Below are 552,108 nucleotides of genomic sequence, written 5' to 3'. Positions count from 1 at the left end.
AGTCAGTCATCTCTCATCTGCTTCTTGTCATTGTGCACTGAATGCAACTTTCCCAGAGTCTCACAAATGGAATCATTCATAGTTTGCTCTTCTGTGCCTGGCTTCTTTTGCCTAGGCTTTTGAAATGTATTGTTATTACTGTGTGTAACATGCCCATTCTTTTTTATTGCTATGTAGTACTCAACTATAAATACTCCAGTTTATTTACCAATCAGTTGAAGGGCAAAGTTGTTTCTAATGTTTGACAGTTAAGAATAAAACTACTATATAAATCTGTGCACAAGTTTTTATGCAAGTCTAAGCTTTGGTTTACTTGGTTACACACCAATGGAGTGATTGGGTTTGATTAATGTTTTTAATGATAACTAACACACTGCATTCGTGTACACAGAACCATAGATACACACAACTGACACACTGCATTTTCATGCACAGAACCACAGCTGCACATAACTGACACACTGCATTCGCATGCACAGAACCACAGATACACATAACTAAGACACTGCATTCGCATGCACAGAAACACAGATGCACATAACTGACACACTGCATTCGCATGCACAGAACCACAGGTACACATAGCTAAAACATAATCTTTTGTAAAAGATTTCTTAGGAGAAAACGTTTAGATGGCTACAAAAAACAGAAGATGAAATATACATTGAGCATCAAACAAATATGCACTTTGATCTTAATATTGACGATGGAGATTGCTTAAAAACTGAAAAAGACATTTGTAAAATTCTTGATGGTACTATTGTTTTAAAAATGAGATAATGGAGAAAATTCAAAGGGAAGCAAAGCTTTAAAATGTACTAGAACATTCTCCAAAAAATTATAACCCTTATATGTAGCTATAGTTAACTACTAAATATTTCTATAAAACAAATTTACATGGGTGCCTTTAATCCCAGCTGGGGTAAAGGGAAAGTTGGTAGGGAACGCTCACTTCCAGTCATGATGTGGCCTCTGCTCCCTTAAACTCACAAGATTTGTATAGGATTGGGCCTGTCAGTGAGCAATCATGGCAAGAAGAGGAGCTCACGAGACTCCACCCCTTCCTGAGGTGCAGCTAATATTTGCTAGGGGAGTGAGGGAATTTTCTTCAATAGTGTAGCCACTGGTAGGGTTTCAAGGCTCCTGTAAGTGACCACCATCCATGTGCCTACAAGCAACGATAATGAAACTGCCTAGGTCTTTGTCTCTCTCCCTTTCTCTGGGGTAGAGGAGAAGGAAACACACACACACACACACACACACACAGAGAGAGAGAGAGAGAGAGAGAGAGAGAGAGAGAGAGAGAGAGAGAGAGAGAGAGAGAGAGAGAGAGAGAGAGAGAGAGAGAGAGAGTTCCAACAAACAGGCACCTCACACAACCTTCTCTTGGAAGAGCAGAGCCCAGTTGATCATGGCAGAAACAGAGCAGCAGATCTGGGGGAAAGGGGAGATGGGGTGTAGGAAGAGTGGAGGAAGGGGAGGCTGTTGTTGGGGTGTATTGTATGAGAGAAGAATAAATAAAAATGCATAATAAATAAATAAATACCCCCCTTTTACAGAGCTCTGTGTTGCTGTCTAAGAAATTTGATTATCGTGCTGGATATGCTGCTGCCCTTGTCACAGCTTGGTGCTGACTCAGTCTCCCCATGAAAAAAACAGTCATGGGAATGAAAAGTCTTGGATAACTCCCAGATGGTCTCGCCATCAGCTAGCTACACTGAGCTGACTTTAACCCATCTCTAGGAAGCAAGAGGTTCTCTACTCTCAGACTTGCTCATTTCTGTTATCCACAAAATTATGAGATAAAATGCAAGGTGGTTGCTAGCCAGGTGTGGTTGCTCATGCTTGCCATTTTTATCACAGTGGCTCTCAAGCTTCCTAACCTTGTGACCCTTTAATACAGTTTCTCATGTTGTGGTGACCTCCAATCATAAAATTATTTTCATTGCTGCTTCATAACTGTAATTTTGCTACTGTTGTGAATTGCAATGTAATTACAATTGTCTGTGTTTTTCTGATGGTCTTAGGCAACCCCTGTGAAAGGGTCATTCAACCCCAAAGGGGTTAAAACCCATAGGCTGAGAAACATTCCCTAGAGGACAACAGATAACCCTCATTCTTGGTCTAAGACCAAGCATCCTCTAGCAGCCTTGATGAGTCTCCCTGAAAGCCACTCTGCAGTCAGGAGCCTCATCAGACTCCATAGGAAGAGGTTGGGCAGGTCTTTTAGCAGGTTCTGCTCTGGGGTAATTTGGCCAGGCTGTCTGGATGGACTTCACAAAGACCTGGGTGAGGGTCTTCCCTGGTGTCTGTCTTTTGACTGAATTTGGTTCTAGCCAAGTCCCCTGAGTAAAGTCAATCGCTGCTGCTTCTATTTGGCTCAAGCCCCTGAGGCAAAGCTCTTCAAACAGATCTCATGGTCTCCGGGGCAGAAATGGGATGAATGGTGCCAGACCTGGGAGACCTGCGAGTAGGAAATTTCATACCAGGCATGGCACAGTAGAGGCTCTCTATGGGCTTCAAGTCAGTGTCTGTTTGTGCTTAGAAAGGCAGTGTGGCCTGCTGGGCAGAGCACTGGCTGGGAGCAGGAGTAGTGGGGCTCCCGTGTCTGGGTTTCTCTCAGACTAGGTCAGTCCAGAACCCCAAGAGTGACACTGGCACTCTATGATCTCATTCACCAGGCATCTGAGTACTCTTCTGTTGGCCTTGGGGTTTGACTGGCTCCTTGTTGCCCAGCTGGATCATGCCATGCTTGGGTACCAGCATAGCCTGGGATAGGATAGAGATTGGTAGGATATGTCTAAGATATGACAGAGACACCATGTGGTGATACGCAGGGTGGTGTGTGTGTTATATACTCATAACATGTATCGTTCATGTATCTCTCTGTGTCTGTGTACGTGAGCTTGTGTGAGTATGTGAGTATGTGTATATCTGTGAGGGTGTATATATGTATTTGTGTGTGCATGTGTCTGTGTATAGTTCTATGTATGTCTGTGTATATGCATGTCTTTGTGTCTGTATGCAACTGTATGTGTGTGTGTCTGCCTGTGTGCATGAGTGTGTGTGTGTGTGTGTCTGTGTCCTTCTTTCTTGTATGCTTGTCTGCATGTCTGTGTGCCTCTTTGTGTACACATGTTCATCTGTTTCGTGTGCTTGTCTGTGTTTGATTGTTTCTCTGTGCATCTGTGTGCAACTGGAAGTTGTCAGGTCGGAAAGAAACTTGGGACCAATGGTTATCTGTGGTACCTATTAGCATACTGGAGTGCCTGCTGGCTTCCAGGCTTTCTTGACATCAAAATCACCTGTGGCTCTTCTCACTTTTCACACCCTCGCCCCTACCCTAAACTTCTCTATCTCCTAGGCTTCCTTTCCCCAACTTCCCATTCCCATGCCACTGCCATTTTGGCCATGTCCTCTCTTTTGTCTTCTTCTCTTGTCCCCTCTCTCTTGGTCTCCTTTGCCCTAATCTTTATCTTCCCGTCTCCTTCTCTCTCTTCTCGCACGGCCTGGTCTATCTGCGGGCCATGTCCAGTGTCCTACTGCCTCCCTCTGCCCTGGACTCTTTCAGATGCCTCTGGCCGCGCTCCCTCATACTTATAATCAAAACCTCAACCGTATCTTGGAGCAGTCATGTCCTCAGTGTATACAGAGGTTGTTCCTGTTCTCTCCTGAACACAGTCCTTTGGTAAGAAAAGGCCCCTGCAGTATCACAGGTGAAGTCCATCATACCAGATCAGATGAGAGCGCCCAGCCTGTGGGCTTGGAGTGTGACAGGAAAGGCTCATTTCTAACTGTCCGTATAAGACTTGGCCCATTGTACTGAGTTTTTCTGCCTTTGTCCCTGATTCTGGAACTCAACACTATCACACATCCACCCACCACATTGGCAATGGGAAGGCCTCTGGATGGGCCCGTGACTCATCACATTCCCACACTAGTGTTTGTCTCTGCGGAGAGAAGGCGTGTTGGTCACTACCCTGCCTAAAGGCAGAGAGGGGATGCACTGTGGCTCCTGGCTGGGGTGGCAGCAGCTGGAGGAAAGGGCAAAGGACAGGCTGAGGCAAGATCGGCAGGTGGGACAAAGGAAGGCACAGGTGGCAACAAAGCCACAGGAAATGAAGTCATGGCCTGAGATAACTCAGATAAGAATTTCCAAAAAAAATAATACTGTAGCATCTTCCTAAATCAACCCATATGTTTAACACAATCAAATTTCCAACTAAGAGCTTGGGGAGCATTGGTTCAAAAGATTCTAAAATTTATGCAGAAGAGTGAAAATGGAGAAAACCATCGTTTTAGATACAATTAAGGATAAAAATTAATTCTAATAATAATTCTATTTATTCTAATAAATGTGTTTTAAAGCTGCAGTCTTTAAAGCCTCAAGTGCCAGAGGTCATGTCAGTGGTGTCTGTACAGGAAATCTACATATGAAAACGATGGTTTTCCCGGTGGGGAGATGACGGCTTATATGATAAGTTAGATCGAAAGATAAACGCGGTTCCCATTTTGCTACTTAAAGAAAAGTAAGTTAAAACCATGCCTCACTTTTCAACTGGCCATTATTCTAGTCGCCATTTATGAGGGAGTAAGATGTGAAACTGGGGTGAGGCTGGGAAGGGTGGCACAGACCTCTAATGCCAGGGTCAGCAGCTTGAGGTCATCCTCAGCTACACAGTGAGTTCAGTTCCCGGAACCCACATGGCAGCTCGCTGATGTCTACAACTCCAGTCCCAAGGGCTCCAACAGACACACATACAGGCAAAACACTGATTCACATAAAACAAAATTAATCATTGAACTTTTTTAAATCAGTGAAAAAACACAAAATAAAGTTTAATAAGTTTTGTTTCAGATTTATTTATTTTGTTATTATACGTGTATGGTTGGTTTTTGTTTTGTTTTGTTTTGCCTGCATGTGTGTGTAACACTTGTGTGCCTGGTGCCCCAGGAGATCAGAAGATGGTGTCAGATCCCCTGGATCTGGAGTTGCAAACTATTGTAAGCTGCATGTCAGGGCTGGGAATCGAACCTGGATTGTCTTAACGATTGAGCAACCTCTCCAGATATTCTAGACCTGAAGACCCAAAGTTGATATTGGGAGCTCATGTGGTGGAAGAGGAGGACAGCTTGTAAGTTGTCCCCTGCCCTCCACGTGGGAGTCATGGCGCCATCACCCAGCCACCTCCCCCACACTAAAGTGCAAAAGTATTTATCTAAAAACGTAAAAAGTAGAGCCAGGCGGTGGTGGCGCACGCCTTTAATCCCAGCACTAGGGAGGCAGAGGCAGGCAGAGCTCTGAGTTCAAGGCCAGCCTGGTCTACAGAGTGAGTTCCAGGACAGCTGGGGCTACACAGAAAGACCCTGTATCTAAAAAAGAGAATGAAAAAGTAAATCTGAGACACAATAAAGAGAAATATGTGGGTAATTCTGATCATATACATAGTAAGATTCTTCATGCTAAGACAACCGTACAGAATAAGTCAACTATCTGTCATGATTGGGTATGGTGGCATACTCCTGTAATCCTGGCACTATGGTAGCAGGTGACTCTCTATAAATTTGAGGCCAGCCTGGGCTACACAGCTACACAGTGAGACCCTGCTAACAAAATAAACAAACAGAAACAAAAAAGGCCAAATTTATGATGATTAATTTTTCCCAGCAAACAAAACTCTCTTTAAAAGAAATACTCAAAAGCAATCGAGTGGACTGAAAGAAAGGGGTGGACAGTTCAGTCAGAACAGTACTTGTCTTACAGACATGAGGACTTGAGTTTCATGAATTAAAAAACAAAACCAAAAAATAGCCAGCCACGTAGGTACATTTGCAAATCTAGCCTAGGGAGGAGGAGACAGGTGGATCTCTGAGGCTCACTGGCGAGCCAGTCTAATCTAGTTCATGAGTTCCAAGCCACAGAGAGAGAGAGAGAGAGAGAGAGAGAGAGAGAGAGAGAGAGAGAGAGACCTGGTTCAAAAAGACAAAGCGAGGGGCTATTTCCTGAAGTTCCCCTCTGACTTCCGTGAGTACACACACTTACATTTTTATGCTCTGACACACATCCACCATGACACACACACACAACACACAGAAAGACTGAAGGAAGACTTGTTGCCTACTGGAATGGTCTGGATTTCTTAAAAGAAAATTCTTTCTGCTTGGCTTCCTGGGGTTCTGAAGTATTCATTGGTGGGTGTATGGCCCAGGCACTAAGATACTTAAAAGCTCTGCTTATATAATTACATTCAAAAGTTTAGGAGTAAATGGATCATCTAAGAAAGGCATAGGAGTGTATTGCTAATACTGAAAAACTTCAAATTTAAAAAATGAATGGCATTTTTCAAGTATCAACTTGGCAAGGAAAAGTTGAGAGGACTGGGGTCAGGTGGGGGTGATGAGGGAGACCCCACAAAGCATTACTACTGTTCCAATGGAAAGAGACCAAACATTTGCAGGGCAACTTGGTGGTCCGTCCTCCCTCCCCCCCCCCCCCCCCCCCCCTCTCTCTCTCCCTCTCCCCACCCCTCTGATATAAGGTCTCATTGTGTAGACCAGGCTGGCCTTAAACTCACAAGGATCCACCGGCATCTGCCTTTCTAGTGCTGGGATCAAAGCCACTACTGCCCAGACCTGGTTATCTTCATATGTAAAGCCTGTATGACTTTTGACCAAGCAATTCTATTTCTAGGCATCAGTTGAACATGAAGCCTTACACACAGTCTCAAAGGAGCTGGATTTAGCATTACTCTTGTGGCCTCTCTGTGTCTGTTGTGTTGGTCAGGTTCTAACCTATTGCAGATGAATAGAGACAGCCCTCAGTCCCACTCAGTCACCCACAGCATCTCTAGCTGGTTATTCCGCAGCTTAGCCAGAAGAGGCATTGTTGTAATTTGCATATTAATGACATTTTCTAGGGCTTTGGGCAATGATATTAACATCAGAAATTAGAAATCTGGCTGGGTGTCCTGGTACACACTTGTAATCTCAGCACTTGGGAAGTTGAGGCAGGATGAATAATATGCCTTAATGGTATATTATTTCTTAGTAACAGAAGAAAATAATAGGGAGAATTACTTTTCCAAACAAATCCAATATTAGATAATTAATATGTGTATGCAAAAGCAACATCGGTTTCTGTGAAGGTATGTGCCTGGAAAAAAGACTAGAAGAAAACACACTAAGGGTTCATGAGTCATCCCTGGATGATAAAATTACTAGTAATCTTTATTTTGAAAACTTTTAAAATGTTATAATGTCTACATTGGAAATATATGAACAGAAAACAAAGCAAATTAGATTACAATTATTATATGTTAAATAAATGAAGCAAAAAAATAATATATTTGGAAATTGGGGCTTTTTCAAGATTGTCTCTTTTTTCTCATGCCTCCCCTATTCCAGGCCACCAAGCCACATATTTAATTATGTCAACCCTGAGGAAAGTACATGGGGAGACTGTCTCATCCTCTAAGATGGCATGGGTGTGGCCAGGTAGCTCCACCAAGGGAAGGAAGCAACTGATACACTATCTACATCTAGGTCCTCCTTCTCCTACTCAAATGTCCACCCTTAGCTACACTTGGAAGTACAGGCCTGTATCCCAGACATCTAAGAGGTGGAGGCAGCAGGATCATAAGTTCAAGGCCCACCTGAGCAACAGAGCCCGCTCAAGACCAGTCTGGGAAATTTAGTCAAACTGTTTGAAAATAAACGTGAGAAGAGGTCTGGGGAATGCTCAGTGTGGTAGAGAGACTGTGAGGCCTGAACCTTAATCCTAAAAACAAAACAAAGCAACACTCAGGTAAATCCCTGGGAACAGTACACATTCATGGCTGGAACTAAGAGGGAACCTGCCTGGGAGACCCTGAGAAGATCCCTGCTCTGGGCAAGGAGGCTGGCCTTTGTCTGGGCATCTATAGGAGGCTGGCCTTTGTCTGGGCATCTATAGGAGGCTGGCCTTTGTCTCAACATCTATAGGAGGCTGGCCTTTATCTGGAAAATCTTTAGGAGGCTGGTCTTTATCTGGGCATCTATAGGAGGCTGGCCTTTGTCTGTGCATGGCCTTTGTGCATCTATAGGAACCTGGCCTTTGTCTGTGCATCTATAGGAACCTGGCCTTTGTCTGTGCATCTATAGGAGCCTGGCCTTTGTCTGGACACCTATAGGAGGCTGGTCTTTGTCTGGGCGTCTATAGGATCCTGGCCTTTATCTGAAAATCTACAGGAGTCTGGCCTTTATCTGGACAATCTATTTCAGCTGTGCAATCCTACTACTCTCTTGCCATGCCCCAGATTCTGAGGACAACTGTAATCTTTATAGCTGCTTGAGGCACCTGTGGGAGAGGCCTTCTAGAAGCCAGGATAATCTTGGATACCTCATATAACAAATGGCAATTGTAGCAATTTCACAAGTTAGCAAGGACAGGGCAGGGCAGGGCCAACTAGTCCAGAGAGGGAGTTGGCCTTTGGGCCCCTGGAAGCGAGGATCTGGGGGCAGCCCCTCATCTCTCACACAACGGTGGCAGAAACATGGAGCCCTTTGTCCAGCAGCTCTCACCTGCTGGCAGACACACCTTCACAAGTGGCACAAATGACATCCAAGGAGCACCTGCAGTGTGGAGGTGGAGGTGGAGGACACCAAAAAACAAACCAAAGATACCTCTGACCAAAAGCCTGCAACAACAACAAAACAACTTCCCAGATGGTTGGAGAGACAGAACCCTCACCAACAAACATAAAGGAGAGTAAATCTGGAGTCTAGCTAGGTGGCATTAGGCAATCATTTTCTCTGATTCATTTTTCCCTCTGTAAAACTGGGTCAATAATACTCATTTCACAGGCTAGGTGTAAGATTATACACTCAGAACTCTCACATGTTCTGTGTCTCTCTCCATATGTGTCTGTCTTTGTCTCTCACACACAAACACACACACACATGCGCGCACACACACACACTGGTTGCAAGACTACCATGCAGATTCTGCTTATAATGAATCTTAATAGTGTGTAGCTATTGACGGCTTCATTATTTTTTCCTACAGGACAAATAAATAAAAGAAACTAATTGTAAGAGAATTTGAAGGACAAGAAGCCTAAAGCTTAGGTGGGCTCCAGACCTTAGGAAAAGCTTTGCTCATTATGACAAAGATATTCGAATGCCTTGCCCGTGCTTGGGACTATGTTGTCATGGAGTGCAGATATCAAAATGATTAAGACAGCTGCTCTTCTGTGTCTCCCAGTGATGTGGATTCACTAGATAAAGAGGAAATAAGCACCAACATCAGTGGCAGCTGTGCAGGTATTAAGCAGAAGAACAGGATGCCATGAAGGACCATAACAGGAAGGAGCTGGCTCGGACTGCAGGAAGAATCGGGGCCTCCCAGAGTGGGTAACCTTCATGCGTCAGCTAAGAGAAGGTTAGTACCTAGCTGTGTGTGGGTTTCAGAGAAGAGCCTCCCAGACAAAGGGTGCATCCCAGGAGATGAGAGGCGGAAAAGGCTGGCACGCAACTCTACACCTGCGTCTGAAGCATAGTGAGGAATCCAGAAGGTGGGTCATGCATGACTTTGAATGCCGTGGTAAAAAAAAAAATTGCATTTTATCCTAAGGGATGGATGCCACTTCAAGGTAGTAAGCAGAGAGATGTTACGACCCCACTCTGCCTTAGGGGACAATGCAGGATTGGCAGGACGGGGAGCAGAAGAGGAGCTGCAAGTGGCTCAGGCAGAGAACAAAAACGATGGCTCGGGCCAGGGTCACCAGGAGAGATGGGATCCAAGACTGCCTGAGAAGAACCTACTAGATACAGTGATGGGGTGGACAGAAGGACCCATGAGGCTTTAGTGACCTGGGACAACACAGAGGGATAGCCCTGAAGAAACTCCATCAGGTATCAAAATGGAAATCGATTGAGTGACTGAGCCCCGAGCTGGATCTTGACATGCAGGCAAGGTGTGGAGGACAGACTTCGACTCCAGGAAGGCAGGCAGCAGAACCCGGAAAGAGAAGTGGAATGAGCTTGCCTCACTATGCGTAGGTGGCCCAGAGTAGGGCAGGTCCTGCCAGGAGGGAAGGGTGTGAGCTGTGGACCACGGGGTGTGAACCCTGCAGGGTGGGAGCTGGGGTGTGGCCTCTGGAGTCAGGTGCAGATATGAACTTTGATGTTGGAGATAGTGGGAAGCTGGGAGCGGCCCAGGACAGCAGCCAGCATCTGCTGGGGAATAGGGAAGGTGTGTGAGTAAGTGGCCTTGGAGTTTCAGCTTTCTAAAAGTATTTCTGGACCACCTCCTCTGCACTCAGGACAGCAGTGCATGATGGGATGCTTAGAGAAAAGACCTCTTGGCTCCCACCACACTCCCTCATTGGTTCATTCCAACCTTGTTGTCTATGTCTTTACAATCTACTCGTGCACGTCTGTTGGCTTTAGTTTGGGGCCAGGACATGGCATACAATGGAGACTGATCTTTGACTCCCAACATTCCTGCTTCTGCCTCCCACGTGGTGAGACTGTAAGTATGTGCCACCACAGCTAGCCTTCAGACTCTTTTGATGACTTTTCTGCAGTTGGGTGTCTGATGGCAGACATCAGGACAGTGCAGAATTCTTCCTCCTCTGTCTCTGCCCTGTCCATTAAATCTCAGCCTGTGCCATGGCTTTAAAAGCTGTTTGTATTTGGGGGCTGGCGACGTAAGTCAGTTGGCAGAGGGCTTGCCTAGCATGGGAGAAACCCTGGGTTTGACCTTCAGTCCCCCAGGAGCAGAGTATAGCAGTGCAGCACAGGCCTGCAACCCCAGCACTCAGGAGGAAGAGAAAAAGATCATGAGTTCAAGACTATCCTCAGCTACATAGCATGTTCAGTGGCAGCTTGGGTGACATGAGATCCTGTCAAAAAAAATCTGTATTCTGTTTCATGTATTCTTACAGATTATCTCCCTGAGTTCCTGACTTTTTCCTATTTGAGGGTATCTCAAATTTCCAGTGTCCAGAACGAGAACTGGGGACATAGCTCAGTTGTAGGACACCATGGTCTAGCGTGTGCAAGGCCCTGTGCTCAGTTCTCTGCACTGAAAATGTCTAAGACAGAAACCTCTAGTCCTTTTTACCCCAAGCTATTCCTACCCTGGGGTCTCCTACCTGAGTAATGGGGCCCAGCAGTTACAAAGGCAAAAAGCTAAGCAATGTCTGTGATTGCTTACTTCACAGTCACTGAGTCTGGTAGGCTCTACTTCCAGAAGAGACCTAAATCTACTACCCCTCACCAGGCCACAGCTAAAGCTGCCATCTTTGTTTTCCTGTTACCAGGTAGCATCCTCCACTACTTCCCAAGTGTGTACCACACACAGATGAAACCACCCCCCAGGCTGAAGCCCTCTGGCAGCTTTCCCTGGACCTCAGAAGGAAGCTAACACTGCTTCCGCAGCTTCTGGACCAACTTTACTTTTGACCCCTGACATGCCCACCAGACACTGGGGCTTTATGTATCTAGAACCAATGACCCTTGTGCCGACCCCGGGGCCTTTCTTTATACTCGGTTCTTTTGGGAATACTTTCCCATTATTCTTCCTTTCCTCACAGTTCTTCAAATGTGCATAATCCGCCTGCCAGGGCTTCTCTGCTGTAAGTCACTTGCTGTTGTGTGCTTTGTCCTAGACATCAGAAGAGCACCATAGCTATTCCCAGGCTCCCCTACCTGAGGACATACATGTAGGTGGCATGAAGGCTGGATCTCACACCACCTGCTTGGCATTGTTTCCCACCCCTGAAACAATCCTAAGCACATAGTGGGAACTCTGTAAATATTTGCTCAACGAATGTGTCCTGATGTGCCTGCTGGTTTTCTCAGGAGAATGTGGCAAGCCCGTGAAGAGTTACCCAAGAATTCAAGGCAGGAACTGGAGCGCCAAGCAGTGAGGCCCAGCCAGCCTGATGAGCTGGTATTTACTGGAGGCTCTATGCTGTCCAGAAAGAATAGTCCACAGGGGTGGGCCTGGACAGAACCCTTCAAAGGCCAACACAGAGAACCGACAAGGAGCCGTCTGAAAATTAGTGGACTGTTCCTTCCAAAGCCACCATGTGGTTACAATCAAGGACCCCACTGAGATGTGTTCACATCTTCCCCGTCAAGCACGCCCTCCTGCAAATCTAGATGTGGCTGTGGCCATTTAATTGCTAGATATTTCACAAGGTTTTAATGCATGGCCACCTGAAAATGCCATAGAAATTGACAACTCACTACAGAGCCTAATAGAGTACAGTGCCTACGTGCACACTGTGGAATACGAACCAGCCATCAGGACTGTAATAGCAAAGCCCCAGGGATATAACTCTTTGGTATAAGCACTTGCCTACTATTTTTGATACCCTAGGTTTGATTTCCACTACTACACCCACAAACACAAAATGCAATTACAGACTTCAGACTTTAATCTAGAAAATATACCTTAATTTTAGTCTAAAAAATACCCTGGGATAGATATGCCTAAACATTGTAAGCATAAATGTATAAATATTATCTAAGGGAAAGAAAACTGAAGGGGGTGTATTGTACTGGGTTGGATGGTTTGCAGTGCATTTGCCTCTCAATGTTTTCCAAAACTTTTTCTTTTATTTGTTCATTTTTGAGATAGGGTTTCTCTGTGTAGCTCTGGCTGTCCTGGAACTTGCTCTGTAGACCAGGCTGGCCTCAAACTCAAAGAGATCCACCTGCCTCTGCCTCCTGAGTGCTGTGATTAAAGGTGTGTGATACCAACACCTGGTCATTTTCCAAACATGCTAAGAAACTAATTGTATATGCAGAGAACGAAACTACTAGAGAAGAGAATAGTGGATACTAGAGCACAAGGAGGAAAACAGGAGGGAAGATGGAGGGAGAGAGGCCAACAGGCAAAGAAGAGCAGAAGGAATGAAATTGGACAGAAGGAATGAAATAATTTCTGCTGTCATACAACCAGGAGGACAGCTGTGATTGATGACAGGTAAGGGACTATTTCCAAAGAACTGATACGGAAATTTGAATCTTCCTAACATAAAGAAATGACAAATGTCTGAGGTGATACATACATCTGCTTAAATATCACACTGTGTCCCATAAATATATGAAGTTGCTATATGTTAAAATAAAATAATTTTGGTGGTTTGTTTAGGTGTGTGTGTGTGTGTGTGTGTGTGTGTGTGTGTGTGTGTGATGCTGGGAACTGAACCCTGGGATCCATGCTTGCTGGATAAGTGCTCTACTACTGAGCTATCACCCCAACCTCAAAATAGATTTAGTTATTTATTTTGTTAGGATTTATTTTAATTATGTGCATGTGTGTATATCTGCATGAATATGTTTATGTGTGTTCAGGAGCCCAACACAGCCAGAAGAGGACGTCACATTTCCTGAACCCTCACAACTATCCTCCTGGCTGCGTGAGAGCAGAAGCTATTCTACCCTCCTGTCCAATTGCTCGTCCTTGCCTGTTGGCCTCCTCCCTCCGTCTTCCCTCCTGATGCCCTGCTTGGGCTCTGGCACCCTACAGAATGGAAAAAGATCTTCACCAGCCCCACATCTGATAAGGGACTGATTTCCAAAATGTATAAAGAACTCAAGAAACTAGACATCAACAAACCAAATTATCCAATTAAAACATGGAGTTCAGATCTAAACAGAGAATTCTCAACAGAAGAATCTCAAATGGCTGAGAAACACTTAAGGAGATAGGTGTTCAACATCCTTAGCCATCAGGGAAATGCAAATCAAAACGACTCTGAGATACCATCTTACACTTGTCAGAACGGGCAAGATCAAAACCACAAGTGACAGCTCATGCTGGAGAGGATATAGAGCAAGGGGGAACACAAGGAGGGAGTACAAACATGTACAGTCACTTTGGAAATCAGTATAGCAGTTTCTTAGAAAACTGGGAATCAATCTATCACAAGAGCCAGATATACCACTCTTGGGTATATATCCATAGGATGCTCAATCATACCACAAGGACACTTGCTCAACTATTCATAGCAGCATTATTTGTAATACCCAGAAACTGGAAACAACTTAGATGTCTCTCAACCGAGGAATGAGTTAAAAAAAAAAAAAGAAGAAGAAGAAGAAGGTGGTATATTTACACAATGGAGTATTACTCAGCTGTTAAAAACAATGACATCATGAAATTTGACATCAAATGGATGGAACTAGGAAAAAAGTCATCTTGAGTGAGGTAACCCAGATGCAGAAACACCAACATGGTGTGTACGCACTTGTAAGTGGATATTAGCTGTTAAAGTAAAGGTTAACTGTACTTCAGTCTACAGACCAAGAGAGACTAGTGAACAAGGAGAGTTCAGGGGGCATGGGGTGCCCAGATCTCCCTGGGAAGGAGAAATAGAAGGGATTTCTTGCGTAGACTGAGGACAGATGGGGTGTGAACATGAGTGATCGGGTTGGGATGGGGCACTGGAGGGGTCTGGTGCTAAGGGGACGGTTGTAGGGGAGGGCATTTCAGGTTGGGTGGAAGCCTGGAGCATGGGAATCTCCCAAGAGTCTACCGGGAGGATCCCAGGTCAGACTCCTAGCAATAGTGGGCAAGCATCCTGAACTGTCTGTCTCCTGTGACCAGTCTGGTGCCTGGCTCAACTGTCATCAGAGAGGAGTCATCCAGCAACTGATGGAGGCAGATGCAGAGACCCACAACCAAACATAAGGCAGAGTTTGGGAATCCTTCAGGGGAGGAAGAGAAAGGAGCATAGCAGCCAGAGGGATCAAGGACACCACGTGAAGCTCACACCATCAACTAACCTAGGCTCACAGCAAGTCACAGCAAATGAACCTAGCAACCAGGGAGCCTGTATGAGACTGACCTAGGCACTCTGCATATGCTACAGTTGTGTAGCTTGATCCTCTTGTGGGGCTCCTAACAATGGGAACAGGGGCTGTCTCCGACTCTTTTACTGTCTTTTGGGACCCTACTCCTCATGCTGGGTCACCTTGCCCAGCCTTAACACATGGGAAGATGCTTAGCTTTACGGCAACTTGTTATGCCATGTTTTATTGATACTCTGGGTGGACACGGAGAAGGAATGGGTTGGGCGATGGGAATGAGGGTGGGGTTGAAGGGAGAGACTGAGAGGAGAGGAAGGAGGGGAAACTGTGGATGGGACTTTTAAAAAAGTAAATCTTGTTTAATTAAATAATATTAGATGTAATGTATTTTATTGTAGTATACCTGAAATGATATTCATAAAAATTAAATAATGAAGTATAAGAAACTAAATGTCTTTCTGTGGTAGTCTATGTCCCAGATAAATGGCCTCTCTACTATAAAGCAGACAGAAAAAGGATAAGGGCATCATGGTACCACCTCATTCCTAGAGCCCAATATGTGTAAAAATAGCCAAAGTAGAAGAGAAGAAACAGTGGCCGCCATTGCTCTACCTCAAGTGCTCGGGCTCTATGCCAAGCAGCTTATCAACTTCTGACCTGCTATTTCTCCATAGATAAGGAAGCAGGAGGCCCAAGCAGTTGAGGAACTCTTCTGAGGATGACAAATGACAGCAAGGGATGGAGCCCCATCTGATTCCCAAGCAAGGCTCTCAACCACTCTAATGAGACCAATACTGAGCTACTGTGCTTTAATTGCTGTTGTAACTTCTTAGCAGCACCTCAGAGGTGAGTCAGGAGGCATAGGATGCTGGGCAGGCAAGGACAGGCCAGCGACTTCTTTATCAGGGCAAAGGGGAGAAAGGCTGTCCTAATCCCTGACTCTCCTTTTTGCTTAGCAAGAGCATGCCTAGTTTCCCAGACACAAACTTCTGGGAAGAAGGTGGCACCAGGAAGAGGAAGGAGAGAAAGAACTAGCATCTAAGGAACAGTGGGGCTTGGAGGAAGGAGGAAAGGGAGGTTAGTGTGGGGTAGAGAAGTTGCGGGAAATCCTTGGCTGCTCATCACCTGTGACTCTCAGAAGGGTCACCCGGAAGAGGTCCCTCCACAGAGCAGTCACCTCGGTTAAGGGGTGGAGTCATGTTCTCTTGAGGGCTGGGCTACCCCTCAGCGTCCCTCACAACTTACATTATGAGGCTGAGTTGCGGGGTGTGGTAGATGCTAGCATATATGTATGAAGTGGCATCTTCTAGAAACAGGCATGATGACTTTGTGGTTGAGGCTCAGGATGGATTCACCAAGCCAGGGACCAGACAGAGGGGAGGAGAGAGACCAGTAAGGTCTGTAGGAGGTGAGGGGGTCCATGGCCTATGTGACCACCTCTCACTGCCAGAGAGGTCACACAAAGTGTGAATCACCATGCCTTCCCAAACCCTGGCAGTCAGCAGAGGGACGTAGAAAGATAACCCGTGTTACCTAAAGACGCCCTTTGGCTTTTGTACAGTACTACGTTTATCAGATGGAACTTGTTCAAAACGTTCCCTTCCCTGCCCAATAGGCAGGGCTGTGAGAAGACCAAATCAGTACGCTCCCTCAGACTCCCTCTGAGTTGCACGCAGCCACATGAACGGCACTGCTGTACCACTGTGTGGACTGTGTATCTGTGCGGTTTGTCCCAGGCACACTCTGATAGATCTGTCACAAGAATGACCATACCCTTTCTTCTCAGTAATCCATGGACAGAAATAGATACCCATCTGTCTTAGTCCCTGTTCTGATGCTGTGGAGAAACACCATGACCACAGCAACTCCCATAAGAGAAAACATGTTTTATTGAGGGCTTTCTTACAGTTCCAGAGGCTTGGTTCGTCACGAACATAGTGGGGAGTATGGCGGCAGGTATGGAAGCAGGGTGCTAGAGAAGTAGTTGAGAGCTTTATCCTGATTCATAGGCAGAGAGAGAGAGAGAGAGAGAGAGAGAGAGAGAGACTGGGCCTGGTTTGGGCTTTTGAAACCTCAAAGCCCACGCCCAGTGGCATATTTTCTCCAACAAGGCCACATCTCCTAATCCTTCTAATCCTACCAAAGAGTTCCACTCCCTGGTGACTAAGAATTCAAATGTAGGAGCCTATGGGGGTCATTCATATTCAAACCACCACCTCATCAAAACTACCTGTGTGACCTTGAAAACGTTCCTTACCAGGGCTGGAGAGAAGGCTTGGCCATTCAGAGCACTGGCCTCTCTTCTAGATGACCTGTGTTTGGACAACCACTTGGAGCTGTAATTCCAACTCCAAAGGGGGATCTGACACTCTCTCCTGGCCCTGTGGATAACTGTACACAAGTGACATACAGATATACACTTACATAGATACACACAGAGAGCATTCAAAAAGTCTTAAAGGGGGAAAAAAGCTGCCTACTACCTCCGAGCTTTAGAGTCTCATCAGATGCAGCTGTGAATTCCTGCCTGGCAGATACACAGAAGGCTACGACCTCTGTTAACTGGTTTTCTGAACACAGGGAAGTAAGGACAGGTAGGTGATTAGGGTGGGGGAGGGGCCACCTCCAGAACCGAAAGAAACGAACAAAATATGACCTCTGCAAGGATGCAGGTGATCTTATTCAGAGTTGGGGGCAGGACGGAGGGGACGGCAGTAGCCCTTCCCCTCAGAACACAGACGTACCTGAGAGCCGCAAGGAGCCACGGGAAGTAAAGGTGGGCACACGGCCGTTTCTAGGTCCTGTGTATCTTCAAATCCACTGCAGTTTCTTCCTGGCCCACTGTCTTCTTCCCCTTGTGGGCTCTGTGGAATGAACATGTTGGTTTCTACGTCATGGTGGCCTTCTGGGGCTTGGGTTGTTCCAGCCATGTCCGCATCACTGGAGCACGGAATAGCCTGCGCAGAGCTGAAGCTGATTCTTAAGAGCAAGGTGTCCTTGTGGGGCATCCTTGGGGGATGTCAGGAGTTTTGTGAGAAAGGAATGGTGCCATCAGGTTCCTCCTGGAGAAATGTCAAGTGAATTATTAAGGAGGGAGGGGAGGCGGTCACAGCTTTGCTAAGGGAGCTCCCCTCTCGAAAATGCTTCTACCGTCACCGGTGAAAGAAAGGTCCCCTGCCGTGCAGAGGGTCAGCAGGCAGCTAGCACTGTGCACAACCCACACCCTGTAGTGTTTGGTGAGGGAAGACCTGCGTTTCAGGGCCACGTGATTCGGGCTCGGGGCTGTATCCAGCTCTGCACTGAAGAAGCTATTTTAAGTGCGAAACTCAATATGTCACAGGGTGGGGGAGGGAGGTATGGAGCAGCCGAGGCTAGCAGGTCCTAAAGGAGACTGTATTCCCGGGAAGGTAAATCCATTGCTCAGCTGTTGCTCTCCCTCAGCGCCCCCAGATCTCTATTTTGAGCCCTGAAAACAAACATCCACCTCTAGGCTTGGAGCCGAAGGTTCACCCTGCCTCTCATCTCTTTCTTTGGTTTGATGAATGATATCAGCTTTAAAGAGAACGCATCATGGTATTACGTTTAAAATCACAAAAGCAAAAGCAAGCCAGGCCCTCTAGAATAAATAGCAGGCTGCTCTCCTGACCGCTGAGGCTGAGCCATCCTCCAGGGCTCTGACAAAAGCACATTGGCTTAGGTTTTCCATTTCTCCGGGGTCTGGAGCCTACAGAGCTGTGGCCAGTGTAGGCCAGTAAGTAGGAAAAGAAAACTGGGCAATATCAGATACGGATATAGCACTTTATATTATTTTTTATTTCTCATAAAGGAGAGAGAAAGCTTAAATTGAGAGAGGAAAAAAATCTATGGATGAAGAATTCTAATTGACAAGGGCATTTGAAGCCAGGCTATCTTGAAGTTTAAAGAGAAAGCCACAGGGAAGACCCAGGAAACCCCCAATTCCAAGTGAATCGTGTGTGTGTGTGTGTGTGTGTGTGTGTGTGTGTGTGTGTGTGTGATAGAGAGAGAGAGGAGAGAGATTAGAAGACTTCCTCAGATTTTTTTCTTGCATGCATGTGTGTTGCATGCATGTGTGAGTGCTCATGCATGTGTGTGTATGTTCATGCATGTGTTGAATTGGCAAGTACATAGAGAGGCCAGAGGTCAATTCTGGATGTCTTCCTCAGTCACTCTCCATTTTATTACTTCTGAGACAGGGTCTCTCATCAAACCCAGAGCTTACTAACTCAACTAGAGTGGCCAGCCAGCAAGTCCCTAGGATCCGCTTCTCTGCCCTCATTCCCAAAATGCTGGAGTTACAGACAAACGTTGGGGATTTTAAGTGGATTTTGGGGAGCTGAGCTTAAGTCCTCCTGCTTACATGGCAGGCACTTTACCTCCTGAGCCATCTCTCCAGCCCCAGAAGCAAAGGTTATTATGTTGGAACCTGATGAAGGCAAAAGGAAGCTTAGGCACCTCCATGCATTCTCTGCCTGTCCTAGACAAACTTTTGTTCCTTGACACTCTGCCCACTCCACCCATTCAGGTAAGACTATTGGTGCATGGGTACAGGCAGCTGACCAGTTAGAGCCATCTGGTGCCAATGTGTGTGATGGCCAGAGTTGAAGGTATAGACCAAGCATGGTGGAACTCCATAGAGAGCGGCTCACTGTACCTGAAAGGCCAGCGACCAGGCCTCATAGGATGTGCCTGTGATTTAACCCTTACATACCCCCTCATGTTTTGGTCACTTGTTCCTGTCTGGTCAGAAGCGTCACCTCAGCCCCTTAACATCCTTATCCAAAAAGTCTGCGATGTTTGGTTGGAAGTGTCACCTTAGCTCCTGGCATCCATTTTGGAATGTTGGGTGGAAGCTCCATTTCAAGCCCCCTCTCCTGGTTGTTGCCTCGGTCCAAACTCCACCTCCGAGGAAGTCCACCAAATGGTGACCCCTCCCCAGAGAGGGTCAAGACCACTCCCACAGGCTATTTAAACTGCTCCCCAGAGAACAAACATGTGGTCTTTTCAGTTCTCCTTCCACCCTCTCCACGTTTCCCGGAGGGCCACCTGGGAGCACAGGCATCCATTAAACCTGGGCTTTTTCTAATTTGGTTTAATTTGGTCTGATTTGGATTATTGCTCCAGCAGAGAGGCTTACTGGGCTGGAAAAAACTTTACAGTTCCCAGTTGGTGGCATTGTTTGGGGAGGTGGGAATCTTGAGAAGGTGGGGCTGAGCTGGCAGAAATCATAGTAGTTATAGACCTCTGGAGGTGATAGCCAGACCACTGACTCTGGTCCTGCTCCCTGCTTCCTGGTCTGACGCACGCAAGAAGCCTTCATCAGGAACTTACCCACACCTTCCCACTGTGCCTCGCCTGCCATGATGGACTGAACTCCCTAAAACAGTGAGCCAAGGTAAACCTTCCCACCATGCAATTGTTCTTACCTGGCATGGTAATCCCCACGATGTCACACACCTTTTCCTCCTCTCTCTCTTTTTAAAATTTGCTTTTATTTATTCATTTTTATACACTTAAGAAGTTGCCATCTTTCCTTCCACGAGGCGGGTCCTGGAGATTGAAACCGAGGCTTGGTGGCAAGCGTCTTTACTCGCGGAGCCATCTTGCCCGCGCACTTCCCCCCTCTTCTTCCTTCTGCCCTCCAAGCCCCTCTCCTTGCTTGGGTCATAGCTGCCTACTGTGCTCCATACAACAGGAACTGCAAAGAGGGTACACGTGGGGGCTGGAGAGATGGCTCAGAGGTTAAGAGCATTGCCTGCTCTTCCAAAGGTCCTGAGTTCAATTCCCAGCAACCACATGGTGGCTCACAACCGTCTGTAATGGGGTCTGGTGCCCTCTTCTGGTCTGCAGGCATACACACAGACAGAATATTGTATACATAATAAATAATTTTTTTTTTTAAAAAAAAAGAGGGTACAAGTGGGGATAGCTAGAGACTTAGAATGAGGGAGGGAACTACCACGAGTCCCATCCTGTGCGCAGAGAGGAGCTCAGTTGAGCCTTCATGCTTGCAGGTCTGAATCCTATAAGCATGTTTTAAGGGGGTATCTCAAGGCCTTGCCTTGCTTATTCCTGTAAAACAACATACTGAATCTACATATATACATATGTGCATGCACATATACGTACATACAAATAAAAAATCAATCAAAAGGATTACAACTTCAGCCAAAGCAACAGCTCCAATGGCATTCTTACACTCCACACAGGTGACCAGAGCCTACTCCACCCCCCCCCACACCTTCCAGAGCACCTGGCCAATTGTCTCTAAAAGGTTCCATTCCCTACATGTGCAGACTGAAGCAGACCTGTGTCTCCCAGACGGATGCTGCAGGATTATTGGTGATACTGGGGTAAATCACCACCATCCCTAATGACAACTGTACTTCTTTTACTTAAAAAAATAAATAAATAAATAAAAGAGGGGAGAACTATTTCCCAGAACAAATATAATCAAGCCAATTTCATTTTCTCATTGATTTTCAATAGGATAATAGTTATTCTGTTTCCAATTTTCCACTTAATTTTTTTTTGGAATCAAGTCTTTCCTACATACCATTAAAAATCTCTCTCCCCCTCCTCCCGTGTGTGTGTGTGTGTGTGTGTGTGTGTGTGTGTGTGTACACTCAGTGTGTTTATGGAGATCAGAGGTTGATGCTGGATGTTCTCTATTGCTCTCATCTTTTTTTTTTTAAATTAATTAAGTTGGTGTGTGCCCTCTTGTGCACAGGCCACAGTACACACTTGGAAGTCAAAGGACAACTTTTTGGGAGTCTGCTTTTCCTCCCACCTCACTCTGAGGCAGGCTCTCTAGGTCTTCCTGCTACTGCCCACTTCTGCAAGCTCCCAGCCTACTCTGTTTCTGTCTCCCCTGGTGCTGCAGGAGAGCTGAGATTATGAATGCCCAGCACCACATCCAGTTTTCTGCATGAGTTCTGAAGATGGGACTCAGGTTGTTGGGATCTTGTCCTTTCAGCCCTCCCCTTTTTTTCTGAGCCTTGGGATCTCCTTGCCTCTACACCCATCCCTCCCGCAAGAGTACAAAACATACCAACATGCCTTGCTTTTAGATCGGTGCTGGGTATCTAAGCTGGGGTCTTCATGCTTACACAATAGGGACTTTGCCCACTGACCCATCCTCCAGTCCCACAAGTCATAAAGGTTTATCCATGGCATAATTAAAATGGTAGTAGTCTCTGCTATATTAAAAGTAGCCATTTAGGGTGCTGGAGAGACGGCTTAGCAGTTAAGAGCACTTACTACTCTTGCAGAGGAACCAAAGTCTGTTCCCACTGTCCCCTCCCCCACATCAGATGGCTCACAACTATCTATGACTCCAGCTCCAGAGGATCTGATGTACTCTCCTGGCTCCATAAACACATGTACATGGTTCACATGTACACATACCCACAGATACACATATTAAAAATAAAGTAAATCTTACAAAATAGACACTTAGCATCTGGGAGCCCATGGGAGGAGAAAGGCATAGCCTGTCTCCAGGGACAGGCTTCAGAAAGAAGAACCTCGGTAAGAAAGCCCTGTGGAGCTGAGTGTGCTGGCTTGCACCTGTAATCTCAGTACTCTGGAGTCGGAGGCAGGAGGATCATCATGGGTTTGCAACCGTTTTTAGCTACAGAGTGAGTCCCTGTCACCAAACAAACAAAAGAGAACCCCTAATGGAGAAACAGAGGACAATCACACTGAGAGACTAGTTGTCAGACGAGCAACATCACACCGTTCCCTCATAACTGTTCCAGCGGCGTTTGTGCTAATGACATTGCAGCAAAATACCTGGCATCTTCAATCTATGGATGTGGGACTCCCCTCTGCATACTGTGAATATGTTCTATTATTATTGGTTAATAAAGAAACTGCTTTGGTCTATGGTAGCTTAGAATATAGCAAGGCAGAAATTCTAGGCAGAGATAGAGGAGAAAAGAAGGCAGAGTCAGAGAGACACCACGTAGCTGCCAAAAGAAAAAGATGCCAGAACCTTACCAGTAAACCACAGCCTCATGGTGATAAATAGATTAATAGAAATGGGTTAATTTAAGATGTAGAAACTAGCTAGAAAGCTGCCTAAGCCGTCAGTCAAACAGTGTTGTAATTAATTTAGTTTCTATGTGATTGCTTGGGTCTGGGCATCTGGGAAATAAAGGCGCAGTCCCTGCTTACTAGTTACAAGCTAGAAAGGTTTCTTTTTGGCTCACAGCTTCAGCGGTTTTATGGTTTCTGTTCATGATCTTTGGGCCCATGCTAGCACACTTCATTATGGCAGAGGGGTGTGCCAGAAGAGGCAGTGAACCTCGAGAGGTCAGGAAGCAGGGTGCAGTGTGCTGCAAACCACCCAAGACCTAAAGTCTCCCATGGGGCTTCACCTCCTACAGATACCGTCACCTCCCAAGAGCATCACAGCCTTTAAACCAAGGGCCTTGGGGGAGCATTCACCATCCAACTATGGCTGGGCATAGTGGCACACACTTATGATCACAATACTTGGGAATCTGGGGCAGGAGAATTACAATGTCAGGCCAACATGAGCTTCATAGCAGACCCCATCAAAAAAAAAATGAAGCAAGAAGATCCATATTATCAAAATGCTTACATGAGCCTTTCTAGAATTATCTCTTGGCCCTGTTGAACTGTTTAGTGCATAGGGTAATGATGCCTCTAGATTTTGGAGGCTGAGGACTCACTTTATAGGTAGGTGTTCCTTCCAGAGTAGACATTCATTTTAAAGAATCAAAAAAAATTCACAAGTATGAAAATATTTCCACTGGGCTGGAGAGATGGCTCAGCGGTTAAGAGCATTCCCTGCTCTTCCAAAGGTCCTGAGTTCAATTCCCAGCAACCACATGGTGGCTCCATCTGTAATGAGAATTGGTGCCCTCTTCTGGGCTGCAGACATACACACAGACAGAATATTGTATACATAATAAATAAATAAATAAATAAATAAATAAATAAATAAATAGAAAACATTTCCACAATAATATTGTAGTTGTTTAAATGAATTATGGAAATGGAGTCATTCAGGAAGACATTTGTAAGTAACAGGATTGGGGTTTAGAAAGCAAAGTTGGTGAGAGTCATTGGGAAAAACTAAATAGTTTCACATGTCCCCCAGAAGGAGCCAGGGCTGTTTGGTTCCATTTGAAAAGGGCTTAAAAGAGAGTCCCAGGGGACATTAGCTGCTGCCACAGTACTGGGTACAGTGGGCTCTGCCCCAGTACTCGGTTTCAAGGAACAAAAACTGGCTCCACTTGGCTCCTGCAAAGGAGGTGGGATTGTGTAAAGGTACAGACAGTCTATGGCCATCATCCAACAATCATTCGGTGCTCTTCCTGGGCCCATGCAAACTCCAGGGTGTATCGGGACAGACAGAAAGCTGAACCCTGTGCTTCCTGTGGGTGGGGGTTCTTCATTCCACGGGGAATGTTGCCGTCCCACCCAGCCATGGAGAAATGGAGAGGTTGATGGTGTTAGGAGCCTCACAGATACCTAAACTGCCTAAGTCTTGTTTTATTTTATTTATTTATTTACCTATCTATTTATTTATTTATTTTGATTTTTTGAGACAAGGTTTTTCTGTGTAACAGCCTTAGCTATCCTGGAACTCTCTTTGTAGACCAAGCTGGTCTTGAACTCAGAGAGATCCTCCTGCCTCTGCCTCCCCAGTGCTGGGATTAAAGGTGTGTGCCACCACCCCTTGGCTTTTTTTTTTTTTTAAAGAAATTTAAGAAATTAAGAGGAGGGGACTCGATTCTAGTTTGCTGTGAGCTGTCATGTGGGAGCTGGGAATCGGAGGAGCTACTGGAGGAGCAGGCAGTGCCCTTAACCACTGAGTCATCTCTCCAGGCCCGGCCTTAGTTTTTTAACTGTTTTTCTTACCTGTGAAATGAGGATGGCAATGACAGTAAGCTCACAGAAGCAGGAAGCAAATGTTGGGCACAGCCCATGCCAGCTCCTAAGCGTTGCTTCCAACCAAAGACCATAGCTGATTCTATGGGCAGCACAAACGTCACACCTCATAGAATGAGACCCATATGGTGTCACTGCTGTGTCTCATGAAGGTGGCACTTGGTAAAACCTGCATCCTTAACACCTTATGAGTTCATTGTCTTGTGGGAAAACAGGACACTCTGGGCCGGAGATGGGATTTCCCTTATTCTAGGGGAAGAATGCTGGCAGGAAGAGAAACCCAGGCACACAGTGGAAGACTGCTCTGTAGAGGCCTTTTGAATCAGGCCCTGCAGGCTGGGGGGAGGTGGCTGTGATTCTGCTATCCCCTCCCGCTGTGGACAAGAAGCCTGTGAAGTCCTCCCAGCCTCGCTCTCCAGGGAAATCCTGGGAGGTGCCCTCCTTGGCCTCACAGACTACTCTGCTGTGGGCATAGTGGGCAACTCCAGGGTAGCTGCCCAGCAGGGGGCCGTCAGTGCTGCATGGGGAGGGGAGGGAAGGGGACAGTAGGGGATGGATACACTGTCCGCATTCAACACTGACACCATGTGGCCCTGAGAGCAAAGCCAGACCAAGCAGCAGCCACAAGCTTTGGCTGAGGGCTGTTCAGTTGCCTCTTTAATGGCCAGGGTCACAGTGCTGAACTAGGTAAGCGTCCTAGGTAGGGTAGGGTGTTATAGTCACCACCATGGGGAAAATCCACTGAAGAACGAATCTTTCCAAGTTAAACTGGTTGGAGACTCAGAGTGAAGGAATTTGAGCATTTAGGAGAATATAATCTCAGTTTAAGCTCCATGCTAGGCAGCTGTTCCATGGTGGTACTTGGGGGGCTGGCTATCACCCCCAATTGTGTGGAGCGTTGAAGTCCCATTGTGAAGATGTCCCAATGCAAGAGAAGAGCCACCTTTCTCTGATCACCCTTGCTCCAGAAGAGACCACTTTTCATCTTATTGTTGACATCAGCCGTTGGCCCCTCCCACTTCACAGATTAGTCAAGACTAATCCTGACTAATTGCAGGTGTCCTCGAGAGTCCTGCAAGCTAGAGGAGTTTAAGCACCAGCAGCAACTTCTGGTTTCACCGAGTTGGGAAAGCTCCACGTTGACTCACAGAACAGAATGGGATGGAGATTTAGTGTTGGAGGTCAGAGCCTGGAATGAGAAGCGGCAAGACTCTGTCCTGTTCACACCTGCAAGCCTGCATCAAAGAGACGTTTATTAACAGGCTCTGAGCATCTCACTTGAGCAAGGTGGCTGCCCTGGGCCGATCCCAGGGCCAGGGAGATGGCATACTAAGATAGGCTAGTCCTGGTCACACCCTCACCACCCATGGCCACCAGGCCGGAGTTGTCAAGAGAGAAGTGATGGGAACGCTTACATACATGGTAGACACAAATGCTGCATTTCAGCCCGGGGCTTGAGGACTGAACACAGGTCCGCAAACATGGCAAATTAAACATTCCTTTCAATAAACACTTCTTTTCTTGTTGATTTGTGTATGTGTGTGTGTAGGTTTGTACGCATGAGTACAGGTGATCACAAAGGCCAAAAGAGGCCATTAGATTCCCTACAACTAGTTAAAGGTGGTCGTAAGGTACCCTATATGGGTGCTGGAAACCAAACTCAGGTCTTCCATGTAAGAGATGGGTCTGGGGTCCCAAGAACATAACCATACAATCTGAAGTATCTCAGCAAGTCAGGAACTATAACCTCTACAGATCAGGCAAGCATCTTCATCTGGAATCCCATTGAACTCTTATTCTTAATAGAAAGGGGTCCCGTGCCTCACTCTGAGTGGTCAGAGCTGGCTCCCAGTCCTATGCAGTTGGCTAACTCAAATGGCAGAATAGGCAAAGCCCAGCCGTGAGAGCAGGACGCAGCCTGGAGCATATAATGCAATCTTAGGAAAGTGCTGACTGGCGGAGGAACTTTTGCCCAATGACATCTTTATGAATTTCATCAAACCTGGTGCCTCCTTTGTCTCATTTACCCCTCTGCTAGAAAAGACAATGTATCTCATTTGCCTTTCTCACGTTCTGCAAGAATAGATAGCATAAACTCTTAGCTGGTGTGGGAGGTCCTTCTGTCTGTGTGTTGCTTTTATTGGTTAATGAATAAAGAAACTGTCTTGGCTTGTGATAGGGCAAAAGAACAGAGCTAGATGGGGAAAACTAAAGTGAATGCTGGGAGAAAGGAGGCGGGGTCAGAGAGACACCATGTAGCCCTGCTGGAGACAGACGCCGGAAGTTTAGCCAGTAAACCACAGCCACATGGCCATACACAGGTTAATGGAGATGGGTTAAGTTAATATGTAAGAGTTGGCCAATAAGAAGCTAGAGCTAATGGGCCAAGCAGTGATTTAATTAATACAGTTTCTGTGTGATTATTTCAGGGCTAAGAGGCAGGGAACTAACTAGCAATCTTCTTTCAACACTTAGCCACTGACCTATCTCTGTAACCCCATAGAAAACTTAGGGCCAATCTTGACACACAGAAAATTGTGTGAATTCTGGGTGTAGGTGTGCAGCCCATGAATGTTCACTATTTGTGGTGGTTGGATGGTGCTTTCCCAAAATTAAAATGTTGGTGCTTAATGCTCAAAGTCATAGGTAGATGGCAAGGTGGTAAGTAAAGGTGACAGGAATTTAGGATGTGATCGGGTAATGAGCTCTGTCCTCACAGATACACTAACCCACCCATAGATCAGTGAGTTAGTGAGTTAATGGGTTATCTCCAGAGTGGGTCTGTTATAAAAACTAGTTTGGCTGGTTTGGGTTCCTCTCATCATGTGATGTTCCCTGCCATACCACCTCATTACAGCAGAATCCTCACCAGCCAAGAGGGCCCTTACCAAATGCAACCCCTTAACTTTGGCTTTCCCAGCTTTCAGAGGTGTAGGAAACAAATTTCTTCTCTTTAAATTACTTGATTGTGGATATTAACCGGAATCAGACTAAGTTGAACATACATGTATAACCAGCATACCAATCAAAACACAGAAGACTAACTAAAACCCAGAAACATCTGGGCTTCCTTCTATCCTGGCTCCCCTGGTCCCTCAAAGCACAACATCCCGAGTTCCTATACAATAGTGAGTTTGACCACTTTGGGGACTTTATGTAAAAGCAGTCAATCACTATTATTCTTGTAAGCCTGGCTGCTTACACCCAGCATTGTATTTATGTAATCCATCCACATGTTGTGTGTGAGACAAAGTGTTCATTTCCATAGCTACTTAATATCTCATTGCACAACTAAGTATACTAACACGTGCTTATCTGTGTTACAGTTAATGAGTATCCCGCTGAGAAGAACAAAATCCCAAGCACTTGTATGATGTGAGGCTTCCTCTAGGTATTTTATGTCTTTGAATTAAGTCCCCCTTTGAATACATATGTAAACACTGGTTACAAACTACTATGTAAGAGTGCTACATGAGTTTATGGACATTCTCTAAGAAAGGAGAGATGCCTCAGTGGTTAAGAGCACTTGCTGCTCTTGCAGAGGACCCAAGTTGAGTTCTCAGCACACACATGGTGACTCATAACCGTTTGTAACTCCAGTTCCAGGCTCAGAAGCCGTTTTCTGACTTCCTCTGTCCCAGCCATACACATGGTACACAGACATATGTGCAAGCAAAATACTCTTGTACAAAAAATAAAATTTTCAAGGGGTGTATTGTACAGGAAGTTTAGAGAGCGATGCATATGTTCCATTCTCTTGAAGGCCAAGGGTCAGTCAGGCAAACTCCTTAGGGTCACTTCACAACACCATCCCCTAGTGGTAGGTCAGCTAAACTGCAATCTTCACTCAAGTTAATTGCTGGCTAGGTTGAAGGTGCCCAGCAGTTGCTAAAATTCTTTCCCTGGGGGGAAGCCATAACCAACGTCTACTTCTCCTGAAACTAAAACTGCTAGGGCAAAGCAAGGCATGCTTCCACCAAGACTTGCTCCGGAGTACCTGTAGATTATTGGGCTTCCTTACGGAGCACAGGTGAGGGGTTCCCTACATGGCTGTGAGGGCTCGCCTCTCCAAAGGCAGCACCTGGAGCAGCAGCAGGGTGAGGGCTTCTTCTTAGCCCCAGAGACAAGCCCCCCCAATCAGTCTTTCTGGGTCTATATGCTCTAGCCCCTCACTAAGGGGGCTAGGTTAAGTGCGATTAAGGCCGAGTTACAGCCAATAGAGGGATACTCAGGTGAGTGTCTTGTGACCGCTCCCTGCACGAAGGGGTTTAAATAGCCAAAGGCCCAGCTGGGCTAGTCCTGCTGGTCTTTTACAAGGGTCATAACCGGTGGTGATTGCTTGGCCTTGAGGATAGTTATGCAGGATATAACCTGTGCTTGAAGAAATAATCTTTTGCTTTGAAAAAAAGATTTTAGTTATTTATTTACTTAGAGTTATTTATGTAGCTCTAGCTAGCCTGGAGCTTACCGTGTAGACCAGGCCAGCCTCCAACTCAGTGAACTCTTTGTCTCTGCCTCTTTAATGCTAAGACAAAAGGCGGGTGCCACCACAGCTGGCAACTTTTTATGTTTATGTTATGTGTATGAGTGCCTTACCTGCATGCATTGTGTGTGTGTGTGTGCCTGGCTCTTAAGGAGGCCAGAAGAAGGAACTTGAGTAAAATTGTAAGCAGTCATATGGATGCTGGGAAATGAACCCAGGTCCTCCGCAAGAACACCAAGTGGTCTTAACTGCAGACCCACCTCTTCACCCCCTGAAGGGATATCCATTTATGGGTATAAAGTATCCTGCTTCCATAAAGTTGTATCAAACCAGGATACAAATACTTATTTAAAACTATTACATAAAAATTTTAAATGACTTCTGGGTTGGGGTGCAGCTCAGTGACAGATTGCTCGCCCAGCATGTGTGGGCACCTGATGCGTGCTCAGCATGTGTGGGCACTTGGTGTGTGCCTGCATGTGTGAGGGCCCTCACATGCATACATGTAGGCAAAACACCCTTACCCATCAAAATAACAATGATCATTGAGGTACATGCCAGGATTTGAACGCAGCCCTCACCCACAGTCAGGATCTCATCAGTTTCCTTCCATAGGCTGTGCCTCACTGTTCATGGCTCTCTCGGGGTTCATCCTCACACGCCAGCCCCTTCTGTAGGAGGATTAAGGGCTCTCATTTTCTCCTGAGCTCCGCTGGGGGGCAAATACTTGTAACTCCTCTCCCCCTGTCCATGCGCAGAAAGGACACGCAATCTTTTTCCAACAGGTGCAGTAAGCATCTGAAAGTCAATAGCTGTGTGTGTTTTTCCTTCCCCTTCCAGGCCTCTGTCCATCTGCTCTTGACTCACTGCCAGTGCCAGGGGTTAGGTCAGACGGCCGGCTTGTCTCCACATATTCTCCACATATGCACTGAAATTCTCTCATCCTAACAACCCACTTTGTACTGAACAAGCTCACTCCCCTCCTAACTTCGAGCAAATCAGGACCAGGTTGGGCCACAAAGCCAGCTGTCCTAGATTCTGCGAGATGCTGAGAGATTCTTGAACCCTGGCTCCTGGTGTGTTGGCCAATGCAGCGATTGCCGGTACTCCGTTCTGGGGTTGGGGATTACCAGTTTGTCGTGACTGTGAAAATGGTTTTGGCAGCACATAGGATGGCCAACCAGATGAGCTGAACTCAGGTGGCCTGGATTTGGGTCCTGGCTCCACCCTTAATGCCTCTGTGGCTTGGAGCAAGTTATTTCACCACCTCTCACCTCAGAAAATAACTTTTAGGCATGACGCTTACCTCCCTAGGCTGTTGTGAAAACTAAATGGGAAAATGAAAATGCTTAGTGCTGCGCACCGCACCCCCATGTCTGCGCTCGGTGCGCTTGAACCCAGTTCACGAGATTCAGGCAAGGGGCAGGAGGTTAAAATACACAGACACACACAGACAGACAGACAACGACACGGGTCATCCTTGAATTTCTCCAAGAATGCCCCCTTTATTGTGTTCAGGGGCAGATTATATAGAGATAGCCACGCCCCAGCCAAACCCACCAGAAACCACTCTCCTGCCATCAGGAACTCCTGAAGGTCTTGTGCTCAGAGCAGCTGTAGGCACTCAGATCAGGGGATTACACGAAATTCAGGATCTGGGGTCTCACTGCTCCCGACAGCTTAGCATCCCATTGGTTATATTCCATAAACGCAGCCATCGCTTTTCCCTTTGCTGCTGATGCAGAGATCTGCCAAGTGGTTTCCCAAGGGCCCCTTCTGTCCTCTCAACCCCCACCTGACTTAGCCAGAGGTAAAACATTGCCAGACTTCTGGAGCTCCTCTATGCCTCTCACCTAGGACCTTCTCTCTCGGGATCACAACCCCTCTGGAACTTATGTGGGACATTTCTTCACTTAAAAATCTTTCACATTTATCTCCTTTGTGTGTGTGTGTGTGTGTGTGTGTGTGTGTGTGTGTGTGTGTGTGTGTGTGAATGTGTATGTGACACGTGTGTGGAGGTCAGACGATAACTTTTGGGAGTCAGTTCTCTCCTTCCACCGTGGTTTCTGTGGATCGAAGGTCTGGTTTGGTGGCAAGCACCTTGACCCACCGAGCCATCTTACTGGCTCACTTCACTCTTCCCTATGTTTGCTGCACATATATAAATCTCTAAGTAGTCTTTGCTGAGTCTGGGGTGTAGACTTCTTTGTGCCACCAGATCACAACAAAAACAGCATGGGTACTATTTATTATGAAAGTTGGATCTGTAACTTAGGCTTGTCCCACTAGCTCTTATACCTTAAATTAACTCATTTCTATTCATCTCTATGTTGCCAGGCGACTTGTGCCTTTTCCTCTCTTCCTGCATGTCTTGCCCCCTCTGTGTCTGGTTGGTGACTCCTTTCTGTTTGATTGACAGTGAGACCCCAGCCCTCTGACACTCCTATATCCAAGAAGTCTGGGATGATTGGAAGTGTCACCCCAGCCCCTGGCCTGGGAGTTGCCTTGGGCTGGGCTCACCTCTGGACTCGACCTCCCAGCCTGCCAAGCGCCGACCCCTCCCCGGGGAGAGTCAGGACAACTCCCACAGGCTATTTAGGACAAAAGAAGGAACACCTGGTCTCCAGGGTTTGCGTAGGCTCCTCGCCCTGCCATGCTGTCTTGATCCTCCAGGGAGTATGGCATTTATTAAACGTGGGCATTTTTGATTCGGTCTAATTTGGTTTTATTGGAGTTCTTTGCACGGGTGGAAAGGCTCTTCTTTTTTTAAAAAAAATATTTATTTATTTAGTATACAATATTCTGTCTGTGTGTATGTCTGCAGGCCAGAAGAGGGCACCAGACCTTGATACAGATGGTTTTGAGCCACCATGTGGTTGCCGGGAATTGAACTCAGGACCTTTGGAAGAGCAGGCACTGCTCTTAACCACTGAGCCATCTCTCCAGCCCCAAGAGGCTCTTCTTAACACTTTCCTCTTCCCTTTCCTCTGTCACCAGAAGCCCAGCCTAATCTCTTACTGTCTAACTAACGGCCATTCAGAGCTTTATTAACCAATCATAGTGACACATCTTCACACAGTGTAAAGGAATATTGAAATATTCCACAACATTGGGGTATTTGGTTAGTTAACCTAAATGGAACCATATAGGACTTGTTTACTTTTTCATTCAACATTGTTTTTGAGATTCATCTATGTCAATGTATGAAGTTATACTTTATTACTTTTCTTTGCCCTCATGGCAATTATGTATCCATTCCTCTATTTTTTTAAAGATGTATATTTTTATATGTATGTATGTTTGTCTGCATGACTTAATGGGCACTGCATGTATGCAGGGGCCCAAGAAGACCAGGAGAGGACACCAGATACCCTGGAACTGAAGCTACAGGCAGTTGTGAGGCACTATGTGGGGGATGGAAACTGAACTCAGGTTCTTTGCAAAGGTATCAGGTGCTCCTAAGCAATGAGCCACCTCCAGCCCCTCCATTCCTTGGTTAATGGGCATTTGAATTTGTGTTAGCTTTTTGCTAATGTCAACGGTGGTCTTACCACATTCCTGTACAGGTTACTACAGTTGTGTGGCAAGGACAGTGGGAAGACAGAGATGACCTGAGTGTACAAGTTACATTGACTGTGCTTATAGAGTGGACACTGAGACTGGGACATGATCCTCTATTCCTCCCTCTTTCCTTCCCTCCCTTCTTCCCTCCTGTAAGTGATGTTCAGGGAACCACTGAACTCAATAACTCCCAGCTGGACTGCTCTGTGGGTAGAAAAGAAGTCATAGTTCAAAATGCAAGAAAAGAACTTTATGGCAACGAGGGTGCTGGACTCAATATTCTGAGACGATGGGAAAGCCAAAGTGGCCAATAGGATTTTAACATTGAGTGATCAATAAAGACCTTTGGTAATAGAACTACAGGGGCCTGGCTCAAGGGGTTTCAGAAGAGAAGAAAGTTAGTATGTTGCCTTGAGAATTGTTTTTGTGATATTTTGTTAAAGAATATGGCTGCTTTTTGCCCTTGTCCAAAAAGTCTACCTAAGGCTAAAGTGAAAATATTTGGATTAATTCCATTAGTAGAGGAAATCTCAAAACAGCCTAGCATAGACTCTGTCATGTGGTCATTCGTGCTAACTCTAATGAAGATTTATAATGAAAAAGAGCGATCGGAGCATAAAAAAAACAAGAACAGAGAAAAGAACCTGAGCAGCAGGAAGTGGAATGGAGCTGAATCCTCTGTTCAAGGAGATAAATAGACTAAAAAATGGAATAGAGGAGCGAGGAGCCGTGACCTGAGAGCGAGATCCCACCCAGTTAAATTTCCAACTGTAAAGAGGAATTAAAGAAAAGCTTAGAGCTGGGTGTGGCAGAGCACTCCTTTAATTCCAGCACTCGGAAGGCAGAGTCCGGTGACTCTCTGAGTTTGAGGCCAGCCTGGTCTACAGAACAAATTCCAAAACAGTCAAGCTTAGACAGTGAAGAAAACCATTGAAAACAAAAAGCTGGTGAAGATGTAATTGAACGAGGGGGCCATGTTCCAGCCCCAGCAAGCAGCAGAGCTTGGCAGCTTTGGCCATGTGGTCAAAGATAGGAGAAAGGGGCTATAGAATCTTCCCCTGAGACTAAGAAAAGCAGCTGAGGCAAGACTTGTGGCAGGGGTGTCCCTGTGTGGATGTCTAGAGACTCCATTTCTTAAAGCTGTGAAGTTAAAACCAGGATTTCCTTGGAGACCCCAAAATGTTAGCGATGCCAGAGCCATAGGATACCTGTCAAGGAGAGCTGCTAACAGGGAGTGGAACCCGCCCAAGAGAAAGAAGTGTGTTTCAGCCAACAAAGCTGAAAGGAGTTGGAGATCTCAAGAGCACTTTGACGTGAAGATGCATAGTTTGCAGTTTTTCCCAGCTGGTTTTTGGTCTTGCGTTAGTCCAGTGTGTCTTCACTATGCTCCCTTCCCTATGTTTTGGAACAGTAATGTATATCCTGTGCCATTCTATGTGATGGACCAGCTCAGCTGGGGCACTGGGACCAATGGGAAAGGGTTTCAGGAATAAGTGTGTAAGGAGTCGGCGAATGACAAACAGGCACAAGACTCAAAGGAATTGCATCTGATGCATCTTTACTAGGCATGAGGCTCAACCTTCATACAGAAAAAAATTGCTTAACAGCATGCTTTGTCTTTTCATGTGGCACAGATTATTCTTAGAATCATTATATCAGATACATGAGAATAGATTTTCATCAGACAGATATCCCTGATGTAGTCAGTGTGAGTCTGCGGTTGGTCATGCTAGGCATGGCTTGGCATTAGTTTCAATACAAATCTTTATCTAGGCTATCATGGCATTTTGAGCTAAAGACAAGCAGTTGTGGTTAACAGTCACACCGTCTACAGTCTTTTTATATTTCTGCCATCTATGCAGAGGAACTTCTTTCCTTCTCCTTCTCTATATTTCTAACTCCTTTTCAATCCTTCCCCAAACCAATCTCAAGATGTTACAGGCACTTATCTCTCTCTTCTATCCTTATCCCATTTTTGCTAAATCTATCTTAATTGCTTAATTAAGTTTGCCTTTTGTTCTTTATTTACTAAGCACCAGATTAAACTTGGAAACCTTTTTCCCTTGAATGTTAACCCATCTTTCTCCATTAGCATCATATACTCATGTGTATGACAATGGCTCATCAGTAGACTCTGGAAACTTAAACATCCTATCTTCCCTTCCAGAAGAAACCAGACTATATTCCTTAGAACATAAGCAGGTAATGCCAAAAGTGCAAGGGCTCCAATGCAGGAAGCACAGCACACACACCTTCTCTGAGGGCACTCTTCCTTGAAGTTTGTGAGAGATCACACAGACTCTGCAGGAGGTGGCATGATGATTCTATGTTGGAAGCATGTGGTCTGATTTTTAATTTTGATTTTATAAGGGATTACAGTTAAGAGATTGGATGAATCTCAGAAGAACTTTGAACTTTTAAATAAGCTTGAGATTGCTGTAGACTATGGGGACTTTTGAAGTTGTTCTGAATACATTTTGCATTATGATATGGCTACAAGCCTTTGGAGGCCAGGGAGTAGAATGTGGTGGTTTGAAAGAAAATGACCCCCAAAGGGAATGGCATTATTAAGAGGTATAACTTTGTTGGAGTAGACGTGGTCTTGTAGGTGGAAGTGTGTATTGTTGGGTAGGCTTTGAGGTCTCCTGTGCTCAAGCTACACTCAGTGAGTTAGACAGTTCACTTCCTGTTTCCTGTGGCTCAAGATGTAGAACTCTCAGCTCCTCCAGCAGCATACCTGACTGCATGCCAACATGTTTCCTGCCATGATGATAATGGACTGAACCTCTAAAACTGTAAGCTACCCTCAATAAAATGTTTTCCTTTATAAATGTTGCTGGGGTCCTGATGTCTCTTCACAGCAATTGAAACCCTAAGACAACATGGCTCTGATTGGCCAGGTCCCCTCTGCAAACCCACACCTTGATTTAAAGTAATCAGGACCCCAACTTGTGAGCTGAGTGAGAATAGAGGACCTTTCCTGGAAAAACAGGAGTGCCTATTCCTAAAAGAAGGGTAATGTCCACAGCTTGAAACAATGACTATCCAATGTGTCCTAGAAATGTGACCTGGCCCTTCATCCTTTCAGTTCTGCTTGTGCCTTGTGTTTGGTTTTAGTCCAGAGTAGCCCAGGCCATCCTCAAGTTTATTATGTAGCCAATGATGGCTTTGAATTTCTGATTCTCCTCCCAGAGTCTCCCAAGTATTGGAATTACAGGTGTGTACCAAGCCCAGTTTATGCAATTCTGGGGGTTAAAACCAGGGTGTGGTGAGTGTAATCTCACTTCCAATGGGATTACATCCCTAGCCCCAAGTGTCTGTGTTTTCATCTGTGGATGAGAATAGCATTCTGAGGGTCTCTGAGACCCTGCCCAGGGTCAGCCTGTGATGTCTTCTCCTCTTTGCTATTCCCCTGCCTTGTGACATCACAGGTGAACTGATCTCCTCATAACTTCAAGTGTCAACATTGCCTTTCTGCTCCTCAGAAGTGCCCTGAGAACACCTCTACACATGGTCACTTCCCAAGCATCCTGCCTCTCCCCAGGCAGCTCATCGGACTACAACAGCTCTTGACTCCACAGGTCAGGAGTCTTCCCAGAGCCCTCTCTCTTCCTTCTACCGTCATGTCCTTTAAAGCCCCAAAGTCTTCCCCAGAGCTCAGGCAACTTGCAGCATCTTATTTTAACTCTGTGATTGCAGAGGGCTAGCTGAGTCAGGTCTTGGTTCTTGCCCCATAGAAGCTAAATAAGATCCAGGAGTGATCATCAAGAAAGGAAGTGGTCACTTGGGAGACAGAGGTAGATGTGAGTTCCAGGCCAGCCAGGTCTACATAGTGAGACCATGTCTCAAACAAAACAAAATAAAAACCAAACAACAAGAAGAAATGAAAGTGGTACCCATCTCAACCTTGTTTCTGAAACTTAAGAAAACAAATCTAAGACCTTTTCATTCAAGATGGCAGGATTTGTTTTTCCTAATGTGTGGTAGCATTAGCCAGTGCTCCACAGAGACACAGAAGCAACGGACTGTGTGTGTGTTGTGCATTGAGCCCAGGGTGTGGTGAATTCTAGACAAGCCTTCTACCAACCGGACTTCATCACCAGCCCCAGGAGTCTGCTTCTTTGTCTGTGGATGAGAGTGGTCAGGCCTCGGTTCCTGACCCCACAGAAGCTAAATGAGATCCAGGAGCTGGCATATGCTGAGGGGTGACCCTCAGCAGCTTCAGGGGTTGGTTCTAGGACCTCCCAAGGTCCACAGATGTCCCAACCTCTTAAACAAAAAGACATAGTTGTATCAGTTCTGTTGTTTTATTGAGACAAGGTCTCACTCTGTAGCCTTGGCTGGCCAGGAACTCACTGTGCAGACCAGGTTGACCTCAAACTCCTAGAGATCCACTTGCTTTAGTGCTGGGATTAACAGTATGTATCACCAAGCCTGGATTCCTGAAAGGTTTTTGTTGTTTTGTGTTTTTGTGAGGCAGGGTCTTGCTATGGAGCCTAAGATGGCCTAGAACTTGCAGTCCCCCTGTCTCAGATTCCTAAGTGCATACTACAGATGTGTGTCACCATGCTTGCTTGTGTTTGGTGATCTTGAGAAAGGTGCCTAACGTATTGATGCCTACCAGCCAAAGGCCACCGGGAACCTTCATGATCGCTGACAGACTTCATGAATGTACACAGGGTGGTAGCCCATGTGGGAAACTAGAGAGCGTCTTGGGAGAGGCAAGGGTGGGATTTGCTGGAGGATCTTGGCTTGTAAGAGATGATTTGTAAGGGGATGGTCAATGCATCAAGGTTTGCCCTGGATTGACGCTGTCAGGAGAGTGGACAGTGACAGATATGGGCTTCATAACTCTTATCTAGACAGTAGGGGGCGAGGCAGGGATAAGAAGCCACAAACAGCAAAGAAGCTGGCATCTCACATGAACCAAGATCAGCTGACCCGAGCCAGTTTTGCGACAGTCTTGATTTTTTTCCTGCTCAGCCACCTTATGGAATGGCCTTGTCCTTGTTCTGCCACCACTGCATGGTGCTCTGTGAAGGGCTGTGGTGGCAGGAGGGTAACAGTCAAGGTGGCAGCTCCTAGCACTCAGAGGCAGGAGCTGCTCTTCTTCCTTTCTCATTCCTGAATTCCACCAAGAGCATGGAGACGGTAACACCACCTAACACAGAACATGGAGACGGTAACACCACCTAACACAGAACATGGAGACGGTAACACCACCTAACACAGAACATGGAGACGGTAACACCACCTAACACAGAACATGGAGACGGTAACACCACCTAACACAGAACATGGAGACGGTAACACCACCTAACACAGAACATGGAGACGGTAACACCACCTAACACAGAACATGGAGACGGTAACACCACCTAACACAGAACATGGAGACGGTAACACCACCTAACATAGAACATGGAGACGGTAACACCACCTAACATAGAACATGGAGATGGTAACACCACGTAACACAGAGGAAGGGCACACAGCGCCCCACATGAAATGAAGCACAATGGCTAGTACAACCCGCCAACACTGTGGCTAAGGAAAACAAGGTTTTAATATAATATAATATATTATAATATAAAGAAATATAAAGATAATATAAAGAAAGAAAATCAAAACAAAGCTTGATACAGGAAAGGCAGATGAGGAAAGACCCTGAGCAAGGCAACAGCTGAGGTCAATCCCTGATCTGAAGTCTGTCCTAAAGTGTTGCCAGGGAAGGAGCCGCTTGTTCGTCCCAGCCGCCCAGCCCCCAAATAATCACACAGAAACTGTATTCATTAAAACACTACTTGGCCCATTAGCTCTAACTTCTTATTGGCTGATTCTTACATCTTAATTTAACCCATCTCCATTAATCTGTGTATTGCCACATGTCCATGGCTTACTGGCAAGATTCTAAGGGGCGTCCATCTCAGGCGGCGGATCCATGGCTTCTTTTGACTCTGCTTTCTTCCTCCCAGAATTCAGTTCCCTTTGCCCTATCAGGCCAAGGCAGTTTCTTTGTTCATTAACCAATACAAGCAACACATAAAAAGAAGGATCTCCTACACCACTAAAGTTTCCACTTTGCTTCCTACCTCAAGGGTAGCTAATGTCCAAAGATCAGTAAAAATAAGTAAGGCACGTGAATAGAATATAGGATAAGGTTAAGCATGGGGGTATATGCCTTTAATCCCAGCACTTAGGAGGCAGAGGCAAGCAGATCTCTATAGTTGGATGTTTCCTGTCCCAACTGCCTGTTCCCAAATACCTGGAAGCCTCTTCCCAAATAATTGACTTAGAGGATTAATATTATTTATAAATGCTCAGTTGATAGCTCAGGCTTATTCCTAACTAACTCTTACATTCTAAGTTAACCATATTTCTTATTTATGCTCTGCCACATGATAGCACCTTCATCAGCATGGCATATTCATCTTCTGCTCCCTCTCCCTGGTCTGACTGCTGAGTCCTGACTCTGCCCTTCTCCTTCCCATCATCCTTAGTTTGGTCATCCCTGCCTATATTTCCTGCCTGGCTACTGGCCAATCAGCATTTTATTAAACCAATTCAAGTGACAAATCTTTACAGTGTGCAAGAGAATTATTCCACAACAGACCCCTGTGTGTCTGAAGTACAGGCAAGTCAGGGATGAGAGTGAGACCCTTTCTCAAACAAACAAACAATAACCCAAAACAAAACAAGCAAATAAACAACTATAGAATGAAAGAACAAACCCACATGAGTATCCCAAGAGACACAGAAATTACATGATAAAATTTAGTACGTTCTTATGGTTGAAAACAAAAACAAGAACACTCAACAACTTGGAACAGAATGGAGCATTTTCAATCAGACAAACCCAGACCACTTAAGAAGACTGAGCAGCAAAATGGTAGAAAACCTCAATGTTTTCCTCCCACACCAGGCATCAAAACGAGGACAGCTGCTCTCGCCATGTCCGTTGAATTCGAGTCAGAGGTTCTAGTCACAGCATCAGGTCATAGAAAGAAAAGGCACTTAAATCAGGACGCGTGAAGTCAGACCATCTCTGTTTGCAGGTGGCAAGTCCGTAACTGAATGCCCTGAAGAACCTACCAAAAGTATTTAAGCCAGAGAGTTTAATGATTGTATAATGCAAGTTCAAACTACAAAACTAACTAAATTTACTTAAGCAAGGGACGGTACGAAATGACACGGAGAAAATAGTTCCGTTTGTAACATCATCAAAAAGAATAGAATACTGAGGATTTAACCCTAAGACTTGTGTACTAAGACATGGTGAGGTCATGAAATAGGGAGGTTTTTTAAACCCCTGTCTTAAAAAAGGAAATAAAAGCCTTGCATATTGACAGGGAGGAGAAGGTACAGGTGCATCCAGGTGCCTTAAGCCACCCCAAGTCCATTTTGCTCAGAAAGAAAGTAATTGCTTGTGAAAGCTTGGCTGGTGTAGTCAGCCATTGTATGTCCTGGCCAGGAGAGGCTTTCAACTCCCCTCAAAGCAGCTGGAGACACCGGGGAGACTGGTGGGTGGGGTACAGCCTCTCTGACAGTGAGGCTACCTGCAGAGGAAGCCAGGATTTGGAGAACTGGGAGGGGCACTGTAGCTAAGCCCAGCTGCAGCCTGAGTTAAGTCCTTAGAAAGTGGAGGGTCCAAGTGTGGCCCTCAGAGCCTTAGAGGCCCCCCCCCCCCGAGAAGCCTCAGGTCTGAATCTCCAGGGGCTTCGCCTCTGGGGCCCTACGTTTCAAAACGGTCTTCAAGGCCTGCAGGACAGTGCCCTGGTTGTTCCGCATGTTGTATTCAGTGAGCTGAAGCAGGCGGTCGAAATCTTCCTCCTTGTAGGCCATGTTGTACATGAAGTAAGGGGAAGCTTCCCCTGTGAGATCCACCTGCCCGGACTCGAGCTCAGCAGGGCTGCGCCGGACGCCTGCCCAAGGGTGAGAGGAGAGTTAGGAGCAGGAACCAGAGGCAGAGCAGGTGGACAGGACGAAGCTACTCAGTCAGGCCCCGAGGGTGCTGCGTCCCATGGAAGGAGTCCTTGCTTTCCCCTTCACCCAGCCCTACAAATGTGGGCAGTAACGGCTTTGAGGTAAGAGGAGTTTGTCACCCTTACTCCCCACAGCAAGGCACACCTCCCACAATTCACACAGCTCATGGCTGCTCCATGGCCTCTCGGGAAGCTAGAAACTGGCATGAGGAGGAACAATGTGATTGATGAATGGATCCTTAAAGCTCCTGGTAGGAACGAGGAGAGGAATTTTCTGGGAATTCTGAGACTTAGCTAAGGGTGAAACTAGAAGCCCAGCCTCTATGGCCGTCATCTGGTTACTCCAAGGTTGAGGCAGGGTTATACGTCCAAGGCCTGGTCTAACACCGAGATCACAAACAGCCTGGGCAACTTTAAAACCTGGGCTGGGGATGTAGTTACTGAACACTCAGCTAGTATGTGGGAGGCTTTAGATTTAACCCCCAGTATAAGAAAAAGAAGTTGTCCTCATTAACTTAGACCACGAAACCCAATATCGGCAAGTTCAACAGACCCACCATATACGGATTGTCCATGCATGCTTCAGCATTGCCAGGGCATAAATTTCATTTATTCATAAGAAAAGGAAAAGAAATGGGGCGTGGAAAGATGAGTGATCGATTAAAAGCACTCTTGCTCTTCTAGAGGACCTGGCTTGATTTCCAGCACCTACATGGCAGCTCACAACCATCTTCACTTCCAGGGGGGTCTGATGCCCTCTCTGACCTCCTTGGGCACCAGAGCACGCAAGTGGTGCACAGACATACATGCAGACAAAAGACCCATATTTTAAAAAGAAAAAGGGAAAGGAAGTAAAGGAAAGAAAAGAAGAAAAGGTAGAGCTAAGTGTGTTAGCACACACAAGTAATCCCAACACTCAGGGAGCCGAGGCAGGGGGATTGCTATGAAGTCAAAGTCACATAGCGAGTACCAGGTCAGCTGAGGCTATCCAGAAAGACCTTATATCAAGACTAACAACCACAATCATAGAAAATAGTAAAACTGGAAGATTCAGAATTGTGGTACCAACTAGAAAACTGGGAACAATGCACAAAAGCAGACATTGAGCATCACTCAAAGAAAGGCCCAGGTCCCTGGGAAGGGGTCCCAGGCCACACACAGAGCAGGAAAGCAGAGGGGTCAGGACAAAGTTGCAGGACAGCGACAAGACCAGTGACAGAAGGACTTGACAAAGATATGGGCATCTGCCACCCAGGCCAGGGAGGCATGGCTAGGCTGGGAAGGCGTGGCCAAAGAGCCTGGTGACCAGTCAGAAGCCTTTCCTAGCTGGCACTGGAAGGGAATAGTGGTCTCACCAGGGGCTGAGTGGTCTTTGAAGGAGTCATTGACCAGCGGGAAGTGCAGCAGAACCGGTGCCTCAGGGCAGGTGGGATCTAAGAAAAGGTGGCATTCTTGGGGTTGGCATTGGTCCTCGGGGCTGGGCTCCACGTGGGGGAAGGGCAGGCCCTGAGCTCTGCAGTACTTCTCAGATTGCAGCAGCCCCTAGAGGAGCAGAGGAAAGCACAGAGGGAGCTGTGTCACCATGGATCCACACTAGGTCTGCTCCAGCACCCACCTGCTCCCTCAGCATCAAGACAGTGGTCTGGCCTGGGCCTGAGCTACACAGGCCTCGGAGATGACTCCAAGGATCTGGGTAGTTAAAAGTTAAAGGTGGGAATGAAGGCCCAAAAGCCGTGCCCCTCCCCCTCCTGCCAATGCACCATCACTGTGTCTTAGACCTGGAGGGCTTCAGCAGGGGACCTAGAGGGGCATGCTGGCATTACTGCCACCCAGAGCTCCTAGAGAAAGTGGAGAGTTGGCTGTGGAGGTGCTTGAGGATCTCCTGCCAGCTCTGTCCAGCTATTCTGTCCCAAAGAGGCTCCCATTCACTTGTCTGGGGATCCCAGAGCTCAGCCACCGCTACTGCCCTTCCCAACCGAGGACCCAGAGAGCCCCCGTGGATTACAGCTTCCTGCCTTGGTCACGAGAAGGTTGGGGCAGTGGCACAGTGACCCTGCTGCTCATCCATGGAGGCCACACAGAAGAGTTCCCATGGAGTGACTAGGTACCTCAAAGGGTGAGAACTGGGAGTAGCCGAAGGAGAGTATGAGGTCCACTTGGCGACCTGAGCGGAACATGGAGGGACAGCTGTTGTTGATGAAGTAGCCAGCATCCACTAGGCAGAGCTGAGTGTCCTGCGGGGTCAGCTGATTGGGGGTGTTATCTAGGTGGCAATCTGATAGGAAAGGCAATGCTAGTTAAAAGCAACCACCTTTGCACAGGTGGCCTCCACACCCCTCTGACCCCGTTTCCCCCCACGTCCCTTCCTATGCCTGGTGCCACTCTCTGAATTCAGGTCCCATAGGCCCCACGTTGGGCTCTCCAGACCACACCCAAAAGTACATACATACACTCTCCCTGCAAACCCCTGCTGGCTAGCAGCCAACCCCAGCCAGGAGCCTGGCCTTGTGGGGACACAAGGCCATGGTCCTTACCTGCCCAGGTGGAGAAGTTTTTCTGGTTACGGTAGCCCCGGTGCAGCTGGAGGCCATGGAGGAAGTTGGCACTGCGTTGATAGAATGGCCGGCCATTCAGAAAGCCCTTAAATGCCTGGGCCAGGGCTGTTCCAGGCTGCAGCCATGAGGTCTCCACACAGGAGGAGGTTCCTGCTGAGGCTGAGGGCTCTTCTGCATAGAGAATAACAGAGGTTGCTTGTCAGAGGGGCCCCCAAATGCCTTCCTGTTCTCTCCTCCACCAGCCTTCGAAGGGGAGTGGCCTCATCCCAGCCTCCACCCCTCTTCTACCTGAGTGCCGGACATCCACAATGACATTCTTCCAATCTTTCCCAGAGGTGACATCGTACCAAATATCCATCAAGTTCACAGAGAAGATGTTGCTCCAGATACCTGAAGGCCAAATTCCCCAAAGCCAATACAGTCCCTAGGTTCCTGTACCTGTTTCCCATGGGGACACCATATGATCCCCACACTTGGGTGCCGATGGAAAACGGGCGTGGGGAGAGAGCAGCTCCACACGAGCCTTCCCCGCTGCCACCTGTCCCTCACCCTGGGGCTCCACCCAGACCTATGCTACAAGAGTCCTGGCCAGAAGAGGCTTCCACTCACCTTCCAGAAAGCAGATCTGGGACTCAGGGAGCCTCTTCATCAGTCTCCCCATGAAGAACTCAGAGCCAAAGAGCTCAGGGGGGACAAAGCCGCCATATTTCAGGAACCCAACTTCGTAGGGAGAGAACTCCACCCATTCTAATGGGACGGGAAAGAGAGGCAGGAAGGTGAGGGGAGCGGTGGGGCTCAACTCACTGTGGCCAGCGACACTGCCCCTGGCAGGACTTTGGCTCCCCCATCTGCTACCAAATCCTGCAGACTGAGGAAGCAGACTCCTAGGTGAGCATTCTCACTGACCCCTGGCCACACGGACAGACACCTGACACCCAAGGACAGAGTGCTCCCCGGCTGGCTCCTGGGCTCATCAACAATAGCAGCCTTCCAGAAGCTAGCCATGGTGTACAGGCGTTGTGCTATTGGGCTCTCTGGAGACTCTCAGGGCATGGAGGAGTTGTTCGGGGCTGGAATGGGGAGGACTTTACCCTTGAAGTGGAGGGTATCCAGGTTGTTCTTTTTGACATTGAGGCTCAAGTAGAGAGGCAGTGGGTTCTGACCCCGCTCCAGGGCAGCTCTCTGCCCTGACAGCTTCTGGTCTGTCACCTAGGGTTGGAAGCATGAGGACATGAGTGAGTAGGAGTGTCCTGGGTGCAGTAACTCCAACAGGGCCAGGGCAGGATAGGGCCACAGGGTGGTGAGGAGGCTGCAGCTCCGTTGAGTTCTAGGGGTTATGAGTGGGTTGTGTAACCAGTTCTGAGTTCCATATGCAGTCAGCCATATCTCCAGAGAAGGTCATTCTCAAAGACTACAATCTCAACAGATCCTCAAATCCTCCCCATTCTTTCTTCACACACACACACACACACACACACACACACACACAGAGAGAGAGAGAGAGAGAGAGACAGACAGACAGACAGACAGATAGACAGACAGACAGACAGACAAATGCAGACACATAGAGATGCACACACAGAGACACAGACACACACATGCATACACACAGAGACATACATACATAAACATACACTCATAGACACACACACACACATAAACACATATGCACAAACACACATAGACACATACACACAGACACTCACATATAGACACACAGACAGAGATGCACACATAGACACACACACATAGGCACATACACACAGACACTCACATATAGACACACAGACAGAGATGCACACATAGACACACACACATAGGCACATACACACAGACACTCACATATAGACACACAGACAGAGATGCACACATAGACACACACACATAGGCACATACACACAGACACTCACATATAGACACACAGACAGAGATGCACACATAGACACACACACATAGGCACATACACACAGACACTCACATATAGACACACAGATAGAGATGCACACATAGACACACACACATAGGCACATACACACAGACACTCACATATAGACACACAGACAGAGATGCACACATAGACACACACACATAGGCACATACACACAGACACATATAGACACACAGACAGAGATGCACACATAGACACACACATAGGCACATACACATACACCCCTTTCCAAGAAGCACACAGCAGTCTTTTAGCCCACATTCTACAATGTGCCAAGAGATGTGATGTCCTTTTTAGGCTTACTTTACTGCATTTCGAGTCTGGGCTTCTTCCAAATGCTTTCCAGACACCCTCGCTCCACCCAACTAAAGATTAAGGAAAAAATGTTGAAACTGAAGGCTGAGGATGTAGCTCAGCTGATAGAACAACCCACTTAGCACACATGAGACCCTGGGATGAGCCTTCACACTGCATAAGACAGACATGATGGCACATGCCTGAAATCCAAGCACTTGCAGGATAGCAGCAGAAGAGTTCAAGGCCAGCCTCAGCTACATAACAAGTTGGATGCCAGCCTGGGCTACATGAGACTCTTTCAAAGAAAATTACTATAAATTATATACATAAACTCATGCTGAAGTCATTATTAGACGATCAAATGGTAATTAAAAATAATATAAATTCTTTACAGCTGGGATCAAATTGTGTTATTTTAGCACCTCATAAAATGTAGTCAAATAAGCTCCTCCCTCTATGTGAATTAGCTGTTGACACCAGACAGAAGTCAATTAGCAAAAGCACAGCACATTCTAAATAGAATATGAACTTAAACAGTAGGTCCAAAGAACACACAGGACATGCTAATACAATAAAAACATTTCAAATAATTACATTGGCCTGATAAATTCAATGCCATTTCAATTAGAATCCCAACATTAATAGGGAAACACAGCTAATTGATTCTATTATGAAGAACAGAAGGCCAAGAGCAGTCAGACTAATTTGAAAGAAGAATCAAAATAGATGCTCGTTGCTCAGCAAAACTGGGACCATGAAACAAGACCTTCTACACACAGCAAGACCAGTGCCCGTAAGACCTCACAGAACTGACAGCATACACAGGGCCTGAGCAGATCTGCACAGGTGGGTCCCAGCACGGAGAGAAGTAGACACATGCCCCCATTCCTAACTTAGCAGCTTCTTCAACTGATAGCCTCTTCATTTGCTCCAACACAGTCTCACTGGAGATGAAATGGAAAATCAGTGGTCGCCAACGATTCTCACTGGGGATACAACCCACTCAAGGGCAGGCCCCATGCCCAGCAGAAGGCCAACACAAAAATGAACTCAGTGGCATCTGTGGAGGTTCTTGGTCTCATAATGTTTGGTCAGGGCATTTCTTCTCCTCCTTCTTCTTCCTTTTCCTCCTCCTCCTCCTTCATCTTAAAGGTCCTTTGTGTATATTAGAACTTCTGGGTTTTTTTTTATTTGTTTGCTTGTTTGTTTGGGGTTTTTTGTTTTTTTGTTTTTGGGGTTTTTTTTTGACAGGGTTTCTCTGTAGCTATGGAGCCAGTCCTGGAACTTGCTCTGTAGACCAGGCTGGCCTCAAACTCACAGAGATCCACCCGCCTAGTTATGCGTTTCTGTGGGATTCCTGTGTCTGCGAATATGCGCGTCTCTGTGTCTATATGTATTTCTTTGGTTTACATTTGGCTCTTTTTCTTCTGTTTGTTTGTTTTGCTCTATCAGATTTGTTTGCTTTTGTTTTATCTTCTTTAGCTGTCTGTATGTTTTCTAGGAAGAGAGAAAAATGGTATGGATATAGATAGAAAGGGAGGTGGGGGAAGATCTAGGAGTTGAGGGAGGGAAAACCATAATCAGAATCTATTGTGTGAAAAAAAATCATTTAGATAAAGGAAAATAGAAAAAAAGGAAAGAAAATGGCTATATTGCTGAAAGCGATCTACAGATACAATGCAATCCCTCTTTAAATTGTAAAGACATTCTTCACAGAACTCAGAGTGGTTCCCAAAATTCACATGGAAGCACGTGCGCGTGCACGAACACACACACACACACACACACACACACACACACACTAAATAGCCACAGCAATTCTGATCACACTGGAGATATTATAATGCCTGATCTCAGATTATACTGTAAAGCCATAGTAACAAAACAAAAACAGTATGGCTCTGGCACAGAACAGGGACATGTAGATAAATGAAATAAAGATCCAGAAACATATACATGCAGCTGCAGTCTCCTGGGTTTTGATAAAAAAGAGAAAAGACAGCCTCATCAACAATGGTGCTGAGAAAGTGAATGTTCATGTGTATAAGAATGAAACCAGTTCCCCATGTCTCCCTCTGTGCAAATTCAATTTAAAATGCATCAAAGACCTGAACTCTGAAACCAATATAGGAAAACACTCTAATATCCCAGGAAACAATAGCAAAAAAAAAATCAACAAATGGGAATCTAATAAATTAGTTTCTGTGCAATAAAGGAAACAACCATCAGAATGAAGAGACAATCTGTGTACCAGCAGGAAAATGTCGTTAGCAACTCACCTGACAGGGGACTAATATCTGGAATATATGAAGGGCTCAAAAACTAAGTACTCCAAAGCCCAGAATCTAATCTACAAATGGAAGAAGCACAAATGTCCAATAAATATGTGATTCAGCATCCTTAGGAATAAACCACATCGAGATGCCATCCTACCCGAGTCTCAGTGTTTATTGTCAAGAGAACGAACAGCAATAAATGCTGACAAGGATATGAGGGGAAAGGAACCACAGTGCTTCTGGGAGTGTAAATCAGAGTGATCACTATGGAAACGAGTATGAAGAAACAAAACCAAAGGCAAACAAACAAACAAATCTATCCACCTAAAATAGAAACACCATATCTGGACCACTTCTGGGAATCTACCCAAAGGCTCTAAATCACCACACCACAGCGATGCCTGCCACACCCTTATTTGCTGCTACAGTGTTTATGCTGGCCAAGTTATAGTACCAACTCAGCAGTACACCATCAGAGGAATGGGCACAGGAAATACAGCGTATATACAATGGAGTTCCTTCGGCCATGGAGAATAAAACACACGAAACTATAGGTCACTATATCTAGTAAAACAAAGCGGCCTCAGAAAGCACATAAGTCTCTCATGGGAAATTTAGATTTGTTTTTAAAGACATGAAAAGAGAAGGGTGAGTATCTGGGAAGAGGGGGATAGGAGGGAGTATTAAAGCATGAATGTGCTAAGGCCACAGACAGAAATGTCTTAGGGAACCATGGTGCATGTCTTTAATCCCAGCACTCGGGAGGCAGAGGCAGGCGGATCTCTGTGAGTTCGAGGCCAGCCTGGTCTACAAGAGCGAGTTCCAGGACAGGCTCCAAAGCTGCAGAGAAAGAAAAAGAAAAAGAAAATGATCTTACAAAGAAGAGAAATCCTCAAGACTCAGAAGATCTTTACTTCTAAGTAAAATACCACTCGGGTGTTCTCCCGCTTTTGGGAGGTGTTGGGTTTCAGAGATGCCACCTTGAGCCTGGAGGGTGGCACAGCTGGTGCTAGAAGGAAGCTTTAGAAACAGCTCCAAAGCTGCCAAGCACAGCCTCGGGTGTTGTTCTCCGGGCACACGCCACCACCAACCTTTTTCAATTTTTCTTTTTAAAAGGATCTCTCACTGGCCTGGAATTTGCCAAGTACCAGGTTGGCCAGTGGGCCACAGGAATTTGCTTGTCTTCACCTCTCCAGCGCTGGCATTGACAAGCAGACACCCAGGACTGAACCCAGTCCGTGTGTTTACAAAGCGAGCACTTTGCCAATCAGGCTATCCTTCTAGCCCTTGCTTTACATTTGAAAGCGATTTCTCATCTCCCAGGTGTTTTGGATGCTTTTGAAACTTTGTTGAGATAGTTACATGAGGCTAAAGAGTAGCAGGAGTTGTACTGATGTCAGATCCAACAGTCTCTAAACTCTGTCGAAAGGAACATTGTAGTCGCGAAAGGAACATTGTAGTCGTGAAAGGAACATTGTAGTCGCCTGTTCCTAGAATCAATCTGTCATGTTTCTGGGAGAATAGGATAGACTTGTAACAGCTAACTGTGCTTAACTCTATGCCATGACACTACTGAGTGCTCCCAACACCCTTATGAAGAGCTCTCATTCTCCACAGACGAGAAGACCTGTAGGCCTATATTTCTACATGGTGTGACAGCCAGGCTCTCAAGCCATAGTTAGTACCTGAAGTAATCACGCACCCTTCCAGACAGGCCGTCACTAACCTAACAAAGGGTCAGGATGTTGTTCTGCTCCTTTCTCTGTAATTTGGAGGATGCCTGACTAAAGATGCTAATTCAAGCCTACATGACTGAGCTAGCATACAGACCAGGAAGACATGACAGAGGAGACATAGGTAAATGTGGAAGTGACTAAAAGTCATTCACCTGGTTACCTAGGAAACAGAATGCTAATGAGTCTTCCTCTTAGTTTAAGTTTTGGTATAAAGGATGTTTGGAGAATAAACGAGAGGAATTTCTCAGGATGTGAACTCAGGATTTCACGAGGGATCTCTGAGTCTCCCTCCCAATAAAGCCATGTGAGTTGTGTTTTTATTCCCACACCTCCATTCTGGTCAAGAGAGATAGTTTATGTTGGGGTCCGGTCCAGAGAAATAATTTGTGGTCTGGGCTGCCACCGGACCCCGACAAAGACAGAGGGGAAGAGTGATGAACTAACTGCCTAAGGATACACCACTGGTAAATGCACGGGGCTTAGGGCCCAGAGCATCTGGTTCCAAAGCCCTTGCGTTGCACACCACCCTGATGGGGAAGAGGAATGACGCCTCTTACTGAACCATTCATTAAGTGCATTCTAGTAACCAGCTCAACCAATGCAAAAAGCCTTGCTTGCTTAACTGACTGCATTTCAGTTCTTGGGAGGTCCAGAAATTTCTAGTATGTAGCAATTCATTGAAGAACTTACTTAGAAAGAAGGCGTTCTGGAGATGAATAGACACCAACCCTTATGTTCTTTTTCTGTATGTGTCTGTTGGAGACAGAGTCCCCCAGTGTACCAGGCTTGCCTCACATTCCTTATGGAGTCTCTGTTGGCCTTGAACCCCTTTTCCCTGACCTCCCAAGTGCTGAGACCGGATGCATTCTCTCCCAGCCTCTTCCACCCTCCAGAGACACACTTAAAGGCACGATCACACCACGCTGCTGAGCAGATGGCATACCTGCCCATGCAGCTTGAACTCCAGCACCAGGCTCCACAGGTCAGCTATGGTGGTGGTGTAGCCCTGCTCCGCACGAAGCTTCAGTGCCTGGTGGTAGCTTGCCAAGTGTTCGGGGAGGAATTCCTTCCACAGGCTCTTAGCCACATGCTCCCTGGCATGGCTGATGGGTCCCTCGAGGTCCCTCTGTGACCACTCCGGATCCTGGTAAAGGTGGGCCATTGCCCTGGGGGCACAAGCGGATGAGAGTGAGGGCCCAGCACAGGCTCCGTAATCCCACCCTGTGTCTAATTCCTAGAGGAGGGATTGTTGAGGGCCTCCACTGCCTAGAAAGTCCATCTGGAGACACATCTTGGGACTTCCTCCTAGTCCTGGGCTGGCCTGGGTGTGAAATTGACCTTGTATAGGTTTGTTGTGGTTTGGGTTTTGTTTGCTGGGCTGAAGCTCGACCTAGGGCCTCTTACATGCTGGCTGGTGCTTCAGTAACAAGCACATTTCCAGCCTGTGTGTAATTTAGAATCTCAGCAGCTACACTAGAGAGTAAGCAGGAAACCAGTAAAAATTGGTTCAATGACTTATGTCATTGGACTCGGTGACAGCAAGAGCCAACTGTGGGCCTGGAGAGGGAAGGTCTCCCTCGCCTTCCCTCTTCTTTCCTCTGAGTGAGCGCCCACTCTGCCCCCACAGACCTGCTTCTTCTCAGAGCTGCCCCCACCACGCTACTGTTTGCCTGTTTATAGTTTGTCTTATAATCTCTCACCCCAAAACAACAGCCCCCTCAGTCCTCCCTTTGAACCCCAAACCTGAAAACTCCCAGCTATGTATGGCAGATGGCTATTATATTCCACAGTCCCCTCCCTACTTTCACCTTTATGGGCCTGTCCTGAGGCCATTTAAGACTGTCCTTGTCAATAGCTGTCACTCAAACGTTTATCCCTACTTTACTGCCTAATGTCACATGTCAATGAGACTTGAATGAATGAATCTGTAATAGTGAAACTGTCTGGTTCATTGTGGTGGGGGAGGGGCTGGAGAGTTATCTTTGTGTAAAAAACATTTTGTTTTTTTTCTTTTTTTTTTCCTTTTTTGCCCCATTTGTTGTTTAGACACAATTTTGATGGAGGACTCTCGTTGGCTAATAAAGAAACTGCCTTGGCTTTTTGATAGGGCAGGATTTAGATAGATGGAGTAGACCGAACAGAATGCTGGGAAAGAGGGAAGTTATTTAGTCAGATGCCTCAGGCAATCATCATGCCTCTCCTCTCTGGGCAATCGCCATGCTTCTCCTCTCTGGGACAGTCGCCATGAAGCCAGCCACCAAATCAGACATGCTGAATCTTTCCCGGTAAGACACCACTTCGTGGTGCTACACAGACTATTAGAAATGGGTTAATCAAGATTTGAGAATTAGACAATAAGAGGCTAGAACTAATGGGCCCAGCAGTGCTTAAAAGAATACAGTTTCCGTGTAATTATTTCAGGGCATAAGCTAGCCAGGCAGCCGGAAGCCAGGCAACAGGAACACAGCCCGCTGCTCCTCACTACACAATTTCACCTGGAACTCATGGTAATTCTCCTGCATCAGTCTCCCAAGTTCTGGGATTACAGGCATGGCTACCATGCCTAGTTTAGTATAAAAGAATTTTCTTTACCTCAAATTCTTCACCAGTACACTATAAGCAAGAAGGGAAACTCCCTCAGAACGTGGTGTGAGCCCTAAGCATCACCAGAGAGGCCAGGAGGTCCTGGTGTGTGTTGATCTCAGGCCAAGTCTTTAGGGGCTCCCTCCTGTCAGCCTATGAGTGTGTCTCTTATCATGCAGGTTTTAGATATGAACCAACTGAGACTCAGAGAAATTGTTCAAGGCCACCCAAGCCTACAAATAGCCTGACAAAACAGCAAACCCAGCCTTCTCTGCACCCTCCTCCTTCCTGCTCCTTAGAACCTAGGAAAAGCCCTCCAACCTCTCCGTGCCCCTGGCAGGACTTCTGGCTAAATCTGTTTCTCTCTTTTGAGAAAGCTGTTTGGCCCCCAACAGGTCCCACTGCCCTATCCACTTCCCCATACAAAGGCCCCTTGGCATCCACTCTGCCCCTACCCTGGCCTCTGATCATCTTTGTTCTTCCATCCCTTACCACGTAGAGCCCGAGATGCCACTGAAATAGGTCACACAGTCCAGGAGGCCCAACTTCTGAAGTGCCAACAGGTGACCGTAGAGTGAAGTCATAGCCCGGACACCTCCTCCCTCAGCCATGATGCCCACAACAGGAACCTGACCACACAGAGATGCAGACTAGTTTAATAAGATGGGAATGAATTGCCCTCTGCCTCACTCAGGGACTCGGCCTGTTCCCTGCCTCCAGGCAAGGGCCTTGCAGTCAAGGCCTATAGGTTTGAGGGACAACCCTCAGCCCCAAGCAGAGCCCCCACAGAGATTAGAAACCCCATCCTCTCCAACAATCCATCTCTACTCTTTGGAGACCAAGAGGATACCAGCCACCCCAGAATTTCTATACCCACATCCTTGCTGCACCCCCAAACCTCGTCTTCCTTCAAGTCTTTATCCAAATGCAGGGCCTGCTTCAGGGCGGCAGCCACCACCTGCTTCCTCCGGCCTAGGAAGGCCTGCTCCTCGGGACAGAGCCCACAGCCCAGCCGCACAGCCAGCTCCTTGGGGCTGGGATGGTGGAGGGGTCCAGAGTTAGGAGAAAGTTTCATGGCTCATTCTTTGGGTGAACAAGCCCAAGGCAAGCTTCTGAAGGAAAAAAAACCCTCGCTACCTGCAAGAAGTGCCCTGCGCAGTGCTTCCCCCTCCTTGTCCCACAGAGATCAATGTCCTTACCAGCTGTCTGTCCTAAGCTGCAGCTTCACGTCTGGGGCCTGAAACCAAAGCAAGAGACTCTGTTCAGAATAATCCAGACCCTGCGGGAGACAGGTTACCTGTCTCGGGGTGTACGTCCCCTCCAGTGAGGCCTCTTACGTCTGTAGCAGGAACGTCTACAGTCACCCACTTCCCTGTGGCCAAGGACTTCAGGGGTACGCTGAGAGGAGTAGCTGAGGTATGTGACATCCAGCCGTTGCTTCTGGAGCTCTGAAGGGAAACATTCATCCATTTATTCATCTATTCATTCAACCAGTTCTGAGTGTCTAAACTGCAAACAGTACAGCCCTTCCCTGACGATACGGAACTGACTACGGTTACGAATCAGGATGCTGATGCTGCTTGCCCAGAGACCGTTCTCACGGAACCACACTTGTGAAGATGGGGTCACAGCTGGGAGTGGCGGTGCACGCTTTTAATCCCAGCGCTCAGCACTCGAAAGGCAGAGGCAGGCAGATCTCTGAGTCTGAGGCCAGCCTGGTCTGCAGAGGGAGTTCCAAACCTGCCATGCCTCTAATAAGACCCTATCCAAAAATAGTTCTCAAAGAAAAGGCATGGATAATGAACTTGATGTCAGTCGTGTGATGCCAGTCACATGATGTTAGCAGTGTGATGTCAGTCATGTGACGTTAGTAATGTGCTGTCAGTCATGTGACATCAGTAATGACTGATGTCAGTTGTGTGATGTCAGTACATCATAGTGCGAGAGGGTAGAATATTGTAAACAAAGGGGGGTATGGGGATCTGTCTGTGCTGAAGGGGGTCATGGAGGTCATCTCTGAAGAGGTGTTGTTTGAGCTAAGGTGGAGAGAAGGAGAAACTGGGCTGGAAGAGGACGAAGAGGCATTGGAGGGAGCCAGAAGACCCAACAAGCACCTGGTATGTTTGAAAAGCCAAAGGAGAGAGGATAGCTGGAGCCCAGTGGAGGTGGGCAAGGCCGGGCTGCACAGGCTGACCGTGTGGGCGCAGGCAGGCTTTAGTCTACGACACTCGCTCCTCTGACAGAGAAGCCACCAGAGCTAAAAGATTGAGTCCATGTAGCTGTTCCCACCTCCAGCCCCATTGATGTTCCTGTCTTCCAGGGTACGGGGGCTGACTGAGAGAGACTGACAAGAACACAGAAGGCCTGGCTTTCACAGGGAAAGGGCAGGGAGCCAGTTAAAGCCCAGGGTAATGGGAGGCGGAGAGAAGACTCACCCTCAGGCATCCTGTCAGCTCCGTGTCTTGGCCCCTCATGTAGTGGAAGCTGACGGTGGATGCAGTGTCCAGGGCAAATGTCTGCGTGTCCTCATATGATCCTTTCAGCGCCAGCTCCAGCTCCAGTTTGTCCTGACCTAGGGAAGAGATGGAATCGTTGAGAACAAGGGAAAGGGGGCCTCGAACGCCATCTTGTACCTGGGATACCAGCAACAGTGTTTATCTGTAGAGGGGGGGGGCTGGACCACAGTAAGCAAAGCAAAACCTAAAGAGGCCCTTCACCAGCCTGCTGCATGCCACAGCCCCATGGGATTCCCACCTATGACAGAGATGCCTCCTTACTTCCCAGCAGCTACTTCCCAGCTGACTTCCCAGCAGCCTACGCTCCCTACGGTTCAGAAAGGGTTCAGGAGTTCTCACCTGCTGCCACGGTGGCGCTCCTAGCTCTGTCCAGACAGACATCCAGGCGTGACAGTTCTCGGGCCTATGACAGAGCACATCATATGCAAGGGATCCACAGAGCAAACTGAGGTCCCCTCTCCCTCAGCTCTGGGCCCCACTGAGCCTCAACATGCAGAACAAGAAGTGGGGTTCAAAATGGGACTAGACAGAAAACGCTTCACCCGCCTCTGACCTGCTGCAGACTGCCATGCCTGTTGCCCGTGTGGAGCATCCGAGACAGACCATCCCCACCCCATCCCTACCGGCAGCTTTACTGAGCCTCTGGAAGCTGTGAGAGCCCCCAGCTCTCAGGTTCATGTATCTCTCCTATGTCTCCAGTCTTCATCTTCCGGACTCCCGGGTAATATGTGGGAACCTCAGGCCTCGAACTGGAGGTGTCAGAGAAGCACTCAGAGCCACAGTGACCAGAACGTCTCTTGATGACCCTCGGCTCCACTGACTTGCCTTCAGCATTCTCCCTGTGAAGCTCAGTGCCCATGCTGCTTTAGCCGGCCCTTCCAACAGAACCACTGGCTCTAACTACCCGCTGTTCACCCCAACTCACAGAAGCCACAACTGCTGTGGGAGTTACTTTACTGTAAGGGATATTTTGTTGTATCTTAGACATGATACAATATGCAACCCTCACAGGACTGGGACTCACTCTATAGACCAGGTTACCTTCAAATTCATAGCCTCCTACTTCTGCCTCTCAAATGCCGGGATTACAGACTTGCGCCATGGTGCCAAGCTACACTATGAATTCCTTTTAAAGGTAAACTAGCCACCAGACCGGCACTTGCAAGCCCTGAGGGTGAGGGCTCCTGAGATGTGTTACAGGAGACGACAGCTCCAGGTTTTATTCACCTGATGCCTGTTATGAGCCCCACACCCAAAAGGCAGCTTCAAATGCAGCGCTCGCCACCTTGTGGTCATTACTAGCCACTGCAGTTTCATGGGAGCCCAAACCTCAGTGACCTCAATATTAACAAATGAAGATGGGCCTGGCATGTGGGACTTCACTATGACTGTAAGGAAGTTAATCCCTAAGGACTCTGTGCTCATTACACTAAGCGTCATCAGAAAGCTGTCCAATCAGAAGTCAGAACCTTCTCCGCACAACCACCAGCTCCCTTTGCACGTGCCCCTTGGCTCTAGACTCCTCTAAGCCCCACAGTTTCGGGTAACCACCAGGTTGGAGGTCTGGGGTAGCTCGACAACAAAGCCCTACCCCGTCTTGTCCCCCACCCCCACCCCCGAATCCCAGTTTCCCCTGCCCTGAATCTCCTCCGCTGAGTCACAGGAAGGTCGTTACCACAAGAACATTGTTGGTGATGAGGTTTTCTGGAGGGTCCAACCTGGAAAAGTCAAAACATCCACAATGGACTTAACAGAAGGAAAGGGGTTTTGCATTCACCGGTTCCTCTCACGGTTCGCTTTCCCACCCGCAGGGGCTCTCCATGGGTGATTCGAGACGAGGGAGATTTCACTGCGGACAGACGGCAAGGTGAAAGGGCAGCACAGGGCGGGGAAAACCCCAGCCGCCCTCCTCCGTGATCCCAAAAGGAGACCCAGACCTCCGGGGAGGTGATGTAGGGTGACTCAGCTGGACAGACCAACAAAGAATCTGGGTCAGGGCCAGTTTCCTGAGCAGAGCTTGTGTCCGCAGCCACTCCCCGGGCTGTTCATCCTTACTCACGTTTGTTCCAGCAGGAACTCCACGTCTAACTCTTCTGGTCCCTGTAAACAAACAGGGTGAGCAAGTCACGGCCGTTTACAGTTGACCGACCCTGTTCTTTTAACAGCATTATCCTGCATCCCCAGCAGTCTCTGAGGGTGGTGCGTTATTAAGATCATTACCAATGCAAATTTGAGGAAACAGCGGTCAAGAGTAAGATAAGCTATCTGCTAAAATCCCCGAAGCTAGTGGGCAACGGAGGACAGATCTTCCTCCCTTCTGGGTCCCAAAACCCTGATGGGGTTGAAGGCAAAAGACAAGCTCCGCGAGAGGTGACCTGAGGATATTCAGGCCGGTTTCTTCTCCCTGTTGAGGAGGCCCCCGGAATTCTACCCTCCCCCTCCCCAAGCCAGCAGTGGAAGCCAAACCTTGGTGCGGCAGGCCCGAATCCCTTGTGCAGGAGCAAGCCTACACTGCCCTCTCGTGGTTGCACTGAGCAGTGTTTTGAGGGCTATCCTGCAGGTGACTAAAACTCTGGCGTGGGGTAACGCTGGAAACAACCCCAGACAGACCAGCCCATTTCCTGTTCCAACAAAAACGCTTCTGCCTGGTGAATGAGTGCAGCCAGCAGCGTCCTGGCAGCTAAGAAGCGTTGAGCAATTTCATCAGCCTGGAGCCTTCTCACCCACCTGAGGATTCAGGCGGAAGGTTTTCTGGATCAGTTGGCCAGGGAGGATTTCTGAGACATCATAAGAAACTTTGAAGCAGATGTCATCTTTCATAATTAAGTCCTCGTCATAGACGCTCAATTCTAGAATATTCTAAGGGCCAGGAACATAACATAGTATTGATTCATTGCAACAATAGCTCACATACAAGTGTAAAACACGCATGAGTAAATCCAGTAAAGTCCTTAGTTTCTACTCATTTTTTTAAAATTATTGAATATTTTATTTACTCCTTCATACAAGAATATAAATTGTTTGTAGCCAATCTACCACCGCCGCAACCCTCCCTTCCAATTCCTCCTTTACCCCCATCTCCTGTCTTCATGTTTCCTCATGTTCTTTCCATCTGTCTCTCTGATTTATTACCTACTGAGTCCATTTGGTGCTGCCTGTATGTGCACAAGTGTGGGACCACTTGCTGGATGGGGAGCCTCTCAGGGCCCGAACCCCTAAAGGAAGTTGACTCTTCTCAACTGCCAAAAGTTCCTCGGATGAGGGCAGGAGTTCACGAGCCCCTTTCTCATCCATCCTGGGACTTATGAGTTTTGTTTTATCAAGAGTAAAAACAGAGTGGGGGTTCAGTCTTGTAATCCTAGCCCTTGGGAGGTTGCTGCAAGAGGACCGGGAACTTGAGGCTAGTCTGAACTACACAAATATTGCCTGTCTCAAATATGTGTATATGTGTATATATCTTGAATTTTCTTCCTAGGTAGGGCATGACAGATCATGTCTGCAATCTAGAGGCCAGGAGGCAAAGACAGGAGTCTTACTGTAAATTCAAGGTCAAACTGGCTACATAGTGAGATCTAAGTCATCCAAACCTATATAAAAGAGCCTGTCTTTTAAAAAAAACGAAGGCAAAAAACCAAGTTGGGTATGACTGCACATCCCTTTAATTCAGCAACTCTGGAGGCAGAGTCAGGTGGATCTCTGTGAGTTCAAGGCCAGCATGGTCTACATAGTGAGTTCTAGGCCAGCCAGTGCTACATAACAAGATTCTATTTGAAAAAAAAGAAACAAGGGAAATAAAAACATCTAAAAACAATCAAAATATATTTTTAAATTTATTTTGGGGCAAGCAAGATGGTTCAGTGGGCAAAGGCATTTACTGGCAAGACTGACAAACAAGACACGTGTTAGGTAGAGGGAGACTAACTCCCAAAAGTTGCCCTCTGACCTCCACATGTGTGCTGTGATACACACAGGCACACATACACAGAATAAATTTTAAAATGTAGTTTAAATTGAGGGAAAGTGTTCAACTAGTCTGCTTTGCTAGTTCCCTAACACACCCCAAAGGCAAATGCCAAATATTGTGGCAGTTTCTACACAATTACCCCTTTGGCCCCACAGCAGCCCCATTAAAGAGGAATGCTTCCTATTTCCCACATCATAGATGGGTTAGGGAGACGTAGCATCTTGCCACACATTAGCCTCACAGCCAGAGAGGAGCATTCCTTCCCACATTCTTTTGCTCACAGGGCATAGAGTCTGGAGCACAAAGCAGCCCCCTCCCCCGAGTTCTGGGACTACTGGAGCAACTCTGCTTGATCCAAAGACCCTCCTGTGGAGGAGAGAACAGGGCTGTCCACCCCAACCTTTACCTTGACGTGACTCTGAATAAGAAAACTGAAGGTCTCATTCCATACAGGATGACTGGAGTTGGTGACAGTTTGGGTCTTGAATTTCACTCCAGGGACTGTAGGCAGCAGCAGAGTCACGTACGGATCCGCCTGACTCACTGCCAAAGTCAAGGGATGGGAGAGAACTGTCCATCAGATGAGAGAGAACGCCTCACATCTTTTCCAGGGGTTTTGCTTAGGTTCCTATGGCAACCTCAGCATACACTGAGAGCAGCCAGGCCCCACCCCAAAGAGTGCCTGGTCCTTTTCCGTGGGATCCAGTCCCCTACCCACAGATAGTCACTTACACAGATCAGTCCTAGGCAGACTCCGAGCCCCCAGGACCTTCACAGTGAGCCGCCAGAAGACAGTGTCCTCCTCCTCCTGCAAAGACACCCCAAGCCCCTGCGTTCACCAGCAGTCTCTCAAACCTGGAGATGCTGCACTGTCCAGGTCCCTGACTCCACTCATTAACCTAGTACATTGTGATGCTGCCAGGATGCCAGACCAAACAGCCTTTGTCTACCACTTGTCCCTGGTGTTTTGATTCTGGCCTTTGGCAATCATGGGAGGGCAGATCACCTGGGGTCAGTGTTGGTGAAGTCATCTCTCCTTCAGGAACAAAATCCAAGTAGAGCATATAAAGCAGGAAACTGAGGACAAGGACCTCACTGGTCAGGGGGAGATGGTCAATGTAATGATCTGCTCTGTCCCTTTAAGAAACAAGCCACACCCACTCTCCCCAACCCCCATCTGCAGAGGCAAGCTTATCTTCAGCTTCCAGCCTGAGTCCCTTCCTTTTCTATCTCCCTCTTGAAGAGGCAGCTTCTGTCTCTCCCTTCTCCCCACTTCTCCCCTTCCCCCTTTGTTTCTCTCTCTCTCTCTCTCTCTCTCTCTCTGCTCTTCTCTCCTTTACCCCTCCATAACCCACTAAATAAATATCCAACCTCGTTCTGCATGGTGTGTCTGTCTCTGTCTCCCACCCAACACATGGCTCCCTGTCCTGGACCAGCTGCCTTTGGAGACCTGTGGCATGGTCTCATGGCATGCCCATCCATCTGTCCCTCCTTATGGGACTAGCTGCCCCATCGAGGTCTCTCACCCACCATGCAGCTCCCTGCCTGGGGACTTGCTGCCCCTTGTGGCCCACTGCAGCCTCTTGGGGAACTACACCATCCCTGCCTGGGACTTACTACTCTTGAGACCCACTGCCCCTGCCTGTTGCCACTTCAGGGACCTGCAATGTGGTCTCAGGGCCTGTTGCCCACTGCAGCCACTCGGGACTCTGCAGCATTTTATGTTTACCATTACATTGGTGCCATGACATGGCAGGCTTTCCAGAGAGGGCTTTCCTTTGTTGAAGCAGTGACTCCCATCCCTTTGTGTCTTTCCTATATCTCAAGGTGGGCAGAGCAAAGGAAACCCAGTGGCCCATGTATCCCCAAGTTCTAAAATGTGAATGGCTATCCTCTGAGCCAAGCAACCTCCATCTTGGGGGGTTCAGCTTTACCCCCTTGCCAAAGTATTATTCCAGATGACCTTATTGACTGTTTACACCCCTCGTGGGGGAGGGACTTGAGACCCTCATCTGAGTACCCAGAGGCTATCTTCTACCTGCTACAGGCAGCTCAGCCTTAATGGCATGTGGCCCCCGCTGGGCTGGAGTGTATGTAAGCAGAGGGGAGACTAGGCAAGGGCATTCCATCTATGTAATGATGAGAAAACCATAACTCCTGCTGGGTTCGAGATTTTCTGATGTTTGAGGGGAGGAGCACCCACACTCCTGTAGTTGACCCTTCACCTATGCTCCGATCACACCTCCAATAGTTGCTGAGAGCTTGGGAAGTGGGGTGGCTATTATTTATGCCTTCCCCTAGGAAGGAATTTTATCAACACTGTGGTTCGTCACCTGTGATTCATTGGCCATGAATTAGGCAACTCCAGGAAGATCACGCCAGCACAGAGAATGGTGGGTGAAAGGTATTGTGTGTCAAGATGCTCATGAGACAAATGAGACCTCAGATAAGCCCAAGAGAAAGCAAGAGAATGGGCAGTAAGGAAGCAATCAGAGTCCAGCTGGCTGTGTCTTGGCGGAGCCCATGCCAATTGAAATCCTAACGCTCCTTGGACCTGAGGACTCCCTCTTTTCTTCAGTTTGGGGTTTAGCTCTCCATCTTTTTCTAGGTGACATACTAAGACAAGCCCCATAATCTGAGGTGACTCACATGGGCCTGGCGGGATTCTAGGCTGACCAAAAGGAAGATCATTGGCCTTGCATCGTCTTGACAGAGAGCCTGCCATGAAAACTACGTCTGTGGGTGCTTGGTTCCATCAGAAAGAGTCCACACGGGGAGGACTGACACTGGAGAACAAAGAGCTCGTGGGACACTCACCCCCGCACCCCACTCATCCAAGGCAGCCAGAAGCTGCACGGTGAACAATGGGCATGACAACACCGCGACACTGCACGCAGGGAGACAGGTGTTGTGAAACCTAAGAAGGTTTCCTATTGTGGCTCCATCATTGCTCCACAGCCTGGGTGGTCAGGAGTCCCTGTGCCCCTGGGACAGACCTAGTTCTGCACAGATGCTTCCTACTAGAGTCTGAGTCTGAGGGGACCCAAAGCATCTCTTCACAGAGAACTGCAAAGGTTGAGGGACCAAGGAGGTAGCCCGTCCCAGCATCTACCCCGCCATGGCTGTATGCTGAATTTCCTGTCATTTTACTCTCTCTCTCTCTCTCTCTCTCTCTCTCTCTCTCTCTCTCTCACACACACACACACACACACACACACACACACACACACACAGACATGATTAATTTTAGCAACCTCAGCAACATCTCAACCCCAAAGTCCTTAAGCTAGAGAGAATGATTGTCAGAGAATTAGTCAATTTTTAGGCACCTGGCTCCATGTCCTCCCCCACTCAGATCCTCCACTGCCTGACACACGAAAGGGGATGACTGGGATGATGTTGGTCTAGGAGAGGTGAGGGTTTCAATGCCCCTCAGCATAGGCACCAGGTCTCGCTCACCTGCTTCTCTGGCCAGGCTAAGACTCTACACGCCCAAAGCCTATGGACTGCTTTAAAATACCCTGAGAAGGGGCTGGGGAGGTGACTGTTGGTAAAATGTCTACTGCTCAAACATGAGTACCTGAGTTTGGATCCTCAGTGCAACATAAAGCCAGACATGGGAGTGTGAGTCTCTAAGCCAGTACAGGAGAGGATGACTCCCCCCACTCTTTCCCCAGTGACTGTGGTGGGGTTCTGGTGTGGGGGAGGGGGAGGCAAGGCAGATGCTGGGGCCAGTTCCCGCCTGGCTCCTCAGAGTCAGCCTCAGTTGTTGAATCTAACAGAAGCTCCTCAGAACCAGTCTCTGGTGCCCAACCAGTTCTGCCAACCTCTCTCCTGCCACCAAGGAAAGCTCCAGTCCCAGTCAGCAGCAAAGAAGACCAAGAAGCAGGGGCTGGAGCTCGCCTGTTTCGGAAGACATTTAGCCAGCTCGGAGGGCAGGACGAATTAGTCAATCCTATTAGTCAAAAGCTCCCAAGCCTGGAAACACCAGTTTCCAATAAGGCACTTCCCAGATATGGGGCGGACTCAGGCTCCCAAATCCCCGAACCTGGGCATTTGTTTACTCCTGTGTCTTGACCCAGAGTAGGCAAGAGGAGGAAGGAGAAGTGGCCTCCCAGGGAAATCAGCTGGAACTGAAGGCATTTCGTCAACTATTATGGGATGTGGGGCTCCTAAGAGGAGGAAGCGATGGAGCCAGGAGTCCCTCTGCTACCCTGTCACATCGGGATGTTTCCACCGATGGCTGACTTGGGGATGGGTCCTCTCAGACTTCCAGTGGAAGCATCCCTCTCCACCCCCACCCAGGACTCCTGGAGTCCAGACTGCAGTGCCCAAGTCTTTTCCAGGATCTGCTTGCCCCACGTCACTTAGGCTGCATCTCAGGACCCCAGTGAGAGACCCATCAAGGTCTGCAAATGAAGGGGCTTTGGACACTTCTGGGGCACCAGGGACAAACAGAGGAGCTATTCCTATCAGCCTTGGTCTCTAGTGCAGGATGAGAACTCTGGGCTGAGAGGGGAGCGAACAGTTTGTGGGATCCTTGGCCTACAGGTGCATCCCTATAACTCTTGCGACCAGAAAATAATTGGCATGAGAATTTAAAATATTGAAAGCCACAGGGCTCCAGCTAGTTCCAGGAACTCCATTGGCGTATGGTGATGAGTAGTGGGCTAGGGAGTCCTCAGGGAGGAGCGGCCATTGTTCTCCGATATGGGCAGAAGTGGCAGTCCTGAGGGAGCACCCCTGAGGAGGATGCCACCTGTACATCACAGTGGTGGGCAGAAGCTGCCTCATGGTCCCCAAGTCCCCACTTCTGTGGGTGCTGCTTGCCCCCTACCCACTCCATACACCCAAGCACCAACTCCCTTTCCCTCGGTCCACACAGAGACTAATGCCACCCTCCTTTTAGGTACAGCAGGCTTGTTGGCCCCAGGCTCTCCCTGATTGTTGACCGCTGTTACCTGATGAGGATGGTCAGGTAGTCTCTCAGGTAACAGGCTCTCCATTGCCAACCCTTCTATCTCGACTCCACATCCAACTCCCGCCAAGATGCCAGCTCTCTGGCGGGATGCAGTAACTGTCCCAGTGGAGTGGAGCCAGCTGTGATTCTCTCCCCATCCTGGAGGAATTGTGGTTCTATAAACAGGTAGCTCCGCCCCCAGGTCACTACCACACAGTACTTCTCATCTTCCTCAAAAGGCTGGCTTAACCAGCAGCTCCAGAAACTTCTGGCAGAGCACCAGGCCTGGTGGGTGGAGCATGCTTCCTAGGGCTGAAGTGTCAGGAAAGAGGAAACAGAGGCAGCCAGGAAGGACGGACAGCTGGTGGAAGCTGGTCCCCCTGAGGCAGGGGGCGATGCTGAGGAAACCTTTCTAAGTCAACCCCATCTGAGTCAGGCTCACCCTGGGAGAGGAGGCCTGGGCTCCTGAGCTCAGATAAGAGGACTGACCCCTCGGCACTCCGTAGAACAGGGAATTCAGGCCCTATTAGAAAAACGACTGAGGTGGGCACCATGCTCACAGCCCCTCACCTCTACTGGCACTCACACTCTGCGTCCGCAGCTCCTACGAGCGCAGGGGCTTCTTTACTTCCTCCTTTCCTTCCCTGGTGTGTGTGTGCGTGTGGTGTGCATGTGTGCATGCATGAATGCAGGCACAGGTGTGTGCTGCACATGTGGGGGGCCTGAGGTTGATGGCAGATGCTTAGGTTACTCCCCACTTCATTCACCGAGGCAAGGTTGCTCATGGAACATGGTATTTTTTAAAGTTTTGTTTATGTGTATGTGTGTGTCCATGTACATGTCTGCCACGGATACACAGCAGACCATGGAGGCCAGGGTAAGAGGTCAGATCCCCTGGAGCTGGACTGACAGGGCAGTCGTGAGCTGCCTGATGTTGGGTGCTGGGAACCAAACTCTGAGCCTCTGAAAGAGTAGCAAGTAATGCCTGAGCCATCTCTTCTGCCATGAGCTTGTATGTGGGTACTGGGGATCCCAAATGTTGGTCCTACGCCTGCTCCTCAAATGCCTTATCCACCGAGCCGTCTCCCCAGAGGGTTTCTAGCAGAACCAAATGGCAGACTTCATAGTCAGAAAACTCTCAGGTCATGAATACCACAGAGCAAAGCATCAGAAAGCCACCGGATTGCTTAATGTCAGAGCAATCAGTGCTCTCCTAAAACGACGAGAGTGTCAGTTCATCATAAAGCAGAGAATAAAGAGCTGGCCACAAGGCTGAGCAGGGAAAGGCGCTGGCCACAAAGTCTGATGACTTGAGTTTAATACCTGGATCCCCCATGGTGAAAGGAGTCAACCAACAAGTGAAACTGGATTAATGCTAACTCATAAAAAAAAAAAAAAAATCTAAGGGGCTGGAGAGGTAGCTCAGCAGTTAAGAGCACTGACTGCTCTTCCAGAGGACCCTGGTCCAATTCCCAGAACCCACATGGCAGCTCACAACTGACTGTAACTCCAATTCCAAGGGATCCAACACAGAGACATACACACCAATGCACTTAAAATAAATAAATTATTTTTAAAAAATCTAAAATGTCTGAGGGGGCAGAGGCAGGCAGATCTCTGGGACTCCCAGGCCAGACTGGCCTAAATATCAAATTCCAGACTGCCCAGAGCTACACAGTGAGCCCTGTCTAAAAAAACAACTATATCAAATCAGCCAAAACAGAAAATTGAAAATAGTCTATGAGCAAGTGAAAAATGATCGAGTAAGAAATATTTTTAACTTTCACAAACCAAGTGTAATATCAGGGAGAAAGGTGACCTGGGTATAGTGGGAACACTCAAGAGGCAGAGGCAGGAAGATAACATTGAGTTCAAGGCTAACCTGGTCTACATAGTGAATTCTGGACCAGCCTGGAACACATAGTGAAACCAGTCTCAAAAATCAGAAGAAAAGAAGGGAAGGGAAGGAAGGAAGGAAGGAGAGGGAGAGGGAGAGGGAGAGGGAGAGAGAGAGAGAATATGAAAAATTGTAAAAAGGCTTAAACTTCCGGAACTCAGCTTCAAGACTCCCAGCAGGCCATGGGCTTCAGATAGGTGACAGGAGATGTTTAGGATTGAGGACTTACCCACATGGTCTCCAAAAACGATGAAGCCTAGGATTTGACTTGGTTGGGATACCAAGCGCTAAAGCTCACTCCACAAAGGCCCTTCATGGACTGTGAATAAGAAGCTAAAGTGGAGAAGTCAGCTCAGAAGGCCCAGGAGGCCAGAACAGGAAGGCAGACAGCAAACAGAGAAGTGGTGGCTGCGAATGGGGCAGGCACAGCTGGGCTGAGCTCAGGTCCCTTATCTTCACCCAAGGTGCTCCGTGGACATGCAGAGCAGTTCCAAGCCAAGCTGCCAGGATGGAGGAGCTTTCAGGCACCTCTCTTCCCCAGCATGCTTCTCCCTTGCTGGGCCCCCTTCCTTCGCCCAGTCTTCTCCAAGTTTGCTCTATGCAAATCAACAGTGAGTTGTGTGTCCTCCCCGCTACCACCGCCCCCACCTTCAGCATCCACAGCTGCTTAGTTTTCCCAGTCTCCTCTCAGAAACCAGCCCTTTCCCTGTGCTCTGCTTCATGGTTGGAGAACCCTAGCTCCAAGAACATAGCATGTGGGGGCTAGAGAGATGGCCCAGCATGTCACGTTCTCTCAAAGGACCCGTGTTGTGTTCCCAGCACCCACACTGAGTGACTCACAACTGCATGTGACTCCAGCTCCAGGGGATCCAATGCCTCCTCTGATCTCTGCAGGCTCTGGCATGCCTGCGGTACACACATAGACATTCAGGCATGCACATGCGCACACATAAAGTTAATTAACAAAAAAAATTAGAAAGCATAGAAAGCAGCATGTAGCCCAAAGCTGTCTAACTCATGGAACTGCCCTGACCTTGGTGCTTGGTTCATTGAACTCATGACCCAAGCCAGTGTAAGCAAATTCTGGGTGCATAAAATTCTAGGAGACACTCTGTCTTTCCTGCTGGACCAGAACCTGGGAGGAGATGAAGTTGGGGCTGCTGACCTTAGCAGTCACCACAAGAGATTTCAAAACCTTCCAGAAAGAGCCAATGATAACACTGCACACTTCTCTGCTTACTTCACTGCATGCTGGGCTGGGCAGAGGTGGCCACTGAGGCATGATGTCATTTAAGCTTGTCTTCTAGCACGTCCCCTCCCAGGGTCTGAGCAGTATGTTCTAGGGATTGTTCCTGTCCTACTTGGCTCTCTGCTCCTGTGATAAACACCATGATTCAAAAGCAGCTTGGGGTTCGTTTCATCTTAAAGCTCACAGTACGTCATGAAAGGAAATGGAGCCAGAAGCTGAAGCAGAAACCACGGAGGGTGCTGGTTACCGGCTTCCTCCTCATGAGTTGCTCAGTTTGCTTTTATGACCCAGGACCACCTGCCCAGGGGTGGCACTGCCCACGGTGAGCTGGACTCTCCCACATGAATCACCATCAATCAAGGAACTGTCCCACAGACATGCGGCAAGACAATCCGATGGAGACATCGGAGACATCTCCTCAGTTGAGGTTTCCTCTGCCAGGGTCAACCTGACCCAAACTAACCAGCATACATGTGATAATAAAATTTGCCAAAGTAAGCAACTTTATCCAGAACAGGGGATACATCTGCCTTCCTATCCCTCTGTTAGCAGGAAGCTATGAGGGAGGTGTGTTTAGGATCTGGCTAAGGAGAACCGGGGTTAGAACTCCCTGACTTCAGGTTTGCAGAGTGTGTTTATGTGACTGGCAGTCAGTTTCACATATGCCTGCCACCCCCTGTGACAACTCATCTGGCACTGTGACGCAAAGCGCCAAGGCCAGAGGTTGAACTGAGCTGTAGATGTGTCCCTTGTCTCCAGAAGAAGACTCGTGCAGAAGAAAACAGAAAGGCGTGAAATACAGAGAGCCAGATTGCAGACTGGAAAAACCCTTGCTGCAAACAGAAAATAATTATGTTTTAAAGATTTTTGTTTTATTGACATCTGATCGAAACAGAAGTTCCGTCCTGAAAAGAGGATTTTGTTTGATTGTTTGTTTATTTGTTTTAGTTTTTGAAGGGGATAGTTTAAGACAGGGTCTCTGTTGGAGAATATTATTTTAAGGTGTGTGACTTTTGTTTTGCTCTATTTGTTTAACTCTGTGAAGCTGTGATTCTTCACCTGTCTAAAACACTTGATGTTGCTAATAAAGAGTTGAGTGGACAATAGCAAGGCAGGAACAAGGATACATGGGTCTGGCAGGTAGAGAGGATAAATAGAAGGAGAAATCTAGAAGAGGGAAAAGAGAAAGCAAAGAGATAACAAGGGGAGGGGGACATCAGGGACCAGCCAGCCAGCCATGGAGCAAGAGTGAAAGTAATATAAACAGAAGTAAGAAAAGGAAAAAAGACGAGAGGCAAAAGGGAGTTGGGAGAATTTAAGTTAGAAAAACTGAAAAGAAACAAGCCAAGCTAAAACTAGGCATTAACAAGTAAGAATAAGTTTCCATGTGTGATTTATTTGGGAGCTGGGTGGCAGGCCCCCAAAGAGTAAAAAAGCCAAAAGAGTAAAATAAAAAACACAATATTTTGGTGCCCAACATGAGGTCATGTTTACATATAGTGCCTGAGAAAGTTTTTTTTTAAAAAAATGATACAGCTCAGCCGGGCGGTGGTGGCGCACGCCTTTAATCCTAGCACTCGGGAGGCAGAGGCAGGCGGATCTCTGTGAGTTCGAGACCAGCCTGGTCTACAAGAGCTAGTTCCAGGACAGGCTCCAAAACCACAGAGAAACCCTGTCTCGAAAAATCAAAAAAAAAAAAAAAATGATACAGCTCCTTTAAGAAACAGCTGGCAGCAAAACACTTAAACAGCATTTTTAAATACTAAATAGAAGCAAAAACACTAAGTAGAAAATGCAGGCAAGTATAGGCATTCTAGAGCTCCGGAGGGTTGAATGCAGCTCCTAGTCATGCACCTCCGACCTGACTGACCTGCAAGCTTTCACAACCTGACCCGAGAGTGGGCAGAACCAGCCTATAGAGCATGCGGAGGATCCAGGTGTAGCTTAGCTGTCTAAAGTTTGCTCGTGTGGTCAAAATGCTAAAAGATACACAGTAAAAGAGATCCAGACAGAAAACCTCTAAATAGGTTCCCGTGTGTTTTGTAATTTGTGTAGGCTTAAGAAAGAAAAGAAAATGGGCATAGACAGTCATAGAAAGAAATAGATTAAAAATAATAAAGTATTTAAAGAGACAGAGTAAAAGAAAAAGCCATGTGAATATAGGAAACACAGGGAGTCTGAATCCTTTATAGCATTGTGTTTATTTTGAATTTTTTGATGGCTGAAGAGCAAAGGATAGCTGCTAAGAGGCTTGGAATTGAAAGAGGGATTGTAGAAATAAACAAGCCTAGATATTTTAAGATTTAAAAAAAAAGTCAAAAATGTATTTGTCAAATGGAAATCAAAAATGCTTTGGAGAAGCAGTTTTGTTTTTGTTCCCACAGAAAACAAGAGGCTGTGGATTTGTTCCAGGTTGATATGGATCTGGTTTGATCAAGGGAGACCACCAGAAACTTGACAGGCGATATCTATCAACAAAGGTTACTGCTGGTCTTCCCAGGGCTTGATCATTATCTCAAATTATCTCAGGGACCCTAAAAATGCCTTTGCCCACATTCAGCAGGAAGCAGTCTAGAGAAAACAACGTTCACATTCCCAGAACTGGGTTGTAGAAGGTGTTTGGTCATTTTGTGGGTCCTGAATGTTTGTTATGGTTTAGGGGAATATAGGAATATAGGATTTTAAAAAACAACTATTAATCATAGATATTTTGTGTTGGCATGGATTTTGGCATATGGATACGGACTCAGAGTCAATTTTGTTACACTGTATATATGTTTTTACTCTTGTTTTAAAGACTTGTATATTGATACAAATTTATGGTCAGTCTTATGAAAACACACTGTATATATGCTTCTACTCTTGCTTAAAGGATTTTTGTATATTAATACCAATTTAAGGCTATTTTTGTTACAACATATTATATATGTGTTTCTGCTCTTATTTAAGGTATTGTACCTAGGCAGTTCATTTGAAAATTTCAGGTAAAGTTCTAGTTTTTGAAAGCTATTATTATGAACTATATAAGATAATCATGAAACATAGGTTAGTGGTTAGTCATTTATAACAACCAAAATTGTAGATATGTTAGGTATGCTTTCCAGGTAACATAGAGATATATTTTAGATAGATGGTCTTCAAGCCTCTCAAAGACCTACAGAATATAACATTTCACATGTTTTGTGAATTTAGGGCTTTTCATGGCAATGAGACATATCTGCTTCTGGCAGCACCAATTTCCTTTGATGGACTCCACAAAGACACACAGAAATGACTGCTGACATTTGGAAGGTAACCTACCAGAGATTTACACATCTTATGGAGCTTAAATTCAAGTAGGAACAGCCCATTAAATATGCTGTCTTTTGATTAGTTCGCTGTCTCTAATTCTCTTGTGTGGTAGCATGCTCCCCTGCTAACTCAGCTTTGGTACCCTTACCAGTGTATTCCTCACACGTCGGCACAACCTTCCTGTGCTCTGTTAATAGGATGACTGCTTCCTACACTATATTCTCTGGTATATAAAATAAGATCTCATAATCTAGTCTTTTCCCCATTTTACGATGAGAAACTTTGAAGCTAATTGTCTATCTATAGCCTGACAGGGCAAAATAGCCAGATGGAATGTCCTTGTGGAGAGATCACAGGAGGAACTTCCACAGAGCAGAAACAGATATCTGGCCTTATTAGATATAAGTCCTTCAAATATTTGTGACAATTAGACAGTATTGCAGGTGTCTGTCCTTGTTATAGTCCTTCAAGCGATCAATAGCACCTGTGTCTCCTTCAGTAACACCTCCGTGCTCTGATTAAAAATAGCAATAATTAACTTTGTACCAACTTTTGATGCACTAACTTTTTTTGTCTCAGTCCTGAGATTCAGATGATTAAAAAAAAGACTGTTTATTAACTAACCATGCCCAGATATTATTAATCACACTTAAGAAATTTAAAATAATGCATGTGTTATTTATCTTTTCCTTACATCTCTCAATGGTTTATGTTCTCCCTTCTGTAACCTGTGGTGGCCCCTTTAAAAGATCAGAGCCCCTCCACAGCTGCAGTTGGTTGTGGTTAGCTACAAACTAACTGATAAGCTTTGCTGTGTATCTTCAAAGAATGCCTATGTCCCTGAGAATCTTCTTTGTAGTTTTTTATTACTAGCAAGCTGTTAATGAATAATTTATAAATGCTTGGAAATTTGTAACAGCAGAGAAAGAGCACATGGATAGAAAGACCATGTGAAAGAAGAGTTTTTTTTTTCCTATAGCCATCAGACCTAAGTCCCTATGCTTATTGTGACATCTCCTTTTGAACCCTGAGTGAAAACTTTAAAGGCAGGCCCTAGAAAGTTTTCTTTATTACTTCGGAGATGATGGGCATCAGTGAAACTCCTAATGGAGTTTGCTTTCAATGTGGCAAGGCTAGCCATTTGGGAAAGAAGCTGCTCATGCCTGGACTGCTTGACAGTATGTTGTATAAACTGAACATGCAGGACCCACAGGAAAGTGACCACTGAACTTTGCCAAAACAAGGTGGGTTGGTACTTCATGTTTCCTGCTTTCCCGAAGAAACTGCCAGACTTTCTGCGGGAAACAGAGGAAATGACTGACTAACTGCCATATAAGTGGGACAGTCTTTCAAATGTCCTGCTTCACTGAAAAGTCTGCCAGTTACTCTTGGCCTCTAGGCTGAGATGGATGCCTCAATGTTGCAGAGAAGCTTTGGGTGATTGTCCAGGCAGTCAGAGGTCTCTGTCATTTCTAGAATTTTTGGAAGCCAATCATTTTGCAATGCACTTTTTTGTTCATTTAAGTAATGTTATTGTAGTGATAGTTCATTTGTATTTTAATAACCAAAGTTTGCCTGAAGATCAGAGAGTAAAACAGTCACATTGATTAGCCTTACAGACAGGCAGTGTTGACACACAATTTTAATCCCAGTAGCCACACTAGTTTGCCATAGAAACAGGGCAGTAGTGGTGCATGCCTTTGATCCCAGCCCTAGAGAGGAATATAAAACGGGAGGAGACAGCTCTCAGACACAGTCTTATTCTGAGATTCCTGAAGGCAGGATCACCCTTTCAGATGAGGTAGAGATAAGAGCCAGTGACTGACTGTTTTGCTTTTCTGACCTTCATGTTGAACCCCAATATCTGTTTCTGAGTTTTTATTAATTGTGCTATATATTATATCCTTCTGGTACCTTTGATGGAGTTGGAGTTAAAGACTAGATAGTTATATTTGCAGTTTTTCTTAGATATGATAAGAAGTAAGTTAGGTATAAAATTCTGGATTTACAGCTGGGCGGTGGTGGCGCCGCCTTTAATCCCAGCACTCGGGAAGCAGAGGCAGGCGGATCTCTGTGAGTTCAAGGACAGCCTGGTCTACAAGAGCTAGCTCCAGGACAGGCTCTAAAGCTGCAGAGAAACCCTGTCTCGAAAAAAAAAATTCTGGATTTACTAATATGGGATAGATTATGGAGTATTTTCTTTAAATTTACCAGATACAAATGAATTGGAATTCAGTACACTGTGAATGTAATTTTTATTTGATAATTGTTCTTATTGCATTCAGTCTTACTATGAAGGAAAAGGGAGGAATATTGGGGAATATTATTTTAAGGTAGGTGCTTTGGTTTATGCTGCATTTATTTAACTCTGAAATTATGTTTCTTTGTCCATCTAAAACACCTGATGTTCCTAATAAAGAACTGATTGGCCAATAGCAAGGCAGGAGTAAATATAGGTGGGGCTGTCAGGCAGAGAGTATAAATAAAGGAGAACTCTGGAAGAGGGAAAGGAGCAAACAATGAGAGAACTAGGGGAGGAGGACGTCAGGGACCAGCCATTCAGCCAGCCTCGAGTAAGAGTGAGAGTCAGAAGTAAGAAAAAAGCCCAGAGGCAAAAAGTAGTTGGGATAATTTAAATTAAAAGGGCTAAGAAACAAGTCAAGCTAAGACCACACATTAATAAGTAAGAATAATTCTCCATGTGTAACTTATTGGGGAGCTAGGTGGTGGTCCCCCAAAAAGTAAAAAAGCCTAAAAGAGTAAAATAAAAACAACAACAGGTGTCTGGTAGTCCAGGCTGGGCTCCAACTTGCTCTGTAGCTGAAGCAGTCTCTGAACTCTGGATCCTCTTGTTTCCCACTTTGGAGTGCTGGGATTACACATGTGCCCACCACACATGGCTCTACTGTGCTTTCTATAATGCAGTGATTGTGGTTTTTATCCCCTCCTTAGATGGGAAATTTAATAAATAGGATGTAAGATAGGTGTGGAGGTGCATACTTCTCTGTAATCCTAGCATTTGGTAGGCTGAGGCAGGAGGATTGATGCTACTTCAAATACAGCTTGGGAAATATAAGTTCTGCCCTTTAAAAAGCTAAATACTGGCACCATCAATACTACTAATATAATAAATAATAATGATAATTTTCTTTTCTTTTTGTTTGTTTGATCAGATCTTACTAGTAGCTCTGGCCGTTTTGGAACTTCCTGTATAGACTAGGCTGGTTTTGAGCTCATCTCAGATGGCCAGAGATCCATCGGAATCTGTCTCCCTAGTGCTGGAATTAAAGGTGTGTGTCACCACACTCAGTGGATGATAACTTTGATTAGCTACTGGTCACTCCTAAAATCTTAGTCAGCCTGACTAGACGATAGATTGCTCCCCATTTCCAATGAAGATTATGCTTGAAGTAGTGTGCAACCAAGTGTGAAAGCCATGTGCACACCCACAGCACCTAATCCACAAACATTACCAGAGTGCTCTTAATTGCTACTTAGATATTTTTCAGTCCTGAAAGAATTTTTATGGGGGTTGCTATGTTCCCCAAGTTTTGACCTTGCACTCACGATTCTCCTTTCTCAGCCACCTGTGTTTACAGATGTGTGCCCCTGCATTTCTAAATGAATATTCACATCTGTACCAGTGCATGGATCCTGGGTTCTGTAGAACGTTGGCTTTGTGCCACACTATCAGAAACCCTTTATATGAACATCTTCACCTGTTCCCCAGCCTTCTAGGGCAGATAGTCTAGGTCCATATTTTGTAAGTGAGAAAACCAAGCAGGGACTGGCTAAAGACTTTCTCCCTGGGACCTCAAGAGTGATGATCTTACACACTGCAATACAGTCTTTCTCCAAAAGCACGGTGGGTACCAGAGCATCCCTGGATCAAGCCTTGTCTGAATGAAATGTAGCCCTGAGTTTTTCATCTGGGGGTCAACTCTTCCCTGGTAATTTTAATTCCAGGAAGGTACTCCCTGTACCATTCCCCAGAAGAGCACTCAACGGCAGTGTCGCAGAGGAGAGGGGACTGGTGCCCACTAAGTTCAGTTCTTGGTAAACCCTGAAGTGGTGGGACAGGTGGCACTGAGTATGGCGTGAGGCAGGCATGACACACACGGCACTAATTACCACGGGCGGGCCCGTGTGCTTGCCTCATGAAGTGGTGATTCGTGCCGATGCCAGGTGGCAGGAGACTTTCCTGCCTGGGACTGCTCAGAACCAAACAGAAAAGATCACTGGTCTTTCTTTCATCCTGGAGCGACCGAAAAGGACAAGCTCCAATCTTAGCAAAGGATAAGATTCCACCAGCCAAACCAACCACGCACTTGACAGATTCTGTCTACCGTGTGTTCTACCAAGAGTCAGGGCAGTGAAACGGGCCTGGCTCCCACCTCTGGGGCCTCTGCCTGGGACAGGGTCACTCTCCAGTCCATGTTGGTATTTCGGAATCCCCCTAAGTGCTACCCTGCAGGTCATAGAGAGCTGGAGAGATGTTTAATCCAGAAAACCTCAGGAATTTCATGGAAAAGCTTCGAGCAAACATTCCTCAGTCATTACTTTGGTTTGGAAGTAGTAAAGCAGGTATGTGAGCTTCAGCTTATGAAATAAGAGTGTGTCTCAAGAGCGTCCATGTGCCTGGGCCGGCCTTCCTCCGATACTCTGCTATGAACAAGAGTCAAAAAATCCAGAAGAACTCAAGTAAATTCGAGACTATCACTCGACTCGAGCCCGCAAAATAACATCACTTTGGATGTGGAAAAATAAAAATACATTTGTTTGTTTGGGACTAATTAGGATTGCAATCTAGAAAAACAGATCCAAGCAATCCAATAAATAAATAAATAAATAAGTGGATTCTGGGCTGGTGGGATGTCTCAGTTGTCTCAGTGAGTAAAGGTGCTGGCCACCAAGCCTGAAGACCTGAACTCAATTCCTGGAACCCATATGGTGAGATAAAAGAATTGAGTCCCACGAGCTGACCCCTGACCTCCACATTTGCTCAGGTGGGGAATCTAAAGCATAGTGCATAGAACAGTTATATCTCAGAACACAGAACTCTCTCTGAGATCCCTAAAAGGATGCTTTGTAGCTGGGCATGTAATCCCAGCACTCAGGAGGCTCAGGTAGGAGATGGTGAAGATAACCTTGTCTTAAGAAAAAAAAATCACTGTATTTGAAAGCAAATACATGAAGAAGTAGGGATGGAGAGTGATGGGAAAGAGTGGCATGAGGTTTTTATGGCCCTGAGACCCTGAGATGCTCCCAGGAACCCCCTGAAGTGTTTCAGGAGCTGAGGAAAGCAAGATAGCTAAGGTTCGGGGAAGCAGAGAGCAGGTCAGGCCACCTGGTGCCAGACATGGTCCTGGGGAGAGGAATATGGCAGGAAGCAGATCTGGCCATCAGCATTGGAGAAAGTGGATCCAGTGTGCAGCCCAGGTGAAGACCAAAGGCTAGAGCGCCACAAAGACCGACAAGCCCAGCCAATCAGCAGAATCAGTCGCAATAGAAGCCAACTATCCTCTCGGTGCCCTCTCCCTTCTCACGGGAGCCAGAATCCAGCCTGACTCTGAAGACAGAATAAAGACTCTGGCTGTGCACTCCATGAGTGATAAGCATGAGCAACTATGACAGTCCAATAAACAAGTCAGTGACAGTGGCAGGCAAGCAGTGGTGACAATGGCCATGGCAGGACCTTCCAAATAAACTTCCCATTACTGAAGCCAACAGGTGCCTGAGTGGTGGTCAGAGACAGGCAGTAATAGCGAGAAGGGAGGAGGGAGGACCAGGCTGCTTTACTGCATATCAGTCTAAACTGATCCCATAGTCCCTGGCTTCCACATCAGCTGGAGGCTTGAGCCCCAGGACACACTAGACAGGGAATTCAGATGTAGCTTTGACTATTGTAGGAAGGAGAAAGAACTAGGGCCTTTTCCCCAAAGTTAAGGCTGGTGACATTCCCAGAAAGGCGTCTCAACCAAAAGAGGAATCATGAGTTGCACATTTGGTCTCAGAGCACACATATGTGCTTGTGTGTACGTCTCAGCTACTCCACAGCCTCAAGCGGCTTGGCACTGGAGCACAGCTAGTTGAGGAAGATGAGGCAAGGAGGCAAATCAGAGAAAGACAGCCTGGGCAGGATGGATCTCCTCTTTACAGTTTGGAAAGCTGCTCATTCTGGAGAGGTCTCAGTATCTAGAAGGTCCCAAGTGGATCAGGAGAAACACAAAAGAGAAGGAGGCACCCACATAGATCATCAGATGCAGGAATCCAGGCTAGGTCCACCCCATCCCATCTGCCCATGCCATGTAAAGGAACAAGTACTCACTGGCCTACCATACATAGAAACATATACCCACATATACAGATAGGCAGCTGTCCATTCCACTCACTCTGCCCGATTAATAGATGACCTCCGTAGACACACCCACTTGGCTCCCGAGAATGCGAAGACTGTATCTGCACAAAGTGACAGCTGTATGTGTGAACGAGAAAATGGAGTTTGGGTTCAAAGCGTAAAGTGCTGTGCACACCCTTCAGGATGGGCCATCTGGTCACAAACTCACTCCATGAGCCTCAGCAGGGAAGCCTAGTGATCTCTGAGGAGGGACAGAGAGGCCAGAATGCAGGGAAGAATTAGTAGAACACAGACTCAGTGACATAGACTGTCAATCCATATAGCTCCTGTTTATTCTTTTTAACATTTTATTTTATTTTATTTTTATTTTCCGAAACACGATTTCTCTGTAACTTTGGAGCCTGTCCTGGAACTAGCTCTTGTAGACCAGGCTGGCCTTGAATTCACAGAGATCCGCCTGCCTCTGCCTCCTGAGTGCTGGGACTAATGGCACCACCACTGCCTGGCAACTCCTGTTTACTCCTGACATCACTGAATCCAAGAGCTTTGGAAGGAATCAGAGCAGAGTCACTGTGGAAGTGTGGGTGGCTATAGCTCTTCATCCAGTTTCAGTAAAAGGAGGGCAGCTGGTTCTCGGCCCACAGCTCTCTCTGTGGTGAAACTCTAAGAGCCAGGGTTTACCAACGTCCTTCTGTGGAGGGGGTGGGCCTTCTGATGAGGCTCATGCCTAGTTCTCACTACACTTATATTACCCCACTGTAATGTGAAATCTGCTCTCTCCTGCCCAGTGTCTTCAAGCACTCCTGGAGAGATAGGCTGTCCCATCTTCTCTAGGGAATGAGAAGGTTCTATTCCAAGTTCACCGGCAAGACCTCTGGAGCCTGGGGAACCTCGGGGAAGGAAACGTCTTCTCTCTTCCCTCAGCAAGCCCTGGCCTAGGGCCCTCCATCACATCTCTGCCACAGTCCTCTGACTCCCACCAGGATGGCCCCCAACATTTTCCTCAGCCTGCCGCCGATCCAAGGCCAGCTGGAGGGCACGTTTTATGGTCTCCTTGTTGTTCAGGACATTGTATCGACTCAGCTCCACCAACCGATCAAACTCCTTGGGCTCATAGGTAAAATCCATCATCCCATAGGGGGTATCTGGCCCATTGATGACAAAGTCCCCAAAGGCCTTCTCTTCAGCTGTTTGTCGTTCTTTATCTGGGAGTGAGAAAGCAAGGCTAGGCTAAAGTACACAAACTGGCTGGGAGCTTATGGTCCTGGACACTCCCCTGCCCAGGATTTCTGGCTTGCTCTCTGGAAGAGAGCGTCTTAACTCTTGGACCCATTAGAAAGAGACGGTTCAGAGAGAACACGAAGGTCTAGGCAGCGGAGGCCACAGTGGTTAGCCCAGGCCTTCCAGAAGGCTAGTGTTCCATCCTCCCCTGCTGGTTGGAGCAGGCTTGGGATTTCCCCTTACCTGGGGTCAGATGTGTGCGGAAGGTCCTGTTGACAAGGGGGAAATGCAGCACAATGGGTGAGCGGGGGTCCTCGGCCTTGGTGAACAGATAGCACTCACGGGGATCCTCCAAGTCCTCGGGTTCCACCTCAATCCGGGGGAAGGGTATTCCTCGGTCCAGGCAGTACTTCTCTGTCATCTGCAAGACCTGGGCAAAGAGGTGAGCTTCTGGTCTGGACTCAGGCTTCAGCTAGCTCTGTCTCTGAATGACTGAGTGGTTTTCTGAGCCACCTCTCTATTTGCCAAATAAAGTTGGAAATAAGTGTCTAGTGGGAGTGTAGTGAATTAGCAATAATTAGCAAAGGCCAACTGTCAAGCTAGTCCCTCTAGACCTCTTATGTCATCCTTCCTCCCCTTAGTAAGGCTGTTCCTTCGCTAGTCCCTCCTCTCTTCCCTGTTAAGGGGCTGATAGCAAGGGCAAGTTGGAGGGGTTTTTTTCTGTTCTCCAGTCCCAGGCAGTCATTGGATAAGGAGGATAAAGAGGAGGTCAAAGAAAGACCGCCAACCCCACATGTGATTGATGACGTCCGTCTACTGCCCTAGTGATTCTGAGGCACGCTTTGCAGATGTCCTCTTAGAGGATGTTAGTGCCCAGTGTTACCATAGTAACAAAGGACAGCAACCCCAGGCCCATGTGAAGCAGGGAAATCCTAACATAATTAGACAGGTTTTAGGACAGAGTCTAGAAGACAGCTGAGACCCTCTTTACACACCCTCTCAGAATCCCAGAGTCCTCCAGCTGGGAGACCTGGACTGTCGACAATGTTTAAAAGACACCTACCACCAGAGATAACACCCAAACACCCAGCCGGGCCTCTCAGGACAGATTTTTCTCCCTTCTCCCCCTCTACTCAGTTTAGGAGAACCCTACTTCCCCTTCCCTCCCTACCTGAAAGGGGGCTTCCAAGGAATAGTCAAAGGACACAATGAGGTCCACGGCCCGCCGGGGCTGCAGGATCAGCGGGAATGGTGAGTTGGTGGCAAAGCCTCCGTCCACTAGGCACAGGCTCTCCCTCATGGGTGTGAGCTTGTTGGGGTAAGCGTCAGGGTGTCTGTCTGTAAGGTGCACCGGGATAGATGCAGTCGTTCTTGCTGGCGACCCTCTTCTCTTTGCACCCACAGTCGGTCCCTAGAATTCTCCTGCCTCCCAACGGCCATACAGTCCCTCACCCTAGCCTGCCTACTCTGCCTTTCAACTTGGAGCAACCAGAAAAGCCTTCCCCATCAGCAACAGAGGGCCATGACTTCACTTCCTCCAACACCCAGAGAAAAGCCGGGGCTGGCCCCGGTGAACCAGACGTATATACTGGAAGGATCTGCTTAGGGTTCCCTCCTTCCGCAGCACCGCGTACCTTTCCGGGCCATGAACTCCACACTAGTCACATAGTCCTTGTGCAGGCAGAGACCTCGGGTAAAGTTGAAGTTCTGGGCACAGGTCAAGCGGGAGGTGAATATGTCCAACATAGCCTGAGAGACGGGACCCTGTGGGGTGATGACCCTGGTAGGCAGTCGTGTGGGGTCCTGAAACTGGGACTTTGGGCAGTCATCTAGAGAGGGGACAGTGACATGCAGTGAGAAGTGAGACCATCCTTTGTCCATCTCCCTCATCCTTCGTCCCTCTGCCCGGGCTCTGGCAAGTGGGAAGCGGTAGCGTCTGGACAGGGCCCTCTGCTTTCACCTGTGACGTTAACGCGCTCTTCGAACCAGTCCAGGAAACCCAGGCCTGAGCCTCCCATCTTCAGGGAGATCTCATTCAGGCTGGCTGCAAAAGCACTGCCCCACATGCCTACAGAGACAGACAGGGCCCCGAATCACAGACGGGCCCTAACCCTGCCCATCTCCAACCTCCAAGCCTAGGCTCACCCTGCAGGTAACAGATGCGGGGTTCTGGCCAGCGCTGCAGTAGCCGACCCATGAAGAACTCAGAGCCGAAGAGTTCGGTGGGAATGTAAGCCCCATACTTGTGGAAACCGACCTCATAGGGGGTGAACTCACACCACTCTGGGGAAACAAAGTAACCAGGGTCCTCATGACTGAGCAGGAACCTTGACTTTCCGAAAACCAGAGGAAGCAACCATTTGCCAAGGTCCCAGCTTGGGAGCACCTCCCACTTATGTCTAATAGCTCCACCCTCCTACCGCCGGCTTCCTGCCTCCTTTGGGCCCATACCCAGGCACCTGCAAAGTCTTCCGCACTGATGTGTTTGTAGACATTGACGCTGGCATAGATGGGGTAAGGGTTCTGACCCTGGCTGACTATTTCTTGCTGGTCTGACAGCTTGGCGGGGTTTTCCTGGGCAGGAGAGAAAGCAGACAGCTTGGCTTCGTGGGGAATCCCCATTCTTTATCCCCAGGGCTTGGTGTCAGTACGCTGAGGGGTATGGTGTACCCATCCGGGATATGTTGTGTTGTCAAGGCCAGGCTGTAGCTCTAGGCTGTAGCAGAGCTCAGACCCCTGTGGGGTTTCCATAGTCCCAGTGCCTCTGGGAACACCCTCTCCTTTCTTTGCCATTCCAGAAAGCATATCAGAACACAGAGAGTTAGACTGACGGTTTTAGGGGATCATTGAAAAGTCAGCCTAATTTCTTTACAAAGGAAATCACTAGGAGACGTAACTTAATAGAAATGAGCTGTCCCAGTTGAAACACACTCAACCAATAGCCACACGTGTGGCTCAACTACCCTGAATCTTCTGTCTCATACAGACGGGGCCTGCAGTTCTAAGAACAACCGCCTGGTGGCGCGGGTCAGGGCTGTTTTTACAGAGGCAGGCAGAAACCATTTTCAAAACGTGCTTTTACTGGGCTCTGCCCCAGGAGTAAGAAGTAAGGTAGAAAGAAAGTGTGGAAAGGGAGCTGGGATGGGGCAAATGTAGCCATTTCCTGTTCTCTTACCCTCTGGTTCAGGAAATACTCGATAACGAGGCCCCATAAGTCAGTGAGGGACATGGTCTGGCCTCTGCTCTTCCAGCTCTCCTTTTCCCGGGTGTAGTGTTGCAGCTGCTCTGGGGACATCAACCCTATCTTACTGCTGCAGACTCGAGCCGAGGCACGGTCAATGGGGCCCTGCAAAGGCTCCTGGGACCAGGATGGGTCCTTGTAGAGCGTAGAGATGCACCTGTCGATGGAAGGGATGCTGAGAGTTAGAGGAAGCTTGTCACACACACCTGCAGTCCTGCACCCTCACTCATCCTGACCCAGCCCCTTATCAGAGACTCCATCCCATCTCCTGGACCTTCTTACCCACTCAGAGCTCACTCTTGCTCTGTGTTCTAGCCTACCTCACTTACCAGGTAGACCCAGAAACCCCGCTTAGGTAGGTCACAGCATCTAGCAGGCCAAGCTCCTGCAGCCCTGCCAAGCTGCCGTACAGGGACGTCATGGCTCTGGTTCCACCCCCGGAGCCTAACACGGCGATCACAGGCACCTGAACACAGCAATAATTCGATAGCAACATCACCGGGCTTGATGTATTTGCTGCTTACCCACAGCAGGCACCTTCTACGTATGAGCTCACTGAATTCTCCCAGAAACCCAGTGAACCTCGCACTTTACAGATGACAAAACTCGTGGTGTGCCCAAGGGCGTGCAGTATGGGATGCTGTCAAACCCAAGAGGGAGAGCCCACAGACGGCTTGTCTGTTTAAAAAGTCTGTGTGCTTTGTATGGTGGATGTGAGCGTACATAGCTCTAAGCATGTGCACATATTAACAGATGCGCCCATGGAGGCCTGGGGATAAAACTGGGTGTCATTTCCTGTAGAAGGAACGGCGGGCTGTGCCCCGCCACCCAGCTAGCTTTACCCAAAATAATTACACGGAAACTGTATTCTTTTAAATACCGCCTGGCCCATTAGTTTCAGCCTCTTATTGGCTAACTCTCACATTTTGACTAACTCATATTTATATATATTTATATATCTATATAGCACCACGAGGGGTGGCTTACCAGGAGAGATCTTAACCTGCATCCATCTCAGAGAGGAGAGGAATGGCGACTCACTATGGCGACTGCCTGAAGCGTCTGTCCCACTGCCTTCTACCCAGCATTCTGTTCTGTTTACTCCGCCTACCTAATTTTCTGTCCTATTGGGCCAAGGCAGTTTCTTTATTAATTAACCAATGAAAGTAACACATAGATAACTCTCCTCCATCAGTTTCCAGTTGTTCTCTGCCTCATTTTTTGAGACACTAGACTCACCTATCTCCAAGCACCTGCCTGGAACCATCGCCCGGCCCCAGGCTGGGGTTACAGACGTGTGGCACCATGCCTTGCTGTCATAGGTGCTAGGAATCTGAACTCAGACAAGCACTTTACTGACTGAGACATCTCCTCAGCCTGTTGTCTTGTTGTTTTATTTTATTTTCTGATCTGGTCTCATGAAGCCCAGGCTGCCCTCAGACTCATCATGAAGTCAAAGATGGTCTTGATCTTCCTGTTCCTGCCTCCTCGGTGCTGGCATTACAGACATGCACCGCCATGCCTGGTCTCAGAGGCAGCTCTTAGCCATTATTTCAGAAGGGTATCTATCAACAGGTGTATTTGATTCACCAAATCCAGTTAGTAGTGTGAACACTTGGTCCTAGCTGGTTCCCTGTGGTTCTGTACTGTGTGTAGGACCTTCAGTGGCATCTTTGGCCTTTTCTCAGTAGATGCCAGCAGTATCCTCTACATCCATGCACCACTTCAGCAAACATCCCTGGACACTGTTGAAGCCCTAGTCCTCCTAGTGACTGCTGACAGAGCCTATAAGGAAGTAATATGCTTAGAGTCGGGTCATAGAGGAGGGACTCAGTCTGATAGAACTGATGTCCTGATAAGAAGAGGAAGAGGACTGGACATGGTAGTACATCCCTGGAATACTAGCACTTGGGAGACTGAGGCAGGGGGATGACAAGTTCAAGACTAGTTTGAATTACATATGAGGCTAGGCCTTAGCTATAGTAAATAGTAATACTTATCTCATTAAAAAAAACAAAAGCTTTGAGGAGGTGGGTATGGTGGCACACACCTTTAATCATTACACTCTGGAGGCTGAGGCAATTGGTTCTCTGCAGAGTTTGAGGCCAACCTGGTCTACATAGCAAGTTAGAGGTCAGCCAGGACTGCATAGTGAGATTCTGTCCTAAAAGGAAGGTGGTGTAAGACAGCTCCTACTCCTGAATGTATACATACACAGGCATGCACACAATACACACATGCACATGCACACACACATTCACACACATGTATGCTACACTCACACAATCACATGCACACACAGCAACATAGTCATACAGACATAATTCATACATGTATAAACATACACATACACACAAATACACTCACACAGACACACTCATACAGGTACACACATGCACACAGACACAAGCACACACACACACACACATATACACAGAGGAACGGTCACACGACACCACAGCAAGAAGGCAGCTGTCTACCAGCCAGGAAAGAGATCCCATGAGAAAATGAATTTCTGTTGTTTAAACCTCTCAGTCTGCAGTATTCTGTTGTGACAGCCTGAGCTGCTAAAGATCTCCACCCCCAGCCAGGACTGTGTAAGCCTTCATTCTGATCCCCAGCGGCTGACTGTACCCATCAGCGAGGGGAACGAGCCATCTTGCTCTCTCCATCCTCTGCTGCCTCTACTTCCTCTGAGCTTCCTGGCCTCTCTTATGCACACAAGACCCCTCAAGGGAACAGGCTGGATTTGCTAGAGCTCATCTTTCAGCCCATACCTGGTCACAGTGTGGAGCCTCACTCAGTCCCATCACCCGCTGCAGGGCCTTGGATACGACATGCTTCCTCTTGTCCAGAAATTCCAGCTCCCCATCGCAGAGCTCAAAGCCAAGACGCAGGTCTAAGTCCTCAGAGCTGATTCAGACGGGGAGAATGGAGTATGGAGGAGAACCTTGAGCCCAGTGCGTTTCCATAGGGACAGATCCACACCTTGGGGACTTCCTGCTAGTACCAGAGAGGTGGTCCCTGTGGCCTGACCCAAGTGGGCAGGAAAGCAGAACCCACCGGGGTATTTCCCCGCTTCTAGTCAAGCCCTAAGGCCTTCCACCAGCAATCCCACCTCACCTCATTTCCTCCGCCTTCAGACTCAGAGCCACCTCCCGGCCCTGAAAGAAACAGCAGTGCCTTCATCCCTGAGTAAGAAGAGTCAGACCCTCAACCTTTGACCCTTGGTGCTCAGGTAACTGGCCAGCGTGTGCCCCAGACCTCTCTGAGTGATCACAGGGCAGGCAGGGGCCCCCAAAGCCAAACGAAACTTTACCACAGAGTGCTGTTTCTCCTGGCCGAGAGGCAGAGAGGAAAGCAAGATGTCTGCCTTGCTCAGCTTGCTGGTCTGAGCCTCCAGCTCGTCGTTTGGGTCACTCTGTGGAGAAGATGCCAGGGAACAATGGCGGGGGGCATAGAAGACTTGCTTCCAGGGGTCTGGAGTCTTCTCCTACGTGGACTCATTCCATTGTTCTTCCCTTTACCGCTGCTTGCTTACCTGTAGAACCAGGAGGTTTTCCTCCAGCTCTACGTGCAGTTTGGGGTTTAGCACTGGGTTCACGTGGAAGGTAAAGGTAGGTGGTAGATCTGGCTCCCTGGTCTGCTGGAGAGGCACTAGCTGTGGCTTCTCATAGGCCCCAGGCACTGCCAGCTGGATCTGCCTTGAGCCTGAGGGCAGAGATGCAGTGAAGAGCCAAAGTGGGCAGCGACACTTCAGGTGACAGTAATTCCTCCTCTTCCCCAGACCCCTAGCTCTCATCTCCCTGCTCACTTAAGGACCCTGACCACAGGGAAAGACCCATCGAGAGCTCCTGGGTTCTATAATCAATCAGCTCCGGTACAGTATGGGAAACACACACATACTAGGGGAGAAGGGAAGAGGGCAGCCCACAGCCTATGAGGCTGGTGATTTTGAAATTTTTATTTTAATTGCCTAACATGTAACCAATTACATACATATCCATTCATTATTGCATTTAGTACCCATTTTCAACTGTTAGTATTCCCGATCTCTTGACTCCATCCATGCATCGTGTTCCTTGCTTTTAGAGAGGTTTGTGGCCAAAGAGAACACAGAAATATGCTGTAAGTTGTTGTGGTCTTAGCTCCCTAAAGTCAAAGACCTTGGAAAAGTGTAGAGACTCAGAAGAGGAGGTAGAAGGCAAACTGGCATTCCGGGCACAGAGAATTACATGTTGCAGAAACAGAGGGGTCAGAGGTCTGCTCAAGCTAGGGGAGACCCAGGCTGGGGGGTGGGGGAAGCAAAGAACAGTGGGAACACCTTTCCCTGCCCTGTTTCCTAGCAGCTATGAGAGGTGGTAGATGCCAGAGAGGAACTCCCAGGCCTGACATCCCGGCCAAGGCATACCCTGCTATGCAGAAGAGTCTAGGTCCCAAACACCACAGAAGCAACAATAACCCAAAGGGTTGGAGGACAGCAGAGGTCCAGATAGAATGACACCCTTGCACAAGATGAAGCCAGTCTCGGCAGCCCTGAGGTAGGAGGGACACCAGGAAAGGTGCTTTTTCTCTCCCACCAAGGTTCATAGCCTGTTAGGGGCCATTTCAGGCCTCTTCTTTCTCATAGGGCCTTGACGTTTAACCGTGAGACATAACTCAAAGTTAATTAAAACAATGAGTGCTAATCTTAGAGCCTCAAGGTCCGAAAAGCACCATAGAGTGCCCCCCTTGTCTGTAGCTTATCGCTAACGTTCTAACCACTGACCTTGCAAAGCTGCCGAAGCTGCTGAGTCCCTCTGCCCAAGTTTCCCCCCTCCCTCTCTGCCCAAGTGCAGCCGAACATCTACTTAAGACAGAAGCCTGCTTCAATAAACTGAGACCTTGACAAGTGCACCCAGCTTGGTCTCGTTCTTTTCTCCCCCCATGTTTCTTTCAGATAGCGCCCCTTCAGAGGACCCTGAATAGCTGACCCACTGGCGGGTTACAATAGCCTGAGATGGAGGCCAACTAAGATATGCCATTGACTGCAGAAATGCCAGATCTTATGGTGAAGGCAATGTCCTTGGAGTGTGTCGGACCTGTATTTGATCCTGGCTCTCCGTGTACTGGCTGTGTGATGGCCGCACCTACTCTACGTGGCTGCCATGAGGGAATATGGCCAGCATCATGCCAGACCCTCCATGTCACCATGGTAACACTCCTCTCACAGGCTCGCCTCTCCATGTGTGAAGGGACATCTTCCTATCACTCCAGGCTCTGCCCCCCACATCAGGATTCTCCCCCTCTGTGCCAGACTGCATTAATAACCCCAATCCTGTACTTCCCCCATATTCTCTCTTTGCCATGCTGTTAGGGGTGTCTTCTCAGCTCTTTTTTCCTCAGAGGAATGAAATGGGTCAAGAGATACATTTTAAGCAGTTTATTTATCAAAGCAAGCACTTCGCAGGGAGATGGCAGAGGCTGCCACAAAGCAGGAAGATGCACTTTGAGTTCTGTGTTGTTGGTTTTAAGTTTTAAAACTTAAGTAAGTTTAAGATTTTAAATACTCTATGAATATTTTTGTGGGGTGACATATTCAAAGGGTAATATGATCTTCCTCCCCCGCCCCAATCAGAGTGGACTGGGTGGATAGAGGGGACATTCTTCCTTCCCCGTGATCCTTTAGGAAAGTCTAAAGGAGGCAAAATAATGGTGGAGCTAGTTTTTAGAGGATGCTGACCCTTCCCACATGTGTAGGGGAATGCCCCTGTGCCTTAGTTTTTGAAATAAAAAATCTGCAGCCTCAAGAGTATTTAACTATGAAGGAGTGTTCTGACTGACAGGAGACATGGCCACCATGATACAGCCATAGGTTTCTTAGTTAGCTCAGATCTCTTTCTTGAAGTGCCCAAGGTCCCATGATGTCATGACTTTTGATTAGGACATTTTGTCATTTTCATTAAGGTTTTGTGTGTGAGTATGCATGCCTGTGCACACATGAGGAGGGCAGAGGATGTTGGTATCCTGCTCTGTCATGCTCCACTTTATTCCCTTGAGACAAGGTCTCTCCTTGAGCCTGGAGCTGGGCTGGCAGCCAACAAGCTCTACCGATCCTCCTGTCTCTGACCCCCCTAGAACTAAGGGGTCATCCTCAGGTTTTGAAGTAGATACTAGGGATTTGAACTTAGGTCTTCAAGTTTGTGTAGGAAGTACTTTTGCCCGCTGAGCTTTCTCCTTAGCTTCATTTTGTTATTTTTTAAAAATAATTTATTTATTTCTGTTTTATTCGCATTGGTGTTTTGCTTACATGTATGTCTGTGAGAGCGTCAGATGTTGGAGTTACAGACAGTTGCCATGTGGTTGCTGGGAACTGAACACAGGTCCTCTGGGAGAGCAGTCAGCGCTCTTAACACTGAGCCATCTCTCCAGCCCCTCCTTTTGTTATTTTTAAAACTGAGGTTTTAAATTGAAGGCTGAGGCCTTGGTTTTACACAAGACTGGCAGACTGAACAAACTGGAAACAAGATTTGTGCTATCTTTTTGGGTTGCCTTCTTCCAGCTTCTCAGATCTTCTATGCTAACAGACTGACTTCAGTTTCTCTTCTAAGGAGGCAGACGATACCCCTTGCTCTCTGACTTTGTTTGGGCCAGTCACATGTGAGTGGCCAGGCTGTGACCAAAGGCTTCAGAAGCACTTGCTCAATTGAGTCTGCTCTCCTGCATTCCCTGTCCAGGCTGATCAGTTGCTCACAGAGGTGGGGGAGACCACTCTTAGCCAAGCCCCTGCTGCCCTCTCCTCACTTTAAGCATTATATATTGAGAGCCATCTCCTTCCCATCAGCCGTAGCCCCCAGGAAGAAGGCAGGCTCCAAGAGTGAGGACACGACTCACCGTACTCTCCAAGTGAGGCTGTCTTGTCTCCTATGAGCGTAACCTGGATTTTCAGACAGGGCTGAGCCTGAGGAAAGCAGAAGCTTTAGGAGTCAGAGAACCCAAGGGTCTGTCTAAGATAGAGGAAGGGAGGAATATCCAGGGCAAGGAGCACAGCAGCTATCCAGGACATGGGCCTTAAGGGCAGGGGTCTTTTATGACAATCCCCAAGGTTGTACCATGTTCCTCCCCTGGACTCGTAAGAAGTGGGCATTGGTTAAAAAAAAAAAAAAAAAAGGAATTATGGAGCCCCACAGGCTTCTTCAGCAGTCTCAGTAGCCAGGGTCCCAGAGGAGCAGTGGGTCTATGATGCCCACATAGGCTCAAGGTAGCTTCTTATTCTTCATTGTTAGTACAGCTTCCTTTAGGGAAGGACTAGGTGTCTTCTAGAGAGACATGAGGCATCATGGACTCAGCCCGTCTCCTGCTCCCCAGTCCCACACCCATCTTCCCCACTCACCACCAGGACTCCATTGGTGATGACTTCAGAAACAGGCTTCTGACTGTAAAAGAGGAAGGGTTCACGGGCCATCACCCCCCTTACCATGACTGTTGAAACAGTATGTTCTAAGCAGGCACAGAAGCCTGGGAAGCACGACAGAATTATGGATAGGGAGATCTGTCACCCAACACACAAGTAAGTGTGAAAACCAAGCTGTTCTCTCTGAAGCCAGGCCTCCAAGGCAAGTGAAGGACTTGAGGCCTGGCACTTGGAATGAATGGATAAGTAACAGCTCTATTTGGACTCACCTCTTCTCCAGAGTAAATTCTACTTGCAGCTCTTGTGAATCCTACATGGGGGTGAGCAAGGTGTCAATTTTCAAAAACCTTCAAAAATCTCAGGGGTTGCCCCTGCCTCCCACCTTTGCTCAGCTCTCGGGCTTAGGAGGTGAGTCTGGTATGGTACCTCATAGGCATAAGGGAGCAGTAGCATTTCCACAGAGTTTTATCCATTCATAAATATGTTCCAGTTACTGTGCCAGACTCAGCAGTGACCAGGGTCAAACCAAGATGGCTGCCTGTCAGTGACTTAGTGTGGGGTTCTCTCCTGGAGATTTACTTACTGCTAACCCAGGTAGACCTCACCTGCTGGTTCAGAGGGAAGATTTTTGTGTGAGGTTTGCCTGGCTGGAGACTACTCAGGTCAAACCAAAGTCTGGAGAGCTGGTCACTGTTCAGGATATCCTTGTCACCAAGGGTTAGCTCCAGGACATTCTGAGGACAGGACTGAAAGGTCAGTGTTGTGAAGGAACTCATTGGCCTCCACGCCCAGCCCCTTTCTGGCCTGTACCTTCACAGCACCATGGACCTGATAATGGAAGGTCTCGTTCCACTCTGGGTCACTGCAGTTAGTCACCGTCCTTGTCTGAGAGGGGCTAGGAGAAGCTGTGGGCAGCCACAGTTTGACATAGCAGTCGGCTTTGGACACTGTAGGAGAGGGGGAAAGGACCCTCATTGCTGAAAAGGTTTCCTGGAGGAGGCTGGGCTTGGAAACAAAGGAGCAAGGGGATAGGAGGCTACCTGCCTGGGGCAGGTTTGGGAGCTTTGGTGTTCCCAGCTCTACCTTGGCCAGGTATACCTCCCACTCAACTGACAAGAAATCCTGCAGCAGCAGCCACAGTTCAAAGGGTCATGTAGCAGCATAAATCATTGAGTAACTCCTTGAAACTGCCTGATTCAGGCAGTAAAATTCTGTGCCCCGTGTGAACACCACCAAAGCTCCCAGAAAGCAGGCAATGATCTGTGGCAATGTGAGCCTAACACACCCTCAACAGAGCCTCCTGGGTCAGGAGGAGGCTGGAGTCTACTCGACTCATCCCTCCGGTGCCCTTGCCTGTCTGTGCACCCCACACCAGGGCAGCCTCCCTTGATAGTTAACACCAGCCCTTCACCCTATCGGGGGGGGGGGGATATTTGTACGCACGTGCACACACGCACATGCAAACACGCATGAACGCACGTGTACACACACACAGAGCCCTGAGAACAGCCTAGAGAAAAGAAGGTGGAGGTGAGACTCACTCACACAGATCCGTGTCTTGGATGTTTCTGGCCCTCAGCACCTTCACCTGTAGGTCGTAATATGGGTGGGTTTCCCGCTGAAACAACAGAACCCAAGAAACTCGGTTCCAGGAAGCCAGGGACAGCCTGATCTCCTCTTTCAAGTGTGTTCTGGCTCCTTTCCTCCTCTACTCTGTCTTAACCACAGCGCTTGCCTGGTCCAGGGTCACTGATGCTCCTGTGCTGAGAGCTCTAGGAAGCGTTTGCAGAGCCCAGGGTGTTGGACAGTCAGGTTTAGTGAGGAACCTGGATCTGCTCAACATTAAATGCCATTATGAGCAGTTAAGCCACTTAGGATTTATATGACCAAACTGCAGCTGCTCCCTCCACATGGCCCGAGAACTGGTAGGATGTATTTTAGAAAGTTAAACATTAAAAGAGAAAGCCAGAACCTACCATGCCCATGGGCTTCTAGGCAAGGGCTGGAAGACCAAGACCAAGCAAAGGCAGGGAGGGAGTGGGAAGGTGAAGAGAAGTAGTCACCCAGTTTATACTGGTCTGACAAGTCACTAGATTGAAGATTGGGTTCAAAAAAGATAATAATACCAGATCGCAATCTTCTGGGTATCATTCTACCTCCCAGAACCCCAACAATCCCCCATCCCTTTTCTTCACAATGGGTTATACGACCTGTCTAGCACATTTGGGGCAAACCAATCAAAGGCAATGGTCACAGGTCTTGCCATGATTTCATTTTGGAGATCACTTTCTAGGGCCAAGGCCTTGGCTCATCTCTCTAGTTTGAGCTTGCCCAGGTTGTCTGTGGTATGTTCCACCCTAAATCAAAACCCAGTGCAGGGACTGGCTTAGTCCCTACAGGGATCATCTCCCAGGACTCTGCCATCGACACTTCCCAAGTGAGATGAATACATTACCCAGCAATGGCTCCATCGGGTTCCCCGCTTTTCTCTCTTCCGCAGCAGCACTGCCCCGAGAAGGGGCAGTCCCTTGCCTACCAGCCACTTCGGCCAGAGGGTCCAGGGCATGGCCAGCAGCCCAGGTCCTAGCAGCACGCTTGCCTGCTTTCCAGAGTCACCCTCTCTGGTAACAGTCACTGAAGCTCAGGTCTGGCAAGAGGCACAGGAGTGGGGAGGGTGGAGCAACTGCTCTGCCAAGGACTATGGCTGGGTGGCCACTGGGGTTGGGGGTGGGGTTTGAAGTGCTCCAGGAAGTGAGTGGAGCCGGCTTTCCCCAGGCAAGAGGCAACTTGGTCCCTTTCCAAGACATTCTTGGGGTCCTGCTTAGCACTCCGGTCCCCAACTCGGGCCCTGCTTAACTGAGCTAGTTGTGAAAAGCAGACATCAAGGGCCTCACCCTACTACCCTTGCCATGGTCCTGTCTAGTGGGTAGGGCAAAAGTTCAGACATTCCTGTTTCCAACTAATCTGCATTAGATAGAATCAGGGCTCTTAACGGCATTTAATGTTGAATCAGGGCTACCCTCCTCTAGCTGCCAGAAATCCCCACACCGTCCCTCCTTCAAATCCCAATTTCCCCACAGCTCTTGAGTGGAAACATGGAAATCTCTGGCTCAGGGTTTCATGGGGACTCAAAGACATTTTATATCTCTTTTGGCCTCCCTCAGTTATTCCCTTGACGCAAAGGACCCATTGCATGTGCTGCCCATACTATGCTCAAAGTCACCCATACCCTGAAGAGATTCACTTCATGACTCCTTTCCCGGTGAGGTGCCTGGTGATTCAGGCACAGAGGCAGGGACAAGGGCTGGTAGTAAACATAAATGCAGGAGAGAGGCAGGCCTCCCTGTCTTCACACTGCCAGAGGCAAAGACACAGTGCTCACAGCCAGGAGAGGCTCCAGCTGTGACAGTGTGTGACATCTCCCTCCCTGTGGACCACAATCATCTAGGGGGCCCGGGCAGGAGCATCGCTGGAAAAAGAAGTTTCTAGGAGAGCGCACTGTGGGAGATTCCTTTCACCTCTTTAACCACAACCCTTTCATAGATCCAGGGGTGATGGTACATGTAATCCAGCACATGGCTTTCTGAGGCAGGAAGCTGACTTGAACTCAGTCATATGAGACCAACTTGAGGTACAAGACGAGACTCCCTATCTCAAACGATCAGGCATTGCCATCGTCTTGCCCGAGACACAGCTGGAGGCTGAAATGACATGCACAAAGTTGAGCCAACTCCCAAACTAACAGGCAAATCCAGACCAGAAATTCCAGAACCTAAGGTGATGTAACTGTGACGGCCTGTTTCACCTCATGTGGATTGTAAGGTTGAGATGTGACTCAGAGATCTGAATCCAGCCCCTTGTTTATCTTGTGGATAATGTAAACACCCAGTCCCCAGTACAAAGCCCAGGCCCTGGGCAGGAAGGGAACAGTACTAGCTGGTTGAGTGCTGTCTGGCTTAAACCACATTCCTCTCTTGGAGGCCATTTGCCCATGCCTCAACCATTATGCCTCAACTCAAAAGTTCTGGAGGATTTTTGTTGGGGGCTGCAGACCCCTGGCCCCTTGACTTTCTTTGCCTGATTCGGACCCTTTGCCTGCTGGAGTGAAACATCTTCTTTTCCTGTGCCTGCAGCTGCTCTGAGCACGAGACCCTCACGAGTTCCTGATGGCAGGGGAGTGAATTCTGGTGGGTTTTACAGCTGGAAATCCCAAGAGCTGGGGTGTGGCTATCAATTAAGGATCCCTATATAAGCTTCCCTGGAGCACAATAAAGTTGGCATTCTTGTATCAAGGATGACCTGTGTCCCCGTGCATGTGTTTTTAAATCTCCAGCCCCTTTCCTGGCTCCCATCCTGTCCCATAGTGTAGGCACTACAGGTGGAGGCCCCAACGAGATTGGGAGCTAGGGAGTTGCTGAGAGATCGCCCTCAGAAGGCTGGCCAGCAAGCAAGCGAGTAAGATTGATGGTGAGGGTGGACTGAAGATGGGTGCCAATAATTCTGTTCAGGTATTGACTGGTCAATTGATGGTTCTTTTGGAGAAGCAGGGCACCGCTATTAAAACTGAGACAGCACAAGAGTTTATTAAGACAGTTTTAGAATTTAGTCCCTGGTTTTCACAGGCAGGGGGTTTTAATCCTGACTGGGAACAGGTAAAAGCTGACCTTCAAAAGGCTTTGAAAGAGCAAGGGCCAGAAGAATTTCCCACGAAAATATTTCCGCTTTGGTGTTTAGTCAAAGACGCTCTTCTCCGCGACAATGGGAAGGTGAAGGACCAATTAGACAATCTAGCCAAAACTTTTGAGGAAATTCAGGATGAAAAACCTGTGAAATTTATTAAGAACTTTATGGGAGGAAGAAGAAGGAGGCAAGCAAACAGATGTTTCTATAAGACCCCCACAACAGAATCCATTCCTCGCCACTTCAAATCCTTTTGCTGCTGTCTCCACCCCTATTGACCTGGAGGCAGAAACCCGAGAAATCCTAGAGAAACTAAGAAATCGGAGTGGAGGTTAGTGATCCACAAGGAGAGCAGATCAGGCAGCATAACCCTCTGGTCTTTAAAGATGTAAAACAGCTAAAAGAAGCAGCCATGGCCTATGGGACCCACGCTCCTTTCACTGTGGCTTTAATGGACTCTTTTGTGGAATGCAACCTTATGCCCAGTGATTGGATGCAGCTTTGCAGAGCTGGTCTTTCAGGGGGCGATTATTTGTTATGGAGAAGTGAGATGCGGGAAAACTGCGGATACTGAACAGCCTAACGCTGCTGTGTAACCCTGACATGCTAACTGGTGCAGGACAGTGTGCGGGCTCAGCACAGGTTACCTGCGACCCCGCTGTTCATGCTCAGATAGCTGTGGCAGCTGTTAAAGCGTGAAAAGCTCTACCCAATAAAGGAGCAGGGGAACAGCTGTCGAAGGTTCTTCACGAACCTTTGGAACCTTATCCTGAGTTTGGTGACTGCCTGTTACAGCTGGGGGTCGTATTTTTGGGAATGTAGACACAGCTATGCCTGTTATAAAGCAATTGGCTTACGAAAACGCTAATAGTATTATCAGGAGGCTATACGTCCCCATAGAAATAGGAGTTTAAATGATTATATTTGGTTATGCAAGGACATTGATAGCACTCATGTTATGGGACAAGTAATTGCTTCTGCTCTTAGGGGAGTCGAGGTGGAGCTAGCTGTAGTGCACCGCGCCCATCTGTACTCTATGCGCTACCATACAGTTCACACCCTTGAAACAGGAATGCTCCCCTTGTGTACCAGAGCCGCTTATATAGAGATCCTTAACTGATAGCCATGCCCCAGCCAAACCCACCAGAAACCACTCCCCTGCCATCAGGAACTCCTGAGGGTCTCGTGCTCAGAGCAGCTGCAAGCATTACAAGTTGTTTACCAGAAATTCAGAATCTGGGGGGTTCACAGCTCCCAACAGCTAGCTAGATCAAAGACTTGTTTCCAATGAGGGCAACAGGGCCATTTTAGAAGGAATTGCCCTGTGGGTAGAAAGGTAGGTAGCCAGCCCAGGGAAAATTCAGGTATTTGCCTGAAATGTCAGCGGGGTGCCCATTGGGCTAGTGAGTGCCGCTTTAGAACTGACATTCAAGGAAATCACCTTCCTGTGTCAGGAAACGGGAAGAGGGACCTGCCCCCGGGCCCCAAAATGAAAATATACAGGGCAATGAGTGAACCAGCTGTTCCCATCAAATTCACATCAAATCCCTCAAACCTCACTGTCCATGACCTTGTTCAAGGCACCCCAGGAAGTGCTGGACTGGACCTCTGTGTCTCCGCCCAGGCAATATTGACCCCACAAATGGGTGAGCAGGTGTTGGGGACTAGAGTATATGGACCTATTCCAGAGGTGTCCATAGGAATAGTCCTGGAGAGCCAAGCTGTGGTGGTGCACACCTTTAATCCCAGCACTCGGGAGGCAGAGGGATCTGAGTTTGAGGCCAGCCTGGTCTACAAGAGCTAGTTCCAGGACAGGCTCCAAAGCTACAGAGAAACCCTGTCTCGAAAAAAAAAAATCAGTCCCTCCCTCCTACCAATGCCACATCCTCACTGGAGCCTTCCAGTCATAGTGAGCCTCAGAGGCACAAAGCAATGCTGTGTGACAAGGACTGTGACAATTTAGATTATGTAGGATCCCGGGGTCCCCAGTGTGACGATGGAAATACTGTGCATGCAATGTCAGCCACACACCCAGTCACACTTGCTGGCCACACAGATGGAGCATTCGTGAAAGGAGCGAACTCTGATATTTTCCATGGTCTCTGTCTTATCCGTCTCTCTTCTTAGCTAAACTACTATATTATCATTTCCATTAAAGTTTTCAGAAGGGGACCGAGGCTCGAGGAGACTTGGTCTCTGCTCGTGGTTGAGGAGCAGCTCTCCATCACTGCCAGGCGGGAGCTACTCCTGCTCCTCCCCCCAGACCGCCATGGATTTTGGGAAGACAGACTTCCTAGAAAGGATGGTGCCTGGGAAAACAGAATTCAGCATGCACACCAGCCAGGAGAGAACACAGGCTTTATTCTAGTGCTTCAGATACGGTCCATGAGAAGGGATGCTATAAGCCCACCAGGTGAGAGGACAGGGCTCTATGATGGGGCCATTCCTGTCCTGCGGGGAGCTGCAGGGCACCCCGTGCTGCTCCTGAGGGAGTGCATTTTAAGCTGCTACAAATGGGAGCAGCAGCAGCACTGCTCATTATTTTAAAAAAAGTTTTATGTGTATGGGTGTTCTGCCTGCATAGATGTCTGCATGTGTGTGTCTCGTGCCCATAGCCTCCAATGCCAGAAGGTCCTGCATATCTCTTGCAGGTTCCCAAACATGCTCAACAGAGACAGTGGTGAGTTCCCTGCTCCTGCATCCCTCTTTGCCATTCCCCAATGCCTCACAAATACGACAGCTTACCACTGTCAGCTTCTGGTCAGTTGTTCTGTTCTGGTAATGTGTAGTGGAGACGCACATTACCACCCAATCCTAGAGCAGTTCCCCAACCAGGGAACAGTGATGGCCACGAAAGCAACAGGACAGAAAGTGCCAGGAAAGTGGAAGATGCTCAGAGCATAAGGAGTTCACCCACAAAGGCTTAGCAACCTGGCCAAGCGGTTGGTGAGTGGCTGCAGTAGGCAGGCACGTCTGCAGAGATCCTGCCTAGGAAACCCCACACCCTGTGCAGTGCTGGCCAGAGAGGTACCAAAGCCTACACCTGCAGGCTTGTGCTCTCCCATGCACCTTAGTAGGAAAGTTCCGCTACTGAGAGCCTTCATACAATGTACCTGACAGCTGTTTCCTGGAAACCCAGACTGTGGCTGCCCATTTTGCATCATTTAAATATAAGTTACTCCCCTGCTTCAGTCTACAGAGTGGGGGATGTAGCAAGTGTATGGCATAGCAAGAGATGAGATTAAGGGGCAAAATAAATAGTGAAGAAAAGGAGACTGAAAACTGAAGGGATAAGCAGGGAGACCACTTAAGAGGATACAGGGCGCAGCCTCTTGGAGGAACCACTGGCAATACAGACAGCGAGTCTGCTTGGTCAGTGGGGCTGGAGAGCTCTAGTACCAGGCTCCCGTGGGACTCTCCAGGCTGCCATGCCAGGGGAGGGGGTCTTGTGAAGCTGTGCAGTTATTGTAATAGAAAACTCTCAGTCAACAACCCCATGGGTACAAACACTTGAGATGAAATCTCCTTGTCCAGGTGACTGGTATACGAAGGCAAGACGGTGCATTTCCTCCTGTCCAAGCAGGGGTTAAATTCCTAGAATCCTCTGCAACGTAACAGCGTAAGATATAACTAATATCTTTTTCTAGGAAAAGGTCAGCAATGCCAGGTCACAAGTCCAATTAATTCAGAAATGTTCCAGGGAGCAAGGCAGCCAACAATGTCCAAATGAGGGCGACACTTGGTGGTAGCAGTCCCTGGTTCCTAACGTGGCTGTTCCTTCAACTGTCTGGGAAAGTCGAGCTGTCCGCTGCTGAGTTCTTGGGATGCTGGGCTCAGGTGTCGGCTGCGTTGACTTCTTTGGAACAGAAGTAGTGCACAACCACTCCATTTGGGTACCTCGCAAATGCACTGTGGGGAAGAATAGCTTAGAGGTGAGTGGTGTTCTAACAGTCTCCTCCAGCATCCCCAGTAGCCACCCAAACCCCAAAGAACAGCCTACTCCAGTATCTCTGGAAGGCTGTGGTACCACTTCTTCAACCGACCAGAGCATGAATTATTATACAGCATCCAAGTGCATGCAAACATTTTTGTTACTCCATCAGTGCAGGGTTGGGGGTTTGGGTCAGTGGTAGTTTGACCCCCAGTAGCACTATCAACCAACCAACCAACTAGGCAAATAAATGAACAAACAAAAAGTCAACGTAGTCAGGCGGTGGTGGCGCACGCCTTTAATCCCAGCACTGGGGAGGCAGAGGAGGCAGATCTCTGTGAGTTTGAAGCCAGCCTGATCTACAAAGGGAGAATCCGTGTCTTGAAGAAAAGAAAAAGTCAATGTAGAACAAGTGCCCATGGCTTGGCACTGGGGGATGATGTTCAGCGGAACATGTTTCAGGCTAGTTCTAAAGAAATGGCGGCAAGTCAGGCCTGAGACAAGAAAAAGACTCTTTAGTTCATGCTCGTCTCAGGCAGGGGCAGACTCTCTCGGACATGTCCTAACAGAATAATGACGGCTCAGGAAGTTGCTCGAGTCACGAGGCAGCAGGTTGGAAGTTTTTCTCCCCCGTGGAGGCCCATCATTTCTATCTGGCATGGTGGTTCAGGTCTATAATATTAGCACTGGGGTATGGCTGAGGCAGGAGGGCTGATTCAGAGTTCCAAATCAGCTTGAGCTACCCAGTCAGCCTGTATCTCAAGACTTTCTGTGTGCCTCTCATCCTACTGACTCTGCGGCTCCATTGTTCATTTTAGCTGCCTGAGGGATATAGAGCTTTCTGGGCAAGAGTTCAACAGCCCTGTGTCATATGTCGGGTATTTAAATTTCAAAGTTTGTCCCTCAAAAGATAATATGACTTGCCCTCTCAAAGCTCCAGAACTCAGTTGACACAAGACAAGCTTCTCTCCATGGTGGGTGAGGTTAGAGCTGTCCATGTGACAGAGTCTAGAATCACCTGGGAGTTGGGCCTCTGGACATTCCTGGGAATTATCTTGATTTCCTTAACTGATGTGGGGTACCAATCTTGATTGTGGGTGGGACTAGTCCCTGGGTAGGGACTGACAGTGGAGCGGGAGAGCTGAGCACTAGGAAGCCTTCAGCTCTCACTTTGACTGGAATGCAGTGTGACCGACCAGCTGCCCCACGCTCCTGCCTTGGTCCGCCAGCCAGAAAAAACTTTCTCCCTCCAGCTGCCTTTGTTGAGAATTTTATCACAGCAACAGGGCAAGAAACTCAGGGCAGAAATCTACATCTCCACTCCCAGGGAACCTCATCTGCCTCTCCTGCATCCAGGTGTGCTCAGGAGAGGGCTCACCTGTTCCCAATCTTCTTCTTGCACACCATGCACACCTTCTCCTCGGTGATGATGCACTTCACCTGCTGGTGTAAAATCCGCTCTTCCTGAACCTGGGAGAGATTGGAGAAGTTCCATGCCCAGGTGTCAAAACAGAAAGTACAAGTTGACGCTGTTTTTGCCTTCAGCGTCCATGGATTCTACTATGCCATAATGACTGCTGGGTCACCCGAGCTACGTGCTGCCTGGGTGACAACAGGAACGTGAAAACTGTCTCAGTTAAAACCCAAAGCCCAGCAGGCAGTGGTGGCGCACGCCTTTAATCCCACCATTTGGGAGGAAGAGGCAGGCGGATCTCTGAGTTCAAGGCCAGCCTGGTCTGCAGAATGAGTTCAGGACAGCCAGGACTACACAGAGAACCCCTGTTTCAACCCCCCCCCCCCAAAGGCCTCCCACAAGTGTAGAAGGCCCACCCATACCCTCAGGAACTCAGCATGGAGAAGGTTCTTGAGCACTTGATTGAACCGTTTCTTTTGTGCATTTTCTTCCAAGACCTTTTCTAGAAAGATGCGTATGTCATTGATTTGAGTGTTTGCTGGTAGAAGGTTGATGGCCTAGGGGCAGAGACAGGATGGAAACAGGTTAGGGAGATCAGGAATGAAACTAAGGGAGGCTCGTGCCTGCCCCTTCCCCACCGCCAGCAGCCCTGACCTTGGTGGTGTCTAACTTGCTGTGGTGCAGCTCTAGGACCTGCAGGGCGGCTTGGAGGTTTGCCTGTGGCTCCAGTAGCTCCAGTTTGATTGGCCCCAGGCAGTGAATGCTGGGGGGTGACAGGTACATCCGAAGCAGAGACAGATACACCTGTTTCACAGATAGAAACATGCACGTCAGGCTAGCAGCAACCCTGCTAGAACCCCCAGCCCTGAGCCTCCCTGTCGGTAGTGACACTGGCATGGAGCACCCCAAACTTCTCACTTTCCTCTTAATTTTTTGGCAAAGTCAAACAGCCAAATGAGGATGCCGCTATTGCTCTACCATTAAAGGAAGTTAGCACTGCAAAATAACCTAAAAATTCCTCATTTTCTTATGCTTTGAAGGCTGAGAGCCTGGCTGTATTTCTGACCAATTCTAGTGCCACAGGGTTACTCCATCTTAGCACTTTTTGTTTGTTTGTTTTTCGGGACAGGGTTTCTCTTAGCTTTGGAGCCTGTCCTGGAACTAGCTCTTGTAGCCCAGGCTGGCCTTGAACTCACAGAGATCCGCCTGCCTCTGCCTCCCGAGTGCCGGGATTAAAGGCGTGCACCACCACCGCCCGGCCTATCCTAGCACTCTTGACCTGTGGGTCAGACACTCATCACTGGGGCTGTCCCAAGCATCGTTTTAGCAGCCTCTCTGGCTCTAGCCCCAGACCTCACCCATCACAAATGTCCGTGATGCTGACAAATGGCTCGCTGCACCATCAGACCCATCCTCCGAGATGGGCCAAGCCACATTAACTTAATATATGAGTCAGAACTCCTGAGAGGGGCAGGGCGCTACTACTAAACAGGTAGGTGTCAACAGATGTGTAGGTCATAAGTAAACCAGGACATATGGTCACTCAGTTTCTTCCCCAGTAAACATACACTCACAATCAGTACACTGGCATATACCATGTCTCGGTGATTGACACCAGTGCCAGCTGTGGTCACAATGGATGAGGAGGGGTCTGCTAGAGTGACAGGAAGTGCATACGTTCCCTTGGCCACGGCTGCTACTTACGTCTTTGTTGCCTTCTTTGTTTTGGTCATAGTGTTTGTGGCAGTACCTGCAAGGGAGGAAGTGGTGAGAGCAGGAGAGAGGGGCCACACGGAAGGTGATATGCCCTCTGCAGCCGGCCATGGGGTGGGTCTGCCTTGAGACTCCTTGGGAGGCGGGAGAGCAGGGCGGACTTACTCCTTAGCCATCTTCGTGTCCTTCAAGACGTGGACGTAGATGAAGAGAGCTTGCTCGTGCTTCCCCATGCGCCCCAACAGGAGAGCTCTTTCTTCTAAGAGGCCTAGGAGGGGAAAGGACTCCAAGTAGCTGCCACTGTCATTACATATGCACAGGACTAGGGACTAAGCAGCGCCAGGAAGGTGTACTGGGGCAATGCAAAATGTAAGAAAGGAGTGGAGGACGGCAAAATGGCTCAGTAGGTAACGGCACTTGCTGCCAAGTCTAAAGAGCTGAGTTCAATCCCTAGGTCTTGCCAAACACGGTGTCCTCTAGCTATGCATCATGACACATACATACACAAACTGACAATAAATGGAATGAAAAATATAAAGAATAATGAGGGAAGTTTTTAAAAAGCACAAAACTAAATCTCCAAAAACAACACTAATTATAACAATAAAAGAAAGAAAAGGAAAGGAAGGAAGGAAGGAAGGAAGGAAGGAAGGAAGGAAGGAAGGAAAGAAAGGGCTGGGGTCTAGCTCAGAGGTAGAGTGCATGCTTAGCATATGCAAAGATCCAATCCCAAGCACCAAAATAATAAAAATACAATGAAATAAAACAGAAAACACTACTATATTTTTTTAAAGTAAGAAAACTATTAAAAGAATGTTTCAAGGAGAAGGAAGCTAACTTGGAGGTGCCGTACCAGTTCCACTCCATCTTTTTCTTTTGTAGATAGGGTCTCATATAGCCCTGGCTGTCCTGGAACTCGCTCTGTAGACCAGGCTGGCCTCAAACTCACAGAGATCCGCCTGCCCCTGCCTCCCCAGTACTGGGATTAAAGGTGTGCAGCACCATGCTTGGCCATATCTCACTCTTTTAACAATCATTCACAAACTGAGAAAGGACACTCATTAAACAGCCAAGTTCACACAGACTGGGACTCCAGTGAAGGTGAGGCAAACACTTGGTGCTGGCATTCACAGAGCTAACGCCAGACAGGCTTATCTTTTCCTCAGTGAGTCATGCCAGCTTACAAGAAGTATTCAACAATGAGTCCCAATAAGCACTCCTTCTAAAGCAACAGATGACAATCTACAAATCAGCACACTGCTCACACCCAGAGTCTTCTCTCGGCCTCAGCAAAAGTGATGATGAGGACAGGAGCTAGTCCTCACACGCCCACCTCTGGGGGACAGAGAGCAGCGGTAAAGGCAGAGACGAGCCTTCCCATTGCGTTCGGCTGAAACAGTTTGGCTCTAAGTGAGACACTCACCATCAAAGGGAAAATCACAGATGAGCCGGCCTGGGTCATAGTAGCTGGAAATCTCCAAGAACATGAGCAGCTTCTGTCGGTATTCTCCCAGCTCGCCCATTTCCTCTCCAGCGGGGACAGGATTTTTGCCTTTAAGGGAAACCAAGTTCTACATGAAAGCTGCTGCTAAGCAACAATGCGGGGTCAAATGAGAGGAATGGGGCTCAGGGATGTCCCCTGTGAGAAGGGGGGGCCTCCAAGGAGATTTCCCAGTAGTTCTTTTACTCCATGGTCTCCCTGGCCCTAAAACACCAGTGTGACATTAAGGAAGGCTGTGAACAGAGAAACATATTGGCCAGCATGTCTCTTAGCAACACAGCTGTCATCTTGCAGACAGATCTGTCCTTCTGTCCTACTTAGGAGGGTTCCCAGAGATACCCATAACCAGACAAGGGCTCCTGAGTCACTCAGTGCCTCCGATTCCCCTAAAGGTCCTCCTACCCAGAGAGAACAACAGGGCCTGTTTCCCCACATACAGGCACCAGTTTCTGGGGCCACCCACGTAGGGTGGGTGCTGATACCTGTGGGCAGGCACCAGTGTCTGGGGTCACCCGCTGAGGGGGGCACTGATACCTGTGGGCAGGGACAGAAGGTAGTCTTTCATCAGACTCTGGACTTTCTCACAGTACAGCTGGATCAGGCAGTTGTGGAACCGTGAGCCTGTTTCTTCCCACACGTGGATGATGTGCTCCTGAGGCGGGATGAAGGTCATTCTCATGGGTACCCTCTGTGCTGTAAGCCCACCTCCCAGTCTCCCTCTAGGGTCCCATCCCACTTGTTCCCTAAGCCGCAAAGATTACCTAGGGGCAGCTCTTCCAAAACCACAACAAACCCAGTGAGGTCAGGGAGGGGTTTAAATTTTCAATCTAAACTGAAACTCACTGTGTAGGCCAGATCTGCCTGCCTCTGCCTCTCCCAAATGCTGGGATTAAATTCTTGGTTCCTTTGGTTCTCCATTAGATTGAGAAACTTTCATTAAGAGCAGCGTTCCTAACTTGGTTCCCTGGGGAACCACCCACCCTCCCTGGAATCTGAACTGTCTAGGTTGATTAATGTTCCTAGATGCTGGGTTTAAAGTCTTTTGGGGCAAACCAAACTGTATCTTACCAGATAAGGAATAGCCAGACCCTTGAAATTCTCTATCAAGAAGTTGAGCACTCGCTCTCGTGGCAGAGACTCCACCTCCGGGAGGTCTTCAGTGAATATCTGTCAGAACAAACCTGAATTCTACAAGCAGAACCTCTGACTCTGGGTACAAACACACATGCCTTCAATTGTTGGGGCTGCAGACTCTTTGAGGGGAAGGGTGGATAAGGCATCAGTAGCTGTCTGATAGACAGCGGTCTAGGTGGGAGCCTAATGGCCTTAGGACAAGGTTCCCTCTACAGATACAGTCTTGTCCCACATGGTCACTTTACCCTATGACGCCAAAGGAATGGGCAATTCAGCCTCCTCCTGTATCTGTGGGTCTTTCACCAAATAAAATCTGGATCAACTGCGGCACCAGGCAAGTCCAGGGCCGTGGCCTACCTTCAGGCCATCTTCTGGGAAGTCTCTCAGCACCCAGACCGAGTAGGAAAAAATCAAATGTAGGTTTTCAGTGCCTTCAAAGGAAAAGTAAGGGTTGTTAGCAGTAGACAAAAGTTAGGCCTGTCCAGTAAGACTGGAAGGGTAGGTATACAGGAATGGATTCACTCCGTGGACAAAACAGCCAAGCACCAGCCATTCAGAGCTGCTTGCTCCTCATGGTCTGTCCACATACTAAAGGGCTTCATGGTTCGATCACTGCATTATTGATGCCAGGCAGAGGAACGGAATGGATGGAATACAAAGGAAGCACCAGACCCACACAAACAGGAGCCACCCCCACTGCTCTTAGAAGTGGGGCTCAGGGCTGGATGTGGTGGCATATGCCTTTGATCCTAGCACTCAGGAGGCAGAGGCAGGTGGACCTCTGTAAGTTCAAGGCCAGCCTGGTCTACAAAGGGAGGCTCCGTCTCAAAACCCACCACCACAACAGGGCTCACCCAAGTGCTGCAGATACTGCACCGTCCTCTCATGGCCTTTCAGAGGTGAGTTTGCTTTCTTTGACTGGTCCACCAGCACCTGCAGAGCTGGCCACAAAGCCCAAGAACAAACCATGAGCCTCTTCCTCATTGAGGTCCATTGGACGCTGCCAATGTACAAGAGCCCCCTGCCCCTGGACTCCGGAAGGCCCTGTGGGGTCACCTTTCTCATGGAGCCCCTTCTTCTCATACAGGATGATCAGCTCACTGTACTTGTGAGCCTTCTTCAGCACGTGCTCGCTTTCCTCAATGTGACAGTGGTTGTTCTCCAGACGCAGCAAGGGAGCCACCAGGGCCACGTTTGTCTGTGGGGGAGACAGGATGCTGACATAGGATCACGTGGGATGGCAGCAGAACTCCTTCCTGGAAGCCCCACCCTTCACTAGCCCAGTCCTGCTCCAGGCTCACAAGCACAGGAAAGCAAATGGCCCTTGCTGCAGAAGGACAAGCGGTGGCCTGTAGGGCATGTTTCTACTCTTCAGCACATGGCTCAATGCTTCTGAGAAAAACAAAGTGGTTACTTTCCTTGAGGTATTACTGTCCCTGTTGAGACTGTGGCACTAGCTTCAATTTCACTAACAAAGGAACCTCCCAACTGAGTATCTTGCCTTATCCCCTTATCTCAGAGGCATCGTGCAAAGGTGAGGAGGTCCCCATCCTCCAGAATCTTACTCTTACTAGTGGAAGTCTCCTACAGAGATCCCGCCAGGGGACTGGCGTCCTGACACAACTCACATGGAGGTAGCACTTGAGCAGGGTGGTGTCGATGATCTGTAGTAATTTCTTCTTGGACTTGATGGTGGGGGTGCCTTCCATGAGTGGGGAGGTGCTGGACTGGTGATCCGAGTCATTCAGCTTCTTTACCAGCTGGCTTCGTTTCTGTAAATGGCAAAAACATGAGGTCAAGGCCAGAACTAGGTCTACCTTCATTATCTGAGCTGAGCTAACTCTGAAGGCCCCCAAATCAGCTCTTGTCCGTCACCCAGGATCTCACAGTGGCATTCATGATGTGACAGACATGACTGTCACATGGCCGCAGATCCAGTGATGACGACGATGAACTCCCGCTTGGTTTCTGCAGTGCTAGGGACCCAACCTAGGGCCTCGCACATGCCAGGCAAGCACTCTACCACGGAGCTATACTCCAAACCACACTTGTTTCTAAGGTTAGCTTCTGCCTGTTCTACAACCTCATCCAGCCTGCTATGGAGGCACAGGTCTGTAATCACAGCTACTCAGAAAGCAGAGTATTCAAGATCATAAATTCAAGCTCAACTCAGGCAATATAGTGAGACCCCCATTTCAACATAAATAAATGAATAAAAACAATCTTCAGATAGCACAGTCATTTCGTTTGTACTTCTGTATGCCAAAGCCATGGCCTAGTTTGGTAAAACAATGGTGCTGCTTAATTTCCTGCATCTCCAAGGTCACCAGGGACCAGGGAAGAAAGTGTGATCTGCTTCCTAAAGCTGAGACGGCAGAAGCCAAAGGACACAGCCTTCTGGAAATCTTACATCCCAGGAACCGTCTTTACTTGGTCCAGGGCTCCCAAGTGTGAACAATGAGACAAGCTTGTGTGATTCTTGCAGCTGCCAGTCATAGCTGGGTTCCATGGAGCTCAAGGTTGAGACGCTGATCAGACAAGTTGACCCCCACTGACCCTGCAGCAGCCGTGAAGCACAACAGGACGAGTTCCCAGAGCTACTTTTTCAGAGCCCGCAGGGATGCCTGAAACATTCTCTAAAGTCTCTGACACAAATGCACACACACGAAATAAACAGGAAGTATTTGTGACAAAATGAGAGTTAAGAAGTTTGAGGGCTGGGGATACAATCCAGTAGGTGTGTACTTGTCTCCCATGCACAAATCCCCAGGGTATGGTGTGCACGCCTGCAGTCCCAGCGTGTGGGAAACAAGGCAGGAGGGTTAGAAGTTCAAGGTCATCCTTAGCTGCTTAGGGAGCTCAGGTTCAGCCTGGGCTACCTGAGTTCCTATTTCTCCAGCCAGGCTCTTATTCAGAGGCCTGGGTTCGATCCCAGCACCCACACGGCAGCTCACAACTGTATAACTCCAGTTCCAGGGCACCCACTGCCCTCTCTTCTGTCCTCTGCTGACACCAGGCATGCATGTATTATACAGACACACATGTCAACAGAACAGTATGATAAGATAAAAATAATCTTAAACAGGTAGAGGCTAGTTCGTGAATACATGTAAGAAACGAAACAAGCAATGCTAAAGTGTTGGCTACTTCTCTGGGGAAGAACTATGGGTGTTTTGTTTCTGGCTTACACTCTGTTTTAGAGACAGAGTTTCAGTGTGTATCTCTGGCTGTCTGGAATTCATTCTGTAGATCCGGCTGGCCTCAAACTCAGAGATCTGCCTCCAAAGTGCTGAGATTAAAGGCATGCGCCCCTACGGTCCCATGGCTTATACTTTTCTATGTTTCCCAAAACTACAGGCATTTTTCCCCCACCACACACAATTATGTATGGCAAGGAAAAGTTCATAATAATTAAAATTTACCCTTTTAAGGCCAGACAATAACTTACTGTGAATACTTCCTGATATGAGGATTTGATTTAAAACAAAACAGCCCTGACCCTTAACCACGGAGCTATGAACAGCTGTTGGCTCCAGGAGAATGAGTGTCAATGAGAGACTTTAAGGGTGTGGCTGGTCCCACACCTAAGTAGCACATAGACAGTACAAACTGTCCTTTAAAAAGAGGACACAAAGTTAGGAGGAAGTTTGGGAAGAATTAAGGGTGAATATGATCAAAATATATTGTATGTAATTCTCAAAGAATTCATAAAAGTATTTAAAGAACAAAACCAACTGGTACTACTAAGTTGAAGGGAGCAGCAGATGGCCTACCCCCACTTACGGACCTCTTGCAGCCCTGTCGCTGCTATGGAGAGGCAGGGATGGAACTCTGAGGCTGAGGCTCCCACACACCTACCTGTGTTAGGTAATCAATGAGAGCTAAATGAGCCTTCTCCAGTTCAGCACCAGAGAGCGTGGGCAGCGGGTTGGGGTACTGCAGCTGCTTCCTGTAGTCTGTGGGTAGCAGGTCAGGGTACAAGCCCATCACGTGGGTGGGATCTGTAAGAAAGGCAAGCACACAGAACACATGACTATACAGTAGCAGAGAACACCTTGTGCCCACAGTTTATTGCTTATTTCATTTTTTTTTGAGACAGGTCTATATAACATTGGCTGGTCGTGACTTTATTATATAGAGTAGGCTGGCCCCAGACTTGTGGCAATCATCCTGCCGCTGTCTTACAAGTGCTACAACTATAGACGTACATAAGCCTGCCTGGATTACCCCTCAACCAAAGAAATGAGCCTAAGTTCAGAAAAACTTAGTAAGCCAGCTAGTTATGATCTGAACGCTATTCAAAAATTTCATTCATATGTAACAAAAATAGCAAGACTTACAGACACAGAGTTAGGACTATTTATCAACTCTAAAAGAAGCAGACTTTTCAAAACTTGCAAAGAAAAAAACTGATATTTAAGTGAAAAAGACCAACTGTCTGGAATATTTGTTTAACTAGGCAAAGATGTGTCACATTTGTTTATGCTGTAGAACACTAACTATGAATAGGTGTGTTACTTTGTTTATGCTGCATTTGTTTAACGATGTAAGGATTATGAAAAGATGTGTTGTATCTGTTTCCCCTTGCCTGCCTAATAAAGAGCTGAATCACCAATAGCTAGGTAGGACAAAGGTAGGTGGGGCTGCCAGGTAGACAGAATAAATAAGAAGAGAAATCTAGGTTTGAAAGTAGAGGAGAGAACAAAGGCCATGCCTGGAGCAAGAAGTCAGTCAGACGCTGAGAAGCAGTGAAAGTAAGATATACAAGAAAGGTAACGAGCCCCAAGGCAAAAAGCAGATAAAGAGAAACAGGTTAATTTAAGTTAAAAGAGCTAGCCAGAAATGAGTCTAAGCCAAGCAGACCATTTAAAACTAACAATAAGTCTCTGGGTCATTTGGGAGTTGGTTGATGGCCCAAAAACAAAAAGTCTGGTACAACCAACAGATTGTGTATGCCCACGCGCATGCACATGTGCGCGCAGACACACACACACACACACACACACACACACAATTTTTTAAAGTGATAAAACTCTAATGTAATGAAATATATTAGAAATAAGCACAATTAATAAAAACTCAACATCAAAAAGGATTTTTTCTTTTTTACTCTCTAGAATTTAGTATATAGCCACGGTGTGCATTGAAGGTGCACATTATTTATAACTGCGATTTTGGAAACAATGCATAGGTCCTTTAACAGCAGAATACAGTATTTTACTTCAGCTGGTGAGAGTGTTGTGATCTAGTGCACACTGTAACTATGAAACACACATTTAAAGTATATGACATGATCACAATTCTGTTAAATGTGTAAATGTCAAAAACATCTGTATGAAGGGACAAAATGAGTAACAAACTCAGATCAAGATTTCTTAAAAGATCTTTGTCCCATTCTTATACTTTATTTTCCCTTAGAAAAATGCAGAGTTGGGCAAGGAAAGGCCACCTCCCTTGCAATGGACATGAGCACTTGGCCAGTCGACTGGAAGGCAAGACTCCCCTTGAGCCTCCGAACCCACTTGACCCACGTCACAGCATATCCCAGTATCTGGTCTGTCTAAGAAGACCCCATTCCTCAGGAGCAGGAATCTGTCTAAGCGCTGATGAGAATGGGGAACTAAGCAGAGTGGTTGGCAGCACAGGAGCCCCACCAAGGCACAGCTATGGGGAGGAAGGCAGCTGTGGAGAACAGGAAGTGCACATCCCGCCTGTGCCCGCCTCTTGTGTCTACATCTACACCTATAGGTCTACTGAGCACCCGGTGATGAGAGGCTGGGCGTGCAGCTCAAGGGTGGGACTCTAGCATGTTCAAGCCCCAGGCTTCAGTGCCAGCATTGCAAAGTCAAAAGGCCTTGCGATATTGCCTAAGGCCTATCAAACTCCAAGCTCCTTTGCGGCCCTTGGAGTTCTTGGAAATCTATCTTTCTGGCTTGGTCTCATGCCACACGTCACCAAATGGCACCCTGGGCCCGCAGGTCACTGACACAGGGTGGGAGTTCTGTGACTCCATGGTTCCCTTCACGCTTCAGGGCCCAGTCCACTTTCTTACTTTTGTTTGGCTGTGGAGACAGGTTCTCAAACTCCATGTCAGGCTTGCCTAGAACTCACTATGTAGCCCAGGATGGCCTTGCGCAGAGCTACTGTCTGCACTGGTGCGGAGGTGACACTGATGCCAGTCACCATGTCTGGCCTCACTCGGTCTTCCTGCTTCTGGAGAACTCTATCACACACACACACACACACACACACACACACACACACACACCCGCTGCCAACCCCAATGTTTAATGGAGTGGCTTCTCATGCAAGAACCTTGTGTACTTGTGATGTGCTTTACCCTAGAAGCCCAGGACTGAGGGCAGAGCTGGCACTGCCAACACTTAGGTTTGCTTAGAGGGAGAGGGTTCTGAGACCAGGGTTATGCCACACCCTCAAAACCAAGAACACAGACACATGAGAACAAGGAAATGACATCACTCAGCAGAGAAAGGACATCGGACAGCTCTGTCCACTCTGCTGATTGACCAGTTCCCAAATTCCCAGGTATTCTTCCTAGCTCATGTTCATGTGCTGGCTGTTCCCTCAGCCTAGAATACTCTTCCCTGGACCCTGGCATGGCTCATGGATGCACCATCTGTCAGGTGGTAACTAAAACGCCCCATTTGTAGAGATGCTAACTATTTTATATTCAACTGCAAAACAGACCCCTCAGAACATAGGGTTGTGGTGACTTAGCAGTAGAACACAGAAGAGAGTGGCAGCGGAGCCAACACAGGCATCTGGATCCAGTCCATGCTGCATTGGGTTTGTATTTCAGCCCTGTGAGACTGTTCCCCACTGTGGCCTCTTCCCCTGGCTCACACCTAATGTGTGTCTACATGGCTTCCTCACCAATGCTGTGTTCCCAAAGCCATCTATGGCACGGCATCCCAGACTCACCCAAATTTGGCTACTGTGGATTAGCTTATGTGTAGTTGCTAAAGTAGGAAATGATGTCATATTAGACAACAATCACACTGGTCTGTGGGTAGTTTCCCCCAGATCACTAATGTTTGGAAATGACTGAGAACAGGCTGGCTCACAACTCTAGAAGAAAGCTTTTACCACAATGGACCTAAAAGGAACAGAAAATCCCACACAAATGCCACTATAATGCATGCAAACAGCTGGTTAGCAGCTTCAAGGACATATTTTCTGCTAAGTCAAGCCACCTGGGGAAGCTGCCTGCACAGGTGAAGTAAACACTGAGCAGGCAGGGAGTCTATTTCCAAGCCCCAGCACTGTAGTGACACACGTTCATATACCACTGCACTTGGCTTTCTGCATGGCTTCTGTGGACTGACATCATGTCCTCATGCTCGTGATGGCCACCACCTGAAATCTGAATGAGCTATTTCTCCAGCCCCACCTCCCTTCTCAACAGCAACCTATTTCCTTTTGGTGAGCTCTTTCTTGCAAACTGAGCGTTTGTGGCTGGAGAACTGCCTTAGCTCTCACAATCAGAGGGCCCAAACCCCCTCTCCTACACTAATACAGTTTGGGAATGGAACCATGACTTAATCTTGGTGATCAGATCCCTTCAACCCGAGAGGGTAAAGCAAGGATCGTAAGCGTGGCCCATGTCCGTCCCACACACCCCTCTTGTACAATATGATTCCCCTCCCTCAAGAGGAGCCTGTTTTCCCTTGTCTTAAGCCTGTGATGACCCATGCACAGCAACAGACTACAGCAGGCATGACAGTCACAAAAGCACAGAGGTGTCCATCTAGGAACCCCAGATCACACCCTCTCTGAAAAGCCCGCTGCTACTCACAACACTTGATCAGCTCCATCAAGACTCACTTGAGAAAGAACTGAGGACCCAGGACCCAGACAGCACCAACCATCAGCCGTGACAGTGAGCTCCTTTAGAAATGGTTGTTCTAGCCGAAGACCTCAGTGCTGGCAAGTGACACACTGCAGTGGTGACTGTTATAGGGGATGAGACACCACAGTGCTAGTAGGGACAAACCTAAGAAAGCAGTTATGTCAGAGCAGGCTGTTGTGGCTACGAACTAATTTCTGTCTTTCCTGCTTTGAGGGCTTCCAGAGTTCCCTTTGGTACCGCGCAAAACTGACCCATCAATTTTATGGGTCCCTCCAAGTACCACCTAATGATTCACTGAGCCCTGTCCAATTGATCAGACTCTGGTGAAGTTGCTCAGAACTCCATTACTCAGATCTCCATTACTCGTAACCAAGAACCCAAGTTATTGGCCAGGGAGGGATGCGGGAAAAGAGGACAACTAAAGGATATGGAAGGAAGCCAAACGGATGAAATAACAGCAACGGACACACGGTGCAGTACTGCGTGTTGTTCTAACCACCTCACAGAGCCACACGACTACTCTAGGGAGCGATCGTTCCACTTCTCTTACAGACACAATTAGTAGAGAAAACTGAAGCAGGGAGCCCGGGGTTTTGCATGACCTCTGGCTGGCTGTACCAGTTACCTTTCTATTGCAGTTACATGACCAAGGCAACGTAGAGAAGGGACAAGAGTCTGTTGTGGCAGGGGTGGCAACAAACAGCAGACATGGTCGCTGGAGCGGAAGTTGAGGGCTCACATTTTGAACCTCAAGCAGGAAGCAGGGAGTGAAAGTGAAATGGCAAGAGTCTAAATTCTCAGAGCGCCGCCTCCGGTGACCCACTTCCTCCTAACCTCCCCGAACAGCACCACCAACTGGGAACCAAATATTCACAGGCCTGAGCTATGGGAAACTTTCTCATTCAGGCTGCCACACGGGTCAGTTCCCATGTACCTGCCCCTCACCACCACACTCTAACAGAGAGCAAGGGCTCCGCACTGGCCCGCGCTGGCTCTCGACAGTGACCCACTGTTGAGCCCAGGAACTTCTGCTAGCCGTGCATCCAGGGAACACCAGCTGATCGTGCACCTTTGTTGGACTGGATGACTGTTACCTCTCTCTAATGATGAGGACAGAGCATTCTGGAAAACTGGAAGCCTGCATTAATGGGCGAGACCACATTAGCTAGGAAGGGGCTGTAAGTGTGTAACCACGTGGCCCCTCACGAGCGCTTGCCCGGCACAGAGGCCAATTGTGATGAGAGCGGGGCTCTTCTGCTCCCACTTCTCCCCATCTTCCCCGCTCTCTCCTCCACACCTGCGTGTTACCTGTGCCAAGTTTAGCGAAGACCTGCATGGACTCATCAAAGCGCTTCTGGCAGAAGAGGTTGAAGGCGTACAAGTTCTTGATGTGATGGATTTGCTGCTGCTTTTCACTGTCTGAGTCATCTTTCATTTCCTAAGAAAAGACAAAATAAATAAAAGCTCATTCACTCTCCAAATATTTGCTCTGTTCATTCTAGGAGGTAAAACAGCTACAGGTGCTAAAATAAAATGTACAAGAGCAACACAGTAGCTGCCTACACAGACTGCCTGCTGAACTTCTTCTAAAAAAAACCTTTTATTTCTTTTTGTTTGTTTGGTTTTGTTTTTGGAGATAGGGTTTCTCTGTAGCTTTTGGAGCCTGTCCTGGAACTAGCTCTTGTAGACCAGGCTGATCTCAAACTCATAGAGATCTGCCTGCCTCTGCCTCCCAAGTGCTGGGATTAAAGGTGTGTGCCACCACCACCACCAGGCTTAAAGAAAACTTTTATTTCTTAAAGCAACTGCATTAAAACTTGGTTACATAATTTTCAAAAAAAATTATTTATTTATTACTGTTTTGGGGTTTTTGAGATAGGGTTTCTCTGGCTGTCCTGGAACTCACTCTGTAGACCAGACTTACGTCTGTCTCCTGAGTGCTGGGACTAAGGGTATGTACCACCACCACCTGGCTTAATTTTATATGTGTGTGTGTGTGTGTGTGTGTGTGTGTTGCCTGCACTGTGTACCTGTTGCGGTTATTTCATCTATCTATCTATCTATCTATCTATCTATCTATCTATCTATCTACCTACCTACCTACCTACCTACCTATCTATATGTCTGTGCATCCCATGTGCAGTACCCATGGAGGCCAGCAGAGAATGTCAGAGTCCCCTGGAACTGGAGTTACAGGCAGTTGTGTGCTGTCATGAGTGCAGGTAATCCAGCCTAGGTCCTCTGTAAGAGCAGCCAGTGCTCTTAGCCTATGAGTCATCGCTCCAGCCCCTGTTTATATGATTAAAAAAAATATGCACTTTTATTTTATGAGTGTTTGCCTACATGTATGTGTACCACACATATGACTGGTGACTGGAAAGCCAAGGAGAGGGTGCACGACAATCTTCATATCACGTTGTAAAGAACCTATGCGATGAAAATCACCGGAGCTTCTACTGAGCACCTACCTAGTGTTCCTGAAATCTATTAAGACCATGACAAACAAGGGAAGAGGAAGAACTGTCATAGCCTAGAGATCACTGAGGATAAATGCTTAGTGATTGTGAGTGCCAGATTTGATCCTGCTACACACACACAAATGGATGTTAATAGAAAGCTGGCCAAATCTCATCAAGTCTAAAGTTACATTTAAAAACAAAATCTGCCAGGTGGTGGCGGCACAGGCTTTTAATCCCAAAGGCAGGTGGATCTCTGTGAGTTGAAGGCCAGCCTGGTCTACAAAGTGAGTTCCAGGACTGCCAGGGCTACACAGAGAGACCCTGCCAAAAAAAAAAAAAAAAAAAAAAAAAAAAGGCCGGGCGGTGGTGGCGCACACCTTTAATTCCAGAACTTAGGAGGCAGAGGCAGGTGGATCTCTGTGAGTTTGAGGCTAACCTGGTCTACAAGAGCTAGTTCCACGACAGGCTCCAAAGCTACAGAGAAAGCCCGTCTTGAAAAACAAAGAACAAACAAACAAAAACCAACAAAACAACAACAGCAAAAACAAAGGACTGGGCATGATGGAGCATCCTTTGATCCCAGGACTTGGGAGACAGAGACAGGAGGATTTCTGTGAGTTCCAGGTCAGCCTGTTCTACATAGAGAGTTCCAGGACAGTTCTATATAGAGAGATTCCATGTCAAAAGAAAAGAAAAAGAATGCTAACAGAAGCATGTTCGAAGGATCCCTAGACAAAAGGGATTCCTATACAGACCTCACCTTATTCAATCAGGCAAGGTCTCTCAATTAAACCCAGAGCTGGCTGATATGGTTATTCTTGCTAGCCAGCTTGCTCTGGGCATGATCTGTCTCCACCTCCAATGCTGAAATCACAGGCAGGTTGTCATATTCATCTTGTGTGCCAGGCACATATAGAAAAACATTTAGAAAAAGATGAAATACTGGGGCTGGAGAGATGGCTCAATCTGTAATGTTCTTAAAGACCTAAATTCAGAGTCTGACCACAGCAAAAAGCCAGCTAGGTACAGCTATGCATAGTTATAATCCCTGTGCTGGGAACGCAGAGAGAGAGAAGAGGATCCCTAGGCCAGGCAGTTCAGCCACCTGGTTATCTCCAGGTTTGAAAAATAAGATAGAGAGTGACTGAGAAAGCCACCTCACATCAACATCTGTCTATCACATGCTTACACAGGCACACACATAAACCCGAGATGAATACAGAATGCCAATAAAAATATGAAAAATGTTGACTCTCTCTGGCCACCAGAGAAATGCAAATTAAGATAACATTGAGATTCCAGCTTACCCTAGTCAGAATGCAGTCATTGAGAAAATGAGTAACAACAAACACTGGCAAGAGCAAGAATAAAAGGGAGACTTTATGCACTGAGGTGTGAATGCCAAGTCCAGCCACTATGGAGGTCAGGGTGCAGGTTTCTCAAAAACCTTTACATTCGACCTTCTACAGGACACGGCTTCACCACTCCTGGGTATGGGGCCTCAAGTCATATCCTCGAGACATTTGCACACCAGTGTCTACTGCAGCACCATTCACAACAATTAAGTTGTCTGGCAAAAGAGGACGTAGAAGCAAACCTGTCCAGAGGACTAAGGGGACCAGTGATGGGGGAGGGGTAAGAAAAGGGAACGTAGAGAATAAAAGGGGCAATATACTCAACATACAAGATAGACATGTAGGAGAGCTTGAAAAAATTAGCATTCTAAAGTGGGATTTATAATTTAATTATAGAATTTACACACACAGAATAAAAGTTGTTTTTCAAAACAGCCACCATGGCCTTGGAGATATATTTTAGCCCATAAAGTGTTGCACGGCAAGCACAAAGATCAAACCAGTCTGATCCCTAAAACCCACGAAGAAAGGCTGGTGTGGTGGTACCTGCTTGCCTCTCAGCTCTGGGGAGGTGGAGAGAGGAGGCTCCCTAGGGCTCTAATGTGCCCCAGGTCTCACTCAGAGACTCTATGGGGGTGGGGAACTGGTGGATGGCTGTCCTGAGGCCTCTAGCTTCCACATGTACATACATACCAGTGCCTGTGAACCTGCGCACGCACACATGCACATACATAAAAGCAGCCACCAGAAGTAATTAACGTGATCACTGCTTCTCCTTCAGAGACAGTCTAGACCTGCAAGACCATCTAGAAATCAAGCTGACTATTACAGTATCAAGACCTCTTTAAATTAACACTGTTTAGTCTAATGCCCAGGTTAGGTCCAGAGATGTATGGTCATTTCTGGGAATCAAATCCACTCTCTACAGATAATATAAACTATCACAGAAACCACATGCGTCAGTCTTTGCCTGTAATACCAGCACTTGGAGGGTGAGGTGGGCAGACCGCCACACCAGCACAGGCTACACAGCCTTGTCTCAAAAATTAAAGGGAGAAAATCACTAGCAATGGGGGAGAAAAATGGAGCTAGACACACTGCTGCTTTGCTGGAAACACAAAGGAGAGCGGCTGCAAACAGCAGAATGCGTTTTGTGTCCCCCCAGACCCCAGAGTTGGGAACCTGTTTCCTAGGGTGGCGATACCGAGAAGTGAGCAAAGTGAGCATGGACCTTCAAGGTGTTGGCTTACTGGAAGGTGTTCAGGTCACTAGGGATGAAAGGCATTCTTGAGAGAGGGCTGTTATGAAAAGAGCCCCGATCCCTCTTGTCTGCTCATGGTGGAATTAATTGTATGTCCTTGTATTTCTGTCTGTTCCAGGTGGTAGCAAAGCCAAGGAGTGGCCTTGACGTGGAGCCTGCACTACGCCATTTGAACTCTGGATCTCTGTAATTGTGAGGTAAATAAATACCACTTTTTCTAAGCTGTCTGTTAATACAGGGATAAAAAGCTGACCAGCCCAGTGGCCACAGTAAACAGAAGGCTGTAGCTTGGTTCCGTATAACAAGTGAAGCAGTTCCAGAGTCTGAAGGCTTACACTTGCCCACAGAAGTCACTTCTGAAAGAACCGAGGGGGCCTTTAGTGGCTATAGGCAAAAACTGACTATTACTGTATGTTAATGTGTGTATGGTCTTTAATTGTTCCAAACCATACAGTGTCTACTAAACTATTTTATTTCTTCCATTACTTTCTATTACTTTCAATTATACCATTATAACTGACATTCACTCTACACTGGAACAGGTAAGCAAGTTACATAGATACTCAAACCCCAATCAAAGCCCCCCACCAGGCTTCCAGCTTACTCTTCATCTATATAAATAGAGATCTAAATACACTATAAATTATAAATACAAATATCTGTACCATGGTCAGCTGCTTTAGAAAATTAGAAAGCAGTCTGTCCCCAAACTTAAGGAACAAGACTTACTGCAAGCTGTAGAGCCAGTTCAAACTGCTTGTCCTGGAGAAGCTGTTGGATTTGGGTTGCCATGGGAACAGGAATGAGTCTCCAAACAAAATGATTGCTGGCCACATAGATAATGTTTGATCTGGAGGCAGAAGAACATTGGTAAAAGAGCATGGGACTTATGAGGGTACAGGGACTTGGGAGCAAGGCAGTCACAGTGAAGAGAGACGTTCCTTACCCCCCTGAGGTAATGAAGCGGGGCCTTTGCAACTCAATGCTCTGAACCAGGAGCCTTGGCTCGAGCGTTCGGATCTCCACGTACCGGGGCAACACTGCCACAATGTACGGGGGCTGGTGCTCTGCAAGAGAGGACAGGCTGAGCTTGCGTTCTGTCGAAGGCTTTGGGTTTAAGGGTGGGCTTGGACTCAGCTAACATGAAGGTGATGTAAAGAGATCTCAAGAAAAAAAAATCCTCAGGTCAAGCACCAAGACAGGAGGCTCCTTCACTGCAATCCACAGGAAAGGGGACCATTGCCTGCTTAAGTGATATCAAGAGACATCTCTTGCAGAGCAGAGCTACACCAAGCTTTGCTAACATGGCTGGACCAGCTCCACTATATAGAAGCTTCCTGTGCCATTTTCCTATCTGTCACAAAGCCAGGTCAGATAAACGTAGGGTGCAGCTTTCCTGCCAATGCAGCTGCAGAACTGGGCTACAGAACTGCCTTGCATTCCCCAGAGAGAGCAGGAGGAAGTTTCTTTTTTCCCCTCCTTACACTGGCTAAGGTTTCTGCTTAAGATTTTCAGAGAAAGAAATACAAACCCCACTTAATGCCTGCTACAGCTGGAACATTTCCGTCTTTTCAAATACTGATACACTGACAACTTAATCCCCAATGCACTGGTGTTGGGAGGCAAGGCCTAAGGAAGGGGAGAGACCACAGGTACGCACTACCACCCTGGCTTCTTCCTTGACTTTGTTAAAAGAACATTTATCAGATCTGCTCTTTCCTTTCTGTACTTTGTAGCAGGAATGGGACAATTCAGCATAGTGTACTGGGTGAAGCCAAAGAATCTATAAATGTGCTAAAGTTAGTATGCAAAAAAAATCTAAATTCCTTGCCATGAAAGCCTTCCTCTGGGAGGCTGTATGATAAGGGAAATTTAACATGAAGGCAGGCAACAGAAAATATATTTTTGAAAGAGCCATAAAAACTTAGAACTTCTGCTGGGCGGTGGTGGCGCACGCCTTTAATCCCAGCACTCGGGAGGCAGAGGCAGGCGGATCTCTGAGATCGAGGCCAGCCTGGTCTACAAGAGCTAGTTCCAGGACAGGCTCTAGAAACTACAGGGAAACCCTGTCTCGAAAAACCAAAAAAAAAAAAAAAAAAACTTAGAACTTCTAAGATGGAATAAAGAAAAGCTTTGCTTCATACTGAATTCTGAAATAAATTTACTTCTTGTACATAACATTAAACCTAACTACAGAAACTTAAATACAGGTACTGCACAACTGTGTGATTCAAAAAGTCAATGCAGAAGCAGTTCTCACCTCAAAGGGAGGAAGAAAGAGTTTATTCTGGACCTAAGTATGACTATGGCCTAGGAACACAGATTCAGGTATACCTAAGTACTGCATTCCACTGTGAATATGGCTGCATGAGATGTTATTAGTGATAGAACAAAAGAAATCGTAAGTAAAAAATCTTTGATTTGGGGCCAGAGGAAGGCAGGTTACAGCAAAGCCAGGGAGCTGTGCTGAAGGCTTCGGGTTTTATCTGGTGATATTCTTAGCTCTGATACTGGTGAGAGATTGTGGTTTGCTAAGAACACTCTGTAAAATTGCTGGGTTTAAAGGTTTACTTTATTATTTACTTATGTGTCTATGTGTGTGCTCACAGAAACCCAAGGAAGGTGCTGGATCCCTTAGCGCTGAAGTTACAGTTAGTTGTGAGTTACTGGACATGAGTGTTGGGAACCAAAAAGTGCTCAGCAGCTGAGCCATTGCTCCAGCTCCAGAACACCATGTTTTACCAAGAAGTTCTGCCTAGGACCGTCCCAGCCTCTCAGCCCGTCCCACGGGCCTCTGATGGCTGGCCCTCGCTAGTTCCTCCATGATTCAGACTACTGGCTGAGCTGGTCAAGCGCTGCACAGAGTCTCACGGTGGTCAGCTTGTCTCTGCATCTTCAGCTAGTTCCACCCTGTTCTGTCTGCCCAGAATGTAAGGAAACTGTTCTTCAAATCCCAGACTCCCTGCCTGGCCTCGTCCAATCTTCCCTATGCCGGGCATCACTTCATGTCTAACTGAACAATCAGACTTCATCTCTGCCAACTTCTGAATTCTAACGCTTCCACAGTGTCTTAGCTCTTCATCTGAAACGCAACCCTTTACTCACGAGCCTCTCGGCACAGAAAGTGCTAACCATGTTTGTGTTTCTGTCTGCAAGGGAATTATAGCAAGCACGGCATGTTTCCAGAAAATACCACTGCAGAGGAAAGGGAGCCTAAGGTAGGTTTAGAAAGATCCCACCGTGAGGGCAGTCTGTCCCTCTAAATGATAAATGATAGTAAGGCATTTCCAGTTGTAGACGGTTTTCCAAAGGAGCTAATGAACACCATTAACAGGAAGGTGAGAGAAAAGAGACAAAGAGTGGAAACGATGGTGGACACCACTTCCTGAAATACGTATTTCTTTGTAGATTCTTCCCCCTCTGAAGCAAAACTTAACTTCCAGAAAAACCTTATCCCCTCTTTAATGTCCCTAAAAGTGTTTACTTAAAAGAAGGGGACCCGGGGTGAGCAGCAGAAGGTGGGCAGTCTGCTAGAGCCCCGATAGAACCGGTTCTACAGGGATGACACAGCCTGCATCCAAAGGACAACGCAGCAGCTACTGCTGGCCTCACCCATGGCCACTGGGATGTCTGTCCAGTTCAGCGCGCATTTCTGTGTGCAGATGCCTTCCTCGTTGAGCACCACGGTGAGATCATCCTGACCCACAGCTACTTTGCCATCTGCCAGAGGCGCAACTAAGGGCTCCAGCTGCTTTCCTGTTGGGAAGAGCTCTTTGATGGACCCCTTTCCATCCACCTGCAGGAAGACATGAGGGGAGTCATCCAGCACTTCCCAGAAAGAGACATGTACACAGCCTGGAAAAACCCGCACAAAACCCAAACCAGAGAAGCCAATAATGTTCCTTGTTTGACTAGAGCGAATCTGATTTTCATTGTGACCATTTTTTCCACCGTGAAAGAGCGGTTTCCAGAATGGAGAAAATCACCTGCCCGGCACCAATCGTGCTACAGTGCAGAGCAACTGGGGCTTTTACCGATGCGAGGTGCCACAATACAGAACATCACTGCTGGTGGGCATGAAAATGTTACAGCCAGCTTATATGCTAGCTTTTCATAGAGCTAAGCACAAGCCCACCACAGGAGCCAGCAATACCACTTCTAGGTACTACTGTCCATGAGGAATAAAATTTTACATTTATATAAACTCTCACATACAAATGCTTACAGCAGTTTTATTCAGTTGCTGAAAGTGGGGAACAGGTATAGCCTTCAGCTGACAGGCAAACTCCAGTCTATGCATGGCACAGAATACTTTCAGCTATGAAAGACAGGAACCACTGACATACGCACACAGATGAATCTCTAATGTACTACGCTACGTAGATCTCCACTTGATACAATTCTGTTTATTTGACATTCTCCAAAAAACAAAACTTAAGAGACATCGCATGCTTAGCAGTGGAGGTCCAGGACCTGGATGGAGGCAGCTGGAAGGGAGGTGCAGGTTTGCTGAGAATTGCCACTGTGGCATTAGTTACATAACCCCACATAGCTGTTAAAAGCAAGAGTTATACGACAAAAATAGAATTTAATGTACGTCAAGACATGAGCAATTTTTTAATAGCCATGGCCCTAAAGCAAGATTTGCCACCCTCAGAAAATGAAACCTTAAGAAGGTGAAGGGGGCCGAGTCTGTAGCTCAGTGGACATGATGGTGTGTGACAGAAGCTCCACAGGAGTCAGAAGGCGAGACGCCTGCTCCAGCCTTAGGCCCTGCCACTCCGCAGACTCCTCTCAGTGTGCACACGCCTGGTTAGAATCGCATCGGCTGAGAGCAACGACTCCTTCAGGACTCTGCACCCCGAGTGCTGGCAGCAGTGAAACATCCCCAAACTAAACACATGGAGCAAAAATAGCGAAGAGATAAACAATAAGGAGCTAACACTGTGGGGAGAATTAGGAAGGCTGCTAGAACTGCCGAGTCTGGATTATCAGACCAGGGAGAAGCCCAGAGACTGAGCTCACTCTACGAGGCGAGGAGCCATCCGTCTTTTCTATCTACAGCATGCACACGAGGGGGAAGACAATGCTGTGGCTGTTCACCACTCTGTGGGAGAAAAAAAACAAGTTCTGAAGACAGTTTGCATAGTAAGATTTTATTTTTTTATATATATGAGTATTTTGCCTGCATATATGTCTGTGCACCACATGTGTGCCTGTGCCCACGGAGGCCAGAAGAGGACATCAGATCCCCTGGACCTGGAGTTACAACAGGCTCTTAGCTGCCCTATGGGTGCTGGGACTAAACCTGGATCCCCCAGAAAAGAAATCAGTGTTCTTAACCACTGAGCCATCTCCAGCCTCAAGCAAGGTATATTTTTTAAAACAGGGAAGAAAACCATATAGCAGAAGTACTTATTTTCTTTTCTTTAGGTGCTGGGAAATCAAACAGAAGGTCCTGTCTGTCATCTGCACTGTTTCTGATATTGGGAGAGGGGGAGTCTGGATGAGCAGCACCCCCATTTCCTTATCGGCATTTTCTATAAAACACCTATGCAATTTCTGAAATTAGTGGAAAAACTGAAAACAAACACACTAAGAGATTTTGAACTCTAAAATCAGAAATACTTAAGCTAACACTAAAAAAATTCATATATAATTCTGAATTCTGAGCAGGTGACACTTGGGAAAAAATATGATGATCAGACAGACAGTAAAACAGAGCCCCGAGCCTCTCCCAGTGATCAGACACTGCTGGATCATGACGCAGAGAAGGAGAGCTAACTCTGCTTGGCTAAAGCACATAGACACCTGATTTGGGCGAATACTAAGAGCAAAAACACACAAAAACTATGCATACAGACAGGAATCTGTTACACCCAGAGCTCTACTTAACAAGGTCTCCCGACCTGTAGTTCAGAAGTGATGATCATCTGTCAAGGTAAACTCACGATCACCTCCCCAAGGCAGAAACAGAAGGTTTTACCCTGATCAGGTAGTAGTCTCTCTTGAAGCCAACACAGAGAGAATTTTCACACCACGCCATGGACTTGGGCACATCAGGAACACTAAAGTCCCCCTAAAAAAGAGAACATGAGTTCAACTGAAAAGATGTTAAGGGGAATCGATCCAGGCCTTTCTGTTTTTTTTTGTTTGTTTGTTTGTTTGTTTTTTTTTGTTTTTTCGAGGCAGGATTTCTCTGCAGCTTTAGAGCCTGTCCTGGAGCTAGCTCTTGTAGACCAGGCTGGTCTCGAACTCACAGAGATCCGCCTGCCTCTGCCTCCCGAGTGCTGGGATTAAAGGCGTGTGCCACCACCGCCCGGCTCAGGCCTTTCTGTTATACTACTTCTATTCTGTAAAATACCCTACACTCCCAGAATTATATAAATAAAATATAAATCAGGTTTGAACTTAATCCCAGCACTCAGGAGGCAGAGGCAAGCAGATCTCCAAGTTCAAGGCCAGTCTGGTCTACAGAGCAAGCTCCAGGACAGCTAGGGCTACACAGAGAAACCCTGTCTCAAAACAACAGTAACAAAAGAAAACCAACTAACCAACAACATGAATTACCCTAATAAAAATATAAAAATACATCTGGAAAAGGTGAGAGCCACTATAAGATAAAATAATCTTCGGTAGTGCTGTGGAATTACGCAGCAGTGGGCACGAGCAACTCCCAGGGCTCTGCATCAGTGCATCTGTCTAAACAGGAGACTGAGGGCCAGCTACAGCACCAGCTCCCACCCCACCCCACAGCAGGGACGTGGACTTTACCTGCAGTTCATGGAACTCCCTGTCCTTCCAGAAGTAGAGCTGCAGCTTCTTCCTCACTGCCACACACATCCGCAGCACCTCCTCGCCGGTCTCGGTGTGCTAGGGAGAAACACCCAGGCCAATGAGCATGTGGTGACTCCACGGCACAGCGGCAAGCAGACTGGCAACCTCGACTTGAATCCAAACCTGCAAATCCTAAAGCCCCACTGCCAGTGCTGGGTGGAGGAAGGCCAGTCTGTCCATCCTTAGACACATCTGGATGAGGAGCACTTCTTTCAGACGGACATTCTCAATTCAGAAAACAATCCCCGGGTATGTCTTCCATTCTATAACTGGGCCATCCCCTTCTCTGCCCCCCTTTTCCCTTAAATGTTTCTTGCCCGTGGCTGTCGGGGCCAGCATGAGTCAGTGACAGCAGACCCACTTAGAAAGAATTGGGAAAGAAAATCTCCAAGCACAGGGCAATTAAGAGTGGAAGTGAGGGGGCTGAGGAGATGGCTCAGAGGTTAAGAGCACTGGCAGTTCTAGAGGTCCTGAGTTCAACCACACGATTAGTGGCTATAACCATCTGTGACGAGATCTGGCGCCCTCTTCTGGCCTGCAGGCAGACATGCAGGCAGAGCACTGTATGCTAATAAATCTTTAAGAGTGAAAGAGAGCCACAAAAAGCTATCAACAATCCCAGCTGAGAAGTGGCCCAGGAAGTCTCAAGAACAGAAGGATGACGAATTGGCAAAAACAAAGGTCATTTTTGAACAATGCAAACTCCCTATGACAAAGACTACAGTACTTTGTTTAGAACAAGTCAATTTAACACCACGACCAGGTCATGATAGTGTTGAGGTGTCGCTTTCCCCCAGTGGCCTGCATGACAGCTAACTGCATTTACCCCTGGCTAGTTGCCTCCTGACACATTAGCACTTGGCAATTTAATTAGCACACAGGGAATGAAAATCTTGTATCCTCATACCACATATAATATGACGCAAAGCAAAATATCCTTCTCTGAAGGCTGCTGGGTTTGGATGCCAGAGCCATTCTTCTCATGGAGAGTTAGGAACTTGGGCAGTGCTGGATTCACAAAGCCAAAGTTCACCTCAAACACACTCACTTGGAGGTCACAGGTGAACAACGATGCCCCTTTGGCCTTTGAAACAGTAGTGATTTGTTGAAATGTCAGCAAGTCATGGACATAAATGTTGTTTTCTGTTTGGGAGAAACCACAATGTCACTAAGACAATCGCTAACACGATCACCAAGATAAAAACATCAAAAAAATTTTAACTGTGTAACATCTAAAAGAAGTGAACTGCAGACTCTGGCTGAGGATGTACTTCTAGTTCCACTAACGATGGTCCATTCCCGACTCTATCAGTGCAAACATCTTCTGACCTGGGTATTCTGTTCCTTAAGACTCTGAGATGACTTCAGTTCAGGGGGCCTTCATTTCCTACCGCACTTGAACTCTCAAGTGTGGAAATACATCAGCATTTATCCAGGAAGTAGTTTTCTCAGCTGCATAAGCTAGCAAGCTCCCATTAGAAAAAAACAAAGACTCTCTGGATTCTGTACAAACCATGGCAAGGATTTCTGCTTAAGCAAAACTAGGAAAGTCTCCCATGAACCACTCAGTTCCAAGATACCAATCAGTGCCCAAGCCAGGACAGACCAAGCCTGTATCCTCTCCTGTTCGTAACCTCTCACAAAGCTTACCTAGGCACAGGAAGAGACTAAAACAACGGACATCAGAACGATTACAAACAACAGCAACAGCACAGGGGTGCCGTCTCTCAGAGTATCTCACTGCTACCTTTGCTTCAGTCCCACGGTTGACCCAGGTAACCAAAACTGCAGAAAGTAAACCTGTGGGCAGAAGGATCACCAAAACATCTAAACTGAACTTTCAGCTAGTTCCTATGGTGAAGATTTAGTGCTTCAATGTTTAGCTGTGGACCAGGAACTAAAGTTATAATGATTCTGTCATTCAGGCCTTGGGCTAAATAGTCCAGGGTGTGAGGTAAGTGGCTAGGCTTCAGCCTCTCTGGCCGCCTCCTGCAAAACCAAGATGCTGCAGGTGAGGGCTCTAACAGTCCGGCCCCAGCTGCCTCTTGCTGGATAGCTTGTCATCCTTCATCACATGTCCTAAGTCAGGCCACAAGGAACACCTCTTGCCACATGACAGCCTTGCTTAAGTTGTTCCTGCCACAAAGGTTCTGCCTACTTCTCTCTTCCTATGGAAACTGTATCAGTCCTTCCTATTCTCCAGATACCACAGTACTGTCAACGTTTCTATGACCATTACTTCCTAAATTCTGGCCATGAAAATGAGAATATAATCAAAGGTAGATACAATGTCTCATTGATTTCTGTATTTCTAATGTCTATGTCAGACTCGCACAGGTTTTGGTATATAAATATATGATCCCTGAATGGATTATTACTTGTTGATCACTGAACAAAGAATCTTGAAGAATAGAGTTCAAATTCATGAGAGATGTCACCTTTATTACCCATATGCCCTGCTGTGTCTGGTTAATAGGTACCAGCTCATTGTTAAGTACTATCAAATTAACACAGGAAATACAAACATAGCCCCTTTTCTTACCTAACAAGCTGACTAGAATCTTAAACTGGGAAACCACATGGATCTGGAAAATAGCAAATCATCACACACAATTAAACATTTCCGGTAAGGTTTACTAAAAGTTCACTTAACAAGAAGACTAAACCAGACTAAAGGGCCTGTACTGGTGACAGACACCTGACTCAGTTTTCTGTGTAACCACGGTCTCTGCTTGTGAAAGAGGATTCAGGTGTATGACCACAGGCTGAGTCCCTATATAAAGAGGGCAGAGAGAAGAGGATTCAAATGAAATAACATCAAGTTCTACCTTTGGCTAGGGCTTGAGTGTATCCCTCAATAGCTAATGCCTCTGTGGGGAGCCTGGTCCCCACTGTGGTGCTATTAAGGAGTAAGGCCTGGTGGGAAGTCTATGGGTCACTTGGGATATATAATTAGAAGGGAGTCAATTAGCGCTCGTGGGATTCTTCAATTCGTTCTCAAGAGAAGTCAGGCTGTTGAACAGGTCAGCCTCTTCCTGAATCACTCGGGCTTCCTGTGGGACAGTATGACCTTCCCTTGTGGCGTGTGTCCTGTCACGAGGCTTTTAGCAAGGCTGACATGCTGGCAGCACTGTGTTCTTGGACTTCTAGAACTGTGAGCTTCATCTTGGCTCTTCCTAAAGTAGCCTGCTTTGGTTATTGCATTACAGTGCTGAAAACCAGACTAACACAGCAGGGCCTCATAGTAAAATAATACTTACACCAACGATCAAGGCCACTTACCTGCTGGATCTTTTTGGAAAAGTTCTTATTGGACTTCTCTAGTGTTACCTCAAACCTGTTACAACCTATGGAAAACAAACAAACCTCTGTAGTTCCAAGCACAGGGATGCATATAAAACAAAACACGGCGTCATGCGCACTCCTAATAAACCTTTAAATTACCTAAAGGACTACAAGCCAGAGGTCTAAAACAGGCGGCTCTCTTTCCTGAGCACAGCAGGTGGCTTTCAAGCCCAGGGTTACGTCAGAGGGTCTCATGCACCCTTACCATCAGCAGGAAAGATCACAAGGTGTTTACCAAAGCAGCAAGGTACCTGGAATCTGAAGATCTTACTCTACAAAATATACTGGCCAAGTGTTTCTCAAAAAGAGGGTAAAGAGTTGTAGTCACCTGAGAGTCCGAGCCGTGAGACTCAGGCCAAAGTCTACCTCCACCTAGAAAGAACTACCTCCCGGCAGCCGCCCTGTATCCTGCATCCTGGGGACAGAGCAAACAGCACCATCTCCAAGCCAGAGCAGGGGAATGCATCTACACTTACTGCCACTTTCAGGTGAGGCTACATCTGCTGCCACTGTTGCCAAAAAAGGGGGGGAAAGTCAACACCATAAAGACACAGGAGCCCGATCTTGCTGGGGAAGCAAGCAGATTCAGCTACAGGAGTTACCAGATCAAAAAGGAGCAATTACATCACCAACAGCTACCACCAGGCAGTGACTAAATACAATGTGTGGGACTGGTTTCAGTCTACATTGGATATCATCCCACAACTAACCCCAAGGAGCTGGTACTATTACCCCAGTGTTTTCCAAGGAAAAGTCTTACTTTGTAGCCTGCCGTGGCCTATATTTTACTGCAAAGGCCAGGCTGGCCTTGAATTTACTGCAATCCTTCTGCCTCAGCTTCCTGAATGCTGGGATTAAGGGCATGAACTGCCACACGGGTTTTCACTTTTTCCTCATTTTCTTTTATTAGCGGGGTGGGAGCATCCGTAGCAAAGGACAACTCTGTGGAGCCAGCTCCCCCCTCCTCCCCTTACCCAGGTTCCAGGCATTGAATTTGGGTGGTCAGCTAAGCCCTTCACCACTGGAGCACCTTACTAGACCCTCACTGGTGGCTTTGTTTATTTTGAGACAGGGTCTGGAGCTCTTGTCCTTCTGTTTCTACCTCCAAAGGTGCTGGATTTTAGGTATGTGGCACTACGGCAGGTTCCAAAGTTATACTTGAGGTGTCTGATGGGAACAGTAGCTAGGGGAACAGCCAGTGTTGGGCAAACATCTGTTCTCACAAAGACATAGCTGGAAAATAGCAATATTCTGTTCCTTTCAAGCAACTAGATCTTCACTGTTGATAACAGACTTGGCAAAGGGAGCTTCTTAGATTGAGGACTCACCCTTAGACATATCAGTGAGCTGTTTATTCTGCTACCATAGGAGCACACTGGTCTGCCTAATGCATTGGATGGCCTTTTGCATGCATGATTTGAAACTTCAACTGGAAGTTTCAAAACTAGCATTTGGAAAAAATTTTCTGAATGATAGCATATTGCATTCTAGAATATTTAACACCACACTCATTGCTGCCCCAAACACCAATGGAAAAATCTTTAAGGACAAGCCCTCAGGGTCTCCAGAGCTGGGCCAGGCCTGGTTCCTGCACTTCACAGTGGCTGCTATCCAGAGCCAGGTGCTCACTGGCCATTCCCATTGTGAACTGTGGAGCTTGAGGCTACAGCCAAAGCACCTCCGGGTCAAGGGAGAGCTGGAAGAGGAGTCCCTGGATGTCTGGACATCTGCGGAGAGGCTATTATAACTCCTACTATAGTTATTTCAAGCCGGTTCGCTCTAAGAAGGGAGGCGGTGGCCTCTGAATGCCGAGAGCGGGTTTTAGAAGCTGGTGAGCACCATCAAAGTGATGCTGCCTCAGTCGAGAGCCTGAAGGTAGAACTCTGAGATTTCCTGGCTACCCTTGACAGCCACCTAGGGACAGGAAATGTCTTACAGACCCATCTTTCCTGGATGTTCCTGTACCAGCCTGTGGTCTTGCCTTTGCATGGGGGGAGGGGCATATCTGCCTGGAATCCACCTTTGCACACACCCCATCCTGCCCCCTCCTACTCTAACCTACCTCTTCCTGAAATCCCCATGTCTCCCATCTGCCCTCGTGTGTCACTTCCCCTTCTCTAGTGGAAGGTGCAAGTGTGCAGGGAAGAGGAAACTCAGCAACACTAGCAATGCTTTCTAGTCGAATAAATGTTGGATAAGTTAAAAAAAATTCTTTAAGGTCTGAGAAGGCAGCAAGCTTATAGGGTAGGCAGTGACTGGCCACACTTTCCCTTTCTGTTGTAATTTAACAAATACTGCCAGTTGTGTTCCTCTGAAGTGATTTCTTTAAAAAAAAAAAAAGAAAAAAGAAAAAAGAAAAGCAAGCAAGCAAGCAGTTGGGTACAGTGAGTGGCGCACACCTTTAATCTCAGCACTCGGGAGGCAGAGGCAGGCAGATCTCTGTGGGTTCGAGACCAGCCTGGTCTACACAGTGAGTTCAGTACAGCCAGGGCTACATAGTGAGACCCTGTCTTGAAAAACAAACAAAAAGTCAAGAACTTTGTTCAATATCCTAAGGGGGTCTGAAAAACTAGTCTTTCAGGCAAAACTAATGTACCATGAGAAAAAAAAAAAAACTTCATCTCATAACAACATACAAAACACCTTTCCCTGAGACAGCCATGGGTCTGCATACCTAAAGCTAACTATGGAGGCCAGGATAGCCTTGAATTTGAAGCAGTCCTCCTGCCTCAGCTTTCTACATCATGGGATTACAGGCATGAAGACACTACACTTGGCCTGAGAAGTTGTTTTTAGTTTGTTTGACAAGGTCCCACATTGCAGCCCAGGTGCCCTCAGAGCCATGGCAGGCTTCTTCCCTCGGGCTCCAAAGTGCTATTATAACAGCTGTGAGCCACCGTGCCTTGCTGAGTCTTTATTTTTGTTTTGTTTTATTGTAGTGTTCTGCACTGACCTTAACCAAAAGGCTGAGAAGCAATTATTTAGTTTCCTGTCTTCCCCCATTAAATCTGAACGCACGCCATATGGCCAGAAAACAACGGTTAAATGTTTGATAGTTCAAGGTAAGCTTACTATTTAAATCAATGACTACATCTATCAAAGAATTAAAACATTCTGGCTTTGAGAACTCCAACTTTAGGGGGCTGGAGAGATGGCTCAGAGGTTAAGAGTATTGCCTGCTCTTCCAAAGGTCCTGAGTTCAATTCCCAGCAACCACATGGTGGCTCACAACCATCTGCAATGGGGTCTGGTGCCCTCTTCTGGTCTGCAGGCACACACACAGACAGAATATTGTATACATAATAAATAAATATTTAAAAAAAAAAAAAGAGAACTCCAACTTTAAAGCGAGGATGAGCAAAGAACTACCCACAGGGCCCTCCGTGTGCAACATGGTCCTGATAACTCACATACACACTACCTATGGTTGCTTTCAGCTTATAAGGACATTAAACTCAGGACAAATTTTATGATCCTTAAAGCCTAACTTGGACTTTTTTTTTCTACTCGAAGGTTTAAATTTTTGTTTGTTTGTTTTGTTTTCCGAGACAGGGTTTCTCTACTGGCTGTCCTGGAACTCAGTTTGTAGACCAACCCACTGGCCTTGAACTCAAGAGTTCCCCCTGCCTTTGCCTCACAAGTGCTGGGATTAAAGGTGTGTGCCGCCACTGCCCAGCTTGAACACACAGAAGGGGATGTGGGATTCCGAGGCCAATGTGGGTCCTGGGAACTAAACTTGGGTCCCCAGCAAGAGCAGTGCACACTCTTAACCACTGGGCCATCTCTCTAGCACACAAAATGGACTTTTGTTGTTTTTTTTAAAGATTTAGTTTTATCTACATGTACATGTTTGATTCCGTGTATGTATATGTGGTCATCTGTGGAGGCCAGAAAAGGGCACCAGATGCCTTGGAACCGGAGTTACAGGAAGTTTTGAGCCAATAAATGTATTGAAAACCAAATTTGGGTCCTCTGGAGAGCAAATGTCCTTAACTGCTATTCCGACTTCCCTGGCTTATTTGGACTTTTTGGAGAAGCTTGATGACCCCTGACTTAAAAGAAAGAAAGTAACGCAGAAATGAAATAAACTCTCTATTTTAGTCTCTGGTTTCTCCTCTTACCTTTATAGAACCTGATCTTTCTTTATTTTATTTTATTTTATTTTATTTTATTTTATTTGAGACCAACTCACTGTGTAGTCCAGCAGAGCTGGCCATGAACTCATGGACAATTCTCCTGCCTCAGCCTCCCGAGTGCTGCAATTACAGGTGCGATCCACCACACTTGACCTTTTTAATTTTCTTATTATGAGACAGGGTCTTGTTATACAGCTCAGGCTGACCTTAAACTTGTGATCCTTCTGCCTCAGTCTCCTGAGTATTATGGGTAAGCACCATAACCACTGGCCCTTCTTTCTCTATTGCCACAGATTTTTTTCCCCTCCTTGTTATGAGACCCCTTTCCACATTCCAAAGAGAGGCTCCTATTTCTAGTCTCACCTGAAATTACTAAGGAAATACATCAGGCTGAAAACTGTGATTTCTGGCGCTAGAGAGATAGCTATGGTTAAGAGCACTTGCTACTCTTGCAGAGGACTTGAGTTTGGTTCTCGGCATCCATATCCGCCAGCTGACAACCACCTATGACTCCAGCTTTAGGGGACCTGATGCCTTCTTCAGTCTTCCCTAGTTACATATATATGTATACAGAGTCACAGATACACACAGAGAGACATATAGACATGAACAAATATAAGAAAATCAAAAGGAATTTATAAGAAAACTATGCAATTGTTATATTTTCAGGTCCATTATGGTTGAATAATAGCAACTTGGTCTAACCTCTTCTTGCATGAAGAGCAAGTTTCTATATATAATAGTTTTAGGGCATAATACGCTAACAACAGTTTTCTTTTTTCATGTTTGTGTGTGTGTGCACCTGTGTGCAGGAACATATGTACATGTGTGTACATGAATGTGGAGGCTAGAGGACAACCTCAGATGATGCTCCACCTTGGGTTTTTGAGATGGGGTCTGTCACTAGGACCTGGAACTCACTGATTCTGTTAGTCTGCCAGTCTCTGCTTCCTCAGACCTGGGATTCCAAGCATGCGAGGTAAGCCTGGCTGTTTTACGACAGTCCTGGGGATCAGACTCAGATCCTCGTGCTCACAAGGCACGAGCTCTACCCGTCGGGCTCTCTCTCTGGCCTCCCAGACATCCATTTTCCATAAAAGAAAAGTACAGATGTAAAACCAGAACAAAAGGGGATAATCTTTAACAGAACACATTTCAAACACTTTAGTTATTATTCTACATCACCACTGACAAAGTCACAATTAGTAAGAGCTGTTTAAAGTCCTTCCAAACCTATTGCTGCTTTACCTGCTCTCAACAACTTTGCCAAAGTTTACAAAAGAGAAAGCTGGTATTGAAAGGACTCAGCCAGTCATGTGGCCAAAAAGGAAAACTGGGCTCAAACCTAGACTGCCCTCTTCTCAGGTGGCCTAGCCTCATAAGTTGGTGCCGTCCACATCAATGGCCACTGTTCTTTACGTTTTCTTTCTTTCTTTTTGCCTACAACTATACAGCATTTATACAGAAACGTTTCTTATTAGGCAGTGAATCTCCTAGATAAGAAGGTGGGTGTTACCCAGCTCCACCCACCAGAGGTGGCTAGGAAACTGTTACAGGAAACAGATCCCAGGAGAGTCTCAATGGTTCTCCGTTTCCCCAGTCCTCCCTCCAATCACCCCTTAACTGGCCTGAGGATCTGTTTCCACAGTTGCACACAGTTGTAAAGCTTTCCTGTGCATCATCTGGGTTCGAGACACTTACCAGCATCCTTCCGAATCCTGTAGAGAAGAAGATGTCCTTGTTTGGTTCCAACAAGAAGCCATTCCTCTAGAAAAGAGCCCAGAGAAAGTTCATTGGCTTTTGTGAAAACCCCATTTCTTTGACTTGGGTCTGAGGAGCCTGGAGTTGTGGCTTGGTAGTAGAGTCCCTGCCTGGTGTGAGACATAAACTCAACTTTCAATTCTCAGTGTGTGTGTGTGTGGGGGGGGGGTGAGGAACCACAGTGGAAGGGGACGAAAAGGAGGAGGAAGAAAAAGAGGGTTGTTGGAAACAATCAAAAATGATTTATTTTGCCAGACACGTGGCTCACATCTATACTCTCAGCACTTAGACCACTAAGGCAGGAGGACTTCAGTGAGTTTAAAGCTAGCCTGGGCTACCAAGTAAGATTATTTTTAGACCAGAAACATTAATGGATTAAAAAAAATGTCCTTGGCTTCATTGTTTAAGATTAAGTTTGGGGGTCAGGGAGTGGGGAGGGGGCTAACCAACACTAAGGACGTATGAAAAAGCCTCATGGAAATCCACTACTTTGTAAGCAATTGAAAATTGCTTCTCTGAGTTGGAGGCCAGCCAGGTCCACATAGTGGACCAGTAAGTACTACCTAGTGAGACCTTGTCTCAAATAAACTAAAAAATAAATAACAAAAACTACATATATATTTATTTATATATAATTTTAGAAAGAGAAAGAATTTGAACACAGGTATCCTGTATGGACGAACAATGCTTTTCCAGAAAGAAGTTGGTTACCAAACGAAAATCTCAGCACCAGCTGTGGGATACCTTGTTACTGGACAGGAAGGCCACAGGGGCTCCCCAAAGAATACAGTCTACTTGTTACTGGACAGGAAGGCCACAGGGGCTCCCCAGAGAATACGGTCTACTTGTTACTGGACAGGAAGGCCACAGGGGCTCCCCAGAGAATACGGTCTACTGCCGACACTCTTGGTTCCCTCCATGTCTAGAACACAAGGCGCTACTGCTCAAGACACCACACACGTTGGTGGCAGAGCACGGAGAAACCAAGCTGGAGCTGACCTGAGAACTTCCTCCCTGCTGGCTGGCTTTCACAGTACTATGGGGTGCTACTGTGAACCCTGAATGCTCTAATACTAACTTCCCAGGCAAGACGTGCCCACTGGGCAATACTGACGTGAAGGTTATGGTGGTAACCAATCAATCAGTTTCTGAATTGATCGGAGGCCTGCTTCACAAGAGATAAACCTAATAAAAAACCCCTGGCTTCTGAGGTCATAAGCCCTACGGGATAAACTGCTACCATTATCTGCTACTGTTGTTCAATGCACATGGTATCAAACTGCCTTCTAAATATCTATGGTTATGCTCGGAACCATGGGCTGCTTGGCCGGTGAAGCTTCTTCTGCAGTTGACAGTTAGTTAATGAAGAGTCTCATGACTGGTTGGAAAAGTGCATTCAAGCTTCCTGGGCGCATCTGTCTTCGGCTGAAGTGAGTTCCTGCCCTGCATGTTGGAATAGGTGGCATACACCTCTGGTATCGTTTACCTGGTGTAATAATCTGTGCCCATGCTTTTGTTCCTCACTGTTTCTCCTTCATCCTTGCATTCCTGTCTCTGGTGGAGAGGATAGTCCGGGTAGGTATCTAATATGTGTTTGACGAAACAGTAGAGAAACTAATCCCTCCATTTATTAGTTTCTACTGAGAGCACTTTCCTCCAGGAAATGAGGTTTTCTCGAGATGTTTGAGGAAACAGGATTCTCTCCCTAATCCGAAAGACTAGGCCAGTTTGCCATGGGGGTACTATTTAACAGAGGCTAGCAGCTGCTCAAAGCAGCAACACAAAAATCCGAATCCCTCTGGGGACTCCACAAAGAACCTGCAAGCATGGCTGAATAGTACTATCGACGCGCAGGCCAGTGGTCGCCATCAAGAGTCCCACACGGCCCATCACGGCACCTTTCTCGGTGTAAGATCTAAGTGAGGTTTCTAAAGTCTACCTTCATATAGGCCCTTGACTTCTCGGACATGGACATTAACAGAGAAGACTGAAATTATTCCTACTTAGTCTTTGGGGGTTGTAACGGGTAATAATGATTCACGGAAAAGCACTCAAAGTAGCCGAGAGTCAAAATTTACATACTTGAACTCCAAAACACACAAAAGATGCTGACCTTGCTTTCTGCATTAGCCAATCCCAAGGGGGAAAAAAAAAAAAGCATGCAAGGTCATATAGGTTAGGTTTCACGGCAGTCTGTTATGGTGCTCTTCTATTTCAGAGTCGGGTAACTTGGGCACTTCATGGCATAAGGCACTCAACCACTCAGAGTAAGAGAGTATGTGAGCTATGTACCGTAAAGAAAAGTATACTGTGAGTGAACACTAAGGACTCTGAAGCATATGCTGCTAACGTGTTCAGTGCCCAGTAAAGCATCTGTGTCTTTCACCTAAGAAACTGCACGACCATTTATTTGAACAAGTTCAAGCCCCTGGCAGCGTTATAACTTCCCAATGCTTTGCCTTTTCCACTCAGGACTTCGTAGGAACAGAAGTGGGCCCCAAACGAGCACAATTAATACAGGGAGCTTAACCTCTAAATGCTCACTGCACAAATGGACTGTCTTTAGAGATCGCGCAAGCCGCCCCGGGTGCACAGTCCTGTCATCTCGGCCCTCTCTGACAACCTGCGTCTTCCGCCCACCTACGCGGTCAGACTCCTTGCCTCCCACAAGACAGGCGCGAGGCCCCGCGGCTCACCCCAGGCAGCCAGGCAGTCGATCTGCAGGGGAAGCTTTTCCAGGATCGGCACCGGCTCAAAAGCGTCGTGCATGGCTGCGGAGCTTCACCGCCGCCGTCCTGCTCCGGCTGCTGAGCGGAGCCTGCGGCCCAAAGTCAGGGAAGACCCAGATCCCACCAGGGACCCCGCTACCAGACCTTCGCCAACACAACCATCCTCGCCGCCGGACTTCCTGCAGGCTTAAGCCCGCCCCTTCCGCCGCAACAAGCTCCGCCCCCCTGAATTCCCATCCAGACAGCTGTTGTGGAAGGACCAAAACTGGTTTTAGACTTCTTAGGCTGTGAACGTAATGAAGACCTCACGCTGTAGGGTAGAGTGCCAGGAGAGATGGCACAGTCCAGAAATCCCAGCAGTCAGGAGGATCAGAAGTTCAGAGCTACTTGCATTTGCATAGCGAATTTGAAGACAGCCTAGGACATGTGAGGTCCTGTCTCAAACAAAAACCATCTCTCCCACCACGGGGCGGGAGTGGGGGTGGGGGACGGGGACGGGGAGGAGAAACTTCTGCCTTGGTGTCAGACTTGGGTTGGAGATCTGCCACTTAGGAAATTCTAGGGGTTTTTTTCTGTTGCTGTTTTTGCTTTTGTGTTTTCAGAAATGGGCCATTGCAGGCCTTACTTTCCTACTCTGCAAAAAGTGTTTCAGCGTAAGGCCTATTACAATTGTGAGCGTCTCTCAAGTCTGACATACTCTTAACTAGTCAATAGATTGTTTCAGTATCATTACAGTTCAACTAATCCCACTACCTTAGGTTTACATCATTAGTGCTGGTCAGTGGTTCTCTCCTAGTCCCTACACCAGCAACTTTTGAAAAATGAAACCCTGTCCCTCATTCCAATTTCTTAAACTTTAGAGGGGAACAGTATGAACTCAAGTGCAGTTCATACACTTGAAAACAAAGATCATTATAGGCCAGCGGTTCTCAGCTCCAGTACAGTTTTTTTTAGGGGCTGCATGTTGGACTGTATTATGCACTGGAGGATGTTTGGAAGCATCCCCAGAATCTACCTGCCAGATGGACTCTAGAGCAGCTTGCCCAAAGATCAGACACATGAACAAAAATGCCTTCTGCTCGGTAAACACTTCTGGTGAGCCACTGTTCCTGACCAATGTTTTAGACCAGAAGACAGATGGCTTCCCACTTTATATAATTTATGAGAAAGGGCCTGTGTTGCTTATTGTTTTTGAGACAGAGTCTCACTATGCAATCCACAAAGGCCTTGAACTCAAGAGCTCTGTCTGCCTCTGCCTTGTAAGGATTAGGATTAAAACCATGTGTGGCTACACCCACCCCTTTTACAGTTAGCCAGACTGGCCGGCCAACTAGCTCCTGGGCCCCACCTGTCTTCAACATCAGTGCAAGGCTACCGGCTTTATCACATAGGTACCATAGATCCAAACTCAGATCCTCAAGCTTGTCTGGCAAACACTTTTACCACCTGGGTCACTGCCCAAGCCCTCTGGCCCATTGCTTCTTACGTATACTTACAAATCACCTAGAGACAGTAGTAAAATGTAGATTTGATTCCATGGGACCAGAATGGGATCCTCCACTGAGAACCCTGAGCATACTTCCAGATATGGCTGATGCCACTGATCTCTGAGACCACACATTCCAAGTAGCAAGGGTTCAAACAAGCTCAGTGTTTTCACACTTTGGACACAATGTTGTCATCTACAGAGTTTATACTTGAGAAATACAAGTTACAAAGATAAATAAATCCTGTTCTAGTAAGTTTACACCTTTGTGTTGAACTGCACTCAGCTATCCTTGCCTACAGGCCTATAGGGTAACTTTGTTTCATTTGGAGAACTAAAAACCAACTCGATTTAAGCTGTACAGAGATGGTCTGTATCCAACTATCAGGTATGGCATAAACAGGCATTTGGATTTAATGCAAAACTCTAAAAGGGTGGGTATGATATGATGTCCAAACAACAGGTCCTGGAGGTTTTACTCTTTATATAGTATCAAGTCCTTCATATGTAAGGAGGATTGCTTGTCCTATCCTTATCAAACACTGCTCAGACAATCAAATGAATGAACACTGTCAGGTAGTTAGAAACATACAATTTCTAATTAAGTCTTTCCTTGAAATTTAGAGTGTCGATTACTATATAAAGAAAGGGTCTAATACTTTAAGTTCCAGATACAATGACCAAGACCAGCCAATATTAAACTCTAAAAGAGGAACAGACCAAATTACCCTCCTGGTCTGTCCTTAAAAAACACACTATATATTCAACCCCAATAACATAATATCAGACCCAAGGCTATAAACTGTTTTATGTTTTTTCTTAACACAGCAGTTTTTTTCCCCCAAGTCTCAAGTAAGCATCCAAGCAATCTAAAAAATGTGACCAACTACCCTACTACGTTGTAATGATTATTCCATCTGCTAAGCTTTACCTGCAACAGCAACACATGCTACCACAGCTACTGATAATGGGTTAGTTTCAGAATACACTCATTTCCTCATCTGATTTGTTCTCTTTAAAGGTACCGAGCCTAAGGTAGGTTTCAAATAAGCCACCACAGTAAAAAGCTGTAGAGAAATGTTCCCTAAATGCTGTATCAGATTTTACCACAGTGTGCCAGTTAGTTTTCTGTCAACCTTACACAAGCTAGGATTACCTGGGAAGAGGGAACTTCAGTTAAAAGAAATGTCTTCATCAGATTAGCCCATATCCAAGTCTGTGGGGCGTTTTTTTTCTTTTAAGTAAGTCTGTATTTATTATAAATAAATCCCTTAAAATTAATTGGGCACAGGTATGTGTCTAGGAGGTGGCCTGAGACTGATCAGAGAGCCTAGATTCTTGGTAATGTCCTATTCCTAGAATAAGAAGTCACACTTTCCCTATGGGAAATAATAGATGCTTGCAGCAAAGTGACCTGACCCCTGGAGGCCCACCCCAATACTCTTTAGCCTGTGCATGGGGTTGCCAGTTCTGAGAAGATCTTGATTAATGATTGATGTGGAAAAGCCCAGCCTACTGTGGGCGGTACCACTCCTGGCAAGCCAGGGCAGGTTGTATAAAAAGGAAAGTTGACAAGCAGTTTCTCCAGGGCCTCTGCTTCAGTTCCTGCCTTGTTTGAGTGCCTGCCTTTGCTTTTCTCAATGATGGATTATGGTAGGACCCGAAATAAACCCTTTTCCCCCCAACGTGCTTTTGGTCATGGTGTTTATCACAGCAATGAAAGCAAACCAGAACATACAGTGTGAGTTATTTTAAACTGTGGTCATCAGTTTCAACACAAAATAAGATAATCTGTAAAGAAAGCCACAGAGAGAAAGTCTCTACTAGCATCTGAAAGAAGGGTAAGCAGAGAAAATTTGAAATAAATGAGAAAACCATTAATTTTGTTAAATTTTTTATATTAAAAAGTGGCATGAACTTTTCCATGTAGAACAAAAATCTGGGGAAGGCAAAATTGGACAAAACCGTTAAAACAGAAACACGGCGCTTCAAGTGAGTCCCATCACCTGGTGACATTCCTTACAAGCAGTCTCTAAACCAACACCAGATACTAGAACAGTCCATCTCAAAAAAAAAAAAAGAGCAGCAGTCGGGGCCTCCACACCACTTCACGCAGAGTCTGCTTGAAAAGCAACGGGCCCTGTTCCCTTTCTGTAGGCTCCGCTTCTGAAGCATGACAGTCCCTGCTGCCGGGTGAATAACCACAGCCTTAAACAGAGTGCCTCTTGGCATCCCATGCAATCCCAAAGGATGGCATGAAGGCAAACCAAGCATTGCCGGTGACTCTGCAATGCTTCCCTTGAGGCTGAATGAACGGTAGTTGAAGTTTTTGGAGTATGCACCACATTGCCAGCAATGGGATGTGTCAGAATATCAGATGTCAGAAGAGTTAAGCTAGTATTTCTCTTTAAAGCACATCTGAAATAGAAAAATCTTTAATATACACCATTTGTAAACAAAATTGCACTTGATTTTGAAACACATATAACCTTCTCTCTCTTTTTCCCTCTCCCTTTTGGTCACTGATTGATCCATGGTTCCTTGACTCAGAAGGGACTATTTCCCTTATGCAAGATGTAAGCTTGACCTACCAGGAAACTGAAAGATAAAAGACAACTTCTCCCATCAGCGATACAACTTCCTAAATAAATGAAATCACAGGCAGCTGCTCCTAGAGATGACAAATTATGGTGCAGAAGACATAGTCCTTTCAGAAACATTAAACTTCGTACTCTGACAGATTAAATAACTGAACAGAAAGTCCAGGGACAACTTGTAGGTTGCAAAAACAGCCATAATGGGTTTTGGGAGCGAAGGGTGTCAATGATGTAAAGCAGTTTGTAGAGTTTTCTCATCCTATGAATGTGTTTCACTAAGCTGGTCTTCTTGGCTGATACCTCTCTCCAGCTCCCATGCACAAAGACCAAGGAACAGAGCAAGATATCTTTGCCTCCTTTAATCTCGCGGGCGTGCAGAAGACTGACACATAAGCTGGCGTCTTCCCTGACATGAGCCATCTTCAACGGCGGCTTCCCACTGCTCACTCCATCTTCGACCTCTCAAAGTGTGTGATCATTCGCTCCTAAGAGGAAAAAGATTTATTCTAAGTACATAATTTAAAATGGTCTAAATTCCAAATAATTTCTATAAAAATGGCTCAAACACATTTTTCCACAAATATTTTTCTCTGTTATTTACAGCAGTGTATCTATGTTGATACTGAAACATTACAGGCCCCATCCAAGGTTAAATAATTCAACTATAACTCAAAAGGAAATTTAGCATCCTTACAGTTTTTTGGTATGCAATACTGTATTGTTAAATGTAAGCACGGTGTTCTACAGTAGATCTGTAGAAATCTTATTTTAACTAAACTCTGATGCGTGTTTGTTGTCCTTGTACCTTCTTCTGGCTTTGGGCACCAGACTTACTCATGATGTATGTACATACACACAGGCAAACACTTATTTACACAGAATAATACATAAGCAGATAGATGTAATAGCAAACATCTGTAACACCAACACTAGGAGACAGAAATGCTCAGATCCACGGTCATGCTGCCCAGCTAGTCTGAAATCAAGCTGCAGGTTCAATGAGAGACCTTGTCTCAAAAAAGAGGTAGACAATGATATAGACCTCTGGCCTCTACACACACACACACACACACACACACACACACACACACTGTATACTTATAAAAACAAAACAAAAAAACTGCAAGGTTGTGAAAAAAATCGGCATACACCTTTAATCCCAGCAATTGGAACTCTGAGTTCAAGGTCAGGCTGGTTGTGAGTTCCCAGACAGCCAGAGCTCCACAGAGAAACCCTGCTTGAAAATGAAAGCAAAGATTTTGAGAATGCTAAATTTTGTGTTTTCTTACTACTTATGTGCATGGGAGCCAATAATATGCTTACTTGCAAAGTCTTACAGTTTTTCCACAAAGGCAAATATAAGATCAATTCCCCAAAGCCCCGTAGTAACCCTGTGTTCCCATGTATGCCATAGTTTCATACAGTGTGTCCTATTCAGCTGGAACACAGCAGGGCTAGAGAGCTAAGGACAAGGAGGCCGCTGATGGCAAACAAAGTAGGAAAATGTTGTTTTTTTAACAAAATCTCAATCATTTGATTTTACCAATAAAGATTCAGGAGCCAGATGCTGGGGTGTAAACCTGCTAACTCAGAGAGGCAGAGAAGGCACCCAGCTGACCTTCCTCCTCTGACATCCCAGAAGCCCCCCACCTTCTCCTACACTGTCTCAAACAGCATACCTCTTAAACTGAATGCCCTTCCTCCCCTCTACTTCCCCCGTCTCTCTATCCAACCTCCTGACTCCCTCTATGGTTTTTTTCCTAATAACCCTACATTCACTTCCTGTTAACTGTTGCTTGCTCTGCCTCTTGATGTAAGGTTGACTTGATTTAATCCTATTTACAATATTCAAGCAGAAATCTCTTGGATTAAAGGTGTGTGCTAGGGCTGAGCTGCACCACAACCAGAAACAGGTTTTTCCAGGAGATAACGCAATTTTGGGGTTCACAGTGTGATAATATCCTAACAGAGGAAGACCCTGAGAGAGATCCAGGAATCTAAAGAAAATAACCCAGAAAGCTGATGGAGGAGAGTTATCTGTCTATGTTTCTTTCATTGGTTAATTAATAAAGAAAACTGCCTTGGCCCTTTAAGAGACAGAAAATTAGGTAGGTGGAGTAGACAGAACAGAATTGTGGGAACAAGGAAGTAGAGTTGGGGAGACGCTTCAGGCAGTCTCCATAGGGAGTCTCCATGCTGCTCCTCTCCGAGATGGACGCAGGTTAAGATCTCTCCTGGTAAGCCACACCTCGTGGTGCTACCCAGATTACTAAATATGGGTTAAAGGAAGATGTGAGAATTAGCCAATAAGAGGCTGAAACTATGGGCCAGGCAGTATTTAAAAGAATACAGTTTCCGTGTAATTATTTCGGGTGTAAAGCTAGCCGGTGGCCGGGTGGCGCGGGACGCAGCCCCGCCGTTTCACACTACAGATAGCAAAGTGTTGTATGGAATAATTTAGATCAGAAAGGTGGAGTTTTTGTTGTTTCAATATATCGAGCAGTTTAAGGATTTGACATTTTTACAGTGTCAGATAGAAAGCCATAAAAAATAAAAAACATTATTTTAGTAGACACAATGAGTCAGAATCAGGCAAAATGTAGCAATGATTTTTTTTTTTTTTTTTTTTTTTTTTTTTGGTTTTTCGAGACAGGGTTTCCCAGCAATGATTTTGTAACCATGATTAGAATACCACCGTAACACTCAAAAGATGTATACAGTCAGGCAGTGGTGATGCACACCTTTAATCCCAGCACTTAGCGGGCAGAGGAAGGCAGATCTCTGTGAGGTCAAGACCAGCCTGGTCTATAGAGTGTGTTCCAGGATAGTCAGAGCTGTCACAGAGAACCCCTATCTTAAAAAACAAACAAACAAACCAACACCACACCAAAAGATGTATATAGTCAATCCCATAAGCGCAGGCTACATTTCCTACATAAGACTTCATGTGAAAGCTTCTTAACTATATGGAATCATAATAAGAGATTAAAAGCTTCAGCTGGAAAAGATTGCTCAGCAGGTAAGAGAACTGGCAGCTCTTTCAGGGGATCCAGTTTCAATTCTCTGCATCTACATGGTGACTAACTCCAATTCCAGGGGCTCAGATGTCTTCTTTTGGTCTCAAAAGGGCACTAGGCATGCAAGTGGGGCACTATAGTGGCATGCAAGTGGTACACAGGCAAGCATGCAGGCAAAACACTCATACATATAAAATAAAATTAAAACATATATTAAAGGGAAAATGGATTTAAAAGCAGCATAAATATTAGAGGTACTAATTATAATCCCATTTTATAAAATAGTAGCACAGAAACACTGAATTTAGTAGTAGGTTACTTGAAATAATTTAGTTTGTTATAATCTACTATATTCTTTTCTCAACATTATTCCTAGTTTTGCCAAGATTAGAGTAGGATAACTTTGAATTTCTTAAAGACAAAGGAATTACATAGTACAGAGTTCAGTGTCTGTTACCCAACTTTTTTGTTTTGTTTTGTTTTGTATAAAGTTTCTTTGTTTAGCCCTGGCTGTCCTAGAACTCTCTCTATTGATCAAGGTAGTCTCATACTCAGATATCCACCTGCCTCCTGGGTGCTGGGATTAAAGGCGTGCATCACTACACCTGGCTTGTTATTCAACTTTTAAATGAAACATACATAAGTCTGCTGGAAAAGGGAATACATTACACAGACATACAGAAAGGGTAAGATTCTACCTCAATAGAATATTCATGAATGACTATTTAATTACCAAATCCACAGAGATAATGCCCATGATTTGATTACTAACCTCATCTGAATCCAGCAAGGCCGGAAGTGCTCTGCAGAGAAATGTGACATTTAATAAGTTCATGAAGGACAATAGAACAGCAAATGCAATCTAAAGCTTTTTTACAATTTAGCTAGGATTTTTATCTTATTAACAGTCCTTCAAGAGAAGAAAGCAAAAGCAAAAGAAAAAAAAAGAATCAGATTGGTTCAAGTTCTATAGAAAGAATAAAAGATACTTTACAGTGTGACAGGGTCAACGCCCCATTAACAACACAGCTCTGGGAAGGGATTCAGATATTATAAAGGAATATGCTATGGAGTTTAGACTGACCTGGAGCTAAATATTTCTAAACAGAGAGGCCATTTGAATGAGTAATCCTAATTATTTTTGTTTTTATGTTACTCCTAATCCTTTAGCCATTCCTTGGTTCATGTTCTCATTAGACTTCTCTTCAGTTTGTCCACTGAAAATAATAAAGTAAAACTAGCATTGAAACAGGGTTCTTATAGCAATGATTCAAACACTTACACATCAGTCACGGATGAAGGAACATTCTCTTCTACCCATTTCAAATCATCTTCCTGCTGAGAACATAGATACCAACTGTTACCAAAACATACCAATATGTCTCAAGAACAGATCTGAGTTTATAAGACCTCTATAGCAACCTTTTGTTATACATAGCACATGCACATAAATGACAAAACTTATTAAAATTTTTCTTCAAATACCTTTAATCTCTCCCCAGTATCCCAACCCCTAACTATTACTCAACCTCCTTTCCCTGTGAGTCTGACATCACTGGGTTTTCACAAATAACAGACCATGCAGCACTTGTCTTTCTGTGCCTGGTTCATTTAACAAAATGTCTTCTAGTTCACCAGCATCACTGAAAATGTCAGAACTTCCTTCTATTTTAAGAATAAATGCTGTTTGACCGTGCATTTAGTCAGTCATTGGGTGAAACTGTTTGTTTTCAAGACAGGGTTTCTCTGTGTAGCCCTGGCTGTCCAAGAAATTCACTTTGTAGACTAGGCTGGCCTTGCACTCAGAGATTGCCTGCCTCTGCTTCCCACACCAAGTGCTGGGATCCAAGGCATGCACAAGCACGCCTAGGTCACTGAGTGAAACTTATAGGAAGTATCTTTGCTACTGAGGCTGTCACAATGAGCTTGGGAATGCGGGCATCCTTCCTGCACACTGACTTCTTATGACTACATGCCCAACAGCAGGAAACAAGGTCACAGCGTAAGTAGCTTTACTTTGATTTCCAGGGATTCCCCACACTAACCCATGTGCAGCAGAGCACATACAGGGTGCCTTGTATGCCCCTTCTCACCAAGGTTTTCATCTTTCACCTTCTGGATAAGAGCCATTCTAGCAGCTCTAAGCTGTCAGCTTATTGTGGCTTTATTTCACATTTCTTGATTATCTGTGATGAGCATTTTTTAAACATACATTTGTAACCTCTTCCTGTGAGAATTCCTATTCAAGTCCTTTGCCCTGTTTTAATCAGCATGTTTTCCTGCTACTGACTTGTTCTGAGTTCCTTATACATAGATATTAGCCATACTTTCTCTCACTCCACGGCTGTCTATTTACCCTGTTGAGAGTTTGCTCTGTCAACCGTAGAGCAGATTTTTGGTTTGATGCAATGCTATGTGATGACTGTTCTATTTCTGATTTTGTGGCCTTGGCTGCTTGATCCAAATTAAAAACCAACCAAACAAACAAAACCTCATTATGTAGACCAATATGATGCAATGCCTCTCCTGTTTTACATGAGTTTTATAGTATTCAGGCCATACACATAAGACTTTAATCACACACACACCCTTACCCCTGAAACTCACCCCATTTATGGTCCTAATTCAGGCAAGGCTGGTACTCTACAACTGAACTATATCTCCAGAGCCTTAATTCATTTTGAATGACTTCCAGTTTCTCCAACACCATTTATTGAAAAAAGAAAGAATGACCTTTCCTATGTGTCCTTAGTATCTCTGTCAAAATTCAAATAACCAGAAATGTACAAACGTAACCTCCAGGCTCTCTACTGTGTTCCACTGGCTCACTTCTCTATTTTAAGCCAATACCATATTGTTTTGATCATGATGGCTCTGTAGGTTTGTTCTGATTGTCCTAGGGGTTATACCTGGGACTCATACATGCCGAACACACTCTACTATGGAACATTTTGTTTACCGAACACATATATATATATTAAGTATATATGTGTTCATATATACGCAGGTATGTATGAGTGTGTGTGCACTCAGGACAGATATTACTGTCCTTCTCAACTATTCTTCACCATTTTTTTACATTTATTCATTTATTGCTGTGTAGGACACCTTGGGGGAGTTACTTCTCTATTTCCACCGAAACTCAGGTCATCAGGCTTGGCAGCACAAGTCTTATCACCACATATGTTTTGAGACAAGATCTCTCACTGCATATGGAGTGCACTGATTAGCTAGACTGGCTGGCCAGCAAACACTAGAGATGCTACCGCCACCTCCCCAGGACCTGGGTTACACATGCTTGTTTGGCTTTTATAATGGGCTTGGGTACCTGAACGCAGACCCTCATGCCTACACAGAAAGTGTTTTACCCATAGAGCAGAGCCACCTCCTCGGCCCCACTGTGCTATATTTGAAGTCCCATTAGTATGATGCCTTAAGCTTTATTCTTTTTCTCAAGAATACTTTAACTACTTGGGTGTTTTGCTTTTATTTGAGGTTTCTTGCAAACATTATAGTTGCTTTAAAAAAAATGTGAAGGGGCTGGAGAGATGGCTCAGAGGTTAAGAGCATTGCCTGCTCTTCCAAAGGTCCTGAGTTCAAATCCCGGCAACCACATGGTGGCTCACAACCATCTGTAATGAGGCCTGGTGCCTTCTTCTGGCCTGCAGACATACACACAGACAGAATATTGTATGTATAATAAATAAATAAATATTTAAAAAAAATTGTGAAAACCCTCCTGGAATTTTGATAGTGACTACAGTAATTGCTTTGGGTAGAGCGGGCATTATTATGGTTAATTCATGTAGGTCAACAAGATGGCTCACGTGGGCAGGGTGTTGCTGACAAGCATGAAGACCTGGATTTAATATCTGGAACTCACATGGGGGTGAAAGAGAACCAACTCTCATAGTTGTTGTCTGACCTGAATACAGGCACAACACACTGAAGGAGCAAACTCCATTCTAGACAGGACCTAACTAGGGGGCTGAATGCAGTCTAGCAAAGTCATAAATATTCCCAAGAAACTGTGTTTGCCCTGGTTAAAGTGACTCACCTGGGTACCCAAACAACATCTGTTCACATCTGCTTGCTTCAAACGTCCTTGTAGGTATCTGATTAATCACTGTTTTGCCCCTGTGATTAGCACAGGGTCAGCAGATGTCTGGAGGAAGTAACCAGGGGGCTGTTGCTATCCCCTTAGATACTAATGACCTATCAGTAGCTAACAGCTGAGCTTTACTTTTACTGCTAACTTTTGGCCCTTGCCTTCTGAAAAAGCTTCTCCAATTTATAAAGCAGAGACTAGGGACCATTCAGCTAATGGTACAAGGGAGATGCAGGTACACAACTGTCAGCATCACAGACCCCGACCAACACAGGAACCCAAGATTGGGTTCTAATTAGTTACACAGAAAACAGGGAATGAGAAAAATGAAAAAAATGGTCAGAATGACCTGTGGCTTTCTGCCTGAACCACGCTTTTTAGGCTAGGCTAAAACACTTCATACATGACAAGGGCCATTGTAGGAGCACATAACAACTGGGAGAGCATTGCCTCAAGGACAGTCAAGAACAGGCCAATTAAAAATATGACCATTGTATGTTTCCTCTACATTCCCCAAGGACAGATAGGAACGGGCCAACCAAGAACATACATCCATACTTCATTTACATAATGATTTCATGCTTTTTGAATTTGCTGTCCTCAATTAGGTACAGGTATAAAAATTAGGTGAAAACTCATGGTCCTGCAAAATTATTTATAAAAAAATCCTATAAACTCTGGAAGGGAGCTCCTCCCGCCCTTACTGTGTTGAGTGTGCTGGACAAGCTCCTTGCCTAAGCTGGTACTATGCTTTGGAATAAACCTTGCTTTTGTATGCAAGTCCCAGATCCCTGGCAGTCACTTTGGGGGGCAAAAGTCTGGGCACAACAATACACCCTACTCCACTCACACCCATATGCACACATACACACAAATAAACAAAACATAGTGTGCATTAAAATATTTAAGAGCAAGCAAAATAACAACATAGTTACAAAAAAATCATTAAGGCCTACCCATAGCAATCTTGGGTTCCACCACAGGCCACAACACAGGCAAAGATCACAAGGAAAGGAAAAAAGTCACACTTACTGTTTTGTTTACTTTACTATTTCCATTTGGTTCCTGCTTGCTACTTCTCATTTTCATTCCTTCTACAAAAGGGAAAGAAAAGACAACAAAAAGCCCATAGATTGGTTAACTTTGTCATTACACCAGCCACCAAAGCAAAACAGTAGTCAGAGATCTAAGTTTACTGACTGATCAGAACAGATGTTCCTTTAACCTAACATCTGTAATAAAAGTGCAAAGCTAAAGCTGTGTCTCACTTCTACAAGAGAAGTGTTAGTTGGTTTACTGTGGCTTCACTTAAAGCTTGGCCAGTCTCCCTTCACCCTAACTTTACCAAATACAAGAACTCCCATAGTTTTTTTTTCTTTTTTTTTTTTTTTTGCTTTTAAAATTATTTTAAAAGAAAATACTAAAAGCGCAAATAAAAACAGGAAGTTTTCTCCAAAGCTCACCAAAACTTTCCTTCAGCATTGGTTCCTTCTGTTCATCCTCTTCATCTTCCTCTGACAATGGTGAAAAGGCAAACCTGGCGGAAGAGCACAGAGGGAATGCCACAGGGAACAGCCACTCTCTGAACATCACAGAATTGCTTCCCCCTCAGAGAGGTCTTAACTGCCTATATCATCAACGAGTATCAGGGCAGTATGAGCCACTGTTGGGGAGAATTATTTTCAGGTGTGTTTAAGGAGCTACCCCTGCAGGATAGAATGTCAATCCTTAAAACTTATACTACACTCCCTATCAGCCCCCCTAATTTAACAGTTTTCTAAATCATGTCTGTCTTATCCTCCCATACCCCAAACAAACTCCCAGATGTGATCCTGCAGTAGCAAAGAACTGTTCTACTTCTAACCAGAGTTAGTCAGGATCCAGAATCTGGGAAAAGAACCCCGACAAGACTGTGCCTAGTCTCTTGCTAACTTAGTTCCTGCCAGCCCTCCCAGGTTTGGTAATTCACTGGACAGATACACAGAGATCACTGCAAGTATTAGGCTCATGGCCTCTGTTTATTTCCCGAGAACAAATAAAAGCTATCACAACCCAAGAGAAGAGAGGCAGAGTGCTGGGTCTGGAGGGACCAGGCCAAAGCTTCTGGCTGGCTGCAGTGTCACAGGCAGTGCTGCTTCTCTTGGCCAAATAAGACTGCAGAGCATTGCCAGCCTAAAGTTTAGGCACCCAGAAAGTTTGACTGGGACTCAGTTATATGTGGCTGACCTTATTTATTTTTATTTATTTATTTATTTAGTTAGTTAGTTAGTTAGTTCGCTTTTTTTGAGACAGGGTTTCTCTGTGTACCTTTGATGCCTGTCCAGGAACTAGCTCTTATAGACCAGGCTGGCCTCGAACTCACAGAGATCAGCCGGCCTCTGTCTCCTGAATGCTGGGATTAAAGGCGTGAGCAAACAATTCAAAATAGTTTCCAGAAGTTCCTGAAACCAACCAGATTCACTATGCCTCTCCCTAGCAATAAAGTAATAAAAGAGTAAGCAATAAAAGCCAAGAGTCCCTCTCTCAGAGGATGAAAGCTAACTTGCAAAAAAAAAAAAAAAAAAAAAAAAAAAAGAAGAAGATTCAGTTCAGGATTCAGGGTAGCAGCAGCGCACACCTTTACTCCTAGCACTCGGAGGCAGAGGGAGGCGGATCTCTGCAAGTTCAAGGCCAACCTGGTCTACAGGGCAAGTTCCAGGGCAGACTCTAAAGCTACAGAGAAACCCTGTCTCAAAAAACCAAAAAAGATCTAGAAAAACCAAGCTATAAAATAAGACTCTCAGACTAGCCAAGCTGCAAAGATACCAGACCAGTTGCCTGGAAGGAGCAGAAACCAGTCAAGCTATTAAAGAGGTTTAGAGGCACCTGGAAGACTCTCCAACCTGTTGAGCTGCCTTCAGGCTATGCAGCCTGCTCCAGGTTCCCAGATTTTGTGAAGTGTCACACATGCTGGGGTGGGCTTTGGTAATACAGCTATCTCTGAATCATTTCTGCTCCTGTAAGTAGTCCCTCACCCATATTCCCATAAGTAACCCCAATAAAATTCAGTGATTCACCAAACTGGACTTTGGTCTGTTGTTCCCTATCCGGTATAAGTAGACATGTGTGCTGGTTTTCCCAGGAAAAGTTTTGTCACACAACAGGGTGGGGAGACCAGGACAGGGGGATACTGGAGTATATCTTCAACAGGCTATTCCATTATATGCCTTATCCTCCTCTTATTGTTAACATAACTAAGCCATTAACTTGAAGTCACAGGGAATGCAGGCAGTGTTTAGAAAAGAAAACAAGACAGTAATACAACCCCCCCCCTTTTTTTTTTTGAGACACGGTTTCTCTGTAGCTTTGAAGCCTATCCTGAACTAGCTCTTATAGACCAGGCTGGCCTCGAACTCACAGAGATCCACCTGCCTCTGTCTCCCCAGTGCTAGAATTAAAGGCATGGGCCACCACTGCTCCGCTACAAAAAAAAAAAAAAAAAAAAAAAAAACAAAAAACTTAAAGACTGAGTGAGGAAAGGAAATCTTTTAAACCGAATTACAACTAATGAGTAGCAAGCTAAGAACAGATCCAATAGAGGCTCCTCGAGCTGTATATTATTCCCCCACAAGCATGGTTTCAGCTCTCTTTTCTCTTCTTGCCTAGTTTTTCTCTACTGCTAGACTCTGTGTATCTGATTATTAATTAAGGTTTTACCCTTTCCCTTTTGGGTTATGTAGTGTAACATAATCTCTCTCTCTTTTTTCCTTCAGTTTTTAGAGACAGGGTTTAGCTCTGGCTGTCCAGTAACTTGCTCTTAGACCAGACTTGCCTCAAACTAGAGATCCTCCAGTCTCTGCCTCCCCTCCTAAGTCCTGGGATTAAAGGCGTGTACCAACATCGCCAGGATTAAAATAATCTCTTAATCATCTAAATATAAGAAGGGGGCAGAAACAAAGGTAGGGGCACTGATAAGATAAGAATGGGCATTGGGCTGGAGAGAGGGCTCAGTGGTTAAGAGCTTTGCTTGTTCTTCCAAAGGTCCTGAGTTCAATTCCCAGCAACCAAATGGTGGCTCACAACCATCTGTAATGAGATTTAGTGCCCTCTTCTGGCCCACAGGGATATATGCAGGCAGAACACTATATACATAATAAATAAATTTTAAAAAAAGAATGGGCAGTTCCTAATGAGGATTTGCCTATACTGAAATAACTATAACCTATGACCTTAAACTCCAGTCAATAACACAGACTTTCACTTCACCCTATCATAGTGGGTGATGATGTAGGCTAGGTGGGGGCCTACAGAATTCTTTTACTTCTTTCTGAACACCAAAAAAAGTAGAGAGATTCTCAATTATTTTCTCCCATATTTGCCTAAACAAATTATTTGTCAGGGTTGAAATGTGCTTGGCTGGAACTTCCAGTTCACTCCTCTTTGATCCAGAAAGCCTCATTTTCCTCTTTCCAAACCCCACCCTCTCAGAAAATCTCCAAGAAAGAAAGGGCACCAAAATGCCAAGTTTGCATTCTTGGCAGCTGTAGCAGGCAGCTCCCTCCCTGAAGTCACCAGCTGCCCAAGTGCCCACCTAAAGCAGTCAGCTTTAGATCGACTTAGGCATAAGCCCAGCTTGTGGTAGACACCTCATCAGCCCTTGCCTACAGGGTATATAAGCTCCCTGCTTTAGTTCGGGCATGTGACTCTCTTGCCTCAATCTCTGTGGCTAGAGAACTCACCTGGGAGTTGCTTTGCTCAAATAAACTTGTTCTTTTACATTTTCAATTCGGCTTGATCTGGCTTACTGCATTGGTAGAGAAATCTATTATTGGAGTGCAGAAAACCTATTAAAACAGACCTAAGTAACTCAGTTTTATTCCCTTTCATTACAAAAAAAGGAAGCTTAAGGCCTGCAGAAGTGAAAGAGACAGCATGGCAGAGCCACAAGCAAGTTAATAGGAGAGCTAAAGAAGTACTTCCGCCCAGTATCCACTGTGCAGCACAGACCTGACACTGTTCATTAATACACCACCCCTATTTGACAGCATTCATTCTGGTAGCAGAATAAAGAGTCCCAGTACCTCTGGTTATTTGCTGATGGTCGCCAGAGAATCATGATGACAAAGAGGATCATGGAAAACAGCAACCGCCAAATGGCATCATCCACCCACAGCTCCCGCCAGTCCTGCAATAAGGGGGAAATGTACAACACTTCATGTATATTATCACTGTTCACAATCCCTTGGTATAGAACAAGAGTCCCTTATTTATATACCTTGAGTGTATAAATAAGGTGTATTTATTAGAAGCTACTATACAAGGTACCTGGCACGTGCTGGGGTTATAAACTTGGCAAGAAAAGAAAGCCATTTCTTCCTGTCATGCTTACTGTTGCTAGAGCAAAGGCACTAGCAAGCTGCACAGAGTAAAAGTGTCACAGCTCATAGAATGCTCAAGGCAAGTAACTTTTGGCTGCTAGCTTTTTAATTTTATTCTCTCTCTCTCTCTCTCTCTCTCTCTCTCTCTCTCTCTTTCATTCAGGCTGGCCTTGAATTCTCAGAGATCCCCTGCTCTGCCTTGAGTGCTGGTACTAAGGACCTAGAGCCATGACTCGCAGCTTTAGGTTTAGATTTCTAATCCTCCTGCTGAATTTTGATTGTGTGCCATTATGCTAATTATATACTTGTCATCTGTCACTTATCAATATGACCAAAAGAGAGCTCCACACAGAAATCCTACTGGCCACAGTCTCTGTCTAAAGGAAGTAGCTTCTACTCAGATAGGAATTATTTACACATGATGTTCAGCACTTTGGAGATTTTGAGTTAAGGCAAGCTATGGTTCATATCCAATAGGGGCTGGGACTGTGACTTAGTGGCAGAACTCCTGCCTCGTATACACGAAGGCCAGAGTTCAATCCCTAGGACCAATAAACAAATACAAGCACACCACACAATATGGAAGCACACTTAGGGGTAGAGACCTAGCCTTAAATTCTTATATCTTCTAAGAATCTTGGGCTATAATAAACATCACACTCCTAACCAGTGTTTATAACTTACCGACTGGCAAGTCACTATTCTGAACTTCATGGTTGTCCAGATGATAAACACAATAGATGCTAGCATGAAATGAAAAACCTGGTCAGATCATAAATGGATGCTTACATCCCCAGTTACATCTCAAATAAGTACAATTCCATATTCCTGACTAGCATTTAGTTATCTTCAACATAAATTTATTAAACACCTACCACAAGCAAGGCTCACAACATATACTTTTGCCATAATGTACAGTTTTGCAATCATTTTGTCTTTACCATCTGGCTACTTCAGTAACCCTCAGAACTGGAACCGAAGCTAATGGAATATATGCTAACTTTAGTAGCATAATCAGAACAAATTTTTCCTTTTCCAGCTTATTTTTTGAGGCAGTATCTCACTGAAATGGGAGCACAGTGACTGGCCAGACTCAAAGTTTACCAGTTTGGGAAGACTACCTGACCAGCAAGCTCCAAGGATTCTTCTGTTTCCACCATCGGTGCTGGGGATTGGTACTGAGGTCTCCATGCTTCTATGGCATGTACTTTATCTATGGAACCACCTCCCTAAACCCACACCTGGCTTTTCCACATGAGGACCAAAGACCTGAACTGTTGTCCTTACACTTACATAGCAAGCATTTGGCTGAGCCATCTCCCCTCCTAATCTAAAAGATCATAAACCCTTTAGAGAATTTGATTAGAACTATGACTGCTTTCCTTAAATGAAAAATGAAACTTTCCGTAACTACCAATGGTCCAGAGGGCTGGAAAAAGGCTTAGCAGTTAAGAGCACTGGCTACTTTTCCAGAGAACCCATGTTCGGTTGCTAGCACCCACATGGTGGCTTACAACTGTCCATAATTCCAGTTCCAGAGGCTCTGACACCTTCTTCTGGCTCTGCATCAGGCACAGGTGTGGTGCACAGATACATGCAGGCAAAACACTATTCAAATAAAAAGTAACAATAAAATGATAAAATAAAAATAAAAGAATTCCTATGCTAAAGAAAATCACAGGATCATGATGCAACAGTTAAAAACATTCCAAACTTACCTGCCACTGCTAAGATAAGCGTATTGGTGAAATGCCGATACAAAGAAAGCTTTACAATGTTCCTCCGAAGTTTTAACAGCTTCATTGTTTGCGTCAGGCTAATGAATATGTGTTTGCAAGTCAAGGAATTAAACATTCAAAAAGGTAAGTAAACCAATTCTCAGGTTTCAGGATCTAGGGTCACACTTGTGAGTTATCGATTTCAGAGATCTTATAACTCTTATTTTCACTTACTCCTCAAACACTCTAACTCACCATGATTAATGAGAAAATTATCATTTCAGTAAGATACAGAAAAGACTACAGCATAAGGGTGAGAATAAAGAAATAAAAGGAAAAAGACAGGGAAACAGAAAGGTATAGGCTTGCTAGAAAATTTTTAAAAGATGGGAAAAAAACAGGCAAATGGAAATGATAAAGTGAGTAACATGCAAGGGATGGGATAGCACCATCTCTCTCTAAAGTGTGTGGTTCTGTCTAGACCCTACAGCTAGTCCTCTGTAGGGTCACAAGTACACCTGTGCCCACGGCTTTGGCTTTCCGGATTCTATACGCAGTCCTCAAATAGCGCCACCCACACTGTGAATTAACTAAAAGGACAAAACAATGTCTGAGAATCCTGGACAAGTAGGCTACCAAAGCAGTGAGGCTTCACTTTATAAACTTTATTTCCAAGTAAGAGGCCTCCTGGAAGGACAAAGGGAACTGATGACTACCACAGATGATGCCTGTTTTATGCTCAACTATCAGAGGAGCTGATATAAAAATGAAGAAGCTGGGGGCCAAAGTGATGGCTCATCATCATCCAGCAACCAAGCCTGGCAACATGTGCTCCAGTTCCAGAGTCCACATAAAGCGGAGGGGGGGGGGCATATAACTCTATAGGAAGGTGTCTCTGACCTTCATACACTGTGCCATGCACACCCCAACAAAAAGAAATTTAAAAATAAAGTATAAAGGGCCTGGAGAGATGGCTTAGCAGGGTTAGGTTCCCAGCACCCACATCAGACAGCTCACAACCACCTGTAAGTCCAACTGGAGGGGACCCAGACCCTCCTTCTGGCCTCTGCAGGCAACTCACTCATACGTACAATGTCTACATATACACATAATTAAAAATTACATCGTTAAAAAAAAGAAGTAAGAAAAATTAAGAGGGGGCTGGAGAGATGGCTCAGCGGTTAAGAACACTGACTGCTCTTCCAAAGGTCTTGGGTTCAATTCCCAGCAACCATATGGTGGCTCACAACCACCTATAATAACATCTGGTGCCCTCTCTGGCCTACAGGCAGGATACTGCCTAAATAAATAAATAAATAAATCTTTAAAAAAAAAAAAAGAAAGAAAAATTAAGGGAGCCAGACTTACTATGCCGTACTATGCTCTCTGATACCTAAGCCCACTTTCACTACCCCAGCATTCAAGGATCACAGTACTTAACTGACAGTGATCTGGACCCAGACACCTGAGTTACAACCTTTTTTTGTTACATGGCAAAATATTCAAATTTGAAAAAAATATAATTTTGTTCACATTATGCTTTTTAAACCATCACAATCTATCATAAAAAAAATACTGTACAATTGCACATACACTCTTAAAGACAAACCAAATTTAAAATACACCTATAATATAAATTCCAAAACTTGAACCCAAGAGGTCAAGCCCCTACTAAATAAGTGTTGAAGGAACAGAAACTTGTTTATCTGCATCACTGATGTGAATGAATCAACATTTGTTCTGAAGGGTGAGACAATTTCTGAGTAAAAGAACAAACTCATCCTTTCGAGAGCTGAAACCTGCGCATCCTACTTAACAGGTCTAAGAGGATCAAACTCCTTGAGATGTTCCTAAACAAATTTTGGGATCAAATTATTTTCACAGGTATTAAAGAATTTCATAATTGGACTAAAAGAAGGAGCAGGACCAGAGCAGCCAATGATTCTAATACAAAGAGAGATGAGCAAACAATAAATCCAAAAATAAGGTGAGATGTCCATTTTAAAACAAAGCAAAAAAAAAAAAAACAAATAAAAAGGCCAGGTGGTGGTGGTAGAACATGCTTTTAATCCCAGCACTCAGGAGGCAGACAGATCTCTGAGTCTGAGGTCTACAGAGTGAGTTCCAGGACAGCTTGGGCTACACAGAGAAACCCTGTCTCAAAACACCGAGAGAGAGAGAGAGAGAGAGAGAGAGAGAGAGAGAGAGAGAGAGAGAGAGAGAGAGAGAGACACAGAGAGAGAGAGAGAGAGCACAGCTTTGATCTCGAGTTTAGCAACCAAATTATTCTGTGATTTTTTTTAAAGGATGACAAAACAAAAACAAACAAAACTGCTTACCTGAACTTTCAGGCCATTAGCATATAAAACAAACCACTTCCCAGATCAAGGAGAAATCAACAGAAAGATTAATGGAAACCCATCTGCAAGGGGAGAAAGTGGACGGTCATCAAACAAGCCAATGAGAAGGATATCCACCAGCACAGGGCAGTGTCTAGGAAAGCCAAGGGTATAAAGGCCAAGGAAGCAAGATCAGTCTGGGCCTGCAGACAAAGAAAAAGAGGTGATAAAAACAGATGAACAGAGAGGCAAGAGAAGAAGCCAGCACATGGTTCTGCATTTATACTGACAGCTGGAATGGGCTTGCACATGAACTGAAGAAAACCATAAGGGCTAGCACTGAGGAAAAAAAACCCACTCCTCCCTTCTTAAACACCTGCAGATAGCATCCAGCTATAAATGATTCACACCAACTGTAAATTCTTCTCAATTCAATGAAACTGCTAAAATTACTACCATAGAGTTGGATGTAAAAGAGAACGACAAGGGGCTGGAGAGAAATGGCTCAGCAGTTAAGAACACTAGCTGCTCTTCCAGAGGACCGGGATTCAATTCCCAGCACCCCCACAGCAGCTCACAACTGTTGTAATTCCAGTTCCAGGGGATCTGACACTCTCACACAGAATATATATAGGCAAAATACCAGCACACATTAAGCAAACAAACAAACAAACAAACAAATCTTAAAAAAGGAGAATAACACACAAGTCTTTGTATTTATAATCCCACCCCATCTAGATTTCCGACTGTTATTTTTTTATTAAAATCCTAAAAAGGTATCTCTCACATTTTAAATAATTATTGCATCATTAATATTCTAAGAATTATTGATTCTCAGAGTAACATGATTAAGTTTTACTAATAATAGCTTACCCTAAAATACAATGTAAGTAATTATCTTTCCCTAAAACAACATTCCTAGTTTCTACAAGTTTGCACCTAAGCTGCTTTGTATATAATTCTAACCCCATCACCAGAGAATTATTTTAAAGGATATCCATAAAATAATACAGGCATCAACTGCAGAGAGGGCCAGGCTTACTGTCAGAGCCAAGGAGTAAGGAAAATACTACAGCAATGGCAGAAAAGAAAAAGTGAAATTAATAGGCGGTTAAAGTTGCTAAATATCCACAGAGACTGCACACAGCGGACAGTGTGGTCTGAAAAACAAATTTACAATTATGAAGTATTATATGATGTAGGTAGGTCATCTGTCTATGTGTTACTTTCATTGGTTAATAAAGAAACTGCCTTGGCTTTTTGATAGGACAGCAAATTAGGTAGGCGGAGTAAACAGAACAGAATGCTGGGAGGAAGAAGGCAGTGAGGCAGACGCCATAGCTCTCCTCTCCAAGATGGACGCAGGTTAGAATCTTCCCGGTAAGCCACCACTTTGTGGTGGTACAGATTATTAGAAATGGGTTAATCAAGATGTGAGAGTTAGCCAATAAGAGGCTAGAACTAATGGACCAGGCAGTGTTTAAATGAATACAGTTTGTGTGTTGTTATTTCATGTGTAAAGCTAGCCATGCAGGACCGGGCAGGATGAAAAGCAGGCCTGCTCGCCTTCACTACAATTATATGGATGGGGAAGTGTCAAGGGCAAAGCCAAGTGTATAGAAGTTAACACTTTGAATCTAATATTAGGGTTATGACAGAATCTGACATTTTACTAAATGAAATAACTGTAATAGCCGAGGAAGGCCCACTTCTTCTTTTCTTGGCAATGGACTATGTGAAACTTAATTGAATTTAAGTTTTTAAATTTAAGTTCTGGGTAAATAGAGAACACTGTTGTTTTTATTTAGATGAACCAGAAAATGGGGGAAAGAACCAAATAATTATCAATCTGGCACAGGTGGAAAGAAGATATTCACTATAGAGCATATACTAAATTTATCAAGCTCTAATAGATTAGATTAGAAACACGGAGTTATACAGGCTGAGCACCTCTAATTAAAAACTCCAACCCCACAACAATGAATGTTTTGACATTTTTGTTTTGTTTTGTTGTTATTGTTGTTTTGACATTTTTTTTTTGGTTTTTCGAGACAGGGTTTCTCTGTAGCTTTGGAGCCTGTCCTGGAACTAGCTCTTGTAGACCAGGCTGGTCTCGAACTCACAGAGATCCGCCTGCCTCTGCCTCCCGAGTGCTGGGATTAATGTTTTGACATTTTTGAAGGATTTTATATCTTGGACTTTAGGTTAAGGAATGCTTAACTAATAGGTTCTATGAAAACACCCTAAAATCAAAAAAATTCTCAAGTCTGAAACACTCCTGGTCCCTAGTACTTCATCCTGTATACATCTACTGAAAAAAAAAAAAAAAAAAGAACAGCCCACTGACTCAAGAATAAATATTAACAGTAGCTGGCCACAAAAACCCATATGAAGAAAAAATAAGTAAGTAATTCAGTCTAGGCAATACCGACCCCTGTAACTCTGAGGACTCCTTCCATGCCAGAGAACAAAAGATAGAGTGCTCCTGCCACCACGACTTTGTGAAGAGTGACTCCAAGACGAGGCCTAAAAAGGAAGCAAAGAGACAGCCGAGTGCAGCAGCAGCAAGCCATGTGACAAGCTATGGTGTCAGCGACAATTAGTACAGAGAATGAACTTCAGGAAAACATGCTCCCGAGAAGAAAACCATTCCTGAGTGTGTGTGTGTGGTAGTCTGAATGTAACTGGCTCCCATAAGCTCATAGGGGGTGGCACTATCAGAAAATGTGGCTTTGTTAGAATGTATATAGTCTTGTTGGAGGAAATGTGTCACTGTGGGGGTGGGCTTTGAGGTTTCCTATGCTCAGGGTATCACCCAGTGTCTCAGTCGACTTCCTGTTGCCTGCAAAATGTAGGACTTTCAACTATTCCAGTACATCTACCCGCACGCTGCCATGTTCCCACCATGATGATAATGAACTGAACCTCTGAAATTGTAAGCAAGCCACCCCCAATTAAATGTTTTCTTTATAAGAGTTACTGTAGTAATGGTGTTTCTTCACAGCAATAGAAACCCTAATTAAGATAGTCTAGTCATGCCGGGCAGTGGTGGCGCACGTCTTTAATCCCAGCACTCGGGAGGCAGAGGTAGGCGGATCTCTGTGAGTTCGAGGCCAGCCTGGTCTACAAGAGCTAGTTCCAGGACAGGCTCCAAAAAAGCTGCAGAGAAACCCTGTCTCAAAAAACAAAAAAAAAAAAAAGAAAAAAGAAAAAAAAAAAAAAAGAAAAGAAAAAAAAGATAGTCTAGTCATAAATGATGACAAGAAATACTAGAAATTAAAATCTGGTCCCTGGTTACTGTATTAAGTATATATATTATGTTAAGTTTTAATATATATAATTATTACATATAATATATTTTATTATATTGATTTAATATAAATATACATATTTTTATATAATATACATTAGAAAACATTCTGTGGTATAAAACCCCCAGTAACAAAGCTCATCACTCCATCTTAACAACAACTGATCTATGGCTAACTCCATCCCATGCACACCACTCATCTTCTATCCTTTCAGACTATCTAGAAAAAAATTAACGGTGTAACTAGTTGTGATATTTTTTAAAAGATGAGGACTTTAAAACAAAGACAACCAAAAAAAAAAAAAAAAAAAAAAAAAAACCATGCAGCTAGTAAGATGGCTTAGCAGGTAAATGAACTTGTGATGACTTGAGCTTTAATCCCTGGAACCCACATGGTTGAAAGAGAGAACCAAGTCCCACAAACTGCCCTCCACACACACTTGGATGTACAATTTTCTCTCTCTCTCTCTCTCTCTCTCTCTCTCTCTCTCTCTCTCTCTCTCTCTCTCTCTCTCTCCCCACACACAGTTGTATGTACAATTCTCTCTCTCTCTGAACTAGGTTTGGAGGTGCAGACCTAATCTCACACAACTTCAAGGCCAGTCTGAGCCATATGACACCCTGCTTCAAACCAGAATCTACAACAACAAAACATAACTACAATATCATTAGCAAATCTCAAAATGTTAACAATTACCCTACACACTCAAATGTAATTACCCTACACACTCAAATGTAGTATTGTAGTTCAACAAATAAGCTCAAGCACAAAACCCAACTAAATATGGATCTTTGAGCAACCTCTATTCACAGGAAGATGGAAAAGCCTCGAATCCTTAATATTTAAAATCCTACTCCACCAGAATCTGTATTTTAACAAAATTACTAGGTGGTTCATTACAGTACATCTGTCTAAGGCAAATAAATCTCTTTGGCTATTTCCAGTTAGAAAATGACCATAATGGCAGGGAATTATCTTAAAATCTTGAATATTCCATCACATGTATTTCATCACATGTAGAAGGCATTTAAATAAAAATTTTAATCATCATACTTCTTATTCTACTTAATGACTTTGGACTATTCCTGTCCTCGTCTTTCTTGAATTCCCTTTAATTCAGGAGACAGCTTCTGTCCCTACCCCTTCCCAGAGATTGTTCTTGGTATGGTCACTAACACTCTTCATTAATTAAATCCAACAGTTAGTTCTCCATCCTCTTACCTGGCCTATCTGATCATCTGATTCAATCAAGGACCCCTCCTTGGAACAGTCTTCAGTTTGCCCACTGCCTTCAACCGTTACTTAACTTCCTCTGCTAACTCTGCCTCATGTCACTGACATCTAGACAACAGAAAATACGATCACCCAGCCTTTGACCTTTTTCTCTCTCTGGATTTTCTTCCTTGGTAGGCTTGTGTAGTGTCCTAACTTAACATCTCCATCTTCATAACTTCTACCTGGGCTTCACCAGTGCTCATCCAGCCTACCTCCTAATCTTGCCATTGTGCTAAGCCGATTCCTTGATCTTCCTGGGCTTGGTGAACAGCAATTCCTTCCTGCCACATGAGAAGACCGTCAGTTGGAACCACCCACAGTTCCTCTTCTCTTTTACATCCCACATGTGACCATCATGGGACTCCACAGGTTCTACCTTCAAAGCATGCATAGGATCCACTCACACCCCAGACTCTTTCTCTAGGTGAACAGATAGTCCCTTTGCTTTCCTCAAATCTTTATTTGGATGTCACCTAAGTAAAGCCTTCCTGGGCCACCATATTTACAGCTCCAAGTTTCAATGCCTGCCTGGCATTCTTGATGCCCTTTCCTATGAACTATAACACCTTTTATTGATGTATTAGATATTTAATCATTTACTTCAATTTTGTCTGTGTTCCCTTCCTCCACAAATGTAAAAATCCACACTTTTACTTGTAGAGCAGGGGCTTAGAACAATGAATTACTGAGTGCCTGATACAGGGAAGGCACTTGGTATTTTGTGGCTTAGGAAGAATGTTCTGAATACACTACAAGGAGCAGAGGGCTATGCAGTGACTATAGTACTGCATGCTTCAATAACTTGTTTTTACTAAAAAGTTAAATTAAAAAAACAATTACAATGAGAATATTCTTTTGCTAAAAACAAAACTAAAAAAAAAAAAAACAAACCTAATTTGCAGGATGGAGAGATGTTCAACAATTTAGAGTACTTGTTCTCGTCAGAGGACCTGAATTCAATTCCCAGCATTTTCATGGCAGCTCACAACTCCAGTTCCAAGGGATCCAATGCCTTCTTCAGGCCTCCACAGGTAGCAGGTCTCTCTCACACACACACACACACACACACACACACACACACACCACCATCCATAAACATAGAATAAATCTATTTGCAAAAAACAGTTTCAGATAGTCACTAAGTTCATTGCGAAAGTTTGTTTTTCTGCATTTGCCTCACTGCAGGTTTTTCTGCAGGTGTACTGCGAGTTTGTAAAAAGATGTAAAGCAGCAGCATTTCTAACACTTAAGACTGTAGTAAAATTTCAGACATTTTTCTTATCTCACTACTATTTTCTTACTCACTTTTACCAACCTTTTCAGAACCAGCACTATCTAGATGGCAAATGTTTCAATCTAATTGGCATTTTCATTCAGAATTGAATACTCACTTGACTATGCCATATCCGAGACTGACTATGATGACCAGGGTTCGAGCCAGTGAGCGTTTCACTGCTGAGAGCAGCTCTGCAAGGACCAAGGCATCCTGGACTATGTGAAAGAAAGGGAGAAATGGTGCTATACTCTGGTTTTAACCAAGCCTACTACCAGAATGTAGGTCTCTTAACACTTTTCAGAATGTGCACAGTATCAGACTTACTAAAGAGAGAATACCTCATACAATTTCAGCTGTGTGCACAACAATCTGGGTGTGCTCACCCATCAATTTTCCTACCATTTACTTTTACAAACTGAAATACAGCTATACATGGAAAGCATACATGTGTACCCTGGTACACGTGCATAATTTTTAATTCACATCTTCTATTTTCAAGTCTTCATATCTTGCAATACTAATTATTAGTGAACAAATAGTCTGAAAAAAAACTAAAACCATCTCAATAGTCTACAATACCAAGTAATTTGTAATAAGCAGTGAAACTCATCAAACCATAAGCATATTCCCATTTTCTTGGTATTACTGTATTTTATCAAGTCTAAGACGCATTCCAAACACACAGGCACAAAAATCTATGTGTCTTGCAATCAGTGCCATCTTAATTAAACTGGCATTATTTACTTTCTTTAATGTTGGCTTGGCTATCAATGACAACTGGGATTTAAGAAATATGAAAATCATTCCCAATGATCACTTTTCTGTGTGTGTTTCAACAAAATTATTCTTGCATCATTGTATCCTTGAACTATAAGATTAAAAGGAACAGTCACAATGACGATGATTCTGTTGTGGTTATTTTAATAAGAAACTTTGGAAAAGTAGACCTATGTTAACCACTGCTGACTTGAGAGATGTTGCCATGCATCTCAACCATCATCAAAAAATGGCAAATTTGGAACTGTAGAGATGGCTCAGCAGTTAAGCGTTTGTACTGCTCTTGCAGAAGACTTAAGTGGTTCCATTGCTCACACTGGGTGACCCATAACTGCCTATAGCTTTGGTTCCATAGGGATCTGATCTTTCTGGTCTCCACAGGCACCTGCACTTATGTGCATGAAATACATCCCTCCTCAAATACAGATTATTTTAAAAATATAAATCTTGGGTGGAAAAAAAAGCAAATTTGGGTCTGGTGAGATGGCTCAGCAGATAAAGGTGTTTGATGCCAAACCTGACAACCTAAGTTCAATCCCCAAAGACAAACATGGTGAACGGAGAAAACTGACTCCCTTCGGTTGTCCTCTGACCTCCTCAGGCACATGGGCCATGTCATAACACATGCACCCTCACATATACACAAAATAAGCATATATATTTTTTTAAATGGCACTTCTTTAACATACCTGATTCACCTTTGTATCGGATATTCTGAAATTCTGCATAAAAAACGGCTTTCTCAAACATTCCCAGAAAGATGACAGCACCAATCCAAAACTGAATTCTCAGGAGATCTCTCCAGTAGCAAGCAGACCATGCCAGCCAGAGAACACCAAATAGGACGTACACAATACACATCACCATGAAAAACTGTGATCCAATTGGGAATGAAATAAAAAGGAGAATTAGGACCAAGAATCAAATATTTAGATTTAAAATCAACATATGGTATAACAAACCACAAAAATAGATTTTACCTTCTTTTTGAAAAAAATTATATTTCTAGTGTACAATACTAACAAACGATAAAGAATGATCTAGTTTTGAACAGAGGAGACTACAGAAGGACTTGTCCTCAAGAATGGCTGCTCCTGGGCTGGAGAGATGGCTCAGAGGTTAAGAGCATTGCCTGCTCTTCCAAAGGTCCTGAGTTCAATTCCCAGCAACCACATGGTGGCTCATAACCATCTGTAATGTGGGTCTGGTGCTCTCTTCTGGCCTGAAGGCATACACACAGGATATTGTATACATAATAAATAAATATTTTAAAAAAATAATGCCTGCTCCTTGCATTAACTGGGCCTTTTTAGCTCAAAACCCAGCAATAAAACGAAGAAAAAACAGGCCTGGCAAGCTGAGATGCAGAATCCTGAGGCAACGGAACACAACTAAAATGGGAAACTATAAAAGGGGAAGGAAGAGAGAACAGCTCTGAACACAAGTCTGCCAATAGACAATGATCTTTCAGCACAGGCTAACCAGTTTGCACACTTACATAATAAGATTCATCCTTATCACGTGAGTGGGCTCAGGGCTAGATTACAGCAAGGTGTGTCCCGCTCTGAACCCAGATGTGAACTGCAAAGTGGTCACTGAGATACTGTCCACAGCTACAATAGTCACCGACCTTCTCATTTTACAGATAAATGAGGCCCACAGGGCTACACTTATTCTTTTGAGGTTACTCTCTGGGGAGATGGCTAGGCACTTATGGCTCTTGCAGAGGACCTGGATTCAGTTCCCAACACCCACATGGGGCTCACAACCATCCCTAACCATAGCTCCAGCATATCAGATGCCTTCATCTGATCTCTGCAAGCACTAGGCTCTCATGTGATAAACAGACAAACAGGCAAAACAATCATACCCATAATATAAAACAAGAAAATCTAAGTTAAAAAGAAAAAAATTAATATCAAAACCTCAAGTAAAAATTTCTGAATGGCACAGGAATAATCCTTTAATGAGACAGAGCTACAAAACAGACAATTTTCATACTAAATTAATTTCATGCTAAATTAACTTATCGCCAAGGTTATAAAAGCACATGCTGACTCACGATCATCAGCGGGTAGTCTTCAAGAGTGAGGTATTCATAGGGACCCTTTACTTCAACAGTCACTGGCAAAGCAAATTAATTTGTTAGATTCAGTAATTAAACAATAACCCGATTAATGCTTACTTTATTAAATTAGTAAACGTTTCATCAACTCACTTTTAAGCATTCAATCATGGTGATTAGTACATTAGATATATACAGTAACTTTGAAATCCATGAATTATATGGTTCATTCATGACCTAGTGTTTTTGTTTGTTTGTTTATTCATTTGTTTGTTTTTGAGATAGAGATTCACTATGCAGCTCTAGCTGTCCTGGAACTTGGTCTGTAGCTCAGGCTGGTCTCAAACACAGAGATTCACCTGCCTCTGCCTCCCAAGGGCTAGGATTAGGATTAAGTGTGCCACAATGTCTGGCTCACACTCCAGTCTTAAGTGGGAAAGTCCTCTTCCAGATTCATATTCTCTCTGTGTGTGCGCAATGGATTTGTGCAGGTTAGAGAGCACTTGTGTGTTCATGTCTGTAGACTCTTCAGGTGCTATGCCTGCTCCCCCCACTACCTTCTTTTTGAGACAGGGTCTCTCTCACTGGCCTAGAAAGCACCAAGTCGTAGACTGGCTGACCAGTAAGCCAAGGGGACTCTGCCTCCCCCCCCCCCGCCACCCCTGCCATGCGGTGATACAAGTGCACACTGCCACACCTAGCTTGTTCCTGTGAATTCTGGGAACAGAGCTGGGGGTCCTCCTTGTAAACACTTCATGAGCATTTTACAGACGACCTCCTCAGCCCCATACTCTCGGCCCTGAAGACCAGACGAAATGACATTCCTTCACAAAGCCATCCTCAAGCTTCCATCCAGAACTATCCCACTTCTTTTTAATTCCAAACACTCTTGGTATACTTCTTTCAATGTATTCCTAATATTCTTGTCTTCTGTCCATCTTTACTGTATCTCCCTAATTTTTAACTTATTTTTATGATCTTTTAAGACAAATATCACTTTAAAAATGAAGAGTACTTTTTAAAAAGCTTAAAATCATAATAATTTATACAAGTGATACACCATCCCTGGTAAAATAAGACGTAAAGACAATCCAGCAGCTCCCTAATTATATAAGCAGAATCTTCACTTAGGAATGAAAACCAAACTAACAAGAATCCATACGAGTTCAGATCAAAGCCCAGCACCATTTATCAAACTTGAACTGACCTTTTCCAGAACTTGCTATCAAACATTTTGTAAAAATCTGACTAATAAATAGGAACAACAACAAAAAGTGTTATCTACAAGATAAATCAGAAATCTGCCTCATTGAAACTCTACTGATCATAAGATTAACTGCTTTGAGCCAGTCATGTTGGTACAATCTGAGCTTCTGGAAGGAGAAGCAGGAAAGTTTGAGAGTTCTGGGAAAGTCTGAAGCCAGTCTGAGCCATGAGACCCCATCTCAATAAAAGACTGACGGCTTAAAAACTGTCACTGATAAAAGAGTTGAATAAATTCTAGGAATGACTTTGATAAGCAAATTTCTGACTTAGCTGGGTTTGGTGCTTGACTGTAATCGTAGCACCTGAAACACAGAGGAGTCATGACTTTGACGCCTGGCTCCATCAAAGGCTTTAATGAGGGTGAAGGAAGTCACATGTGGTGGCCCAGACTTATTCTCTCAGCATTTGGAAAGGTGGGGAAGGATTGCTGCAAGTCTGAGACCAAGCTGGACTATACAGCTAAGGACTGTCTCAAAAACACATCAAAACAAGACATCCGGTCTAGGGACAACACTTGCATAGCATACGTGAGGCCCTAGGTCCAATCCCAGCACTGGAAAACAAACACAAACAAAAAAGATGAAAGAAAAGAACATTCACAGATAATTCTAGACTTTCAGATGATATTAACAAACCATGGTTAACAAACCAAACCATTGAACTTACTGATAAAAAGATTACTCAGTGCATTTTCTTTTGGTGATTCCTTTGAGGACGAAATGTCAACATGCACAATAAAAATGTACGGTGCATCTTGCCAAGTCTGCAATGGTTCATGCAATGCCTAGAGAGGAAATGGGGCATCAAAACTTCAAGTCTCAATAATTCAGAGCACAAGTTAATAAATAATACAGCATGAAAACACTGCTCCAGAAGAGAGCCCAGAAATGCAGTGGAGTAAGTCAGCTTTCATTCACTGAAATGGCCGTCGTAAGACGAGCTTGTAGAGCACATGGCAAAGTAGGCAAGATCGTGAATTGACAAAACAGTCCTCTGCATTCCCTGCCATACAAAGGTCTAAATTTAACAATTTATGTTTTACAAAGAAAAAACACAATTAAAAATCATTGAGTTTAATTTTTAACTCATGCTAGGATAATTATATTTTATATATCTATTATGAAATTAATTTAAAATAAAGTGCATCACAAAAACGTACTTGATGTCAATACAGAAAAAAGCTCATATGTATGAGTATAAACACACTCTCTCTCTCCTGAACCAAATTCCCTTTTCCAAGCTAACAGAATCTATTTTGACATGGTCTCACATTTAAATAAGAACTTTCACCTTAACTTACTCTAGGTGGGTGGGAAGGCAGTGATTTTTGTCTCTTTAAATTACTGCTTCTTTAGTCAGGGTAGTTAATAGTCCTTGACGCTAAGAGATAGTAACCCTTGATTTCCTCACTCAGGAGTCTTTACAAACAAGATTAAAATGTAAAGATAAAGGAGATGTGGAGGTGCAGAGAACCATGGAGCTGGCCTGGTCTAGTTGCCTTAAGAGGTATGCATTGGCTGGCTGGTCTTTTTTTTTTTTTTTGGTTTTTCGAGATAGGGTTTCTCTGTGGCTTTGGAGCCTGTCCTGGAACTAGCTCTTGTAGACCAGGCTGGTCTCGAACTCACAGAGATCCGCCTGCCTCTGCCTCCCGAGTGCTGGGATTAAAGGTGTGCGCCACCACCGCCCGGCTTGGCTGGCTGGTCTTAATCCCTGCACTCAGAAGGCAGAGACAGGTGGATCTCTGTGAGTTTGAGGCCAGTCTGGTCTACAAAGCAGGCTTCAAAACTACAGAGAAACCCTATCTTGAACTGCAACCCTCCCACCCCCACAAAAAAGAGGTATGCATCGTGGATTTTTCAAGTTAGAATCTGTGGCTCCTGGGGCACCATATGCCTTTCAGTTCCTGAGAAACCAGGCACCCCCTCAGGCAGTGAAGCATCCAGACCACCCGTGCATCTCTGTATTCCATTCCCTAGAAGCCAGTGAAGCATAAATAAGTTTGACAGAATTAGTCTTATAAGTCTTAGACATTAATCTTGTATGTATTCTTCCTGGCAACCACCATTATATTCTGTTTCTGATAAAGGTATAAAAAAAAGTCTGATTGCTGCAATAAACCTGTCTCAGCTTTAGTCTTGTAGAGACCTCTCCAACCTGACCTGATTTTAAATTCCACAAATCATATCAGGAGACCCTAGCTCAATAAGTAAGCAAGCACTGACGCTTACCATGGAGGAAAACCATTGGTCTCTTCTTCAACTGTGAAAGGAGATACCACTATTTAGACCTACAGCTGGTTACTGTGGTCTTAAAAGGAAAAGGTTTTACCCAGAGATCTCCAGGTAAACATTACTGACCTAATGAAACCCCACAGATTTTACACATTGATACAATGTGGAATCGTGTTTACCCCTGTGGAATCGTGTTTACCCCGGTGGAATCGTGTTTACCCCGGTGGAATCGTGTTTACCCCGGTGGAATCGTGTTTACCCCGGTGGAATCGTGTTTACCCCGGTGGAATCATGCTTTCCCTCTAGTAATCAAAAGATCCTGCAACCCAAGGAAACTTAGAATGCAACAGATTCCATGACACAGTTCCAAGTCCAAGAAAGCAGATACATCCTTCCACTCTACATTCACTAGTAATTTCAGTAACAACTGAAAGCCATGCTGAAGCTATACTTGGATCTCTGCCGGTCTCTCTCCTCAAGAAGGATACTGGGAAATGTATAACTTCAAAGTCATAAGCGTCCTATGTTCTATTACTCACAATTACTGAACCTTTCCTGAACTTAGTCATTAACCAATTAGTGTAATAAACTGCTCTGCTATTAATTTCTTACATCTTAAAATTACTTCTTATAAATTTCAAAATGTTCTGATTAATTTTCATAGTCTAGGACTTGACAAGTGTAGTATCTTTAGCTTTCAGAGTTACAGATTTTTAATCTTGCAAAAGAAGCATCTATATTCCACACACTCTGATAGGGATGTAACATTTGCTACATGTTAGTCTTAACAAACCTATCAGATAAGCAGTTACTAACTATTGTTTGTTTTTATTAATTGAAGTAAATTTCACATCATAAATTTAACCATGTTACTGAGAATAACATAATTCAGTGGAATGTGACACCAAATCTTTTTTTGAGACAAGATCTCTCAGGCTGATCTTTAACCTGTGCTTAAGTAATTATGTTGCTTCAGATTCCTAAGTAGCTGGGACTCTACACACCTGCCACAATACGCAGCTCTACAATGTTGCTTACCTCTCAAAAAAGTAGACCCTTATTCAATAGGCAATAATACTCCATCTCTCCCTCCCCCACCACATGGAACAACTCACCCACTTTCGGCTTTCACAGAGTTTTCTGTTGTGGACATTTCTAATCAATGGGATGAATTAAACAGTGTCTGTCTTTTAACATCTGGCTGGTCTCACAGTTTTCAGAGTTCTCTATGTTATAGCACGTATTAGTACTTCATTTTTGTCAATCAATCACATTATAACTTACAGGCATAAAACCTTGTTTGTTCACTCCTACTTAGAATCTTGTGAGCACCCCAATGCTAGAAATTCACGCTAAATTTAGAAAGTTTTGGCTACTGTTTATTCTGTTCTAGCTCTTTTGTCTTCAGACTTCATTATGTACACACGGATCCACACAATGGATGCACAGGTCTTCAAGACTCTGTTCACTTGCTTTCCCTCTTGGCTCTCTCTAGACCTCTCAACAGAGAACTCCAACTGATCCACTCTGGAAGCATTCTTCTTCTACCTGCTCCAACAGCGACAGCCTCTCCTCACCTTCTCACTCTAGCCAATGCTCTTTTCAGCTTCTTGGCTTCCGTTCTGTTGTTTTGTGACGGAGCGCCATCATGTTTCCCAAGCTGGCCTCAAATGTAACAGATCCATCCTGTTTCAGCCTCCCAAGTGCTGGTTTACAGCACTGTATGTGTCTCAGCTTTGCGATTCCTACTTACTTCTTTTTAGAACTTGTATCTGCTTATTCCTGGTTTCCTTTGTATTTTGTTCATTCTTTCCTTTCATTATTTTGATCACATTTTAAAAGTTCAAAGTCTTTCCTTCATCTAATGTGTAAATGTCTTCAAAAGCTTTCTAAAAATTCCATTTAAACTTGCCATTTTCTTTCTTGGCATCCATGGCTCACAGTTGTTTATTGAAAACAGAACACTGAGGACGAAAGAAGATCCTGGCCCTTCACTGATGGTGGGAGGTTGGAGGGGGTGGGTGTTCTGAAGTGGCTTTTCTGAAATATTTTTATAAATTCTATATACTTTGTCCTGTGTTTGTTTATATGCCTGCCTGACTCCCTCCTTTCATTTTTTTCAGTTCTGGAGGCTGAATCTAGGACCTCACAGATACCGGGTGAGCATTCTACCACTGAGCTATAGCCACCGCCAAGTCTGTGTTTCTGTAGCTGAGTAGCTGGCTACTATTTTAACAAGATTTCCTAAACATCAGAAGCTAAATAAAAAGGTAAAGAGAAAAGGTCCAGTCTAGTCCTTTCAGATTGGAGCAAGTCTTCACTTCACTGTAACCAGTGGGCACGAAAGCTCGTTATCTCCTCAAAGCACGTGTCCTGCTCTAGCACACAAGAGCTTTGCAAAGCTTGTTTCCTCCCACTATCCCCTTTAGCCTTGTTCTTTCCAGGTTTTGTGGTCTTATCTTTTGCTTGCCCACTTTCCCTATGATGCTGCAACCCAGAACTTTTGACCCTAAATATACCTGGTAAACTCAACCAGGACGCCGCTCAGCCTTGGGAATGCCGAGTCAGACAGCATACAGGCAAGTCCTTAACCAGATTCACTAGTGAGCTGTCAGTCCAGACAAAAATCACAGTCACGATTCTTGAGTAAATTCTAGACTTATATTCTTGGCACCAACAAACTTATCAAGGACTGGAAGTTGCCATTATCCTGCCTGATCTTGTAAGCAAGGGTGATTCAAAACACCATAGCATTCTATCACTGCAATGCAGCAGCTTCTTTCTTCAGCATGGCTCAACCAGTGAAGAGCCTGCTTCAGACGCCCATATAAAAGTGGAGGAGAGACCTAGCTTCACAGAGCTGTCCTCTGACTTTCAGTTGTGTACCATGACATATACACCCCTCCCCCATCTAACAGACCATGAACCATGCATGTCATAATCTAAACACAGATGCTCTGAGAGAGATACTATATGGATAATTCTGTCTCTAACACATTATATCTTCAGTCAAGTAATAAACTGTAAGGATTATTATAAAACCAAACACGCCTTTACCATACAATCATCAAGTATGCTCCTTTTCATCCACCTAAATAAACTGAAGATCTATATCCACACAAAACCCCTATACAAATGTTTATAATTAGAACTTAAAAGCAATCAAGATGTCCTTCAATAGGTGAATGGATACCAAACAGTAATACAACCAAACAATGAAATAATACTCAGCTCTAAAAAGAAATGAGTTATCTAACCACCAGAAAATATAAAAGAACTTCAAATGTGTATTATGGGAAAGCCAATCTGAAAAAGCTATATAGTGATCTGACTACAATCAGATGATATCCAGAAAATACATACAAGCAGTAAAAAGATCAGTGATTGTCAAGGTTTAGGAAGGATGGAGAGATGAAAGGCAGAGAACAGGGATTTTAGAGCCGAAGCTACTCTGTATAATAGCATCATGGTGGGAATGCCATTGTATAGCTGTCAAAACCAACAGGACACACAACATAAGCAGGGAATATTATGTAGACCAGGCTGCCCTGGAACTCTAGAGACCTGCCTGCCTCAGAATGTTGGGATTAAGGTGTATTTCAACATGCCCTGTCCTATTAATTTTTTTAAGTTATGATCAACTATATGGCAGCCATAAGAAAAGGCAAAACAGGTTTAGAGGTCCCTACTAAGATTATTTGCTTAAGATGACTGGCAATTTACTAAACTCCTCTAATCTAAGGTGTTCTTTCTGACCTGACTCAGAACTACTCAGCCTTATGACAACTGTCAACACACTCAAGAGCAGTTACTAACAACAGCCGCAGCCCGGTGTGACACAAACAGCTACGCGCATCAAGAAGCTGAACAAAACCTTAAAGGAAAAATTTGCAGAATGGGGTCTTTGTGTGGAGTCTGAATTCTTAACTATTCCTGGAAATCCAGACAGAACACACATGTGCAGGGCTATGCACAGGCCCAGGAGAGAGCTGAGAAGGCCCCCACCACTCAGCAGGGGCAGTCTCAGTGCTTGAAGCAGGCAGGAAGAAGGGTTAAGGCAAAATTGTTAAACTGGGAAAGAAGTCACACACAGAATCATGTATTATAAGATTCCACCATACAAAATGCCTCAAAGAGACAAACTCCAGGAGATGGAAGTTTAGTGCTGAGAACAGAGAGACTCAGGGAAGGGAGAAGTGGAACTGACAGTGGGCACACAGTTTCAGACCTAAGAATTCTAAAGCCAGCAGCTGGGGGCTGTGTGACTTTCAACACACTAAAGCCCACCAAATGTCATGCTTTAAAGAACGAATGTGTGATTGTAGTATGTCTTAATAAAACTGTCACAAAACTAGAAACATAAGCCAGGAATGCGGCCCAGGCCTTGTAACTCCAGCACTTAGGAGGCTTGCTTGGGCTATATAGTCAGATTTTGTGAAGTGAAGAAACCAAAAATAAATAAAAACCTAAAATAAAAATTAAAACTTTAATAGTTCTGTGAAAAACATTATCTAAAATGGTTATCTATATATTTTCTCTATACTTTAAACTGGAAATGTTTTTAAGGAAATTAGTTATATATTTCTTTTTTGAAAAATCTTATGTGTCTGTGGCCAAGTGTGTGCAGTTACCAGTAGAGGCCAGCAGAGGTCAGAAAGAAGTAACTGGGGCTAGAGTTACAGGTGGTTGTGAGCCAGCTCATCCAGGTACTGGGAACTAAAAATAACTTGGGGCCTCTGGAAGGGCAGTGTTGCTCTTAATTACAGAGTAATCTCTTCCGGCCCCAGGAAATAGTTATAGATGAGCCTCACACTGTAATATAAAACGTGTAACTAGATTTTGGTTTTACTTCAATTTTCTGAAGTTTCTTCCAATTAATTTCAGACTGAGTTTAAATTTCTTTGAACTAGTTTCTTCTTGTTTACAAATATTTATTGGCAGAGAGGAAAGATTCCCAAGGTGATACAGGTTATGTTGTTTAAAAAAAGGAAAAAGAAAATCTCAGGCGGGAGAGATGGCCCTGCACCTCACCAACTGCAGCACTCGGGAGAGTGAGACCTGTACCTCATTTGAGCAAAACAGCAGAGCTGAACCTGGAGGAGTGGGTGCAGGTGAGCTGGCCTCAGACTGTGAGAGCAGGAGAAATGGCCCCACTCCTTGCTGCCTGCTGCAGTGGGTGAGTTAGCTTGGGCAGTGCTGGAGAGCTCGCCCTGGGTGGCAATGAGGGAACTAACCCCCCTACCATCCAGGCCCAGAACTAGGCTCTAGGTTGTCCCACCCCAACACCTACCTCATAGATGAACTGCGGGAGCACGGGAAGGAGCCGAACCTGCAGATCCAAAGCTGCAGGATCTCCATTACACAAGCAACAACAGGATATCCAAGAGGAGGCTCAGTGACGGCCCGGTACTGAGGGTATAGAAGCCAGAGGCCTTGAACAGACCAGTGGTTCATTGTAGTGAACACTTACAAGTAAAGATGTATGGACTCAAGGGTACACTGTGACCCACTGTGTCACACTACAGCTTCCATGTTCTTTTTTTTTTTTTTTTTTTTTTTTTTTTTGGTTTGTTTGCTTGTTTTTTGGGGGGAGGGGGGTTTGTTTGTTTGTTTTCCAAGAAGGATTTCTCTATGAAGTACTCCTAGTTGTCCTGGAACTCACTCTGTAGACCAGGCTGGCCTCAAACTCACAGAGACCCACCTGCCTCTGCCTCCCAAGTGCTGTGATTAAAGGTGTGTACCACCACCGCTTGGCTTTTGTTGGGTTTTTATTTTATTGGGGGGGGGGGGTTTGCAAGGGTAGAAAGTGAATATGAAAGAATAGGCAGATAATAGGATCACGATGCAGGATGTGAAATTTACAGAGAATCAACAAATGCAAAAAAATTCTAGAAAATACAAAGAATAAAAACCATTCATAGTGTAATCTAGAAACAACCATTACCACCATTTTGGTGTGCAGTTTCTGGTCTTGATTTCCATCTTAAATGTTACAACACCAAAAGAAAACTATCTGAACATCAAGCATACACGCTAATGCCCCAAATGCTCCAATACTTACAGTTTTGTCCCCTGTAAAGGTAAGATTTGTTCCATTCTCCTTAGCCTTCAATTAAAAAAAGAGAAAGAAGACAGAAAATTACTTCAGTTTTTACATTGTTCTCAGAAATATGTAAGGAAAAATAATTACCTCCTGTTTTTCTCCTAAAAGAGGGAGTCGATGCATAAAATCCCCAGAAAAGCTCTATAAAAAAAATAAATATTTTTTTACTAAAAGTTCAAAATACCTAGAAATGGTTAATGAAAAACATATAATACAGTAAAAAAAATAGTAACAGCATCAACAGACAACAAAACTTACAATTAATTACAAACAAGAAAACCCTGCTAAGCATAACATGACCCCAACTGGCCCTAGTCTTTCCACGCTGAAGGTAACCCAGAATACCAAAGCCTTGACAGAAGCCATGTGTGTGGAGCAGAGAAGGTCAGCAGAGTCCCTCTCATTCCAATCAACAAAACGAAGCTTAAAATCATCAGTAGTTGAGGTATTTTCCTTCCTCAGTAATTGAATTGTACAATTCAATGTTTACAATAGACTGGAAGACAGTGTACCCTATGACTCTGGAAAGACAACAGACCTGAGAGTAACAGGATGCAGCAAGTAGCTTTTTACAATCAAATCCAACTAACCCTTCCAGTTGAAGGAATGAATTTAAAGAACAAAAGATAATAAATTACTCAATGTCACAGTTTCTTCTGTGATGTAGGAGGGTCTTCTATCTATCTGTTGCTTTCATTGGTTAATTAATAAAGAAAACTGCTTGGCCTGATAGATCAGAACACAGGTAGGTGGGGAAGACAGAACAGAATGCTGGGAGGAAGAAGGCAGTGAGGCAGATGCCATGCTTCTCCTACCCAGGACAGATGGTGGTTAGACTCATGCCAGTAAGCCACAGTCAAGTGGTGATACACATTAATAGAAATGGGTTCATCAAGATGTGAGAGTTAGCCAGTAAGAGGCTAGAGCTAATGGGCCAGGCAGTGTTTAAATGAATACAATTTGTGTGTTGTTATTTCGGGTGTAAAGCTAGTTGTGCGGGAGCCGGGCGGGACGAAAAGCAGGCCTGCCCCCAGCTTCTTCTACACTTCTGTTTGCCATCAATTTTGAAGCATTTTAAAACTTCTCTTTTCCTACTTACTCCATAAAGTCTAAACTAAGACAAAACTCACAATTTAATTATCAATTACTTCATTCGTTTATCTGTTATTAAATTACAGTCTTCTATCCATTACTTTAGTGACTGAACAGAAAATCTACCTCTGCTGAACTATATGCTACTGTACAGCAGTTTGCTAAACATATCTAAGCAAATGCAACAAAGACAGAGTGAAGCCGCTGTTAACAATAACAAGAACTACCTGGCGGTGGTGAGCATGCCTTTAAACCCAGCACTCGGGAGGTAGAGGCAGGCGGTTCTCTGTGAGGGCAGCCTGGTCTACAGAGTGAGCTCCAGGACAGCAAGAGCTACACAGAGAAAAACCTGCCTCGAAAACAGAACACACAACAACAAAACCCCAATAACAATAACTTTTCAATACCTCTAAAGCTTGTCTACACACTAAAAAATTTCCATCCAAATACCGTGTTAGCTCCTGTTTCTAAAGGACAAAAAATGAATTTCAGGCCTGGGCAATAGCTCAGTGGGAAAAGTGCTTGATGCTCAAGCATGAGGACCCCAGTTTGGAGATTCAGCAGCTACATACAAAGCCAAGCATGGTGATGTAGTATGTAACCCCAAGATGGGGAAAGCAGAGACAAGTAGATCCCAGAGGTTTACTTGCCACCCCATCTTCCTAAAATAGCAAGTGCTAGGTACAGTGAGCAATACTGTCTCATAAACTACAGTAAAATTATGTGAAATAAGGGAGAAAAGTGAATGAAGACAGCCTGATGTCAATCTCTGGCCTCTACATGCACATGTATGGACAAGCACACCAATACACACAGTATAGGCTTGTACAGACACACACACAAAGTTCACAAACTTTAAAAAATTAGAATTTTAAATAAAAATAGTATTCATGAGATTACATATTTTGTAATCATTAATAAATGTAGAATCATATTATTATTTACCTCTCTATATATTATTCACTCTTCTTTACACAAAGGTGTAAAATTCAATCATAAAGTAGCAATGCCCTTTAAGATATATAATAAAATCTAAAACCTCTGATTATCTGAAGACATATCAACTAAATAAGAGAATTAAAATTTGTTTTGCTAAATGACCATTAACAGATGAGTAGATAAATAAAATGCGCTATGTACATATAACAGAATTTAGCCCTAAGAGGGGATCAAGTTTGGGTACATGCTATAACACAGAAGATCCTAGAAAACACAAAGTCCATATCAAAAAGATCAAAAACTCAAATGCCTCTATGAAGTAAGTATCCAGGATTGTCACATTCATAGGGACGAAGCAGAATAGCAGACAATGAGGCGCAAGAGGAGATGACTGACTCCTGAGTGAGTACCGAGTTTGGGTTAGCAGGACGACAGTGACAAGGGACAGTGATAACTGCACAGCATGAATGAACTCAAAGCTACCCAATCCAACATTAAGAAATACAGCAACGTAACTTTCACAAGAATCTGCTGATAACACAGACCACAGCAATCTTCTTAACAGGATTAAGATCTCTTCTAGAAGAACGAACTACCATATAAACAAAGGCCATAGGAGAAATTCAGACATTACTTTTTTCACCTCGTCTATTTTCTTCCAACCACTGTCAGAGGTTACCTGGGCTTTATAGAGTTCACTACAGTTCTGAAATAATCTTGATGACGTTTGGTATCTCCCAGACAAGCCTTTTTTGTCCTTGAGATTTTCCAAATATTTCTCTACTTCAGTTGCCTAGAAAAACAAGGAAGATACAGTTTTAGCTTACCAGTTGCAAATCAGGTTAGAGGACAACAAAGAATCAAACTGTAGTACAACTAAAACTGCCACTTTAACAACCAATAGGAGAGGCCCAGGGACATGGCTCAGTGCAAAAAGTTCTTGTCTTAAAAGCACAAAGCCAAACCGTGACGCCAAGCTTCAGAACCCATATAAAACAAGCTGGATGTAAAGGGCAGTCCTTGTGATCCTAGTGTATGAGAGGCGGAGACAGGCAGGGTCCTGGGGCTCACTGGTTGGCCAACCAGTCTAGCCTGCTTGATGAGATGGTCCTGGGACTCACTGGTTGGCCAACCAGTCTAGCCTGCTTGATGAGATCCAGGCCAATGATAGACCTTGTTTTGAGAACACAAGGTGGAGGGCATCTGACCACCACCTGAAGCTGTCTTTTAGCCTGCACACATAAGCGCCTGGATATGCACAGGCACACAAGTGCATACACATACATTCTCTCCCTCTCGCCCTCTCTCATGAAAGATTACATGATGGCTAGCAAGATGGCTCAGAAGGGAATGTGTGACAACCTGAGCTCAATCCCTAGAATCCACGGTGGAAGGAGAGCCAACTCCGAAAAGCTTCCTTCCTAACCTCCTCCACAGTGTGCTGGGACACACACAAACACATGCATGTGTGTATGCACATGCACACACACATGTGCAAGCAAAAGACTATATAAGAGTATTCAAGAATCTAAAATTAGGATGTCTCTGCATGTGGCAGTGAAGGGCAAGAAACAATTCAGGTCAAGATAATGAGAAAATGCAATTTCCCCATATTTGCCTCGTCTTATAAAAGAACAGAGGGTGTCCAGCTTCCTATCACAGGAAACCATAAGCACAGTCTGTTTTCAGTGTTGCTTTCTGCAGTTCTAAAAACATTAGCATATGCCCCTTTTCAAGATAAATATCATGCCTGAGGGACAGGAGAGTTGGCTCAGTGGCTAAAAATGACTTGTGGCTCTTGCAGAAGTTGCAGGTTCAATTCCTAGCACCCGCACGAAGCATGCAATTGTCTATAACTCCAGTCCCAGGGGATCTGACACTCTCTCTGACCCCTCAGACACCAGGCATGCACGTGGTGTACATACATACATGTAGGTAAAACATTCATATACATAAAACAGTAAACCAAATAAATGCAAAAAAAAAATTTTTACAAATCATGCCTAGAAAGGGATGGTGCCGTGTCCTTGCTGACTAAAGGACCTGACAACAAAAACGACAGTAACGGTAAGAGGAGACTAGTTAGATGGCCCAGCAGTTAGACTTTTGCCACCACATACAATGGCCTGGGTTCAAGCCCCAGAGCCCATGTGGTAGAGGTAGAGAACTGACGCTCACAGGTTGTCCTCTGACACACAATATTTTAAAAGAAGAATCTAAAATTAAACTCTACAGTACAGAATTCTGGGGCAAGTACATTTGCTGTTGTTCCAGAAAACCCACATTTGGTTCCCAGGACACATACCGAGTGGCTCAGCAGCCTCTAAGTCTAGCTCCAGAAGTGTGACACTCTCCCCTGGCATATACACACGTGTAAGCACACATACAAATAAATAAACAAATCTTTAAAATAAGATACAGAATTATAGTCCCTGACTCACAAAAAGGTAATTCTCTAACAATTCTGGGAAGACTAGTAAATTTTCAGATAGAAACGGTTTTTTAACCTCACGGTTATTTGATCAAATTAACAAAATCTATAAAAGATAATTTATGTTCATAAGCTTAGAATGTAAAGCTGTTGTTGCCAATCATAACCCATTTCTGATAGTCATAAAAATTATCATGAATATCTCCATACTTTAAAAACAATTATGTGTACATATGTATGTGTCTGTGTATGGTTATGTACACATGATGCCCCCGGAAGCCTTGGATCCTCTGAAGCTGGGGTCACAGGCAGCTTGACTGTGAGCTGGGTGGATGTTGGGAATGAACTCAGGGCCTCTGTAAGAGCAGTGCATACTATATTCTTGACTGTGGAGCCATCTCTCCAGCCCTTCTCCATACTTTTATCTTGTAGCAGTCCAAAATAAGTATTTGTATGTCTTGTGAAGACAAGATACACGTATATGTATGTGTATATATGTGTATTTGTGTACATATTTGTGTGCATGCGTGCGTGCATGTGTGTGTGTGTATGGTGAAATATCTGTAACCATGCGTAGATCTAGAAGTGCCATGAAAACTAGGGTTTTAGATTTCCTGGAGTTAGAGTTATGGTGCTTTTGAGTAGTATGACTGGGTGCTGAAAACAAAATTCAAGTCCTTTGCAAGAGCAATATAGATCAATATAAGCTCTTAACACTAAGATTCACACCAATGTTATATAACGAACATGGTCAAACGCTCCTATAAAACTTCAATACGGAAGCTGGGGATGGAGCTTAGTTGGCAGGGTTTACCTAGCATGAATGAAGCCCTGGGTTATATCCCCAGCAGACATAAAATCAGGCAGAGCAGAGCTCAGAAGTTAAGAGCACTGGCTGATTTTCCGAAGAACCCAGATTCAATACCCAAAACCCACATGCAAGCTCACAGCTGTCTGAAACTTTAGTTCCAGAGGATCTGGTGCCCTCTTCTGGTCTTCAAGAGTACTGCACACATGAGGTACACAGATATACGCGATGGCAAAACACCCATACACATAAACTAAAAATAAAATCTTTAAAAGTACAATAAACACACACATTTATATTATAAAACGGACACTCTACTGCTAGGGAATGGAACAGAAAGATACAGCTTCATGTCCAGGAAATTTCAGTAACTCTGTGGACAAGAATTACGGAGAGGGGAACACCTCCCCAACGGTTGGTCCTTTAATCACTGCAGATTTTTAAAAACACTTATTCAATTCATTAATAGAATTTTATTTCTGCATTACAATTAACCTTTAAGAAATGCCAATAAAACGTTGTGGCATAAAACAAAGGACATCCCAACTACATAAAAAGGTCATTAAAATACCATTCGCTTTTCTAACCATGTATCTTTATAAATTCAGATTTTTTTTCAACAAATATTTCAAGCAATTTATTTCAGGACTAAGTAAAGAACAAAGCACAAAAATCTAGCTGTCTGAAGAGTGGGAGGAATGAGAATATGAACAAGGAGGTCAAGACCATGATGGGCGCACTCACTGAAACAGTCTACCTGAGCTAATGGGAGCTCACCAACTCCAGCTGAACTGGAAAGGAACAAGCATAGGACCAAACTAGTCCCTCTGACTGTGGGTGACAGTTGCATGGCTGGGGCAGACTGAGGGGCCACTGGACTGGCAGAGGCACCAGGATTTATCTCTACAGCATGCACTGGCATTTTGGGAATCTATTCTTTTTGGATGGATACCTTGCTCAGCCTAGATATAGTAGGGAGGGCCTTGGACCTTCCCCAAAGCAATGTGCCTTACCCTCTCTGAGAACCGGATGGGGGTAAGATGGGAGGGTGTGTGGAGGGAATGGGAGGAGGGGAGGGAGTGGGAACTTAGATTGGTTTGTGTAATGAAGGGAGATAGTTTGTTTTCTTTTCTTCTTCTTTTTTTAAATAAATAAAGATGGAAGAAAAAAAATCTGTCTTCTGTCATGCCAGATTTTAGTTAAAGACATCTAACAAGATCACAAAACAATACTACTCTTCTGGAATTTTTTTTTGAGACAAGATCTTATGAGTTTATTATTACTACTTTAAAATAATATCTTAATATTTTGTTTTATCTTTTTAAAAGTTATTTTATTATTTTATGTGTATGGGTGTTTTTGCCACATGTATATCTGTGCACCAAGTGTCTGTCTGTGGACACCAGAAGAGGGAGTCAGATACCCTGGAAGTGAAATTACAGATAATTGTAAATTGGTATGTGGGTACCAGGAACTGAACTCAGGTCCTCTTAATCACTGAGCCATCTCTCTAGGCCTTGTTTTAATTTTTAAAAGGGGAAACTACAGAAACAAAAGCCTTGTAGAGGATCAAACATTTGTTCAGCAAGTAAAGGAATCTGCTGCCAAGCCTGGTGACCTGTGTTCAACCCCTAGAACCCACACAGTGGAAGGAGAAAACTGACCCCCTCAAGTTATTCTCTGACATCCACATTCATGCTGTGGCTCATGTGCGCAAATACACTAACAGTAAACGTGAGGGTTTTAAAAAATTGAAAAACAAAGGCTTTCTGAGTCCACAATTTTTTGTTTGTTGTTTGGTTGGTTTTTGTTCTTTGAGACAGGGTTTTTCTGTGTAGCCCTGGTTGTCCTGGAATTCACTATGTAGACCAGGCTGGCTGAAACCTGGAGACCTGTCAGCCTCTGCCTCCCAAGTGCGGGGGTTAAAGGCGGGCACCACCAGACCCAGCCACAGTTTTTAGATATGAATTCTGAGACAGGAAGCCTGAGAACTGCTGACACAGTCTGAAGACTGGGCCAAATGCTCTATAGTTTCAGCTCCGCTGTTCCATAACTACACACTACTCTTTCTTCCATAAAGTTAAGAGGTTGGGGTCAGATGATCATTAAGTACCAGGAAAAGTCTGTATTTTCAAATTCTTTACCTTGAAGCTATAGATCTCATTGTAGCAATCAGCACTTTTCAGAAACCAGGTTATATTCAAAGACAGATCACAAGGCTCTCCATCAACTATGAAAGAAGAAATAATTGTAAATACAAGAGAATTCCAAAAGAAGCATTCCTCCAGCATTTCTCTATTAACCTATGGCCTATTTATTTTCCACCCTAAACTGGGATATTCAATATTCCTTCTTTAAACACAAGGAAATCAAGTCACACAAGCAAAAAGAAGTAAGTGTTTGTTCTTTCTTTTTTGGTGTTTGTTTTGAGGCAGGATCTCATTGTGCAGCCCAAGCTGGCCTCAAATTCACTTTCATCCCTCCATCTCAGCCTTCCAAGTGTTGAGATTACAGGAGTGAGCTAGCGTGCTCAGATGCCCAAGTAACCTTTAGATAGTGTCACTGCTCCTTCAGAAACGGTAGCTAAGCAGATTTTCTTTCTTTAACTCTTTTGGAAATTTAGGTCTATTTCTATGTCCCAAACCTCTGATCTATATTGAGAAAAACCTGGGCAAGATAAGGCAATCCTAATCTAAAACTATACTTCTATTATTCATGTATTTACCAAGCAGAACACACATATACAAAAGTTGAATAGTGCCGGGCGGTGGTGGCGCACGCCTTTAATCCCAGCACTCCTTTAATCCCAGGCAGAGGCAGGCGGATCTCTGTGAGTTCGAGACCAGTCTGGTCTACAAGAGCTAGCTCCAGGACAGGCTCTAAAGCTGCAGAGAAACCCTGTCTCGAAAAACCAAAAAAAAAAGTTGAATAGTTAGGTTAAGAATAGAATGGAGAAAGGCAAATGATCAAAGATCTTTTTTAAAAAAGGTCACAATCTTACTGGAGAAATACAATATAACAGTATCAGGGATAGCATAATATTCATGATTGTTAAATGGTGTTTTAAAGAGATCCACTGAGAGAATACTCATGGCTTGGGCCTTGAAAGTCAGCAAGAATGCATAAAAGGGGCTGGAGAAATGACTCAGCAGTTAGAACTGAGGTTCAGTTTCTAGCACCCACATGGTAAGTAGCTCATGGCTGTCTGCCACTCCAATTCCAAGGATCTGTTATGATGCCCTATCTAGACTTGTTGATTCCACCAGCCTAGCTCCAGGTTCGAGAGACCCTGTCTCAAAGAAACAAAGTGGAGACCAACAGATACAACACGACACTTGGCATCCTTCTCTGACCTGCACAGGCTCACCTGTGCAAATACCTGAACATATACACACCATCGTACATAAACACATAACAAAATCCCACATAGTTTGGAACACAATTATTCTAAAGAACCCAAGTGCCAGCCTAAAGATGTAAGAAGGTAAACCCAACTGTCCTGAGAGGCGGGACAAGATACTACAGACTCCTCTGTGCAAACAAACCAAAAATAAACATGATGGCAGTGGGTTCTGCTTGCTGCCTGGAATTCTAGCACTTGGCAGGTGTGAGCAGGATCAGGAATTCAGGGCCAACTTCAGCTACATGAGACTCTCGAAAAAACAAAACAACCACAAAACACAAACACACAAAAGAATAAAAATAAAAAATATGACTGCATTTAAGAATTTACTTTTGTTCACAACAAAAGAAACATCTAATTAAAACTTCCTCTTTGATTTCTGCTGAGGAAGAAAAAATACTAAAGATTCCTTACGTTTTGCAAGTGTAACATGAATAAGTATGACTATACTTAGGAAATCTACTTTTTTTTCTTAGATTTATTCACTTTATGTGTATGTTCTACCTCACATGTATGACTGCATATCATATGTATCCTGGAACTAGAATGATGAACAGTTGTGAACCACCACCTGGGGTACTGGGAACTGAACCTGGGTCTTCTGCAAGAACAAGTGCTCTTAACCACTGACCTATCACTCCAACCACAGGAATTTACTTTCATTCAGAGCAAAAGATGCAATCAGGAGGTTATAACCTACATCTTGAATACAAACACTTAGGAGGCAGAGGCAATCAGATCTCGATGAGTTCCAGGCCAGCCTGGTCTACATAGTAAGCTCCAGGACAGCCAAGGCTACCTAAAAAGACCCCGTCTCAAAAAGCAAACAGTAATTAATTAATTAAATGTTTAAGATGATAAAAATAAAAGCAACAAAATTTAAAAATTCTTAGCTTTGTTTTAAATTGTTTTCTCAACCAACTTTTAATTTTTTTACTTTTTGTGTATGTTCATTTTGCCTGTTTTTTTTGTGTACCCCTTATGAGCCTAATGCCCAGGAAGGTCAGAAGAGGGTGTCAGATGCCTGGAACTGGAATTACAAATGATTGTGAACTGGTATATTGGTGCTGGAATCAAACCTGGGTCTTCTGAAGAGCAGCTAATGCCACCTTTCCAGCCCCTAAACTAATTTTTTTAATGACTAAAATGTTTTTGCAGAGCTCTATTGGTATACAAAAAAAAATTTGATCAGCTGGCTACTAACAGGAGAACACAGAAAGATAGGGTATATTAGTTTAAAGTCAGAAAACAGGTACAACAAGATGGGTTAGGGAGTCTGTCTAAAGAGCCGAGCTCTGGCCAAAGGACACATGTGGTGGAAGGAGACAAGTGACATCAGCCAACTGCCCTCTGATTTCCATACATACACCATGGAATGCCTGCACTCACAAATAAGGTAAGTAAATAATGTAATTTTTAAGTCCTAAAGAAAGATTTGCTGGCAATTTTGTTGCAAACATAAAAGTAAGTTACGTGTTAAAGGACCGGTACAATGTTCAGAACTCTAAATGACAAGCCCTGAGACAAAAAACATGGTCCCACCTGAGCTATGGAAGCCACACCATAAAATCAGAGATGGTAAATATGAGAAACTACAGAATAACAAATAATAAAAAACAAAATTTAAGGAACCTCGGATCTTCCACAAAACAACAAAATGTAGACATTTTTAATATGCAGATTGTTAAACCTGGTAAAATACAATAGGTCAAGAACAAACTAGAAGACTGTACATAACAGGAGCACAGAACAAACCATCAAACTACGCTAAGCAACTACATCCTTCCACGTCTCACAGCGATGAGTAAACAAGTAAACCAACCTCACAAAACAAGAGTCAATTGGTTCTAATCGAATTTAAGTCGTTAAGAGATATTTTCATGGCTGTAGTATTGTCCTAGTGTTGTTTCTTTGGCTAGATACAAAATCCTGACAAGAACCAACTCAGAGGAGAGAGGTTTGTATCAGTCCATCACCGGCATCGGGAACTTGAAGCAGCTACTCAGCACATCCACATCCGAAAGCAAAGAGGAATCAATGCATGCATTCATGCTGTTCAACTCAGATTTCTCTACTCCTACACAACTCAGGACCCAAACCCAGGGAATGGTCCTGCCTATATTTATGTTGGAACATCCCCTATCAATTAACATAACTAGACAATCCCCCCACAGACATGGCTACTGACCAACCTGATCCAGACAACCCTCATTGAGATTCTTTTCCCAAGTTATTCTGAGTTGTGCTAAGCTGACAACTAAAACTGACCATCACAAGTCTATCATATAAATTTTACCTCTCTTTTCACTCCCACTAAAGTGTAAGCTCAATGAGAGAATTTTTCTACTTCTCTAGTATCCAAGAGTACTAAGCTCACAGTAGTTATTTTACAACTACTTATTAAATAAAAAGAATAAAATCACTCAACTATGATTTTATTGCATTTTCAGGGAGAAAGGTATGTCCAAAACACACATGAAACAAGGCATAGTAGCTCGTGCCAATAATCCTAATACTTAAGAAACTGGGCCCTAAGACTGGCCTTGGGCTACCTAGTGAGACCCTGTTTCAAACGAACAATGTAGATATTACAGTGATGATATAAATAGAGTACTTATCCCTATCTCAAAAACAGAGCAACCCATGAACATTTAATTCCGAAAATAACATTTCAAAACTAAAAGGGAGGCTTTAGTGCACATGGGACATTTAGCTCCAGATCCTGCAGGCATCTCACTAGACAAACTGGTTTTCTTCTACACAATCCCAACTTCCTGGTAATATCCCTGAACTCACTGTTCCTGGAAGCTTAAACACTCCCTTGGCAAACAGAAGATCTACTGAGTATCTGAGCCAGCAGCCCGACAAACCTCGGCTAATTTTCAGTAAACAGCTAACAAGCACACAGGAGTAAAACCAATGATACTTCTGACTCAGAACAGATTTAAAAATGATGCAAGCAACCAACCAACAAAATTAAATATAATACAGCTGTAATGTAATTAAATATATACATAATTTTCATACATAAACACACATATATACATTCTGAATAGCATTATAGTCAACATATGAATCCAATAGATTATATATTCAGTATGTAATATATAATACAAATACGTAATATAAGCTACAAATAATCGTGTATCTATACATAACACATTAAACTGAAAAACAAAACAAAAATATATACATGTATTCTGAATGTCATTTATATTATGAATTCAGTTATACTAAATGTTTGTATCTAAACAGTGTCAAGCTATTAAATTTATGGACTTAAAATGTTTTAAGGCGCTAGGGAGATGGCTTTGTTGGGAAAATGTTTGCTTCCCACACAAGCATCAGGACCAGACTGGCCAACCAGCAAGCTCCAAGTTAAGAGAGAGACCTTGTCTCAAAAAAAATAGGATAGACAGGAAGTGAGGAAGACACAAGTAACTGAGCTCTGGCCTTCACATGCATATACACACACGTATTCACACATGTATCATGTTCATTCATTCATACATGTGTATGTTCATTCATTCATATGCATGTGTGTGCACACGCACAAGCAGACTAAGGTAGAAAATAAGAAGCTCAAAACACAATGAAATTTAAAAACTCACATTTCAATAAGATGGTAGTATTTCTAAAAAGAATCTTTCCAAAACTAAAATAATTTTTCCCCTGCAAAGATAAAGAAAAGATAATTAGCATCAAGGCATTTTGATTTTCAAGACAGACTACGAATACCTAAATTTATAAAATATTCAAATTAATTTTCTTAAGCAAAAGGACAACACCACCTTTTCTTTTAGTGAAGGTCAATCACATTCAAACTGTTGGATCTTGCCTCTCAGTGTAGTCCTGATTTCCTACCCACAGGTAGAAAGGGACTATCAATGGGAAGCTGCTACAAATCTCAACTTAACTTGAACGCATCATCGTAGGGTAAAAGGGGCATGAGCGCCAAGGCTTGCACTCCTGAGATGGACAGTTCCTTTTCTTCACTCACTAACCATTCCTAACAACCACCAATCATAGCTTTCAAATAACCTTTGAATAGTTTCACTTTTAATTTAAAAGGACTCAACTACTAATTATTTCAGTAAGAAATAGACAATTATAATTCAAAATCCAAAACCTTTGCCAAAATGAATAAAAGCTGCAAAATTTGCGATGTAAATGTACAATGAACGGGACAAAAGCAAAACAAAAAAGTCAACAGTTAATGGTTTTTAAAGCAGTTCTTGCCAAAATCTGGGTTTTGTGGTTCAAAATACTACTCTGACTCAAACGAGATCTTAAAACTGGGCGGGGAATAGGTCAACCTATCAGTTAACAATCCAAACGAAAGACTATCCTCACCACATTACATTTTAGAGTTGTTCCATTCTGGCAGTTCTCAAGTTAAAACGCATTAAAAAAAAATTCCTATGTCCCTTAATCACAAAAATACTTCGAAGTTTAAACCCAATCAAGCCATCTCATCCATAGAAATATTTTTACAACAAAATTAAAATTAAGACACTAGAGTTAAAAATTAGGACTCCTATTTATTTGTCCCTTTCATCTAAGCCTAGGTAACTGGATTTTGTGACATTCTAGCTGAAAGAGAAACTATGTACCTGTGCATCAAGTTTCTCTGAAGTTCGGCGCTGAAAGTTCTGACTTTCCCCGTGAGAAGCCGCTTGGCTCCGACACTCCTCTCAGCTAGGGCAAACAGCGCAGCTCTCTGCTCAGGCAGGAGAGACCCCGCCGGCACACTCTGGGTATCCTACCCTCTTTGAAAACCGACTTTCCCGAAACCATCCTGGACCCCTTGGGCCACCGTAGCCCCACCTCTCATTCCCCCTCCAGGCTCAGTAGCGACTCCAACACTCACCGACGGCATCGGAATGTGCCACTTTGATCTATCTGCGGCAAACACGGGTGCTGGTCCTGCACCAAAAAGCGACAGTGGGAACGGCTGCGCCCCCAAAAGAAGAAAGACGACAGGAGACACCTGAAGCCACGCAGCTACCGCCATCTTCACAGCCATGAAGAGACTACCCAAAGCATTGAGCCTCCTTCCGGCTGACTAGTCCCGCCTTCTTCCGGCTCTGCTCTGTGGGCGGGATTATCCGGGTCCTTGAAACTGCGGCTCTTCACTCCAAACGTCAGAGCGTGCCAGAACTTTATGTCTACTGCGCAGGCGTCTTCTTGTCTCAACCCGAGCGTCGCCTAAGGCTAACTATCGACGAGTTTGAGGTCCGTTACTTTCCTCTGTTCCTCTGCCATTAAAGGAACTTAGTGCGTCGGTCAAGTCTCTGCTCCTCCTGCTTCTTCCCGCACCTCATCCTTTCCAAATCAAGGTCAGGCGCCGGTCAGAAGTCCATGGAAGCGCGCGCACTGGATGCATGATTGACATCCAGTAGTGAGTTCTTCGGCTGTGGAGCTGTGGAAGCAGAGCCTGGAATTTGGCAGGGCTGGAATAGAAGCGGTTCATGAGCTTGAAAGTCCCCTCTAACCACGAAAGACTGTAGGTCAGCTGCAGTAGTTTGCCCGGCGACATCAGCGTCCAGCAGTGATCCACACGGCACTCCCCACTCAAAGCTAAAAGTGGAGAGAGACGGGGCAGCTTTCGGTATCACAGAGTGACAGTCACTGAGACAGACCCTGAGGCTGTCTCGGTACTTCCTGTTTCTCACGCTCTAGACTTTAACCTTTAGGGCTCTCTGCGTGCACGCCTCCTCTGCCAATAAAAGCAAAGTTCCTCGGCCACTCTCAACCAATATTTACCAAGTATCTCCCAGTAGACGCTCTGGTTTGCGCCTGAGAAAAATTCCCGGAGAAAAAGTCAAGATTTGTCCCCCGCCCCTTAAACATCTGGAGAGATTCTTATTTCCCATAAATTTGACTGTGATGAAGTACGGGTCATAATTTAGCAAGTCTGCTTGTTAACTTATTTTAAAAGATCATCAGAGGCTGTGGCTTGAGAGTTAGGAGTCAGGCAGAGTTAACAGGGAAGCTATGGAAGCAACTGAGAAAGAGGAAATCAGGTAAAGGCCAATTGCTCCCGCAGGAACTTACTCCAAAACAACCTTCTAGCTTTGAAAGCTTCACTTAACGTTTTAATGGCACTTTCTTGAATGCTTGATATTTGCTTTGTGGTTCTTTCCTGCTTCTGCTGGACAGTTGGGCAATGTTAATAGCTAACCTCTCGAAGTACTTCCAGGAGGGTTAGATAACTTTTAACAGTGAAAAGGTTGCCTTCCAAACTCTTAAGACATGACTTTTAAGCGCGCTTCATTCCGCCTTTAGGTGGTTCCGTCTCTTCCTGTGCCATTCCACAGTTCCTTCTTCAAAACTGGAAACCGAAGTCTGCAAGGTCTCCTAATGCTTGCACACTTGATTAAAATAAGCACTGCCAAAAGACCGAGTTTAATAAAGGGTTTCATTTTTACCGCGATAAAATACTTTCTTGACATGGCTAGGTGTTTCTGTCTATCCAGGCCTGTTTTCATAGTTCAGCTTCCTTCAAATTTATGGACATGCTAACTGCAGTTGCAGGAAAGCACACCTCTTTACCAAAACCAGTCCTCCCCCTCTGCCTGGTAGCTTATAGTTGTTTTAAGTAACTGAAATACATATATATTCAAGTAGTAGTGTACTTCTCTTTACATTCTATTCCAGATGCAGTACTTCTGGGAACTTGGTTTGAAAGGATATTAATCTCTCTATTGTTGGAATCCTCTGGGACGTTTTGCCTTCTATGTTTGTTCCTATTCTGATGCTAGCAGCTGGCAAATACCTTTCTGAGAGGATTTGGAGCCTTATCTGTGGTTGCCTGTTAGACTTTAGCAGACCGTTTAGGCAGTCTATGGCTTCTTCAGGTCTAACCTCTCAGGAAGTAAATGCTCTGAAAATACTTTGCCCAGAAAATAGGTGAGGAGGCTGTTTGGCTGTTTTGGATTTAGATTTCAGATTTTAGTGTTGTGGTTTTTATTATTTTTAAAGTTCCCTGCCTTATAATTGGCAGTGCCCTTTTCCCATGGCTCCCAGACCAAGCCCATGAAGATGCTCTGGTTCAGTTTGGTAGTTTTACAAAAGGATATTGTTCTGCGACATATATCCTATTGCCCCGTGAAGTCTTAAGTGACAGCAGTGATGGAGTTTTGCAATGCAGAGTAAATTCCAAAAGTTTATTTTGCACACGTTTATACTATAATTAGGAAAGGTACAAACAATGAGCTCACAGATGTTATATAAAATGTACCTCTTAAAATGTCTTCTTCTTTAGTGTTGAAGATGAAGCTGTGGATAAAACCATTTTCAGAGACTGTAGCAAGATTGCTTTCTACAGGTAAGTAAATAGACCACCCAGAAAACATTCCTGTCAGTATTTCTAAATTAATTCCACGAAGCTTTTGAGAACTGGGGGTGGGTGGGTGGGGGTTAAGAAGATGGTCTTTAGGAAAACTAATTTTATATACTTACTATTAAATAATTTAAATTGTATAGTTTTTTTTGTCTTGGTTTCTCTATGTAACCCTGGCTATCCTGGAACTTGGTCTGTAGACCAGACTGGCCTCCCAAGTACTGGAATTAAAGGTGTAGACCACTACCACCCAACCTGTATTTTATTTTTAAAGCTAAAATATTCTTAAAATGTGCACTTTCAAAGATAATACACTGACCTGGTTTGAAAATCATATATGGTTCATATTGAAAGTATTGCTCCTGCTTCTACTTCTCTATCATCTTGTCCCTTCAAGTCAGCATATTTATTAATTTCTTATCTATTCCTCCAGTATTTTTCACAAATACATATATTCTTATATCCCCTCTTTCCTTACACCTACAAATAGATTTCTATATGCATTGTTCTGTGCCTCCTCCCTGCCCCCCATGCTTTATATATTTAGTCGGGAGAGCTCACCTTCAGTACATGGGCGTTTCACTCTACTTTGTGCTCATGGTATCCCACTGGGTAAATGCTCTATAATTTATTTTGTTCTAGACCCACTTGCTAGAGCTTCAGGTGGTGGCTTCTTTTTAATCTTTTGCTCTGAGAGTGTTAGCATATGCAGAGTTGTGTATGTCATTCTCTATACCTGCAAGTGATTTGTGGGATAGATTTGTAGGAGTGGAGCTGGAGATGTGACTCAGCAGTAGAGGACTCCGTATCTTGTACAAGATTCTGGGCCTGATCCTCAGCACTAAGGAAAACAAAACAGCAAAAACAAACAAACGAACAACAATAAAAAGTAGGATTTCTAGGAATTTGGTAACTGGATCAAACAGTAAATATACTAGAAATGTGTTAACTATTGATATATTTCCCTTTGTGGGGATCTTTTATACTTACTTTAATATTTTTTGAGGATATTAACCTAGAAAAAAGTGCCTTTAAAATCATCCTTTAAGCCGGGCGGTGGTGGCGCACGCCTTTAATCCCAGCACTCGGGAGGCAGAGGCAGGTGGATCTCTGTGAGTTCAAGACCAGCCTGGTCTACAAGAGCTAGCTCCAGGACAGGCTCTAAAGCTGTAGAGAAACCCTGTCTCGAAAAATCAAAAAAAAAAAATCATCCTTTAAAACATCTAGTTTAATGGGATCCATGGCTTAGCTGGTTCAAAAGCCTGACATATCTATTTTATATAGTTTTGAACCTGAAATCATCAAAGTTAATTTTTTGTTTGTTTAATTTTGATTTTGTTTGTTTGTTTATTATTTAAGACATCTTCTCACTATATATAGATCTGACTGGCACTGGACTGACAACAGCCTACCTGCTTCTGCCTTCCAAGCTGAGATTAAAAGTGCTATGCCCCACGCCCAGTAAAAATTGTTTCATGTATTTTTTGGCATTTTTTCAAGACAGGGTTTCTCTGTAGCTTTGGTGCCAGTCCTGGATCTAACTCTTGTAGACCAGGCTGGCCTTGAACTCAGAGATCCGCCTGCTTCTGCCTCCAGAGTGCTGGGATTAAAGGCATGCGCCACCACCACCCAGCTGTTTCATGTATTTTTAAGTCTCTATTTCAGTCATCCTCTGTTCTAGGGGGAAAAAAGATGTTGCTTTAACTCAAAACAGTTACTTTAGAGGGAGATACACAATGAATGCCCAGTCACCTTGTTAAACCAATAGCCCATACTGAATGTCCACTAGAATCTATTGAATTACTACAAAAGTTCCATTTCATGAAAAGAAGGAGGAAATTTAAGCTCATAAATGTTATCTTTCAAGTTTGGGATGGGGAAATGGCTTAATAGGTGAAGTACTTGCAACAAGACCTGAGTTTAATCCCTAGAACATATTGTAAAACTACCAGTCATGAGCACTTGCAATCCCAGCACTGGGGAGGCAGAGACAAACAGGTCTCTAGGCCCTCCTGGACAGCCAGCCTAGCCTGCTCGCCTAACCCCACGGCTAGTGAGAAACACTGACTTCACAATAAAAAGATGAACAGTCTCTAAGGAATGATACCTGAGGTTGTTTTCTGACCCCCACTCACATGTTCATATACCTATATAGGCACATGCACCTGTACACATGCACATGTACACACACATAACACATACGAAAGAAAGGAAATATGTAATATACCCCACTTTCTTAATAAACAAGACAGATGCCATTCTTGAGCAGTATTATTAATTGAAATTAATGTTATTTTATTGATAATTTTACTAGAACACTAGTAATCTATTCTTGGTACTTTATAAGAGTATCAGTACTGTCTATGCCAGTCACTCTGATAGTCAGTTTTACTGACATTGACATGATGATACAGACAAGTCGCAAGTGGCTCTCATATAGCTGTATCCTTGCTTTTTATTGCTGTGATTAAAGATCATGATCAAACCTGGCGGCGGTGGTGCACGCCTTTAATCCAAGCACTTGGGAGGCAGAGGCAGGCAGACCTCTGTGAGTTCAAGGTCAGCCTGATCTCCAAGAGAAGTCAGGACAGGAACTCAGTGCAGGAACCTGGAGGCAAGACCTGAAGCAGAGGCCATGGAGGAGTGCTTCTTACTGACTTGCTCTCCCCCCTCCCCCGCCCTTGCTCAGCTACCTTTCTTAAACCACCTTCGGCATCACCCATGGTGGGCTGGACCCTTCCCCATCCATAAATTAATCTAGAAAAAGCTCCCACGGACTTTCCTACTGGCTAGTCTGTTGAAAGCATCTTCTCATTTAAGGTTCCCCCTTTCCAAATGACTCTAGTTTGTGTCAAGCTGACAAACTAACCAGAACAATACTCTGTATCTGTAGGCGGCAGAAACAGCAGCTCTCCAAGAACACCACCTACCAGGCATTGTTAGATGCAGTCACAACAGAACAGGACAGGACCAGGTTCCAAATCGTCAGTGAAGCAACTAAGGTGAGGTGGAAGATCCATTTACTTTTGTGTTTCTTGGGATTGAATTATATTCATTTCTTTTTGTTTTTCAAGACAGAGTTTTTAATGTATCCCTGGCTGTCCTAGAACTCACTCTGTAGACCAGGCTGGCCTTGAACTCACAGAGATCTACCTGCCTCTGCCTCCCAAGTGCTGGGATTAAAGGTATGTGCCACCACTTCCAGGAAAATTATTTCTATGACATAGATATGACATACTATCTATGCTTTAGTAGCTTTGTTAGAGAAGAAATATTACACACACACACACACACACACACACACACACACACACACACACTGATCCTATATTAATTCTCTTTGAGGGAGGGCTGCATGTGGCCCAGTTGACCTCCAGCTTTTTACTTGACTGAGGCTCCTCCAACTCCTTACTTCCTTCCTCTGTCTCCCAAGTGCCACAATTACATGCTTCTGCTGCTGTATCCAGCCAAATCTTACCTTCATATAGTAATGTGAATATCAACGGAGAGATTGCCTGTGTATCACGTTTCTCTAGATGTTTTACATGTGTTATTTACTTTTAACATTTCCATAATGCACAAAAGACATGCATTGTTTTGTCCCCAATTATCAAATAAGGAAAATGAAATCTACGAAGACATTTGCCCTGTGTTACATAGCTTTAATTTTCTGTCTTTGACAGATTCCATCAAAGAGCCATACACTTTCCAGCTTTGTATTGTAGAATAGTTTCTCATGAAGCCTGAACAGGGGCAGATTCAATAAATGCTCAAAATTCAAAATTTAGGTTGTTGAAGAACTGATAAGAGTGTCATGTAGTCGAAAATCCAAGACATGAGGACTCTGTCTCTGAGCCTTTTCACTAGCAGATCACCATAGCTCCTACAAAGTAAAGGAATCACAGTAGGGTATTTTAAGGACTTTTGTCTCACCTTTCAGTTGACCACACTGCTTCGTATGTGCCACAGAGATGGGTCAGTTACGGAATTATTTTGAGCTGGACCAGAACGTGAGACTGCACAAGTCCTAACCCTGACTTCAATACTCTTCCACCTCCTAAACACAGCTTAAGCTTCTAGAGCCTCTCAGACCAATATGCATTAGCTGGTATCTCTTGAAACAGAAACAGTTTCTTAAGATTGTGGTCTGGGTCCACTAACCGCTCACAGTGACTCCACTAACTGTCCCACCATTTCCAGTTCTCCGCCATCGACTTCCAGTTGAATGTTGTGTGAAATCTCCCTGTGACTGCACAGTTCCCGTTGTGTAATGCTGTATTGAGAAAACGCAACAGAAAACAGGATAAAGATTATCCCACAGTGTTGGAGGAGGTTCTCTAGGACCTTAATTTAGAAACTACTAGTATGCCACAAACTTGACTCTCAGATTAGTGATCCCACAAGAGGCTTTCCAGGAAACTTTGGGCTTACCACCAGATGTCAGACACTTTCTTGTCTTGTTTTTTTCTGATAATTTTTTAATTTCCTTGTTCTTTTCATTGTATCTGACTGCAGCAAGTTGTAGTGGCCATGATATGGAAATAAAATCCTTATCAATCCTTGTGATGGCTTAGTGCATAGAACCTGTTGAACAATCCACTATCATAAAAATGCCAAAGCAGCCAGGTGGTGGTGGCGCATGCCTTTAATCCTAGCACTCAGGAGGCAGAGGCAGGCGAATCTCTGTGAGTTCGAGGCCAGCCTGGTCTACGAGAGCTAGTTCAGGACAGCTAGTACTGCTACACAGAGAGACCCTGTTTCAAAAAACAAAAACAAACAAACAAAAAAGTGAAGGCAAAGAAAATAAGGTAGAATTACTTCAAATACCGTAAATAAACCAAAATTCACTTCTTAACACAGCTTGACACCAATTCAGTGAGTGCCAGACTCCTGCACATGCTTCCTTATGTTGTAAGAGATCATTCTTTTCTCTTTGGATCCTAAAGATTGAGAGGCAAGGTAATTCAAGTCAGGTGCCAACCAGAGCCCAACAGATCTGGATGTCTCCCAAAAAGAAGACTTTAGAGTACAGAGGGGCCCAGAGGATGGATCTTAACACAAGACAGCACATCGCTCAGAAGGGAGCCAGGAAGTCCATCAAGAAAGAGCAAATTATCTGAAATGTCAGCAGCAAAGCCCCCAAGACTGAGAACTTTGTGGATACTTAAAACATACTCCACGTTCAAATATCAAGACTGTTTTGGAATCTGTGTAATCTGATCTCAAGCAGATGTATATTTTAAAAAGTCACCCTGAAATTCTGCCTGATTCCATTTTAATGTTCAAGTGAGATGTTCAGGTAACTAGAAGGATTAGGATTCCATGTCCTCTATTGGTTTAATGGACAGTAAAGATAATACTCTTCAGAGAGTAATCTGAGAAGTTGTCTGTACTTTCTAACCATCTCATTGCATAGGAACAGGGTTATAGGTCATTCCTAGGCTGAGACAAATGTATTAAGGACATGGTCCAGAGATTTAAAACAAGCTGCGTATGTGCACCCGATAAGAATGAAAGCTTTTTTTCTTTCAGGTTCAGAGAGACGAAGTCCAGAATCTAAGAGGATCATATTCAGCTCACAGCTGCACTTCTCCAATTGCACTGAGCAGGCAAATTCTGACAAACCAGGAACTCCTTGTGCCTGCCTGCCCAGCTGCCTAACCCCACACTTTTAAACCTTTAAATGACTGACTTCAGAGTTTGACTTCTTGTCAATCTTGAAGTCTAGTTCTTTTTCCCAAATCCACTCCTAATAAGCAGTGAGGAAACAGAATCAAGCTTTAGCAGTATTCTCTTAGTTTGCTTTGGCTGCATAACAAAATACCAAAGACCAAGTGACTTAAACAACAGACTTAGTTTTCAAGAAGCCAACACCCACATCAGGAAATGGCTCTCTTCCTGGCTTACAGATGACCACCTTGTATCCCACATGATTGGAAGACACAGGCAAAGCAAATTCTAGTCTTTTTTTATAAAGGCAGTAATTTCATTCCAAGGACTCCCCCATGAGCTCTCATAGGCCTAATAACACATAGCAGTCAAAATAGTACATTTGTAAATATACAGGTAAATGTCCAATAAAGAAGCTGTTAGAAGAAAAAAACTTTAAGGAAAATGATTAGAAAAGTGTTCACTTTAAAATTCTGTTCTGGTTTGGTTTTTCCCTCCTACTGTTATCAACTTTTTGCCTTGAATGAAAACGTGACATAGGTTGGACAGCAGAGACCGGCCTTTTGGCGCTAACACAGGGAAATGGATGTTGTCCTCTGTCGTGCTAGCGAGGTTGACAGGACTAAAGCTTCATCTTTAATGTACTTTATATTGCTAACTTTGGTGTTTTCTGCTGATTTGATTAAAAATTTGTAAGCATTTTTTACTTTCTTTTGCAGTCCGTTAGCATGGTTTCACCAGAGATGCTTCTAGCAGCTTCTTTGAGGATCCAAGTATATTGCTAAGCCTCTGTATGGAGTTACTCCTTGCCTCTTCATTTAAGTGGGATTAAGATGAGACTTTGCCAACTAGCCACCTCCTCAGCAGATGGGCACAGCTGCTCCTTAGCAAGTGGTGTTCATCCAGAGTGGCCAACAAGCAGTTAATTGGGAACCGGTCAAACAGAACCATACCTGGATAGGCTAATTGCCCTCCAGAAATGGGCTAAAAATTAGCAGGAGGTCACCATTGTTCTCCATAGAGAATCCATGCTTGCAGTTATCACAAATAGCTGAGACCATTAAAAATAGCAAAATAAATAACACTATAATATGCAAACAAATAAGCTGGAAAACAGCTTACTTGTATATCTAGAAAAGGGGAATGGCATGCTTGGGCTCAGGTTGTAATGCCGCTAATCATAGCATAGTTTCCGTTCCCACCAGTGAAAGGTATTGCATAAGCACTGCTCAGAGTCCTTGCTGAGTTCCAAGGGAACTACTATTCCTCCTCCTGACCTAATTGAGGACTGCTATGACAAGATCTAACGCAGCCCTCTGGAGAAGCTGTAGGCAAGCTCATCTGGTGACCATCAAGGTTTGTCGTAACTCAACTGAAGGTTTCCGCAGTAGAGTAAGGCATGTTGAAGCAGATGTGTGTGGGTTCAGCGGCATCTTGGCTGCAGTGTTCTCTGCGGCTGAGGTATAGTTTCCACAAAGCCTTTCCTGAATTGTTCAAGGCAGCTGGTGTGCTGTGGCGACAGCTGCCAAAGGAAGAAATGTTTAACTTACACTTAGGGGCAGCCGGGCACAAGGGAGAGATTAGTTATCAGCCAAAGGCTCAAAACTGCACCCCCCCCAACAGGTCGCATAGTTTAAACAAAAGACAGAAACATGAGAGGTTGCTTACAATAAGAGCCCATTGTCTACATTTTTCTGTTTTGTTTTGTTCTGTTTACAGTCTTAACATTATTTGATGATATTTAACTCACAGGCAGAAAACATTAGGAAGAATCTGATCCAGGGTCATCTGGGGAGAAAGAGCTTCCATTGATAGCATGCCTTCATCAGATTAACCTGTGTTGTGGGGCATTTTCTTAATTATTGATGTAAGGAGAACTCAGCTATCTGTGGGAGATGGCATCCCTGGGCAAGTAGTCTTGAATTGTGTAAAGTAGATATCTGAGCAAGCCATGAAGAGCAAGGCAGTAAGCAGCACCCCTCCATGGTGTCTGCATCAGTTCCTGCCTTGAGTTCCTGCTCTGACCTTCATGGTAGACTGTGAGATACAATATAAAATAAACTCTTTTCTTATCAAGTTGCTTTTAGTGATAGTGTTTATCACAGCAAAAGACACTTAACTTATCCTCCTACCAATTCCTGAAGGCCCTCCTTAAGTCCCTTCCTCCAAGAGAGACTTCCCAGGCCTTTACCTTGCACACATTAGTACGCCCCTTACTATTTTGCCACTAAGTCTGTATTCATACTTTCATCTCAGCTTTATGTAAATTTATGTAAATTTTATGTAGGTATCATCTTCTCTAAATTGCAACCCCTCTAGGAGTGTAGTGGTCACAATATTACATATAAAATAAATGTTAGTTGAATTAAAAAGAACCACAAGACTGTATGTCTGGCTTGGGAGAGAAGAGATCATATGAGTTTCAGCTCTTTTGGTACTGGGACATTTTCAAATGTTGGGATTCTAATGGCATATTGAAGACAACTCAAATATGTGGAAAAGTGAGCATGTAAGCAGTCATTATAGTCAGTTCTATAGCAGTCCTGTATTAGAGTGGCTATGAATGCATCTACAGCCACAGCACCAGCTGGTAGCGCGTCAGGACGGTATTACTGATACTGGGCCCTGACTGCTCTCTAGTCTCAGAGGCAAGGTGGTTCCAGTCGCATGGCTTTTCAAATGCTGCTTGTTGTTTTCAGTGCCGCCTGTCTTCTGCTTTCACAACCTCATGTCGTTTACACTTCATTATGTGGCCTTTACGGCTGAACCTACATCATAGCAGACATAATAACAATGTAGGTACTCATGTGTAACCAAAGCTCAGCAGCATGCTTCATGAAGAATTTACAGTAGACTAGTGATGTGGAATTCCTCTCTGTATACTGTGCATATGGTTTTTTTTTTTAATCACCATTGGTTATTAAAGAAGCTGTTTCAGCCAATGCCTTTGTAGAGTAAAGCTAGGCAGGAAATTTGAACAGAGATATGGAGAGAAAGTAGGCAGAGTCGGAGAGACACCATGTAGCTGCTGAAGGAGACAGATGCCAGATCCTCACCAGTAAGCCACAGCCTCGTGCTAATACACAGATTAAGAGAAGTGGGTTAATTTAAGATGTAAGAGTTAGTTAATAAGAAGACTGAGCTAATGGGCCAAACTGTGTTGTAATTAGTATACTTTCTGTGTGATTATTTGGGAAGCAAAAGAGCAGTCTCTGCCTACATACTAGTATGATAGACTTGGTTAAAAACTTGTCTCTAAGTCATCCTCTGATCTAGGTGCTTCGTTTTCTGACCCAAATCCAGCCTGCTCCTGTGAGGTCTCTGCTGTTGTTCTATTATTTTTCAGGTTTTCTCTCTTTGTAGTTCTGTGTTGTTTCCATCCCTCTTGAATATTTTTACCTAGGTTCCCTAGCCCTTTGAGAAAGTTCCCTAGAAGCCTATTATTTTTGCTGGCTGTAAAATATCTGTTGATTTTAGTTCAGTGAGCCTCATTTTATCCATGCTTAAGAATTGTAAAAATGATTTTTCTCAATTCTTTTCCTGGGCCTGATTCTTTCGTCTTTCATTCAGCTGGAGCCTGGCTACCCTGAATTTAGCACCCAAACTCTTAGCACTTCTGTGCCTGGTCATATGTCCCGATTTTGTCTAGTCTGGTTGCAACTTATGCAGTTATCTAGTTTAATTATTAGCAGAGACCCCTTTTACTCTGAAGATCCTAGTTTGGATAATCATGGTTACCTAGCCTCAGACACACAGAAGATGTTTCTTGTGCTATAGCCTTAACCAAGCAAGTACAGGCATAGATTTGGGATGTGGTGGGTTCTTTTGTTTTTGTTTTGTTGTTGTTGTTTTTATTTGTTTGTTTGGTTTTTTTTTTGTTGTTTGTTTGTTTGACCAGTATTCTTCAATTTGCTTGGCCTATGATAATTTAAAGAAATGCTTTCCTAATTATTGTAATTTGACTATTAGAATAGATTATCACTGAGGTAACCTGTTGAAGCTACTCTCACACCTCTACTCCCAGGTTCCTCTCCGGGTTGAAGTTTATGGTATAGAGAAAAATATTTTCAGACTTAAAATCAATGAAGAAACTCCACTGAAACCAAGGTATGAAGTCCCTGATGTCATCATGAGCAAGCTAGGAACTGTAAGGTAAGCCTTGGGCAGGGTCTATTATGCACAACCTTGGCATGTTTTTTAATTATAACTTGAATGCACCCCCTATTTTGTTTGTTCAAAGTTATAATCGGTTGGCTACAGGGTTAATATTTAATCATTTGGGGATACTTTATAAATTTTCTACATCACATATTCTGTTCTTCTTTCTCCCATTCCAAAACTGTTTTGTACCTCCAAATGAGGAGAGACAGAAATTTGGGCCAGCTCTGTTTCTCACAACAAAAATAATTTATTAGGCAGAGTTTGGAACCAAGCAGAAGAAAAGCTATTTAATTTGCTCACTCGGATTAGCACCATGGCTCAAGAGATCTAATACTCTCACAGTGATTTATACAGCTAGACAGACTCACTTTTAATTAAGGGTGTTCTCAGAAGCCTAACGTATAATTTTACTTAAAGCCAGAGATAAATTAATGATTAGTATCTAGGTGAGAAAAATCTCTAGGGATTAAAGGATTTTTCAAGTACTCGTAAAATTTCTATCAGTTCTCCACAGACATTCGGGTAAAACATCAGTTGCGTTGCCTGGTGATTCCTGTTGCTTTGTCACTGAAAGGATATAAGGTTAAGACAGATGCTTTAATTTCCTCCACATCCTACCACAGTTTTATGTAGGTTATTTTCCACTGAAACACATGGTCCATAGATAGTAAAGATTACATAAACACTGTGTGATAAGTATCACTGTTAGTTCTGCTTCAGTTCCAACTACTTTCTGGGGGACCTTTAGCTACCAAAATAATGAAAACACTGAAAACAGCATTTGCCCTTTTCCAGACCCCTTTGTAGCTAGTTTCTGATGTGATTCACTTTCTGCTAGTCATGTGTAGTTAACAAAAATATTCAGTACTATTGTGCTTATCTAGATCTGGCAGCTGTAGACTGGCTATAAGGCCACTAATTAGGGCCACAGGTCCCTAATCTTCATATTACAGCTAAGATGGCATGATCCTGGAGCTAAGCAGTAGCCAAGTGACTTATGATTTCTCTACTTCCTGATTGTAGTGGAGATATAAGATCACAGACTGGCTAGTTATCCAGTTTTATGCTTGGAGCCTATACAGGAGAGCTAACCCATTGTCTAAACCCTCCTAATGATGTAATAGACAGCCAGTTCTCTTTGGTAAATTACATTGTTTCTACTTAAAATAACAGAACTGTTTCTGTTATTGGCAGTCAAGTCTTGGTTGACACTGTAGTTGATATGAGATTAACTAGCTGACATAGTTGGCAGTGAAGGGTACCATTGAAGGACAGAATACCAGTGCTGGGAGCAGAATTGTGTCTCCCTGTCCCCCAAATTTATATGCTGAACCTCAGAACACAACTGCCTTTAGAGATGTATTAAAGTGATAGTTAAAACAGGAACACGGTAGTGGGGCCCTAATACATCCCGACTGCTCTCCCTGTAAACTCAGAAAACTCGGGTGACTTATACACAAGGATATTCAGAGACAAGGCAGCCATCTGCAAGCCATGGAGCAAGGCCTTATAACAAGCCAACCTGCTAACACCTCGGTCTTAGTGTTTCAGAGCTGTGAGAAAACGAGCTGCTAGCTAAACAACCCAGCCTGTGGTAATTTGTCATGATAACCTGACACAAGAGGACTAAACCACAGCATTCTGTGCTCTTGCTACGTTTCTGTTGATAGTCAGCTGTACTGAGGGGCTTACTGAAAGCAAACCACGTGGTGGGAATACAGCACATTGCAACTGCCACTCAGATTCAAACCTCTGAGGAGACCTGGCTGACATCATCCTCTCTGAAGCATTTGATGACATAAAACAACCGTCTCAGGGTTTTAAATTTTGAACTCACAGCACCGTTAGAAAACCACTTTGTTTCTATGACAATCCCATGTCCTATCTGGACAGAGTCTCTACAGCTGCAGATACAGACTCAGAGTTTTATATCACAGGTTGCTGAATTAAATCATAAGCTGAGTCCATAGCCTACTCAGATCTGTGATTTAGGGCATCAACTGCAGAAATTATGAATGCCAGCATTTGAGATTTGGATAAATCTAAATACCCAAACTTCCAAGCTCCAAGGAGCCTTTCATTTCAGCAGAAACCCCTCTTCCTGCTCTTTCTGTGAATGTTTCTTATGTACACTCACACTATACATGTGTGGTTGCCTGAGGAGCGCATGAAACGGCATCAGATCCCCTGGAGCTGGAGTTACAGGCAGTTGTGATCTGCCAGATGTGAGTCCTCCGCAACAGCAGCAATCACTCTTCTGATAAATTGTCCCTGTCATGCCTGAGCACAACGAATAGACCTTGGCGGAGAATGACTTTGCAAAGGGATTTCTGTGTTCCTTATGTCTCACCTTTACCAGCCTTCACTGCCTCCAAACCAGGGAGCCTATTACAGCCAGCCTCGTGAGGAAGTATAAGACTGGCATAGTGCCAGTGCCATGGCTCAGCAGAAACGGGTGCTGCCGCTAAGTCTGATGACCTGAGTTTGGGCCTTCACGCCTGTAAGCTGTCCTCCCACTCCACGTACGCACACCCCTACACATACACACGGCACACAAAATAAAAATTTAACATGTAAGTTAAAAATTAAAAATAAATAAGAATATTTAATTATGTGTGCCCAAGTGTCACTAGACTTTATAGACAAAAATGGTGATGATGATGAACATTTGGTTGCATTTCAATTCTCCTAGTTTTTATGAATATTTCATAGACAAAGAATTGGTCATAGGAGGTTGAATAACGTTGCCACCTGTAGTTATGAAGTCTATGGTAGAGTTATGTTCTGTCCAAGCTCTTTCCTTTCCTCTCCACAATGGCTCCTACTGTAGACCTACGTATCCCCTGTCATAGGAAGACTCATTCGGTGACCAACACTCCGAACTGCAGATCACATAGACTCATGTAAACCTGTAGCAATTTACTTTTCTCTCCCTGCTCCATTGCCCAGGCTGGTCTCGTGCTCAGGGGATGCTGGCAGCCTGATACTGGCAGATGGAAAAGGCGACCTGAAGTGTCATATCTCAGCAAACCCATTCAAGATAGACTTGGTGTCTGAGGACGAGACTGTGCTCAGCATCAACTCCCTGGGCCAGTTATACTTTGAGCACCTACAGATTCCTCACAAGCAAAGGTATTTATGTAGACATTACTTGACCCTTAAGGATCTACCTTAATAAAACTGTCTGTAAATACCAGCTACCTCGAACTCAGGTCCTCCTGCCTTATTGGCTGAACTTTCTCTCCTCTCTCCCCCACCCAACACACAAAAAAAATGTTACTGTTCCTCTGTTTAAAAAAAAAAAAAAAAAAAAAAAAACATGGGCTGGAGACTTGGCTCAGAGGTTAAGAGGCCTGCTCTACCAAGGGTCCTGAGTTCAATTCCCAGCAACCACATGGTGGCTCACAACCATCTGTAATGGGGTCTGGTGCCCTCTTCTGGCCTGCAGGCAGACACACAGACAGAATATTGTATACATAATAAATAAATTAAAAAACAAAAAACAGTTGAAGAATGTGGTAGTTTGAGTAAGATGTCCCTATAGCCTCTGGCTTGAATACTTGGTCCCCAGTTGGTGGTGCTGTTTGAGGAGTCTTAGGTATAGTCTTGTTGAAGTATGTCACTGGAACCAGGCTTTAAGAGTGGAAAGACATACACCACCCCCAGTTCACTTTCTGCTTACTGCTTGTGATTCAAGATGCAACCCGCAGCTCCTGCTCCAGTTGTCAGGTCTGTCACCTACGACCTCCACGCCAACATCATGGACCCCTCGGGAATCTTTTTTTTTTTTTTTTTTTTTTTTGGTTTTTCGAAACAGGGTTTCTCTGCAGCTCTAGAGCCTGTCCTGGAGCTAGCTCTGTAGAGCAGGCTGGCCCTCAGGAATCTTGTCTCTTTCTGTTGCCTGAGTCACCATGCTTCATCACAGCACAGAGAATAACGGATAAAACATGCATATGATAATGACAGAGTAGTCAGAATTTTAGGTATTTTTATTTTCCCTTCTTTTCATTACTTTTTAATTTTTCCACAATAGGGATATATTAATTTTATGATAAATAGTAAGATTTTCCAGTGCTAACATTTCAAAATAAAAATAAGTTACAACTTAAAAAAATCATCATGTAGAAATAGATAATGCAAAATATTTCTGTAGGCCACACCACTTATTCTGATGATAAAAGCAGCAAGTATAGACTGGGAGACCTTAAAACAACACTTGGTGAAAATGGGAGAGTCCTCTCTTCCAGACCATCCCAGTCTTGGCAACAAGCACCTTTGCCCACCGAGCCAACTTCTTGAAGTTGTTGCTATGCAGGCAACAATGACTGAACTCCTAATACCCTGCCTTAGCCCTCTAAATCCTTAGAGTAGTTATGTGATGCCATACCTGGTCTATAATGATGTTATATTTAATAAATTAAAGGATAGAATTTATGAAGACTTGGAAATGAGAATCTTTGTTACTGTGTTAAATCCTGCCAGTCTTCCCATTGCCTGAAACAACTTTATCTGTGTTTAAAACAGAGCTACCAAAGGGAACCAGGAGAGTGTGACAGCTGACTCCTCTCAGGTAATTGAGATCTAGCAATTTACCCTTGATTTTCTTTAACACTCCTGAAAGCATGTAGTGGATTCTGCTCCCCTCCTTTCTGGAAGGGTGCTTGGTAAGTGTGCTACTGTATATAAAAGGGGATTTCTTGTCTTTGTCTGTATGCTCACCTTAGCACCTTAGTCTTTTTAGTGCGTGTGTGCATGCCAAAAGTGGAAGCCAGAAATCAGTACAAGGTGTCTTCCTTAAGTATTCTCTATTTACCTCTTATTACATTTCATTTCCGTGTGTGTGTGTATGTGTGTATGTACAGTATATACGATGTGTACTGTATCCATATATTTCTTTTGTTGGCAGGAAGGAACACAAAGGGAAAAGTAAAATGCTAAAGAGCTAGGCAAGGCTGTTCTATGGAGAGATTAGCAGTGCTCTTTTTCTTAACAAAATCTGTTGAAGACTGCCTCCTGCAGGGCAGGCACTGTTGAAGAAATTGGGAGTTCATCATTAAACTGACCTAAGGTCCTTGTTCCTCAGAGTGTACCTCTTTAAGCTGACCTTTTTCAGTTCACCCTATGTAGATGGATGTTTCTTTCCTGCCCACCAGTTCCTACATAGCCAATATGGAGACTTAATATTAATTATAAATGTTTGGCCAATAGCTCAGGCTTATTACTAGCCAGCCCTTACAATTTAAATTAACCCATTTCTATTACTCTGCATTCTGCTACGTGGTGTTACCTCTCTTTCATCTTACACCTCCTTACACCTTACATGTCTCGTTGGTGACTCCTCAAACTCTGCCCTCCATCTTCCCAGCATTATCTCTGCTCCAAAAATCCTGCCTAGCCATTTGCCAATCAACTTTTTTATGAACAATGAGAGAAATACATATTTACAGTGTACAAAGATTGTTTCACAGCAATCCAAAGAACAAAGAAGGTTTTAAACATTGGGATAAGTGGTCTCACTTCTGTTTTTAAAAGATTATTTTGGCTGAGTTATGAAGAATAAACAACTAGAAGTCTTTTGTATGCACATATCTGTGCACATGTGTACATGTATGCATATGTGAAGGCCAGAAGTTGTCATTTTCAATTACTCTCCACCTCATGTGGCAGTCTCTCACCTGTTGGGGTTTGTACGTTCCAGTGTAAGGGCGTGTGGATTAGAAAGATTAGGTCAGAGGAACAGAGATATGAAAGAAACACTGAGACATAGGATAGGACCAGGAGGGCAACTCAGTGAATACTGAATCTGCCTGCATTTATTTTCCGTATGTTTATATACCCCAATCCAAAAAGGGGGGGAAGAAGACAAAAGACTGCTTTAACATGACACGAAGGACAACCAGAACAGTTACTTGTTTCAGTTCTTGAGAACTGGGTAGGATATGCAGTAAATACACCTTAGACCAAGTATCCTATAGTCATTCACTCCCTTAGTCAAACCTCCTATTTAAAATGAAAGGGCAGGAATAGGCATAAATTCTCTGACCTTTGGTCAAGGTGAAACAGATCCACCTCTATGGGCCATCTTAATGTCCAGAACACCAAGTAACCACACCCTAGGTCAGGATCTCTTGTTTGTAGCCACACCTGTTGTCAACAACTTTGAAAGAGTAAGATAAGCTCAAACTCTCTGACCTTTAGTCAAGGTGTAACAAGACTCACATCTGTGGACCCCCACACTCACCTGAACTCAAAATTTAACTAACTTAGCTAGTGTGTCAGGCTTTCTTTTGGACCACTCTCAAATCAAGGCACAGAGACTTATTAGTTTTGAATGCTCACCTTATCTTGGCTCTTATTTTTTGCTAGCTCTTTTAACTTAAATTATCCTGTTTCTTTTCATATATGTTTTGCCTCGGGGCTTTTTCTCTTTCTTTCCTTCTGTGTATGTTACTTTCACTGCTTCTTATGTCTGGCTGGCTGGCTGGCAAGTGCCTGCCTTCTGGCTGTGGACATGTCCCTCTCTTTCTCGCTTGTTCTCCTTCTCCTTCTCTTGAGCCTAGATCTCTCCTACTTATTCTCTTTCTACCCACCAGCCCGCCTATCCTTCTCCTGCCTAGCTGTTGGCTGTTCAGCTTTTTATTAGACCAATCAGGTGTTTTAGGCAGGCAAGGGGAAACAAATGCAGCACACCTTTATATAATTAAACAAATGCAACACAGACAAATATAGCACATCTTTACATCGTTAACAAAGGCAGCAGAAACAAATTAACACACCTTCACATAGTTAAAGTTATATTCCACAGCATAAACAAATGTAACATATCTTTGCCTAGTTGAAATATTCCACAGCAAGATAGTCTTCTAGTCAGCTTGTCTGGGGATCACGTGTCTGCCTCCCAAGTGCAGCAGACTATGTCTACCAAACATTTACAGGGATGCTAAGCATTGAACACAAGTCTCCACACATTTAACAGCAAGTGCTTTACCACCGAACTGTCTCCCAAGGATTCTGTAGCCCATGCTGGTCTGAAATACATTATGTAGCCCAGACTGGCCTCCAACTCACAGCTATTCTCCTGCCTCAACCTCCTGAGTGTTGAGGTTCTATGTGTGCACCAGCATACCTGACCGTTTGCAATAATGAAAGGATTTCTGGTTCCCTAAGGACAAAGTTTTGTTTTTTCCTTTGGTTTTTCGAGACAGGGTTTCTCTGTAGCTTTGGAGCCTGTCCTGGAACTCGCTCTTGTAGACCAGGGTGGCCTTGAACTCACAAAGATCTGCCTGCCTCTGCCTCCCAAGTGCTGGGATTAAAGGTGTGCGCCACTGCCCAGCAGTTTTCCTTTTTTTAAGACTCATCTGTATTGATGAAGACGAGAAAACCCTGTTTCAGAGCAGAGAGGGTGAGTGCATGACTGTGGACTGCATTGTGATGACGTGTCACGTCCACTGGGAAATAGCTGATCAGATAGCTTGAGTCGCAGTTCTAAGTCACAGATCCTGTCACATTATCTGATGAATGTTATTAACCATCGCTATAGGGAAGTTTTCACTGTTTGAGGGAGTTCTCAGACTGTAAATCCTATGCCTGCAGATGTCACTTCGAAGAAGCACGGGCTCGCTTTACAGAAGCTTTGATGATGAAGAAGGAAGCTAGAAATGGACAACTCACTTTTAAGCAAAATTTCTTTCACGCAGTTCATATTTTCTCTTTCTTATGTAAAATGGAGAAAGTTGTAGCTATAGAAAGAGGCAAGCCCTGAGAAACCACTGCCTTCCCATTTATCTGACGTCTCAAACCAGCATGAACGTACACCTGATTGCAGAGGGGAAACTCAGTAAAAACAAGTGTCTGCTTCTGGCCTCTCAAAACGCACCTGTGTTGGGCTAGGAAGATGTCCCAGGGGTGTTGCCAACATTATGGCCTGAGCTTAACCCTCAGAACCCACATGGGAAAAGGAGAGCTAATTCCTTGGGTTGTCCTTTGACCTCTACATGTGCACAGTGGCTTATTCACCCTCTGACACATGAACAATAAAAACATAAGTGTGAGAAGAAATTAGAACTGAGTGAAGTTATTAGATTCTCAATGTTTTACCTCATGTGTTCACATGAACACTTTTCCTTCTAGCCAGGTAGTGGTAGTGCACGCCTTTAATTCCAACACTCGGGAGGCAGAAGCAGGCGAATCTCTGTAGTCTCAGGTCAGCCTGGTGTAGAGTGAGTTCCAGGACACCCAGGACTACACAGAGAAACCCTGTCTTGAAAAATCAAACAATTTTTTTTCTTTTTATTTCTTTTATATGCAAAAGCTACATTTTCAAAATACCATTGTATTTTAGTTCATATAAAGATGTTTATGACAAATGATGAGACAGTTCCTCAAGAAATTAAACGTAGAATTGCAGTCAGACCCAGTAGTCCTGCTCCTTGTATGGACCCAAAAGTGAGGGCACTGCAGTACTGGTCACAGGAACCAGACCAAACCAAAATGTGGTCTATACAAACAATGAAGTCGTATTTGGACCTAAAAATTAAAGTTCTGACGTGTGCTACAAAATGAATAAAACCTGAAGACCACCTGTGAAGTAAGCCAGTCACAAAAGAACAAACCCTGTGCGATTCTACTTTATGAGGTGACTGTAGTCAAATTCATAGGGTAGAAAATAGAGCGGTTTTGCCAGGGGTGCAGAGATGGGGAAACAGAGTTGTTATTTAGCAGGGAAGTCCAGCGTGGGCAGATGAAAAACTTACGGGGCTGGATGCTTGAGGATGGCCATCATCACACCACAGAGCAAATGTCCTTGGTGTCCCTGGGCTGCGTGCTTGGAAATGGTTAAAAGATAAAGTGTATGTTATGTATTTTAACACAGTAAAAAAGATTCATAAGAATGATTATTGACTTTTATAGAAAACACAAATTTAATTTATTAAATATATATTATAAACTGATCTTCAAAAATATGGACTCGTTTCTTAGTCTTTTTTTTCCAGCAGAGTCTCAGTATGAAGTCTTGGCTTTACCATGCAGACCAGGCTGGCTTTGAATTTACAGAAATCTAACGCCTCCGCCTCCCATGTGCTGGAATTACAGGCGTGTGCTAGCACACTCTGCATTTTCTCAGTATTTAAATTGTTAGTAGTCATAGTAAGAATGTGTATGATGCATGTGTGGGGCAGGTGTGCGGGCCGTGTACTTCTTGCCTTCCACCCTTACGTGGGTCCCAAGGATTGAACGTGGATTGTCAAGCTTGCATTATTAGAAGGCAAGGGTCTGCTGAGCCATCTTGCTAGTTCCTCAGTCTTCCTAATAATCCAAATAAGATATACTGTAATGGTAGCCACATTTGTTGCAATTTATAAGCTCATTTTGATCTTCTTTTTATGCAATTAGGAAAATCAAGAAGACCTAGGCCTGTGGGAAGAGACATTTGGAAAATTTGTGGATGTCAAAGCTAATGGTAAATTGTCAAAGTTAAGGATATAATATTAAAATAGATCGTTCCAAAATATCTAAATATTTATATCATTTGATGGTGGGAGTTACAGATCCGTGATAGATAGAATGCCTGGCTAATGTAGGGGGTACACTGGGTTCAATCCCCAGTGCCATAAATAAATAAACAAACAAATTGTTGACAGAGGTTTCTGTCCCACCCAGTCCTGCAGCCGTTCAGTCCCAAAGAAACACACAGAGGCCTACATTAATTATAAACTGGTTGGCCTATTAGCTCAGGCTTCTTATTAATTAACTCTTACATCTTACATTAACCCACAATTTCTGTCTACATTAGCTGCACGGCTTGGTACCTTTTATCAGTAAGGCATTTTCATCTTCTGTCCTTTGCATCTGGGTGATGACTGCAGACTGAGCCTTTCCTCTTCCCAGAATTCTCTTGTTCTGGTTGCCCCACCTATACTTACCTGCCTGGCTGCTGGCCAGTCAGCATTTTATTAAACCAATACTAGTGACAAATCTTTACAGGGTATAAGATCATTGTCCCACAGTAACAAATAAATAAATTCCTTAAGCTCTGAATTTAAAACAAGTAACTTCTGTAAAATGCACAGAAATCTCTGGGTTGGGTTTCCTATTCTTCAATAACGCAGTGCAACAGAGAAGTAATTGTGTACACCTTATGGAGGAATGAGAGTGATAATGGGCCACGTGCAGCTTATGGGCTTAGGAAAGGGTCTGGGCCAGCATACTGCTTGTGTTCTGAGTAAACCAGACAGCTGGAAATGCCACATATTTTCATGAGACCCAAGTGATGAGAACTCAAGTTATTCAGCTTGTCTGCTCTAACATTTTTAACTAGTAATTCTTGATTCTCTTCGTCATTGTCACAGGTGCTACATGCCTATCTGTGGCATTTCTCACCAGGCTTATCAATATGGTTGAGGGGATGGACTCACATATCACAGTCATGGGAGGTCATATCCTGAGGATCCAGGAAAACCTCCTTGCTGTTCTTAGGTAGTTCTTAGGGAGCCACAGGCAAGGCTGACAGGAAGATTATCAGTCAGAAGAGAAGCACAAACTCTTTCAGCAGAGATTGAACATGCTTAGTATTAGGGGAGGAGCTGCAGCACACAGCTCAGGCAACATAACTAGTAAGTGACAGAGCTTTGCATTCATACACATTATGTGTAACACCTGCTTTCACATACACATCTATTGCATCCACCAGTGCCCAGACATCACAGCATCGTACAGTCAATGCACAGCATTGATTGGTAGGGACAAGTTCAGATGACTCTACTCCCAGCCAAGTTGTTAGCTATTAGCTGAATCTTTTAGGTTGGTCCATTTGAGAAGCAACTCAGCCATGAGCCTGGTCTCTACAGGTCCTTCCTCTGTCGGTTTGGATTTCTCCTTCCATGGATTTGAACATCTCTACGGTATCCCTCAACATGCAGAGTCACACCAACTTAAAAATACTGGGTAAGTAGCGGCAAGATTTCTTAAGTGGCCTCTGCCTTGATATCACTTATGGAGTTAAGAAACCTTCCTAGTAGTTTTTCAGGTGCTGAACAGTAGTATCAGAGATTTGAAAGTAGATAAGAACACGCAAGCAAGGTTCTGTACGTTTATTCTCTCTGCTCTTGACTGTGAACGCTGCAGTAATGGACTGCAGTCTGGAACTGTAAGCCAAAGAAGCCCTTGCTCCCTAGGTTGCTTTCTGTGAGAGTATCTGTCACAGCGACAGAATGAAACTAGGACGGGACAAAAAAGTGGAAAGAACCAGTGCCACAAGCTGGCTTCTGACTTCCACATGCATGCGCACACACGCACACACTAATTAAAAGGCTGCAATAGTGAGCCCAAAAATACAGAAATAAAAATGAGTAATTGGAATTAAAGTGGAGGAGGTTTGCTTTTACAGTGAAGGATCTATTTTTGTGGAACCCTGGGAGAATACAAAAAGAAAATACTGATCTGGAAAAGGACCTTCACTCTAAAGAGGACAATGAGCCAGAGAACATGGCGTCTCCAGTACCTGTGATTCCCTTGGAGAAACCATTTCAGGCTGGCACTACTGACAAATGGATCTCAGGGCATCTGCCTAAAAGGAGCCAAAACCAAAAAGGAGCAGAGGCTGTTTATTTAGTAGGTAGGCAGAGTGACTAATCTTGCCCTCCAGCTCCGAGCTCCCCATCTCAGTCCTGTTCCAGATCTGGAGGTATGTTAGGATGCGCTTCTTTTCCTTAGCTGCAAAGAAGTCTTCACACAGTCCATTAGCGGAGGGATTCAGTATGGCCGCTCTTCCAGTGGATTCACAGGGGACTTTAGTAGAGGTATCTCAGGATCTAAGCCTGAGATTCCCAGGGAGCCAACAAAGACAAAGGGGGAGCTCATCAGACAGATTAGGCCAGGAAACCTTTAGGCAAGTGATAAGAGATGAGTCTTTGTAGGGGAGTGGCTTTATATCGGGTCTTGTTACATGCCCAGGCTGTCTGGAAGCTGTTATAGCCCAGGCTGGCCCCTAACTCACAGTTCTCCTGTGCTAGGAGTGTAAGTGTGTGCCTTCACACCTGGCAGGAGGTGAACAGTCTGTTCATAGGAGACAATGAAGCTGTTCTAGTCATGAGCAATCCACTTGTGTATTTGGTGATAAGCCTCCTTTGTGTTTCAGGGATGGAGATGCATACCGTCTTTATAACCTGGATGTCTATGGATATCAAGTACACGACAAAATGGGCATTTACGGTTCAGTGCCTTATCTCCTGGCCCACAAACAGGGCAGGACTGTAGCCGTTTTCTGGCTGAATGCCTCAGAAACACTAGTGGAGATCAACACGGAGCCAGCAGTTGAGGTGAGCCGGAATGTGGCTGCATGCCATAGTTACCATACCGCAGTCAGAGCCCTTTTCTTTAACAGCAGCATTTTTCTGGGACCAAGAGCTTTGCTGTGTAATTGACAAATGTCGTAGGAGCTACCAAATGTAGACAGATCCACTTAGAACAGGGGCCTATAGTTTACAGTGAAATTTCTCAGATTTTCATTGCATCCTTTTCCAGTACGTCCTGACCCAGATGGGCCCAGCAGCTGCCAAACAAAAGGTCAGGTGTCGAACGGATGTGCGCTGGATGTCGGAGAGTGGGATCATTGACGTTTTTCTGCTGACAGGGCCTACACCTTCTGACGTCTTCAAGCAGTACTCATCCCTCACAGGTATGCATGGAGATTGTTGGGTCCTCACCCCATTGTGTTTTGTCTATCCTATGTATCGTCACTGCAAGTTCATCTTTGTTCTACACTACGTGGAAATCACAAGCAACGTCCCTACGCATTTTAAGTAGTAAGCACTTTTCTTCCTGCCATCATTACATCCAGACAAGCTAAACATGACACTGGACTGCCCACTCTCTAATCCCTAACACTTCATATGCCTGCTTGGAGCCTTTAGTCTCTGGGAACAATCTTCCTGTAGCTAAGGAACTTTTAAATACTGCCTCAACCTCTCCCAAGTACTAGGGTTACAGGCATGCATTGTAGAGTGCTGGGAGTTTTGAACCCAGAGTTTTGTGGACACTAGGCAAGTACTCTACCACCTGAGCTGTATCCACAGTCCCCACGTTGTCATTTTTTATGTCTTATTGTAAAAGAAATTATGAATAGAATTCTGATCTTGAGGTACAGGTCTCTTTATAAACCGACCTTTCCGGCTCCATCTCCTCTCAGTCTCACTGTGACCCTGCAGTATTTTTCTCTAGGACTACATTTTCTTCTTTGCCTGTGTCTCTGTTCTCTGTGCCTATGAGCTCTACCTAGTCTCCCTGCCTGGCATCCTCATACTTATTCAAGGCTTCCACCCTTCTCACCTGCCTTGGGAAAGCTCTAAAGATCCCACCTTACTCTATAAACAGAATGAATGTGTTCCCACAGCACTAGACTGATACCGTTAGCATAGCAGCTATTTCAGCGCAGGGTTTATTTATGAGCCTGCCCCCATCACCCTAACTGCCACTTTCTTCAAGGCGGGATCTAGTTTTTCTTTCCCTGGTTAGTCTATGCATGTCAAGCTCAGTGTTTAACCCCCTGTAGAGAATGGGGAGATGTTCACTGATTGAATAACATCAGTGGCCTCCGTTGTCATCTTCTTCTTTAGGCACACAAGCCATGCCCCCTCTTTTTTCCCTGGGGTACCACCAGTGCCGCTGGAACTATGAAGATGAGCAGGATGTGAAGGAAGTGGATGCAGGTTTTGATGAGCATGACATTCCATATGACGTCATGTGGCTGGACATAGAGCACACCGAGGACAAGAAATACTTCACCTGGGACAAAAAGAGATTCGCAAACCCCAAAAGGATGCAAGAGCTACTCAGGAGCAAAAGACGCAAGGTGAAGCCAGCCTGGCATTGAAAGCTTTCTAATCCCAATGTTAGATTTGACTTGGCACATCAGCAGAGGAAGACCCTCTGGTGGAAGAAAATTATTGTAAACATAGTGCTTTCCAGTATAATAGTAACTGTAAGGTGCAAAAATGCGGTGACGCTATCCATCCCTGCCACAGTTGTGTAAGCCCCCGGAACAATGAAGGGGCCTGAGCCTTTCAGTCTGTTGGTGGCAGCTACCCTGCTATGATGGCACCCTTCTCCCCTAAAAATTTGTTCCCATTGTCAGAATTGGTGGTACTACACAGACACCAAAAGCAGAAAAGCATCTCATACCATGAGGCCTTTGAAAATGACTTGAGAAAGCTGGGAAAGGGGCCCAGCTTGGAGTCCCTGGTGGCTGACAGGTGGTGCGGGGATGAGTTCTTCCACATGGGCTGGGTTGTCTGAACTTCCTGCCTCTCTCTGACCGTCAGATCTTGTTTTGTCAGGATGACTGCTGGTGGGCAGGAGGGAAAGAGGACGTGGTAGGGCTTGCAAGGCTTAACAACAGAGGGTCAGATATGGGGTCCTGGGGACCAAGATGGCTCAGCAGGTAAAGGTGCTTGTCTCACACCTGACAACCTGAGTCTGAACCTAGGATCCCATGTGGTAGAAGGATGAAACCAACTCATGCAGCTTGTCCTCTGACCTCCTGCACACTATGACAAACATATGTCTCCCCTTGCTCCACACACAAGTTGATAAGTGTAATTTTTAAAAAATGTAACCAGATTAGGTCAAGGAAAGAACTAAAATTTAAAGGGAGAAGGAGAGAAGCCACAGAAGAGTACACAATTTCTGATGTACCTCTTTCCTGTTCTAGAGTGTTAGGGCGAAGGAGAGGTAGCAGTAATGAACTCACAGAGATCCGCCTGCCTCTACCTCCTGAGTGCTGGGATTGAAGGCATGGACCACCATGCCCAGCCCTAACCCCCTAATTTCTTAATTAATTAATAACTATAATTTGTCAAGCACTTAATTGTGGGCTAGACAGTATGATAAAGCATATTATTCCTCCAGCTACAAAACTCTCAGGTTGGCCTTATTACCCATTTTTCAGATGAAGAAGGGATACCTTGAGTGGTTGGTAGTTTACACTGAGGATTGAACCCAGGTCTTCTGTAAGAGCAGCCAGTGATCTTAACAGCAGAGAGCCATTTCTCTAGCTCCCAGTTGTGATGGTAGTTTTTGTGAGGCGAATGTTTAAGTTGCTATGCTAGAGGTCTTTGAGTGAGTGGGGAAAGGCAATGAATGACATAATATTTAACAAATTCCTGCAACTCAACAACTCGAAAAAGTCCAAACACTTAAAAACAATTGACAAGGACTTGAATAGATAGATAGTCCCCTAAAGAAGATACTGAAATCAAGATAGCTAAGAAGCACGTGAACACATGCTCCATGTGGAACTTGGGCTCCGGGATCAAACTCGGGTCTTCATGGTTAGCAGCAAGCACCCTTAGCTGCTGAGCTATCTTATCAGCTTTGTTTAGTTGTCATTACTATTTTGATGTTCTGATTTGGTTTTAATGTTATAGTTTGGTAGGGGCTCATGAGGATGGGTACACACATACACCTGTAGAAGCCAGAGGACAGCCTTGTGTCATTTCCTAGGTACTGGATAGCTTTCTGTTTTCTGTTTTGTGAGACATGGTCTCTAACTGACCTGGCTGGCCAGGGTACCCCATGGACTATATACCTATCCCCACCTCCCTGGTGCTGGCAGGTGCCATCATGCCTGACCTTTTCACATGGGTTCTGGGACCTAAACTCAGGTCCTCATGCTTGCAAGGCAAGTACTTTTCTGGCTAAGTTACCTTCCCAGGACTGTTCTTGATTTCTTTTTTGTTTTTTCTTTGTTGTTGTTGTTTTTCGAGACAGAGTTTCCCTGTAGTTTCTAGAGTCTGTCCTGGAACTAGCTCTTGTAGACCAGGCTGGCCTTGAACTCAGAGATCCTCCTGCCTCTGCCTCCCGAGTGCTGGGATTAAAGGCGCCCGGCTTTGTTCTTGATTTCTTTAACGACCTATTTCATCAGTGTTATCTTTGCCTCTAAATACCTAAGGAGTTAAGACCTTGCCTATTTAATCCTTTCTTATAGCGCCTGACATCACAGATAGATAGAAGCTTAATAAACGTCATCTTAAAGATGTGGATGGGGGCTGAGGTGGCTCAGTGGGTCAAGGTACTTTGCCACCAAGTCTGAGAAACTGAGTTCAAGCCCCAGAACACATGTGGTGGCAGGAGAGAACCTACTTCTTGTAGACCAACAAACAAACACACACAAAATACATAAATAAATGCAAAATAATAGTAAAGATGATAAACCATGATAGTTATAAAAGAGGATTTACCTGGATTTGATAACAATTTTTTTGTTTGTTTTTTGAGACAAGGTTTCTCTTTGTAGCCCTGGCTGTCCTGGAACTGACTTTGTAGACCAGGCTGACCTTGAACTCATAGAGGTCTGCCTGCCTCTGCTTCCCAAGTGCTGGCATTAAAGGCTTGCGCCACCCGTGCCTGGCTGATAACAAGTGAAAGGTCATAGGGATTTAGTAATGTCCAAACTTTTCCAGGAGTAAAACTCGACCCCTCGAAACTATATGGGAACACCTGAATGAACACAAGCCTCATAAAGCTGACATGCTCTCTAAATCTCTGTCCTGACAGCTTGTGGTGATCAGTGACCCCCACATCAAGGTGGATCCTGACTACTCAGTATATGCTAAAGCCAAGGAACAGGGCTTCTTTGTGAAGAACCCAGAAGGTGGCGACTTTGAAGGCATATGTTGGCCTGGTATGGTATCGCTTGTTTCCGCTTGTGCTGTCCCAGTTAATAAAACGTCTATGCCCAGCATTCTCATTCCTCGTGGGCACGTCTTTCCCTGCCAGCCACATTTTCAGCACCTTTAAGGGAGATAGGCCATCGCCTTTCATAACACCTGGTGCAGAGAACTGAGTGCATTTGTCAAGTCAGTGATCAGATGAATGAGTGAAAATGGGCAAACAGGCCAATCTCCACGGCTGCTACGTCTCTAAACAAACAGAGATAGGGAGTAAGGAGTGAGGACAGCCTGGAGTGTGTGAGAGTCAGGGCTAAAGTGTGGTTAGGCTCTCCCTTGTGATTGCTCTTTGTCCTTTTAGCTCACAGTTTTGACTTTCAGTCTTTCCTGAGTGGCCTCAGCTGCCTGTGGAACTCTAGATGCAAAAGTCCTAAGTCTAAAGCCTTGTTAGAAATTCTCCAAAGACCAAAAGAAATCACCACGGTGTCATAAATCCAAGTGATGTGGAGAAGCCTGTACCTCCCTTTTCTCCCTTGAGCCATTAGAACAAGTCCATGTTCTCTTTAGAAAACAGGGTTCACTGCAGAGTAGTGGACGTTCTACCTGGCTTTCTCAGCCATTAGTGAAGGATGAACTCCATCCCGACACTTGTTCACTGGCTTGCCCATGGGCTCTGGTGTTGAAAGGGTTACATTTTGTCTCTTTGAAGATTGCTTTTGTTCACTTGTTACAGACCAAGCCTGTCTCTGTTGTCTTTTGTGTTTGACATAAGGCGTCCATTGATAACTCTTATCTTCTTTCCACACATCTTGCATAAAGACCACTGTTCTTGACAGACTGCCCACTGTTGTGCTCCGCAGGTCTCTCGTCTTACCTGGATTTCACCAATCCCAAGGTCAGAGAATGGTATTCCAGCCTTTTTGCTTTTCCTGTTTATCAGGTTGGTTTTTATTCTTTTTCTGTTTCCTAGTTAACCTGAAAGATGAAAGGAAAAGGTAGTTGCTTAGAACTACTTTTATTAAATAGTTTTTGAGATAGTACATATATGAAAGGCAAGAATAGATACCGCATTATAGGTTTGATGGTTTTAGGAAGGGTACTATTAATAGATGTATAAAAACTGTGGTTTTACCTATATCAAAATATAGTACAATGGATGTTTATTCTATTTTCTAATTACTATGTATATTTCAATAATAAACCTATTCTACAACTATTATTGAAAAGTGATATTAAGCCAGACATGGGGGCCAAGTAATCCCAGCACTTGGGAAGATGAGCAGAATTGACGTCAATTCAAAGCCAGCTTGGACTACAAAGTGAAACTCTGCCTCAAGGAAAACACTGGGTATGGTGACGCACACCTTTGACCTCACTTCATAGACAGAGGCAGAGGGATCTTTGTGAGCTGGAAACCAACCAGGTCTACATAGCAAGTTCCATGACAACCAGGACTACATAGAAAGACCCTGTCTCAAATAGAAAAGACTTAGAACTAGGAAAATAGCTCGACTGACAGATCGCTTGGCTAGCAGGTCTGACCCCCAACACAGCGAAGACCATGGTAGTAAATGCCTGTAATTCCAGCATTTAGGAGGTAGAGGCAAAGGGTCAGAAGTTAATGTCAGTCTTCAGCTACTTGTCAAATTCAAGACCTAAGCAACACGAGAGCCTTTCTAAATCAAAAAGGGAAAGAAGGAAGGAAGGGAAACAAACAAAAAGCCCCATCAGCAATAAAGTGGCTATGACAAGTATGAAATTATCTTACAAACCAGTGGTTCTCAAAACCGGTGTCAAAACCACTTAGGGGGTCGACTAACCCTATCACAGGCTGCATGTCAGATATCCTGCATGTCAGATATTTACATTATGATTCATAATGATTCATATAGTGGCTAAATTGCAGTTATGAAGTAGCAATGAAAATAATTTTGTGGTCGGGGGTCACCACAACATGAGGTACTGTATTAAAGAGTTGCCATATTAGGAAGGTTGAGAACCACTGTTATCAATTACAATGTATTGATAAAAGAAAAATTTAGTAATTAAAACCTTAAAAGAACCATGGAAAGAAGTGGAGGTCACGTTAGAGACCTGTCTTCAACTAGTCATGGTAATGATGACAATACCTAACAGAAACTGAATGCAAGCCACATCCCAAGTGCTGTTTTAAGCATTTGATGTGTATTGCCCCATTTCTTCCTTGTAAAAATGCTCTAAATTGGAACTATAATTAAATCTTAACCACAAATATAAGAAAATTGAGGTGTGGAGAGTTTTAAAACCCACAAAGTTCACCCATTTACTAAGTGATAGACTCAAGATTTGAATTCCGATCTATTTGTCTCCTAAGCTCTGCTCTTAAGCACAAGATGTTTGCTTCTGAACATAATTGATTAGGAAGGAGACTAGAAAAATACTTAGAATGGTATAAACATCAATCCTTAGACAAAATATGGCTATAGCCATTCACTTCATGGCTGCTTTCATAGTACTGTGCCAGAGTAGAATAAATTAAAGTGTTTTTATGATCCACAAAGATGGGAATGTAAATTATCTAGATCTTTATAAAAAGAAGGGGAGGAGAAGAAAACGTGCTGATCTTTGAGTTAGAAATGCTAAAAGAAGACTGAAGGCATATATTTTGAAACTATACAGCCTTGTTCTTAGAAGTGCATTTGCTTAGAAGCCAGGCATGGTGGTTCACACCTTTAATCTCGGCACTGAGAGGCAGCAGCAGGTTATCTCTGTGCCTGTTGTACAGCCTGTGTACATAGTGAGTTCCAGGATGGCCACAGCTACATAATAGAGAGAAAAAAAGTGAATTAGCTTAAAAATAGTTAAGGAAACATATAGGCCACCTTCAAGCATGGGAAAGATCATCTATCATGTAGATAAGGTCTCAGGTGTGTTCTATAGTGTCCTGGAAGGAAGCTAGGCCTTATTAGGACATGGTGTAAAGAACATAGCATTAAGAAATAGGGGAATGAGCTGCCTGAGGCTCCTTGTACTAATATTCAAATGCTGAGAGACCATGAATTTTATAAAAAGAATTTTGATACCATTTTCAGTAGATGGAAAGAACACAAATTATAGAAGATGTTAACAAATAGATAATTCAGCTGTCAAGTCTTTCAGAGTATTAGAGACAAAATAAATTCGTGTATAGTAATAATTGACTTTAGTTCAGAGTTGTAGCAGAAATTTCTTCTCAGCTTTGGATAAGATCAAGTGAAGACTTATAGTAGATAGTGGATGATACAGAGCCCAGTGGTGAGTATTCACAACTCTGGCACATATTCCCTAAGGGTGTCTTTGTGTGAACTTATAGGGCAGTTGTATTTCACAGACAATACAGTGCAGCATAATTATCAAAAATATTTATTGATAGCTTTCTTTGAGTCAGATACTGTTTAGGTCCATGAAATTTTTATTGAACAAATTAGACAGGATTCACAACCCAATAGACATAAAAATAAATAAGACAGAAGCGCGAGAAAGAGCAGGGATACTATCCTCTAACTATCATCCCTGAGGGAGGATCCTCATGAACAGGCTTTACTTCCTAGGGATCTACGGACATCCTCTTCATATGGAATGACATGAATGAGCCCTCGGTCTTCAGAGGACCAGAGCTAACCATGCAAAAGAATGCTGTTCATTATGGCAACTGGGAACACAGGGAACTTCACAACATCTACGGATTTTATCAGGTAAAACATCCAAATTAGAAGTCAACTAGATTCGTGTCCCTGCCTCTAGACAGGGAATCAGTTCTATAGTCAAGTGCACTATGCACACTCTTTGTGTGTCTTTGTTGTCAATATATATATATATTATCCATCTATTGCTAGCTTATCTGAGGTAGGTGGCTCACATGTGCAATCCTAGTATTCATGGTACAGAGGGATTGTGAATTCAAGGCCAGCCTGGCCTACATACATAATGAGTTCTAGACCAACCTAGACTATACAACAAGACTGTCACAAAAGCAAAAAGCAAACAAGGGCTAGTGATGGCTCCATTCGTAAGAGTTCTTGCTGCTCTTTCAGAGGACCTGAGTTTAGTTCCCAGCACCTATATTGAGCAGCTCACAACAGCCTGTAACTCCAGCTCCAGAGGATCCAACACTTTATTCTGGCCTTCATAGGTACCTAAACAGGGACTCACATATACTTAAATTTTAAAAATATTTTTAAAGGGGCTAGAGAGATGGTTAAGTGGTTCAATCCCCAGCATCCACCTTGTAGCTAACAACCATCTATAATTCCAGTTCCAGGGGCTCCAAAGTTCTCTTCTGACCTCCTTGAGCAGTATATGCATATAATACACAGACATATGGGAAAACACCCACATATAAAAGAAAAAAATCTAAAAAAAGTTTAAAAAATCAAGCAACAAATATATATATATATATATATATATATATACATATGTGTGTGTATATATATACATATATATATACACACACATATATATCCCCTAACATTCACACCAGGAGAGCAAGACTTAACATAATAGATTTATATTTTAATAAGTATATGTCTTAGTTTCTATTGCAGTGATAAGACACCATGGCCAATATAACTTATAAATGGAAAAATTTAATTTACCATATGTATTTCAGAAAGTTAGAGACCACAGTGGCATAGCAGAGGATCAGCTGAGAACTCATATCCTGATCCATAACCACAAAGCTTTAAGAGGGAGGCACGCTGGGAATGGCACAAGTTTTGAAACCTCAAAGCCTCCGCCTGGTGACACCTCCTCCAACAAGGTCACACCTCCTAATCCTTCCCAAATAGTTCCTCCATCTGGGGACCAAACATTCAAATATCTGAGCCGTTCTCATTAAAACCACCACAGTATACTTTTAAGATGTGTAAACTTTCCTACTTTGCTCAGCCTTCCAAATAAACGTGATAGAATTGTCTTCTCTCTGCTAATCATATCCAAAGATTGAGAATCACTTACCCTAACTTATATTTGTGAGTCTTTGTCATTTTTAGAATAAGACTGCGTGCCCACAGGTTCCCACAGTTGCTATTTTCTATGGGAGCTACTGGCTGGTTATAGCCTTTTCCAAGTAATACGTGTTTATTTCTTGGTCAGATTTTGCTTTAGTTGCTAACCGTCTTAGGGAATTTCTTATGCAGGCTGAAATGGACAGTTAACCTCTCTGAATTTATATTTTTGATCAATGAAAATCATTTGACTCACAAATTATTATGCATATTTAAGGAGATGTATTATAAAATGCCTACAATAGTACCACTGAATAAATGATGCCTTGGTTTTTTTTGTTGTGTTGTGTATTTGTTTTCTGCAGTGCTGGGGGCTGAACTTTGGGCCTCAGGCATGCTGGGTAGCCACTCTTCTACTCGCCCACATCCCCATTCCTGTTTATTTCACTGGCATTGCTAACCAAATAAATGTTTCCATCTTTTCTAGGCAAATTGGTATCATTCATTGTATCATCAAATAAACTTATGAGTTTATTGTTTCCCTTTTCCTAGTCCCTCCATTGGTAACTTTTCTCATGTTAGTAATCTATTGAGGATGTTGGCAGGATGCCCTCACCCTGTCTCCTCTTTCCAATGTTCTCCATTGACTTACAGCAAATGGCTACTGCAGAAGGACTGATACAGCGATCGGAAGGGAAGGAGAGACCCTTTGTCCTTTCACGTTCTTTCTTCGCTGGATCACAAAAGTATGGTAAGAAATGACTCACATTATAAAATACAAGGTAGCTACCCATCCTTTTCTTTTGAGCATGGTATATGCTACCTACTGCCACTGTGTTCCTCTTCAATAGCCTTATAACTTATAGTGTGGAACCTCATGTGCCCCGACATGTGTATTTTATACTATGAATAAATGGTCTGTAGGTCCCTCACTTGGCAGAGCAGACGGCCTAGTAGGTGAGGGGCCCTGGGTTTAATGCTCAGCACCACATAAACCCAGGCAAAGTGGTGTATGTTTGTAATCTTAGCACTCAAGAGATGGAGGTGGGGGAACAGAAGTTCACGGTCATTTTCCGAGGTCGTCTTGGGCTTCATGAGAACCTGTCTCCCTTCCCTACCCCAAAAGACAGTAAGCCAATTTTCATCAAGTTTCGTACTTTTTTTCTACTGAAGAAATGGTCACTTACTTGTTGAGAGAGTGACTTCAGAGTATTCAGTTTTCTGGCATAGTCATCTGATCCTATCCTTTTTGACTTGTGAAAAACCAGGGAAACATATCTCTAACATACGGCTCAGCCAGCTGTTCCACTTAGCAGTGTAGCTTAAAATAAGCCTGGCTGCTTGCTTGTTGTCAGGGTCATCTATGACTGAATCTGGTTCACCAGCTGATACAGATCAGTTCAACTTAACCACTCTGTGGCACAAAGGCTATTTTAAGGCCCCTGTCCTTGCATAAGTAATTGAGAGCATAGGTCCTATCATAAAGAACCTTGCCTTTGAAGAATCGTAGACATTTTTAGGTCTCTCACTCAAGCTCCCAAGACCAGCTCCTGTGTTCTTCAGCCAAAGGACAGAATAGTATCAACAGAAATGCTCATCATTGCATTAGACCTTAAGGCCAAAAGAAAAGTCTGTATCTGTAACAGTAAAGGAAGGGTTTCAAAAGTGTGGGTTGTCCACCGGACAAACTATCATGTTTATCAGTTTAAAATTATAGTTTAAATGGTTTTTAATTTATTTTAGGGGGTATGACGCATGACACCAGTCTAAAGGTCAGAGGACAACCTGGAGTGGTTAGTTCTCTCCTTCCTTAAAGTGGTAGTTTTAATTGCATGAGAATAGGTTTGTAACATTATGTAAGCTAAAAAAGAAAGCATGCCTGAGTGATATTCGTTATCCAAATTGTTAAAAATGTAAATGTATTTTCAATCAGTAAAAAGACCAGTAAAATATAGGAAAATTTAAACCTGTAATCCAATCACTTGGGAGAGAAAGCAGGAGGATCAGGAGTTCAAGGTCATCATAACCAAAATAGAAAGTTTGAAACCAGCCTAAAATACATGAGATTCTGTCTCAAAAATACACACATACATACATACATACATACATACATACATACATACATACGGGCCAGCAAGATGGCTCACAGGGTTAAAGCACTTGCTACCAAGCCTAATGACCTGAGTTCAATCCCAGGGACCTACATGGTGGAAGAAGAGAACCAAATTTCCACAACCCAGGCTACATAGTGAGTTCCTATCTCAATGAAAAAGAAACTACAGGGGAAATTAGAGAGGGAGAGAATTAGTTGATGGGCAGCAGTTTAAAAAGATAACAAGAGACATGGTTGTTAATGTTTCTTTTTCTTTTGGAGCTTTTGATACAGGGTCTCACTGTGTAGCTCAGGCTGGCCTTGCACCTGCAGCAATCCTCACGCCTGTCCCCAGTGCTGGAACTGCAAGTGTGTGCTGCTATGCCCTTGCAGTCTATGTTATCTCTGAGTGAGCGTAGGTTCTGGGTCACTTCCTAGTCTGCGGTACTCAGTGTGATTATTTGCCCCATGTGTATTGAGGAGAACGTGCTCTTTTCTAGCCGCATGCCTGACCACTTTCTGTAAAGAATGTGTGGCAACACGACCGTGTGAGCCGTGATACACTGTGTGTCTGCATGAGCTTTCTTGATGAAAATGTTGCCACAGTTTCAAAATCACTGTGTAGATACAGCCAGAGCTCAACTGATGCCAAGGAAAAATTACTAGAGTGCTGTTTAAAAACAAAATCCCTTGAAAATATTTTTCTCAGGCTGGAGAGGTTACTCAATGGTTAAGAGCACTACTATTCTTCAGAGGACCTGAATTCAGTTCCCAAAACCCACATGGCAGCTCACAGCTGTTCCAAGGGACCCAATGCCTTCAGACAGACATACATGCAGGCAAAACACCAATGTACATAAGAATTTTAAAAAATATTTTTCTCTGCCTATAGGCCAGCTCAACATTTCTACAGAAGATTAAAACAAAAATATCTACTGAAACCATTTTGGTAAAAGTAAAGATGTTGTAAAATAAGACTGTTTTTCCTCTTATGTGTCTCCTCAATGATATATAATGTCATCATAAACTCTTATCAACTATAGCGTGAACTGGAACTTTGCTTTAACAGTCTGACTTCTTGCCTAAATCTACTTAACAACTATATCACTAGGGTAGAATATGGTTTGCCATATCCCCTGATCTATAAAACAGACCTAATAATATTGTTTGCCTGGAAGGATTGTCGTAATAATCAAGGGGACAAGAAACTCAGAGTATTTACTTTCGTTTGTTTATTTATTTTGTTCTTATTTTCATTTTTGAGACAGGGTTTCTCTGTGTAGTGCTGACTGTCCTGGAACTCACTCTGTAGACCAGGCTGGGCTTGAATTTACAGAGATCTACCTGCCTGTGCCTTCCGAGTGCTGGGATTAAGACATTTGCCACCACTGCCCTGTGTTTTATGAACCTTAATAACTTCTCACATTAGAAAAGTGATACTTGTGGTGGCGCACGCCTTTAATCCCAGCACTCGGGAGGCAGAGGCAGGCGGATCTATGAGTTCGAGGCCAGCCTGGTCTACAAGAGCTAGTTCCAGGACAGGCTCTAGAAACTACAGGGAAACCCTGTCTCGAAAAAAACCAAAAAAGAAAAAGAAAAGTGATACTTTTCATAGAATGATCAGAATTTTTTAAGGTGGAAAATCTGTTTTCCATTTTATTATTTTTGTCTTTTACAAATATGGGTTGTAAACTGGGTAGTGGTGGTGCACGCCTTTAATCCCAGCACTCGGGAAACAGAGGCAGGCAGATGTCTGTGAGTTCGAGGTCAGCCTAGTCTTCAAGAGCTAGTTCCAGGACAGGCTCCAAAGCTACAGAGAAATCATGTCTCAAAAAATAAATAATAATAATAATAATATGGAATATAAATGAAATGGAGTGCATTGTATGATTTTGTGTGTTTTCATGCCTTGTTATGGGCGATATAAGGTGCAGTCTGGACAGGAGACAACACAGCGGAATGGAGCTATCTGAAAATCTCCATCCCGATGTTACTCACCCTTAGTGTCTCGGGGATCTCCTTCTGTGGAGGTAAGTTCATTCCTGGCTTGAGGTTTTGAGTGGAAAGAAATGAGAAGTGAGTTCTCAGTGCTCATTAGCTGTTTGGAACAAGGATGAATGTAGGAAAGAAAATGGGGGGGAGAGCGAAAGGGTTGCTTCAGAATTTATCGCACAGATTAAAGGTGGCTCACACCTTTAATCCCAGCCCTCTAGAGGCAGGGGTAAGAGGGTCTCTGTGAGTTCAAGGCCAATCTGGTCTACAGAGCAAACTTCAGGACAGTTAGCACTATACAGAGAGACCCTAGCTCGTAAATAAATAAATAAATAAATAAATAAAAGTCTTACATGTATCTTGTCTGAATTGAGGACAGGAAGTCAGGTAGTAGATGAGGCATCTCTTTTCATCCCTCGTTCCCTCAGCACTATCTCCAGAGACCCAGTAACTGAATGTTCCAGAAGCACACTTTTCTTCTTGAAAGTGGAAAGAAGGAGAGCACCGCAAACAACAAAACAAAAGCCAGTCCAGGGCTGAGTGTTCAGCCCAGGAGAGTGTTAGCCTGGTGTGCTCAAGGCCTTGGGTGTGATGGGCAGCAGCATAGCCAAGGGATGAAGAGAGCCAGCCTTACAGAAACGCTTCTGCTCAGCAGATGTAAGATTCTGTGGCATAATTAACTGTTTTCTTCATAAAATGTGCTCAGTTGGTACAGTGCTTGCCTAGCTTGCAAGAAGGCCTCTGTTTGATCCCCAGCCCTACAAAAAGCAAGTATGGTTGCCCAGACCTAAGATTCCATAACTAGGACATGGAAATAGAAGGATCAAAGGTTCAGGGTTGTCCTTAGCTAGTGGTAAGACTGAGGTCAGACCCAGCTATGTAAGACCCTGTCCAAAAAAAATACATGACTGTGGAAATGGCTCAGTCAGTGAGGTGGTTGCTACACAAACATGAAGACCTAAGTAAGTTCAGAACCCCAGCATCCATGTAAAAGAGCCAGGCACAGTGGCACATGCCTGTACCCCAGAGCTGGGGAGGCTGTGGTAGGAGGGTCCCTGTTGATTGCTAGCCAGGCAATCTAGCCAAAAATAAAGTGGAGAGTGATTGAGGAAGACACTGAAGTCAGATTGTGGCCTCTACATGCACATGCATATATACCTTCTCACACGTGAATACACACATACACATGCACGCACACACACACACACACACACACACACAAGATGTGCTCTTGTAAAAGATGGATCTAATTCAAATACATGTCTGAGAATCTCATCCTGAGAATTCAATGCAGATAAGTGAACCAGTATGAAGGTGCTCAGTATACACTGGCTTCAGTCCTAACTGAAGGTTTTGATACACACTGGCTACAGTCCTAGCTGCAGGTCTTAATTCTGAATACTTTTTATTTTCTACAAGAATAAAAACAAATTACTATCACTTTTTTGATACTCGTGTCTTTGTGACATTGGTCCACATGCAAGAAATACATGTCCTTCTCAAGGGGTGAGCATGAAATTCTACCTAAACCTTCAAGGCTGATGATTTGCCTTTCAGGGGTTGATACGGTTTTAGTCTTTGCTTTCAGAAGAAATAAATTACCAGCCCCTTTCCCTTAGTACACAGACACACACCTAGTCAGGGAGACATTACACAATTTATGGGTAATGGAGGATTCAGAACAGGACAGCTGCCCTTACCAGAAAAGCCTGTGACCTTTCTACAGAAAGAAAAAAGGAAAAAAAAATGTAGAGCATTCTTCCAGATTCCTGCAAGGACTTTTTTTGTGGCTCAGATTTCCCTACTTGAGGCCATAGGTTTGCCTGTTGTGTTGAGTGTGCACTTAGAGCATCTCCTCTCAGTTTTCAAGGCCTTATTTTACCTTAGCATGTCATTTATTCCAAGTCTAGTTTCTTATCCGGTCTTTCTGTCTAACCAGCTGATGTGGGTGGCTTCATTGGAAATCCTGAGGCAGAGCTGCTGGTGCGTTGGTACCAGGCTGGAGCTTATCAGCCCTTCTTCCGTGGCCATGCCACCATGAACACCAAGCGGCGAGAACCCTGGCTGTTTGGGGAGGAATACACCCAACTGATCCGGGAAGCCATCAGAGAGCGCTACACCCTCCTACCCTATCTGTATTCTCTGTTCTACCATGTCCACATGTCTTCTGACCCTGTCATGAGGTAAAAAGGGCATCCTCTATTTAGGGGCTCCAACAACCTACCAACAGATCCCCAGTGATAAGGAACTGGAAAGGGAGAACAAAAGCCATGTGTTTACTCAAGTTTCAACCATCTCCACTGCTTGTTGTGCACTGGGTGCTGGCTGTTGTGCACAGGGTGCCGCCTGTTGTTCACGGGGTGCTGGCTGTTGTGCGGGGTGCTGGCTGTTGTGCATGGGGTGCTGCCTGTTGTGCGGGGTACTGCCTGTTGTGCACAGGGTGCTGGCTGTTGTGCATGCGGGTGATGCCTATTGTGCACAGGGTGCTGGCTGTTGTGCACAGGGTGCCGCCTGTTGTGCACAGGGTGCTGGCTGTTGAACACACAGAAGCTGCTGCCTAGATCCTCTATTTATGATTGGAGTATTTGCTGAGAGATGGCAATGTTAAGAATAAGGAAATGAGTTTACAGTAAATAACTTTAACATTTATGTATAAACCTCCTCTCATGAAAAATAATTTCCCTGCCATCTGAGGCTTGATCTTACCCACAGGGTTGAACTTGAGGTGGGAATTTTTTTCTAGCATATAAATTCTATCAACTTTCTAGGTTAGAGAAAAACTTGCGCAGTGTTCAGCATCAGCAGTTCCTATATTTGCTTCAGACCAGACGTTTCCTGGTGATTCTAGCCATTAGCCAGAGTTAGAGACACTTGCTTTGCTACCATTCCGTAGAAACAGAATGTATTGTTGCAAAGCCTGGGTAAAGAAATAGCAAGTTTCATTTACTAAAAAAATACTGGGCTGGAGAGTTGACTCCTGGTAAGCAGTTGTTGCTCTTACTGAGGACCTGGGTTCGATTCCAGCATCCACATGGTGCCTCACAACTGCCTGTAACTCCAGTTCTGAGGGATCCAATGCCCTCTTCAGACACCTGCAGGTACCATTCATACATATGTATGTATGTACTTATGTACTTGCAAGCAAAACACTCATAGGCATAAAATAAATTTAAAACTCTAAAAAATTTTTGTCAATTAAAAAAATATCTTTTCCTTGGGGCTGGACAGATGGTGCAGCAGTTAAAAGTGCTTGCTGCTCTTGTAAAGCATCTAAGTTTGGTTCCCAGCATCGAAGTCCGGCTCCAAGGGCTCCAGGGCCTGCTTTTGGCCTCTGAGAGCACTTTACCCAAATGGTACACACACACACACACACACACACACACACAACTAAATTAAATCATTCTCACAAATTAAAGATTGTTAGAACCACTAAGCTGCTATCTAGACATGATATTGAAAGTTTTGTTGTTTTATGAGCCTCAGTGATTCCTAGCTGAGTTCTATTAAACAGTAACTATTTTAAAGTTTTGGCAGGCTCTCACCTTCACCCAAAGTGTTACCAGCAATAAAAAAATAGTTCCTTTCATCTAAATAAATAATGATTAAATGATACATAAAAGTCAGTGACTGCAAGAAATGTCACAGAATTATCATTATAATAAAATATTATTTTTTGCATTTATTTTACAACAAAGAAATTAGGCATTTAGACTTGCCTTAGTTTTTGCCTGTTAGAGTGCTAGTTACTCAATAGTCAGATAGGAAAGCAATACATAATGAAATTCTCAATATCCCATTAGGATCTTCAGGTTGGTAGAAAACTCGTTCACATAATAAATATAAAGTAACCATAGCAACTGCTCATAAGCTCTTTGGTCATATGAGAAAGAATCCTGGCTCTTTGGTGCTTTCCAGCTCCTTTCAGAGAGTTACAACACTAAAAATATAAAAACCTAATAAAACACTTAGCACCAAGAATAATAAAAACATAATGATATTTTAAAATGTGAATTCTGTTTCCTTTCCCCAGGCCTCTGTGGGTTGAGTTCCCAGATAACTTAGAGACTTTTGGTGTGGATGATGAATACATGCTAGGTAAGTATTTATCAGTTAATTATAGTTGTGATAGATTCTATAACTATGCTTTCATTATTATTTTTTTAGTGAGAATACCCTAAACCCAAGAAAGACAACAATAAAAACAGGGTCTTATTAGCCCAGGCTGACCTGGAACTTACTCTATATCTAAGGATGAACTGATCCTAAGTACAGGCTTGCCTCATTACATATGGTGCTAGGGACTGAACCTAGAGCCTCATGCATACTAGACAAGTACTCTACCAAATCAGCTACACTCCCAGCCCTCCTTCACCAGATAGTGAGACCATGGCTTTTGTTGTAATGTATCCCTGACAATATAGTTCTTATTAATGCCAAATAAATACATAATATTGGTGGGTATGATTTGATGGTTTGCTTGGGACCCACTCCCCCAAAGCCTGGTGAGATTGCTATGAGAAGGGAAGTATGAGAAGTAGATCAGATGGCCATAGTAAAGACACCAAAGAACTTGTATCATGTGTAATAGTAGACCTCTTTTTTTTCTTGTGAAACAGGGCTTTGAAGCCCAGGTTATCCTTGAACTTGTAATGTTCTTCATCAGTGTCCAGATTGCTGAATTCGCAGGCATATACTGCCATGCCTAGCTAGGCTTCTTTATTGAGAATGAACTGTGGAATCTAAAACATGGAAGGTTGTTTTTTTATTTATTTATTTATTATGTATGCAATATTCTGACTGCATGTGTGCCTGAAGGCCAGAAGATGGCACCTTACCTCATTACAGATGGTTGTGAGCCACCATGTGGTTGCTGGGAATTGAACTCAGGACCCTTGGAAGAGCAGGCAATGCTCTTAACCACTGAGCCATCTCTCCAGCCCCCTTTTTTTTAATATTTGTTTGTTTATTTATTTTGTATACAACATTCTGTCTTTATGTATGCCCGCAGGCCAGAAGAGGGCACCAGACCTCATTACAGATGGTTGTGAGCCACCATGTGGTTGCTGGGAATTGAACTCAGGACCTTTGGAAGAGCAGGCGATGCTCTTAACCGTTGAGCCATCTCTCCAGCCCCCGAAGGTTGTTTGTATTAGGAATGGAGCTCAAGAAACAAGGCTAGATATTGAGACCCAAAGAATGGATTATGTTCTAAACAGTGGAAACCTCCAAATGTAAATAATAATAATGATGATGATGATGATGTTAACAATTATAGTAACAGGAGCCCTTGAAGATATTGTTCAGGGAATGCTCTTGTATAATGTGCACAAGGCTCTGTGATCAGCCCCCAGTGCTTGAGGCTTCAGCTTAACAGTCCCTGCCTTGGAGAAAGGTCTTTCATCATCCCTTACCTCCATATACCTTAGTTTCATCCTCCCCACTCAAAATCTTATGTAATTTTCATTTTTTTCTTTGTACTTTTTCCTATTTCAGTATTTGTTTTAACCCTAATTCATTTGTAATAACTTTTTAGTATCTGTCTTCTTCACTCACTACAAACTCAGTGAATGTTGGAACCACGTTTGTTTTCTTTACTCCTATGTCTCCAAAGCCTAGCATGGTGCCTGGAACTCAGTAAATAAATCTTTATTGACTAGAAGAAACAGTTCAAGATAGACACAGCAGTACGTGCCTATAATCCCAACACTCATGATAGTAAGGCAGGAGGATCATTGGTTTAAGGTGCCTGGGTTACATAGTGAGACCCCATAAATAAATCTTTTACATGAATTAATTAGTAAATGGTTTTTACACATGTGTAAATATGAAAGTAAACTCCAGGCTATCCGTAAGAGAAGTACAGATTTACAATGGTAACTGTTGGAGGATAATCTTTTTGTACACTGTGAAGATGTGTCTCTGCCAAGGCACCTTCTGATTGGTTTAATAAAGAGTTGAATAGCCAGTAGCTAGTCAGGACTTCCAGGGAAAGGGAGAAACTTTTGGGAAGAATCTGAGAGGCTGGGAATTCATTAGCGAGACCCAAAGCAAGCTGGACATACAGTATGGAGGAGAGGTAACAAGCCATATGGCAGAGCGTAGATTAATATAAGCGGGTTAATTTAAGTTATAAATTAGTTGGGGAAAAGCCTAAGCTAAGGCCAAGCTTTCATAACTGATCAAAAGACTCTGTGTTATTATCTGGGAGTTGGCCATCTAAAGGAAATCCGACTATAGTAACTGCCCAAGCAGAAGGGCCTGAAGAACTGCACTGACCAGACTTCTAGAAACACCGTGGCCACTCTTCGTAGCAGATGATAAAGCACCTTGGAAGGTGCAATGGCGCTTTCTGATTATTGGCATACCAGTAGCTATGCAGGAAATGAAACTAGAACTGAGCATGGCTGCTCAAGCCTGTAACGCTAGCACCCAAGAGGCTGCAGGAGGATCATCTGGGCTAACCTGGTATTCAAAGCAAGTTCCAGGTCAGTCTTGGCTACATAGCAAGACTTGTCTCACAAAGCCAAAAACCAAAGCAAATAAGCACACAAGATGCAGCAGAGTACTTCAGGGTCCCTGTCCCATAATCCTAACAGCCACAGGTGGGTTTAATCCATGACCTTTTTGAGCCCCGACCTTTTCCTACCAGTGCTTCTCTCTGGTGAATTATTTGTTCAATTCACATAGTCTCTGCCTTATAGAAGATCACAGTTCATGGCCGGGCGGTGGTGGCGCACGCCTTTAATCCCAGCACTCGGGAGGCAGAGGCAGGCGGATCTCTGTGAGTTCAAGGCCAGCCTGGTCTACAAGAGCTAGTTCCAGGACAGGCTCTAAAAAAGCTGCAGAGAAACCCTGTCTCGAAAAAAACAAAAAAAAAAAAAAAAAAAAATCACAGTTCAGTGATCCTAAGATCACAGTAGTGCTCCACGAAGCCAAGGGAACTTTCAGATTCTCATAATGATACTCAGTTTTATCTCCTCTCCATTTTTTTAGGAAGTGCTTTATTGGTTCATCCAGTCACAGAACCACAGACCACCATGGCTTCTGTATTCCTGCCAGGGATAAATGAGGTAAGAGCAATAGTAGACATATCTTGTGTCTCCTAGCTCTCATGCCTGCATTTCCCTTGGGAAAGAGATTGCTCCAGCGTGCAGTTGTGAATTTGTCTCAGATGGTGGTAGGTTTTCCACAGTCAAGACTGTCCTTGGAAGTTGACAGACTTAACTGGGGAAGGTGGAGAAGATGAATAGGTTTGTACTTTCACTTTGACTTGTAGAAGTGAGTCCTTATGAAGATGGGGGCGTGACTTTAAGGTAGAAGATTTATTCCACCCAGTTACTTTGTGGGACTCTTTTTGGTGATTCAACAACTAACCTCCTTTTCTAGGGCTCCCAGGTAAGAGTTAGGACCTTGTTTCCAAATCTCATAATCACCCCCAGAAAAGGAATGCTATAGGGGTAATCGAGTTTGCATGGATTTCCCTCCAGGTCTGTTTCTTCTCTGACGCTCTTCTTTTCTCCTGCCTCTTGTGTAGTTGATTTGTTTGTTGTGTCCTTCCCTTCCCTTCCCTTCCCTTCCCTTCCCTTCCCTTCCCTTCCCTTCCCTTCCCTTCCCTTCATTTTCCCTCTTTCATTCTGCTTATGGTTACAAGCGCGACATTGGGCTATTTATTGTGTGTGATAGGGAAGATGCATGTTCCACAGCTTGCAGATAGAGATCAGAGGACATTCTGTGGAGTTGGTTCTCTCCTTCCCCGTCCATGTGGGTTCTAGGGAGCAAATTCAGGCATCCAGTCTTTACCATTATTTTCTAAAACACCTCACCAGCTCAAGCATGAAGTTTTTATGAATCAGTGAACTATTGTACCATACTGCAGCTTCTGTGATGAGATTTTTAATTTTTCCCATTTTTTTTTTCTCTTAAATTTTGTCTTATTCAGGGGTAGGGTACAGTGGTAGAGGGCAAACTCAAAGGGACAGAAAAATGAAGGGGATCAAGATACATGGTGTAAAAGACACATAGAGTAAATAAAAAGAAAAGAAAAGGAAAAAGAAGAACCCTGGAGGTGTCATCTTATCATTCACGCACACCAGGTTCTTAACTATCATGCATATCTAGCACCTAGCACAGTGCAGGTTGTTCAGTAAGTAACTTTGGAATGTATAGCTGGACAGGGAATGGTCTTTAGTTCATCAACCATACCTCTTTGGTAACATCTCCTCTTCCTTCTCTTTCTCTTCTTTTTGAGATGCAGTCTCATGTATCTCAGGCTATCTTTGAAATTTAATATGAACTTGGGACTTCTGATCCCCCTGCCTAGGATTACAAGCATGTACCACCATGCCCAAATACCACCATGCCCAATTTGTCCTATGCTGAGGGTTGAACACTGGGCTTTGTACATGCTTTGGGATTTTCTTTTCTTTTTTGAATATTTATTTATTTATTATGTATACAATATTCTGTCTGTGTGAATGCCTGCTGGCCAGAAGAGGGTACCAGATCTCATTACAGATGATTGTGAGCCATCATGTGGTTGCTGGGAATTGAACTCAGGACCTTTGGTAGAGCAGGCAATGCTCTTAACCTCTGAGCCATCTCTCCAGCCCTCTTTTCTTTTTTCTCTTTCTTTTCTTTTTAAGACAGGGTTTTGCTGTGTAGCCTTGGCTGTCCTGGAACTAGCTCTATAGACCAGGCTGGCTTCACACTCACAGAGAGCCGCCTACCTCTGCCTCCCAAGTGCTGGGATTAAAGGTGTGCACCACCACTGCCCAGCTGGAATTTTCTTAAAAGAATTTGTGGGATCTGGTGGTACAGGCCCATAATTCTAGTATGAAGACTGAAAGGCCCACCTGGGCTACATAGTGAATTCAAGGCCAGCCTGGGTAACTTCATAAGACCCTATGTTCTATAAAGATTAAAGAGACCTGGAGACACATATCAGTGGTAAATTCATTAGAATGCATGAGACCTTAGGCTCAATATCAAGTAGTACATATGTGCGTGCATACACACACACACACACACACACACACACACACACAAAACACATGGGGTTGGGGAGGGGTTTTCTTCCTAACTTCTCCTACAAATTTTAATTATAATTATTTGAACTTTCTTTTCCTTCCTTCTTTTTTCCCTCCCTCCTTCCGTCCCTTCTTTCCTGGGATTGCAAGATAGCTTTATTACAGGGCAAAAGGAAATAGTCATTGGTAAGTGCAGGCTTCTCAGGGGAGAGATTGCTCATACTCTCTTTTCAATAGAGTCTGTTACTTTTTAGGTCTGGTATGACTCTAAGACATTTGCACAGTGGAAAGGAGGGTGTACTGTGAAGATTCCAGTAACCTTGGATACTGTAAGTTATTTTCAGAGTATTATTTTTGCCTATTTAGCTGTGTTAGTCTGTTTAGAATACAGTCTGGGTAATAGACAACAGAAATTTATCTTCCCATAGTTCTGAAGATATAAGACCTATATCAAAGTGCCAGCTGACTTGGGTCCTCCTGGCATGTAGGGGGTGATGGGATGGGGAGAGGAGGGAGACAATGTTCTTGTAAATGGGGCTGGAGAGTTGGCTCAGTGGTTAAGAGTACTATTGCTCTTGCAAGGGACCTAGGTTTGCTTCCCAACACCCATATAGTGGCTACAACTACCTGCAGTGATCAACACATTCTGTCTGGCCACCACAGGCACCAGGCGCACATGTGGTGCACATACATACATATAGGCAAACACATATATATAGAAAATAAAATAAATATAGAATAAGAAAGTATTCTGTGAGGATACTATTCCTATCATAGCAGGACTTATCCTCATGACCCTGACCCCATATATAGTCTCTTCAGTGTATGGGACTTCAGCATAACATATACCTGTACATAAGAGAAAATGGAGTATACTCATACTTGCCTTGGGCTGTGCTTGGGAGAGGATTTGGGAAGCAATGAGTGTGACTGCTGAAGGATACAGTTTTCTTTTAGAGGTGTTGAAAGGATTTTAAAATCAATTATGGCTATAGTTACATGACTGAATATACTGAAGTGGATTGAATGTATATCCTAACTGTAAATTTTGAAACATGAATTATACCAATAAAGCTGTTAAGATGATAAAGAGCTTAATAAAATCTGGCTTATGGCATGGGATATTGAGGATTGTGTCTAAGAACAGCAACACTGAGAACAGAAACAGTGGGCACTGCAATGCCAAATACAATATCAAAAAGTGAGAAGGGCAATTCTGGGCCTCCAGGCAGAACACATCAGTTAGAAATTAGAATCAAAGTGGCCACTGCTGAATCACAAGCATGACCTCAGGCCCTGCAGAATAAAAATTAATAGAATAGTGATGTCATTTCTCCAAATTATCATATAACAAACTTCGTTATAACGAGACTGGTTCCAGAATCAACTTTCAGATCCAGAGAGACCTTAGTAATCTTCTACCCTGATCCCTTTGTCTTAGTCACTGTTCTGTTGCTGTGACGAGACTCCATGACCAAGGTAGCTCTTACAAAGAAAGCATTTAATCGGGGGCTTGCTTGCAGTTTCAGAGGCTTAGCCCATTATTATCATGGCAGAGAGCATGGCAAGGTGCAGGCATGGTGCTAGAGGAGTAGCTAAGAGCTACATCCTGGTCTGTAAGCAGAGAGAGACACCGGGCATGACGAGGGCTTTTGAAATCCCAAAGCCCATCCCCAGTGACACACTTTCTCCAAAAAGGCCACATCCCAATCCTTCTAATTATTTCAAACAGTCCTACTCTCTGGTGACCAAATATTCAAATATATGAGCCTATATGGGCCATTCTTATTCAAACCACCATGCCCTTCATTTGCACATGAAGAAACTGATAGTCAGAAGTGAATTTTTTTTGTCCAGAATCACTACTAGGTTGTGACAGAACTGAAATAGGTCCCTCCCATCCCCTGTAAGTTTTCTGAACTCCGAGTCTGCAGCCCATTCCACTGTAACTTTGTTCTTTGGTTTTGTTTATTTGTTTGTTTTGTTTAAAGAAGGAAGGAATAAAAAAAAGCAAAAAGAGAGTTGGCTTTCCTTCTTGCTTGTGAATTAAGTCAGGGGCAGGGCAGGGGGCATATCTTGACTACTCCTCCCTCTCCCCGAATCACACGTGTTCTTGTACTCTCTTCCTTGCTAAGACTTTACTCAGAGAAAAACACACACACTCATGTGATCTGGGCAGCTCCTGATAGGTGTGGGCCCCTTGATGATTCGTGTAGCAGAAGCAGCTTCTGAGCCTCAGAATTGAGCAGTCATCCTGCTGACAAGAGGGACAGAAAGATGCTGTGAGAAGGGACACACGTCACCTCCCCAGACACAGAACATTGTGTACACAAGCTCTGTTGGTCCACATACATAAACAGAGAAATCTACTCTTCAGCATGTCTCTAGAGTAACGTGCTTGTTATTTTATTGACAAGGATTTAAAGACCGAAATTAGAATATCCTTTCTGATCAAGTTTAAAAATTAGTTTTTAGGGGTAACTCTGGGCCTCTAATGGGATGAGCAAAATGTAAATGAAAAAGAGGCAAGGATAGTGTGCTAGTTGGTTTCTGCCAACTTGACATAGACTAGCGTCACCTGGGAAGATGGAACCTCAGCTGAGGAATTGCCTCCATCAGATTGTCCTGTGACAAGTCTGTATGTCATTTCCTTGATAGTATATTGATGCCGGGGGGGTCCAGCTCACTCTGGATGGTACCACCCCAGGGCAGTTGGTCCTGGGAGGTATAAGGACTATAGATGAACACACTCCTGGAAGCAAGCCATTATCAGTGTTTCTTCATGATCTCTGCTTCAGTTCCTGTCTCCAGGCTCCTGTCTTGACTTCCCCTGAGGAGGGACTGTAGGCTGTAAGATGATGTCAGCCCCTCCCCCACAGTTGCTTTTAGTCAGCGTTTCATCACAGCACTAGAACCCAAGCTAAGACAGACAATATAGACAATAAATTGAGGGATGCTAAACAATGTCCCAATATTTTAAAGTATGAGGACTTGGGGCCAGTGAGTTAGCTCAGTGCTTGTCAAGCAAGCCTGAAAACCTCAATTCAATTCCCAGAACCCACATGAAAGTGGAAAGAGAGACTGACTTCACAGAGTTGTCTTCTGACCTTCACACACATGCCATGACATGAATTTGCACACGCATATACACACACAAAGCAATAATTATAAATAATAAATAAATAATTTTTAGTGGACCATTTTTAGTTGAGCCATTTTCTTTTTATTTCACAGTCCCCATGCTTACCATTTCTCTGTCCAAAAACATTCTTTGCTTGCGTCTGTATATGTGAAGAGTATGGGTCTCATGTGGTGACATAAAGTTCCTTGTGTGGGCGTGTCATCCCTGAAAGTGCTGCTCTGTCGCAGATACCAGTGTTTCAACGAGGCGGAAGTGTGGTACCAATAAAGACCAGTGTGGGAAAGTCCACAGGCTGGATGACTGACTCCCCATATGGACTGAGGGTTGCTCTGAGCACACAGGTATTTGGAAAGCCAGTTACCTCCCCCCTTTCTGTTCCACCTCTTGACCTTCGAGGGTATGAAAAAGTACTGAGTCTCATAAGAAACAGTACCCCCAGTGTTCATCTCAAAGTCAAGGGCTGAATCATTTCTGAATCACTGTGAGGTCTGCCCTTCCTGGCATTTTTTGTAGGAACTCTGAGATCCAGGAATGATGCAAATATGTTTCTTGGTCTGTCTCTCAGGTCAGCATAGGCTGTTAGTGGAAGAACTTTTTTTATGCAGTCTGCCCCGGAAGATTGGTCCTGAAATTTAGTCTCCTACAGAAGAAGGCCATAAAATAATGTCGTAATTATTTTTGGTATACCCTAACCCATTCAGTGACTTCTATTCTCATCAGGCAGCTCAAATCACTAAAGTCTCCTTGAATATGATTTGGGAATGTTGAGAGTATCTTTTGAGCCAAGTGAAGCCTGTGTTATACACATCTCTTACCCATTTACTGCAATATCTTACAGAGCCAAACACATATTCTTGTTATAGTTATGCTTATTTTTATTAATATTGTAAAATAGGTAAATTGCAGTTTTTGTTTCGATGCATTTTATTGAAACTTGTCTTCAGCCAAACTATGCTCTAACATCCATGTGGGGTCCTAGAATGAAGCAATAATCTAGAGACCCATCCTGCAGCAAACACTGTTAATAAGTAACCTGCCATGCGGAGGGCTGTAATGTGTGGCTGCAGAAGCGGTCCTTTCCCTTAGAGTAGGAAGGGCTTCTAAAGACAGTTGATTTCATCTGCTATACAGTGATATTTTTCACCTTCAGTTCTGTTCTGTGAACTTTCCTGTTACATTCTGGGATAGTATTTTCATGAAAGCCATTACTGATCATACTTCATATCTAAATTTCCTTCAACAAAGTCTAACTCTTCGTGCTCCTCTTATGTAACCTCGCTGTTCATATTATTTTATCGTCTACTCGGGCGTGACTGGATATTGAATGTGTAAGGACTTGTGTGTAACTTTGTACAGCTTTTCGGGTGCTTCACTGAGTTTTGGATGTTACTCTTTCCCTTTAGAATATGACATTTTTTTTCTATAAAGTTATTGCCCTGAGCAGATCCTCTGTGGTTCACTCTGCAGGATTCTGCTGTAGGCGAGCTGTATCTCGATGACGGCCATTCATTCCAGTACCTCCATGAGGACCAGTTCTCACACCGCACGTTTTCATTCTGTTCCGGTGTTCTGACCAGCAGGTGAGGCAGCTACAAACCTGTGGCTCTCCTCAGATTGTGTTACCCTCTTGGCATCTTCAAGTAAATGGGTAGCTCAAGTTTTAAGTCACTATTTAGCGGATTGAGAGGTGGTCTGTGGGCTAAAGAGTCCTGGTCGCTCTTGAAGAGGACCCAAGTTCACTTCCCAACATCCATGTGGTCTGTAACTCCAGCTGCAGGAACTCTGACCCCCCACTTCCCCTCTTCTGACCTATAAGGGCATGTGGCACATTTACATACCTGTAGCCAAAACATTCATGTTCATAAAATAAAAATTACTAAATAGAAAATATTGAAGATATTTTTTATATAAATGAATGGGGCTGAAGAGATGACTCAGCGGTTAAGAGCACTGCCTGCTCTTCCAAAGGTCCTGAGTTTAATTCCCAGCAATCACATGGTGGCTCACAACCATCTGTAATGAGATCTGGTGTCCTCTTCTGGCATGCAGGCATACATGCAGACAGAATACTGACAATACTATACACATAATAAATAAATAAATCTTTTTAAAAAAGAGATTTTAAAATAAATAAATAGATAGATAGATAGATAGATAGATAGATAGATAGATAGATAGATAAATAAATAAATAAATAAATAAATAAATAAATAAATAAATAAATGGTGAAGGCCATTGTATTTCCAATTTCTGACCCTGGAAGATCCTTCTTTTTTGTCCTTATCTTCTTTTCTCCAGCTGCCTACAAATTAAAATACTTAGCTTAAGTATTCATTGATACCTTCATTCTTCCATGCACCAATTAATTAAATATTTGGTTTCTTTCAGTTTGATTGTAAGTCCAAGCCCTCCTGTGTCTTTTGTGCCCTTTAAATGGAGATTGATGTGGCCACTGATTACCTAGTCCCTGCTACATCTCTTTGTCTTACTGAATATGGCTCCTGTATGGACCATGACTCCATAGAGACAGAGAGGAAGAACTCACAAGGATGGAGATGCTGACCTAGTGACCAATTAAAAGCCCCGTGCCTCTCCTTTTCCTAATACCATTTGTACCTGTTTCAGGTGTGCTGATGCGAAAGGCCGTTATCCCAGCAAGTGCACAGTGGAGCAGATCTTGGTCTTAGGCCTAAGGAAGACGCCATCTTCTGTGACTACTCACTCATCTGGTAAGCAAACAGTTGGTTCTTACTTATGCCTTTGTCCTGTAAACCCAGAAGTATCTGCAGCAAAGAGATGGTTTGTTCCCAAACTGTCAAACTATGCTTAGCTCAGACAATCTCTGCCCTTCCTTGGTCAGTTCTCTAGTCTCTAGAGTGAGTAGGCCAAGCTGCTTCTCTTCATGAATTGGTCTTAATGCCCACAGTTAATACTAAGAGAAATTATTGAAGGCCTATAATAGTATTCTAGGTGTTTCTTAATTTGTAATAGGTTACAGCCATCTTCAGCCCTGGAGAATTTTTAGTCTTTTAAAGAACTAATTCGAGGGATGGAGTAGAATTGTGTCCTCCCTCACCTCCTGCATTTCTTGAACAAATCACTTTGCTCCTTACAGTTTCTTTCTAACCAGGATTATACTCCAAACAATGAGATTTTTCATGTTTTAAAACAGTCACAGGAGTTCATGAATAAAAGTACTGATGGTTTCTCCTAAGTGAGGTGTAACATTGTTTGAGAGCGCCAGACAACATATCAGATTTGGAGGGGGGATTATTTTTCACCTGGTTTCTCACAGTATCTTTTTATTGTCTTACTATTTAGATGGTAAAGTTCAGCCTGCAGCTTTTACATACTACGCCAAAACATTCACCCTGAGTCTGGAGAAGCTCTCCCTGAGCATAGTTGATGACTGGGAGGTCCATATCAGATGATGGGCAGGTGCCCTGGTGATGAGGGTGGGAGCCTCTGGACCACTCACCCTCCTGGCCTCCCGTGAGATCTATGCTGCCATCCAATTGGCTTCCCTGGAAAAAAATGATATTTTGCTTATATCAAGTGTACTGATGGCCAGTAGATTTTAGATTTAAAGATTTCAGGTTTGGAGGCCCCTCCTGTAATCACAGTACTCAGAAAGCTGAGAAAGAAGGATCGTGAGTTCAAGACCAGCTTAAGCTGTATCACACAAGACCTTGTCTCAAAAAATCAAAAACAAGATTTCAAATTTTACATCTAAAGATGTATTGTTGGAACACTGTATAAATACTGCGCTTCCCACAGACCCACAAAGCCCTGAGCCGTGGCTAGAGCTCAATGAGCAGCCCGACCTGGAGCTCCTCAGGACGCCCATGTGTGGGGCGTGTTGCAGGGCTTGCTGCAGGCTGTGCAGCAGTCACTCTGGCTGTTGCAGCAGCAGAGCTGCCGAAACCATCTCCCAATTGATGACAGAGCCTGCTCCTCTCAGGGTCGCCTTCCACCACAGCAATGCAGGCATAGCGCTCTCTCCTGCAGATGCCCTCTCCTGCATGGGCAGGGCTGCGGGAAGCTCTCCCTAGACAGTGACTCCGGAGCTCAAGGGTTGGTGTCCCTTTCTTGCTTCTTAGACTCAAAAGTACCAAGTCAGTCTTCAAATTCATATGTACTCCTTTTAATTATGTTTTACTAAATATTCTCTCCTTATCAAAGAATATTCATAACATGAATAAGCTATAATTAGTAATAATGAACTTCAAAAATAGAACACAAGTAAAAGGCACTTGTTTTAGACACAATCAATAATCAAAATAAGGAATATTTTAATGCATGTCTTTAAAAATCAAAATGAATGCAAAATCCCAGGCTAAGCAAAAGATTTTAAATAAAGAAGCTCAGTGTTACTGACTTCCTTTTGCACTGAGTTCCGATATGTCTTAGCACAGTCTTGAATATTGTAACATAGCATTGCATCCCAATGCTTCTGACTCTGGAGACCCCAAGGCTCCCTGCTGTCTGCTTCAGCAGCTACTGGGGAGGCCTCAGTTCCTCAGCATATGAGCCTCCCACCACATTTCTTCCATGTAGCCACCCGCAGCTGCTACCATTCTGCCTTCTCTTTCCTTAACCACAGCACCCTCCGCTGCTTCCACCTGTACAGCTTTACTACCCTTCCAGACCCAACCCAGTTCCTACTACCTGACACCCCAGCCCCCCAGAACCCACTGGCAGCGATTTCCCCTTCTCTGAAATGCTGCCCCACAAATAATTGTGCCCTACTTTACATTCTCAGGGATGTGCCTTATTGCTATAAGGACGACTGTGTATTTTCCTACTAGAGTGTATATTCCTTAAGATCATGTTCTATTGCTCTCATATCTGGTATACCACTGTGGGAGTTTAATGAAAAATGCCCCCTATAGACTCGTATGTTTGCCCATTGATGGCACTGTTTGGGGAGGTCGTGGAACTTTTCAGAGGTGCATCCTTGCTGAAAGTATGCCATCGAGGATGGGCTTTGCTCAGTTATAGCCTCACTCCAGTTCCTGTTTGACTACTCTACGTCCTGTGTGCTGTTGAGCACTCAGCCACCTGCTCCAGCACCTGCTGCCACGCCTCCCTCGCTGTTATGAACTCTCTGTGGAATGTAAGCCAAAATAAATTCTTCTGTGAGTTGCTTTTGGTCATGGTGTTTTACTACAGCTTCCCTCTTCGTTTGCTTCCTGGTCATAAGGTAGATGTTTTTGCTTTGCCACAAGTTTCTCCCATGGGCCTTTTTACAGACCCGAAACAACGGAGCTAATTGATATGGGCAGGGGCCTCTAAAATTGTGAGCCAAAATAACCCTTTTTGTCTATATAACTCCATAAGTTAATTAGCTCATTTATTTTGTTGTAGTGATGGACAGTCAATTAGACACCATGAGTGAATGGTCATTCAACCCAACCTAACCCCAAAGTGATGTAATTCAGGCATTTTCTACCCACTTGCTGAGTGCTTAAGACACCCTGACAGCGTTTTAAATGCATTACATGAGTTAACTTGTTTAATCCTTACACCAACCCAACAACAGAATGTCTATCGTCATACCAGTTTTACATGAGAGAAGACTGGCTCGTAGGAAGAAATGACAAGGTAACTCAGCTAAAGTTACACGCTCATAGCCATTAGTGGCCAACTTAGACTTTGAACCTGGACAGCCAGCCTTCAGAAACTGCTCTTCTTTATTCTCCTCCAAGAGCAGTGATACCTTGGGCGTTTTCTTAAAGGGACAGGAAGACAAGTTGATAGTTCCAGTAGCTGAGACATAGGTTTCCTTCAAGTTACATTAACAAAATTCATAAACCTAATCATACTCTCTTTCTTTGTGTGGGGGGGTATATGTGTGTACGCATGTTTCTATGTGTGATGGGGTATATGTGTGTACACGTTTCTGTGGGGGGATATATGTGTGTATGCATGTTTGTGTGTGGGGTATATGTGTGTACGCATGTTTCCATGTGTGATGGAGTATATATGTGTACGCATGTTTCTGTGTGGGGGGTATATGTGTGTACGCATCTTTCCGTGTGTGATGGAGTATATGTGTGTACGCATATTTCTGTGTGTGATGGGGGTATATGTGTGTATGCATGTTTCTGTGTGTGATTGGGTATATGTGTGTACACATGTTTCTGTGTGTGATGGGGTATATGTGTGTACGCATGTTTCTGTGTGTGGGGTATATGTGTGTACGCATGTTTCTGTGTGTGATGGGGGTATATGTGTGTATGCATGTTTCTGTGTGGGGGGTATATGTGTGTACGCATGTTTCTGTGTGTGATGGGGGTATATGTGTGTACGCATGTTTCTGTGTGTGATGGGGTATATGTGTGTACGCATGTTTCTGTGGGGGGGTATATGTGTGTATGCATGTTTCTTTGTGTGGGGGGGTATGTTGTGTACGCATGTTTCTGTGTGTGGGGTATATGTGTGTACGCATGTTTCCATGTGTGATGGGATATATGTGTGTACGCATGTTTCTGTGTGTATGTGGGTGTATATGTGTGTACGCATGTTTCTGTGGGGGGGTATATGTGTGTGCGCATGTTTCTGTGTGTAATGGGGATGCACATGTGCACATTTACCCTGGCACACATGCAAGAGGACAGCCTGGGGTGCTGGTCCTTGCCTTCCACCTCATCTGAGGCAGGGGCTTTTTGTTGTTTGCTGCTGCAGGGGCTGACAACCTGGCCCATTCTAGGGGTTTGCCTGTCTGTATTCCCACCTCTCCCTGGATGCACCGGGATGGCAGACATGCTACTGCACCTAGTTACATGGAAGCTCAGATCCTCAAACTCATGTCAAGTGCTTTGCTGCCGATTCATCTCTCCTGCCCAATGCCCCTATTCCAGCTGTCACTTCCCACCCTTTCCCGAGACTTCTAAACTTGAATCTGTGAAGCTGGTCACTTAGGAATAGGGACTGCTGCAAGCTCAGACAAGCCTCTCCTCAGCCAGACTTCAGATGGGGAGAGCGACTGTGATGGGTAAAAAGCCAGGAGGAAACCCAGCAAGCAATTCCCTTCCCAGCCACTGTCATTCTCACTTAGTAAGCCTTGAAGCTGAGTCTAGACATGACGTCCTAGGACTTGACACCAGCCTGGCTCCGTACCCATTTCCAGCTTCTGTCTAGATGCTGATGTGGTATGGCTAAACAAATAACCTACTAGGGCACACATTCTGTAGTAGGCTCGGTCTCAGTGTGTGTCAGAGGCAGGAGGTGTCTAGGTCCCAAGAAGGGAGGGATTTTCCTGACTGAAAATTCTGCTGAGTGGCATTTTCTAGCCAGTTGGACTGAAAGCTGATTCCAGAACATTCTAGAAAAGATACTCTAATATTAAGTGACATTCTGATATTCTAACATTTTATAAAGTAAAAATCATGCTCTCTAAAACATGGAATATACCCCCAGAATTCCCATGGCTTGGATTCCAGCTAGCTGTTCAAATACTGTTTTCTGTTCATCTGGTGACCACAGCCTGCATGTAGCTCTCCTAGCCCATAACCCACTTAGCTGGGTTCTTGTGTTCACCTGTTTCAGATACGCTCGTGTCTTAACAACACAAGTTCTTAATGTCAAGTAGAACTGCCCAGCTGGGTCCCCCCCTGCCTCGCGGTCTGTCCGCACACTGGCCCCTCTGCTTTCCTGCTCACCGTCTCACTTCATGTCTATTTTTAGTTTTCCTGGCTTAAGCGTCTTCAGGCCGCTGAAACACAACCCTCATTCTCTTTCTCTCCCTCTGGCAAGCATGTGGCTGGTAGGAGCCCCCAGGTAGAAACTGCTTCGAAATCCTTTAGTGTTAGTGCCTCTCCTTCAGGAACACCTATGGCTCCAGGATCACAGCTCGACTGTTTCAGCTGCTCATAAGCCAGCCAGCTTTCTGATAGGATTTAAACTTTGAAGTGAGTGTGGCCATTTTTTTCTCTCAGTTGAAAGGATCGCTTCAACTTCCGCTTTGTAATTGCTTCCTTTCCTTGAAGGTAGCTGAATCTTGCTCTCTTTAAAAACGTCGTCCTTCCAAAGTTGCCTGCCATGCCGACCGCCATTAGTGCGACTGTGGCCCCGAGGACAGGGGCTGAGCCTAGGTCCCCAGGACCTGGGCCCAGGTCCCCAGGGCCTGGGCCTCACCCAGCACAAGGAAAGACCACTGAGGCTGGGGGTGGACACCCAGGTGGCATCTATTCAGCCATCATCAGCCGCAATTTCCCAATTATTGGAGTGAAAGAGAAGACCTTTGAGCAGCTCCACAAGAAGTGCCTGGAGAAGAAAGTTCTCTATCTGGATCCCGAGTTCCCGCCAGATGAGACCTCTCTCTTTTACAGCCAGAAGTTCCCCATCCAGTTCGTCTGGAAGAGACCTCCGGTGAGTAGTCTGATGGCTTTGTAGCCGGCTGGAGTTTGCCCTCAGAGAAGTCCTCCCACTCAGCACCTCCCCAAGCACAGCTGTGCACATGGGCACAGGGGGAAGGATCCTGGCAGGGGCCTGCTGGGCTCTGGCTGCAAGTGTGGAAAGGGGAGGACAGGGTCAAGTCCAAGAGAGGGCAGGCCGGGCTGCTTCTCTCGCTGTCTCTCTTTCTGCTTTTCATGAAAGTAATCAGATCCCTAATTCATCACTAAAATGGCCATCCTTTCCCAGAACCGGCTCCAGAATGTCCAGAGATACCTACCTTCTCTGCCTAAATATATTGAGACTGCTTCCGTTTCTCAGGCTAAAATCATGAGATGTTGTCCTTCAGTTTGCCAGTGACCGTGGATCTCTGAGACACAGAAGCCAGGCAAAGAGGAGCGAGGCAAAGAGGAGCTTTTCGAGCATAGAATCCTGGACGTAGAAGAATTTTTGTCTGTTTACCTCACTGTACAGATTAGGATGTCAAGGCCCAGCATGAAATAGACCCAGCACATGACAGGGCCTGGGTGAAACCCTACTCGCTAGCCTCAGGCTTTCTCTTACAGGGATCCACCAGGGGAAAATTATGTTCCCCTGGCTCCCTTCTCTGATCAGGTTTCCAGTGTGACTCTTGGTTTTGATACAAGAAACATTTTAGTCACAAAATAATCTGGAGCTGTGCATAGAGCTCACTCGGTGGTAGAGCTCTGCTTAGCATGTCTGAGGCCCCGTGTCCGTCCCTGACACTGCCAAAAAATGGATGGAGAAAGAGAGAGAGAGAGAGAGAGAGAGAGAGAGAGACAGAGACAGACAGAGACAAAGACAGAGAGACAGAGAGAGGATAGAAAAACAGATAGATAGATAGATAGATAGATAGATAGGTAGATAGATACATAGATAGATGATACATAGATGATAGGTAGATAGATACATAGATAAATGATAGATAGATAGATAGATGATAGATAGATAGATACATAGATAGATATGTAAATAGATGATAGATACGTAGATAGATACATACATACATAGATACATAAATGTGTAGCTAGATAGATAGATAGATACATAGATACATAGATAGATACATAGAGAGATACATAGATAGATACATAGATAGATGATACATAGATAGATGATAAATACATAGATAGATACGTAAATAAATGATAGATATGTAGATAGATACATACATACATACATACATAGATACATAGATGTGTAAATAGATAGATAGATACATAGATAGATAGATAGATAGATAGATAGATAGATAGATAGATAGATAGATTGATTGATGATAGACAGTGGAGAGAAAAGGTAATCACAAAGAGAGAGAAAGAAATATTTATTATGCATCTACTGGCTTCACATACTGGGCAAGTCACTAAGAGTATCATGAGTAAGAAACAAAAACATACTATTCTTAAGCCTGCAGTCTTGGGGGAATGGACATTAAGTCAGAGTGACATCAGGACTCAGTGTCCAGAGTGGAAAGGAACAAGGAGAGAGAGCAGGCCATGTCTGGGGAGAGAAACCTTCCACGAAGAAGATGTGTTAGGCTCATCCCAGGATTCGCTGGTCATGTTTTTTTTTTTTTTTCTATTTACTAAACCAGAGCTGCCACCAGGCTCCTTTCCTCTCCCACTGCTCTTTGGTAAGGCCCCTCGTGGCTGTCATGACTGTCCTCCACTTAGAAGAGAATACTGCAGTGGGCCAGGTGTAGCTCAGCACACACCCTGCGCGTGTGAAGTCTCAGATTCCATGCAAGTCATGGGGGTGGGCAGCCCGATGTTTTTAGAATGCTACACCCCTTCGGCCCCTGCTACCTGTCGTAGCTGAGCCACAGTTCTCTGGGACTAGCTCACACTGGCCACTCATCTTCACCCTCTTCCCCAAAGCTTGACGCCGCAGCTGAACCTGTGCCTGCAGTGCCCTTCCAGGGTGTGGCTGATTGGTTCCTCCTTTCTTTCCCTGCCTACCTGCTCAAGTGCCACTTCCTTCAAGCTTTCTCGCCTCTCTTCTCCGAGTTGCTGAGAGCAGGGTCTGTCCGTGGTCATTTGTAGACCCAGCACATATACCAGGCACAGGTAGAACACAAGTGATAAATAAAACCCTCACCTAAGGGTCGGACCCAGGACAGCCCTGCTTCCCAAAGTAGGGGCCCCTAAAAGCCTTCTCCACTACTGCTCAAAGGGCAAGGGGAGCAAAACCTGCAAACACTGCTCTTACTGAAAGCACTGATGGCCTTGACCCTAAAAGTTAGGTTTGCACATATGAGAAGGACCTACGATGCTCTGGGGATGACAGTTGTCCCTCGTAAACACTGTCCTGTCAGCACATATGAACATGTATGCTCCCAGATACCTGGCTGTTTGATATTGGGCCCCTACCACCACCACAGACAACAAAGATCCTGACTTTTCAAACCTTCATTAAAACGCCTGTGCGTCCTCCCATGGTTAATATCAGGTGTTGGGGACCAGCCTCGACAAGAATACGTCTCGCCAGGGTAGAGGCATGGGGATTTAGAAATATAGTAAAGAGTATGAAGGTGTGAATGAAAATAATAAACCAGAGAAACATATAGGATAGTATTGGGAGGGAATTCCAGTGAGTACTGAAATTCGCCCATGTTTAATTTCCAACTGCTTAAAATACCCCTGACCCCAAAAGTAGGAGTAAGACAAAAAACTGCATTAACATGATACGAGGAAATGAACTTACCAATTGCAGGTCACAGGCTACATTCATAGCTAAACATTCTCTAGATAGAACAAAACAAGTCTCGCTCAGACCCTAGACCAAAACATTCTGTAGGCAAACCACTCCCTGGGTGGAATCCAAAATTGTCTCCTTATAGGAACTGGAATGAAGTTGGCTCCTTAGACTCTTGTTTAAGTTAGGTAGGAACAATCTACTTCTCTATTCCTGGCTATTAACCACACCTGTTGGCAATGACCTTGAGCGAGCAGAAGTCTCTGACCTACATCTAGGTGGGAGTTTTGTTTGAGGTGGAAGCACAATAACCTTGAAGGAACTAGAGGTCAGTTCCAACTCTCTGACCTTGGTCAGTGTGGAAATAGACTCACATTTTCGGGCCTCCACAATCAGGATATAGGGAGCTGGAGAGATGGCTCATTTGGTTCCCAGAACCTGCAGGTGGTGGCTCACAACTGTATAGTTTCCCAGTTCCCAGGGATCTGATGCCACTTGTGATCTCTGCAGGCTCTAGCACACATGTGGTACATACACATACACTCAGACAAGCACACATATGTACATATAAAGGTAAAGATTAAGGAATATGCCCTTATATTAACATTAATTACAGAGTTGGAGTGGGTGGTGGAAGTGTTATCCAAATACTTCACTTTACATTGTTATGGTCCAGAAAGTACAAAGGATTGTGTATGGGACACAAATTAACTGAAATTAGAAAATTGAAAGGACTCCAGGATTTTCTGAACTGTAAAGTCATTCTTGGAAACATTCGCTCTCCCATGCACTCCTTGGACATGGTAACCTCTGTCAGGCCTAAAGAGTAGGGACCGTAGCCGGGTGGTGGTGGCGCACGCCTTTAATCCCAGCACTCGGGAGGCAGAGGCAGGCAGATCTCTGTGACTTCGAGACCAGCCTGGTCTACAAGAGCTAGCTCCAGGACAGGCTCTAAAGCTGCAGAGAAACCCTGTCTCGAAAAAACAACAACAACAACAAAGAGTAGGGACCGTGTCCTGTGAGGAAACACACTAGATGAGGTCCCCACTTTGCTGGCGTATCCCCTCCCCCTGCCGTTAGTGTTATAACCCCATGCCTAGCTGTGCTTTGCCCAGTGTATACCCTTCACTTGGTCTGGCTAGTTTCCCAGCTGCCAACAGCTGGCCCTGAGGGAAACTGCCAGTCAGGAACCCCCAGTACCTCCCTTCAGTTGACCTGCTGCTCAGTACCATATCCGGACATCTCTTGAATAAGGGTGATGTTGAAGTGGCTTCCCCAAACTGTCATTCACCACCACCCGCATTTCACCCAAGCTGACATCTTCATGCTAGCACTTGCTTGATCTCGGTGTCCCCTGACATCCCCAGCTCGCGGCTCTCCCTTTCTCCTTGCTGCCTGCCAGCATGAGCCCAGCTGCCGGGGCTAGATTGTACAGTCTGTGTGACCTGGCCTCTTTGCCTCTTCCGAGGCCTTCACTCTCCAGGCAGAAGTAACTGGTCCCCAGTCCTGAGGCAGTTACTCCAGGAATGCAAACAGCGGCAAAAGTACAAAACAACAGCTCTGTGTGTCGGGAGGCTTGTTCCTGATAGAGAATTCTGTCTGATTCTTTGCACATCTTTGGTGAATATACTTCCTCCCTGAATCCTTAACCTGTGAGAAACTTTCTATCGGGAAGAAAAATGGAGGGAGGGAGAGACGGAGAGATAGAGTATGGTACTTGCAGTGGCCGAAAGAGGGCAACTGGAACTGGACTTTTAGGCTGATATTGGTGCTGGGAACAGAACTCAAGTCCTTTACAAAAGTAGTATGTGCTCTTTAACCTAAGAGTCATCTCTCTAGCCTGCTTTATAATTATATAAAAAGTTCTTGACTTAGGTATGTTGGTACCTACCAGTGGTCCTAGCTATGGAGGAAGCTGAGGCAGGAGGATAGCTGACACCATCAAGTTTAAGGTCAGTCTGGGCAATATGAGAACCTTGTCACTTAAAGATAAAAACAAATTAGCAACAATAAAATAGAGTACTTTGCCTATAGGGCTGAACATGATTGTTTTTCTTTGGTTGGTTGGTTGTTTTGTTGGTTGGTTAGTTTTTCAGGACAGAGTTTCTCTGTGTAGCTCTGGCTGTTCTGGAACTCACTTTGTAGACTCAGAGATCCACCTGCCTCTGCCTCCTGAGTGCTGGGATTAAAGGCATGCACCAACATGATTGTTTTCTAGGGAGAAAAAGAAAAAGAAAAGATCTGCTAGTTGATATAAAACAAAAACGAAAGCTAGAATGACGTGGGAGGTGAACAGAGAAGCTGATTTTTGAGACAGGGTTTCCCTGTGTAGCTCTGGCTGGCCTGAAACTCACAGAGATCTGCTTGCCTTTGCTTCTCAGGTGCTGGGATTAGAGGTGTGGGCTACCAGGTCTTATTTTCTTTATTATCATTTTTGTGTGTGACTGCTAGGACAAATGTGTGTCAGAGGGCAATTTTGTGAAGCTGGTTCTCTCCTCCCACCTTTGTATGAGTTCCAGGGTTTGGGCTCAGGTCATCAGGCTGATGTAGCAAGTTCCTCCACCCACTGAGCTGTCCTAGGGCCCCATCCATGTATTTCTAACCATCTGCTGTTCCAACACCTGCTAATGTCTTTTGCTCTTGTAACATGTCTTACTTTTAATTTTTAAATTTTATTTATTTATTTGTAGGGGTGACATGCATGTTGGCACACATGTCAAGGTCTGAGGACAAGTGCCAGGAGTTGGTTCTCTCCTTCCACTGTGTGGGTCCAGAAATCGAACTGGATCATCAGGCATGGCGTCAAGTTCCTCTACCTGATGAGCCATCCCTCTAGCCCATTTTTTGTTTTCTTTAATACATCATCATGCACTTATGATCATTGGGTGGAGGCAAGCTTATCATTTCCTGTCTTGTGAGGATAAATTTTAGTATCTGTTGCACTAGCTTTATTAAGTGGTTGGGGACTGTATTTTCTTCCATTCTCTGAGATTGTATCAGATCAAAACTAGATGCTCCTTAAGTAACTCTTGTTACTGCTTTCTCTAAAGGAAACTTTTTATCTACTGGTACAGCTGCTTTGATAAGAATGGGATCATGTGAAATTGTTTTTTCTTTGTAAGTCAGTATGAATTTTTAATTTTTCTAGAAATTTGTGGTAACCTATGAAAAATTTTGCTTTAAAAATTTATTTTATTAGATATTAATATATGCTATGGGATAAAACTCTTGTACACTGCCAAGATTTGTCACTTGAATGGTTTAATAAAATATTGATTGGCCAGTAGTAGGCAGGAAGTATATGCAAGGCAAGCAGACTAAGAGAATTCTGGGAAGAGGAAAGGCAGAGTCAGGAGTTGCCAGCCAGCTGCAAAGGAAGCAAGATGAGAATGCTGCACTGAGAAAAGGTACCAAGCCATGTGGCTAAACATGTATACACTTGTGGAGGTAGTACAGGATGGGCAGGATAATATGCTTAACATACGATATATGCCAGTAAGAAAAATAATTGAGGAAACAATATCCTCTTATTGAGAATTTTATACATGCATGTAATGCCGTTTTGTTTTGTTTTGAGATAGGGTCTCACTATGTAGCCTTGACTGGACTGGAACTCATTATATAGACTAGACTGTCCTCAAATCATAAAGGTTTACCTGATGTAGTCAGACTTTTTTGGATTGCCAGCTCCCACATAATGACATGGAGATTTCTTATTAAGTATGTCGCTTAGGCTTGTTCCCAACTAGCTCTTATGACTTAAATAAACCATTTATAATAATCTTCCAGCTCTGCTCAGTACCATGTGTTCCATTTCCACCACGTCTGACTGGCGAATCCCACCTCTCTTGTACCCAGTGTTCCTACCTCTGCTCAGAAGTCCTGCTTAGCTATTGGCCGTTCAACTCTTTATTAAACCAATCAGAAGGTGCCTTGGCAGAGACACATCTTCACAGTGTGCAAAAAGATTGTCTCACAATAGCCTGCCTCTGTCTACCAAGTGCTGGGATTAAAGGCGTACCCCCACGTCCAGCCATAAATGTTTTGACTAAATCTATACCACCACCCGTTTATTTTTTGTTTTATGTGTATGGGTGTTTTATCTGCATATGTGTGTTCACAGTGCTCTTGGAGACCAAAGGAATGTATTAGACATTTGTTGTCACCAGGTGGATGCTGAGAACTAAACCTGGGTCTGATGGAGGAGTGTCTATGTGTTACTTTCATTATTAATAAAGATACTGCCTTGGCCTTTTAAGAGAACAGAAAATTAGGTAGGCGGAGTAGACAGAACAGAATGCTGGGTAGCAGGAGTGGGGAGCCGCTTCAGGCAGTCGCGATATGCAGTCGCCATGATTCTCCTCTCTGAGATGGACGCAGGTTAAGATCTCTCCTGGTAAGCCACTCCTTGTGATGCTACACAGATTACTAAATATGGGTTAAAGGAAGATGTGAGAATTAGCCAATAAGAGGCTAAAACTATGGGCCAAGCAGTGTTTTAAAAGAATACAGTTTCCGTGTAATTATTTGGGGTAAAGTTAGCCGGGTGGCGGGACACAGTCCCGCCGCTTCCTTCTACATGGGTCCTCTGCAGGAACATGATGCTGTTCACCTCTGACCCATCTTTCCAGCCATCTTTTTCTGTTCTGAAGTTCCCTGATTCCACTTGGTGCCATCTGTATGTGCATAGATATAGGACCATCTATCTGAGAGAAAACTTAGCCTCCTTTCTCCAGCAGCCATCAATTGATAATAGTTTCTCAGTCAGGGTAGTATTTCATGAGCCCCTCCCCAGCCCATGCTGGAATACTTGGCTGGTTTGATCATCTGCAGGTCTATGTGTGCAGTAATGTATTTGTTAAACTTCATTGTCATGCCTGGAAATGGTTTGGCTACAGACACCCGCTACTTCTGGCTCTTACAATCTTTTCACCTCCTCTTCTGCAATGATCTCTGAACCTTGAGGGAAGGGCTATGATATAGATGTTCCATTTAGAGCTAGGCACTCCACAGTCTCATTCTTTGAACATTGACCAAGTTGTGGATCTTTCTATTAATTGTCATATTCTGCAAAAAGAAGTTTCTCTGTTGAGAGTTGAGAGATGAACTAATCTATGGGTATAAAGATAAGAACTTAGAGAGCAATTTAACTAGGGCCCTAGATATTATGACCTAACCAGTCATGGGATTTTGACTCATTTAACAATACCAGGCATTAGTTCTACCTTGTGGAATGGGTTTTAAATCCAACCAGAAAGTGTTTGGTGACTCCTATAACAGTTGTGCCACTATTGCACCAATGAGGCTATCTTGCCAAGACAGTCACTGTAGTTCATAGAGTTCATGGCTGTGTAAAAATTCTTAATACTTTCCTCCCCCGGTAATGTAAACAGCACTGTAAAAGCTATCCAGTAGAACTGAAGCTTTCTGGATGCTACCAGCTTGAGTCTCCATGTCCTATGACTGAGATGTGTAGTGTGTTCAATGATCAGATCTTACCATCAAGTTCTAGAGGGTAAGCAAGAACAATAACTATAGCTTATAATGTTTAGGGGAGTCTATGGTCCTCAGTGACCAACAACATGATAAGAGATAACCCATATCTGGCATTGGGCTTTTTATTTGATAGCCTCTATTGCCTGAGGGAGACGTTGTCTCCCTCCTCCCATTATGGGGTAACTCCATTTGAACTTCTTTTATACGTGTGTCTATTTTAGCATGTTTCTACAGTAGTAGGTTTCCATGAGGCATTTCCAATAGTCTTTAGTGTCAGGTATCCCTCTTCAGACATCCTTCCTTCTGCTACCCTCCCATATCCCAGCCCATTTAAGAAAAAGCAACTTTTAATTAAGAATAGTTTACAAATAGTACAGTATCCTGATGACAAAATCATGGTTTCAAACTTCAGTTGACCTAAGAGTCTCCTAATAAACTGATTTAAAATGCAGAGAACTGGAGCTGGGGAAAAGCTGGGTGGGTAAAGTGAGGCACAATCCTGAGCACCTGAGTTGTATCCCCAGGACCCATGTGAAAAAAAACAGGTGTGGTGGAGTGCATTCCTGTAATCCCTATGCCGGAGACACAGAGACAGGTGGGTTTATGGGGTTCACATTCTAGCCTAGCCAGTGAGCCCCAGGTTCAGAGAGAGGCCCTTTGTTTCCGGTGGTCAGGGTCTGGGCTGGGTGTTTCCAGGGTCTTGGCCTATTAACCAAAGAATTGTAATAAAGGGCTCACATAGATTTACCGAAGAAGCAAGAGAACTATATTCTAAGGGAAGAAGTGGAACAGACTGTAGGGGGTTATAATGTCAAGATGGACAGTTGGCCCCTTGAGTCAGAGTCTCCAGGGCCTGATTTAGGTTTGGAGCTTCCTTTTATGAAATTGAAGAGAAGGAGGAGTTGATTGGTATGGGGTGTAGCCTGGGCAGTTCTTTATTTTCCCTACTGTGTGTATCCCTTCCCATAGTGCACTGGCATTGCTCATACACACACCCAACTATGCAAAGGTATAAAATAGCAGGTTACTGTCCCTGAAAAGTTATTAGAAGACTCAGTTTTGTACGACGGAGCATGTACCCAAAAACCAGCTCAGGTCAGATCAGCCTTTCTATTCTTTGGTACATTAGATAGAAACTGCCTTATTTCAGGAGAGCTGCAAGTTGGAGCAGGTAACACACCATTGTAATCTCTGTGTCAAGGTCAAGCTGATCACTGAGTTTGAGAAAAGTCCGTGCTACACGGGGAGACCCTCTCTCCGAGGAATAAAGAAATCACTTGCATAAGAATAAATTCCGGATCCCTGGACCTTAGGAACATTTGGTTGTGGAGAACACTTGACATTAGGCTGTTTCCATAACCATTCAGTTAGATGCCCCTTAACTTAGGGATCATAGGCCAAATATGCAGTGGCCTTCCTGTGTACAGGTGGGGCCTCACCTATGTAATGTCCACCTACCCCTTTAAGCCCTGGATTTAGGTAGATAGCAGGCCAATAAGGGCTTTACCTGAATGAAAGCTTGTAAAATAATGCTTTATTAGTTGCAACAGAAGGTTCTCGAACCCATGAAGATTTCCATTTTTAGCACTATCTATCTTTCCATGTTCATGGGCTTTATTTTTGTTGACTGATTTTGTTCAACATTTGTAAATTATAATAGTTGATGCCTGATAAATGATAGAGTAAAAAATACTTCCTTACTTTTGCTTAATTCACCCCTTGTTGACACTTGGAAAAGCCTCACTTACTTAAAATTAGTTGCTGCCCCCACTCACCCCTCATCAAAAAAAAAAAAAAAAAGAAAGAAAGAAAAGAAAGGACATTGCCTGTTGGATCGTTACCAGGGGTGGAAGAAAGACTGTTGTTCAAAGATGGGAGAATGTGGAGTCTGATGCAGGATGGGCTCTGGGGGCTTCTGAGGGTGCTAGGTACATTGTTTGGAGAGAGGTGTGTGTGTAAAGTACTAGCAGGTGAAGGAATTTGGCTGCCAAATGCATTACTACAGTATGGGGGGTGTATAAACCAAACAAAATGAGAATTCCAAACTACACTGTCTCCTATGCTGTGAGCACCACTCTGTCTTAAGAAACAAGATGAACAGAACCTGAGTAACAACACCTCTGGCCTTCACTTGAAAGCACACACACCCACACACTCAAACTCATTACAGAGAGAGAATAAAAAATACATAGAGAAAATAATCAATAAATGCAGAGACGCAGCCCACACCTTAACTCAGTGATAGCTGAATCCCGAGACTAGGCCTTAATAACCTAAATTTTATTTATTCGTTCTTAAACTTTGTTCTGTTTTTCCTACAGTCTTACTCTGTAATTAGTGCTGGCCTAGAACTCTCCATGCTGCCCAGGCTGGCCTGTCACTCAAAGAAATCCTCCTGCCTAAACTTCTCAAGCACTGAGATCGTAGATATGTTCTATCACACCCCCCGGGAAGTGGCATTTACACTGGTGCCGCATTTGAAAGTGGATGCCAGAAGTTTGAAGGGTACACATGGAGACGTGCAGGGCAGGTGAAGGCGGCGGAGGTCAGCGAGCTTCTGGGAGGACTGAACACCCTTCTGGCGTGCAGCCTGCCCGCCCTACCTTCCCACCTTCTGCAGCTCTCTGCACACAGAGTGAAAGTGCAGGAAAGCCAAGCGTTCCCAGCAACAGTTCCCTCGCACACGTAGACTGGGAGGTAGCTCAGCAGGTAAAGAGCTCGCTTAGTATGCATGAGGTCCTGGGTTTGATCCCAGACACCACACAAACCAGGTGTAATGGTCCATGTCTGTACTTTCAGCACTGGGGAGGCGGAGACAGGAGAATGAGAAATTAAAGGTCATCGTAAGCTACACAGTAAGTTTGAGGCCAGCCTCGGCTACATGAAACACCATCTCTCAATCAAAGTGAAACGTAAAACAAAACAGAAACGGAAAGACCTGCAGCCCACACTTCCCTATCCAGAGGTGCTACATAGGGCAATGGGTGTGTTGTGTTCGCCCTGGCTCAACTGGAATAGGGTCTTTTGCTCTGAGGTCCATACACTTGCCCTCTGCATCCTCATAGATCAAAGCCCCTAACAGAACAGTCAAGGTCTGCAGGGGGTGGGGCAGGGACATCGGGAGAATGAGGCTTCATTACCCTCAGACAAAAGCCGATCCCTCCTATGCATTCAGCAGCCTGTATAGGATTAGTGTATACAGCATGTTTAGACTATATCCCATTGATGGCCAGTGTCAAAGGCATGAATGCCTTTTGCTGAGGCAGGGGGAGCTCTCACAAACTATATTTTCTCTTTTTAAAGCAAGAGTCCCAGCAAGGCTGTTCGAGGTGCCCTAAAGGTCTACAAGCCATTGTTGTCTGCCCCCCCATCCATTTCTGGCTTGCTCTCTCCCCTCCCTGACTCCCTCTCTGACTTGCATGTGTTGCCCCTAGACCATGGGCTCAGGGGCCTCTAGTCAAAGCTGCTGACTCTGACCATGGCCTTTCTCTGGACTGGGTTCATTTGCATCAAGCTGCTGAGGGCGGAGGAGCTATATAGGCTCCAGGCCATTCACCAGAGGATTAGGCCTGGGCTGAGGGTGCAGCAGAAGAGAGGCCGCAGGGAAGGCCCAGGGCACTGCTGGTCATCATGCCCTACCTGCTGCCGGGATTCTTCTGTGACAGGGTGATCCGGGAAAGGGACAGGAGGAATGGAGAGGGTACCGTCTCACAGCCTCTCAAGTTCGAGGGGCAGGATTTTGTTGTTCTCAAACAAAGGTGCCTGGCTCAGAAGCGCCTCTTTGAAGATCGTGTCTTCCCAGCAGGTGTGCAGGCCCTTGGTTCACACGAGCTGAGCCAGAAAGCCAAGATGAAAGCCATCACGTGGAAGAGGCCAAAGGTAGGGATAAAGGGGGTATGGGGTCTGCAGAGAGCTGTTGGGAAACGGAGTGAAGTGGCCAGTGGTCAGGACCTGAGGCCACGGATTTACCCCAACTCTGAGCAAGTAGGTCATGAGGGTTCCACAGCCCCAAACACCCAGCTTCTTCCACTAGAGACTAAAGATGCTATTTTCTATCCCTGAGCCTGCCGATGGGGACCCTTAGATCCCTAAGCTTATAAATATTTGGGGAGTGCTAACGCATTGACTTAAATCTCCATAGGATTATAAGGTGAGAATCAGTTAACTCAGCTCTTCCTGAGAGCAGGGGTTTGGGGAGGGGAGAACGGAGTAGCAAAGTGAGCAGAGGCTTGAAGTTTTAGGGTCCACAAAAGGGGCCAACAGTAAAGAAACAGGAGGCTGGAGAATGAGCCTTAACCTTCAAGCCCAAGCTGGCTCATTAGCATGATGTCAAGTCTGTTTAAGCAGAAAGGTCCCCACTGACTAGGCTCTTTCCTGGATGAAACAATTAGCCCAGGCTGCCCTATCGAGGGACCTCCTAGGAGCCCTTGTGTGTCAGCAGGTCAAAGTGCTCAGAAGCTTGGGGGACAAAGCATGTCTTCAAGAAGGTGTGAAAGAGCTGCTGCATTCTGAGCTGGCGAGGGGTGTGTGTGCAAACTCAGAGGAGCTGCAAGGCAGATTCATTAGCATATATGCAAGTTTGATTAGTTAAATTTCTTTTTTAAACTTTAAACTTCTAAATTTTGGTGGTTTTTAAAAGATTTATAAATTTAATTATATTAATTAGGTTCATACATGTGTCTGTGTGCATATATGCACATAGCACATGAACGCAAGAGCCCATGATGTCAGATGTCAGATGCCCCTGGAGCTGGGGCTACAGGCAGGTGTAAGCCATCTGATGTGGGTGCTGGGAATCACACTCAGATGCTCAGAGAGACCAGTACATGCTCTTAACCACTGAGCTATCTCTCCAGCCCTGACCTTCTAATGTTACAATTACAGGGTAACATAGAAATTGTAAAATAGTACTGGATCCCATGTGTAGCCCCTCTGCCCAGTGGTTTTACTGTCTGCAGTATTATTAGTTACCTGTGGTCAAGAGTGGTACAAAAATACTCGATGGAATAGTCTTGAAATAATTCAGAAGTTTTAAATAATCTCCATTATTGTATTTTTAATTGTTCTGTGGTATTGTGATATTGCTCATCTCTCATTGTCTAATTTATGAGTTGAGCTGTCCTCAGTGTACGGGAAGGAGTCTAATATATGTGGGGTGGTCACGGTTTCAGATTTCTGGGGGTCTTGGGATCTACCCCAAAGATGGGGGAGAATGGCTACATTCAGTCCGGTTTTCCTCACTATATCATCATTACAGAGTACATTTCCATCAATAAACAATATCGACATATTATTGAGAACAGTGTCCACACTTTCCTTAGGGTTTGTCCACTGTCTTTTTATGTTCCAAGGCTCCTCTCATATATATATATCCACTTAGGTGTCCTGTCTCCTCAGCCTCCCCCTCAGGTGCTCTGGTGTCGTGTCTCCTCAGCCTCCCCCCTCAGGTTCTCCTCATTTCTGATGCACTGCACAGTTTCTCAGAGCACTAGTGTGGTGTTTTATAAAATGCCTGTCAGTTGGCATCTGTGTCTACTTTTCTCCTGACTAGACTGGGCTTATGGATGTGTTGTTTGGTTTTTTAATAATTTTTTTATTTTTCTGTGTATGAGTGTTTTTTTGCTTGCATGCTTGTATGTACCCCACATGTATGCAGTATTCCTTGTGGCCAGAAGAGGGCACTAGAGTCCTTATAATTAATACAGACCATGATAATATAATATAATATAATATAATATAATATAATATAATATAATATATACAGACCATTGTGAGTTGCCATGTGTGTGCTGGGAACTGAACCAGGATCCTTTGCAAGAACAGCAAGTGCTCTTAACTGCTGAGCCATCCCTCCAGCCCTGGGCTTACATGTTTTGAGGAAGGTGACCACAGAGGTCAAGCCCCTTCTCATCACAGCACTTTGAGGGCCCAGACTGTCATATACCTCCTCACTATGATGCTGATGTTGACCTTGGCATCCTGAAGCATCCACCAAGGTTCTGTATGGTGAAGTTTCTTTCCCCTCCTTTTCTTCTCAGAAGCTAGAACCTAAACAGAAGCTCACACTTAAAGAATGAAGAGTTATGCTCCACTGCCTTGACACTTGCAGAGTGTCTTAAAAATCATGGGGGATGGGGCTGGAGAGATGGCTCAGAGGTTAAAAGCACTGCCTGCTCTTCCAAAGATCCTGAGTTCAATTCCTAGCAACCACATGGTGACTCACAATCATCTGTAATGGGGTCTGGTGCCCTCTTCTGGTGTGTAGGCATACACACAGACAGAATATTGCATACATAATAAATAAACAAATAAATATTTTTAAAAAATCATGGAGGATTGTTCTGCAAGAGAGTGGTCTGTAGTCTCTCCATGTCTGTCTCTGTGTAGATATTGGTAACAATATGGACTCGCGCATATTTATCTTTGATTTTGAGTTACTGTGTCATTGCGCATTCTTCCAGCTATAGTCAATAGACGTTCGCAGTTGGCTCCTACGTCTAGCTAACAAATCCTTGGGTTGGTGTGTTTTCAAATCTTCTTGAGAATGTTCTGGTTTTTGAATCATTACAAGATGCTCCCGGTTCATCTGGTATAATTCCTGCTCCGATCTTAGAATCTGCCGCATTATAGATAGTATGTGTGTACTAGTATTGTATCTAAAAAGCAAAGTGAGGGCCAAGGAGATCACTTGATCTCATGATATCCTCAGATCAGTCTCCAGAACTAATTTTAAAAACAAGTCCTGACATGATAGGAAGTACTTCTAATCCCAGTCCTAGAAGCAGAGACAGGTGGATCCCTGAGACTGGCTGGCCAGACAGCCTACTGTACACTGTGAGCTCCCAATTAGTAAGGGACTCTGCCTCAAAAACCACAATGGAGCCAGACGGTGGTGGTACACACCTTTAATCCCAGCACTGGGGAGGCAGAGGCAGGCAGATCTTTGTGAGTTCAAGGCCTGCCTGGTATACAGAGCGAGTTCCAGGACAGGCTCCAAAGCTACATGAAGAAACACTGTCTTGAAAAACAAACAAGCAAACAAACACAACAACAACAACAACAAACCCATGATGGAGAGCAGTTGGGGTCTGACACCCAAGGGTGACCTCTAGTCTCCATGTGCACACATACATAAAAGATGGCTTTCATGATGACGTTTTTATAATGTATAGCTCTTACTTGACTTATGTTCATCCCCCATTACTCTTTCTTGCTTTTCTCTTTCCCCTCCCACTGCTATCCCTCCTCCCCCAAAATAATTACCCTTGTGCTTTCTTTTTCTTTCAAAACTTAAATGCCAGACCACGGTGGTACACACCTTTGATCCTAGCACTCTGGAAGCAGAGGCAGACGAATCTCTGAGTTTGAGGACAGTCTGGTCTACAGAGCAAGTTCCAGGACAGCCAGGACTACACAGAGAAACCCTGTCTTGGGAGGGGGAGAAAGATTCTGTTGTACAGATATACTGCATTTTCTTAATACATTCTTTTGTGATGGCCATCTAGGCTGCTTCCATAACTGGCTCTCGTGAACAGGGCCACAGTTAATGTCACTGGAATCTTTGTAATATGCTAGTTTAGATTCCCTCAAGTATATATCTATATGAAGTCACATTATAATTTCTTTTTAGTTTTTTAAAGAAACTCCATACTGATTTTTTAAAAATATGCATTTTTATTTTTATTTTATTTTATGTGTGAGAGTTATTTTTGTACCATTTGCATGTCCAGGGCCTTCCTTCAAGGGGTGCTGAATTCCCGAGAACTAGAGTTATAGGCAGCTGTAAGCTACTATGTGGATGTTGAAAACTGAATCTAAGTCCTCTGCAAGAGTAACAAGTGCTCTTAATCAATGAGCCATCTCTTCAGCTGCTCCTCTTTTGTTTTTGAGAAAGGGTTTTATGTATCCCAAACTGGCCTCAAACTCACTATACTCCCAAGGATGACCCCAAGCTTTTGGTCCTCCCAAATGCTGTGATGGCAGGTATGTAATACTACACCAAGTTTATGGGGTCCTGGGAATCAAATCCAGGGCTTCATGCATGCTAGGTAAGCTCCCTACCAGGTGAGCGTCAGCCTCAGCCTGTTATAAGTAGTTGTTGAACATGACAGGCAATAAATTATATGCTCTACTTTTTCCCTTCCAACCATCAGTTGGGTTTCTGTTTGGCTTCTTGGATTTAGTGAACTTTAAATTTTGTTACTACATTTATTTATTATTTTTTTACCTATTTCTTTGCTCTTAGAAAAAGGTTTTATTTCATTCTAAATCCTTGATTCACCTTTGTAAAAGATTTTCTGTCCCCTGAAGATAGGCTTCTCCACTGACACAATAAGCCAGATCAAGCTGAACTGAAAAAAGTGTAACAACAGCTTTATTTGAGCAAAGCAACTCCCAGGTAGTTCTCCAGTCCCAGAGGTGTAGGCCAGAGAAGCTGCTCTCACAAACAAAAGCACAGAGACTATCTAGGTTGGAGGGGTGGCATGATGATGCATCTTCCAGAAGCTGGCTTTGTGCCCAAGTATGCTCAAAAGCTCAGCACTTTAGGGCTTTAGTCAGGGACTTGGGTAGCTGGCAACATCAGGGGAGAAAGCTGCAGTAGCTACCAAGAATGCAGAACTGGGCTTTTTGGTGCCTTTCTTTCTTCAGAGGTTCTCTGAGCCAGCCGGGTTTGGAGAGAGAGAGGGAGGGAGGGAGGGAGTGGGAAGGGAGGGAGGGAAGGAGGGGAGAGAGAGAGAGAGAGAGAGAGAGAGAGAGAGAGAGAGAGAGAGAGAGAGAGAGAGAGAAAGAGAGAAACAGGCTTCTCAGATCATACAGGGATGAGTTGGGGGTTCCAGCCAAACACTTTGTTCCCTTTGGTATCTTAAATACATCGCTCCAGTCTTCTGGCATAAAGCATTGTTACTGAATGGGAGCCAGAGGGGCCAATGACACCAGAAGAAAATCCACAGAATCAACTAACTTGGGCTCTAGGAGCTCACAGAGACTGATCCGCCAACCAGAGAGTTTGCATGGGACTGACCTAGGCCCTCTACACATGTTCCAGTTGGATATTGTTGGAAGAAGGTCGCTTGTTAGTTCCCGGCCGCTTAGCCCCAAAATAATCACACAGAAACTATTAATTAAATCACTGCTTGGCCCATTAGCTCTAGCTTCTTATTGGCTAACTCTTAACTCATCTCCAATAATCTGTGTATGGCCACAAGGCTGTGGCTTACCGGATATGTCTCTCGGGGGGCTACATGGCTTCTCTCTGACTTCACCCCCTATCTCCCAGCAGTCAGCCTAGCTTTCCCCGCCTAGTTCTGTTCTGCCCTGCCATCAGCTCAAAGCAGTTCTTTATTTATCAATGGTAATCATAGCATACAGAGGAAAATCCCACATCAGTGTATCTTGGTCTTTCTTAGTTCTCAGAGGCAACAGCCTGCCTCAGCTCAGGGACAGTTACATCATCATAAGTTACATTGTCATTTGCCTTTTCACGGGCAGCTGTGCAACAGGTGCACCCTTTAAAAGTGCCCACCAAAAGAAAAAAAGAAAAAAAAAACAAATAAAAGTGCCCACCACAGTTCCTTCTTTTGCTTCTCTTGCCTTTCTTATCTCTTGTCTCTCTTCTTGCCTGTTCTCTCTGTCTGTCTGTCTTCCTCTCATGTCCCCACTCCGACTGGGTCTTCTGCTCTTTCACTCCCCACCCCCAGTCTCTCCCAATAGAGCCCTTGCACCAACTCTGTTGGGAGCTGTGGATTTGCTTAGTGGCAACTTGGCAGGGCTCCTAACAGTAGAAGCAGGAGCTGTCTCTGACTCTGTTACCTGCTTTTGGGACCCTTCCCTCCTACTGGGGTGCCTCATCCAGCTTTAATATGAGAGAAGGGGTATCTAGTTTTACTACAACTTGAGACACCATGGCTGACTGGTATACTTGGGAGGCTTGCCCCTCTCTGAAGAGAAAGGAGGAGGATTGGATGGGGGAAAGGGAAGAAGGGCGGTGGAGGGAGGGAGAAGAAACTGGTCGGGCTGGGGAAATTTAATTAATTAATTAAAAAATGAAAAAAAAGATAGAAAGAAAAGCCTCATGATAATCTGCACACCTTCCCCAAAGGAGTCGCATGGCTTTTTCCTGCATATCCAAAGAAACGTGTTTATGTTAAGTACAGTGAAGACCTAGATGATGTTTTCCTGCTGGCCCTGCTGGCTCACCATTCTTAGTACCCTACTCTTTCAGCATGAAGTGTCAGTCTTGGTATCTTGGGAAAGTGGTTTTGAATCATAGCTTTCAGCATTGGTTCTGCTCCTTTTCTTTGTTTACCTCCTCTAGAAATCACTGCTATTGCTTCTAGGCTTTCGGTATTCTGGCGGTGCTGGGTTTAAACCCAAGACTTGGCACAAACTAGGTAAGCCCTCTAATACAGAACCACATCCCAGTTCTAGTTCCTTCTTAGTGCATAGGAATAGGAAATTATTTTTTTAATATTTATTTATTATGTATACAATATTTTGTCTGTGTGTATGTCTGCAGGCCAGAAGAGGGCACCAGGCCTCATTACAGATGGTTGTGAGCCACCATGTGGTTGCCGGGAATTGAACTCAGGACCTTTGGAAGAGCAGGCAATGCTCTTAACCACTGAGCCATCTCTCCAGCCCAGGAAATTATTTTTTAGGAAGATAAAAACTATTAATAAATTTAACTTTAACATTGCAAGGTTATTACTTCTGTGATTTTTTAAAAAGAAACTAATGTGTGTGTGTGTGTGCCAACAGCACATGGGTGCTGCTGAGTCTTATGGGTGGATGTGAGCTACCAGATGCATATGCTAGGACCTGACCTGAACTTCATTATTCTGTAAAAGCAGCAAGTGCTCCTAACCACTAAGTCACCTCTCCAGTCCCTACTTTATACTTTTATATATTTTCTTTTATACTAAAAAATCTGCCAGGTAGTGGTAGTGCACTCAGGAGGCAGAGGCAGGTGGATCTCTGTGAGTTCGAGGCCAGCCTGGTCTACAAAGTGAGTTCCAGATAGCCAGAGTTGTTACACAGAGAACTCCTATCTCGGAAACAAAATGAAACAAAACAAAAAAACCTCAGTTCTTAACGATAATAATCAAAATTCTTATTTGTTTTATCACCTGTACAATGTGTCAAAGTTGTGAAATGAAGTTAGATCCTTGTTTTTGTTGTTGTTGTTGTTGTTGTTTTAAATGTATGGTTTCAGTTAGCCCAAAAATGGCTACGTAGCTAAGGATGACCTTGAACTTCTGCTCGGGCCTCCAGCTGCTGAGCTCTGGGGTTGCAGGCATTCGCCACCACGCTCGGTTTATGTGTCAGTGAGGATCAAACTCAGAGCTTTGTGCTTGGTAGGCAAACATGCTGTCACATACAGTTCTAGCTCCTGACTATTTCTCTATGGTTTTAGATTTTTGTCCCCAGGATAGATCCCAAAAAGAGATAAATAACCCAAATCTGTATTTGGAAGTCAGTTGAAATAATTCCATTTATGTGCATATTTATGTCATGGCCGCGTGCTATGCACTAGCTTCCTTCTGTTTGGTCTCCACTTTTACAGACTGCTTTTTAAACTTATTTTTCCTTTAACTTTACCTTTTAGTTGTGTAAAACGGTCTGTGGTTTTTCCATCCAAAAGACTTTCAAACAGTTCTACTCCAAGTTTACTTCATGCCCACACCTTCCTACCCAGTAGAACACTTCAAACATTGGTGTCACTGGCTTTATTACTCCACAGCATTCATTATTGCTACACCAGGAGATGTTGGTGTGAAAGGACTGCGACTTCCCATGTAGGAGGAAGGCGGCATCCTTGACTGTGGGGGCCTCAGCTCGCTCGGAGAAGCGTGTGTTTGTGAGGAGGGAGAAAGACCGGAAGACAGCAAGAAAGAAAAAACGAAGTCTGTCGCTGTGATGCAGCACCATGACCCAGACAACTTGGGGAGGACGGGGGGGTTTATTTCAGCTTACAGGCCCAGCTGGCAGTCCATCACTAAGGGAAGTCAAGGCAGGAACTCAAAACAGGCAGGGAGCCTTGTATGTATTACAGCTCTTAAGGGAAAGGGGACCTGGTAGTCGGAAGCCAAGGAATACCTACAGCTAGGAAGGGAAAGGTAACCCAACGGAAGTGTATAGCTCTATTCCAGTAGGGCGGGCTCCCAGCGAAGTGTTATAGTCCTTGCTCCAGGAAAGGTTTCCCTAAGGGGCGTGTAACGACTCAGCTCCAGCAGGGGAGGATTTTCCCAGAAAGGCTGTTGCCTTTCTGAGAAACTCTCAGTTTCTCCTGAGTGTAGCGACTCTGCTCCAGTAGGAGACGGTTTCCCCAGCCAAAGCGTTAGGGTTCTGCTCCGCTTCCGCTCCAGCGAGAGCCCTTGCAGCTCTGCTCTGCTAAGGGAATCTTCTCACGGGAATGCAGCAGTCTGCTCGGCTCCAGCGAGAGCCCTTACTTCTCGGCTCCGCTCTCCTATGCACTGGTCAAAGAAAGTCCTTCCAACAAACCTCATTCGAGAGATTTATTGGGAGGGAGAAATCCAGGAGAGCGGCCGCCTTTGCCAGGGTGGAAAAAACGGGCAGCCCCAAACGGAACAGGTACAAGGCTTATCTAGGGTTTCCTAAGGGTGAAGCTTTCCCAGGTGGAGATTTTCAGGGTGGGGATTAGTAGGAACTCAATTCCTAAATTTAGGAGAAGCTCAGAGATTGGTTGGATTTCGTGCTCTGGGATTGGTTGGATTTGAACTTCTAAACTGGTTAGGGGCAGAGTGGGTTTCCTTGGCGCTGGTCTCAGGACCAGGGTGTTCTTTCACCTGCCCTTCTTACCCTACAAACCAGGAGGCAGGAGCTGGTGCAGAAGCCAGAGAGGTGGCACAGTGCTGCTTACGAACTTGTTCAGTCTACTTTCTTAGAGAAGCCAGGATCACCAGCCCAAGCGTGTCAACACCCACGATGAGCTGCGCCCTCCCCCATTAATCACTAATTAAGAAAATGCCCTACAGCCAGATCTTACGGAGGCTTTTTTTTCTCAGTTGAGGTTCCCTCCTTTCAAGATGACTCTAGCTTGTGTCAATTTGACATAAAACTAGCCAGCACAGGACACTTCACAGGAATAACGAAGTTTCTTGAAACTGTGAAGTAAGAACAACATTAAAATCAAAGCACCAAATTTTTAATTAGCTTCAAAGGAAAAAAAATTAAAGCAAAGCCAACACTAAATGAGATCAAGAGCGCCCTCTGTTGGCTGCTGATGTGCTGTGCGAGACCTAGTCCATCCGCTGGGAAACTGCAGCTGCCCCTGCGGCTATTCTGGGTGGATTTGTCCCTTCCAACAAATCAGGAGGGGGCAGGTGAGGCTCACACCACATCTACTGTCTGCTCCCCAGACTGCCAACACCTGTGGACACTGGTACAGACGCTGACTCTAAATGTTTATGTCCCACATCTTAGAAAGGGAGATTTTTTTTTTCCTAGCATCCTTTCCCCTGGCTTAGAAAACAAAATCCATGAGTTCTGCTGCCCCTTTGCCCCACCTCTCAAAGTACATGCTATTCAGTATCAGTGTGGGAGAGAAAAGGGGATAACTTTGGGGCAATTTTCTTACCTTCTCTGGTCCTCGGTTGTTTATTATTTGTCTTGAGACCGGGTCTTCCTACGTAGTCCAGGCAGACCTTGAACTGGCCATGCTCCTGCCTCAGCCCCTCCAGTGTAAGGTTTACAGATGTGAACCAATACACCCAGCTTCTGAGCTTTAGCTCTCTGGTTTGGAAAAGAGGGGCGATGGTACCCACACACAGGGATGCCTGCGATGGTACCCACACACAGGGATGCCTGCGATGGTACCCACACACAGGGATGCCTGCAGAGGTGTAGGGTCAGTGACTGTAAATCCCGTGGTACCAGGGCAGTACGCCATCGGGTCAGCCCGGAACTCCTACAATTACTAACATTTCCTGGTTGTTTTCTTTTTGTTCCACAGGAAATTTGTGAGAATCCCCGATTTATCATCGGTGGAGCCAACAGGACTGACATCTGCCAAGGAGATCTAGGTAGGAAGCTCCCCCCCACCGTGTCCTGCCCGATGCCCCAGGGCTAATCAACAGGTGCCATCTCTATTCGGGATGTGAAGAAACGAAATTCTGTTTTCTCTTTTAATGCATCTCAGAACCTTTTTTAAAATTATTCATTTAATTGTGTGTGTGTTTGTGTGTGTGTGTGTGTGTACCTACACACCATGGCACAGAAGGTCAGAGAGCAACTTGTGGGGGGCAGTTTTTTCCTTCCGCCAGACTCAGATCAAACTCGGATCATCATATGAGACATCTCCACACTAACGGAATTTTTTGACAGAGGTGCTGTTTGCCAAGAGGAGGAGAGGCCCAGGTCCTGCTAGCCTGGGGAGGCCCAGGTCCTGCTGGCCTGTCATTTGGCTGTGGCAGGGCCCTTCCTCTCCCACCACCTTTGTTCTGGGAGACCCTCCCTGGGGCAGACTGTGAAAGCAAATTGGAGGTGTCATTAAAAGACAATTTAAAACTTAACCCCCCAAAAAGGCAAGAACAGCTGAAAAACATCCACTTAGTTTGTTCCAGAAAAGAGACTGGGGACCTCCTGCGTGTTGGGGCTCCCAGTACCTGGGGACACTGGCTGGAGAGTGTGGACCAAGCTCTGCGCCCTTCAAACCAATACACTGCTTCCAAGGAGAGGCTGCGGGTCCAGAGGAAGAACATGGGTGTCTTGGGCAGTTGGCAGTCTCTCCTTACCAGCAGGGTGGTAGCTAGCCCGTGTCCCTAGGAGATAGATGTGAGACTGTCAGGGCACTGGGTATGTCCCTTTGCCAGCCTGAGTGCCCTTTGCAGACTGGTCCTGCAGCAACTAGCTGATACACATCGTGCAGCTTTTCTTGATGCCAGAAGGGAAAACGGGCTCACCCAGCAAAGACAGAGGGCGGCCATGATTACTCACTGCTCTGTCTCCAAGAAGGAAGTGAGTCTCTTTTGTAAAAGGAGGAATCAGTTGACCTTAGGAAAACATCCAGTCCTGAGAGAATGTGTTATCCTGTTTCTCACTCCTCTTACCAGGGCTCACACCAGGAGAGGACAGACAGGACGCAGGGCAGTGGGCAGCATGAGCGTCCCAGTTCTTCAGCCATGGGGAAACTCCTGGGGGCGGGGAGGCAGCCCCACCTGATTAACTGGGTCTGTGTTTGCATGCAGGGGACTGCTGGTTTCTTGCAGCCATTGCCTGCCTGACCCTGAACGAGCGACTGCTTTTCCGAGTTATACCCCATGATCAAAGTTTTGTTGAAAACTATGCGGGGATCTTCCACTTCCAGGTGAGGAAATGGGGATGTGGTTGAGATGGCAGCCAGGCCTCAGTTGATGCCATAGAGGTAACTGCAGAGAAGGTCGGGAATGCTCAGTGCTGCCTTAAGAAATGAAAACAAAGTAACCTCTTAGGTTAGTTTAACCAAGAGCCAGTCCACGTCTTCCTGGCTGTACGACTTCCGTCTGTTCGCAGTCTGTGGTTACTGACCTGTCTGTAGTCTGTCTGCTTTGTTTTGTTTTGTTTTGTTGGTGGTGGTTTGTTTTTATTGTTTGTTTGTTTGTTTTTGGTTTTTGAGACAGGGTTTCTCCATGTAATTTTGCAGCCTGTCTGGAACTTGCTCTGTATAACGGGCTGCAGTGAAACTCACAGAGATCCGCCTGCCTCTGCCTCCTGAGAACTGGGATTTAAAGTGTGTGCCACCACTGGCCGGCATAGTCTGTCTGTTTTATGTATGTGACTTGTCTATCCTTGTTGCCTTTATGTGGTATCTGATGTATGTGTGTGTTGGCTGTCACACCTATGTCTGTTCTCATCTCTGCCTGGTTTTTTTTTTTTGTTGTTGTTGTTGTTTTGTTTTGTTTTTTTGAGACAAGGTTTCTCTGTAGCTTTGGTGCCTGTCCTGGAATTAGCTCTTGTAGACCAGGCTGGCCTCTAACACACTGAGATCTGCCTGCCTCTGCCTCCCAAATGCTGGGATTAAAGGTGTGTGCCACCACCGCCTGGCTCCCTGTGCCTGTTTTATACGTGTCTGTTGCCTCTGTGTGTGTGTCTCTGTGTGTGTGTGTGTGTGTGTGTGTATCTCAGTCTGTGCCTGCCCTCTAAAGTGGGCTTCGCTTTGTATTTACTGAATGGCGCAGAAAGCACGGCATGGGAAAGGAATGAAATTCCTTGCAGTAATCTTGAACAGAGTTTTACAAGGAAAGAAGTTGTGTTACTAACCCCAGATCTCCCAGAAGAGCACTCAGAACCACAGACACACTACCCTGTATCTACGCATTGCTTCCAACATTTATGGGATATTTCTTCCTTAAGGGTTGCTTCCAATTTATTGGCTGTTTTTGGTAAACGATTACCACAGCATGCATAGTCTTGGGTCAGAGCATGGGAAAGTATATTACTTAAGATGGAAATTATCTTAGGTTGTAAAGGCTGATTGCATGGGAAATCCAAAGCATACTGAGATTGGTTACGCTGTTCTCTTAAAAGCCAGTTAAACAGACCGAGGACAGAGCAGGACAGCAGGTTAAGTACATGGTCCTAGATGATCTCAAGGCGAGTTATTAACTTGGCTTCAAGGTCCAGAAAAAGTTACGTCTCTCTGGAGTCAAGAAATATTTTCAGAAAATTATGTGACCGCACAGCCCGTCTACCCACCTCTGGTCTCCTGGCCTTGACCTCCCAGTGGGTCAAAGAAAGGGTCCAAACACCTACCTGTGGACAGTGACCCCTTGGCTCCTCCAAGCTTGTGAGGGGGCAGTTGTTGTCTGTGCTCTGACTTAACACACTTTCCACTATGCCCCACAAGGGCAGGAGGAAGGCATCCTGTCTTCTGCTCTGTGTCTATTTTTGCCCTCTGGCTGGCTGGCTGCTATGTTATTGCTGCAGCCCCCTCAGACAGGTTTCTAAGACGCCTGCTCTGAAGGTGGTGGGGACCTTTGGGTCTTTACTGGGACCCCTGGTTCATGAACTGCAGCTCCCGTACTCTGTACCCTGAGTCTACATCAGGTCTATCACTGCAAGGAAAGTCTAGTCGTCTGGGCATTTAGTTGTGAGTTTGACCCAGACCTGAAATTATTGGTTTTAGGATTAATTAATCCACTAGAACTTTTCTGGGTACTGATCATTTGACTCAGAGACAAATTCTAGACTGGAAAAGAAAAATAGAAAAAAAAAAAACAAAGACTTAAGTTAAGTTAGCCCAACAGCTTTATTTAACCTTATGAGATCTCAACTCAATCCTGGGCACACACTGAAATCACTTGGAATACATGAAAGTACTTATAGCGGGTCTGTTCCGGATCTCTAGGCAAAGGAAGAAAGTGTCAGGTCCTAAGATATTCACAGGGTGTGCAGAACTGGGTTGGGCTTTGGGCAGACATGTAGTTTCTGTCTCACATGTGTAGCTCACAGTGTATTTAGAGATAGATTCCCACACTCCAAAGCAAGCTTCAGGTGCAAAGCCTGGGAAATGGTAGCTGAGGCTCAGAGCCCTGCCAGATGTGGACTCGGGTCAAGGCAGACAATGGATGTGACGGTGTTTCTCGCTTCTTGCAGTTCTGGCGCTATGGAGACTGGGTAGATGTGGTCATTGATGACTGTCTGCCAACATACAACAATCAGCTGGTTTTCACCAAATCCAACCACCTCAATGAGTTCTGGAGCGCCCTGCTGGAGAAGGCTTACGCTAAGTAAGGCGACCATTAGGATGGGAGACAGGACTATGGGTGGGGAAAGGATTTGAGAATTCAGCTGAAGTATCACTCACATTGGGCTAGGCATGTGTACACATGCTCGTGCGTAGTGTGGATGTTCAGCTAAGACCCTGCGTCAGCCTGAGATCAGGTCCAGGAAGTAGGAGGCCTAATTGAAAAGCATAAAGTTAATGAGAAGAAATAAAGATGTGCGACACATCTTCAGCTTCCTGAAGCTGGCTCTTGATCCTGCCTTCCTGACGGTGCGTCTAGTCTTGCATTAGCTCGCTGCATCTCTGGAGCTCAGCCAGGTTGTCTCTTACCGTAGACTCTGCCTCTGCTGCTGGGCTTAGCAGACAGTGGAAGGGCACCTTGGCGGAATGGGGGAGTACAGACAATGCTTCTGGCTCTCTGTGGCCGGCGTTAACTAATCATACCTCCTAGAACTCCTAGAGTCTAGACTGGCTTTTGTCCTCTCTCCAAGGCTCCATGGTTCCTATGAAGCTCTAAAAGGTGGGAACACCACCGAGGCCATGGAGGACTTCACGGGAGGGGTGACGGAGTTTTTTGAGATCAAGGACGCTCCCAGTGACATGTACAAGATCATGCGAAAGGCCATCGAGAGAGGTTCCCTCATGGGCTGCTCCATCGATGTAAGTCTGGTTCCCAGGAAGCCTTCTACTTTTAGCAACACGCTGCTCCTGCTGGGATAGGGTGAATGTTTCATTTTAAGAAGCAAGAGCCAAATGGTGAGATGGTTCATTGGTAAGGGCACTCGCTACTAACCCTGGGGACCTAATCTGATCCTTGGAATCCTCAGGAGAAAGGGACCTCCACAGCCTGTCATTTGACTGTGCATGCATCCCCGCCTCACACTAAATAAACGTTAAAAAAAAAAGGAACTACCAGTAATTCCAACAATTTGCAATTTAGAAGTTGAGGCAGGAGGACTGTTATTTCTGGCCAACCTGGGATGCATAGTGAAATCCTGCTTTAAAAAAATAAAAAGTGGGGCCGGGCGGTGGTGGCGCACGCCTTTAATCCCAGCACTCGGGAGGCAGAGGCAGGTGGATCTCTGTGAGTTCGAGACCAGCCTGGTCTACAAGAGCTAGTTCCAGGACATGCTCCAAAGCCACAGAGAAACCCTGTCTCGAAAAACCAAAAAAAAAAAAATAAATAAATAAAAAAAAAATAAAAAATAAAAAAAAAAAAATAAAAAGTGGGGCTGGAGAGATGGCTCAGAGGTTAAGAGCATTGCCTGCTCTTCCAAAGGTCCTGAGTTCAACTCCCAGCAACCACATGGTGGCTCACAACCATCTGTAAGGGGGGGTCTGGTGGCCTCTTCTGGCCTGCAGGCACACAGACAGAATATTGTGTACATAATAAATAAATAAATAAATAAATAAATAAATAGCATGAGAGATTCTTGACTTTTAAAAATTAACGTTTTTCAGGGGAAATGTATTCCTAGGAGTGAGGGGTGGCTTTCAATAAAGACTGAGCAATGACATTCCAAGCCCTAGAATCCAGGTAGAAGCGGATCCAGAGGCTCCAGGCCTCCTTTGTCAGACTGCTCAGTGCAAGCACACCCTACCAAGATCTATGCCTACAGTTACCCTGAGGAATGGTAGTCGCTCCCTAGCCACTGAGTTATGACATCACCTCAGTCCTTGGGCTTCGTGCTACTGTCTGGACGATCCCCTGAGCCCCTCTCTCAGTGCATCACGGTGATCTGAGCTGAGACAGTGACAAGGAGAGGGCCCACCATGGCCTGGGCTCCATGTAGGCTGCTTTGGGACTAGCAGTCTGGGTAATTCCATTTCAGGAGAAGGGATGGAGCAAACTATCTCCTCCTTTCTGTCCCAGCACTCCCTGAGTAGGAAGGCTTCGCTGTCAGTCAGCATAGGCCCCTACACAGGAGAGCCCGCTTCCTTATCACTCTCCTGCGTCTTTTCTGCGTTTGTGCACAGTTCATATCTCCTCTTTTGATCTGTCTGTCACTCCTTTCTCCTGTCTTCTTCTCCTCCCTCCCTTGTTTGCTCTTTCCCTCTCCTGGGTTCTCTGCTTTCCTTCCCACCGGGCCTCAGGACGGCACCAACATGACTTATGGGACCTCTCCTTCGGGTCTGAACATGGGGGAGTTGATTGCACGGATGGTGAGAAATATGGATAACTCGCTGCTCAGAGACTCAGACCTGGACCCCAGGGGCTCAGATGACAGACCGACAAGGGTGTGTACATCTCCAGCTGTCACAACTGACCTACACATCCCATCCTGACGTCAGCTCCCCAGAGCAGTCAGTGCCAACAGAACAAACTCCCTCCCCTTTGTGCACTCTCCCTGGGGAACACAGGGCCCCTGCCCTACAGGGCTTACATCCTCCTACCTGGAAGGCACACATGATACCAAAGGACTGAGCCATACAAAAAGACAGCGGAAAATTAATAGCCTATGTTTTCCCATCTAAAGATAACTGCCCAGCATTTGATATATGGTCTTTCTTGAACATACTTAAACCATATTTTTGTTTTCAAATTCATCTTATTATATGTTACATCTTTGCAGCCTGTCTTTTTCTTTCACTGTTTTTTGTCAGATTCATATTTTTAAGTATTTTAAGTATTCTTTTATATCATTTTAGTAGCTGCAAAATATTCAAATGTGCAAATATGTTATAATTTACTTATTAATATTCTGTTATTGAAAAGTTAGAGGATTTTTTAAGGTCTGTTTTCAAAAGTGCTATAATAAGCTTCTTAATAGAAACATCTTGGTATACATCCACAATGGCTTCTATAAGACCAAGTCCCAAGGTCAAAATGGGTCAAAAGGGGAACAAAATCCAAGAGACTAAGATACAAAGTTCCAGATTCACCCGTCACCCTTAAGAAGGATTCAGGAATGCAAACCCACGTAGCTCTCAGAAGCCACCCCACCCCAAAGCTGTTGTTACCAGGCCCCTGGTGTGGGAGCCTGTGGAGCGCTCAGTGGGACTTCCTGATCTACCCTTCTGCAGAAGAACCCTCAGGACTACAGCCTGGCCTGGGACAGCCCTCCCTGTACTGAGTGTAATCCGCCACAGCAGCGAAACTTCCAGTAGTCCCAGGAGGGAGTAGGGACCAGGTTTTCTTGACTTTCAAGTCCTAGGTAGATGTGAGGGAGGTAGGCTGATGTCAACAGTTTAGATCTACAGGTTTTTAAAACTCCCTTTCTCAATTCCTTTTTTGGGGAATAGTCTACTCTGGATGGGCACAGAAGAAGGCAGATAGACTCCAGCTGTCCCCTCTGCTCCTCTGAGGAAGCCTAGAAAGGAGGAGCAAATCCTTTCCCTCACCTTCTACTCCGGCACCCACCTTGCTCTCTGGTCATCAGGGCAGTGTGATCAGCTAGGGGTCTGGGACTGCATCTTCCCCTTGCCCTTGAAAAACCAGTGAGGTCTGATCCTGGCCATAAGGCGTACTGTCAGGGAAATGAGCCTTCCTTAGTCTGAGGTAACTCAGAAACGAGCCAGGGCCAACCCTTGTCTCCGAGCAGCAGAACCTCTACCCCCCAGTTCCTGACAGGCTGTCTGGTTCTCGCTCTGCAGACAATTGTTCCTGTGCAGTATGAGACGAGAATGGCCTGTGGGCTGGTCAAAGGTCATGCCTATTCGGTCACCGGGCTGGAGGAGGTGAGTCCTGTGGAGTTGGGTGGGACATGGGAGCACAGCCGAGTTGACCTCCTAAAGTCAGGACAACTGTCTGTGCCTCCTTCAGGTCCAGGCTGGCTTCCTGGGTGCGGGGGCTCTATGGGACAAACTAGAGGTAGACGAGGCTGTGGAGGCTGCTCGGTTCATCTCTGTGCGAAGCGAATGTATCTGCCTGTGTGATGTGTGTGTGGAGGCCAGAGACCAGCACTGGCTATCCCTCAGTGATTCACCTTATTGTGAAGCAGTGTCTCCCACTGAGCATGGGCCTTACCAATTGGTTAGATTGGTTGGTCAATGAGCTCCAGGCATCTGTTCCTCCCTATACTGGGGTTACAGACATGCTTCGCTGTGCCATCTTTTCACATGGGTGCCAGGGATCCATTCTTGCCCAGCAGATATTTCACCAACTGAGCCATTTCCCTTTCTTTGCTTTTAATGGTGAAGATGGGAGTTTTTCTAATGTTTCCAAGGAATAATTAGAAATACTGCTTTTGTCCTACAAAGTTGGATTTGAGTATTGCCATGTTTCCTGTTCTTTCATGTTCATTGTCAATACGTTGCTTCCTGTGGGGTTGCTGAAGTTTCCTGGGTCATTTCCCAGGCAGGAACATTGTGAGGTGGTAACATTCAGTTGGGCGTACTATGCCCTAAAGAAAAGAAGGGGCTGAGAGAGTGTCTGCAACCCCCACAGCATGCGACTGGAGAATGGGGCATCTTTTTCTAACTGGTCCACCTGTAGTTTAGCCAGTGGGAGCCCTTTTAAAACCCACACAGAAGGCTGGTGAGGTGATCCTGTTGGTAAAAGCACTAATTGTGAAGTCTTGAAGACTCGAGTTCAAACCTGGAACCCATGGTAGAGGAGAAGACTGAGCTAGGCAGCGGTGGCACACGCCTTTAATCCCAGCACTCGGGAGGCAGAGGCAGGCAGATCTCTTGAGTTTGAGGACAGCCTGGTCTACAGAGTGAGTTCTGGGATAGGCTCCAAAGGCAGACAGAGAAACCCTGTTTTGAAGAAAGAAAGAAAGAAAGAAAGAAAGGAAGGAAGGAAGGAAGGAAGGAAGGAAGGGAGAGAGAGAGAGAGAGAGAGAGAGAGAAAGAGAGAAAGAAAGAGGAAGAAAGAAATAAAGAAAGAAAGGAGAAAGAGAGAGAGAGAGAGAGAGAAAGAAAGAAAGAAAGAAAGAAAGAAAGAAAGGAAGGAAGGAAGAAAGGAAGAAAGGAAGAAAGAAAGGAAGGAGGGGGTGGGGGAGAAGGCACACTCACATCACACACATGCACGCACGCACCTGCACCAGCACACACATAGCAAAAATAAGAGCTGAAGAGGAGGTGGCTCAGCAGTAAGGAGCACTTATTGCTCTTCCAGAGGACCTGGGTTTGGTTCCCAGCACCATTAGGCTCTAGTTCCAGGGGATCTGACAGCCTCTGGCCTGCTCAGGCACCTGGCATGTGGTGCACATAACTCATACATCCACATAAAGAAAAAGTAACAAAGGAGAAATGAAGGAAAATCCACACAGAAATGCTTAATATGTTTCTAGAGCCTCACCATAAATGCTCACCTTCCACCAACACATACAATAGCCGGGCTCCTAACCCGTCAGCGAACTTCTGGCTTGTCTACCTGGCAAGGGCCAGGCAGGCGGCTCTCATACTGAGTCCTCTCAGCTTCTACCCCAGTTCTCAGAGCAAGTCAGATACCCCATCTTTCCAAACTTGCTCCAGAGCTTCAGGGTGTTGTCTCTTTGCCCCAGGCCCTGTTCAAAGGCGAGAAGGTGAAGCTGGTGCGGCTGCGGAACCCCTGGGGCCAGGTGGAGTGGAATGGCTCTTGGAGTGATGGGTAGGTGGGGCAGACCATGGAGCAAGAGAGCCTGGGGCCACACTGTTGGGTTGGGGACCAAACCATGAGAGTTGGTACTGTTGCAGCATCACCTTCAAACCAGTGACCTGCAGAGAAGGGTACAGGTGTGGGCTCCCCACAGGGGCTGGAGGTAGAAACAAGAACCAGAGACACAGTGAGCATAATGACGATTATAGACTTGAAAGGAATGATTGGGGGGGGAGGGGCAGTTCAAGGCAGGGTTTCTCTGTGTAATCCTGGCTTTCCTGGAACTTACTCTGTAAACCAGGCTGGTCTCAAACGCAAGAGATCTGCCTGCCTCTGCCTCTGCCTCTCGAGTGCTGGGATTAAAGGTGTGCACCATCACCACCCAGCGAAAGGAATGATTCTAGAAGCGTCTCAGTGCAGGGAGTTTGCAGGAAACGGGTAATTTCCTTCTTAGTGTCTCTTTGCCTCTTCTGTAAAACGGGAGCAGTACCAGCACTTTCCGGGTGGCTCGTATGAGGAGTAGACGTAGACGTGACAGCTGGGGAAGGTGCTTACCTGAGACTAAGCTAGCCTCTCCTTTGACGACCACATACGAAGTCCCGAAAGTCCTGTGAAAGAATTTTACTGCACACCTCTGAAAAGAGTGGGCTGCAGACCACAAGACAACCACCACAGAGAGGTCATCAAAGGCTCCAGAACTTTACAGCCCCTCTCGGGGTCTCCCTTCATGCTTTGGGTGGGATGGGTTACTTGGAGGTAGCACTGTATGAATGGTGCTCTGTGCTGTGGGAGGCCCTCCGTGTCCCATCATCGTCTCTTCCACTAGTCCAAGTCACCTGCAACGACCTTGCTATGTTTTCCAGACTAACTCAGTACCTTAACACACTTCCTGCTGACTCCTCTCTTGCAGGAGCTGCTGAATGGGGCTATGTCTCCCAACAATCTCCACTTTGATTCCAGGGCACCCTGACTCCAAGCACACCCTAAACCCCATTTAGCTTAACTCAGTGAGCCTGAGGCACAAATGTACTTCCTCCCTCACTCTCGGGGAGAGAAAGTGTAAAAGCATCCAGGCTTTGAGACGGGTGCTGGCTGTTTCTGCCTGGAAAGAAGAGCCATCTACATGCTGGATCTTTTCTTAGCATTTCAGTGAGGAACCAAACTAACAGTCCTGATGGGTTATTTTATGAACGCATCATAGTTCCTGGGTAGATAACGTCCTGTTTCCCTTTTGTGGCTGAGGAAGTCAAAGCTGACAGACTGGGTGACATGTCCAAGGATACACAGCTGACTGTTATCACAGGAGAATCCCAGTTTGCGTATTTGCAGAATGGCATTCTTAATGAGGAGGCCAGAAGATTCAGCCAGAGACAGTGAAGTCCTTATGAACCCATTCGAGGAGTTTGGTCTTAGCATTGACGGTGGCAGGAAATGATTGCAGGCCTTCCCACCGAGGGTAGCAGGTCAGAGCTGCGTTTCCATGGCTCATACTGGCTGTGGTCTAGACGCGGGCTTCTCTAACTTGGTATTTCTCTGACCCTCTGTCTCACCCCACATTAGGCCTCCCCTTCCTCATCCTCCTCCCTTAATCCCTCTACTTTCCCACCAGCTGGAAGGACTGGAGCTTTGTGGACAAAGATGAAAAGGACCGTCTCCAGCACCAGGTTACTGAAGATGGAGAGTTCTGGTAAGTTCATGACCCAGGCAGGGAGGTGAAACTCGGTTCCCAATCAGAAGCCGCCAGGTTCCATCTGGACCCTGTCTTCCCACTCGGGCTCAAGACTCACTAAGATGAAGTTTCAACAAGAGACTGCCAGTTCCTAGTAACGACTGAGCTCAGGCCCAGGCCAGCGCCCAGCAGCTCTTGTTGCAGCCACCCCTGTGCACTGGCCACCCCTGTGCACTGACCACCCCTGTGCACTGACCGCCCCTGTGCACTGACCGCCCCTGTGCACTGGCCACCCCTGTGCACTCGCTCTGGTGTAGTTCTCTTCTGAGCCAAGAGGCTTTTCTTGCCTCCCTTATTCTGGTCATGTCAGCCTTCTGAATCTCAGCTGGCAGGAGGGTCCCTTCCAACTCCTGTGGTTCCCTCAGGACCCAGATGCATTTATTTGTGATGTCATTAGCCTTAAAAATATCCTTCCCCAAGTGACATCTCTTTTCCCTGTGCCTAAAATGAGCCTGGCAATGGTGGAATTCACAGGAACATTTTAGAGAATGATTTTCCATCCAGTGCTCTCTCATCGAAGACAAACGAGGAGTCACTACTATAAGACAGGGTGATAGTTTGGGGTCGATATGTTAGGAGTGCAGCGCCAGGCACACGCCATCATTTGGTAGACAGGCAGGAAGATGGAAAGTCGAAGGTCAACCTAGACTACACCATGGAATCCTGTCTCTCAAAAGCAAATGAGCAAACGCACCAGCATTGCCAGAGTCTTCTGGGGACTTTATTGGGTGGGAGTAGCCCTTGAGTCTTCCCTCCCCAGCCTGTGTGAGTCTCTCTTCTTCCAACCCCTCAGGATGTCATACGAAGACTTTGTCTACCATTTCACAAAGCTAGAGATCTGTAACCTCACAGCGGATGCCCTGGAGTCTGACAAGCTCCAGACCTGGACGGTGTCTGTAAACGAGGGTCGCTGGGTGAGGGGCTGTTCAGCCGGAGGCTGCCGCAACTTCCCAGGTGGGAGACCCTTGAGATGGGGGGAGGGTCTGGGCACTACTCATTCCAGGTAGACCAATATTAGCTCGCATTTACTGACTGAGTCTGTACCGAGCTTAAGGCGTGCACTGTCTCATTAAATTCTCCTCGTTTGAGGAAGGGCACAGCCATACTGAGGAATTCCTAACAGGGAACAGGTAGCAACTCCCTGGTACATTTGCTTTAGTGAAGGTTGAAGCAGGAAACTGTCAGAACACCATGTCAGTCCTGCTGAAGGTACTACAGCAGTCCATGGCAGAAATGCCGAAAGCCTGGTCAAGTCAGGGGCTTCAGAGATGGAGGGGAGAATTCAGATTTAGGGATGGAATAATGAACGATAGCAAGGGTCCCAGAACAATGACTGAGTGGATAAGCTTTGATGTGGTTGGTTGTGAAGATATAGGAAGAGGACCTCAGATAATGGCAGGAGAAGTTTGAAGCACCCATTGACCACCAAGGCAAGTATTTGTTACATAGAATCAAAGTCATCTACATCTTAGAGTAGACTTAGCTATATGATCAAAGCTCAATGGAGAGGACAAAGAGCGATGGTTCAGCATATAAAGAGCTTGCCTGATAAACTGAGTCTGGATCCCCAGAACCCACATAAAAGTCAGGCACAGTCGGTAATGTGTTCATAAGTCCAGAAATCTACAGTAATATGAGAAATGGACACAAGAGAATTCCCAGCAGCTCAGAGCCTCAAACAAGGTGGAAAGAGGAGACTGGTGCTCAAGGTTGCCTTTTGACCCCCATACCATGGCATGCATACACCTGCTTTCACACACAAACACACATAATCATATACACACAACATTCATACGTGTTTTATGATGAAAACAAAAAATAAATCAATGCGAGCGAGGAAATGGGTGGCAGAGAGGGGGTGTTAGACAAGAAGCTGAGCTAAGGTACATAGTTCAGGTGTCATGGGAACGTAGGGCTCAGTTAGAAAGCAGAAGTCACACCTGGGTTTCTCTGTGTAGCCCTGGCTGTCCTGGAACTCGCTCTGTAGACCAGGCTGTTCTCAAATTCAGAGATCCATCTGCCTCTGCCTTCTGAGTCCTGGGATTAAAGGCATATGCTGCCATCACCTGGCTCATTGAAAAATTTTTACTCAATCCTGGGTATATAGGTGTATAGAATTATCTCAAAAAATTAAAAGAAAATAAACTAATTTTATTTTAAAAAATTTGTTAGTGCACATGTAAGTTTACCACTATTAAAGACAAAAGCAAATGTGTATGTTGGAGAGACAGATGTACTTATTTACTTTTACCCAAAGATTTAAATCTTGCTGAATATTAGATATGGTACGACACAGAGCATCTTCAACATTTTTTTTGGAATCAACAGATATTTTGATGTTATAATTGGCAGTTTTGAGAATTCCATTTATATAAGCAAGTAGCACAAAATGGCAGCAGTAACTTTAGGATCATTTCAGAAGTGTCTGGGCATTCTGTCTTAATTCTAAGTCAAAATCCATTTAATGGGGACTAAAGAGATGGCTCAGTGGTAAAGAGCACTTACCGCTCTTGCAGAGGACCAAGGTTGGGTTCCCAGCACCCATATGACCGTCCTTATCTGACCTCCGTGGGCACCAGGCATGCATGTGGCACACAGACCTATACACATATAAGTAAAAATCTATAAGTTACCCCTCACAAAGGGGACCTAGGAGACAGGTTCCCTGTCTCATTTTCCTTTCTGCCCTTTCTCCATATCTGAACGTGGATTTCCTTTTGGGGGGCACAGACACTTTCTGGACCAACCCGCAGTACCGTCTAAAGCTCCTAGAGGAGGATGATGACCCCGATGACTCTGAGGTGATCTGCAGCTTCCTGGTGGCTCTGATGCAGAAGAACCGGCGCAAGGACCGGAAGCTGGGAGCCAACCTCTTCACCATTGGCTTTGCAATCTACGAGGTATGGAGACCCTGCCAGCGCCAGCACAGGAAACACGCCCTTCCAGTGGGGAGAATCTGGCATTTGCAGCAGGTCCTCAGTGACCACCAGAGCTCCTGCTCTCGGGCCCACATATTTGTCACCAGCATAAATGCCATGAGGGCAGCGGGTAGGACTGGGGCTGCCTGGGTGGGTAGCAGGAGTTAGTCTGCAGTCACTCTAGAGTTGCTGACATTCCCTTCTGCCAGCTCTGTACCCTCATTCATAACACCAGTATTCTTTCTCTATTTTGCTTTCAGGTTCCCAAAGAGGTATAGCAGTAGCGGTGGCCAGCAGTGGTGTACAGCATTCTTGGGGGTCCTCAGTCTGTCTGTGACTTCCCGAGAAGCTTCCTGGTAGGGCCGATGATCAAGGATGATAGGAGGGTACCATGCTCCGTGATGTGCATTTTCTCCCTTCCACCAGTATACACTGCCCATCAAGCACAAACCTTTGCACACTCATTCTTTCACACGTATACACTCACAGAGACACGTTCTAAAAGTGGCTGCTTTCTGGGATAGGGGAATCACCCCCCTCAGAACCCCTCAGTCAGGGTCCTTCCCCGTCTCTGGGGCACTTGTCAGCCTGAGGGATTTGGAGTTGAGGATCTTCGGCTCTGGTGAGTGGGCCTATCTAGGGAAAGTATAGGCCTGACCTTCATTTATGGATCACGAAAAAGGAAGGGGAAGTGAGATCTGGACTGTCCATGCTGTTGAGCAGTCGGAGGCTTTAGGAATTAAAAGTAGGTGGGGAGTGTGAAGGAAGGAGCCCTCAGAGGGGACTAAGTAGGTCCAGGCCACCCTCCCGAGGGCTCAGGTGTCTTGGGTTCTTGTCCTCAGATGCATGGGAATAAGCAACACCTACAGAAGGACTTTTTCTTGTACAACGCCTCCAAGGCCAGAAGCAAAACCTATATCAACATGCGGGAAGTGTCCCAGCGCTTCCGCCTGCCCCCCAGCGAGTACGTCATTGTGCCTTCCACCTACGAGCCCCATCAGGAGGGGGAGTTCATCCTCCGGGTCTTCTCTGAGAAGAGGAATCTCTCTGAGTGAGTACCAGCCCGATGTTCCCTACCTGCCCCTAAGAGGTCACTCATCTGGCTCATCCTCTACCCCAGAGGCAGCTGAACCAACTTCCTACCAGGCTCTTGGGACACACCCCCTGGCCTTTGCCATTCTCCTCTCCTGAGCCTTCGCTCCATTTCCTTCACTTCTTTGATTACTTTCTGCAGCCCTGACAGTTAAAGCCAGGCAGGCTTTAACTCTCGTTAAATGGCAGGCAAGCACTCTGTCATGACTTTCATCTCACTTATTTATTTATTTATTTATTTATTTATTTATTTATTATGTATACAATATTCTGTCTGTGTGTATGCCTGCAGGCCAGAAGAGGGCACCAGATCCCACTACAGATGGTTGTGAGCCACCATGTGGTTGCTGGGAATTGAACTCAGGACCTTTGGAAGAGCAGGCAATGCTCTTAACCTCTGAGCCATCTCTCCAGCCCCCATCTCACTTTTTGGGGGGAGAGGGTTTAACTAAGTGTCCCAGGCTGTCCTTGAACTCACTCAGATTGGCCTTAAACCTTTGACCGTCCAGTCCCACCCTCCTAAGGAGTTGCAGTTATAGCCCCGTGGCGCCAGAGTAGCCCACAAAACTATATTCATTCCATTCATCCTGCGGGTAATTTCTTGAGCGCCCATTCCACCCAGGTACTCTTCTAGGCACTGGGTTTAGGGAACAGAAGAAGCTCGCTACCTTCATGGAGCATAACACTCTAGGGACAAAGGACAAGGAAACATTGTGACATCTCAGATTTATAGAAAGGATAAGCAGAAAAATAAAGCACAGAGTAGGTATACGAGACATTGAGGGTGGTTGAGCTGCAAGGGAAGCCAGCTAGGCTACATCTCCGCCTTTGGCCACAGATGCACCGACAGACGGATGCTCTGAGTTCTGTCCCTGGAAGAGATGCAGGGAGGAGGTGACTAGGCCATGCTCTGTGGGATCACTGACAGCACCAACAAGTAGCCGTGTTCCTAGGCTTTTCTGGGAATGGTTATAGGGCTGACTCCTGGGTGAAGGTGTAGTCCCAGGGTTCTTTTAGATTTAGTCTCACCTCGACCTGAACAAGTTCTTGGAGTGCTTTCTGTTTGGTTGGGGGATACCAAGACACTCTATGTTTGTGGTTTTCACAGGGAAGCTGAAAACGCAATCTCTGTGGATCGGCCAGTGGTAAGTGACTAGGTTCTTAGATAGGAGACGGTCTCTGGGGGGTGGGGAGGTTCACATTCCCAGCCCAGGCAGGGGCAGGGGTGGTGGAAAGGGGAGTCTAATGTGCAGGACAGAAGGAAAAGGATTCTACAATGGAAGAACTACTTGGTCAGTCAGAAGCCGGGAACGTGGAAGAGGAGAAAGTGTTTTGTCAATTAAAGGAAAGCGGCTGGACTTAGGAAGCGATGGCAAGGGCAGCTCACGTTGGGCTATGAGGTTGGAGCACATCCGATTCCTCACTCAGAGAAAAGGAAGTGTACTGGCTCAGGACCCAGGGTCAGAACCTGGATCATTCACTCACCTCCCACTTTGGTGACTTGAACAAGTTACAGAACCCCTCTGACTCAGTTTTCTACTCTGCAAAATGGGGATAATACTAATGCCCTGGCCATGCTTGTGGGGTTTAAATCAGTAAGCTCCCACATGAGGTACGGCGTGTGAGCCACATGGGATTTCCAAGCTCTCCTCACATGTGTGGTTTGCATCAGTTTTTCCCAATGTTCTAAGAAGTGGATGAGGTTGGCATCTTGCCTTTTCACAAGAGAAGGTGGTGCCTTAGTAGGTTAAATGGCTTCCTGGCATTCCCAGAGGCAGGAAGTGGCAGGCAGAGGCTAAGAACTCAAGTTCAGATTCTCCTACCTTCTAACCTACAGAAGCACAGTGTGTGTGTGTGTGTGTGTGTGTGTGTGTGTGCGCGTGCGCACGTGTATATATGTATGGTGTATATGTATGTGTGGTGTGTATATGTGTGTGGTGTATATGTGTGGGCATAAAATGTATGTGTGTGGTATGTAATGTGTGTGTGGTGTGTATGTGTGTGGTGTATAAGTGTGTATGGTGTGTAATGTGCATGTGTGGTGTGTGTGTGGTATGCAATGTGTGTGTGGTATATATGTGTGTGTGGTGTGTAGTGTGTGTGGTGTGTAATGTGCAGATGTGGTGTGTATGTGTGTGGTGTGTATGTGGGTATGGTGTGTAATGTGCATGTATGGTGTGCATGTATGTGTGGTGTGTAATGTGTGGGTGTGGTGTGTATATGGGTATGGTGTGTAATGTGCATATATAATGTGTATGTGTGTGTGGTGTGTAATGTGCAGGTGTGGTGTGTATATGGGTATGGTGTGTAATGTGCACATATGGTGTGTATGTATGTGTGGTGTGTAATGTGTGGGTGTGGTGTATATATGGGTATGGTGTGTAATGTGCATGTATAATGTGTATGTATGTGTGGTGTGTATGTGGGTATGGTGTATATGTGTGTGAGGGAAGGGTGGATTGAGGATTCTCAGGTTTGCTGTGGAGCTTTGTGCTCTTCTCAGTGAGTGTGACTTGAGACAGGACAAATGCCCCACTGATTGCCTTTCATGTAGGAACTTCCATGATCATAATGCTGACTCCATGCTAGTGTGGGAGCCAGGCACCTTTCTAGCTGCTGTACATAGGATTTCGGTGTTAGGTGTATTTTGCTCGTTCTCGTCCTTTGGATGCTGGATCAGCGTAGCCTATACATTAGGACACTTGAGTTGCACACTCAAGATTTCATGGACTAGGGCATGGCATCCACAAGGCCCTGGATTCAACTCTAGCACTGCTTAGAAAGGGGAGGGGCTTATAGAAGCTGGCATGTCCCATGAGTACAGGGGGTCAAGGTAGAGATTTTAGTGGCCCTAGAGTGCTGGGATTAAAGGTGTGCGCCACCACCGCCAGGCAGGCTGTCAGTCTCTTGCTATGGAGGGAGAAAGCTCCTCTCCCTTTCCCTCCATACCCTTTGAAATTGTGTTTTATTTATTTGTGTATGTACATGCACATGCACACGTGGAGGTCAGAGGACAACTTGTGGCAGTCAGTGCTCTTCTTTGGCCGCGTGGTTCCCAGGGGCTATACTTGGGGGTCAGGCTTGGTGGCGAGTGCCTTCACCCACTGGGCCATCTCATTGGCCTTCTTATCCTTTTAAGTTCCAACCAATCACAGTATCTGGACCCCAGAGCCTCGAGCACTGGCTAGTCTAGAAACCTGATTTTCACCTATTCCCCGTTTGCTCTTTCCCTTTCTATGCAGAAAAAGAAAAAAAACAAGGTGAGTATAATAGGGTGAGTGGGCATGGCACTGTGCATGTGTGTGTTCATGTGTGCATGTGCTTGAACACCTGTGCGACATGTGTGCATGTGTGTGCACACATGCATGTGTATGTATACCTGTGCAACATGTGTGTATGTGTGTGTACATGTGTGGCATGTATAAGAGTGCTTCCTCCTTCTCTCCTTGGAGCCTCTGCTGGGCTGGGTACCTGCAGGTACTTGTCATGTGTCACCTCCATCTCCCAGCAATCCTAAGACGGTGGCTCCATTATCAGTCCTGTTTGTGGAGGGAGCAAAGGGATAGACAAATGAGTCTGCCTGAGGCCACCCAGCTGGAAAGAGACATAGCCAGCACTGGAGCCAGGTGGGCCCCAGTCGGTGTTCTGAAACAGCACAACCATCAGACAAGGTTTGGTACAGGTGCTTATGGTGATCTCAGAGAAGCTATTGCAGAGGTTCTAGCTCAGGTGCTAGACGAGGGGGAACATATGCTGTGTACTCTGCTTACAGCAGCCCCTGACATCCTCCCCGCAGAATAGCATCTACAAGGTGAGTACTGCTTGTGGTTATAGAAGTGAGGGTTCACATTCAGAGAAGTGAAGTGATGTGCCCAAGGGCACACATGGCGCAAGGGGGACACTGGAACCAGCACCATATGTGTCTACTCTGAACCCAGTCTCTTGGCCTCACCTCCCTAGTGCCCCTTACACTCCAGGGCCGGTGTTGTCAAGACCTGCATGTGAGCCTCTATGTGTATGGCTGGTAGAGATGCCCCGTGGCTGTGCCCTGCCCACTGGTCCCCTCAGTCTGTCACTTCTGCCTGTTCAGAGATCCCCACCAGCTTCATTTGCCTGGGCAAAAGCTGTTGTTTAGAAAAGCAAGCTGGGGTCTAGGGCGCCTCCTGGAGCCAAAATTGGTAGAGCTGTTTTCCCATGTGTCACCCTGGGCGACCTAAACAGCATGGGAGGACAGTGGGGCCTCCCTGGTCAGGCTGCTTTTGTAGCTAAGACTGCTTGCTCCATTGTCATTGTCTGCCCCTCTCTAACCCGTCTGTAGCCTCTGCTCTTGCACGAACAGAACATTAAAGTAATATTCCTGCTGCTGGAACTCACAGTAAAACCTTATCAGAAGAAAAAGTCGGGTTTACCAGCTTCAGAAACAGACAAGTAAATGGCCAGTGAAGGCGTTTCCTACACGAAGGGAAGGCTGGCTGAGGTGCTGACAAGCTACCAAACAGCACATTCTGAGGGGTCCCTTGGGTACTGGGGGGCTGGAGCCCTGCTCTCTGTTAGGATGGTCTTGAACTTGTGGTTATTCTCTCTGCTGGGATTATAGTTGTGTGTCACCATGATGGACCTGAAAGGCTGGAAGGCCTGTTTTCCTTCCTTTCTTTTTTCCTGGTTTTTCAAGGAAGGGTTTCTATGTAGCTTTGGAGCCTGTCCTGGGAACTCACTCTCAAGATCAAGCTGGCCTTGAACTCACAGAGCTCACCTGCCTCTGTCCCCTGAGTCCCCTGAGTGCTGGGATTAAAGGCGTGTGCCACCACTGCCTCATTTTCAATGGGTTTTACACTGGGGGAGAGGGGGGATTCCATGTTTTTTCATTTGAAAAATCCACAGTGTTTTAAATCACTGATGTCCGTCATATACTTCCAGAATTCTTAGAATTTTACGTGAACTACTTTGTACTACCATGGGAAGAAATGCGGTTGGCGTGATAAAATAATGGGCCCATTAATTTTATACTACACATTAATAATTTTTAAAAATATGAATAAAAGTGAGAAAGAACTGAGGTTCAAGCCATTGCATGGTATACTCAAGGTTAGCTTGGGTTACATAGTGAGATTCAGCTGCAAACAAACACACACACACAAAACACACACACACACACACACACACTCAGGACCAGAGAGACTCGGCATCTCTCCCCAGTCACACAGCCTGTCAGTGCAGAGATAGAACTTGAACCAAGAGTCAGGAGCTCCTGAGTGTGACCATTTCCTCCTCACTGGACAAAGCTGCTCCAGCGGGGAGGCTGTCTCTGTTGCCTTTCAGCCTGTAATCCTTGCTTCCTTCCTGCCCTCTCCATCCCCTCCTCTCCCCTCCCCTCCCCAGCCCATCATCTTCGTTTCAGACAGAGCAAACAGCAACAAGGAGCTGGGTGTGGACCAGGAGGCAGAGGAGGGCAAAGACAAAGCAGGGCCCGATAAGCAAGGGAAAGCCCCACAGGTTTTTGAGCATGCGGCGTGGATGGGGAGTTTAGCTCGCAATGGGGCTCTGCTATGCTCTAGGGGCCCATGGGGGTTACGGCCACTTCCAGGGAGGATCTCTTCAACACAGAGGGGTTTGGAGTCACCCCCTCAGCAAGTTTCTTTGAACTTCGGGATACTTCTTGGGTAAATGTCTTCGGGTCGGCTGCCACACCAAACTGGCTGGTCCCCTGATGGGAATGGCGGGACAGCTTTTTGGAGCTTCTAGCGGGAGAACAGAGCTGAGATAAGCCTGCTGGAGACGGCTAGGCTGTGCTGTTTTCAGTTCAGAGTTGTTGACAAGGGAGGGAAAAGGATGGTAGCAGAAAGCGCGGGGTGGAGGTGGTGGGGGGAGCGACAGCAGCCATGCAGTCCTACAGAACTCTGGGGTCATGTACTCTACCCAGATAGTGGGCTGGACCGAGGATCCTTTAAATACTTGGCCCCAGAGACAGAGGCGGCTAGAGGACCTGACTAGAAGAGTCGGGCTCCAAACAGTGGAGAAAGTGGGGAGAGGATGGAGGATGCTATCTGCATATTGGCATGGCAAAGGCGCCATTTGGCCAGAGGTGCCCGGCAGGGCTAGAGAAGCAGAGGGCAGAGCTGCTGAACCGAGCAGGGCGCGGCGTTTCGACTGAGAACATAAACCTGCGCCAGCTACTTCTGCTTTGTGGGGCTGTTTGGGATTGAGGCCCAGGTTCCTATGAACCGGTCTTCTGTGTCCCCACAGGCACGGCCTGGCCACACAGACCAGGAGACTGAGGAGCAGCAACAGTTCCGGAACATCTTCAGGCAGATCGCAGGAGACGTATGTGTTTTCTTCCTAGCCCCAGGCTCCAAACTCAAGAGACCCACTGTTTAGCAGAGGATGTGGGTCTCATCACAGAAACCTGTGCCTTTGTGTTTGGGACTAACACAGCTACTGGGTGGTTCACAACCAGAAGGTTGTGAGCTGCTTGCTACTGCTGACGGTGCAGAAACTGGCCTGTCTAGCTCAGAAAAACCATGGGCAGCATGGTTGCTCTGCCCTTCACAGTTCTCCTCTCCCGCCCGCAGGACATGGAGATATGTGCAGATGAACTCAAGAACGTCCTTAACACAGTGGTGAACAAACGTGAGGGACTCATGCCAGATGCGGGGGATGGGCAGGGGCCACAGCTGTCTGAAGGCAGCTCCTCACCCTTCTCCATCCCCCCAGACAAGGACCTGAAGACACAAGGGTTCACCCTGGAGTCTTGCCGAAGCATGATAGCTCTCATGGATGTATCCTTCTGGCCACCATCCCCAATCCTCTTCCATTTGTCCATAGAGTCAGGGGAACAATTAGGGGTGTCCATGCCTAGGGAAAGGCTTAAGGGGATCCTGACTCAGGCCATCCTGGCCTGGCAGGGATGGTTAGGGAAGGATACTGGGTTCTGGCTTGTCATCATCTTCTGTCTTATCACAGGCCTGAAATCCTGTTTGGGATGCTGCCAAACAAGGATTATTCTTAGGGGACAGGCTCAGTGGGCAGTAGAGATGGCAGGAACTCTGATTGGTTAAGGACGGAGGAGAAGGATAGAACCTGGGATCAGGAGCAAGGTAGAGGATGCTGGTTGCTCCGCCTTCCTGCATAGTACCCTAGATTCCACTCCCAGTTCAGGGGATCTTTCTATGTGCCTGTGGCCCTGACATCCATCCTCCAGACAGATGGCTCTGGGAGGCTGAATCTGCAGGAGTTCCATCACCTCTGGAAAAAGATCAAGGCCTGGCAGGTAGGATGGGAGTCTAATGTGGGAGTGGGCAGGGTTAACTTGGGATTGTGTGTAACGGGATTGTGTATAACTGCTATCTTCGAATTTTCTATTTTCAGAAAATCTTCAAACACTATGACGCAGACCATTCCGGCACCATCAATAGCTATGAGATGCGAAACGCAGTCAACGATGCAGGTGCTGGGGGCAGAGGGCGTAAGATGCAGACCGGAGACCTGTGAAAGCAGAATGGGATGGGTCTTGGTAGAGAGAGGAGGGGGAGTGTCTCCTTTCCCAGGCCAGTGTGGCCAAGAAGCAGGGAAGAGAGACTGCAAGCCTGGGAACTTCACTCCCGTTTCCTCTCCCTGCCCTTCCTAGGCTTCCACCTCAACAGCCAACTCTATGATATCATCACCATGCGCTATGCAGACAAACACATGAACATCGACTTTGACAGTTTCATCTGCTGCTTCGTCAGGCTGGAAGGGATGTTCAGTAAGTGTCTTAGTTAGGGTTTCTACTGCTGTGAAGACACCATGACCACGATGCTGGTTATGTACTGCGTGGATCTATGCTGAAGGTCAGCATTGGGCACAGGGGCTTCTTCAATCACAGATCTGAGCATTCAGGTAATGCTCACTCGTGACCCAGCAGGTAGCAGAGGTAGGAGGATTACGCCTTTAAGGCCAGCCTAGGCGCCATGGATAGACCTTGGTTCAATAATACAAGGGCTGGCAAGATGACTCAGCTGCCATGTGTCTGGTGACCAGAGTTCAATGGCTGAAACCCATGAGGTGGAAGTAAAGAACTCTACACGTGTTCTGTGATGTGCCCAGAAACACACACAATAATAAACTCTTTAAAAAGCAAACACAAAGAAAGCCAAAACCCTCAAGGGAAAGCGCAAACAATTGTGGCAGACCGTGACTGGCTTCTGGCCTATGCATTTCTTCCCACAGGAGCGTTCAATGCATTCGACAAGGATGGAGATGGCATCATCAAATTGAATGTTCTTGAGGTAAGCGAAACAAACAGCACACCCTCTGCACCACACAACCCAAGGTGGAGTGAACGAGGCAGACTGGACACTGTGTGCGCCTCACTCCCAGACAGAAACTTGAAAGGGGGCCTAGTGGTTCCTGGGGCGTGTGTACCACAAGGCCTTTGTTCCCCCAAGCTTTACTTCCAGAAAACACTCTCCTAGAAAAGACTCGGGAAAGGGAGCAGGATGCTCCTTTTAAGACCCTGCCCTTGCCTGCTTCCCGACGCGAGAGATCCTAGGTCTGATGGGCCTCTGCTTGTTTCTGTACTGATGTGGGCTTCCTCTTTCAGTGGCTGCAGCTTACCATGTATGCCTGAACCAGACTGGCCTCATGCAAGATCAACCAGGACTCCAACCCAACCCAGCTAGAGCCATTGACCACAAAGAATCCGGTAGCTAAACCTCCACCAAGCCTAGGGGGCTTCTGGTCTTGTTCCTTCTCCACTATGCCCCAAATCTTGGTGTCCAGCCTGATGCTTGGGAGAAAACTCTGCCACCTGAAGGCTAGTGTCTGCCAGTCCTAGATGCAGCCTCACTGCTGATTCTGAACTGCCCACTTAGCTTGCACTGGGCTGTCTACAGTACCTGCTAGAGGTACTCACCCACACAGGAGCCCAGTCACCACGTCTACACCCAGTTCTGCCAGTTTTAGGATAGGTTTACTCTGGGCTAAGCAGGGCTGATACTTTGGGGTATCTGACAATTTGGCTGGGTTCTGAAAAAAAGCTATCTAAATAAAGGCACATGTATGGCTGGTTCCAGTTTTTTTTTTTTTTTTTTTTTTTTATCACTTCTCAGCCACAGCACGACTGTCTTCTAGATACACTTTTATTTATCACCTCCACAAAGACCTAGTTTGAGACTAGGGAGATGATTCAGTAGACACCGGGTTACACAAGCACAGAGGACCCCAGTACAGATCCCTAAAAGTCAAGTGTGGCAGCTCACACCTGTAACTCCAGTACCGGAGAGCAAAGACAGGAATTCTACAGATCTGCTGTCCAGCCAGTCTAGTCAAAGGGACAGTATTTGGTGAGAGCCTGTCTCAAAAAATAAGGTGGTCAGGCAGTGGTGGTACACGCCTCTAATCCCAGCACTTGGGAGGCAGAAGCAGGTGGATCTCAGTGGATTAGAGGCCAGCCTGGTATACACCAAGACAACCAGGACTGTATCTTGAAAACCAAAAAAGCCTATTGGAGGAGTGATCACTCACCTGTAATCTCATACCAAAGGGAGACAAAGAAAGGGGACCCTTGGTCTAGCTGAGCTGGCAAGTTCTGGGTTAAAGTGAGAGACACCTGGCCTTTCATGAGAAAGGTGGAGACTGAAGAAAGACAGTTATCAACCCGACCTCCACAGGCATGCATACACAGCACACAGGGAGATGGATAACACCCAAAGCCGATCTGACCCCCACACCTGCACACACAGAGGGAGATGGATAACACCCAAAGCCAATCTGACCCCCACACCTGCACACACAGAGGGAGATGGATAACACCCAAAGCCAATCTGACCCCCACACCTGCACACACATGTATACAACACAAAGAAAACCCTGTTTAGGCAGGGCGGTGGTGGCGCATACCTTTAATCCCAGCACTCGGGAGGCAGAGGCAGGCAGAGTTTGGAGCCAGTCTGGTCTACAGAGCAAGTTCCAGGACAGGCTCCAAAGCTACGCAGAGAAACCCTCTCTTGAAAAACAAAATAAAACAAAACAATAAAATCCTGTTTAGCCTATGGATATACCTGATTCTGTTAGGTACTGGAAAGGTTGGGTCTGGTTAGTGTATTAGTGGAGAAAAGCAAGCTCTAGTTTCGGGATAATATAATGGGAAATACATATAAAATCAAAGGCTTGAGTCTTACTGAAATCATGTCTACTACCCTTTCTTTTAATCTGTTTTATGTGTATCAGTGCTTTGCCTGCTTTTATGTCTAAGCAACTCTTATATGCTTTGTGCCTGTGGAAGGCAGAAGAGGGCATCGGATTCCCTAGAACTGGAGTTAGAGATGGCTGTGAGAGTCACGTGGGTGCTGGGAAACACACCAGGTTCTCTGGAAGAGCAGTCCGTGCTTTTAACCCCCAGCAACCTCTCCAGTCCCCCCACTGCTGGTTCCTGAGCACAAGGACCACTCAGATCTTTCCCAGGATTGCTGGTGTAGAGCACACATGGGCAGCAGAAGGTGAACGGGGACAATCAGAGTGCATATATATGAAACCATGAAATAAACTTTATTTATTTAGAGACAGGGTTTCTCTGTAGCTTTGGATCCTGTCCTGTCCTGGAACTCGCTTTGTAGACCAGGCTGTCCTCGAACTACCAAGATTCGCCTGCCTCTGCCTCCTAAGTGCTGGAATTAAAGGTGTGCAATACCACTGCCTGGCAAAATAAACAAATTTTAAGTCAAATAAATGGGCAGCAGGATGGGCCAGTTACCACAGGTCGGTGCAGGAGAGAGGTGATTGTTTTCATCCCAGCTCCTCTGCTCACAGGCCCGTCTGAGTGAGTGGGTGGTCTGAGGCACACATAAAAGCACCACGTTTCCTGCCCACTGTCTGTTCTTTATGCCAAAGTGAAAAAGGCTCTTAATTACGAAAACACAAAGTAACAAAATGAACACTTAGTAAAAGTACTTTATTTTCTTCTTGTATTTGCTTTATATCTCACTTACAAAGTTATGAAGTTCACAGCTTTTATACCAAAATGTAAGAAGGCTGTTTAGAAATATCTTTGCAGTCAAACGTCACCTGACATTTCTTCTAATCCATATTTAATGTTGGAATATAATAAGAAATCAAGTTGCTGGGCAGCTCTGGGCATTACTCCCCCCACGGCCTTTCCTTTTCTACCCCCTGCCAGCACTGGGCTACTTCTGGGCCTCATCCTTGGGAGTTGGAGGTGAAGAGAAGGTTGCTGTGTGGTAAGTGGTAGGTTAATTTCACACACATCTGCATATGGAAGTGTGTGACCCCAGCCCCCACCACAGCTTCCTCCTTTCTTACCTATTGGGCCACCGCCCTCAAACCCAAGGCTCTCAATGACAGGACAGGGATGAAACCACTACAAGTACAGCAAGTACAGCCTTAGTAGTAATCCTAGAATTCTCCTTGAAGCAACAGGAACAAATTTGCTATGTAAGTATAAGCAAATCGCAGCTACTTAACCAAACCACAAGACCAGTGTTGTTCAAACTCTACTTCACGATATACCTCAATTTCCTTCCCAATGAATTACCTTCCATGAGATAATACTGTCATTCTTGTAAGTGTGCACCTGCACCCAACAACTCAGCCACATGCCCACGCACTGAAATTGTCCCATAGATAAATCTACTAGAAACAAAAGAGAACAAAACCAAACCTTGGTTGGCAAGAGTCACTTCAATCACAAAAGTATTGGCTTGGTTCTGCGTAATTCATGAATTCAAATTTTCAACTACTGAATAAAACATTTGCCTCACAAAAGTAACAGTGTAATGCTAAATAACAACTTCTCAAACTTAAGTAATGTCAGAATGACGTCTTGCCCTTTTAAAATTTGCATTGTTTACAGTTGAGCAAAATATGCCAAAATGTGTTTTGAACCTAAGTAAAAACTTTTAAAAAAAATTCAAAGTGTTTGGTATTTTATTAGAGCCGTCACTGTAAACACAAAAGGATTTTTAAAGATTTTCTTTGCTTTGAGCTGTTAGACTAGGCATAAAAGATTAAAAACGTTAAAAATGACCTGCAAGTACTCCTAAGAAATGTCTTGGGTTTGGCAGGCTATTAGTCACTCCCTTCATCAAATCAGCAGACCCGAGCTACCCGCTTTAGGGGAACCGGAGACTGATTGTGAACGACAGACTCTGTCTCCTGCAGGCAGCCGAAGCTGAGGAGTCACATTCTCAGCGCCACACTAGGCTGCTCAACCGGAGAACAGTTCTCACCCTTGTGAAATGAGGACACGCCAGTGCAGGCGCACGCACGAGTGTGAGCGCGCACACGCGAGCAGACAAACACATGTACACAAGGCCACCAAGGGAAACTCAGACCACAGTTCCTACTGATCCTGCCAAACGGCATGCCCTTAAGCCCTCAAGTGTTCCCCACTGCTGGTCAACACCTGCCATTCTTCTTCCCTGCTGCACACAGGCTCCACTCCCATCCCTTCCTGCACTCCCCTGGGTGAGAGGGAACCTGTGCTTCCTTAGCACACTGCCCTGCCTATGTGGAAACCGGGGAGATGCTGTAGTCCAGAGAATGATGCAGGTTTAGTAATAAACCCACATGAGCTTTCCTAAGTAATCACTTCTCAGACTCACAGAAGTGTGGGTCCTCTGTGGAGGTGAGAGGTGGGGAAGGTTTTTAATCTTACACAGAAATGGCATAATTATGCTTTGTCAGTAAGATCTCAGCAGCAGCCATGGTTCTCCTCACATCTAAGCCATGTGGTCAACAAAAGTTTTCCCAAACAATAGTCACTCGTGAGCTATCATCAGCCGCTAGATTCATTCTTAACATTTTCTGGATCCAGTAAGAACTACTGGAATCATTCCAAGGGGGAAAAAAAAAGACATACTTAGTCTTCCATGCAGTTTCAGAGGATTCAGACTGGCTTGAAGCCCACCCATCGATCCCTGGTGGAGTTGCCCTGCCTTAGAGCCTATGGGGAGGTTTGATCAGGCCAGGCACAAAAACAGAATCTGCAATCCTAGTACCAGAAAGCATTGCATCCTGAAGCTAGGGTGTGTGGTATGAGGGTCCTCTCCCTCTGAAGAACCTGAGTTTTGAGAATCCAGAAACAAAAGATTATAAAGTAACACTTGTTTAGTTTTACATACAAGTCTCGAGACAATCCAAGCCCAAAGCAATCCTGCTAAAGGCACGTGACATGGGTGCTCCCAACGGTTGCCTTTCCTTCACTGCTCCAGTGCCTTAGTGGCACAGGTGAGAAGGCAGACACTGCTTCAGAAGTCACATCTCTGAAGGCCTGCTTGAAGCCCTGCCAACTGAATCTAGATGCTTTCCTCAGCTCCCCCATCTAGGGTGCTGCAGGAGGGGTGAAAGCACCCACGAGCCAGCCCCCTGTGCCATTGCTTTAGGCTCAGCAAGATAGTCAGAGATGGGGGCCAGCCACAGAGCAACCCACAGGCGTCCAGGCTCTGTGGACTCTGAGAGCCAGATGCTGGAAAGGGAATGAAGGTGCGCCTTCAGTTCAAGCGGTGGTGACTGCAGCAGCGAAAGGGGGCGCCACACTGAGCACTCTGCAGTGGTTCAAAACACTAGAAAGGCTGTCTCTAGGGACCTCCCGGTATGGCAAAACAGCCAGGCTGTTTCTCGGGACTCTCCATGTTTTGTTCCTACAGCTCTGTCCATCTACAGAGCACTCACTAGTGAAGCACTGCACATAATTATTAAAAAAGAAAATGATTGCTTCAATTTTAAATACCCAGTTATCTCAAAAGGAGGAATCCTGAACAACCTATCATAAGCCATCATACGAACATAAAGCAGAAATGACAAATGGAATCAATAAAACATGTGTATGATTAGGGTCAAACTGGGTAACCGATTAAAATCTGATTCTTTAATAAACAACTATAATCTACTAGCATAAATCACTGTCATCTCTCCCAGAAGAACCTGGTTCCTTAAAATCTGCTTAAATGTCACCCTTAAACGCTCCAGCACAGACTTGAATTGTATGTAACCTATCTTCCCACAGACTGCCCAGACTTTGCTAGTGGTGGTCTGGCTGGGAGCCACTTTCTCCTTCCCAGCTTCACTGTGTGAGGGCCAATGTGAAAACAGTTTACAAATGACTTCCCAACATGGGAGGCAAAAAACTTCACGAATCCATTGTGCTGTCATCTTCAGCATGTCGTTCAATATGTCCTGCAACGTCCTAGGAGGAAAAAAGAAAGGGCCATGAGAAACAAGCAGGCAGCCAAGCAGCAGAAAGTTAATGCTGAACACCGAACTGGACTGTGCGCACATTAAGGGCAGGAGGCACCATCTTCCCGCTAACCACAGGAAACTATACATCTCTCCTTAGCACAAGAGCACAAACCCAAAGACTCTGCTTAACCTCTTTATTAAAAACAGACCAATTATTCATTAAATTTATATCAATAAAAACAGACCAATTATTTTTTGAAAATCCTGCTTAACTCTCAAATTCCTAGCCACTCCCTATTTCTTGCAATCCTGAACACCTTAAAAAGCAAACAGGGCTTACTGGTCTTTGCTGTAAGTCAATGATCTCAACCTGTGGGTTAAGACCCCTTTCACAGGGGTCATATATCAGATATCCTGCATATCAGATATTTATATTATGACTTTTAACAGCAAAATTATAGTTATGAATAGCAATGAAATAACTTTTATGATTGGGGTCGCGGCATTAGAAAGGCTGACACCACACTTGTCTAAAATATCTGCTGAGCCCAGTTGGTCCAATTCCGCAGAAATACCTGCTTGGATCCTTTCCTAGCTGTGAAAAAAGCATCACAGTTCTTCCAGCGACACTTCAGCGTCTGAAAGTTCGGATTGGTGTGGTCAGTGAGCAAGTGTTGTTTTAAGTGATCCACAACACCAAATATCAGAGTACAGCCATGCCACTGTAAGAAAGGATGGAAGGACATGAGCACAGGAAACACACAAACACCTTCGTCCCCTCTTGCTACATACTCAGGTTGGCCTAAACTAGCTAGGTAGACCAGACTGGCCTTGAAGTCTCAGCATCCGGCTGCCTGTGCAGAGATTAAATGATGTCCCACTATGCCCAGCTAGAGCATGTCCTTTATCTTGTGTCATAAAATTTGCTACATTTATTCTGTGATCCTTTTTTGTTTGTTTGTTTGAGACAGAGTTTGCAATCCATTTTTCCCCGCAAAGGCAAGCAGCTTTCCCATAACACCGAAAAGCATATTAACAACTCTCAGAACCATGAAGCTAAATTACAAAATGCTAGAAGCCGTGAATAGTGTCACAAACTTGCAATTCCAGCACTTGGGAGGTAGAAGCAGGAGGATCAGGAGTTCAGGACCAGCTTTGTCAACATGAGACCTGTCCCAACGCAAACAACTTCCTGCTGTGGAAGTCTGACGTTTAAAACTCAACTTCTATCACCTGAATCACAATCTTTACTAACCCACTTAAAACAAAATGTAACTTTCTGTAAACATGGCTCAATCTCACGTATTACTCATCTAGCACAAGAACTCTCTCTGTTCTTGCTTCTAAGCCTTCAGCCTTGTAATGAATGTTATGACTGCCAATTTTAGGATGTTTCAGTGAGCATGTATTAATTATGCATAGTGGGCTTTACTATGCTATTCTCACACATGTATACAGTGTATGTGGATCAACCTCTCTTCACCCTGCTGATTTCTCAACCAGCCTCTCTTTCTCTTCCTCAAAACTGACTCAATGAGCTTCATTAAGGTTGCTTACAGAAGTACGGCCAGTGGTTATTTATAGAATCATGTGGTACAGCCACCTCACCAGTGGCTACACCAAAGAAAGTATCTCTTTTAGCAATGAGTCAATGCCCTTAGAGCCTCAGAAGGCCCGAACCTTGAGAGCATTCCCCCCACCCCCGCGTTCATTACTAAACGGCAATAAAATCTGAGATTTTTTTCCCAGTCAGATGATTTCAACTACCTTTGTGCTATAGATCTAGTCCTCTATTTTGATTTCCTTACCCGAGAAGACTAACAAGCAAAGACAGTGACACATGCCAGAGCTAAAAAGTAAAAAGGTGACAGACAGGCCGAGAATCAAATTTGATAAAATGTCCAACATTCCATTAATTCTGATAAGAAATTCAGGGTCTGGGGGAAAAGAAACCTAGTGCCATTAACTTCTCATTGGTCACTCCCAGAACCAGAAACTGAAAACAAGGCCTACAGGAATGGTGCTTAATTTTGTGGGCTAATTATTAGCTTCCATGCTTGCCATAAATTGTTGTGAGGTACTATTTGAAATGTGTTACATTTGTTTATGCTGTGGAACATTTGTTTTAATGATGCAAAGATGTGTTGCATTCTTTTAACTCTGTGAAGCTGTGTTACTTTGCCTGTCTAAAACATCTGATTGGTTTAATAAAGAGCTGAACAGCAAGGCAGGAAAGACAGGCAGGGCTGGCAGACAGAATAAATAGAAGAGAAATCTGGGAGAAAAGGATCAAGGAGGAAGAAAAGAAGGGGCCAGCCACCCAGCACGGAATAAGAAGGAAAGAAAAGATATATAGGAATAGAGAAAGGTGGGGTTGGAGAGATGGCTCAGAGGTTAAGAGCACTGGCTATTTTTCTAGAGGTCCTGAGTTCAATTCCCAGCAACCATATGGTGGCTCATAACCATCTGTAATGAGATCTGTTGCCCTCTTCTGGACTGCAGGCATACATGCAGACAGAACACTGTATACATAATAAATAAATAAAGATTAAAAAGAAACAGAGAAAGGTAAAAGCCCAGAGGCAAAGGGTAGATGGGATAATTTAAGAAAAGCTGGCTTGCCGGGCAGTGGTGGTGCACACCTTTAATCCCAGCACTCGGGAGGCAGAGGCAGGCGGATCTCTGAGTTCGAGGCCAGCCTGGTCTACAAGAGCTAGTTCCAGGACAGGCTCTAGAAACTACAGGGAAATCCTGTCTCGAAAAACAAAACAAAACAAAAAAAGCTGGCTAGAAACAAGCCAAACTAAGGCTGGGCATTCCTAAGTAGGAATAAAACTCAGTGTGTGACTTATTTGGAAGCTGTGTCATGAACCCCCAAAAGAGCAAAAAACAAAGAATAAAGAAGAGCCAGAAGAGTAATAACAACCAACTACAATAAATACTTGTTAACACCTGAAAAGGGGAGGGCACGGGGAGAGGCTACAAAAGTAAACACCACTATTTACTTCACTACTGATTTTAGTAACAAAACAGAAACTGCCTAGAGGGGAGAGACTTAGTGGCAAAGGACTTGCCTACCACATGTGAGTTTTAACCTTTAGTATTACAAACAAGACAAAACAAAACCCATTCACAGAAAATTCTTCAAAACAAAACCACAACCTTGAAGAAAAGTGAGATGACACTGTTTACATATCTCATAACAAATTGGAGAGATTTTTTTCAATAAAATAAAAGAGCATTTTGTGTATTCACAAAATGAAGCTCCTCGGCCATACAGTGAAAAGCATAAAGCAGATCACGAGACTCAAATGCTACAACGAAGATCAGGAAACCAGCCCAGGACCGAGCAACTCTGCAGTCTGGCGACAAGTGTCTTAACACTTACCCAACAGCGGTAATTCTGCATCAGATTCAGCCGCACAGCCTGGATGCTTCCATCATAACAACCAGTGTAAATCTGGAGAAAGAGGTTCAGGGTATCAAACTACACAAAGAAACAAATATGAAAACACCCTTCACGAAAGTATAAACAAACAGAAACCTTACATAAAACCTGGGTTCAGACACTAAAGTGGAGCAGTAATTTCCTGACCTTTTGATCAGAGCCCCCTTGAAACTGTGCTCCTGAGAGGTCACCCTTCAGCTGTGGCTCACAGCAAGGATGGCAGAGCTCCAAGGTTCTGTACTGGGTCAGTGCTCCCTACTGGGAGTCTGTATTCAATGCAAAAAAAGGGTTTACTACTCAAGATCTTGAAAATATCCATCCCAGTTCAAGCTCACAATTAAAAATAAAACCCTCTAAACCAAGCAGGGAGCCTTTAATCCCATCACTTGGGAGGTTGAGGCAGGCTCATCTCTTTGAGTTCAAGGCCAGCCTGGTCTACACAGTGAGTTCCAGGCCTGGCCTGCCAAGACTACACAGTAAAACCCTGTCTAAACAAATAAAGAAAGAAAGGAAGTTAGTTAAGTAGGATTGGGTAAGTTGGCTCTAACAATGCCACATTGGCCAAATCTTCTTAGTTCCCAGGGTCCTGTTCAGAGCATGTCTGCAAAAGCATCACTTTTTTTTTAAAAGCATCTAATCGCATATTCCATTAACAGTGGTAACATATTTGACTTATTTTAGCTATTCATAGACACAGAATGATCAACATTGTTGCTGGGTTACTTCCTACTATTATGACACGACACGGGGCACATCACAATCAAGTTGGTAAGATGTCACTTTGGAAGTAGTAAAGGTAGACACATTACTGTCAGCATATGGGATCTGAAGTAAACACATTCAGAGGCAAACATTTGACAAAATAAGCAATACCCACCATACTTTTATGGATGGTCATACACATAATCATGTCTTTGTGTCCTCCATAAACTTGCAGTCGATCATGGGACTTAGGTGGAAGAAAAAAAGTTAGAGAATTAAGTCAGCGAAGGACTTGACACCACTGCCTTTTACAATCGAAGTCTCAAACCCAAAGTCACTACAAGGAGAACCGGACAGGGTTTAAGAGGCTGTGGATGCTCTTCAGAAAGCAACTAAGTTTTGTTAATGGTGACACTAAGCTCAGCACTTGGAAGGTGAGGGCAGCAAGGCCAGGAATTCAGAGACATCCTCAGCTACATTGTAAGTTTGGGGCCAATGGGCTACACAGCCCTGTCTCAATCCCTGTCCACTTATCCACCCTATCCCCCCAAAAGAGAAAGGAATATGGTAAAAAAAAAAAAAAAAAAAAAAAAAAAACATGCTAATTTTGACAACTAGGAGCCTGAGCAAATATCTCAGAGTGGTTTCTGGGTGTGGTCTTTGGCCTGGCTGCTTCCTCATTATTTTGGAAGGCTTTTGAGAGTGTAGATTTGAAGGTGCCTATTCTTACTCCAGACAATCTCCTCAAAGCAGTCATGACAAACACATGGGCCCAATCCTACCTGTAATTCGTAGACTCGGACAAATTTGTCCAGGCAGGCAGTCACCATCACCTTCCCCAGGATATTCACCACGGTCACTGCGTGATTGTGACCTTTATAGATGCGCACAAGCTCACCAGTCTGCACCAGAAAAGAGGAACAAGTCCCTAGTCCGGCTTTTAGGGTTCCAGCAAAACTGTATGGCCGCAAGGCTCTAAGGGAACTATCCCGAGGCGCTGCAGACAAGCACAGCCGCTCTACTGCTAGCACACGGTCTCACTCCCACAGTCCCGTAGCCCACAGAGAACATTACACAGGCCCTGTGACTAACGTCTGCTGACTCTGTGCATTTCTTAAGTACACAGGCCAACTTGGAGAGTCAGTTCTCTTCTGCCATGTGGGCTCAGGGGATGAAACTTAGTTTATGGGATTTCAGGGTAAGCTCCTTTACCCGCTAAGCCATTTACCAGCCCTTCTATTTCTGGAGTATGAGTATCCCCAATCCAAAAGCCATAAATGCTCCAAAATCCACAAGTCTATAGCATAGACATCAATCACAAGTGAAACACTCTATACCTCACCCCATTTACAGTCAAAACTCAGACACACTAAAAAACAAAATTATCTTCAGGCTATGTGTACATGAAGCAAATTTTATATTTATACCCAAGGTATCTATTTTATAAACGCACATGCAATATACAAATCTATAAATCTGAGATAAGAAATGGGAGCAAGCTATCCTCTCACTTTCCTCATTTCGCTGGTCCAGTAAAGCCAGGACGGACTGGACTCCATCTGCAGACCCCGAGCTGAGCTTCTGCGCTGCAGCTGAGAACTAAGAGCAGTCTCAAGCCATCTGTATCTGTTCTACTTTAAACACTCTGTGAGAGCCATGGTCCTCAAGCTTAAAAGAGGCATTCAAATGAAACGTCAAGTCTTTCTCTGATTAATTTTTTGATGAGGTTAGAATTTCCAGGTGGTTTGAAATTACCCAAGAGCACACGTACACATATGGGGTTATTATTATTCCTTTTCACTAGATAATGGGAGATTTAAAAACTAAGAGCGCCGAGGAAGCCTTCCAAACTTCCTTCCACCTCACCCCCAGCTTACATGGATGTTGTGAGCATAGACTGACTGGTCACTGGAGCCGCTGAACACAAGGTCATTCACCACCTTAAAGAAAACCAGCGAATTAGCTTTTGTGCAAGGTGACATTAACACACAGTGGCATTTTGAGATGAATACAAACTGTGTATAAAATAATGTTTCCCAGACAAGTTTTCTAACTGGAAATGCATGTCTTACCACCAGGCACTGTGATAAACCTGCCAGAACATTACTGGGTTCATGACCTCTGTGGACCAACTATGAACTGCCCTAGAAGGGCATTAGAGTGCCCACACTACAGTCAAATACATTTGTTTCTTGCTAGCATTATTAAAAATGGTTGGTCATTTTGTGACCCAAGCACAGAAGACCGCAATCTCCTTGACTATGCTCTTTACTGGATTCTAACAGTACACCACACGGTAGTGGAAATGTCCTCCAAACCTATTGACTCACCTTCATGCAAAGAACGGTCTTGCCGTGGCCTTTCAGGGTTCTGAGCAGGAGCCCGTTCCGTGCATCACGGACACTAATGGTACAGTCATAAGATCCTACGACCAGCAGTCTGCGGGCACCTTCCTGAGCTGTGGCGAGACAGCTCACCGCCCGAGGGCCATGGCACTCGAAGATCTCCTGTTGCTTGTTGGTCTAAAAAACAAACCAACATTCTATAAAACCAACTTAGCAAGAAAACCTCAAAAACAACTAACCAAAACTGCTACAAACTCACATCTACTGCCCAGCCTAAATCCTGAATGTTCCAATCCCTGGAATGCCAGTTCCAACTATCTTGGGACCTCCTTTCCCTAATCTAGTAGGGCAAACTCATACATTACAAATTATTTTATAGCCCAACCTGAACTGTTCTGACCCTGATAACACGTCAATTCCAGTGGAGTTTTGCCAACAGTTTCTATAGACTCTTTCAGTTATTTTTCCTTTTTTGAAACAGGGTCTTGCTAAGCAGCCCAGCCAAGCCTTGAACTTACTATGTAGCCAGCCCAGACTACACTCAATCTCACAAAAATTCTCCTGCCTCAGTCTTCCCAGTGCTGAGATTATAGGCAAGAGCCACTATGCCTATCTTCCCATTGTGTTTTGTCCCCCAAAAGATACATCAGATCTGATAGCTCATGATGTTTCAAAAAATCTCTCCTGAGAGTTACTCATTTCCTTAAACCATTTTGGATTTACTTCACTTATATGTATGTTCGCTTGACTGGGAGGGAGGGGGCGCTCTGCCATGTGTGTTCAGGTCCCCATGGAGGCCATAAGAGGGCACCAGCCCTCCTGGATCTGAGTTACTAGTATCGCGAGCAGCAGATGTGAACACTGGGAACTGAACTCTGGTCCTCTTAACCACTGAACCATCTCTCCAATTTAATAAAAAATTCAAACTCTCAGGGATGGACCTGATCCCTGTGGGCATGTGGTACACAGACATATGCAGGCAAAATGCTCTTACACATTAAATAAGATAAATAAATCTAAAACAAACAAAACAAACTTTAAAAAAAAATCCTCAGATTCTCCATATTAGTCTTACTTTCATCTTCTGATACCTCAAACTGCCTCTCCCTCTGTCTGGAGATGTCTGTTATCTCTCATGAAGTCATTTAACAGAAAATAGCAGCCTTTGTATCATGTTTACACCATAAACTCTAAAAAATGTGTTTCATCTCACACTTCATACATGTTTCCCTTCTCCTACCCTGCTTGCCAGTCTTATTCACAAAGCTGCTCATTTCCCCCCAAATTTTTAAAAGGTACAGAAGGTACATACATTAAGTAAAACTCCCAGAAACTAAGCAGAAAGCAGCAGTTGGCAGCTAAACAATCTTGACATGCTAAGGAAAGCCTGGAAGTTCAGGGCCGAGTGAGAAATAGGCCTTGCAAGGTAAACAGTCTGGTATGCAGCACTATGTTCCACTCTATGGGGGGCGCACAGGCAAAACGAAGCAAAGAGCCACCCTGACGCCAACCTATTCTCACCTAAGCAACCATTTCAAACCTGCTCTCTTCCCCCCCCCCCTCTCTCTCTCTCTCTCTCTCTCTCTCTCTCTCTCTCTCTCTCTCCTTCCCACCATCTAAAACCCTTTTCCATCTGATATCACCAAATGTTCCCTTTGTAATTGATCTGACATTAAATAACTGTACAAAAGAGAAAAAACATTTTATAACTATCAAGCTTTTGTCCTTTATAAATAAAATTGTAACTTACTCTTATGTCCTTATCCCTATTGCTTAATTCAATCTGATCAGGAGAGTGACACTCATGTATTCAGTTAAAAAAATCTGTATTTATTACATTATGAACCAAATCACTTGGTTATAAACACACTAGAGTCTTCACATTTCATTTTAAAGGTTTCTAAAAAGCAAAACCCTGCTCCATCACATTCCGTATATGGTCCCAGCCAGTGCTGCACCAGAGGAGCACTAAGACTGACAGGGACGCGTGCACAAGCAGCCGCACTCACAAGCCCTGCTCCGCTACGCATCACACCCATCTCCTCTTCTTCACCCGTAGCCTATCCTTCCACGCCAGCTGCCCACAAAGCCTCCGACAAGGTCTCCACGACTCTACTAGTAAGGCTTCTCCAAGTTGTCAGTGTGCACTACTTTTTAAAACAGAAATGGGAGCAAGGCTCTTGACGTGTAAGCTCGCCACTACCAGGTCATCGGGAACTTATTTATCAACCAGACACAACCTAGGCTCAGCTGGGAAGAAGAGTCTCAATGAAGGTCGTCAGGTTGGCTTGTGTAAGTCTGGGGGAAGACACGGACTACTCAGTACAGGTGGTACCCGTTCTCGGGTCTGGTGCCTGACGAGGAAAGTGAAGCAAGGGAGCTGAATAAAAAAGTTTGCATGTATTCACTTCCTTCTGCTCTTGGCTAGTGGCTTCAAGTTCTTGCCTTGACTTCTACTCTGTCTAACCTGGAACTATTAGCTAAATAAACCTTTCCTCTTTGAATTGCTTTTTGGCTGGGTTATTTCATCACAGCCACAGAAACCAGGCTGCTCTGGGGCCCAGGATAGGGAAGATGGTGAAGTTTGCTCACCAAATGAATTCATCCTTGGGTTGGAAAAGAATGAGGCTGTACAGCTGTTAGAGGAGACCTCTGACTTACTTTCCCTCACAGAACCCCAAGTCAGCCTCCAACCCACATTAGCGTCAGAAGTCAAGGACTCAGATTCATTTTCCATGCTGTCACAAGATAGACTGATTTAACCCATGACTCATTATTTGGCCCAAATATTCAGGCTTGGTTTAATTTTGTAGGACTACATTTTGGTCCTGGCATTTGTCTGCACAGACAAAAAGGAGGACAGATTTCACTTGCACTAGAAGACAACTGTTTTTAAACAAAGGCTAATTCTTCAAACCAGAAGAAAGAGATGGCCTCCCGCTATTTCCCACAGCAGGGAAATTCAGCCCACTCCCCCAACCACTGACCTTTACGTTGAAGGTGACCACAGTGCCATTTGCCAGTCCAGCATAGAGGATTTTCCATCTATTATGAAGGCAGAGAACCCGGTCTTCCAGCTTTAACTGTTCTATATATTCTCGGGTCTGAAAAAAAAAAAAAAAAAAAACAAAACAAAACCCCCCAAACCCCAAATAATCCCTTACTAACAGAGGATAGTGGTAAATGTGTGAACAATTGTTCCTCAAACGCTTTAAAATGAGGCTGAAAAGCATGGTAGATTATCTTAAGTATTTTTCTTCTTTAAAATATAAGATCCCAGGTGTAAGAGTACTATCAAAAAACAGTCTAACCATTCTGGTATTTCTAACTAAAAATGTATAAATTCTTAAAAGGGCTGACTTGAGTGTTAAGCTTCTGAAACAAATAAAGATAAATAAATTATAAAGCTGTATTTGGCAGGCTGGTGATGTGACTCAGTAGGTAGAGTATTTGTCTAGCAGGCAGGGAGTCCTGGGTTCAATCCCCAGCATATCATATACTAGGTGCAATGGCTCATGCCTGTTTCTCAGTGTTTGTTCTGTGTCAATTTGATGCCAGCCTGACACATACGTCCCTGTGTGGAAGCCAGAAGACAACTTACAGAGCCAGTTCCTTCCTTCCATCATATGGACCCCATTGATCTGTACTTTGATCATGAAGAGGGCACCAGATCTCATTACAGATGGGTGAGAGCCACCATGTGGGTGCTGGGAATTGAACTCAGGACTGTGGGAAGAGCAGCCAGTGCTCTTAACCTCTGAGCCACCTCTCCAGCTAGGGCTGGAGCTTAGGAGCTCAGCTTTTTAAAGTGAGTTCTGGGGAAAGAATTCAGGTCTTCTTCAAGGCAAGCACTTTACTGACTTATTTCTCTAGATTCCATAAAATTTAACTTTTAAAGAAATTAAATTAACAGGGACCAGTGAAATGGCTGAGCAGATAAAGGTTCCTGTAGCCAAGCTTGATCACACCTAAGTTTGATCCCTTGGACCACAAGGTGGAGAGGAAAAACTCAATAAGTCATTCTTTGGCCTCCACACACATGATACACATACAAAGTAAATAAGTATAATTAAAATATTGCAACTAAAAAAAAATATTGCAACTAAGATTAATTCTGACACATGATAAGAGAATATTTATGAGAAAGACCAAGGGAACTATACTGTTAATGAAATTAATAGATACTGATGAACAAACAGAAAATGTGGTTTATGCTGAATCTTCTATCTACCTACGATAGTATCAGTATGCTAAAATACGCTCAGAAACAAAATGAGAAAGTCAAAGGAGAAGAGTAACAGAAAATATAGTTAAAGGTTCAATATTACCACTCTGACTTCTCTAGAGCTGCCTACCTTGACATTATAGCAGCGAATGGTGTGGTCACTGGAACCAGTGTACAGGACAGATAAATTCTTCGCAGAGACGTGAGTGACAAGCAGGCAGTTCACTTTGGAAATGTGGCCTTCGAAGACACCAATACACTTCCGACTCTGAAAAATCAAGTATTTCCAACTAAAAATGTATAAATTCTTAAAAGGGCTGACTTGAGTGTTATGTACAGGATTTAGAAGGTATGGTGGTTTGCGTCAGAAATGTTCACCAGTCTTAGGTGTCTGGTGGTGCTGTCTGGGGGAGGTTTAGGCATTGCAGCCTTACTTGGACAAGCTATGTCAAAGGGGGCAGGCATTTCCAGTTCACTCTCTCTGCTCCATGCCTGAGGTTTAAGATGGGAATTTCCTCATCCTGCCACCGTGCTGGCTGCCACACTGTTCCTGCCACTAGGAATAGTCCTCTGGAACTGGAAGCCCAAACAAACCCTTTCTTCTAGAAGACGCCTTGGTCATGGCGTTTTATCACAGCGATAAGAGTAACCAATAGAGAGGACTTAGACAATGACTTCTGTTAATAAAAACAAGCAAAAACTTTCAGTTCATTGCTATATTCACCCAATATGCTGCTCAGTACAAAGTGTGCTCAGTAAACATCTGTTGTTCACTGAATGCCCAACAAAGTCACATACAGTGAGATACCTACAACTATATACTTACTAAGCCACACCCAAAAATACCTAGGTGGTTCACAGTGAGGCAGGAGAGAATTTCACTTAATGCCTAGGTCAAGTTTTTCTAACATATGGACCAAGGAACCTAGCACATCCAAACTTCTGCTAATTGTCCAGAGAATTATGCATTTGATTACCAGCTTATGAGATTGCACAACAATTTAAAAATATCAGGTGCTATCACTGGTCCTAGTAGCTTAGGAAAAAAAACTATTTTAAATGCTACGTCTGCATATATAACAAGATCTATTTAGAATATGCATTCATACATCCATATACACATCTCACCACTTGAAAACTAGACCTGAATTCCTAGATTTAGTTTTTTTGAGACACAGACTCATGCAGCTTAAAACACTTCAAGCCTTTGTACCAGAGGCTAGCTTTAAACTCCTGATCCTCCTGTCTCTATTTTCCAAGTGATGGGATTACAGGCATATGCTACCACACCCAGCTCTGCTTTTGTAGAGCACATACTCATACTGCTTTCTTCCTGGGGTCACTTCCAATACTTCTCATGTCCCTAGATCACATAACTGCTTGCCCATAGTAAACACGTATTGGTTTATCACCTTCATGGTGTTGGCTCAGAAGACACGCAAATGTTCGTAAATGTTCTAGTTTTCAAGTTGTGAGATGTGTGTATGGATGTATGTATGTATATTCTAAATAGATCTTGTTGTATATGCAGACATAGCATTTAAGATAGTTAAGATGGTTATCACTGCAGAGGACAAAGCTAACTGTGACAGAATTTCAAATCCTAAAAGTGTTCAGTTATACCGACGGTGAGACATGGAAGGGTGTAATTTTCTGGAAAAACTTGGTCTCTATAATTAATCACCAGGAAAAAAAAATCTTCCTCAAATATGTTGCAATGCTCACTTCATTCTTCCTCTACTGTATCTTCTGACCCCATCATGTAACTGACCCCATCACTAATATCAAGCCCAGGGAATGACTGGCCCTCATCTACTGGTGTGATCCTATTTCCTTTGCCATGGATGCTGGTTCAGAGAATAAAGCACAGGGGAGTTTTTTCTAATGGAGAGAGGAAGATCCCCGAGAGGTAGGCACCTTTCAGAACTACATTTTAGGAAATGTGACTAGAGAAGGCAGAGCTGTCCCTGGGGACTCCATGATCCACTGCCTCTAGAGCAGTCTACATCCCCTGGGAAGTCAGTACGTTTGTTTCCTTCATTGATGCTAGGAACAACACGAGTGAGTTCTAAAGGCTGCGACCAGAGGTTCTCCAAACATCATTCTTACCACCAAATTATAGACTCGGACACTTGTGTCTGCCGAGCAGGTGTACAGCAAGTTTCCAAATATCTGAATTGCATTCACTGCAGCTTGGTGTCCTTCAAAGCTCCCTTCTGTAGGCTCATCATCATCTCCTGGCTCTGAAGATATTTTTAGAAATCAGAAACAGGTTTCAGACACATGTCTGCTACAGTCTTAAAAGATACTAAGTCAAAGCCATCACAACCATCTAGATGATTTGAATGAAATCACCGAAAGATTCTCCTAAGTCCTAGCTCCCCAGCAGAACGTCACAATTTTCAAAGTTCTTCATTGAGGAGACTCCACCAAAAAACAAGGACAACTTTAAAACCAACAAGGTCAGAAAAGGGAACCAGCTAAGACAGATGTGCGCATGCAGCTTGCAAAGTCCATCACCTACAGACTTGGGGCGGTAACCTCTCACTTCATCTCCTGCTCTGTGAACACTTGTAAACAGGTTTAAACTGACTAGACCTCTAAACTCTAAGAACCCTTTCCCCACAGCTACTTGTAAACAAACAGAACAATTACCTGAAGAGTTCTTGGATGCTTTTATGGAGGAGATCACTGTCTGAGTTTCTGCCACACTGAAAAAAAATAAAAGCAACAATTTCTTGGCATCTGGAGACAAGGACAGATGGTAAAACTAAAAACTTTCTAACTCAATTTTTCTACCTGAAATTTCTTTGAAATTTACAACAGTCAAAAGAGAAAACAAAAAAAACCCTAAAAAAAAAAATCCAACTTCCAAGATTTGATTTTTCCCTGTTCATAACTTTTTTCACATAATTTTTGATTTATAAATTCTAAAATTCTACTTAGAAGAGAAAATGAAGGTAGCAAATGCCTTTAATTCCAGCACTTGGGAGGCAGAGGCAGGTAAGGCCAGCCTGATCTACAGAGCAAGTTCTAGAACAACTAGGGTTATACAGAGAAACCCTGTCTTTAAAAAAAAAACAAACAAAAAAGAGTAACTGGAAGAGCAGTTGTGAGAGCCAAAGGTACATTTTAAGTTTTAATTACTATGCCCTAGAGGTCCGTGAAACAAAAATGCCTATAATCTGTGAGCCCCTTGCCCAAGGACAGATGGTTCCAGAAATGCTGGAGGCCATTGTTTATGGGAGATAAGCCATGGGTTTTTCATTTCCCCTAAACAAGTTTATTTGAGCCTCGTGCACTGGATGTGCTTGATCATGTGTGGGCTAGAGGTTCTTCAGGATGTATGCTTGGATTTGATGGAAAATGCAATGAATTATGGGTTTTCCTTAGCCCCTGCCATACTTGATTCTGGGCCATTTCCCAGGAACCTGGGTATGAACTTAAGCCAGAGTCCATCCATCTGGCCAGTATTTAACTAAAGCTTGCTTCAAATTTGGCTTTAAACTGTGGTAGTGGTCTTAAGTCTCAATCGGTGGGATTAACACACCCTGAGAGAAGCAAAAGCACCCTTACCTGACAGGAACGCCATCCTTGTAGCGGGTGCCAAGCTCACTGGTAGAGCTAACTTCATCACAACCAGAACGAGAAGCTTCTACTGGGTTTTGCTCTGCAGAGCTCCAGCTGTCTTTTTTTGATGGGCTGTCTGGTTTCTCTTCTCCAGATTCAGAAGAATCTATGGCAACTACCTCTAACTGAGGATTAGGGACTTCCAGGACTTCCAGGGAGGACTCACTGTCCGGCTCCGCTCTGAGAGGTTCTTGTTCCCGCCCAGTTCTGCTGTCTTCCCAGGTGGAGGTCGTTACTTTTCCCCCTTTAGCTACCTTTCCAGCCTTTGTCTTTCTTGCAGGCTTAGCAGTGAACACATCCTGTTCAGTGTCGCTGTTCTCGGGAACATGGGTGGCCCTCAGCGTCTTCTTCTTTCGGAGTTTCTTCTTCTTCTTGCTCCCTCTAGTTTCTGCTGATGCCAGTGTGGATTCAGCCTGATGCTCAGCTGGAGAGCGAGTCTCCTTCTCCACAGGGGTTTCGGGAGTGAAAGACAACCTAAGAAAAGAACTGCTACAGGCTTCAGATCCGCTGCTGCCTTTGGCAGACTCTTCACCTTTGTTTATGCCAGGGCGCTCAGGAGACTGGGAGGAGAGGGAGTTTTCTCTGCTTCTGGAATTTACTTGCTCCACAGGAGAATTCTTATCTCGGTTAGCCTCCAGGCAGTTTTCTGTTGACTCTGAAGTTAATGCTGTAGGGATGGCTGGGTAAACTGGGCAGCTCTCACTGACCACTCCTGAATCAGGAAATCAAACAGAAAATCAGCTTCTGCAGCCAGGGACTGTGCCTACTGATTTTTCTTCAACTCTGAATGTTCACATATTTAATGGTATACAGGTTTTGCTTTGCTTTGTGTGTATGCATGCATGCATACAAGGAATAAGTTCCAGTGCACACATGCCCAGGAACTTGTATGGAGGTCAGAGGACAGCTTTTGGGAGCCATTCTTACTTTCTACCTTACATGGAGGCAGAGAATCTCTTATTGCTTCTGCCAAAGCACTGTGTACGTGAGGCTGGTCATGATTCTATCTCAGAGTCCCATTTTACGGTAGCATGCGGGATTACAATGTGGATCCTCAGCGTTTATAAGAGTAAATGATTTCACCCACAGAACCTACTCCTTAGCTCCCACAGACTAAGGTCAGATTACAGTAAACTATGATTTCACCATTATACAGTCAGCATGTAAACAGCCACTTATGGTTTAAGACAGACTGAAATACAGCTCAGGATGTTTGTAGTTCTGCAGTAGTACTGAGTTTGCCTAAAATGCAATCTCTAGCAGCCTACCCCCTAAAAAAGATAGGAAACACATAACAAAATATATCCAGTTAATTTTTATTAGATAATCTATTCAAAAGTCAGTATTCATTGCATAAATTATATGGTTTTTTTGCTACTTTTATTTGTGTATGTGGGCATGTGTGAAGGTAAGAGGACAATTTGCAGAAGTCAATTCTCTCTTTTTACAGTATCGGGTCTGGGGATTGAACCCAGGTTTTCAGGCTTGAGTCACCTCACCACCCCAATGCGTTATAGTTTTAAAAACCTAAATACTAATTCCATAAAAGTAACTTAAAATTCAATATGACAGATCACAGACATTTGATACTAGCATCTACATAAATACTGCAACAGGGCACCAGTAGCAGAAGCTGAGGTAATTTCTCAAACTGTTTTAGCTTAAGGAATCACACAATACCTCTTTGACTTTTGGCAGGGTGAGCGTATGTGTGTGTACATACCATGGCAGAAGTGTGCAGGTCAGAGGACAGTACTGAGTGTCAGTTCTTGCCTTCTACCATACTGAGGCAGGCTCACTTGTTTTCTGCCGCTGTGCTTCATACTTGAGGCTAGCTGGCCTGCAAGCTTCCAAGTCATACACGTCTTGACCTCCCACACCAAGGAGTGCTGGGATTAGATTTGTGCCACCGCACGCAGCTTTTTACGTGGGTTCCAGGGATCAGACTTGAGTTGGCAGGCTTGCTTTGGCTAGCTTATGTCTGCTGAGCCGTTTCATTTGGACTGTCTGTTCTTTGACTGAGTTTTTAATATGACAGGATTTAAAGTAATGAAAAGAACTAAGAAGTTATGCTCAAATGTTAACCTGGCAAGTGTTAAGTTCTGGCTCCTTCTCAACCCACATAAATTCCTGTTAATACCTGTGAACACCAGAACCCTATGGCCAACACAACCACTCGCCTCTCAGGTTTTTAATCAATCCTGGCTTACATCTGAGGTAATAAAGACAGTTTAAGTGCTCAGAAATTCAGAGTACACACCTTAGCACATAAACAGGGTGACAAATCTTAACCCGAGTATCAAACCACAAATGAAACCTTTGGAAATATCAATGTGATGTCAACTCATTAAGCTCTGAGAAAATCAGGGAACAATGAAACTTAAATTACATTCTCTGAAATATTTTATTAGTTTCTTAAGAATTTACATTTATTTTATATGTGTGTATCTAGCACAGCTGTGCCTGTGGGGGCTCAGGTTCTCTTTCTCAGGTCATCGGGCTTGGCGTCAAGCACCTGCACCCACTGAGTGATTTCCCAGACCACATTCTCTGAAGTATTTGAAAACAACTCTCCTATGTTGGGAGCAGTGAGACCCCAGATCCTAAATTTCTTGTAATCCCCTGATCTGAGTGCCTACAGCTGCTCTGAGCATGATACCTTCAGGAGTTCCTGATGGCAGGACAGTGGTTTCTGGTGGGTTGGGGGGGCGTGGCTATCTCTATATAATCTGCCCCTGAACACAATGAAGGGGGCATTCTTGGGGAATTCAAGGATAACCTGTGTAGCTGTCTCTCTGTCTGTGTGTGTCTGTGTATTTTAACCTCCAGCCCCTTTGCCCGAAGCTCACGAACTGGGTGCCAGCGCACAGAGCGCAGACACCTATATAAATTATCTGTCAATAAAAAAAACTAACTATAATAACTACTTTATTTTTGAGATCTAGAACATGCTCTGTAGATTAGGCTGCTCTCTCAGAGATCCACCTGTGTGTGACTTTGTTCTAGCAGGCTTTATACCGTGATGTATAGTTGTCTTCGGGATCGCCCTGAACTACAGAAAGGCTTACTCACTATTAGCTTGCAGTAATTCCTTGGACACACTGGAAGCAGAGCCTTGGGGCACAGCATTCATACTCCCTTCTTGTTCAGGAGACATGGGCTCTTGTTTAATCTGAATTGATGAGTCAGGGACAGTACCATGGACTTGGAAAGCAGACGTGGTTATTTGGAGAGGGGTTCCAGTGGATGGTAGAGACACATGGGAAGGAGGCGGCTCCAGAAACCCTGGGAAAAAGGGAGTAGGCAGCAGTGGGGTCTCAACAGAGGTTTGAGATCGACTGTTCCTTTGTTCTCGTGCTGTGAAGCTATAGGGAGCCTGGTCTGTGTGCTCAGAGGGTTCATACGTTTCTACAAAAGGAAACATAGACAATACATACAAATGCAAGAATATCACTTGGAAAGTGAGTTTTTATTTGCTTTGTTTTGTTAGAAACAAGGTCACACTATGCAACGGTAGCTGTTCTGGAACTCATTATATAGACCAACCAAACTGGTCTTTTTTTAAAAATATTTATTTCTTTATTTACTATGTATACAATATTCTGTCTGTGTGTATGCCTCCAGGCCAGAAGAGGGCACCAGACCCCATTACAGATGGTTGTGAGCCACCATGTGGTTGCTGGGAATTGAACTCAGGACCTTTGGAAGAGCAGGCAATGCTCTTAACCTCTGAGCCATCTCTCCAGCCCCCCAAACTGGTCTTGAACTCACAGAGATTTACTTATCTCAGGGTCCCATGATGACATACCTGGCATCTAATATGTATATTAAAGGTTAGCAAAGCCAGGTGGTGGTGGCGCATACCTTTAATCCCAGCACTCGGGAGGCAGAGGCAGGCGGATCTCTGAGTTCGAGGCCAGCCTGGTCTACAAGAGCTAGTTCCAGGACAGGCTCTAGAAACTACAGGGAAACCCTGTCTCTCGAAAAACCAAAAAAAAAAAAAAAAGTTAGCAAATAATTTTAAATTGGTCACGGTATTACGTGCCTGTAATCACAGCACTTGGAAGATGGAGACTAAGAATGAAGAGTTTAGCAGCATCATTAGCTACCTACTAAGTTTAAGGGAACATGAGCTACATGAGATCCTGTCTCATAAACAAAAATTAGCCAGACATGGTGGCTCATGCCTTTAATTCCAGCACACAGGAGGCAGATCTCTGTGAGTTCCAGGCCAGTGTGGTTTACAGAGCAAATTCCCTGGAATGCCAGGGCTACACTGAAAGACTCCGCATTAAAAAAAAAAGATAAAAAATTAGAAACAAGTAAGAAATTAAATTAATAATGTGACAGCATCCACCCTTTTAACTTGTCCAAACAAAATGTATAACCTAAACAATCAACAAGGGCAGAGAAAAAAATCAAATATTAAATAGCTTATCCAAGTCATACAGTTACTAATGGAGGCCAAGATTTGAATTCAGTGCTTCGGATTCCTAACCAAAAGTCTCCACTGCTCCTTTTCCTCCTTCCGTTACTGCAGTCCCACACTATTAACTGAACCTAGGGCCTTGCCAATATCGAGCAAACATTCAACAACTAAGCTTTATCACCAATTCTTTTTACTCTCTTGTTTTGAGATGTAGGCAGGTCTTGAATTCACTCTCTAACCTAGATAAATCTTGACCTCGTAATCCTCCTGAGACGACAGGCCTCTGGGTGAAACCCTGGAGACGTGCAGGAAACTGTGTGACATTCCCATGGCTTCTTTGCTTTACCTGACAGAGAACAAAAGATCACAATACCTTGTAATCCTTGTAGAATCTGTATTCTGTGAGTCCTCAGTGCGCTCATCTCCATAGTTATCTGAAAGTAAAATACTTTGCTAAGCATTCTCAATCCAACACCAAGCTTGCCAGCGTTCCTAGTATTCTCCAGCTGTTACCTGCTGCTTGAGCATGAGCAACCTCTGAACTTCCACATAAGCTGTCTGCAGAGCAGCCCGCGCCTGCAGGAGGTTGCTATCCATGCACTGCAGCGACTTGTTCAGTTCTTCCTCTCTTAAGGAGATAGTCAGTAGCTGGTCAACCTGAGAGCGCTCTGTCAAAACAAAACAAAAGGGCCGGTATGATAACAGTTCCTTCAAAGGTAGAGACACACGTGCTCAGCATGAACACATCTTTTTCCAGACAGGTAAACAAGACTCATGGATCTTATAAAACAAGAACCAGAAGGGGACTTTCAGTTCCCCACCCCCCGCTTACTGTGTTTGAGATCTCAGCCCCAGAACGGCGTGTTTCCCTTTCTTCTGCTGTCTGTCGAGCTCCTCCCTTAGGGCTTTGGGCGAGACTGAGCCTCAGACTACAGAACGTGCTTTTGAAACCATGTTCTCATCTGATTCTCAGATTCAAAGAGTTCCCTTTAGCCAGACTCTTGCTTCTTTTTTTGAGACAGGGACTATATGGTCCCGGCTGACCTGGAACTTTCAGACCCACTTGCCTCTGTCTCTGTGGAGAGCTGGGATTAAGGGCACCAATCACCACAACTGGCCTATTTATGGTTTTTGTTGTTGCTATTGTTGGGGTCTCATTACATAGCAGAGTTTGGCCTTGAACTTTCTGGGCATTTGATAACCTTGAGCTACTTACTCATCCTCCTGCCTCCACCTCCCCAGTGTGCTGAGGAGCACTTTTCCTTCCGTAACTGTCACAGTTCTCTTTACTAAAGCTCCCCCAACGAAGATGCTGAATAGAAACCTAAACCGACCCAAATCAGAGGCCATTCTTTCTGCTACAAACTCCTTAATTCACATCAGAAAAGCAAACACGGGACCTCAAAAATATAAAGGTGAAGCCAGGTGAGCTGTCTCCTAGCTGCAATCCCAGCACTGGGACTTGGAGGCAGAGCTACTCTGAGTTCAAGGGTAGTCTGAGCCACAGGACAACAACAACAACAAAAAAAAGTGAGAGGGACACCATTTTAATTAAATTACCTGTTCGTTCTCATTCTAATTGGAAAATCTCAGTGAAATTTCCTGCCTATACATATATGCCTAGGATATAACTTAGCTTTCAGGTCTATATGGCATTATGTATTTCTTCAGCAGCAACTAATGTTGCAAGAAATCATACTTTCTTCACTTTTTTTTTTTTTGGTTTTTCGAAACAGGGTTTCTTTTTAGCAGTCCCGGCTGTCCTCAAACTAAGGTCTGCCTGCCTCTGCCTCCCAAGTGCTGGGATTAAAGGCGTGCGCCACCACTACCATGCTCTTTTCTCTGCTTTAAAACAAGACCACTATTTAAGAAAAACCATGTATGAGACAGGTATGGTGGCACAAGTTTGCAATCCAGCTTTCCAGAGGCTAAAGCAGGATTGTAGCCCAGGCCATCCTGGATCTATAGACAGGTGATACCTAGTGCTGAGGACTGAACCAGGGGCCTCATGCCTTCTACTCAAGTAAGTACTTTACCACTGAGTTACAATTCAGTTCCTTTCTCAATAAAAAACAAAGCAAAATAACACACACACACACACACACACACACACACAGAGCAAGCCTTGTGGTATGATGCTCTAAGCTTGTAATTCTAGCACATGGAAGGCTGAGACAAAAGGATCTCTGTAAGTCTAATGCCAGTCTTGACTATATAGCAATACCACCTCAAAACAAACAGTAAGTACTATGAAGCAGATGTTCAGTGTTTGATGACTGGAAACTGTCATGTCAAATTATAAAAAAAGCTAAAGTGCTATTGGCAACTTCTTGTGCTCAGAGATACAGGTAGAGCAACTGCCTAGCATGTATGAAGCCCTGGATTCAACCCCTAGCACTGCAAAAATCAAAACAATAGGCCAGGCAGTGGTAGCACACACCTTTAGCCCCAGCACTAGGGAGGCAGAGGCAAGTGGATCTCTGTGAGTTGCAGACAGCCAGAGTTGTTAACACAGAAACCCTGTCTTAAAAAAAGACTCCCAACAAACAAACAAAAACAAAATAATTAAAACAATCATGTTCTGCTACAGAATTCTATAGCCATACCTTTCTTTCCTTTAATTTTCCTTCTTTTATTTTTTCTCTCAAGACTTGGTAGTTCAGGGGAAGATCCATCCTGAAGAGAAAGAAAATTGAATATTGAATATATAAATAAAGGAAATTCTGCGAGAGGGACAAAAGGAATGAGTTTTAAGATGATAGTCATATGCTACCTTTTGCTACTGCTATCATCTCTGAGAGAACAACAGAGGCCTTGTGTACAACTCAACCATTAGTTAACTTAAGGTTTCTAATACAAATCCCAAGGTCAAGTGCTTTCTGGTATAGATTAGTACAGCCCATGTGCTCAGCCTTCCATGTAGGTAAAATGACATGCAGATGAGACAGGCAGAGCCAAGGACATTTTAATTGATTTCATCATGGCATAGATTCCACTCTAAATTTCCATAGTTTCCAACAAGAAGCTAAACTACCTAATAGGCAAACCTCAAGATAATGGCTTTTCAAAAGGGTACATCTCAAGCTTCAAGAATATTTAAAATCACTAACAGTATCTTCTCTGGCTTAGAGAAGCAGACTCAGGGCTTGAAGTAAGTCTAAATCTGTTAATTACTCCAGTTTCAAAGGGAGGGGGTGCCAGATTACAGACATTACGGCCACCAGCAGCTCTTTTGTTTTGTTTTTCCAGAGAGGGACTTTGGAACAGGGATATCACCACCACCATCACCAGGGAGCCAGAGGAGTACAAGTTGGTTAAATGAAGGCAAAGTGTCTTACACAATCAGATGGAGTACTTGGACAAAAGACAATTACAAAGACTCAGCAGTCATACACAATGTCTATATATATGCACTCCACCACTATCCAATCTCTTCAGTGGTAAGCCTTCCAGCTTAACCACGAGTCCCACATTCGCACACGCCTCTATGAAAGCAGAGTGAGTTACTCCTGAAGATGTGACCTCTCTTTAGGCAGGTGAACCACTGCTTTAGAGATGACGTCAGATTTTCCTGGTACTGTACATTCGTATCACATTACATCTAGCTTAGTGGAGATCCTCAGGTGAGGAGCCAGAAGGATGAAGGTTAAGAGTCTTATATTCTACTTCAGAGCAAAGGAAACTACACCCAGATATCCCAATAAAAATCAGCTGAGCCTTTCTTATCAACACTCAGGTCTTCACACAAGACATGGGGACTCATACTCACCCCGGTGGCTCTTCGCTTCTTTCTAACACTGTGCCCATCATTTTGCTCAGCACCAGAGGTACAGCTACTGTCAGTGGCTGCATCTGCTAGGCTGGAGATCGCATGAACTGAAGATGCATTTGATGACAGTGAGTTTCCCTCTCCACTGCTCTCCTGGGCATGGTGCTCCAACGATGGTGTAGACCTCTCCTGGCTGTGCAGCTCTCTGGCCGAATGCACGAAAGGCACTACAGGATCAGATGGCAACTGTGCACTATGTCGCCTTTGGGGAGGAATGTTTCCAACCCTTTCACTTGTTCTAACAGAGGGAGTCAGAGATGCCACTTCCTGATCAAGATACATGGCTGCCTTTTGACTCGGGGCAGCACTCAATGTGTTATTAGGCGAAACAATCTGCTGGGGCTCATTTTCTTTGCCGGTACTGTCCTCACTAAAGAAGCTATATCCAGGAGCCCTGTCCACGACCACGCTGCTTTCAGAAAGGCTTCGTTTTCTTGCCAAGCCGGAGGATGCGGAAATGGAAACACCTTCCCACTGGAATCCTTCAAGTCTGGACAGATCAGGCTCCTCATCTAAATCCAAGACTTCCTGTTCATTTTGAACCAAAGGTACCATTTCTATGCCAAACCTTTAAAAAGGAAAAGGGGGAAAAAAAAAAGGAACAAATCAGATGCGGCTGGGGGAGGAGCACAGGAGCACCATTTAATGTGGTAAGTTACAGAGGTCAGTTCCTACAAGGGATTCAGAGAGGAAAGAAACATTGCAACGTTACAGGCATGAAAACAGAACGGTACAGTTACAGAGTGCACACAAGTTAGTAACAACTGGGTTGTCCCCCCTCAAATAGAGCTCTTTTTCCATAATAAACATTTTAAAAACAAAGAAATCAGTTTACCAAGCATTCACAGCCACTAAGTATGCTTCTCTACACTTTACCACACCATGCACTATTCAAAGGCCTAAGAAAGAAAAAGTTATCAATAAGAACAGTAAAGACCCTGAGCCTGGAGGGTCACACTTATATTGCTGCAAAATTATGGTTTTTCAGGTAAGCAAACGTATGTTGAACACTCCTTGACCATTCAGAACAGCACCTCAAAATGTGACGAGAGCTTAGGAGAAAGCACCTGACCCTCACTGCAATCTCCAGAGGACATGGAGCGAGGTACCTATGAGGTGAGTGACAGGCAGCAAGAGCAGTTACAGGGAAAATTTTACCATTGGTTCTAAACATTAAGGTTCAGAGGGAGATACCATGCTCTAGTCCATTTAAACCAAAGTGACAGATTTCGGATGGCGTTTTCCTAGGTCCATAGTGAGTTTCTCAGGTGTGCCCATCTTTACTGCACTGTCAGGAAAGACTGTCACATGTGCCAGACAGGGGCAGTCACGGTTTGATACTGAATTAAAGCAGACATCTACAATTGATATTTTTGACATACATTTAATTAAGTAGAACAGAAACTCTCTTTTAATCAAGGCCAAAGGGCGGTACCCTTCAAAAGAAAGCAAGGACAGATACTGAAGGAGGCACACACCTGGGTAAACCTTTGCCCAGCTCTTGCTTTTTCTTGGTTATTTGTTGAATGACCTGTTCCCAGTTGACATTTCTCCTTGAGGCATTTAGAATCTGTCGTAGGGTTGGCTTAAGCCCAGACTCCTTCTCTGCTTCATTCTTTCGGTGGCCGCTAATATTCCGAATCCGTCGAGCACTATTGAGGTTTGGCTCTGGAAGATGTGTTCCAGTTTTGCTCTTCAAACTAATGTGTCGGGTTAGATCTCTCTGGAGCGAGGCAGGAAAACCAAGTTTACTTAGTTCTGGCAGGAGTGTGCCTGGGGGCTGACTACTGTTATCACTTTTTTGAAGCTCTGCATCCAAGCTAGTGCCCTCAAAGCTCTCTGTTTCAAAAGATCCATCAGATTTATCAAGGTTGTTATCCTGTGCATCTTCTAAAGAGGTCTTCAAGTCTAGCAGTAAGCTGGAGTGTGAACTGGCTGCCGCCGCCACCTCTAACTTGGCCTCTTTCTGGTGAACTGTGGGATCGTGTGGGGAGGTAGAAAGGTTCCCCGATGTGCCCAGGGCCTGGCTCCCTTGCTCCTCGCCCGCAGTGTGAGCACTATAGGATGCGGCCTCTGTAGCTGCCAGATCCACTGGTTCACCTTTTATGCTGAGCTTTTCTGGATCAGATATGGCACCATCAATTTCAGCTGGGCACGTCTGACACGCAACGTTTACAGTGTCTTCTGCTGACTCTTCTACATTCCTACTTTCTTTTACATGGTTCTCAGGCCTTTTGGGCGTGCTAAGGAGTGGCTTTCGCTGTGTTTTGGAACACTGGAGTGCCTCTTGAGCTTTCTGTGATATGTCACTTAAATTCTGGTCAGGCTCCTTTTCAGAGCCTGACACAGTTTTACTCCCCTTTAAAACACGAGGGCATAAGTCATGTGACTTGGATGAGTAGGAAGAACCATGGCTACCTTCTACAGTGGATTTGTTCAAGAGATATGAACTATCTCCAGGAGAAAAGGATTTTGTTTCATTGTTTTTTGAGCGGTTCTTTAAACTATGCTTATGAGGGCCTGGTTTAGTTGTTGGAAGTGAAAGGAGAGGGGATTTCAAAAATGCAATCTTATTTGACTTCTGACGTGGTTCAGACTGTTCAGTAATAGGGCAAGCTCTCGCCGCCTCACAGAAAGCAGTGCCATCAGGACCGGCTTTGTGACTGGGAGATCCAGGACGCACTTCCTTTTGCGTTTTTAGCATTGGGGGATTACTTGTTTTATCAACGGGTTCTTGCATTCCTGCATTTATTAAGCTAAAATTAAAGAGAGGTTTATCTACCACTTCTGACTTGTTGCCAGTGGCTTCTCTCAGGGCTGACTGTAAGTCTGGAGTCTTCTGGGAAGGGTAAGGTGCCCAGCGGCGGAACTTTTCCCTTGTTGTGTTGCCGTTCTTTCCATTAATCTTTGAAGCTGCTGCGTCTGTCTGTTTAGTGGTCTGACTTTCCCGCTGCTCAAAATTGAACTCGAGTAAGCCTTCCGAAGGAAACTTGTCACTGGCAAATCCCTCAGCAGGACCTCTGTATTTGCCAGTTTTGTCACCGTCCTGCCACTGCCATTTATATCTCTCTTGATTGTACTTACTTGGTTTATTGGATTTTTTGTTCCACATCTTGGTCTTGTCTTCCATTTGATAGTTAGAATTTCTGTTTCTGCCTTGTTGAAATTTGTCTCCAGGGCCATTGTAATTCCAACTATTTGTACCACGTACACTGGATTTCCAGTTTCCGTTACTGTTGTTCATGTGCCAGCTGGAAAAGCCACCTGTTCCTTCAGAATGCCAACTGGAATTCCTTCCTGTACCATTATAGTTCCAATCCACCTTCCCATTGTTTGAATGCCAACCTCCTCCAGAGTTGCTGTGATTATGGAACCAGGCTGACGAGCCCCTTGCAGCACCTTTATGCCACCCAGAACCTCCTCTTGGCCCACCGCTATTCCTCAAATGCGGAAAGGTGCTTTTCCTGGTGTTATTAAAGCTGTCCTTTTCCCATTTCCAGTCTCGCTGCGGAGGTCCACGGTGATGCCTCGCTGGCTGGCTATAGCTCTCTCTGTCCTGGTAAGGGGCTCGGTCTTCTCGTCTCCACTGGGGTTGCCTGTCATCTGAGTTTCTTTCTTGGCTGTTACTGGAAGGCTCATCTTGTCTGAAAGAAAAACAGTTTGTCATTATGGATTTAATGAAATTCTTATAAAATTCTTTTTTTAAAAGGCATATCCCACCCAAACTCTCCCCCTCCTCTCCTCTTCTTCAATTACAAAATAGGCCTACTTTTATTCTGGTGGATGCTTTTACACCTGTAACCTAACAGACTATCTTTCCCTTCATCCTAGAAATATTAAAAATTGGATACATTTATACTCTCTTCTCTTCTCTCTCTTCTCTGGCTTCTATTGGGTTTTCTGTGGCGGGTGGTTAATGTTCTAAAATTTTGTTCCTATTATCTTAGCATTTTTACATTGTGCAACTCTTTTCCAAATAAGAACAGTTTTTCTTTTTGGAATAGGATTAGAACCAAGCTGAAACAGTGAATTAGGTCACAAACAGGAGCAAACAGCACAGGCCAAATAAGAGTTCCCACAGGAGCTACAAAGAACTTAGGAGCTAGAGGCACTTTACGGAGCCTGCAGCTGATCAAGCTAATTCATGTTAGATAAGAAGCCCACAAAAAAGGAGGGCGTTTAATATCACAGCTGTAAGTAAAATCATTCCTCTCTGCAGACTGCTCATGGTGTGTCTAACATCCCAACACATTAGGTGCTCAAAACACCAGGGCATAAGTGAGCTAAAATCACGTAGATGAATCCACTAACACTAAGTACTGACTCTGATAACCCAGACGTATATGTTTACTGTTTTAAATAGAGAGGCTCACATTTTAGGGAGGCTCACATTTAGGGAGGCTCACATTTAGAGAGGCTGAGTCACACAAACACAGAAGGTAGAGCAAACCCTGAATCCTGACTTTGAACCCAAGAGGTTTTATACTAACCACTTAGGCCTTGATCTAATAAAAATGTCACAACAGTTTTCGTAGTTGAGTTTCTTTCTCTAAACTTGACAGAGGGCTGGAGAGATGGCTCAGCAGTTAAGAGAACTGGCTCTTTAGGGTTCAATCCCCAGCACCTGCAAGGCAGCTCATTAACAACATCTGTAACTCCAGTGCCAGGAGATCTGATACTCTTCTGGCCTCCATGGGACCAGTCATGCAAGAGGTGCCTAGATATACATACACCTATAACACATAAAATAGTAAAATCTTAGGCTGGGCATGGTGATGCACACCTCTAAACAAAGCACTGGGATGCAGAAGTAGATGGCTCTCTGTGAGTCTGAGGTCAGTCTGGCCTAGGCAGTAAACTCTAGGCTACTACATAGTAAGAGTCTGCTTCAATGAACAAAAAACATTTTTACATTTTAAAATCTGACCTTAACAGGCTTGCTTTTTTTTTTTTAAAAAAAAAAAAAAAAAAAAAAAAAACAACACATTGTGTGTGTGGGCAGGGCACTGAGCATGTGTGTAGATCAGGGAACAATTCATGGGAGTCAATTCCTTCATGGGGGTTTTGGGGATTGAATGCAGGTTGTCAGGCTTGACTGCAAGTTCCTCTCCCCATAGAACCATCTTCACAGCTCTTCTGTTTTTGAAAAGGGTTTCTCTACGTAGCCCTGGCTGTCCTGCCTCTGCCCCGAGCGCTGCGATAAAAAGCGTGCACCGCCATGTCCTGGCTATCTGGACTGCCTTTGATGCCTGTAGTATGCTGGATACAAATCAGTTCCTTTTTTACAAGATAAAGTTAAGAAATTCACCTAGGCTGGCGAGGCAATACTAGCCTATAATCTTAGCACTTAGGTCAGGGCGAAGAAGGTAAGTTGGACTACATAAAGAGACCCCGCTCGAATCAATCAACACAGAAAAGAACTGCATGATCTTACAGAACTATGTCACCGCAGGGGCATACAAGACTCAAAAAACAGTAACTGTGATATCAGTGTCTAATCTTAGCCTCTGATGTTTAATCATTTAAATAGCAAAGCTTTAATAATAGTTTTGTTGTTAACTGTTAGAAATTAGTGCCCTATAGCCCAGCAGTGGTGGTGCGCACCTTTAATCTCAGCACTTGGGAGGCAGAGGCAGGTGAATCCCTGTCATCAAGGCTAGCCTAGTCTTCAGACTGAGTCCCAGGACAGCCAGGGCTACTGCATCAAAAAAAAAAAAAACCAAAAACCAAAACAAAACAAAACCCCAAAAAACCACAAACCCACCCCCCAAAAGAATTAATACTCTCTCCTTCCTGAAAGAAGCGCAGACCACAGCTGTGCTGCAGCTGTGAGAACGGCATCAGAAGAACTAAGAATTCGAGGTTGCTGTGGGCATTTTAAGACTAAGAAAATCTTCAAGGACGTTTTAAAAACATATTAATATATAGTATAAAGCTACATATTTTCTACATATATTTAAATCTCTAACATAAAAAAGGTGAGTAGATTTAATATTCAAGAAAAATCTTTAAAAATTTGTTTGAAATTTTCTCATCAAATGTTAAGACTTTAATTGTTCTCTGCCTCATTAAGTGAGTTCCTTAGGGCAAAGTCCAGTGTGGTAGTACATGCCTGTAATTGCAGCACCTAAGTAGATAGAGACTGAAGTTCAGAATCATCTTTGGCTATGAACAAGCTGGAGACTAGCCATGGTTACATGACTGCCTTGCTTATGTAAAAACAAACAAACAAAATTTAAGGGCATAAAATCAGTTAAGTAAGACTATAAATGCCTAACACACAAATACATAAACAAAGGTATAAACTTGGGAAGTACAATTAGGGAACTTATAGCGCTCAAATTTACGATATTAATATTTATAGAAACACCCAGAGTGAACCGGACACTGCGTAGTCATTAGAATTTCAAAGGTAAAATTCAGATCTGGCAGAAGCACTGTGCTAATTTACGAGAGGTAATCCTTCTCCTAAGAGATATTATTTAGGCCATAAAATAATATAAATGAATAATAGATGAAATGTCAATTCAACAATGCTTATCTTATACCCCATAGCTTTCTAGCAGAAAACTGGAAGCTAATAAAATAGCTCCACACACAGCAACTCAGATGACAGTTTTCAGGTTTGTAGCTCTATTAATCAGCAGCTATCTAAGGACAAAACTGAGTTTAAGGACAGATAATGTAGCAGTTCATAGTCCTTCAGTCTCCAAACAGCAAACTCAAACAAAACTTTGTATTTAAGGTAAGATTAAGTTTTGGCCTCTTAAAGGCTTACTTTCAAATTTTACATCATGGCCTGGGACTGGAACACAGTTAGTGGGGGGTTCCCTTAGCTGCATGAAGTCCTAGAGGCTCCTCCCCCGAACAGAGAAACTGTCCACGTGAGATTCTATCTCAAAAAATCCAACAACAAAATGACTTACCGACTTTGTTCTTTTTTTTCCTTTATTAACTGAACAAGTTCCTTGTCAAAATATTCTTCTTCTTCTTTTTCTTCTTCTTCCTTTCCATCATCTTCTCTTTCCTGGGCCTCAACATTATCTTTGTGCAACTGGCCAGAAATGTGCTTTGCATATGCAGAGAGACCCACTTCTGTGACCCCGCACACTCGGCACTCATGACTAATGTCCCTAGGGAAAGAGGGAGATGAGGGACATTCAATTCTCCCCACTGGCATGGCACACTCACCAGATTGCTAGTTTCCTCTGAAAGACACTGCACAACTGGGCAGAGCGAACAATCAGTGCTAGTAGATGTCAATGCGCCTTTCATCACTTTCAGTAAACTTGTTTATAGATTACTTCGAAATAAATTTTAGATTCTTTTCCAGCAATCAAGAGGCAACACACTTCAGATCAATGAGATTTAGGAGAAATCTTCTTGAATTGCTGTACTTAAAATCTTGCCAGAGGAAACATGGTGAAAGGGGAGGCAGGGCAGGGGGCTCAGAGCAAACACAAGCTGCCCTGGGGCACAGCCATGGTGCCAGCTGCACCCAGAAAGTCTGGTGACAGCACTTCCATTTAATCTCCGGCTCTCAGGCATTCTTCCAGTGAAGGGTGAGGGTGGAGCAAAGAGGAGGGAACAGCCAATGTCAACGGGGTAACTAAATTGGAACAGCTGGCATTCTGCCCGGAATGTGAAGATTCCGGACCCTGGCAAATGACAGCGGCAGTCCCAGCAAATGTTCTTAGTCTGGATGATACATGTGACACGTTCTGCTTCAGCAGGGCTTACTTTAAAGGGAATGGAAACATGTCAGTTGTAGGAAGTTAACAGCTGTGTTAGGCAAATGTTTTCTCTCAAGTTTCAGAAAATGTTGCAGTCCCGATACAAGCAAAACTGGCTTTTATCTAAACTGGGTGACTGGACTGCTTCTGTTTTTCTTTTACTTGACACAATGGCAAATCTCATATTTGGCCAGTCTTTTTTTTTTTTTTAATGTATACAATATTCTTTCTACCTGTATGCCTGCAGGCCAGAAGAGGGCACCAGACCTCATTACAGATGGTTGTGAGCCACCATGTGGTTGCTGGGAATTAACTCAGGACCTCTGGAAGAGCAGTCAATGCTCTTAACCCCAGCCCCCATATTTGGCCAGTCTTAACAAGCAAAATCTTAAGATTGTAACAAAAATCAATTTGTTACAACTGATTGATTGTAGCAAATCAATAATGTAACTGCTTTTAAGCTTCCTGCAATCCTTAGATTATGTCCCCTGTCTACCCAAGCACTAATGAGAATCATGCAAACTGTGGCTGTCCAATAATCCAAACTTAATCCGGGATCTTGCGTTGTGGCTGACAGCAGTGATGAAATCTGTGTTTCTGATCCCAGTCTGTGTGTCTACATCTATCTCTCCATAAATCTCCAGACATATGCCATGAAACAGTCACCTACCCATCCTTTTATAAACAAATAATCTATCAAAATAAGCAGAACTGATAGGAATTAACAGAGATCATGAAACTGAGCGCTTCATTTACTAGAAGACAGTTCCTGTTGCAGATCACCTGAATGTCCATTTAGAGCAAAGCAGATTACTAAATACCAAGCACAAGGCTATAAGTTACTCAGAGTTACAAACCATAAAACCTCAAACAATGCCTGGTATATTTTAAAAAGCAATATGGGGGCTGCTTTCCCAAAGGACCCATGAGTTCCACGGGGTCTGACACCCTTTTCTGGCCTCTGTGGGTACCTGTTCCTATATTACATATATTTACATAAATATACATATACACACAAAAAATAAATCTTCAGGGAGAAAAGCAATACTGTTGGGCTGGAAATGTATCACAATGGCAGGACATGCACACAGCTAGTGCAGGCTCAAGGCACCAGGTTTGGTCTGCAGCACTGCAGTAAGAAGCAGAAACAGAGTCAGTGAGGCTCTGAGCAGACCTCTGTGAATTCAAAGCCAGCCTAGTCTTCAAGCAGTTGCACACCAGCCAGGGCTACACAGGAAGACCCTGTCTCCAAAAGGGAAGAAAGAACAGAAGGATGGAACAAAGGAGGGAAGGAGAAGAAAGGAAAAAGAAATTTCCATCCTCCAATACTGTCCCCCCTTTTAGTATTTATTTATTTATGTGCATTGGTATTTCGCCTGCATGTATGTCTGTGTGAGGGTGTTGAGTCCCCTGAACAGGAGTCACAGACAGTGTGAGCCATCATGTGGTTGCTGGGAATTGAACTTAGGTCCTCTGCAGGAACAGCCAAATGCTCTCCAGCCCCAGTACTGTTCCTTATATTGGAAGAATCTCTGAAAATCTAAAAGAAAGTAGAAAATTTACACTTTTTGTACTTTGTAGCACAAATGCTAACAGTTTAATAACTGCATCTGTATATTTAAAGATTAAACAATACCAGGTGTGTTGGCACACACCTTTAAATCCTAGTACTTTGGAAACAGAGGCAAGTGAATCTCTTTGAGTTTAGGACCAGCCTGGCAGGGCTACATAGTGAGACCCTGTCAAATCAAACAAACAAACAAGAATCATTATCTACTTTCTCATCTCCTCAAGAATGAAGTTCTCTGAGACAACTCAGATTGATGCTCACTCTAGGCAGTATTAAGTTGTAATAGCAAGTAAGTACCTCACAACACAGAAAGTTTAAGATATAAACAGGAATCTGTTCACAATGGGCAGCACCAGAAGAATTTGGCGGATATAAGACAAATGCCATTCCTACAGTGTAACCAAAATCCAAACCAACTTCGTTCTTAGTTAGAAAACCATCTTGTCTTCAATGTCATCTACGATTCTACTCAATGTATAAATGCTAAACTGAATGCTGCCATACCAGTGGCCTCATTCTGTTGGAGACTTTTGTACTATCTCTTAATTTTTCTTTTTTTTTAAAATTAATTTATTTAATGCATTGGTGTTTTGCCTGCATGTATATCTGTGTGTGTGTATGCATGTATATGAGGGTGGCAGACCTTGGAATTACAGACAGCTGTGAGCTGCCATGTGGGTGCTGAGAATTAAACCTAAGTTCTCTGGTAGTCAGTGCTTTTAATTGCTAAGTCATCTTTCCAGCTCCTTAATTTTTTTCAAAATTGCTGATACAACTTTATAAAATACAAAAAAATTATTTTCTTTTTTTAAAGATTTATTTATTCATGTACTTAGTGTATACACCAGAAGAACAAGTCTGATCCCAATACAGATTGTTGTGAGCCACTATGTGACTGCCGGGAATTAAACTCTGGACCCCTGGAAGAGCAGTCAAGTACTCTTAACCACTGAGCCATCTCTCCAGTCGAGAAATTTTTCTTATATTCAAGCAATCAATATCCCTCTTTTGAATTCTTCATTAATAGCTAGCTTAAAAACTTTGCATAATATTAGGCGGTGGTAGTGCACATCTTTAATCCCAGGAGAGACAGGCAGATCTCTGAGTTCAAGGCCAGCCTGGCCTACAGAGCGAGTTCTAGATCAGGCTTCAAAGCTATAGAGAAACCCTGTCTTGAAAAACAAAAACAAACAAAACAAAACAAAAACCTTTGCATAAACATGTAATTACGGACAAAATGTAGTCAGTGCTTTTGTGTCATAGCTAACAAAGGCAATGTTCTTCCTCGGGGTGTTTGAAGGGCCCAAATTAGCTCTATCCTGTCACCACACAATTTCCCCTCATGTACAAAAGGCAGTCTTAAGATACTCTATGCATAAGCCTTTCTTTATTAAGCTTGCTCTAACTAAACCACAACAGCTGCTTGATAAATAAAGACTTGAGTCTTCGGTAGCTTCTATCTGGAGAAACTACTTATATCACACCTACCCTTGTCCCTAATTAGAAACCAAGGAAAACTGACCAAGATGGTCAAGCTTGCCTTCAAAACTGAATATAAAAACTTAATAAAGTATCTTATAATTCTTTACAAGATCATCACTGAAGAGTAAAGTTCAGCTGTAAGCACAGTAACTGAACATGAAATTCAGAAGAAAGTCATATATTGAGGCTAAGAGGAAAAAGGAATATGGGTTGATGAGTATTTGTTTCTAAGGCACAAACCGGTTATGACTGTCCTTAAAATAATGCTCTAAGTCAATATATAGTTTTTGAGACTTTATGTGGGTTTTGCATGCTTTTTACTTGTTATAGGCTAGCCACTTGTCATGGCTGCACCTAACATACGAGGAAACCTGTGCGAAGGTGCTCCCCTCTCAATAAAATGAGTTACGGTGTTCAAGATGGCATTTACATGAGAAAAAGAAATTACAAAGCAACACACAATCCACATGAGGTCCAGTCACTCAAGACAAAATGAAGTCTGTGTATAGATGTAAAACTGTGAATGCATATAAAGTTTGGGTAGGACAGATAGCAAGATGGAATGGGATTTTATTAAAGAGGAATAAGGTAAATATTCTTCCCCCCCACTTTGAGACAAAATTTATCTATGTAGTTTTGGCTGTTCTGGAGCTCCCTATGCAGATCAGGAAGGCCTTAAACTCAGAGATCCTTATGTATCTACCTCCTGAGTGCTGGGACTAAAGGCGTGTACCACTACACGTGGCCCACCAGACTTATTTTCTATGATCCTATATTCATTATCATCTGAGTCTTATATAAAATTTGTTTTTAAAATACGTTTTAGGGGAAGCTGAAGAGCTAGTTCAGCAGTTAAGAGTGCTTACTAAACTTTCAGAGGAGCAATATCCATGTCAAGCACTCCAGCTTCAGGGAGATTCAACATATCTGGCGACCACAGACACGTACACTCATGTGTACATACACGCAGATGTACACACACACTTAAAAATAATAAAAATAAACCTTTAAAAATAGTAATTTTCTGGGGCTGGAGTGATGGCTCAATGGTTAGGAGCACTGGCTGGGGCACTCCCTGGAGTCCCTCCTGTCCTCCAATTCTTTTTTTTGTTTGTTTTTTTTTTTTTGTTTGTTTGTTTTTTGAGACAGGGTTTCTCTGTAGCTTTGGAGCCTATCCTGGGACTAGCTCTTGTAGACCAGTCTGGCCTCGAACTCACAGAGATCCACCAACCTCTGCCTCCCGAGTGCTGGGATTAAAGGCATGCGCCACCACCGCCCGGCCTCTGTCCTCCAATTCTAACTGCCCCCCCCATCTTATTCCTAGCTCTGCAGCAGATCGCCCCTCTCTCCTCTTCTGTGGCCTCTCCTTCCTCTCTCCTCCATTCCCAGGCGTCTACACACACCCTGGTGGTATATCCAGCTCTCCTCCTGTGGAGCAACTCCCCTGCCACTAGCCCATCCACATTCCTTAGTGTCAACTTCCAATACCCAGAAACATGTTCTACCCTGGAACCCCAGCCATCACACCTGGGAGAATAAAGCATTTCCTACCAGGCAACCCACAGCCACTGCACTCTCCTAAGAACCAGAGAAGGCAACAGAAACTAAGGAAAGAATTCTACACGCCCAACAAAGTCAAGTGCAGATATCAGCACCTAGAGTTACAGTCATACCAAACCCAGATGCCTAGATACCAGGATTAAAAACACAGCAACAGCCAGGACAATGTCTCCCTCTACTAGAGCCCAGAAACCCTACCACACTAGGTCCTGAGTAATGCAATACAGCTTAAGCACAAGACAAAGACTTCAAAATACCTATTACAAATATCTTCAAGATCCTTAAAGAAGAAATGAAAAAATCCATTAATGAAAACACAAACAGTGGATGAAATGGAGAAAACAGCTCAAGATAAGAAAGTGGAGTCCTAAAGAAAACCCAAGCTGAGGGAAAACTAAAAATGAAAGTCTAAGCGAGCTGCGCGGTGGCTCACCACGTAGGGCGCGTGCGAGTGTGCGTGCGCGTGTCAGCGAGTTCGAATCCCGTGTGTTCTGTCTGTGTGCTGCTTGTGCTGACCTTGCGCGCGCGTGTGGATAATCCACGCCGCATCTTGTGGAAAAAAAAATGAAAGTCTAGGTGTTATAATAAAAATAAAATGCCATAGGTCCTGAATGGCAGCAGTAGGCAGAGGGCACGAGACCACAGAGGGCCCCACAAAGGCAGCCGGGCTAGGCAGGGAGCTGCGAGGCAGGTGAGAGACAGAGACCTATTATGCACACCATGCAGAGAAGTGGGTATTTATTTAGCGGGTTATGGAAGGGAAAGGGGTAAAGGAGAGAAGGGAAAAGAGCAGAGAGAGAAAATAAAGAGAAGAGATAGACATAGAGGAGGGGGACGGGGAGAAGTGGGGACAAGGGAGAGAGACCAAAAGAAAAGGCTGGGAGTGGAAGGAGGATCTGCTTGCCTCAGCAGACAGGAAAGTGGGCGGGGCTTGTCTCTTAAAGGGACCAGACAGACCATTACACTAGGAACTTAAAAACAAACTTCTGAGGCAAGCTTCACCAACAGAATATAAGAGATGGACTAGAGAATCTCAGGCATGGAGGAAAAGAAGAAATGGGTGCCTTGGTTTAAAAAAAAAGTTAAATCTAAAAAAAGAAAAAGCCTCCAGGAAATCTGGACTAATATGAAAAAAATCTACAAATAATAAGAATACAGCAAAGAGCCGGGAGGTAGTGGCGTACTAATCTCAGCACTTGGGAGGAAGAGGCAGGCAGATCTCTGTGAGTTTGAGACCAGCCTGGTCTACAGAGCTAATTGCAGAACAGCTGTTCCACAGAGAAACTCTGTCTTGAAGCCAAAAACAAAACAAAACAAACTCCTTCCCAAAAAACTTGACAGAAAGAAACCCAGGCCAAATACTCAGGAAAAAGAAATTATTTTCCAAGCCGGGCAGTGGTGGCGCACGCTTTTAATCCCAGCACTTGGGAGGCAGAGGCAGGCAGATCTTTGTGAGTTCGAGGCCAGCCTGGTCTACAAGAGCTAGTTCCAGGACAGGCTCCAAAGCTACAGAGAAACCCTGTCTCGAAAAACAAAAACAAACAAACAAACAACAACAACAACAAAACTCCAGAAAATAACAGAAGAAAATTTCCCCAACCTAAATGAGATGGTGTCTGTCAAGATACAAGAAGCATACAAAACACCAAATAGACTAGATAAAAAAAAAAAAAATCCCCATAACACTTAATAATCAAAATACAGAATGTATAGAATGAAGAAAGAATATTAAAAACTGCAAGGAAAAAAGAATAAATCATACATTATGGCAGACCTATTAGAATAACATCTGATTTCTAAATGGAGATTCTAAGTCAGAAGGGCCTGGACACATGTTCTACTCACCACCCATCTTAGACTACTATACCCAGCAAAACTTTCAATCACAATAGATGAAGAAAGGCACTCAACTATAAAACCAAATTTAAGTAGTATCTATCTACAAATCCAGCTCTACAGAAGGAACTAGACAGAATACTTCAACCTAAAGAAGTTAACCACACCAAGAAAACACGAGGAATACTATCAGACCAGCAGATAAAGGGGAGGGGATGACAACCCGCACTACAACAGAAAATAACGGGATCAATATCAATGTTTTCAATTCACCAATAAAAAGATACAGACTAACAGATTGGGTTAAAAAAACCAAGATCCTGCTGCTGCATTCAAGAAACACACTTTAACATCAAAGATAGATTATCATCCCAGGGTAAAAAGAAAATGATATTCCAAGCAAATGAACTCAAAAAGCAAATTGGTGTAGCCTTTCTACTGTTCTACAAAATAAGACTTCAAACCAAAACTAATCAGAAGAAATAGGAAAGGACACTACATATTCATTAAAGGAAAATCCATGAAGAGGATACTGCAACTGTAAACATCTATGCACCAAACCCAAGGTCATAAAAGAATACTAATCTTGCCAGATCCACCTCCACCACCTGTCTCTGTGAGCCAGCAGACTGCATCTCTTGTTTAGAAAGGGCCCTTTTCACTTCATAATCATGCCCATTAGTAGTGTGGTTTTCTGAACAACAATTTTATCAACCGTGTCATGATCATCACAAGTTACAAAAGCAAATCCTTTCTTTTTTCCCACTCTGCGTGGCTTCCATAACTTCTATGGTTTCAATCTTGCCATACTTTTCAAAGTAGTCTCTCAGGTTATACTCTTCTGTATCCTCTTTAATACCACCAACAAAGATTTTCTTCACTGTTAAATGGGCACAGGCTCTACAGAATCCTCTCTAGAAACGGCTCTCTTTGGTTCCAGCACACGCCCATCAACTTTGTGTGGCCGAGCACACACTACAGCATCCACCTCTTCTTCGCAAGAGTAGGTCACAAAACCAAAGCCCCTGGAATGTTTTTTTGGGGGGAATCTCTCATTACCACACAGTCTGTAAGTGTGCCCCATTTCTCATCTGTGGTTTCAAAAGCTCAGACAACCAATAAGCAGTTTCCTCAACTGTTCTGGTTCCTTTGGATCATGGCCTTCCATTTTGAGACCAGAACTTTGGAGGCTGGTGGAAGTAATTTTGGTCATGGTAGAAACTCTGGTGGAAGAGGAGGCTATGGTGGTGGAGGTGGTGGCAGCAGAGGTGGTTATGGAGGTGGTGATGGTGGATGTAATGGGTTTGGAGGGGATGGTGGCAGTTATGGTGGTGGTCCTGGTTACAGCAGTAGAGGAGGCTATGGTGGTGGTGGGCCAGGCTATGGAAACCAGGGTGGTGGATATGGTGGTGGGGGAGGAGGAGGATATGACAGTTACAACGGAGGAGGAAATTTTGGTGGCAGTAACTATGGGGGTGGGAACTATAATGACTCTGGAAATTATAGTGGACAACAGCAATCAAATTATGGACCCATGAAAGGGGCAGTTTTGGTGGAAGAAGCCCAGGCAGTCCCCATGGTGGTGGCTATGCATCTGGGGGCGGAAGTGGTGGCTATGGTAACGAAGGTTTAAGAACAAACAAACAGGAGAAAAGGGCTACAGTTCTTAGCAGGAGAGAGCGAGGAGTTGTCAGGAAAGCTGCAGGTTACTTTGAGACAATTGTCCTAAATGCCTTAGAGGACTGTAAAAATCTGCCACAGAAGGAACAATGATCCACAGTCAGAAAAGTTACCGCAGCTTAACAAGAGGCCCTTCTTGTTCAGGACTGTCAGAGCCACAGATTGCAAAAAGTGCAACTATTGATTAATGCAATACAGTGTCGATTAGATGTACATTCCAGAGGACTTTCATCTGTCGTAGCTTTGTCTTTTTTGTTCTTTTCATTACATCAGGTATACTGCCCTGTAAATTGTGGTAGTGGTACCAGGAATAAAAAAAAAAAATTAAGGAATTTAACTTAAAAAAAAGAATATTAATCTTAAGTAGCATATTGATCCTCACACAGAGATGGGTGACTTTACTACCCCCTTCTTGCCAACAGATAGGTCATCCAGACAGAAACCAGAGAAATGTTGTAGCTAAATGACATCATAAACCAAATGACCTAACAGACATATACAGAACATTTCACACAAACACAAAAGAATGTATCTTCTTCTCAGCACCTCACAGAACTTTCTCCTAACTAACCACATACTTTAGATTGTCTTCATCTAAGTATATATTTTAGGAAGTTTCTATATGACTGCTCAAGTGGTCCTTAGTTCTAGCTGTCCCCGTTTTCCCCTCTCTCTCTGTTTTGTCCCCCACATTTGATCCTCCTATTACTACTGTCCTCCTCCTGCCTACGCACAGCCATCTATTCTACTTCCTCTTCTTAAGGAGATTTAGCTGTATCACCCAGTCCCTTATTCTATGTCTGACCTCTGTGGTTCTACAAACTGTAGTCTGCTTATCAATACCTAGCAGCTAAGATCCACGTATAAGCAAACGCACATCATATTTGTCTTTCTAAGAGAAGCCCATTTTTTGTTGCCACTAGGCATAACCATTACACATTACAGACCCAGGCATAGAAGAAATCATTAGCATTTATATGCTAATAATATGCTAAAGTCTAATAATACCACATTAATTTATAGATACAAGATAAACCTGTAAGATTTACAGTAAAAGGCCAGGTGGTGGTAGCGTACGCCTTTAATCCCAGCACTCGGGAGGCAGAGGCAGGTGGATCTCTGTGAGTTTGAGACCAACATGGTCTATAAGAGCTAGTTCCAGGACAGCTGGGGGTATACAGAGAAACCATTTCAGAAAACAAAAAGGATTTACAATAAAGCTAACACTAATATCAAATAGTAAGATGGCATTGTCACAAAAACTTTATTATTCATCTTTACCAAATCTCTATACTTCAAATCCACATTAGTCAAGAAGACACACAGATATGGAATACACAGATATGGAATACATGGAATGCACATACATACATGTTTTAAAAACCTCTTAAGCTTTAAATCATTAACAGAACATTCATGTCCTTTATTTGGTTTTGCAGACACTAATAAGCTTCAGCATAGCTTAGAAGGTTGTGAATTTCCTAAGCTATTTCAGCAAGACTAGGGGTTTACAGTATACAATTAATTTGGCTAAAGCAAAAATATAGAAAAAATATAGAAAGTACTAGCTGCAAGGCCACTATGCAGGAATTAGCTTGTAAGAAAGCCAGTTCATGCCAGCTCAACCTTGTTAAATCTACTTGCCTGAGTTGCTATGAATTCTACCCATGTGTAGAAGATGCACAAAGGAACCAGGGTTTATTTTTTAAATGCCAAAAATCTACTGTCATTAATGCTAAATGACTCAATGCCATCAGACAACAGTCATCATGATGGATTATTGAAAAATAAGCAGGTAGGCACCATCAGCACTTAGACCCCACATTAGCAAATTTATGGAAGAAAGCTGTTCTTATTACCTGCCCTTCAGGTTCTCAAGTTCCCTGTGATGCAACATGCTCCGCATGTGTTCGTCCATCTCCTTCCAAACAAAACACAACAAAAGAGCAGATTAACCAAGGGGACTGCCAGGGTGGGGGACTTCCTCTGTAGATACTCAATTAACAATCTGGATTCAAACTCCTGGGGCCAAAAATTTTGTCATCACCCTTTCTCAATTTAAAATCAATAGTGAGTCCACAATAAATAATTCTTTCGCTATATTTCATGCTTATTTTTATTTTGTGGGGTAGGGTTTCAGCCCAGACAGGCCCTGAACTCATTAGTAGTTGAGAATGACCTTGAATTCCTAATTCTCCTACCTCCATCTCCAATGCTAGGATTATAGACACACATCACCATAGCTGGCTATCATTTTAAAAAGTCATTTTTAGGTATTTTAAGTGGTTTTCTGAAATGATTAGAAGCATTGGCCTTAGAAGGGAAAAGACTAAGAACAGAGTATGCAGGTTAAATTCTATTTCATTATAAAGAACATACAGAGTTTGCAGGGAGGGAAGCAGTCAGGTGTGGTGCTCACGCTGGAATCTCAGCATTCAGGGAAAGTCCTAAACCGACCCACCACGCCACCAATCCCAGCACTTGGGAAGCAAGTTTGAGGCCAATCTAATCTACAGAAGGAGTTCTAGTTCACCCAGGACTACACAGAAAAACCCAAGGACCCAGCAATATGACGGCTCCGCAGGTTAGGACACTGGCCGCTGAGCCCGATGACCTGAGTCATCATAGGCCACACGGTGAAAGGAGAGAACTTATTTTCACATGCACACGATGGTATATGAGCGTACAAACATGCACATGCAGGCATACACATGGACCCATATACACAAAAATGTTTTTAAAAGTCTTTCTAATCACTTAGCTTTTAAAACGACTCTGGCACTTTATGTATATGTAGTATATGTACATGTTCATGCTGGTGTGCACATCTGTGTGTGATTATAGAGGTCAAAGGTCAATGTTCAATATCTTTGATTGCTTTCTACCCCATTTTTTCATTTTTTTAAAAATATTTATTTATTTATTGTGTATACAATGTTCTGTCTGTGTGTATGCCTCCAGGCCAGAAGAGGGCACCAGACCCCATTACAGATGGTTGTGAGCCACCATGTGGTTGCTGGGAATTGAACTCAGGACCTTTGGAAGAGCAGGCAATGCTCTTAACCACTGAGCCATCTCTCCAGCCCCATTTTTTCATTTTTTAAAGTGTGTGTGTGTGTGTGTGTGTGTGTGTGTGTGTGTATATACGAGTGTTCATGCAGTGAACGCAGGTGCCCGTCTAGGGTAGAGGATCCATCTTCTAGAGCTGGAGTTAAGGTGATTTAAGATGCCCAACATGGGTGCCTGGAGCCAAGCAAAAAAATAGTATGTACTCTTAACCATCTCTCCAGGCCCTCCACCTTACTGAGAGACGAGGTCTCTCAATAAACTTGAAGCTGGCCAGTCTCTGTGCTGGGACTGTGAATGTATGCTGTTGCCACTGGCTTTCTGTATGTTAGTGATCCAGACTCAGGCCCTCATGTTAGCATGGGAAGCACTTTACTAACTGGGCCACCTCTTCAGTCCCTAAGTTACAACTCTTATTAAAGTTTGGCAGAGCATGGCATATAAGTTGTTAATAAACATTTATTGAGGCTGGTGTTGGTAGTGCATGCCTCCCCCCCCCCCCCCCCCCCCCCCCGGTTTTCTGAGACAGAATTTTTCTGTATAGCTTTGGAGTCTGTCCTGGAACTCACTCTGTAGACCTGGCTGGCCTTGAACTCACAGAGATCTGCCCGCATCTGCCACCCAAGTGCTGAGATTAAAGTGGCACCTTTTATCCCAGTCTTGGGAGGCAGAGGCAGGCAAGTTCGAGGCTAACCTGACCTCCAAAGAGAGTCCCAGGACAGCTAGAGCTGTTACATAGAGAAATGAAAAACAAAAAACAGGCCGGGCGGTGGTGGCGCACGCCTTTAATCCCAACAGTCGGGAGGCAGAGACAGGCGGTTCTCTGAGTTTGAGGCTAACCTGGTCTACAAGAGCTAGTTCCAGGACAGGCTCCAAAGCTACAGAGAAACTCTGTCTCGAAAAACAAAACAAACAAAACAAACAAACGAAAAAGGAAAAACAAAAAACAACCCACATTTGTTGATTATAGATAGGCATTAAAAAATAGACCCTCTTTCTTGGAGCTGAAGAGTTGGCTCAATGGTTTTAGCCACACCCACAGAGCAGCTCACAACCATCTGCTACTCCAGTCCCAAAGGATTTGGTGTCATCTTCTGGCATCCTCAGGGACTGCAAGCACACGGTGCACAGATACACATTCAGGGAAAACATTAATATAAAAATATCAAAAAATTTAAAAAGTAAACAAATAGAGGATCTCTATGGAGTTTTTCCCCTGAAAAACACACACTTTGAGGGGCTATGAACATGGCTCAACAGTTAAAACACTTGTTGCTCTTACAGAGAACTCAGGCGTGTTTCCAGAACCTATAAGGGAGCTCACAACTCTCTACAGCTTCAGTTCCAAAGGATCTGGTTCCACCTTCTGGCCTCAGTAGGCAACAGGCACACACTCACCACACAACGTATATTCAGGAAAAATACCCATAGACATAAATTAAATAAAATAATTAGTCTTTAATAAACACCAAAAAGCCCTCCGCACTTTGAATCCAGCTGGGCACAATGGTGCACACTTGGACTTAGTACTCAAGCGGTCAAGGCAGGCATTCACCCATTCTTCTACTCTGACTACCCACTTTACAACTTCCCTACTTAATTTATTTGGGTTTAAAGGAAAGATTAAAGCTTTGCAATGTTCTAACTCTCATTTTACCTTTAGTAGAAGAAAATAATCTGTGCAGAAACTATCACTAAAACACATGCACACAGTTGGGCATGGTGGCATACATCTATAATCTCAGCACTCAGGAGACAGAACAGCAAGTTCAAAAACACAGCAAGACCCAAAGAAAAGACACATACAAAAGCCAGGCAGTGGTGGCGCACGCCTTTAATCCCAATACTCGGGAGGCAGAGGCAGGCGGATCTCTGAGTTCAAGGCCAGCCTGGTCTACAAGAGCTAGTTCCAGGACAGGCTCTAGAAACTACAGGGAAACCCTGTCTTGAAAAACAAAAACAAAAACAAGAAAAGACACATACATGCAACTTAGAGGGCTGCAAACATTTCATGTATAATTAATGTCTGCTTATATAGTTAATAAACAGCTACAACTCAACTGATTATGCATGCTATATTCTGTGTTGACTCACGCACTTTCCTACTTAAACCACAAAATACCACTGAATATTAACTCCATAAGGACTCAAGGATGCAGAGAAGCTAACTCCTTTATTCACCAGGTATTCCCCCAAGTGCTTACTATGCCCTACACACAGAGCTAGGCACTGAAGAAGTAAACGTGAAAACCAAGTGGTGAAACGCAAACTCAAGAAGATCTGACACAAGCATCATGTTATAATCTGAGTACATAATGCATTTTTTTCATCATATACAGTTTGTCAGAAACCATGTAACCATGCCACAGTACACTGTTTTTATCTCTATAATGTGATATACGGGCAGCTGTTCCAAAACACTGCCTTTAAATGGTGATTTTACTGATTGTTTCCTTTCTATCTCTACAAAGCTTCATTTCGACAGAGCTGTACAAGTGACCCTTTCTAGCTGTAAGTGATCATCAATTAGAATAAAACACGTCTGAAAACCGAATCAAGTTAAAGACAGCATATAGAATTTAAAACTCCATCAATAACCAGTCAAGGTGACACCTTACAATCTCAGTACTCAGGAAGCAGGCAGGATCCCTGAAGTTTGAGACTAGCCTGGTCTACTCTGCAAGTTCCATAGTTCCATAGTGAAATGCTCAAGAAAAAAAAAAAAAAAAGAAAGAAAAAGAAGCCATGCAGTGGTGGTAAACGCATTTAATCCCAGCACTTGGGAGGCAGAGGCAGGCAGATCTATGTGAGTTCGAGACCAGCTTGGTCTATAGAGCAAGTGCCAGAGCCGGGCGGTGGTGGCACACGCCAATCCCAGCACTCGGGAGGCAGAGGTAGGCGGATCTCTGTGAGTTCGAGACCAGCCTGGTCTACAAGAGCTAGCTCCAGGACAGGCTCTAAAGCTGCAGAGAAGCCCTGTCTCGAAAAAAAAAAAAAAAAAAAAAAAAAAAAAAAAAAAAAAAAAGAGCAAGTGCCAGGACAGACTCCAAAGCTATACAGAGAAACCCTGCCTCAAAAAACCAAAATAATAATAATAATAATAATAATAATAATAATAATAATAATAATAATCAATTTTAAGAATGAATAAAACCTAAAACAAATGAACAAAAAACTGAAAGCAAACACTATTACTTTCAAAGCAAAGAATAAAGGAAAGACCATGTGGAATTCCTCTCTGTATGCTGTGAATACCATTGGTTAATGAATAAAGAAACTGTCTTGCGCCTATGATACGATAGAACTGAGCTGGGTGGGAAGACTAAACTGAATGCTGGGAAACAGAAGGATAGAGTTGAAGAGAAGTCATGTAGCCACACTGGAGACAGACGTTGGAACTTTGGCCAGTAAGCCACAGTCAGATGATGACACACAGATTAAGAGAAATGGGTTAAATTAATATGTAAGAGTTAGCCAATAAGAAGCTAGAGCTAATGGGCCAAGCAGTGATTTAGTTAATACAGTTTCTGTGTGTGATTATTTCCAGGCTAAGTGGCTAGAAACTAACTAGCGGCCTCCTAACAACAGAAAGAAAAGGCAAAAAAAGTGAGAAATTGTAACCAATTTCCCTGAAGCATAAGCAAATTCTTTTAGTTTAAAACGTTTGTTGTGAGGCTTGTGAGATGGTTTAGCAGATCACTGGCCGCTCTTCCAGAAGACCCAGGTTCAGTTCCTAGCACCCATATGGCAGCTCACAACTGCCTATAACTCCAGTGCAGAGGACTCAACATCCTCTTAAGACCCCTTTGGGTACTAGGCATGCACATGGTGCATATACATACATGCAGGTAAAATACTCATACATCAAAAGTAAATAAATCTAAAAATATTGTTAAAAAAAACAGGGCTAGAGAGATGGCTCAGTGGTTAAGAGCACCAGCTACTCTCCCAGAGGATCAGGGTTCAATTCCCAGCACCCACATGGCAGCTCACAACTGCCTGTAACTCCAGGTCCAGGAGATCTGACACCTTTATACAAAATGCACATATAAAGTTAAATAAATATTAAAGCAAAATAAAGAAGGCTTGTTTTTTGGGGACTAGGGAGATGTCTCAGGTAAGAACACTTATTGCCAAATATGAGATCTGAGTTTGAATCCCTGGCACCCACAGAAAAAAAGCTCAGCCTGGTCTATACTTGTACACATGCATACAGCCTTCCTCTTTACATGTTTGGGTGTCTGTTTTTTTCCCCTTTTTGCTGTTTGCTTCACCTTGTGGACATTCAGGATACTGTTAACACCACCTTTGCTATACTATACCTGGTCTACATAGAAGTACTTATGTAGACCAGACTGGCCTCCTGCTGCTTCTCCCAAGTACTGGAATTATAGGTGTGCATTAATACACCTGGCTGCACTATACTTTTCTGGAGCCTGGATATACAAAAAAAAAAAAAATAATAAAATGCATATAATAAATGCACTATTTGTTAAACATCTGTGAACCAAAAGGTGTATGATTTATGGACTGAGGATATAACTCACAAGGCAGAGTGTTTGCCTAGTACACTTAAAGTCCCTGGGGTGGACAACAAAGTAAAATTCCACAAAGTAATAAAATCTCAAGTACCTTGAATTTTAAGATATTTCCTCTTTAACTGATTGCTAAAGTTCTCTATACCATTTACCCTTGAGAACCCTAAACTCTGAGTAGAGGTTAATACACACACAAAAAATCCTCCTGGAATGGATTACAGATGAGCTGGTAGAATGCCTGCCTAACACGCAGAGACCATGGTGTGTTCTCCAGTACTGCATATGCAGTGTGACGGCACTCCCAAACTCTGGGAGACAGAGGCAGGTGGATCACTACCATTTGAGCTCAGAGGACTTAGCAGTTCTAGGATTGCACAGCAAAATAAACAATAAAATTGTAACAACTTAAATTTCTAAATATCAAGTTTTAACTATTTTTAAGATTTCTTCAAAAACAAAGTTTCCACAAAGCACCAGGTGCTCTTTCTTCATCGTTACCTTTTTTGAGCCGTACACAATGTGGCACAATATGCATTTTCGTTCTCGGACCATAGTGACCGGATCTGAAACACTCAATGTCAACCTGTAACGAGGAAGAAACATTTAATAACCTTTCTAGATATCATCTTTAATTCACTTTTCCTTCTGCCACTCTCTGTCTTTCAATCTCAGTAAATATAAATTCTAGCTTTCCATCTACCAAAGTTTGAAAAACAAACAGCTGAAGGTGGTGGCACATGCCATTAATTCCAGCACTCAGGAGGCAGAAGCAGGCAGATCTCTATGAATTCAACGCCAGCCTGGTCTACAGAGTGAGTTCTGGGATGGCCAAGGATACAGAGAGAAAACCTGTATCAAAAAAAAACAAAACAAAACAACAACAAAAAAAAACCCAACCCCCGCAAACCAACCAAACAAACAGAAAAACAGAGGGTGGTGGCACAAGCCTTTAATCCCAGCACTTGGGAGGCAGAGACAGGCGGATTACTTTGAGTTCCAGGCCAGCCTGGTCTACAGAGCCAGTTCTAGGAACCAAAAGCTACAGAGAAACCCTGCCTCAAAGAACAAACAAACAAAAAAGCAACAACAACAAAATAACTGACCAAATAAGCAAACTTTAAGTGTCATCCCTGACTCCCCCTTCACAGCCCAGCTGGCAGATGCTGTCAGTCCTACTGACACACACCCGACATCTCACTGGAGAGGCCCTTACAGCGACCACAGCACAGTCCTTTCCTGCACTCTCACTCTCTTGTGGTTTTCTCTCAAAACTGATGTGTCTCAGAATGGGACAATTTAAAATGTAAGTTATGCCAAGCATGATGTAACACACCTTTAATCCCAACACTTGTAAGCAGAGGCAGGTGACTTGCAGGCCAGCCAAGGCCATACACTCAGACATATCTCAAATAAACAAAAATAAAACTTAGGTTATGTTATTTCTTTGCCTAGGTAATTTCCTGTGGCTTCCCATTTCACAGAAAATTCAAAAACTCCTTGTCATGCGTACCAATCTGTTTCTCCTCTTACCTAACACACTGATTTCATTTCCTGCCTCCACTCCTGCACTCAGTTCTTGACAAGCTAGCCCCGTAGAATCATCCATATAGTTTATTAATAAAAAAGAGGTAGCTATCTGCACAAAGAATAGAACTATGCTAAGAAGCCAGGCGGTGGTGGTGGTGCACACTTTTAATCCCAGCACTTAGGAGGCAGAGAGGCAGATGGATCTCTGTGAGTTCAAGACCAACCTAGTCTATAGAAGAGCTAGTTGCAGGACAGTCAGAACAACACAGAGAAACCCTGTCTTGAAAACCCCCAAAAAGAACTACTCTGAGAATCTTCAGAGATTCCAGAACCAGGCATTGTGATTCATGCCTGTATATCCCTTAGGTCAACTTCAAGACCAGTCTGAGCTACCCAACACTGGCATCCACTTTAAACATCAACATCACAAGATCTCCCAGATGCTGGGTGGTGGTAGCATACACCCTTAATCCCAGCACTAGGAAGACAGAAGCAGGAGGATCACAGTGAGTTTGAGACCATTCTGGTCTACGACAGCTAGTTCCAGGACAGTTAGAGTTGTTAAACAGAGAAACCCTATCTCAAAAACAAACAAAAAACAAAAAGAAAAAAAAAAGAATATCCTCCAAATATTTATCACGTGGCTCTAGTTGAAAACACTTCTTAGTGTTAAGAACTGTATTTAAAACACTGTCACCCAATTTTATTAAGGCAGTCTGATAAGTAAACTCAGACTGTTTGATGATAGGTCCAACCTTCCTAACCACACAAAAGGGAGATCTTTATATACTGTATCTCTTAATATTCAGAATAAACTCAATAGAACTGAAGAAACTTTTATAAGTGAACACACACTCCAAGTGACAATTTGCTGTAAAACACTAATTTAACTTGGGGGGGGGGCAAGATGAGGAGTAGTAATTAGATTAAAATCCCTTTCTTGAATCCTACAGGCAATTTCCTTAGTCTTTACCTTACCCCTGACAGAAACTGATGGTAAGACAGGACAATCGGGAAGTGACAGAACAACTTTTGCTCTACCTCTTGGTTGCCTGAGCTGGCTGACACTTTTGGGAGGGCCTCACTTTCCAGAGTGGGTCTTAATAAAACATGATACTTTAGTACACAGGGTGCCTCTACAGGGAGACAGGAGGCAGAGGTAGGACAGCCTCCAGAAGTCTGCAGGCCAGAAAGGTAAGACCAACAGGGAGAATGAGTCTAAAGATCCCCACACACTGTATGCGCACACCACCACCTGTGAGTGAGCACTCAAGACATGAGTACCCTTTCTGCAAAAAAGAACACTAAGATCTTTAACTTTAACTTAATGTAACTTTAAGTATTCTGATGCTGATAACATGTAGCACCACTTGGGACAGGAGTGGAATGGGGTCTGCTGTGGATCTCAGCACCCAGCTTAGAACCTCAGGTTGGAATCTGATCAGCAAACTTTTTTTAAAGAGAGGGTCTCAGGTAACCAGGCTGGTTGAGAGCTCTTTATGCAAATGATCTTGCCCTCCTGATCCTCCTGCCACCACCTCCCAAATGCTGGGATTACAAGTAAACCACCACACTTGGCTTTGGACTTTTGTTTTCAGTACTAGTTACAGCACCAGTGCCATACGAATGCCAGGGTATCTGCTCTGCCACTGAGCTAGGACGAACAACTCCCCAGAGGGACTTTGATAGTGTACATACTATGTGTGGTCTTTGTGTATTTGTATTTTCTTTTTTAAGATAGGGTCTCTCTCTACATAGCCCAACCTGGCCTGAAACTCCAGTCCTCCTGCCCCTGCCTGGGAGCACAGACATGTGCCACCACACCTGGCTCCCTAATCCCTGGTCAATATGCGTTATGACACATCCTGGGGGCCACAGTGGAAAATTTACAGTATTTTCCTGATCCATGTAGACTAAGGTCTAACCTAATCTGGGGGGGGGGGGGGAGCAAACTGTATCAAAATGCCTTGGAGTGGAGGAAGGACACAAAGGGACAGAAACTGACTGAAGCAGTGGTCACTGACCAAAAGCTCTCATCTGGAGAGATGGCTCAGTGGTTAAGAGGACTTGCAGAGGACGACCCAAGATCAGTCCTTGCACCCATGTCAAGCACCTCACAATCACCTGCAACTTCAGTTCCATGGGGACCCAACAACCTCTGGCTTCCACAGCCACCGACTGTACTCACAAGCACCTGTCCACACTCAAATACATAATATGTATTTGTATAATACATAATATTTTGTAAATAATAATTAAAAAAAGCTTCCAGGGCTGAAGAGATGGCTCAGTTAAAAGCACTAACTCCTCTTCCAAAGGACTTGGTTTCAACTCTAAAATAAGTATTTTTTTTAAAAAGCCTCCAACATTTGTATTTTACATGAAGATGTTGAGCTTTGACATATAACTGGGAAAAATACCTTTACCTCCTTTAAACCCTTTGCCTATTTTTCCTCTGGTTGCTCAGCTACTATGGATGAACATAGTTCTCTATCTTCTCTTCTACTCTATGAATGATGTTATTTGGATCAGAAAAATATATTTTTTAATTCAACTTAGAGGTAAAGTGCTTGTTTGCCTACTATGCACCAAATTCTGGTTTTGATTCCTAACACTGCAAAAACAAAACAATGTGGGCTGAGGAAATAGCTCAGCAGTAAAGGGCTTGCCTGGGTCAGTATGCCCAAGACTCCACCCTAAACACTTAACAGGTACCCTTCACCCACTTTTTAGTGTAACCATCTCCAGTGCCACCTCATCCTTCCTAGGATGAAATGCAAACCATACTTCTGCCTTAGTCACTGTTCTACTGCTGTGAAGACCATGACCAAGGTAACTCTGATAAAAGAGAGCCTTTAACTAGAGGCCTGCTCACAGCTTCAGGGGCTCAGTGTTATCACAGCAAGGACCAGGCAGCAGGCAGGTGTGGTGCTATGGAAACTTCAAAGCCCCTCCCCTCCACTAGTGGCATACTTCCTCCAACACGGACACACCTCCTATTCCAATTAAAAGTGACTAAGCATTCAAAGAGATGAGCCTACGGGGGACAATTCTTATTCAACCACAACTTCCTACTGCACATATGAAATTTAAAACATCAATACAATGTGCTAAGTAAAATAAAGATAAATGTTATTTACTATGAAATATGTACCTCAATGACTTTATTAAAAAAATGAACTTATGATTTAGCAACTATAAAAACAAACTGATATTGACTGTATTACTGATTAAAAATATCATGAATAAGCCAGGCGGTGGTGGGCACGCCTTTAATCCCAGTACTGGGGAGGAGAGGCAGGCGGATCTCTGTGAGTTTAAGGCCAGCCTGGTCTATAAGAGCTAGTTCCAGGACAGGTGCCAAACCTACAGAGAAACCCTGTCTCAAACCTCCCCCCCCCCAAAAAAAAAAACATGAATAAGTCAGGCATGGCGTGCATGCCTTTAATCCTAGAACTTGGGAGGCAGAGGCAGGCGATCTCTGTGAGTTCAAGGCCAGCCGGGTTTACAAAGAAAGTTCCATGACAGCCAGAGCTACATAGAGAAACCCTGTCTTGAAAAACCAAAAGAAAACAAAACAAAAAACCCCACAAAAACCATGAATAGCACTTGCTGTATATATGATTTTTCAAAATACCATAGTAACCAACTTCTGATGACTTTTTGGAGCTACACAAGCACAGCTGGATTGGTGAAATGTTCAGGGGGTAAAGGCACTGTTGCCAAGTCTGATGTCCTGAATTCAATCTCAGGACACCATAAAGTAGAAGAATCAACTCCTGTCGGTTGTCCTCTGACTTCCACACATGCACTGCAGCATACGTGTATACATACCTAAGTAAAATTAAAAGTTTAAAATGTATGATCATCTTAAAACCGGGCACAGTGACACACAGTAGCAATCCCAGTACCAGGGAGGCTGAGGCATGAGGCTAGCAGTGCTACATAGTAAGACTGTCTCAAAAAACAATAGCAAAACGAAAAGTAGCACTAGAGTAACAACTCCACACTCACTTCCCAGTCTCCTACCATAGAGCATGGTAGGAAAAAGCAGAGACTCTGAATTAGACAATACCGCATGGGTTTAAGTAAAGATATTTTCAAACTTCATTCTTTTTTTTTTTTTTTTTTTTAAATAAAAAGTGAACAATGGTCCAGAATGAGGGAGGCAGAGGCAAGTGGATCCCTGTGAGTTCAATACCAGCTTGGTCTAGAGAGTAAATTTCAAGCCAGCCTGAGATACCCCGCCAAAATAAATAAATAGACAGATAAATAAATGGAATAGTGGACAGGGGATGGAGCCCCACACTCAGCGTGGACACAGGATACATGTAAAAAGGTTATAAATTGTAATTTCTTACCATGAGCTTTGCCTTTCTGAAGATACTCAATTACATTCTGAATAGGAAATACTAGATATATAACAGTTTTAAAGACATAAAAGAGCTGACAGGCAATTTAACAATGGAGGTGCTGCTGCACAGAGCCAGAACTGCTGCATGTTCAAGGCAAGATGGTCTACCTACTAAGTTCAAGTCAGCTATGGCTACAAAGCTAAAAACTATTAAAAAAAATGGCGACCATGGAGGCTAAATTCACCACTAAACCCTAGTCAATCTCAGTATCACTAAAATTACAACAGACAGAAAGGCAGACATCATCACCAAAGTGTTTAACCCGAATCCAAAAAGCACTGAACTCCAGCATCCAATTTGTTGTAACAAACAAGCCCGAAGGCTGGAGAGATGCCTCTGCCGCCGTTAAGAGCACTGGCTGCTGTTCCAGAGGTCCTGAGTTCAGTTCCCAGCAACCACATGATGGCTCACAACCATCTGTAATGAGATCTGGCGCCCTCTTCTGGCCTGCAGGCATACATGAAGACAGAACAGAAGTTTACAACTTTTGTCATTAAAAAAAAAAAAAAAACATGAAAAAGCTTAGGGCTGAAAGATAAGCTCAGGAGAAGACTGCTTGTTTAGCTTGCAAAAAACCTCAGAGAGTGAAACTGAAACTCTGGAGCCATTGAACAATAAATTTTCACTTCTATTTTCCATCCCGACAGACATTCTACACGTTCAATTGATTCTGACGACTATCCACATTCTATGTCCTTATATGCAACACATATGCGTACATGTATATCCACTTAAAATTGGCACTATTGTACACCTTCCTGACACCATTACTTTCACACTGTACAAAGAGTATCCTGGAACCCATTCATTATTTGTGCAGTTGCCTCATTCTCACAAATGCACAATTTAACAGGTCCTCTGATACACACCCGGGAGTGCAGAGTGCAGAGTGCAAGCTTTGAGTGGGCACCTCTGCATCCTAGACGTACAGCCAGAGTAATCTCATGCAATTGGTCTGTTTAGGGCTCTTATTCATTGGGCACACAAATACTAACCTTCCCTTCTGGTACCCCAAACAAGACCTTGTCTGGATAGTTCTCTCTGAGTCATCCCGGGGCTCAGAACCACTCAATGTTCCTTGCTTGTCTCACAGACTCGCCGAGTCCGTTCTAATCTCATGTACAATACTACTATAGTTTTTCTTGGTTTTTTGTTTTTTTTTCAAGACAGGGTTTCTCTGTAGTTTTGGAGCCTGTCCTGGAACTAGCTCTTGTAGAACAGGCTGGCCTCGAACTCACAGAGATCTGCCAGCCTCTTCCTCCCGAGTGCTGGGATTAAAGAAGCCACCAAGGCCCGGCTAGTTTTTCTTTTTTTAAAATACCTTCCTTGGGGCTGGAGAGATGGCTCAAAGGTTAAGAGCACGGGCTGCTCTTCCAGAGGTCCTGAGTTCAATTCCCAGCAACCACATGGTGGCTTACAGCCATCTGTAATTTGATCAGGATCCCTCTTTTGGCATGCAGACAGAATACTATATATGTAATAAATAATAAATAAATATTAAAAAAATACCTTCCTTTCCTCAAAGCAATTTGATTCTGAACTGGTTTGAGACTGCTTCACACCTTTCCTCTTTCTTAGCTGCTCTGAAGCTCTCTTCAAAATGTACCGACACTTTCTCTAGTTAAAAGCTAAAATGGAGCCAGGCGGTGCACGCCTTTAATCCCAGCACTTGGGAGGCGGAGGCAGAGGCAGAGGCAGAGGCAGAGGCAGAGGCAGGTGGATCTCAGTGAGTTCTAAGCCAGCCTGGTCTATCAAGCAGCCCCAGGACAGCCAGGGCTGTTACATGGAGAAACCCTGTCTCAAAAATCAAAGCAAAAGCCGGGCGGTGGTGGCGCACGCCTTTAATCCCAGCACTCGGGAGGCAGAGGCAGGCGGATCTCTGAGTTCGAGGCCAGCCTGGTCTACAAGAGCTAGTTCCAGGACAGGCTCTAGAAACTACCAAAAAAAAAAAAAAAAAAAAAAAAAATCAAAGCAAAACAAAAAGCTAAGACGGGCACATACCTGTAATCCAAGCACTCTGTGATTAAACTCAGGCTCTCAAATTCAAGGCCAGTCTGGGCTATATAAGCCGGATTCTGTCTCAAAAATAAGAATCAACTGTTTTCTAGACCCAATAGTTAACTTCAGTTCGCTTTCCAAACAGCAGTGCTTGGCGTAACAGGAAAAGATGAGCTTTGCCATCACCTTACAGGGAGTTCAGTGATCCACTCACGTAAACTTAAGCAAATCACCATCCGTATCCAGTACCTCAGCAACCTGAAGAGTGCTGCCAAAAAAAATAAATAAATAAAATCATCTATTATAATAGCCCGTTAATTTCCTGTGACACACCTGGACTTAGTGAGTGCAGCATAGTGGGTGCTAAGTAAACCCTAGTTGAGTCTGATGATCCCGTCTTCCATTCTTGGCCAAACTTGAAAACAAAGTTACAGTTTAAGATTTCCCCCATGGGATTTTAGAAGAGCATTTGGCTCTTACTTGGTATTAAAAGGTATCTGTGTCTTGAATCACCTCAATATAAACTATTATGATGGCTATAGTTCTAATCTGCTAAAAAACTTCCTTATCTGGCTCCAAGATGCAAAAAAAAAAAAAAAAAACCCAAAACAAACAGAAACACCGAAATCCAGAACTTCTCCAACAAGATGGCTTACTTTACTCTCAAAGATGATTACTACACTGACCAGACTGGAGTAGGAGGCGGTGCAAGCATCTCCTCTCCACTAAGCACTAAGATTATACTAAATATTAAATGGACACATAGTGTTCCACTAGTTGCTAGAACAGTTTCCCCAAAGCAGAGACCTCAAAAGCAGAAAAAAGAGGCGAGACTGTCAGTCTCGAGAGGCGGGAAGGTGGTTCTAGGCTGAAATCCGCAGCTTTTAAACACAAGACTAAGGCTGAGATTCCTCCCAGACCCCAGGCCGACAAAGGTCAGGGCCTGTCCCAGAGGTCAAAGACCTGGAGCCACGCGTCCAGCCTGAGGGGTTGCGAGCAGAATCGGACCGCCCCTGTGGGTCTGTACCCTGAAGCCAGGTGCAGCGCTCGCCCGTAAACTCTAAACCCACGCGGATCGGAGGAGGCACCGTGGCGTGGCTTGCGTGCAGGCGCAGCCCCACCACTTACTCAAGGGGCAGACCATTCGACCCTCGGCCTCCGATATGCCCCACCAGGCCAGGCCCTCCATACTCACACTCACAACCCGTCCTTCCTACTCCATCAGGCCACCGAGGGCCCGGCGAGGGAGCTCCCAGAGGCCCCCTTAGCCTCCGGTCCGGCGGCGGCCTGGGACCAGCTCCCCGCCGGGCACTGACGCCGCCGCCGCCAGCGCGCAAGCGCACGCAGCTCGCGCGCTCCCTTCCCCACCCCCCCAGCCCCCACCCCATCCGCTCCTTTCAATCATCTAGCTTTATTTGAACATAAGAAGTGAACAACGGACACCGGGCAAAAGGCCCTTCACAAGAAGAACCGAGGTAGGTCTCTTGGCGTAAACTGTCCGCTGCACCTCGCTTTCATTCAGCCTTTCTCCCCCCCTCTCTCATTCTCCTAGCTTTTTCTGGACTTTTTTCCTTTCCTACTTTATGAGCCCTCCACCATAAACTGTGACACTGTCTTAACTAAATTTCAAAACTATTCCTTTTTTTGTGAAACTTTTGAGCAGGTAGACCTAGACCCCAAGTTAGACATGATAACTCACCCCATATTCTGGAGGTTGTAAGAGGAGGGTCAAATATGAGGTCAAGGCTAGCCAGGGCTACATAGTTTCTGGGCTGAAACTGTCTCAGCAAAAACAGAACTAAATTTAAATCTTAGCCTAGCTAGTAATTATTTATTTTCGTTTTGTTTTGTTTTTCGAGACAAAGTTTCTCTGGGTATCCCTGGCTGTCCTGGAACTTGCTCTATATAACAGCCTGGCCTAAAACTCAGAGATCCCTCTGCTAATCTCAGTGCTAGGATTATCTGGGATTAAAGGCTTTTGCCACAATTACCGCGGGTGAGGGGGAAGGGGTTAGAGACAAGGTTTCTCCGTAGCCTCGAACTCAGAGATCCGCTTGCCTCTGCTTCCTGAGTGCTGGGATTAAAGGAGTGCATCACGTAATTTTTAACTTTACGTAAAGTGATATTTTTTCTTTGAATGTCATTTTTCAGGGTTCAAACTAGAATATTTAATGTATTATTAAATTTTGGGATCCTGTTGTAGTGATTACAGTAAACAGTTACGATGTGGTTGATAATGAGCAGTGCAACACTAACAGCTCCATTGAAGAAAACTATTAGAGCTGAGCCTGGTGAGCTCACCTTTAATCCCAGCAGAGGCAGGCAGAACTCTATTTGACCGCAGCCTGGTCTTCCAGAGTAAGTTCCAGGACAGCCAAGGCTACCCTGTCTCAAAAAACCACACATACACACACACGATAAAGAAAGAAAACTATCAAAGCCTCAAATCAAAATAAACAGCTACCTGCATTTATGTGTAAATCCAGATTCCTTCTAAAGGTTTGGGAAATTCTTCCAATTATGAGTTTGTGACATCACAAATCCATGAAGCATGCTACAGAACTGCTTTGCTCTGTAAATTCTGAGCCATAATTTAAGGGAAAGCCAATATTGGTGAGGACCAAAATAACCCTAAATCAGGATTTCACAACTTTTTTTTTTCAGAGACAGGATTTCTCTGTAGTTTTGGATCCTGTCCTGGAACTAGCTCTTGTAGACCAGGCTGGCCTCCAACTCACAGAGATCTGCCTGCCTCTGCCTCCCAAGTGCTGAGATTAAAGGCTTGTGCCACCACCACCCAGCAGGATTTCACAACTTTAAAATATTAATGTTTTAGAGCAGATAATTGCCATCAGTTGCTGGCTAGTGCATTCTAAGATAAGGCCCTCCAACTCTCCAGACCCTGCCCAATGTCCTGCAGAGAGCAAAAACAGCCCTTAACGAGAACTACTGTATCACATCCACGACCATCCCAGCTCTAAATGAATTCAGCCATATGTTTTCTTCTTCCCTGCCCCGAAGAAATGATTTGAGCAAGATTAACAAAGCAGAAACTGCTGAGTTGTTTCTACAGGCCGTAAACAAGCAGTTTATAGTGCTTATCAGTCCTCTTCTCTGGTCAGTTTAGTTATCATATTCTACAATCATCTTGAAGCTTTTCAAGTTCCTTAAACTTGCAGCCACCTTTCTAATAAGCAGAGGCTCTTTCTCTGACTTCTCAGAAAACGTTTCCTGTTTCTAAACAGACAGGCTTACAGATACACTTTGTTGTTATAATTGAGAATCTTCCTCCCCTTACCCCCCAAACTTTGTGTGGGTTGGTCTCTCTTCTGGAAATGTTCCTTTCAGGTCAGTGTCTAGGGTTGTTTGTTTTTACATCTATTTATTTGTGTCTGTGTGGAGCAACATTCTTGTCATCTGGTGCACATATATAGAGTCAGGAGACCCACATCTGTGTGGGCTCCAGGGATGGAAATCAGGTCTTCAGGCTTAATGGCAACTGCCTTTATCTGATGAACCTTCTTGCCAGCCTCTGTCCTATGGGTTTTATTGTTTGAGATGGGGTCTCAGGTATCTAATGCTAGCCTCAAAATCATTGTATAGTATAGTCAGTGATGACTTGTACTGTAATCCACCATCTCGTGATACTGAAATTATAGGATTATGCCACTATCCTAGGTTTCCTATGAGTTTGATTTTTAAAAAATTTTTTATATGTTACCTGTATGTTTATCCTGCATGAATATCTGTGTACCATCCTTGTGCATGGTGCCTGTGGAGGCCAGAGGAGGGTCTGGATCTCCTGGAACTGGAATTACAGTTGTGAACTGCCAGGTGGGTTTTGGAACCTGAATTTATGTCCTTTGGAAGAACAGCTATCTCTCCAACCCATGATTTTATTTTATTTTTAAAACAAGGGATTACTATGCAGTCCTGGCTGACCTGGAGCTATATGGATCAGGTTGGCCTCAAACTCAAAAAGATCCCCCTTTCTTTGCCTCCTGAGTGCTGGGATTAAAGACAGGCATGCACCACCAACTCCATCAGTGGTTTGAGTACTTCAGCTCTCACCCTCTGAAAATCTTTATCTAGATTATCACGCACACCCTTTTTAAAATTCAATTGTTTTTCTCATTTGGGTCTTTTCTCCCATATTCAAGTTTTCCTGTCTTAATTCTAATAAAACCGAACAGAACACATAATTCCTCCCTTTTCAGAAGCACTTTATAATCTGTCCTGATTTCTCTCCTCTCCCCAGACAATTGCAGTGTTTGTCAACTGTCACCACTCCCGAGTTATTAAATTCAAAAGACATTTCCCAAGCTTAATCTTCTATATCTTAGGAAGATGCTGTTTCTTTGAAATAGCTTTATTCTCTAGATTGCCAGCATTTGGCTTTACTCCTAGAGGTGCTTGGAAGAATTCTTGGGGCAAGTGGTTTAAAACCCTTTAGTAATTCAATGGCCATAAAATGAATTATTATTTGGCTCATTATTCCAAAATTTACAAAATTTACTCTTTAAAGAGCTGCCTCTCTTCCTAGCTTGATTCCCAGCACTGCTGTTGATGGACTGACTCAGTGATAAGCCTCTCGTGTGCTAAGTGCTCCCTTTCTCCCTCACCCTACAGATAGCCCCTACTCTTTCTTCCTCCTCTGGAGTTGGTGTTGAAATAGGATCTCAGTATGTCGTCAGTCTGGCTTTACATGCCAGAAGTCAGGTGATCTTCCAACCTGAACTACACTGTGTGAGTTATCACGCCTTCATTTCTCTTGACTCAGAAAGCGAACTCTTTTTTTTTTTTTTTTTTTGGTTTTTCGAGACAGGGTTTCTCTGTGGCTTTGGAGCCTGTCCTGGAACTAGCTCTGTAGACCAGGCTGGTCTCGAACTTACAGAGATCCGCCTGCCTCTGCCTCCCGAGTGCTGAGGATTAAAGGCGTGAGCCACCATCGCCCGGCAAAAGTGAACTCTTAAAACTTCTAACTAGAGTGAACCTCAAGAAACTTCCTCGTTATTCTTGGCATCCCATTGTCACAGTCTGCAAAGTTCTTATTTCCTTGATTTCCGGAGGGCTTCCTACTTATCCTTCGTGACTCTAAGAGTAACTTCCTGCGGCAACCATACATACCTCAAAATAAGTTTTGTTCATTGTGGGCCAAAGGCAACCTGGAGTTCCTGTGCACCGTATTCTGTTCACTGTAATATGTTAATGTATTTATCCGGTTTAGACAGATCAAAACATCCTGTAGGCTTCGACAGTCATTCTAACTAGTTTTGCAAACTCTTTAGGTGTCCGGCAAACAGCAGCCTTTCCTAAGGCTGGGTGCAGGAACTCCTCCCACCCGCGGGCGGGGGGAGGGGGAATCTCTCTCTGGTTAACGGGTGACTTCCCCGGCCCTCCGCCTGCGTGGCAGGCGATTTAACCCGCCCCCCCGCACGGTGATTGGCTCCTGTTGTAGAGGCGTGTCTAACCCTGCGGCGCCCGGCGAGTGCGCAGGCGCAGAAGGCCTTACGGGGCGCATGCGCGCGAGTTAGCACCGGGTCCTATCTAGGAGTGTCCGATCTGCCGGGTCTAAAGAGGAGAGGCGAGAGCAGCCCGGTGAGTCTTTGGAAAGTGGCTGAGAGCTGGTCAGCGGGGAGGATAGGGTGATATTCCGAGGAGAAAGAGGGTGCGGTGATGGTTAAATTTTGATGGGGCCGGACTTGAGGGGAGACGTGAACTCCGACCACTTCTCGGTAGATTGGGCCGAGGGCAAGGACGCCAGGCGTTGGCGACCAGCGCGAGCCCAGCACAGGAAGGGAGGCGCGATGGTAGTGCCCTGGACTTGTGTGGTTCGACTCCCCATCTCTCACCTCCAGCCTCGGTGTTGCTCCTTAGTTTAACAGACTGCCTGGTGGCCCTAGTGATCACACAGTTCTGAGATAGTTGTTGAGAAAACCGACCCTGAGGCTCGTGGCATTGCACACTTCACTGTCTAGGAATGTCCCTGCTTACCTTGACTTCCCCGTGGGCGCATACCAAGAGTACGGGCAATCAAAGGAAAACTTTTTACCCAAAATGGGCTCGGAGTAGTTTGTTTGAGGAAAGTATCTTGAAGTAATGTTACACTCCTTTCCTTCGTCCTTAATCATTAGTCCCTGCACTGTTAGGAAAAGCAAACTGATGGTAGAGGAAGTGAAAGACATCAGAGTTGAGGAGAGAGAGAGAGAGAACTTTCTTTTTTGCTGCTTGTCATCTGGGTGGGTTTGTCCTGGAGACGGGGATGATTGACTGCAGGGGAGTTTAGAAACAGGCAACTTTTTGACAGCATATTCTCAGACTTCAAAAATAGTGTAGTTTCTTTCTGCAAGATATTGTAAGTATTGAAATAACCTCTTCTGCCCTGCTGCCTTTACCGGTAAAATACCGATAGTTCAGTCATAGCCAGGTAAAACGGATCCTTCTCAGGTTCTTTTCTCTTGGAGAATACGACACTTAAAAACCTGTGAGACCTCATTTGCTAAAGCACTTAAAACAAACAAACAAACAAAACAAAACAAAACATGATCTTACTGTGTAGCCCAGGCTGGCCTGGAACTTAAAGTGACCAGCCTGCCTCTGCCTCCTAAGTGCTGAGATTAAAGCTTAAGTACTTTAAAATCCAAACTTAATCAAAGTAAGAAATTTTAATATTTCAGTCACTAGCAAAGTTGATGCCCATTGGTCACTTGTTATTTGTAATATGTATTGAGATGTAATGAGAAAGAACACTTTGAAGTAGATAAGAACCAACAGGAGAAATACTTCTTACTGTGCTACTGGGAGAGGTCATATTAAAGTAAATGATTAAATAACTTAGCCTGTACCTTAAATATTTATCATTCTTGGTAGGACTTTTTGCTTCTTTGTTCTTGTTCGTTTGTTGTCAGGTTTTCCTCTGGGTTTCTACTTCTACACTGTAGCAACCCTCAAGATCAAGTGAGGTTGGGCCAGAGCTGGGAGTGGGTGGCTGGAATCTCAGGTGAGAATCTAATGACACCCCATCTTCTCATTCTACCCCGGGAAGGTCAACAGGCCCAATTTTGAGAACCTTTTGTGACTAATCACAGTTGCTCTGATTAAGATGGTAATGGTTGTTTATGCTCTGAGGACAGTGTTCCATAATAACATATTTAATACTTATGAGGCAGTTATAATACCTATAATTTCCACTACTTCTAAGGCTAAAGCAGGAAAATTTCAAGTTTCAGGTGGCCCTCAGCAGTCTCAATGCAACCTCATCTCAAATATATATATAGACTATACTGAACATTTTGTTCTAGGCACTGCTTTATTTGGTGCTTGGGAATTAAATCCAGGGCCCCTCCTGCATGCTAAGTACACTTCCATCTGAGCTGCTTTTCTAGGAGTAGGTATTGCTAATATATATTTTGCCTGAGTTAACCATGTAACTAGATTTTACTCATTCTCATTTAATGAAGAAACTAAAGTATAAGAAGTAAGCAATAGGCAGGATTTGAAAGCATTATGTCAGCTGGGTGTGGTGTCTCATGCCTGTAATGCCAGCACTTTGGAGGCAGAGACAGGAGTATTGCTGGGTTTTTGTTTGCTTTACATTTTACTTATTACTATTATTTTTGTTATTATTATTATTTGTATGTGTATGTGTTGAGGGGTGCACACATATGGTAGGTAGTCAGAGGACAGCTTGTAAGAGTTCATTCTTTGCTTCTATCATGTGGGTACCAGGGATCAAATTCAGATATCAGGCTTGACTTCAAAACTTTTGCCTGCGAGCCATTTTGAGGGCCAGATGGCTTTAAGTTTGACGCCATCCTGGTCTAAATTGTACCAGCTTCTGTCTTAGTTCATTTTTACTATTTCAGTGACAAAAGACCATCACCAAGGCAACTTCTAGAAGAAGGCATTTCTCTGCCTTACAGTTTTCCAGAGGGTTAAAGTCCATGGCCATCATGTGGGGAGCACGGCAGGGATCAGGGCAGCAAGCAGAGCTGGCACTTGAGAGAAGGCTGAGAGCTCATGTCTTGAGACAAGCACCAGGATGAGAGAACTAACTGGGAATAGTATGGGCATTTAAATCCTCCAAGCCCGCGCCCAGGGACAACTCTTCCAACAAGGCCATACTTGCTAATCCTTCCTTCCCAAACCATTCCACCAACTGGGGACCCAGTATTCAAGTAAACGAGTCTATGGCGCCCTTCTCATTCAAATCACCACAGTGGTTGTACACACACCACAGTCAGAGACAGCTTGTGGATTCCTGGCCCTCTTCCTGGCCCCAGAAACACCATTCTTTAATGTTCTTTGGAATTACTCTTCTTAGAGCCCTCAGTACTGATGTTCTCTGTATGTATATGCTAATTGCTCTTTTTAGCCTACTCTGAAAACTGCAGAACACATCTAATGTAATACATTTTACAGCCAACTCACGTAAGGATGGTTGTAGGAGTGTTTCAAATGAGATGGAGCGGCGTCATTCATCTTTACCTTAACTTGGTATCTAACATGCGTAGCCATCTTTCCCAGACAAATGACAGACAGCTGCTGGTGTTTGGGTGACTTTTTCACCTTCCACATCTACAGGGGGAATGTCATTGGATTCACCTAGGATTACTCCCAAGTCACTTAGGGTAGAATTGTGGAGATTCCAAAGCTGACCAAAGCGTGAAGGCTGGGTGTTAGACACCAAACAGTTAAAATGCGAGCTTCTGTGAAACTGCAGTGTGATTTCTGGGTTCCTGTTTCCAGTGGTTCCTTCCGACTCACTCGGTTCTTGTCTTGAGTCATGTGTTTCGCTGTACTTTGAAACACAGATGTTTATAATAGATACGAGCCTATGGTGTGCTTACAGCATGTCATCTGCATAGTTTGGGGGAGTCTCCACATAAGAGTGGCTGATGTTATCCACATAGAAGAAGGTATGAAAGAAACCAGAGAGAGTTTTATATTTTGAGACAGGTGTGTGTTTGGGGAGGGGGCTAGGCTGGCCTGGATGTAAGTGTTGTAGGATTGCTTCTGCCTCATCCTCCCAAACATTGGTGCAACCATCACACCTGGCTGTGGTTCCCACCCAATTAAAACAAAAAACGGAATCAGTAGTAAAATATAGCTCTAGAGAGAATCTGAGTTAGATTGTTTTGCCTAATGACTTATGATTATATCTAAGGTTCTGTCTTATTTTGTGTAATCCGTCTATTCTTTGATCTGTTCCCTACCGTGTCTCTTTGGGGTCCAGAAGTAAAGCTTGTGTTGGTATGTCGCTCATACACATGTGCATCTAGAGCAGTGGTTCTCAGCTTCCTGATACCATGGCCCTTCAAGTTCTGCTTGTTGTGACCTCCAACCATAAAGTTATTTTATTTTTATTTTTGGTTTTTCGAGACAGGGCTCGAACTTACAGAGATCTGCTTGCCTCTGCCTCCCGAGTGCTGGGATTAAAGGTGTGTGTCACCACTGCAGGGCTCCATAAAATTATTTTGTTGCTGCTTCATAACTAATTTTGCAGGATGGAAGGGAGGGGAGCAGAGAAAAATATAGCTCAATAAAAGCAGTATAATTTTTTTAAAGAAAAAAAGGAAAATGAATGAATGAGCACAGGAAAAAATAACTAATTTTGCTATTGTTATGAATCATAATTATCCAATATGCAAGATATCTGATATGCAACCTCTTAAGGGATTGTGACCTGCAGGTTGAGAACCACTGATCTAGAGCTTAAAACAAAGGTATTTGTGACATGGACCATATTGTATGGGTTAAAGATGATTGGCAAGGTTTTGTTGTACCTATATATATATATATATGTACAAATATATACTCCAAACTATCCAGACTCTTAACTGATTCCAAGTTTACCTAGAAGTTTCCTGCTTATCTCTTCAAACATTCTGGTAATAGAGTCAGGTCCACAGGTAAAGAGCATGGCCGAGAGCCTGACTGTTAGTGCGCAGTTCAAGCTAGGCGCGGTGGTGGTGTACATGTGTAGTCCAGCACGCTTAGGGCTGAAATGGCAGACTGTCTCAGATCATCATCATCCAGTTAATAAATACTCATTAATAGCTTGCAGTCCATAAATCTTAATGGCCGGCACGGTGCTAAGCAGTTTATGTGCATTTTATTTCAGAAACAATTCTAGGAAGAACTGTTAATAAATGTAAGGAGTGTTGTCATATGAACAGGTTAAGTAGATTGCTGGTTGCTATAGTCTGGATGTGTTTAACAACCCCTTCCCCTTCCATGCAGGTTCCTGGGCTGGTGGCTTAGTCAGTTAGGATAGCCTGGAATGCCAGTTTAAAATCATTTTCTCTTGTTATGAGATAGAAAACTTGGACTCCTTTTCCCATTTATTTTGGTTCTTCCAACAGGCTTTTACTCTAGCTGAGGCTAGTCTTCTTTCACCCAGAGTGGTCCCAGACTTGAAATACTCCTGCCTTGGGCTCATAAATGTCAAGCAAGCAGCATCAGACTGGCTCTCGTTTCTCTTGTAAAATGAATGAAAGACAGCTGGCATAGCAGGCCAGACCTGTAATCCTTGCGCTTGAGAGGCTGAGGCAGGAGGATGGGTCACTAGGCTATAGTGAGTTTCAGAACAGCCTGGACTATTGAGAGAGACCTGCCTCAAAAGCAAAACACATAGAGAAAGACATGCTTTCAAATTTGAGGATCTGTCTGCCTCTGCCTCCTGAGTACTAGGGATAAAGGGATGCATCAACATATATGGCTAGGATTTACCTATTTTTAGGATTTAATATAAATTTGTAGGACATCGTGGCACATGCGGAGGCAGGTGGATCTCTTTTGAGTTCGAGGCCAGCCTTGTCTACATAGTGAGCTCTAGGCCAGACAGAGTTGCATAGGGTGATCCTGTCTCAAAACAAGACAGATTTCTTATAAATGATATTATACGATATTACCTTTTGTGTTTATTTTCATTTAGTTAGTATAATACTTTCAGTGTTAACACATCCTGTAGACAGTAAATGCTTCACTTCTTTCTTAGAGCTGAGTACATTTGTCCCCTCCCCCTACTTAGCTGTTGTGAATAATGTGTATGTGTTACCCACATTAATGTAACTTCATCATGTGTGCGGTGCCCATGGAGATCAGAAGAGGGTGTCAGAGTCCTGGAACTAGAATTAGAGACAGGTGTAAGCCATCGTGTTGGTACTGTGAACTAGGGTACTCTGCAAGACTAACAAGTGCTCTTAACCACCGAGCCATCTCTCTAGCTCCAGGTTCAGCCTGTTAAGTGCTGGGATGTATTGGCAAGGACCACCATGCTTGGCTTCTAAATTTTCAAAATGATAGTCATTTAGTTAAATGTATTTAACTAAAAGCCTCCTGGGGTGTGTGTGTGTCTGTGTCTGCCTGTTTGTCTTATGCTATGGATCATATTAGGAGCCTTGTATGTAGTAGACAAGCACCATCTTCAGTTCCCAGCTGCTGTTTTTGTGTGGTGTTTTGGTTTGCTTTTGAGTCTCACTGTGTAGCCTATCTGACCTCTGACAACTAATCCTTCTGTCAAAGCCTCAAAAAAAAAAAAAAAAAGGTTTGCATATGCTTTATTCTTTTTTCTTTTCCATGTTTAGAAAGCATAATAGCACTCAGTGTATCTTTGCCCGGTATCACACATTTGTGCCCCGCTTTTATTTCCTCTGTATCTCTACCCGCTTTCTCACCTCTGAATTCTAAAGCAAATCCTGTAAACAACTGTGTGAATGACATCTACAAGGTAACTCTTACTACTAATGCTAGCGTTGGGAAGATGGAAGACCACCAGTCAGAGTCCAGCCTGGGCTGTATAGAGAACATGTTTAAAACACAGTTTCTGAGTTGGGGATGGTGATGCATGCCTTTAATCCCAGCACTCTGGAGACAGAGGTAGATGGATCTCTGTAAGTTCAAGGCCAGCCTGGTCTATAGACTGAGTTCTAGGACAGCCAGGACTGCTGCACAGAAAAACGAAACAAACAAAAAACCAACCACAGTTTCTGCCATAATCCCTCCCCTCTTATCTGTGGTTTCACTTTCCGCAGTTCCTGTTACTTGTGATCAATCCCTATCTGAAAGTATTACATGGAATATTCCAGAAATAAGCAATATGTAATTTGTTTTTGTTTGAGACAGTTTTTTAGTAGGTAGCCAAGGCTGGCATCTACTTTGAGACTGTTCCTGCTTCTGCTTCCCCAGTGCTGGGATTATAGGCATGTGCCATCTTACCCACCTGGTGGTAATTTTTGTGCTGCTTTGACTATGGTAATCTCATGTCCTAACCCATCCTGCCAAGACTGAATCACCCCTTTGTGTAGCATCTTCACCAACCGATAGCCTCATGGCTATCTCTTTGATCAGACTTGAGTATCTTAGTGTTCATGTTCATTCAGGTAACCTTTATTTAATAATAACAATTTAATAATAAACTTGATAGTGGTGGTGCCAATTCACATATGTCTGCTGAAGCTGTATAGTGCTTTCTTCAAGTGAAAAGATGAATGAATGTTTATCATGGGTATGTACAGAGAAGAGAGTGTATGGGTTTGTACCCTTTGTAATTTCAGTCATTCACTGTTGAAGTGGACGGGGCTATTGCAGTGTATCCCATGGTAAGGAAGGACTGTTGTCCATTTTGTGTCTTCTTTTTCTTTTACACTGTGTGAGAGTGTTTGTAAAAAGGAGCTTGTTACAAATTCCTTTTCCAGCTACAGTCTTGGCTTTCTTTATGGGATTCTTTTATCCACTTGCTCATTTTATGTCAAAAATTACTAATAACTTGTTCAGACCCTATTTGAACCGATTCTTGCTGCCTCATGTGGAATATTTTCCATCTAAGCTGCAGTAAAGGTTTTCCTCTAAACCTCTGCTAGCCGTGCTTCAGACAAATCTGTTATTATTTCCGTTCTTTTATGATTCAGAGAGGTTGATCATCTGCCAATATTTGGGAATATTTCCAATAATTTAGACTTATTATATGTACCAACAGCAAGACTTCTCTCAAGAGATCCAGGAATTGATATTATACTGTGGAACCTGGGTCTAGAACTTATTTCTTGCTCTATTTTCTCCATTCTTTTTGTTTGTTTTTGTGTTTTGAGACAGGGTTACACTATATAGCCTGGCTGGCCTCAGACTCACAGAGGTCTGCCTCTCTGCCCCACTTTTTTTTAAATTATGTGTATAATTTAATCCATGTGTATGTGTGTGGGTGTGTGCACATGAGTGTGTGCCTGTGGAAACCAGAAGCATCAGATTCCCCCTAGAGCTGGAGTTGCAGGCAGTTGTGAGCACCCCCCTTATGGTGCTAGGAACCAAAGGATCCTGGCAGAGTAGTAAGTGCTCTTAACTTCTGAGCCATGTCTCTAGTCCCCTCTTTTTTCCATTTAGCATAAATATAGTCTCTTGGTTGTCATAAACTATCATTTTAAAATGATGAAGATAAATTTGTGAAATTTGCACTCTAACCCTATATATATAGCAAGTAATTTGGGAAATTGGGTTAAAGAAGAAAAAATTAGTTTGAAAAGATTTATTTATTTTTGTGTGCTTTTTGCCTGCATACAAGTATTGCGCCATGTGTGTACATGGTGCCTGAGGAGGCCAGAAGAAGTCAGATCTCCTGGAACTGGAGTTACGAACTGTAAACCAAACCCAGGCCCTCTGTAAGACTACCAGGTACTCTCTATTCCCACCCCACCCCGTCCTCCTTGTTTTTTCGACAGGGTCTCAGTATGTAGCTCAAAGTAACCTTGAACTCCCTATAGTTCAGTCTAGCCTGGGTCTCACAGTCCTATGTGAGCCTTCCAGATGGTAGGACTATGGGCATTTGCTGATATGTCTGCTTTGAGTACTGTCATAGCCATTAGAAGTATTTTGATGACTCTCTACCAGACTTTTTCAATCTGTATTTTTCCTGCTGTAATTATAGTGCATTTTTAATTTAAAAAACTTACATTATTCATCTTTTATTCTTTTTCATGTTTTGTTTGTTTGTTTGTTTGGTTTGTTTTTCTTCTTTGGTTTTTTGAGACAGGGTTTCTCTGTATAGCTCGTGCTATCCTGGAACTCACTCTGTAGAATAGGCTGTCCTCGAACTCACCGAGATCTGCCTGCCTCTAGTTCCCTGAGTGCTGGGATTAAAGGCACGCACTTATACCATCTGGCTGTGTTGTTTATTACTTGTGAAGACAGAAGAAAGAGAAAAAGCCATTTAAGGGAAATCTTAAGTTTTTAGATTTATAAAGAAATATGTTGTTTTGTCAAGTACTTCAACCTTTGTAATAATATTAGGACCCATTAGTTGTACATTTAAAAATAGCAAAAAAAAGTTATCCAAATTTTAAATGGTGTTTGCTGGCATAGACTAGCATATGGGTAATAGAGAAAACCAGACATTCAAAGTCACCCTCAAATAGTAAGTTTTACGTCAGTGCTTAGGCTGTATGAGACCTTCTCAAACAAACAAACAAACAAAACCCCAAAACAAGAAAGGGTGGGGGCTGTGAATTTATTGAATACCAGGCACATGCCAGTGAGTGTGCTAAGGACTTGTGGGGTTTTTGTTTTGTTTTTTTTTTTTTGACAGTCTACATAGCTCTGGCTAACCTGGAACTCACTAATCATAGAGATCCACCTGCTTCTGCCTCCCAAGTGCTGGAATTAAAGGCATGTGCTGACACCACGCCTGGCTGTGCTAAGAATTTTGAAGGACCACCCATTTATGTTTGTTTTGAGAATCATCCTTTGTATCCCAGGCTGACCTGCAATTCCTGGTCGTCCTACTTCTATGTACAGAGAATACAGGCTTGTGCTGTCCCAGCTGCTTGCATTTCCTTTACATCTTCACCAGAAATCAGCAAAGTAAGTTGTTGAGGAAACTGAGTCTTGTTTGTTTATTCTGTTTGTATGTTTATGTGTTTGTGTGTGTGTGTGTGTGTGTATACACATGAAGGTCAAAGAACAACAACCTCTTCTGGCATCTGAGAGCTCCTGCGTGCATTGGTGCACATAAACTCTTACATTCACATTAACAAAAATAATCTTTGAAAGAATCCCAAAGTAGACATGCCTGCTTCCTGACATCAGCACACCTGGTGTGCAAGGCCTTTGTTCCTTCCTGATCTTAGCCCTCTGCTTAGAGAAGGGGGAAGTGTTAAGCAGAACTTGAGTTCATGGTAAGGGCGTATTTCCAGATGACCTCACTGTCACCTGACTCATCCACTTTCCAACTACAGCTCATGATTTTTAGAAGGCCGGGTTCTTAGTCTTTCGTTTTGAAACAAGTCGGCTATAGACTCGAGCCTCTCTTTGAACTCATTTGAGATTTTTGTTTTCTTTAGCAAGGCAGTAAATATTGACTTGTAGTTGGCAAGAATTAACAGTAGGAATAGAATTATAAAATTGTGTGTTTGAGAGATCTGGGCTTTCCTACCCTACAGTATTTCTGTATCCGTACTACATTGTCTGAAAACCTGATGAGGTGCTGTTTGCAGGGACTAGTGCTTAATGTGTAGTGCTTTTCTTGTTTCTTGTCCCTCTGTTGGCCACTAAGGAGTTAACTCACTGGAACCATGGGTGACTTTAGAGCATTTTGTTTGGGAAGAGCAGGTTTTGACTAGGGCTCTAGGGAGTGGCAGAGAAGCTGGAATCTACCAGACAAGAGTAGAACAAGGAAAGGCATACAAACATCTGGAGGTGACAGGGCACAAAATAACTCCCTTACATCTCTCTTCCTCCGTACTGTTTCATGACTGGCTGTGTTGTCGAGTCTCTTCAAACTCCTAATCCTCCTCTTTCAAGTTCCTGAGTTCTGAGATTGAGTGTGTACCACCACACTTTGCCCAGAGAGATATGATAGTTTGTTATATATATTTATGATAAAACTAAAGGTTCCTAAACAATTAGCAAATTAATAAAGCATACAATTTTATGTTAATATCTAATGAGTGAATAGTTGCTAATTTAAGAAAGGCCTTTACATCTTTTTTTTTAAATTAATTTTGTTTGGGTGTTTTGCCTGCATGTATGTCTGTACACCATGTGTGTGCCTCGTGCTGGAGGTCAGGAGAAGACCTCAGAACACCTAGAACTAGAGTTACAGATAGGTGTATGCCACCACGTGGATGCCAGGACCTGAACTCAGCCAGTGCTCTTAACCACTGAGCCATCTGTTCAGCATCAGTATATCTTACTCATATATCTTAGTGTGTGAATATTTTACCTGAACCATGGGTATGGAAAATATGAAATTAGATTGTAAATTCTGATGCCTGTAAAAATTATTTGTGTATGTTTTGTATGTATACACACATACATATGTGACACAGTGCACATGTGGAAGTTAAGAGGATAACTTGGAGACGTCGCTTTCTCCTCCTGTGTAGACATAGGGGTGGCGCTCAGGTCCTTAGATTTGGATGAACACCTTTACCCTGTGAGCCTTCATAGTGACCTCAAATATATTATTTAAATGAAATGTTAAGGCTTAAAAGTCTTAGTTAAATGCATGTGGTGTGTTTAACTGCATACACAGTCACACATAAAACTTAAAGGACTGGGAATTGTGGCTCATTTACCTAGCGTATTTGAAGCCTTGAATTCAATTCCCAATACACAGAAGATGAGAGAGTGCATGATTATTGCACTAGAGGGAATTGGGCATATGAAGTAAATGCTCTGCCACTGAGCTACACCCTCAGCCCCAGCAGAGGAAATCTCCCGGTGACCAACTGGCCATTTAATTCCATATCACACACTTGCAGTGGTGGATTTTGGGGTGTGGTTTTAGTGATTGTTTGCCTGCTTTTTGCTGCTACCGTGTGCAACTCTTAAGAGCTGCATTGCTTTGAGAGTGCACCCTTTTTCTCTACTTGTTTGTTCATTCATTAGTTATTTTCCAAGAATGTACTGTCAGATTCTGTTAGGTGTTAGACCTAGAACAACGAGCAAAACGTGTTCCCTTCGAAAGTGTAGCCTAGCAATATATTTCTGGTTAATTTGATTCTCTGTTTATCAGTATAGTTCACAGCAGGCTTCCCAACCTCAACACGTTTATCGTTTGTGCCTGATCATTCTTTGTTGATCAGTTTTCAGAGTGAGTGTTAGGCATTTCAGTAGCTTCTCTGCTCTTCTGCCTGCGGACATCCCCCACCTGATTATAATCAGAAGTTTCCAAAGGCTAAACATGGTGACCCACACCTCTAATCCCAGCACTTGGGAGGTAGAGGCAGGAGGATAAAATGTTCAAAGTATTCCTCAGTTACATAGCAGGCTTGAAGCCAGCTTGAGTTACATGAGACATTTTCTCAAAAACAAGAAAAAAAATGTTTCAAGACAGCAAATCTGGAATGTGAGCCAGGTGTTATCTGTATTATAGACAAAGAGCTTTCATAATTGGTTTCCAGAAATGTAATATAGAGCTATCAGGTGGTCTTAGTGGGTTCAAGGGATCGCCATGCTGAAGCATTAGTCTAATTAATCTTTTTTTGTTGTTTTTTGTTTGTTTGTTTGTTTTGTTTTGTTTTGTTTTTTTGTTTTTCGAGGCAGGGTTTCTCTGTAGCTTTGGAGCCTGTCCTGGACTAGCTCTCATAGGCCTCAACTCACAGAGATCTGCCTGTCTCTACCTCTCGAGTGCTGGGATTAAAGGCACAACCCAACTAGTCTAATTCTTAATCAGTAAAAACCAGGAGTTATATATCAGAGTAAAAACTTGAAAGGTCAGAGAAGCAGAGGAGGCTGAGAAACTGTCTACACCCCACCTTATCACTTCCTGTCTCCACCTCCCGAGTGCTGGGATTAAAGGCGCGTGCCACTGCTGCCCAGCCTCTAGCTCCCACCCTGTGATCTCCAGGCAAGGCTTACTTGTTAGAACATAAATATCACACAATATCATGTAATCATAAGAACATGAGTTCAGATGCCCAGAACCCCTGTAGAGCCAGGCTCAGAAGCTCAAGTGTAATCCCAGCACTCACGGCTAAATGGGAGGTGGAGACAGGAAAATCCCTGGTATATGCAGCAGAGAAGAAAAAGAGACCCTGTCTCAAACACAGTGGAATGTGAAGACTGATACCTGAGACTCTCTTCTAACACATGTGCAATGTAATATCTGTGCCATGACATAATATGTGCTCAGAATCATACATACACAGGCACATATTATATTTTATACATGTACATACATACAAAATGTAATATAAAGCTAGAAAATGCAGTAAAGAAAACCTGTATCTGTCCCATGATGCTTCCACCTTACATGGGTTCCAGCAGCAAACTTGGGCCACCAGGCTGTATGGCAAGTACCTTGACCTATTGAAGCCATCTCAGTGCCCGCAGGGGCTTGTGCTTGCATAGCAAGTGCTTTTACTCACAGAGCGATCTCCCTGGCCTAGAAACTCGTTCTGATATTCTCTCATAGTGTGTGTTTCATTGATGCCTTGCTTTTTAAGCCAAAAACTACTTTCCCATTGGAAAGAGTGCTTCACCTGGTTCTCGAGATGTAGCTTGGTGAGTAGGGCGCTTATCCTAGCATTCCTGAAACCCTGTTTTCCCAGCACACAAGATGTGCAGAACTGAAGGATCAGAAGTTCAAGGTCATCCTCTTGTGCTAGCAAGATCAAGCCCACTTAGGATATAGAACTGCTTGACTAAAAAAAAAAAAAAAAAAAAAAAAAAATTTCTCCTGTGTTTTAGGCTTGTTTCTTGTACTAATAGCATTAAATATCTGTAGCATGAATAATAAAAACCCAGAGACAGATATTGGGGTTCAAGCTGAAGATCAGAAAAGCAAAGCAAAGCTGGGCATTGGTGGCACATGCCTTTAATTCCAGCACTTGGGAGGCAGAGGCTGGCGGATGGATCTCTGTGAGTTCGAGGCAAGCCTGGTCTACAAGAGCTAGTTCCAGGACAGACAGGTTCCAAAACTACATAGAAACCCTGTCTCGAAACGCCCCCCCCCCAAAAAAAAAAGCAAAACATCCTCTAGACTGGGTGACTGCAGACTGAGCCCTGAGCCTGTCTCTTCCCATTTTACATTCCCCTTTAGTTCTAGGATTAAAGACATGTAACTCCCTAGGACTGGGATTAAAGATGTGAGGTGGCACCACCACCTGGATATGTTTCTGCATTGATCTTGTGTAGCCCAAGGTGGCCTTGAGCTCACAAAGATCCCAAATCCTGGGATTAAAGGTGTGTAATACCACTGCCTGGCCTCTAGTGGCTTAGTTTTACCCTCTGATCTTCAGGCAAACTTTATTTATATCATGGTATTTCTCCTTTTTGTCTAAAATTAAGAAAAGGAAGACTATAACCAATATAAGAAAAACTATATACAGTAAGTACAATAATTGTATACAATATATAAGGCAATAAATACATCAACAATGTCTAGTCCATTTGCATCGACCAGTTCAGAGAATATATTCCATATCTATCTTATCTTGTACCTAATTTACCTCCTATCATAGCTTGCTTTCTGTATCTGGTAAACAAGAAAAACTGTAACTATCTAGGCTTCAACTCCCTCGGAGGCCCAGGAAGGAAATAATACTGAGTAAGCAGTAAATGTGAGCCAGCAGATTCTGAAAATTGTGAGAAATTACAGAAACAGCTCACTACCTGGACAATCACCCAAAGTTCCTCTGCAACAATGGAGCTTTGGCTTATAGGCCTAGACTGACAGACTTTTTCTATGAAGCAGGGTTTTTGAAGGACTGTCTCACCTTGTCTGGGCAAGGCTTGGCAGTTACTCTCTTGTGTTCTGCTTGTCCCATTAGGGCAACATACTGACAGCAGTTGAGGCAAGGGCACCTTTTTGCCCAGTGGCTTATTTTTGGCACAAAGATAGCAAACTCCATGTGGAGTTTCTTCGATGTCTACCATCTTCTCTGAAGTAGATAGGTGCTACCAGGAGCAGACATGTCTTCATTGCCATTAAAAAAAAAGAAAGAAAGAAAGAAACGATGTTATTAAAAGATTATTCTGTAGATCTCTGGAGTGTTTGAAGATAACCTATTTAAAATATATCTGTTTGACCTTGAAAACATACCTAATGTAACTACAAGTTCGATTGTAATAGGTAACTAATTACTAACCTGCATTTCTGTATTATCCTAAACAGTTGGTAATAATAACTTTCAAGGACTAGAAATTTGAATTACATTGTTAAATGAGCTGTATGGGTACAATAGTTTGAACAAGATTAGAAACATATGTACAGTCTTTTTAAACAAAATTAATCTCAAATTTGTATCAATAGGGGCTGGGATTTCTTTAAAAAATTTGTATCAATATACAAAATTTGTTTGCAATAGACAAAAGTCTGATCCAATGTAAACATTTAAAAATATTAGTTGCATGGGCTGGAGAGATGGCTCAGAGGTTTGAGCACTGACTGCTCTAACAGAGGTCCTGAGTTCAATTCCCAGCAACCACATGGTGGCTCACAACCACCTGTAATGAGATCTGGTGCCCTCTTCTGACCTGCAAGTATTCATGCAAGCAGAACACTGTATATCTAATAAATAAATAAAGATTTATTTTAAAAAATTAGTTGCTTTTTTAAAAGTAAATTCAATAACCTGCCCTTTTATCTTATCATATCTATATCCTTTTTTTTTCAAGACAAGAACCTTGAATCTAATCTTCTTTCTTTAGCTTTTTTTCCTGACCATTACCAATAACAACTTGTAACCGGTCCCCCTAAACAGTAACATATTCATAACCCATTGACTGACCAAAAACCACCCACCCCATGATGGCCATAACTTCTAGCAAATTACCCAGTCAGCCTTTTCCAAACGCAAAGCAGCTGCCCATTGAAAGCCTGAATAGGTATCAATGGTGTGGTGTACATATTTTAGTTTCCTAAATTCTACAAAACGGAACACATCCAACTGCCAGATTTCATTCCTTTGAGTACCCTTTGGGTTACTTTCTGCAGGTAGTGGTGTTAGGTTGTGTAAAGAACAAGTAGGACATCTTATACTTTTCTTGGCTTTTTGCTACATAATGGAAAGATTTAAAAAAAAAAAACTTTGCTATTGACATGATGTTTTTATGACATTCTGAGACCTTCAGCACATTTCCAATCAATACTTGATCAGTTTCTGCATTACCTTCTTTTAGGGGACCTGGCAGACCCATATGGGATCAGATGTGTGTTAGGTATATGTGATGATGCCTATTCCTGATTATATCTGGTAACTGAATAAATAATGAAGTCAATTCTGTATAAATTCAGCAGTTTCAATATGCAAAACAACTCTTTCTGCATATTGTGAATTGGTAACTATGTTGAGAGGTTCTTTTAAGTCCCTTAATACCCTGAGACTAGCATATAATTCTGACTTTGGAAAGAATCATAAGGGCTTTGTTCCACTTTACTAAAATGTTCTGATTGTAACCTGCCTTTCCTGATTTATGTAGAGGTTCCAGTTAGAGGTGTGTCCTGTGCAATGTGAGGAAGGATTTAGTTCTCTTTATAAGTTGAATTCTCTTGCTTTTGGGATAGTTGTTGTTAATGTCTCTCCCCCCCAAAAAATTACTACAAGCTCTTTGCCAGGGTTCACTTTCTTCCCATAATTTGTCAGTTTCATCATTATTAAAAGATACTATAATTTCTGCTGCATCTTCTATTCCTGCTAATTGACAAAGTCTCAATTTTCCTTTTAGAATTAACTCAGAGACCTTTTCCACATAAGTTTTTAATTTTTAACTTGGTTTATGTGGTACAAAGATCCATTCTAAGATAATATCTTTCCTCTACATTAAAATTCTTGTAGAGGAATGTTTGGAGGGTAACATGACCAGAATGCAGTTAAGATCCAGATCCACAAAGTCCACATGTGCCTTCTGCAGTCGCTCCAATCAAAGTTATCTCAACTTCAGCTGACAATTCCCTGGGACTATTTAAGTCCTTGTCACCACCTAAGGTCTTGTTTAAATTAACCAGGTCATCAGGACCCATCCCTATAGTGTGCCATAGATGGGAAGTGTTTCATCTTAATGATGGGAGTCATTAAGAGTCTGCAGTTGATCTCTCCTAATTTGTATCTTGTGGTCTAATTTTTTCGTAAACCTGTTTTATAGTCTAAATAATTAATAGAGTCTCCTCTTGGTATTTTTTCAGGAGCAATTTGTAATCCCCAACAAGGTAAAATTTTCTTCTTCAAGCATTTTTTAAAGTATCTACATTTGAATCAGATAACAAAATGTCCATCATTTCCAATGGCTGACTTATAAAATACTGGCACAGGGTGGGACTATTTAACATTCCCTGTGAGAGAATCTTCCATTGATATCTTTTAGCAGGCTAAGATTATTATAAGTAGGCACTGTGAAAGCAAATTTTTCTGTTTTTTTTTTTTCTTGTAAAGGTACAGTGAAGAAACAGTCATTTAAATCAATAACTATAAGAGGCCATCCTTTAAGCAATATACAAGGCAAAGAATACCAGACTGTAGAGGGACCATTGGCTGAATCACCTTATTAACAACTCTTAGATCTGTTACTATTCTCCATTTTCCAGTTTTGTTTTTTTTTTTTTTTTTTTTAACAACAAGTACAGGAGAATTTCAAGGTCTGCATGATTCTTCAATATGCTGAGCATCTAGTTGCTCTTATACCAGTTGTTCTAAAGCCTGCATTTTCTCTATTATTAAAGGCCATTGATTAACTCATAGAGGTTTATCTGTCAACCTTTTTGAAGGTAGGGCTATTAGTGCCTTTAAAATACCGGCAGCTGTTTTACCCTGTTCTTGCACAGCCTGAATGGTTGGTGACTGTTCTTTATAAAACCTAATATTTTTCCAAGAAACATATGTTAATTTATAGTTTGTTTCTAAGATTGGGAGAATGTTAATCTGAGTATTTAATTGCTATAACAAATCACGTCCCCACAAATGGTTTTAACATTCTTCTCTGTCTTTCTGGCCTATACATTTAACCCATCTCATGCTCTACTTTACCTGAGATAAAGTTCCAATCCCTAAAACTGAACATTTGCATCCTGAAGAGGCCAATTTGGATGCCAAGATTCTGATGAAATTATTGTTATATCCGCATTTGTGTCTACAAGACCTTTAATGATTCCATTTATTTTGTATTTTTAATTTTGGTATTTGTTCATTTATAGAAGTTTGCCAAAATACTCGCTTTATGGTTTCTTCTGAATTTTTTGGTTCTCTCTTCTATAGCTGTTTTATTACCCAGAGCAGTAAGGTTTCTATAGCAGGCTTTAGGTTCTTCAGTTGCTCTGGGAAGGAGTCTCCTCTACAACAGCAGGAAACAACTGAACTGGTTTTGGCCTAGGGGCCTGCGAGAGACCCTCAAGGAGTTTCCTATGGCAAAGGCTTGCCATGAATATTCCTCCTTGACCTATATTACATTAGTTCGATGCCTGCCTTTGCCATACCTTCCACATAACCCAGAAGGGAGGGGCATTCTGAATGGATTATTCTTAGAAAAAATATTGTTTCTAGGAATGTCCTGTCTTTGTGACTTTGCCACAATTATAACATTTGACATTTTGATTTGTCCTCAGATGTCTAGAAATCACCTATCCATGCATCAACATGTTCATGAGATTCAATATTAATTGTATCTCAGATCCATTCTTCCAAAGCTGCTGACCTTGCTTTTAATGGCCGAACTATCCTTTTGCATAGACAGTTGACATTTCAAAATCCAGAGATTCAATTATTATTTGTCTAGCTTATGAATTGGGTATCATTCTGTTTACTGTTGAAGCCAATCTTTGTAAGGATTTCATAAAGATTTGGGGGGGGGCATAACTTTAGTTAATGACTCAAATTTTCTTTCCTATTTCTCCAATTCTGTCCCAAGCATTCAAAGCTCTTGTGTGGCATAAATCCAGGGTGTGGTCATTACATACCACCTGCCTTTCTATAGTAGCGTATTCTTGTCCAAGAATTTGATATTGGGAGATTTCTCTAACTCTGTCTTTAGTCCATTGTTCAATAATCTTAGCCTCTTCTCTGAACCAGGTACTCCATTGTAATTGTGAACAAGGCTCTAAAACACTTTTAATCAAATCTATCCAGTTGTTAGGGATAATTCTATTACAAATGATCACAGGTTTAACATTTGCTTCACAAAAGGTGAATGTATGCAATATGAGATTATTGCTTCCTTAAATCTCCTTAAATGTAACAATGGCACAGAAGTCCAGTTTACTATAGCAGAGTTTCTGCCACTTGGCAATTCCTGTAAGGTTACTGGAAATATTAAGGTTGGTTTTCTGAAAACCTTAGGCTGTTCCTCTCTGTTCTTATAATGCAATGCTGAAATTTGCTCTCCATTAAATTCTTCTGTCTGGGTTTAAATATCTCTGTGATCTGTTTTATTAGGTTTTTCAAAGGCCTGTATCTTAGCACTCAGATTAACCAACTTTTTAATAAGACAAAAATGATAAAGCTGATGATGTTTACAATGACATTACATAAATCCCTTCTAAATTAGATATCCTCTCATATAATTGTTCCATTTTCAGACTGTCTAGCATATTATCATACAGAGATCCAAATCTTTCCATTATAATGTTTTTTTTTCCATTTTTTAATGTGGGGAAAAAATCTGTTTCTTTTAACTAATTCCTCCCTTTAAGAATTCACAATTGTCTTACCAAATCTACCGACAGTGTTGATGAAGATGTGAGGCCGCTGCATAGAACAGTAGAGGCCTGACTGGATTTCAAGGCAGCTACCTAGTTTGGCAGCAGCTTGAGAAAGGTGTCAAGGAGATCCCGCAACCCATGGAGTTGGGGGGGAGCGACACTGTTTGAAAAACACACATGACATTGTTCAGAAAAAGCACGTGTGTTGGGGAGCTGTCTGAAGGCTAAAACAGAAAAATCCCCAACTAAGTCAGAGGTTGAGGAAAAAAGAAAAGCCTGGCTGGGTGGGGCTGGAGCCCCCTGTGTAGCTCCAGTAGAAGCCCCATGTGCAGCTCCAGCCTGTGCAGCGGCTTTTATGAGAAATTGTTCCCCAGACATTGGTCGCCAAATGTAGCACAAATGGTAGAAACCCAGAGACAGATATTGGGGTTCAAGCTGAAGATCAGAAAAACAAAACAACCAAGCCACTAGAAAGTCTTACCTCTACCAAGGCTGGGCGACTAAAGATGAGCCCTGAGCCTTTGTCTCCTCCTATTTTATATTTCCCTTTAGAGCTGGGATTAAAGGCCGGTGACTCCTAGTTCTGGGGTTAAAGGGGTGTGACTACATTGTCTGGCCTCAAGTGGCTTAGTTTTGCCCTCTGATCTTCAGGCAAGCTTTCTTTATTCAGATATAAATAAAATGTCTCTATAAATATTTATTTTTTTCTCTTAGCCTGATTTCCTGGCTCTGTGGTATAGGTGAACAGGTAATGAAATCGTCCCTTTTATCCTACTTGCCTGGTAAGTACCTAAATCCCATAAATACATTATTTTTGCTCAAACTTTTCTGTATCCTTATTCTTCTAGAGTATCCATATTTCTGTTTCTTTGTCCAGTATAGTTTTGATCCATCATGGATAATCTGTCGTCAGAAGAAATTCAGCTAAGGGCTCACCAGGTTACTGATGAGGTGAATGATTTTTTTTAACTTTAATTTTTTAGTACATTTTAATTTTAGTTTCTCTCTCTCTCTCTCTCTCTCTCTCTCTCTCTCTCTCTCTCTCTCTCTCTCTCTCTCTCTCTCTCTCTCTCTCCCCCTTGTGTGTGTGTGTGTGTGTGTGAGAGAGAGAGAGAGAGAGAGAGAGAGAGAGAGAGGGGCATGTGAAGGTCAGAAGTCAACTTCCAAGGGTCATTCTCTGTTCTCTCCTTCCATCATGTGGATTCTGTGTTTGGTACAAGCACTTTTACCTCCTGAGACATTTGCAGGCCCGTTTCCATTCCTACAGAAAAGTGAGAGTGGTTTTTTAGAGACCACTTTGGCTTCTTCTTGGTCCCTCTAAGGTGGTTAGTATTTAACAGTTACTTGAAATCCTGGAAGGAATTCTGAACTTTAATGATTCCTTAAAATCTGTATAGTAACATATTTCTGCCTGCCTGTGTGAAATTGCATTGACTCCACCATCTGCAGTCTCTTAGGGGAGTGCCTAGTAGGAAAATGAAAGTGGAGTGAGCTCCTTTTTTGTTTTCTTGTAAGGAGGGGGATGTGCTGGCAAGTTTTAACAATTAAGTAGCATCATAAATATAGCCTGTGATCAATTTGTTTTCCTATATTTTTTGGAATGCTATAACTAACTTTGTATTTCTTCCTAGTCTTTGGAAAGTACAAGGCGAATCCTGGGCTTAGCCATCGAGGTAAGAAATGTTCACTATTCACATATAGAAATGTATGGACGGGGTATTAGCACTAGCTGTAATTGATGTTATTTGAAACCAGAAGCTGCTGAAGACTGTCCAGTGATGCACTGATAAGCCATTTCTTTTTTTTTTTTTCTTTGAAAATATTGGAATATCGGCAGGGAAGATAAATTTATAATAAATGTATGACTTAATTACTTTAGGGGTTAATATGAGTTGCTGTGAGACTGCTAGTTCTGTTTGTCGTACTAGGTCCTGAGAACTTGGTTTCCATAGGAATCTGACATTTGTCGGGATTTGCAAGCTTTGCTCTTATTTTGCATTGTTTTCTTGTACTTTCATCTTCCTTTTCCCCCTTTTAGTCTCAGGATGCGGGAATCAAGACTATCACCATGCTGGATGAGCAAGGAGGTGAGTTGAAGTCATTGAAGAAACTCTTCAGTTTGACTTACATTGCAAAAGGCCCTATAAAACCAGCCACTTAAAAAATTCAACCTTCTCTTTACAAGATAAGAGTAATATGCTTCTTCCTTTTTTATTTAAATTCTGGTATCATGATCATTGGGATTGGGATGAGAGGCAGCAGCGCCCAGCTGTATACAGGTCAGTCAGACAAGCACAGCTCACTGTGTGCATTTGTCAATTGCACATTAACATGGTATTCTTTGATCACTGTCAGATAGCAAGTTCTAAAAGAGGGCTACATTCTGGTGAGTTTAGAAACATCCAATTCTGTTGGCCTTATTTAATCCCACCTGGCTTTCATTAAGGTTGTGACTAAATGCTATACATGCTGGGAATCTGGTCTGATTGCAGGAGTGGTTTCTGACCAACCCTCACATGCTGCTGGTGAACAAATCTTTCTACAGTGAGGTCCAGGATCCTCTCCATCAGTGTTGTTTTTCTGGTACTGATATTCACTGGCAGGTGATTGGTAGAGTGGAGGTTGCAGCTTACTGCTGGGTAACAATAGCATTTTCACTGGACGTCTGTGAATGTAACACACCACAACTTATTCTTAGAACAACTAAATCGCATAGAAGAAGGCATGGACCAAATAAATAAAGACATGAGAGAGGCAGAGAAGACTTTAACAGAACTCAACAAGTGCTGTGGCCTTTGCGTCTGCCCTTGTAATAGGTAAGTTGTTATAAATCAAGACCTTTTAAAAACAAATCAGTACATGAGGAGATCCATGCCTACTCCCTACCCAGAAATAAACTCAGAAGTATAACTAGATAACAGGGCCTAAATTAGCAGCTTCATTAAAAAACAAATTGAAGGCCGGGCAGTGGTGTTGCACGCCTTTAATCCCAGCAGAGGGAGGCAGAGGCAGGTGGATCTATGTGAGTTCGAGGCCAGCCTGGTCTACAGAGCGAGTTCCAGGACAGGCTCCAAAGCTACAGAACAACCCTGCTTCAAAAACCAAAAAAGAAAGGAAGGAAGGAAGGAAGGAAGGAAGGAAGGAAGGAAGGAAGGAAGGAAGGAAGGAGAAAGAAAGAAAGAAACCCACAAATTCTAAATGCCAATATAGTGTGATTCAAACTCTTAACTATGTTTTACAAACTTTTGTTCCTGTCTCCTATGTTCTATGTAATGAAGGAAGTAGGTAAATTTTTTTGAAGAAAGAGGAAGGCTCCTCTTTAGTCTAGAACAGATTTGACTCTAAGTTGTAAGTTAATAAACAAAATAGCAATCAATTCTAAGAGTCAAGGATGAGAGAACACGAGTGGTATTGGTGCCCCTGCCTGTGTAAAAAGCTTTCCTTGGACGTGGGAGAGAAGGTACAACATGGCCCTGAAATAGGCTCTGCCCGCCACCGTGGGTGGAGAGGAAGCGTTCCTTAAAGATGGGGTCAGGATGTCTACAGGAGCCCTCTTCTCCCTATGTCTTCACACCATTGACACCTCGGCTGCCATCGTGTCTCTTGTCCTTGGCCATCTCCATTTCTTCACTGTCTAGATCTTTCTGACCTTACCTGCCAGTCAGCTGTAGCGTGAGGCCCTCAGACTCGCACAGCACCCTAGGTCTCCATGTTCTGTGAGTCACAAATTCGTTCTAGCTGTGCTGCTAGAGCAGTATGTAGCAACGTGGATTCATATAGTCTCCCTTCTTTCTTCCCCACTCGCTCTGCTTTCCTTTCCTCCCTATTTCACCTCCCTTTCCCTTCCTTATCCACAAATCTATAATGCTCTGGAAGACAAGAGTCATATTTTTTTGCTTATTTTGTTCCATGGTGGTGGGATTAATAACTGCTGCTAACTATTGTCTTAGTATATTTGTGATCACACTCAGGGCTTGGCACATGGCAGGCAAGCATCCACAAAGGAAGACTGGGGGAACTTGAGTGCTGCAACCAGTACTTTCTGCTCATAATAGGCTTTAGAGTTTTACTGAGGAATATTATCCTTTGGACGCACTCAGGAAAAATGAAGTATGCAATGGCTTAAATTGTTTTCTTGTTTCTTTTTATCTAGATTCTCAGATGGTGGTTGTTTCTTTGAAACCAGGCAGGCATTTGAATGCATCGTGTGTAAAGCTCTAATCCGCTCCTGTTCTGTTTGACTGACATTCACTGTTGTCTGCTTCTCATTCTCTCACTTAATCTCCTCCTCTCTTGCTTACTAAAAACGAAGATCTAACATCAAAAGACGGGCTCAGTAACTGATCAGAGGGAGCTTTAAGATGCATTCTTGAGGTGCAGACTGAGCTGCTAACCTGCTGTCTAAAGGTGATGCTCCAAATGGCTTTTCTATGCATGCGCATGGGTTTTGTGAGTGATGGAAGCTGTCTCAAAAGCTGTGCTGTGCTGTGTTGTGTGAAGTGCATTTGTTCTTGCCTTAGACCGCAAGTGGACACAAGGATCCTCATCTGTTTTAACTCCAGTAGGAATGTACCAAAAGCTAAGTTTTTGTTCAGTAACATTAGTATCAGCAAACTAAAAGCACTCCTGACGTTCCCTAAGCTTTAAGTGGTTGACCTTTGCAATCCCAGGCTACACTGTAGTTCTTTTAAAGGCAGGGGAACTCAGGCTGGCTGCATCTCTGCTCCATCTCACACACTGCGGTGCCTGGAGATTGCTCCTGTTAAAGTATTGCTTCTCTGCATTTTAATTTACCATGGTTTAGGCCACTATCAAATCAAGAAATTAGTTGTCAATCTAGTCATCATTAATCCTACTTATAATAAAGGAAATATCAGTTTTAAATGTGCCAGGCGTGGTGCCCCACATCTTTAATCCCAGCACTGGAGAGGCAGAGGTAGACAGATCTCTGTGTTCAAGGTCAGCCTGATCTACAGAGTGAGTTCTTGGATAGTCAGTGCTATTTTAAATAAAAACAAAAGAACAAAAAAAAAAAAGAAAGAAAGAAAATTTAAATGTTATGTTATATAATACTGTTTTTTATTTTGAGATAAAAATATACTGTGTTTTGAGATAAAAGTTTTTCTCTTCACAAATGCTTTAATTTGTTGCACATTTCTATAATATCAATATGTTAGCTTTGGTTTTCTATAATTTCAAATTGATTAGTAGAGCTAATTTTTCATAAGAGTGAAACCTTTTAGATTACTGTATGTTGTAATGCCTAACTATCTTAATTTTTAATCTTTGTAAAAGACTATGTTTCAGTGTTAAAAAATTAAGTATCTCATTAGTCACTTTTGTTTTTGTTTTTTTGTTTGTTTGTTTTGAGACAAGATTATACTCTGTTAGCCCAAACTAACCTTACTCAGTCTCCCGAGTCCTGGGTTTGCAGGCATGCCACTGTGCCTGGGTTTTATTACTCCTTTCTGAGTTCATTACTGTCTCTCTCACCTGCTCTACAATCTGGCATCCTAATAAAAACTCTACTTATATTACCTCAGTTAATACTTTTGTCTGTTGTGCTAAGAATTGGAGCTCAGTGATAGGGTGCTGGGACTGTTGAAGCCCCTCGGGTTATTCCCCCCCACCACAGATATACAAAAGAGCAGAAACCACTTACTTTCATTTTTAAAATATTGAGAAATATTGTTTTGTATATTATTACTCTGCTTTAGATTTTTGCCTGGAACTTATATGTTAATAAAGTATACATAACAAATAGTTCACTAAATTAACATAATTATTTGAAAATTAGATAATTTCATCTTGTTTCAGGAAAAATTTAACATAGTTTGATTGACAAAAACAGTATTATAAATATAAAAAGTAATTATGAGAGTTTTAGGATGATGGAAGCAAGAAAAGCACTACAAAATGGCTCAGGAGGTAAAAGTGCTTGCCACCCATCCCTACAACCCAGTTTCAATCCCTGGAACCAAATGAAGGCTCTATACACTGGTGTGCGTCTGTAATCCAGCGCTCTCCATCAGCCTGGGTGGAGAATTGTCCTGAACTTTGTCAGTCAGAAGCAGCAGAAACACACGCCTCAGCAAGGTTGAAGGCCAATTGAAACTGCCCAGTGAAGTAGCTGTCCTTTGACCTCTACAAAGCAGTTATGAAACTTCCTCAAACCTAGGATAAATAAGAATTACATTATAGGAACATTGTGCTTAATTTTTGTTTATAGAAAAATAAAAAGAAAATTAAGTAAAATCTTGTCTCTAACAAAGTAATCAGTAAAAGGCAGTTTTGGAGTAGCCATTTGAAGGTCACATGACACAGTGAGGCATTATACCCTGTAGTCCTAGTGCTTGGGAAGTGGAAGCAAGGAGGGTGGAGAGTTGGCCAGCCTGGGCTGCATGGTTACATCCTGTCTCAAGAAAAAAGAAAAGAGAAGCACTTCCCTGAGCTGCTCTTTCTTGGCAACTGTATCTATCAGTAGAGGAGTACATTTCATGCATTGACTCCGTTAGCTACACCTAAAACGTTAGGGGGTTTTATTTTGTTTTGTTTTGAGTTTTATTTTGATACAAGGGCTCACTGTGTGTAGACCAGGCTGGCCTGAAACTCCCAGAGTTCCAGCTGCCCAGCACAGCCATCTCCACCTGTCTCGTTATAAGAACACAGGAATACAGGCTGCAGGTGCAGTCCACCTCAACAAAGCTCTCACTTGGGTTCAGAAATGAAAATCAGTTTGGGGCTTGTGCGGCAAGCTCTCTCACCTACTGCACCTGTCCCTCCCTGTGCTCAAAAAACTTTTAGTTGGAAAAGACCTAACTTGTTTTTTGTTTTTTAATGGAGGAAAAGTAAATTCCAAAATGACCAAGTCCTATTTTCTAACAGTATGACCAGATATTTATCAATTGGTCGTCTAATTTGGAAATAATCCATGTTTTCCTTCATGACATTTTGTTTATTCTTAAATTTAAAAATAAATGTAAGGCAAACTTCTACCGTTAAAACAGATAGGGATTTGGGGACTTTTTGTTCAGTTGCTAGAGTGCATGCCCAACATTTGAAAAGCCCTGGATTGGATCCCCAGTACCATATAAGCCCAGCACTAGGGAAGCAGAAGCAGGAGAAATTCAAGACTGTCTTTGGGTACATAATGAATTTGAGGTTAGCTTGGGCTGCATGAAACCAGGTCTCAAACAAGCAAACAACCCAAAAATCAAAGCTGGGTTTGATGCTGTATGCTTTTAATCCCGGCACTCTGGAAACAGAGCCAGGCTGATCTCTAAGTTTGAGGCCAGCCTGCTCTACAAAGTAAGTTTCAGGACAGACAAGGCTACACAGCAACTGTGTCTCGAAAAACAAAAGCATAACACAAACTAAAACAACGAAGCCTCATCCAGAACAACTCTAGTTCAAACAGTAGGGGACAAAGATGTGTCCAGTTGTTACCTTCGTGGACTGATTTCAGTGCACATCAGGCTCTGATTCCTCCAGGTGTCTGTGTGTCCCAGAGCATCTTTCCTAAGGGTTTTTCCCTAGGATCCATTAGCCTTTTTTTTTTTCTATAAAAGGCTATAAACTGAAAGACTCACAATAAGTTTCATTTTGCTACTGTCTTAGTAAAGACTTGGTAGTATTTGGACCTTTTAAAAATGAATAAATGGCTGATATTAGTGATTCAGGCCTTTACTTCAAGTACTTGAGAGGCAGAGGCAGGCAGATATCTACGAGTCAAGGCCAACCTCATCTACATAGCAAGTACCAGGACAGCCAAAGCTATACAGTAAGACCCTGTCTCAAAAACCAAACAAAATGATTAAATGTTGGTAGATTTAATATGATTGATCCCTTTTGTCTGTTGCCATTAGACATAGTACAGATAACCTAGTGCCAGAAGTGGTAGAGTCTTATTCAAGGTAAAAAGCTAGTCATTTTAACTCCCCTTTTCTGCTTTTTGGTTTGCCTATACTCCTGACTTTTATATAGGACGAAGAACTTTGAGTCTGGAAAGAACTATAAGGCTACATGGGGAGACGGTGGAGACAACTCACCTAGGAATGTAGTGTCTAAACAACCAGGGCGGGCAACAAATGGTCAGCCTCAGCGAGCCACAGGAACAGCCAGCGGTGGATACATTAAACGGTATGCCAGCTCTTCCTTCTATTCTACACCTCTTCTAATGAATGGCTCACTTTAAAAACTGGGTTGGCTAGACATAAGCCCCAACTCAACAAGTAGTCTGTCAGTCTTCCTCCCTTCCCTCTGCTCTTCTTCTTTCAAAGAGAGGGTTTATTTTGGCTTCTCATTCCAAAGGCTCCAAGGTAGTTTGGAAAGAAAATCATGGCAGCAGGAAGGTTGTTTTTTACTTGTTGACAGACAGTAAACAGTGAGAAGGGGGTACAAGAAAAGCAGAGCAGCCGGGTGGTGGTGGTGGCCTTTAATCCCAGCACTCAGCAGGTAAAAATAGGCAGATCTCTATGAATTTGAGGCCAGCCTGGTCTACAGAGACAGGCTCCAAAGCTACAGGGAAACCCTTTCTCGAAAAAACCAAAAACAAACAAATAAACAAAAAAAAAAAAGAAGAAAGGAAGGAAAGGCAGAGCTGCCGTCAAGTCCCATCCCCTACTTTCTACCGTCTAGTAATGCCATAATTTCGGTGTTCTGAGTTACATGGCATGGTCAAAGAAATAGGGTCCCTACAGAATGTAATCAGGCTCTGAGGCAGAAGAGAGGTCCAGCCTCGATGGACTAAATCTCAAACAGCCGTGCAGAAGCATATTTACTGTTATACCAAAGTTGTTTTTTGGGTAAAACAAATTCCTGATACCGAAGTTCCTAATTAATATGTTTCGTGAAGGGAAGCGTTATACCCTGTAACTTTAGTCCTTGTGGTGCATTGTTTGCTGTACTCAGTAATACAAGGCAGCTCAGGTGTTCCCGGACCACCTTGTGACCAAACTCATAGTCATAAACTCTATAAAGCTCCTTCTGTAAAGCAGCTATGTCGATAAAGAAAACAATGACTGTTTTCTACAGTGATTTCTTCAAGGTCTAAGTACTTCCAGAAAACAGCTGTTTTACTCTGATGTCTACTCTAGATACAGCGACTGTTAGGCTTTCTACTGCATCCTAGTCTTCCAGTCTACTTTAAGGTAGTAGTTGTCGAGATTTGAATGTGTGTAGATTGATTTGCAGGTTTATTAAGCACAGATTGGAGGCTGGTAAGATGGCTCAGCAGGAAAGGAGCTTGCTGCCATGCCTGCTGTCCTGAGTTCAGTTTCCAGTTCTCATATGGTAAAAGGAGAGAACAGTTTTCCATAACTTACTCTCTGATCTCCACGCATGCTGTGACATGTACGTATGCATGTGCATGCACACACTACAAGTAAAGAAATATAGAAGTTAAAAACAAAACATACAGATTCAGTTGGTCTTGGAGTCTGAGGTAAGAGGATTTCTTTAACCTAGGAGCTACAAGCCAGCCAGGGTAGCATGATAAGGCTCTTTGGGACAGGAACCAAGTTGCTTTCCTGGTAATCCTAGCACTTGGAAAGCTGAGGCAGGAGGATTGCCAAATTCAGGGACAGTCTGGGAAACAGTGATTTATAGGCCTTCCTAGTCTATATAGTGAGATTCTACTGAGGAGGAAAAATTTTAAATAAAGAAATACAGATTGAGTAGATCCACTCACAGTTCCTGATTAGGCAGATTTGGAATGGAGTATGAGAATTAATGTATTACCATAAACAAGCGCCGCAGTGGTGCTGGAAAATATACTCTGAGTCACTGTCCTGAGTTGTGTGTTGATCATCTTCTACGTGGCTCTGACCACCCTTTGCTGTTTGTTTGCTGTTTTGAGACAAGGTCTTTGTAGCCCATGCTGGCCTCCAATTTGTGTTGATCTTCCTGCCTTAGCCTTCTTATTGCTAGGATTACAGGTCTGTGCCACCATGCTTGGCTTTTAAAAACAAAACCAAAAATCCCTTTTATTATTATATGTGTATGTGTGAACATGAGTACACATATATGCCATAATGTTTATGTGGAGTTCAGAAGGTATCTTTTTTGGAGTTGGTTCTCATTTTACCTTTACATGGGTTCCAGGAACTGAAGTCAGGCTGTCAAGTCCTGTTTGCCTGCCTTTCTTTTGTCTTTTCCCCCCTTTCCTGATCTTGCCCATTGTAACTCAACAAAAATTTCTGATTTAACTCTCCTTTTGTGACAGTATAACTAATGATGCCAGAGAAGATGAGATGGAAGAGAACCTGACTCAAGTGGGCAGCATCCTAGGCAACCTAAAGAACATGGCTCTGGACATGGGCAATGAAATTGATGCTCAGAACCAGCAAATACAAAGGATCACAGAAAAGGTAATTAAGTAAGACCACAGAAAAATGAGATAGCCAGTCCAGTGATACTTTAGTGATGACGTCTGTGCTGGGTCCTTTTGGGGGAAGGGGGATAAACGTCATCTACTCAGAACAGTGCTGGTGAACTGGCAGCGCCAACATTTTAAAGTCAAAGGCCAATCTTGCTATTTTGCTCATGGCAGTTGATTCGTTGTGAAGACACAGGCTTGGAATGAAGTTTAACCTAAAACTTTCTGTGTGAAGCTAAGAATGTACTGTGTAGAGCTGATGAGGTGGCTCCAGGAGTAAAGGCGCCTGCTACTAGGTCTGACCGCCTAGGTTTGAGCCCCTGGGATCCACACAGTAGAAGGATAGAACCAAGTCTTACAATTTGTCCTTTGACCTCTATACACATGTACATACACATAATAAATAAATAGACAAACAAATAAAAAATGTAATTTTAAAAGAAATTTAAGCATGTACTGAGTAGCCATGTGGTGGTGGTGCACGCTTTAATCCCAGCACTCGGGAGGAAGAGGCAGGTGGATCTTTGTGAATTTGAGTCCAGCCTGCTCTACAAAGCACAACCAAAGCAGTCTTTAAAAAAAAAAAAAGAACAAAAACAACAAAAAAAGAATATACTGAGTAAGCCGGGTATAATGATGTACACCAATAATTCTAGCACCAGTGAGGCAGAAGCAGATGAATCTCTGTGGTGAGTTCAAGGCCACCCCGGACTACATCGAGAATCTAAGGACAGACAGAGTCTAGCTGGGTGATGGTGGTGCATGCCTTTAATCCTAGCACCAGGACAGCGTGGTCTACAGACTTAGTTCCAGGACAGCCAAGACTATACAAAGAAACCGTGTGTCGAAAAACAACCACAACAATAAAATAGTAAAGAAAGGAAATAGAGTTAGATGTGGCTGGAGAGATGACTCTGTGATTAAAAGATGCACTTACTGCTTTTTATTTGTTTGCTTGTTTTTTGAGACAAGTTGTTTTTTTTTTGTTGTTGTTTTGTTTTGTTTTTTGTTGTTGTTGTTTTTACTTTGTCTGTCCTGGAATTCACTCTGTAGACCAGACTGGCCTTGAACTCACAGAGATCCACCTGCCTTTGCCTCCCAAATGCTGGGATTAAAGGTGCTTGCTACCATGCTCGGCTGCACTTACTGCTCTTATGCAGGGCCTGGGTTCATTCCCAGCAACCACATCAGATGGCTCCCAGCTGCCTACAACTCCAGCCTTAGGGAGTATGACTCCCTCTGGCCTCCTTGGTACTTGCACTGGAGCCACTTACAGGATTACCATAAAATGACGCTTCCTGAGGTGCTTGCAGTGCTGTCCTCTGGGTTTAGGGTGTAGATTACACATCATTTTAATTTAGATGCTTCTGTGGGTGGCAGTACATCTGTTCCAAAGATCTTTGGCAAGGTTATTTTAGTCTCTTGGTCAGAACTAGAGTAGCTCCAAATGAGACTCCTGTTGGAGAGCATTCTTGCCATACCTGATTGCATCAAAAGTGAGCTGGACATGGGATTACATACCTGCAATTCCAGCCACTCTAGAGGGATGGGAAGATCACTTGAACTCACAAACTCAAGGCCAGCCCAGATAATAGGTTGTAGTTTCAAAAATGAATAGAGATGGCAGGGCTGGGGAGATGGCTCAGTGGTTAAGAGCACTGACTGCTCTTCCAGAGAACTGGGGTTAAATTCCCAACGAACACATGGCAGCTCACAGCTGTCTGTAATTCCAGTTCCAGGGGACCCGGCACCCATGGCAAGACACCAATGCACATAATGAATGAATAAATGAACGAATGAACGAACAAACAGACAGAGGTGGCTCAGTTGAAGTGCCTGCCATCCATGCAAGCATAAGGACTTGCATCTGGATCCCAAGTTCCCACATACAAGCCAGACATGGTGGGGCATGTCTGTAAACCATGGGGTGTGGGTGGATTCCCAGCACCCACATGGCATCCCATTCCATTCCAGGGATCCAGCACCCTCTTTGTGGCTTCCACAGGCACATGGTGTGCAGATACACGTTCCGGTGAAATACCCGCACACATTAAACATTTTGTGTTTTTGCTGTACTGGTGATTGAACATAGGACGTCACGTGTGCTTGACAAGTGCTCTACTGAACTGTATCCTCATCCTCTTTCACTCTTATTTTGAGACAGTTTGACCGTAGCACAGGTTGCTGTTGAACTCATGTCAGTCTCTTGAATGCCGAGATTATAGTCATATGCCCATATCAAGGTCCCAAGTATATAAAGCTGTATATGTGTGTGTGTAATGTTTGTAATGAGCTACACCCTCATCCCCCAAGTCAACTTGTGTTAAAGTGTGATTTGTGAATAAATGCTGAGATTTTTCTTTTTTTTTCCTCTCCAGGCTGACACCAACAAAGATCGGATTGACATTGCCAATACAAGAGCAAAGAAACTCATTGACAGCTAAAGCCACTGCTGTGCTTCTTTACCAGTTACTCCGTTCTCTAGCTCCTCCTAAGTCATTACCTGTTCAGAGTTCGAAAGTTGGTGAAAGAAGGACCAGAGGAGGAGTGCCTCCCTACTTCTTCCTTTCTGTCCTTTGGGGTAGGTTCCTGCTCAGGCTTCACTACAGCCTCTCCCTGTTCACACTCCTCGGCTGCTTTCCATGTATCACACAGTCCATCCTCCTCCTCACTTAGCATCTTTGCATTCAAGATTTGGAAGCATTGCCAAAGAGCCATGAAGCGGGTGTCTGTATAAGTAGCTTTTGTTGTTGGTTAGTTGGTTTGGTTTTGTGGTAAAGAGCAAGAGGAAGAAGAATTGAAGTTGTTAGCTCATTAAAGAAACTACAGGTCAAGAAAACGAAACAGGCTAATGCCTGGGGTGGGAGGTTTTACTCATACATTTTTTTTTTTTTACATCACTATTTTGCAGCTTCTGCTCCAAAGGAGAACACAGTGGGTTTACATAAGTGAGCTTCACTGAGTTTGTAGTGATTTGTGTATGTACATAGATTCTGGGATCCCATTTCATACTGCACATGCAGGAATTCTCGTATCAGGAGTCATAGCATGGTCCCATTGTAGACCTGTTAACCTCGTGAAGTTGTCATTAATCTTTTAAAGATGTACATATATATGAAATATGAGACTTCCTCACTAAAGCAGAGCTTCAAAATTTTGAGTAAAGTTTGACAGTGTATCATGTGAATTCAGATTTACCTCAGTACTAAGAATTACGTTTAGATATGGGAAAGAAAAGTTGTTTTGATCTCAGGTAGCAAAATAGATTACTTTGAATTTTGTGTAGTTTTAGACATTTAAAAAGTTATAATTTGTTACTAAAAGTTGTTTAGGAAATTAGGCCTTCAGATTAATCATTGATGACTGTACTGCCACCCTTTCTGCTGTATGTTCAGAGTCATGTTTATGTAGATCCTGCAGTGCTGGGAACGTTGAGTTGGTATTTGTCACCTTTGTTTAAAAATTAGCATCTGTACACTTTAGAGATACCAAAGTAGATTGGCTTGACCAATAACCATTACTTGATTCTTACAATTAAATTTTGTAACTAATGGTATTGTTCTTTCAAATAGGCAACATGTTTCTGACTTATTTGTGGGGGCAATCATTTAATCAGTTAACAAATTGAATAAAACAAATGTCCATACATCAAGCACTCTAACTGAAAGCTGCAATTAGCTCTTTTCCAATTTTTACTAGAAATGTTTATAGGAGTTTCTGTGGCTGGTCATGAGTCCGTTTTAGTCATTAATTGTCTTAGTCATTTGAACTTAAATATACTGAGTATTTCTAACTGGGAGTTAGTTACAAGTCATTTACTAAAGACGACACAGCTAGCTCAGAAACATCCCAAGGGTGAGGAGGACAGTATTGAAGTAAAACAAAGAAATGCTCCATAGCAGGATGGATAGTTTGTCAGGTGAAGGGATTGAACGTATAAAGTATAACTAAGTTTAAAACACTAGATAGTGCTATACCTAAAAGTGCTTTTCTTAAAAGCATTTAAAAACTTAATACATTGATCTGGCTAAAGAAACAGTACTGCTAAGGTAGTATCCAAGGTTTAGTTGGTTGGAGCATGTATTAAAGCATCTATTTGTCAGTTTCTCCTTTGCTCTTGTTGGCAGGTATGAATGTATGCCTATTTCTGTGCCTTGGTTTCCTTACTTATAAATGGGAATTAATCCTACTTAATAGAATAATTCATAGAATGGTAATGCCTAGAAATCTCCTAGAGTAAGCAGGGCTCAGAGGCTACACTGGTAATCTCATCACTGGGGAACCTGAGGCAGAATCAACCTACGCAGTGAATTGTGGGCCAGCCTAAGCTACATCTAGACAAAAACACCCTCCCCCACCAAGACAAACAAAAACCCTTAGAATGGTGCCTGTCAGGTGTAAATGCAATAAATTATAGCTATTTTCTCTAGAATGGAGGGAGTTCTTCTTGGTCAAAGATCCGTGAATTTGATGAAAGAGAATAAAAGCAAAGAAACTGTTGTCCCTTCCATTATTTTTTAGAGTGAATAGCAAGTAGTTAACATGAGCTGGAGTCATCTGTCATCTGGCTTTGCTTTTTCATTTTCTATACTGTGACGATGAACACAGTACCTGTGACTACAGTTAAGAAAGTGTCCCACTGGGCAGTGGTGACACACACCTTTAATCCCAGTACTCAGACGCAGGCAGATCTCTGTAAATTTGAGGCCAGCCTGGTCTACAGAGCTAGTTCCAGGACAGCTAGGGATGTTACACAGAGAAACCCTGTCTCCAAAAACAACAAACCTTTTCTCCTTTTTCTTTTTGGTTTCTTGAGGCAGGGTTTCTCTGTGCAGCCCTGGGGACTGTCCTGGAACTCAGTCTCTAGATCAGACTGGCCTCAAGCATGGTATTTGCTTCCCTTTTCCTCCCTGATGCTAGAATTAAAGGCATGTGCCACCACCGCTAGGCATAAACTTTTTAATTTTAAATTGATTCTCACCATGTAACCTTGGTTTGCCTCAAAACAGTAAAGCTCAAATTTCATCTTATTTTGAGTCTTAACTTGAGCTATTCCCATTTTGTTTTTTCTTCAGTTTTAATTTATCCTTTATTCTCACTTTATCTTTCCTTATTACATATGGATTATGACTCTCCCACTAACTAAAACATCTAAGTTCTAAACATCCTATAATGAACATTTAAAATTAGGACTGGGGTTGTAGAATTACTCAGTTCATAGGGTGTTTGCCTAGTATTCAAGAATACCTAGGTTCAATCTTGTATCACCACATAAGCCAGGTGTGGTGGCATGCCCCTCCAATCTCAGTACTAGGTCAGAGGACATAGGAGGATCAGGAGTTCAAGGTCATCCTCAGCTATGCAGTGAGTTATAGGACAATCTGGGATATGTGAAAACCTACTCAAAAAATGGGGCAGCAGTGAGATGGCTCAGCAGGTAAAGTCACCTGCTTCCAAGCCTGACAAGCCAATGTGATCTCCAGGACCTACATGGTGGAAGAAGAAAGCCAGCTCACAGAAGTTGCCCTCCGGCTTCCACATGTGGTGCCATGGTGTGTGCAAGCTATATACACATACACATAAAATAAAGTGTAATAAAAATTAAAAATACGTTATGTGAATGCTGGTTTCTTGGGTGATCTGATTAGGTCCCTAGTTTGATTTGTATTTCTCATACTGATATTCAGGTCACTTATCCTGAAGTCTTGGTTTTCTGCCTCTTAATGTAGTGCTAGCTCTCACCCTTCTATTTTTGTATAATTTACTCAATTGTACTTTTAGGCTTTATAGATAAGATAAATGGCTTGTTTCATTGAGTACCGCTGTGTTGTTTTTATGTGTCTTCTCACTATAATACATACCTGAGTATTCCCTATATTTACAGGCGAGAGTAAATTGCCTAGAAAGCTATTAAATAACAAACTCTGGATCCAGACCTTGACCCCCTGAGGATAGAGTCCATGATCCTACCCCATCCATATTGTGACTCCAAATGAAAACTTAAAGCTTATTGAGTAGATTTGTTTTGTTTTTGTTGTTTTTAAGGATTTTGTGTATGAATGTTAGGCTTGCATGTATGTAGGTACAGCACACATATGTAGTGCCCAAAGGCCAGAAGAGAGTGTTGGATCCCCTGGAACTGGAGTTATAGATGCTTGTGAACCACCCTGTAGGTATAGGAACTGAACCTGGGTCCTCTGCAAAAACAAGTACTTTTAATCACTGAGCTATCTCTCCAGCTCCTTACTTTAAAGCGTCAAGCACTTTGATCTAGTAAGAGAGATAAATATAGGATGTGGAAACCATTCTGTCAACAGATGGGGGAACAGTTAATTCGGATTAGATTTAGGGGAGGAGCTTAGACAGGGCAGGACCACTTGTGGCTTTAACACTTGTGGCTCTTCTAGAGGATCTGGGTTGTGTTCCCAGCCTCACAAGGCAGCTCAAAACTATCTGTAACTCCAGTTCCAGAGAATCCAGTTCCCTCTTCTGACCACTGCAGGCAACTCAAACACAGAAAAATAAATATTCATGATGGCTACTGAGAAACTGACACCACCTATCCCCAAATAGAGAAAACAACACGGGGAAAAGAACACCTGGACCAAATACAAGGCCAGAAAGGCTGCTTCATGTAAGCTCTTGTGATTTTTTTTTTAACTTTAAGATAGTATTAACTATTAGTGAAAACTACTAGTATATCCTTAGCCAAGAACAGACTTTAGAAACCAGTCCTGGCGATGGGTTTGCAGTGTTCTTACCAGTGACAATCTGAAAACTGTGTGCCTTCACATTCTCTTAAGCACGATTCCCAGTTCCTCAGAAACATCTGAGTGACACAATCCCAGTTTACTTTCAAAGAACAAAGCACCACTCAAGAGATTACAAGCTCTTCTTTAAATGATTGACACTGCTTCCAAAGTTCATTAAAAATATTTTATTTAGTATATCCTCTCATTCAGAGAATAACCATGATAAACATAGGTTATTTTAAAATATTATAATAGCAATGGTTTTCTTGAAGGTAATTTGATTAGTACAGTTATAAATACAAAAATGGGAGAAATTACCAGAAATAGCACATGATTTTTAGTAAAGCTCCAGGAAATCTTGATTATTAAAATTCATTTAAAATCTTACAAGTAGGATCTCTGTGAGTTCGAGACCAGCCTGGTCTACAAGAGCTAGTTCCAGGACAGGCTCCAAAAGCCACAGAGAAACCCTGTCTCGAAAAACCAAAAAAAAAAAAAAAAAAAAAAAAAAAATCTTACAAGTAGGCTGAGTGAGGCGCATGCCTGTAATCCCAGAACTTAAGGGGGTAGAGGCAGGGAGAATGTAATTCTTAGAGCAGCCTGGGCTACGTAGCAAAAACCTAAATTGACTAAAAAACAAAAATTTTACAATTTTTGCATATACTTTTAGCACTTCTGAGCCCCCTACCAATAAGGCACCCACAATAGTAAAAGAAAAAAATTGCTACTGCAGCCTTGGGGAGCATTCCTTGGTGGCTGAGGGGTTGGTGCTCCTCTTGGTAAAGCTTGCTTTAAGATAGCTACATATTTATGTACACCCCAAGTTCCAAGTGGAAGCACTGAACAATAGCCTAAATCCTTAACCATACAAGTTGCCCACAAATTAGAATTTCATAAAAATATGAAGTGTTAACACAGAGGTGATGTGGTAACTGACTTTATGAAAGCTGGCACACTGCAACTCCAGAAAGTCTCTAGCTGTGGTGTGGAGTCGTCCTGTTACCAGGCAGCATTCCCCCCACTTAATGAACAGCAACTACCTACTGGTTTCTTAGAGCCAGTTTCTTAGATGCTGGTTTTGAAGACCAGCACTGGCCATCGCCCTATCACATGGCTCAAAATGAAAGGCTCTTCCTGCCTCCTAAGTCCTCTCCTTTAGCTTATCAAAAAGTTATTAAATGAAATGTAATCTGGAGTATCTCCCACATCAGGAGCCTTTAACTCTGCCAGATTCCAACAGAGGTTCCAAGTCCGTGTCCTTTAGGGTTCTCATGGTCCTGTAGAACATCATGCAAACTTCTTCTTGGTGGCTGTGAACCTCTCCATGTACTAAAAACACAAGAGAAAAATATACATATGGTATTTATGGGCAAATATAAGGGTATTTTTTAAACTTAGGTTTTAATATTTTTCTTTCTAATTTGACTTGGTTCATTTCATACAAAATTTACTTTTATTTTTTCCTCTCCTTTTTTGAGACAGATATCACTATGTAGCTCTGGATGGCCTTTTAACTCAGAGATCTCTCTGCTTCTGTCTCCCAAGTGCTGGGATTAAAGTCATACAACCACACCCAGAAAAGTCTATTTAGTTACTAAAGCACATTGATTTTTTTCTCATGCCTATTACTAGGAAGATATGCAGAGTGTGGAAAAAGTCATCTTGACCAAGTCTATCCAAAATGAACCTGGCAACGCCAACTGTAGACATCACCTAGGTTACCTCAGCATTTTCTCCAGCAAGACACCAGAAATGTAGAAGATGCCAATACGTACCTTATCATAACCCTCTAGTTCTCGGAGTTTCTTTATTTCAAAGAGATTGCCTTCCACAGCGAGCAGGCAGATCTGGGAGTCGCTGAGGATGCTCTGTGGAAGCATGCTGAGCTCAAGGCAGTTCTCCTCCAGGCGCAGGACTTTGAGGCGTGGGCAGCAGGAGATCCTCACTGAGATCTGAGATATCTGTCCAGCAACAGTGCAGAGGGCAGAGAGCACACGGCCACTTCTTACCACCCTGAGACAGACCTCGCCTGTGTCCAGTCATTCTTCCACTGTCTCCGTTTTTTCACTACCTGCTCGCTGCAGAAGCCTCTGCTAACAGCCTTCTGTTACTCCTCCACTTTCAAATCATGTGAAGGTTACCAGGAGTTTTTCAGAAATAAAAACTAATAAAAGCACTGTACATTCATTACAGAAAACATGAGAATCATTAAGTTTGAGGCAAAAGTTTCCAGTGACCTGCTACTCAGAAACAACCACATAAACATTCTGACACCTACTGTTCCCTTGCCAGGGGCAAGCTTCCATGCTCCCCGTGCACTGCTACATTGACTGGGCCATCCATCCTTTCCTTGAGAATCCGTCTTGTGCAGGACTCTAGGTTTTTCCTCTCTTGAATTTCTTCTGATTTTGTTTTTCCATCTATTTCTTTTTTTCAAGCAGAAACCCCTAATGCTTCATATTTTAAATTCTCAAACTTCTAGAAAACAGTCATTCTTAAAGCTATTTCATTTATGACCTCAAAATCTGAATCAACAGTTCTGCCTACTAATCTCTAGTATAGTTTTATATCTACAATTTTCACTAAAACATTGGGATGTCCATTCAACAGCATTGTGTAGGGCCTCCAAGTCAGTATCAGACACTTTGTCTTCGGTCCATTCACTTCTTTGGCCCATTAAATGCTCCAAGTCTTTTCCTTCCCATGCTGCAGTGATGTGGGATTCCCCTATGTATGCTGTGATTACTATTGATAAATAAAGGAACTGTTTTGGGCCTATAGCAGAGCTATAGGGAAAACAGCTTGGGGGGGGGGTGGAGAACTAAACTGAATGCTGGGAGGAGGCAGAGTCATGAGAAGCCATGTAGCCCCCCAGAGACAGGCGCCAGAACTTTAGCTGGTAAGTCACAGCCATGTGGCAATACACAGATTAACAGAATGGGTTAAATTAGTATGTAAGAATTAGCTAATACGAAGCTAGAGCTAATGGGCCAAACAGTTATTTAAATATGGTTTCTGTGTGATTATTTTGGTTCTGGGCGGCCAGGATGAACAAGCAGGATGAACCAGAGTCTCATGTGTGCCACACAATTACTGTACCACTCAGCTGTTGTCCAGTCCTAGGTCACTATATTCTGTTGATGACCTCACCTGGGAACTTTACTGCAAATGCAGATTCTTAGACCTTTCACCTTAGGTTTCCCAGATTATTCAATTAAGGTCTGAGAAACCTTCTAGCTACATGGTATATCTAATCCATTTTTCCTTAAAAATCTCAGGGAAAAGATGAAGCCAACCTCTGAGTGAATATCATAATAATGTAACTATGGTCTAGCACACTAGTAACCTGTACATGGTGGCTAATATACTGAGTTGTACATATATGGGACATAAATGCTATAGAAACTAAGGGCTCTCTAATCTTGTATTTTATCTCTGTGCCTCATGCCTAGAGCAGAGTGCTTTTCCAAATGTTAACCAAGAAGATTCAAAACACGGCAAAACATTTCAAATGTAAAGTTGCCAATGATAAGCTAGCTCCAGAAAAATTGTCACTTAGGGATTTTTCAACAAAAGGATACTTAACCAAGCCAAAGAAAAAAGATGTCTGAATCTTAGGTTTAATGGGTTTAGGTCTCATCCCTCTATTATACCATCCCTGCCCTGGCTCCTCACTGAGTGATTGGTGGTGTGAAAAGGAACTGAAGATTTGCAAAACTTCCAGTAGTGTGTGTGTGTGTGTGTGTGTGTAAATATCTGACTGTTACTCTGTTCTGCCTTCTACAAAATACCTTGAACACTATTACACAGTCCACATCAACGCACTCCCTGACACTGGGCATTGAAGTCAGTTCAGCTTATGGAATATATTAGCCTCTGATATCCTTAAGAAACAGGGAAGGATTAGGAGACGGGAGGGGGGCAGATTTCTCTCCTCCCTCTTCCCCTCCCTCCCTCCCTCTCTCTCTCTCTCTCTCTCTCTCTCTCTCTCTCTCCCTCTCCCTCTTCCCCTCCCTCTCTGAAATAAAAGTACCGACCTGGTTCTGGTTGAGATTGAGTTCGATGGCCTGTAGCTCCCCTACTGTGTCGGGTATACTCCGAATCTGGTTTTTAGAGAGATCTACTACATCCAGATGCCGCAGGCTGCAAAGTTGGGGTGGTAGTGCTCCCAGCTGGTTCCCAGAGAGGCTCAGGGTCTTCAGGGCAGAAAGCTGCCCAAAGGTGGACGGTAGCTCTCTCAGGTGATTGTTGTTTAGACTTAGAGTCTCTAGTTTTTTCAGATTACATAATTCATCGGGTAGAACAGCTGGTGAAGAAATTTTTTTTAAGAATCTGATAGAACTAATGAAGTTTATAAAAAGACAGTGCAATCTGTTTCATTTTGTTTTTGTTTCTATTTTTGAGACAGGGTCTCATTAAGTTGTCTAGGCTGGCCTTGAAATTATGATCCTTCTGCCTCAGCCTCTTGATTAGCTGGGATCATAGGCCTAAATCACCAGGCCCCACTTCTTACATAGAATTCTCACGTCACGTTTAGGTATCACATTTTACCAACAGTGTTCAGAAGATTAAGGGGCCATTAAAATGCAGAAAAGCATTTATGAGTAGAGTAGTTTAGTTTTGTAATGGGGCCTCGGTATATTCTAGCAACAATCTAGGGAGGTTTGGAAGATCCTTCCATTCCACCTCCCCGCCCCCAATTAGATAACTCTGTTTACACCTTATCCCATAAGTCTTCTGAGTCCAAATTAACCTAGTAGTAATGGTTATGCTATCCAAGGAGGCGTGTAGATTTAATTGCAATAGGCAGAAAGCTTCAATACTCTTAACATTCTGCATCTCCTGAGCTGATTTCATAACAAAATCAGCTTGTAAGAGGAAAAACACCCTTCATAACTGCTGCTCACTAGCAAAAGCTAGCCAGCACAAAAGCCATACTCAGTTTGTTGTTGTTGAGGGAGAGGCTCTTCAGCAGAGCGAACTTTCCTATAAGCAAAGGCGGCAGGCTGTCGATCTTGTTGTTGGACAAATCGATGGTCCTTAGATTGCTTGTCAGCTTCTGCAACTCTGAGGGGAACTGAAGACAGGAGTTCACAGCGTGGAAAATCCCGCACCAATACACTTCGCCACCCCGCCATCCCTCTCCCTTTTAGTTTCTCGGTCGGGTCCCCTCTCGTCTCACCTCGGTCAGACCACGGTCTTTAAGCTGAAAGACACCGGTTTTCTGCGCTGTTTCCACATGAGCGCGGAGGGCACTGTTTCCCATCCTAGCGCCACGGGTCAGTTCCCTGCGGGAAAGAAGCGTAGCTGTCACCGCCCAGTCTAGACTTAGAGCCACCCGGTAAACCTCCCGTTTGGGTCTCCTGTCCCAGTTGTCACCTTCTGCCTATCCCTACTTCCTAGGGGGCAGCCAGAGAGTGTGGCAAGGAGAAAGCAAGCTGGTAGACAGCGCTACCACAAAGGTTCTGCTGCTTTGGAAGCCGAGCTAAGGCCAGGGAGCCTCCGGTAGCCGCTGCCGGATCAAGGGGCTCGAGACTCGCCTCCTACGGCTCCGTGCAGAGAAGGCTCCGCCAGGGAACACCCGGGACCCGCGCTCGCCTGAGACGCGCTCCCAGGGCTTCCGCCCGGGCGGGAACGCCCTGTGACATCATCAAGCCGCGCGACCGTTCGTCTCTCACTCCCTGCGCCAGTTCCAGAGGTGTGGGGGAGCCATGGCTGCTGCGAACCCGTGGGACCCGGCGTCCGCGCCGAGTGCGGCTGGGCTACTGCTGAACCACTGGGTGGCTTCGGGGATGGTCACTGAGGTACGCAGGGGGCGCGACGGCGTCATCAAGGGGGCGACAGAATTCCGCTGTGATGTGAGGTGGTGGTCGTGGCTGCGCCGGGCGGGAGTCGTCCTCCAGTTAAGGGCTGTGTTGAATACCCGGCCGGTATCGTCCCTTGGAGACTGCGGCCGTGACCATTCTCCCGTGGGTTATTTAAGTTTGAGGGACCGAGCAGATGGCGTTCCCAGTACTCTGTGGTTTTGAGTGCTTGCAGGTTATCCCGGGCTACTTGTCGGAGATGGAACAGCGCTCTGCATTTTTCCTTTTAAAAAATTCCACTGATAATGCTTCCACTAGACCAGCGATTCTCAACCTTCCTAAAGCTGCAACCCTTTAATACAGTTCCTCATGTTGCAGTGACCCCCGACCATAAAGTTATTTTCGTTGCTACTTCATTACTGTAATTTTGCTACTGTTACGAGTTGTACTGTAAACACACGTGTGTTTGACGGTCTTAGGCGACCCCTGTGAAGGGTCGTTCAACCCCAGAGGGGTTGCAAGGCACAGGTTGAGAACCGTTGCACTAGACTGTAGAGTGGGGGCAGTGAGAAAGAAATACTGGCCGGTACTTAAAACCAAACTTCCACGTCTACTTGTGGAAATTATTAAAGTATGTTTGGGGCAGGAGGCCCTGAGTACAGAAGAACTCCAGTGAAGATTTTTTTTGTGGGATCATCTTTTAAAGGTGTGTGTGCGTGCGTGCGTGCGTGCGTGCGTGCGTGTGTGTGTGTGTGTGTGTGTGTGTGTTGGAGTGTGAATAGGGGAAGCGTTTGATTTTGAATAAAGTAGCCCAAGAAGTGGTTGTTTTAGACATGTACACATGTCAAGGAGAGAGACAAAAAATGTGAATATGTGAAGGGATAATAGAAAATGACAGAAAGAAATAGGGAGACACTAAGGACTTTAAGATTGAAGGGAAGGAAAAAGAAGTAATTGAAGCCAGATATGATGACGCTCTCCTTTAAGCCCAGCACTCCAGGGCAGAGGCAGGTAGGTGGATCTCTGAGTTTGAGGACAGCCTGATCTACAAAGTAAGTTCCAGGACAGACAGAAAAACCCTGTCTCCAAAAAACAAAAAGGAAGTTGAAGAAAGTTAGTAATTCATCTGTAGAAATTAGTAATGCAGACTTGATAGAAGGCTTTTTTTTTTTAATTCGTGGTAGAGGTATTAGAGACTGCTGGCATCCTAAAGTGTTTAAGAAACAGACAACCAGATGTGTCAATACAAGACTTGTAATCTAAGCATATGGGAGCTATGGAAGCAGGAAGATTGCTCAGAGTTCAAGGCTAGCCTAAGGTACAGAGTGAGGAGACCTTGTCTCAAGCAAAAAAGAATTAACCCGAAAGACGTAGCAAGGTGGCAGAATTAGACCCAAAACCCTCTCCTTTTGTGAACAGTCAGGCATGGTGGCCACAGCAAGACTCTGTCTCTAGGGGATGCAGTGATAAAATAGTAAGGGCGAACTGTGCTGAGACTGGTGTGCAAGAGTTCGGACCTTCCCTGAAGACGCAGCGTTGCTGTGAGTGTTTGGGCTTTCACAGGCGCTGGCCCAGTACTCCAGCCTAGTCCTTCCTCACTCTCCTTGTGTTTCCTTTCAACCACATTGCCTGCTTTTCCCACTCTGCCTTGTGCAGTTCTCATGCCGTAAAACTTTGAATTATTTCATAGCTTAACACATTTGAGACTCAGTGTCCGTCTACAAAGTGTTGACCGAGGACACGGTTCCTTAACCACAGAAGGAAGCACCCATAGATGATCTCAGACATTGGTGGAATGGTGACTTTTAGGTACCTGTTTGGGTGGTAGTGGTTTTATGGTCGTCTTCCTATTGCTAGGTAACACACATTAGCCAGTTTCTTGTTTTAAAATCTGCCACTCCACGGTTACTTAATAAACATTCTTTTTAAGTCTTACTGAACAGTTTCTCTCAAGAAGAAACTACTTAGAGACTTCTAGGTTGATTTGACTCTAAGCAGACTTTACATATGAAAACTTTTTTTCCTGCATTGGGGACACAACCTAGTACATTTCCCATGCTAAGCAAGTGCTGTACTACTGAAACACACTCTCGGCATGATTTGTCATCTGATCTATTTAAACACCCCATCCCTGTAGTGCACATCGTTTGTGTGCATTAACAGTTAGAAGTGGGCTCTGAAGAGATGTGTCAGGTTAAAAAGCACTCGCTCTTCCAGAGCACCTGAGTTTGGTTCCCGGCACCCACCTCAGGCAGCTCATAAGCGCCTGTAACTCTTGACTCCTGGGCATCAGACACCCTCTGCGGACTTCCATGGGTGACACACACAGGTAGCATAGACACACACACTTGCACATAAATTAAAAATAGTTTTTTAAAAGTTTAAGACGATGAGTAGGGGATGTAGCTTAGCATTAGAGCGATTGCCTAGCATTTGTGAGGCCCTAGCTTTGGTCAATCTCCAGCAGCCCCACACAATTTTAAGAGTGATATCTAACATTGTGGTTTCGTGCCACTCCCCTAGAAAACAGCTTCTGTGACCTTTTTTCTGTCTGATCTCTATTGGAGGATGACTAGGTGGTGAAAGAAAGGTAGGTTTAACTAATTGAAAGATAGTGACGTATTTTCATTTGGTTATGCTCCTAGAATTGCTTTAGTGGCCTTACATCTCCGGTATGTTTCTGGAAAGATCGAGTGAGCCATGGGGTGTATGGGCCATGTATAAATGAGGAAGGTGTCTGGGAGGAGACTGACCGCAGAATCTTCTGTTAGATTTTTCTCAATGTCTGTCCTCTTCTGCAGTCTCCATGTACCCTCCCGTGAGAGCCTCAGCTTTTAACTTCTTTGCTATATTGTCTCTCTTTGGCTGCTCCTTAGCTAGAATTAAACATGAGGAAAATATTACAGACTGCAAATCTATTTATATAAGTGGAAAGTAGATAGCATTTATTGGGATTGAACCAAGGGCCTCATACATGCCAAGCACCTTTTATTCTCTCACTGAATTACACCCTAGCTCCAGTCTTGTTCTTTGAGACTGTGTCTGGCTATATAGCCCAGGCTGGCCACAAACTAGTGATCTTGCTTCAGCCTCTTGCACCTGTTTCCCTTCTTTCTTCCCTTCCTTCCTTCCTTCCTTTCTAATGTGTGTGTCTGTATGAAAGTGGGGTACCTGGAACTGGAGCACAGACAGTTGTGAGCTGCCGTGTGGGTGCTGGGAATTAAACCTAGATCCTTTGGAATAACAACAAGTACTCCTAACCACTGAGCAATCTCTCCAGCCCTTCACTTTCCTTTTTTAACTGTTATTAACCTGGTACACATCCTCATCATTTTGCCTGGAATACTGTAGCAATCACCTATCTAAATAGCGAACCTCTAAAATGTATTGTGTATGTCATGTGACTGCTTCACCAGAAAATGTTTCATTCCTCCCGTCTTTGCCTGATGGCTGATTAGAATAGCATTCAGTGTCTTCTGTCACTATGTCCTTAATGGAGTAGATACTTATTCTGATTATAGATTTGCCTTCCCAGCATGTAATGCTTCTGCCAAAAGCTTACGATCTGTGTACTTACAGAATGCCTTTTCTACTGTCTTGGTATTCTGCACATTATTACTTCTGACCAAGGAACTCACTTCATAGCCAGAGAAGGACAATAGTGGGCTCACAATCAAGGATCCATGGTCTGAACATGTTCCCCACCAGCTGCCTGATAGAACAGCTCCAGTTAGGTGGTAGCAGCCTGAGGACTTGGATAGGGTTCTCCAGAGGATAGTGTATACTTTGAATCAGCATCCAATGTATAATACGGTTTCTCCCATACCAGGGTCCATGGGTCCAGGAATCAAGGGGTTGGAAAAGGAATGATCCCCTTCACTGTCACCCCTAGTGACCCACTAGAAAAATTTTTGCTACCTATTCCTGTGACCTTAAGTTCTGCTGGCCTAGAAGTTTTGGTTCCAGAGCAGGAAGTGTTCCTGCCAGAAAATACAACAAACATTCCATTGACGGGAAGCTCAGACTTCCCTCTGGTCAAGGTTTCCGATGCCCTTAGGCCAACAGGCTAAGAAGGGAATATCAATGTTAGGAGGGGTGACCGGTCAAAATTACCAAGGAGAAATTAGATTGCTTCTCCATGATGGAGGTTAAAGGATTATGTCTGGAGTGTAGGAGATCTTTTAGATCTCTTGGTTCTACCAAGTTCTGTGATTAAAGCAATGGGAAACTACAATGGCCTAACCCAGGGAGGCACAGCCCCATCAGGGCTGAATGTGTGGATCACTACCTCTCCAGGAAAAGAACCAGGGCCTGCTGAGGGTGGAGAAAGTACAGAAGGCCGTGTGATCAGTTACAGAAACAAGGATTATAATTGTTTCTGTTATATTTTGTTAAGAAAGTGTTTGTGCAAGTATTTGTGTTTTCTTTCCTTGGTTTCTTTATCATGTAATGTCAATTAAGAGAATATTAATGGTTATCATATTTATGTTTTGAGATACTAAAAGAATGTCCCTCCAGGGACAATACCACCTGTTCTAAAATTTATAGTGCATTTGCATTTGTACATGTGATAGTTATATTAGGTATAATTATGATCTGGTTATTGTTTTCATTTGGAAATTAAGCATGACAGAAGCACCATAGTGTGTCAAGTTGACAAGGGGTAGACTGGCGATGGTTGCTCTTGGTTGTCAACTTGACTACATTGTGGAATTACCTAAAACAAGAGGCTTGACACCCTTGAGGGATTTTTCTTTATATCTCTTTTTTTGTTTTCTTTTTTAAAAAAGATTTATTTATTTACATTATGTATGCAGTAATCTCATTGTAGATGGTTGTGAACCATCATGTGTGTGCTGGGAATTGAACTCAGGACCTCTGGAAAAGCTCTTAACCTCTGAGCCATCTCTCTGCCCCCTGTTTTGTTTGTTTGTTTGTTTTTTCAAGAGGGTTTCTCTATATGACAGTTCTTGCTGTCCTGGAACTCTTTGTAGACCAGCCTGGCCTCCAATTCACAGAAATCCACCTGGAAAAGGTTGGGTTTTGTTTTGCTGGTTGGTTGGTTGATTTTTCAAGACAGGTTTTCTCTGGATAGCTCTAGCTGTCCTGGAACTCATTCTGTAGACCAGACTGGCCTTGTACTCAGAGATTTGCTTGCCTCTGGGATTAAAGGCAAGCGCCACCACTGCCTGGAGGGATTTTTCTGAATAAATTGTTTGAAGTAGAAAGATCCACCTTTAATCTGGATGTCTTGAGGTGGGAAGATCTACCTTTAATGTGGGCCACACCTGCTAATGGTGGTTTATATAATAAGGACATGGAAGAAGGAAGTGCTTGCTCTTTGCCTGCTTGCCCCTGTTCTTTTTTTTTTTAAGATTTATTTATTATGTATACAATATTCTGTCTGTATGAATGCCTGTCGGTCAGGAGAGGGTGCCAGATCTTACTACAGATGGTCGTGAGCCACCATGTGGTTGCTGGGAATTGAACTCAGGACCTCTTGATGAGCAAGCAGTGCTCTCAACCACTTAGCCATCTCTCCAACACCCCCCCCCCATTGCCCCTGTTCTTGCTGGCAACTTCATTCCTCACTGTCATAAGAGCGTACTTCTTCATGTCCTGGCATATACTGAAGATCAGCTGAGACATTCAGCTTTGTGGACTGGATTCTCGGACTTTCTGTTGGTAGACAGTCATTGCTGGACTAGCTGGACTACAGCCTGTAAGCCACTCTCACAAATCCCCTTTCCATAGATAGATTCATTCTATCAGTTCTGTTCCTCTAGAGAACTCTGACTAGTACAGTTATGGACTCTAACTCTCTGAAAATGAAAACACAAATCAGACACTTTATTTTGTAAGTTGCTTTGATTATGTGTTTCATCACAGCAAGAGAAAAGTTCCTAAGACATATACCCACTTATGCAAAGGCATACGATAGTAAACAGGCTTTCCCCTAAAACTTTACCAGAGGACTCAGTTGTCTGCCTTTCTGCACATGCAGTTCAGGCCAAAATGTTCTTCCTACCCTTTAGGAATATACTTGTTTAGAAATGGTCTAAATTTGCTTGTTGCTATAGGCAGAGAAACTATATTATTCAGTCATGGGAGTACATGTAGCACAATGCAACTGAGGAGTTTTAGAGGATTCTAAGGTTGCTGTGTGCATTGTTTGAAGAGAAAGTACATGTACTCAGTATGTGCAAGGAAAAGACCTAGTGTGCCAAGTACGTTGTTACAAGTGGAAATTGTACAAAAACCGAGTCGAATCCTAGGCTAACTATCTCCTCATTTACCTGCCTCGAAACGATGGGGAAATGATAGAAGAAGACACCAAAGGTTGACTTCTGGCCACCACATAAATGCGCACATATACAAATGTACTTGAGCATACATACACAAAACATGTGGTTCATTGTGTATACATATACACAAAAGCCTGGTGTTGTGCCATACACTTGAGAAGTGGAATCAGGAAGGTCAGAAGTTCAAGGTCATCCTTTGGCTGTAGCAAGCTCAAGGCTAATTTGGGCTACATTCGTCCTTATCAAAATAAAATAGAAGCAGAAAATATGCATTGCTATAGTTTTAATATGTTCTTTGTGTTTTATTTTATTCTATTTTGGTTGTGGTTTTTTTTTTTTTTTTTTTTTTTTTTTTTTTTTTGAGACAGGGTTTCTCTGTGTGGCCCTGAATGTCCTGGAACTCTCTCTTTAGACCAGGCTTGGTGTAGGAGGTCCTTCTATCTATGTGTTGCTTTCATTGGTTAATACTGAAACTTCCTTGGCATTTTGATAGGGCAGAACTTAGGTGGGGGGGTGGGAGGGAGACTAAATGGCATGCTGGGAGAAAGGAGAAGCCATGGATTCCCCGATACAGATGCTGGGAATTTTACCTGGTAAGCCACAACCTCGTGGCCATACATAGATGAATAGAAATGAGTTAAATTAATGTAAGAGTTTGCCAATAAGAAGTTAGAACTAATGGGCCAAGCAGTGATTTAATATAGTTTCTGTATGGTTATTTCTGGGCTAAGCTAGCCAGGCGGCTGGGACAAACAAGCAGGCCCTCCTCCTGTAACACAGGCTGGCCTCTAACAGAGATCCTCCTGCCTCTGGAGTGCTGGTGACATAATTTTTAGTCTCTTGTGTATGATATTCTAGTGTGCATGCTTTTTGTAGCTTACTGTGCTTTCCTTGTTCATTTACCAATAGGAGATGTTAGGTACATCTAAGAAAATGGTTCCTTGCTTTGAGAACTTCTCCAGATCACAGCAGATCTCAGATATGAAAGCTAAAATCTACCAGGTAAATTATGAGCTTTTCACTTCTACTTCTCCATTTAAAAAAGAATGTAGTATGCTGGGGTGTAGTTCAGAGGAAATGTGGGTACTTACATACAAGATGTCCTGGTTTGGTACCTAACTCTAAAACAAACAAACAAACAAACAAACAAAAATCCTCTTAATTGTTGGAATAGCATTCTTTTGCAATTAAAACAGTGCCTACTGCATGGCTTGTTGTCGTATTTAATTGTAATAACAGGAAGGCAAGACACCAAAATGAAAGGCTTTTGTATAAACCATCCTTCCATCCCATCTAAGGAACAGATATATGTCTTACACTGTGTTTCTGTAGCAGGTCCATTTTATCAGTCTTTTAAGCCTTTAAAAACTTTACGACGCTTTCTGAGTGAGCTAAACTTTCCTTTTGTTCCTCATATAGAACAACCTGGAAATTGAACTTCTGAAATTAGAAAGGGATACAGCAGATCTTATTCATCCTTCCTATTTGGGTAAGTTGCTTGCTCAAGAGAGTAACCATTAGGATTTCACCTTGATCTTGAATTACTGTATATAAACACCAGGCGGCAGAATTCTAATGTCATAACCTTTCCTAGGATTGTCCCAAAACTAACATTTCTTCAGGGTTTTTTTTGTTTTGTTTTGTTTTCTTACTGTATAGCCTTGGCTAGCTTAGAACAAGTCCACTTTACTTGACCAGTGAAAATAGCATATAGAAAGTGACCAGGTTGGCGCCTCTATTAATCTCCCTTTCTGATGTAACAACAAAATATCCAAGGCTGGGTAGTATACAAGGAAAAGGTTTAGCTTGCTTACAATTTTGGAGGTTTCAAGGCACATAGCTCAACTAGGGTAAGGCCCACATGGTGGATGCCATTCCAGTTCTGGAGCTCCTGGCGAGACAGACATCACAATGAAGACAAGAGTCCAGACAGACATCACACTGAAGACAAGAATCCAGACAGACATCACACTGAAGACAAGAGTCCAGACAGACATCACACTGAAGACAGGAGTCCAGAGTGATTTAGGTGTAGGGCTCAGTCTCACTCTTTTATAACACCCATCCCAAGAAAAACTACCAGTAATCAGAAACCAGGGATAACTAAGATTCTGTTTATGTTTTTTTTAAAGGGTAAGCAAGCAAAGTTTAAGAAATAGAGATGGCTCATTGGTTAAGAGCACTGGCTGCTCCTCCAGGGGACCCAGTTCATTCCCAGCACCAACATGGTAGCTCACAACTGTCTGTAACTTTTAACATTGAGGAATCCATGGCTGTGGGCACTAGGCACACACACAGTATATACACATACATGCAGGCCAAATACTCATACACATAAAAATAATTTTTTTTAAAAAAAGTAGTAAAATAGGGGCTGGAGAGATGGCTCAGAGGTTAAGAGCATTGCCTGCTCTTCCAAAGGTCCTGAGTTCAATTCCCAGCAACCACATGGTGGCTCACAACCATCTGTAATGGGGTCTGGTGCCCTCTTCTGGCCTGCAGGCATACACACAGACAGAATATTGTATACATAATAAATAAATAAATAAATAAATAAATAAATAAATAAATAAATAAATATTTTTAAAAAGTAGTAAAATAATAGCATTCTGAAGCAAGAAGGGTTTTTGGTTTTGTTTTGTTTTATTTTGTGTAGTTGGTTTTTTTTTGTTTGTTTGTTTGGGTTGTTTTTGGTTTTTCGAGACAGGGTTTCTCTGTGGCTTTGGAGCCTGTCCAGGAACTAGCTCTTGTAGACCAGGCTGGCCTCGAACTCACAGAGATCCGTCTGCCTCTGCCTCCCACGTGCTGGGATTAAAGGCGTGCGCCACCACCGCCCGGCTTTATTTTGTGTAGTTTTGAGGCATGGTCTCACTATGAAGTGCTGGCTGGAACTCACTGTGTAGACCAGGCTGGCGTTAAACCTCTCAGATTTACCTGCCTCTGCCTCTAGATCCTGGGATTAAAGTCACATGCCACCATGTCCAGCAGGGAGGGGTCTTGAAAAAGAACTAAGTTCTTTACAAGGGCATGTTACCCTCGTTGACTTAATTGCTCCCCATTCCTCTTGAAGTGCTACACCACCTCCTAGAACCACCACACTGAATACTAAGCTCCCAATACCTAAATGTTTGTGGTACACATTTTCTAAATCATAGTAGCTTCTCAAAGACAAAAGATCAATTTTAAATTTTTTGAGTTCTTTTGTTTGTTTTTGTTTTTGAGACAGAGTTTCTTTGTGTAGCTTTTGGAGCCTGTCCCAGAACTCACTCTGTAGCCCAGGCTGGACTCGAACTCACAGAGATCCGCCTGCCTCTGCCTCCCATGTGCTGGGATTAAAGGCGTGTGCCTTCACTGCCTGGAGTTAAATTTTCTGAAAGGGCTATGTGTATAGGTGAAACTGGTAGAGTGCTTGTCTGGTGTTCATGAGACTATGGATTTAATACCTAGCACTCCTTTTTTAGCATGGTGGCACATACCTTTAATCCCAGCACTATGGAGGTAGAGGCAGGAAGGAAGAAGTTTAAATTCATCCTTGACTACTTAATGAGTTTGAAGCCAGATTAGAATACAGGAAACTCTGTCTCAAAACACAAACCAAACAGAGCTGGACAGTGGTGACACAAGTCTTTAACCACAGCAGAGGTGCACGCCTTTAATCCCAGCACTTACTTGGGAGACAGAGGCAGGCGGATCTCCGTATGTCTGAGGCTGACCTGGTCTACAGAGCGAGTTCTAAGACATCCAGGGCTACACGAAGAAACTCTCACAGAAAAACCAACCAACCAACCAAACAGGGCTGTCAAGATCTCTCAACAGTTAAGGGCCCTTGCCACCAACCCTAAGAACTTGAGTTTCACGTGGTAGAAGAAGAGAATCACCTCCCAAAAGCTGTCCTCTGATCTCTGATGCTTGTGCTGTGGTATTCATGCATGCACCAATTGCCACATACAAAAATAAATGCAGCAAAACAAACAGGACCTCATACATGCTAAACAAGGACTCTATCACTGAACTACATTCCCAGCCTTTTCCCCCAGTATTTGTTTGAAAGTTCTTAAGGATTGTTAAGTTATTTAATTTTATGTATTTTTGTATGTATATGTGTGTAAAAATGTGTTGCAGGGTTTAATGTGGGAGTCAGAGAACAACTTTTGATCAGTTCTCTCCTTTCAGCCTGTGAGTCCCAGGATTAGAACTCAGGTCATCAGGCTTAGCAGAAAGTTGCTTTACCCACAAGGGTTTCACCCATGAAAACCATCTAAACAAAATAACAACGACAACAAAAGAGTATGTTCTTGGAATAAAGTTTTAAGAATAAAAGATTGCTGGGTGGTGCTGGTGCACACCTTTGATCCCAGCACTTGGGAGGCAGAGGCAGGTGGATCTCCTGGTTTAAAACCATCCTTGTCTACAGAACTAGTTCTAGAACAGCCAGGGCTACACAGAAAAACCCTGTCTCAAGAAAACAAAAACAAAATCAAAACAAAAAACAAACAAACAAAAAGAATAAAAGACTGAGGGGATTCTAGATGACTCAGCAGGTAAAGGCCTTCGCCATCAAGCCTTACTTTAATCCCTAAGGCTCACATGAAGTAGAGAACCAACTCGTGAAAATTATCTTCTGACCTTCACATAGTATCTTGGCACAGCTGTAGGCACTCCTGCACACACACAAACACACATACGTACACTAAATGTAATTTTTTTGTTTAGTTTTGTTTTTCAAGACAAGGTTTCTCTGTAGCTTTGGAGCCTGTTCTGGAACTCACTCAGGCTGGCCTTGAACTCACAGAGATTTGCCTACCTCTGTCTCCTGAGTGCTGGGATTAAAGGTGTGCACCACCACCGCCCAGCTGTTTTTGTTTTTTTTTGTTGTTGTTGTTGTTGTTTTGTTTTGTTTTGTTTTAAAGAATAAAAAGTTGGGCTGGTGAGTGGTTAAGAGCACAGACTGCTCTTCTAGAGGCCCCAGGTTCAATTCCCAGCACCCACATGGTAGCTCACAACTGTCTGTAACTCCAGTTCCAGAGAATCTGACACCATTATACCAATGCACATAAAATAAAATTAAATAATTTTTAAAAAAGGAATAAAAGGTCATGCAATCTATAATCTACTCTCGAATATGTCCTTTTGAAAACAAAAGGGGCGAGTGGATGGGGAGGGAGGAAATATAATTAAAATTTATGATTATTATATGAGAATAGGCCCTGGATTTAACGCAGAATATAAACTAGATTTGGAAAATACAGGAAAGCATTTACTACTAGAGTTTGTTGTTAGTAGGAAACCTAAGAGATAATAGGCAAAAATAAGATAAAGTTGGTGTTACTAAAGAAAACAAAGTAAGGAAGATGTTTACAGAGATTGTGAAGTTGATTTGTTTGTTGTCTGCTTTTGAGATCGGGATCTCTTGCTTAGACTAGGTCTAACTCCTAACTTAAGTGGTGCTTTCGCCTCGGCCTGAGGAGTGCTAACACTACAGTATGAGCCACTATTCCCAGCCTTAGATCGGTTATTTTTACTATATGTGTATGGGTGTGTGCCTGGGCACTACATGTGTGCAGTGCCCACAGAGGCCAGAAGTGGGCATAGGATCCCCTGGAGCTGGGATTACAGATGGTTGTGAGCTGCCAGTGTGGGTCCTCTAAAAGACCAGCAAGTGATCTTACCCATTGAGTCATCTCTGCAGTCCCCAAGAAAAAAATTCTTATCAATTCTAAAGCATGCTTGTTCTGTTGCTAACTGTGGCTGCCATCTCTGGTTTATGTAGTTGAGAAGTGTGATACCCTGCAAAGCATGAATAGTCATCTGGAAGCCGTGCTAAAAGAGAAGCGGGCCATCAGGCAAAGATTGCTGAGACCCATCTGCCAGGAAAACTTGCCAATGGAAGCTGTTTATCACAGGTTAGATCATTAATTATAACTGGAAAAAAAGAAAGGACTTTGTTTTGCCACTTGTATCTTAGAACTTATAGATTATGGCTTTGATGAAAAATATTAGATTTCTAACATGCAGCACAATGATTAAAATCTGCTTTATTATGTATAGACTTTTTTATGAAATACATTTATTATTGCCTATATATAAAATTCTGTTGATATTTAACAAAGATAAAATATTAAAAGACTCAAAAACTGAAGTTAGGCATGGTGATGCATGTCTTTAATGTCAGCACTGAGGAGGCAGAGGCAGATGGATCTCTGGGTTTGAAGCCAGCCTGGTCTACACTGTGAGTGTTAGTATCAGGCCCACATAAGGAGACCCTGTCTCAAAAAGACAAATCAGGGGAGGGAACAAAAACTGGAAATGATGTGATTTTTTTGAGACAGGGTCTTATATAGGCTGACCTCAATCTTACTGTGTAGTTGAGGATGAAAAAATGGACTTTGTTCTTACCTCTTGATCATGTATCTCAGAGTGTCAGGCAAGTGATTTAAAAACAAAACAAAAACCAGCAACACAAAAAGATGAAATGAGCAATGATTTTGAAGATTTTTTTATTTTGTTTTGTTTGTTGTTTTTTCGAGACAGGGTTTCCCTGTAGTTTCTAGAGTCTGTCCTGGAACTAGCTCTTGTAGACCAGGCTGGCCTCAAACTCAGAGATCCGCCTGCCTCTGCCTCTCGAGTGCTGGGATTAAAGGCGTGCGCCACCACCGCCCGGCTTTTTTTTTTTTTTCTTTTTCTTTTTTTTTTTTTTTTGATTTTGAAGATTTTATAATGCAGGTTCAAAAAGTGTGTGGTATTTTGCAGTGTAGTATTTTTCCTTGTTGTCTTCTCTGTTCTCTGAACCAATATGAGGCTTTGTCTAGGGAAGTGGCTTCATATGAGATGGTTATTACCAACAGCTGAGCGTTTCTGTTTTTGTTTGTTTTTTTTCTGAGACAGGATTTCTTTATAGCTTTGGAACCTGTCCTGGAACTAGCTTTTGTAGACTTGGCTGGCCTCAAATTCACAGAGATCCTCCTGCCTCTGCCTCCCAAGTGCTGGGAATAAAGACACCCATCTCCACTGAGGTTTTCCAGCCGTTAGAATTCAGTTATCATGAAGAATGTGTCTTTCCATTTCAATTTTTCTTTTTTGGGTCTTTTGAGGCAGAGTTTTTCTGTGTAGCCCTGGCTGTTCTAGAATTTGATATGTAGACTAGGCTGGCCTAGAACTCCACCTGCCTCTGCCTCCTGAGCACTGGGCACTACAGTTAAAGGCTGGCACCATGAAGCCTGGCTCATTCTATTTTTCTGTTTGGATGACAATTCTAAATTTTGCCTTCAGTGAAAGAGAACCGTCTCACCATTAATAATTTCATTAAAGTGTTAATGATGCTCCTTAGATTTGCTTATAAAAATTAACAGTCCTGGCCGGGCGGCGGTGGCGCACGCCTTTAATCCCAGCACTCGGGAGGCAGAGGCAGGCGGATCTCTGTGAGTTCGAGACCAGCCTGGTCTACAAGAGCTAGTTCCAGGACAGGCTCCAAAGCTACAGAGAAACCCTGTCTCGAAAAACCAAAAAAAAAAAAAAAAAAAAAAATTAACAGTCCTAAGGGGAAACCCTGTCTCGAAAAACCAAAAAAAAAAAAAAAAAAATTAACAGTCCTGATTAAAGAGAAAGAAACAAAAACTCCAGTTCCAGAGGATCCAGTGCCCTATTTGTGGCTTCCATGGACACTGCATGCATGTGGTGCACAGTAATGCAGGCAAAGCACCCACACACAAAATGAATATTTAAGAGGAGGAGGAAGAAAAGTTCATTTTTTTTCTCCTTGTATTGCTTTTCTTTTCTAATCATTGTCACAGAATACCTAACAGAAGAACTTGTTTGGGGAGAGGCTTGTTTTGGCTCACAGTTTAGAGGCAGTACATCCAGCATTGTAGGGAAGGCATTGTGACTGGTGTAAGCCCCTCAAGGTACTCGAGGAGGGGTCCCTGTCTCTGGGGTCTTCCAGCCACCAGGTTTCACTCACAGAGCACTCTAATGCCCTGGACTTGAAAACCCACCAATCCCTACCCTAGAAAGCATCGCCCCCAAGAAATGCTCTATAAACCCTGTCTTCTGCTCAGTTCTCTGCTGCTTCTTACTCCTCACCCTAGTAGAGGCAGCCATCCTCCTGGGTTTTCCCTAGAAATCTCTTATGTGAGGTTTCTTGTGGGATGCAATGTAGTGGTATATCTGGACTCCTTATTGCCAGGATACCTTTCCATGTAACAGCTGCATTGGGCAAACACCTCCCCACCCCCACCCCTCTGAGAGCAGTGCTGTAACACACTGTGGAAACACCTCAGCCCAGCCCCCAGCAGAGCTGTAATGCTTGCAGTGAGGAAGCCTTTATCCTCAGAGCTGTAACACACACATCTGGGGCAACTCCATCTGTGGTGGCAGGATTGTGGCATGGCTTGTTGACATCTTAATGGATCAGGAACTGGAGAACAGCTTCAAGGACTGCCCCCAGTGATCTACATCTACCAACTAGTCCCTGTGCCCCAAAGCTCCAATGAATCCCCAAACAGCACCACCCAACAGGGACCAAGTGATCAAACATGGGAGCCTGTGGGGTAAATTTACATTCACCTCTGCACTCTCTTTCAGACATATGGTACATTTGTTGGAACTGGCTGTGACTTTCATTGAGAAATTAGAAGCCCATCTTGAAAAAATTAGAAATATCCCTCATTTAAATGCAAACCTAGCCGAAATGGTGAGTATTACTAATATGGCTGCCCTTAATTCTTACACTAGAATCTCAACTGTGTCACTTTCCCAGTTAATTTTTTGGCTTATGTTTTATTTTTCCCTATAGTCTCATGTAGCTAAGGCTAGTCTTAGACTCCTAAATTAACAAACAAAACAATGTATGTCTATAGTAATATTTTACTATTTATGTTTTAGTCAATAAAGCTTGCCTAGAAACCAGGCAGTGGTGTCACACACCTTTAATCTCAGGATTTGGAAGACAGAGGCAGATGAATCTCTGTGAGTTCAAGGCCCTCCTGGGCTACATAAAATCTATGCAGAAATAGTAGTTCCAGGTGGTGGTGGCTCGCACCTTTAATCCTAGCACTAGGGAGTTACACGCCTTTAATCCCAGCAATACAGGAGATTGTAAAGTGAAAGGAGACAGAGGCTCGGGGCTCAGTCTGCAGTCGCCCAGCCTTGGTAGAGGTGAGACTTTTCTAGTGGCTGGCTGCTTTGCTTTCCTGATCTTCTAGCTTGAACCCCAATATCTGTCTCTGGCCTTTTATTATTCGTGCTATGTATTTCATCATGACATTCTCATGGATGTGTGACTACCCTTTGTTCTGCTGTATTCTCGTCTGCTGCTGTCTTCTCCCTTCTCCTCCATCCAGTTCTTCATGTCCCTCTTGCTTCCTCTCGATAGTGTCTCCTTTTATTTGCATGTCACATGCATTCTTTTACGCTTTTCACCCTCTCACATCCTGTTATGTCTCTCCCTCTTCTCACTGTCTCTCTTTTACATTCATAGCACAGACACATGGTTAAGATATAGGCTACATATATGAGACAAGACTTATGGTGTTTGTCTTTCTGAGCTCGACTAATTTCACTTTGAGTTAGTCATTATTAAAATCATAAAACAGATACATTTTCTTAACCAAGCATGGTGCCCTACACCTTCTAGTATTTGGGTGCCTGAAGAAGATTGTTGTGGAGTTTGGGACTGGCCTGCACAATGTAGTAAGTGCCAGACTAGCTTAAACTACAATGTGAGATTCTGTCTCAAAACAAAAAGAAACATTTTTTTAAAAGATTACTGTAACATCATTTCCATTTTTCTACTCCCTTTCCATCTGCTTCCTTCCTCCTCCTCCACCTCCATGATCTTGTTGGGTAGCCCAGGCTGGCTTCAAACTCACTTTTTGCCTCTGCCTTCCAAGTGCTAGGATTTTAGACATATACCACCACACCTTGCAAAATACATACTTTTTACTTTATAGGATTGAATTTGTATAAATATAAAATAATTAGGAATTGCTGTAGTGCTTTCGTAGTGTGAAAGGCCTTTGCTGCATTCTAAGCACCAGAAGAAAAGAAAATTGCAGAATCTCAGACTTTAATCACCCTACACCTTTAGAAGCATTTAAAACATCTTTGGTGACACACATATGCCTGTAATCACAGCGCTGGGGATGATGGAGTGGGAAGATGCCCATGAATTCCAGACCAGCCAGATATAGTGAGAAAGCTTGAGGTTATTTGTGTCGAGTTTGAAGTTGATGATAAACGAGACGTGAACCCACAGATAGACAGATAGTATGAACTCACAGATAGATAGTGTGTGGTTGGGTTGGGGGTGGAGACACAGTTTTTTAAAAATATTTATTTATTATGTATATAATATTTTGTCTGTGTGTATGCCTGCAGGCCAGAAGAGAGCACCAGACCTTATTACAGATGGTTGTGAGCCACCATGTGGTTGCTGGGAATTGAACTCAGGACCTTTGGAAGAGCAGGCAATGCTCTTAGCCACTAAGCCATCTCTCCAGCCCTGGAGACATAGTTTTAAAGGAATTTTTGTAGTAAGGGACTAGAAAAGATCAGATGTTAATTTTTGATGTATCTATTTCTGATATAATGGTAATCAGTAACTGATTTTTTTTTCTGTTTTTCTTTATTTCAAATGTAACAGAGAAAGGCTTTATCCAAGATGGACAATTTGGTGAACGAGACAGAAGAACTGGCAGAGAATATACTCAGGTGGCGAGAACAACAGAAGGAAATTTCTTTGTGTGTCCCCAAAATCCTTGCTGAGGAAAATTATCTTCACAAACTTGATAGAGTACCTCCTTTACCTTTTGTTTCTAAAGTCCATGCCCAAACTGTTAATGCCAAGTGATTGCCATATTTACTTTTGCTTAATTACGTGAAGTCAAAGAAGTCCATTTCCAGGTGATTTGTGACAGGGATATTGGTAGACTTTGTTGCTAGCAACTCTGAAAAAAACCTCTTCTATTGGAGTGCCTGGGCCAGGGAGATGTCAGCAGGAAAAGCTCCTGCTTCAAGCCTGACACCCTGAGCTGCTCAATCCCTGGGATCCACATACCACTTTTTCATATTTTCCTCTCTTTGATACAGCTAAAAAAGATCAAATATATGTGTGTTAACCTACTATGAGTGAATTGGACACTCATCAGACAGAATCTGTATTATGATTCTGTGTCATGTCTTTTAAAAACATTTCTGAATTGGAATATCCCGAGTCTGACAATTTTTGTGTGATTATCCCTGTTGAGACTGCGGAATGGTCGTCACTCAGCGGGCCTGTTGCCCCTGAAGTCTTAATGAAGTGGTAGCTCCATGGCTGGCACACCGCTGAGAAGGGCTGTGTGACCAGGCTGTGCAGGGAGGCTCTGCGGGACACTTGCTCTCCTGAGAGTCTGGGTGCTGGTGTGTACCAGGCAGGAAGACCTTTGCTACTGGAGTCTAGGATGCTGGTGTGTACCAGGCAAGAAGACCTTTGCTACTGGTCCCTGGAAAAATCCCGGAGCACCACATCCTTATCAATTTTGGTGGTAGACAGCATTTCACAGTGTGACAGTTCAATTGCTGGAGTGTGGTGACACTAGTTCTCATACATCCCCTTAGCAGATCACTGGACCTGCTTGTCTTCTCAGGAGTGCCTAGGAGACAAATGCCGAGGATGAAGAACTATGAGAGGGGAAAGAAAAGGCATATTGCAATCAAATTTAGAAATTTTTGTTTCGATACTTTTTATATGTAGCCAAGGTAGAACTTGAACTTACTGTGTAGCCCAGGCCTCCCAAGCGCATGAATCACAGACATGTGCCATCACATCCGGCTGAAGTTTAGAGGTTTGTAATGGAAAATAGGGTATATTTTACCTACCTAGGGCTAGTCATGAAATTAGAGACTAGTCTACTTAAAGTAGAATAGTAACAACTACCTCAAGCTGTTCTCGCTTACTTTGTTACTGTAAGTACCCTGGCTTATGTTTAAATCCTTTGAAATGTGTGCACCAGTGTGTCCATCCTGTTGAAGCGTGTGCACCAGTGTGTCCATCCTGTTGAAACGTGTGCACCAGTGTGTCCATCCTGTTGCAGTCTGTGTCGTGGAGTCCAGCGAACCTTCTGTTCATCACAGGTTCAATATAAGGCTTCACCTGTTAGATAGTAAAATAGATGTCCATAAAAAACAGGATCCTTAACCCTACACCCTGAAAAAACAACTATTAAAAACAGCAGATCATTATTTTGAGAAAGTCTACAGCTTTTACAAATGTACCGTGCAAAAGTGGTGTTGAGATTTTGACCATCACCCAGATAACTGATCAAAATCCTTATTTGTATTTTATCTCAAACCTCTTTTAATATCTATTCATTTTCCTTGTATATTATGTATAGATATATTCATTATCATGTTACCACTATTGTTACCCTGTTGGTTTTGTATTTATATTTCCTACTAATGCCTCAAGATGTAAAAATAAACTAATTTCAACTAAATGTGGGTTCATATGAATACCAAGTAACAGAGGGGAAATATTCTTAATGTAGTATAGACATTCAAACTATGTAACTCACAAAAGCATAAGGTAAGTCAACCTAAATTCTAATGTAAAGAGAAAAGCTAATCTTGTACAGTGTGGTCCTTAAGTGCTGATTTGTTTGAGAGCTGGAAGAAAGAGTTGCCTAGGGAGGAGAAGATTCAGTTTTGTAGTGTTTTTGTTTTGTTTTGATGTTACTTAGGCTGGATTCAACAGTCCTCTGGCCTCAGCTTAACAAGTTTTGAGTCTCTATATCTGGCTTGAACAAATGTTTCTTCTCATGAAATTCAAGGGTAGTTCTAAGGGTAGTCAAGCTGGAGATCTCTGTAGTTGCATGGAAGAGAAAGATGGCTCAGTGGATAGAAATCCCCATGCAAGAGTGAGAATCTGAGTTCAACCCCAGAACCCACATAAATCTGAACACCCTTCAGTGAGGTGGGAGGCAAAAGGAAGGCCAGCCAGCCTCTTATATGCACTGCAGATGAGAGACCCTGTCAAGGTAGGTGACAACTAACACCCAGGTTTGTCTTCTGACTTCCATTCATGTGCCGTGGCTTACCTATGACTATAGTCCTACACATAAAGAGATTAAGGAGCAAGCAGACTGATCAGTGGAAATCCTTGAGTGGCTTCTGTGGGTAGGATGGGATGTCAGGCAAGCAGGCTTTGCCAGGAAGGTTTGGTCAAAACTTGTAAATGTGACTCCAGTGTAAATGTGCTTCCATAAATATAATTATGTTGATTTATAAAGACTATGTGGGAGGACTCTTCCTGGCTTTTGGTAGCTTTTTGCTTACTACTTTCTCTGGTCCTGTGACTGCCACATTCAGCTCTCATTTGTCCTTTCAAAGTTTCAGTGAAATCCAAAAGGTTGTATGGGAACAAGAGAATCTAGGAAACTTTTTTTTTTCTTTCTTTTTTTTTTTAGATTTATTTATTTATTATGTATACAATGTTCTGTCTGTCTGTATGCTTGCTGGCCAGAAGAGGGCACCAGATGTAATTACGGATGACTATAAGCCACCATGTGTTTGCTGGGAATTGAACTCAGGACCTCTGGAAGAGCAGTCAGTGCTCTTAACCTTTGAGCCATCTCTTCAGCCCCCCCCCCCTTTTTTTCCTTGGTTTTTTGAGACAGGGTTTCTCTGTAGCTTTGGAGCCTGTCCTTGAACTTGCTCTGTAGACCAGGCTGGCCTCAAACTCATAGAGATCCGCCTGCCTCTGCCTCCTGATTGCTGGGATTAAAGGAGTGTGCTACCACTTGGCAAAATTTCTTGAATTGAAGAAACCATAATATGGGGAGGGGGCAGGGAAGAACCATAATACAGTTGATATTGTAATGACAACGTACTGTAAGATTTTTCTCAGATGTTTGTAAAACAAGTTAATTGACATAAAAGATGCTGGAGAGGTGACTCAGAGGTTAAGAGCACTGGCTGCTCTTTCAGAAGATCCAGTTTTGAGTCCCAGCACTCACATGGTGGCTTACAACTATAACTTTAGAGCCCAGGGGTCCCATCAGCCTGCTGACAAGGTGTACAGACCTTACATTAAGGCAAAAACACACATTCACATAAAGAAAATTTTTGTAAGGCCCAGTATGGTGGCACACACCTTTAATTTCGGCATTTGGGTAGCAGAGGCAGGTGGATATCTCTGAGTAGAGGCCTGCAGTCTATATTACCAAGTTCCAGTTCCAGCACAGTCAGAGTTACATATAGAGACCTGTCTCAAAAAAAAAAAAAAAAAAAAAAAGAAGAAAAATGTTTTAAATGGAGTTTGGGAAATGGCTCTGTCGTACAGTGCTTGCCGTAAGAGCATGAGGACTTGAATTCAGATTTTCCGGCCTCCATGTAAAAAGCCAGGCACACATCTGTTATTCTTATGTTAGGGAGGCAGAGACAGGAGGATTCTTGGGAATTGCTGGTCAGCCTATCTAGCCAAATTAGTAAGCTTCAGATACGGTGAAGATACCAGTGCCTACCTCTGGTCTCCACATGCTGCTGAGCACACAGTGCACAGACATGAAAGTGCACACAAATAAAAACATGGTTCAGTCTCAAGTATGAATGTACAATTTGCGGTGCTGACAGGCAAACCCAGGGCCTTTAGTCCCAGGACTTGATATGCCAAGACAGAAGGATCACAAATGTTGAGTCCCAGGCCACTCTGAGCTACACAGCAAGATGCTGTCTCCAAAAAAAATAACAAAACTTTATAGTTCATTCTTCCTACCTTTATGGGTTTTTTGTTGGTTGGTTTAGTATTTTTATTTATTTATTTATTTACTTACTTACTTACCTATTTATTTGTGATAGGGTTTCTCTGTAGCTTTGGGGCCTGTCCTGGAACTTCCTCTGTAGACCAGGCTGGCTTTGAACTCACAGGGATCCACCTACCTCTGCCTCCCAAGTGCTGGGATTAAAGGCTTGCACCACCATTGCCCGACTCCTTTATACATTTTTTTAATGAAGCAAAATTAGGATTTATTCAGCGAAGGTTTTAACATCAATTAAAGCATTGTTGTGAAGAGGGATAGAAACCTGAACTCTGACTATTTGATGCCATTAAGGAATTGGTAATTTTGGTTGTTATAATGGTATTGTGATTATGTCAAAAATACACACTAAAGTAATTGTGAAGTTGGCTTTTTTGTTTGGAGGACTTTTGTTGTTTTGGTTTTTTGTTTCTGAGACAAGGTCTCGTATAGCTCAGGTTGGCCTGGAATTTGCTGATCCTTCCTAATGCTGTGATAACAAGTGACCGCCTCACCTGATTTTTGCCGTTCTGGGGCTCGAACCTGGGTAGCTATGGCTTTGTGAATATTAGACATACATTGGCCATCTGAACTACATCCCCAGCCTGGAGTGAAGTAACTTTAAAAATTATAATGTCCCAGTTATGTCACGCTCTCCAGCCTGAAGATAGGACTAATCCTATCTTAATACAGCAGCAGTTTTCGTTGCAAATCGGCATGAGTAGAGAACCTATTAGGAGACTGGGGATGCGAGAGTCTAAACTGTACGCTATCTGTCTAGTCCATTGCTTTATTGGTACTTTCAAATGGACAAGACTCATTGCCCTGTTCTGCCACTGGAGTGCTAAAGTAACCTCCTGACTGGTTTCTCTGGCTTCTCCTCACTTCTCAGACTAGTCCCCAAACCAGCCAGAATAATCCTTTAAAGGGGCCCAGTAAAGGCATGCACTGACCACCAAACCTAATCTTGGAACTTAAGCTCTGATCCTGTTATCTGAAATTGAATTTCTTATAACAAAATAGGAAAGGTCTTCAAATGATGGAAGACTTGTATTTTTCAATATCCTTAGTTTTTTCCAAGACAAGGTAAGTATAGCAACATCTTAAAAGTGATGCTAATATGTGGAATTATTAAGCAATCTTCATATTAGCAGATTAAAAATGACTAACATATTACATAACTGGTAAATGCCTTTGCCTAGCCTGAATCTAAATGACTTACCTGTGGTGTCCTGGCAGGCTAAGCCCTCCAACAGGATCTTGGTCAGATTTGGCAGTCCAGCTTAGGGCTGTCCTCTCGAGCTGCGCCCTGCAGCTAAACATTCCTCACTTTGCATTTCTCTCGGGGAAATAGTGACTACTCAGGTTGTTCATTATTGGGGAAATAAATGAAAAACATGACTTTCTTCAGCTTCCAAAACTGAAAGAAATGGTTAAAGGTGTCTTGTTTCCTCTTTGCCTGCCTGCCTGCTTCATCTAGCTGGAATCCATTCTTAGCTTGTCACAGTTAATCAAGATGCCAGGCATTTGTGTGTCCCCAGAGCTTTCCATTGTGTGTTGCGGTCAGTAATTGTCCACACCAAGCCCCCTGGGAAACACTGCTCTGACTTCTGCCCTTACAGAAGTATGTAGGGAATAGCCATGTTAGTCCATGTTTTCTTCTGGCTTCAGCAGTGTCCGTTCAAGAGGAAACAGATGGTAGCCACAGGTGTGCAACCAACCAAGCAAAGTGCAGATCCAATTGGCATTTGTTCACTAATCAGTGTGTCAAGCACAGTAGATGAGGGAACAGCACACAGACTGCCAGGTCTGGCAGCACACTTGTAATCCTGGTACTGAAAATGTGGAAGCAAGACCTCGAGACACCCTGGACAGCCATCCTCACTTATCTGACCAGCACAGGTCCCAGGGAGACCCTGTCTCAAAAGGACAGAGGTGGAGGACTCCTAAGGGCACCCAGGGTTGACCTCTGGCCTACACACACACACACACACACATACATGCACGAGTGTGTACTACCTTCCCACAAAATTATTCAGAAAAAAACAACTGTTCTAACATTTTCAGGCCCTGATCAAGGTATCTAGATACTGATCAGTCAACAGCTGATAATAAAGCAAAGTCCAGACATTATGAACTTCCCGAAGAAAGAAGATAACCACCTTCTAGAGTCTTGTCAAAGGATGGAAACTCAAGCCACTCATCCTGTTACCATCTGCAGAAAACGCAGAGGACAGAGGAACACACTGAACTACATAACCAATGTGCATTCCTGCGGAGTGTCCAATTCCACAGCCGCAGGACCCATGTTTCTCAATACACAGTTGTAAGAAAAAGATGGAAGACATCAAGTGAAATGGGCAAGATTCCCAAATGGATAATAAAACCAAAAGGAAACCACAAAGAAGGGCTTCTAGAATGGTCAACCAAGTTATATTTGTTACAGTAACTATATATTTTATAGTGTGGTTTTCTATATCTGTGTTTTATCAATGAGAAGTGGTTTTCTAAAGAAAAATTAACAGAAATTGTTCAATAATTGTGCTTAGAGACACCCATAAGGAAACTTTAGTTCTTATTTTTATTGACACATATCTGTACAGTCCATAAGGTATATGATGTTGAGATTCAGGCATGCAGGATCTGTAACTGCAACTAAAGCATGCATGTGGGAGGGCATCTTTCACGCAGCAGAGAGCTACAGCTCAAAAGCTAGGAATCCAAGGGTAGGAAAGCTAAATGGAGCAAAATGGTGATCCCTCTCTAAGGGGCTCATCGCAAAATACAAATGGCAAATACACCCGTAAGGATCATCAAATGGAAAACACTGTGGTAATAAATTCACACGAGGAAAGTGGTTCTGCTATCATTTTATAGAGCACCAGAATCACCAACAGGAAACTAAAACAGAGCTCCATGTGAAGGCCAAGCTTCTATAAAACAGCAATAAAAACAAGCTCGCCCAGCTCACCACACACTCCCCGCCACAAGACCTGACACTTACAGGATGCAGCACTATGAATTCAAATAAAAAGCCTGGGGCTTAGGCCGGGCGGTGGTGGCGCACGCCTTTAATCCCAGCACTCGGGAGGCAGAGGCAGGCAGATCTTGAGTTCGAGGCCAGCCTGGTCTACAAGAGCTAGTTCCAGGACAGACTCTAGAAACTACAGGGAAACCCTGTCTCGAAAAACCAAAAAAAAAAAAAAAAAAAAAAAGCCTGGGGCTGGAGAGGTGGCTCAGTGGTTAAGATCACTGGCTGCTCTTTCAGAGGACCTGGGTTTGATTCCTGGCACCCACAACCATCTATAACTCCAGTTCCAGGGGATCTGGCACCCTCTTTTAGACCCTAGGGACACCAGGCACACACAAAGTGCCAAGATACACATGTGGGAAAAAAGTCATACAAATAAAACTTAAAGTAGAAGCAAAAATAACAAAACTTATCTTCTCAAAGCCTTCACTGTCTATTGACAATTATTATTTTAAAAATATGAGCCAGGCAGTGGTGGCACACGCCTTTAAACCCACTACTTGGGAGTCAGAGACCGGCGATCTCTATGAGTACAAGGCCAGCCTGGACTACAAGAGCTAGTTCCAAAACAGCTAGGGTTACACAAACAAACCCTGTCTTGAAAAATCAAAAATCAATCAATCAATCAATAAATAAATAAATAAAATCAAAAAACAAAACAAAAAAACCACAAAGTATTTGGTATGTAGTGTTTCACTAGGAAATATAAAAATAAGGAAATAGATGGCATGTCCCTAACCACAGGGAACATAGTACAACATGCACAAGAATATGAGCCAAAAAAATCATACAGCAGAAGTGTATCCTGTGTGTGCACACTCCTGCATCACTAATAACCATACAGCAGAAGTGTATCCTGTGTGTGCACACTCCTGCATCACTAATAACCATACAGCAGAAGTGTATCCTGTGTGTGCACACTCCTGCAACACTTGCTTTGGAATTTGAATCGCATGTCCACAGAACATCACTGGGCCCCTCTTCAAGGTTATATCTTGCATATTTGATTGCATCTCAGTGGTTTTGATTTCTTAATTTTCAAAGTGACCCACAACTGGGTTAAAGAATTAATAGAACTGTGTTACTACTATAGTGAGAAATATTATATTCAATAGTAGGTGTTAGGAATATTTCTTAATATTAGCTCCCTGCCGACGCTTTCCCTGCCGGCCCCACCCATTTGGATTAAAAAGATGTTGATACTACCCTTGTTTATAAAATATCATTAACTTTTCTTGGTTACCTATTAGGAATAAGTTATTTGTGAGACTTCTGATTATTATATACCATCTGTTATTAACAACCCTGTGGAACGCAGACTGGGCTGCTTAAGACCCTCTCCCTCTTTAAGGGCTGGGAATCAAACCCAGAGTCAAATGCTTGCTAGGCAACGCCTCTGTTGCTAAGGTACACCTCCCCTTCCTCCCATAATAGTCCTTCTCATTTTAGTTGTTTTAGGATCAGCTATATGCGTTTTGATTAAAGGAAATTCAAAACCAAAGGGTGTAATAATGTAAAGCCCAGCTCTACCTTCTTACCTCCGTCACCTTTCCCCACTCTGGAAATCAGCGAGGCAAATAATTTGCTCCTAAGAGACATTCTGACTGCTAAAGCACATATGTAATACATACTTCCCCTCAAGTGAGCCATAATACATCTTTTTGCCACTTAATATTATACAGCATCTCTGATCTTAATGTCTGAAACATGAAGGGCTCAATACTAAAGCTTGGTGAGTATTCCTATGCTAAAAGTAGGGAATTCATCGTGGTGAAACTTCACCTCATGCACAAATTATTAAAAATACTGTATAAAATTGCCTTCAGTCTCTGTGTGTTAAATATATATGGACTATAAATGATTTTGTGTTTAAACTTAGGTCCTGCTCCCAAGATGGCTCTTTATATGTGTACAAATATTCCAGAGTCCAAAATATTTCAAAATCCGAACGCGTCCTCGGCTGCGTGCCCAGGCTGGCTGCCACCGGCTGCTCGGAAACAGGGTCATGCACGCAGGACTGGCCGGCTCGCCCGCCTCCGGGACTCCCCCGAGGAGAAACGTCCCTGCCTGCCGCCGCGGTGTCTATGCTCCCGGGCCGCGTAGGGCGGCAGCACCGAGCGGCCACCTAGGATGGGCAGGTGACAGCGGCAGAGTCCCGAGGGGCGGGGCGGCCGGCTGAGCGCAGGTGTCCCCTGGCCAGCGGTCCGCGGCGGGGCCGATGCCGAGCTCCCCGCGAAGCCTGCCGACCACACTCAACTGCAGGTGGGCGCCACCGGCAACGCCGGCCTCCCCCTGCTCGACCTAAGCCACGTCAACTCGGGAATCCCAAACTCAGCGCCTCCGCCGCCGCGCCCCTGAAACACCCTGAAACACAAACACTCTCCGTGGGACGGAAGACGGGACTGAGGCTTCTGCCTATTGAACTGCGAACGGGCCATTTACCCTGGCGACCAGGCACGCCTTGTTTGTAACCTATCGTGTCACAATGACAGACAACAATCACTGCCCTAAAACCTCCCACTTCCACAAAGACAGAACCAAGGGGTTCTAAGGAGGAAAGGCATGGAGGATGATTATGTGTTGGGGTGTGGACCCGGGAGAAGATCCAAGAAGGCCGGGCGATGCCGAGATGGTGGGGTATTCTGCAAACATCAGGTGTTTGCTGTGTAGTTTGGGAGTTCCGGTTTACCCTAATTTCTTACCTACTGCTGTTCGTGCTAGAGACTATGGGCCAGGCTTTTGAGGAGATTTGGACTAGGGGCACCAGCTGCTACTATGAGAACCAACCCGGAGTAGAGCCTGAAGCTTGGTTTAGTACGGCTTTTTAACTTTGTGATGAAAACATGAGAACCAGAGACAAGGCTAGTCAAAGACAACAGCAATTTAGCAAAAGGTCGGACGACAACCTGACGTCACAGGCATCCTTTGTTGGGATCGCTCAGGATGTGAGTGTAAGACACAGTGAAGAGTTGGAAAGTGGCGCTTCAGCTGGGATAAGCAGACAGAGACCTAAGGGCTCAGGCTCTGGGAAGAGTCAGTGAGGAGCTCCAACAAGAGACAGAGAGCACTCACCAAGTGCTCCTTCCCCCTAAAAGGCCGGCGGCCGCGGAGGGTGCAGAAACCCAGCCAACTCCTAATGATTTCAGACATTCTTCGTAAGAATGTTCCTATGAATTTATGGAATCTCATTATACACCAAGCAGTCAGCTAGCCCACTGTATTTGCAATCTCATCCTAATGATCACACAATCTTGAGGCTCAAATAGTAGCTCGGTAAGGCATCTCTCAGCTGATTATTTAAAGTCATATATTTACTATATCTATTTTGCCACCTAACATAACTATCTTATCACAGTTTATTATAAGAAATCCTGGGGTTTTTGTCTCTTTTGATCTCAGCTGTATCTCCAGGTCCCAAAATAATATACAAGGGGCACTAAATGTTCCTTGAAGCAATATTACGTGTGACTATCTTTAATTTAAATGCAATATAATAAACTTCAAAACATTGGTTTATACAAGGTGTTTTGGGGATGGACAGAGCCAGGATAAGAGGTGACTTTTATCTCATTGTAAACATACCTACATTTAGCCTTAGATCTTTCGGTTTTAAGGCCTCTCCTTACAGAAGTTATAAAATGATCTAGTAGGCATGGCCTCACCGTCTCTTGGGTGGGTCCAGACTGGTCCTTCCCAGAGAACTGCAGTGAATACACAGGGAGTGGAATGGGGAAATGTGGAGAGGTTGGAGCTGAGCTGAGCTCCTTCAAGCCCCTTCAACATCATTGAAGGATGGGGATGGTTTAAATGCAGCCCAGCTGCAGCACACTGACTCTGAGAGATTGACTGGGATGGCAAACTGTAATTTAGGAATTATCCAGGTGCGAGACACTTGACTTTAATCCCAACACGTGGGAGACAGGCAGGCAGATCTCTGAGTTTGAAACCTGTTGGTTTACAAATAGAATTCCAGGCCAGTCTGCCGAGTGACTCAGGCTGTGTCTCCATTGTCTCTCCCAAAAGCAAATAGCTAGGAATTGACACCAAATGGGAGTGAAGACCAGTGGGCTTTCAGCACCCTGTGTGGACTGACTGAGATATTTGACAAAGGTGATATGAACATGTTGCCTATATAATCTGGTGTGTCAATTTATGCAAAGACATTTGAATATTCTTCTGACACCAAAGAAGTTTGTATCACTCGGGTGTCTCTCGGAGAGTCCGTGAGATGGTTTCCTAGGAAAGGCTCTTGCTGGAATCTATATGAAGGCAAAAGGAAAGAAACAAAAGTTGTCCTCCGACCTCCACATGCGCTGTGGAAGTCATATACACACACCATACACAATGAGAATCCTTATTTTAAAGAATGACCATTTCCCTTATTCCAAGCATAATGAGGAAAAGTCGAGGGGGAAAACGTCCTATCCTGCAGCACACCATAATGAGGAAAAGTCGAGGGGGAAAATGTCCTATCCTGCAGCACACCATAATGAGGAAAAGTCGAGGGGGAAAACGTCCTGTCCTGCAGCACACCATAATGAGGAATAGTCGAGGGGGAAAACGTCCTGTCCTGCAGCACACATGTAAAACTGGAGGAGGAAGGCTGAGGAGGGAGGGGATGAAAGAGCAGGGGTGGAGATTGTCTGGAGGAGAAATAACGAGGGCAGAAAACTATGTGGAAAGGGGTGTGGGAATGGAGATGTTAGGAAGGGGTCAGGAGACAGAGAACCAAACTAAGATGTATGGGAAGCCTGATGGAATCCACTATTTCGTAAGCTGATTTTTTAAATATATTGGTTTTTCTAAAGTGGAGTTTGAGCAGAGATAGTTTGTGTGGTGGACTATGCTGTTCCCATACCCATGGGTTCTTCAGCAAATCCCAGCGCTAGGTCCGGGATAGCTCCCTGTGAGTTATTAGCCAAGGAGGGCTCAGAAACCCAGGAAATCCAAGCTACTGCACTTGTGCCTGGTTGTCCACCAGAACTGGACGGTGAAACTGTATTGTAGAACATACACACTTTCATCACAGGACAGAGAAATCAAACTGGGTCTGACCTGGAAAGTGGCTAAAGTCTGCCTACAGCTACTGGGAGAGAAAAGTTATCATTGGTCTCAGCCTACAGTGGACGTTGCATGCAACAATACTGGCCTGACACATAAGGTTCTCACTGGGGCAACAATGGCATGAATGTTTTGGGAATTACCAACCCCTATCTGGTTGGATATCAGGCATGCTCTACAAAAGGGAATTCATGTCTGATATTGTAAATCGTGTCCAAAAGTCCTTAGCTGGGAAGATATAGACACTAGGAAGGGACTTCTATTGTCTTGCTGAATGGACATGTTTCCACATTGCCTTGTAAATATGAGTATACCCACTGTTGTTTCTTTTTGCCATGAGCAAAGGTGAATGCAGAAATTCGTCACTAGTCAAAGGACTGGGACTAATGGACCATCAAGTGCTCAGCCTTGAAAGGGACATCAGTCTCATTCCCAACCACCATGGCTTAGAGAACATCACAGAAGAGGAGGCGGGAAGAATTTAAACATTGGATGTGAAGAAGTGCTTTCTGGACAAGACATGGCTGTTGCATGCATGTATTAACCCGCAGCTATGGTAACTTGCATAACATCACTCAAGCTTGTCAATATTCCAGGATGGGTGGAGGAGCACATGAGGCCTCACTCCTAGCTAAATAGCTGCTTGCAGTTAATGCCTGTTGGGGAAGGGAGTCAATATTGTTCAGGGATGTCACCATCAGTAAGCTGTCCATGATTCTCTAAACACAGTCTCTCACCCATGCACATACAGGCAACCCTAATTGAACTCAGTGGTTTCATTGTTTGTGTTTTAAAGACAGCAGGGGTTGCAGGAGAGTTTTTAGGGGGCCGGGGAGGGGGATAAAAGGTGAGGGTGTTCCTGATCACAATGCATTGCATTATGTAGGAATGAAAGAGTAAAAAGTTTTGAAAAAACGGTCTCACTCTTCTGAGTTACTCTGACTCAGTTCCCTTTCCCCTTGACAGTTAGTTTCTCAAAGTCCCCTTCATCTTCTTCTGTGCCAAATACAGACATCCCCAAACTTTCCTATGGCCTTGTTTGTCATCCAGATGTATTTCCAGATGTATCTTCAACTGAAAACTTATTCAAATATTTGTCAAATATATAAGTTGCTTGTAAGTATATCACATATATGGATGCCATATATACCACAAGTGTAATCTGTACCAATGAGTTATATAATCTTATAGATTAGAAAAAGGCTATTTTATTGAAAACAGTGTAAGAGGTTGGAGACAGCTGAGTCATTCAGAGCACTTGCTCTTGCAGAGGACCCAAGTCGGGTTCTGAGGACCACTGTCTGGTGTCTCATAGCCCCCTGTAACTTGGACTCTGGTGGAATCTGACATCCTTTTCTGGATGTTTTACACACAGCCCTCCACATGGTCATATGGATGCACTCTCATACAAAAAAAGAAAAAGAAAAAGAAAGAAAGAAAGAAAAAAAAAGAAAACAAACTAATAAAAAAGCCCAGTAACTGAACTTATTTTCTATTATCACTTCTTATTTATTTACTATTTATTTATTTATTTATTTATTTATTTATTTATTTATTTATTTATTTGGTTTTTCAAGACAGGGTTTCCCTGTAGTTTCTAGAGCCTGTCCTGGAACTAGCTCTTGTAGACCAGGCTGGTCTCGAACTCTCAGAGATCCGCCTGCCTCTGCCTCCTGAGTGCTCGGATTAAAGGCGTGCGCCACCACCGCCCAGCTCTATTATCACTTCTAAAAGGAAATATAGCTAAGCATGGTGGCATGTCTCTAGTCCCAGTATTGGGAAGCAGAAGCAGGCAGAACTCTGTGAGTTTAGGCCAGCCTGGTCCGTCAGGGTCCAATGTCCCAACAAACTATTTTTCCCTCTCTGGACCGGCATGGAGGTGCTGGAATAATTGAGACACTGTTCACACAGCAATATCAGAAGGGAGTCTCAGGGTTCATTCAAATCCTGAAGATCACCTGCGTTTGTTATCCAAACACCTTTTATCCCCCAGGGTAAACTGAGGGGAAGTTCATTAGCGTTCTGTTTTGGGGTAGCAGGACTAAAATCACATCTGCAGCTCTGTCACTAGCTTGGAATTGACACCTCTTCTCAGGCAATCTACGTAATTACAAAGAAAGGAGCAGCATATCCTGAGCTCCGAGCAGCCATCTGTAGATGCTTTAAGCATCTCTGTTGCTATGGTGACTTGAGAGGCTGGCTCCTGATATAATGCAGAAGTATGTGGCCTGTACAATATTGCCCCACACTGGTCTAGTGAATTCAAGGCTAGCCAGAGCTCCATAGTGAGACCCAGGCTTTAAAAAATGCATTATTGGGGTGGGGGGAACTAGAGGGACACTCAGTGGTTAAGACTGGCTGCTCTTCCAGAGGACCCAGGGTCAGTTCACAGCATCCACATGGCAGCTCACAACTTTCTAGTTCCAAGGGATCCAGCGCCCTCACACAGACACACATGCCGACAAAACACTGACGCACATAAAAATAATTTTAAAATACATTATTTTACTACAATGTATAAACTCTAACCTACTGTTTCCCTCCGCTGCTGCTCTGGTTCTTCAGATAATAAAATGCCTTTAGCTGACTGCCTCTTTCTAAACTTTGTCAAGATAAAAAAAAATACAATGGGATTAATAATAATAATGGAAATTCTGAATAACAAATATGAAAAATTGAAATATCCTGACAAGTTTTTCAGAAACACAATATTTATTTTAAAAAAACAACCTTTGGTTAGAAAACAGAAGCAAAAAGAAATTTCATATTTCATGTCAACAATAGAATTTCACCCTGAGTTCTGTTCCACAATAAAGCCCACAACTCTGTTTGTGACTAGAGAGAGACAGGCTATACAGAAAGGGAAAATAACTGGGACCGAGGTAGGCAATGCTCTATTTATTGCTTCCCAGTGTTACATGAAGAACATGCTCTGGAAAGGCACTGACTGGTAGCCCTAGTCTTCCAGCATGCCAGAGGCAAAGCTAGCCATCTCCTAAAATGTAAGATTGCTGGCTTCCACAGTTACCCTCTAGGGGGCTTTGTTCCACCAATAAATAAAGTTCCTAATTCTATACTAAGATCATCCTTTGGAACATCAATCTCGTCACCTGGTTCTTCTCCAGGCTTCTTCCACCAAGGTGCTTGTATGTGCTTCCCGGTGGTGAGATGGGCCTGTTTGGCCTTGGCTGCCACAGGCCTAGATCTACTTAGGAAGTGCTCGGGTTCCTTTCCTTCTGCCTCCTTCAGACTTGGTGCCTCTGCAGCAAACAGAAAGTAAATGGTTAGTAGAAGTGTGCCCGGCAAGCAGCAGCCTAGAAACAGCAGAGCTGGGACCATTTACAGTCAGGAACAGGACAGGGTTTCAACTCTGAATGTTTTGTCACTGCTAACTGTGACGGTAGGTGTCTAGCCAAAAGTGGCAGCAACAACCCCAAAGCCTTGGCAACTTCCAGCCTTAATACAAAAGAATAAAAGAATAAATTTTGTTAGCTAAAGGTGGAAACTTTGGTAAAGGCATGTTATTAAAAGTTATAAATGTCCTACAAGTGCACTGCACCGTAGCTACTGTCATTGTCTTCCTCTACAATATGAAAAAATTAAAAGAAGGCTTTGGGAACTACAGCACAGAATGTGGCTAGCAGGACACAACATCTGTGAGATTAGTGATTCTGCTGGAGCTGAAATATCTGAGTTGATAAACAAGCACGAACAGAAACTACAGAGTCCATATCATTGAAAACTGGGATGATGTAAGATTTTCTGAGGGCTGGGATGAAGACTATTTGTGTGTGGTATTGTCCTTATACAGATTTTGGATGTCACATCTCTCGCATGGGTTATTCCTTTTATAAAGCAGAAGGAAGCAGAGCATACTCATCAACTGTTCAATATTGGTGCTGATCTGAGCCATTAGAACTTCTCTGTGCTGCTTGGCTTTTTCTCCTATGGCCCTTTCCATAAAATAGTGCTGAAGTCTTTCTTGTGCTTGTGCGTGGAGCTCTCCGCTGGTCACATCTGACATCTGAGAGCCCTGAAAACTCATGGCAGAGAACTTGTCATGAGGACAGATATATCAAAATATGCTTTACCTAAATACAAAGCAGAGCTTCTAGAATTCATAGCAGTCTCTTGCTTTATCTATAGAATCTACTGCAAGTATTAAATGGTCTTTAAATTGGTAGCTTTAGTTGGGTATAGTCATTCCTGTAATCTCCATGCAGAAGCAGAGGCATGTCAATCATGAGTTCAGAGCCATGGTGATACCTTGTCTCAAAAAATCCTAAAAGACAAATAAGCAAACAAACCAACCCTCTAACAGAAACAAAAATGTAGCCACCAGACCAACCAGTCAGAATTTAAATAGCAACTTCCCAAAACCTAACTTTATATAACAATGTAGGTGGGCAAATTTCTTTTTTAAAACTTAACTTATTTTCTCTTGGAATTATATGTATGGGTGTTGAGTCTGTACTTACGCATGTGCACCATGTGTAAACGCTGCGCCCTCAGAGGTTAGAAGAGGGTGTAAGATCACCCTGAATCTGGAGTTATTAGGGTTGTGATTCTCTAAGTTGGTGCTAGGAATTGAACCTGGAGTCTCTGTAAGAGAAACAAGGGTTCTAAACCATTGAGCTATCTCTCTAGGCCCCCAAGTTTCTCTTTGGTATGTTTCCAAGCATCGTTTCTTCAAAGACATTGAGATTAGAAGACAATAATGAAAAGTATAGTATATAGAAGTATATAGTATATAGAAGTATATAAAAAAGCCAATTCATTTTGTTTTGAACCCTATTTGAAATACTATTTTACTTCTTATCCATCCCTACTCTAAATGCATCTATACCACAATGTTATAACTGGTTCAGATTTCACAGAATGAGGGACAGAAATCTGCTAAAAGAACCTATCCTTTAGACTAGTCAGATAATTTAAGGAGAAGTTAGTGACAATTTGAATAAGAATGAAACAATCTTAGCCTTGTAGCTGATAAAATTTCTGATACCACAGCTTTCTCAAATATTTATGTAGTCCTGCTCCAGTTGGGAACTTACCTTTCAGTCACAAATATTATCAAAGTGTACTAGAATCTGTCCAAAGAAACACTTAAAATACAACAAACCAGGGGGCTAGAGAGATGGCTCAGCGGTTAAGAGTGCTGGCTGCTCTTCCAGAGGTCCTGAGTTCAATCCCCAGCAACCAATGGTGGCTCATAATTGTCTATAACGAGGTCTGGTGCACTCTTCTGGTGTGCAGGCAGAACAATGTATACATTATATATTTTTAAAAAAACTAGGGTATACATCAGAATTACACTCATCCTTCCATATCTGTGAGATCTATACTCATATTCGACTGAATCAAAGTATTAGTAATATTGCATCTATGAGAAATTCAAATATATACAAACATTTCATGTCATTATTTCCTAAAAAGTATGGTCAAAGAACAATTTACACAGCCTTTACATTGTATTAGAGAGTGTAAGTATCTAGAGGTGGTTAAGAGTATGCACAAGGATATGAGAGATTGATTATATGGGAGAATTAATCATTTGATAAAAGGAACCTGAGCACCTGTGAATTTTGGTATCTTTAGAGGTTTGACAATAGTTCCTAAGGGGACACAGTAGAACTACTAACTATACTGGTATATTATTTGTGTTTTAATAAATAAATGTAAATGGAGGCTGTTCTTTCATTCCCAGCTACCCAGACCCAAATAATAACACAGAAACTATATTAATTAAATACTGCTTGGCCGATTAGCTCAGGCTTCTTATTACCTAACTCTTACATCTTAAATTAACCAATTTCTATTAATCTGTGTATCACCACGAGCCTGTGGCTTACTGGTATAGTCCAAAATCTGTTTCCTTCAGCAACTACATGGCATCTCCTTGATTCCACCTACTATCTCTCTATAGCTCTTCTATATTCTGCCCTGACATAGGCCAAAGTAGCTTCTTTATTAATCGCTATTAATGAAACATATTCACAGCATACAGAGGGGAAGCCCACATCATCTCCCCTTTTCTGTCTAAATAAAAAGGAAGGCTTTATCTTTAACAGAGTAAAATTGCATATAACAAAACAGGTATCAAGCAAGAATTACAGTTACAAAATTTTTTGTGAGTCTAAAATTTCACATAGTTTATCTTTTATCGCAACTAAGGAAAACTATAACTATTTAGCCTTCAATTCTATCAAAGACCCCAGAAGGATACAGTATTACCTAAGTAAGCAGGAAGCACATTGTAAACAACTTCCAAAACTCTAGAATTGACAGACATTTTGCTGCCTGGACAGCTACCCAAAGTTCTTCTGTACCACTGGGGCATCCATCTTCAGCCTACAGGCCCATAGCATCCAGCAGACTTTTCCATGAAGTAGGAAATTTGAAGATCTGTTCTTCCTTATAATGGTGTGAAGCAGAAACCCTGAAGGACCATTCCATCTTTTAGAAAGTTCAGTAGTCATTTCTCTGTGGGTCCTGCATGTCCAGTTCATACAGCATACCATCAAGCAGTCCAGGCAAGAGCAGCTTCTTGCTCAAATGGTTAGCCTTGTCACATAGAAGGCAAACTCCATAATGAGTTTGTTTAATGCTCATCAACCTCTCTGAAGTAATTGGTGCTGTCAGAAGCAGACATGTCTCATTGTCAAAAAAAAGTCTGAATTCTTACAAAATTTTAAATGCCATATTTTGTAGATCTTTGAAGTGTTGAAGATTATCTAACTGAAATATATCTCTGTCTATCTAGAAAACCTAACTAATATGGCTACAAGTTTGACTGTTATAAATGACTATTAATCTGTAGTTTTAATTATATATATTACATTTTAAAGAGCTGTATAAACATAATACCTTAAACAAGAGCATACATATATATATATATATACAGTATAACAAAATCAACCTTAAATTTGTATCAATAGACCAAGATCCATACCAATGCAAAGTATTCATCTAACTACAACTATTTAGTCTTCAACCCCATCGAAGATCCAAGAAGGGAAATAATATTACTTGAGTAAGCAGGAAGTATAATCAAGCAACTTCCAAAATGTGCAACAAATGATAGAGACAACTGGCTACCTGGGCAATCACCCAAAGTCTCATTTGCAATGTTGAAGCAAGAAACTTTGGCTAAGGCCTAGAATAACTGACAGACCATTTTCAGAGGCAGGAAAATTTTCAAAATTGTCTTATCCTGTCTTGGTAAGATTTGACAATCCTGCTTATCTATTTCTGAATACCATATAACTTGTCAGTGGTTGAGACATAGGCAGTTCTTTGCCCAAAGGCCAGTTTTGCCAAGAAGAAGCTCCAAGTGGAGTTCTTCTATGCTCAACATTCTCTCGGAAATAGATCGGTGCTTTCAGGAGCAATCGTGTCTCACTTCAACAGGATCCTAATTTATTTAAATGACATATTCTACAGCTCTTTGAAGTGGTTGAAGATTACCTAACTATGCAGAATACAATCTCTATGTATCTAAAGAACCTTATTAGTTTAACTATTAGTATGATAAACATATATGACTATTGATCTATAATTCTTAATACCTATATAACTTAAAGTCTAAAACTTCATATTAGAATATTATACAATAAACAACTGTGCAACAAGTAAGGACAATGACCTCAGAATGTAAACGATGTATAAGCATCTTGATCAGAGGTAGAAATGTACATTGCCATATGATAAATATATATCAATATATAAAAATGTTTTAAGCAGAGGTAGAAGCATGCATGCATACAATATTCAATATAATTTAACTTTGTATCAATATGCAAGAATCTATACCAATGCAATTGCCTCTAAATAATAACTCACAAGTATTCACTCTATTACTCACTATTATTATTAGTGTGAGTAAGCTCACACTAATTTATTATCCCATCCAGTTTCCCCCTTTCTTTTTCAAATAGATCCTTGAGCCTATAAAATTTCCCCTCCAACTCCCAACCCTATACCAATTATAATCAACCCCTAAATGATGTCCCTAACCCTGAGGACAAACTTTGTTGGGAGAGGGGACATTGTCTTCTAGAATTGCTTCCAGCTATCATGGGGGTGATGTTCTTTTTATGGGATCTTGTGAAAGTAAAATGATGGTTAAGTTTTAAGATTACTGTCTGGTATAATTGCAAATAGTCTCTAAGTATTTGGTAGGGTTTTTCTGAGGTTCCTATTTAGAGGTCTGGCCAGAATGTAGTAAAAAAAAGTTCACAATTTCAGCTGACCAAGTAGGAACCATCTTGAGCAGCTGGTACCCAAAACAGGTCTTATAGTAGTGCTATCAGCATCATGACATCATATCATCCAGGAGTTGTTGTTGTTGTGGGGCTCCATCTTCTTCCTGAATACTTCAAAGATTACTGCAGGAAAATTCATTGTTCATTGTGGAAAACTTAAACATTATTTATATAGACATATACAGACATTTATATTCAATGAAAGGTACAATAGAGTAAAAAATAGATATGAAGAAAAGTAAATTTTTTTTCTAAATTCTTTTTTCTTTCTGTCCCATACCAAACAGCTCTTGACATGAGACAGAAACTCTAAATTTTTCTTTTAACAAAATGCTTGGATTTAGAGAAGGACAGAGCCATTTTCCAACTCCAAAACCAGTTCTATATATTCATATTCACACACACACACACACACACAAACACACACACACACACACACACATATACATGTGTTCAAATGTATGTGTATCAGTTACCTGATGTCAAAAATCATGATTCTTTTTCTCGATGATCATTAGTGGATAGTTATTTTTCCATCTGTCAGCATACAAATATCCAGGGTCTCTTGAATTTTTGAAGATGAGTATTTTCCTGCAAAGACAAGAACAGAACCCTGCTCCAACCCTTATGTGGTTTCCTTACCATCTGTATGGTTGTCACCGTTGTGGATGAGCTGTCATTTCTCTTTTTCAAGAGGTTTCTACTTTTCAAACCAAATCTTTATTAATTTTGATGGTATCCATAGTTTTTATTCTCCTGTGGAAACAAGAGCAAAATCCCTTTCCCAATGTAGCACATCTCCTGGCTTCCATACTGAGGTCAACACATCCTTGAACTGCACTGGCTGATTTAATTCAGAAGACTTTTCTATTATCCAATGTCTCTCTGCTGCTGTTGTCCCTTTCTCATTAGCATTAAGAAAATTCAAGGTTAATAAAGCATTATGGAATCTATTTCTGGAGGTAATTTCCACCCCTTTCTGTTTGTTTAACGTATCCTTTTGTTTAACATATCGAGTTGATCTTTCTATAACTGCCTGACCAGTAGGATTGTGTAGTATGTCTGTAATATGCTTAATATTATAATAAGCAAAAAACTGTTTTATTTTTCTTAGAGACATATACTGGACAATTATCTGTCTTTATTTGTGCAGGTATATCCATGGATTGAATGACCTTTTCAAGGGGTCACATATCAGATATCTTCCATATCTTATTTACATTATGATTAACAACAGTAGCAAACCACAGTTATAAAATAGCAGTGAAATAATTTTATGGTGGGGGTCACCACAGCATGATGAACTTCATTAAAGGTTTGTGGCATTGGGAAGGTTGAGAACCACTGTAGCAAATGCATTAATTTTAGGAAATCTTAGGACCTGATACTGTAGTTCAGTGATAAGAATTTTTGGCTTGGCATACAAGGTCCAGCACTAAAGGTGCACACGTGAAAGATTTTCTTTGTACTGCAAAAACAGAGAATTCTGCCCTTCCTTCATTTTTAATATTTAAGCTTATATTTTGTGATACCTTTCAAGCTACACTACTTTTAAAGTGACCAAATTCAATATTAACCTTTTCTGGGGGGATAGATTTCTAATATGAAAGTTGGCCAATGAATGATGAGAGGGGTATTGTGACTAACTGTGATCTATAAAGTCATTATATTGAAATCTTTTATTTTATGGGGAAACAGAACCTAGTCCTTCTATTCATGAAGTCATCAACATACCAGGAGTAGTGGCCAGGTTTGTGGAGTTCCTCAAACGAAAAGAAAATGTACATTGCAGGTGCAGATATTTTCATTTTTTGCCTTAGATCTTTGTTCTTCAAAACTTATTATGAGTTACTAATCTATATGAAGGCTTGTTTGTTTATAATGGTATTGGTGATAACTACCTTGTAAACTGCTTGTATAGGTTTGTTAACATGTAGGTTTCCTGATCAATACTTGCTAGAATTTGTGTCTTATTTGAATTTTTAGCAGTAGGAGTTGTCATAACCAAGAGCCTATGCAAGTTATGTGAGGTTTCTTGCGTGCATATATATATATGTGTGTGTAAGGGGGTATTAGTCTACTTGTTCTCAAGGTGGTGTTTATAACATGGACTGGCCTAGAAACTCAGTAATCAGACATGGTCTTACTAAACCACAAGAAAACTTTGCCATAAGTTTGATTTTCTACTAATGGACTATTATAAAAAGAGTTTACCATCTTATGATTTTATTTTTTCTAGTGTTAATTTCTAACTTATTTATTTATTTATTTATTTTTATTTCATGTGCATTGGTGCTTTGCCATGACTGTCGGGTCCCCTGAAATGGGAGTTACAGACAGTTGTGAGTTGCCATGTGGGTGCTGGGAATTTTGAACCCTGGTCCTCTGGAAGAACAGTCAGTGCTTTAACCACTGAGCTATCTCTCCAGCCCCCTAGGACTGAATAATTTTTACAGTAAGAGGAACCAGCTGCCAAACTCACAGCCTTTGAGTATCTGGAATTCTGAAAATACTACTTTTTTCCCCTGGGTAAAGTTAAACTTTTGCTACTAATTTGATTGTTCATTAGCAGATTCCTTTAATATCTGAATTATTGACAAACACCTATAATCCATAAATTCTCTCCAAGGTTTTTTATGTAATATGAAGGCTCAGGTCTTTTAGAGGTAACTTGTAGCTATAAAATTTGGTTAAATTGCAAGTAGATCACAAGATGGGAGAAATAATTGCCAATCATAAGGCAATTCCCACCTCCTTTGTTACTCTTGACCGAGGCATTCCACAAATGGCAATTCCTGTCCCAGGCTCCTTATTGCAGATGATTTGTGAGTCTTAATGCTTTGTCTTGGTATTTTCTCTCCTCTTGCTCCATCTTTCTCCTTATCTTACATCTTTATTGTGGTGATGAATTTCTTCCAGGGGAGAAGGAGGAAATCCTGCAAAGGTAGAGTACTTCTCTGTCCCATTGGTTTTCTTCGCCAGTTTGACCTTTGCCAACCCCTGTGTTGATTTCAATTAAGATTCTGTTTTGCTTGCTGCCTCCTGCATTATTGTAATTCTGGTCTCCATCTAAGTCCAGGATCACCAGACCGTTGAAAAGTTATATTTACTCTGAGAGCAAGGAAAGAGAGAGTTTTCTCAGAAAAAGAGGAAATCCAGATGGCCAACACTGTAGAGGACAGAGCCTGAGCCCCTAAGCGACTGTTTGTGTAGTTGAGTGGTAGCAGTTGTGCTCTCAGGTAGGCAGTTTTTAATTAGGTGCTGATAGAGGTCTACTTTCTTATGCACCAAAGAAATGAAGCAGAGGGGCTGGAGAGATGGCTCAGTGGTTAAGAGCACTGACTGCTCTTCCAGAGGACCCGGGTTCAATTTCCAGCACCTACATGGCAACTCACAACTGTTTGAAGATCCAGTCGCAGGGGATCTGACACCTTCACACCAATGCACATAAAATAAAGTTAAATAAACCAAAAAAATATTTTTAAAAGAAATAAAGCAGAAGCTTCCAGAATTAAAATGAAAAATCTTGAGAAATGAATCTTGTCTCTATACTCTCCTGTAGTCTTGTCTATAAGCAGTATAGTATGTTCATATACAGTGCCCTTTTCTGACTGACACATAAAATTCTATATTATTTTGTGATTCATTATCTGTTAGAACTTAGGTGACGCCTTCAAAATCTCTGATTTGCTTTTATCTAAATTTCTAGATTCTACCCTTGTCCAGACTGGTAATTGAGATGAAAGACTGAAAAATGATTTCTCTGAAGTGAGCCTTCATGAATTGTTACCTCAGTTATCTGAGATTGAGAAGTAACTAGTCTAGTGTGTGAGGGTCGTTGTCTCCAGCTTTCTTTGTGCATGTTAAGTACAGCGTGGCATTCTCTCTCCAGTCTGATGTTGGGTGACATCCATCACCTCCAAAGCAGTTATGAGCAATTATGCTCAGGGAGGAGCCAGGGACATAAATGCTCCGCCGTGTCTTCAGATAATTAGATGTGTTTGGGAAGCTTGGAGGGTATTCCTTGCTTTGTGAATAGGGGCAGCGCTAAATGTAAGACAGTGAGTAGCACATCTTTAGAATAAGGTTTAGCCATTTCTCTTTCACAGAGACTGGTAGTCTATGGAACAAATAAAATTTGGTGGCTTAATTCAATAATAAATCCCTGGGGGCTGGAGAGATGGCTCCGAGGTTAAGAGCACTGGCTGCTCTTCCAGAGGTCTTGAGTTCAATTCCCAGAAACCACATGGTGGCTCACAACCATCTGTAATGAGATCTGGTGCCCTCTTCTGGCAGGAATGCATGTGTCCCTCATAATGGTTTCCTTTTTAACTTTTCTCCTCATTCTGTGTCTGTGCTGCGTTCAACGTTAAATTGCCCTTTTCTGATTCAGGCCAGCACTAGTTCACTTGTTTACCAGAGTCTGGGGCTTCGTTGCCTGTCTCCAACTCTTTCCACTGAGCCCCAAAGTTACTGTTTGCAGGGCCTTTTCCAGTGCTTCCAGATACTACTATGGTCTATCTGTTTTCAAGGGCTGATGTGCTGTTGATTTGTGATTTATATCTAGAGATCATAATAACATACTGCCTCTGTCTCCGTCTGTATAGAAAGCAATTGGAAGATTTTTAGTTTCCTCTAATTTATTCTTCCTCTCTTTCCCTCCCCTCTTCTCACCTTCCCCCTTGCTGACCCAAGTCCCTCCCTTCCTCTTCTCCTTAATCTCCAACTCACTTCAGCCTTCAGGCACTACCTGTACTCATCCTGGGCTCAGTGGATCTGCCTTTGCCCTATAGGAACTGCTGAAAGCATGCAACTATTTTCTGTGAGTGCCACATGATGACATGGTTATAGTTATAGGACAGATGCTTGCCTGCCAAGGTCAATAACTCTCACATAGGGAGGTACTTCAGCCATTTCAGGAGATGAAATATATAGGACTATAGTCACTTAGCATCATTGTGAGTACAAGGAAGAAGGAGTCAAAAGGAGGACCTGGTGTTTGAGAAAGAGGCTTTGGTGTTGAGAGCATGTGATTCTGAGTCCCAGCGTTTCCTAGCTGTGAGACCTTGAGCAACTTGTTTAATCTAGCTTTGGACTTCTTCATTTGTGGGTCCTGCATGCTATGTATACCACAGAGAAGCTTTGTAAAGCTCAAATCAAGTATTAAATATGCAGAGTGCTTAGAGAGTATTTGAAATGAATACTTTATATTTGAAGGACAAAGATATTTGGAGAAGGGCAATAAGATCTACTCAAAGAAAACCCAGCCTATTGGCATTCCAGGGTATATGTGGTGTGGTGGTGGTGGTGGTGGTGATGGTGGTGGTGGTGGTGGTGGTGGTGGTGGTGGTGGTGTGTGTGTGTGTGTGTATGTGGTGTGTGTCATGTATGGGGTATGTGTGTGTATGTATGGTGTGTGTGTGTGATGTGTGGATGTGTGATGTGTGTATGATGTGTGTGTGTGTGTGTGTGTTACCTTTGAGAAATGATGGTAAATCAAAGTCAGTCAAATCAAGTCATCTTATTGGCAGAGTGGAAGTATTTTTCTATGTCTGAATATCATTTACAGAATAATCAATCACATGACCTATTTCCCTGGTTTCAGGGTACCAAGAATACCAGGGCACAGGGACAGCTTTTTAGAAAGAATTTTCAAAGTCTTCCCTATTCCTCCAAAAGTCAACAGGGTTAGGTTCTTTACAGCAACAGTTCCACTCTATGGTACCAACTTCTGTATTAGCTGCTTTTAGTTTCTGTGCTAAAACACCATGACCAAAAGCAAATTAAGAAAATTTTATTTGCACTTATAGAGAGATGAATGTCCATAAAGGATGGAGCCAGGGAGACAGGAGCAGGAAGTTGAGAGATCACATCTTAACCACACACAGGAAACACAGACCACAGGAAGTAGGGCAAGGCTATAAACTCTCAGAGCTCACCCTCCCCAAGTGATGTACTTCTTCCATCAAAGTTCTACTACTTAAAGATTTCATAACTTCCCCCGACAGCACCACCAATAGGGGACCAAGTGTTCAAATACATAAGCCAATAGGGCGACATTCTCATTCCAACTTCAACAAGGTAAACTTTTATATTTGATCAGAATATCTGCCTGCACACTTAAATGTGTTTAATATCATTTTACTTTTTCTGGGACATAACTATAAAACCAGAGTTGTTGGCATCTAGTTACTGTAATTGTCATGTTCTCATTGTTAATGTACTAAGTGGTTATTAAGTATGTTTTCTCATCTTTAATATGCAAACTACAGTTAGGCCATTAGTGTATGGATTCTTCTTTACAATAATCATTTCTGAAGTTATATTTTCTACTTAGATTCTAAAAACTGTTTCTGTTCTTTCTTAATAAATACTACCAGAGCCAGGCATGGTGACACAAGCCTTTAATGCCTGCACTCAGGAGCCAGGGGCAAGTGAATGTCTATGAGTTTGAGACCAACACGGTCTACATAGTGAGTTCTAGGCCAGCTAAGGCTGCATGGTGAAACCCTGTCTCAAAGGAAAAAATTATCAGACATGTTAGGGAAGATTATTTTGTAATATAGTCACAGAAGAGGGGAAAGAAAGACTGTAAGAGCCAGAGGAAGTAGATGTTTGCTGTGAAGTTGTACCTCCTAGAAATAGCAGGGGACCTGCACCCATGAAGTCTCATCAACATGACTGCCTAAACAAGACCTGAGCAAGGGTGACACCAACAGACATTCCAACATAGAAGGGGGAAATCTCAACAGGGCCCCAACCCTAGACAAAGAACTAGAAGCAACTAAGAAATGTTGAAAAGAGAGAAATAGTCTTCCTTGGGGAAAAGCTTCTCCCTGATTATCCACTACCAATCGTCAGCCCTGCTGAAATTATACATACAAGTAACATTAGATTGGACAGGTGGTATCTATATATTTAGGAATGTATCTATATATCCCTATATAAATATGTATACACATATATTTAGGAGTGTGTGTGTGTGTGTATTGTGTATGTGTGAATAACAACAATTAAAGAAATTAAGAGATCAGAGGCCATGAATTTGAAAGAGATCAAGGTAGGGGTAGAGTACATGGGAGGAATTGGAGGGAAGAAGTGAAAAATGATATATGTTAATTTAAAACAATAAAACAAAATTGTATAAAGAAAGCAAACATGATTAAAATAAGAATAATATTACAAAGCTTCATTGAGACATACTGATTACCTGCATCCTAGGGAAGCTGTCTAAAACCTATCCCAGGTGCTTAGGCGAATGGCCAGATAACCACTATATTTGAGGGAGACATAAGAGAACAATATCACACAAAGCAAAGTTGAACTGGTTCCTTCCAAACAACAAGTTGGAGTCCTAGGCCATTCAGGACTATTTTATAAATGCCAAAGGTAAAGATCCAGTTTGTAGCCTAGGCAAGATTGACACAGGAGTATTTTTTTAAGCCAGTTCAATAAGTATAAACCCAACCACATTGGATTCTGAGGTTTCTTTATGAGCATTGGTGAGTTGGAAAATTTACCCATGAAAACTGGCAGGAGGTGACAATTCGCCCCTGGTAAAATCTGTCTGGTGAGGCAGTACCTCCCAGGCAGCCAGTGCAGGATGAATGCCGTGGAAAATTATGACAAAATCAAAATCCACAGTCTAGTGCCAGCTCTAGAGAGACAAATACAACCCACGAATGTAGGGGTTTTAGTATTTTATGTCTGGGTAGTAGAAGACAACTAGAATGGGCACAAACGCACTGGTGTTTATGTAAGAGGTGCACGTTTCTCTGACAGCTCCACCCAGTGCCCATGACAAAGAACGTTCAGCAGATTTTTACCATACAGTTATTCCTATTGATTGTCTCTGCTCCTAGGAACCAAGCAAGCACCTAAGCCATCGAGTACTGGGAGAAATATGTCAGTGGACTCACATGCCACAGAAAAACTAGGTAAGGAGTGACGTGGCCCCTCCGCTCCCTCAGCTCTGAAGTTGGCACAGTGACAGCAATGGTGGACAATGAACAACACCTGCATGGCTCTGTGTGCGAGAATCAAATCAGCAGAAGATGCAAGCTGCTAGAGAAACATTCTGAAAGATCATCTTTGGGAAAAGAAAGTGCAAATTCCATTCTTTTAAAACCCTTCGGGGAATACTAATTTAGTGGTGGCTTCCTGTATTATCCTGAAGAGACACCATGGACAAGTGCTACAGAGCCACCCGGTTTCAGATTGTTTTTCAAGTTTTTCTCTTATGTGATTTCTTTATATTTTGGCTTGAAATGATTTTCATTCCTATTTTAAGAGTATTTTATATGTAATAGCCATATGAAACTCATACTCCAGTCCCTCTGTTGTATAAAAGGGTTGCCACGAGAGCTGCTCCCACGCATCAGTGTTTATATGGCCATCCTCACCCGAGCAAGCTCATGGGCAGGCTCTCCTCCCCATCTCCTATCTTTCTCTAGCTCTTTCTTCTTTGTCTCTCCTCCTGGTAGCCTTGAAAATACTTCAAGCAAAAAGTATTTCTCTGGGTGGAGAATTCTTTTTGGTTATTTTTAAATCAACATAATACTACAAGGAAAGAAACACATTTTTTTCAACTGTAACAGGGCTAAAGTTTGAGCTAAGGTGAGCTGCTTCAGACATGTTTAGCTTTTCCAAACACCCTGCAAAGTCGACTTCATTACACAAACCATAAAAAGCATGCTTCTTTCCTTTGCTTTGCCAATTAGGCAGACAAGGTATAAAACTGTGCATTTTCTTGGGATGGTAGCCCTGTAGCAAAGGTTGTGGGTGGGAAAGCAAAGTGATTGGTAAAATTGATTCCTAGTAATTCATTTCCTCTGTGGGTTTGATCTCCAGTCTGAGCGTGAAGTCTTTTCCTGAGCCTGAGGGGACTCCTGCTTCTCTTTGTTCTGACGACTGGTGCTGATGATTGGTCAGCCTTTCCTCTGCAATGCACCAATCATTGGTTCTATCTCAGGATTAAGGCCACGCTATTCTGCAATATATTTATGGAACCTGATGAAGTGTTTTTAGGATCTGGCTGCCCTGTGAGCACCGTCTGGCCAAATGATGTTTATGACTTTACCTACCCTACTTACTCCTGCGGCATTGTCAATAAAGTTCTTTATGATGTCACTCCGCTTCAGACACAACTTACATATATCCCAAAAAACTCTACTAACAGAACTGAGATGCGCCTGTCCTGTATTCTACACAGTTGGTATCCTCTTTTCTGTGAAGCTGAAAGTAGAGGAGACTTCACTGGCAACCCTCCTGAGGGAAGTAGACATGACAACATGCAGGAATGAGCAGGCTGCTCCTGCAGTGCTGCTAAACTTTTCAACATCAGGTGAAAACCATCAACCACGTGTCACAGGAGCCTCAGACCTCGGAACCAGCAGGCTTCAGCAGGCTGAAGCATCTAGCTGCGTGGATTAGAGTTTTCCCTCTCTGTTTCTTCAGAATGCAGATGGTTGCGTGATGTCTTCTCTCATCCATTTTTAAAAAGTGACTGATTTGCAACTTTAAATAAAATGGCATGCTACCTTCATATAGTCTCATTTTAGAAAGCTGTCCCTGATTTTAGCTTTATCAAATCTGATTGATCAATAAAAATTTCAATTAAAGCTGCTTCTAAAAAATTTGATTCCTAGTCAACTTTAAACTTTAAAGTACTTTAAACTCTTAGTAATGGCTAACCCTGCACCCACTCTCTAATTGTATGAAGACTCAAAAGTCTTCAGTGGATACAAATTTGTCACCATCAGAAACAGACCCATGTTTATTTTGTTGTTGTGTGATACAGGAGCTTCCTATGTGGCTGGCTTCCAACTCCACATCAGCGCCACTGGTCAGAAAGGGGTTCAGGCGAACTTTAAGCTGGGCTTGAGGTTTTACAGGTATAGACAGCATTTATTCTGTGTTATAAATACTGCTAGGGTGGCGGTGACGTTCCAAGACAGTAAAGAGACACTTGCTAGGAAGTCAGAAAAACAAACAACAAAGCCAAACAACAACAACAACAAAATTCCTCATCAAACACTGCTTGTAACTGCAAAATCATTTGTTTTGCCCATTTCATTGTTTGGAGACAGGATTTCACCTGCACTCCATGCTGACCTCCAATCACCTGTACTGCCCAGGTTGACCTTGAGCTCAATAATAATATTCCTGCCTCAGCCTTCACAAAAGGCGGCACCTCATTTTTGCTCCTAAAATTTAGTAGCAGTTTTGACATCTCAGACCAATAGGGTAAAAACAATATTTAGCATATTTAGCAATTTACTTCATGAACTTTCGAGTATTAAGCAAAAACTTTGCCAACAAATCTTAGAACAAACTAGGTGCCTCAGCACGCGAGGGGCTTCTAAGGAGGCACGAGACGTAGTGGCCCGGCCCACCTCTCTCAGAATTGGCCGGAGGCTGGGCGGGCTCCGCCCCTGTCAGGCTGTGGCTCACACTTGGGTGGGGCTGTCCCGGGCGGTGGAGAGGGTGGAGCGAGGCGAGGAAGCGCACCCTTCGTCTCAGGATTGGCCAGGGCTGGGAGAGCTCCGCCCATGTCGGGCGCTGGCTCTCACTTGGGCGGGAGAGAGGCGGAGCGGCCCGCGCGTTCTCCCGCCCACGCTCGTCAGGATTGGTCGAGGCTCAGCGGGCCCCGCCCCCTCAGGCGGGGCTGGGGCTGCAGCCCGGAGGCGCGTGGGGCGGGCGGGGCAGTCTGTGGTTGCTGTGCCTGTGGCTGGGTTTGTTCGCTGGACGCTGGCCAGGGATGCTTCCGCCAGACCGCTGTGCGGGTCTTGGGCTGTGGCGGAGGGATGGCGAATGTGCAGGTGGCCTTGAGGGTCCGGCCTCTCAGCAAGCGGTGAGTCTGGCAGGAGGGGGCGCCTGAGGCGTCAAGTGAACTGAGAGGAGAGCGAGATACCCGCCTTCCTCTCGGTGGACTGGCCCGGAGGAAAATCAGACTCAGAGTGCCTTGAGGGCTCAGGGTCCAGAAGCCGTGAAGGCCGGGAGGGACAGGGCTTCAAGTCGAGCTTTCCCGTCGCGTCCTAGGAGGTAGCGGTTCCTGTGTGCCTCCAGAGGGCGCTGCCCTGGCTACACGTCCCTGGCATCTTGCCAACAAGAGTTTCTAGGGATCCTGGCTCTGGTCTTGGTGCACTTAGTAGGGTCTTTCTCGTGCATCGTGATGTGAGGAGGTGCGAAGAGGTGTGGGCAGTCTCCACTCCTCATGGTGTTCTGGGAGGACCCAAGTGAGGACTGGAGGATGTGTGTTCATATATACATATATACATATATACTTGGGATTCCTCTGTGGGGACTTAGGAAAAAGGATTGCCAGGATATGGGTGGGAAATTGAGGCCCAGGGAGACACTGATTTCAATCTGTGCTCAACAGCTGACGTGACTTAAGAACTGAACTGTGACATGGGAAGGGGAAGTTGCTCCTCAGTGCTAGTTCCTTGTGCATGAGCCTCATTCCGCACCCCTCAGCCCTTGAGGCAACCAGTGTGGAACTGAATATTTCATCCTCTCCCACTCGGGAAGTCAGAGAAGGCTTTGCACAAGGGTTGATGTCTGAACTGTTCTGAAAGATCTTTGAGTTTTCTGACAGGTAGGGGAAAGTGCAGAGCTCTCTAAAGTAAGAACAGGAAGAGAAAGTAAATTTAGGCTGTTAGGGTGTAGATGGGAGCATTGGACACGTGCGTGGATAGAAGCAGGGAGTGATGGGCGAGAAAATTGGCGAGTGTGGTTCTATACCATATGACATGTCTTGGGATTTATTGTAGAAAAAAAAATTTTCAATGTCCAGTACACAGAGGTCAAGAAAGGCTTTGTCTCCTATGACAGAAATAGTACCATGGGGTGTTAGTTTTGTCCTTGTAGAGGCCATTTGCTTTGAAAAGTTTTGACAGAATGAGAACCATGAAATAGGAGGAAAACATAAGAAGATGTGCCCATGCCAGCGTTGTTGACAAATGCCTTTAATCCCAGCACTCAGGAGGCAGAGGCAGGTGAACCTCTCTGTGTTCAAGGCCAGCCTGGTCTACAGTGTAAGTTCCAGGACAGCCATGGCAATTAGTTTTTAAACATCTGGGTTTGCATAACTACACGCGGTGACTCAGGGTTGGAGGCTTCCTGGGAACAGCTATCCAGGAGGAGGTAACTGCTGGTAGATTTCATTCTTTCTAAACTAATTTTTAGGGTTCTTAGGATAGCAATATTGACCCATCTTAACTTTTTAGTTCCTCGGAAACCAGGAGTTTTAAAAGCATGGATTAGATTAAGAAAAGGATGTTGAAACCCCTTTGTTTCTTGCAGTCGTTGCCGAGAATAACATATCTCATCCAACAAAAATGAAAAACAATCAGGAAACTTATTTACTTTCAGCTCCAGTGAAGAGGCTTGAGAGTACGTGGTAGATTACATCGTCAAGCCTCCTGGTCTCCAGGTGTGAGCTGATTTTTAGCAGGCTGCAGATCCACAGTCACTGATTCAGTAGTTGTTGTGTAAAAACTCAGTATGATCTCAGCTAAGACGTTTAGACCAGACCATTCTCCAGTTCCCACAGAATTCTGCGGAGATGGTGGTGGTACCCACTGTTCGTTGACGCTGTTTTGCATATGGAGAATCTGCTGACTATGTCGTCTGTTCCAACTTACAGATAAGTTATCAGCACTGACCATTAAAGTCATCTAGCCCAAGCTTACATTATTTTTCTCCAAATGAGAACATGGTCTTGCTTAAGTTCTAGAAGCAGGATTTGATTCACTGCACCACACTGCTCCTTCCCAAGATGTTCAAAATTGCTCCTGTGTTCTATAGGACTAGAGAAAACACTGGATGAAATAACACAGAAGTGATTTTGGAGTCCTCCGCTTGACCTCTGTTGTTTCCCATAATCAGAAATTGTTTGTCGGTTAGAGATGCTGCCCTTGCCTCTCCAGAGTCATTCGCCACTGGAGAACACGCCTGCCCCCCACTGCCCTTTACTTTCACCTGGTACCTTAATTTGTTCCACTTTTTGGTTTTTGTTTTTGATCTATAAAATAGACTAAAATGATAATCACATCAATCTTCTTTTCTCTTTTTTTTTCTGAGATAGGGTTTTTCTTTGTAGCCCTGGCTGTCCTGGAACTCCCTTTGTAGACCAGGCTGGTGGCAAACTCACAGAGATCTGCCTACCTCTGCCTCCTGAGTGCTGGGGTTAAAAGTGTACCCCACACCACCTGTCTCCATGTCAATCTTATTAGCATGTCTTAGATGTACAAAATAATGGGCTTTATTATGACATTTTCACATATGTAGATAATGAACTTTGATCATATCACCTGTTACCATTTCATGTCTAATCAGGTGTTGGTCATATCATTTTTAGTGATTGTTTTTATTCTTCTGGCCTCTTTTCTGTTTGTTTCTTTTTTGAGTTTTAAAAAAGAAATAAGTACAAATGTATAGCTTGGTTAAATTCCCCTCTAGAACAGTGGTTTTCAAATTACAGCACACATAAAATGCCTGCCCCCCTCCCAGAAGCTGGTTATCACCTGCTCTACTCCTCTAAACATTTGAATTAACTCAGCTTTCTCGTATTCTTCTTAATTCTGATGTAGGCAGCTGTAGACTTACTTCTATTCAAAGTCTTTGATGCTAAAGATGAATTTTGCTGATGGGCTCAGGCAGCTAGTAATAGTGGTGACTGCTTTGCCTTGCTTAGGGCTTTTCCTTAGTATGACTGGTTTGAACTGTTTGAAGCCAGCTTCTTTTTGTTGTTGTTATTGGTTTGGGTTTCTGTTTGTTTTCTAAGACAGGGTTTTGCTGTGTAGCCTTGGCTGTCCTGTAATGCTCTCTGTAGACCAGGCTAGCCTTGAACTCAGAGATCTATCTACCTGCCTCGTCTCCTGAGTGCTGGGATTAAAGGCGGGTGCCGCCACTGCCCAGCTGAAACCAGCTTCTTCCTTGAGATTGATGTCCTTTCTGCACTCTTAAAATTTAATGCTAACATTTCTGTAGGTGAGCAGAGGAGGTGGGACAGTTTTACCTTCTTGTGAACTGATAATCCTGGGAGTTGGGAACACCTCTGTACTTGGGGGGTGTGACTGGGTGATAAAACACTTGCCTAGATGTATGAGACAATGGGTTTGATTTCCTCCACCACAAAAGAATACCTCTCTCTCATGTACTGTCCTCTGTATAGTGGATAAGAAAGTTTCTTTCCTTAAGGGGAAAGAAACAACAGAAACTTAAGTTTAACTAACAAAAATGCTACTTAGCTAGTTATTTTTTGTTTTGTCTTGTTTTTTTTTCAAGACAGGGTCTCTCTGTATTGTCCTGGTCATCCTGGAACTGCCTCTGTAACCCAGGCTGGCCCACAACTCACAGAGATCTACCTGCTTCTGCCTCCGAAGTGCTGGGATTAAAGCATGTGTCACCACTGCCCAGCTAGAGAGAAGTTTTTAATCTAGGACTTTATTCCAGATACAGCAGGTGCCTTCAGTTGATGAGGCATCTTGTCCTAGCCAGAGGGTTTTTTGTTTTTTTTTTTTAATGAAAAGAGTGGGCTTCAGATGCATGAATCACCAGAATAAGCCTATTAAATAAGCCTATTAAAGTGAATGTTATTAAATCCCCAGCACTGCAAGAAAGAAGTTCATAGTGACTGTAAAGGTGGGCTAGTTGCTAGCAGTGTTACCACGTAAGGACAGTGTGAGACCTTGACTTCTCTCCGACTTCAGAAGTGCGCTCAGCACTGCAGCAGCGAGGACTGCGGTGTTCTCATCAGCACTTTGTTCAGTGGTCCAGAGACAGCGAGAAATGGTGTCTTGCACTGGACCAAAAATATTTTCCAAGCCTCATTTTAAAGGTATAGTTAAGGATCAGACAGATTTGGACTTAAGTCTCAGTTACTGGTCCTGGCTGGGTGGCCTTGGACAAGTTATACAATTTCTCTAGGCTTTAAAATTCTGTCAGAATGAAGACATGTTATGAAGTGGTATCAGGAGAGTAGGGTGGGTAGGGAAATTACAGTATCCTTATACAATATGGTGCTTTATACATAGAAGATCACCAAAATAAATGGTGGTGACAGTTAGTGCTTCCAGAGTCAAAGTGTCTGATCAGGAAAGTGTGCCCTCAAGGGAGTCTTTACGTGCTTTTGGCTACTTATGGAGCAGCCATTGCACTTTCTGGAACAGGGACAGGAGTGAGAAAACTAATTTCTTTTTGTCTTTTTCTGTTTTTGTTTCTGATGTGTGTGTGTGTGTGTGTGTGTGTGAGAGAGAGAGAGAGAGAGAGAGAGAGAGAGAGAGAGAGAGAGAGAGAAGTGGGCACCAGATGTGGTGGCACATGTCTGTAATTCTAGCATTTAGGAAGAAGAGACAGGAGGATCAGAAGCTCAGAGTCATTTTTGGCTAGAGAGTGGATTTGAAGCAGCCTGGACTACCTAAGATTCTGTCTCAGAAAAAAAAAGTGTTTCTTCTCATTGGAATTCTGTTCTCATTTCTTAGCGAGACCAAAGAAGGGGGAAGAATTATTGTGGAAGTTGAGGACAAAGTGGCAAAAATCAGGAATTTAAAGGTAAGCCTGAAATTGTGTTTGTTTTCTTAGGTACGAATCTTTATAATTAAAAGGGGCTCTGGGGTGAATATGTTTAATATATTAGAGAGCAGGAGATGTAAGGATTGTGGGAAAAGCTTAGACCAATCATAAAGTAAATAAACAACAAAAGAATTATGCTTAGAGTCCAGAAAATGTGGCGTTGTAGTCCATGCTGTTAAATAGAATAGTGCAGCTGTTTTGGAAACTGATAGGAGCTGCTTTGAAACCAAACCCAGACTATGTAATCGGGCTCTGATTAGTTTAACTCATACTGGGGGCAATTTGTATGCCTATGTAACTCACCTGGCCACCAGTTAAACTTTATCCTGAGCCCCTCAACTGATAATACTTTATCCAGGTTATTATTAGGAATTTTAGTATTTGTCTGATAATGCAGGGTTTGTTTTGGCCATAATACGGTCCAGATGTCAGACATCAGCCTGCAGATCCCAGAAGGGAGTTGGTCACTAGCCTGAGTCTTGTTCAGATTTCTTTTTCCATAACCCTGCTTAAATTTGGAGCACAACTGGGCAGACACGGGGAACTTCCTTCCCTGCTCCTCACCCTGCCCTCCAGAGTCAACTTCCTCCATCCTTCCTGATGCAGAAGATGAGCTGGTTCTTCTTTTGTGGACCTTGAGCAGTGGAAAGAAGCCAGGGAGGTGATCACGTGATTAATTCTGTAGTTAGCTGGTGATGTAATGCCAGCCAGCATTCCCAAGAGCTGAGGAAGCTGAGGCAGAGTGAAGTTGTCTAAATCCCAGGCTTCAGAGCTCTGCCCTCCCCCTGGTTACTTCCCTGCTGTGACTTGTTTCCTCTTGTCTTTAGCTCCTGTTAAAGGAGGGTCCTGGGAAAGTCTAAGCAGGAGCTCCTGGAGAACAAAGGGCCTTCCATCCCATGCCTTCTCTCTTACCGCCCTTGCTAGTCACTACAGCTGTTTTGTTGTAAAATCTCTTACTCTTGGGTCTAGAGAATAAAGTACGTCCAAGAGGAAAATTTAAAAGCAAACTTAAAAAATATTATTTTATGTGTATGGGTGTTGTGCCTGCACATATGTCTATGTACCACATAGTACCTAGTGCCCTAGGGGGCCAGAAGAGGGCATCAGATCCCCCAGGCCTGGAGATACAGATGGTTAAGACCCACCACGTGGGTGCTGGGAATCAAGCCCAGGTCCTCTGTCAGGCCGCCAGTGCTCTTAACCTCCGAGCCACCTCTCAAGCACCCAAGGACAGATTCTAGTTTGCCCTCTACACACTTCCCTAGCTGTTTACTTCCCTAAGGTCAGTTATTTATGAACAAGCTCTTATTCATTATGACAGCCATGTTCTTCTGTAGATTGTGAATGGCTAATGTCAGAGTTTCCTTCCCCTTTTCTAAAATGTGTTTTGGGTATATTTTCCCCTTAACCTTGATATGGGCACTCTTAGTGCTGCTTCCTCCTCAAGGAGCACCCTCTGTAGCCATGCTTTCCTGACAGAAGACAGTGGAGCAGCCAGCACGCAAAGCTGTATGTGCGTACCGACTGGTGATTTTGTAGCATCCTGGCCATTTTATACCTGAGAACTAGGAACTCAGGGTGTGCACCAGGTGTCCATTCTTGAGTTTCTTCTCTCTGGAGAGGATGAAGAAGACGCTGCAAGAGGCCTTTTATCATAGGAAGATCATTAACTCCTGAATGCCACAGTTTAAATTTAAATATTAAGACTAAGCATGTCTGTGAAGAATGTCTGCCATTCTACCCAGTACCCAGAGCTCAGCATAGTTCCAAGTTTTGGCCCTACCCTATCTGTGTTCAGCAGCTATAGTATTCCTGGTTATTCCATTTAATACTATTTCCAAATCACTGAAGGTAGATTCCTAAAGGATCCCAAAGACAGCTCCAAGGTGATGAGATCTTCTGCACCCAGAGGCTGCGCTGCTCATGCTGTCAGTCTCTGTATAGAGATACCTAGGGAAGAATGAGTGATGAAGATTCCATTAAAAGAGCCTTTTCCTCCCGCGCTGTCCTGTAGTCCATGTGTTTGTGCGCAGACACAGGCTAGTGTCATGGGCATGTTTAGTTCCTGGGTCTTTATTTGTTCCCAGTGAGATGGAGATAGATGTTACCTCTCTTCTCTTGTGGCTGTCGTAAACAGTTATAGTGATAGTCCAGGTCTCTGTAATCATCAGAGAGCATAATTAAGAGCCACCGTCCAGATTCCAATGATATGGATGCTGTGTTTAATTTTAGGTGAACAGTCGACCAGAGAGGTCTGGAGACACCCGGGAGAAGGTTGTAGCGTTTGGTTTTGATTACTGCTATTGGTCAGTCAACCCGGAGGACCCTCAATATGCATCTCAGGAAGTGGTAATGTCATTTTCCCTCCATTCTCCTTTTTACAAATGTTTGCTGTAAATTTACTTCTCAAGATCATTGTGACAGTTGCAAACTTAAAGTACTCTACTTGCTACTTTTAACTTTGAAAACTCTCAACGAAAACTGGTTTCCGAGAGGAAAACCCTCAAATACATTGTGGGATGTTTAAAGTTATTTTAATGATAGCATTAGTTTTTATAACTGGATACTTAGGTAAATTAGCTTGGAATCTGGGTGATGAGTGTATTTTATGATATGCTGGTTAAAAACTAATGTTTTAATCTGAGAAATGGTAATATGTGGCATCAGTTTCTTTTTTCTTCTTTTTTTTTAATGTTGCAAAGAGGTGGAAAAAGACTGGTGAAGGTGTGGGAACTTGACTAGTGTCCAATTCCAATCTGGGCCTCGGAGCGACCAGGGGTGGGGCTTAGTGCAGATAGTCTTCTACTATTTTAATAGGTCAGTGTTTTAGGGTTTTTTTTTTTTTTTTGGTTTTTTGAGACAGGGTTTCTCTACAGCTTTAGAGCCTGTCCTGGAACTAGCTCTTGTAGACCAGGCTGGTCTCGAACTCACAGAGATCCGCCTGCCTCTGCCTCCCGAGTGCTGGGATTAAAGGCGTGCGCCACCATCGCCCGGCATTGTCTTAGGGTTTTTTATTGCTATAAAGAGATACCATGACCATGACAACTCCTAAAATAAAAACATGTAATTGAGGTGCCTTGCTTACAGTTTCAGAGGTCCAGTTCATTATCAGGATGGAGGGCATGGTGGCATGCAGGCAGATAGATGTGATGCTGGGGCTGAGAGTTCTATATCTTGACTCAGAGGCAACAGGAAGTTGACTGACTGTCATACTGAGTGAAGTTTGAGGTAAAGACCTCAAAGCCACCCACATAGTGACACACTTCCCCCAACAAGGCCACATCTTCTAATAGTGCTACTGCCTTTTGGGACCATGTTCTTTCAAACCACCACAGTCAGTAAGGATCATCTCAAACATGGCATATGTGTGTCTGTGTATATATGACTTAGATGTTAACAAAGTGTCACCATTCATAGATAGCTGTTAGCAAGATGTCACCATCCATGGACTGTAAGGTATCACTATTAATAGATAATGGTTAATAAGATGTTAGCATTCATAGATACCTGTGAACAAGATGTCACCAATCATAGATAGATGTTAACAAGATGTCACTGTTTATTGGTGGATGTAAACAAGAATGTCACCTAGGAGCTGGGCAGTGTTGGTGTACACTTTTAATCCCAAGTGCTGGCACTTGGGAGGCAGAGGTAGTCACATCTCTGAGTTGGAGCCCAGAATGGTTTATATAGCAAGTTCCAGGCCAGTTACATAGTTGAGACCCTGTCTCAAAAAAACAAACAAAACAGATGTTCATGTTAGTAATTCACAGTAGATGTGTGATGATGACTAATTTCAGTTGTCAGTTTGATGAGCTCTGGCAGACTGGCGTTGGCAGGCCTGTAGGGATTATCTTGGATAACGGTCAGGTAGGAAGACCTGTCACTGAGAATGGTACCATTCTGTGGGCAGGAATCCTGGACTCTATAGGAGAGAAGGTAAGCTGAGCACCAGTGTTCATAGTGTCCCACCTCCAGACTGGATGATGTGTGGCCATCCACTTTCAGCATCTGCCATCTTTCATTCCCTGCCATAGTAGATTGTACCCTGAACTGTGAGCCAAATAAACTTTCCCTATTCTGTTGTTTTTATCAAGGTATTGAATCATAGCAACAAGAAAAGTAACCCAGATGTTAACAAGAGTTGGATCTGGGGATGGTAGTGCACACCTTTAATCCCAGCATTCAGGAGGCAAAGCTAAGGATCTATGAGTTTGAGGCCAGCATGGTCTACATGGTGAGTTCCAGGCCAGCGAGGGCTATAAGCGACCCTCTCTCAAAGAAGAGAGAGAGAGAACACATCTGTCTTTATTCCATGATCTTTTATCCTATAATTCTGGTGTTACTAGCTTCTTATTATTTGTAATTTTTTAAATTACAAATAATTAAAACACCTTTAATCCCAGTACTCAGGAGACAGAAACAGGAAAATCTCTTTGAGTTGGAGACCAGCCTAGTCTACAAAGCCAGCTCCAAGACAGGCTCCAAAGCTACAGAGAAACCCTGTCTCTATAAACTAAATAAATAAATCACACACACACACACACACACACACACACACACACTTGTTGAGAAGGTGTGTTTGTGCATGCCACACACATATAAGGAGGCCAGAGAACAATTTTTAGGGGTCTTTACTCTCCTTTTACCATGTGGCCCCGGGATCAAACTCAGGTCTTTAGGCTTGGTGGCAGAAGACATTTCCTACTGAGCCAACTCCACAGCCCTAACTTTTCATTCTTAAGGAAGATCTTCATTGATAAAAAATATTTATACCCTTTTAAAAATATTTGAATGTTAAGCCAAAACTTTTCATCAAAATTGATCTGTTTTCCCCTGGTGTGAATCTATACTAATGCTAATCTGTTTATGCTCTGAAATTAGACCCACATTTGAAATAAGGCACAGATACTAATTTACTGTCTTACTTTGAACAAGATACTTAAAATCTCTGTGGCCTATTTTTATTAGTTATATGTGTGTATGTTATTACCATTTTTGTGGTGGGGAATATCTCAGAATTATCATATGATGGAGGAATTGTTAAAGTACTTATGTAGTTGCCCACCTAGTAAGTCGATATGGAGGTGTTGTGTGCTTTCACTCAGATCCTGGCACAGTGAGCAACCGTTCTCTTACAGCACACGAGAAGGAAGTGCACACCTTTTCTTTTTCCTTTTTAAAATTTTTATTGAGCTGTACATATTTCTCCTCTCTCTTCCTTTCCTCTCCCCTTCTACTCTCTCCTGCGAGCCCCAAACTCCCAGTTTACTCAGGAGATCTTGTCTTTTTCACCTTCCTATGTAGTAGTAGATCCATGTATGTTCTCTATTTAGGGTTCTCTTTGTTATCTAGTTTCTCTGGGGCTGTGTCCTGTAGGCTGTTTTTTCTTTGCTTTATGTCTAAAAGCCACTTATGAGTGAGTACATGCTATATTTGTCTTTCTGGGTCTGGGTTACCTCACTCAGTTTGGTGTTTTCTAGATCCATCCATTAGTGCACACTTTTTCTAACCCTTCTTTGAAGCTGTGTATTTCTCCTGGGACCAGCATGTTCTGCTTGGAAAACTCACCTAACTTCCTCCTGGTGATGAGCAGCTGTTGGGGCAGGAGTTCTCTGCTCACACACATTTTATTTGCCCTGTTGTCTGTCTGTAAAACTTTCCATGAGGAACTTTGCAACAAACCAGCCTGAGTCAACAAAAGGCATGTTCAGGAACAAAAAGCTGCCCTGCCCTTTGCAAAGCAATTGCCTCTACTCTCCTGGGAATCCTCATTTTAAAATAGTTATTTGGCTAAAACACACGACGGAAACTTTGTGACTTTTCCAGATTAAAAATTGTGTGTGTGAGGAGATTTTTCTCTCTACAGCCACTGAATCTAAAACTAAAATCGCAGTAGTGATATGTATTTATATTTTCTGGTCTTCATAGCACACTGAATACCAAGCACCACACCACACAGAGTATGTCACTGCAAGCCTTCCAAGAGGAGAAGGTAGAAAGAGAACTGAGGAAAGGGAGAAGTAGGAGCGAGGTTGTGAAAGAGGGAGAAGGGATAAAAGCTTTCTACCACTTTACTTGGAGAATATCAGAAACCTGGAGAGTCCAAGGAGGGGACCCACACATTCTCCAGAACAAGGAACATGGTAAAGAAACCACCCAAATGGCTGCTCTGTGGTTAGGGGAAGATTTTATTGTGGATAAGAAAGAGAGGACATCCAGAGGCATCTGGAAGAGTCCAGAGCAGAGAGGCAAAAGAAACAGACTTAATGTAGCCAGGACTATCTTGAAGAGAAGGGGGCCAACCGAGGTGGAAGAGGGAGTTTGTGCGAGGGCCAGCACAGTATGGGAGGAACTGTGGAGGTAGAGGGCAAGGAGGCTACCACTGGGGGCTTTGAGATGTGCATGTGAGTAGGGACTGAAGGAGCCTAGAGGCCAGCATGGGTTTTGATGTGCAACTATGGGTATAGGTCAGTGGAGAGCCATATGTCTCTTCTGCTCGAGGCAAGGGAAATAGCCCCTTTTGTAGATGGAACTAAACCGGAACTGTCTCACAAGTTCCTGAGGAGTACAGGCTTTTATCTAGCCATCAGAAATTCTCCTGTAGCCCAGCTCATGCTAAGCCAAAACTGTCATTTCTAAACATATGCACTGTCAGACCTAACAGCGAACCAAGAGGAAAACTGCCATTACTGCAGTAGTTGTTGACCCAGCTGTGCAAAGACTGGTGCTGATGCCAAGTACAGAACATGGGAAGTTCACAATCTGTGGAGCGTGAAAACTAGCTGGTCTTCATTTCTGTTAGAATAGAACAGATTTCAGTTAATTTGCAGAGAATTATGTATGTCTAAGATATAAAGATTAACTTGTGGAGAATTTTTAAATTCCGATATGTAGTGGCTAAGTAGAGTTTCAGAGTATTAAGTTGGGTGCTTGGTGCCGTTGTGCATCCCAGGTTAGCAACACAGACACCTGTCTCAAAAAAAGTAAGTAAATAAATTATTAAAAAAAAACAGTGTATTAATGCTAGAAAAAGTTCTAGATACCATTCAAGATACTTTGTGTGTGTGCCCAAGTGAATATGCCCAAAGATGACTTTAGATCTTTTTTCCATTATACTTTTCCACTTTTATTTATTTATTTTACTATTTTAATTTTTTCATTTTATTCATTATCATGAGTAGGTACGTATAAATACAGAGGTCAAGGACAACTTTGTGGGTCCAGTCTTTCCTTCCACCTTAACATGGATGGGTTCTAGGGGTTGAACTGAGGTCATCAGTCTTGCAAGGCAAGCTTTTTTTTTTTTACCTGTCGAGCCATCTCACTGGTGCTCCAACTTTATTCTCTCCCTGAACCTGAAGCTCACTGATTTGGCCAGGCTGACTAGCCAGTAAGCTTCAGGGATCTGCTTATCTCTGCACAGGGATATGTGGGAGGGAATGGGGGTGGGCGTTATAGGCACATGCATGCAGGCAAAAACACTCATACACATGAAAAATAATAATGAAACTTTTGAATCATAAAAAACAAAACAAAACAAAAATCAAGCACTCTTAACTCCTCCAACCCCCAGGCCCTCACTTTTTTGTTTTGTTTGTTTGTTTGTTTTTCATTCAGAATTGATCCTGGTACTTTTCTTATGTGTCAGGCACATTCTGCACAGAGCTATATCCCCAGTGTTACCTTCTTGAATCTTGTTGCATATTATGAGACATTATCCCAGTTGCTTTGGTTATAGAAACACAGATGTCAGAGTTTCTTGGCATCCCCTTGTTCTGGCTCTTACATGTGCCGGGAGAGCTCAGCCACGTGTGGGCGGCAGAGCATTTTCTCATGAATATTTGCAGAGCTATGTACATTCCATTGCTAGTATTGTTTCTTTCCATTCAAGATGGAGACAGAAGTGGAAGGGAGAGACATTTATAAGAAAAAGCCTTTTTGTGTAGCAGTTGGATGGGGCTCTGCAGGCCTGGGAGGGGGAGGGAGATAGGCATGAGCATCACTGCAGCTTGCTCCTTCTGCCGCAGCACAGCTGCTCAGCTCCTGGAGCTGATTTGGAAGGAATAAGGTCATTCTTTTGGCTTTGTCTAACTTGTTTTCCCCCTTTCTCTACACTTAACTGTGACTCTTAGAAGATTAGCCTTTAGAGTCATAGAAACATCTGAAGGACAGAGTTCCCTGAAACTAGAGGTTGCCGCTGGTGCCAAATTCCTATACAAAAATAGACGGGGGCTGGAGAAATCATTTAAAATGCAAAAAGTAGTTTGAGGTTTTTGTTTGGTTTTTTTTCCTTGAGTGAGTCAAGAGGAATAGGAATTCCTGGTACTCTTTGGAGCCCTGGAGATCTAGGCTGAAAAAAGAGGTTATCTGTGAGGGAGGAATACTTGATGGACAGTTTTTGAGACAGTTGACCTTGATGTTGTCCAGCTGGGCTCACTTGATCTGCACTGCTGAGAATCTGTCTTCGGTTTCCATCCCACTCTTCACACTTCGGCTTGTTCTGAGGTCCACAGGGACTGACATTTTACTGAAGAAGAAACACTCGATGCTGGTGATGACTGCTTTGAGAGTCTTTGTAGAAAAGTGATTTGGAAAATCATCTAAACAAGAGTAGAAAGTAACCCTTAAAAAAAAACTCTTTTATTATACGTGCATGCCACTGACTTTGTGTGGAGGTCAGAGGACAACTTTGCAGTCAGTTTTCCCCTTCGACCCTTTTATGAGTCCTGGGCATTGAACTCAGGTGGCCAGGCTGGTGTGGAAAGAGCCTTTATGCATTGAACTATCTTGCTGGCCCCAAAGGTGGCCTTTTAAACAAAGTGTCTTTATATCTATCAGATATATATAGACAGTTGTGTTCTGCCTGACTGATGACAGCTGGCTTCCCCTGAAGAAGCCTCTTGCTCAGCCTTCCCAGGTACTAAATCTCCCTTCACACTTGTGGAGCAGGTCTGGTCCAAGTACCCAGTCAGCACCATTCCAATAGTCTTCTGTTTAGAGAGACAGTGCAGCTGATCAACAAAAGGCCCCTTCTTTCTGGAGGAGTGGAGTTGGTGTAGACGATGTCATTATATAGCATAGGCTAGCCTCGAACTAGCAGTTGTCTTGGTACTGGGATTATAGGCACGTACCAGCACACCTATCACGCAAGGCTCCTTCTAAGTGCAGTGTTCAGAGATGATATGAAGGAAGAAATGGTGCTGACTTTTCTCTCTTCTGTGATCAACAAAAATCAAAACAGCATAAAAAACATGAAGGTAGAAAAGGCATGTGTTCAAGGACATTGAGCACAGGAGGGATTTGGGTGTGGTGGATATTATCAAGATACACTGTATATATGTATGAAATTGTCAGTATATAAAAAGTATTACTAAACCAAACAAAAAAGAAAACAAAATTGTTTTTTAAAAAGAAATGATTCTACCACAGTCTAGCTTAGTGAGCCAGTATGTTTATTGGGGCCACTTACAGGAATGTAGATGATCCAAAGGCAGGTACGTCATCTGAAAGTCCACCCCGCCATGGAAGACGTAGGAAAGTCGCATTACTGCTCTGGGTACAATGCCCACAGATACTCAGAATGGCTCAGCATGTGGCACACCATCTCCCTAACCCATATATATATATATATATATATATATATATACATATACATACACACACACACATGTGTGTGTGTGTGTGTGTGTGCAGTTTTTCCAGTTTGAGTATTTTAGATTTTTCAGTTTATTTTATTGTTGACTGTGCTGTTATATTCTTTAACTTTATTTTGATTGCTATGTTTTAATATGACTTTGGAAAGATGAGAAATATGATTGAGTTGTAGCCCACAAACCTATAGCATTGTTTGTGTCAGTTGCCAGGCATGGTGGCTCACACCTTTAATTCCAGCACTCAGGAGGCAGAGGCAGGGGGATCTTAGTGAGTGCTAAGCCAGCCTGGTCTACAAAGAGAGTTACAGGACTGTCAAAGCCCTGTTACAAAGAGAAACCCTGTCACAAAAAAAGTTTGTGTCAGCAAAAAATGTTCAGTGTTTTCTTTTCAATATAAATCTTAACTTAGTGTTTGTTTCCTACCAAGGGTATCAGAATCTTTATTAGGTGTAGTGATATATGCTGTGGTGTCCACACCATGGCTGGATATGGTGGGTAGTTTTGATTGTCAACCTGACACTATCTAGAATCACCTGGAAAGAGCTCTCAATAAAGATTTGTCTACATTAGGTTAGCCTATGGACATGCCTGTGAGTTGGGTTTAATTGAGTTGAGAAGACCCTTCTTGAATGTGGATGGCAACATTTCATAGCCTGGTCCCTGTACTAAATGAAAGGGAGAGAGCAAGCTGAGCTCTGAGACTACATGCATTACTTCTCTCTCTCTGTCTCTCTGTCTCTCTCTCTGTCTCTCTCTGTCTCTGTTTGTCTCTGTCTCTCTGTCTCTGTCTGTCTCTGTCTCTGTCTCTCTCTCTCTCTCTCTCTCTCTCTCTGTGTGTGTGTGTGTGTGTGTGTGTGTGTGTGTGTGTGTGTGTTTTGAGACAGGATTTCTCTCTGGTTTTGGAGCTTGTCTGGAATTGCTCTGCAGACCAGGCTGGCCTCACAGAGATCTTCCTGTCTCTGCCTCCCTAATGCTGGGATTAAAGGCATGTGCTTCTGCTGCCCAGCCTTTTTCTACTTTTAGCTGTAGATGTGGCCAGCTGCCTCAGCTCCTATCTCTTGACCCCCTATGTTAATGGACTGTTACCTAGACTTGTAAACTAAAATAAACCCTTTCTCTCCTAAGTTGCCATTTTGTTTTGTTTTGAGAAAAGGTCTCAGAATGTAGCCCTGCTTGCCTTTAACTCACTGAATAATAGACCAGTTTGGCTTTGAACTCAACAGAGATTCACTTGTCTCTGCATTGTGAGTGCTAGGATTAAAGGTGTTTGTCGCCATACCCAGCCTAACTTGTTTTTTGGAGAAAGATACTAACAGGGTAACTTTGAAGCCAGGTGGTGCTAGGGCCAAAGTCAGAAATTGTTTATTCTGAAGCTTTTAGTGAGTTTTAAACTGTGTGTCTTAGGTGCTTCCTCCTACTTGCTGCTCTTTGAGTGCTGCATTATTTTGGGACTGGAATTTGAAGTCAGGAACGGTACTTACAATGCAGTGGTCTAACAGTTTTTCAGTTTATATACATTTAAATAATCTCAACTTCTAGTAAAAATTGCCTTTTTAGAATTGCAAGCATATCTACAGAGATGACAGGAGAAATAATTTGTTTTCATCTTTGTTTTGTTTGCTCTTGCTTGATTGTTCCTCCTTTCTCAAACATTTCCCCTTAAATTAGCATCACATTTGATGTGTCTCTTTTAGAGGAGACAGATAATCACAGTGTGGTAAGTACTATACTTTTTTACTTGTGTATTGTGTGTGATATACATGTCTGTATGCGTATATGTGTGCATGTTTGTGTACACAGGAAGGTATGCTTATGTGCTGGCATATGTGTGTGTCTGTATGTGTGTTGAAAGTATATGTAGGCCTGAAATTGACCTTCCTCAGCTGTTCTCCACTGTTTTATTAAGGTAAGGTCTCTTCTGAACCCAGGATTCACCAAGTCCACCTACCTAGTTTATTGTAGGGACTCTCCCACTTCTGCTTCCCAGATGCTGGGATTACAAGGGGTAACTACATTCTCTCAGCCTTTCTTCTCTCTCTTCTTCTTCTTTTTCCTCCTCCTCCTTTCTTCTCCCTTCTTCTCTCTTCCTTCTTCTTTTTCATCTTCTTCCTTCTCCTCCCCCTCCTCTTCTTTTTCTTTCTTTCTTTTTTTTTGAGTGTGTGTATGTGTATTTTTTTTGAGACAGGGTTTCTCTTTGCAGCCATGGCTGTATTGGTACTTGCTCTGTAGACCAAGCTGGCCTCGAACTCAGAGATCTACCTGCCTCTGTCTCCTAAGTGCTGAAATTAAAGGTGTGCATTACCACCACTGGCTCCTACCTTTTTTTGTTGTTGTTAGAGGTGCTGGGGGTACAGATTGTGGTCCTCACACTTACATGGCCGTCACTCTGTCCATTGAGCAGTTTTCCTCAGTCCCACAATGTGGAAAATAACACACATTTTACCCAAGCATTTCATGAAATTTCAAGGGAGAAATATACCGGGTGTGGTAGCGAATACCTTTAATCCCAGCATTTGGAAGGCAGAGGTGGATGCATCTCTTGTGAGTTTAAAGTCAGCCTGGTCTACATAGTAGTTTCCAGGACAGCTAGAGCCTATCTCAAAACAAAATAAAACAAAAAACAAAGAGAGGGGTGGGTAAATTGTTATTCTCAATGATGGGAAGAAAGTATAAAAATTTTTGTTCATATTATAGAAGATGGGGCAGAAGGAGTTTAAGAGCTGGAGAAAGGAGCTGACGGGTGTGGGACACTGGCATCCAGGCATGACAGGGCTGTTGTACTCTTGATCTCATAGCAGGCGTGATTACTTGCACAAGAGCTGGACTACATTGAGCCTGCCAGAATTGTGTTGTGGGAGGGACTCACAGGGCCCCATGCTTACTTGAGAATTTATAAGCAGTTATCAGTGGTCAGGGAGGGAGAGACATTGTCTTCAGTGGTGTTGCCACTGATAAAAGTGCACGGTCCAGTAAATCCTTGAAAAATAAGCAAAAAAGAGAAAGACACATGAAATTAGAAGGGGAGGTAGTTAGGAAGAAAGAGTAGAAGGGAGTTAGGGTGAGGGGAAGAAGGCGAGAAAGATAAACAGGGGCAAATATAATTGAAATATATTATGTACCCATATGAAAATTTCATAATGAAACACATTATGTATAGGTAATATATGCTAATGAAAACATTTTAAAATCTGATTAACAATATGATTGCTCAGTTTGTAATAAGTTAGAATCTAAGTCTGTAGATTCTCTTCCAAAAATGAGAGAGACATTCTTGCCTAAGACTTGAAAGTAACACACACACACACACGCACACACACACGCACACACATATATTTAACCTCAGCTTCTTGGATTTCCAGAGGATCTGATTTCTCAGAGCATCATGTGAGTCACTAATTTAACTTGGGATTTCCCTCTTGGGTTTCATTCTGTCCTTCAGCCAGGAGCCTGTAGGCCACATGGGGGCCAATGATAGCTATGAGTGCAGCCCGATGCAAACTTGTCAACTTAATTCAAATGTTGTGAGGTGTGTGTGTGTGTGTGTGTGTGTGTGTGTGTGTGTGTGTGTGTGAGAGAGAGAGAGAGAGAGAGAGAGAGAGAGAGAGAGAGAGAGAGACTGTTTGATGGTTTTTTGTAACTCAGTTACACAGTTTAGAATGTGAACTTTGTAGATGTCAGTATTGTGCCAACAATGTCAAGAAGTATTCATTTCATCTAGTCCAAGGTGTATGAATCGTCTGGCTAAGGCTGGCCTCAGTATATCATGTACAGGATTCATGGGGGACCCTTGGTTCAGTTGTCTAAATGTCAATAGAAATCTCTCTTGTTTCTGCAGAAAGACATAGAAGACAGACAGTATTTTTCAACTATGAAGCAGGGAGTACGGGATATTTATATTCCCTCTCTCTCAAGACTGAATGCAATAAAAGCCTGAATTCCAACAGCGACAATTTGTCCAGGCATCACTCATAGTCTGCATTTTTATTTTATTTTTATTTATTTTATTTCATTTTTGAGCAGGGTCTCACTATATAGCCGTTGCTAGTCTGGAACTCTGGATATATAGACTAGCCTGCTCTTGAACTCACTAATGTACACTTGCCTCTGCTTCCCCAGAGCTGGTATTAAAGACATGGGCCACTGCACCCATGGATTTTCAAGCTATAAAAGGCAGAACCCTGGAGTGATGTGGGATTCCCCTCTGTATATTGTGAATATCATTGGTTAATAAAGAAGCTTCTTTAGGTCTATTGCAGTGCAGAATAGGGCAAGGTGGGAATTCTAAGCAGATAGTGGAGGAGAGCAGACAAAGTCAGGAAATCGCCATGTAGCCACCCAAGGAGAAAGATGCCTGTGGGAACCTGCCAGAACTTTGGTACTAGGCCATAACCTCGTGGTAATGCATGGATTAATAGAAATGGGTTAATTTAAGATGTAAGAGCTAGCTAGAAATACACTTAAGTTATTGGCCAAGCAGTGTTGTAATTAATATAGTTTCTGTGTGATCATTTCGGGTCTGGGTGACCGGGAAATGAACAAGATGCCTCAGGTATCTTGGGGAGTTGATCCAGGCAGATGTGGAATTGAACCCTAAAATTATCTCAGTTTATGCACAGTCTAAGTAACTCTCCCTCGGGGGTGGAAGAAGCAAGCAGAAGAATGTGCTCATTTGCTTTACACATTTCTTAGAAGTAGTAGATTGTTGGTTTGTCTCTCATTTCATTGTTCAGCTCTTATTTCTGATGTTCAGCATTTAGGTATAAGACAGGTGCTTTCTAGGGATACTCATTGAGTTTACACAGGAGGAAGATTAATACAGCTTCCGTGTAGCTGGGAGAGGCAGCAACTCTGTTGAGATGGAATTTGACAAGAATAGAAACCCTTAACTACTCTCTATTATTTCTCTCATGTTAAATTGGTCATCTTGTTTGTGGTGATGTTAAACACAGACATGTCATGGTTTCAGGCTGGTATGGTTTTTCCTTCTGTCCACATCAGAGATTTTAAGAAAGTAAACAACTTTTTCCTTCTCTTCAAGGATCTGGAAACATTTCATGAGGTTTAGTGATTAGGTTTCAGGGTTTGGAAAAGTCAGAGTTAATTCTGGAAATGTTTTCATAACCAGCTTTCTTCCATAGGGAGAAAATAGGACTTTTGTTTTGTAGAGACAGAATCCCATGTAGCCCACACTGGCCTTAAACTTGCTGTGTGGACAAGCCTTCTGCCCCTACCTTACAAGTGCTAGGATTATAGGCTTGTGCCATCCTGCCTGGGTTCTTAAAATGATGTTGTTTTGAGATAGACTCTCACTGTGTAGACTATGCTGACCTCAAACTTGTTCCTGCCCCTGCCACCCTCATGCTAGGTTTACGAGTATGTGCTACCCCACGTGGCCTGTTGAGGGCCAACTCTGTTCTAGGTAGACTGGGTATTTGAGTTCTTTTATATCATTTCTTCTTCACGGCAGTCCTGGAAAGTGTGGAACCTAGATTTAAACCCAGGTCTGCTGCCTCAAAGTCTTGACTTTTATACTAGGTCCTACTAAGTGCTCTATGAATTTACCCCATCTCCTGACTCTATGATGCCCTCTGATATTTGAAAGGTGAAATGAATTATCTGACAATTAAAAGATACTGGACTGTTACGTCTTACAGTAACGTAGAAAGGACCAACGGTCATGAATGAAAGACATGTTATTTTCAGGCCTTCTTAGTGACTCCTCTCTTTCTGAGAAATGGAGAACACCACCTGATTTTAGTTCTGTAACCAGAGCAAGTGTTTGTCTACGGATGCAATCAGGATGTTTTATCCTAAATTACCTGAGTACTTCAGTGGACTTGAGTATTCTGTGATATACAACCAAGAGCTTATACTTTCTAACAGTGAATGAGAATGCTACTTACTGCTTTGTGACCCAGGGGCTAGGTGTTGAAGTGTAGCTGGGATGCTCCCACAGGCGACTGGGATCTGTGTCTCAGTGCAGTCATTGTGCCGCTTTCTTTTCTTTCTTTGAGTTTTGTGACAGGGCCTGAGTGCGTGGCCAAGGCTGGTCTGGAACTCATTATATAACCTTGATAAACCTTCAGCTTGCTGTCTTCTGTCTCAGCCTCCTGGGTCTGCACTAGCTCATTGTGCTTTCTTCCCAGTATAACCTAGCACTCCTGGCTCATCTCTTTCCAAGCAGGTTCTCTTTCATCTGTCTTGTACCCTAGAGTGTCCAGTTTCAGATCAGCGGAGGGGGGGGGGGGGTGAACCAATACAAGTCCTCCCAGAACGAATCCAGAAGACTTTTAATATATGATGCTTTCGGTTTTTTTTTTTGTTTTTGTTTTTGTTTTTGTTTTTGGTTTTTCGAGACAGGGTTTCTCTGTGGCTTTGGAGCCTGTCCTGGAACTAGCTCTTGTAGACCAGGCTGGTCTCGAACTCACAGAGATCCGCCTGCCTCTGCCTCCCGAGTGATGCTTTCATTTTTGTTTGGAGACAGAATCCTCCTGTGTGGCCTAGGCTGGCCTCTTAATGAGATCTCCCTGCCTCAGCCTCCATTTGTTCCAGAAATAGGTATAAAACTAGAGTTAGTTTTGCGAAGTTTGGGATGGACTTGAAGTCTGAGAGCTGAAGCGGAAGAAGTGACTTGAGGCCAGCGTGTTGAGGAATTGTGACTAGCATGCAGCCTGCTCCTTCTGCAAAGGTTTTAAGGCTAGAGGAGGGGACTGTGGCTTTAGACAGGAAGGTGTACTGCCAGTGGGATGTCTGAGGCAGATGCCCCACAGATCATCACAAAAATTAATCTCTTAAACTAAACCTAAAAATGAGATGGGCTTCAGCTGGCCTTGCTAAAGTATAAAACCAGCTCGCTTGTGTCTCCAGTGCTAACATTGGCCTCGTGAGACCCTTTAGACTAAACAAGATTAAAAACAGGAAATATGCTCCTAGCAGCATAATTGGCGGAAAACTTTTTCCACATAGACACAATCATCTAGGCTGGTTTTCCTTTCCCAGTGTATGTGTATGTGTGGTGTGCAGACATGTATGAGGGTTCACGGTCATGTGTGTGGTTGTGGTGTGTGTGTGTGTATGCACACTGGCCCGAGGTTGATTTCCAGTGTTTTCCTTAGTCACTCTCTGCCCTACATACTGAGGCAGTCTCTCCCACTGAACTTGGATTCAACTTTCGCCTGTCTTCCCCTTCTACATGCTAGCATTACAGGTGGTCTACCGTACCCACCCAGCTTTTTTGTTCTGAGAACCCAAACTCTAGTTTTCACATTGGCCTTGTCTGGTGAGCACCACTCAGCCATATCTCCAGCTTCCTTCTGTACACGTATTTGTGGCTCAAACAATGTGAAACAGCTTGGTCCTACTTGACTACGTCTTGGTGCTGCTGGACCAAACCCATTAAAAACAATGCTGAGGGGCTCTTTTGAGTACACTGGAAACAGTGCTGTATGCAAAACTCTAATGAGGATCAAACATGTGGAAAGTAATTCAGGATTTAAAGGAAAACTACAGAACAACCATAATGTTATTTTATTCTGCATATTTTTTGTGAGCATATCAGATTCAGTCCATTGTTACACATTCATTTATGTGCACTGTGTTGCTTGTGGATGCCATGTCAAAGCCTCAGCCTTAAATGAGCATCCTCTGTCTAGTACTTCAGGGGCTTGTCTAGGGTTTTCTTGTGATAGTGAACCCAGGGAATCTCTATAGTTAGGGATCCAACTCCCAGGACTACTGTTCTTTTACATGCTATCCTCATGAGAGCAGTGGTGGAGGGACAGTTACATTTGAGAACAGGGGAAAGGGACAAAGAGTTTAAAGGCTAGGAAGGCAATGCTTGGTTTTGTTTTTCCTTTCTCCCCAGCTGTGATGTTATTATGCCTAAATAAATACTGTGTTGGGGAAAGTTTTGGAAGCACTAAGACTATGACCCAAACTCTTCTCTGTCGTCCTGGCCTTTGCTCACAGCTCTCATCTGGCTCAACTCAATATTATGAACATGTTTCTTCAGAAGATAACTGTGTGGTCAAAGGAGCATTATCACCTGGTGTACTGTAACTCCATTTAATACACACACACACACACACACACACACACACACACACGTTACTTTAGTATTTTAAGATACACTTGCAAAATAATGTGGCCTTTTCAGACATTCTTAGCATTACCTATCTCTCCTTTCTTCCTCTTCCTCTATGTTACCAACATACTTTTAATATTGTCTGGGTGGTTGAGATAAGTGCTGAGAAATGGTGTTTTATAAATTTTGATCTGTGCAACAACATAGATGAACCTTGAATATTAAGTGGAGAAAAATACCTTTTTTCTTTTTTCATCCATGTTGTTACACACAACCAAATTTTCTTTATTTCTAAAAAGTTTCCTTGTGTGAAAAAAAATTTCCTTGTGTGGAGTTAAAAGTTTTTCTATTAATTAAGTTCTACTCATCTCCCACCCCATTTCCCCTAATTTGTAGGAAGACTATAGGTTAAAATACATTTAGGCTTTTCTCTGTAATTAGATGAAGCCATAATTTACTGTGGTCAGTGTTTGCTGTATTTTACTAATAGGTTATTATCTTTATTGCATTTTGGGCCATCCACAATTTCAGTTTTTATTTTTCTGTGATTGAAGGGTAATCGGTGATTTCTTCATTTCTGTACTGTCTAATTGTCATATATTCTTGATAGTTTTCTGGCTGAATGTGATTGCCTTGTCATCTAAAGAGTGCAGCACAGTTAGTGGAAGAAAATAAGCATGTTTACCTTGCACTAGCATTTGAGTCCTATTTCCAGGTGTATTTGATTTTTCAAATTCCATTCAGTTAATCCCTCACAGTGTAACACGGTTGTTTATACAGTTTAGACATCTTTTCTGATACACAACCTACTTGATTTTCAAGGCTCCATTCTGCTTTTTCCTGAGTCATTTTCTGCGGCATGAATAATAAATACTCAGAGGCAGATAATGGGGTTCAACCTGAAGACCAGAAAAGCAAAACCAGCCAAGCCACTAGAGAGCTCTTACCTCTTTGAAATCTTCAGACTGAAAGAGAACCATCCCTCATCCTCCTCATATTCCTCTCTAGTGCTGGGATTAAAGATGTGCACCACCACTGCCCAGCCTCTATGGCTAACTAGTGTAACTGCTGGATTAAAGGTGTGTGCCACCACTGCCTGGTCTGTATGGCTGACTAGTGTGGCTGCTTTTTACTGGCCTTCGGGCAAGCTTTGTTTATTAAAATACAAATGAAATATTATTACAGTTTTCCCATTGCTTTAGTGAATACCTGAGATGATGAGCTTATGACAAGAAAAGATTTTCGGGGGGGGGGGGAGAAGTTACAGTTCACACCCACTTAGCACTATTGCTTGAAGGCCTGTGGTAAGGCCCGTCATGGTGGGAAGGTGAGGCAGAGCAGAAAGAGGTGTTTGTTGCTAAGGTCAGGTGAAGGAAGAATGAAGGAGTGGCCAGAATCCCCAGTCTCCTTACAGGGCACTCCTGTAGTGACTCTAAGGCCTCTCAAGGTTTCCAAAACCTCTGCTGCCCCCAGTGGACCAAGCCAATCAAATATGGGCCCTTGGGACATTTCCAATCCAATCTGTGTATATACGTTTTCCATGTTATCTTCATGTGGTTCTTCAGGCAGCCATGTTCACCTCCTCTGTTATGTAGAGTGACCTCATTTTACTCCTCCTTGTCAACTCTTGACCCTTTCCCACCTCTCTCTGTGCACCAGGGGGTGGCCCAGCCTATCAGACTGATCAGTGGGTTCCTTTCCCCTCTGTCTTGAGGTTGGTGTCCAGTGAGTGAGATCGGAGCAGAAGATGCGGGGGGTGGGGGGGAGCAGTTTCCTGCTATGGAATTGGCCCAGGCTGGCGATCATTAAGTCAGACTTTCCTTGATCTGGCATCCTACTTGCCCCCCTCATCTCAAGTTTGGTGTTCTCTTCTCTCCTGTTCCAGTGAGCTCAGGGTGATCAGCTTCCACTGCTGCTGGTCCACTTGTGGTTTTCACTTCCTTTTCTAAGTAGTGTTTGTACTGAAGTTCTGGTGGATGATTCTATTTTGAACATCACCTGGTCCAATTTATGTCCTGGTGATGCAGTGCATAGCACACTGCACATTTCTTTTTCTTTTCTTTTCTTTTCTTTTCTTTTTTTCTTGAGACAGGGCTTCTCTGTGTACTCCTGCTGCCCTGAAACTCTCTGTAGATGAGGCTGATCTCAAACTCAGAGATTCACCTGCCTCTGACTGCAAGTACTGAGATTAAAGGCATGCACCACCACCTCCCAGCACATGCAGCACTTTTCTTGTGCCAGTAACATGTTTATTTTCTCATTGTCACTATTCCTCTGTCTCAGTAAGATTGTGGAATAGCTTATGCTTGATGAGCAGTTTCATACATTATTTCCTCATATTTGAGTTAATTTGATTATGAAAGTAAACTGAGTTTTTCATTCTCATCATTCTTATTTTGCCAATGATGAAAAAGAAACACAGCATGTGGTTGACACTAGAAAGTCACATAGAAAGTGGTAGCAACATTGATAGCCATGTGACCCAGACTTAACCGAAATATGGTGTGCTTTCTGGTTACTTTCTTCATATCTTTTGGGAAATTGGAGCCAGTGTCTTGTATATGCTAGGCAAGCACCCTACCTCTGAGCTATATTCTCAGACCTTTTATTAAAATAGAATTTTGGGGACATTTACAAACTTAAAAAGAAGACAGTACATTTAAAGATTTTACCACGCCCCCCCCGAACCATTTAAAGTCACCCCTAATACTCTTCCTGCAAGAGGGCATTCTGTGATATAGCCACAATGCAGCCTTCAAAATTGAGAAATGAAATGACTGTATTAGTGCCCCGTGATCTTCAAACCACATTTAAATAGTCCCAGTAATACCATAGCTTAGAGATGAAAGGAAACAAACCCAGAGCAGGAAACAGAGCAGGAAAGGGGGCAGCAGGTCCAGAGAGGCAAACTTAGGCATACAGGGGGATGAGCAGGCAATTGAGTAGGTTGTGTCTACAGCGGGGCACCAAGTCGAGTTGGGGATTCTCAACCCATGACACACATTCTAGATATCAGAAGATAGGTTGGTATGGGACCATGCCATCATAGTGTTAGGTATCCATTACTTTTGGGGGTACAGGTAAGGAAATCACACTCTTTCCTTGGTCTGGTATATTTAGTAAGTTCTTGGGTTCAGTTTCCCTTATATAATTTTGTTGCTATTGATTTTGATTTTTTGAGACAGAGTTTCTCTGTGTAGCCTTGGCTGTCCTGGAACTCACTCAGTAGACCAGGATGGCCTTGAATTTAGAGTTCTCCCTGCCTCTGCCTCCTGAGTGCTAGATTAAAGACGTGCTTATACTCAGCTCCCTTCTATGACTTTAAAATGCCCATGTGCTCTCACAGTTTCAGTTCTCTCCAAGAAATGTATCGGGAATAAGTCATTTGTCAGTGTGTTCTGACAGACTGCTGCTGACAGAGGGTACAGCTTTTGGGTCACTCAGGGCTGTCATCCTTTGAAACGGAGTCAAAAGCTGCTGATAGAGTCTCCTTGGGCAGTGTTCAGCCAGAAAATCCATTGTTTTGTACAACATGGAGTAACTTAACATAGGACATAGCCTGATCTGAACACCAGACAAACAGGAAATCTTTATTCATCTGCCAATGTCATATGCAGGCGGACGCCTGTTTCCTGTGGCGTAATCTGCTCCAGAGGAACAGAGACATTTGATCTGTATTTGGGCCAGGGCTGAAGGGATGTCAGTTAACCCTGTGTTAGGGATGTAGGGATGATGATGATGATGATGATGATGATGATGATGGTAGTTCTGGAGTTTGATAGGCAAGGCACTCTACCACTAACCTGTCTTTAGCCCCTGAGCTGGGAGTATTATCTTCATTTCACAGACGAGGAAACTGAGTTCAGGTTATTTGGCCAGAGAGCCAGCTTTTCAACACAGAAATCTCAAAGTGTGTGTTTTTGCCTATTAACTCTCAGTGCATCTGTTTGGAGGAAGAGTTTAGTTGGCTCCACTGAGTTACAGATCTTCCTGAAGGGAATGTGGGTCAGTGAGTACATGTGCTCTCTCGTCTTCATCTCACCACCCCCGTGACCAGCAGGCTAAGCACAGTTCTGGGGCCCTAAAATCTCTCTGAGTAACTAATGACATCATAAGTGCCAGCAATTGTCTAGAACCACGTTCTGGTTTAAAGGGTCTTGCTACTCCCTCTAAAACCTAACTCTTTTCAGACTTCAGACATCACCCCTCCTAGGTCTTTTCTAGAAAGGTTCTGGTAGCAACATTTGAATTTAATATTTAGTACTTATTTCGAATACTTTCTCATCCTGAATTGGAATTGTGTCAGAGTTTCTGTTGCTTTGATAAAACACCATAGACAAAAATCAATTTGGGGAGGAAAGGACATATTTCATCTTACACATCCAGGTAACAGTTCATCACTGAGAGAAGTCAGGGCAGGAACTCAAGCAGGACAGAAACCTGGAGGCAGGAGCTGATGCAGGTCATGGAGGAATGCTGGCTGCTTGCTGGCTGCTTACTAGCTTGCTCCTCATAGCATGCCCAGTTTGCTTTCTTATAGCCCCAAGATCACCAGCCCAAAGATGGCACCACCCATGCTAATTAATAGTTAAGAAAATACACCACAGACTTGCCTGCAGGCAGCTCTTATGGAGGCACTGTTTTCATTTGAGAGTCCCTCTTTTCAAACAACTCCAGCTTGTGTTAAGATGACATAAAGCTATCCAGGAACCATGTGGTTTTTTTGTTCTTGTTTTTGTTTTTGTTTTTAGGATAGGATTTCTCTGTATAACAGCCTTTGCTGTCCTGAAACTTACTCTGTAGACCAGACTGGCCTCAACCTCGCGGAGATCTGCCTGAGTGCTGGGATTAAAGACATGCACTAACACTGCTGGGTCCATATGCACTTTTTACAATTACTTTTGCTATGAGTCCACTTGGTTAGAGAACATAATGGCTAACAGTATAAAAACCCATCCAAACCAAAGCAACTTATCAGTGACATATCCCTCTAGGAATATGTAGGCCACCCCTACGCTTGGCTCTTGAATCATTGTTAGGAAATTGTCAGTAGTGTTACTGATTCTAGTTGGATTTGAGAAAGGGATGTCTGAGCTGGGTATGGTGGCACACACCTTTAGTCCCAGCATTCCGGAGGCAAAGGCAAGCAGGATCTCTGAGTTTGAGACCAGCCTGATCTACAGAGTGAGTTCCAGGACAGCCTGGACTGCTACCAGAGAAACCCTGTTTAGAAAAACAAAACAGGAAAGAAGGAAGGAAGGAAGGAAGGAAGGAAGGAAGGAAGGAAGGAAGGAAGGAAGGAAGGAAGGAAGAAAAAGGTCTAGAGTTGCTGTGCATTATATATCTTCTATTACTTGAACTCTTAAAAAATAAATAAAGGAATTCACCTATCTCTCCTGAATTGGTGTCTACAGCAGACTGCAGTTCAGTGATTTATCTTAACCTTTAGACTGTGTCTGATGTCATATTGTTAGGCACAATTAATAAAAACTCAGAGAAATTGGGGTTCAACCTGAAGACCCGAAAAGCAAAACAGCCAGCTACTGGCTCTTACCTTGACCTCAGTCCGAAAATGATGATCCTGCCTCCAGAAATCTCAGAATGAGACTGTGTCTGAGAGCTGTCTCCTCCCACTTTATAATCCTCCCTAGGTCCGGGATTAAGGGCATGCACCACTGGGATTAAAGGCATGTACCATCCAGTTTCTATTGCAACTAGTGTGGCTATTGAGATTAAAGGTGTGTGTAAGGCTGATCAGCAAGGCTGTTTTACTTCTTTTGTTCTAATTTTCTGGCAAAACTTTATTTATTAAAATACAAATGAAATGCCACTATAGTATTGCTGCCTGGGGGACCAGCCTCCAAGCAGCGCAGGGTTCAAAGGGCAATTCACAGCATTAGACTTTTCTGTTTGAGGGTGTTAAGGAAAAAGACATTCACACACTCTCTTGATGATTTCCTTCTTTATTCTTCTGTATTTTTTAAGACCCATGTAGTAGTAGGAAGGTTCAGCCTGTTCTTATAGACTGAACTGGAATGGACTGGGCTTGGACTGGATCCCAAACAGCTATACAAAGGTGTATTTATTGATTGTTATACAATATTTCCTCATATCAAGGTCCCTAATCTAAATTTGCATGTCTTACTGAAGACCCTCACATGCCTCCATGATTCTAGTCATTCACTATGCATTGTGTGCAATACACAATAATACAAGAGCCTCAGATGTACCTGAGATGTGACAAAAGTCACAGGATGGCCACAGGCCCCCCTGGCAAACACTCACAAGGATTTTCTACAAGGATTCTTCAAGATGAAGGTGCTTCTGAAATACAGCTGTTCAACCCAATATATCTACCCTATACAGTGATTGTGCTAAATTTCTTACAGAGTACAGGTAAAAATGCTTTGTTTCAGCTAATGATGCACACCGAGACCTGTGACTATGTCTTTTGGCATGAGAGTCTTTCAGCACTAAGATTAAAGGAAGCTGAGGCAACCTGGCTCCTGGGACTCAACTGTTTCTCTTAATCATTAACTTGAGCTATGATCTAGGCAGCTCCTTACATGACCCCTTACATAGACCCCTGCTGTGTAACATTTCCTTGTAGTTACTTTTATTTATCAAAACTCTGTATTTTTAACATTATTATATATCATATTGTATAATATAACATTATTATTATCAATTAAACAGTACCCATTAGAGAGAATTCATTTTTTATAATAGTCTACAGGTAAAAATGTCCAGTGAGTATGATGTTTCCATGAGATAAACACATTACATTACAGGCAGTAGGGCATCTCCCCACACCCGATTCACACCATGCCAGATACCAGAGAAAGATAGCAAAAGCAACATGTAAAGGTACAACAGAAGCAAAAGACATCCTAGAGTCTGTGGTCTCAGGGCCTTGCCTAACTGAGCTCACCCACCAGATAGTCTCCTACTGATGGGCTGACACCTCAAACCCCAGTTGCCACCTGCTGCTGCTCCCCTGACATGGCCACCGGCAATAGTGAGCTACTTTATCTGTCTCATTGTGTTAACATGGGTAGAGTGGAACATGTGTTATCTCCCTGTTTTCCTCTTTCTAAGGTTGGGGGTTTTCCAGGATCTTCTGATGAGCTAAGCCTACCAGCTCTTGAGGACTGGGTACTGTATCTTTTTGTTGTTGTTGTTTTTGTTTTTTTCGAGATAGGGCGTCTCTGTAGCTTTGGAGCCTGTCCTGGAACTAGCACTTGTAGACCAGGCTGACCTTGAACTCAGAGATCTGCCTACCTCTGTCTCCCAAGTGCTGGGATTAAAGGTGTGCGCCACCACCGCCCATCTGTGGTACTGTGTCTCCATCATTCTTGACTGGAGTCCTGAGCCTGCTGATATTCTTCTATCATCAGCTATAGTGCTTTCTTCAGTGGTACTTTCAGAGAACACATAGGCAGTTATTTGCATTTGGATAAAGACATGAACAAAGTAACAATCTTTGGTTTTTCTCTCTCTTTGCTCAGCTGAGCATAAACTGTGGGTAGCAATGATTACCTAAATTATAATTATTAATAAAAATTCCCAAGTCAGATATGGGGTTAGAACCAGATTGATCAGAGAAGATGCAGAGAAGTAACTAGTGACCTCCTTTCTGTCTCCTTCCTTAATCCAAAGAGCACACGTTGTTCTAAGCATCTCTCTACTACTTCCCATGTCTCTCTATATGTCCTCAGTCCTCCAAAACCTCTATGGCTAATCTTGGTCAGCTGTTAGCTAGCTCTGCCCTCGAATACAAGGTAACCTTATTGCCACGGCAGAGTGGTAGTATGAACAATTCTGCAAAAGGGCAGAAATAAAGTTTAGATTTAGATGTGGCCCTTTGCTGTCTCCACCTCTGTTCTCACCTCCTGCCCCAGGAAGCTGGAGTTCTGTGGAGGGTATTTCAAATAGTGAATGAATGCTAGTCAACTCCTCTAGTCTAATGCAGCAAAATATATTGCTTCTTCAGACTCAAGGAATGTCACCTGGCCAGACTTTAGGAGACAAGCAAGACCTCTCCCAATTTTTAACTTTGTTAACAGAGAGTTAGTGTGACTAGAGAGAGCTACAAGAGAGACCATGGGAAGGATTTCTCTTGAACAGAGCCCAAGTCTTTCACTACACCCTGGGTTCTTTTGGCCTTTTGCCTAGACCATGGATGCATTAAAAAGCAAACAGAAGCAATCACTGCCAAGAAGCCTAAGTGCAGCTGCTAGAATACGGAACGATGTAGTCTTGACTTAGCTCCTGTCTGTACCTGGTTGCCCCCAGTTTCGCGTGTGACAGCAGTCTCTACAGCAGTCTGTGTGATAGACATCTTACAGCTGGAGAAACTGGAGTTTACAAAATGCAAATAACTTGCCTAGGATCACCAACTTTGAAGTACAAGACAAGATCCACACTACAATTTGGAACCATACTAGATGATTCACAGAATTGAAAGGGAAGTTGAAAAAATAATCGGGAAAGCACTGGGGCCCCCGGACAGCAGGAATCACAGGCAGTGCCACACAGAGTAGGCTGGCACGAGAGCCATAGTGGACACTTCCGCCGCTGTGCTGGGCCTCCTGGAGAACTTGTCATCTGCTGTTCTGCTTTTGCGTCTTTCTTCGGGAAGTCAAATGGGGCTGTCTCCCTGCTTGGCAGCCTCCTTGCGTGTATCATCGTTCCAGCTGCCAGCAAGTGAAGAGGGCTCTGAGGTGGAAAACTGGGTTCTGCTTCCCACCAAGACCAGCATCAGTGGTCAAGAGTGTTTGGATGCTGCCTGGCAGAGTTTAGTTGAAATTTCAGGAAATCTAGAAACTTAAAGTGCAGTTGCCACATGAGGATTACTGGTGGTTTCTGAATTAGTCACAAAACCTGACCACAGATGAAGCGATTGTCCAGCAGAACCTGCCAGCCATCAGGAGCAGTGAGAGGAGCGACCATCAGGGACAGCTTTCTCTAACTTCTGACTGGTCCTTTGGGGTCTTCAGACCATGAGTTACCTTCTTGAGCAGTGTTTCACTGTGACCATTGGCCTTAGTAAGCATTTCTCTGTGTATCAGGAAGAGCAGGTTTTTGCCTTTTTATCTTTGTCCTGCCTTAGGCTCTTTTGTGTTAGACTACAGAACACTGGGGCTGAGTTACTGCTCAGCCATCTGAGAGTACTTACTGCTCTTTTAGATGACCTGAGTTTGGTTTCTAGTACCCGTACCAAGTAGTCATAACTGCCTGTAGCTTATGTTCCATGGAATCTGATGTTCTCTTCTGGCATCACCAGGCATTCACACATGTGTGCACATACTCCACACATTACATGCACCTACACACAGATAATGAAAATAAATCCTTTTAAAAAGGACTAGCAGTGGTGGCACAGGCCTTTAATCCCAGCACTCAGGAGGCAGAGGCAGACGGATCTCCGTGAGTTTGAGGACAGCCTGGTCTACAAAGCAAGTTCCAGGACAGCCAGAGCTACACAGTGAAACCCTGTCTGGGGGGGGGAGGACAAAAAGGACTAGGAAACGTATTTTAAAACAAACAAAAAAAAGTGAGGCTAGTACTCAATAGGTACCTAAAAATATTTGAGCTATTGACTTAATGAATTTTCCCTTAAAATCTTTTTTGTGAAGCTGAAGTGATTTTTATGAATGACTAAATCAGGTATGAGCTGCCATGTGGGTACTGGAAATTGAACCCCAGGTCCAGTGCTATTAATCACTGAGACAGTTTTCTAGCCTCAATATTTTATTTTTATTTTTTTAGATTAATGTATTTTTTAAATGTGCTGTGGGAAGATGAATCAATGACAAGCTCTCTACTTTTGTTGTTACAGGTGTTCCAGGACTTGGGTACTGAAGTACTGTCTGGAGCTGCCAAAGGCTACAACATATGCCTCTTTGCCTATGGGCAGACGGGCTCTGGGAAGACATATACCATGCTGGGGACTCCAGTAAGTGTTAGCACTGGAGTGAACTTGATAGTAAAGACATGGGGCGCTTAAAAGAAATCTCACACTGGCTCAGAACTGAGAGATAGACAGTTATTTATTTAGGGGAAAACTTACAAAACCAGGATTCTTTGCTTGAACAGCGGATGGAGATGAGACCCAAAACAATCTGAACTAGCCAAGCTGGGAACCAGGGAGATGAGAGAAGGGGGCCGGAACCGGGTAAATAGTCTATGAGGCCACGCCCCAGTAGGTAGGTAGTTACTAGCTGTAAACCTTCCCGCAGCACCTCCTCCTTTTGTTTAAATAAGAGAGTTCTAAACCTAATACAAAATTATATACAATAAGAACAAATATCCTATTCTAACTAGCTTAAGTCTTGTATAATAAATAACTTGGCCAAGACCTGAGAGGAAGTATGCTAGTGAGATGGCCTGGGCAGTGGTTGAAATAACACTGTATAGAGACAATCTGAAGAAATAGCCCACTTCTCCCTTTGTCTGTGGTTAGTGTGGTTTCAGACATTCAAAATTTAAAAAACAACAAAATTCCCACATAGGTCAAAGAGGATAAAACCTTAAGCCTCTGGCTTTGAGATAGAAGAAATACCTACTACTTTGGATTTTTGCACAGTTTTGCAGAGGGTGTTTGTGTGTGCTTCTGTATCTAGGGATCTAGACACAGTAGGGATCTAGAAGAGACCACATTAGTGATGGAAAATGATAAAGTTCATTGCAGGAAAGCACATGTCTAGGTTTGCCAGCTTCTCCTATCTATCTTATGGTGATAATCTGCCTCTCATCTGTGTCTCTTGATAGTGCTAGCCTCTAGTTTTATATGTCCTTCTATAGCGGCTAGCTAGCACTAAGAGCCCACATACCCTTCCTCTGTGTTTAGGGGGGTCCAGGATTCCGGGTATTTGGGGGTTAGAGGAGGGCTGGGGCATTGTCCAGAGTGAGCAGTAATGTTTTCCTTTTTCTGTTATCCAGGCTTCTGTTGGGCTGACCCCACGGATATGTGAGGTATAGACTCTCTTTTGATCATGTACTTCCAGAGTAAGTTTCCTATGTCAGCTCCCTTCAGGGAAATCTGACCCTCTGATTTTGTGCAGGGTCTCTTCATCAGGGAAGATGACTGTGCCTCACTGCCTTCTTCCCGCACCATAAAAGTAAGGTAAGAACTCAAGCTCCAGACCCCTAAATGTCCTAGTTCCATTCCAGAGTTGATATTTTTTTTAACTATTTTCACTTCTAGAGTCATCAGAGGGATGGAGAACATCCACAGAGGATACATCCTGCAGTCGGGGAAATGGGAAACATAGTTAAGCCTTTTGGCTGTGGAAACTAACTCCCTTCCCTTGGACTAGACCAGCAGGTTCTCCAGTGCCACTGCCTTCCCTCCTTTACTTCCTGTGGTTTCATTCTTGCTTTTGAGATTTATTTCCCCTCCTAACCCTCATTGGTTTGTTTACTTCTCAGAGTAGTGCTAGATCCAAGATTTTTGTTTTGTTTTGATGGACAGGATCATACTATGTAACCCAGGCTAGCTTCAGAATCTCCATCCTGTTTTACCCTCCCAAGTGTTATGGTTGTAAGCATGATCCTCCATGGCCTGACAAAATAAGTTTTAACCAAACTGCAGTGAAAAACATTGATATATGATTACTGGTTTTTCTTTTCTTCCTGTCTTCCTGTCTTCCTTCCTTCCTTCCTTCCTTCCTTCCTTCCTTCCTTCCTTCCTTCTTTCTTTCTTTCTTTTTTTCTTTCTTTCTTTCTTTTTTTTCGAGACAGGGTCTCTTTATGTAGTCTTGGCTACCCTGGAACTTGCTTTGTAGACCAGGCTGGCCCCTGCTTCTGCCTCCTCAGTGCTAGGATGAAAGGTGTGTGCCACCACCAACCGGGCTTTACTAGTTTTTCTTTTTTTTAAAAATTTTTTATGATTTATTTATCTTTATTTTATGTGCATTGGTGTGAAGGTGTCAGATCCCTTGGAACTGGATCTTCAGACAATTGTGAGCTACCATGTGGGTGCTGGGAATTGAACCCGGGTCAGTGCTCTTAACCGCTGAGCCATTTCTTCAGCCCCTACTAGTTTTTCTTTAAACCTTATATTCTCCTTCCTTTCTCACCTCATCTCCTTCCATTTCTGTTATATATAATCATTACAGGTGTCAGCTAAGAATTTTAACTTTTTAAAAAAGAATGAAATAGATCTCTATAAAGTACAACGTCTTGTTCACATTCTCAGTAAAACAGACCAGAGTTGTCCAACTTACAGCAGGGGCAGGACCTTTACATTAATTTCCCCTGTTGCTGAGCAGTGACCCTTGAGATGCCTCATGGAACAGTAGAAAAAAATCCTAGTACATGGGAGATGAAGGTAGGCGCATCAAGGTTTGAAGCCTTGGGCACCTAATGAGTTTGAGGCAAGCCTAGGTTATATGAGACCCCATCTTAAAAAATAAACAAGGACTAAAGAAATAGCTCAGTGGTTAAGAGTGCTATCTTAAAACTGACCAGCGCTTGTGGAAGCTCATGGCTTCTGGACCAACAGTTAGGGAGCCTGCATGTGTGTGACAATTATGTAGCTTGGTCTGTTTGTAAAGCTCCTAACAGCGAGACCAGGACCTGTCCTTGATGCTTAGATGACTTTTGGGAACCTGTTCCCCATGCTGGATTTCTTTGCCCAGGGGGAGGAGCTCAGTGCTGCCCCTACTTGATGAGCCCTGCTTTCTTCAAGCCCATGGGGGACTGCCCCTTTCTGAATGGAGACAGAAGAGGAGTAGATGGGGAAGGGGGATGGGAGGAGGTGGGGGGGCATGATGCACAGGACAGAAGGAAAGGAGGGAGGGAAAACTGTAATTGGTGTGTAAAAGAAATAGAAAAATTGTTAATTAAATTTTAAAAAATTAACTCAAAAAAGAGTGCTATCTTAGTTCCTTTTATGTTGCTATGATAAAACACCAAGACCAAAGCGACTGATAGAAGAAAGAGTTTATTTGGACTCACGGTTCCACAAGGTTAGGTTATATAATGGTGGGTACAGCAAGGTGACAAAAAGCAGGAAGCTGAGAGCTCATATCTTAAACCATAATCATGAAGCTGAGAGAACTAATGGGGAATTTCAGGAGGATTTTAATCTCAAAGCCTTCCCCCAGTGACACACTTCTTCCACTAAGGCTGTTCTGCTCACTGTCTTAGTTACTTTTTAATTGCTGCAAGAGGACATTATGACCGAGGTCACTACAAAAGGAAGCATTTAATGTGACATCCATGGTACTAGGGGGTTCGAGGTTATGACCACCATGGCAGGGAACATGGTGAGAGGAATACTTGAGAGCTTACATCTTGATCCACAAGCATTAGACAGAGAGGGCTAACCAGGAATGGCTAGTGTGCGCTTTTGAAACCTCACAGCTTCCCCCAACTGACACTTTTCCACCTCATAATGCTTCAGAAACAGTTCAACCAACTAAGGATGAAGCCTTCAAATATATGAGCCCATGGTGTATGGGGGCCATTCTCATTCAAACCACAACCACCATCTATACCTCCCTCAAATAGTGCCACCAAAACTAGGGACCAAGTATTTAAATGTCTGATTCTATGGGGGAAATTTCTCATTCAAATCACAAGTGCATACTGCTTCTGCAGAGAAGCGAAGCTTGATTTTCAGCATTCGTGTCTGGTGGTTCATAATCTAGTCTAGGGGATGGACTCGTTCTGGCCTCTGAGAGCACCAGCACTCACATATGCATTCCCCCATACAAATATTATAAAACAAACAAAACCCAGAACAACAGAAGGATCACATTTGAAAGCCATTCAGACTACGTTAAAATAGCCTGTTGAAAGTGAAGCTCAAATTGGCACTGATGTTAGAAATGGGGAAATAGTGGTAGCCAGTGGTCAGAATCTTGCTTTGCACTTGTAGAAAGACACATAAGGGAGACCCTGGTTTGATTGAGGTCTTAAGTTTATCAGAGCCAGAACAGGAATCCAGGATCAACTCATTGTTTTTCCTTCTTCCTTCACAGTCTAACTGTCTTCCCTTTTTCTCTGTGTCTCTAGCTTCCTGGAAATCTACAATGAACGGGTGAGAGATCTTTTGAAGCAATCCAGTCAAAATAAGTCCTATAGCTTGAGGGTCAGGGAGCACCCAGAGATGGGACCCTATGTCCAAGGTGAGCTCCTATTCCCTGGAAATTGGAGAGCCTACTGAGGTGTAGAAGTTCTAATATTCATAACTCACTCAGCCTGTGCAATGATTGGTTTCTGTGTGCTGCTTACTGTGCTGGACACTGGATGTATGCTGATAAGCTGATGTGACATGGCTCTGCCTTCCCAGCCAAGCTTAAAATCTTGTGGAAGTGTCATAAGACAAACAATTACACATTGTAATAAAGGATTATAAAGAAGTACTTAGCCATCTCTCCAGCCTTGCTATATACTTTTAATCCCAACATTTGGGGGCAGAGGCAGACCTCTGTAAGTTTGGGGCCAGCCTGGTCTACAGAGTGACTTCCAGGACAGCCAAGAAACCAGGGCTACACAAAAATACCAAGGGACTTAGGGGGCTTTAGTTTGCTGTTCTCCCTATAAGACGTACCTCTCCTCACTCTGCTTATCTTCCCAGGACTGGGTTCTGTGAGCCCTTCAGACTTAGTGTCAGTTGGTACCTGTCAGAAAAGCTTCCCTTGACACACACAGAGGTTTGGTTGCCTACATCTCCCATCTTCCAGGGGTCTTTTCTTTCTTCCCCTCTCCCAGTCAGGGTTCCTCTGTGTAGGCCTGCCTGTCTTGGCTGACCTGGAACTCACTCTGTAGACCAGGCTGCCCTTGAACTCAGAGATCTACCTGCCTCTGCTCCCTAAGTGCTGGGATTACAGGTGTGCACCACTATCTCCCTCCAATCCACCCACTCACCCCACCCCCTGGCCAGTATTCTCTTTCAAAGAGGAAGATTGTGCCCTTTTGCTGTGAGGTAGCTACTAGAGAAGACCACTTGGGCATAGGTTCAAGCCAATAGAAAGTCTTGAATTAGCCAGGAGGCGGCTACACTAGATATTCAGGACCCAAGTGCAGTCCTGAACCTTTCTCAGGGTAAGCTTTTAAACACACACACACACACACACACACACACAAATACATCTTGGGTTGACACACCTGAGCAAGAACAGTCAGCCTGAAGAGGAACTACAAAGCCAAGAAGCAAGCATAGTTGTTTAGTGACTTTACTGGAACTATAGACTTGGAATGACTGGTCTTTGTTCTCAAGGTACCTGAATGTCTCTAACATGGCGTCAGTTGTGCTAAGGACTAGGGCCTGTCACACTTTGAAAACACTCATAAGCTGTAAGTGCTAGCTTAAATCCTGGTAAGGAGAGAAACATAAGAGCTCTTCTGAACGGGCATGGCTAGTAGATGGCCAGCGGCATTCATTGATACTGCTACCAAGTGTTTCTTCCCCATGGCAGCCTGGAAATAGTAATAAAAATTCCCTCTTGATTTCCTTTTCCATATAAAGCAGTACTGTCAAATGGATATATCTGTGTTACATATCCCACATTTCAAACTGTTCCTTGCCCCTCTCCCTCCTTTTCCTCCTGTTTTTCTCTCTCCCCTCCCTCCTCTCCAGAAATAGGAAGGAAAGCTCAGCACACCTCCACTTGATTCTTTCCCAGTTTCCTCTGGAAGTGTACTATCTTGTCTGTTAAGTCCTTGAAAATACCAGGCAGAGTGACTTTAAAATCTGCATGGTAATTCCAGTGTCTCCATATTTCCTGGATATCTTCCATTTATATTCCCAGGTCTACATGTATGCTTGGTTTGCTAAGACAGTATTCGTAAACCTGTTCTTAGGAACTGGCATCTCTCTTTTTTATACTAAGTTCCTATGAACATGGGGGATTAGGAAGGAAGTGAAGTTCCAGCTGAAGGAGTGAGACTGAAGCTTGTAGACCTTTGGGTTCTTCCTGTGAGTGAATGTCTAAGCAGGCATCATGTCTATAATCCCTGCACTCAGGAGACTGAGGCAAGGGGATCGTCCTGAGTTAAAGAACAACCTGGGTAGAGCAAGATCCTGTTTGAAAAAGTAAGAAAAATTGGAGGGGGCAATCGGGTTTGTTGTGGGATACAATCCTTGTCTTCACTCCTGGAAAGTTGCTAATAAAATCGATTGTAGCCACCCTGCTGCAATCCAGTCACTATTCAGATGACTTTGTCAGTCTTTTTAGACATCTGTTAAGCAGTAGGCAATAGACCCATGGCATTGTCTTGTTCCTAAGTCTCTGCTGGTCTGCAGAGGCTCCTCTCTAGCACACATTTCCCATAAAGGTTTTCTTCCCGTTCTCAGGACCCTTCCACTTGTCTCACGCCTTCCCGTTCTGCAATGGCTGCGTCCTCAGAGCCCACCCTCCCTGCTGCTCTAGTTTGCTCAGCATTTCCGTTTGGCCTCGACGTCTGTGGCATTTGATTGTCATGTGTTGTACAGTGTACAGTGTACTTTCATATTGTAAACTGTAAAAGGAGAGAGATGTTTTGTATGCCAAACTGAGTCTGCCAGCTTGTGGATAAAATATCATCTTCCTGTCTGGAATTTTGTGAGGGTCAACAATAAATAATAAGTTAGGAGGAGGAGATTTCTTATAACTTCCATAGTAAAGCTATGAGGAATTTTTTTTGTGGTTTGTGGGGCCACTACGTGAATTCTAAACTAATCCTTTTGGAAAATACGCTGGCCTTTCTAGAACCCATCACACCACCTGATGAGAGGTTTCAATACAGATTTATTAGTTTGTTCCATTCTAGCTTATGAAGTGATATAAGAATGATAAATGAAAGTGTGCTTGGGCACAGCTTTAGTCCAGCAATAGGAGGCAGGAGCAGGCGGGTCTACAAAGCAAGTTCTAGGACAGCTAAGGCTGTTGTACAGCTAGGGCTGTTTTTGGAAACTCTTTCTCAAAAACCAAAAGCCAAAGAGAGACAGAGACAGATAGACAGACAGACAGAGAGGGGAGGGGGGTAATAAAACTTTAGAGCCGGTGGGATGACTGACTGGGTCTAGGGTCCGTGTCATTCCTGGGCCTCCATGGCATGGTGGAGGAGAGAAGTAGCTCCTGTGAATCGTCCTTTGACTCCACATGTGCACTGTGCTGGGCCTGATTCCAGCTCACATGGGAGAGAAGGTGAATAAAAAGAATGACAAAAACCTACAAGAAATGGTTAGTTTACCAGAAGTTTCACTTGATTTCTTTTCTCCTCTCATAACTTTGACAGGTCTATCTCAGCATGTTGTTACCAACTACCAGCAAGTTATACAGCTCCTGGAGGAGGGGATAGCAAACAGGTAAACCAGGTTTGTTGTGGGGGGTCTACAAAGGAGTTTGTTCTGGACATAATACTATAGGGCAGTACCATCGTCTTGACTTTGGCAAAGATGAATACAGCATAAAATGATTCATGAAACTTTTCTTCTAGCTTTCTGCAGTGTAAGGCTACAGGCATATGAAACTAGGAAGAGTAACTTAAGTTCCTGTGGTAGTTTGAATGTATTCAGGCCTCCATAAACTCAGGGAGTGACACTGTTAGGAGGTGTGGCCTTGTTGGAGGAGGCTGGGTGACACATGCCTTTAATCCAGACCTCCAGGTGGAATGGGCCACACCTGTTGGAATTGTGTCACTGTAGGAGTGGACTTTGAAGTCTTTTTCTCAAGCTTAGCTTAATGTGACAGTCAGTGGACATCTGTTGCCTCTGAGTCGAGATGTAGGGCTCTCAGCTCCAGCACCATGTCTGCTTGCACACTGCCATGCTCCTCTTCATGATCACAGTGGACTAAACCTCTGAAACTGTAAGCGAGCCAACTCCATTAAATGTCTTCTTTATGAGAGTTGCTGTGTTCATGTTGTCTCTTCACAGCCTTGGAAACTTAGCTGAGACGGTGCCCCAGAACCTGCTGTACACTATGATAATGCTTCATGTAGCTGAGAACATAATAAGTAAATCTAAAAATTTTTTGAAAAAGTTAATAAAAGGGGTTTGAGGAACTGAGGATATAGTTCTGTTGGTATAGCATTTGCCTGGGTATGACCCCTAGCACTGTAAAAGCCATGTGTGATAATGCACAGCTGTAATCATAACACTCAGACGGAAGCAGGAGCATCAAAGCCATTCTCAGCTACATACTTTGAGGCCAGCCTGAGCTGTTATGAGGGAACAGGAGCTGGAATGTAACTCTGAGGTAGAAGGGTTGAAACCACAAGCCCTAGGTTTAATTCACAGTGCCAACAAATAAAATAGATATGAGTTAGATTTGCCTAACTTTCTGCATCCTTGAGTTATAGGAACACCTCTTAGATTTTTAGCCCTTTTCTTTTTTTTTTTTTTTTTTTTTTTTTTTTTTTTTTTTTTTTTTTTTTTTTTTTTTTTTTTCAAATTTCTCGAGACAGGATTTCTCTGTAGCTTTGGAGCCTGCCCTGGAACTAGCTCTGTAGACCAGGCTGGCCTTGAACTCACAGAGATCCACCTGCCTCTGCCTTCCGAGTGCTAGGATTAAAGGCGTGCACCACCGCTGCCCGACTAGATTTTTAGCCTTTTTCTAGTCCCTAGAGAAGACAGTGAAATAGTGTAAGATAGTTCTAAATAGAAGGATCATTGACCTAGATTTAGATAAAGGGGAGACTCAACGATTTTTGGGATTAACACTGGGATGGGTTTCTAAGAGTGAGCTCATTTAAACAGGGCATCAGTGCAATTCAAGATCTCAGCTCCAAAGGCTTTTTGATGCTGCTGGATGAAATGCTTTCTGCTTTATTAGCTCTCTGTGAGGCTTCTTGAAGCACATTTACACCACACTTGTCTTTTTTTCTCTATGTGTGTGGTTGTTGGTTTTTTAAGTATGTATTTGTTTACTAATTTATGTATTCATGTATGTGTATATATAGAAGTAAATGTCTTTCTCTACTGCTGTCCACCTTAGTTTTAAGTCAGGGTCTCTCACCAAATCTGGAGCTCACTGACTGGGTAGACCTGTTGCCTAGCAAGCACTCTGGGATCTTCCTGCCTCTCCGTCCCAGCACTGGGTTACAGACATGTGCCACCATGCCTAGCTTTGCACACCAGTGCTGGTGGTCCAAGCTCTCGTCACTCACCGAGCCATCTCGCCAGCCTTGTTTCTTAATGATACAAGGTCTGTCAAGACTGGTCTCAAATTCAGAAATCCTGCTGCTTTCATCTCGCAGGTGCTGGGATTTCAGGTGTGAGTACAGGTCACTCGTTTTCAGTGGGTCTGCCTGTGGAGTACTGTACCAGGTGGACGGCACCCAAGTGTTCTCACTTTAAGTCTTTGTCTCGGTCAGGGTTTCTCTTGCTGTGGAGACATCACGACTATGGCAACTCTTCTAAGGAAAGCATTCAATTGGGGCGGCTTACAGTCTCAGAGGGTCAGCCCATTGTCATCACGATGGGGAGCATGGGGGTACGTAATGCTGGAGTAGCTGAGAGTGCTACATTTTGTAGGCAACAGGAAGTTACCTGAAAATCACACGGAGGGAAACGAGCAAAAGAGACCTCAAAGCCTGCCCCCACAGTGACAGACTTCCTCCAGTAAGGCCTCTAATAATGCCACTCTTTTTAGAGGCCATTTTCTTTCAAACCACCACATTCTGGATTTTTGCTTTTATAATTTAAAAACTGTTTTTTGGTTTTTCGAGACAGGGTTTCTCTGTAGCTTTAGAGCTCAAAACTGTTTTAATGTTAGCTAGGGTGACACAACTCTCTCTTTTATTGTCAGTAACAGCACCTAGAGTGCTGCTTCTGCCTTCTTTGGACTACTTGAATTTCTTTTTTAAATGTATTCATTTTCATATGTGTGATTGTTTTGCTGGAATGTATGTGCACTACATGTGTGCTGTGCCCACAGAGGCCAGAAGAGGGTGTCTGATCCCTAGGCCTGCAGTTACAGATGGCTGTGAGCTGCCATGTAGGTTCTAGGGATTGAAATCAGGTTGTCAGACTTGGCGGCAGGTGCTTTCAGTCATTAAACCATCTTACTAACTTCAGTCCTAACATTTCTTATGTTCACATGGGTCCCTTAGGTCCACCATGCTTAAACAGTCCTTGTACTAACTGTCATGCCTTGTATACACAGGATCACAGCAGCCACCCATGTCCATGAGGCCAGCAGCAGATCTCATGCCATTTTCACTATCCACTACGCACAGGTGGGTTGTTCCTTCTTACCGATTTCTTTCTTATGCCTCGTGATTACTTTCTTGTATTCCTTACTTTCTTTCCTCCTGTCTTTATACTTACATGTTCTCTAATACAACTGACTTCTTCAGTGTCTTCTGCTTATCTTTTGCTCATAACGGTTCAGAATATGTCCACACTTATTAGTTCAGTTATGGGTCTGGTGATTTCAGTGAAGTGATGCCCTATCAGACAGTGCGTGCTCGTCTGATGTGGAACATGGCACACGGTTAGGACAGTATCCCGGGACTGGGGGGGGGGGGGAATGCAGATCATTCTGAATGAAAACTTGAACCGGTCTTTGTTTTAGGCAATGCTACAGAACAACCTCCCCTCAGAAACTGCCAGCAAGATCAACCTTGTGGACCTAGCAGGCAGGTAATTGGGATTTCAAAGCCAGGGAGAATTATTGCTCCCTTGACAGTGACCTGCTCCTTGACCACCTTATGTGAGATAGGCATGATCCTGGGGTTTGCCTTGTTTGAATGTTTTAATCATCCTGAGATTACAAAAGAAGGCATTCTTAAATGCTAGCTTGAAAGTAAGAAACTGGGAAATTACTCCATATCCTAGGTTCTTAGTCTGAACTGCCTGTTGGGACCTTTTAAAACTCCCCAAGCACACCAGGTGGTGGTGTCACATGCCTTTAATCCCAGCACTTGAAAGGCAGAGGCAGGTGGATCTCTGAGCTAGGAGCTAGCCTGGTCTACAGAGCGAGTAGCAGGACAGCCAGGCCTGCACAGAGAAGTCCTGTCTTTTTGACAGAAAACACCTCCTGATGTCCACGTCTCGTATCAGAATAATGAGGTGATTGTGTGGGGGAGGAAAAGACTTGTGTTTACACTGATCTCAGTGTGCAGCCTGAATTAGAAACAACTGTCCTATGAAGTAAATTGAATTAATACACTTTTTCCATTGATTTAATATCAATTATATGTAGCTATATATACTACTTTACTTTTTTTTCTGCCTTTTTTTTCTCAAGACAAGGTTTCTCTGTGAAACAGCCCTGGCTGTCCTGGAACTCACTCTATAGACCAGGCTGACCTCAAACTCACAGAGATCCACCTGCATCTGCCTCTCGAGTGCTGGGATTAAAGGCGTGTGCCACCACCACATGGCGAATTTTTTTAAAAGCTACTGTGTTTTAAGTTATTAGAAGTAAATATTCATACTGTGTTTATATTGTGGCTAAATATGTATTCAGGAAGAAGAAAAATTTGAGGATAATGTCATAAGAAAGTATATGATAACATAAGGCAAATTTTCTCAATTTAGAATTTCAAAAGAAACAGTAACTAACAGCACTCTGTTAAGAACCAAGCATGAAGGTGTGGTAGGCACTGAGGGCATTCAGTGGTAGAGTGCACTTCCCTTATATGCACTAAGGCCAGGGTTTAGCCCTAGCACAGCAATGGGGTGAGGGGCTGAGGAAGCTAAATCCTGTCTGAAAGCATATCAGCTTAATCAAATGGGGAAATTTTTTACTGCTTTTCATTACTCTAAGAATGGATTTTTGAGATTGGCATGATGGTTACTTATCTTTAATCCCAGCACCCAGGAAGCAGAGTCAGGTTGATATCTGTGAGTTCCTGGCTAGTTTGCGTTAAATAATGAGACCCTGTTTAAAAAAAACTAAAAAGAGGGGTAGAATTTTGAGACAGTTTATGCACAGATATTATCATTAAACCATCAAAATGTGAATTTAAACCAAGTCTTTACCTGTGAGAGACTATCATCAGTACCGTAGATAGATGCGCATCTTTACCTGTGAGAGACTGATATCATCAGTACTATAGATGGGCATTGTTTGGCCTCAGGTGCTCTGGCAGTTCCCCCTAAAAAAATGACTAGCAAGATTTCCAGAGGGGGCCTGTGTGGAGGCAGGTAGTCTAATGGTCTTACGTCCCGAACCAGGACTCTGCTGACCTGACTTCTAAAGGAGAGCCTCGGAGGCAACTACAGACCATCGTAGTTGCCAGGAAGTGGTATGCTGGATCTACTTCTGCTTACATCCAAAAAGAAGAAAAGTTTTGAGGATAATGACACAGGAAAGAGTTACATAGGGAAACTGATTCTATGGGTCTATTACAAAATGATGCACCCAAAACATTGTAGGATAATGTCCTGTTTGCTATCATTTTTACTTTTATTGGTCTGTTTTAGTGAGAGAGCAGATCCCAGTTACTGCAAGGACCGGATTACTGAAGGTGCCAATATCAACAAGTCCCTTGTGACTCTGGGAATTGTCATCTCCACTTTAGGTATTTTACTGATGGACTTGGGGTAATTGGAGTGGGGAGGGAGAATTTGGGATAACTCAATAGTATTTTCATCTTGTCATAATAGGGTAACACAAGATTATTTTTTGATAAGGTCACTTTTTGGCTTGAGCATGAAAACCTGGTGGTTTTAGAATGCAAGTGACCATCATTCTAGAATCATGTTGAAACAGTTCATATCCTGAGTCCAAAGTCCGATGTAAACTCAAACTTAAAGCCTTCTGTCACATGCAGAAAAGTATTATACTTGCTCTAAATTCTGCAGTCGTTTTGTATTATAATTATATTATGAATTATAATTCCTTCTGTATTCTGCTTTTTTTTTATCTGTCAAGCCCAGAACTCCCAAGTATTCAGCAGCTGCCAGAGCCTCAGCAGTACAGCCAGCAGCGGGGTTGACAGTGGGATTCCTAGCACTACGTCTGGGACCAGCAGTGGAGGGGCTTCTGGGAAGAGGCAGTCTTACATCCCATACCGGGACTCTGTACTGACATGGCTACTGAAGGAAAGCCTTGGAGGCAACTCCAGAACCATCATGGTTGCCAGTAAGTGGGATGCTGGAGCTGCTTCTGTTTGGAGCTAGTTTTGGGCCTAGAAAATGTACTGACCCCTAACGTTCCTCAGTCTCTCAAGAGTGTCTCACACAGTGAAGACATTAGCAGTAAGACAAGAAGAAAGAGCTGAGCCAGGCAGTGATGGTGCACGTCTTTAATCCCAGCACTAGAGAGGCAGAGGCAGGCGGATCTCTGTGAGTTAGAGGTCAGCCTGGTTTACAAGAGCTAGTTCCAGGACAGACAGGGCTGTTACACAGAGAAATCCTGTCTCTAAAAACCAAATAAAAAGAAAAAAAAGAAGAAATAAGAGCTGGGATGGAAGGGCCTATCAGTGTATATCTCAGCTCTGTCCTTCTGCCTCAGCTGTGTCCCCTGCACACACCAGCTACAGCGAGACCATGAGTACGCTGAGATATGCATCCAACGCCAAAAACATCATCAACAGGCCACAGGTGAATGAGGTAAGGCTTTCATGGGACGTCATTGTCTGACACAGTTTGAAGTTCTCCTTATTGTTTTCTCTGCTTCTTATTTGTCATAGTTAGCGTTTCTGTTGTAGTAAAACATTGAAGAAGAGCAACCTGGGAGAAAAGGTGCATCTGTCACTCACCTGTCACTGTGGTCAACACCATGACCAAGGCAACTTACAGAAGGAAGGGTTTATTTGGGGCTTATGATCCCAGAGGGTTAGCGTTCATGATGGTGGAGTAGATGTAGAGCTTACATCTCAATCTCATGCAGGAGGCAGAGAGAGCTAGCTAGAAACGGCACTGAAACCTCAAAACCCACTCACAGTGACCTATTTCTTCTAGCAAGGCCAAACCTCCTAGTCCTCCCCAAACAGCCATCAACTAGGGACCAAATATTCAAATGTCTATGACTTATGGGGCATGTCTTTTTCAGAACTCCACCAAAGGGTTATCCACAGCATACAGATAACAGTCCATCATCTCGGGAAGCTGAGACAGGAACTTGGAGCAACTCTGCCTGCTGGCTTCTCCTCCATGGCTCATTCACCTTGATTTTTTTTATACAGCCTAGGACCAACTACCTAGAAGTGGCTGTCTACAGTCAGCTTGACCTTCCCCATCAGTCATAAAAGCAAGAAAACACTCCACAGGATTACCTATAAGGCAGGCTGATAGTTCCAGTTTACCAGGTGACGGCTTGTGTCAAGTTGACAAAACACCAATGAGCATCGTTTTCATCCAGACTTGTATTCTGCAAATGATGCTCTTTTCTCCCAACGTAGTCCCTGCCTTTCACTGATCTCTCTACTGTTATCAACAAATAATTTTGTAAATAACTTCCTTCAGTCATTTCTTTACAGCCATTCCTCTTAAGAGCCCTAGTGAATGACTGTCACTCTAAGAAAGGTCATTTGGAAGCTTCTGTGAGATGTTTTTATTTTTAATTGATAGTGATAATTGTGCCTGAGTTTTATTAAATAAATTGCAGTTGACTTCTCTTTTGGATTAAACTGGGAGTAGGAAGAAATTGTTGTTTTGAAAACTGAGTAATGATAGGAACATTGCAAATGTTTCTTACCTCTTGGAGATTCAGTGAAAAGTTTCAGGGCAGGGGACACAGCTGGGGAACAGACATACCTAAAGCACATAGGGGCTGTTTTTGAAGGCAGTATGATTAGGCATATATCAGATTTAGTCATCATACAGGAGGATTAGCATTTATGAGCTTCCTTGGTGTGCTCTAAGGTGATGATTTTCAAAGCTCATATGCAAAAGAAACACCTGACTAGTTTGTGAGACATGGTTGAGCCCTAACCCTCAAGAATTGCTTTCTGGGGTAGGACCAGAGTTTGCATTTATTACAAGTTCTTGGATGAAGCTGATGCTGTGGGTCCTGGGATTATACTTTGAGAAGTCACTCCCAAAGAATAACACTTCTCCAACTAGCACTTCACAGCAGTTTGGGACCTAGTATGAGCCAGTGGTGACTGAGTTCTCTTTGTTTCAGGATGCTAGTGTGAAGCTCATCCGAGAACTCAGGGAGGAGATTGATAGGCTGAAAGCCATGCTGCTGAACTTTGAACTGGTATGTGGCAGCCAATACTCTTCCATATTCTAATGATGGATGGTCTAGTCCCCTGAACACCCGGGGCTTGTCATACTCCGTGTGTTCAAGTTTTATGTTGTTGTGTGTTTGTGCGACCACGGGTGCACACATGCATGTAGAGGTCAGAGGACAACTTTTCAGGTTGGTTCTCTCCGTCCATGTTGGGCTCTGGGTTCTTATTCAGGTAGCTGGGCTTGCAGAACAAGTGCTTCCACCGTCTGAGCCCTCTCTTCATGTTTTCAGTTGGCAGGGATGGGACAAAGGCAGAAGGATTTCCTGATTTCTCTGTGCAGCTTCAGATGAGCTGGATGCCTTCTCCTTGTATCATCTCATGTCTAGATAACATTGGCCTTACTGGCATTGCTCTCTGTGAAGACAGATATGGGGAATTGGGTCCTAGAGAAAAATTTATTTTAATTCTCCTCCTTTGTATTCATATGAGCCCAAATACTAAATGCTCCTGACTTATTTCTGATTTTGGTGAAGTCTATACTTTTATCTATACTTTATCCTTCTCAAGTGTATTGATGGAACTTATTTGTACTTGATACCAAGAAAACATCAGAACTGACCCCCCACCTTCTCTGTGCAGAGGAACATCCGCTCACTAAATGATGAACTAGATGAAAGCCTGAAGGAGGTGGTCCTCCGGAATGATCTGAAGGTGGGTGTGTTTGTTGAGTGGACCCAGTTGAACTTTCCAGTATCCTGGAAATAAGTTTGATCTCTGCAGGTATTCCTCATCTAGGTGTACTCCCCTTGGTGGGACAGACAGGATCTGTCTAGTTCAGAGATCATTTTTCTTCCCATTGAGGCTTGAGTTAGTTGATGGTAAATGGCTTTCTTTGTATTTATCTTAGGTTCATGACAGCTTCTTTTGGATAGTGTGAGTAGCCTAGAAAAGTTCCTTCTTTTTCTTTTTTTGAGACAGGGTTCTCTGTAGCTTTAGAGCCTGTCCTGGAACTAGCTCTGTAGAACATGTTGGCCTCGAACTCACAGAGATCTGCCTGCCTCTGCCTCCGAGTGCTGGGATTAAAGGCGTGCACCACCACTGCCCAGCTGAAAAAAAATGATTTTCTAATCAGCAAATCTAGTAAATTTTCTAGTCAGATAACTAGATAACAGATTGAGCACTTCGTGTGAAGGTTCAAGGGATACAAGAGTCTTTGCTCAGGTGGTCGCAGGCCACTTGGATACACAGGTTGCTGTGCTTCATGAGGTGTCTAATAAGGAAGAAATCATTATACCTGCCATTTCTGGAGCAGCTGTCCTATGCTGGAAGGCAGAGGATAGGTCTGAGCTATACTTTGAAAGACTGATAGAGAGGGAGCTGGGCACCTTGCGTGAGGGGGAGATGACATAAGCAAAGCTGTGGAATGGGAGTGACCGTGTGCACGCATGTGCTGCAGGGAAGACTGTTCATCAAGGACAGTTGTGAACAGAAGGTGAAAGCTATTAATGAAAAATTTAAATAATTTTGCTAGAGTATTTTAAATACTTGTATCTGAATTTTACGTATTTTCCTAAGTATTTCCCTTATGAGAAAATTACTTTCCTAAATCTATTTTTTTTCTGAGTGTTCTTAGTTCTTTTATTCCCAGGATAAGTCTTCTGCACACATTTCAGTTTCTAGCAAAAGGTATCAAAGACCTTGAATTTAACATGGCTCCCTCATGTTCCTCAGTCCTTAACCTAAGGACTCTGAGCTTTGATGCATTTACTTTTAAAACTCTGAGGGACCCACAAGAGTGGAGAGGGACAGGACAGGGTGAAAGAGTCTGAATATGAGCAGAAAAAAAGAAATGAAACCTTGTGTTCCTGGCATTTAATAATTATTCAGTACTTTATCATTTATTGCTGCGAATTTATTATTACATGTCTTCAGTCAAGTTCCATACAGCCTGGGAGGATTCCTCTCAGTGCTTTGTGTACCTTTGAGCCAGGTGCAGACTTGTTGTAACTCAAGGTGCTACATATATGGGAAGAAATGTTAGGTCAGAAGAGGAATACTAAAAACGGAGCACATAAAAATAAGAAGCAGAGATGGGCAGTGGCACCCATCTTTGTTCCCAACACTTGAGGCAGAGGCAAGTGGATCTCTGTGTTCAAGTCGAGCCTGGTCTACAGAATGAGTTTCAGGACAGCCAGGGCAACACAGAGAACACTGTCTCAAAAAATCAAAAAGAAAAACAGTGCAGAAAGGGTAATTGTAAGTAAGTATTGATGTCTGAGAAGCATCAATTGAAATAACATTTTGTGTTAAGTTTCTGTTGCTGTGAGTTAGAGCTACGTGAGAGGAAGAAAGGTTAGTTTGGGGCTGAGGGCATTGATCAGTGGGTAAGTAATCTTGCTGTACAAACATGAGGACCTGAGTTCAGTTCCACAGAACCTATGTAAAAAGCCAGGTAGAATAGGATTACCCTGTGACCTCTCTGGCTTCTGCATGTAGTCACACCTGTGCGTACACTTGCACACACAGAACACATGACTTAACAATGGAATGGAAGAAGTGCACACATCCAATCACATACAGGCTTTGAGTTTTCACAGATTATAGGTTTCCATGATCCATAGTTGCTGGCCCAATGCTGCAGGCCTGTGGTAAGGGAACGTAATACAACAAAGTAATTACTTCATGGCAGTTGGGACATGGGAAGGGAGGCAGGAAGGAGCCAGGGATATGCTACATCTTTCCAAGGCATACTTCCTGTGACCTACTTCCTCCAATTAGGTCCCACCTACTAAGTTTCCATCACCTCCCAAAACAATGACACCAGCTGGGGACCATCCTTTAAAACAGGAGCCTGTGAGGCATTTCATGTCCAAACCATGACACATTCATTTTTTTCTAGTTAAAAGAAAAATGTATGCTCATTGAAGAAAAATGTAAGCATTTATTGAAGGAGCTTCTGTTTATGAAAGTAATACTTGCTTATTGAAGAAAGCTTAAAACACACGAAGCACTCACAGATGAGAAGGTACAGGGGCCTCTCTAGGGATCATGAGGAATGAAAGACTGGGCAACAGGTGAGAGTGGACTGTAGTCTGCTCCCTACACAGGGAGTCTGTCATCTCTTGTACCTCTCCAGATGGATCAGCTGGCCCGAGAGTGGGCACAGAAGTGGAATGACTGGCAGGCAATCATGGAGCATTACCGTGTGGACATCAACAGGAGGAGGGCTCGGGTGGTCATCGACTCCAGCCTGCCACACCTGATGGCTTTGGAAGACGACGTGCTCAGCACAGGTGTCGTGCTTTATCACCTCAAGGTGAGGAGGCTGGTGCAGCGCCCCCTTCCTGAGCACTGGCCCAAAGCGAAGGGAGGAAAACTGACGTCATAGCCATGTTCTTAGGGATCAAACCAAGGGCTCAGAGCTGCCTTGGGACTTGTGCTCAGGAATCTGATCCAGCCACAAGGTGGAGTTTGTTTGGGTTTGTGTAAATGGCTAGAGGAAGCCAGAGATCAGAATGATTATTTGTTTTTAACTGCTGCCAATGCTTTCCTGTAACTTTTATTTCTGTGCCTGAATTTCTTCAAGTTAAGGTAAGAAAATGGAACCTCTTACATTGCTTTTCTGGCTTCCTGGAGCACAGGAGTGCAATAAGGAGAGCAGAATCCTAACGTCAGAAATATAATTAGTATAAGCTGAGAAGAGTGCCATGTGCCTGCAGTCCCTGCTGCTCAAGAAGGTGACCCAGGAAGCTCCTTTGAGTCTGAGGCCAGTTTATTTCTGAAGAAGACAATGTCAGAACTTCTAAACAACAAATACAGGTTGCTTAAACATGGGCAAATTAAAGAGACTAGAACGTTTTCTTCTCACACTGTCTTTTATTCAATAAGAAAAAATGCCTCCCCTCCACCCCCCCCCCCATCTCCACCACAGCACTTACTAGAGAAGAAGAGGGGAGAAAGACAGAGGAAGCGGAACACTTGAGGGAGGGTCTAAGGAACTGGTGGTTAGGGAGTGATGATAAGCATTCATCTAGAAAAAGTCAAGTAAAAGTCTAGGCTCTCCAAATAAGAGCCCTGGCCAGCCATCATATCCAAATGGATAATTTGAAGAGTTGACAACCTGCCTATCCCCTTCAAAAATGATCTTTGTTTGAGGACAGTCCTGTGGATGGCAGAACTCACATGACTAATATTCCTGTACTCACAGAAGCGTCAATTCTGTTCTCATTAATGTCCACAGAACACATTTTAAAAGAACAAATAAAAGTAGGGGATATGTGCGTTGCTGCCATCTCTGGAGGAATCAGGCTGTTTGTCTGGGATATTCAGAAAGATGTTAGCCAAGGTCCTCGGTGTGCACGGGATAGGGAAGCCCTCTGAGCATCTCAGAGGGAAAGCTCAAGTCATTTACTTTCTGGTGTGTTTTGCATTTTACATACATTGTCTCGGTGAAGTGCTTCAGGCAGAAGTGCTTGCCTAATTTACCTTAACACATCTAAATACCAGAAACAAATTAGATCTTCCCATCATTCAGAACCACAGGGAGAGATTAGGGATCAGGAGAGACCAGATCTGTTAAAACGTCACCATCTGGGTGGAACTTTTCTGAATCACTGATGGAATCTGGAGTGAGGAGAGGAAGTGAGATGTGAGATGGGAAAGCTTGTGGTAGCAGCAGAGGGTTAAGAGCAATGGCTACATTTGAATCTTAGACCTGGAGGCAGGGTTGTTAATTCCTATTTAGTGAGCTCAGAGCCTCCCCGCTCCTTGGTGCATCAGTAGACCAGTGAAGCACCATTTTAGTTAATTTCTAGTTCTGGCATTTCTGTACTTTATGGACCCATATTCTTTTTTGTTCTTGTTTTGTGTTTCTTATTTTATGGGTGTATGTCTGTGTAGCCTCTGTGCGTGCCTGATGCTCACAGAGGCAATGTGGGGACATTGGATCACCTGGTACGGGAGTAAACAGTTGTGAGCTACCACGTGGGTGCTAAGAGTTAAACTGAGGTTCTCTGAAAACAAAACAAAACAAAACAAAAAACAGCAGCCAGTGCTCTTAATCACTAAGCCATCTCTTCAGCCCCATCCCCATATTATTTTTATGATTTGTTTTGATTGTGGCTTAAATAACTATACAATAATAGTGATCCAAGAGTCTTTACATTTTTATTTAGCTGCTCACTTGGTCACAGACCTGAAACTAGTCCCTTGGTAATACACTGCCAGCAGTTTTCTCTTGGGCCACCTTGGAAAGCTTCTTGGTGGGACAGGAAAAGTGGATAGAGCAGAGAGGGCTGGTACCTTGTGGTGCCTTTGTGTCAGTAACTGCCTGCAGAAAGAGGTGAAAGAACAGCAAACAAAGGACCACGAAGTGCTTGTTATCTGAGAGCTCATCACCTTTCTGTCAGTTTCACGATATTATGTGGCCCTTATCCTTTTGGGGGGAATGTACTCTACTGCCAAGAGTCCCTGAATTAACAAGAATTTTAACCTATTGTATTAGTTAAGGTTCTTTAGAGAAATAAAACTGATGAAATGGGAGTGTGGAGGGGAATTCATTATAGTGACTTACAGGCAGTAGTCCAGCTGGTCTAACAGTGGCAACCTCCCAGTAAGAATCCGCAGGGACTCATCTGGTCTTAAGTCTCCATGGTAACCCTGAAGAAGTAGGTGTTAACACCAGGGAAGGAATGCCTAGCAGCAGAGCAGATGAACTTGCTAGCAGGAGTGAGGACAAGCAAGCAAAAAGCCAAGGAGCTTCTTTCCATGTCCCTTGATACAGGCTGACACCAGAAGGTGTGGCCCCGATTTAGAGTGTGTCTTAGTTATTATTCTGTTGCTCTGGAGAGACACCATGACCAAGGCAATTCATTAAAAAAATAATTTAATTGGGGGCTTCCTTATGTTTTCAGAGGGTTAGTCCATGACCATCAGGCAGCAGGCAGGCAGATAGGCATGGCACTGGGGCAGTAGCCGAGAGCTCACATCTGATTTAAAAGTTGCAAAGTTGAAGCCGGGCGGTGGTGGCGCACGCCTTTAATCCCAGCACTCGGGAGGCAGAGGCAGGCGGATCTCTGTGAGTTCGAGGCCAGCCTGGTCTACAAGAGCTAGTTCCAGGACAGGCTCTAAAGAAAGCTGCAGAGAAACCCTGTCTCGAAAAACAAAAAAAAAAAAAAAAAAAAAAAAGTTGCAAAGTTGAGAAAGACTGGGCCTGGTGTGAGCTTTTAAAACCTCAAAACCCAGCCAGCCGGGCAGTGGTGGCGCATGCCTTTAATCCCAGCACGCCACTCGGGAGGCAGGGGCAGGTGGATCTTTGTGAGTTCGAGGCCAGCCTGGTCTACAAGAGCTAGTTCCAGGACAGGCTCCAAAGCTACAGAGAAACCCTGTCTCGAAAAACTTAAAAACAAAACAAAACAAATAAAACCTCAAAACCCAGTGCTATCCTCCTCTGACAAGTCCGTACTTCTTAATCCTTCCCTCACAGTTCCACTCACTGGGGGCTCAGCATTCAAAATGATAATGTGGGTACCATTCTCATTCAAACCACCACAGGGTGGGTCTTCTCACCTCAAAGAATTTCCTTGGCTGGATCCTAAAACCCTGGGCCCAGCTGCTGGGGTTTTGGTTGTTTCCAGATATAATCAAGTCGACAACCAAGATCAGCCATCATACTCCTCCCTGGGCCGTGTTGGTAGAGGCTGGCAACTATGGACATGTATTCAGGGAGGAGAGGTAGAGGGGCATAGGGCAAACCAGAACTTCATTGCTTCTCACATGTTGTCTTGGGGAACCTACAAGGTCTCCCTGTTCTTGTTCCTGAAAGTGTGGCATAGTGGTGATTTCAGGCACTTAGAAAACCTTCCACTTAGGGTAGTGTTATGGTGAGGCTAAAAAAACATGGGCTAGGGGTTCAGAGACCTGAGCTGTAGCCACAGCTTTCCTACTTACTTAGCAAATGGGTTTTCTAGGCAATTTACTCCCTTATGAGCTTCAGATTTCTGGCCTATAAGACAGATACAGTAAGCTGGGCAATGGTGGCACATGCCTTTAATCCCAGCACCAGGGAGGCAGAGGCAGGCAGATGGATCTCTGTGAGTTCAAGGCCAGCCTGGTCTACAGAGTGAAGTCCAGAAGAGCCAGGGCTACACACAGAGAAACCCTGTCTTGGAATACAAAACAAGACAGACAGACAGACAAACAGAAATAGTAATACCAGCATTTGGAGTGTTAAAGTATTAAGTAAAGCCAAGCATAATTGTAAATGCTAGTGATCCCAATCCTTGGAAGGCTGAAGAAGGAAGGTGAGAGTTCAAGGCCAGCCCAAGATACACAGTGGTTATTGGCTCAAAAAGCAAGCAAAAGCTGGGTGGTAGTGATGCATGCCTTTAATTCCAGCACTTGGGAGGCAGAGACAAGTGGATCTTTGTGAGTTTGAGGCCAGCCTGTTCTACAGAGCGAGGTCCAGGACAGCCAGGACCACACAGAGAGACCCTGTCTCAAAAAACAACAAAAACAGCATTAAAAATTAAACAACAACTAGCAAGCAAATAAAAAAGATGTCTACAAAATGTTCAGCATAATACCTGGAACATAGGAAATGTTTACTTAAGAATGGTGACGATGGGCCTTCAAGTTAGCATCTCTGCCTTAATAGATTGTATGGTCTATAGTAGATTTGTCATAATCCTGGGCCCGAAGGCCCTAGTCTTCTACTAATTCAGTGGTTTGCTTGTATTAACACTGGTTGCCTGTGCTTTCTTCTACTCTCTTCCAGTTCCTTTTGACTCTAGAGGCATCTTCCCCTATTTGTGCTTTACCCTTCATAGAATTTGGCATCTGTTACGCTTCCTCTGCAAAGCAAGAAGGTAACAATTCATAAGTCTCATAGAAAGTCTCTGAGTCTCCTGAGAGACTCAGGCCACACTAACCTTAGCTGCTATGAGAATGAAGTATATGTCTGTCCCTTCCTTTTACTGGAGAATTTCTGACCAGTAGCTGTATCTATTCCCTGACTTCAGAGTTTGTCTGCACTTGCTGGGCTTTGCACATAGTCAGTGCTGTGTACTCCTATAGTGTTAGTTTCCCTCTGTCCTGGACTGAGAGCAAGTGGATGGAAGGCAAGACAGCCCAAACTGAAGTTGGGAATGGTTCTGACAACACTGAGATGGGCATGGAGACCCGATTACATGAGTGTGGACTGTGCTCTGAGTGCAGGGCTGTGTCTCTGTGTATTCTTTGTGAAATGTCTTCTCTCTTTCCTCCCCACAGGAGGGGACAACAAAAATAGGAAGGATGGATTCAGACCAGGAACAGGACATAGGTAGGTAGTCTGACACACAGGCAACATCTGTGCCTGAAAAATTTACTACTGGTCTTGGAGAGAAAAGGAGTCTCTGAAGCGTTAAGGGTCTGCTTCTCTTTCTGCTGCTAGCTTTTGGGTCTGGAAGTAGGAAGGAGGAGGCTTATCTAATCTGGAGGGGGGGACTTTGAGCTCTGGGTGGTTTCAGGTGGTGGGTATTCTTTCCTTGTCAGCTATTGGGTTGGATCTTGTAAAAACTGGAAGAGTCATTCTCCTGAATGGTTTCCCCACTCAGGTTACCTCTCCCCCACACCTCGTTAGTCCTTCAGGGCCAGTGGATCGAGAGGGACCACTGCACAATCACTAGCACTTGTGGGGTGGTCATTCTCCGGCCTACCCAAGGGGCACGCTGTACAGTCAATGGCCGAGAGGTCACTGCTTCCTGCCGTCTGACTCAAGGTAGGACTGTCTACCTCCCTGTGTATATCTGGATGAATGATGGACATCTTCAACCTCAGAACCCCACAGAGCTCAATAAAGCAGGCTTCAATCATGTGTTACTCAACCTCTGCACCGAGACCCGAAGACTTCCTAATACAATCCTCCTTCTTCTAGGACCCAAGAGTAGAGAATGACTTGTGGAAATTTGTGCTTGTTTATCTGAGACTCAGTTTCTCCATCTGAGATAATGGGAGCATAAGGCAGGATTGGGTGAAGTTTGGTTTTTTGTTTGTTTGTTTTTTGAAGTTCTTAGTGTTCTATAAAGACTTGGTGTCAGTATGCCTCTAGTACTAATTCATTCAAATCCCATTCTCTGAAACTGAACTCAGAATCTGCCTCTTCGTGAAGTTTCTCTGACTATGCTACCTGAAACTTCTCCTGCTGTTTATCTGATTATAATTGCGAGATGTATAATTAATACATATCAATTTAGCAAAATTATCACCTTGTTGTAGGCATTAGTTTATCTCACAGTATGTACTCAGAGCACAATCATGGGCTGAACTCTTATCTGTGTGTCAAAGGAGCTGTCATCACCCTGGGGAAAGCACAGAAGTTCCGGTTTAACCACCCAGCTGAGGCTGCTTTGCTGCGGCACAACAGGCTTAAGGTAAGCCTGGCTGCGATTTCTGAGTGGCTGTTAGGGAAGCTTCCGCATGCTCCATTGGGCTCACTGCTTTTTCCTTATCCCAGGTTGGAGAGGCTCTTGGCAGCAGTTGCTCTTTGGAATGGTTGGACTTGGACGGAGATGTCACTGCCTCAAGACTGGGTCTCTGTCCTGTCCTTTGGAAGGAGAGGTGAGAATCTGCTGCTTGTACCAGTGGAGTCTCCTGGCTTTGCTTCTTAGTCCATAACGGAATGGAACCGAGAAGGGTTTGTTAACAATGAAGGTCTGATCACATCTGGTCCGGATTGACTTGAGCCAGTATTATGGCTTGAAAATAAAAGGTTCCCCGCAGGCTCCATGTTGTGGCATACCCTTTGAGGTTCTGGAACCTTCGGAAGGTAGGGTAAAACTGGAGGAAGTAGGTTACTGGAGGTGCATTCTTGGGGGTGCATCGTTCTCCACATCCCCCTCCATTCCCCTCTTTACCTCCCATTGACCATGAGGTGAGCCGCTCTGCACCATCCCCCACAGTGATGCTCATGCCCAAGCTGTGGAGGTGTGGGGCCTCTGAACTAGTGGGCTAAGATGAATATTTTTCTCAGATTTATTCTCTCAAGTGTCTGCTACAGCAATGAAAAACTCACCATGAGTAGTCTGAAAATGCTGAACTGAATGCCTAGTTTGTAACTCAGGTAGCCATGGCCTTCATTTGCTTCCTGCTTGGTATTTCATCTCTCCTCTCTGAAAGACATGCATCTCCCCTGCCGACAAGATATAACTGGGAAGTGTTAGCAGACATCTTTAGTACTGCTCTAAACCTCACTTCCCCACAGTTCCCGTTAAATCCCGGTGCGTGAGCTCATACTACATATTTCTGTTAGCTTCCAGATTATATGGCTTCCTCTGGATTCTAAAAAATTAATCTCTTCTTTATTCTCTCATAACCAACAATGCATAGCTGTGCATATGAGAGAGCAGGGCCTACGAGGACAATAAGAAAGCATCTTGAGATTTTGTTCTTGCTCCTGCTTCAGCTGCTTTGTGATAAACTTTGAACTCTTGAGTTAGTTTTATATGCAACTGGCAGCAGCTGGTTTTCTAGTTTATTATCCTTCTTATACAGAATCTCCTTCTTGGGTTTGCCCCTGGAAGCTCTGTTATTCCTTTTAGCTAGACTGACCTGTACCGTCACCATCATATCTAACTGTAGGAAAGTTCAGCAGAGGACTTGGTACCAGTGAGATCACTAGCAAGAACACCAAGCGCCTCCAAATCAGGATTCACAGCAGGTTCTTCTGGTCAGGAACAGTCAGTGGCAGATGAAGACAGTCTTGGGTCAGACACGATTGTGGGAGCTGTTGGACTGGGGCGGGGTGAGCAGTGCGCCCTCAGAGTGCTCACAGGTTGAACTTTGCTACAGCAGAGGTTTAAGGGAGTGTGATCCTAGGTTTTGGGGTCCTGTGGAGTGAAGGGCAAGTTGGAAAAGCTGACAAAGATAGCCAGGCCAAGAAAAATTAGGATCTAAGGCCAAAGTTCTTGTTTTCTCAGAGAGGATTTCCTGTTCTGTGGGGAAGCTATGAAGGAGACTTTGTTTGGGGTAAGGTTTCTGTTAGGAAGACAGAGTGAAGACCTGGTTTTTCTCAAAGTGCAGTGTTTATCAGGAACAACACTGCAACTTAAAGAGCTCTGGATACAGAAAAGGTGCATTGGGGGGCTGGAGAGATGGCTCAGAGGTTAAGAGCATTACCTGCTCCTCCAAAGGTCCTGAGTTCAATTCCCAGCAACCACATGGTGGCTCACAACCATCTGTAATGGGGTCTGGTGTCCTCTTCTGGCCTTCAGGCATACACACAGACAGAATATTGTATACATAATAAATAAATAAATATTTTTTTTTAAAAAAGAAAAGGTGCATTGGAATTGGGCAAACAGACTGACACCTGACCCTGACACATAAAGGCTGTGTGATCTCAGGCCAGTCACTGACTCTCTGACCGTTTCCTTACCTCTAAATTAAGAGTGTGGCCATCCCCTTCCAGGGACCCTGTGAGAAGGACAAAGAAGAGGAGTGGGCATACCCACACTCCCATGGCCCCAGAAAAGGCTGTGAGGCTCCAGAAAAGCTGCTTTCCTTTCTTCCTTGTCCTCTTGTCTCAGACAGCACACTGTCCTCCCTCTGTAGTCTCCTCCTACCTTTTAAATCTTTAGGATCCTCAGCTCCATGGGCACTGACATGATCTCTCATCAACACCAAGAAGGTAGATGCTCTTTATCCGAGGACAGTGAAGGGCTTCAGAATCAGAGCCTCTCACGTGGACTGCCCCTACCTTTCAGCACCAGCTTGAGGGCCTATAGGTTGTGCTGGGCCTATCCATCTACTGTAGCCAGTATCTGGTGACAGCCCTTGTTAGGTGGTATGGCTCCCAAGCTAGTGATTGGGCAAAGGGGCCAGGGGGTGGAACTAACCGAGGAAAATGCATGACCCAGTCTGGATTTGTGGGCAGTCTTTCCTTCTACTCTTACCTGAGCTTGGCTCCAGGGCTGCCCTTCTCCTAAGCTGCTGTCCCTCTTTTATTCCTGGAGGAGCATTTCAGAGGGCCAGAGCTTTTTCTAAACTGGAGGGAATTTTCCATTTTCTCCTTGTAGTAGTGATCTGGACCAGGAATGAATTTTGTCCTCCAAGATGTGCTCTTGGCATTTCTCATTTGGAGTTGGGGGGTGTGGCACTTACCTTTAAATGTCTAGATCCCAGAAGAAGCTCTCACTGCTGCTACAGTAATAGTAACCACTGCTAAATTCTGCTGCAGACTGTGAGGCCCTGAGATAGCAGAAGACAACTGCCAGAGAGAGCAGAGCGTACAGCAGAGTCCTGGCAATAGGTGGTGACCAGGCAGTATCTAGGGGATGCTGGAGTTACCTAAGATGAAAGGCAACCATCATTAGATATAGGTCCTTGACTGCCCAGTAATGAGAACTTGGTTTTGGTACCACATCCAGACATGTAGCATAGTTATTTTCTTTTTTTACCTACCCAGGGAACTTGAAAAATGTGCTTAGCAGAGGCATCCTTCTGGCTGAGGCTGTGTGGCAGCTTGGGTAATTACACTGTGTCATCCTGCAGTCTTCCTTGCAGCCCCATGCAGAATTGCTGCAGCTGCTGCTTCCCCAGAAGGAATGAGCGCTCTCCTACAAACAAGCAAGTTGTAAATCTGAGAACTGAGGAAACACCCAGGGAAGAAAACTGAGTTACCCCAGGGGATTCAGAATACATGGATCCCTACTCTGCTTCTTGGATCTGATGTTCTATGGGTTTAGCTGGGTTTATCTAGGCCTCACTGATGGGTTTATGTTTATAATTCAGCCATTACTGTGACTCAGGTTTGGAGTCGTAATACAAGCACATATATTACATATGTGTAAATATATGTACAAAATGTTTTGGGTTAACAGTTTTTCTTCCCAGTATTTCTGAAGTTTTTTTTCTATATTTCCTAGGGGAATTTTAGTAGAAACCCTTAATTCTTTCAGTTCTTTCATTTTTAAAGGACAAAGTGCTTCTGTATGTGTATACATGAATGTACATGTTTGGAGTGTGTGTGCATAGGCCTAAAGTTGGCATCAGTGTGTCTCGATGGTTCCATTCTATTTATTAAGGCAGGGTCTCTCACTGACACCAAAGCTTGCCAATTTTAGACTAGACAACTTGTACTGTGGAGTCCTCTGCCTTCCAAGGTTTGGGATTCCAGATAGCTACCATGCTTGCTTGGCTTTTATATGTTGTATTCTGAGATCCAAACCCAGGTCCTCATATTCACATGACAAATGCTTTATCCACTAAGCCATCTCCCCAATCTAGACAGAGCTTCTTAATTTAGCTATCTTTTATTTTACTTATTTATTTTTGAGACAGGAAAACTAACTTCAAACTCATAATTCTCCTGCCTATGCAACCAGAATATTAGGCTTAAAGGCATGTGCCACCACACCTGGCTTTTTGTGCCTTTAACTGTTATGATTTCCTTATGAACTAGGTCATTGAACTTGCCTTTAATCCCAGCATTCAGGAGGCAGAGGCAGGTGGAACTCTGTGAGTTCAAGCCTAGCTTGCTCTATATAGTGAGTTCCCAGACAGTTAGGGCTACACAGGGTTACTCTGTCTCAAAACAAAACAAACAAAAAATAAACAACAGATACATCTGTTTTACTCTCATAATTTCCTTATGAAAGTGAATTTGGGTTTCTGCTAAACCCACAATTCTAAGAATATGATAGTCTGATGACTCTTCTGTTCCTGTTCTATGACTTCATGAGCTGCCTATGACAACACATCTGTTTGTTCCAAGTTACCAGATGTCTGAAGCTCTTTCTGCCTTGTTGAATGCAGGAGCATGCTCAGAGGGACTTAGGTCTCCCACCCATTTGTTCTGAGTTTGATTTGCTTGGGTGACCCTGGACCTTTTGTCACAGGAACGAGCTGGAAGAGGAGTGTGACAAGGACCAGCAGACATCAAGAAAAGGCGAGATCTCCCACAGAGCCCAGACTGAGCAACAGCAATGTTATGTGGAGGATCTGAGGCAACAGGCTGTAGAAGGGCAGACTAGCATTCAGAAGGACCCAGAATTGGACCAGACACATAACAGTCAGCAGATAAAAGACAGTAGGTGCCTTTGTCTAAGGTGTCTGCTTCGCCTGCCTCTTCAGTTCCATGCTGCCAAACTTCTGTATTCTGGCTTTTGTTGTCTTTGTGATAAAATGGAATCTTTTGTACTAGGTGTTCTCTCCCTTCTTTTAGAGACAAGAAGCTCACACAAGGGGGTTGGAAATAAGCAAATGGACTGCTCTATGGCCCCTCAGAATGATGCACCTTCTGCTGAGTCCCTCCAGTGGCACGCTTGTCTCTGCATTTCCACCCACCCCACTTGTCCACTGTTACATTGAGGCCTGCACATCTTCCTTTCCTTCCCCTTCAGTAGGGAGGCCCTGTAGCTCTCACTTGCCACACCAGTCTATCAAATCCATCCCACTCCTCACAGCTCCTGCCATGGCTGGAGATGTCTGAGTCTAGGCAGCCATAGGCAGAAAGCGCTGACCTTCTCTCTGGGTGTTTTTGGTTCCCAGACCAGCAGTGGCTACTCAGAGAAGAGACTTGGCTAGCCAGCTTACAGGAGGCACAGCAAGAAGACAACAGTGGAGAAGAGAAAGAACTTGAGGCCTTTGTGGCACCTGATGCTTGGCTTCCAACAGTTCCTCAGACTCTACCATCCCCATTGGTTCAAAGCCAGAAGAGGGTGCTGCAGTTGCAGCGCTTGCGGACACGCACTTCTCGGGCTGCAGTGTGGAACATCAGGCAGAAAAAGGTCTCATTCCAGCTGGAGAGAATTATTAAGAAGCGGAGGCTGCTAGAGACCCGGAGAAGACTGGAGCAGCTCAGGGCACTCTTTTGGCTCCCAGATGATGGTGCCTCCAAGGCCCCAAGTTGGGTCTCCAGCTCTAACACCTCACGCTCAGGTTCTCAGCGTAGAAGCAGATGGACAGCTTGCAGCTCTCTAAGCCGCCGAAGGCTCTGCAGCCAACGCCTGTCCCGCCTACACAGGTACCAGTGATGTGCACCAGGAGCTGGAGTTAACCCAGCTGTCCAGGCAGTGTTCTTTACTCCCCAGGGCTTCTTCATGTGTGAGGTGGAGAGGTGTTTACTCCTCTGGTCCTTCAGGCTTCTCCCTCTGTCTGCATCTTTTCACTGTCAGGCTGTTTCTTGTCCTTGCAGAGCCACTCTTGCTCCCAGCTCATTTCTTCTTTGAAAGGAGCGTGCCTCATTTTCATGTATGTTTTAGACCTAGACTGTCCAGATGCAGTTTCCTCTGTGTCCTACCTCCACAGGTCTCCTTGATCTCACAGGCTGCCTCCTCCCTGAACTGACACCTGCCTCCCAGACTCCTGTCTGGATCTGCCTCCTCTGCTCCTCACTCCCTGTCTGCTGTCACAGGGTGGGAAGCATATTATCTCCCAGATTTCTTGGAGTAGAGGCCCATGTCCTGCTCTGTGTATCCTTGGCCTTGCTCAGAAGATCACACAATGTCTGTTGCTGTTATGCTTGCTCACCTCTTTGTTCTTTAAATAACTGGGCAGAAAAACCAATTTTTTTATTATGGGAAAACTTTAAACATGGACAAAGTTGAGAGACTTATGCAGCACCTATTTCCAGCAATTATAAAGATGTACTACATTCATTCCTAGTCCTACCATCCTATCTTCCAAAGTATCTAAAGCAACATCATGTAATTTTAACACCATTTCTTTAAGATTGTACCTCTAAAAAATATTCTGTCATACCTACCAAATCATATCTACCAAGATCAAGGTTGATAGCTTGATAGAATCTAAACTTGAGTCACACTCCATTTTCTCAAGATGCTTCAAGTGTGAATTGGATTTTCAAATCAAGCTCTAATTGGATTTATATACTGCCACCTACTGTTAAGTTTTTGAAGTTCCTATAGCCATTCTTTCCTGTTTCTTATTAGTGTGCAGAGTGGGTGAGTTCTGTAGATGGTACCACCTCTTAGATCCATCCGCTTGAGTCTTTATAGGATTACAATTGTTCCTGCTTTTCTCACATTGACAACTGCTTGAAATAGAATTCATTTAAACTTTTTCCTAAGATAAAGCAGTTGAGGGCGGGGGTTGAGTGACAGTATGCATCTGAGAATTCTGAATGCCAGGGTTCTGTTGTCAACAGTCTGCTTTTGTATGTATTGAGCAGAGGACTGTAGGACACAGTGAGTGACATTGGCCTGCTTTCCATCCTCTTTCAGAGCCAACGAAGTGGAATGCCATTTTCCTTCTGTTGATAGTACGTAGGGGACATTACTTTTCTGAGATGGCTTTCCTTATTTCCACAGTGCTTTCATGAACTGGGATCCTTCCACCATGTCACCACCTGTTCCTGACCCAATTCACCAAATACCAGAAAAAACCCTATCAGCAGATTGCATTCCTCAGGCTACTGCTTACCCTCCAAGAACAGGTTGCCTGGGCAGGAACAGCCTCCATCCACCAGGCTGGAGGCGCCATCCTGCCAGGGGAGCCTCAACCAGGAAGGGAGTCTCTGCCCAAGGCACCTGTCTCACTGTGAGCCATGAGTCTGTCAGCCAGGAAATTGAGTCATTGAGTAAGCAGTCCTGTCAGATGTCTTCCCAGGGCCTAGCAACTAAGAAGCTGAAGTCAAGAGATGGTTCAAGGACCCACACCCCTGCTGCACAGACCAGAAGGGCTAAGGGACCAGAAGCCGCCGGCAACACACAAACTGGATGGCAAAAAGAGGGGAGCTGTGGAACCTACAAGGCTCCCAAGGAAACCACTGCCCACTCTACTTATCCCAGTGGATCCGAGCAAGCAGCTGGGCATGGGAAAGTAATCACGACTTTTCAGACAGAATCCAAACCAACACCTCCAAGCAGGGCATCAAAAAAACATCAGAGGGTGCTGGCAGCTAGGGCCAGAGATATTGCCAAAAAGTTCTCTCGTTCGCCTCATGGCAGCTCTTTAAAAAGACAACCTAACACAGGGGATCCAGACACGCTGGCCTTCTGCACAGATTCCAGACCTATAAGGGATTGTGTAAGAGAGAAGGACAACAATTTATCTGACACTGATAGCAGTTACTCAGTGGATTCTCTCTCTTATGTCTATGCCAAAGTCCCAAAGGAGCGGCTGAAGCCAGAGGACCTTCAGGGAACATGGCCTCATCCAGCTCAAGAGAACTCTGAAAGTGACAATAGTCAAATATCTGAGGATTCACTTGTTGAGAAAGGGTACCACAGCCCCCCAGAAGACTCAGGGGATGAATATTCCACCATGAACCATGGGCATTCAAGGGCCAGAATTTCAGTCTCTGTGAGACACCTCCTGAAGCCCTCAGACAATACCTTATGTGGTCAAGCACAAAGGAGCTTTTCCCTGGACAGCTTGACTGATGCTGAACTGGGAGAAGACAGGCAAGAGGAACCTTTCCATGGTTCTGCTGATGAGATGCCTACAGAGACTTTTTGGCGCCCGCACAAGGCAGCCCTACCTGCAGTAGACCAGGAGGCAACATGCACGCCTAGCCCTATCAACCACAGAACAGGCGTCAGGCCTGATGCCTTCCTGACAAAGAACAATTCATTTTACCTTGATCCTGACTTCCAGCCCCACTGTGAGCAGCCTGAGTCAGAAATGGAGGCAAGCTATTCTGAACAAGCCAACTCTCTCCAAGGCATGCAGCTTACAAGAGAGAGCCCCCTGGTATCTGTGGATTCATGGTTTTCTTGTGACTCTAAGGTCAATCCCAGCAGCCCCTCAGCGACTGTACATTCTTTATGTCCAAGTCCTGATGTACATGAAATTCAGCCCTATGATGAGATGCCTAGACACAGGCTAAATATTGAAGAAGTAAAGCCACCAGGTACAGTCCTGTCACCTAGCTACAAACTGCCCCAAGGCAGTACTAAGCCACCCTGTAGTTCAGGTTTGTACATAACCTCTGCTTCTGATATATCCAAGCCCTCAGTTTGTGGAAGTCAAAGGTTCCTTCAGCCAGGAGCTGATGGTGTCGTCCAGGACAAAGAAATTCCTGACATGACCTACCATGGCATCTCTGAAGAGTCGCACAGTTCTAACACGTCAAGTGTGCTGGATCCCTCTGCCACCTCACTGGCTCATGAAGGTAGTATTCATGAGAAGGACTGGGCTGCCCTTCAGCAGAAGTATCTCCTTGAACTCTCTAATTCTGTTTTGGAAGCTGTGGGAGAGCCCAGGCCAGCTTTCTCCTACCTGGAGGAAGAGTATAGCTCCCTAGCAGAAGCTTCTGATAAAGTAGATACTCAGTTGCCAGTTGACCCTGAGGTATCTAAAAATTTAGATTTCAGCTACTTTCCAGTCCACATATCAAAAATCAGGCACTTAAGAGCAGAGAAAGAGCATGACAGTTTGAGTGGCAACTTAGAAAGTGCTTCTGATCTCTTCAGTACCATCGAGAAAGGGAGTTATAATGGGGTATACTCGGCAGACCTAGAATCATTGACTTCTGGGTCTATAAATGCACAGACCTGTACAGCAGGAAATAAGATACCAAATTATATGACAGAAGCATGGGAAGTCAAACAGACCAGCTTGGAAGGGTGCCTTCAGGGTAGCAGGAACCCTGGGCTCTTAACTTCCTCTGGGCAGTATTTCTTCCAGAAGAAGGCTTATCACAATCATGATATCTTACCTACCAAAGCAGACCATTGGCCCCAAGATGGGACTCTTCTCGAGAAAAGCACTGTTGTTCAGCCAAGACAAAGTCACAACAGCTGTCAGCAGCCATTGCTGGAGGAGAAGGCAGATTCTCAGCAGCATGCCAAGGAAGCAGAAGGAACACATACAGATGCTTCTTATACTTTCCCATCAGGTCCAGAGCTCTTCCTGCACTCTGATCCCTGGAGTCCTTTCCCATCTTCTCTGCAGCCACCTTCCTTGGAAACATTTTATGTAACCAAAAGCAGGGATGCCCTGACAGAAACTGCCTTAGAGATTCCAGCCTGCAGGGAAGCCTGGGTGCCATCCCCACCCCCCAGGGAAGCCTGGGGCTTTGGTCATAGCTATCAGGTCCTCCAGAAAGCTAACTGGGGGAATAATTTACCCAAGATGTCACAAGGCCAGAATTCTAAGATTGACGCGTCTCAGCAGGTGACAACAAGGAGGCCAACTCATCTGAACACAGAAGTTACTGAAGAAATGGAGCAATGCTCTAGAAATACGAGAAAGGAAGGGAACCACGATTCTGCTTACTGTTTTTTTGCTCAGAACAGACATCATCTCCCTTCTACCAGCCTCAAAGTTTGTGAATGTGGAAATCAACTTGGAATTTTAAATAAAAAGTACAGCCTCTCAGTCCACGAGGAAGGAGGAGGGTCCTCTGCTTGGCATCACTGCAGTGTTGCCTTTGACAGCTCTGAGTCAAAGACTTTGCTCTTCATCTGTGATTCCAAGGCAAGTGGGGAAGAACAGAGCCCACTCCCACCACAGATCCAGACCTGCGCTGTTCATAGCCAGTCTTCATCTGGAGCCAGGTCTGACTTCATTGGTCAGATCACCAATTTAGACCTGGAGAAGGTCATACCTGAGGAAACCGCACTTCCTTTGAAGTCCAGATCACTGCATAGTCGAGTAAGCAGCCCTGTGATCATGACAGGAGATGGGAGTCCACCTCACAGGAGGGAAGGGAGGAGTGAAACAGTGCTGCTCAGAGAGGTGACGTCCAAAGACATCCAAGAAGGGTTCAGTCTTCCAGGAGCCCAGCACACCTGTGAAAGGTGCCAGCTAGCCGTGTGCTCTCAGAAAAGAAAACCTAGAGAATGCAAGGCTCATGGGCAATCACAAGAAATAAAGTCTAAAGAAGAACCTTTGGGAGAGAGACAGAATAAGAGAGTTAACAGTGCTGAAGAAATGGCTAGGCTGATCAGGAGTGTAATGCAGCTGGAAACTGACATCTCAGAAATTGAATCCAAGCAGAAGCAGCAGCTTCATGCTTCTCAAATGCCAAGTACTGAGTTTATGCTCCAGGACCTCCAGGACCTCCAGGACCAGGAGAGGGTTGACCATGGCCTGATGCCAGGAAGTTGTGGAAAGCATTCATTCTTTGAGAATCAGCCATCTTTTCCAATACAGATTGAGGATGGTATCTTTGGAGACAGTGAAGCTAGGGAAATGGAGGGAAACAATGCTATTAGTAATAATGCCCAGGTCCAGAAAAGCATAGGAAGCCCCTTTAGATCAAGGGAACATGCACAAAAGGGGAAGTCTGAGAGTGAACACTCACACCCACCACCTGGAGTAGATGGGCATGCAAGGGACATGAGTGATTCTTTGGAGAAGGACATAGCTCTCAGAGAGCCTAGCAACATTTCCCTTCACTCAGAGAGAATGAATGTGTTAGCTAGAGCTCTGCCATTGCAGCCCAGTATAGAGAACTCTCCTGAGAAGGATGATGAGCTGCTAAAAGCATCATCAGACTTCCAAGACCGGGCTTGGACCTTGGAAAGTTTCAAGGAACCAGAGACTATGGGAAGTGTTCAGGAAAGCCAAACTGTTGAACTCCCAAGTGATTCAGAGTTGGAGGATGCAAAAGCTCACAGGAGAGTTGAAGAACTGGCCATGGAAAAGGGAGGGAACCTGCAAGAGACTTTGGTCTCACTGACCCAAAAACTTCCAACTCCAAACCAGGATTGTAAGGGTACATTTTTCAGCCAGGAAACTATCTCCCCATTCCATAATCAGACAGGCTTCTCTTCAACTCTTCCTGATAGAGAACTGAGTAGTACCCAACCCTTGGATTTTCCAAGCTTACCAAGAAGCTGTTTGCATGCCTCTGATACCAAAGGCATCTCTTCATTTGAGTACATGTTAGAGCCTACAATGTTGAAAATTAATAGAAGTTCCTTGGCAACTGGAGTAGGGCATCAGGATTACAGTGGAGGAGCCAGAAGCAGTAGCCCACAGGGAAGTGGTATAGGGGATGCTTCAGATGCACACACTGCCTGGTGTGAATCTGTGATGCCCACAGTAATGAGAGCTAATGATCAGTCAGTTATACCAGAGAGCATTCTACTAGAGACAGAGGACTGGATAACAGAAAGCACTAGCCCCCAAGAAGACCAGAGAGGGGACTTCAGAGTCACTTCAACAGGCTTGACTATCCAGGAAGGTTTGGGTTCTGAATCTGAGGCAACTGTACAAAAAGAAATAAAATACAGTTCCTTGGATGGGGTGTCAAGGCAGGCTGAAAAGAGGGTCAGTTTCCTCCTACAGGAAGATAGTGACCAGGGTGAGGAGGAAAGGCAGAAGGAAGAGAAGTCCGAAGATCAGCAGCCTGCTAGCTCAACATCTTCGTCTCTACCGAGGGCACCTGATCCAGAGCCTCTGCTGCTACCTGACTCCTCTATACATGCATCCATATGCCTGGCTATCTTGGCAGAGATCAGACAGGCAAAAGCACAGAGGAAGAAGCTTAATGACTTCGTGACTGAGGAGACAGTCCTTCCTTATGAGACTTCACAAGAAGGGTGTTTTTCAGAGGCTGCTGGTAGGCCTCATGAGCAAATGGTTAAGTTAGGGTGGGGAAGCACCAGGAATGAAAATGAAGCCCGAGGACTGCGTATGGCATCTCCAGCTGCTGTGTCTGCAGACCTCTTGGATGCTGAGAAGGAAGTGCAAGCCATGCTTCCCAGTGCAGGGAACTTTCAGCATCTGCCCAGCCCTGAAACTGACAGAGGACCAGGGCATCATTTGCTGGCTTCCTCTCACATAATCCCAGGTCCAGTCTTTACTAGAGAGTCAAGACAGTTTTGTGGAGCAAGTGGATGGTCTGAGTCTTCTGAAGTCACAGAGACAAAGAAAGAAACATCCAGAACACTGTCCTTTGTTGATCCTTTGGCCTCAGACAGGCTTCTTTCTATACCAGCTGTGGAGCAGGATGGGAGGGTGGGATCAGAGAAAGTGTCTGTCTTACCTTATCAAACTTCTTGTGGTGATCCTGGCAGGATTCTGCATGGGCAAAGTCGGTTAGCTGCATGGAAAACTGCAGAGGGCATATCCTTTGGTAGTCAGGACAGCATCCCAGAGTATCAGGAACCTAGATGCCTAGATTGTACATGTGGAGGAGGCTCAGTTAAAATCTTAGTGACCACACAGGAAGGAAAAGCAGTCCATTATGAATGTCAGTCTGTGATCTGTCATATTGATAATTCTGCAGGCCTTTCAGGGCCCAAGAAAGACCATGTCCAGTGCTCAGATGCTTCTACTGGCTTAGAAGAAATTAAGGCAAGTCCAACGCCATGTGCTGTTCAACCAGGGGCTCCTAAAAAGGCTAAAGCAGAAGCTCATATGTATCATCCTGTCCAGTGGGAAAATGTTGACTCTGACCTGGCAGAAGCCCAGGGGGCTGACAACAAGAATCCAAGGTCAACTCCACTTCTAGATCAGATCCCTAGCCTGCATCTTAGTGGAGCTAGAAAAGAGGCACCATGTTTGTGCCCAAAAGAGTGCCTTGTCTCAGAGGGAAGAACTAGAGGCAGCCGGTCACTTGACTCATCTCACGAGGAGGAAGAGAACAGAAAGATTCCTCAACTAAGTGGTCCTCAACCTACTGCTGTTCATGCCTGCTGCTCCCATGCCTCCACTCTGCCGTGTTATAGAGATGGTGTCCTTAGGAAAGGAACTCCTCAGGCTGCTCCACATCCTGTCCACTCACCTTCCATAGTTCCATATAGGGACTGTGAAGTGGACAGAACAGTAGAGAGCTTTCCCAAGCATAAGCATGTTCATGTAGAACCTGGGTCTGTAGACAACAGCGTCCCCAACCCATCCACTGCAGCTGCTGTCTCCTCTCCAGCTCAACGCCGCTATTCCCTAGCCACCTCAGAAGTGAAGGCAAATGGCCTCACCCATGGAGCTGCTGGTGGAAGGTCAGTTGAAGTTTCTGAGGAAAACATTTCAGGCAAGACCAGCATTGCCCCTAAGGATGTTTATACAACCAATCCTGCAGGAACACACTCTGAGCCACTGAGGACTTTGAAGGATAACGCTGTAGGGGAGAATGCACAGGCCTCTCAAACCAAGCCAGAACCTCCTGTAGTTACTCAGGGACCACATACCCTAAATTTAAATGAAGGATCTGTTGATGGTACACTGGTAGTAGCAGCTCAGTATGGACACTTAGAAAATACTACCAGACACTGCTCAGGAAAGACACAACCTTCCACTGAGGTCAGGAGTTACAGCTGCTTGGGTCCTCAAGCCAATATTATAGACAGGTTAAAACACACCTGCCTTCCTCAGATTGAGACTTCATGGGAGGAAGAAGAGCAACAAAGAGAGCAAGCTTCGGGAGGTGGCAAAGCCCATGTCCAGGTCAGAAATTTAACATCTTCAAATGAAGGTGGCTTTGATGGCTCTCATTCTAGAGACAGTGAGAGAGAGGAGATGGTTGTAGCCAAGTCTCCTGTGTCCCAGACTCTGTTTTTAAACCTTGCGGGCGCAGCTTCTCCGCCCCTGGGGCAGACTGAAATATCGCAGCCTGCTGCCCCCACTGGTCAGCTCGACTCTGGAAGGGAGCAGCCGGCTCTCTGCCCCAGGCGCGCACTCCCTGTGATTGCAGTCTTCTCTGGCACTCAGCATTCCAAGTACTCCCCTAGACCTCAGTTCTCTGTGATCAGCTCATCTCGATCTCTTCAAGAATTAAATTTGAGTGTGGCGTCTCCTTCCTTGAGAGATGAAGTTGCACAGGGGCCAAAGAGATTGCGGAGCCCCCTTCTCAGGGGCCATTCCTTAGAAAAGCCATTGCCAACATCTCCAAAGACTCGGGATTGCAATCAGAAAGCTTCATGTAACTTGAACAACAGCCCCACTGAACACGAGCCCCTGAAACCTGTCATTCCTCCTTATCCATCATCACCTACTGTGTCATGTATGCCAACCCCTGATTTCATGACTAACTGGATGCCTGGTACTTTGGAACAGGCCCATCAAGGAAAGACAGATAAACTGAGTGTTCAGGGTATGCCAAAGAACTGGCACTCTCAGGTGGACAAAGAAGTATTGCACTTTGGTTCTAGTGATATAAATTCCTATGTCCTGCCCTTGTGTCCACAGGGACCTGTGCATATTGGCTGGAAGCAGTATGTGTTTGGAAGTGCAGCTGATGACTTTTGTAGCCAGAAACTCCAATGCCTAATACCATCAAATATGGCTCAGTGTTCCAGCATGGATAGTGCCCTGGACGACAAGAGATCCCCATTTCATTCCCATATAAGGACTGACGCCAAAACTGGGGATCAGTCAAACATGCACAACAATATTGAGAATGACCAAAGTTCAAAGGAAGGCTGGGAAATAGGGAGTCCCTCACATGCCATGGAGAAGCCCCATATCTTGACTAGATCTGAAGGAGTTGCCTCAGCTTGGGATCCTGACATGAGACTTCCATTCGAGGGCTCTTCTGAGAGGAGAGGCTGTCTGGGGAGTGAGCAGCCTCTGGCTGAAGGGAGTGCCACAGCTGCAGTAGATAAGATCATACTGCTCTGCCCACCTGAGACAGGCTGTGCTGTAGGGCAGGCCAGGTTGAATACCTTCGAGCAGGGAACACAGACCCTGTGCAGCGGGCTCCACTGGAGTTGCAGCGATATCTCTGCTCAGTCTGATGCCAGGACAATGTCGGACTCTGAACTGGCCTCCTGGAGCAGCATGCACAGCCTTTCTCTTCACCTCTCACAGCTTCTGCACAGCACTTCTGAGCTGCTTGGGAGTCTCTCACAGCCAAATGCAGTCCCAAAGGAGCAGAACATCAAGAGTGACTCCCCAGATGAGGCCCCACAGGCCCTCATGATGGACGGTTCTACTCAGACCACTGTTGATGAGGGTATCCAGACGGACCTGGCCTTATCTCCTCTGCCCTTCCAGGCCCGAGATGTCAAGCCTCAGGAAGTCAGTGTGATCCTTGAAGTGATGGACTCAGGTATCACCACCATGGTTCAGGAAAAGGGAGATGTCCCAGAAGTGTTTCAGAAGAAAGGGGCAGAGGAAACAGAATCCCCAGATCCCCATGAAGGAAGTACCCACTATAAGCCACAGAGCCCTCCTGTGCCCTTGTCACACTTGACGTTTCAAAAAGCTCATCTTGGGCAGAACCTTCCTTTTGTGAGCCCCCCCGCCTCTACTGATGTTTCCTCGCCTCCCAGCCTGCAGCCAGACGAATCTTCCATGGTGGTCAACAGTTCCAGCATCTCCCATCACTCAGGGCTCTTAGTTGGTACTTCAGAGTTCACCCAGGAGCCTAGTACCCAGAAGAACCTGGGCCCCTCAAGTGCCGTGCTGGTGGACAGGGCCTCCTCTCCAATCCTTACATTTAGTGCCAGCACCCAGGAGTTGAGCAACCCCTTAGCCTGCGTGACTCTATCAGCTCCCTCAGCTCATCCTCTTGAAGATTTCCAGGAGATTAACATCAGCCCTGACCTTGCTGTTGGTAACCCAAGACCTCCAATGGATAATTCTCAAGCCACTGAGTCTGGTGTCTCTCAGAGAGTTAGGTCTCTGGATGGAGAAGGCAAGAGCCCCTTAGAAAAGTGTTCTGAGAAATTAGTTCTTGATTCTAGCCCCCCATGCAGCCCACAGCAGAACTCTAGTCTCCAAGTTAGTTTCTTAGGGCAGGCCCTTCAGCAGCTTCAGCCCACGAACAGCACTGGAGACCAAAGCAGACTGCCATCTCCTCCTCCAAGACACAGGAGCCTGAAATTAGATGACAGCTTTGTGCCTGAGAAGGTGGCTTCCATGGAGCATGGTCCATGGGACAGCAGGAGGCCAAGTCAGTGGCAGAGCAGGACAGCAAATAGGGATGAGAGCTCAGTGTCTATAGTGGAGCCACAGCCCAGCCTGGATCTATCTTCTTCATGGAGAAGTCTTCAGCCCCTGAGCCCTTGTCCTGTCTCTGATGCTACAGGGCTTCAAAGGCCTACTGTAGAGTCACTTCAGGCCTGCCAACCTGTGGGGCTGCTCTGCCCTGGTTCACATGTGTGTGTGGCCCCTGATCTCCAGCATCACAGCCTGAGGGACCTCCCAGTTCATAACAAGTTTGATAACTGGTATAGAGTTCAGGATAAATCTTGTGGAGGGCTGCATGTCAGTGAGAATCTAGGGGTCAGGTGTGATTCCAGTTCTACAGACCAAACACAAAGGCCCCTGCAACCTCCTGATGACTACAACCAGGATCCTGAGTGGCTCCGATTGGAGCGCATCCCTTTGCAAGTTGGGGTCCAGAAACCCTCACTCAGTGTGGAACTCAGAGAAGCAAAGCTGCACCGTGGCTTTGGGGAGACAGATGCCCTGCTGAAGGTGCTGCAGAGTGGGACAGGGGAGGGGCTTGCTCCTCAAGAACCTGCTATGTCCTCTTGGGAGAAGCCCTACACCAGGTAAGGGTCCTGGACCTGGAGGGTGAGGGTGGGCAAGGTGAAGCAAGGCCTTAGGAAACTTAACAGTAAGATGTTAGCTCTGCCCTTGCTCCCCTCAGGGATCTTCAGGGTGAAGGCCATGTAGGACTAGCTTCAGTGAATCAATCACATTTTGTCTCAGGCAGAAAAAGACCATAGAGACCCTCAGGAGAGAGAGGGCTGAGCGACTTCATAACTTTCGTCGAACACGAAGCCTCAGTCCCCAGAAACAACTCAGCTTCCTGCCCAACAAGGATCTCCCCACCTGGGAATTTGACTTGCCCAGCAGACGCCGAGAATACCTGCAGCAGCTGAGGAAGGATGTTGTGGAGACCACTAGGTAAGGATGAATCTAGAGCCTGCTTCCTGCAGGCTCTGTGGGAACAGGGACTAGAATTTGAACATCTCAGAGGCTTTTCCAGGTTTCTGGATAAACTGGGGTAGATGTGGAAGTCTAGAGCAAATGGAAATAGGATGTATAAAAGGGAATGGGGTATAGCTGTGCAGAAGATGGACAGAGAGAACTCATGAGAAAGCATTAGACAAAAGGGACTCATATGTTATGCAAGTCTGTGTGCCTGGGTCTTAGAATGGCTCGTTCCTCTCTTTCTAGAAACCTCCTTGAGAATGTAAAACGACTTTGTAGATAGCAGGTTTGCTGATCCTGCTATCGTGGGCAGGACCATACTTTATGCAGTCATCATGTTAGAAGATGACTTTCCCCCCTCGCCCCATATACTTCCCTAGGATCCCAGAACCAGTGTCAAGATCAGCCAACCTACCCTCTGACATTGAGCTGATGCTTCGAGACTATCATCAAGCACGTGAGGAGGCCAAGGTGGAGATTGCCCAGGCTCGAGATCGGCTCAGGGAGCGGACTGAACAAGAAAAGCAGAGAATCCGCCAGCAGATCATCTCCCAGCTGTTGAAGGTGAGGAATGAGGTGATCTTCTGCCTTAAGAGAGGCCTGAAACCTGGGCCAGATCTTAGACTCTGGCAGCTGTGATGGAGACCCACTTGGAGGGTGGGCTTCCAGCCCAAAGCTGGGCTCATATTCCCTTTACACGCTCATCAGACCACATTTGTCACAGGCCAGAATGTGGGAGGAAGAGGCTTCCGTGTGGAGTCAGGGATGTGGGGAAGCAGGAGAGTGGTGGCTTCTGGGAAGTAGGCAGGAGGTTCTGGGAAGAGTGGTGGTTAGCTGTGGAAGTGAGAGGGAAGGTCAGAGGAGAGAGTATGGTAGCAAGGGTGTATTATCAGAAGCTAATTTTATCTGTCTTCTTCCCAGGAAGAGGAAAAACTACAAACTCTAGCCAACTCTAGCTCCCTGTGCACCAGCTCCAGTGGAAGCCTGTCTTCTGGCATCACATCTGGTTACAACAGCAGCCCAGCCTTCTCAGGCCACCCCCAATCCCTAGAGGTCAAGGTGAGTGAACAGACATCAGGAAGTTTCTGAGATGGAAGTATGTGTAGGACCTGTGTCTTCTCCAGGTCTCCACTGAGCCCTTCCCATATGCCTTCCTCTCCTTTAACCTTGCATTTCTGTGTGTGTTTGCTTTATTTATAGTTATGTGTATGTATTTGTTTCTGTGTGTATGCATGTGAGTACTGGTGCTCACAGCAACCAAAGGCATCAGATCCCCCTGGAGCTGTAATGTGGGTGCCGGAAATGGAACCTGGGTAGTATACAGCTAGGCATGGTGGTGCAGGCTTTTAATCTTAGCACTCAGGGGGTAGAGGCAGGTGGATCTCTGCAAATTTAAGGCCAAATGGATCTACATTGTAAGATCCAGGACAGACAGAACTACATACTGAGACCCTGTCTCAAAACAAAAACAAAAAAGTCAGCAAACAAACAAAACAGTACATGTTCAGTTTTATTTACTTTTGTTGTTGTTCTTTCCTTTTAAAAAGATTTTTATTATTGGGATGGAGAAATGGCTCAGTGGTTAAGAGCTCTGGCTGCTCTTCCAGAAGTCCTGAGTTCAATTCCCAGCAACCACATGGTGGCTTACAACCATCTGTAAAGAGATCTGGTGCCCTCTTCTGACATGTAGGCAGAACACTGTATACATAATAAATAAATAGGGGCTGGAGAGATGGCTCAGAGGTTAAGAGCATTGTCTGCTCTTCCAAAGGTCCTGAGTTCAATTCCCAGCAACCACATGGTGGCTCACAACCATCTGTAATGAGGTCTGGTGCCCTCTTCTGGCCTGCAAACATACACACAGACAGAATATTGTATACATAATAAATAAATAAATATTTAAAAATAAATAAATCTTTAAAAATTTATTTATTTTGAGACAGGGGCTCACTATGAAGCACTAGCTGGCCTGGAACTTACTGTGTAGACCAGGTTGGCTTTGAATTCACAGAGATCCACCTGTCTCTACTTTTGCCTCCTGAGTGCTAGGATTAAAGGCATCTACCATGATGCCCAGAAAGATTTATTTTTATTTTGTGTGTGGGTTTTGCCTGCAGGTATGCCTGTGTACCATGTGAGGGCATGATGCCCATGGAGATCAGAGGAAGGCATCAGATCCCCCCGGGACTAGAATTATAGACAATTGTGAGCCATCGTGTAGATACTGGGAACCAAACCTAGGTCTCTGGAAGAACAGCCAGTGTTCTTAATACTGAGTCACCTCTCCAGCCCTAACTTAAGCTTTTATTTTACCCTAAATAGTAGACACTATTTTAGGATAAGGTAGTAAGTAAAATGGTGTTGTCTTTATACTGTTAGAGATAGATATGTTTTCTATATTTTTAAAAAAATATTTATTTATTTATTCATTCATTTATTTATTTATTTATTATGTATACAATACTCTGTCTGTGTAACCAGACCCCATTACAGATGGTTGTGAGCCACCATGTGGTTGCTGGGAATTGAACTCAGGACCTTTGGAAGAGCAGGCAATAGCTCTTAACCTCTGAGCCATCTCTCCAGCCCAGAGATAGATATGTTAAGCTGCTTGTTTTATGTTCATTGTTATTACACTGAGCTAACTGAAGGAATGTCAAGCCAGCATAACAGGTGGTTTGTCCAGATCTGCAGTCAGTGAAGACGCCCTGAAGAGACTGTTTGCACTAGAGTGGTGATGAGACTAGGAGAGCTGAGTGGCGCTCTTGCTGGAGAGGGGACCTCGGAAGAGAGGCCTCAGAGTGAGAAGAGCTAAGCAGGGGCCCGCGTGGATGGAATATAGAGTAAGATGGCTGAATGGCAAAAGAGTGTACTGAGAATTCTGTCCCCTTTCTAGTCTGATGATGTTAAGATTTTTTTTTAAAAGCTGCTACAGTGATAGAAAAAACACACACACACACGCACACACACACACAAACACACACACACACGCACATATAATAGAATATTGGACTGCAAGGGAAAGAGATGAGCACCCCAGGGAAGACCTGTTGATGACCATGGTAGAACTGAGAAAGATGGCGAATGCTTGGATTTAGCATTTCCAGTGAAGATCACCAGATACGGGTGCAAGAAGAGCAGTTGCTTCACCAACTGGTAGGATGTAGGAGACAAGAGACAGAGTTGAAAACACCATGCACTCATTTATTTATTGCTATTGTGTTTGCTATATGTGTTTGGGCACAGATGCCACAGTGTGTGTGTGTCAATAAAGAATATCTTTATGGGGGCTGGAGAGATGGCTCAGAGGTTAAGAGCATTGCCTGCTCTTCCAAAGGTCCTGAGTTCAATTCCCAGCAACCACATGGTGGCTCACAACCATCTCTAATGGGGTCTGGTGCCCTCTTCTGGCCTGCAGGCATACACACAGACAGAATATTGTATACATAATAAATAAATAAATAAATATTTTAAAAAAAAAAGAATATCTTTATGGAGTTGGTTCTCTCCTTCCATCTTTGTTTGTTGTTTAGGTTTTTTTGTTTTTTGAGATAGGGTTTCTTTGTGGCTTTGGAGTCTGTCCTGGCACTTGCTCTGTAGACCACGCTGGCATTGAACTCACAGATATCCACCTGCCTCTGCCTCCCGAGTGCTGGGGTTAAAGGCCTACCTTCTCCTTCCATCTTTATGTAGATCTTGGGGATTGAACTCAGGTTTCCAGGCTTATATGGCAAGTGCCTTCACCTGCTCAGCTCTGAACTCATGTTTGACCTGAGGTGGGTGGCCATAACAACAACGAAGGATGCTAGAGAAGGACCAGGTTTTGTGGGGGAAGGTTGCAAGTTTGATATTTACTTACTGCATTAATGGCACTTCTGAAGAATTCAGCTTAGAATGAAGAAGCTAGTTACAACCAAGAAAGCAGCTGGAAACATGAAGTGCTCTAAATAAGGTCTGGCTGGAGATAAATATTTAAAGTTCACATTATAAATTAAAATGCACATAGTAAAAAATAACATCTAAACAGTGGCATATGCCTTGTGACATGAAGGTACATTTTCCCTACCCAAAAGTATTCACCATAGTCACATGGATAGTGTGTATATCCATATGAATATGCACATGGATTGTTAACAGAGGCATAGCTTTTCTGTCCTGACATCCAGTCCCAAGTAAACACACAGAAGCTTATATTAATTATAAAATGCTCAGCAAGTAGCTCAGGCTTATTACTATTACTAACTAGCTCTTACTTTTAAATTAACCAATTTCTATGAATCTTTGTATTACCACATGGCTCACAGCTTTACCTGTCCTCTAGCATCTTGTTTCTTGGGCAGCTCACTGGTGTCTCCCCCGACTCTACTTCATTCCAGTCCTCAGTTTGGCTTTCCTGCCTGAGTTAATCCTGGCTTGCTATAGGTCAAACAGCTTTATAATTAGCCAATGAGAGTAAAACAGATTCACAGCTGCTATAGGTCAAACAGCTTTATAATTAGCCAATGAGAGTAAAACAGATTCACGGCATACAGAAGGATTATCCCACAGCAGTGGATAGTATGTATACCCATATGAATATGCACATGTTAGTATGTATACCCATATGAATATGCACATGTTAGTATGTACACTCATATGAATATGCACATGTTAGTATGTACACCCATATGAATATGCACGTGGATAGTGTATACAACTCTTCCATGAGAGGTCCCCCAAAAAGCCACTAGTCATGATGCAATCAGCAAGAGCGTTTTTATTATACCACATGTATAGGGGTCGCACACACCTGAGAGGCACTTGTAAGCTCTTTTTAAGGACAGCAACAGGAATGTGAAAAGCAGTGACCATTCTATTTAGGATTGGCTTATGTAAGTGGCAATCATATTAGTACATTTCTAATTGGTTTGGGCTAGTGGGGGTAGGCCAAGGCTCTAGCTTCTCCATTCTTGGGCTTTGTCCTTATTTGGTCATCATTCAAGGGGGGTAAAGGGGTGTTGGCCCAGCAGCATATGTGCCCCACCTCAACCAGGGTCAGGGCCATTGGTTTTTGCCCTTTGTTTGTGAACTGAAGTCTAGTTCTTAGTGGAGCTATTAGGGTTCATGATCTTTGCCTGACTCCCTCATTCCCCACCATGTCCAAACCAGACAGGATTTCTCTGTGTAGTATGGTTGTCCTGGAACTCAGAGGCGTGTGCCACTACCACCCACAGCAGATGCATAGATGCACTATTTATTTATTTTTGTTTTTCAAGACAGGGTTTCTCTGTAGCTTTGGTGCCTATCCTGGAACTAGTTCTTGTAGACCAGGCTGGCCTCAAACTCACAGAGTTCTGCCTGCCTCTGCCTCCCGAGTGCTTGGATTAAAGGTATGCACCACCACCACCAATGCATTCTTAATCTTTAGCTGTCTCTTTGCTAGTCATTTTCTTTGCTGTACAGAAACTTTTGCATGTAATAGAATCTCAACTGTCAATTTTATTTATTTTTTATTGTTTTAAAATCCTGGCTGTACTGGAACTCAGTCTGTAGATCAGTCTGGCCTAGACCTCAGAGATCTGCCTGACTCTGAGGCCTCCTAAGTGCTGGAATTAAAGGTGTGTACCACCACTGCCCAGTTCAACTGTCAACTTAAAAGTTCTGTAGCCATGTTCAGAAAATAACTGATTTTGCACTTTTGAATTATTTTCTGTTTTCCTGTAGTAATTTCTAAGTTTCATGTTTTACACTAAGGTCTCTGATCCAGAGCCTGGCATGGTGATATGCACCTGTAATCCCAGCAGTTGGTATGTTGAGGAAGAAGGACCATGAGTTCAGGGTCACTTGTGGTGTGTAGCAAGACACTCAGGAAACATCTTTCCATCCATTCTGAGTTGATTTTGTGGTGGTGAGAGATGAGGGTCCAGATCCAGTCTTCTGCATGTATGTTTCCACTCATTCCAGGGTCTGTTAGTCTGTCCATTCTCCAATGTTTGGGGATCTTTGTGAAGGAAAGACCAGTTGGCTGTGGATGCAAAATTTATTTCTAGGTTTTCTATGGTCTGTTTATGCCAATACCACATTGGTTTTGTTACCATGGTAATTTAGCGTTCCTCGAAATCAAGTATTGTAAACCTTCCAGCTTTGTTCTTTTCACTTAAGATTTCTCTGTTTGGGGGGCTGGAGAGATGGCTCAGCGGTTAGGAGCACTGACTGCTTTTCCCGAGGACCAGGGTTCAATTCCCAGCACCCACATGGCAGCTCACAACTGTCTGAAGATCCAGTTCCAAGAGGATCTGACACCTTCACACCAATGCACATAAAATAAAGTTAAATAAACCATAAAAAAGATTTCTCTGTTTGGGAGTATATTTCCATATGAATTAGGGATTAGTTTTTTCTTTTTCTGTTTCCATGAAGAATAGTATTGACATTTTGATTAGGATTATGCTGAATCTGTCAATTGCTTTGAGTATTATGGGGATGTAATTGTATAATTCTTCCAAATAATCAACTTTGGGGAGTTATTTCCATATTCTAATTGAAAGATTTTAAAACATTTTTTACTTACATTTGTATGTGTGTTTGTGTAAATGTGTACACCAGATCACCTGGAGTAGTTACAAGCAGATGTGGGTGCTGGAACCTGAAGTGGGGTACTTTGGAAGATCAGGAAGTGCTCTTAACCTCCGAGCCTCTCAGTGTCTGTCTTCAGTTTCTTCAGTGTTTTGCAATTTTCATTGTGTTGGTCTTTGACTTTCTTAGTTTATTCTTAGCCACAAAATAAATAAATGAAACACTTATTATGGGTGGGATTGCTTTTATGATTTTTTAATGGTATGTTGAATTTCTTAAAAATTTAATGTGTATGCATGTGTACTTGAATTTTTATATGTGTAACATGTGTGCCTAGTGTTCATAGATGCCACAAGAGGGCATCAGCTCCTGGAAATGGAGTTAGAGCTATGAACTGTCACGTGGGCACTAAGAACTGAACTGGGGTCCTATGGAAAAGCAGCACATGCTCTTTTTTGTTTGTTTTCTTGAGACAGGGTCTCAATTATGTAGCTCTGGCTGTGTAGACCAGGCTGACCTCAAACTCGGAAATCTGCCTGCCTCTGCCTCCTGAGCGCTAGCATTAAGGGCTGTGCCACTATATCTGGCTGCAGCATGTGCTCTTAACCACTGCATCATCTTTCCAGCTCCTCAATGTATTCTTGAATTCTGTTTCCAAATATTTTGTTGAGAATTTTTCCATCTTAATTCATGAGAGAATTTAGCCTATAGTTTTGTTGCTGTTGTGTGTTTATTTGGCTTTGGTAACAGCATAGTACTGGCTTCCTAGAATGTGTTTGGTTGTGTTCCTTTCCTTTCTATTTTATGGAGCATTGATATTAACTTTTTTTTTTTTTTTTTTTTTTTTTTTTTTTTTTTTTTTTTTTTTTTGGTTTGAGACAGGATTTCTCTGTAGTTTCAGAGCCTGTCCTGGAAATAGCTCTTGTACACCAGGCTGGCCTTGAATTCACAGAGATCCGCCTGCCTCTGCCTCCCGAGTACTGGGATTAAAGGCGTGCACCACCACTGCCTGGCTGACATTAACTTCTAAGGTTTGGTAGAAGTTGGTAATGCAGTCACCCAGTGTTGGACTTTTCTTTGTTGGGAGATTATTGTGGTTTCAGTATTGTTGCTTGTAATAGATGTTTCTTTTTTTAATGTCCACTTGACTTTTAAGTTGGCCATTGGTATTTATCAAGATTAGATTAGATTTTCCAGCTTTTAGGAATCTAGGTTGTCAAGTTATGATCCTCTGGATTTCACTGGTACCTGTAATTTTAGTAATTTGGGACAATCCTCTCAGCTTCTATCCTCTTTCCCTTCTGTGTCAATGTTGTTCCCCACATGCTCTTGCCAGGTTTGAGTCAGTCACTATTACGAGGCCAGGTCTCACTTGTGAGGTGGCTCCCCTTGCTGCTGGTAGAGTGAAATTTCTATGGGACTTTAGATGGGGACAGGGATTTTGGATGCCCAGAGCAGTACAAATTCAAACAGGTCCATTATCAAAATGTCTTCTGCCTACATAACCCTGGCAGGTGGCGGGGAAGGGGACAGGACGCTGCACTGCCAGTTAAAAGTGAATCCTTTTCTAAAGCCAGGTGGTGGAGATTCCAAGTTCCTTATCTAGCTAGACTGTAAACCTTTTAGGGATGTGGGTCTTCCCAGTAGCCAGGCCTGTCCCATTTGCACTGATGAGTTATCCTGGACTCTGTTTCCCTTCACCCCTGCAGAAGGGAACCATCTTTCTGGGCAATGGAGCTAGGGCAAGTGCTGGGATATTTTGTTTCTCCTGCTGTGTTCCTTTCTCAGTTCACTGGAAGCTATAGGTTTCCATTTGCCATTCTGTGGAATCCCAGTGCTTTTTGGTAGCTGCTTCTGGAAATATGAGGTTACAATCTGCTTTGTATTTGTGGAGGAATAGGTGACTGACACCACATCCAAAATGTTCTAAGGTCACATGTGCCACATTGGGCACACTCAGCAAACAGTGAGGCTATCATATTGAACAGCTTCTCTTTTCTGTATCTCTTTAGGACTGTAGGCATGTCATGCCAAATCCTAGACCTCTCACCATGCCCTTACTGTGTTACTTTGTGCTTCTGCCCTGTAGCTGCATTAGCTAGATCCTGAATAGGTGAGAACCGGTGTCCTCATCTTTTTCCAGACATTAGCGGGATGCTTCTATTTATTTCATACCAGTTTAAACTGAGATATATTTTTTACTGTAAGGGAGCATGTGTGATTTTTCCAGGGCATTACTTTTCAGTTTTTGGACATTGCTATCTTATGTATTTGTTCATATTGGCTAAGTGAAATTATCCTTGCTTTCTTGAATTTTCTAAATACACACAAAATACTTGCGTGCATGATGTATTATTCTTTTTTTAATAGTTTGTGTTCATTGGTATTTTGCCTACATTTATGTCTGGGTGAGGGTGTCACATACCCTGGAACTGGAATGCAGACAGTTGAAAATTGCCATGTAGGTGCTGAGAATTGAACCCAGGTCCTCTGGAAAAGCAGCCAATGCTCTTTAAGCACTGAGCCATCTTTCTAGTCCTTTTTTAAAATTTGTGTTTTTCAAGACAAGATTTGTGTAACTCTGGATATCCTGGAACTCATTTTATATACCAGGAATATTCTTTTAATGTGCTGTTGCAGTTTAATTTTTTTTGTGGGTTTTTGTGCATTTTTTCTATAGTTTTTATATTTTGATTTTTGGTGTTATTTACCTTACATACTAACTAGTGTTTTCCTGCTTTTTGGCCTTTTAAATTTTTTCTTAATGTTACATTTTTCTTGCTCTGATATTTGACCCACAAAGCATAAAGAATTTATTTTGACCTGATCTATAAAATGGGTCTCTGATGTAATCCCTGCCCCCAGTGCCAATCCGGTTGTCCTAGCAATATTAATGATTATAGCTAGAAATCACCAGTCTAGCATTGTCACCGGGTGAGGTCGCCTAGGGCATTGGCCCAAGTGCAAAAGAATTCCAAGATGTCAGTTTGTGGTTAAGGGCAGTCAGTAAGAACCTGACACAGCACGGGTGGGAGCAGAGCCTGGGTGCTGGAGGAACAGATCTTGATGGGCATGTGACAGCCTGCTGAAAGATGCAGGAAGATGGGGCTGAAAGCATCTTGTGGTCCCACAGTATTGTGGCCTATGGTGGTTTTTTTGGAGGAGTCGTGAGCGCAAATGGTTCTAGGTTCTGGCGGATGCTGTACAGGCGAGGGTTAAGAGATGACAGAACATTGGCTTCAGGAAGCTCAATTGCTAGGAAAGACATCTCTGTGTGTTTATTTTATTTATTTATTTATTTATTTATTTATTTATTTATTTATTTATTTATTTATTTATTTGGTTTTTCGAGACAGGGTTTCTCTGCAGCTTTAGAGCCTGTCCTGGAGCTAGCTCTTGTAGACCAGGCTGGTCTCGAACTCACAGAGATCCGCCTGCCTCTGCCTCCCGAGTGCTGGGATTAAAGGCGTGCACCACCACCGCCTGGCTCTCTCTGTGTTTAAATGCTCATATCTAGTCAAAAGGGAGAGGTGGAAGCAGGTGGAGAAAGACGATCATTAGGTGAAATGGATCCTGACAGTTACAGATCTAAAACTGACTTGAGACTGTTACAGCAGGAGAGTAAGGAAGAAGGTAGAACTGTTTCTCATTTATTTTTTTTTTACATTTACCTAGTGTGTACATATGATGCACATACCGTATCACACATATAGAAGTCACAAGACAGCTTTCAGTATCAGTTCTGTCCCACAGATTCTCATCCTCAGGCTTGGTGGCAGGTGCCTTTTCCTCTTTAGTGGCCCACGTTTTTGTTGAGGAACAGCTGGCTTAGGAGAGGTCTAGAAGCTCTGGTCTATCTATAGTAGGACTTCTGGCTCAGTGCTGCACTTGGTCAGGGCCAAGGACTGCTGTCCACAGTTCATTGCCGCTCCCCTCCCCCATGATGGCCTACTTCCTGCTGCCACCATGATACAGGTGGCTTCTTCTAATGACCCTGGATTGTGGCCATTCGGCAGAGGGCTACATGCCCAGGTACTGGTTATCCAGACTGCCATGGCAGCTCATCTGCAAGCAACCCTTTAAGCCTGTGGCCTGGATAATGAAGCCTTGTTGGCTGATATCTATTGCTGTTAAGAGACACCATGACTAAGGCAACTCAAAGAAAGCATTTAACTGGGGACTTGCTTACAGTTTCGGGGCTTAGCCCATTATCATCATGGCAGCAGGCAGGCATGGTGCTGAGAAGTAGCTGAACACTATATTCTAATTCAGTAGTGACAGTGGTCCTGGCATGGGCTTTTGAAACCTCAAAACCCATCCATCCCCAATACTTCCTCCTTAATTCTTCCAAATAGTGCCATTTTCTAGTAACCAACAGTGTCAGCCTTGTTGAGGTCAAGAGCTTAAAGGTTTCCAAAGCAAATATGAGCTTTTGGGGGCTATACTTATTCAAACCACCACAGCATCCAACCTCCTGAAGTCCCATTGCAACTGCTAGTAGATGTTTCTGGATGTCCTGTTCTAAGTATCCTCTATTCTGCAGGAGGACTCTCGGGTACCAGACTTCCGAGACACTTGGATAGGGGGTTGGCAGGGTCGGTCCACAGTGAGGAACAGTCAGCTGTATCTGACCGGATCTACCTGGAAAAGCTTAGCCCACAGTGAGTAGGAAGCTTGGGGAATGATAGCTGTTGAGATTAACTGGCCCAAGACTCTTGGTCCCATACCACTGACCTACCATGCTGGTGTTCAGGTCATTACAGAGCCATCATCTCTTTGTTGTAGGTCGCAGAGCCTCCCTGGGCAGTGGCTGCTGCTCTCCCTCCAGCCTATCCAGTTTAGGGACCTGCTTCTCCTCTCCCTACCAGGATTTGGCTAAACACATTGTCAACACCTCAATGGCTGATGTGAGTCTCTGTGCCTACTTGTTTCCCCCTCCTGTTGCTATGGCCAGACTTATGCTGGATGGGGAGGGAAAGAAGCCAGGCAGATTAGGGCCACCAAGGAAGGCATGGAAGCTTCAACAACTCTTCGTCTTGATAAATGGGCCTTTAGTAAACGTTAGCAGAACTGTTGAACCTAGAGAGCTGGCTTCTACCCTCTGTCCCCAGGTAATGGCTGCTTGTTCAGATAATCTCCACAACCTCTTCAGCCGCCAGGCAACAGCTGGCTGGAAGTAAGTTATTTTGTAGTGCTTTGGTCCTTCTGCTATGATTCTTTCTCTGCCCTGGCTTTCCTGGCACACCTCATGCTGGTAGCCTCCTTTCTATTTTGCCTCCTGTGTTTCCCAGCTACCAGGGTGAGGAACAAGAGGTACAGTTTTACTACAAGGAATTCTCTTCTACTCGACACGGCTTCTTGGGTGCAGGTGTGGTGTCACAGCCACTTTCTCATGTGTGGGCAGCTGTGAGTGATCCCACTCTGTGGCCTTTGTACCACAAGCCCATCCAGACAGCAAGGCTACATCAGCGAGTGTCCAACAGTATCAGCCTGGGTGAGTCCAAGGGCTTGAAGGCTTCCGAAAGCCTGGCCAGGGGTCAGAGGTAGAGGGTTGGAGCAGCACTGTTGGGAGCTCCAGACTGCTCAGCAAAATTGTGCTAGAGATCTAGTAATGGAATAAAGTGGGACTTCTGAGCATGGAATAATCTTTCTGTCCTTCTAGTGTATTTGGTGTGTGACACCACACTGTGTGCGCTGAAGCAGCTGCGTGATTTCTGCTGTGTCTGCGTGGAAGCCAAAGAGGTGCCTATATTGCTGGTGGTAAAATGTTTTGGGATGAACTTGGGCTGAGGTGCAATTAGCAGGTGCTAGGGTAAGGTGGCTTAAGTCATCATCCTGACTATATATATACCCTGTTTTTTATTACACAGGTAGAGAACTCACATGTATCTCTGTCCCTAGGGGCACCTGTCAATTATGGCAGCTCAGTCTGTGTATGACACATCCATGCCAAGACCCAGCAGAAAAATGGTCCGAGGAGAGATCCTGCCCAGTGCCTGGGTCCTGCAGCCTTTTATCATGGAGGGGAAAGAAATAACCAGAGTCATCTTCCTTGCCCAGGTGACACACCATTGCATCCTACCTCATGGAATATCTTGGGATGTTTCTAGAATCCCTGGTTGCTAAGCCATCTGGCTAGAGTAGGCTCATAGCAAGGGGAATTAAAGTAGAGGGAATGAGCAATTTATAGTCTTTGTGAAGCCCCCAGCACCAGAGATGGACTAACTTATCTGGGCTGACTATAGTGTCCTTAGGGAGTAGGTGGATTGTTGGAGCTGAAGGCAGCAACAGAGCAGAATCCTAGCTCACCCATCTAGTACAGCTCTCCAACTCCCAGGTCAACTCCACCTTCAACATTGGGGAGGGAAGGTTAGTACTTAGATCCAAACTCAGGAGCCCATGTGCATCTCCAGTCACCACTACCAGAATAGCTGTTCCAGGTCTGTCTGTACACCTTCACTTCTTCCTTCTCTTTCCAGGTGGAACTGGGTGCACCAGGCTTCCCTCCTCATCTTCTGAACTCCTTTATCAAACAGCAGCCGCTGGTTGTGGCCAAGCTGGCATCCTTCCTTGGTAGTTAGTATTGGGTTGTGGAGATAGCTGCTGAGATGTAGGCCCAGAACACCTGAGACTATAGCTGCTTCTACACCCTGAGGCAAGAAGAGCCCAGGCTGCCTGTGGTAGCCAACTATACAAATGGCATTAGCCCAGCATTGCCAGCAAAATCAGTATTTAGTACTTGGTTACCTCTGAAGAGTGAGCAACTTGAATTTCCTGGCCCTGGCTGTCCAATGAAACTCGATTTCTCACCTTTATTTCCTGCCTGTGGGACTCAACAACACACCAAAAACTGGAAAAGGTATAGCCTGCAGAACTGGGGACTGCAGTGCCTTGGCAAGGTGCCTCCTTGGCAGGCAAGCACTAGCCAAGGGTGCTCTGAATCTGCCTCCAACATACATCTCCATTTTGTGATGGAGTGACAGAAAGGATCAAACCAGTTTAAAGAAGCAACTGCATGAACCAAAGTCTGATTCAGAATTGTTTTTTCTCACCGAGTGTTTACAAATGCTTTACTATTCGTATTTACCTACATGCGCACACCCTACTTGTACTGGGTCACTCTGTTACTGGTACAGTTAGTCTAGCTTGAGCTCAGTACAATGGGAGGCAACTGTGGGGCCTGAAGACCAGTAACAGGAGAAGCTACATGCTGCTTGCTGACATGGTAAGAGGGATTTCAAACAGACTGTCTTGGAGATGATTAATTTCCAGCAGGCCTTGACCTTGTGCCAACACAATGCCTCAGTCTCCCAAATGCTGGGATTATGAGCCACCACACCTGGAACCTACTTTTTATATAAATCTACTGACTGGGTAGGGTGTGATGGCACATGCCTATAGCACTCTGGTAGTAGAAGTTCAAGATCACCTTTAGGTAGCCAGTCTGGGATACAAGAGATCCTGTCTCAAGCAACAAAACTATTGAACCATCTTTTTAAGTACTGAGTTTAACTGTTCTAATATGAGAGAATGGAAAAGGGATTGTTTTCTTGTATCTTGACACTTGGCCTGGCTGAACACTAAAGATGTTCCAGGTTCTTCCAGAAATGATGGGGATAAAAAATTACTTTTAGTGCTGGAAGGTGGTGTACACTCTAATCTCAGCATTCTAGAGGCAGAGGCAGGTCTATCTGTCTACAGAGCTAGGTTCAGGAGACCCAGGACTATACAAAGAAACCCTGTCTCAAAAAACAAAAAACCTCATCTATTTCTGTCATTCAAACTCTTTGGTGGAAAAGGGTACTCTTATGGAGATAGAAGAATGGTTAAAGGATATACTTCTTTGCAAGATTTTTCTAATCCCTTAGAGTATATTACCAACTGAATATTGTAAAACATCCAAGTCCTAAACTAAAGACAATGAGCCACCATTCTTAATTTCTGCTTCTGCCTCTTTTCATATAAGTGCCTTACTGAGACTATTGACCGCAAAAAGTCAAAATATTTGTTCAAAACAAAACAAAAAATATCCAGGCAGTTGTGGTACACACCTTTAATCACAGCACTCACGAGGCAGGTGGACCTGTGAGTTTGAAGCCAGCTTGGTCTACAGAGTGAGCTCCAGGACAGCCAGGGCTATACATAAAAACCCTATCTGGAAAAACCAAAAGGGGGGGTGGGGGAGAAGCATCCTTGAGGATCATGATGGCCATATCTACTTATGGTCCAGAGTTGAGATTTTCTGCTTACATGCATGTGCTAGTATTTCCTATGAGTTCAGCAACTGTAGGAATTGGAATAGGTTGGCTATCTAGCATAAGATGGTAAGCCATCTGTCACAGAGTCAACTCTCTGTAGCTTCATGTCCCACATCCATCCATTTAACCATAGATCAAAAGATATACAAGCAAAAATTTCTTGTAATTATTTATACATAATTAAATCATCTCTAGAGAAATTTAAAGAATACAGGAGGGGGAAAATAAAACCCTAAGAATCTATTTAATAAGATAGATGTAGTTGTAAGACTGTGCCATTATGTATTAAGCAGTGGTTGACCACAGTGTATTTCCATATTTGTGGACCTGCACTGATCCTATTGCAAAAGACAAAGGGTAAGTCAGGCTTTGGAGGGCATGAGAATCACCCCAGGCCAAACCTGTTCCTGGCCAGGTTGGGAGCTGAGTATTTTTACCTCTAAAAAGTCCCAGGTACACTGGCTACTGGTCCACAGAACACACACCTACTATAACCCAGAAGACTGTTTATGGTTAAAAGGAAGTTTTGAGATAAATCAGGCATCCCCAAAAAGAGTACTTATGTACAGAAAGGAGAATGACTAGTCCCCTATCTAGCTCTTTAGCTGCCTGTCTTTATCATCAGCCGTTCGAGCAAGTTTCTCTGCGTGCACCTTAAGGCTTGCTTCATAGCTGAGTCCTGCAATTTGAACAGCAAGCTTTCCCAAACAATATAAGAATTGGCTGTTAGCCTACTGCTCACCTTTACCAGGGCTCGCAGCTTTCTGGGGGCAGGGCTGTGGTTCAACCACACCCTTGTAATACTGACCTTTAAGAACAGAAAAAGAAAAAGAAAATTTATGACTGTCTATGGGTTTGAAGCTCAGTGGTAGAGTAATTCCCTAGGCTTGATACCAGTACTGACAGAACTGAGCAGTCTAAGTTTGTGGTTAATGTATGAGGCAAGGCCCCTGGGCCAAATCCTAGACCTGGAAAAACACTTTTGATGCTCAAGCATTTTATGGAGATAAGTGGGGCTGTTTGGCAGTTGAAAGCATTTGCTGCTCTTCCAAAGGACCCAGGTTCAATTCCCAGCATCCACATGGCAGTTCACAACTATCTGTAACTCCAGTTCTAGGGGATCAGAAACCTTCACACAGACATACATGCAGGGAAAACCCCAATGTACATTAAATCTTTTTTTTAATAAAAATGAATTAAGGGAAGGAGATGATACACCAATGGATAAGTGAGTTTAAGTTTAGAGAAGCTTAACTTTCCTTAGGTCAGAAGTCTTTTTGACAGCAGCAAACTAAGATATGCTGCATACAAATATTTTACATGTGGCTTCAAGATTTATCACTGAGAACCTTCTGATACTTCCATTAAAGCCCAAGTCTTACTCCCCAAAAGAAAAAGCCCACTATTTTTTAGGGGATAAAAGCACATTATCAAAATACTGTCTTCTTAAAAATCAATGGTTCCAGAGGCTATCAAAATGGCTTGGTGCCAAGCCTTATGACCTGAATTTAAGCCCTGGGATCCATGTGGCGGAAGAACTGACTCCAAGAAGTTCTCCGACCTCTAGAAGTGTGCCATAGCACTTATATGCAGACATGCTAAGTGCAATAAAAATAATTTTTTAAAAATCACCTGCCCATTTATAGAAACGAGGTCTTGACAACTATAACCCAGAAGACTGCTTTTGATCAAAAGTAAGTTCTGAGATAAATCAGACATTCCAGGGTCAACAATACAGATATCACCAAAGCTACCAGCCACGTGGGCCAGCCTAGACAGCAGGGAATATGTCGATAGTAGATGGCAATAGTTCATAGCAGATTGTATCTCTAAGACTGGGTCTCAGCATCAAAGAATGCAAGCATCATGAAGAGACAAGGCAGTTCACTCACTGCAATGCACAAGGCCTGCTTTAAGAAAGGGGATAAAAGCAGGGGAAAATAGCCATCAAGACCTTGTTAAAAGATTTATTTATAAAAGACCCAAACCCCCTAATTTTCTACACCATGCTTGGTCTGAGGACTAAGTCCCTGCAAAGAGGTGAAGGTCCACGTAAGACCAAGTTTCACATAGGTGTGTCCTACCTTATTAATAGGCTGTCAATATTTGGGGGTAGGGTGACAGTCCAGCTTCTGTAGGTGAGAAAATGTAGACTTCCAAATCCTTGTTTTGTTAACTTTCTCAAGTAAAGCAGTCCTTTGCCTATCAAGATTTCTCAGAATAAGTTTTAAGAAATGCTGGAATAGCAGCAACTTGAGGCTTGAAATGCACTGACCAGCATACATGCATTTCATTTAGCATCCAAACGAGAAACTCCAGCCTTACTTCTGCTCCAAGATTGGAGCCTAGGCTTTTCCACTGTGACTCTGAATCCGATTCTCCTTCTTCTAGACTTCAGGTGTTGAGGCCCTTGTCTGTGGATGCTCTGCAGCTACACACTTCCTTCACTTAGAAGCAGTAAGCCTGATTACTGGTATGGCCACTCTTGCCCCAGCAAGGCGTACAGTGGGCTCTTGAGCCTCCTTCTGAGGCACAGGAGGCAGGTTCTGGAGTCATGCCCAAGAGGGCTGCTTCCCAGCCCTAGCTTTGGGCCAGCACTGTTCCACGGTTTGGTTGCATAAGTTCACAAGCTCTTAGCTGGGGTTCTAGCAGATGGGGCTCAGCTAAGAACAAGCGAAATAGTGTTGATAATTCTTCTGAGAAGTCCTGAAACAAGTAGAAAGGTTAAGAGAAAAGAATTCCAGATGGTCTGCCCTTTCTAAGTCAGCCCAACAAGCTCTCACAGACAGTGGAGAGACTGACAGCCCAGGCATTTCATCCAATGCCTTCTATGAAAAAATCAATAGAAACTTGCCCAGATTAGCAAGCTAAGGCTTAAGTTCTAGCAGGGAGAGTGGACTCTGACAGGAAGCTGAGGCACAAAGTCTTAATCTTATTTTATGGTTTGCTCTCAATCACGAGAACATTTTAAACGTAAGCTGAAATCTGAGCTTCAAATCCTGAATATTCACTGTGCTGTGCTGCTTTCCAATTGTCCTTCTCCTTTGGTCTTCTGAGTCTCGCAAAGTAGCCACACAGATCAAACCCAATACTGGAAACACTTGGCATGTAGCTGCCAGCTATATGGACCCACAACTGAAATCCCAGCACTCAGCAAGCAGAAGGAATGCAAGCTTGTGGTTAGCCTGGGCTACACAGGCAATCTTTAGGACAAATGAGACATTTTCTCTCTTCATATAAGACCAAGAGATTAAGACTCCTTACCCCTGGCCACTGGGCCTCATTAAGGCTGCCCAAACAGGCTTCTATCTCCAGCTGTCCCATGAGATTCTTTTCTACCAGCTCCCGGAGTAAGAACAGTAGCAGGTCCCACTGCAAAACACCACAGAGAAGGTCAAAAGTTGTCAAGACCACACACAGTACTCTTAACAGTAGGGACTGAGGACTGGACAGTAGTCCCAAGAGGTTAGAGAGATGGCTCGGCATGCTGTTAAGGCACTTGCTGCACCTGGGCAATGGTGGTGGCACACGCCTTTAAACCCAGCACTTAGGAGGCAGAGTCAAGCAGACCTCTGAGTTCGAGAACACCCTGGTTGGTATATAGGGCAAGTTCCAGGACAGCCAGAGCTACATAGAGAAACCCTGTCTTAAAAAACAAAACAAAAACATTGGGATGAAGCACTGAACAATGTTAAGAACATGCCTTGCAGGGATGAAGAGAGAGAGCTCAGTAAAGTGCCTGATGTGCAAACATAATGGCCTGGGTTTGGAAACCTGTGTTTGTTTATCTGTAGCCTGAGTGCTGGGGGAGCTAGAGATAGGAAAATTCTAAAAGCCCAATACCCTCCTAGTTTATCCAATTAATGACCTTCAGATTTAGCATGAACAGTGCTCACTAACAAGTACAGCCCACACATAACAGAATCCCCTTAACACACACAACATGAGTGGAGGAGCTAGGTAGGCATGATAGCTCACATCTGTAATCAGCACCTGGGAGGCAGAGGCAGGAAGAACGCTGCGGACTAGAGTGAGATCCTATTTGAAAATCCATACACATGGGCCTAGAGAGATGGTCATAGGTTAAGAGCACTTGTTTGGCAAATTCAATTCTCAGTACTGACATGGTGGTTCATAGCCACCATAGGTCTAAGGGATTCCAAAACATATGCACATAGTATACATACATGCGTGCTGGCAAAAACTTCGTACACATAAAATCTATCTAACCTCCCACCCCAAAAGAAACCGAAACTACAGGCAGAGGACCTGTGCCTGACTTACCTCCCTTGGCCGAGTATCTGCCAGAAGCCCCAAATTTCTTGGGCTGAGTAAAAGCTGTAGTGGAACTGGCCCCTGGAAGTCATCCTTCCATAAGGAAAGCAGCATGTGCAGAAGCCTTCGAGCCTGTCCTCGCTCTAGCCTGTGCTGTGTTGGGGGCCCTAGGATGGGGATCTGGTCTGCAACTACAGAAAGAAAAAGTTTAAATGGAGGCAGAAGCGCATGCCCCATGCTCTTAATCTTGTTTGTACCTAACCTTGGGGTTTGAGGAATGTGGCATGAGGGATTTAATGGAAAAAGAACCATACCCAGGAGGGAAGCTAACTCCACAGAGCACTTGGCCAGATGCTGCTCAGCAGTTGGGCACAGGAACTACAGGGGAAAAGGGGAGACATGAACATCATTCTTACTAGTCTAAGGACTGGCCCTAAGCCAATGTGGCTCATGCCACATCTCACCTGGCGGCACCGCAGTGACTGGCCCAGCTGGTTTAGGAGCTGTTCCAGATGCTCTGGGGAAACTCCCTCCTCAGGGTCCCGAGGCCCCGCAGCCAGGGAGAGCACATCCTGTAGAGAGCAGTGTTGAGACCTTATGCCAGGCTGACAGAAACTTGGTTTGGGATGGAAATCAGCCGGTGGAGAGAGGCAGAAGGAAAAGAGCCCAAGCGGGTGAAGCAACTGGGTCAACGTGTTCTTAGGGCTAAGGCTCAGGCAGTATAGCACAGCTAGGATAAACAATTATGTTGACAACCCGGGAAGTAGATGAAGTGATAAGCCTACAGACTGTGTGCTGCCAGAGAGCTCCAAAGATGTTACTCACCTCGAGACAAAACTAACCAATTCCCAGAAGGCATCTTAAAACATTAGAGAAACTGTCCTATTTAGAGTCTTAACACCTTCTCAGACATCTCAAAATAAGAAATCTTCTGCATATCGAGAAGTGTTATCTAGCCTGACACCTTTCCCTCTCCTTCCTACAGTCCCCACCGAGGGACTTTGTTTTCTAGTCTCTATTCTACATCTTTATTCCCAGACCACTAGATAGTATTTTAGTCCTTGGGAGTCTCAAGGCCTAAATATTGCTCCAAGCATTCATCTCTGCTTTGATACCAAAAATGCAGTCAGATACTTTATAAACAAACGGATATGACTGCATTCAATAAAACTTTATTTACAAAACCAAATCATTTTGGACCATGTTTTTGGTTTTTGCTGATCCTTCCTCTATAATAGAGTCAGTCCCCAGCCCCTACACCAAGGAATAATATGTAAAGCTTACACTATCTACTTGTTTTATAAATTTTTAAGACAGTCTTATTTAAGTTGACCAGACTGGTCTAGTTCTGTGATCCTTCTGCCCCAGCCTCCAGAATAGCTGAGAATCCAAGTCTCATTATCCATTAGAATGGACAGTTTATGCGTAATAGCTAGCATTATCACCCACATGGAAGAATAGTACAGAAACCACATCCAGACACTGAAATGCCCCCCCTCCAAATTTTTTCCACTATATTTTACAGCCATTTCTACCACATATATATGATGCATTTAGTTAAAAACTTTAGATCTGGCCTGTTGTTGTGACATACACCTTTAATCTCAGTGCTGGGAAGGCAGACATAGGTGGATCTCTGTACGTCTGAAGTTAAATTGGTATGCACAGTGAGTTCTAGGCCAGCCAGAGCTACATAGTAGTACCCTGTCTCAAAAAAAAACAACCCTTTAGATCTAACTTTTTGGGTGATTCTAGAACAAAAGTCTTAGGAAAACCAATTCAGCTTTGCTCTATGTAATCCCATTCAGTATGGAAAGAAACAGAAACCAGCAAGACAACACACAAAGCTTCTATACAAATCCTGAAGCCAATGTGAAAAAAGAAATAAGCAGCAGGGAGAGGGAGTGAGAAAGCCAAAAGGAGTAGGGTAGCTGTGTACTTTTATCTCGGAGATGAGGTGGGAGGGGAGGGGAGCATGGTGCTCACAGGCTCGGGAGCAGCCCCTCCGCTCCACCCGGGCAGTTGGCTCAGGACCCTGGGCTCGTAGCATGCGACTCACGGCTGCTTTCACCTCCCTTCTAATCAGCGCTGCCAGGCAGAGGGAGAACAAGAATGGAGTCACTAGAGTGTTCCCTTGCATGGGCTTGCCATGACAACCCACACCTTTCACTGGCTCTAACTGGCTCGCCTAATCTCCCACAAACTGCTCAATACCTTGCCCGTCCACCTTTAAAAACTCGGTTCAGTCATTCCTTTCCTAGATCTCACCTGTAATGTTGGCTGACAACCAAGAGCAGGCTTTCTCTGTTGCAAGCCCCACAGCAATGTTCTCTGCACTGTTTAGAACCTGTGGCAGAGAAGGACTGCTGAGTCAGGGATTTGGGAAGGTGGGTACAACATTAGATGCTATAGTTCAAGACCCACCCTACCCTACAGCAGCCTCACACAGGTGCATGTGTACACATATGAGCACATGCATGCATGCCTACTGGCCTGCTAACTGCAGGCTTCCTTCCTACGTACAGCAGCTGGAGTTTCTTCTGGCAGCAGTGCTCGCACAGCAATGGGGCTCTTCTTTTGGCAAAACCTGAGAAAAGACAGGAGGAGGTCAACATCTAGGTATTGTAGACTGACTTACAAAGTAAATGCCCAAGAGCACCAGGTCTATGACCTGAAAACTCTATCTCAGAAGGAAGTGCTGTCCATTCTCCTGCCCTACAACAGATGCTGGAGGAAGGAGAAACCCACCCATTAGCCATACATTACATACACTCTTCCAACTTAATATCTGGACTTTGTACCCAAAGACATAACCCTTCAGAAAAGGGATCAGAGCAAAGGAGTGAAAAGAAAAGAAATGGACAAGAGGGATGTGAAAGGACAGGGAAAAAGATCTAAAGGAAGCTGGGTGTGGTAGCTCATGCCTATAATCTCAGCACTTAGGACTTTGGGGCCAGGTCAGCCTAGACTAGACAGAGTAAGACCTTGTCTCAAGAAACAAAAAGCTAGCTGGGTGGTGGTGGCGCACGCCTTTAATCCCAGCAGAGGCAGGTAGATCTCTGTGAGTTCAAAGCCAGCCTGATCTACAAGAGCTAGTTCCAGGACAGGCTCCAAAAGCTACAGAGAAACCTTGTCTCGGAAAACAAAACAAACAAACAAACAAACAAAAAAAAAGAAACAGAAAGTTAACAAAAACCAAGAGGAGACTTCAGGAGATTAGGAGAGTCAAATAGATCGCCAGTTCTTACTCCCGCCCCTGGGTCAATGCTTGAGCCCCATGGGGGCACAGTTGAGAACACAAGAATTCCAACAGCTGGGCTGGGTCTCCCCATTGCTTTCTCTGCGTCGCCAGCTGCTCCTGAAGAAGTGACTCGGCTTGATGCACCAGATCTGCCACCAGCGTTGCCCTTTATCAGAGAGAACAAAGTTTTTTTTTTTTTTTTGGGGGGGGGGGCAGTTAGCTGGGTTAAGAGGAAAGGGGCTACAAACAGAGAAATTTGGTCAAAATGCCCTTCAAAGGATATAATTTCAGCCTCTTGACTCCCCCAGGCGAATTTGCTCAGTTTGGCAACTAGATGCTAAGAATTTAAAGGAAGAAAATGATAAGGGATTAAGACTAGGACTCCTGGGGACTAGAGAGATAGCTCAGCAGTTAAGAGCACTGACTGCTTTTCCAGAGGACCCAGGTTCAATTCCCAGTACCCACATGACAGTTCACAACTGTCTGCAAATCTAGTTCCAAGGGATCTGATATCTTCACACCAATGCACATAAAGTTAAATAATTCATTAAAAAAAAGTCTTTAAAAAAAAAAAAAGACTAGGGCTCTCATTCCACTCTTACTTGATGTGTTTGACACAGTTCGATCCAATTCTTTCTGCCACAAATTCTACAGTCCTGCGCAGGGAGGGTGGCTGGTTGTGGAAAAAGGCCTGGGCAAGCTGAGCCTGGCAGGAGGTGAAGACAGTAGTAGTAGTACCATGAGGGTTCCCTTCTGCCTCCCCATTTCCCTACCCTCTGCCCTTACCTGCAACCCCTGGCTGGTCTTGGGAGGCAGGGTTCCTAGACTGGTGGTGGTAGTGGGAGTGATTTTCCTCACAAAACCCCCACTCCGCCCACTGCTGCCTGAAACCCAGGAAGCAAGCAGTTTCCGGAGTTCTCCTGTAGAGAATTCAAAGGTCTTAATTCCAAAATTACCACCCCCCTCTTCCAAACACCATAGCCTTTATGGAGCAAACAGGATGAAGTGCCCAGAGAGTCTAAGAACAAAGCAATGTGCTAAGGAGTCAGGTCTTCTTGGGTGTCCATGATAAGACATACATTGGCCACGGGAGACAGGGATGCTCACCAATGTAGGGGCAGCAGGTATACAGCAGCTGCTGGTCCACAACAGGCACACTGTCCTGCGGAAGAACAGGCCAGGTTTGGAAGGGGAAGGCAGTGCCCCTTTCCTCACAAATGCACAGAAATGGGGAGTCAAGCAGGAGAAACATCTTAAGTCTTTCCTAGTGTGTCTGCTGGTGGGCCTTTATCTAATTAAATAATTCCTGGTATTCACATGACCCTGGTTTGACCCCCAACACTCACCAAACCATGCTCTGAAGTAGCTGTGTCCACCTCAAAAGCATCTACCTGACCATCTTCTAGAAAGAACAAATCCTCAGGAACTGTCGGTATCTGGTAAGAGGAAGGCAGTTAGAGCTCCGCTGTCACTCTGAGACTTGTCATACTTTCTCATCTACTGGGGCCTCGGGTCAAGCAAGTTGTCTTCTGAAGCCATAGCAATATCCATCCCTCTCAGAACCTTCCTTTTCTGTCCCTGACTTGCCCAGACTACAGCTTTCCTGTCCTGCCACAGCAGTCACCCACTACCCTATCCAGCCCATCTATCTACCTGGAAAAGCCAGCCTAGGACAGCAAGCAGTAGCAGCTTGTTCAGGAAGCACATCTCCCCTTCATTCTCCTTCGATAAGATCAAACTCCTAAAATGTAAACAGAGGATATGAACAGACTTGTACCAAGGATAGAAGGAAGTAAATAAAAGCTATCACTGGGAAGGGAGTTCGCAAAAGCAGACCGAAATCACACTACTACTGAGAATACAAACAGGACCTCAGTGAGACTTGCACCTCACATCCTTCTTTGCTAGGCCGTAAGATTGACAGAAGGACCAACGGAACGGAAAATAACTATCACAGTCCTGCCTCTCCTGAGGCCGTTACGGCTGTGGAACCACAAAGACGTATAGATTTCTAGGCCCTCTTTATAAGTAACAGGGCTATGTAAATAAGTCTTGTTCTACTCACCGATATAAGTGCAGCAGGAGAGTAAAGACACTCCGGTAGTAGTCCAGCAAGGGGACAATGTGGTCAGCAAAAGAGAGGAACTCCACCAGCCAAGGCACAGTGAGTACTGCCCGGCGGGCCCACAACCCCTGCTGTAGCAAAGCCCGTATATCTAGGACAGGAGGGACCTGAGAAAGCCAGGATTTTGTCAATGAGCAGGCCCTTGAAAGGGGCTGACCACCCTCTAACCTGCCAGGTTTCTAGAATAGCCAAGGAAACCAGTCAGTCTCCACACTTAGCTGGTCTACCCAGGTCCTCCTTACCCAGAGATCTCCCATGCACTCACCTGGCTCCTGAGGGCCAGAATAGAGTCCTGAAGTTCACGGGTTGGGGGTGGTTCAGGTCCTCGGTATGGTAGGAAAGCCACAAAGCCCAGAAATTTAGCCAAAAGTCTAAGACTAAGAAGCACTACAGCAAATTGCCTCCTTTCACCCTGCATAAACAATCAAGTGAAACAATGTCCTTTGCGTAAGTCTTCTAGAACAATTTAAAATCCATTAAGTTTCCCTTAAACATATATCCTTTCCCTCCCCAATCAGACCCCATCGTCTCCCTTATTCTGTTTTCTAACCTGCCAATCCACATCTGACTCCCCATCTTCATCACCAGGCTCATGCTGAGGCAGGGGAAGGCCATTGAGTTCCCGAATCTTCAAGCTCAAACTATCCATAAGATGCTGATTAAAATGGAAGCTTGGGTGGGGGAAGAGCAAAAGATAAAATAAAAAAAATCACTGAAATATGTTTAAAAAAAAAGAAGAAGAAGAACTAGTGATTAGAAGAAGTACCCCAGAAAGGACTCACAAGGAAGATGGGGAGGCTAAAGGGAAATGGTATTACCTATGTGGGTGCAAGAACCAGAAGAAAGATGAGAGCCAGCAAATATAAATGATAGAACACAGAAATCACTTCCAGATATGTCCAGTGATTTGCCCTCTGGGGAAACCAAACCTTTCCTGGTCTCAGTCTTTCTCCTGGTGTGTCACAGGAGACCCTTACCTGCTGGCACTCATGATGAAATCCCTAAAGAAGCCTTGACAGCCTGGGAAGGTGGGGGGTGGGCAGGGACCCCCGCTGCTCTGAGGGGCTACAAGGCGTTCTTGGAGCTGCCGCAACCGTCCCAACTTGTCAGCTCCTAACATATTCAACACATCTGGAGCTTCACCCAGGACGGATCCCCCAGCACTGCCAGGGCTCTGACACATCTGAGATGTCCACAAAGGGAGGAGAGATAAAAAACAAAAACAAAAACAAACCCATGAAAAAGAAAGACTGAACAAAGTAAGTAAAAAATGGGCTTAGGATATAGCTCAGTGGGAAACACTTGCCTAGCATGAGTGAGACCTTAGGTATGAAAGAAAGAAAGTAACAAGCACTATGGAGGGTTTATCTTCTAAATTGAAAGGAGAAGAGACAGAAACTACAAAGCAAGCATTTACCTCAGGTCACTAGAAGTAGAATTTGAAAGGATCCTGACTATTAAGCTCTCTTAGTACCTTAGCACAAGTCAAGAAAGGAATGGTAGTTGAGAGGTTAGGTAAGAGCATGAGGTCAGAGAAGGCAGTTTCAACTACCAAAAGTAGAAATCCTTTTAAATTAAGCCAGAATCTAGCAGGTGGTCCATGTGGTCCCTAGTGCTAGCCTTAATCTATCTAGCTGCCCACATCTTTTGGCTGCCGCTGCAGTTGTTACCTGGAGAAGCTGTTTTTGGAAAAGCCGGACAAAGTGGCTGTGGCTGCAGGCTGCTGACAGTTGACTCATCATGGCTCTGAGGAGTAAGGGGCAGATATACAGCACATGGGAGGAGATAAACAACATATTCTGTCTGTTTACTGAAGACTGCCAGGAGGCCCACAAAGAAGAAAGCAAGATGTGTTTGTTCCCTTCACCACCAAGATTCCTCCAGGCTAGACAGACTTAACCCACCAAGAAATGCCCTCTCAGATCTTCAGGTCATGCTCAGTGACAGTGAACTCCGTGCTCAATGTGAGAGGGAAACAAGGACAAAGGACACTTGGTCAACAACCTGGTCATCTGCCTATGCAGCCTGGATCTATGAGCTTTGTCCCTTCCCAAGCATTTGTCACTGAGTCTGAGAAGCTACAGAGAGAAATCCTTTTTCATCTAGGTAGTTACCAACAACTAGAGACTGAGGAAGACACGGGGCAAAGCTTCCCAACAATCACCCTAAATATCAGTGGGTTGCTCCTCACTGTCAGAGCAAGGAGACAAACTGAGCAAGGGCAGAGCACCCACCTGATCCTGCTACCCAAGCCCTTCTCAAAATCCCAGCTGGGTTCCTCATGATGATCTTCCCACTCTCGGAGCACCTCATAGAACACATCCCTGAAAGATATGCAAGCTTGATCAGCTGAATCCCCGTTGCCTTTCACCCACTTCCCACAGCACTTTCCCTTGCTTGGAAGGTTTAAGATAGGCCTACCCACAGCCCATCCTTAACCTCCATAGTTCTCTACATGATGGTATGTTACAGACCCAGCAGCAGCACATCATAGGCATCTGTGGACAGGGAAAGTTGACCCTAAGATGGTTGGCTAAGCTCAGGGATTCAGGTCTGTGGACATGAAACAGAATGAAGCCAACAGGCTTTATGATGACTGTCAGAAAAGGCCTGACAGTACTAACCCACCACTTTTAGCGCCTAAGTCCTACTTCTATGACAATAAACTGCTTTCTATTCCCTCCTCAACAGGTCCCTTCTTTTCACCTCTGTTTTTTAAAAGTATGAAAGGCTCGATCACTGGAGAAGTTGGCACGATTGTCAGTTTCTGGCTGAAAGGAGACAGCTTGAGCAGAGGGTGGTATCACCAGAGAGACCTAAAACATGCCAACAACATTAGAAAATAAGACCTGCTGTAATCATGTTAGAAGACTTTACTCCTTATTCCTGTCCAGAGTTAGCCCACCTGACAGCACCATGAAGATTGTCTGAATTTACAAAATGTCTAGGCTACTAGGAACCTAAGTGGGGTGACTACCTTGGCAACACTGCCTTCATAAGCAGCTCGGAGGCGGCCTTGCAGAGCTGGAGAGAAGCACATCAGCCGCTCATTCTCAGCCAGCAGTTTCAAGGTCCCTTTGTCCAGGTAGGAGAGAACCCTGCAAAGACAGGAGCACATATGACTGAGACTGAATCACAGGCTACAAGCACAAAGTACACCTGACACACAAGGCAGTGTTTAAGCCTAAGTAAGTATGGCAAGGTTATAAGCTAAGGATTAATTTGATGAAGGTAAAGGGTGAAGAATAAGACCTCATGGAGCTGAGATCGAGAGAGCAAGCTAGGAACATAGACAGCTATAAACATAAGTCAGTCTCCACGTCTAATTATTACTATTCTTTTTTTTTGTCTTAAACAGGGCTCTTCACATGGCTGGCAAGCGCTCCACTGATTTATATACTTAGGCCCTTTGTCCCCCTCTTTGGTATTTATTATTTGGGACTATATCTCACTAAGATTCAAAGCTAGTTTTGCATTTTCTGCAACCTGGGCCGGTCTTTTAACTCGCAATCCAGGCTTGGCACCAGACCCAGCTATTTAATTTCTTTAGGGAAGAAACTCAGCCTTGACACAAAATTAAATGTTACAGGTGCCTTTAGTTCTAGTACTTGAGAGGCAGAGGATGGCAGATCTATGCAGGTTCAAGGCTAGTTTGGTCTACACAGGGAGTTCAAGGCCAGCCAAGGGCTACATAGTAAGCCTCTGTCTCAAAAGAACCAACCAACCAACCAGAAAATAGGTGAAAAAGGTCTAGGGCCATAGTATCTATGTTAAGCACAATCACGCATCCTGAATGGCTAGAAGCAGACAGACACGAGACTAAACACACCACCTCAGCTAGGAAAACTCACTGAAACTGGTGCTCCAGAACCTGCACCGCAAAGAAGACGCAGTCATGGATGCTCTGAAACAGGGGCGTTTCCAGGGGATCTAGGACAACAGCAAATGGTTAGTTAGAACTATCCCACCTGCAAACCTCAGTTCTCAAAATGAGACTTGCTTACTGACCTTGGGTGCCCTGACTTGAGTCAAGGTCACTATTCTTGGTGGCCACCATTCTCCGGGCAGTAAGGAGCTGAAGGACAAAGAAAAGCTCCAAGAAAAGGTTTGGTACCAGGTTCTCTAGATTAAAAAAAAAAAAAAGCCATAACATTGGACACCACTGACAACGTGCCTCACCCATTCTCTTACCCTGTAGTTGGCAAGCATACCCACCGCAGCTCCCTCTGCTCTTACCAGCAATGCACGAGGAGTAGATAAGGGCTACCAGTTCCAGGCGCTGTGGAGAAGACACTCGGGCTGGGTCAGCAGGTTCTGCTGTGAGGCTTCCTGTCCGACTGGGGATGGGAGACCCCAACTCTGGGATGGGACAGGCCGGGGTAGGTGACTGCTGCAGCTGCGTGGAGCTACGTGAACAGAGGGATGGCAGGATTACTCAGCCTGGCTTTCCAGCGACAGTCATACTCAAGTTCTGCCAAGAAGATATCAAGAGCCCAGGAAGCAAACCCAGAATCCCCAAGGGAGAAATCAAGTTCAGGAAAAATCCCTGCAAGTCCCGCACAAGAGGGAAGCTGACATCCCAGGTGGCGGCAAAGCCATACCGCGCCTTCCTGAGCATCTCCCGCTCCTCTTGCAGACTTCTGCACCCTGGGGGAAGGCCAAGGCCCCAAGGGCTAGTGTCCAGGGCTGAGGGTTGGGAACTGGGGACACAGCTGATTGGGGGTGAGGTGAAGCAGGTCTTGGGCTTGGAAAGCGACCGCTCTTCGCTCACCGGAGTTGGGTTGATCCTTCGAGAAGGCTTCGTCCTGCTGAGAATAATCACAGGTTTTTCTCACATCAGCCCACAACAGCAGGGCCCTTTCAGCCGCCCTCCACCCGCGGCCCCTCATTGTGGCTTCTTCCCTCTCAGCCTTCTAACCATCGCACTTTCTACTGTGGGGCGCCCAGCCCCGCTTTAGCGAATGTCTTGCAATAAGGGCCGATTCTCACCCTGCAGGGCCGGGAGGAACGGTGCCTACGGGAGGGAACTCCTCCAAGTTGCTGAGGTTTGGCGGATCAGAGAGCGAGTGTCTGGGGCTACCGGGGCTGCCTGAGCCCCGAGGCTTCCGGCCCCCGGCCCAGGGCGGGCTCTCGCCGCTGCCCCCCTCCTCCGGGCCCCCGGGGCCGCGACCTCCTCGTTCGCGGGACGGCCCCGGTCCCGGCCCCCGCCTGCGGCCCGCACGGCGGGCCAGTGGCGCCTCGGCAGCGGTGCTGAGGGGCTCGGCCGCAGGGAAAAGCTGGCTGCGCGCCCCACGGCCACCCCGTGGCTGGGCCCCCGACCTCCCTGGCAAGGCGGCCGAGGCGCCCGGGGTCTTGGCCGGGGTTGAGGGGCCCTGCGGGAGGACGCGGCTGCTTTGCTCCCTCAGGAAGTTCAGCAGGAACGGCACGAATTCCTTCCGCAGAGGCCGAAGCGCGCTCAGAGCGGCCACCTCGGAGTTATCCTGGGGAAGAAGCAGAGGTCGCGAGGCGAAAGGGTCAGCTGACAGCCCCGGCCGCCAGCCGCTCAGGCCGCAGGGTGGGCGGCCCGGCAGTGGCGCCCAGAGAAGCGCCCTAGGCGCGGGCCGTCAACCAGAGCCGGCTGGGAGAAGAGACTGAGGCAGCGTCCCCCGCGGGAAGCGCATTCCAGACAGGCCTGAGGACGCGTCGGCACTGTTACCTCCGAACTCGGGGTGCTGCGCGCGATCCACCGCACGGCGGCTGCGACCGGCACCTCTTCGCGCAGCAGCGACTCCAAAACGGCCGCCATCCCGGTCCTGGCGCTCTGAGGCTACTGCGCAGGCGCAGACGCGCCACGGGCGGCCGGGAGGGGCGGAGCCGGCAGCCCGGAGCGACCGTTGGGCGGCGGGGCGGGGCTTTGCGGGGTGGGGCCTGGCTCTGGCCGCCGGGGAAGGTTCTCGGCGCTCTCGGCCCTAGTCTACCGGCCCCGCCAGCGCAGGCCTGCGGGGCGCCGGGAGGCCCTGCCCTGACTGCCTGGCCCAGGAGCAGCGTGAGCTTGGACGGGGCTGCTAGGAGACGGACGCAGCTCTGCGGAGATCCGAGTCCGAAAGAGAGGATAGGCCAAAAAAAAAAAAAGTGAACAACTCTAAGACCACACATCTGCCGTAAACACAGCCTCCGGCCACCGAAAACAGAGCTTTTTGATTCACTCCCTCCCCAACCAAAAAAAAGTTACGTGAGTAACCTCCTATTTTGACCTCCCCCACCCCCAGAGAGGCTGACTTTTCACCACTGGCCAAGCTTTCAGGTGGTCTCCATCAACTGACAGTTTAGCACATAGTTCCTGCTGAGAGGCATCTTCGTAAAAACCCTCAGATCACAACCTTATGAAAGGTCCCCACGACACCATACACACAGAAGTGTCCTTCAGACTTGTATTTACTCCTTTATACACTGTATGAAATTGTTTACATCAGGTGACTATTTCAACTTCTTGTATTTGAGAAGTCAAGCGTATTCACGATCAGCTTAAGAGAAAGGCATTTCTGCAGGTGTTTACACCCATGCACCATCTCCCCACTTGCTGGTTAACCCTTGGGCTGCATCTCCTGTCGGTCCCTTATTCTGAAAAACATGATTTTCGGACGTTGCTCCTTGGTTTAAAAAAAAAACAAATCCAGCCAGGCGGTGGTGGTGCACGCCTGTAATGCCA

At 44.1% G+C, this 552,108-nt stretch overlaps 13 protein-coding genes across 47 annotated transcripts; 6 read left to right on the top strand and 7 right to left on the bottom strand.

The window, feature by feature from the left end:
- Positions 1 to 38,612: 38,612 nt before the first annotated feature.
- Pla2g4d (phospholipase A2 group IVD) lies at positions 38,613 to 59,543 on the bottom strand. Its single transcript, XM_042055145.1, has 20 exons — positions 59,504 to 59,543; positions 59,055 to 59,218; positions 57,412 to 57,543; positions 56,744 to 56,784; positions 56,360 to 56,402; positions 55,024 to 55,087; positions 54,604 to 54,740; positions 53,506 to 53,616; positions 53,368 to 53,405; positions 53,067 to 53,202; positions 52,661 to 52,797; positions 50,529 to 50,751; positions 44,420 to 44,537; positions 43,938 to 44,075; positions 43,617 to 43,718; positions 43,308 to 43,499; positions 42,882 to 43,048; positions 42,129 to 42,315; positions 40,528 to 40,713; positions 38,613 to 39,879 (listed from the first exon to the last, which is right to left on the bottom strand). Exons 1-20 carry the CDS (start codon positions 59,541 to 59,543, stop codon positions 39,806 to 39,808), a joined length of 2,430 nt encoding a protein of 809 aa, XP_041911079.1. The 3' UTR covers positions 38,613 to 39,805.
- A 17,808-nt stretch (positions 59,544 to 77,351) lies between these two features.
- Pla2g4f (phospholipase A2 group IVF) lies at positions 77,352 to 90,824 on the bottom strand. Its single transcript, XM_038331384.1, has 20 exons — positions 90,714 to 90,824; positions 89,804 to 89,876; positions 89,069 to 89,205; positions 88,864 to 88,992; positions 88,528 to 88,568; positions 88,238 to 88,280; positions 87,739 to 87,805; positions 84,407 to 84,576; positions 84,185 to 84,286; positions 83,989 to 84,029; positions 83,643 to 83,778; positions 81,195 to 81,331; positions 80,800 to 81,022; positions 80,084 to 80,198; positions 79,770 to 79,907; positions 79,585 to 79,692; positions 79,259 to 79,453; positions 78,796 to 78,962; positions 77,868 to 78,054; positions 77,352 to 77,608 (listed from the first exon to the last, which is right to left on the bottom strand). The coding sequence occupies exons 1-20, from the start codon at positions 90,822 to 90,824 to the stop codon at positions 77,352 to 77,354; spliced, it is 2,577 nt and encodes an 858-aa protein (XP_038187312.1).
- A 4,455-nt stretch (positions 90,825 to 95,279) lies between these two features.
- Positions 95,280 to 134,558, bottom strand: Vps39 (VPS39 subunit of HOPS complex). Of its 2 annotated transcripts, XM_038330817.1 has the most exons (25): positions 134,352 to 134,558; positions 131,596 to 131,661; positions 125,696 to 125,760; positions 124,956 to 124,998; positions 123,462 to 123,556; positions 122,351 to 122,449; positions 121,563 to 121,655; positions 119,189 to 119,372; positions 116,523 to 116,643; positions 116,306 to 116,426; positions 111,810 to 111,939; positions 106,490 to 106,632; positions 104,260 to 104,403; positions 103,688 to 103,829; positions 103,486 to 103,572; positions 102,989 to 103,062; positions 102,566 to 102,664; positions 102,032 to 102,149; positions 101,420 to 101,548; positions 100,162 to 100,264; positions 99,988 to 100,033; positions 98,938 to 99,087; positions 98,706 to 98,840; positions 98,248 to 98,339; positions 95,280 to 96,847 (listed from the first exon to the last, which is right to left on the bottom strand). In XM_038330817.1, exons 1-25 carry the CDS (start codon positions 134,422 to 134,424, stop codon positions 96,772 to 96,774), a joined length of 2,628 nt encoding a protein of 875 aa, XP_038186745.1. In that variant the 5' UTR covers positions 134,425 to 134,558; the 3' UTR covers positions 95,280 to 96,771. The 2 variants fall into 2 exon arrangements, with proteins under 2 accessions (XP_038186745.1, XP_038186746.1); XM_038330818.1 differs by lacking the exons at positions 124,956 to 124,998; positions 134,352 to 134,558 and having other exon boundaries at positions 131,596 to 131,642.
- A 4,253-nt stretch (positions 134,559 to 138,811) lies between these two features.
- On the bottom strand, positions 138,812 to 187,644 carry Tmem87a (transmembrane protein 87A). Of its 6 annotated transcripts, none has more exons than XM_038330038.1 (20): positions 186,854 to 187,644; positions 185,595 to 185,655; positions 180,725 to 180,810; positions 176,021 to 176,134; positions 173,398 to 173,451; positions 173,269 to 173,313; positions 165,643 to 165,760; positions 163,708 to 163,769; positions 162,335 to 162,518; positions 160,984 to 161,083; positions 157,439 to 157,532; positions 156,004 to 156,075; positions 152,668 to 152,776; positions 151,634 to 151,692; positions 150,653 to 150,756; positions 147,056 to 147,129; positions 146,625 to 146,686; positions 142,767 to 142,822; positions 142,257 to 142,287; positions 138,812 to 138,952 (listed from the first exon to the last, which is right to left on the bottom strand). In XM_038330038.1, exons 1-20 carry the CDS (start codon positions 187,007 to 187,009, stop codon positions 138,911 to 138,913), a joined length of 1,683 nt encoding a protein of 560 aa, XP_038185966.1. In that variant the 5' UTR covers positions 187,010 to 187,644; the 3' UTR covers positions 138,812 to 138,910. The 6 variants fall into 6 exon arrangements, 5 of the variants coding, with proteins under 5 accessions (XP_038185966.1, XP_038185968.1, XP_038185967.1 ...); XM_038330040.1 differs by having other exon boundaries at positions 142,767 to 142,819; XM_038330039.2 differs by lacking the exon at positions 156,004 to 156,075 and adding an exon at positions 155,141 to 155,209.
- Ganc (glucosidase alpha, neutral C) lies at positions 187,092 to 245,053 on the top strand. Of its 3 annotated transcripts, none has more exons than XM_038330032.2 (24): positions 187,092 to 187,218; positions 189,251 to 189,313; positions 192,222 to 192,330; positions 199,023 to 199,150; positions 202,109 to 202,291; positions 203,684 to 203,729; positions 208,553 to 208,619; positions 210,007 to 210,103; positions 211,296 to 211,476; positions 211,682 to 211,835; positions 212,773 to 213,008; positions 215,711 to 215,837; positions 216,684 to 216,763; positions 219,393 to 219,536; positions 221,442 to 221,538; positions 224,808 to 224,909; positions 226,811 to 227,054; positions 228,902 to 228,966; positions 231,865 to 231,941; positions 234,152 to 234,226; positions 237,267 to 237,380; positions 238,507 to 238,619; positions 239,665 to 239,768; positions 240,361 to 242,186. In XM_038330032.2, the coding sequence occupies exons 4-24, from the start codon at positions 199,128 to 199,130 to the stop codon at positions 240,468 to 240,470; spliced, it is 2,439 nt and encodes an 812-aa protein (XP_038185960.1). In that variant the 5' UTR covers positions 187,092 to 187,218; positions 189,251 to 189,313; positions 192,222 to 192,330; positions 199,023 to 199,127; the 3' UTR covers positions 240,471 to 242,186. The 3 variants fall into 3 exon arrangements, with proteins under 3 accessions (XP_038185960.1, XP_038185959.1, XP_038185958.1); XM_038330031.1 differs by lacking the exon at positions 240,361 to 242,186 and adding an exon at positions 245,031 to 245,053 and having other exon boundaries at positions 187,124 to 188,009; XM_038330030.2 differs by having other exon boundaries at positions 187,124 to 188,009.
- Positions 239,688 to 291,677, top strand: Capn3 (calpain 3). 4 transcript variants are annotated; one of them, XM_038330036.1, is made up of 24 exons: positions 239,688 to 239,768; positions 245,031 to 245,412; positions 267,623 to 267,692; positions 268,857 to 268,975; positions 271,243 to 271,376; positions 271,864 to 272,032; positions 274,967 to 275,050; positions 276,820 to 276,905; positions 278,503 to 278,580; positions 279,416 to 279,576; positions 281,353 to 281,522; positions 281,801 to 281,812; positions 282,383 to 282,591; positions 283,741 to 283,777; positions 285,875 to 285,892; positions 288,012 to 288,125; positions 288,876 to 288,953; positions 289,202 to 289,259; positions 289,344 to 289,408; positions 289,831 to 289,899; positions 289,998 to 290,076; positions 290,257 to 290,373; positions 290,838 to 290,896; positions 291,211 to 291,677. In XM_038330036.1, exons 2-24 carry the CDS (start codon positions 245,083 to 245,085, stop codon positions 291,235 to 291,237), a joined length of 2,343 nt encoding a protein of 780 aa, XP_038185964.1. In that variant the 5' UTR covers positions 239,688 to 239,768; positions 245,031 to 245,082; the 3' UTR covers positions 291,238 to 291,677. The 4 variants fall into 4 exon arrangements, with proteins under 4 accessions (XP_038185964.1, XP_038185962.1, XP_038185961.1 ...); XM_038330034.1 differs by lacking the exons at positions 285,875 to 285,892; positions 288,012 to 288,125; XM_038330033.1 differs by lacking the exons at positions 285,875 to 285,892; positions 288,012 to 288,125 and having other exon boundaries at positions 289,202 to 289,408.
- Positions 291,678 to 293,540: 1,863 nt separating this feature from the next.
- Znf106 (zinc finger protein 106) lies at positions 293,541 to 352,167 on the bottom strand. Of its 7 annotated transcripts, none has more exons than XM_038329415.2 (23): positions 352,013 to 352,167; positions 351,004 to 351,085; positions 343,376 to 343,460; positions 337,133 to 337,194; positions 326,339 to 326,545; positions 320,891 to 323,056; positions 319,353 to 319,980; positions 318,190 to 318,259; positions 316,097 to 316,251; positions 315,957 to 316,017; positions 314,227 to 314,562; positions 311,101 to 311,866; positions 310,180 to 310,235; positions 309,634 to 309,767; positions 307,655 to 307,792; positions 306,287 to 306,403; positions 303,285 to 303,476; positions 302,832 to 302,894; positions 301,737 to 301,856; positions 301,130 to 301,201; positions 300,193 to 300,264; positions 297,380 to 297,526; positions 293,541 to 296,811 (listed from the first exon to the last, which is right to left on the bottom strand). In XM_038329415.2, the coding sequence occupies exons 2-23, from the start codon at positions 351,051 to 351,053 to the stop codon at positions 296,755 to 296,757; spliced, it is 5,754 nt and encodes a 1,917-aa protein (XP_038185343.1). In that variant the 5' UTR covers positions 351,054 to 351,085; positions 352,013 to 352,167; the 3' UTR covers positions 293,541 to 296,754. The 7 variants fall into 7 exon arrangements, with proteins under 7 accessions (XP_038185343.1, XP_038185346.1, XP_038185344.1 ...); XM_038329418.2 differs by having other exon boundaries at positions 314,353 to 314,562; XM_038329416.2 differs by having other exon boundaries at positions 350,821 to 351,085; positions 352,013 to 352,097.
- Positions 352,168 to 352,240: 73 nt separating this feature from the next.
- Positions 352,241 to 390,317, top strand: Snap23 (synaptosome associated protein 23). Of its 8 annotated transcripts, none has more exons than XM_038330109.1 (10): positions 356,355 to 356,415; positions 365,565 to 365,670; positions 376,157 to 376,224; positions 376,325 to 376,393; positions 377,074 to 377,115; positions 377,481 to 377,529; positions 378,141 to 378,258; positions 383,426 to 383,581; positions 385,665 to 385,809; positions 388,196 to 390,317. In XM_038330109.1, exons 4-10 carry the CDS (start codon positions 376,337 to 376,339, stop codon positions 388,259 to 388,261), a joined length of 633 nt encoding a protein of 210 aa, XP_038186037.1. In that variant the 5' UTR covers positions 356,355 to 356,415; positions 365,565 to 365,670; positions 376,157 to 376,224; positions 376,325 to 376,336; the 3' UTR covers positions 388,262 to 390,317. The 8 variants fall into 8 exon arrangements, with proteins under 8 accessions (XP_038186034.1, XP_038186038.1, XP_038186039.1 ...); XM_038330107.1 differs by having other exon boundaries at positions 376,320 to 376,393; XM_038330106.1 differs by lacking the exons at positions 356,355 to 356,415; positions 365,565 to 365,670 and adding an exon at positions 352,241 to 352,292 and having other exon boundaries at positions 376,320 to 376,393.
- Positions 390,318 to 393,098: 2,781 nt separating this feature from the next.
- Positions 393,099 to 398,235, bottom strand: Lrrc57 (leucine rich repeat containing 57). Of its 3 annotated transcripts, none has more exons than XM_038331085.1 (6): positions 398,117 to 398,235; positions 397,752 to 397,857; positions 397,508 to 397,646; positions 396,607 to 396,875; positions 394,345 to 394,530; positions 393,099 to 393,898 (listed from the first exon to the last, which is right to left on the bottom strand). In XM_038331085.1, exons 1-6 carry the CDS (start codon positions 398,218 to 398,220, stop codon positions 393,857 to 393,859), a joined length of 846 nt encoding a protein of 281 aa, XP_038187013.1. In that variant the 5' UTR covers positions 398,221 to 398,235; the 3' UTR covers positions 393,099 to 393,856. The 3 variants fall into 3 exon arrangements, with proteins under 3 accessions (XP_038187013.1, XP_038187012.1, XP_038187011.1); XM_038331084.1 differs by having other exon boundaries at positions 398,110 to 398,224; XM_038331083.1 differs by having other exon boundaries at positions 397,949 to 398,206.
- Positions 398,219 to 417,151, top strand: Haus2 (HAUS augmin like complex subunit 2). Of its 2 annotated transcripts, XM_038331086.1 has the most exons (6): positions 398,219 to 398,373; positions 405,588 to 405,680; positions 406,098 to 406,167; positions 410,449 to 410,581; positions 413,259 to 413,367; positions 415,318 to 417,151. In XM_038331086.1, exons 1-6 carry the CDS (start codon positions 398,281 to 398,283, stop codon positions 415,522 to 415,524), a joined length of 705 nt encoding a protein of 234 aa, XP_038187014.1. In that variant the 5' UTR covers positions 398,219 to 398,280; the 3' UTR covers positions 415,525 to 417,151. The 2 variants fall into 2 exon arrangements, with proteins under 2 accessions (XP_038187014.1, XP_038187015.1); XM_038331087.1 differs by lacking the exon at positions 405,588 to 405,680 and having other exon boundaries at positions 398,251 to 398,373.
- A 25,042-nt stretch (positions 417,152 to 442,193) lies between these two features.
- Positions 442,194 to 445,237, top strand: LOC119815213 (oocyte-secreted protein 1-like). The gene is given in 5 exon segments (XM_042055144.1): positions 442,194 to 442,239; positions 443,668 to 443,742; positions 444,156 to 444,312; positions 444,669 to 445,082; positions 445,084 to 445,237. Coding segments are annotated over 5 exon segments (846 nt in total).
- Positions 445,238 to 446,527: 1,290 nt separating this feature from the next.
- Positions 446,528 to 534,546, top strand: Stard9 (StAR related lipid transfer domain containing 9). 4 transcript variants are annotated; one of them, XM_038331874.1, is made up of 33 exons: positions 446,528 to 446,657; positions 451,294 to 451,363; positions 453,617 to 453,733; positions 478,965 to 479,081; positions 480,068 to 480,100; positions 480,190 to 480,251; positions 483,149 to 483,261; positions 486,356 to 486,425; positions 489,226 to 489,298; positions 489,637 to 489,704; positions 491,493 to 491,590; positions 491,944 to 492,153; positions 492,526 to 492,623; positions 494,140 to 494,217; positions 494,831 to 494,902; positions 497,328 to 497,507; positions 502,460 to 502,511; positions 502,812 to 502,949; positions 503,516 to 503,601; positions 503,685 to 503,788; positions 508,066 to 508,256; positions 508,718 to 509,192; positions 510,499 to 520,581; positions 520,742 to 520,939; positions 521,347 to 521,530; positions 521,888 to 522,025; positions 532,065 to 532,182; positions 532,307 to 532,428; positions 532,633 to 532,697; positions 532,813 to 533,015; positions 533,184 to 533,263; positions 533,423 to 533,581; positions 534,001 to 534,546. In XM_038331874.1, exons 1-33 carry the CDS (start codon positions 446,611 to 446,613, stop codon positions 534,100 to 534,102), a joined length of 14,004 nt encoding a protein of 4,667 aa, XP_038187802.1. In that variant the 5' UTR covers positions 446,528 to 446,610; the 3' UTR covers positions 534,103 to 534,546. The 4 variants fall into 4 exon arrangements, with proteins under 4 accessions (XP_038187802.1, XP_038187801.1, XP_038187799.1 ...); XM_038331873.1 differs by having other exon boundaries at positions 532,780 to 533,015; XM_038331871.1 differs by having other exon boundaries at positions 532,307 to 532,697.
- A 2,398-nt stretch (positions 534,547 to 536,944) lies between these two features.
- Positions 536,945 to 551,209, bottom strand: Cdan1 (codanin 1). Of its 5 annotated transcripts, none has more exons than XM_038331875.1 (28): positions 551,116 to 551,209; positions 550,410 to 550,900; positions 550,022 to 550,228; positions 549,657 to 549,826; positions 549,429 to 549,542; positions 549,272 to 549,350; positions 548,398 to 548,518; positions 548,127 to 548,236; positions 547,655 to 547,744; positions 547,091 to 547,166; positions 546,398 to 546,603; positions 545,971 to 546,091; positions 545,686 to 545,832; positions 545,361 to 545,527; positions 544,949 to 545,036; positions 544,642 to 544,731; positions 544,403 to 544,457; positions 544,082 to 544,215; positions 543,898 to 544,001; positions 543,303 to 543,461; positions 542,578 to 542,641; positions 542,323 to 542,401; positions 541,994 to 542,142; positions 540,519 to 540,626; positions 540,369 to 540,432; positions 540,064 to 540,245; positions 539,044 to 539,151; positions 536,945 to 538,485 (listed from the first exon to the last, which is right to left on the bottom strand). In XM_038331875.1, the coding sequence occupies exons 1-28, from the start codon at positions 551,203 to 551,205 to the stop codon at positions 538,360 to 538,362; spliced, it is 3,699 nt and encodes a 1,232-aa protein (XP_038187803.1). In that variant the 5' UTR covers positions 551,206 to 551,209; the 3' UTR covers positions 536,945 to 538,359. The 5 variants fall into 5 exon arrangements, 4 of the variants coding, with proteins under 4 accessions (XP_038187803.1, XP_038187804.1, XP_038187806.1 ...); XM_038331876.1 differs by having other exon boundaries at positions 550,022 to 550,225; XM_038331878.1 differs by lacking the exon at positions 536,945 to 538,485 and adding an exon at positions 539,773 to 539,843 and having other exon boundaries at positions 539,047 to 539,151.
- Between the last annotated feature and the right edge of the window lie 899 nt (positions 551,210 to 552,108).

This window comes from Arvicola amphibius, chromosome 5, assembly GCF_903992535.2.
Source record: "Arvicola amphibius chromosome 5, mArvAmp1.2, whole genome shotgun sequence".
NCBI classification, from domain to species: Eukaryota; Metazoa; Chordata; class Mammalia; order Rodentia; family Cricetidae; genus Arvicola; species Arvicola amphibius.
The sequence above is the reverse complement of the archived record's forward strand: the minus strand, read 5'-3'. Positions and strand labels throughout refer to the sequence as shown.

Coding starts and splice junctions, on each gene's coding strand:
- Cdan1 (XM_038331875.1), bottom strand. CDS start 551,205: ATGGCGGCCGTTTTGGAGTCGCTGCTGCGCGAAGAGGTGCCGGTCGCA. Junction 550,901..551,115: donor GCAGCACCCCGAGTTCGGAG/GTAACAGTGCCG, acceptor CTTCTTCCCCAG/GATAACTCCGAGGTGGCCGC. Junction 545,528..545,685: donor TTCTGGCCCTCAGGAGCCAG/GTGAGTGCATGG, acceptor TGGCTTTCTCAG/GTCCCTCCTGTCCTAGATAT.
- Stard9 (XM_038331870.1), top strand. CDS start 446,611: ATGGCGAATGTGCAGGTGGCCTTGAGGGTCCGGCCTCTCAGCAAGCG. Junction 497,508..502,459: donor TCGTGCTTTATCACCTCAAG/GTGAGGAGGCTG, acceptor TCCTCCCCACAG/GAGGGGACAACAAAAATAGG. Junction 509,193..510,498: donor CGCCTGTCCCGCCTACACAG/GTACCAGTGATG, acceptor TTATTTCCACAG/TGCTTTCATGAACTGGGATC.
- Capn3 (XM_038330036.1), top strand. CDS start 245,083: ATGCCGACCGCCATTAGTGCGACTGTGGCCCCGAGGACAGGGGCTGAG. Junction 272,033..274,966: donor TCATGGGCTGCTCCATCGAT/GTAAGTCTGGTT, acceptor CTCGCTCTGCAG/ACAATTGTTCCTGTGCAGTA. Junction 276,906..278,502: donor AATGGCTCTTGGAGTGATGG/GTAGGTGGGGCA, acceptor CTTTCCCACCAG/CTGGAAGGACTGGAGCTTTG.
- Snap23 (XM_038330106.1), top strand. CDS start 376,337: ATGGATAATCTGTCGTCAGAAGAAATTCAGCTAAGGGCTCACCAGGTT. Junction 377,116..377,480: donor TCCTGGGCTTAGCCATCGAG/GTAAGAAATGTT, acceptor TCCCCCTTTTAG/TCTCAGGATGCGGGAATCAA. Junction 385,810..388,195: donor TACAAAGGATCACAGAAAAG/GTAATTAAGTAA, acceptor TTTCCTCTCCAG/GCTGACACCAACAAAGATCG.
- Znf106 (XM_038329415.2), bottom strand. CDS start 351,053: ATGGTGATTTGCTTAAGTTTACGTGAGTGGATCACTGAACTCCCTGTA. Junction 301,857..302,831: donor TCTATGCTCACAACATCCAT/GTAAGCTGGGGG, acceptor TTTCTGGTGCAG/ACTGGTGAGCTTGTGCGCAT. Junction 300,265..301,129: donor TGACCATCCATAAAAGTATG/GTGGGTATTGCT, acceptor CTCTTTCTCCAG/ATTTACACTGGTTGTTATGA.
- Ganc (XM_038330030.2), top strand. CDS start 187,981: ATGGAAGCAACTGAGAAAGAGGAAATCAG. Junction 210,104..211,295: donor CACCAACTTAAAAATACTGG/GTAAGTAGCGGC, acceptor TTTGTGTTTCAG/GGATGGAGATGCATACCGTC. Junction 221,539..224,807: donor CGCTGGATCACAAAAGTATG/GTAAGAAATGAC, acceptor GGGCGATATAAG/GTGCAGTCTGGACAGGAGAC.
- Tmem87a (XM_038330038.1), bottom strand. CDS start 187,009: ATGGCTGTGAAGATGGCGGTAGCTGCGTGGCTTCAGGTGTCTCCTGTC. Junction 176,135..180,724: donor ATGAGATCTATAGCTTCAAG/GTAAAGAATTTG, acceptor TTGTTTTTCTAG/GCAACTGAAGTAGAGAAATA. Junction 165,761..173,268: donor CCTTTACAGGGGACAAAACT/GTAAGTATTGGA, acceptor TTTCCTCTCTAG/GCATTGCATGAACCATTGCA.
- Haus2 (XM_038331086.1), top strand. CDS start 398,281: ATGGCTGCTGCGAACCCGTGGGACCCGGCGTCCGCGCCGAGTGCGGCT. Junction 405,681..406,097: donor TGAAAGCTAAAATCTACCAG/GTAAATTATGAG, acceptor TTCCTCATATAG/AACAACCTGGAAATTGAACT. Junction 410,582..413,258: donor ATGGAAGCTGTTTATCACAG/GTTAGATCATTA, acceptor ACTCTCTTTCAG/ACATATGGTACATTTGTTGG.
- Vps39 (XM_038330817.1), bottom strand. CDS start 134,424: ATGCACGACGCTTTTGAGCCGGTGCCGATCCTGGAAAAGCTTCCCCTG. Junction 104,404..106,489: donor TCATTGATTACCTAACACAG/GTAGGTGTGTGG, acceptor TGCCATTTACAG/AAACGAAGCCAGCTGGTAAA. Junction 100,265..101,419: donor CTGTGATTTTCCCTTTGATG/GTGAGTGTCTCA, acceptor TTCCCCTCCTAG/GCCTCTTAGAAGAAAGAGCT.
- Pla2g4f (XM_038331384.1), bottom strand. CDS start 90,824: ATGCCCTGGACCCTCTGGCCGAAGTGGCTGGTAGGCAAGGGACTGCCC. Junction 89,206..89,803: donor CATCCAAGACACGGATCTGT/GTGAGTGAGTCT, acceptor CCTCTCCTACAG/TGTCCAAAGCCGACTGCTAT. Junction 78,055..78,795: donor CCTTGGAAGCCCCCTTTCAG/GTAGGGAGGGAA, acceptor CTCTTTGCCCAG/GTCTTGCAGATGACAGAGAA.
- Pla2g4d (XM_042055145.1), bottom strand. CDS start 59,543: ATGAGTGGAGTCAGGGACCTGGACAGTGCAGCATCTCCAG. Junction 53,406..53,505: donor TAGACGTTCCTGCTACAGAC/GTAAGAGGCCTC, acceptor CTTTGGTTTCAG/GCCCCAGACGTGAAGCTGCA. Junction 44,538..50,528: donor AGTTCAAGCTGCATGGGCAG/GTATGCCATCTG, acceptor TTCCAACCCTAG/GTGACAGACCAGAAGCTGTC.
- Lrrc57 (XM_038331085.1), bottom strand. CDS start 398,220: ATGATGTCACAGGGCGTTCCCGCCCGGGCGGAAGCCCTGGGAGCGCGT. Junction 397,647..397,751: donor AAGACCGTGGTCTGACCGAG/GTGAGACGAGAG, acceptor TCCTGTCTTCAG/TTCCCCTCAGAGTTGCAGAA. Junction 393,899..394,344: donor AACTAGAGGGTTATGATAAG/GTACGTATTGGC, acceptor TTGTGTTTTTAG/TACATGGAGAGGTTCACAGC.